General features: G+C 39.7%; 24 protein-coding genes and 3 long non-coding RNA genes across 45 annotated transcripts; 10 read left to right on the forward strand and 17 right to left on the reverse strand.

Moving 5' to 3' along the window:
* Positions 1 to 3,720: 3,720 nt before the first annotated feature.
* Positions 3,721 to 12,209, forward strand: kcnk4b (potassium channel, subfamily K, member 4b). 2 transcript variants are annotated; one of them, XM_079355562.1, is made up of 8 exons: positions 3,721 to 3,853; positions 5,441 to 5,570; positions 5,844 to 6,120; positions 9,385 to 9,499; positions 9,616 to 9,776; positions 9,873 to 10,059; positions 10,961 to 11,103; positions 11,199 to 12,209. In XM_079355562.1, exons 3-8 carry the CDS (start codon positions 5,932 to 5,934, stop codon positions 11,826 to 11,828), a joined length of 1,425 nt encoding a protein of 474 aa, XP_079211688.1. In that variant the 5' UTR covers positions 3,721 to 3,853; positions 5,441 to 5,570; positions 5,844 to 5,931; the 3' UTR covers positions 11,829 to 12,209. The 2 variants fall into 2 exon arrangements, with proteins under 2 accessions (XP_079211688.1, XP_079211689.1); XM_079355563.1 differs by lacking the exon at positions 3,721 to 3,853 and having other exon boundaries at positions 5,400 to 5,570.
* Positions 12,210 to 18,497: 6,288 nt separating this feature from the next.
* On the forward strand, positions 18,498 to 32,820 carry esrra (estrogen-related receptor alpha). 3 transcript variants are annotated; one of them, XR_013780087.1, is made up of 9 exons: positions 18,498 to 18,789; positions 20,448 to 20,548; positions 24,750 to 25,133; positions 25,948 to 26,064; positions 26,210 to 26,323; positions 27,047 to 27,214; positions 27,420 to 27,689; positions 29,212 to 29,937; positions 30,184 to 32,820. XR_013780087.1 is itself a non-coding variant. In XM_079355565.1 (8 exons), exons 3-8 carry the CDS (start codon positions 24,755 to 24,757, stop codon positions 29,463 to 29,465), a joined length of 1,302 nt encoding a protein of 433 aa, XP_079211691.1. In that variant the 5' UTR covers positions 18,498 to 18,789; positions 20,448 to 20,548; positions 24,750 to 24,754; the 3' UTR covers positions 29,466 to 32,820. The 3 variants fall into 3 exon arrangements, 2 of the variants coding, with proteins under 2 accessions (XP_079211691.1, XP_079211692.1); XM_079355565.1 differs by having other exon boundaries at positions 29,212 to 32,820; XM_079355566.1 differs by lacking the exons at positions 18,498 to 18,789; positions 20,448 to 20,548 and adding an exon at positions 21,446 to 21,569 and having other exon boundaries at positions 29,212 to 32,820.
* A 1,269-nt stretch (positions 32,821 to 34,089) lies between these two features.
* Positions 34,090 to 37,572, forward strand: prdx5 (peroxiredoxin 5). Its single transcript, XM_079355580.1, has 6 exons — positions 34,090 to 34,377; positions 35,311 to 35,445; positions 35,530 to 35,661; positions 36,651 to 36,689; positions 36,765 to 36,829; positions 37,243 to 37,572. The coding sequence occupies exons 1-6, from the start codon at positions 34,279 to 34,281 to the stop codon at positions 37,346 to 37,348; spliced, it is 576 nt and encodes a 191-aa protein (XP_079211706.1). The 5' UTR covers positions 34,090 to 34,278; the 3' UTR covers positions 37,349 to 37,572.
* Positions 37,573 to 37,822: 250 nt separating this feature from the next.
* spata22 (spermatogenesis associated 22) lies at positions 37,823 to 314,959 on the forward strand. Of its 8 annotated transcripts, none has more exons than XM_079355570.1 (9): positions 309,962 to 310,009; positions 311,572 to 311,628; positions 312,017 to 312,071; positions 312,201 to 312,338; positions 312,657 to 312,852; positions 313,237 to 313,594; positions 313,688 to 313,811; positions 313,895 to 313,992; positions 314,509 to 314,959. In XM_079355570.1, exons 1-9 carry the CDS (start codon positions 309,977 to 309,979, stop codon positions 314,698 to 314,700), a joined length of 1,251 nt encoding a protein of 416 aa, XP_079211696.1. In that variant the 5' UTR covers positions 309,962 to 309,976; the 3' UTR covers positions 314,701 to 314,959. The 8 variants fall into 8 exon arrangements, with proteins under 8 accessions (XP_079211700.1, XP_079211698.1, XP_079211701.1 ...); XM_079355569.1 differs by having other exon boundaries at positions 309,970 to 310,009; positions 311,561 to 311,628; XM_079355571.1 differs by having other exon boundaries at positions 309,970 to 310,009; positions 311,561 to 311,628; positions 313,691 to 313,811.
* On the forward strand, positions 38,277 to 40,343 carry banf1 (barrier to autointegration nuclear assembly factor 1). The gene is made up of 3 exons (XM_079355581.1): positions 38,277 to 38,406; positions 39,106 to 39,271; positions 39,422 to 40,343. Exons 2-3 carry the CDS (start codon positions 39,146 to 39,148, stop codon positions 39,566 to 39,568), a joined length of 273 nt encoding a protein of 90 aa, XP_079211707.1. The 5' UTR covers positions 38,277 to 38,406; positions 39,106 to 39,145; the 3' UTR covers positions 39,569 to 40,343.
* Positions 40,259 to 45,151, reverse strand: gng3 (guanine nucleotide binding protein (G protein), gamma 3). The gene is made up of 3 exons (XM_079355582.1): positions 44,937 to 45,151; positions 44,004 to 44,103; positions 40,259 to 42,507 (listed from the first exon to the last, which is right to left on the reverse strand). Exons 2-3 carry the CDS (start codon positions 44,100 to 44,102, stop codon positions 42,379 to 42,381), a joined length of 228 nt encoding a protein of 75 aa, XP_079211708.1. The 5' UTR covers position 44,103; positions 44,937 to 45,151; the 3' UTR covers positions 40,259 to 42,378.
* Positions 55,372 to 61,479, reverse strand: LOC306831465 (uncharacterized protein). Its single transcript, XM_079355585.1, has 3 exons — positions 58,028 to 61,479; positions 57,293 to 57,595; positions 55,372 to 56,280 (listed from the first exon to the last, which is right to left on the reverse strand). The coding sequence occupies exons 1-3, from the start codon at positions 60,111 to 60,113 to the stop codon at positions 56,015 to 56,017; spliced, it is 2,655 nt and encodes an 884-aa protein (XP_079211711.1). The 5' UTR covers positions 60,114 to 61,479; the 3' UTR covers positions 55,372 to 56,014.
* Positions 82,453 to 105,421, reverse strand: slc8a4a (solute carrier family 8 member 4a). The gene is made up of 9 exons (XM_079355559.1): positions 104,616 to 105,421; positions 104,202 to 104,277; positions 100,431 to 101,837; positions 99,776 to 100,293; positions 90,680 to 90,786; positions 89,636 to 89,754; positions 87,970 to 88,069; positions 85,503 to 85,775; positions 82,453 to 84,192 (listed from the first exon to the last, which is right to left on the reverse strand). The coding sequence occupies exons 3-9, from the start codon at positions 101,772 to 101,774 to the stop codon at positions 83,813 to 83,815; spliced, it is 2,841 nt and encodes a 946-aa protein (XP_079211685.1). The 5' UTR covers positions 101,775 to 101,837; positions 104,202 to 104,277; positions 104,616 to 105,421; the 3' UTR covers positions 82,453 to 83,812.
* On the forward strand, positions 117,031 to 126,961 carry cnih2 (cornichon family AMPA receptor auxiliary protein 2). The gene is made up of 6 exons (XM_079355583.1): positions 117,031 to 117,288; positions 120,639 to 120,707; positions 123,939 to 123,986; positions 125,315 to 125,427; positions 125,510 to 125,653; positions 125,831 to 126,961. The coding sequence occupies exons 1-6, from the start codon at positions 117,208 to 117,210 to the stop codon at positions 125,856 to 125,858; spliced, it is 483 nt and encodes a 160-aa protein (XP_079211709.1). The 5' UTR covers positions 117,031 to 117,207; the 3' UTR covers positions 125,859 to 126,961.
* Positions 134,342 to 145,225, reverse strand: tm7sf2 (transmembrane 7 superfamily member 2). Its single transcript, XM_079355567.1, has 11 exons — positions 145,136 to 145,225; positions 144,072 to 144,154; positions 142,836 to 143,032; positions 141,910 to 141,964; positions 141,314 to 141,508; positions 140,447 to 140,550; positions 138,341 to 138,460; positions 138,090 to 138,258; positions 137,922 to 138,002; positions 137,560 to 137,682; positions 134,342 to 134,837 (listed from the first exon to the last, which is right to left on the reverse strand). The coding sequence occupies exons 2-11, from the start codon at positions 144,142 to 144,144 to the stop codon at positions 134,677 to 134,679; spliced, it is 1,278 nt and encodes a 425-aa protein (XP_079211693.1). The 5' UTR covers positions 144,145 to 144,154; positions 145,136 to 145,225; the 3' UTR covers positions 134,342 to 134,676.
* On the reverse strand, positions 145,264 to 151,765 carry vps51 (VPS51 subunit of GARP complex). Of its 2 annotated transcripts, XR_013780086.1 has the most exons (12): positions 151,289 to 151,765; positions 150,543 to 150,672; positions 150,311 to 150,457; positions 149,996 to 150,215; positions 148,327 to 149,239; positions 147,954 to 148,169; positions 147,741 to 147,824; positions 147,500 to 147,634; positions 147,278 to 147,399; positions 146,663 to 146,750; positions 146,088 to 146,582; positions 145,264 to 145,349 (listed from the first exon to the last, which is right to left on the reverse strand). XR_013780086.1 is itself a non-coding variant. In XM_079355560.1 (11 exons), exons 1-11 carry the CDS (start codon positions 151,469 to 151,471, stop codon positions 146,322 to 146,324), a joined length of 2,499 nt encoding a protein of 832 aa, XP_079211686.1. In that variant the 5' UTR covers positions 151,472 to 151,765; the 3' UTR covers positions 145,505 to 146,321. The 2 variants fall into 2 exon arrangements, 1 of the variants encoding a protein (XP_079211686.1); XM_079355560.1 differs by lacking the exon at positions 145,264 to 145,349 and having other exon boundaries at positions 145,505 to 146,582.
* On the reverse strand, positions 152,538 to 164,106 carry frmd8 (FERM domain containing 8). Its single transcript, XM_079355564.1, has 11 exons — positions 163,732 to 164,106; positions 162,545 to 162,637; positions 162,231 to 162,398; positions 161,665 to 161,766; positions 159,369 to 159,427; positions 159,027 to 159,193; positions 156,507 to 156,722; positions 156,281 to 156,404; positions 155,994 to 156,143; positions 155,139 to 155,367; positions 152,538 to 154,678 (listed from the first exon to the last, which is right to left on the reverse strand). Exons 2-11 carry the CDS (start codon positions 162,633 to 162,635, stop codon positions 154,566 to 154,568), a joined length of 1,419 nt encoding a protein of 472 aa, XP_079211690.1. The 5' UTR covers positions 162,636 to 162,637; positions 163,732 to 164,106; the 3' UTR covers positions 152,538 to 154,565.
* On the reverse strand, positions 166,175 to 171,171 carry rom1a (retinal outer segment membrane protein 1a). Its single transcript, XM_079356445.1, has 5 exons — positions 170,812 to 171,171; positions 170,337 to 170,570; positions 167,727 to 168,157; positions 167,362 to 167,608; positions 166,175 to 166,993 (listed from the first exon to the last, which is right to left on the reverse strand). The coding sequence occupies exons 2-5, from the start codon at positions 170,484 to 170,486 to the stop codon at positions 166,775 to 166,777; spliced, it is 1,047 nt and encodes a 348-aa protein (XP_079212571.1). The 5' UTR covers positions 170,487 to 170,570; positions 170,812 to 171,171; the 3' UTR covers positions 166,175 to 166,774.
* LOC306831188 (uncharacterized protein) lies at positions 172,570 to 179,738 on the reverse strand. The gene is made up of 7 exons (XM_079355136.1): positions 179,381 to 179,738; positions 176,325 to 179,073; positions 175,862 to 175,890; positions 175,434 to 175,595; positions 174,844 to 174,910; positions 174,429 to 174,533; positions 172,570 to 174,093 (listed from the first exon to the last, which is right to left on the reverse strand). The coding sequence occupies exons 1-7, from the start codon at positions 179,596 to 179,598 to the stop codon at positions 173,302 to 173,304; spliced, it is 4,122 nt and encodes a 1,373-aa protein (XP_079211262.1). The 5' UTR covers positions 179,599 to 179,738; the 3' UTR covers positions 172,570 to 173,301.
* On the reverse strand, positions 183,176 to 187,781 carry zfpl1 (zinc finger protein-like 1). 3 transcript variants are annotated; one of them, XM_079356169.1, is made up of 8 exons: positions 187,558 to 187,781; positions 186,433 to 186,545; positions 186,227 to 186,338; positions 185,826 to 186,019; positions 184,745 to 184,823; positions 184,462 to 184,581; positions 184,226 to 184,349; positions 183,176 to 184,109 (listed from the first exon to the last, which is right to left on the reverse strand). In XM_079356169.1, exons 2-8 carry the CDS (start codon positions 186,532 to 186,534, stop codon positions 183,923 to 183,925), a joined length of 918 nt encoding a protein of 305 aa, XP_079212295.1. In that variant the 5' UTR covers positions 186,535 to 186,545; positions 187,558 to 187,781; the 3' UTR covers positions 183,176 to 183,922. The 3 variants fall into 3 exon arrangements, with proteins under 3 accessions (XP_079212295.1, XP_079212294.1, XP_079212293.1); XM_079356168.1 differs by having other exon boundaries at positions 184,462 to 184,659; positions 186,433 to 186,540; positions 187,558 to 187,780; XM_079356167.1 differs by having other exon boundaries at positions 184,462 to 184,659; positions 187,558 to 187,778.
* flrt1a (fibronectin leucine rich transmembrane protein 1a) lies at positions 204,932 to 280,810 on the reverse strand. Of its 3 annotated transcripts, none has more exons than XM_079356637.1 (3): positions 280,396 to 280,810; positions 220,039 to 220,300; positions 204,932 to 209,168 (listed from the first exon to the last, which is right to left on the reverse strand). In XM_079356637.1, exon 3 carries the CDS (start codon positions 209,091 to 209,093, stop codon positions 207,036 to 207,038), a length of 2,058 nt encoding a protein of 685 aa, XP_079212763.1. In that variant the 5' UTR covers positions 209,094 to 209,168; positions 220,039 to 220,300; positions 280,396 to 280,810; the 3' UTR covers positions 204,932 to 207,035. The 3 variants fall into 3 exon arrangements, with proteins under 3 accessions (XP_079212763.1, XP_079212761.1, XP_079212762.1); XM_079356635.1 differs by lacking the exon at positions 280,396 to 280,810 and adding an exon at positions 251,094 to 251,799; XM_079356636.1 differs by lacking the exon at positions 280,396 to 280,810 and adding an exon at positions 251,090 to 251,799.
* rps6ka4 (ribosomal protein S6 kinase, polypeptide 4) lies at positions 285,886 to 298,874 on the reverse strand. Its single transcript, XM_079355218.1, has 18 exons — positions 297,830 to 298,874; positions 296,821 to 296,892; positions 296,295 to 296,362; positions 295,624 to 295,774; positions 295,315 to 295,430; positions 294,629 to 294,736; positions 294,417 to 294,497; positions 293,903 to 294,006; positions 293,495 to 293,645; positions 293,238 to 293,399; positions 292,889 to 293,014; positions 291,861 to 291,994; positions 291,673 to 291,766; positions 290,383 to 290,553; positions 289,143 to 289,334; positions 288,901 to 289,060; positions 288,437 to 288,600; positions 285,886 to 288,319 (listed from the first exon to the last, which is right to left on the reverse strand). The coding sequence occupies exons 1-18, from the start codon at positions 297,915 to 297,917 to the stop codon at positions 288,077 to 288,079; spliced, it is 2,385 nt and encodes a 794-aa protein (XP_079211344.1). The 5' UTR covers positions 297,918 to 298,874; the 3' UTR covers positions 285,886 to 288,076.
* Positions 300,095 to 308,625, reverse strand: stip1 (stress-induced phosphoprotein 1). The gene is made up of 14 exons (XM_079355561.1): positions 308,521 to 308,625; positions 304,428 to 304,637; positions 304,189 to 304,330; positions 303,677 to 303,818; positions 303,071 to 303,236; positions 302,833 to 302,959; positions 302,484 to 302,586; positions 301,909 to 302,029; positions 301,685 to 301,781; positions 301,445 to 301,569; positions 301,320 to 301,356; positions 301,058 to 301,161; positions 300,736 to 300,908; positions 300,095 to 300,628 (listed from the first exon to the last, which is right to left on the reverse strand). The coding sequence occupies exons 1-14, from the start codon at positions 308,527 to 308,529 to the stop codon at positions 300,556 to 300,558; spliced, it is 1,629 nt and encodes a 542-aa protein (XP_079211687.1). The 5' UTR covers positions 308,530 to 308,625; the 3' UTR covers positions 300,095 to 300,555.
* On the reverse strand, positions 309,971 to 312,262 carry LOC306831466. Its single transcript, XR_013780089.1, has 3 exons — positions 312,181 to 312,262; positions 311,483 to 311,631; positions 309,971 to 310,043 (listed from the first exon to the last, which is right to left on the reverse strand). It is a non-coding gene; the product is annotated as an uncharacterized lncRNA (long non-coding RNA).
* Positions 314,960 to 315,119: 160 nt separating the features above from the next.
* lhfpl7 (LHFPL tetraspan subfamily member 7) lies at positions 315,120 to 424,907 on the reverse strand. The gene is made up of 3 exons (XM_079355578.1): positions 423,934 to 424,907; positions 393,414 to 393,552; positions 315,120 to 317,518 (listed from the first exon to the last, which is right to left on the reverse strand). Exons 1-3 carry the CDS (start codon positions 424,294 to 424,296, stop codon positions 317,292 to 317,294), a joined length of 729 nt encoding a protein of 242 aa, XP_079211704.1. The 5' UTR covers positions 424,297 to 424,907; the 3' UTR covers positions 315,120 to 317,291.
* Positions 424,908 to 426,617: 1,710 nt separating this feature from the next.
* On the reverse strand, positions 426,618 to 441,693 carry akap10 (A kinase (PRKA) anchor protein 10). 2 transcript variants are annotated; one of them, XM_079355107.1, is made up of 15 exons: positions 441,397 to 441,693; positions 438,757 to 438,804; positions 438,018 to 438,203; positions 433,898 to 434,389; positions 432,142 to 432,240; positions 431,922 to 432,006; positions 431,672 to 431,795; positions 430,927 to 431,063; positions 430,054 to 430,198; positions 429,582 to 429,749; positions 429,240 to 429,349; positions 428,849 to 428,928; positions 428,259 to 428,311; positions 427,990 to 428,082; positions 426,618 to 427,782 (listed from the first exon to the last, which is right to left on the reverse strand). In XM_079355107.1, exons 1-15 carry the CDS (start codon positions 441,416 to 441,418, stop codon positions 427,777 to 427,779), a joined length of 1,848 nt encoding a protein of 615 aa, XP_079211233.1. In that variant the 5' UTR covers positions 441,419 to 441,693; the 3' UTR covers positions 426,618 to 427,776. The 2 variants fall into 2 exon arrangements, with proteins under 2 accessions (XP_079211233.1, XP_079211232.1); XM_079355106.1 differs by having other exon boundaries at positions 428,849 to 428,931.
* A 2,393-nt stretch (positions 441,694 to 444,086) lies between these two features.
* Positions 444,087 to 446,844, forward strand: LOC306831758 (uncharacterized protein). 3 transcript variants are annotated; one of them, XM_079355985.1, is made up of 5 exons: positions 444,087 to 444,267; positions 444,929 to 445,075; positions 445,609 to 445,755; positions 446,014 to 446,230; positions 446,267 to 446,844. In XM_079355985.1, exons 1-5 carry the CDS (start codon positions 444,259 to 444,261, stop codon positions 446,761 to 446,763), a joined length of 1,017 nt encoding a protein of 338 aa, XP_079212111.1. In that variant the 5' UTR covers positions 444,087 to 444,258; the 3' UTR covers positions 446,764 to 446,844. The 3 variants fall into 3 exon arrangements, with proteins under 3 accessions (XP_079212111.1, XP_079212110.1, XP_079212112.1); XM_079355984.1 differs by having other exon boundaries at positions 446,014 to 446,844; XM_079355986.1 differs by lacking the exon at positions 445,609 to 445,755 and having other exon boundaries at positions 446,014 to 446,844.
* A 109-nt stretch (positions 446,845 to 446,953) lies between these two features.
* On the reverse strand, positions 446,954 to 448,199 carry LOC306831763. The gene is made up of 2 exons (XR_013780121.1): positions 448,144 to 448,199; positions 446,954 to 447,764 (listed from the first exon to the last, which is right to left on the reverse strand). It is a non-coding gene; the product is annotated as an uncharacterized lncRNA (long non-coding RNA).
* A 5-nt stretch (positions 448,200 to 448,204) lies between these two features.
* Positions 448,205 to 449,133, forward strand: LOC306831762. The gene is made up of 2 exons (XR_013780120.1): positions 448,205 to 448,882; positions 448,957 to 449,133. It is a non-coding gene; the product is annotated as an uncharacterized lncRNA (long non-coding RNA).
* cUnh11orf54 (chromosome Un C11orf54 homolog) lies at positions 448,763 to 453,240 on the reverse strand. Its single transcript, XM_079355989.1, has 8 exons — positions 453,090 to 453,240; positions 452,902 to 453,000; positions 452,109 to 452,182; positions 451,924 to 452,025; positions 451,328 to 451,504; positions 450,921 to 451,070; positions 450,328 to 450,444; positions 448,763 to 450,237 (listed from the first exon to the last, which is right to left on the reverse strand). Exons 1-8 carry the CDS (start codon positions 453,154 to 453,156, stop codon positions 450,064 to 450,066), a joined length of 960 nt encoding a protein of 319 aa, XP_079212115.1. The 5' UTR covers positions 453,157 to 453,240; the 3' UTR covers positions 448,763 to 450,063.
* An 81-nt stretch (positions 453,241 to 453,321) lies between these two features.
* Positions 453,322 to 457,814, forward strand: LOC306831751 (uncharacterized protein). Its single transcript, XM_079355975.1, has 5 exons — positions 453,322 to 453,999; positions 454,083 to 454,356; positions 454,453 to 454,574; positions 455,254 to 455,296; positions 455,386 to 457,814. The coding sequence occupies exons 1-5, from the start codon at positions 453,806 to 453,808 to the stop codon at positions 457,381 to 457,383; spliced, it is 2,631 nt and encodes an 876-aa protein (XP_079212101.1). The 5' UTR covers positions 453,322 to 453,805; the 3' UTR covers positions 457,384 to 457,814.
* Positions 457,815 to 457,905: 91 nt separating this feature from the next.
* aspa (aspartoacylase) lies at positions 457,906 to 472,910 on the forward strand. The gene is made up of 7 exons (XM_079355988.1): positions 457,906 to 457,978; positions 463,568 to 463,824; positions 466,886 to 467,081; positions 468,264 to 468,357; positions 468,496 to 468,603; positions 471,445 to 471,554; positions 471,723 to 472,910. Exons 1-7 carry the CDS (start codon positions 457,922 to 457,924, stop codon positions 471,912 to 471,914), a joined length of 1,014 nt encoding a protein of 337 aa, XP_079212114.1. The 5' UTR covers positions 457,906 to 457,921; the 3' UTR covers positions 471,915 to 472,910.
* Positions 472,911 to 475,019: the final 2,109 nt, after the last annotated feature.

Raw genomic sequence — 475,019 nt, forward strand, 5'->3', positions numbered from 1 at the left:
GAAATATATGGCCGGGTAGTCTGGTCAAGCTTTTCTGTATAACGTGAAACATTTTAAGTAAGTAATAAAGGGTCAAATTGATTATTTAATCCATTCGATTCAGCATTGTTAATAGACTGCAGGTCCGAAAAAAACATGTCTTTGTGCATTACATAGACGTTAAACTCTCCATTATAATGTTAGCAAAGTGAAAATCGTGTATTTAGGAATTATCAGTTAGCTTTAAAAGTACAATTGTACCTGATATGAAATGTCCTATCCTGCAGTGAAAAAATGTGCTCATGCTACTTGCCAATAATTTCAACCAATCTGCTGTGATCAATCTTAAGATTTTGCGATCAACAGAGGAACAAACTGTGATTGTATGCATGTCGCTGTAAGTAAAGCATATGATATGTTAATGAACATGCATGCACAGAAATGTGAAGCATACACAAAATGTGAATGTCTTTAATTGAAGTAAGTATTGACATATTCCATTCATTCATACCTTACTGAATCCTGCTTGAATGAATGGCATATCAGAATACAAAGATGCTTTATCGGATTAACTTTTACTGTACCAAAGGTACAATATCCAGTATGATAATTGTTTAGAAAAATGTCTAAGGCAGTTAGGTCAATTTTGTATTATATACTGCAGTTCACGCTGACTAACAGCAGCCTGCGACACGACACAGGAGCCTCACCCTCTGAACAACAATTTCATAATCTTTTCTTTATTTTCTTGGGGTCTCTTTCTTATCAAACTGACCAACATGAACAGATCCATTTTGGTACATTAGATTGGTGAGATTGGCTCGTAAGACGATAAGCTGACAACAGGCTGCACATTCAGTAGCATGTAAATGTTTCTCTGTGTGGAAAATGTTTAATCTTATACCACTAGCAGTAGCAACACTGTATATTTTCACTTTTACCAGCGGTGCCCTGCAGAAATATTAGTAAAACAGAACATTCAGGACTCTGTGCATATAGGGGTTACGAGACGTGGATATGGATTGTTTTCAACAAATCTGTCCGTTTACTAAGTAAAAAAAGAACTGTAAAAAAAACAGCCAAGGTAAGGTAAAAGAGACAGAAGGCTCCCTGCTCCGTCTTTTAAATCAAATGGTTGTTGATGGCTCTGTGGTGGAGTCGGTCGTCTCCCAGCTAGAAAGGTGGGGGTTCAATCCCCAGCTCCTGCAGCAGAATGTCTGATTTGTAATTGAGCAAGACACTTGACCGAAAGTTGCTTCATCAGCGACGTATTAATGTGAATGAATGGGATTTGTCAATATTGAGTGTTCAGTTTACATAGCTGCCTCAGCCATCAGTGTGTGAATGGGTGTGAATGAGTACAGGTGTTACATGGTGTAAACAACAACAAAACAGCTTTGAGTCGTCAGAAGACTAGTAACGCGCTATACCAGCTCAAGTCCATTTACCATTAACTACGTATCGGCTTTTAAATATGGATAGATTAGTTGACAGCTTCAAAATACTAAAAAGCATATTGTGATGATACGGCAAAAAAAAAGACTCACAACCTCAGTATTGTTCAACCCCTCCATCAGACACCATCTCTCACTTTAGGAAAAGAAGATATAAAACTGAACAAACAGCACAGAGCTCAATCAGACTACGTTGCCTAAATGTTTCATGCTATAACTTATTGATCATTTTATTTGTCTGTAGGACTTTACCCTACATCTCGCAGCTGTCCTCAAACGTCTCTTATGAATTAACGAGCCCACATCCAGGTCCCTCTCTCTTTACAGCTAAATATATTTCATTGCTGTCACTGTCTGAGGTGGCGGCCAGGGTAGTGTGCCAGGGTAATATATCAGGCTGACGGGATGAGCTGAGTTATTGGTCAAAGAGAAACTTCAAGGTTGTACAAACAACACAGCATTGTCACTGTTAAAGGGTTAAACACGTCAGTCCATATCTGTATTAATCTTTATAAACTGTATAAAGACTCGAAGGATTGTTTAAATAATGATTGTTTCATTATCATCCTCTCATCTCCCCCACCCAGCAGCTGTTAAGACTCCTCAGTGGTCAGACACAACATTGATCCTCAGGTCAGGAGGTAACTTGAGCATCAAGCTGCCATTATCTGTAAAAGCAATCATTTAAACCCAAAGTTCTGATGCTGACAGAAGATCTTTTTTTTATGATTTATTACACAGATCAACTCCTTTGGTGATTATGTGCAGTCACAAGATGTCTGTTCATGTATTTCTGTCTGTGTTTTCTTGTTTAGCTGAGTAACAGATAGGTTTGATCTACAGAGCCAGGGTTGTTGGCTCTGGCTGAACTAGCATTTTGGATGTTAGCCCAGTTGGCTTTATTCTCGTGGTTTTTTTTGTCTGTGCTGACTGTTCGTCTGATAGTCAACTTCAACCTATCTATTAGTTATATTGTTACTGGAACAATAAGATTCATTGGCTCCCAGATAAACATCCCATCACCTTAAATATTCTGCTCCTCACCTTTAAGGCCTTCCATGACCTCGCTCCTCCGTACCTCTCTGGAGTCCTGCATGTCAACACACCCACCCGCACTCTCAGTTCTTCTTCTTCCATTTAATTCACTACACCTCTCACCCGCCTGCCCTCCAAGTGGTCCAGGGCCTTCAGCCGCTCTGCCCCCCGCCTCTGGAACAATCTCCCACCATACAGCTTTGATATCAACTCTCTCCACTTTTAAATCAGATCTTTTTAAACTGGCATATTCAGTCTGATCATTCTCCATCCGGTCTCATAAATTCACACTTTGGTTGATACTCACTTTTGATGCAAAATAAACATAGATGTAAAATGTTTGTATGCAGCTAAAATGTGCTTCACTTGTGTTGTGTGTAAATGCCTTGTTAATGTTTATATAAATAAAAGCCTATTGTAGTTCATCCACCATTGATTTACTTTTATTCAATTTTACTGGCTTTTATTGAGACATTTTTTAGTTAAAAATTAAAATAAAGAATTTTACAAGAGGGCCAAAAAGACTGTAGCTCAGTCAAACTACTGTACCGTCTCGTAAGCTCTTATCAACAATAAGCAATCTGTCATCATCTGATTTGACATCATTTAGCGAATCACTCTTTTAGACTTTGAAACCAAGATCAGAAATCTGCAACTGAAGTCTCCATATGCCCTAGTTAACTTCAATCCTCTGGATCTGTTGAAGAAAACTTATGCGTACGCACCTCTGTAACCACACACACACACACACACACACACACACACACACACACACACACACACACACACACACGCACACACACACACACACACACACACACACACAGAAAGAGAGCAGCAGCAGTTCTGTAAGACAGCTTGTGAGAAAGACTGGAGAGATCAGGGTGGCTGAGTCTGCAATGAAACACCAATCAGACCTCTAGGAATCTCATAACATTGATCGCAGAGAGGCAGGGACAATAGATATGACTGCAGTTTGAACTGCTGTACAGTTGTTCAAATACAAATGTTATTCACAAGAAAAAAAAAACAGTGAAAAATGAATGTAACACAGTGATCAAATTAAGCTGCAGAGAGTTTGTTTAGGAAACATCTTATTCTGATCGAGAAATTTGATCTGAAATCTTATGAAACTGAATAAACCTTCATCATCACCTTCACATTAGCACGTGGCTCTCTTTCTCCCTTTAATTCACTCTCTCACCCCACATAAAGTCACTTTGATTGAGCATCTCTTTCTCTCTTGTGTGCTCAGCAATAGCCTCCCTCCTCACCCTCATCTCAGACACACACAGACACACTCTTTGTAAGCGGCTACATGAACTCATGAAACACTCTGCATGAGGCGACTGCTGCTCTGGACTCTTATGATCCTTCATTTTGAGGTAAGACTGCCTGGCGCGTTGGTCACTAACAGACATGTTTTGGACTCAGAGGGACTCTAGGTGGTGATAAAACGAAATCACTACGACTCGGCTGCTGCAGCAGTGTTGGCACTTAATGCAAGCCACACTACAATTTCCTTTTGTCTGGGGTGTATTATCTGTCTGGTTTTCTGTGCTGCAGTCTGAGGTATGTTTGTAGGAGATGATCTCCATATTAAATGCTTCAGTTTCAGCTGAATGCATCTTGTTTGGTGTTTCCTAATAAATGTTGCATGAGCAGAATGCACTCTGGGATTTTCTTTTGATCTTTTTACATGGGCAAGAATATTCTACTATATAATTATTGGCAAAAAAAAATATTATTTTGTTTTCAGAAATTGATGAAGTGTACACTAACTCTTGTGTTTCGCGGTTTTTGTATAATTTTCTTGAGGATTTTTTGCTGAGAGAGAAAATATAAGAACAAAACGGGCATTAATGGGAATCATGTGTCAAGTATAATTATGAGTTTTGCATGCATCACTTTTTTCTGGCTGCAGTGTAGTTAATTTGGTAAGTGGACGGTCACTTTGTGTTTCTCAGCAGCTGTTAAACAGTTTGAAGAGCCGTCACAGTGTGACAGTTTATTGCTCTTATTTTGGATCAAGACCAGCTGACCGGCAGAGTTAAAGCTGCAGTCACCAAACTTAACAAGATGGGAGTTTTTTGTTTCTTTTTCGTCCTGATCCTGGCATTCCTGTGATGCCGAGTGATCATTCAAAATGGTCAGATCTGCTGTTCTAAAATGATAACACCTTCCATCTTAAATCGTTCAACAAAGTTCCAGGAAGAAAAAAAAACCTGCGTCTGACACATCCGTCAGTTTCTCATCTGCATTGCATTTTACAAGCAAGAGATACAACAGAGAGCAGATGAGATTTGGCTTCAGTTTTAAATGAAATTGTGCTCTTGGTTTCAACCATCATCAGCATTTTAAATCAGGTTTCACTGCTGGGCATCTTTTCTCCAAGGTTTCGTCTTACTGGATATTTAAAGTATTGTATATATCCACATTGTATATCTGCTGCATTTGGTGGGACACTTTACTTTTTTTCTGATAACTGCTAAGTAACACCACCTGGCTTCATTTTCATCTATGGCTTAAAATAGATGTGTTTAAATAATGTGCAACAAATAAGGACAAAAACCAACAAAAGGTGCTTTGGTTTGACAACATGGACAAGATGTGACACTGCATCTCCTGAATGCTTCACCTTGTTGATGATTATTGCTTGTCATCAACAATTATTTTCACCACAGGCAGGCTCTTTGCTGCTATGATAAAGATAATGTTGTTTTTACTCTATTCTTTACATCATGTTGCTATCATATTATTGTATGTGCCTTTACGTATGTTTTTAGTCAAATGTCTTTGTGCTGATTCACCTCTGTATGTTTCTTTTAAAGTTTTTAACATAATCTTTCCAATATGGGAAAATCCTTCAGACTTTCATGAGGTCTGCGATTGAAGACAGTTTGTAATTCAATGTGCATGATCCGTTCCATTTAAAATAAACCTAAGACTTGTGTTTGCCTGTTTCTCTCTAGTGCCCCCTCCTTCAGAGTGTGAGGTGGACGGGCTTCCCAGTGGATACGGATCCAGGGATTCGATACTTAAGCCTGGAAAGAAGAGGGACTGGAACAGACAAAGGCGTGGGCAGCTACAGGCGATTAGCAGGTCAGTATAACTATTATTAATTCATCTGTATTCATGACAGTCAAATCTACTAATGCAACCACATGTTTTCAAAGTGTCTGGGCAGAAAGAGGAGTTTTGTCTTGGATGTTGCATTAACAGTGTGGCAGAACTGCGGTAAAGGCCTGAGTACTTTTAATGCCTCATGTACAGTCAACAGTGTGTCTGCAGCACGAGTGTGTACAACTGGGTTTGTTGTAAGGCGTTGTGGTCTGTAAAAAATCCCTTGTGTTCATGTGGTTTCCGATGTTTCAGCTGCAGCAGCTGGGATCTCAGTCACACCAGCGCTGAGGCTGGTAGAGGGAAGCAGCAGCCTGCGTTTGGACTGGGCGGAGGTTCATCCATGCGTTGCTCTACCTTGCTCGGCATCCTCACGGGGGTGCTCCTGTACCTGGTGCTGGGGGCTGTGGTGTTTCGTGCCCTGGAGACTCCACGAGAGATGGGCAAGCACACACAGCTGCAGGACACGCGCCAGGAGTTCTTGATGAACTTCACCTGTGTCGGCCCAGAGAATCTTCAGCAACTTATAGAGGTACAGCAGATCAACCCTTATTAATAGGCAAGCCTTATGAGCATTTAAAGAACATATCGATTTTTTATTACAGAAAGAAGCATCAACTGTGGTGTCTCTCTAAGACAGCGTCCTTCTCCTTATATCATCTGTAGTGGGCGGGGTGTAATAGTGTGAAGATCATCTATGGTTATCTATACATGACTGTGCTTCAGCAAGAATTATAATGGAGTAACACACCAGACACTTTTAGTGATAGTTTGATCTTTTTTAAAAACAGTGGTTCTGATTACATTTTGGCTTGTAAGCCTTTCAAATGATCAGACTTCTGATTTCCTCATGCTATTTGCTTTTTAAGGGATTAATTAATGACACGATCTTTATCAGATAATTAAATAACTTTCACATATATACCTGACCAGGTTAAAGTATTTGTAATTCTCCTGTCACATGTTTTAGATCAAGTTGTTTAGCTGATTTTTGAAAAATTTCTGACCTGCGTGTTGCATACACAGACTTTGTGTGTGTAATGTGTACTGTTTTATTTAAACTTTTAAGGGTTTGTAAAAGTGAAATACAACATGTAAGAATATGGATCAGAGATCCTTTATTCAATATTTTCTTTAAATGTGCACTTGTGTAGAAACATTTTTGGGATACATTTCCCCCTCACTGTTGGTTATGCATATTTCTGCTTTAAGTATCATGACCCTTCATGTTTACCAAGTTTTATGTCTGGTTGTTATTGATAAAATAAAATCTGAAGCTAAGACACTGACCCCACAACATATATATTTTTTTGCCTGGTTCTGACTGAACTGATGAAACAATTTATCATTCTGAATCAAGTTTAAGGTCCTCTGGGAAACTCTTAAGATTTCTTTGGCCGTGTTTAGTGAAGCTACTTGTGACCTTGTTAAGCACAACTGTGCACCAGAGATCAGACGGTTTTATTGGGGTTGTGTGGCTCAGCTCTGATGTGTTAGTGTGTGCATACATGAAAGCTGATCTATGCATACCTTGAGTTTTATGAGAAGTGTTGGACTTAGTGCAGAGATGATGATATGTTTGTTTTTCGTTCCAGCATAAAGTTGTAAAATACAGTTTTAGCTGCAAAGTGATACACTGATGTCTTGGATGACATTTACTGAAAGGTTAAAGAGACTGAAGGACACGGCAGACGTAAACTGTGTGTCCTCATAAGTCAAAGTGCATATTTTGTATGTTAGTGTGCTCAAAGTAAGATGAAAGAGATGTGGGTTATTGCTTTTAGTGTTAGCTAACATGAGGCCACAGTGATCAAAGTAAAAAACAAAAACAGTATTTAAATGTATTTGTTGTTGTCAGTACCAATTTATAAGTTAAAGCTGTAGTTAGCTGTTACTGATAAGAGTTTGCTAACTCTAATGCTAAATGGAAACCCAGTCAGTACCAGCCATGAGTTCAACATTCAATTTGATTAAATAACATGTTGAAATTTAGGTCTAAACATCAACAACCTAATTTCAGCCATTTTCACCGGGCCAAAATACGGCGATTACAGTGCATTAAAAAAGAAGTTTTCTCTGAATTTTGATCATTTGTCCATTCTATCACTGTAGGAGGAGAGAAATGACTCTTTTAACAGCATGTCTTTATCATTTTGCAGTGTTATTTTTGGCTAAAGTCTTGGCTAATTATAACTAAAGCAGTCCATTTTGGGAAAAACAATCCTAGTAAGAACCTATTGCTGCTGTTGAAAAGACATTCAAAACGGGTTAAAACATGAACGTTTTCTCAATGTCTATTGAAGATTAGTAATGAAATCCATATCTTCAAAAATACATTAAAACAACTTTCATTTTTGAACCAATGTCTTGTAAATAGTGGCTATAGACTTCTTTTAATGAAATGCTTGCTGGGAGTGACTGCTTAGTTATTAAGCCAGCTATCTAGCGAGGTTACACATGCAGCCTTAGCTAAACAAACAAACTAAATTAGACTACAGTTTCTTTCTCCAGGCTGTGGTGAGGATTTTTACCAAAGCTGAGCAAGATGGTAACACCCCGGAACAAGTGACATATTCGGCAGAAAGCTCATAATGATAATGTAAAATTCTACAGTAAAAATAGAACAAAATGTTGAAAAGGAGGGGATTCTCTTTAGATAAAGGGTACCATAATAATATATATATAAAAAAGCAGAATATGTGTACTTAATGCTAACTTACATCACACCTGCAGTCATCAGAATCATGACTGAGGCAGGCAGGTGTCAGAGTTGCTGTCAGATGTTGTTTATTTTAACAAGCAGCGTTGTGAGTCAGGTTTCACTGAGCCAGTGTCAGCTGATCTTTCAACAGGTCTTCAAAAGCTCCTTCCTACTACAATGTGTTCTCAGCTTCAGTAACGTAACCTTTCACACTCCATGCAATGCCACTCTGTACGGTTTTAAATCTAAATGGTTATTGAGGAGGATGTTCATGTTGTGTTGATATTACATCTCTCAATGGCTCTGGTACAGATTGAGGTTTTATTGTGGGATATATCAAGTCCTGGTCCCCCTGCTCTGTGTCAGGAAATAAAACAAGAAACATACTTTGGATTCAAATACAAGTTTATCATCTGCATTTATTTAGGTAAAAACTGACTTCCCAGTTTAAAATGCACTCCATCGAACAGCAGCATCGATCCAACAGACAGCTCTGTAATCATAAACTGCTAATTCATTAGAAGTAAATCTGCAGAGACCACATTCAATCAAAATGTGATCAAATTCTGCTGAAAATAATAGAGTAAACAAATGTGTAAAACATAGTAACATACAGGTAATTGGATCAGGTCATTTGATGATCTGTGCTGGCAGCAATATGATTCACTCATCACTGAATGAATCATCTATCGTCACTGACTGCCTGATATGATACAGTGACTGTGCAGTTTCTACAGTACTTCCAACACTACATCAGGGCAGGGTTTGATTTGCAGACATATCTGGAGGGTGAACTTCCCCTTTGATTTGTGCACAGGTTACCTTTTCAAGTTGTTCATTTTGGAGAGCACAAAAAAGGAGGTCTTGACAAGGAGTTGTTAAACATTAACTGTTGGCTAAATCAGAATTTCTGAAAGCGAGATACATTGATATCAGATAATAGACAATGGGTTCCAAGATTTCATATTTTATAAAATACCTACAATAATTGATTGGTTCATGTATCTTTTTTTGCTTAATGCTCTTTGGTTTGTTTGTTTGTTTTGTATGTTGATTCTGTATGAGTGTCTTTCCTCTTCCTCCATCTGTTCACAGGAAGTGGTGGATGCTATGGGTGCGGGTGTTGATCCCAACAGCAACACCACCTTTGTCAGCCAGTGGGATCTGGCCAGTGCCTTTTTCTTCTCAGGGACAATCATCACAACAATTGGTTAGAGTCCATTTTAAGGCACACATTATTCCTAGATTGCGATTAAATATTTGTGATTGTGTCCTATTTGTGTGTTTTAATTATCTGCTCTTGACCTCCCAACTTTTCATTTCTAGGTTTTGGAAACATTTCACCAAAAACAGAAGGCGGGCAGCTGTTCTGTATATTCTACGCCCTGGTGGGAATCCCTCTGTTTGGTTTCCTTCTTGCTGGAGTCGGAGACCATCTGGGTACTGGACTGAGGAAAGCTGTCCTCAAAATAGAGACTCTCTTCAGGGTCAGACCCAAAAGACTAATGTCTCCTTTGTGTAATCTGTACCCATACTTTCTTTGAACTGTCTCATTCATTTGTGTTTTGTCCTCTTGCTGACAGAAATGGAAAGTAAGTCCGACCATAGTGCGGGTGATCTCCGCTGTCCTTTCCATTCTGCTGGGCTGTCTGCTCTTTGTCGCAACTCCTATCCTAGTTTTCCAGGAGGTGGAGCAGTGGAGTCTATTGGAGTCGGCCTACTTTGTGGTTATTACCCTGACAACCGTGGGGTTTGGAGACTATGTTGCAGGTAAATAAAAGTTAGTCATCCAACAAAAACCTGATCTAAAAGTGCCTAGAATTAGATTTAAAAAAAAAATGAATTTCCCATTCTCATGCATGTATTATGTATATTAGTTAATGCAACACATGCTAAAACAGATCATATAGATGGCTGTTTAAATACAAAACATTGTTGGGAAAAAAAGCACTAACTGCCAATTTCCTGAATGTCATTTTGTTTTGTTTTTATAAGGTTGAAACCCCTGTAAACATTGGCAGCATTATGTTACTAGCTTCTGAATTGATTCTTCATCTGCCACAATTTTCTCCTAACATTCAGGAAAACAGCCACTAAGATCAGGAAGGAACATTTGCATTTAAGAAAGGGGATAGAGAAGAGATGAAGACACAGTGAATCCATAAATGTTTCGATCTTCTGTTTTAAAGGAAGAGGGCTCACTTATTGTTTTACTGAGTCAAACAACATAAATGTTGGAATGAAATGTAGTTATAGTATGATTTATTATCATGATATATAATTTTAATATTAGGTATGTCAGAGGCACAAACCACAGTTTGTCATCATCTGCATGCGAATGTATAAAGTTTAGATTTGTTTTTTCCATATGAGTTTCTCTGTTTTTATATTTTTCCTTCTTTGTTCAATTCATTTACCCATGCATGAGTTTCATGTGTAACTTCATTAGTCTTCCATAACTGTCAGTTATAATGTCTTAAGTTCACTAAGCCCAGACATCATTTTCATTAACTCATTATTCAGTGTTTTTGTCTTGTATGAGTTGGGTTATGGATGATATTGTCTGGTATAAAGTGTTTCCTGTTGTAAATGTTTATTTACTGCACAGAAAAGAAAACATGAATGTGACACAAGAACTCAGTGATACTCTATACTCCGTTTCATGTCGAAGGGGACTCTGGGAACGAAGGAAGTGACCACTGGTACAAGCCTCTGGTTTGGTTCTGGATCTTGCTTGGTCTCGCCTACTTTGCATCAGTCCTCACAATGATTGGTAACTGGATCAGAGTTTTATCCAAGAAGACAAGAGCTGAGGTGCTTCTTTTTTCTTCTTCTGTGATGTTTGTTCGATCATAAGTTGTTCCCACCACTCCCTGTCCACTATCTCTGCTTTCATCCCTCCTTCTCAGATGGAGGAACTTCGAGCCCATGCCACAGACTGGACTCAAAACATTCAGAACATGTCGGTGGATTTCCGCATTCCAGGAAAAATCGATGACCCCTTCAAACGCCGTCGGAGGAAGCGTCGTCACGGCCCTCGCAGCCATGGTCACAGTGTGACAGCTAACGGGGCTCCAGAGGGGAACGAAGAGCAGCATGGGAGTCAATCAGATTCTGGATCTTCCTCTTCATCCTCCTCTAATGAATCAGAGTCAGAAGTGTCAGAAGCAGACTCTCAGGCCACACAGACCGAGCGAGTACCTGAAGAGAAACCTGCAGAGCCTGAAAAGGAGGAGACCCTTCCAGAACCCCATTTGTCTCAGCCTCTGGACTACTTTGGGGAGAACCTCGCATTTATTGATGAATCTTCAGATACTCAAAGTGTTAAAGTACATTTAGATCCTCTTCTGGATTCGACTCAGTCCAACTCTGGACACTCTCGTCAGCCCAAAAGAAAACGTCACAGAAGACCAGTACCACAGAGAAGCCCCAGAGGAAACCGCTTGAACCCAGATAAGAAGGAATCCAATGGAAGCACAAAATCTGTGCGACCACTGAAGCCTCAAGGAGATCACATAAACTCCACTACACAAGCATAAACTAACCAGACCCGTTCCTACTCTGACAGAGATTAAAAAGAAGCAAGTTATTTGTGAAAAAGTTGAGCTTTATAAAAACATTAAAAAGAAATTGCAAAAGCTTTAGCCACATGTGGTTTGCATTTGAATGATCGTACATGATCTAAGCATGCGAGTGTGTTTGCCTTAAACAAAGACGTTGAACTGATTTTACGCCTGTGTTCCCATTACTTTGTGAAGAGTTACTGCTCTCTACTGGACCAGATCAGAAATGCACTACATCTCTCTGAATATGATGGATCCTGCCTTTTACTAATCACTAAACCAAAATAAAAGCCAGATCATGTTGAACTGGTCTGAGACAGCCTCTTCTAAATCCTGCCAACAATAAACGGGTACTAAACAGCCTAATTTTTGGTATATATACATATACTAATTTTTGGTATATATATATATATATATATATACCATTATTGCATTTGAATGCCAAATAAAGTAACTTTACTGCACTGCATATATAATAAAGGTTTTGTAACTTAATGCTGGTCAGCCAATCTCTTTCTCGTGGATAAATAAGAACATAAGCCGTGAAGCAAACCTGTTCATCATACCAAGTTTGATATGCATGTTGCCGGTACACTGAAAATGACATATCCTCATCTTTTGCTAGATGCAAAAGTAGGTCAATATTTTGAAAGTATATTAAGTGCATTAACAAAGCTGGAATAATTATGTAGATTATACATTTTCCCCGTAACACTCAAAACATATACACTCAGCTACCAAAAAACAGGATTGAGCTGAACAAATTTAACAAAAATAATAAAATAAAATAAATAAATAAATAAATAATCTAGGAATGTAATTGGTTTTGCAGCTATTTGGTCATCTACCAATGTATGAACTCATATTCAGTTTGTCCTGATGATGGCACCAGAAAAAAAGGACAACAAAGTCATTGAATGAATGACTCCTCTGAGGGCTTAAAAGATCTCCTTGTCTGAGATGAACATGATAATAAATATGTAATAAATGGTTAATATATATATGAGTTAGAGTTTTTACAGTGTTTACATGCGCAGTGTGCATAAATAAGAGGATACTATTACAGTATATAAATGGTTAAGTTATTGAAAATAAAATAACTTAAAATAGTCTCATGTTCATTCACGGTTGGTGCATGATAACAGGACTGACTGTTTAGCGTTCATCAGAGTGAAAGCCTCGGGGAAGAAACTGTTCTCATGATGGGTTGTTTTGGCATGCAATGATCTTTCACGCCTACCCGGGGGGAAGAGTTTAAAAAGTTTGAGCAAGTTTTTGTGTTTTGTAAAAAGTTGTCTGCAGAGATGCAGCCCACCCGTTTCCTGGCCCTAGACCGGTATAAGTCCTGGATGAAGTGATGATCTTTTCTGCAGTCCTGAGTGTCCCTTGAAGTCTGTGTCTGTCCAGTTTGGTTGCAGATCCAAACCAGACAGTGATGGAGGTGCACAGAACAGACTGAATGACGGAGGTGTAAAACATGATCAGCAGCTCCTGCATGGGGCAGGTTGAACTTCCTGAGCTGACGCAGGAAGACCATCCTCTGCTGTGCCTTTTTTCCTGATTGTATCTATGTGGGAGGTCCACTTCAGAGGAGGGGTCGTTTCCTGAAGTTCACTGTTATCTCCACAGTCTTGGGCAGGTTCAGCTCCAGGTGGTTGTGACTGCACTAGAGAGCCGGCTGTTTCGCCTCCCGTCTATAAGCAGACTCGAGACCAATGACGGTGGCTTTGTTTGCAAACTTCAAGAGTTTGACAGAAAGGTCCCCAGGGGTGCAGTCATTTAGAGGAAGAAGAGCAGTGGAGAGAAAACACACCCCTGGGGTGCGCGAGTGATGATGTTCCCGGTGCTTAATGTTATGCTCCCAAGCCTCATCCGCTGCCTCCTGTCGGTCGGAAAAATGGTGATCCACTGACGGCACATTGGAAGGCGGCCGTGTGAGAGGAGTGAGTTTCTGGTGAAGGATATCTGGGATGATGGCGTTGAACGCTGTGCTGAATTCCACAAACAGGCTCCTAACGTAGGTGATGCAGGATGTAGTTCAGTCCCATGTTGAGTACATCCTCCACCGACCCTCCACCGTAGGGGCAAACTGCAAAATACAGGGGGTCCAGCAAGGGACCTGTGATATCCTTCAGGTGGCTCAACACCAGTCTCTGACTGTAGGTTTTTACAAGGGTGTGAAAAGCTAATCCTCAGCCAATCTATTGTTACCTGCAGGGTTGAGGTTGGGTTTTCTGTTTGCTATGTCCTGCAGGCCTTTCCAAACTGCTGAGGGGTTGTTAGTCGAGAAGCTTTTTTTTAGCTTCTCGGTGTCGTCAGTTTGTTCCTAGCCTGCTTGTGCAGGTTCTGGTCCTTCCTCCTTGGCCTGACGCAGCTTCCTAATAGTTCTAAACCAGGGCTTGTTGTTGTTACATGTGCAGGTGGTCCTGGTCTGAAAACACACATTCCCACAGAATCTAATGTATGATGTCCCATTGTCAATGAGTTTGTTAAGGTTTCCTGATGCAGCTTCAAAAACACTCCAATCAGTGAAGTCAAAGCTGGAGTTACAGGCCTGCTTTGACTCCTCCGTCCATCTCTTTACAGTGCTTACTACAGGCATAGCTGTTTGTAACTTCTGCCTGTAGTTGAGATGAGGTGAATCAGACAGTGATCAGAGAGTCCTAAAGCTACACAGGGGACAGAGCGATAAGAGTCCTTTATTATTGTGTCGCATTGCTCCAGTGCTTTAGCTCCTCTGGTGGGACACATGATATGCTATCTGTATATAGGTAGTTTGTGGGTTAGATTTGCTCTGTTAAAATTCCCAAAAATGATGAGCAGATGTGCTGTAACATCTCTGTTATGCAGGCCTGAGGTGGGATGTACAGGTCCTGGACTCATGACACAGACCAGAGCGAACAAGGAGAACCCTTGCGGTAAATAAAATCGTTTACAGCTTATAAATTTAAATACGCATAGCCCAATGTTCTTCCAGATTTCTACAATAGTCTTCTTAGTTGGACCTTTAGACCTATCAAGAAATAGTGAAATGATAATAATTGTAAAATATGCTGTCCAGCATATACCACAAGGACACAGCATTTAAAGTACAACAGCATTTGAGGTTCCGACCTTCAGAAAATGTCATATGCCATATATAATAATATATGCCATATTTACATTGTGAAAAAAATAAAAAATCACAATGAGGGTTGAAATTGATTACAGGCAGTATATCAGTCCTAAACAGTAGGCTTTTTGTCAAGTTTTTTTTTTTTTAAAGTAAACTGGGCTCAGTTTTGTTCAGGAAACGAGAGGACAATGTCCAGCAATTTTATGATGAAGAAGAGGACATTAGTTTGACTTTATCAGTTTAAGCAGGTGGAGACTGCATGCCAAATATGTCCTGCAGGACTTAAATATCATAAACACGGTACTAAAGGTACAGTATAAACCCTAAGAGTTTTCAATGTGGCCCTTTAAGCATGTCCTGGCAGTCCTCTGTTGAGCCGTGTAAGTGATACTCTGCTCGGAACTCTACCTTAGTGTTTCTATCTGAAAATGGCTCCAAGGACAAATATGGTGCAGCAAGAAGTGAGCTGGGGTTGCAGATCTTTAGACGACTCTATTCAGTTCTTTTAATATACACACACACACATACATACACATATAGATCAAAGAACCTCAGCTATAATAACCAGCCTAAATGATTGCATTTCATCTTTGCTATTTTCTCTCTGAACACAACCAGCAGGTGGCACACACTGACATGTTTCTGAGCCCAACAGCCCCTACCTAACTTATAAGTATAGCCATACTTTCATACACCCAAATACTTTAACTGATATCGACTTGCAAATAATACTTTTATAGTGACCATCCTAATAATTGAAATTAAACAATATGTTATTTTACCTTTATCTGCTGTCATGTTTTTGAAATATCCACAGATTGTTTTTAAGAGGCACTAATCAGATACATAATGCTCTAATGAGTTGAAACATGAAACTCTTTATAAATGTAAAAATCACATTCTGTGCTCTGGCATTGTGATCAGGAAGTCAGCAGTCAGTGATGATGAGCTGTGGCAGTGGGTGACCTTTTACTGGAGGACACACACTCAGCTGCTCTAACGTCATCAGTATTGACGCTGTAGTTCCACGGTGCTGCCAGAAGGGGGCGAGGAAGGGATAGTGTTTGTAGTGCTGATGTAGGCTACACTACTGACCTAAAGACAAAGGGAACAATCGCCAAAAAATCAGAACATGATGTTATTTCTGCGATTTCCTGCAATACTGGTTTGTGGAGGTATTTTATTTAGAAGAAAATTGAGACAGACTGCATTGACATTTAGAGACAAATAGCCTACTGAAGCTGTTCGTGACGGGGACATTTTCTTATCATCAAATAGGTGCTGCATCCCCTTAAGAAATTGTAAACAAAACCTCTACATACATACAAATTATAGTATCCCTTGAGTTAACTTTATGACCAGTCACTTTTGTCACTTACTCATCAGTTTCCTGATAGTTCAGCTGTGGACCAGCTGACCATAATTATGGTAGTTAAATACTAAAAATTCACAGTATATTTGGTCTATTTCAATGCAAGTACTGCAATTATATAAAAGAAGAAGAAATTCTGATTATAACTGTATTTACACCGGCCTAAAAATAAAGCAACATTGTGGTTTTCATGCATGACAGACAAATGGATAACATGGAAATAAAAAGTAAAGCAAAGGAAGCATTGTATTAATTTTTTTTTCCACAGTAATGATTACTGATAATTGTGTTCTAGTGCAAGTGGAGGGTGTTCTCTATCTATGACTCACTAATGCAGTATCTAATGCTATTCATGTACTATAGGAACTATGGTTTGTATTCGTGTAAGCGCTCAGCTGACACCTGTCTGAGGTCACGACCTGCTGTGAGAAACACCCCGGGGACCCCAGCTGGCATTCGCAATATGGTTCTACTATTCAACCATAGCTGGAACAGACAACCTCAAGGACCAAACACGGTCGTAGAACAATTGTATAGCAGTAAATCATTAAACATTTGCCATCGAACAAATCACATTTTCAGCTATTTGAGTGAATCTAATGAATACACCATGACCGCGTTCGCCTCTAACATGATGATAGTGCAGACTCTGCACCAGTGTGATGCAGCCCCGCAGAATTGCAGTGTCTGCAGCAGAGACGGGACGACCTTGCTTCAAGGTCGCAATGACACTGCCGTCAGTTTTTCCTCTCATGCGCGCACCACAAACCCTGTCCCGAGCCCGCTCAACGCATGTGACCACATCAAGACGAATACACACACTGCTGTCCTGCTCTATACTGACACAGCACAATGGAATAGTATGGCTTTAGTGCTTATTGGTTTAAACATAGTCGAGTGAGGTTTATTGGTCTATGATTACAGCAAGGTAATGCCAGGATCTTAGGGGGAAATGCTCACTCATCGAAACATCTTGTTTTAAGCCGACTCTTTCCTTTTAATTCAAAGACAAGGTTGCCAACTATTCTGCGACAACTTGTCTCCTCTCTGCGCCAGCTGTTAACCGGCATGTTGGAAGGCGCAGGGCAGTCTATTTCGAGAAGCAGCAGCTACAAAGTTAGACAGAAAAATTGTTTTATTGTCCTAATCGGCGTCGTGGCAATAGGCCACTTAATAAAGGCCTGTATTGGACTATAACGTGATATAGCTTCCAACAAACAATTTTCAAGTCTGCTGTTATTTTTTAAGCATAGCATCCCTTCATTATTTAACCATTTTATCCCAATGCAGTGAGCTCCTGATCTTCTCTTCTTTGGCTCCTGTCCAAATAGTGTAGTGGTGGAGTGAGCCGGGTTAGTGTCACAAGACCGACTGCATGACTACATTTTCCATAGAGGTGTGCAGCAGGGTACATGCAGCCTATTCTTTTGATTGTATATGAAGTAGTCCTTTAAAGCTTTTATTGCCTAACGGGCATAACAACCTATAGGCTATACCGATTCTTAAACTAGAGTATATTAAATGACATAGCATAATGCTAAAAAGAATAGAAACATAGCCTATACTTCAGTAAGACCATTTCAAACGTAGATTTAAATGCCTACACTAGTATAAGTCCCTCTGTTGATTTTGTGATTTTTCATTTTTTGGAGACGGGTTTCTCCAGATTTTGTCTTGCAGAACACGCACAGTTGATTTGCAAGCAGCTAGTCTGAAATCAATTCTTTATCATACGCAGCGTACTTAAATGAATGTACTAGGACCATATTGGGATTACTGGGTCATATTTTTTTATTCACGAGTTGCAGGCTCTTATTATAATGCTGATGACGTGGGTAGAAGGTGCGTACGGACGTAACGGGGACTCAGCGGACGCAAATCGGGCAGAGGGAGGAGGAAAGGCACGGGATTGAGGCTACGTCACAAAACTGCATCAAGCTAGACCAAAAAAAATCTGTGCAACAACCGGAAGTACGGAAAAATAAAAACCCTAACTAGTGTTCATTTGAGAATACAGGTAGTCCTATGATTATATATGTATTTTTTCAACATTCAGGTAGTGTCTCTTATATCAGCACCGCTTCTCTTTGAGACATTGTTTAACGCGAAAGCCATTCAAACGTTAGGTGAAGTTTTAGTGTGAAACTCTAAACCGGATGTTCAGTGTTTCTCCTCGACCTCTTGTCGCTGGTGAAAATTACAACCTCGACTGTGGCAGTTGAAGACGAAAATTTATAACACCAGGGTACCAAACCCGAGCAGGCAGACAGGACAGTGTGTCGCTGGTTGCTGATAACGCCTTATTATTTGAAGGTAACGTAATGATGCAATGAGACAGGACAGGACAGCGCCGTTAAACGCGTTAAAACGACAGAGGACTTGTCAACTGCAAAGACTTCACTGACTTCAGATTAAAAAAAAGCAACCCTGAAATGTTCATACATTTCCCAGTAAGTAGCTCTACTTACCTTTCACTGCAGCTGCAGGTCTAACATTGTCCTACGGCTATATTTAATCATACCGTCCTCTTACTATGATACACATGTTATAGGTGTCAGCTGTTTAACGGAGGCTATGTGCATGCACGATTTCTCCTTGCAGAGCTAAGTTCGTGTGGCCACGTTATTGGGGGTAGGGGGCACGATCTGTTGGATAAATATGAATTTCATCGTTAACAATTTGCTGTTCTCTCTCCGGGTTCCGTCCCTCTAATAAACCATCATCTGATTAATATAAACATAAATATACGCGAATACACTTCATGCCATGGTTCGTGCTCTGTCGATGATACCCCCCCTTCTGAAAATGTCCTAATAAACAGCATGCATGGTCACTTATCGGCTTCATTAAGAATGCAGAGCCGTGCTTGAGTACGATGCAGTGGATAATAATGTCCTCATATGAGCTAACAGCGTGTCATCGTTCAAAAAGCAAAATCCTGCATGAACAATAACGCCCAACACTTCTCCAACTGTACACACTTCAGCTTCTTTTAACATATGCATTTTAACCCCCCCCCCCTATACTCTTTCTTTCTTAACACACTGAACTCTGCAAGTCTTCCAGCATGCTGGGCCAGGATTGAGGTCAGATCTTAAGGCATAATCCACTATGGCAATTAACCTTTCACCGGTCCGAGATCAGTAAGCAAGGTCACCCCTAGGTGCTGTTCTTGTTGACTCCACAGTGCGCCGCATTTAAAACTGAGTTTTATGTATAGTCAGTGTGATGCTTTATCAGTGACAAAGACTGACTTTGCACCCTTAAATAACTTTAACAAGACATCTTAAAAACCAAAAAGGAACTAGAGTTGATGACATTTTTTTTTCATTATAGGGAAAAGTAGTATAGCCTTTTGGTACAATTCTTTCTGTGTCCAATTGTAATTTGATTGCCATAATGTACTTGATGTGAACGAAAGGTCACTGTAAAACTCCCTTGCAAACAATATGACTGATTCAAAAAAGTTTGTTCAAACATATATAGATAATTTTGCTCAGCGCTGCTCCAAAAAAAGGCACTTATTTCGATTTTAATGTTGTCAACTTTAAAAAATATTTGTATTAAAGCCATAGAGTCAAATTCTGTTCAAAAAGGAGTAACTCAAATGATGTTCCAAGTAATGGTTTCTTTATTAATGTATATTAAGAAGGATATGGTCTTTAATTATTTACAGGGAGTTATCTCTAAACTTCAGCTCATGACTTTGTATGAGTGAGAGACAAGGTGTTGGCTTTACTCTGTCTGTCCTTCAAGCATTCCTGTAACTGTGACCTTTGGAGTCTGTCACGCAGCGTAAGGGGGAGGGCACTCGAACAGCATGCACGAATCTAGATAGATACAGCGGAATACCAATTTCAGGAGAGAAAAGTCTGTGTTGTGATTATAAACATTACTTACCACAGATAAAACAAGGTAATTGCTTTCTCACATCAAAAAGTTAGCCATTGTTTATAATCCAATCTATACCACTAGTCCTTAGACTCCAAAGGGTATTACTAGGCTAGACATTAGCGACCATTAAAATGACAAATGCTAGGTAGGAACATAAAAATGACTTGGCTGTAAGTTATGTAATGACACTTAAAAATCTCTGCTTACTTTGCAGGTGTCCTGAGCGCTGCAGACTTGAACTGAAGGAAATAACACCTCATTGAGGCACCACCAGGAGTCACAGATAAAGATTTCACACTCCAGCTTAGTAAACAGGTAAGCTCTTTCCACTATTCATGCTGATGCAAGCTGGCTTGCAGTTCATTATCGTGAGTCTTTTATGGACTGTTAGCTGGCAGTGTATGTGTTCATCAAAATATACCCATAGACACAAGATCAATAGGAAAGGAGAATGGCAGAAAATAATTTTTCTGCCATTTTTAAACATTTTTAACATTTTTAAAGTTGTCATGTTGCATCCAAAATGTTCAACGTGGCCAATGATATCATGGGGGATACTATTCTTTTTTAATGCTTAGCGGTTAAGACTGATTGTGATAGTCTTGCAAACACTAAAGGTAAAAATTAAGGACAAATAGTGTATGATCAGGGGAGGGAGGATCTTGTGTGAGGACAAAAGAACAACATGCATCAGTCCTAAGTTTAATTTTGATAATCTTTGTTTATGGATGGCTAATACATTTAATTAAGCAATTAATTGACTGAATGGTATAGAGAAACTTGTATTTGTATAGTGTTTACAAAATTACAGAGTGTTACTGATACAAAACACAACAATATGAAATTGAAATAAAAAAACAGGAAGGTCTGGGATATAAGGGAGGCAGACCTGCAACAGATTTTGAAAATGTAGGCTAAATTTACAATTAGGAAAACAAACATGTCTCCTATATAAACCACCATTATGTGAGTGTTTCCCCCAAAACTTTGAACTTCTTGGTGCTAAATAAGATATTCGAGCCTTAAAGTAACACACGTTGAGTCTATTTGTCTGATAATTACAAGAAAACAGATAACAGTGTCAGACTGTGTCCATAGTGCTCCTTGAACTGATGTGTTTCAGCTACAGTACAGACATCCATAATCATCTACCAGCTGTTAGAGAAAGCCGATTGTAGGCCGGGCCATCAACGCGCGCGCGCGCGCGCGCACACACACACACACACGCGCGCGCGCGATCAGCCACTGGCAGTCTGGAGACCGATTTTCAGTCAAACTTGTGCCATGATATCACACGGTCAGTAGGCTTAAGTGCTGTCCTAGTCACCGTTATCAGGTAAGATGCAGCCTAGTGCGGGTTAGAGGGACAAAAATAAACACGAGGAGAGCTGTTCAGTCAGGATTAACGCGAGCTAACACCGCTAGCTTAGTTAGCCTGCGTGAGCTAACCTGCAGCCATCACAATGTTAGCTGGGGGTTTAAGCTAAAGCTAACGCTACTCAAAACATGCTTAGTTTACAGTACACATGAGATGCAGCATATGAGAGTTTTGTAGATAACAAAGCATTTTCGCAATCATCGTGCGGGGTTTCTTGTATTTCTGCAGATTTAACCTGATTTTATGTCACAAATATTAACTTTATGGAGGTTGTAACATTTTGTTAGCCCGATGTTCCTCATGTACTTTAAAGCAGATGTGGACCTGGACAGCTGTGCACATGGTAGAGTGATACTTGTAGGTCTGAATCAACAACTCGGTCAAAGTAAACTTTAAACAGGCCAAACAGACAGACAATCAAGTCCAAAGGGGCCAAACTCCACAGAAAGTGCGGACTTACCAGCTTATATAGGAGGAGCATTATCTGCTGTCGATATGATAAAGGCATACTTAGTTTGTAATATAGTTTCTCATTCAGAGCCCCAGTGTTAGATAAAACAATCTGTTATCTACAATCTTACTTCTTACTAACAAATATTAATTGTGCACATGTACATCATGGACACTGTCACATTTAGTTTGCTAGTTTAAATCCAGGAACCAACTAAGTCTTCATCAAATCATCAATTTGAGCTGACTCCCTGCTCTTCATCTTGAACCTGGTTTATATGAGAATCCTTAAACAGCTATAATGAAGTCCAGAACATGACTGTGATCATAGAGGAAGAATGGTTGAGGTTGTCAAAGACCACTTACAGCGATGTGCGTAATAGTTTTAAGGCCAATTGTTTAATCATATTTTCATATTTTTACGAAGAAAAACTCAACTTGAACACTGAAGGGATCTATTGAATTGTAACCTTGAGTTTAAATGAAGTGAAGGAATTCATGTTTTCCGAGTCATATCCAAAAGACAGACCAAACGTAAAGTTGACAGTAGAGGCACAGTCATTACAGATGTCTTCAAGTGTTATATGGTGTACGTTCTCCCTCTCCTGCGGGTTGAAAAAGGATACGTCACGGATTAGGACTGACCTCTTATTGATTATACGTCCTAAACATCCAAATTGTTGCCAATACTTTGAGGTGCTGTGTCAGGATGGAGTCATTGAATATACACTACATCATATGCTTTTACAGGACATAAAGCTGCATGTAATGTTGGCATTGTGTGCAGGCCTTGGAGAATAAGCAGCCACGAGAGACGCACTAAAAATATGTCAACACGTTTTAATGTAGTGGTAACAACTGCATTTTAAATTCTCTTTATGAATCAAAAGAAGGAAATGGATCATAGTAATAGACAAAAGATTTGCAGGAATATGCATTCATAAATGAGAAACTCAAACCAACTTGAGGTTTTCATTTAATTGAAGCTATTAAAGCTGCAGAGCTCGTATCTCATCAAGAGGATCTGCATCTCTGTATTAACGATGAGCGGAAACTCAGTCAGTAATGTGGCTCAAACTGGCCTTTAAACCTTAGTGTCTTTGATCCTGAAAGATGCTACATCCAACATTTGACTTATTCTTGTGAATGAGTCAAATGTGTTTTATTTTTGTGATCAACAGATAACAGTGTCAGACTGTGTCCATAGTGCTCCTTGAAGTAATGTGTTTTAGCTACAATAGGAATGGTCTCCAAACGTGGGCAGGGCGCAGTCACTTGTGGCGCACATTTGATATCACCACTTTATGTTGGGAAGAGAGCAGACGGCTTTTAGGGTAATTATTGTATTTATAATTGATGCTGTTAAAACAAAGTTACAGGAAGCTGCATCAGAGCTTAAAAGCATACGACCAGTTTTGTCATGGTGGTCAAACCTCTCTATTTAGGGTTTGAGAAGGACACATTTGTAAACTCTTACAAATATACTCACTATGAGAAGTCCATAGAAAGTGAGTGACTGGGGACAATCTCCATGAATTTTAGGAATTGTAACAAAGTGTTGGACTCAGTGGCCTCTATTGTGTGTAAATGAATGCACATACATTAGTTTCATGGCCAAGCATGGCATATTTCTCACGTCTGCTCGTGTGATTACATTGAGTACTACAGACAGCCGTTGGCAGGTTGCTGCAGTGCTCTTACTGCCACACTTGAACATAAGTTATGTGTCTGCTCTGTTCATAAGCAAAGCGACCTTCATTCACTCACCTTGGCTATTTTAATGCCTACAAAGTCAGAGACAAAGACTTTACACTTTGGGGATGATCTGAGGGCCGCAGTGTTGTAGTCATGCGTCAGACGTTCTGGTTTGGTGAGATTACAGGCTCTTTTTTTTCTTTCTGGGGTAAACAACGTCACAAACAACATTAAAGGGAACATTTTGTTTTATTGGTATACTGCTGATCACGACACGCTAGCTGCTTGTGCCACTCGATGCACCCGTACATGACACTGACCATTATCCCAATGTAAAGTCCTGTTTCAGTGATTAGCAGCCTGTTTCCATCCAGTTCCTGTTTATACTCAGCCATCGCACATGAACAACCTGACAACGTTAGCACACAGTGCTGATCACTAGTGTTTGGTGCAAAGGCTTGGAGACAACGTCACAGTCAGTAATAGGATTCTTTAGCTCCTGATTGGTCATTAGACACGTGTATTCAGCCCGTCTCTTCAGGTAAATCATTGATTTGATATTCAATGTTCATGAATGTATTTACCTGTGGCCGTGTTTTTAGAAACTGTTCTTGGCTGAAAAATGTTTCAGTTCACATTTTGAGATTCACATTTGCGTGGGTTAGATAATCTGTATTTTTTTCTCTTGGCAGGTAATAACAGATTACATCATTGTTCCAACAATATAACAATAAGTTATTCTACATTCTGGTGTAGATTAAACAATGCGTTCTTTGTTGGTAGACCATTCTGACCATGGAAATGCTTTGATTCTGTGTTATTAAATTCTTATGGATGTTTTATTTCATTAAGATGAACAATCAAAAAGTATGTATCCTGTTTTTTCACTATCTTGTTACAAGGTGCATAAAGGAAGTTACAAAGATGTAGAGAAAAGGTTGGACGCCTTTATTTACTGTGACCTTTCTTTGTTGTCTATTTTTTCCCCTTCAGACATCATGTCTTCCAGGGACCGTCGGTCAGATGTCTACATAAAGGCCGAACCGAGCAGTCCAGAGGGAGGTGGGGGAGGTCGGACCAGCCCTGGCGGAGCCTCCTCGGACTCCTCTCAAAGTGGAGGTGGAGGAGCCAGAGGAGACGGCGTCAAACGTTACTCCCCGCCGCTCTACACGCCGGCTCTGCGCTGTCACTTCAAAGACGAGGGCGGAGACGGGGCAGAGGAGGGCTCCACTGGAAACGGTGCGGGGCGATGCAAGTACGCCCTGAGCACGTTACCCAAGAGGCTGTGTTTAGTATGCGGAGATGTGGCGTCGGGTTACCACTACGGTGTGGCGTCATGTGAGGCCTGCAAAGCATTCTTCAAGAGAACGATCCAAGGTGGGTGCTGTGGTCAAGTTTAAGCGGGTGCTCAGTGTCTAACCAAACCCCGAAACTTAAAAAGTTCACAGGTTTTACAAAGTGATCGTCCTCGTCATTGCCTCGTATTTATATTTTATACATGCAGTGTTCTAGTATTCCATTCAAAAAATATAAAAGTAAAGTAGCACACATTTATTTTGATAAATTCTTGCTAATTTCTGCACGAATCTAGCAATGCTAAACGATTGCAGGTTTTTGTCTTTATTCTTTTAAAAAAGTGGGATCTAAATCTGCTTTTGTTACAGTGCTGCTAACATTCAACATTTAAATTCTGCTTTTTGTGCAATCTGAGCAACAGAATCCAGATTGGATTATATCGCTTTAATATCCTTTAAATTCAATCTTAAACAGTGTTATCGTGACTTCTAATAGAATCACAAAACATGACAACACGAAAGTTGAATTTATATTTTGGAAAGCATGTGCTACCTTGCTCGGTGTCATCTGAACTCTTTACCTGCTATCACTGGGTCAGAATGGAGTTTGAGGGCTGGAAGAGTCGGAGTGAAGAGAGCATTAAAATAAACACGCGGTTAAGTTGTTCCATTTAAAAAAAATAAAAAGAAGATACTACTGTAACAAAAATGAACTGGTTTGAACTGGTTGAAACCATGAACACATGGAAGCTGTTCTGCTTTATGTGTTGCTGTGAATCATGGGAACGCTTGAAAGAAAGTCATGACTGTGTCTTTAAAACCACAGACCGTTCACGTTTGTATATTTGAGTCAGTTGTAATATCTAACGGCTGATGTTTTCTGTTCTTTCAAACAGGAAACATTGAATACAGCTGTCCAGCATCGAATGAGTGCGAGATCACCAAACGGCGCAGAAAGGCCTGTCAGGCATGCCGCTTCACCAAGTGCCTCAAAGTGGGCATGCTAAAAGAGGGTGAGTGTTCATTGTGCACAGAAGCCTTTTCACATTATATCTGAAGGGTTTTTGTACTTACCTTTTAAATAGCATGCATGTTTTCTCCGTGTTTTCCTGCTATAAAAACTTTCGTTATTCGATTTTATTTTTTCCCCTCTCCCAGGAGTTCGTCTTGATAGGGTCAGAGGTGGAAGGCAGAAATACAAAAGGCGCCCAGAAGTGGAGAATGCAACATACCAGAGTGCCCCTCTACCACTAACAAAGGAGAGTGAGAAAGGTGGGATTCAAATTCCTGTTGTATTATGATTTTCACTCCTATGACATGCAGCATGCTCCAGCACTGTTACCGTAATCCAATTGTGCAAACGAGATCAATGTGGCTCAGTTACACGGCAGACATCAACATCCAGACTGTGGGTGCCACATGCCACTGTTCCAAACCGTACAGGTCTAATCAGTCCACATATATGGCGGCTATATATACGTGTATTTTGTAACTTTTAAAACGGAGATGCTCAGAGTGTTCCTCCAGAAAATGCAGTATATTCTGGATGTGTCAAACGAGAGATGCCTCGAGTAAACAAGCAACACACGATTTGCTTTCAACACGTTTTATATGATGATTAAACAGCACCCTCTACTGCCAGTAATGGTTCAGTGTGATTCCATTTGACTTCTCAATTCAGGAATACAAATAATGTTAACTGTGCTTCTTTATACAAATACGTTTGGCTAATGAAATGAGCAAATTTAATGAAAAAAAACAAACATTAATAGGAATGTGTTTAAAAAAAAAAAAAAAAAAAGTTTGTAACCTATAGTCTGCCTGTGAATATAGGATGTTGAAACTAGCTTGTGTATTATATTTTACATTTAAGAGCAGCAACATGACATACATTAGTCTCTTTAAGAGAGTTGATGTTGTGAGTCTCTGAATGTTCTCTGCTAATTTTCTCTGTGCGTTATATTAATCCATATTTTCGTTTGTGTCATCACACAGGATCTTCCAACATCATTGTTTCCCACCTCCTAGTGGCAGAGCCAGAGAAGTTATTTGCCATGCCCGACCCTCTGCAGCCCGACACAGCCCAGCGCACACTCACCACCCTGTGTGACCTTGCTGACCGCGAGCTGGTCGTCATCATCGGCTGGGCCAAGCACATTCCTGGTAAGAGGACGGCGAGAGGATAAAACTATGGGAGGAGAGGCTGTGATAGCGTATCGACTAAATTAATGGGTACAACAAGAAGTCTCGAGCGGAATAGGTTGTGTAACGATACGCTGTGTGAATTACTACGTGCTCAAGTGTCAGTTTAAAGCAGAACATGTTTTCCCTCCGTGCATTAAGATGTGTATGTTTGTTCCCCCTGCAGGCTTTCTGTCTCTGTCCCTCGCAGACCAGATGTCTGTGCTACAGTCGGTGTGGCTGGAGGTGCTGGTGCTGGGCGTAGCGTACCGCTCGCTGGGCTGCGAGGACGAGGTGGTGTTCGCCGAGGATTTCGTCCTCGACGAGGAGATGTCACGTGTTGCAGGACTGACAGAGCTGAACGCAGCAATTAGTCAACTCGCTCGCCGTTTCCGCGCACTAAATGTGGACCGGGAGGAATTTGTCATGCTAAAAGCCATCGCCCTCACTAACTCAGGTACTTTTATTTTTTAAAGTGGAACTGCAGCCATTAAAACTCATTTTCATTTTCTAGAACCTGTGTCGCATAAACAACACAGGACGTTACACTTTGTGTTTTAGGTTTTTGCTATCCCGAAAACTGAAACTGCACAGAAGCATTCTCTCGTGTTGTCATTGAATGCATAGGTTTCTCTGCAGCCTTTATTGTCGGAGGCTCCACATATTACCTGAAGTCAGGAGACCCTGTTGAGAAGAAGTAAACTCAAATGTCATGATACAGTATATAATAATGGCCTCATAAATTGACAGTGCCTAAAACCTTAACATTCTAGTTAAACCCTGCATATAGTCGATTATTCAGCTTCTTTGCTAGGTAGTTGAGAATTTGAAATAATTGCTGTCCAGAGCTACAATAAACATATGGAGGTTATACTCCTGGGAGGTGTTTATTCAATTCTTTCTAAAATCTTTGTTTTGCAGTGCAGATGAATATTGAGGTTGTTCTTACGTTTTTATCATCATTCTTATATTGTCTTATAAGGCAATAGAGTTAACAGCACATCCGACTACTACCACAGCTCAATGACTACCCTCCCTGAAACAGCAGAAACCAAAATATAACATCACATCCTTCATGAAGCGAGCTTTAATCGCAGGTTGTTTGTAAGCAAACACTGTAGTTATGAGTCATTATTGTATGGAGTGTCTACCTTTTATCTTTTTTTTTTTGCTTCGTCATCTCAGCACGCTAACATATTTTCAGTCAGTTTGGTACAAACAAAGTGGAGTCAATAAATGTGGGATAGTATGTCCTTCCAAATGTACAAAGCTGTTTAATTCATCTAATCAGTCCTCATCTAACCGCTAAATGTAGCAACAACAGTGGATTAGGTGGAAGGGGAAAGGTCAATGTCAATTGTCCAGCTTTTTAGCTTGATGAGATTATGTGCATGTCTGCAACCAAAGGTCTGGGACAACAGGAGACAGATCTGGTATTGCTGAAGATTGGTGCAATGAATGCAACTTCTGCAAAAAAAAAAAAAAAAAAAAATAGAAGACCACATTTGTTTATTTGGAGGTTCTCGCAATCTTGCAGGTCATTGCTTATTCATGTTATAATTATGGCAAGTTAACAAGTCATTTTTTAAAACGGTCCTTAAAGATTCAGTTAAACATGGTTATTTGTCCCCCCCAAAAAACAAGATGGAGTTACGAACAAATGGCCACTGAAACACCTTTCCAGTTAAATCTTATGCAGACAATAATTTCAATGTCCACTTGGGTATCACTGTTTCTTCATTTCATTTAGATCATGCAAAGGAACAAACCTCAGTGCTTGGCAAGGTGCTTACTGCCCGCTGGTGTTTACAACCTGTACCAAAACAAATGCAAAATGACAGAGAGCAGATCATTTAGCTTTTCCTATCTTTACAGTGATCCAACATAACTTTTCATTTAGCTGCACACGCTTTCTTCCTGTTTTAAAAGCTGAATAATGACAAAAGTTCCTTACCATGTGCTCCTTGCTCTTCTGTCAGACTCTGTTTACATCGAGGACATGGAGGCGGTGCAGAAGCTGCGGGACCTCCTCCACCAGGCCCTGCTGGAGCTGGAATGTCAGCGGCGCCCAGATGACCCCCAGAGGGCAGGACGCCTCCTTTTAACATTGCCCCTCCTCCGACAGACTGCTGGCCGTGCTCTGACCACTTTTTACAGCATCAAGACGCGCGGGGGTGTACCCATGCACAAACTATTCCTGGAGATGCTGGAAGCCATGATGGACTCTCCCTAGAGCCGAAAAAAAAAAGGCTCCGAGAGGATGCGGCGAAAGGAAAGACCCAACAGAGATCCAGACTTGATGAGTGGTTTGTGAGAGCTGAAGATTTTATTTCAAAATAATAATAAGGGAAATTTCCCTTGTTCCCTTTTTTTCAAGGGTACACAAACTAAGGAAAACAATATGAGAAAAGAAAAACCTCACGTATTCATGTTCCTGAGTGGGAATTGGTTATTTACAGTGAGATGTAACTGCCAAACTACAGTAAGAGGCTCCAAGAGTGCAAACATCGAACACAAACGCCAGGAAACGGCTCCGTCTCAACTATTTCATGATGCGTTTCACCACAGCATTGATCTGCAGTTTTATCAGCACTGAAGAAGAACGACATGTTGGTACCTGAGAACAGACTACAGTCATGTGGCTTTTGAACTTTTTTTTAATTGATGCAACATCTACTCATGAAAGCCATAGTAACATATCTGGGGTAAGACTTGAGGGTCCAGTTAAGGGTCAGATTGACATGCACATGGAGGGCTTGTATCTACTATAGTTTAGTCGTAGGCAAATCCATAGGAATTACTTGCAATATGTTAAAAGCAATATAATGACTTGATTATTGTCTGTCACATTTAAAATGTGGATAAAAAGGAGAGACACCTAGTTGTGTGTTTGTGTATCAGTAGTTCTCCACTCTCAGGACCCTAAAGTGTTGATTTTCTGTCCATTCTAGCTCCCAGAAGGGACTGGATCGGGTCAGGAAGGAACGAGCAACACTTACAGAGTAAAATCTGAAGCTGGAAAATACTGAAGTACACAGCAGGTGCAGGATTCTTTATAAAAGGTTGTGCAGTTTTGCAGTCCAGGAGAAGATTCTGTGGGTTTAAACAAAAAAAAAAAATCTCCACTTGGAAGGTAAATGCAGTGTTGTATTTTAAGTGTCACACATAAAACTTGCTTCCGTACAAGTAAGCAAGTATGTTTGTGTGCAGACTTGAGCCTGATTTATACTTCTGCATTCAATCTACGCTGTAGCTGTGCCATAGTGGCCTACGCTAGGAAGTGCACTGACAAATATTCAGATGGTAAGTACGATTGACGAAGTGCTTTGTCGTCTTTTTATTTAACTTGCACCAGAGTGTGTACACACACACACACACACACACACACACACAATACCAAGCGATACTACCCAGCGGACCAATGACAGAGCTTGCAGTCTGCGTTGTTTCAACTCATGGTAACATTTTTGAGGAGGTGCTCGTCGGGCGACATGCGCAGGCTCCTGAGTAGGTACAGGGCTATGGAAACCTTTGGAGTATGCCACAGCCTAGATTTGACGCAGAGGTATAAATCCGGCTTAACCCATCGGGCTGCACTGAGATCAGGGAAGAACACACAACTGTTTGACATGAAAGCCAGTGTGGCAACAACTGTGCTTAGAAAAGAAATGCATATAACTCATCTGCTTTTTTATACGATTTCCCTTCTTTAGATCTTACCACTATTTTTGACTTCAGCAGCTGTGCTGTTAAAAAAAAACAAAAAAAACTGTCTGACCTTGATTTTATATAACTTATAATGCTAACCCAAAATGACTGATAGGTGTATGATGAGAGTTTGCTGCAACGTAGCATAAAGTTGTTTCATTGTGTTTAGTGCCCTTGTGTCTTTACATTTGCCTAACTCCCGTTTGAAAGTGCCCGTGATGGGCTCAGGACAGGAAGTGACACGCATACAGCATCTTCCTGTTGGATGGTGAAATGTTGTTTGACAACATCCTGACAGTCGTCCTCTCTGTTCAGCAGCTCTGTATACTTACAGTAGAAATGATCAATACCGTAAGCTGCAGATGCAAATCTACAGTATCTCATGTCACAATCAGATCCAAACTAACATTTAGTGGTCAACAATCCTTTCTCCTCGAACAGTTCCATTTCAGAAAACGTTCACATGCCATTTATAGTTGAAGATAATAAAGCCAGCAAATATGATGCAAATTCCCCATTAAAAATCTATTTGTGCAGCTTACAGTGTTCTGAAGTTTGTAACTGACTTGAAACTTGGTTTTTCATACATTTTTCTTTTTAGGATTTAAGGGTATTTTATTTACATTGTGAAACTGTTGTGGGTTTGGTATTAAATGAAGCTTTCCATTCAGGATGTTCTGAATACTAACTGTTTTTATTTCAGTGTAAGCAATGGTGTGTTTTTCTGAAGCGGATTGTTGTTTTAGGGATCAATGGCTATCTAGATTTAGCAGCATGGTGAAGTTACAGAGGGCTACCTCAGGAGGCACAGTAAGCCAGATGGCCAACAAGCTGTGGAGACAAATGCAGTGATTGATGATTGAATTCACTGATTTGAATATTGGGTTATATTGAATGTCTTGCAGTCGCGCAAATACCTGAGATTTATTCTTTCTTAGTTTTGGTCTCTTTTAAGGCCTGTGTGGCTCATTAATCAGGCTCTAGAAAGATGCCCTGTGGTACAAAGTGACAGTTGTTGGTTTTACAGGAATAATGATGCAGCTAGAAAACACTGGAGGTCATTTTACAACCGTTCATAATGCAAAATATTCACACATATTTGCTACAGCCAGCGCTCTGGAGCAGGAAGTGATACCTCTGACTCACCTGTTTGCTTTGATTTCAAGGTTATACCATAAACATCACGCTTGTCTCAACAATGTTTGGTCTCTTATGTGTTTACTAACCAACATTGTGAAACAGTAACCAACTTTGAGGTAAACAAACAGACCCCTGGGTCAGTTTAGAGCTGTGAACGCTTCTTTATTTTCACCCAGTCACTTACACAGAGGTCCTAGTTTCATTGGCAAACATATGCTTTAGGTATGGGGGTTAGGGTATAGGCAGGGTTATTTGCAGTGTCTCTGATAAAATAATCAAGTCATTTGTAGTTTTATTAAATATGTGCGCATTAATACAAATGAGCAATACAATAAATTACCAAACCTCACACATTTCCTTGTATAGCCACGATGTACATTTAACATTGCCAGTTATAATGAAGAATAGCTACTAAACGTTCTATTATTTAGAAGTTCAAATCAATGTTTGTATTTAAAAAAAAAAAAAAACTATTTAAATGATTAAATTCTATTTTTTACTCAATTTTCTGTTGTTTGTTGACACTGCTTTATTTTTGTGTGCGATATTGGCTGTGAATTTCTGTGTGTAGGCTCTCTTTTTTTGTTTCATTTTAATAAACCAGTTTGATGTCCTTGTCTCAACATGTCCACATAAAAATCACTGTGAAAAAGTGAGATCTTCCACTGTCTGATGCAACAGAGAGTGGATTATTGTAGGTGCTTTGTGTTGTGTAATAAAACGGACACACCACCACCACATATCACTGGCCTCATCTCTCCCTGTCTATTAATGTATATGCATACTGTGTGTGTTTTTTTTTCTTAAAAGGGAGCAAGTGTGATGGGAGACCACTGTCAACTTCATGATCAATCATGTGGTACAAATATTCCATCTGCACAGCCTTTAAAATGATAGGAGTCCTGCAAAGGTTGTTTCTGACATGTTTAGCAGTTACACAGAAAGTAGGAAGCAGGAAACTTATTTAGCTAATCATATAGCTAAGACTGCATTGCAAAGAATCTGGCAAAATCACGCATCACAATTATAAGCTGATGATGCACTATACTGCAAAATGAGATGTACTACAAAGTCTCAATCTAAATGTATAAAGACATCAGCACATCATGTATACAGAAAAGTGTACTTTTTATGCAATCAGAACAATGAGATCTGTATTTGAGCTAAACGCTACTAGAGGGAGTTCTTTAGTACTGAAAACGGATGTCCATATATAGAGATTTATTTATTTATTTATACAGTTAATAACTTTGCAAAAGCAGCACAACTAGTTCCAAAACTTTACTGGAACTGAACTGTGAACAAGGAACACATCTGCTACTTCGTGTACATCTGCATGTTACCACACACCAGCTTCATTGTATTGTGTACATTTATTTGTATCTGTCTAATCCAGCCATTCAAATAAGATTCTCATTACAGCTTCTTTGGTAGCCTGTGCTTTTTTTGGCCAGTAAATTATTATTTTTGATTAAGTATCACAAAGCATAATCTTGCAATACTCAATTGCATGGATTGCTTTACACACCTACATACTAAAAAGAATAGCCTCTATATGTTACAGTACATTTATACTTTTGTTTCCTGCCAACTCTCATATTGTCAATAAGTTCAGAAAGAGCCATCACATACTTGTCTAAATTATTCAACAAGGGTTACTGCGAATAACAATAACTAAAATAAGTACTCCCCACCGTATTTTTGGCTTTCCCTGCCATATGTACAACATTTATTGTTAAAAATAAAGAAGCCATGGACAGTTTTAGTAGTTAATTCCTCTGCTTTTACATTATAGTCTGGTGCATTTCTGGAGGGTACAGTCTTAATGCAAATTAAGACCTTTATACAATTATTATCAGTTTAACCATTGTTCTTTATTTAAATACAGTACTAAATAATCGTCGATTATTTTAATGTGAGCTGTCATAAGTCAACATGCAGCACTCAAGTTTACTCATGTATTTTCACACAGCCTATTAAAATTAGACATCTAGCTTCTTGCTATCAGATGGCGCAGTAAATAAAGATTTAGTAGGCCCGTTTCTGTATGCTCGGTTTTAATCCCGAGAGTCACACTCGGTGTGACATTACGAACGGTTAAAACCGCAGACAGAGTTAGTCGGTTGGAGTAGCAGCAGTTCTGCTCTGGCAGGTTGTGTCGACAACAAGCCCCATCTACCGCAGCACATTACCCAACAATGCTCTCCATCACATCATCCACCATAATCAAGAGCAGCCGTGTAGTCCAGTGTTTGAGGCTGTTGCACACTTCTCCTATCGCAGAAATGCCGATTCAGGTGAGACTTGAGTGCGTTCATTTCGTAGCTTTCAGCGTTGGCTGTCCATGCTACATTAAATGGCTTATTTTAAGAGTACTGATGTTGTTGTGTGTTGCAGAGAATCCGTTTAATTTCTATCTAGCTCTCTATGCTAACGATCCCCGTCGCCATGACAGCCATCAGAGACTCGTGATCCTATCTTTGTTTGTTGTAGTTGTTTGTACACTTATCGTCCTCTTTTATCGTCCTCTTCGTACTTTCTTCTTCTTCATGGCTGAGCTCAATTTGATTTGAACGCATCTTAATGCAAACTGTCCCTGTTGAAGTACTGCCTCACTTGTCCAGTGGCTTTTAGAAATCTTAAAAAAAGAGATTTCCTTTCCCTAGGACGACATATAAATTCAGTTGTCTTCGTTCTTTTATTGAATATATCGTCTATACTTTCACCTTTTGGAGTAGCCTATAAGGTTACAGCCAGCTTATCCGACCGTGTGCCTGTAACTACCATTCTGCTCTCCTTACAAATATAGTTTTTATCAAAAGAGTTGAAGCTCACCACATGAATGACTTTTCATTGAAAGTATACAGAGCATATTATGAATTGTTTTGTTACCGTGTGACATAGACGTAGGTCAATGACGGGTTTAAATTTAGACATTCAGCCATTTTAACATGTGACACACGGACCTGTATGTGGGGATTTGTCGCCCCTTAGTGGTCTCTAGAACAAATGACCACCAATGAATTTCACATTTCAATCCTGTGATTATCATCTATTCTACAGCATCAACCCAGCAGGCTCTAATCTCAGTGTTTGTGAGAGCTTTAGATACGGACTGATTCAGTTAAAAAAAAACGTTGGTGATGATTAAAAATAATTTCATATAAGGTACCATGATTTTTCATGATTTTTTTTTAACATTATTAACATATTATATTGTCTTCTATCAGGTTGGTGAACCTCTCCCCTCAGTGGAGGTCCAAGAAGGAGAGCCAGGAAATAAGGTTTCTATGGATCAGCTCTTCAAGGGCAAGAAGGGAGTCCTCTTTGCTGTACCTGGAGCTTTTACTCCTGGTTGTTCAAAGGTAGAGCGCACACTCCCTGCTCTTTGTTTTTCTTGTTCACAATAAACTTTGCATTCGCTGACATTGCCTCTTGTTTTCTTTCAGACTCACCTCCCAGGTTTTGTGCAGCAGGCAGCGGACCTGAAGAGTAAAGGCATACAGGAGGTAGCTTGTATTTCTGTCAATGATGCGTTTGTCATGGCTGCCTGGGGTAAGGAGCACGGGACAGATGGCAAGGTAAGGTTAACTTTTTTTTTTTAATGTTGCCAAATTCTGTAGCAACCTGCCCCAATTTAAATCTTGACATACAAGTGGACCACATATCATCTGTAGAAGAAAGTAAGTAATCCCCTGTCTAAAATATTAAACAGATTTGGACCATTCGGTAATCAAAGAAATCTGCTTAACATTATTATAGTGCACTGGGCTGTGTGCACACTTTTGCTATAGTGCTGACAGTGAACCAACAAAGTTAGATAATTTATGACTCTTATGTCAGTGAACTCATATTATACAATTATATTTGTGTCGTGCAGAGTAATTTCCAAAGCCATTGATTAAGAATAGAGATGATGATGACTCAGCAGACTTCTTTAAAGCACATTGAGGAATTTTTCACTGAATTTCATAGTTTCAGATTTATATTGATGCTTCTTTATAATCTTACATCGTTTAATGAGGCTATTGGTGCCAAAATAGGCTTAATCTTTATATTTCATATCAGACCCTCCAGTTGAGTGTGAATCTCTCACGAGAAAAGAGAAGATTCACAGTAACCATGTTGTGGAAAACACAAAATGAGGGGTGTCTATCACCTGTATACAATTGCCTCCCGATCCCAAAAATCACTTAAGTGAAACAAACACCTCATGTATGAGACCACTGAGGACCTCCCAAGTACCCTTTACTTATTGTGAGTAGTTTAAATCCACTATACATAACCTCTCCACTCTGTACCCTGCAAAACATTGTTTGAAAAATGTAGGTCTATGAACAAGATCTGTACACTTTCATTTGCTTTAACAACAAATGCCTGAGTTAGCGAGAGTACTGTCTTTACGACACCGTGGGTGATAAGGCTCATGGGAACTGCAGTCATCATCCAGGAAAAACACTCTAAAATCAGCCCCAAACAAAAGTCCCTCACTTAGCCTTTAAAGACACAACATGCACAACTAGGTTTCAGATATTGATCAGATTAAGATGACTTCTACTTTTATCTGCAGGTTCGCATGCTTGCTGATCCTACTGGAGCTTTCACAAAGGTAAATCAAAATGACTGTTATGTTTTAACAAACTTGATTTCACAGCGAGTAGTAATCTCTTTTTTTTTCTCTTAGGCAGTCGACCTGTTACTCGACAGTGATCAGATTGTGCAGGTACTTGGGAATAAGCGATCCAAGAGGTGATGACCTTTTTTTACATGTAAATGTTTAGCAATAATAATTGTAATTTGTTCATTTATTGCCCTTTTTTAAAATATATTAAAATTAATGTCAAGTTATGATTGTGTTGAAAATCAATCCTGAGGTTCCCTAACAGCTGATATATTTATTCTCTACCCTTTCATGAGGCTGTGAAATTACTGATCTATTGGATTACTAAACAGGTTAAGTTTCAGTGTGTTAAGTCTCCATTTACTACTTTAATACAGTGTCAACTGTTGAGAGAGAGAGCAACACTAAGTGGCCATTGTACTGTATTAGTGAAAGAAATGATTTGATTTCAAACACTAAAAATAGAACCACGTTTTGTGTTGAAGATAGATACACACGGGCGTATGTACTGAATCAGTGTGTTCTTCATCCTGTGTTTCAGGTATGCCATGTTGGTGGAAGATGGCGTTGTGAAGAAGATCAATGTGGAGCCTGATGGCACTGGACTGACCTGCAGCCTGGCCTCTAACATTCTGTCTGATCTGTAGGTGTATTTAGAGCTTATATCCTGAATTGCAGGTGGTAAAAGTTGCACTTATTAAGCCCAGTACAAACCTTCTCTCTTTCCTAATGACTTATGCAAATGTCCAAAATGGAGCCAGAAGGTCATTAATGCGCACAACTTTGACATGAATGGAAATCCAAAGGAACATCCCAAGCCCTCTGTATACTGTTACTCTTGAGAAAATAAAGTTCACCCTGAAAGCAATAATCAATTTCTGTTTCGCTGTTGTGTGTGACTGAATGCATTTTTAATGAGTAACCATGTAGAAATAGTTTTCATTCTGAATGCTACAAGAGTGATGAACGCAAAGTGCAAACATTGTTTTAACTCAAAAATCAATGTTCAGTGCTGTAAAGATGTTAAGTGTTGGTGGTGATTGAACATCTGAACATTTGGTCTTTAAAGAATAACTGAAAACTGGCCGACATGAGCCAGATAAACGATTGTCACATGAACAAAACAGAAACAGCAAGGTTCATGCTACACATGCTCAGAATTTAATGTTCATCTGTCTTTGATAGACGTATGATTACAAAAAAATGTATCCAGAGTCAGTCACACACTTTTAATGAATGTATTGAGCTTTAATTTAATGTAAAGTTTACTTTGGATGCAACAACTTTATTGAAAGTTAATAATAGGCTACAACTAATGTGCTTGTCAGTCATTCAGATTTCATGAAATAAATTCATGTCGAAGGCTAGAATCACTGCTGATATTAGCATTATCTACAGGTGACCTCATTCGTGACTAGCTAACTTGTGCCTGTTGTTAATATTTTACGACTTTTTTAAAGCGGAGGAAAGGGGTACCGAACTGGGTCGACCATTATACATTATACGTAATACATAAAGTATATCACGTCTATTGGGTCGACTACGTCATCCTGTGGGTCAACGATCAGGGGAACTAAATCTCGCGCCATAATGCCCTCGTGACGTCAGCGCGCAAGACGTAGCCGAATTGCATTGTGGTCGCCGGTGCATGAATCGAAACAGAACTGAACGACAGCGATATTCAGTCTAGACGAGACATTAAGAGGTGAGTTTAAAGATAACTATATAATATGTGAAGGCCATGAGCGTATATGAATCAATCAAACAACATGCATGTGAAAATAAGCAGAAGGTAGGTTTAGATCGGTTAGCTAGCTTTGTGCTAAGTTAGCCTCTAGTTAAAATAAAGGCGCCTAAATTCTTAGCAGATAGCTATCTTAGCTGTTCTTATACACTACACTACGACGACAGGGAGTACTGTAGGGTCACAGCATGCTAATTAAATACGTGAACACCTTGTCTGTAACCGGTTGGTCAATAATCTTTAATGCAGGTTAAATGTAGAGACTTTAGAACATCTGCTAAAGCTGTTAGCTGACCTGACTTGCGGTGAGCGCGCATTCAACACTGTTGATGTTTTTCAGATGAGATAAACCGAAGAGAAAACACTTATTGTTATTATTACTGCTGTATTCAGCTGTTTAAATGTTTGAAAATGAGAACACGTTAATAATGTAAAGAAGTGTAAGTGTACCATTTGGAAACTAGCCCAGATTAAACACTTTCACTTTCTCTTGCTGAGAAATCATCAGAAGAGTTACTTTAGCTCATGTTTCTCAGTCTGTGAATGATTCTATTCCTTTCATTTGCAGTAATTTCTAACCTTTTATTGTATGTGCTCCATATTTATTTTAATTATTACTTTTACTGTATTACAATATCGTTTGCATCGTCTGTGTTTCAGATACAAGCTGTAGATTTGACTTGTCCTACACACATCAGCCATGTCATCGACATCCCAAAAACATAAGGACTTTGTGGCAGAGCCCATGGGCGAGAAGTCTGTGATGGCTCTGGCAGGCATTGGAGAAGCTCTCGGCAAAAGACTGGAGAATAAGGGCTTTGATAAGGTGAGAGATGTTGGAATTGTTTCCCTCGCTGATCAGCATAATCAGACACGGTTAAGTTTTGGATTTTGGCAGGTATTTATTTGTGTCACCTGACCAGCGTGCCTGTCTTAATTAGATTTTCTATTGTGTGTTCACCTCCTCCCCCCGCAGGCGTACGTCGTGCTCGGGCAGTTCCTGGTGCTAAAGAAAGACGAGGAGCTCTTCCGGGATTGGCTAAAAGACACATGTGGAGCAAATGTCAAACAACAAGGTGATTGCTATGGCTGTCTGAAAGAATGGTGTGACGCCTTCTTATAAAGCATTATGCTTTTTTTTTTTTAAACTTCTGAAGTCAACACCATATGTTACCTCTTCACTGATCTTGCTCCAATTCTGCTGCACCACGTTTGGACTGACACTGGACACACAAAGATGTTTTTTAAAGAACACTGACAGCTATTTGTGAATATCTGAAATCCCCTTCAAGTTTTGGCTACAACTAATCTCGGCCATGATATTATTTTAATTACTGTTTAACCGATGCATTGCTCCCATCTTGATGTGTGAAATCAGTAAGACAACAGGTGTAGGTTACGTTATTATTGATGGCTTGTTTCCATCAGGGTTCACTAGTGCTGTAACTTTGTCACTGTTCGCTCACCTGTCTACTGCTGTATTCATACCTTTTGACAAAAGACTTGTTTGAGTTGAGCTTTGTTTCATTTTAAGCGTGATGTATCCATACAATCCAGACTAATATTCACACTCACTCTCGGCTCTCTTGCTGTATCTGTGTTTTTTTTAAAGCCATTGTAAAGTTGATGTAAGTTGTATTTTTCTAACCAGCATATCTTATCTCAGTTCAGTATAATGCTCTACTCGTGTACCATGGTTTTAATGATTTTTGAAGAGGTGTCTTGCTGTGGATTTCAATAATTGACTCAAAAAGTGAAGCTGAAAACTGATGTGACGCCGTTTTTAGCAGGGAGGGGTTTTTTTTTATATAACAACTTTTAACTTTAAAGGAAAAACGTGACCCTCTGCTCTGCTAAAGCTTGTTCAACCTGAAGATGTAAATAAAGATGCAAACTCACTACTGTCAGTTTATTGCTGATGAGAGGCATGCTGACTGTATGGTATAAAGATGTCTCCCAGATAAGCTAGACATTACTGCTAATATTGTTTTTAAGCATGTTGTTCACGCCTGAAGTGCTGAGTTGAAATAAGAGTTGGTTCAACTTGTTGGTGTAACAACAAAGAGAAGCTAGCTTTGTTTTGTTTTTAATGGCAGCCACCTGAATCCCAGAACAGCAAGCATGTAAATGACGCTTCAATGGAAGTGTGTTACTCTTCTAATCAAAACCAACCAATCGTTGAAAGGCTTTGGTCTTTAAGAACCTCTAAATGATAAATCCCCGGCTCATAAACAGAGCTGAACCCCATCTCGTCGGGTCTTCATCGCTGACTTGATATGTGTCTTTTTAAACATGAAATGCCTTAATGCATGCTGGTGTAACTAAATTCAGAGGACTTCTAAAAGCAGCAGAAGTACATGTCCAGATTGTGTCACGTCTCGTTCACCTCACCAGCTCTTTAAATATGTTATTACAGTGTAGCAGCTTCTTGTTAAAAACAAACACTAACCGGTGTGTTTTGTATTTTACTGTGAATCCTCTCAGCTTCTATGATACCGCGAAAACAATATGGGAAAAAAGGCGAGCATCACAAGCGGGCAAATAAAATCACATGACAAAAGACACTTGGTAACAGGATCTTTTTATTTCAATGCTAGATATCCTATGTTCACTTTTTTTCACCACAGCTCCTAATTTCACGTTGGTAAGATACTGAGAACCCATTGATTATTAGTTTCCAAATCGGTCCAGAGCAGAGGGTTTCCATGACATTGATCATGTCGGAGACAACGTGGAGACAGTGCGTGAGAGCAGAAGTCGAGTGTTGCCTGACCTCTCGGTGGAGAAAACGACGCGCACAATTGAATCAGGAATTCTCACATCCTTTCCCGTCCGTCTTCCTTTCACATGAATGTGTAGAGACGTTGAGCCTGTTCCATGTTTCCTGGAAACCTCTGCTCTGGAGACCCTCTGATTGGTTCAAATGATGATGTACACCCACATTGTAACGGCAGATTTTGCCTCTAAGAAATAGAAAACTATCACAGACTCATAAAGCAAGTCGATTTTATTGAGCTTGAATGGCTTTGATTCTACATTTATTGTCTATAACCCTTGGAATGTGTTTTTTTTCTTCTTCAGTATGGGTTCGTGTGCTATAAAATCTTGATTAACAGCGATCAGATGATCCGATTCAATGCTTCACAGTAGCACCTATGCGCACGCACACACACACATACGTTCACATTCTCACTACAGCAACAGTTTAGACATGAGTGACATTTTCAATAAATAAACTTTATGATCTTTATCCACTCACAAGCAGCTGGTAGAAGAAACTGCCAAAACAGGACCAACGGAGTGAACAAAGAGTAGAAAATAATGGATGGGACGTAGCGCTGGAGGGAGATCTAAATGCTATTTCTCAGCTCCTACACACGGAAACACTGTCAATTAGTGGACATGAAGAAGCTGATTACGTAACACAGGCTTGTCTTTTCTCAGTTGTCAGATCGACCCAGTTAGAGCAAAATCTGCAGCACCGCCACAATTTAAAACTGCGTTCTTAAAACGAGTGTAAGGTTTTCAATGTTACAAAATCCACGTGAATCTGTTAAGACACTTGATGATGCTCAAACTATTTCTGGCAGTCACCTATGATATACAAATGAGCATGAAATGTATGTTTTCATCCACATAAAAGCTGTATCTTAATATATCTTTTGGATACGTGTGAGTCTTTATTTGATTAAATGGCAAGCTTTTGTTTCGAATCCCCTTTTTGTTCTTCCCCTCGAACTCTGAGACGTTAGCGCTTCAAGAATTTGGGTCGAGACGTTTTGTTGTAATCGATCTACTGTACATCGGCAGCTTTTGTGCAAGGTTACTATAGTACATAGACGTCTTATTTGAATTGGAAGTACATGTACACACTGTACATACATGTACATACTGTACAGCTGTACTTTAAATCACAACGACCCCTGATTGGTCTCAAAGCAGAGCGCAGAAGAACTTCTTCTCCCTGAAGGGGTTCTCTGAGGTGGGCACGGGAGTGATCAGGGGGTCGTCACAGGAGTGTGCGTCGCAGTACGCCATCAGGTCGGCTGCGGCCTTTGATACCTGTAGATGTTAAGGAGGGTTGGATTAAAGGAGATTCATGCACATGGTTAACATGTTTTCAAACGCTTTATCACACAAATAGAATCAAGGCCATCCTTTGATGAACGCTCAGGCGAAGTTTTAAAGGTTGTGGTAGAGAAGCACGTAGCTGAAGCTGTTCACTGAGACATTCAGGATGTTTGAACATATCTTGTTTCGTTTACTGATAACTGGACTTGAGTTTTGGCCATCATGAAAACTCTGGTACCAAGGTGACTATATTTTTACATATTGATTTTCAAAATCTATACAAACCAACCCTTAATGGAAGTGAAATGATCTCTATGGTTGTATGGCCTGGTTCAGTACTCTAAATCCTAACCTAAAAATAGGCAGAGCACCAAAAACAGGCTAAAAATAAGCTAGCATTAGCCACAGCACCCCCCCCCCCCACACACACACACACACACACACACACACACGCACACTGACTGTGACTGTCATAGAAATCCTAAGTACATGTGGCCATGGTACTGTTACCTATGTTTGTATTTTTGGCAATAATTGTACATTATTTCAAACTAACTTGACACACTCTTCCAGCTCCACACGGTGATTTATTTAATACTTTATGATAGATAACTTGAAGTCACATCTTCAGTCTCTTAAGCTAGTCAAAATGTGCCATCTGTTTTTATTAGAAGAAGAAAAGAGTAGATTTTTTATTTCAATAAGGGTAATAAATTCTGATTTTGTGTTTGTGCATCGACTTTCCTCTGCTTTGGAGGCATAATCAGAGATATTCCTGATTGGGGTTAGGATCAGTTTTATTTACTAAGTGTAATTAGACCTATTCTCATGATCAACAAATGAGTACTAAAGAAGCAACTTGCAAACAGAAAACGGTTTGAAGATGATTACACGTTATATCAACGTCATTGCCTCGTCTGCCTGCTCAGGAGGAATTTTCCTGAAGATTACCTGCAGCATTCAAACATCCGCTCACCCCCACATCACACAGACTTCTCTTTAGGGGGCTGACAGGAAATAATCCACAGAGTCTGAAGCGAAACTTCATCTGTTTCCATCCACATGTAGCCACCCACATGTGCCAGGTGTAAGTACTCCTAACAGGGCGAAATGTGTTCAAACTTGATTGTTCTGAACACATCTGTCCAAACTATTCCTGAAAAATCAGCTTTTCTAGTAGTAGTTTGAGCTAAAAAAAAAAGTGTAAAACATTCTGATATAGATGTTGGAGTTACGTTTGTCTCCTCTTTCGTAGGTACATTAGGATGTTCTTTTATTAAGGATTTGCTTTTTTGAGCAGCTTTTGATGCAGTAATTTTAATTAGCTATGAGAACGTCTCTCTGTGCCTAGCAGCTTCGGTTTAAGGCTTTAAACCAGAGGCTTTTCTTGAAGTCAAGTTAAGTTCGACAGCGTTACTTTGAATCAGTAGCCTCTATCATGCTGTGTTTTTTTTTTTCTTCAATGTGAGCCATTCAGATTGTCTTACCTTTATCCTGCAGAAACTAGCCTCTATCTTCAGTTGCTCCACCAGCTTCCTGGCTTGACCGACGCTCATGGTGCTGTTCACTGGGGTGTCTCCTTTCATTCTGGCAAACACACGCACAACCACAGCAACATGCCAAACATGTTAGGCTTGAATTGCATAAGAATTATGACCTTTATATTTTTCTAAATGGGAAATGACTGGTCCAGAAACCCTAGACAAATACAATACTCAGGTTAACTGCATTTGAAATCAATGATTAGGTTCTAACACAGCACTGAATCGATTACATCTTTAATACACTGTTTTGTGTTTCAGATCAGATAAAAAAAGTACATGACCTGAGATTCCAGATAATTCATCAGATACATTTTTTTCTATTTACATTAAAATAAACACTATGAATATTAAACATTATTTCCTACTCATTGACCCTTCAGATTTTGGAAGATTTGACCACCATCAAAGCGAGCATAAACAAATCAAACACAAATATTACACAGCTATTATCCATTTGGTTGAACTGGTACAGCTGCTCCATGATGTCATCTTCTATGGCATTAAAGGCATTTATACATTTCATCAAATACAAACACAACATGTAAACTGGGCCAAATGGTCCGATTGATTCACCATGGCCCACAGATTCTTCCACCACGAGCAAGATTAACCACCAGACATCAAATATAGAATGAAATCAGCGCTGCAGCAACACTCACTGACATTCATGAATTGGAGAATAATGGTGCACATGAATGAAAGAAAACATTTCACAGATGGGGGTGGGGGGGGGGGGAATCTATCAGGATGAAAAGTCAACAGGAGGGAAAAAAAGGCGAGCAGCAAAGCAGCGAATCTGTGCGAATCATTCTGGACGTTTCCCCATTGTCATTGTCATTTTTTCTTCTCTCTCCATCCAACCCCCTTCCTTCTTACCCGTTTTATATTCCTCTTCAGGTGCAGTCTTCCCCCCTCTTCTCTCTTTTTTTCCTCCCTTTTTCTGCCTCTCTGTGTCCCCTCTGTGAGCTTATGTTTGGTGGTATCAGTGTAGCTGGACCCCACCCCTCACAGACAACAGGCTGGATGGTACCCTGCTCTGTACAGTCCAGTGCACTGCAATTCTGCCACAATGAGCACTAGATTTGTGGTGGATGAATAGGATCACCCCCTCTGTGCTGAATGGTACCTCCCAGACAGGGGGAGGGGAAGAGCATTTGTGAGAGGTTTCTTATGAGGGCGGACTGTACCAATTTAATATCCAGGATAAAAGGGTCCAACTGGAATCTCTCAGGTTTCAATCTCTAGTGCAAAAAGAATCATCTATGTGGTCTGTGGTTCTAGTTTTTAGTGCATAGGAGTATTCAGCATGTTATGTGACCTCCAGAGACTTCATTAAGTGCCTCTGTGCTTTATGTGATGCCCACCCTCTCCTCTGTTGCTATGGGGACTGCTGCAGGTTGGCTGAGTGGTTTACTTCACAGTTGTAATTTCTACTCCTAATCAATCGATTTACCTGCTATAGATAAGAGGATCATTTGATTTATTGTAAGATAATGGAAAGAAAAGGTTTTTTTTAAGGGAAAGCAGAGTGGCTTTATTTTGTTTGCAGGCGGGCTCTTGTGCTCTCAGATCAAAGAGCTTCTCAAGCAAAGAGAAGTACCTTTAGCATACACAGTAGACCTAGTGTCAATAAGAACAATTTCTATCCTTTCAACTCTTCAAGACGCATTTAAAATACTGCGAATTTGAGTAACAATCTCCCTCGTGATTTCATGAGAAGGCACTCGAGCAGACAAGCAAACGAAAACGCGCTGCTGAAAATCTCGAGCAAGTCCAGAAGCCATCTTTGCAAAGCCAGCTTTACTCCACTTTAATGGCGCTGTCATTACCTCCCTCAGCTCTTTTTGTTGGCGGTGACCTATCTTGTACTTGTACCATCTCTGGTACCTTGAGGCGGGTTTGTAGTTGTTTTTTTTAAAAATCTGGGTGTTTTCTCTTTTTTACTTTTACTCAGCCTGTTTAAATGATTTAAATGGCCAGCATGCGCTCGAATTTTTTGTATCGACGCTATTTGTGCATTTGAATAGTTTTCATAACTCAATTATTTCTCTTAAGAAAAAACGTCTACAAGTAGCCTAACCTTTGTATAACAGCCTAAACAACTAACAAGGCTTATCGATGAAGAAACCCTAACCCTAACAACATTTTTTGTCTTTAATGTTACAACCGATTTGTAGGCTACAAGACTGCAGCTAAAAATAATGCAGATACTTTCTCTGCATTTTATTGTTTGGGTTGCTGTTTCTCTGAAAATAGTTTACTGAATAATGATGGGCTTACAATAATTAAAGCCTAAAGAGACACCGTTTCAACTTTTTGTTGTCCAGATAACCAGACAAACCTTCAAGAAATTAGGCGTACAGGTATCTACCTCAATGATTAAAATGGTTGAAAGTCAAGGAGCATGTCAAAACAGTCTAGTCGGTTGCGGTAACAAAGAACAAAGCACATTTTTGGAGGCCAACCTGGACGTAGCATTGCCACAGGGTCTTTTGAGAATTCACCTCTGGACCATGGAAACGTGAATAATTGGAGTTAAACGTTTAAAGAAAATGACTACATTTAAAAAAAATCTAATCTAATCTAATTCTGCTTCTTAATAAGTTTCCAAAGGAAATTTCTATAATGGTTATGTATGTTTTGTCATGTCAAAATATATGCAAATGAAAAATCAAAAACCCTCTTTTGGCAATGATTTTTTAGCACAAATATTAGAAAGTTACAAAAGGTGTTTGACTTCCTTTTATTTTTGTTCTTTTATTCAGTGTTTTTATGTTTTAAAGAGTCTGACAATAACTTCTCTCATATTAGCTTTCCACTTCTAATATAAAAAGTTTTATATTTCTATTTTTGTTAGGTTTAATTGTAACTCAGATTCCACTAAAATACAAAACAATTATTGAGCATGTGTAAAGTAAATTTTATATATATAAATTGTAAAAAAATAAAAATAAAATCATGACATGCATTGTTTGATGGTTTTAATAAAGATGTCTGGTGTCAAGTACATCTCGTTGCATCTTGTTAAAATGACTGATTTTAGTCTTAATTTTCCTCCTTCTGGGACTGCAGACTTGTGTCATGAGGGCAGAGTGAACAGTTTATTTGAATTTATTAGCTGCAGTTTAAGGACTCCCTCTGCTGGATGACGCCGGCAGGGATGACTGCGTCCTTGATCTGCTAAAAGCCTGCAGGGTCATGTCTAACCCCACAGCTCTACTGAGGTAAAACACAAGTTCAGCACTTGGTTTAGACAAACGGATGGATATAAATGAAGTACATACATAACAAGTGTAGAGAGATAAGTGCTTTAATTGACCATGTGAACCTCAGCTTATTAATTGAGTAAAACACAATTTATTGTTACAGGAAAGATGTCACAAAACTCTCAGGGAAATAATCCAGTGATTAAACTTTGATATTTTGAACAAATAAACTAACTTGATTTGATAATGTGGACTTTTTTCAGTCGTAGTTTAGGAACAAATTGCACCTAAAATATTTTGGGTTTTTTTTAATCAATAAGCTCAAAATGTTTCTCCAAATATAACATGACGCCCCCTCACTCCAAACAGCAACACTTACACTGTGATTTTATTTGCATTTAAAATTCACAAAATAAAAAAAAAACATTTACTGTTTAGTCCACTTTAAGCTTTCAAAGAAGAACCAAAAACGTAATGATTAATTCCTTGTTCACAAGTAAGTTTGTTTGCAGTTAATCACTATTAGCTGTTATAACTATTATTAGCTGTTTCTCTCAACATTTATCTTTTTTATATCTACAACTTAACTCCCCCACCTTTTCAAAACAACAGAAAACAGCTTTCATACATGATGAGTCACTCTGAGTTCAATACACTCAGAGTTTGAACAAAAGCTGGCTTCTTGTTATAGTTTTCAACTTGAGAAGAATTGATTACAGTTTTCAAGACAGCTTAGACAGTAAGCTAAAAAAAACCGTTAAGTGGTGAGTATTTTTCATTTATAGACCCAAATAAATGATTTGCAAAACATCTATACTTAAACTAACACTTTAGAAACAAACAACTCACTAATACATGTAGGTCCCAAAACTGAATATAGATATACTAAAGTAAAAACTGCTTTTGTTGACGAACATCGTAAATGCGCAGCTATGCATCACTTGCTTGATATACTGTATATCCCTAATGTTGTCTTGCCTGTACATGTACAGTATATTCTCCTGTAGAACGACTTTCTGCTTTATACCTTGTTAATGAACTGCTGCTAATTTAAACCGGTTCTAAAGAAACACATCCCCAGTTTAACTCACATTTTAATTTGCAGGGACTTGGCAACATTTCTTGTAGTTTCAGTACCAGTTGTAATCCTCATTAAACGCTATCTCTTTAAAAAACAGGGACAGCAGGTGCAAACCTGAACATGACTGTATAGGACCACGTCTGTAACACTTACCAGATGGTCCACGAGAGCTCCCGGTTCATCTCCGCAGGTTCTGCTCTGCTGCATTCATCGTGTTTAGTGTGCATGTCAGTCACCAAATGAGTCATTAAATTAGAAGCCTGTATAATAATACTAATAATGATAACATTATCAAAGCACAGCAACGAACAGTGAGCCAGGAGGAGACATTCAGTATGGAAATGTATAGTTCCAATATCACTTTGTAAGTTCCTTGTGTTTTTAATTATCTATTATACTAGGAATATGAAATTAATTAACTCTTGGTCCATTTTTACATATTCTTTTATCCTTAATTAATTGGAACCTAATTACTGTTCTGGTTCACTGGAGCCTTGAAGTCTGGAGACCTCAGAGACTTCTCACTGGATTTCTCACTCTTCTTATTAAGCACTTGGTTAAATTTGACAGATTTTAGTCACTAAAAACTTTGACCAGTCTCATAATATAAATAGAAGTCATAATGAGACATTTTAGCTGTCTTCTCAGTGCCATGCTGTCAGATTGTCAGAGCCCTCTCAGATAGTGTGACCCAGACAATACGTGGTTGACATTATGATTTGAATCCATGCAACAGATAGGGCCTTTATCTGCCTGGTGGCTGTTGTCAATATACAGTATATTGCAACAATGTTGGGAAAATATTTTCATCTCAAACCATTTGAGTTATTGATTGCATGATTAGAGCGGATGGTTGACTGACACTGAAAAGCTGAAAGTGTTTCACACTCAGAGTGGTGTTCAGATTGGCGTACAAAATGCACAATGCATCATCCATAAATGTAAGTGTTCATGTCCGATGAGGAACGAGGGCTTTTTAAATGACATATCTAAATGTTCTACAAAATCAGTTGGGTCTGTGCATAGTGCATTAGTAACCACAGTCAAACGACAACCATGGTTATATGTTACAGGCAGTCATTGCCTGATGCCTTGTTATTGTTTCAATAAATTATACTTGAATATCCTTTTTGTCATATATTAGTGATTTCATTTCAGGTCATGTTGTTTTGATTTTGAAATTGATTTCCCCAAACTTAGCAATTTAAAGGTTAATAGTCTGAGGAGAATAGTGTACGTTTATAATTTAATTTTTTTGGTAAATATAATTTTAAAAAAATCTAACCTGAATGTATATACGTATTCCTGACAAGACATCTCTGCAGTTTACAGATAGATTCTATTTTAAACTTTATACTTTCGAAAGTTATTGAAAACGTTTTTCTTTTAAGCTCCTACACTATATTGTAGTTGTATGCAAACATTAAGCTCACATTATGATAGCATGCTACGAGCATCTTGTAGTAGAATAGCAGCATGCTCTACATTTTTAACTGGCACTGAAATACAATACCAGCAAATAACTGGAGAAATTACTTTCTTGACCTGATGGTGGAGCTAGATGAAAAGTGATGGGCTTAAAATCTTCCTGAGGGGAACATTGATGTCTGCATCAATTTTGAGGGCTATCATTGGTAGGGTTTAAAATAATTTGAGTCTGGCCTTTATTGTTGAACAAGGACATATCCTTACATGGACATATCCCTGGCACAGCCTCTGGCACAGATATAAATAGAAACAGGTTGAGAAGTAAGTCTGAAAGCTGTCGTCAGATTTTGAGGAGTCATCATAAAATAAATTATTGTCATAGTGGTTAAAATCTGTCATTACTGGCACAATGATCATGCTTTTTATTTGGAGGATTTATTGCAAGTAGACAGAGAGTTTGCTTTAACCTCTCTCACTGATCGATCCACCCCCGGGTGCTCGATCACACAGCTGTGAATCCAAACCAGCTCTTATGTAACGATGAGCAAAGCAGATCTGGGTGGGGGGGATCATCTGAATCATCAATTGCAATTGGTTGTTTGTATTGACGGTAATGCAACTGCTCAATACTTTCCAAATAGACACTCCTGGCTTCATTCATGGAGTTGTGCTTAACAGTGGGCAGCAGTGAACTTTAGCCAATCACAGTGCACCATTTTATCGGATGTTCACTAATGCTTTCAACACAGTCACACATAAAAATTGCAATAAATAAACAGAACATGTACTCTCCAAAATGATAACAATTCATTTCTTTTTATTAAAAGAGCCAGTTCCAGTGTTTTAACTAGAAATGAACATGGAGAACAACTTCACAATCCAGCCATCAGGTTTTGAACAGCACACTGTAGGATGCTTGAAGGTAACATCATCATATTCAGCTAAAACCAACATAAAAGAAGACAAGACAGCAATGGAAATCACTTCATAGGAAATCAAGCCCACAGAGGGGCTGGTTTTATCAGCTGCTGCTAATCAGACATGTAAGAAATGCAAGAGAAAGTACAGGTGTGAACTGAGATTGTTACACAGAGCAGTATGTTTCTAGTTTCTTGTATAAGGAGACAAATGAATCCAGCTCTGAATGATTTGCATTGGTTGATTCACACACTTTCTCTTTCTAAAAGGTACGGGCTAAAACTTTTGTATCACAGACATTTGAACAGCATTATTGTTGCATTAACTTTTTTTATCTAGTTTCAACATATGCATTTGACTTTAGATTAAATGTTTGTATCAAATGAATGAAATATTTCTGTCTGGTAGATTATGTAACCGTAAGAAAAAAAGCAGTGTTATATGAGTGAGCTAAACTCAAATGAATATGTCTGACTCAACATGCAGGCTACAAGTTGTATGTGTAAATTTGTACAGATTTGTGTCATGGAAGTGTTAATTTACACATTAGAGTTCATTGACAGAAGCACATTATAGCACTGTTAAACCAATCTAACGACTTGCACAGTGGTGCTTAGAGCTGAATACTGATGTCAGCATGCTAACATGTGCACAATGATAGCCAGTATTCACTGTTATAGTTATAATTAGTGTTAGCATGTTAACATTAGCAAACTAGCTAAAAAAAAAAAACTACCTCGAGGCTAATAGGGATGTCAATAGTTTTGCAGGTAAAATCTGTAGGTGGCACCAGATCGTAGATCGGAGGAATTCAGATTTTAAAAATCATCCTCTTTGGACAACGAATGTCTCTGCCAAATGTTTTTGCAATCCTTTTAAAAGTTGTCAAGATTTGTAAATGAAAAAAAACCTCATGATGTTGCAACATCAAAAGATAGGAAGTCATCTTGGACTGTACGATTATTCTCTAATACTCTCTAATAGTTTGTAAATCTAACTAATGCTTGAAACCTTTCAGTCAGGAGTAAACCAACAGACAACCATTGTCATCCCTAGAGCCGAGTCACTACAGTGTTGTTTACATTTCTTTAAACGTTTCAGGAATTGTATTGAAGTTATGACTAAAACCTTAAAGCAGACATTAGTAAGTTGCACATGTATTCCCTGCAGCATATACACATGCACTCTTTCAACAGTTACAGGATTCATGTTTAAACTGTTTTGTTATTTTAGGACAAAGGTTGGTTTTAAGATGTCCTTTATTTGCTGTTTATGTCATATACTGTGTTTAACTAAAACCAAGTACTAAACTCTAAACAAAGACAATTCTGCTGAATTAAATTTGGAAAGAAAAAGCAACACCACCGCTTTATTGAACCACAGTGAGTAATGAGAATCTTTTGAACAAATGTGTCTGCTACATTTTGCCTCATTTCGATCAGCTTCTAGAGGAAGACCAACAGGAGCAGCTAGAGATCCCACACAGTTTGCTCTGAGATTAAAAACACTGTGCAGAGGAAGTACAATAAAGCCTGGATTGAAAACAATGTAAGCACGGCTAATAAATTCAAGCCCACTTTGTATCAGTCACCCATAGCGATATATCACCCCTGTGCGTCAGCTAAATGTGACGTACAAAACAAAAGTCTTTGTGATATAGCAGCATTGTTTTAGTCACAGTGCGTGAAAGGTAAAAACTTTGTCTAGATACAAAGTACAGTTACTACAATATGAAAATACTGGATTTACTTAAGAGAAATAATCCATTATGAAAAGGAAGAGGGCAACAGGAGAGCATCACAGGTTAGAGTACATGAGTTTTTGGGTCTCTGGAGGAGGTGAGGCGGCAGGGTGAAACAGCACACTATTACAACGAGAGTCATACCTGAAGAGTTCATACCCCCAGTAGAAAGGGAGGAGGTGATCTCCTTTTTTTCCTCATTCCTATGAATCCTACAGTTCAATATTTGGTACAGGAAATAATACAATGTTCAAAAATGAGCAATTACATACAAACGGGAATAACTCAGGTCCCACAAAAACAATGCACACATGTACAATATCCCCATCATTAATACAGTTCCTCTTTTCAAGTGTAAAACACAGGCAAAGATTTTTACACACACATAAACAGAGACACTGGCCCTTCAGTTTATAGGAGTTAAAGAGAAAATGTTCAGTTTCTTTCAATGTTTCTCTCAAATACAAACGACTAACGTCAGCATTGACTCAACTGCACAGCAGATCCACACAGCGTGGAGTTAAAGAGAAGCTTTAACAACCATTTTGCATATAAAGTCTGTATAAAAATCAGGGAGCAATAACAACAGGCCCTCTTCAAAGGTTAATTCTACACCTACTGTGATCTGAGCTGGAGAGGCTGGAGGAGTGAACTTGCTTCTCCAACTGAAATGAAGGCAAGGAACAGGAATACAGTATGTTGACCCTGTGAGGTCTGATAACAGTGAAAAGACTGCGATGTACAGCACAGCTAAATATTCCTATTATCACTGCATGGTTGGAAGATGTCATTCTGCCCAGTTGGGCTTTCATACAAAACAAAGCTCCATGTAAAAAAAAAAATTTAAGTTATAGTACCTGTGCATCCTAACACAATGAAGAAGTCTGATTGTAGAAAAATATATCGCCTTTATCAAAGTCACTCAGCCAGAAAATAAACCCAAAGAGCAAAACGCAAAATCATTTCACTTCATATGGCAACAAGAGAGGATGAAACGACACAAGGCTAAACTGAAGGCATTTCGGTCGTAGAAACAGGTTAAACAAAAAAAACAAAACAGGATTCAAAATGTTGAAAGGGGCAATCTTGACACAAAACATTAAAAACAAGTAAATAATTACAAATCTTTTAAACTCTAGTTCAGATTTTTTCAGTTATGTGTACTCCGAATTTGTTTGGATTTCAGAGGGCTTGTACAGTACCTCCTCTCTTCAATGTGGTTTTAAATGATCTTTAATCAATAGTGCTGTGTGCTCAATCTCTGCACTAGTAAAACACCCTCACACTGCATAACCATACATTTGAAAAAAAAAAATAAAAAACTCAAATGTGTCCCCCCTTACAACACTCGTGCATACAGGAACTGAATCTTTCTTTACAAATACGTCATTTTTGACTGTGGCAAACTCCTGCATATTTAAACAGTATGTTACAAAATGTGCAAAAAAAGGTCTTCAGCTGACATAATAAAACATCAATTTTACATAAATCATTGATTCTTCCCCACACAGTGAATTCACTGATATATAAGGAACAGAAAAGTTGGATGCTCTGAAAATCCTGCAAGCCAAAGCAAGATAAACGGCAGTTTGCATCATGTATTGTTTACAGACACAAATACGAGAACAGAGATCACACTCTGCACTGACTTTGCACATCAGAGCAGATTTATGAGCCTCTATTGCAGAACGAAGAGCACATTTCCAATTGAAAGTATCTTTTGAATGCTTTAAATGAGGCGTTAGCACATCCGACTATTTCATGAAGTAGGTGCGTAGGATGTCAGACTATAGCCTTGAAAAGAGAGAAGAGAAAAGAGCACACTTGACAAAGGTCCAGAAGGACCAAAACATAATGTTTTTTAAATTTCATAAATGGTGATGCTGAACAAGAGCATTGTGCAGTATTTTCTCTCTTCGAGTATCTCCCTCAGCCTACTGATGACCTACACATGTAACTTATTGTGTACTAAGCCGAGAGCTCACAGTGTATCATTTATCCTTTTCTAATTGAACAAAAGCCTTCATTTGAAAACAAATGCATAGTCATGAGGGCCAGCGTACAGGAGTTAAGTAAAGACAATAAGGCAAAAGAATGATTAGGGGTAAAGACCAGGCATTGACTTATTCATCTCAACATCGTCAGCTCTAAAAAAATGTTGCTTTCCAACTCCTTCAAATAGTATGGAAATGATTCGATATAAAGGAGATTTGGCTTTCAAGGTGGGGAAGCTTAAGTAAAGATAACTTAAGCCATGCTACTGTGTTTTTTGACATTTGAAATCCTTTGTTCACAGGCCCTTCTGATATTTTGGCGAACAACATCTTCATTCTTTCGCAAGATTTCAAAAATAAACAAAATCAAAGCTTTTAGTTGTACACAAAATAATGTTTTAAATGTTCCCAGGGTTCAACAGGATGTGAAATGTAATTGTCATCTCTAATCAATCAAACCACCATGTGCTCTTTGTCAGGAAGTTTCTGTCCTGTGCACTTATACAAGATTGATACATGCTAAACACCAAACAAGAACAAGATTATTACTCAAAATTGCATAAAAATCATCAATTTCTCTCGTCTTAAGCAGAAAATAAATGATGGAGGATTTGTTTGCTTCCTTAGTCCTCTGATTGAATACAGTTAATCATAGCGTGCATAAAAACAATCTCTGATGGTATTGATGAGTTATTGTATCAGTTTTGCAGTAAAAATGTTAATCAGAGCCTCAACCTGCAGTTTAAAAAAATGACGGAAGTTTTTTTGCCAAACTCATAAAAGGTTTTAAGTGCACAGAATGATCAAACCTTTTGTCCATTTTAAGGGTTTTTTCCCTGAAATAAACCCATTGTTACTCATTTCCTTGAGCTGTTTGTCACTTTTGTAAAAACCAAGGTAAATGCTATTCAATTTATGCTACCAACAACGAGGTCCATGCTTCTCTGTTGCACAGCTTCCAAAATGGAACAAAACACCTGCACACACACACACACACACACACGCACACGATAATAGAAACCCAAACAGTAACTGAGGTCTGTGTGACTAATTCTTCACATCCTTAACAGATTTATGGTATTTAAAGTGCATTGTTATAACCTGTGTGTTGCTACATATGGCAGGAACTTGAGAGAGTTGTTGTAGATAAAGAAGAACATGAACAGTGATCTGTTGGCTGTTTGCGTTCCTGTGCGGCATGCATCAATGTATTTCTGTGTGCTGCTGTGAATGTAAACAACTGGGACCAAAAGGATGAGGCATTACAAAAAAGAAATGGGATATATGACAGTGATGTTAGGTCTATTCAAAATATTGGCACATGATCTTATAAACAGTTAACTGGATGATGCTCTTGTTGTTGTGTAAGAGTTACTACTTAAACTAATGACACAGGCAGTCTTTGTCTCGTATTTCACAGTATTAAAATTGCACTAATTGCCAAACCAGTTTCCAGTTATGAGATTTCTCACCATGTCTGTCTTCGAAAATGTGCAACACTTCTTAATGCCACTTAAACCTCTGTAGTAGCGACAGTATGCCTTGATCTGTGGTACAACCTGCATGCACCTGATTGCTGACCTCTCTCACACCTGCGTCTCGACACCGTTAAGTTTAGGCATCAGGATTCGAGGAGTCACGCCAGAGTTGAGGTCCCTCTCAAATTCCAAAAGCTGGCCCATGAAGTTGAGATTGGGGGACACCACTGGACGCCGGCTTCGCACGTATTTATAGGCATCTGTCATTGTCATAAGGGTGTGCTTCATAAGGTAGGCGATGACGATGGTTGCAGAACGTGACACGCCTGCCTGGCAGTGCACCAACACTCCCTGTCCACTCTGATATGCCTCCTCTGTGGATGACAACAACAAACCGGTGAGCTCAAAGTTACACCTGCTGATTTGAATACATTGGGGTTGTTTTAGTTGCGATTATGAACAAAGATCCACAGATATGTACAGAAATCAATAAATGGATTCACAGATAATGCATCAAGATATTTTCAAATGCATACACACTCCTGCAAATATGTACACCATTTTTGTATACACAATTATATATGAGCTAAAAAGTATAACACCTTCTGTTTCACTTTTCACAAATAATCCCTGCATTTGTGGATCCACTTAAATATTTACAGTTTAAACCTTTCCTGTTTAACATTTAACCCCAGTAAAGTTGAGTTCATAAATTGCAGTGTGGGCAGCATGGGCAGTTTCTAAAAACATCATGAAAGGCAGTAACACCGCAGTGCATGTGACAGCTTTGAAATAAAAGAAACAAACGTTTGTTGTCAAAGGCTAATCAGGCAGTGGAGCAGACGGCCTAGTGGTTACGCCCCATGTGGGGAGGCTATGGTCCTCCAGGCTTTTACGTGCCCAGCTCTCTCCCCCCTATTTCAACTCTATCCACTGTGCTACCAAATAAAGACAAATAGCCCTTAAAAAATCTTTTAAAAGACCCCAAACTAATCAGGCAATTTAGTTATCTTTCCCTGTATAAACAAAACTTGAAAATGAATGATTAAGTGACAAGGTGCAACCACAGTGACCTGCCAAACCGTATAGGGTCATAGTAACATTTATCCACCCCGTTGTGACACTTCTGACTCTGAAATACAAAACAGCAATATCCAATTATACAGGATGGTTGTGTCCGGTTCTGCTTGTTCAAGCGTTCAACCCCAAATATGGGCAGAAAATGATCAACCATTCAATAAATTCCTGGTGAGCAGACAAACAAGGAAAGCACCAAGCTGTCGCAGTAACAGAGGATTACTGGTATCTGTAACTTAATGTAAGTTATGTTTTAGAACAGCATATCACACGCAAACGTACAACAATATATCAGAGGGAGAGCCTCACCAATGAACTCAAAAACCTCCTCAAAGTACTGTCGAAGGTTTTGCTTGCTGTTATCAGTGGCAGGCAGCCTTTTGTAGCGGAGTCCAGAGTTGACGTGATAGAGGGGCAGGTGTGTAGTCACATTAACCACGTAGCCGATGTTAAGGCGCATCAGCAGGTCCAGGTCCTGTGCGTCCCTCTCGTTCCCCAGAAAAAGGAAGGGTAGGATGGCGCTCACCACGGCGTTCTCTGCATCAGGAGTCATCAAGCTCTCATCAGACAGAGAAGCTGGCAACGACGAGGAGAGTGGCAGAGACAAGTGCACTGAAAGGAGACACAACCCACAGAAAGACTTTAGAGGCAACAAACAAACAGTACTAAATTATAACTTAAGAACACGCAAAGGTGTCACTAAAACAACCAACTTTCTACCAATAAAATCCATGACACATCTGAGAGATAATAGGCAGTATTTATTCTCTATGAAAGATGCACTGTGTATATTTATAACTAAAATGCAATAACTTGCTGAGACCCGAAGAGGCTAAAATGTGTGCAACTGTTAAATTCAAAAGCAAATTATTTAACACGTCAAGGGCTACGAGGTCAGAGTCAGGACAGCTTAATGCCAAACTCTAACAAGTCACTCTCAATAAAAGAAACCTGACGCAAGGATTTCTTTGATGTACAACCTTAGTTCATAAAATATTAGGCAGTAAAATATCGTTTAGTCCCTGTGATTGAAAATATTCTTACTTCTACTGTTGTTTTCCTCATCTTGCTCTCTGTTCAAGGAGTTGAGGGCCAGGTGAAGAGACTGAGCCGATGGCAGCGAGTGTCCTCCCTCCCTGTCTCTCTGCCAAGGTTTCGGTTTGATGAGTGTGCTTGGGGCTGATGGCGGAGGCGAAAAGGACACAGGTGAAGGCGGGGAGTCAGAACGAGGTGAGGGGGAACGTGGATATGCTGCATCTCCGTCCTGCTCGTGACTGTCCCCCATTCCTAAATCTTCAGCTTTATTCAAGAGCCTCTTAAGAGAGTTTCTGCCTTCGTCGTACCCTGATCCTGACCTGCGATTTACAAAGTCAAGGGCAGCCATTTTTCCCTGCTGAAGGCGCCGTCTGCCAGCATGGTCTATTAGCTGAGACTGCGGATATTCTTGGAGGTTTTGACAGTCCAACAGGACAAGGCCTTCTCCGTTGCTACCATTTTGTGCCTGGCTTGAGCAGGTCTTCCCAACTCCGAGTCCCATTCCAGCACAGTGATTCTTCTGGGCTTTAGAGTGGGTCATCTTCTTGGCCAGCTCTTCAGGCCAGATAGTACGCACGCTATAGTCATCATCATCAGCTTGAAACATACCCATTCGATGAGCTCCTCCCGCGCCCCTTCCTGGGGGTTTGCCTCGGCGAGGGTTGAACGTCACCACGATGGGGTCGCTGCTGCAATAGCTGCAGGTGGAGCTGCCGGTCTGAGAGGCTTTGGGGTTGCAGCCCGTGACACAACTCTGAATGGCACGAAGAGGGGCCGAAGAAGACAAAGGGGTACAGGGTAGACATCCCCCAACCAGTTTTTTGCGTAGGATAGCAGGACTCTCGAAGTTTCTGGCCTCACCAGAGCAAGAGGCACAACGGAGAGGTTTGAAGAGGCCTGCTCGGCAGTCAGATACAGTGCTGTTAGAAGAAGATGTGTTGGAGGTGGAGGCGTTGGAGAGACACCCCCCAAGATTTCTTAGACCCATTTCTTTGCCTCCTCTTTTCACTGCTCCGACATTGTGACCACAGGAAAAAGAGGTGGAAGAGCTTCCTCCAGCTCCCTGACAGCTAGCCGAGTGGCCCTTATAACCTCTGCATCTTACTAGCCTCCAGCAGCCACAACTGAAAGGATGGGTGCAGTCGATAGTGCAAGTATGGTCAGGGCTGGGGAAGCCTCCAGCGTGGGAGGAGCAGGGGGATAAGGGTAGACCATGCAGGATGTGAGGGCGGTGATCCCTCCTGTGGGACACGTGGGGATGTCCGAGTTGCTGAAATGAGACAGGGACATGGGCAGGTTGGGAGGGAGGGGATGAGGGATAGTTGGAGTTTAGGATGGCAGCATGGGGCACAGGGACGGAGTTCTGGTGAAAGGGCAGAGTGTGACTGTTATGGCTTTGATGGGCAGTTCCCAGTTTGGAATTTTTCTTGAGACCTTGAGAGTAAAACTCCTGGTCGCCCCTGTTGAGAAAACTAGTGTTCTCTTTTTCTTTTTCACTCCTAAATCTGTGAGCCTGAGCTGGAACAAACTGTAGGACTCCTCCAGGGGAAGACGAAAGCAGACTATGGTTACTTCGCTGTGCCTTGTGTTCTGCTCCACCTGGCTTACCAGCAGTTCTCTCACATTGCCCTTGTTCCCAGTGTGAAGTGACACATTTCCCTCTGTTGCCTTTTGTTGTTCCACCACGCCCTAACGAGTTGCTATATCCTCCTCCCCATCCACCTTTGTCCACTGTCACCCTGATATCAATAGTATGTGTGTGGGAGGGCAGCCGCGGGCCAAGAGTTACTGTACCATTGCTGTGGCAGTGGCTAGGGTAATGTCTGACACCAGCTGGGACTGCATGCTGGTCGCCCTTGAATTTCTGCACGCGAGTTGATCTGCGCTTGCATTCCAGAGTCAGAGGTTTACACGAGGGCGAGTAGAAATGGGACTGAGAGGGGTGGAAGTGAGGAGGGTGGGCCACTTGTCCATTGGTAGAGGCTGATATTTGAGAGGCGTGCTGAGGGATGCTCTGCGGGGAGGCCTCACACAGGACTAAGTTTTTAGGGCGTTGAATGACCACTATGCGCTCATCAAGAGGGAGGGGAGGCATCTGGGTTTATGCAAAGCTGCCGAATGAGGAGGAAGAGAGAGACACACAGAAAGAGAGCAGTCAGACAGTTGTTATAATCACACAAACACTGGAAATGTGGGGCACCCTTTACATTTCATCAGTTTAGACACAAACAGGACAGGTGGATGCCAAAGAATGAAAATTGCCTTTGCAGCTATGAAACATTTAAATGATAATGTGCATAAATAGGAACACATTTGAATTTGCTTCACTAAGTACTACAAAACTGTGTCATTACATACAAGAAGAAGTAATTATGAAATGTAAAGTTAAACCCCAAATTCTCAACCAAGACAACACATATACAACAAATACAGAAAGCGTTTTATGTTTTGTATATTTAGTCATCTCAAGGTGTCTTGTATACCAAAACATATCAGGAATGAATACACCAAAGATTTTGCAGCTGGTTTTGGACCATAAATATGTCACAACTTTTCCTTTCACATCTGCTGCAAACCAAAGACAAATTCTCATTAAGGGTATATCCATCCAGCGGGGTGCATGTTTTATTAATGGATACCACTGTAACATCAGAGACATCCATGTAAACATGCACATCAAACATATTATGTTATCTGCTTATACCAGGCCACCTGCTGGGCATTTAATGCTCATCAATATATTTTGGAGTTGGATATTCAGGTGTTTTCTGTTTCATTAGTGATATCTCTCCCAGTAGGTTATACAACTTTTGAATCCAATCTGATCTGAAGTACAAGGGTGTGTACCTGTTTGCTGCCAGAAGCAACTAATCCGAGCTAATCCTGATGGCAGCCAGACTTCTTAAAAGCTCTGTCACAAAAGTGGAATCAAATGAGCTGCATCAACCTTCATCCCTCTGATGAGTCTTCAATCTTGATGCAGTGCTGCACAATTAAATTGTGTCAAGGCTTGCAATAAAAGACGGCAATGTACATTTTGCTATAGTCTTTTTTTTTTTTTAACTACAAGCCAATTTGTGTGAATGTTTATTTGCTCTGTTTCATCACAGAAATCTAAAACAAAAAATTAACTAATAGCTCCTGGGGCTCTTCATTTCAAAGTCAATACTAGAGAGGCATGAGATTTTCTGAAATGAAATGCTTCCTGCTCCCAGCCATGTTCACTCTGCCTCTTGAATAAATTAAATGAACCGAATCCTTTGGGCCAATTAGAGAGGAGCATTTGTCCAGGCCATGGTATAAACAGAAGGTCACCGCGTGCACAACAACATAACTCAGCTTTGGAGAGAGCTTTCTCACCATGACACAGCAAAAAAGAGAGTAACACACTGTACTTCATGAATATGCACTTTGAATATAAATAGATACAGAAGCTTTTTTTTTTTTTTACATTGTTTCTATAGATTGCCTTTATGATTTATGATTAACTGGATGGTACAGTGATTACAGGACATTGTATTTTTTTTTACATTTACTCAGGACATTCATTATTAGGCTGCTTTAAAACTTTAGGATGAAAAATCATTGTGGTAAAAGTAAAAATCCTCTTTCTCTTACACATACAGCTAAATACAATCAATCTGAGATGTTTACTTCACCTAGGAAGTGTTGGGTTGATGAAGTACTTTAATTTGCTTTTACCATATAAGCAGCAAGGCTCTAAGGCTCTAAGGTCAACCACAGATTTTAGAACGCCAATGTTAACATTAAGCTGAAAAACACAGCTGAGGGTTGGGTTTTACAGGTACCCAATCTGCTAGTTTGGTTGTTCATTTCTCTTGCTTTGTGTTTAACAGGCTGTTTCTCCTCATGTAGTTGTAAGTACCGTAAATTCCGGACTATAAGCCGCTACTTTTTTCTCACACTTCGAGCACTGCGGCTTCTACTCCGGTGCGGCTAATGCATGGATTTTTTATGGGGGACAATGAGCTTCTGCCGCAAAAACATTTGACTTCGTCACGTCGGATCTTAATATCAGTCATTTTGCGCTTCATGCACGCACCCTCATGATGGAAAACACACGGAGAAATACATATGATGCAGCTTTCAAGTTAAAGGCGATCGAGCTGGCTGTCAAAGAAGCTAACAGAGCTGCTGCACGTTAAGATGACACTGACAGCGACAACAGAGACTGAGGAAGTGAGTAATTAAGTCATTCTGAGGCAGTGGATGGATGGACTTTTTCTTGTGAAATATATTACGGTCATCTTTTTCATCAGCCGTGTTACAGACACCGTCGGCTAGGCTTCGTATTGTAACGGTTCATGTTTAAAGTCAGTAGTTGATAATGTGTTCATAATTCCGATTATGTGGAGAGTCAGTGAATGCAACAGCGAGAACGTGTTGAGTGGCTGTATGAGAGAACGCTGGGGGAGAGAGTTGGATTGTTACGGCAAGTTATGTGTTGCTCTCTGCTGTAAACGGCGTGGTCACGGCCGACAGTGATCGGGTGAAATACCTCTTGTTATAGCGTGGACACCTGCGGCTTATAATCAAGTGCGGCTTATATATGTACAAATACATTTATTTACTTATTTTTAGCCGGTGCGGCTTATATCCAGGTGCGCTCAATAGTACGGAATTTACGGTAGTTGGCATAAACTGATGAGGCACTTGCATTTGCTTGCTTTTGGTGTTACAAAACGGCATGTTTTTAACAAGGCAACATGTCAGTCAACTGATCTGGTACTCGGTAAAACTGAAAATGTCATAAATATTTATATGGACATTTTGGTTAGATTGCTATGTTGTCTGAGCATCGAAACAAACACACTTTTGTTGGCAAAAGCTAATCAGGCAGTGGAGCAGGCGGCCTAGTGGTTAGGTTGCGCCCAATGTGGGGGGGCTGTGGTCCTCCAGGCATTTCGTGCCCAGCTCTTTCACCCCTATTACAACTCTATCCACTGTGCTATCAAATAAACACAAAAAGCCCCTCAAAAAATCTTAACCCCCCCCCCCAAACTAATCAGGCAATTTAGTTATCTTTCCCTGTATAAATAAAACTCGAAAACAATTGATAAAGTGACAAGTTGCAACCACAGCAGCCGGTCACCAAGTGATAGGCAAAACATTTAAGAAAAAGACAACTATAACATCTTAAAAACTGTGATTAACCTTAACTTTTCTATTAAATTCTCAATTTGATTTAAATGTAGTTTTTTTTAAATGCACGAATCATGTAGGTATGTTCATCTGCCCAGGTTATTGGAGATTAATTGTTTCTGCTGCGACTCCAAACAAGGCTTGAGATTACACGGTCTGTGTTTTTCTACTTTCCACAAAGTAGCTGTCCCAGTGCAAATGACTGACCTCTAGTTGCCATTGTATTTGGATGGATGAATTAATTTCAGTAATAGATATTGCAAAACCCGGACAAATAAAGCACAAAATATCAGCATAGTTCAGATTTGGGTAAGCATTGGTTTAAAATTAAAACTTAGATTAAAGAGTACAAAGCTCAATACTTGAATCTCGCCAACAACCTAGTGTGTAATTGCATTGATCTGAACATATAGCTGTTTAAATAGTTGACGATTGACTTTTAATTCTTTTTTGTAGTATTTATAGAAAATCTCTCAGATGGGAAAAGGACCATGAAGGTTAAAAGGGGGAATGGGAGGAACAGCTACTAAGGACAGCACTGTCTGACAGAGACAGATTAGGTATGAAGAGAAAATAAAAGGGAACAGATTTTAATGTTACACCATGAAGGGCAGAGCGCAGGGGGGGGAAGGAACACGTCAAAATAATGTAGGAATGCCTTCACTCCCAACACAACACAGATACCAACCCATCGCTCCCGTGTCCCCATGCTTAAATCCAGAGTCTGGTGATGGTATCGTCATCTTTTTTTTTTCCTTTTTCAGCCTTGCCTGTGGTGGAGGGGGTGGGGGTTACATTGACCCAGTTTATCATGGTGGAAGTCACTATCACTCTGATCACTTTTCTCTCACACACTGTAAACTGCATTCTGGCTAGTGGCCTCTTCACTCACTCAGTCAAAGCTTCAGTGGACAGTGAGGGCCGTGGAGAGATGGAAAACACTGCATTATAGTACAGCAGTGATGCCTCTTAAATATTCACATTTTCATGTAAAAAATATAGATATACATGTAAAATACACAACAAACATTACAGACTGCAGTGATTGTATTTATTTCTGGAAACATTACGTCATCTTGGCCACTTTTGTCTGACAATAAATTTTCTGAGCTGGCAAGATACTTTTTTTCCATCAACACAGGAAGACAAATCTGACTTGAGAAGATAGAAGAGAAAATTATCTGTATCTACCGTCTCATTATCTTAGACAAAACAAATATTTCCTCAACGTTTGCTATCTTTCTGTAAAAATGTTTTATCTGCCTTAGATATTGATGAAGAAATTGCTGAAAAAGAACCTTGTCCAAGTAGGATTTTAAACAAGGATTTTCATTAGTAATTGTACATTAAACTGAAGGGTTTGAATCCTTTTTCCCCACATCTGGTTTTGCCTGACATTTACTTTATATTTGACAGAGAATGCCAAATGCTATAGTGTATTCACATCCCTGTGCCTTTTTCAGTCTGGACGTGAGGACTTAACACTGCCTAAGGACCATTACTGACAGGATCCACCTTTCAAATTAAACTGTAGAATATTGTGAGCAAAGCTGATCAAGCATTCAGTTAACTAAAACATTGTTCAGTGTTTATGTGAAATCGCTTTAGTAGCCTCTTTCTAACACATTAGTGGAGTCTTATGAAAGGCTGATGAAAGCTGCTCTGTCAACACACTGAACATGCTGAGTGCTGTCATGTGTTTGATTGTCATTCTAAGCGAGCTGCTTCAATCTGCTTCACATGGTTGTTACAGACAAACTGGATAGATTGGTTTGATGCTTGGCAAATGAGGAAGATATTGCGAGCATGATCAGAGAAACAGACTTGTTCTTTTCATTTGTGATTTGACAGTTTTCCATTATTGGCCACTTCTTAATAGCTCCAATTGACAGATCTGAGAATTGCAGTGGCAGCTTTTCAGACAGCTCTGAAATAAACACAACAGAGAGCAGAGCAGAGAGACAAGAGGTACCGACTCATTACTGACTGACAAGAGCATAAAAAATACATAGGCCCAAAAGACAATATGTAATGCATAACAACCCCTCCAGAAAGTTGTGAATGTTGCAAGATTTGACGCATATTCAATCAAGCCCTTTCTACTTTCTTTTATGGCCTCGTATTTTTGGCCAATCTCTGCAACTTTTCTGCAAATTGGAACAAACACCCTGTTTATCCCACAGGCATCAGCATGTTTGTCACCAAATTTACTTCTTTGAGATTTCAAGTAATGATCCCCCGAGGTCTGCGATGGTCTATCAACATAAGAAAGTATGGTACACCGTGCCTGTAATATTTCTGAAACATTGCATGCTAGAGACTCACTTTTGAACTGAGAAGCAGACAGCTGTGCCAATCGAACAAACCTTGAACAGTAGTATCCTGATGGAGACTCCAATTATTAATTTAAGTTAAAAAAAACAAAAAACTGTAAGAAGTCCACTTGGCCACTTCCTGGTGCCTTGTGTTGGATCTATTGGCCAATCAGAGACTGTGTTCCAAAAGTTCGCTTAACCAGAGGCTTTGTTACCAATGTGAGTAATTGTTGATCTCATAGAGTGTTTGTATAGTGAAATATTATTCTCAAACAAAATATGTTATAACAGTGCAACACCCCCCCCCCAAAAAAAAATAAAGAAAATAAATTGAATAAAATGTGTCAAGATCATTATTTGCGCTCATTTTTAAACACTGTAATGAGGATGTGCAGTGTGAAATTTGAGTTTCATGGTGACTATCTACTGACCACTACTATATTGTTACAAAAAAAAAAAAAAAACATTTAAAAAACCCCCCTCCAAAAATCACACCTTTTTCATAAACTTGTCCCACATCAGGTATTTTAGACTGCAGCAATCACAGGAAAAACCTGTGAGATCCTGAGGGACTGATATGCGCTGTGCAAATGTATCATACTGTGGGGTATATAGCTATAGGCTTACATTGAGCACCATACACTCCTAAACCTATGTTTAGGTGTTGACATATTTATGTAGCAAGTGAATGACTGGAAGAATTTCATAACTACTCATTTCTGTGTGAGGGATTGCATAATACATCTACTAAGCAAATATTTAATCAAAAGCCGACAGTAAAGTGTGAATAAGCTATGAGCTGCTTTCAGTAGAGCTACAGAGTATCCTATGTGAAATCTTTGACAGAGTTAGCTACTAATGCTTGTCTGAACAAACAAATGTCACAGTAAGGATCAAGGAGTGAAGAGGCAAATGTATGTGCATGATTAGTATTTTAGGCTAACGTATGCTAAGCTTTGCAATCACGTTAGCTGCTTCAGACACATAAAAGTGTGACGAGCCGAACTAAGAACTCACATAGATCAAAAGAAAATCCCCCCAAAAAAAGAAAAAGAAGGAGAGCTAGTTAGAGCTGCATTAGACTATGTGGGAGATGATGACGCCCTTGCCCAAGCTCTTAGACCCTACCAGCAGAATTAAGATAACAGCTTTAAAGTCACAGGCATAAGAAGAGCGCATGCTAATGTTTTCCAGATTATTTAACTCTTTCCCAAACACCTGAGCAAACCTGCAGCACCATGAACCTCTACAATATGTTACAAGGCATCTCTGAACTGTGCAAAATTTGGTAGAACAAAGGTCTTTATTGTGATATGGGAAAATTATATTCACAATAGATATTTCTACATTGATCAATCTTGGTTACTGGAAATATAATTTACCAGTGCAATACTACACTTGAAATGAACAAGACTGATGGTTTTCTAGAAACACTATGCTATTTAGTTTAACTTAAGAAACAAGGAGTTTAACGTGTTAAAGTTTTTTTTAATTCTTTAAGGTTCAATCTTTTTTGAATTGAAAGAAAGTGTTGCTATGAACACAGAATGCAGCAGCCTTGAGTTGAAACCAGAGTCTTTTTGATTCTCTTTTGCGGACACTGCATGTCCAGGCCATTTGGCTAACATTAGCTAAACTTGTTACAGGAACTACACTAGTTTATGTTAGGATCCCTTCATTGATTACAGTTTATTGTTTTTTTCAATGGTAACCAAATTATAAGCAGAAGTTACCTCCTCTCAACACAATGGACCTGGTATGTAAAACCAGTAACAACACTAAATAAAGCAGTTTCACTTTTAAAACAATGATCTCCAACACTCTTAAACAGACAGGGCATCAGAAGGAGTTGCAAATCGAGCAGAAGCTAACGTTGTCTCAGGTGGTTAGTTGGAGCTGAGCTTGTTTTGGGTTATTACTTCAGTTTGTTCAAGAGATTTTAACATAAGCCTAATCATCCACTTAAGTCTCATGCTCTTAAAGAAAGGACCAAATTATTAAAATCAGTATATGCACTTTATAGAGCAGGTTTCAGGTTATACGTTTGTGTCTCATCAGTGTCACAAGAGGGCTGCTAGCTGAGCTGACGCTAACATCCATATAAACAGTATGTAGGTTTTTTTAATTGTCAACTACCTAATCTTTGTAGGATGAGTTCCCCTTCACCTTGGTTCTTTTTTTTTTCTTCTATTACGGCTATCACACTACTTTTCTTCACAAGCAGGTCAAAGAATGATCAACAGCGTTTCCTTGCATGTGTTAAAGAATGAACAATTTACTGTCTATTGTAGATTTCTGCTCTGTGATAGGCTTTTTGATCTTTTCCTGATTAAAAATGCCCAAAGTTTGTCAGTGTTTTTCCCTTCCATTTAATTGATGTTGCATTTTCTATCCTGAAAAGAGAACAGGAATGGGCCGCACATAAAGGGCAGGATGACAGCCAATGATTTAAAGTAGAGATGAGGCCGTAAAGCAGTGAAGTCTTTAGGCAGCATGGTGTATACTATGCCACCAGCCGCAGAGTTGATGCAGTGAGCATTTTGGGGAACAAATTATTGAGGGGGCTGGTGTTTTTGGGAGCAGATGGCTGTCTGGTGGTACAAGATTGATGGCATGCACTCTGCTCCCCTCCTTCGTCCTAGCTTTATGCAGCTCTTTCATCAAAAGGCCCCTGAATGACAGCCAAACACCCACGCATCAGAGCAGACAACACCAGAGCAAAAAGAAAAGCCAATAATGTGAGCATGTGCTGCTCAATTACTGCCTCTTAATAATGCCCAGGTTAAATTATCTCTTCCTCTGCTGCATGAATAGGATTTTTTTTTCTCCCCAGAGTAAAGAAAGGCTTCTCAAGATAGTGGATGGCAGTAAAATTAGTCATCTGAGTCACTTGTTTCCAGAGGCTGATGAGCAGGCCGTTTCTGTCAGAGGACAATCCACATCTTCACGTTTATGCTCATGTGAAGCTCTGAGCTGGCACAAAATGACAGGAGGCAGTACACTTCCCTCTTTATATGGTTGTCCTCGCACATATCCAAACTGACAGAGCTATGGGCGCTGTGCAGGAATGAGACTAAAACACCAGGATGTTCACAGAAATTCACCGTTCAGCATGGAGGGCCAAACAGTTGTTAGAGGTTTTTACATCCACACACAGAGGCTGGAGGTTTGCTGTGGAGCTGCTGATGTGACTGAAAATCAATGCACAAGTTTGCTAGATGGCTAAATAAATGCTGGAGCACAGTGTCACAACAACGCTGCACTTTTGATGTTTACACAAGCTACAACAACTTGATATTCGAGGAAGCATTTGATTCTTAGGTTTATCAGTTTACTCGCTCTCAATAGTACATCGAAGATCAATTTCTGTTCGCAGCAGGACTATTTCTTAGCACAGAGCAATGACTAAAACAAAACCTTGAACACTTCAAGAAGGGACTTTTAAATCCTGCAGTATGCTTCATTTCATCAAGTATTCAATCAATCTAAAAGATAAAGGTGGCAAAGTCATTCAGCCACTGTTACACTATCAAAGGAAGTGTAACATGGGTGAATCAACTCAATTTGTGGTTTTCATCTTTTTTTAACCAAAGACATAAGGTGTTATTTTGTTTTCTGGTAGAGAAAGTTTAGTGTGATTTTTAGCTAATTTCAATGCTAAAGTACACTGCTCGTCAGTTTGTTGTGTGAGAGGGCTGCTCTTGATATTTCCGGAAGGAGCTGTACAGCAAAATATTTCACTCTGACTTCATCTGGAGGTTCTCCTGTTAGACCCCTAGTGTTTTTTTCCCTGCATTAAGTCTGAGTGAGAATTTACCTGAAGCCAGTAAAACTGGGAGTGACTGGGAGTCAAATACTGTGACTGCTGCATGGTGCATAGAGTGTATGTATGCAACTGCTACGATGTCCGTGCATGTAATTAAATGGCTGTATTACGTCTTCTGTTCGCCAGTTTCTTGTTCTCCGCTCTATTGTTGATAATGTAATTCAGTTAAACTACATAAACTACTCAAATATTTTCATTAAAGCACCATTTAGTAAATGCATAGAACTGTTACTTTTTCTGCCACTTCCATTTTTTCACCTCACAGGCATAGTATCCTTCAATGAAGTGCATATGTGAACAGCAGGTCAGGAGAATATCTGGAACTGTTTTCCTGAAAGTGCGTAATGTGGAAACAGCTATAGAAAACAACCTGTGTCGGCCGCTTGAGTAAATGGTCTTCTCAGTTTCGAACCTGCCAACTGGATTTACAATGTGGACATAAACGAGAAACTAAATCAAAGCTGTTTTCCTTTGGTTTTCAAATGGGATGTGCAGGGATTGTGAAGTCCACCATCATAATTTAGGACTATGTTGAGACACAAGGCATAATAAGAAAAGTCCTTGTGCGAGTTATGAGGGAAGTTAAAGAGGTCTCAGCTATAAGCAAATGTTGATCCATTCAATGAAACAAAGACGATCACTGGTCCGCAAGGATGTTGAAATGAGAGAACAAGATTAGCCATAAATCCGCATGGAAGCAGGGAATTATCAAGCTGATCAGGATTTAAATACTCAAGCGTGATTCTGCATCCTATTTGAACTACTAATCATCAGATAACACACTTTCTGTCTATCGCTGATACATTTTACTGACCACAAAAGCTTTCAGAGTAGCATTTAATTCAGCAGCAAATCCACAAACAAGGTTAGGATCTCCTTTTCCACACAATCATTACAGCGGGCTTTGACCACATTGTCCCAGCTTAATGTTAGACTTTTCTTTTTGACATCCCCCTGTATGTTCATTTTAGCTACAGCAGAATGTGTTGTAAATGAGGAAAAGCAACCGAGGGTGAAGCACCTCTTGCCTCTTGCAAATAGAATGTATGGTAATGATCACTAAATGACTACTAAAGCATCTGGTACAGATGGCTGCTTCTAAAACAGGGAGAAAAATCCCCGTTTAATGAGATTTATAACCAACAACTTGAACCATTCAGTCAAGTTCGGGCACACTCTCGATCTCAATAGGACACTATCACACAGTTTAGACATGAAAGTAAAGCACTAAGATGAAGTCCAAATGATTGATTTTGTATTTTTACATTTTTCATATTGAAGGCTATATGCCAAGCTGATTTTGAATAACATCTAAGGAAAGGTTTGAAATGATTTGAAGGTGTAAAACTCGAGTTAAACTGTCCAAGTGTGAGAGAGAGACCAGATAATAAAGAAGCATTTAAAGGTACGAAGGGCTGGTCTTAATCTGTTGAAACAGATAAGGAGGAATGAAGTCATTATGACTCACACTTGGATCAGGCTTAATTTACATGTCTAATGACGTGAGATTAATTTAAAACAAAGGCAATCACTTCCAACCTGAAATCCTGCTGCATATAATGACTTGTTTGTGACTCAGAGGCTTTAATGGGGGGGGTGTGTTTTGCCAACAAAGGCAAGATAATGGTACTCTAATGACACACGGGGATGAGCCTGGTGTTGAGTAAGCAGACTTAAATCTTTCAAGCCTGTATGCCTATATTACTGATCCTGTTGTTTGGTGTACTTGGATCAATTCTGTATAACAACCCTGCATTAATCCTAAATGACTTAAAAAGACAATTACATCATTATCTTTACAGCTAATCTGTTTTGCTAATTTAGCTTTCCACTGTAATCTGCTGTGTTTGACTGTCTCATCAGAGCTCACACCACTACAGGCTACTGATGAAGTCAGAACAATTACCTCCGTTTTATCTCTGCAGTCAGCGGATTGAAAGTAATGGAAGAAACTGTACAAACTGGCCAATCAGAGGGCAGTACGATGGGAAACATTAATCTGTTCTGTCACCCCGTTTTAAACAAACTAATTTAACTCTAAAATGAACACCTGACTTTCATGACGTAGTAAAACATAAACCAAAGACCTCCAAGACATATTTTTTTCTGAAATAATTCAAACTGACCTTTTCTGTGCTAATATTTCAATGAGAGAACAAGTTCATGTTAATTAGTAATGAACAAGCCCTCTATTAGCACAACAATGTCAACCACAGCCCATAGAAAAGCCTAGCCAGCACAATGAAATGGCACATTTTAAAGTCAAAATATCAGATGAAAGTTTTCACTTTTGCAGAAAAAAGGACTCCCTAAAATAGAAAACTAAGAATAGAAAGTGACAGAATCGGCTTGCAGAAAGGTTCTGTGCTTGGTTTGGATTTGAGCCCTCTGTCACACCAAGATAAGAAGAACAGTAATATGCCTTGAATATAATTTTAAACCTTTTGAAGTTATCTCTTTAAAAAATGGCACTTGTCATGCTAAGTGGTTGGAATTATTATCTGTCAATGTTTGAAATCCTAGCTCTGAACATCAACATGAGATCTGATTGTGCCTACACATTTCTGTCATCCCAAACTGTGACTTCCTGACATCCTGGATCTTCAAACTGTGTTTTGATCTGGAACAGGGAATTTCCCCTGCTTGATGAAATATTCAATGCACAGAAACATCTTGAATGCTAAGGGCCACAGTAACCCAAACCATGTTGTTTTCTACAGGCCTTTCAACTCGAACAAAAAAACAACAACAACCCAACAGCAACATCTGCTCGTGTCAGTGTGGCGACCACGGACTGCTTTTGTTCCCTCTCTGTAATTCATGCTGGACCAGCTTCATATTCTCAAACTAGAACCCCAAGGAAAGAAAGAGGGTGCATGATAACAATAAAAACAGCAAACCTGGAGGCTGTCACAGCCTCATCTGCCTCAGTGTTACAGCGCCTGCAGCATCAACATTCAAAAGATGGGAAGTTAAGGAAACTATCAAGAATAAAAGGAGTGATTCTAGCTCTGCTATGAAACAAAGTTTTAATGTATCAATGCATAATTTAACACTGGAGAGCTTCTTGGCCTTTTGTAAAACCATTTGCTCTGTTACATTACATTCTACTACCTTTTTACATGTTTTAATAAAAAAAAAAAAAACGTCTCTCAAATTGTTCTTACTGCATCTTTGGGATAATATGCCGTCAAACTATTTTTTAAGACTCCCGTATGTTCACAAAGCTGATGCAACTAATGATGCAGATGACACCTTACACATCAGATTATTTGTAATGAAACAGTGTTCCTTCAACCCATGTTGTTTATTTCAAAACATGGATGACAAATAGTCCTCAATCGCTATGCAAAACAAATAGTTTTATTTTCAGCTGCTATGCAACACATAGCTGAACTTTTCTCACCGTATAGTTTAAAAACAAATTCCTCTACTTCTTACTCGTCCTGTCTTATTCAAATTACCAGCATGCACTGAGTAAAAGGCAGGTACAGGACAAGTCCCAGTAACACATGGCTAAAACATGAACAAACATATAGTCACATCTGTCACCAGTTTCTGGTCTTTTTGGCTGGTGTTCCTCGACTGTGGGAGGAAACTGGAGCACCGGGAGAATAGAGCATGCAATAGAGTATGCAAACTAGAGCTGAAATAATTAGTTGATTGACAGAAAAGAAATTGGTCACTATTTTGATAAACGTTTGCTGGAGTCAATTTTCATGCAGCTTTTGAAGAATGAATGATTCTTGACCAGAAAAAAAAGCCACTGAAAACGTGACCGTGGGGAACTATGATTTTTATGAAGCAAACTTCCCTCAATTACTAATGAATTGTGTAAATGCTCTGTAGATTAATCCATTTTGACAATTGTTGCCGTACTGAGCTGAACCTCTCAGAGTCATATTATCCCAGCTTCACTTTCAACAAAGTTAATAATCATAACTTCAAAGTGGTGGTCATTGCTTTGATGAAATATTCAGGCAGCCATTTCCTCTTTATATACAATCGTTTTATTTCTTTAAAGATACAGTAGATGTTACATTGAATTGCATATATGTTGAGTTAATCCAGTTAGCTGTTATTTTAAATGGTGCTTCTGCAGTCATTTAGACATCAGATCTGAAGATACACTGTGTCTTTCCTGAGCTATTCAAAGTCAATCGAATTATCTTTCCACTGAAACATTACACTGCACCGGTAATGGCTGCCTATGGTTTAATACGTGGGATTAATGGAAACATTGAGTCACCGCTATAGTTTCTATCCTACAGGCAGTACGTGAACTGAAGGAGCTTCAAACTGTGAGCTGCAGAGTTTGATAATTAATCTCAGTGGGGCGGTCACTACGAGCCACAGACGCCTTATTAAGATAACAAATACTGCCTAATGCAGGTGCAGTCTGTTAATTGGTTTGAATACATCTCTTTATTGCTTTTCCTGCAAATGCATTGCACTGACTCTTCTCTTTCTGTCTTTCTACATGAACAAGCATGACCATTGTTGTTGTTGGAGTTGTTGTTTTTTTTAACCATTTAATCTAATAAATAAGCAAATATGTCGATTTGTAAAATGCAGTCATCCACACATATAGCTCACTAGTTACTCATGTGTGTGAATCTGCTCCTTCCTCTCTGTAGGCACATCCTGTGTACTCTTCCTTTTGTTCCTGCTGCCTGTCAACATCTGACACTGCTAACAGAGGCTATTATTGAATGTGCTCACATGCTGCAAAATTTCCCCTCTGCCTCTTATCGAATACACCACAAGCAAAAATGAGACAGATATTGCTATTTACATTATTGTCTCTGCATTGTTGTATATTTTGGCTGTTTGCTGGCAAGTAATGGAAAATATCCGTTTATGGTTAAACAATCGCTAGATGGCGCACTGCTTAATTTATCAGTATTTTAAAAAATGCATCTTCTTTTCTTTTAATCTTTACAAACATTGTGAGTACAGCTGATGTGGGGACGAGACCTGAACCAGCAGGCCTCGTTTGTACCTCTGGTCATGTGCGGACATGTTTAATTAGGGCTCATTAAAATATGGCTGCAGTTCTTTCTTTATCTCAGTAAATAAAATAGCTCATTGTGACAGTCATGCAGTTGACCTCCTTCGCACAGTGGTGAATAACACGAGGATGCTTTAGATTCTTGCATATGAGGCATCACTCTCACTGTATATTTAAACACACATGGATCATAAAGACATGCAGCAAGGGATGTTTCTGCGCTGTAAGCTAACCTGACCCTCACGCAGCGCTGTGACAGCCGCTGATCTGCACTCATCCTGCTGATGAAGGGGGGTCTCACATGCGGCAGGCCGACCCGGACCCGCCATGAGTAACGTTGGCAAAAAAGAAAAAACATCACTTACATCAAGCGTGCCAGTGCTGTGGTGTATTCATCACTGATGCGCAGCGGAGTGAGCGCTCCTCATGTCTGTGTAGTGGCCCGAGCAGCAAGAGCCGATGCGTTGGTATGATCCAGATGTGTAACACCTTCCCTGTCAGCCCGCTTCTTCATATACTTAAAACACGCTTTTATAAAACAAAAAAAGAGAGCTGCCTGATAGAGTATGAGACGCACAGCTCTGCCGGGCTCCAGAGGTAAAGAGTTAAATAAATGAAATTTGATGCAGAGTGCTTGGCTCACTCAGCTGGCGTCACGTCTGAGCGTGTGTCACTCCGAGTTGCGGTGCGTGTGTGAGGACACACTGACGGGGGAGGTGGGCTCTATTGTCTCCTCTCTGGATGACATCATTACAGACCAATGGCGAAACACACGAGATAAAGAGCTCAGGGGCGAGCGCGAAGCACGTGCGGGCTGGTGAAGGGGGAAGAACAAGTGGGGATGTTGTTGAACAAAAAAAAAAACCCAAATGATTGTTTACAAAAAACAAAAAACTATAAAACTGAAAAAAGGTGCAATTTCTAAAATCAGTTATACTTAGTTGGCATGAAGTGGGTGAAAAATCAGCTCATTGTGAAGAAGTAGTGACGTAATGTGCAGCAAGCCTTACTTGACATTTCTTCAAGATTATTTTCCTAATCTGGTTTTTCTATTTGTTTAATTTATGTGAATTTTACTACAATGCATGACTTCGAAACAAATAACGGGCAAACAAACACATATACAGCCTTGATTAAGATTGTTATATTAGTTATTAGGTATTGGTTTATTGAACCAGCTATTACATTAAAGTCCTATTTAGCCTTTACAGAATGTCATAAGATATTATTAATATTAGAACAACAATTTTGAGCATGTAGGGTAACACAACAAGACCCACAGGGGGCATCTTTCAGCATGAGGAGTATTTTGATTTTAAACCTATAAAGAAGAAGAAGATATACATTATTATTATTCCTGCGAGGGGAAATGTAATTCAAATTCAACTCTGCAACAAACACTCACTTTGAAATACACACATGCACAAACAGCATCCTATGGACATGCACTTATGGAAAGAGCGAGGGGGCTGCTCAAAGCAAGCACTCCTGAGATGATGGGGTGGGAGTGTGTGTGTGTGGGCAGTGCCTTGCTCAAGGGCACCTCTGCAGTATTCAGGAAGTGAACTTGCCCATCTCCAGCAACCAGACCAATTTCCAGATTTGGTCTACGCACATGCGCAGGACTTGAACCAGCCCCTGCTTTTAATTTATTTAGTCTATGCCTTTAATATTAATCAGATAAAAACAAATAACTTTTAAAAGCATGCATGTATGATCAGTTCTGCCATTCTGTTTTTAATTTGATTTCTATTTAAAGTGTGCTGAAAATAAACGTAAAAATGTACACACCTTTAACCTTTTACAGGGCACTCATTGAAATACTTTGAAATTCAAAAGTTCAACCTCATAGTGTTATTCAGGGAAATAACAGAACTTTATTTTTATGTTACAACATTTTTCAAAATTTGTAATTGTAATAAACATTAACAACGTTACCATATTTGGTTCAAATACTACAATAGCAGGATCAGTGGAAGGGTGATCTCTTCTGATTGGCTGAGTGAGGATCACATGCTTCTCGACCTTACTGAGGTGCAGAAGGGTGGCCATGTGTAAAGTTTGTGGAAATTACCAAAAATAGTCACATAAAGGGTTAAGCACACACACCAAACACCCACATCCTTATCTCTGTCAGTGTGTTATTTCTGGCTAAGCTACTTAGCTTGAGCAGAGAAATCCACTTTTCTCTCATCTTGAGGACAGAGGATGATTGACGTGGATGTCATGTTGGCCAGGAAATGATTTTCTCATTGTGTGAAATCATGAAATGAAGTGGAGCTAACAGCCTAGGGGGGCTAAATTGAGCAGCTAAGAACTGGCCTAGAAAATAAAAGATTATTCAGCCTCGGTTAGCTTAAAATAAATTAGTTACTTCTTCCATCTCTTGAGGCTTTTTTCTAGTGCTTTTAGAGTCACGATAACGACGCCTGCTGGCCTTGAGTCTGCACTTTGTTCCAGTTGAATCACAATGTTTCAGCCCTCACTCAAAAGCTTTTCTAAAGATTCCTGTAGATGCTCTTTGGATTTAACGAAGACATCACCATCTGTAGCCAAACAGAAATCTGGCACTAGCAGAGGCTCACCAGACTGATGGCATAGACCCATTAGCAGCCCTGGATAAAGGCCTTGGCTGAGGGTCATTTGAGCTGGCCCACCCTGTGTAAACCTCTGAGACAACTCCTCGGATCATACATGCCTGGTCAAGATTAGAGGAATTACAATAGAGCAGTGGGAAAACTCTACTGATCTACCCGAATTATATCAACCCTTCATCTACTGAAATTCCAATATGTGTCTCTTGGCTTCGACAGAGAAGAGTCACAGTTTGTCCTCCTTGTATGCTACTGTTACAAACACTCCTTTGTCTCCATCTGCAAAAATTGGAGACACTTCACCCACCAGTGCTAGGTTAGACCCATTCACAGCTGTGCCTGTTCTGTTTATAAGAAGTCTTTCCGATTCACAAACTAGCAGAATGGACCCGACAACAAATCCCATCCCAGAGGATATGTTAGAGATAAGCTTGCACCTTCTGATCGTGTAAATCTGTCCATAAAACCTGAACTTTAAAACAATATAAGCGTATGTTTAAAATATCTGAAAAACTATTCATCTGTTACAATTAAACACTACAAACACTGTGATAAGCCAGAGGAAATTACATAATTGTAATAATAATTTTACATAAAGAACTTTTATCCCTTTCTTTTTGTTACATCCTCTTTTGCTGAAATTATCTATCATTCCCCACAGAACTGTATGATGTCCTCAACTGCCTGTACAACAGAACATTCAATAAATGGGGTTCATATTTGCATAATTATTCGTCATTTCAGAGCATATGGCATGTAGTAGCCTATTGAATTTTATTTTGCATGTCTAACCTCTCTGAATCTGTTTAAGATTTCACCTGAAATCGAAAAATCTGTTGATTAATCTGTACTCCTGTTTAAGTAGCAAAACGGACCCTGTACTGACAATATTTAATGATCATGTATGGTGGGAAAACAACTCAGTGAAAATCATGAATTTGAGCTGCAGTCTTTTATTGACTTGCAATTTGTTCACCTGCCTGAAGGCTCTTACCTAGAGTATGATGCATAAACTGCGGTGGATGATTGTGCAATAATTCTTGGCAACTTTGTTATTCTCAACTTGTATGACCTTTACCTTTCATACAGGAATAATTTAACATTTTTAAAAATAAGCTTATTTACTGTCTTGCCAAAGAAGATTGATGGCAAAATGTTCTTGTCTCAGCACCTAATTATCTAAGCGCAAGGGACTTTAGACTTTAGACTTTTTAGACTTTTTATCTTATTGTCCCCGAGGGGAAATTCTTTTTCACCAACATGATACAGTTTTAAGGGCTGTGCGCCGACAAAGGAACACAGGGACATACATGTGGGACAACAGGACATACAGTGCATATGGTTATGGGGGGACCGGGGATTGGGACTGAGGTGGATTTTTATTGAGGGCTGAAATGCCTGCAGGCACCAGGCTTCTGCCGTGTGGCGCCCTCCTGCACAACAGGGACCTGTATCTGTGTCCGGAGGGCATGATGGAGAGGTGGCAGTTGAGAGGGTGGGTGATGTCCAGTGCTATGGGGGGGGAACAGATTCAAGAGGTTTGTTGTCACTTTGAGTGTACAAGTACAATTGTGTGAAATTCTTAAGCTGATAGGTTCCATTTAACAGGGTTAATATTGAATGTAAAAAACAATATAATAACATAAATTAAGAAGCAGAAAAAGTGGAGCTACAAAATAATACTTATATTACAAGGAATATCAAAATGAAAGAATTCATATACACGTGAGAATATATACATTTAGAGCACTGAGTAGGTAGTTTGGTGTCTTGTACCTCTGACCTGCACCTGAAGGTCAGAGGTATACTTGGGCAGTAGTGAGAACAGGGACTGGGCTGTCGAGCTGTGTGCTGCACCCTCTCCAGCACCTTTACAATCTATGCTGGCGTAGCTGCCTTGGTGTTGAAGCAGCCTGTCAGGAGGCTATCTGTGCCCTGAGCATGTGGGGCCCCAGGCCAAACTTCTTAGGCATCTGATGCCGTACTTTGTTGGCCTGTTTTTAAACAAAGCGGTGTGGTTAGCCCATATTAAGTCCTTGTGGATGTTCACTTCACCCCCTGGTACTTAGAAACTGACCCCTATCTTCACAGCTGTCACATTGTTGGTGATATGGGGAGTGAGTGTCTCCCCTCCTCCTGTAACCTATAATGCTTGCCTTGGTTTCTGTGCCAGGGTGTTCTCCTCCATTTGACCATCTGGGAAAACTGCTTGCTATTCTTGTCAAAAGGTAACACAATTCAGATGCTAGTTATAATCTCACTCAGCAGTATGAAATATCTAGTTTGCTTTAGTTTAAGAAACATTAATTAACAACAGGGATGTTTTGTGCATGTCTCTGGAGCTCAACTGATGTGATACTGTCTGTGATTTTGCCAAGGTCAAGGGATCAAGGGTTGTTTGGTGGGCTGTTTTGTCCAAATAATCTGTTAACAAACTAATTCTGTCCAAGTAGCTCCAATGGGTAATGAGTGGGCTTTGATGTCTGTGCGCTCATCATGTTGCTCTTTGTATTATAAAGTATAAACTAGTCTTAGATTTTATATGTAAGGTTTGTTGGCTGAGGATTCAAATTGATTTTTGACATAGCCTCTGTGTTCACTTAGCACATAAAAGGTGCTAAGTGAATGAATTTTCTCAAGTGAAACCAGTCAACATGTCACTCCTACAGAGTGCAAGGGAGACATGTGTACATCGGTATTTTACACCAGGAGTGCCGATTTTCGAGAATGCTCTGAACATTTTTTATGTATTCTGTGACTTTTACTTTCTCCTGCCCCGCTGGAACAGCACTCTGTGTTTTTCAAGACCTTAGGGTTTACAAATTAAATAGTGTACTTCTAGACTTAACAAAAGAGACATGAAATTACTTTAGACGTTTCTGTGTTGTGTTGAACAAAGCTAAGCAGCTGGTTCCCCTTTTTTTGGTGCTGAACTCAACTGAGCTCAAGTAAGCTAAACTAAGCTAAATGACTGCCAGCTGGTTTTTTTTGTTTGTTTGTTTTGTTTTTATTGTACAGACTGTTGATAGCTGTGCATTTTTAATCCAAATCTTTTGGAGTTCGAGTTTCTTAATTCCCAATATGCATGGATGGATTTTCTTGAAAATTGGGGACAGCACAACAAGCTGAAACACCATGTTTCCATTTTTAGTTGTTTTGGCTTATCTCTCAGGAAACCTGTGTCTAAGGACACAGAGAAACCTTTATGTGGAGTCACATTTTTGACAACTTAATTTATAAAGCAGCCACCCATTATCAGCTCTACTTTGCGCAATAATGTTAGCCTCCACTGACTCTTGAGGGAAATATCTGGCTTGTTAGCTGCTAAAGGCTTCACTATGTTCACTAGCTGCTTGCTAACTTTGTTATTTGGTGCTGAGCGAGTTGTCTACAGTGAGTTTATTTGCTGAAAACAGCTGCCTGCTGTTGCTGGAAGAAACACTCATAAGAGCAGTGATATTAAACCAAAGGAGTAAAGCTGAAAGATGCTGAAAAAGCATCATGGAGCTGAGCGAAACTGCAGAGTAAGGGGATGACTGTTAGTCATTAGTAAGTGAAACCCCACACATATGCATTTTTTATGTGAATATATTTAGTGGATCTGCTTTAACTGATAAACATATTTGGTGGATCAGAAAACTTTTATACACGTCATTGCGAGAGAGCTAGAGCACACAATGACTTAGAATGGACAAAGTATCATTCCCTTTCATCAGCTCATTATCAGCCATCGTCTTGACTTGCTCGTTCACTCCTCAGGGACGGCAGCATATCACAGTGTGCTTTTTGACAAGTATCAAACCCATTCAGCCTCAACATGTATGAATGCTAAGTCCATGGCTCATTTCAAACTGTTATTTCAAACATTAATTTAGACCAGCCAGAATTGTTATTATGAACAAATGAAACTATATAACCATCTTAGAAAAGTAAAGTATAAGTTCATGCATAAAATAAAGTAGTTCTTATCTACACAGCAGCGCAGGTTCTACTATTAAATCAAGTTTACACAGTAGTGCAATTAATATTGTTGAACCAGAAGTTCTGCACCCTCATCTGCTTAGTTTTCATATACAAATTCCTATAATGTAAACCTTGTCGGAGAGACTGTAACTCTTTTCCTTTTTCAAATCCTTCAATATTCCTTATCTTTCAACTAATAAGCAAAGGTAATTTCACAGAAGTGAGGGTGCGCTTACAAAGATAATAAAAATCTCATGTCACAGTAGGGGTCCATTTCCAAGTTAATATGTTTGGATTTAATGCACCTTTATGCTTGCAATAAAAAAAGGTCCGATTATTAAAACGCTGTGTTAGCCACAGGGGGGAAGTTGAAGATTTTCAAATAATAAACACATTTTTGTCTCTGCAATGTTTTATTTTCTGTTGTAATTTGTGCTGCTGCTGGCTTCAACACAATAATACATAAACTTCACAGCGCAAAAGGTCAGCAAAGGTCAACAAAGACACACCTTTAAAGAAAATTATTTATTACAATAGATAAGGGGGGCTGTGGCTCAGTTGGTAGAGTTGTCGTCCCTCAATTTTCCAATTGAGGGACGACAACTCTACCAACTGAGCCACAGGTCGAGGGTTCGATCCCCAGCTCCTGCGAGCAACATGTCCGATGTGTTCTTGGGCACTTAACCCCAAAATTGCTCCCACTCCTGCTGCGTCAGGGGCGTATGAATGTGGCGTGAATGGAATTAGTTACGAGATGGGCATATAACCAGCCATCTGTGTGAATGGGTAGGTGTGATCTGCGGTGTAAAAGCGCTTTGAGTAGTCAGAAGTCTATTCAATACTGTTTACTTGAATTTACTTAAAGGAGACATATTATGAAAAATCCACTTTTACAGTGATCCGCAGAATGTGACATTTTGTAAATTTTGTTTGTGGTCTGCATAAATGTCTTACAACACAGAGAAACATTTAAAGAGACACACACACGAAAATGGTGCATTCTGGGAAAGCTGGTTTATGCAGGGTTTTCAACCTCCTGCTTGATTCATGTTTATTTTGTCCAAAGCACAGCACAGATGAGCTGATTTGGCTTGAGAGTGAACCTGTGATCTGGCACTGGGTAACCACATTCTTATCCTGTCCTCACTTTGCTCGCTGTTTGGTCTACAAACCCACCCACTGCTGCTAAAAGAAATGTTTTTTACACACACACACACACACACACACACACACACACACACACACACACACACACGCACACACACACAAAGAAGATTTCTCTTGAGATTGTACATTCATTTTCAGATTAGTTTGACGGTGATATTTCTCTTATTATTGAATTTGTTTATTAAAATTCAAAACATCATGTTGATAAAGTAGTAAATGCTCTATCTAAAACTGAAAAAAAGTTAAACTCTTTCTTACCATGTGCTCTGTTGACATTCTCATCACAGTCAAGACCCCCTCCTAAAGAACAGTGTCTGAGGTCTGATGGGTTTCCATTGTTTTATTAATGGTTTAAATGTAGAATTAAGACACAAACAAAACATTTCACGTCATCATAAATTAGCAACATTTATTTCCAGTTTTTGTACATTAAACGTGCATATCAATAAAACTGAAATTGATCATATAAATACCTCTACTGTAATACTTTTACAATAAATATGGCTCTACCGAGTCTAGGTTAAATAAAAACCAAACTTCAATATCAACTGCTGTGCAACACAAGGAGACATCCTTAGGGATTTCTGTACACGTCTTCTCTTTTGGCAAATTTTCTTATCGAAAAAGATGGAGCTTTTCAATGATTGTGCTATGATTAGGATCTCAAACTTTATCTGGAAAAAAAATAAACTGTGCTTTTTCTAAAAGTGATTATGTTAAAAATGTTCACAGTGTCAGCACGACAGACTCTCAGGCTGCACTTTTGTGTCATGAACACCAGTTACGATTGTGTTATCAATGATCTGATAGTGCGAAGCCTTTCTCCAACTTGTGCTGGAGAGCAGAGAAGCACACACACAGAAACACACACACACACACACAGCCACGCAAAAATTATAGTTATACTTCATAGTACAATTCAAACTCTGCTCCGGATTGAACAACAAAAAAAGGTGTTCAGAAACCCTGGATATGACACTGAATTAAAAAGCTTAGCAGGAAAGGGGACCAGGCAGTGAAGAGATTGTGATACAGCTGTGTTTCACATGTACAGGAACACATTAACACGTCAACAGCCATGTCAAAATATTACATACAGTACTTTTTAAAATAGATTACCAAGAAACTCGTATTCTGATAACGTGCAAAAATTGAAAAAAACACACCTACTCTTTCACAAAACTCCCAAGCACGATGTTCACCTTGAACATGATATACAATGAATAATTAATGTATAGATTGAGTAATAAATATCAACACACATTTTACGAGTCACTTCAGCCTCAGTAATGTCTTTCTTGGTACGTAAATGTTAAATATAATGTCGCCCCATGCACCACCTGCAATTTTCATGTTAGAACACCCTTAAAATAACAAGTGCTAACTTTTTCTTGTGCTTTCTCAACACTTTATAACACAAAAAATGTCCACACAGAGAAAGGACATGATGCCAGAAAAGTGACTAAAGGTTTCATGTGATCGATGCTGATAGCAATGATTAGATAAATATCCTGTGGAATAAAATGTTTCAAAAAAGAGGAAGAGCTCACTATCAGTGGCTAAAGCTGTGCTTCACAGCGAAGTGGGTGGTAGCAAAAGTCCAAAGATTCAAAGTCAGATATTGTGCGGTATCAATAATAACTTATGATACAAATCGATATAAACTTTTGCGAAAATAGACAAAAAAACGAGAGAAAACACACCAGAAGATCATAAAAACAAGGAGAGGAGCTGGTCTGTGCGTTTTCCTCAGTCTCAGAAGCCAGGCACATGGCAGTATGCCTCCAGTGAGGATAGCAGGATGTAGATGAACCACAAGGAAATGAACAACAATAAAGTGAGGAGCTTGGGTGTCCGTGGGCCCCCCAGCTCTCCGCCTGCCACACTGTGACGTCGCCGGTAGAGCAGCACCAGCACACACACCAGCGCCATGATGGTGAAGAGAGTGACGGAAAAGGCCAGTGAGCCGGGGTCCACCTTGAACACCTTGCCTTTGGTATGCCAGTAAACAGAAGCGATGGTCCATGCCACTCCGATGCCCAAGAAGACATTCACTGCGTTGCTGCCCGTCACGTTTCCGATGGAGGCATCAGCGTACTGGTCCTGGATGGCAGCAACTTTGCTGGCAAATGTATCTGTTTAAGAAAGACACATGAATTTATACTAGGAAAGAAGAACATCAGATCCAGTTGAATCTGTGCAAATCAGATACTCATCTACTTTCCAAAGAAGAACTATATCCCTCTGGTAGGCAACAGATGAAAGGCAATCTAAAGCATACCAAGGTGGTAGGAGAAAAAAAGCTTCTTGAGGTAAAATAGCAGTTTGACCTAATCTAATCATAATATATGGCGATAAATCACAAAAAGGGTCTCAGACGTGTTCAAAATGAAAAGTTGTCTTTGGGAAATGCTCATCTTTGTCTACATTTCAATAACCTGCAAAGCCTGCAGTTAAGTTTGTTACCTACACTAAACCAAGATAATCTAAGATAAACTAAGATTATTGTATCTTGGCTGTAGCATCCAATTTGCTAAAACATACATGTTTGAAAGTGGGATGATCCTCTCCATTAACTGAATGCCAGAAGAATTAAAAAAAAGAAAGAAAAAAGAACAGTTTTCCATGTCAAACTATTGCTTTAGGTTTAATGGATTTTTGCCAGATTTTCTGCAAACCCTTTGTGGCACACATGGAGAGGTCATCCTGGGTTAATAAAAGAAAACTACTGTGGAGGAGGACAAACACCAGTCAGCCAAAAGAGACTGTGAGACATGGACAAATGAACTTTGTTTCTACAAATGGCTTCTGACTGATCTACAAAGCACACTTGACTTATGTTTAATCTGATGGTAAAAGCATGTTTATACATAACACTTTTTACAGGTGCTTCATTTGTTAGTTCACTTGACAGTTCCTTGCCAAAGCACTAATACGCATTACAAAAGTAAACCCCTACAAATGTATGCAGATAATTTCTCTGAATCTTTCTGAACCCATCATTTTGGCAAACACAGCTATTACTTGTTCGACTGTATCGTCCTGAAGCTTGCCCTTTTACTGAATTGTGGAGGATGATTCCCAGCATAATTGGCCAACCTGTGTTAGGGCTTACTGAGCTTCAACTTGTCAGAGCTTAATTTTCATGTCCTCATTTGTGCCTCTGTGGCAGAGTTCAAGACATGATGCAATGGGAATATAATCAAACAGCACAAAGAGAACAAGAAGTGAAAGAGTCTTTCCTCAGTTTTCAGCTTGTTAATGTTTGAGGTGAGCTCTCTGCAGAGAATTACTTGGACATACATGGCAGAGGCAGAGATTCAGGTTCAGGGACAAAGAGGTTAAACAAATCTCCCCAAGCAGCTGCTTTAACTATACAGACAAACCCTAGAGAGTAAACCCTTCAAGTCTTGTGTTAGAGCTGACAGACAACGCACACACCCACCTGGGACAGAGGTGCCAAGTGCCACGAACACAACAGCAGTGACCGAGTCTTTGAGGCCGATGGTGCAGCCGAAATGGGAGGCCAGGTCCCCAGTCACAGCAGTCAGTACACCGATGAGTGAAATGGACACAAAAAAACAGGCCCAGCCATTCCAGTACTCAGTGGGTGGGACAAAGGCAAAGAGGACTTTCCAGAAAACCGTCAGGAAATGCATGATGTAATCAAAGCAGGATGGCAAGCGTTCCTCGCCACTTTCTTCTTCGTCATCATCACCTGGCAAAAACAGAATAGATCCATGAAAGACTACAAGACACATGAAAAGTTCTAAATACAACAGGCTGTTCTGTTCATGGTTAATCTGGAGAACATAACCTTCCTGTATTTTAACCTGAATCCAACAATATCAGTTCAAAATATTGGTTGACAATATATCACAAAAACTCAAATGTAAAATAATCAATAATCTCAAAACAGTATCAAACTAAGTAAAATTTAGGAAGAAACAAACTAACCACCACCATCTTTAAAGATTTGAAACATGATCTCAAAGCTGAGTGAAAAAGTAAGCTTTCATTTCTTCAACAAAAACGTGCTTATACAACAGCTCATTCTCCGTTTACAGAATTTGTCCAGACTGTGAAAGATGGAGCACAGTCTGATTGACAGCTCTTTCTTGGTTTGATTGACATCTGCTTGCCTCTGCACACAACAGCGGTCCATGTGCTGAGCTTTAAATGTATGAGTCTGATGATTCAGGATCAGAGGAGAGAGAAGAAGCCCTGCCAAACGCAAAGATTAATTTCAATTAGTCACTAAAAGGTGACTTACATAATGCTTTGCTATCTATCTCATAGTTAGCAGTTTACATACAGATGTCACAGTCGCTGAGATGCCTGTATTTGTCTTATGATTCCAATGCAAATTGACAACTAAATAGTAATAAATTGTAGTGCCATATCTACATATTTTTAAAGATATTTTTGGGCTGTTTTGCTCTGTTAATTAGATAGGACAACTGAAGAGAGTCAGAACATGTTTTGAGTAGAGAATGGGGGTTGACAAAGGTAATTTATATCAAAGCCTAGCAATGCCAGTTTCCTTTAGCAATATTTCTAAAGGAAATATCATGATGGTTTAAAAGTATTCCAATTTTTTTGTAATCAAACGATTATTTATGTAAAACCTGAAATAACCTGCAGTGACGATTGAAGATTTGTTTTTTTCACACTGGCTCTAAGCTGTTTAATGACCGTTTTGGAGCTAACCAGTTTTTATCATTACATTAAAAGTGTAAATAGGCAAAAGAGTGCTTTCTATTTCTGAATATGTGACGCAGGAAATCTGAGTGACAAAAGAGAGAGAGAGAGAGAGTGAAACAGAGAGAGATAGAGAGAGAGAGAGACAGAGAGAGAGAGAGAGAGAGAGAGAGAGAGAGTGTGAGACAGAGAGAGAGAGACAGACAGAGAGAGAGAGAGAAAGAGAGAGAGAGAGAGAGAGAGAGAGAGAGAGAGTGAGACAGAGAGAGAGAGATAGAGAGAGAGACAGAGAGAGACAGAGAGAGAGAGAGAGAGAGAGAGAGAGAGTGTGAGACAGAGAGAGAGTGAGACAGAGAGAGAGAGACAGACAGAGAGAGAGAGAAATAGAGAGAGAGAGAGTGTGAGACAGAGAGAGAGATAGAGAGAAAGAGAGAGAGAGAGAGAGAGAGAGAGAGTGAGACAGAGAGAGAGAGAGAGAGAGAGAGAGTGAGACAGAGAGAGAGAGAGAGAGAGAGAGAGAGAGAGAGAGTGAGACAGAGAGAGAGTGAGACAGAGAGAGAGAGACAGACAGTGAGAGAGAGAAATAGAGAGAGAGAGAGTGTGAGACAGAGAGAGAGATAGAGAGAGAGAGAGTGAGTCTATAGGAAAAAGAGTGTATGAATAAAATGCCACATCTCTGGTGTCTACGACAGCTTTTAGCAGAAATCCTTTGTACAGTATTGTCAGTCTAAAAGGTTCACAATGCCAAATGAATGGCTTTTGAAAGTGCAAAAATAAAAAGGGTTCATCATAGCAGATGCATTTACATAAATTGTTCAGGGACATTAATTGACCAGGGAGAGAGCTGCAAAGTTTAGATTTTATGTGGAGCCACAGGAGGAGTTCACCACATCATGCATTTTTAATAAAGAGTCAAGATAAAAATGAAGCAGCAAACAAGCAATGAATTGCCCAATGGTTTGTCTTTGTTTTTATAAACGCTTGCCCTGGTAATCCCTTAAATTAGGCTTTTTTAAAAATTCAGCAAATGTCAAAATGGGGCATTGGGGATTTTATTAAAAGTTAAAGAAAAAGTGAGGAGAAAGAAAACTGCAGGAAAGTCAGGTATGAGAAGCAGCTGGTGGGTCAGATCCGGCCTGCAGCCTCAATCTTCCACAGGTCTGGTCACAGAGGGCTGAGCAGATGAGACATTTGAGAATGCTGCGACTCACCTGCGCTGACAGTGACGGCACTAACAAACTGCTCTCTCCAGCTGCTGCTCCCCACCACCAGAGCCAGGTTTGTCTTCTTAATCAGCTTGTCCACTGTGCTCTGCAGACGGTTCCACAGACAAAAAAGAAAAAGGGGAAAAAAAGGAAAAAGGAACAGTGATCGTTTTTAGTCTTCGTCTTTACATCTACAGTACAAGTTCCAATGTCATCTTTTCATTTGAGAATTTGTGTCTATGTGGTAAATAATGCACAATTAACAGCATCTCTCCTCCCACTGTTGTTTATAGAAGTATAGAAGCCTGTTTTCCTCTGGTATAGCATAAGGCCAGCAATGATCTGCTTTATGCAGTGAAAAGAGGATAAGCAAATAAAATAAAAGCTGCAAGGCAATCACCTCAATATCACATTGAATGATCGGGAACACTTCTGTAAATAAAATGTAAGATGTAATAGGAACTTAAAATTCAAAGGGCATAATACATCTGACATCCTTAAATGAAATAAATAAATCAACCACCAGAAAAGTTAAAGTATGATTTAAAAAAAAAAAAAACTAAACTGCTTGATGAGGCAGGCTTGGTAATTTTAGGCAAACTTTTAAAGATTTTTGTTGAAATTGTCTTTAGTTCCTGACAAATTAAAAACTCAGGCTCTGAAAAAGGAATGAGGAAAATCTGTCATCTGTAGCAGTTATAAGCCTGTAAAAACTTTAACCTATTTCTGCCACAAGGAAACAATCTGTTGAACTAATCAAGCCTTCCTGTCTCCCTTCTTGTTCTCTACCCCATGCATGCATGAGCCCACACTCAAAGCATGAGCTAAGGTTGGATTCTGGACCAATTGTAATTGTGCACGTAAGTGAGGAGCGTGGCTTTTGGGAGAGCCCGGAGGGGAGGGAGAGGGTGCAGATGGATCACTGAGGAAATACTACTTTCAAAATCATGACAGTTTTTGAAAAATTATGAACCCTGCCTTTAAGGTAAGGGATTTAAGTTTGAGCACTAACATTGACTTTTGGTTAAAGAATAGACACTCACTCTCGTCTCCTAAGTAAGAGACAATTGATGTTTTTAATACAATAATATACAACGGGCAGTTAGTGTCTCATAAATTTAACTCTTTAATTGCATCATGGGAAATTTAGGCTCTTTGGGACTTGAGTTTCTGGTCAGAATATCTCAGGCTCTGCTGCATCCATTAACAGCATCTATTTTTAAATAGTCTATTCCAATATCCCAAAAGTCCCCACACTGAAGTCACTGTAGTACAAAACTCATGTGGAACCTATAAAAGCTGTACAGCTATTAAATGACATCATTTTCTCTACTCGTTTCAAGCTGAATGAAATAATGAGTTAATGACTCTTCTATTAATCAATAGCTACATCCATTGATTAATAATTCATCCCCAACTCCTAGATAGATAAAAAATGTGTTGCTATCAGTCACAGGCAAAATATTGTTACTTAAATGATATTGATCTATCAGTGCTTATTTGACTCCAGTCCAAAGAACTAATGTGATGGGTATATTTAGTAGGAAGAGAGGTTGATTGTAAAAATAACCACATTTAAAAGCATTAATTATCACTGACAGGGTTTCAGAAAGTATGGGAACGGTTGTGACAGGTGAGTGTGGCCGTGAGGTAACGAAAGACTCTACCTTACCTTGAACTCATAGGACTCCTCAATAACCACCTCCAGCTTGGTATGCTCCCCCAGACAGGGGCAGCCCATCTTTGACACATCCTCCGGGCCCAGTGCAGTCTTGTTATCATTGGTGTCTCCTGCAGCAAGAGACACAGGTGTGCATACAATCATTCACTATTCACTGCACTACATGGGATTAAATATATTGAATTGAATATGTTTTGTTTTTAATTTCCCAAATAGACTTGTTAAGACCATAAATTATTACTTTTATGTCCATGTACTGTTTGATTAACTCAAGTTACTCTTACCAGAGGCAATTTGATGCACATTATGTCAGGGACAATCAGTATCAGTGAAAACAAGTAAAGCAGCACTTCATCTTTGATATTATTTTAAAATTATTTCTCTTGGATGATGAAATTATATTTTTTGACATGGGTTAAGTTTAGTGAGTGTTTAACATTTATTTACTAAAACTGCCATTTTAAATATCTTTATATTCATTTAAATTTGAGATAGTTTCTTAAATTGTTATGATGATGTCTCCAAACAGTGCTGTATGTTTAGGTCACAAAGTAAGTTTCATTGATATTATTCAAGGGTGGTTTGTTGGTACACAGTGTTATGAAAAACCACACACATTTTTTTTGCAAACAAAAACTGTACTGAAATAAATACTGAATTAGAAAGGTGTTACATTTCCATTTTCTGTTGATTTGCTGTCAGGGTTATTACAGTAATTTGAGGAAAATTATTAATTTGCAGCTGTGTGGGGAAAATGGACCAAAACACAAATTGAAAACACTCTTTATTTCCTTTGAGGTCTAACCCTGATCTCACTTTAGCACGAGCTATTTTACATTGCAGCTTCCAGTAAAAAGCCTGGCAATGAAAATGTACCACAGATTAGAACTTTGACCTCAGATTACCTCCAGAGAAATGTGTATCAATACATTTAAACTGTGCTAGCCCATTATTGTAAATAAAATATTAAAGAGAGTCAGTGCGATGTTTATGTAGTTTAAACCAATAAATGATGAGGAAAATCCCTCAGCTCACCGTGTCTCTGTCCGACCTCCAGCAGGATGGGCTCCTCCAACACAACCGTAAAAGTTTTATTCTTCTCGTACTCTTCATCATCGATGATTTTCACATTCAGAAGCTTCCTAAAAGGAGAGATTTAAAACACAAGGAAAGGATGGAGACAAACAGTGATGGGGGATTAATTTATTAGCATGATTTAGGAAATAACAGCATCTTCCATGCATGGTTTTACCAGCAGAATTCATTTTGTTGATTAAACTAAATCAAAAAAAAGATTTGGGCAGCCTGTAAGAGCAGTTTCTGTTGTTAAGCTGGTGCTTTTGTACGCATTCGAATAAAAAGAGTGCAGTCGAGAGATAGCCTGCCTACACAATGAATCATAAAACAGTGATGTTAGATAAGAAAGTGGAAGCTCCAATTTTTTTTACAACAATTTAGCAAATATCCTGTAAAAAAATTACCCTATGTGCAAAATTAAATAAATGTTGGATGGGTTTTTTTTTCTCCTGGTACCCCACAAGAGGGCGAACTCCTTCTACACCATTAATGCCATTAGAGCACAAGAGAAATTAAGAGAAAAAGCACACACCCCTCCCACACAGTTGAAGTTACAATTCATGGGAAACTGTATTGTCTTTTCCTCAGTGGAAATTAAGCACTGACTTTCTGGTAATCCTTGAAGGTTTAAGCAAACTCCTCAGACTTATTCGGAAATACAATTTGCACATAAAGATGTAATGATGTAGTGTCAAACTAAGACCGACATATTTGCTTCATTCTCCTGCACTGTCACAGCGAGTCTTTCTCTCCCTCTCTCTCCTTCTCCCTAATGATATGTGGGTGGCTGTCTATTTCTGTCTACACTTATACACTCCGGATTCGACAACACGTAGAAAGGGCTTCTGCTCGCAGGAGAGAAGAAATTTATTTTAAAACATGAATGATTCGTCATTGGTTGTCTAATGTGAGGGAGAGTCATGCCAGTGGGAGCAAAGGGATCTAGCTGTGTAGCCTGCAGTCCTCACAATAGAACACAAAGAGATTATTTTTTAAACAAGTGTACAGGAACACAATAGGCTTCACTTGAAGCATCATGTGAGGCCTTAAAATGAATTATTGGTGGTTCAGTTGTCATGGAATGTATTCAGCTGCCATTTTGATATTACCTTAAATTTTGTGCAGTAGCCTTAACTTATTATTATTTTTTTTTTCTTTTGTGTATGAATATAATATGAGTGCCTGGATACTGACAAATATTTACATTTCAGAAATCTCTGAATAAAAGACAGCTAAAAGCTGCCAAAACGTAGCAGGGAACATGCTGCATCAGGCTGGTTAGATGGCAAATTCAATCTCAACCTCTGCAGTCTCATGCTCATTTGCACTTATTTCAGACACAAGGTGGGGGAACTACTCAATACTGACAATTAAAGGTTTTTTTTATTGAATAAATACATCAAGTAGAATTGTTGTCTTGATTCACTTGGGTGATTATCTGCATGGTACATGGAAATATTCTGGAGTCATGGGGTCTTTTTTAATGAAATCACGTGAAGGATCTAAAGCCCTCATCATTTTAATTTACCAAATTATGATTTGAAAATGTATAAAAGTTTAGAATTCTCAGTTATGACTTGTTTTCTATTGTAATAGAATAGAAACAACCAGGTCTGTTCCTTTTTCAGAGGATGGTTAATACATTTTATTGAACACTGAAAATAATTTTACTGTATTTTATTGTGAGAAAACAACATGTTGTGCCATCCTCTTTACAAATGAGATTGTGGTGTTGCTTTCAAGTGTTTTTATTTAAACATAAAGTTCAATGTTGAAAGCAAGAAGGGTGCAGCTGAAATAAATGGCAGATGGAAGGAGAGAGCAGCAAGCAAGTCTTTTTAGCTGTTGATAAAACTGTCTGCTTTTGATGCTCTGAAACGCAAATAGAGTCCTCTAAAAACAGGACAGTGCAATACAAGAGCACATTTAGTGTAGTATTGATGAAGGGTTCAGTTTTAGTGCTCTCTGATGCTCTATGTGCGATTAAGCAAAGCTCCTGTGCTATTTTTGTTGAGGACCTTGTTAGCCTGTCAGAAGCTAACTCAGACCATTGACAGCAACATGTTTTTACTACTAGCTTAAGCAAATTGAATTTGTTTTTTATCAGTGTTAAGTAAGAAGACTGAAAATACTCTCATGTTGTCGGTTTGAGCTAGAGCAGTTTGTTAGCTTATCCTAGCATAGAAACATGGAAAAACATGTTGGCCTGTCTCTGTTTTTAGATGATAAATCTAACCACCACCCTTAAGCCTACTGAGGATGACTTAAAATCTACTGTTTTATTTTTACACAAAATGTAAAAGAACAGTTTCATGATAAATAAAACAAAGCTTTGTGTGAACCACAAAGGAGTATTACTGCAAATTAACATATTTTATTAAAAGTGTAATTCTGGGATTTTAAAATGTTGGTAAATGTGCTTTTCTAGCTACTTAATTGTGAATAGGTTTCCTCCTCTTTTTGAGTTTGAAATTTTCAAGAAGAATCAGATAATCAGGTCAAGTGGAACCATCCCTTTCTGGTCCTTGTATCAGGGCAGTGCTCACTTATTGCACACCACTTTTCACTGTGTATCAGTATCTGAATGTCAGCTGGGATTGTTTCTGAGAAAGTCGTGGTGGGTATCATTGTGTCTGTCACACATGAATGTGAAGGACTGCATTGTCTGAGCTCAGAAGATTGGTCTCTGTTCTACTTGAACAATCCAAATATCTGCTGCATCTGGAGAAAACGCTGTGGACTGCATAATCTCTGGCTGGCTCTTTTTACAAGTCTGAACAAAAAAGTAGAATTTTTCTTCGATTTTATTTGCCTTTTTCTCACATTATCTAATTTATTATTGACTTAAAAATGTTTGGGGAAAATTAGTCAGAGCCCATGGGTCTGACTTGGGTCAGACCCATGGGCCTATTCCGGGAAGCTTTTTTATTTGGAGTTTCCCTCACCTCCACACTCTGCATTGTACTGGTAAGGATGCTCCAATTTCCTCCCACAGGCAGAAGATACACACTGAAAGTTATGAGGACTGGAGTCTCCAGACTGCCTACAGGTATGAGTGATTTTATGCCTCTGTGTTCACCCTAGGAGAGTATATATGCTCTCTACTCTATGCAAGCTGGGATAGACTCCAGCCCTCCTGAGAGAAAAATGAAGCCAGTGGGGAGAATGAGAGAATGCATAAATGCATGACTGTGTGTCAAATGCCCATGACTGAACAGGGCCCTGCCACTCAGTTAAAGAACCTCGGATAAAGCCAGTGTGTCAGCATATATCTGCCTTGCTGAAGTGTCCTTGAGCAAGTTACAGAATCCCTATCAGCTCCATAGACACTGCAGTGAGGCTGAATATGAACAACAGCAGCATGAAGAAATATTTTTCTCATATCTACAGCCGAAAAATGGGCCTTTAACATCCCATTACAATATGTTGGTTGGATATTGCTTAGAATATATATATGGAAACTAAAGGGCTTTGACATTAATGATGATGAATGACCCTACCTCTGATAACTTAGACTTGTGTAGGGCCACATTGCGCAGAAGGGCTTCTTAATGATATCTGAACTAATGAGCACCGGGGGAGCACAATGAGATGAGATATTCAACTTATAACTCCACGAGATTAAAGCTGCTTCAGAACTGCTTGTGGGATAGCTGTATAGCCATTTTTTTAAACTATCCTTGATCTAGCACCCAATTTAAAGTACACTCTGTATCAAATCTGATCTGTTTCTAGACTTGTTGGATACTCTGGATAGTAAATGACACAAATACTTTACACTTGCATTATGAGATTTTAATGCACTCTTGTTGTCCTCCCTGAGATCCTAAGGAAACCTGCAATAAGAGGTAAGACTTGAATGAATTATTATGTGGATCCTTGAGCGTTGAACAGGTTGGCTGCACCTACTGTCCATATCAGTGAACAAGACTACGGATGCGACGGGGACGACCAGATCACATTCAGATCAAAACACATCAGCACCTTGCATTAACATGCATTTTAATTCCTATCCAGATCATCTGGCCAGATATAGAGCATTTGCATGATAGGCGCAAAATGGGTTATAAGTTTCAATAGTTATGCTAACAGCTCTGTCAGGCTTAACGTAGGTAGGTAAGATTGTTTTATTTTTTATTATAATATATCTGTTTTTTTTTTTTTTTTTGCTGTAAATCTGAATGTATTAGACTTATAACTTGTGCATATGGTTACTGTATTATCGTTGTCTCAGTAATCGGCTGTGTCGAACACTTTATTGTGGTCAGGCAGGAACCTCCAGTGCTGAAAAATAAAGCCAATGCGGTGGAGCAAAGAAACAGCAGTTCTGATAGTGTCCAATACCAAGTTAAAATGTTCATTTTTACAGCAGAGATATACGTGTTTAGAGTGGGACAAAAAAGGTGATTTTGGTCCGAAGAGATCATGTTTTTTATCAGAACACACGGGATGCTCCTGCTCGTTACAAGGTTGATCAAAAGTTAGTTTGAGACAGCTTTTCCTAAATGGTGATGGGATTCAGAAAACGGTGGTTGACGTCACTCAGAATATGTCTATGTTTATATACAGTCTATGGCTTTGATTACAAATAGCAAGTGTCAGCAATCCCGCAAAGGTCACCATTGTTAGGAAGAAGAGCAAAGCGTTACTAAAGGTCCCGGAAAGATGTCTGGTTATTTTGACAGTCTATTTACCGTGGGAGAAACGTGAAAGGAGCAGGGCGAAAAGAGGTTTCAGGCGCAAAAAATACAAGCAATGACAGACATAAAAGGTTGAAGAAGGCATATGTAGTAAATCATGTAGGTGCTACAGGATATGGTGCTGTTTGACCACTGACGAATGGAAGGAAACTGTCAACAGACTGACGAAATGAAGCAGAAATACTCAATCAAGTGCTTCTCAAATTCATGTTTATCTTAATGCAATACACTATTGGCGTAAATATTCAGTGAAATGTTACAAATGAAAGCTAATTTAACTCGTTTTATAAAGTCTACAGTTAACCTTGGACACAACTCTAAAGAGATTCCAATGGAGGATTGGTTTAATAGAAGAAATAAATCATTTTATAATTAATACAATCATTTCCAAATTCATATTTTGCCTTAAATTATTGATTTGTTATGTTAGTAGCAGTGAAGTAAGTGGGAAAATGTGAGCAGGTTGTGTCACAGAGGAACCCCTTCAGGGTGAGCAAGACCCCTCCACTTTGCGTGGGGGTCCTGTTTATCTGGTCACAACCTTCTCACTTTACATGATCTCTTACATGGTCATATATTTCTGCCATAAATCTTCTAATCATGGGGAAAGTTTGTCATGGTATGTGTATTACGCAGCTGACAGGTAGATTTCATGGCTTATGAATACAACTAAGAATGTGTTTGCTAGCATGCTACATTTAGGCACTTTAAATAGGACTATGTGAGAATGTCCTGAAAACATAAACACAGAAGAAGCTTTACCAAATGTTATTTTCTTCAAAACTACAGTCACTGCTGTTTGGCTAACAAACAACCAAAACATATTATTTCTAAAAGAAATTCAACACAGTCAGACCCACTTTATAAAAACACTAACATACAATGATTATCATCTCAGTTTAGCTTGTTGGCATGCTAACATTTTCTTATTAGCACTAAACATAAATCCAATTGAAACTCATGGAAATGATCCTTTTTACACACTGTATATAAATCTGTTTAATCAAAGAAAGTTAAGGACTAGAAAAATTGTGAACTTATTTAATTTTCACAATACTATTATCATCCTGATTGATTATACACAGTGTAAGACATTATAATAATTATCAGTGTATTTATTTTATCCAGAAGAAAAACAAAATAATATTTAAGTATAATTTCACACACAATCAGTCAGGCTGTTTGCACTGCCAATTATATTTGCACTGATTTTTTTTGTTTTGTTTTTAGACAGTCGATTAATGACAGCTACAAGCAACTCTTCCATCAAATGCTGCACTACGAAATAGGAATACAAAAGTCAGAAGAACACCATCAAAATTTATATTCAAGGAAATAAATGTAACTAACTGACATTAAGGAGATATTATTGCATAGGTGCAATGACTTTCTGTAAGTTTGAATATGAGATTCATTGTTTAACAAAAGGGAGCCCATCAGTGCTGCTTTAATGGAGCGAACATTTTATTACCTTGAAAAGTTTGAACAGTTTGAAATGTGTGAACACTACCCTACACTGACTCTGCTGCTCCGCTTTGATCCATTTTTGGCAGAGAGTTGAGGATGTTATGGATCCTGACTACATTAAGTATGAGAAATAAAGAATATCAGGGTACTGATTTTCCATTTCAGATGTGATCTCCTCACATCTCTTTTATCTAAGCTTATGCAACTGAGCGCGTTATCCACCTCAGCCTCAAGTAGTGTATGGTGCCACACATTTTGAGCCTCCATCAAAAACAGATACACGAGGAAGCTACAAACAAGCATCAAAGGCTCTGTGCAGATCTTACTGCTAATCCATAAACAGAGAATGTAAAAGCGATTCTCGGATTGTCGGCCTGTTTATTTTAGCTCCAAGGTCTGTGTCTGTACATCAGAATCTATCTTCTGCAGTGCAGAAATATTTGCTAAATTATTATTTAACTGCACGCCTTGATTTTAAATTGTTCCTCCTGGCTTTATATCAAGATTCTTTAAAACCTGCCCTCCTCCTTTTGCTGCTCTGCACGCTCTTACATTGACAGGGACAGGCAGATCTACACAAAGCCAGAGACACTGTAACAAACACACACACAGAGCTGCCTGGAGGCCCGCTGCCAAGTGTCAGCTCTTTGTCCTGAACGCCCAGGGAAATACTCGGGTAAGAAAATACAGCTCTGTTTGAAGGATAAACTTAGGCAGCCTGCTAAGCAGCATAAAGCCTAGATGTACTGTATATTAAAAACAGTGCATATGCAAGCCGGCCTACTCAGAGACATAGAAACACATACAGTATAGATTATACCTAAAAAAATCTGTAATGCTCTATAATCAAACACAACAAATTAAAAAGACAGACACTAAAAATGTACCCTCAAAATCAAAAATGCATTAAGATTATGTGGAGAAGACGCAGGATGATGGAGTTTCACCTACATTTTTTAACAGGACAGACCGAAAGCTCCAAATTAAACAACCTCATAAAATATTAAATCTGACTCAAGCATCTGAGTAGCAGGAACAAATTTTAAGTTTTCAGAAAGAAGTAGGCCCTTAAAAAAACTGTTCATCCGGGGGACTTTAGCTGGATGACTCTTGCAGCTTTGATGAATACCTTTATGTAGAAAATAGACATGAGTGTTAACCTTTTCCAATAACCTTTTGACAACAGGTATCTAAGATCCCAAATTAAGCCGGATAAATGATAAGTACACTGTAGTGACTTGACCCATCTGGGCCTGGCAATTCTGGCTCAAGATCTGACTCAAACCTTTTTTTTTAACCTCTGATCACAGTGCTCCCAGATTCCCCTTTAAGTCTTTCTTTGCTATTCAAAGGAGCAGCTGAGCGCAGCTTTGGCATTTCCCGTTGCGTTCGGGGTTTTTTTTTATTGGCTTTTCTGGTAGCAAACTGTCCTTCTCTGCTGGATACTGCCCTCCAAAGTTCTCCTCCCTCGCCTGCTGCAAAAGCAGGAAGCAGGACTCCAGATAAGATGCTTGTGTCACTCTCAGCTTGCTACAGTCAGATAAACAGAGTCTTGGCTCAGTAGGTGAGGATTTTATCTACTGCTCAGTCTCCATTTGAGTGCAAATACAAGCTGCCACCCTTTCATTTCACACTGAAACACACTAGTCTCATTAACCACAGCTTCTAAAGCTGTCTCTGCACCGTTGAGAACTTTTGGGACTCCTTTCACCCCTCTTCACTCTCTTTAATTGCTTTGGATGTTTAAGAAGCTCTTTTGATTTCCCCTTTGAAACGACATTTTGTTTGATGTGGGTTTAAAGTGGATTCAGTGCTGAGGTATACACAAGAACATTCGTAAAACTTCACACAGGAAAAATAAAAATAAAAAAGGAAGAATACTGTTAAATGTGAACTATAAAACTGACATTCGCACAGACAAATATATTTAAATCTCACCTGCACTGCGAGGCAACAAAAGACAAATATGGAGATCTGCATTCTCTCTGACACCATGTATTCACCTGCCTTTCCTCCCACTCAGCCAACCTACACAATACACCTACACACTGGCCCTGAAAATGCTCCTCACACAGACACATTTGTTTGACACATTTTATTCCTTTGTTTCGTCCACCGGTGCGCTGTAAATCATTTTGGGATAAGCTTGATACAGTTTTTTTTCTCTAAGCTGTGGATAATTGCCAGATCCTTTGCTCAGCACATCATGAAACAAACACTACAAGTGTACTCATCATTCAGCCAAACCTTCCACACTTTTTAAGAGAAAGATGGGAACAACATCACACTTTCAGAGCTCTTTGTGCCCCCACTCTCTGCTCTTTTTATCTGCCTCTCTGCCAGTGCACCCATGAATCCTTTTGTTGTAATTATCACACAGCTTTCATCAACATGCACCTCTTTCTGTCACTCCTCAACCTTATCCTTTCCTCCCTGCTGTTCGAGTCACCTGTCTGATTTATTTTTCCTTCACTTGTACACTCTTTTGTTTTTCTGCAGTGGAGTTTATTACATTTAACTCTCATATAACCTCTACAGAAACCCCATAGGACGGCATGTTAAGTCATTCACAGAAAGTTGCCTTTCAGCCTTTTCTTCTTCGTCTTCTTCTTCTCCTTCTCCTTTCACATCCGCCACAATGTTTCATTATCTTTCTCACAATTATATTCTCTTATCCTCCCACACTAACCCTCTAGAAGATCTGAACTGCTCAGAGTGAACATATCTGTGACTCATGAAAATAGTCACTTTCTGCTTTACTAGAATAGATCGTTTAAAGTAATCTAGCAGGACTGTTTAACATACCAATATGTGGGCTGTAATGTTTAATCTAGCGATGAGAAGCAACAACAAGCAATCACTCAAGAGAACAAGAATTGCCACTCACATAGTCTCATCGTTCTGAAACTCCAGCTTGCCGGACACCTCCTCGTAGTCCTCCCCTGCCTTGGCGGTGCCCTCGACAGTGTGGTAGGGCACTGCCACCTTCCCCCTCGCCCCGGACGTCCTGTGAACCTTCACCTGCATGTTGCCGACACTCTCACTAACCCTGGAGGAGTTGTTCTCAAACGTGAAGATACCAGCATGGTCGTCATCGTAGATCGTAACTGTGGCAGTGTGAGCGTTGCCGAGGGCTGCTTTTGGAGGAACGTGAGGGGAGAGGCCCACTGTGCTGTTGCTGGAGGTGATGGAGCTCGGCTCCAGGACGGATACCTCGGCTCGGTGCACGATGCGTGGATTGCTGAGGCGCACGTAGAAGTGCTCATCCTCTTCAAATATGTCATCATCAATAACGCCTACTGTGAATTCTTTTGTCGTCTCACCAGGCTTGAAGACAAGAGTACCCTCAGCAAACTCATAATCTGAGCCGGCATTGGCAGTCGCATCCTCTGTCCGGTAGTCCACCTGTGCAGCAGTAGCAAAGAAAGAGACCCAATTAAAGATTTAGTCTCCAGAGCTACGATAAAAACCTGAATTATTAATAGCTGATTTTAAATTGACCTTATGCATTTCTTATATTTTTGTTATTACTTTCTTTTTACCTTCACAGTGCAGCCACTCTCTCCTCCATGCCGGGTCACTGACAGCTTAAGTGACCCACAGTTCTCAAAACACTGATAGTGAGAGGTTTCAAACTGCAGGTAGATGGTGTTGGGATCCTCCTCTTGCCCACTGGCCTCGTGACAACTGACGACCTTCCTGGCCTGATCTGCAGCATGCTTCTTCAAGATGTTCCCAGCTCCAATCATCATGCGGGTGGCTTGAATGCGGTAGAAGGCCCGACTCTTCTGCTGTTGGACCAGCACTTGGTAGTTCGCCATCTCAATCAGTTGCTCCATGTCCTTCTCCGGGTGCCTCTGTTTTAAATCTTTCAAAGTGCGCGCCATGTCTCGTCTGGCCTCCTCTTCTTGATCTTGTTCCGCACTCATCCCTCCACCTTCCTCCACTCCCTCCAGCATGCCATCCAGAGCCTCTTTTGGGTGGATGTGGGAGTTAACACCCTGGCCATCCATCTCCAAGTCCATTTTCGTGAACATGGCATCTCCCTCTGACTCGATGATAATGCCACGCGTCTTGTCAGCACGATAGCGCTTGTTGACATACTTGTAGAAGAGCAGGCGCCGATCTGCAATCCAAGCTTGCAGCACACAGACAGGAAAGAAGAAAAAGGTAAGGATGGCCTCCCAAAGCTCCACCTCTCCAGGAGAGATCACAGACAGGATGAGATAGAGCCAGATGTAGGCAAATATGCTCCAGGCAGCAGTGACAAAAAACACCCGCGGGTGCTTTATCCTGCGTACTTCGTTTTCGGGCACTACGTAGACACAGATAGCGATAATGATGAACATGTTAAACGCTGCGCTGCCCACAATGGTGCTTGGACCTAGAGCTCCAGCTTCAAAATTATGGCCCACCACTTCTATGACTGACAGCAGGATCTCTGGTGCAGATGAGCCCAGAGCCATCAATGTCAGGTTCGATACTGTCTCATTCCAGATCCGCACAGTAGTCGTGGTCGTCTCACCGTTGGGTTTCTTGATGGTGATCTCCTTCTCTTGAGAGGTGATAACCTCAATAGAAGACATGAAGCGGTCTGCGATAATGGACATGCCCAGGAACATGTAGATGAGGGCAGCAAAGTAGACAATGGCACGTGCCACCTTGTCGCCCACCGCAGGGTTCTGAGGGTTCCACATGGGCAGAACCACGCCATCGGAGCAGTTATCTTCACTTGAGCAGTTACCTGATGTGCTGTGATTATCTTCATTGCTGCCACTGCCCTGGGAGAATTGTGTGACTCCTGGGAGCAACACCAGCAGAATGGAGATGAACATACATGGTGTGATAGGTGGAGTGAAATTCAGACCACGCTTGTGTAGTAACATGGCAGCGCAATGATGCTTGGAGTCTTCCGGTTCCGGAGTTCAAATCGCATCACATGTGAAAGTCTAAACAAAAAGGAAGGCAGAAGAGATTTTATACCTTTTGTTTCAGATTCATCTTTGAAGTTGAGTTCTATTCTTGAAATAACCTCTACAAGCAAAGGTATAACATCACAGAATTACTCACAGTCATATTCTTTGGTATGCAAATGACGTGGGATCCAAAGGTTTGGTTGGTCAGAGTTTAGAGAGCCAGAAATATTGGCACCTACTAATCGTTGACTCATTGGTATTGAACTACCCTGTCAGAAACCCACACATGCAATGTGGTCATTCTGTGCTAAGCAGCAAGAGAAATGTTACCCTTTGCACCTGTAGTATTGAGGGAAAAAGTGACTCAGTCCACCATGTACTCAGGTTTGATGGGATTCCAAAAATAATCCTCTCTGACAATGAGAAAAACAAGAACAGTGCAGTTGTTCTATAGCTCAGACCTGCTGATAAAAATGATAGTTTGTAGATAGATTTATATTATAAGAATTATTTAAAAGATAACCCTTGAGTCTTTTCTGTAATGTTGGGTTTAATGCAAAAACAAAAACAAAACAAAAAACTAAACACGTTTGATTCCATTTTACATAAGCCATTAAAACTATGTCATGGGACAACTTAAAATAATTTCACAGTTTTCTTGGCAGCAATGTGGCATTCAACAGCTTGAGTGAACAATTCACACAGAGTGAGTGCAGCATCAATGCTGTTCAGAGGATTCAACATCTGCATTAGTGAGAACAGAGGGAAAGCAAGGAAAAAACACCAGGGAATGTAATCCGAAGCTACCTAATTAAAATTTTAAGACCATCTCTGTGTCAAGAATAGGCTGCCTACCTACGGCAGAAGTGATTTGATAAAGCTTTATGTACAGCACATGCTCTCATTGACATGCAGCAGAGGAAAGCTGCAATCTTTGCTCTGACCTGCATAAGAGAAGTGCACGTTTTCCATCAAGGCTGCAGATCTGGGTGAAGTGTGCAGCACAAAGGTAGAAATCACGTTGTCATTTTTGGTTAGCTAATAAATATAAGACTATGCAGGTTGTACTAGTCCAACAATAACAGCCTTATGCAACAGCTCAACACCTGTCTGCTGAGGGGATTTGGGGAACATCAGCAGGATCAGCACCATGGACAGCGGCTCTTGTAACGAGCAGAAGGAACACAGCGGTACAGGAAACATGTGACCCTCAGACTGGTTTTCAAAGGATGTCTTATCCACATTCAAGAAAGACTCCTTTTAGAAATTCCTTTTGCAGGGAAGCGTCAACAGCTTTGCAATTAAAAAGGACAAGCCAAAGGGACAACATTGTGCACATCCAATCATTCAGAGACATTTAAATATTCCACAGCGTTAACATGTGATATCATCAATTCCTTCCAGTAAATAACATACTATTGCTTTCATCTGGCACTCAACTCTGTACAAATTTTGAGTGGGTGACGTTTCTATGGTAAAAGCAAGCTCTCCAACTGGTTATTACAGGAATGAAATACATTTTCTTGCCAGTACTATAGAGACAAAAGGTGTACACATTTGCTGTCTTTTCTTATGGTGCCACACACTACTGCGAAATCCATTCCTCACTGAAATCTTAAGCAATCTTAAGCAACAAGCTAACAAGGTACAGAAACTTTTTGCTCAAGCTACGCAGCCTTGTTTCTTTGAAGACCTCACAAGCACAAGAATGAAAGTTTTCGCTTCACATTTAATAATTTGAGTCCTCATTTGATGGATTCCAATGATGCAAAGCCACTACGGAGACTCACCTGTACAAAAAACTACTGTTCACTACCCTGCTTTTATTCATGTCCTGATAACCAACATTAGTTTACTTGTCTTTTATCAACGAGTGAAAAGCTCAGTAGGATGCCACTCTTTCATTTCGGATTTAACCTTTAACAGCTTCCAACATAGCCAAATTAAGAAAGAAAAATCTCTGACCCAAATGCAATTATGATGATTTAATCCTGTTTGGAAAGCAGAGGTCTCAGGTTGGCATGTAAACACTTGTTCTTAATGAGTCACATTTTGATGCAAGCGCTCATTATGTGAGAGTTTTTCTCTTTTTTTTTTTTTTGTTCAAATGATGACATTCTCAATTCGTAATGAGGCTCCTCATAAATGTCATTTCTACTACCAAGGGGATGAAATGTCAGAACTATAACAAACAGAAGGAAAATGAAACACAGACAGTAAAGAAAAAAAAATGGAAACAGAGCAGAGATTACATTAAACAATTACTCTACTTGCATGCAACTGTGATCTTTGCTGCCTCACATTAAGGAGAAAGAGGAAGCAGTTCATGCAGAAACATGGTGTTTTTTTTAAGTAAATACTTATATGTTTAATATAGTAACAAGCTGCATTACTCACCTGGGGGCCAGTGTCAGTGAGTCAGCTCAGGGTGGAAGTTGTGGCCTCAGGAGATAAACTTATCTTTTATAGAGCTCTGTAAAAAGACATGTAATCTTAGAGGTAACAATATGTAGAGAGAGTTTTATAATCAACATTAAAACTTGCTGTAAAATATTTCAAAAAAGAGAGAACGATTAAAAGCCACAAATGCGTGGAAGCAGATTGATCATCTGGAGCGGAAATGCATTTCAAAACATCGCTGTTGCAGTGTTGAGAAAATTCAAAATGTTAAGTTACAAATGGCTTCTCAGACAGCTGATTATTGGATATTACAGGTGCAGGAAAAGGTGCGATTATCCCATCAGCAGGCTGCTCAGGAGGGACAAACAGACTAGTCCATTTGGTGCGCACAGCAGTCCCACAGATACTCACAGAAAGCCGAGAATTTCAACTGGACCCTGGTCACAGCGGGGCTACCATGCAGCAGTTCAACAGAGGAAGACACCCCGTGTGCCATTCACACAGCACGCTGGTGTAATGGTGTTGGCTTGTTGCGCTGGTGTCTTGGAAATGATGCGTAGCTTTCCACTGTTCTTCTTCGCGATTTTTTTTCTGACAGGTAGTCTACCTCAGCAAACTTAACACACGGATTAGTTCCTCTTGTTAAATTTTCCTTGTAAGTACTATCGCGGACACAGCTTCCACAGGGCTAAGTTATGTTTCAAAAACACAATGCATTTTCAGCTTTTTTTCTTCAGGCTACGTGCGGTTGTTGATGCGTAAAATAATAAATAAAATAACTGGCGGTGTCTTCTGTCGTCCCGCATGTATCAGTCGGAATGTCTTCAAAACTCAAATCATGTAGAGCTTTAAAGGTGTTTTTCTGTCCGGAAATATCAGAGTGAAAAAATTCCCTTGCTTTTGTGTCTGTGCTGAAGAACGCAAAGAACCAAACAGGACTGCACATGAGAGTAGGCGTGAATGAATGGTGAGGGATCGAGCGGACGCAAACCACACAGTACGCGGATCTGGACAAGATGGATATCAAGCAGAGGGATGTTGGAAGACAAAAAAGAGGAGTGTGGTGTTATGCAAATGGTAGTCTTGTCTTACTCTTGCGGTGGGCAGCATTAGCACAAGAAACGATGAGCGAGTAGGAAAAAGCAGTAACACTGCAGAAACAGGGGAGGAGACGTTCAGAAACAGCGCTACACGCACGGCTGGTCCTCCTGACTGCGCATCAGGAGTCCAAGATGAATGATAATTTCACTCCTAAATCGTCATAATTTGCTTTGCTTCATTATCAGCCATCAGAAAAGATAACCTGCTGAGGGAGGCTAATAGCTAAAGATCTGATGTTCAATTGGACATTCAGTAATCCCAGATGTTTCTGCCTGTAGATCTGCTTTGGGTTGCTGGTTTGATTTTTGTTGTCTGGAAACCCAGAGATAGACATGAAATGCAGAAAAACATTGATTTACTCTATGAAAATGCTTCTTCCTTTTTATTTCATGTTTTATTGCCAAGTAAATTCAGGACACACATTTGTAAATAATGAAACTAGTAGTAGAAGTTTGAAATAGGACCTATAATAAAAGCATGTACATATTCAATATCAGACACAATTCACAGAATCTATATAGCAATAAAGACTCCAGGTTTACTTAAGTCTAGTTAACTGGAGGGTTAAAATTGGATGTTCAGTCTTCGGGTGTTGCCTGCCACCAAATTTAAGGTCAGGACTGACCTGTCTTTATAGCTCGAGAAGGGCTCTGACATAAAAAAAGAAAAACAACTCCTCGGTTAAACCCACTCTACCATTGAGCAACATTCACGCCAAAGTGATATTGTCACAATTATTCTGCAAATACTTTTAAGGGGACCTGGGTTACAGTCTGAAAGCATTTCATTTCAATATGATTGCAAGTATTAAGCAGTGAAGATGTTGGATTTTAATCTAGTCGGTTAGAGCCCACAAGAGCAAGAGCAGCATAAACATTGTACAGCAAATACAAGCACAAAGTTTAACTGCCACACACCACAACTCAGTTAACACTCTTAGTGTGCAACACAAGGGTACTGTCAGGAAAAACTACAATCTATGATCTTAACAGAAGAATTCAGTAAAGATTTTAGAAGCAATCCTAATGACCTGCTTTTCCATAAATGCAAATTTAAATATTCATTGAATGAAACATAAATCCAATAGTGGCACTCATATGGAACCCAGGGGAACACCGTTTGATACAAGACAGAAGGAAAGAATAAGAGAACAAAGTTACAGGTGTGTAATTCAAATAATTAAAATTGTATAATGTTGCTGCTTCTCAATTGATCTGCAAAAACATTTGATAATGAACATCTAAGTATCAATACTTTTCCAAGTCAAATACGCTTATAAGCCTATAGCTTACATTTACAATTTCCCATTTCAGAGCTTAACTTGCTATTTATACATTTTCCAATGAAGGAGAAAGCTACTCTCAGCTAAGATAGTCAAAAGCGGTTGATTGTAACTTCAGCTTGTGTAGCTTATGTGCAATGATTCAATTGGTTTTACCCTGAAATATTGCCTTATATTCCTCTGAATTTTAACTATTGATTGTCTTTTCAGCTCCTGATCAACTGAGAAGTGGTGAATCCGTGCCTATTTGTCTTCCTGTGTATTATTTTCTTACTCGATAAAAGCAGTCCAAACGTTATAAGGGCATTTAAGCTTCACCCCCTTGGCTAGACATGTTGTATGGAATGTAGGCTCTAATGGTTTTGGGATTGTAGTGTTTACTGTTAAAAGTCTTGGTTTCACAAATGCAGACCTTTTCTCATTTATTAATTGTGCTTTTTCCCCTAACATGCACCTACTAGATAAACCCTTTAATTAATAAGAAAAAGTCTCAATTTTCATTAGACATTGTTAAATTGTCCCATCTAAGTTATTGTTAAATCTTCTTCAATAATCTAGAGGTATGCTGTCATCTGGGTATTTGAGGTTATGCTAATAACCTAGTCCTTAAATTTAAATACTCTCATGCATGCAGCTATCTCAGCATGCACTTTAACAGTTACTCTATAAACATGCAGACATTTAGCATATTAGAATTGACATCCTCACATACATAATTCACATCTGTTTAACAATGCATGTTCATATGGATGGGGATTTAGTCTCCTGTCTTTAACTGTCATTTCGAGGCAATCATTAAAGAAGAGTCCTCAGAGTATTATTTATGTCTGTATCCACTGGCTGTTGAACCACTGACTGACAAAACAACACTGCTACCTCTACAGCCACACTGCAAGCAAAGCTAAAAATATAGCTTTCATTTGTATAAAATTCATTTTGTTTTTATTGGTTAATGGTTGCCTGCAATAACAAATGGAGGTTGTAGATTACCCACCTGGAGGGATTATTATGGCAAACCTTGGAGAAAAATAAAAAGGATTATTACACGGAGAACTGGAGGACAGAAAGCACCAGGGGAGAAGAGCAACAAAACACCAGCAGCCTCATGAAGAGGAGACGTAGGAGGAGGAGCACAGTGGAATCTATAAAGGACTTGGTTTAAATTCACATGATGGAACATGTGGAAGAGTTTGCTCTGATCCCTGTAGAGATGCTTCACCAGAACAAGTGGCTTAAAAACAGTTACTCACGTCTCATTAACTTTATACTCTTTTTTCTGCAATATTGACACTAATTTGTATTCATTTATTTATACTGATTTATGTTAAAAGATTGGCCTTCTGTTTGTGCAGTGAATGTATGCAGTCAAAGGTTAAAAGGCATGGCACATTTGAATAAACATAGAGAGGCATATTCAAACAATCATAATCAAATCACATTCATGAATGTGATGTTTTAGATAAAAACAAACATTTACCTAGAATTAACTCTAGTTACCCATTTCTTATGTAAGTCGGTGGCTCAGTACCTTGTAAATTACTAAGCAGCAGTATTGAAGCAAGCTTTCTTATTCTCTGTAAACTGTAACAGATGGTGATGTACGTGACTATAGCGTGACTTTAGAGAGGAGGGGGTTGATGCTCAGTGTAACACATTACACTGATGGGTCCTTCTCTATAGTCACTTTCACATTCTCCTGTGTGTTCACATGAGCTGTTTTGTCTGTCACAGGCACAGTCATTTCAAACAATGTCAATAAGCATTTTTCATAATGAGTCACTGTCTGTCAGCACCATGGACAGTTCCTCCTTTGACACTGACTAATGGCTGGAGAATAAAGGAGAGTTTGTTGTGGGGAAAAAAGACAAACAGAAACAGACAACATGCTCTCTCTAAACACCTGTGTATTACAAGTACTGTACAAGTACAATTACTGAGAACTCAGTTGACAATTCCGAAGTAATGTGTACGTTGTGTCTAAATGTCACCAAAGTGATGGCTTTGACCAACTGGTTAGGTAACCTGTCCCATACACAGGCTGCAGTCCTTGAAAGGGACAGCCCAGGTTCAAATCAGACCTGTGGCTTCTTTCCTGCATACCATCTCTGTCCCTTGTCTTATCTCTATAAAGGCATAAAAAAGCCACCCACCCAACTATTTTTTGCATTGATTTCTAGCTCAAGATATTGGTAAGACTTGCCTAACCTTATTAATGTGGACTTTTTTGAAACGCTAAATAATGGACTTGCAAACATCGCCCTAAAAATACTTTGTTTTAAGTGTTACATTTTGTGAAATATAATTTAATAGAATTAACATTTCTATAAGTTTCAATAAAAGTGATATATCCAGATCCTCAAATGAATCTGATTTTATATAAGTTCTTTATTATAGAGAATCTGAATTGGATTTGATGGCAGTACATAGGCTACTAAAGAGGACATTGTCAAAAAACTTATTTGTGCTTCTGTGACTGCAAGAAAAATAAAATGCCCATTGTAATCAGTTTTTCATTTGGAAGCTGGTGGTAATCTTTTGTGAATATTTTCTTTCATGCATGTGGTTTGTGTGTTCAATTGTCTTTTACTTGGCTCAAAACTTCTGTAAGTCATGACTGCAATCTCATATTATCATTATGTTGACCTTGACCTTTGCAGAAGCAGAACAAGAAATGACGATCAATGACAAGTTCAATCCTTCATTAAACTTGGTTGGAAATGAATATCTAAACTAGTAGATATGACAGCAGGTTGCAAAATAGTTGTTTAAGGAAATAAGGTAAAATGCTGATGTCTCCCTTTGTCCCATTGTGAATTAGCACTTAGTCATCACTGAAGCAAAAGTAGCTACATTATCTGAAAAGAAGTTGCTTCCTGGAGGTTACTGGTACTCAATTCCTTTTATTGAACCAAACATATTGCTAAAATAAATAAACAGGCCTAGCCAGTTTGCATTGTGTTTTCAAAGCTTAATAAAACCCTCTGCTTTTTAATAACAGTCATACCTTGTGTTGTACGTTTCTTAAAAAAACAACAACAACAACAAAAAACAGCAGTTGTAACCACCATATAAACAATGAGATGTCCTCCAGGATTACCTGAACTCTTATTTAAAGGGCACAACATATTTGATTTCTGGTTACAGGCTAAGAAGAAGCCTTCTGGATTTGTTGTGGTTGCCATGGTAACTGTTGGGTTACTGTGTCTCCATGGCTGTTAACGGTCTTTACGGTTGTGGTCCTGCTGAGCTTTTTTTTGGCAGAAGCACATAGCCTGCATTTATTTTAAGCTTGTAATAAATTAACATTTTCAGAGAAGCTCTGATTGTATTATTGCCCTGTTTTATTCTGACAGCCACGTTTGAGCAGAGTTTGTCTCTGTTGTCGAGCAGATGTGGTTTAGTTCAATAATCCTCTGTGTCTCACAACTACTCTCTTGCGTCTTATACGTTCTTCTGGCACATTTGTTTAACATGAAGGCTGGTAGTAACATGCATCATAATCCTGCTGAGCTGCAGTGATAAAGTGATAAAGAGGACTTGCCATGACATACTTTTTCCTGCATCTGTGGACAATTAACCCTGGTATCCAACTGCTCTATTAATCATAAAGCTGTTTTGTATTGTGAACCTGTAAATGGTAAATGGACTTAAGCTTGTAAATGTATCTAGACTTCTGACTACTCAAAGTGTTTTACACTGCCTATCACTCCTACCTATCACACCCATTCACACACTGATGGCAGCAGTTATGCAAGTTGACCATCAGAACGAACTTATTCATACACTTCATATGCCTTCCCCACAGCTTCCCCCTTTGTAAACTGACAGTGGGGTCAAATGTATGCATAAGGTTTAAATACTATACCCAATGGATCCTTTGGGTGCTCTATCAAAAGCATTTCATTTAGGTCCAAAGGGCAACTGGTCATGAGACTTTAAATGGACCCTTTTTTGTTTGTTAAAGTATCAGTGGTAAATTTTATTACTTTAGCACCCATCTGCATCCTTTGGATGAGTTTGCTGTCTGCTGATTGCTTTAATAAACGTTACCCTCAGCTGTTCAGTGCACTGAGATGTGCGTCAATCTGGTTAATGAGTCTTCAGCCCAGCTTGTACTGAAAACAGTCCTGCTGTATGTCACCTGTTTTCACAGTTGCCTTTTGGAAAAATAATGTGAACCTTCTTTAACATAAAAAGCAATTTTACTTATTTATTTATTTATATAGAGTGCTTTAAGTTGAGTTTTAAACAACATAACAATAAAAAACTTTACCAAAGAAATTAAATCAATTAAGTCATACACTACGGCAAGCAAATATCAATAACCACACTCACTCACACACACACACACGCGCGCACGCACGCACACACACACACACAAACTACAAATAAAGCACATTTAAAAAGATAAGTTCACAAAATACTTTCAACCAAAAGTAACACTACAACAAACAAAAGAACCCACACCGCAAAAGAACCAAGACGACAGAGAACCCAACAAAAAAGAACCCAAACAACAAAATAAATAGAAATAGCCAACAAACCAATAGAATTAAATAACAGTCAATGGTGTTGCTACACATCTTTTAAAAATGTGCAAATGACAATAAGAACATGATAAGAAAACAGGCAACACAAGAACCTAACAACTTCACATGAGACAAGAAGGACCAGAGATGTAAGCAAACAAAAGAAATAGAAACGTGACGGTAGCGAAAAGAAAATATAAAAAGAAAGGTAGAAGCAATAAAACAAGATTAAAGCAATTAAAGCGGTATAAAGAATAAACAGAGAAAAATGCAGTAAAATAGCAATTCGAAATAAATACAATACAATAACGTAATAATGAATGAAAGCTATAAAATGAATTACCAATAAACAGCACTAAAATAATGCTAAAATCAACATGAGGAAATTGAGGATATCAATGAATTACAGTAATGAAAAAACAAAACAAAAAGAGCATCGACGACGCTTTCTCCCCATCACTAAGTGAGCATGGGTCTTTAAACTCTACATAGTACAGAAAGAAACCTGATTGGAGGACGAAAATTCTGCTCTGCGATTGAGTCATTTGTAAATCAATACTGCTGCTGTCAGGCTCCTAATGGGACCATCTGTTGCTAGCGCCAGCTCTCGTATGTTGCCATCTTGTGGTCAATTTAAAATCTGTCACTCTTGATTTGGACAAAATGCATTGATTAAAATGTTCACGGTTCTCAGAGAAATTTGATGTACAAGTAAAACTCATTTCAGTAGCAGTTTTTAATGGCATGTCGATCTGTAGCAGTCAACAAAACTAAAAATAATGTAAGGCAATATTTATATAGTACCTTTTAGACACCAGGCAATGCTAAAATAATTCAGTTAATTAAAACAATAGAAAAACATCCAACATAAGAATATTTTAATTCGCAGAAATGTCAATGATTGAGCTTTTGCATGTTTACTGTATTAAACCATCTTTTTTCGTGAATTGACAGACCACCCATCACAATTATAAAATAATCACATTTTTCATATATAACCAAATCTTCTGAGGTATCAGTAATCAGCTTGCGGGCTAAAAATGTATGACCAATGGTATAGAAATATACTATTTCTTAAAGGAATAAAAAAACATTCACATTCATTCATGTGTTGCCTGCTCCAAGCTTGTCAGCTGCTGTGATCAAAATACAAAAAAGGAATGCTAAAGACAAGTTTTAAAGTGTGTTCTGAAATACTGAAATGAAATAATCTTTTATCTTGTTTTATTTTTTTTTATTATGTTTCAAATCATATGTAACAGGCTAGAAATACATTAACACAGGCACAAATGTAAATTATGTGTTCATCAGTGCTGAAATTTTAAAGGACAGTGTGTGAAATTGAATATATCAGGTTTCTATTTGCAAGGTTTGATTTTTCTGACTCTTTTTGTTAGGGGCACGAATACGAATTGAGAAGCTGCAGTTCCTAATTGCCACCACTAGTGGGAGACATCAAGCCAACAATAAACATCTGTAGTATTCTAGAGGTTTGATTGTGGTTTTTAAAAATATTGTGCAAATGGCTAATGATGCTCTGCATTAATCATCACATCATATTTAGTTCTTAAGAAAGCATTTTTCAGCTCATCTCTTTTTCATTCTTTTAAAACAACACACACGTTTGTAATTTCAGTGGACACAGAAACTTTGTATGAGAATCAAATATCTTATATCTTATCTATTATCTTATCTAATCTCATAACTTTCCAGAATATTCTCCAAAATCATTTTGTATCCTTGTTTAAATTATCAACTTCTAATGTGTGGACACAAAGCAAATGTGTAAAGTTAGTTTGCATACCAAGCGCACAACAATAAAACAGAAAAGTCAGAGTAGAAATACTTGAGAGTCAATAGCCTACTTTCTATTTGCAGTGTTTGTGGAAGTGGAAAGACCCATCTTTGTACATCACAGCATGTGTCCTAGTTTCACTTCAACAGTTGAAGTTAATCATTTCAGGGTCACATTAATTTTGATGATAATCTAAGAAAATCAAATACTTGCAGAATTAACTTTTTTTCCTGTAGTTTATTTGATTTTGCAGCTGAACATTACGTCAGAGTAAGTTTTAGTGAGGGCAGACCGAGAAGCTGTAAAGTGTTTAAGGCCAGAAGACTAACTGTCTTGGACTTCTTTTTGGTTTAGGTCCAGATGCTGGCTCAAGAGGGAGCCAAAACCTCTGAACTCAGCACAGGCTGCAATGTCTGCCAGACCTGAGGCCTCTGACTCCATTATTCTATTTAGGAAGAAAGTGATAAGCCAATCGGGTATCTCATAATGATACCCGATTGGTAAAAAACAACAACCTGATTGGTAAAAAACAACAACACTTTAACAGTACTTTGCATTCAACACTATTTTTTTTAAAAAGTAAAATGCTTCAAGATAAACACTTGGAATTTGACACAGTTTGGGCACTCTGCTGGGAATCCCCGACCACTGAGTGACCACACAGTATATCAAAATAGACACGCAACCTCTGATAACACACTAACCCAGAAAGCTAAAACTTCCCAATCAACACTCACAATCACACCAGATTTCCATTCCGTCAAATCAATATGTACTCACAATGTCATTCATGTATGAGCCTGGTAAACACATTGAACTGCATCTCTTTTCACTCAAAGATGTGGGTGGTTTGGTCCACACTCAGGCTATGTTCTGCAAAGTCATATGGCCTTGAGCAATGCTTCTTATCAGCAAACAAAGCACATTATTTCCTTTATTCATTCTTATAGTTTTCAAAGACAACCAAGACATTTCAAGGTGATTCAGAGTCTATTCACACATTTGAAAAAGACTCTGGATGTTAAGATGATTTTTCATCAAATTAGCCTGCTAAACAGCTATTTATTATGTCTGATGAGTGGTTGCCACGGTCAGTATAGTCATGTCATTAAAGCAAAAGAGCATCCCAAAGAGAAGGGAAGACATATTTCTTTTTGCAGCTGTATCCATATTAGCACTGGATCACACAATTAATTGTAAAGTAGAAGGTGTCAGTCTAGATTGCATTTCTCCTCATTTAACACTCAATGGTGTTGCTACACATCTGTACAGTACAGTAACAAACTGTGACAATATGTCTGAATTATTGTTATAACTTGTCTTTACTGCCCCCAACTGGGGATATTTTTTTTGACTGTATAGTTTTAAAACTTGGGGCTACAATAAAAATCACAATTTTTTTTTTTTTACGATTTGGCTTATCTGGATTTCAATAGTTGATTAAATAAACAACTCAAAGGCTCTCTGTGTGCCCACAGGGATGATCTGTTTCCTTTCACCACAAAGATGAACTATTTCCCCAGCCTGAATCGAGTACACGACTTAAAATATGATGTACCATCAAATAAAAAGACAAATCGAGTAACAAACCTAAGAGCTTCTGTTAAGTGGAAATAGATAGTAAGCTGTCTATCAGTCTGAACTACTGCAAAACTTTGACAAATAACATTAAGTGTGTCTTTAGCTAGTTAGTATTCTTACAGAAAAGGCTATTTTAAAGGTTACTACTACAACAACTGTATAAACATTATCTATAAGTGAGTTTTTCCTCAGGGATGATGCAAAAACCAAAAACATTGTAACAGTTTATAAAAACAGGAAACAGATATGTTACACAAGTCTTACCAGCTTGGCTAGTTTTTCTCTGTCCTTAATGGTTCTAACCTACCATCAGTATCTAAAGTAGAGTTGTTAAATTGAGCAAGCTGTAATTACTATGTTAGTGCTCCAATTGGATGCAACATTCGTAACATATCCACTTTTTTCCCATTATTCATACATAAAAACATAAGTGGAAGAGAACAGGTGGTGTTGATGAAGTGACCTGTGAGCTCATCTGACACCGCTGATGAGAACCTCTATTACATCATCATGTCACCCCTGTCCTGACATGTCCACTAAACAGCAGAGAAATGTTTCTGCTCAGCAGTGAAACGTGAACTATTTGTGCAGTTGTGATGCGGTGGATCGTTGTAAACTTATAGAGTTGTCAAGGAACAATTTACAGATCAACTTGGCAAACCAGCATTGGATGTTTTTGACATAGGATGAGACAGCAACAACATGAATTAGATGGCACTAAAATCTGTTCAGTCATAAGAAGAGGTGGTAGAGTAAAAAAAAAAGTGGAATTGAGCTATTTCATGGACGTTCAGTAAACAGCTAATGGAGGGGAGGATGGAAATTGATGAGAGGTGATTGAGAACGACTCCCCTTTAGAATCAGACTCACATTTCAAAAAATGACAGATGACTGAAGGAGAGGGTGGAAATGAATGACAGAGAGATGGATAGAGGTTGGAAAGAGAGAGAGAGAGAGAGAGAGAGAGAGAGAGAGAGAGAGAGAGAGAGAGAGAGAGAGAGAGAGAGAGAGAGAGAGAGAGAGAGAGAGAGAGAGAGAGAGAGAGAGAGAGAGAGAGAGAGATAGAGAAATGGATGCAGACAAAAGGAAAATGTACTTTCAGCCTGCCCTGCCCCCTCATCACTCCCTTGGGAACACGGGATTATGGAAATGTATAAAATGTGAGAGAGCGAGAGAGACTGATAGACAGGGAGGAGGAGAGAGAGGAGGAGAGAGCAAATAAGAGAGGGGGGGGAGACCGAGCGATTCTATTGGCTGACTCTTATACCTTCAAGCGTGATAGAAATATTTCTCTCCCAGTCTAAGAAATACAGTTAGACAGACGAGACAGCAGACTCAGGAAATATATTCAGGTTTTTTAGAGTGATGAAAATAAAGAGGACATTAGATAAGAAAAGAAAAAGGGTAGACAATGGAAGACTGGACTTATTAACTTAAAACTTCTAAGAGCTCTGGAGATTTTTGCTATAAACATCTGATGCATGCGACTTAATATGTAAATGCTCTTCAGGTTTCTACTTAAATTTCCGTCTTCTCATCCTCTCGAATTACATTTTTTTAACATAAGAAACCCCTCAAAAGACATATTTTTTTGGAGGATTCTGAGGGATGCGTCTGAGAGAAAGATGCAGAGCAGAGAAATCTGACATGGTGCCGACCCAAATTGACAGAAACGCGGACAGAGTGGACTGTTCAGGGGCTGACACGTCTACAACCAGACACAGGTATTCTTTACTCGATATAAAGACCAGTCAAAATATCGGTCCATGTTAAATAGATTTACAATAGCTATTGTTCTCTTGGCTTTTATTCTGAAGTCCTTGTAGATGCGTGCTATTTTGAACTATAAATGATTGTTTAGATTGAAAAAAAGTGTTATTGTTCTGTTTAACTGTACACATCAATTGTGGCAAACACAAATTTGCTTTGGGAGAATGTAAGTGTCTCTTGTTAAAAGCAATTCAGAAAAGCATCAGATTCATTTGGAGTCACTCGTTTCTCAAAAGTTTTAAATAAAACAAGTGATGTACCAAGAGACTGCCACTGTAAATGATGACCGATGTGTTTCTCTTACTAAAGTGTTAAATTCAATTTAGAAATACGTCCATGATTTAAAGCGACAAATGAAGTGAAAGCCATACAACAAACTGCTGAACTATCACAAGCCATAACCATCGTAGACTATACTCCTCACTGTGTTTAAAATCCAGTGTTCTGCTTAGTTTCAGCAAGAATCCTGTGCATATGTTGTCAGCGTGTCAGTCTCACTCTTTTTGGTTGGCATTTCTGTGAGGCAGAAAAAAAAAATGTGTAGGCTTTGTGTAAAGAGAAACTACACGGAGGAGGAGGAGACAGACATTTTGCCTGTCAGAGACTGAAAAGAGGAGCATCAGGCCAACAACACCCTGTGAACACACACTAAAGTGCTTCCTAAATCAAATTCAGGGAGCGAGAGAGAGGAAGTCCTGCTGTCAGACATTCAAAAAGAGACAAACAGTGGAAACAAGATGAAGAAAAAGCTCCTGCTGATTATTGATTGTTGCTAAAACTGAGTGTTTTACCCACCTTGACGATACTGGCTCTCAGAGGGAGAGGCACACAATAACCTCCTCTGACACAGGGAGGGACACCAGGCAACTGAAGAGTAGAGAGCAGAAAGGGAATTTCCCTTTCTCTCTCGCGACCCATCTCTTTGTCAGGCTGGCAGGCTCAGCCATGGCGTTCACCTTTGCGGCCTTCTGCTACATGCTCACCTTGGTGCTTTGTGCTGCCCTCATCTTCTTTGTCATCTGGCAGGTGAGAAGCACCACTGCACACACACAGCAGAAACTAAAATGGGCACATGTAGGGCCTGCAAATGTTCATCCCACACAGGCAGACAAACACAGCCACCTACACACAGTTTTGCAACACAAGAACAGCACACATACACCTCACTTAGGTGCTGTGTAGGTAATGACATGTTGAAATGTGTCAGCTCAGTGGGACTGCACTTAAATGTGACTAACATTTTGAATTACCCCCCCCCCCCAAAAAAGCCAGCAAATGACACCTACATTTCAAACACCTGGCTGCAAAGACAAAATGAGCTGGTACAAGATGAATGTTTAGTCTGGATAAAATGTTTCTGAGAGATTGATACTCGTATTATAACTTGTATAAACATTTTACAATTCACAACAAACAAACACTTGGAGAGTAAGCTTAAGAGCAGGTGGAGCACGACCTATGCTGACAAAATGTAACATTTTGTGTGTTTTTACAAATAATACAGCAACACACATGACAATATTTGTCTTTAAGGATTGACAGTCTTTACAAAATGTGGCTGCACGAAGAAGCAACTTCTCAAAGCAATGTGGAAGTGCAAAATCCTGCAGTTGGCCAAGTGTCCACTTGAGGCTGGCTGCAGAAGCACATGAAGTCACATTCACACCCCATTCAAAAAAGCCTGTTAACAGCAGAAATTAACATGTTTACAGCCTAATATAAAAAGGGCATTGATAAGCTCATGTTTTGATTGGCACACACTACACGTTGGAGAAGTTTCTATTTAATGAAGGAAAGTGTTATTCACAATAAGGCGTGTATAGCCATTTGTCAGGAGGCTTAAAAACCTGCTTCAGTCTTAACTCTTAGACTGTTGCTTGGTTGAGTGAAAGTTAGGCTGAGAAAGCATTTCCAATGAAAGCTGCTCAGACGCACATAAAACAAAAAAGAAGTTACTGTAGATTTTCATTTGTAAAAGCACCAGGATCTTCTACATTCCTGGGCCCAGAGCATGCACACTTACAGCACAGTAGAAGTTGTGTGGCTCTGATCTCTATTCATTCTAAAAACTATCTCTGAACTTGGTTTTAATTGCATTTTCTTTTTCCCTTGCTTGTCTTGTACTTATTCTCCTGTATTGTAAAATTGTAGAATTTTCCACCGTTTAGGAGCTAACAATTTCAAAAAATAGTGTGATGCTACATTACAAGGTTTGGCCACCATGTAAAATTGGTTCAAGGGTCGGCACAATTTCTAGTGGCATAATGCCGACCGTTCGCAGCCCCCTGCAGTAACCAAAGGGTAAAGTCACTCAGGCTTCATCCATTATTATTTACTGTCTACACTCAGCTGAGCTCCAAGATTTCCTCTGTGACTGAGGAAGGGGCTCTGTTAGCAAACGAACATGCTGTACTCTGTTAAGTACTTTAACTTTACGTTTTAAACAAAAATCTTTTATTTTGACACACAATAAGCTGAATAACTCTGGACTTTATGTCTTAATTTGTCAGATTCAGTCAGCTGTTTTTGCAATGTTCTCATATTTGACTCTGGGTTTTACATTAGGCCTACTCTTGATGTAAAGACACAGCAATAGACAAGTCAACAAAAGCATAAAAGTGAAAAACAAAGCTGCTGTGTACAGGACTTTAGAGGTAGATACGTGTGATTATGAATTGAAGAGTTTGATTTTGATTTTCAGTAATGACATGCAATGACTTAAGTCCTGCTTGTGCTAATTATCATTTGTTCAATTAACTGCAGCTATTCTGACACTAACATAGATACCAAAAAGACTGATTCTGACAGGCTCCATCCCTCCACATTGAAGCAGCCTATGATCCCAGAGGTCTGACAATAAACAGCTTGTCACACTGTGTTCAGGCATCAGCAAACACCTCGAAATGAGTACAGGGAGGCTGCAAAACACGACAATAATAAATACCACCACAGACTATATCGAACCTGTCTGCTTGCAGCATTTTTAGAGAGGTTTACAGAAACACTTAAGCACTGCTGGATACAGGTGCAGACTGAACAAACACGTTGATCTTTCACCTTTACCTTTCTCTCCATGGAGACAGGAACAAAGTGAAATACTGAACACATCATTACAAATATAAGCCTTGAAATGACTAACGTACAAATTGACTCAGTGGGTGAGACTACATATGAGTCAGGCAGTGTGTGTCTGTGTGTGAGAGAGACGGTGGCGAGAAGCGTGCATGTCTGGCTCGGTGCTCAACCATGTGATTGAAACGTTTATCAAACCGATTCTGCTCCCCCCTTCACCCTGTCTGCCTCCACCCACGGCCACAGCACCCCAATTCTATAAGGCTCTCGACCAATCAGAGGCTTTATTCACTGCTCTAGTAACCATGGAGCCCACTGAGGGTCTCACCATGTCGCCATGGAAACTGCATCTGTGTACAACAGAGCTAAGTGTGAAAGAAGAGGATGGAGAGTGGTTCAGACTGGTACCGGGGAATGACCACCGGGAGTGTTTCTGTTTCAGACAGATAGACATGATCTCTCAGACGCTCATTTATCTACACATAATGCCAGATTCTTTACTGCTTTTAAATGGACCATCAAAGTGATGCTTTACTGTTTGAAAGCTAAACTAATGAGAGACCCAGCAGGTGGCCTTTACAACAAGAATTATCTATAGTTTTATTGGGCGATTAATCAGGAAGCTGGTGAGAAAAATGTCACCTCACAGGGAGCAGTCAAAGTGCTTTCAGAGTAGTATATTTGAGCAATGACATTGTTTTAAAGTAAAATCCATTTAACATGTTGTGTTTTACTCAAAAGAAGAAACAAAAGTATGGTCATATTAGACATTCCAAGTACCATAATCATAGTTATTACAAACACAACAAAGCAACATACATATTACATATTTTCTTTATATTGTCGTAACACTGTAAGATATTTGTTTACTGCCATCAAAGCTGTGGCTTAATGGGTAAACTGTTTAATACAAACTAATGTGTGGTTTCAGATAAGAAGCAGAAAACTTTCTGTCTCCTTGACGTTCAGAATCTACAGTGATAAACGATACAAATGCTGTGGGAGTTGAATTTCAGTGAAGTGAAAGAGCGAGGCTGCAATAATTATACATGTAATCGCTCGCCATTTAATCACCATGTGTGCTCGGGCAAAGTAAACAATGTAGCTGCAGCTGTATGAAATCCAGCCAGTGTGTGATCCTGTCATATGCTCCCATTGGCTTTGCATTATCACAAAGTTGTACCAAAGCCTGGGACTTGTGTAGTTAAATCAATATGTCTTCATTTGAGATACAGTTTGTCTTTTCATTTGTTTTCCAAAGGTTCCTCAATGAAAACAAACATGACATGTATGCTCTTTTTCAGATCATTGCATTTGACGAGCTCCGCACAGACTTCAAAAACCCCATTGATCAGAGCAATCCCACCAGAGCGGTAAGAACCCTGCTGTTTCACGTCTTTCAAGAAGGATCAAACCCTTCTCAAATCCTTTCGTTTCACTGTTGAGGGGAACCCTCGATGAGATTCACAAAGAGACCGAAAACAAATCGGGCGGTTTAATTTAAAAAAAAATATTGTGTATGTTCCTCAAATTCATTAACCAACAAAAACTGAATAAACAGACTGACTGAATAAAAGAAAAATGTAATTTTGTGAGAAAATCACATTAACCTTTCTTTCAATGGCTGTTGTCATACCGGAAAGGCAAATGTAATGTCATGTAAATTGCGGTTTTGTAGTTTTGGAATTAAATCTTACAAATGTTAAATTCAATCTCTACATTCATTTTTGAAAGGGACATATTTATACACCACTGAAAAGAAACCCTATTTAATCCGCACTTTAGATGAAACAGCAGCATCCAGCCAGTGTTTGTCTTGGACGCTCATTAAAGAGAGACTGTAGCAATCAACCGTCTGCAGACCTGACAGCTTGTCGGCTTAATCAGTTAAAAAGACTGATGCAAATGAAGCCGCTGTTCATACAATGAGGTACTGTGATGCCACCACAATAAAGGCACAGACACAGGATTTTACCTGTTTCTAATATGAAACAGACTTATTCCCCAGTGTGAACATGTATATGCATCTATTTTTATTTTTTTCATAAGATGTTGTGGTCCAGCCTTGCAGCATTATGTGTGCATACTTCTTTCATAATCTATCATAAAACAGTATTATCATGAGTCAATATGGAGAGCCATTATTCGTTTATTGAAATAACAGCAGCTGAGGATGTCTTTTTCACACATTAGCTAATGTTCTAGCAGTCATGTGAACCTACATCTGAACTGATGAGGAGTGGGAGAGGAAACTGCGAAAGCCGACTGTGGGAGTGTGGAGGAACGCCAGCTACAGGGGGGTGGACACAATAACGACAACACCTGTAAAATAAAATGCAGCTGAATGCAGACACTCTGCAATAAACATTTCTGAGCATGTTCAGTTTGATTTTTATTCCCATGCAGAGAAAGATGGAGAGCCATTTTCTCTGGCACAGCGTATGTGCATTATTAGCTTTGTGGCAGCAGGATTTCTGTTGAGGCTGCTGTATTGAATTGCACCATAGTGTTAAGGTGTTGTACAATCAATAATGAGCAGCCAAAACATGTCATCTCAGCTGATGTCAACATGTCACATGTGTTCAGAAAGAACATGATCAGACAGGATGTGATGCTCTCCGGCTCTCCCAAAATCAATAAACTGCACAAACAGACATGACAAGAGCCGCAGAAAAATACACAGCACGTACATTTGAGATGTTAGCAGAGAGCAACTCACACTCATTCAACTGCTGTTGACTACATGAGAGACAAAAGCAATACATACTGGTGAGCGAAATAGAGATTACATCAGGAAAAATTGAGAGTCTGGACAAGTGTTTCAAAACAGAGCCATCTATCACACTTACAGTGAAAAATGGAGACTTAGTAACAAGCACAATGATTGGCTGTTCGACAAAAAGGGACAGAAATATGTCCTGTTAAAATAAAAAGTGCCTTTTTGCTCCTGCATGTATTTTATTTTATAATTATATTTTAAAATAAAAACAGGACTTTTAACATTGCAATCACAACCCCTCTGTAATTATTACATAAACATGCTTGTGGGGAGTTATTTCATGATGCATTTAAAGTAAATATAATATAACATAGTTTTAACACATTAAGCTTGAAAGAGTGCAACAGAATGTGATTTCACACATTCCTGTGTTTCTGATTAATGCCAGAAGTCACAGAAAATATTTGTTACAAATATTGATTTGCATTTGCCAATATCCTCAGAAATCCTTTCGTTTCACTGCTGAGGGGAACCCTCGATGAATGTGAAAACATTGACACAGAAACCGTGTCTGCACATAACAGCTAGCTAGCTTGTAAGTTCTGTGCTTGGTGGGGCGAAAAACACAGTCAGAAAAACAGAGAAGCTCAATCCTCTAGTATCCGAACAGTTTTAACAATGCTTCAAATAGTGTACAGCAGCCTACCAGGAAGGTGTTCTCTCTACAATGTCAAGCTAAGTATCTTGGAAGCATACAGCAAGCAAAACAAGACCAATATTAGAAGCCAGAAACTCACAATTGTAAATAAACTGCGAGGCTGTCTGACCTGGAGGCTGGATGCTGTATAGCATTAGGGCAAAATTCAATTTCATGTCACAAGGAGAGGTTAGATTTTTTTGTCCACAGATTCATTAAAGCTGCAGTGTGTGGCTCCAAGTGGAGGAACCACTGAAATCATCATACTGGAACTGAGACAGATGGCTCAATATTTGTGTCTTTCCAGTTTTGGCTTTAAAAGATGAATGAAAATAAATAAAGTTTATGATGCATATATCAGAACCAATCCACCTGTCGGTTCTTTTATTTTGTTGCTTTTTAAAACAAAGTTATCTGGGTAGATAAACTACAACAACCCTCTAATGTACTTTGTTAGATAGTCAAATATCAAATCAAATATAAGAGTGCAGAGCAACTGGCTTGTAAATGGATGACTTCATTCTTTTCCAGGAAAAGGTTTAGTTTACAAGATAAAGAAAGATCTTAGTTGTCAATAAGGGTGACAAGTAGTTTTAATCTGCTTTACAACCCACATTGTTTGTTTTATGCTCAGCTGCATTAGATGTTAAGGTGGAGTTAGAAGCATGGCTTCTTTTTTTGCCAACATCAGGACTAAAGCGGTGATCTCCACTTTTTGCTAGCAAACTGTAACTAACAACCATTTTCACCTGATGTTATTTATTGAGCTATCAGGACAGCAAACAATCAGTTAACAGGATTTCTAAATTAAAAAAAAAAAAGATGTCTTTAATCTCACTGACATCTGATCTCCCTCCTCTGGGTTGAGACCTGAGGTCAGAAGTCAAAGGAGAATAATGACATATGGACAAATGTTGGATTGTTTGCTTGTAGAGCCTTTTAAGATGGACGGCCACACTACTGTCAGACAGACCTGAGCACATACTATTGAAATTCAACATGTTTGCATCCTGCATCAGCATGGTTTTCTTTTTAAATATTATGATGACACATCCATGTGCAGATCTTTTGAATAACACAGTAAATGGGTTTAAATCCTCTCTGCTTTGAAAATTTGTTTTCATGAAGAGGCTCAATAAGTGAAATAATGACATCTTAAGTAATACCTTGTTTTTATCCACTCCACAGAGAGAAAGGATTCTCAACATCGAAAGAATCTGCAACTTGCTTCGTAGAGTGAGTATAAGCTGTTTTTTCTTTATGCTGGAGGGTGACTCAAACTCAGGGGCTTCACAGCTATTTGTTGCTTTTCCCCTGTGAGGATGATGACACATACTGATTCATTTCACCTATAGTTCAACACACCAACCCTACATTACTGACACACAGTCAGAGAGAGAGAGAGAGAGAGAGAGAGAGAGAGAGAGAGAGAGAGAGAGAGAGAGAGAAAGTAGTAGTAGTATCTGTATCCCTGTGGTGTGTTGTGGAGGCCATTTTAAACTTGCATTTATTGGAAGCTGTCTAACAGCAGATTGTTGCAAAGAGTACTGCAGATAAGCTGAGATCATAACAATAAATAATTACAATGCAGCCAAAGATTTATTGTATGATGTGCGTCAACTCAGACTAGCTTTAGTGCTATGGTGCTTTATCGCAAACTTCTGCACAATCATGCACTGACCACTCTCAGGCCAGAACGCAACAGCAATCATATCATGTCTTTTTGCTTTTTCAGCATCAAACAGTCAACTTTAGGAACTAGCTTACGGACACTGAGGAGCATTTCAAAGCTTCAAAGAAATATTTCTCAATTGAGTTGATGGAGAACATAGCCAGAGTTTAAAGGGATACTTCACCCATTTACATGAAGCTGTGTATCATTAGAAACATGGTAGTAGTGTTTCTAATGGTAGTAGTGTCAACACTACTACCATGTTTCTAATGATACAAAGCTTCATGCAAATGGGTGAAGAATCCCTTTAAGGAAGCTTTAATATACCTGAATTTCCCTCGGGATCAATAAAGTATCTATCTATCTATCTATCTATCTATCTATCTATCTATCTATCTATCTATCTATCTATCTATCTATCTATCTATCTATCTATCTATCTATCTATCTATCTATCTATCTATCATATTATGGTAACATTAATCAGGTTGCAAGATGGTGAATGCTGTTTGTCTTTATTAGCATATAAGCAACTGTTTGTTAAAAGGCTTGCTAAACCAAGCTTTAAGTAGATCAAAGGTTGGGGCTGATGCTTACAGATTATTGATTCAGTGGTCTTATAGCGAGCTAGCATTTATCTTAATCTTTTGTGAACATGTATTCAGTTCTACTGATATCTGAAACCTGTCTGCAGGTGCTTAAAACTATATTTTCACTTGTAACGGCAGCCATGAGAACCAATAGCACCTTCTTTGTGAAGGTGTTTGCTTCGCAGACTAACATTAAATGTATATCACAACATGCAACACACAGCAGTTGCCTAAGTATGATTTTCTGATTTGAAATACCATCAATGTCTAACGAGACTCAGTGTGTGTATTCTGATTTTTAGTTGGTGGTACCAGAGTACTCCATCCATGGACTCTTTTGCTTAATGTTCATGTGTGCTGGAGAGTGGGTCACACTTGGCCTCAATATCCCACTGCTCTTCTACCATCTGTGGAGGTAAAGTTTTACAACCGATATCTGACCAGCTTCTACCACTATATTTAAGCTAAACCTCTTTGCTTTTTTTTTTTTTTTTTAGGTATCTTCATCGGCCGGCTGATGGATCAGAGGTCATGTATGATCCAGTCAGCGTGATGAATGCAGATATTCTCAATTACTGCCAGAAAGAGTCCTGGTGTAAGCTGGGCTTTTATCTGCTCTCTTTCTTCTACTATCTCTACAGGTACGTCCACATACAGAGTCTTTTCAACGCACTGCCTTCTTTTAAGTTAATATGATGCCTTTCAGATTTTGGCTAATTTAGCATGAATTTCTTAAGCTGCAAAAGAGGCAGCACAAATTTTATTTTTTTTTCTTACTGTTTATCTTATCTGTTGCCACGGTCTATTTCCTGCTGCAGTATGGTCTACGCTTTGGTGAGCTTCTAACAGACAGGGGATCTGGAGAAATCAAAGGAAGAAAATGTGTGAAAGACTCAGAGGAAAAATGGAGACATTGACTCTTGCTCTTGTATCGTATCCACGCCTTCACTGGCTTTTTTTCAAAGTCTAACCTTGGACGAGAGGCGATCAATCTGAGTGATAATGTGAATGTAATAGTGTTGCCTCCTTCGATTACATCTCTTGATCTTACATACTGCTGTTGGACTGCTGGACACTTTTTGGACTGAAATGAAAGAAACAGGACTTTCTAGCAGGTGTTTGTGTTGCCTTTGACCAATTATACTAAATACAATATATTTCTGAAGGGCTGGAGTTCTCCCATGCTGCTCTTAATGATCCAGTCCCTCAACTCACTGTGAATCTCCAAATACTAAGGGGCTGGAAAGAAAACAAGACGTCTGTATCCTCTGACTTAAAAAAAGGACTTAAAGCAGAAGTGTTTTGTGTTCAAGGTACAAGAACTATAAGAAACTTAAAATCACTGTAAAAAATGCAGAGGGTCTGGCAGGGCAGTAAGGAGGAAGATAAAAAAGAGATGGCATATAGACAATACAGCATCTCCTTGATGCCAGCTTCTGCCAAAATTCATATTTCAAACTGTTATGATAATGAAGCTTAATTCACAAGTTTGACTTTAAGGTTCTTAGCTTGTAATGTGCATTCACAATAAGTGTGTCCAAACAGTCAGAGCGTATTTTATGCTACATGCTACATTCATGCTTTTTAAAAAGCTTCATGTTCAGACACAAAAAGCCTAACGTTTGTATCTGAAAGACATTGTGCCAAATTAAAAAGTCTTACAGAAGAAGTTAAAAGAAAATAACTTAGGCTAGAGAGTGCTAAGGCACTTTAGGGCCTTTCTTTCTTTCTTTCTTTCTTTCTTTCTTTGACACTTGTTTAATTTTGGCAAAGTGTTTTTTAAAGTAGAAAATAACTTAGTTCTGTTGTATTTTTCAGTGTGCAGGGAGCCGCCTTATTCCTGTTTCCAGTGAGGTTTACTCTTACTCATCTGCATCTATACTATAGTCATTTTAGCACAGCGACTTTCTCTGACTTGACGTAGAATATAGAGAGCTCATGTACAAAAAGCAATTAAAAACAAGCTAATTAGCAATGTTACATGATTCCTGACACATATCGTTGGAGTGACATTAAATGTGTTTGTAATGTCAAAGAAAAGTAAATGAGAGGCAGATGAGACAATAATGACTTAATGAATATGACAATGTTTTCCATTACTTCAGAAGTGTAACAAACAGTGAGGTCATCTGTTGAGATGGGAAAGATAGAAGCAGGCAAAGCCTTTTCTCAGCTGGTACTGCCTTTGTTATAATGTGTTTATTAGTTTGACCCGTTCATAGATAATTGACAGCTCAAATGTGATTTTATAATCAGTTGAAAAGCCTGAAAACAAACTGTGATGTTTGTGATGAAATGTGTGTTTTATAAACTGTGGGACTCGCCTAAAAATGTCTTGAACACAACAGCCTAAGAAAAAAAGGGTTTCTAATCATGTTCAATGAGTCACAACTAAAGGTAGTAATTCATCATGAGCATCACAGTAACTGATCCATGAAAACCATTGGTGTTCAGGATGGGTTATGATTTTTAACTAATTTTGATTACAGAGATGTTACCATATTTAGATGTTGGAGTACATTTTAATTGTAAACATACATGTATGGTCAACAATTCAACATTAAAAACCTTAGGGATAACCCTAGGGATAAGGCTGGCACTGTCCTATAAGCAAAGTCAATTGTTAACCAATTATGTTGCATTGGGTTGGGTTGCAGAGCCTTTAAGATCCTCAAGCTTCTTGGGATTAAGACAACTAATAAAAGGCATCAAGAGTAGCTGATGTTGAGAGACCCTGACCCCACAGGTACCATCACTGGTGTTGTGTCCTTGCTAGATTCTACAGGTGTATGTTTAAACCTTAAGGTTGGAGGGCCACAGACAGTATTGGGAGACCACGTCATTAGTTTGACTAGCCTTTCGTTATCATCTCTTTTTCTTTCAATGACAACAACAATATTCTGATGGAGTGGTTTGGCGCTCTGGTGAGGAGCATGGATGTTCTGAGCACTTGGGTGTTACTTGGTCATGTCAGTTGTCACCAGATCCTTGATCTACACCACCTGCTCTCCCAAACAAGCGTTGGTTTTTTTTTGGACTGTTGGATCATCAGGCTAGTTTTTGCAGACTTTTCAGATACTCAGACTGCTCTCATTGTCTTAAATTCTACAACTTGGGACATTTCTTTTATGTCTGCCCTATTTGGGTGTTCATCCACCCCTTTCCCTTTCCTGTGTAACTCAGAAGGTCTTTTTACATTTTTCCAACAATTCTTCTGTAGAGTAGCCATTGTTTGGGTTGCTTACCCATGCATCAACTTCTTTTTCTCAGGCAGCTGCCTCTCAATGTTTTCGTGGTCGTCACCCTGCCTATTCCTGGATGTCACTGACATAGCAAAATAATAATAATAAAGAAACTGTTTGAATATACACCTGTATGTTTAAACTTAGACACCAGTAAATGGACTCCAGCTTGTATAGTCATGTGGAGTCATTGGGTGTTTTGGGTCTCTTAACATCAGACAACCTTTCCCAGGCAAGTAATAGTGACTTGAGCTTGTACTGTATAGCACTTTTCTAGTCTTCTGACTACACAAAGTGCTTTTACACCACATGCCACACCACACTGATGGTAGTGTGTGAAGCAGCAGGAGCAATTGTGTATTGGTCATGTTGCTACAGGAGCTGGGGATCGGACCCCTGGACCTTCTGGTTGAGAGACGACGACCCTACCAACTGAGCTACAGCAAAACTGTAGGCAACCCAGTTTTGTCATAACCACAGCTTATGCCATAACATTTAGTGCAATAGTTTGTCTATGGGCTTTTTAAAATAAGAAGCTCTGAGGCACAGCTCTGAGTGTATAAAAAAGGTTTTTCTACATGAGCACAGCTGCTTTCCATACATCTCGATGGTGATTTAACCTTTTGCCAGATAATTCCACAGGTTCTGAAAGTGTTACAATATTTTGCAAAAACATTAATTATATATCAAATTTCGAGATATACTGTATCCTCATATGAAATCAAAGTGTCACTTTTGATGGTTTTGAAATCATTTTGTCTACACTGCTTAAGCAGAGGTTGTTCTATATCAGCCCTTACATCCTGTGTGATGTGAATTTGAACCAAACTGCAACATTTACTTGACAAAGGCGACTTCAATAGTCTGCCAGTGTTCCTGGAAACGCAATAGACAGAACACAGTGTACCAAATGATGCTCCAATTTAATAATCACACAATGCTTAGACCTCAAAAGTCTGCCAACAGTGTGTGAGTGTCAAGTCTGGACAATCACTATTATAAAGCACAGGAACACGAGGAAGAGAGGATGGGAAATCTCATTTGAATGTCATGTAGTTGCTCTGAACAAAGCATTTTAGAAACCTGTATTTAAGTATAACTCTTTGTATCTGTCTTTTATACATTTATCATCAATGTACGCTACAGTAGATTTGGTGGATTACTTTATATTTATTAGGTTACACTCTGATGTACAGTTAATAAGCAGCAATTCTCATGCCGTATTCTAATAAAACAGTAATACCAAAAAGATCACGTCCACGTTTCTTATTGTCTGGATGTTTGGGGCCAGTATTTTTCCAGACTGTGTGAGGAGTTTTGCAGGTGGATGCTCTGCCAACTTTAGAGATGTTCTGGAGGAGACAAATATCTTTTATAAGCGAGAATACCAAGTGGTCCATTAGACAGAGTACAGAAGCAGAAGAGTCCCATTGAAGGCAGCTGTACTTCGAAGTGGTTTCAGAGACATTCACATGAGCCTCTTAAAAAGGACAGAAATAACTAAATTCCCTGAAAATGCCTCAATGATGTGAAAAGAGGTTCTATTGGAGAGGCAGGACAATGATGGTCTTTCATTATTGTCTGCACCCACAGAATATTAATATATCAAATTATCGTGTACCCAATGCATAACAAAACTAACACAGCAAGATATCACTCATTAAAAAACGTCTTTCCGGCTGTTACTAAGCCCATGCTTATGCTTAGTAACATTTCTTTTCTTTCAATATTAAATAAAAAAAATGCTGAAAATATTTCTGAGGCGGCTCAAGGACTCATTTAAAGTTTCTGTTAGGTTATACAGGTTATCCCATGTCAAAATAATGATATAGACAGAAAAGAGAGCAACAACCAGTCTTCAAGCTGCCGTTTCCCCTCTGTTTGAAAAGGACATTTTATTCCCCGCCGTCACCATGGAAACTAAATTGTATTAGAGATTTATTTTGACTCACTGAGGCTAAACAAAACAAAACACCATTCAAGGTAGCTTTCAATACACTTTTTTAAAAATTCATATGAAAAAAGATACAGTTCAATCTAGTGTCAATCATAGCTCTAATGCTTCCATGTATGACACCTGAAACACACACACACACAGTAAAGTACAAATCCATCACTCATCCACGCATGCACACACGCACACACCCACAAGTAAGCAAACACAAACAAAAATGCATGCACATGCACACGCACACACACACACGCGCGCGCGCGCACGCGCACGCACACGCACACGCACACGCACACACACACACACACACACACACACACACACACACACACACACACACACACACACACACACAAAATCACAAATACAGGTAATTTCAGCACATGCATCTGTTTCTCGTTCTGTCTCATCCCACGGTTCACACCGTTCACACTCTTCCTCTTCCAGCACCCTCCACCACCATAATTGTCTCAGCTCCTCTCCCTTCCCACGTCTGTGCTCTCTGAGAGCTGTTACCATGGAAACTGGCTACAACTGATGGGCCTTAAACGTCACGGTTGGCATACAAAATTGGCAAGTGCATGTATGCACATGCACATGCACATGCTCACACCATACACAATAACACAGTTCTAATTGTTAAGCCCATGCACACATTTAGCTCATTCATTATTATGCAAGGCACTCTAGGATGTTGAACATTAATACAGCGGTAAAGACGGGCACTGTCAGGATTTTTTTGGCCAATGCCACGGCAAAAAGTAAAATAGTAAAAGGAAAGTAAAGGCATAAGGCATATAAGTACACAAAAGTGAACTATTAAAATATAACACGATTTTATTACAAGAAGTAATAACATAGTTGTGTGGTTTGGTCACAGAATTAATCTTGTTTGAATATTTTATACATTTTATATATATATATATATATATATATATATATATATATATATATATATATATATATATGAATTTTTTGAAAGAATATTTCCCTTGCAGTCTTAATTAATAATAACTAAGCACAATAATTTTACACATCTGTTATGACTGGGACATTTCCCATTTTGTTGTTATACAATTCAAATGTTTCAGTCAAATGTTTGCTTTTAACACTTGAGAGCAGATTTGGTGTCTTACCAGAGCTCACTGTGTCCAAGAAAGCGTCAAATCTGTTCACACGTAAGTTTTTTTATATGGACTGTGGGTCTCCTGTCCAGACAGAGATGTGAGCATGACTCTTCTTCTACTCTTCTTCTCTTCTTCTTCTGTCAGCTGCTCTCATCTGTCTCAGCTGTCAGTCTCATTTATCAAACTATAACCAAGTAAACTACATGATGTTCATTACCTATAAAAATAAGAGCAAAGATTAACAAAATACTCCTAAAACAAACTACAATGTGACCGCCAAAATTGTTTTCTCTAAAAATAAAACCAAAACAGTTGTTTCATCTAATTTCTGTATTTTTCATTTGTCTGAGTCATCAATGTTGTGTAATTAATTTCCTGTTTAAGTGGTATTGTTTTTTTGTTTTTTTAAATATGACAGGTCCAATTAAAGGTTTTTAAGATCAAATCGCAGTTCATGTTTAATGAATAGAGCCCTGCAGCCTTAAATCTGCTGTGCTCTCTTTGTGCTTAGTAATGATCATGACGGGGTCTAATTTTAACCCAGACTACTTAAATATTGATCATAACCAAGGTCAAGGACTGTTATACTTTCAATGAGTAGTAAAGGTGACATCAACTTTTCTCAGTAAAATCCTAAACTAATTATTGATGCAGTTCACAAAAAGAATATATTACCTTTTGTTTAGAAAACATTACATTATTTGGAAAATACCTCATGTTGGTAATTTAATTTGGGTTTTGGAGTTAGTGTTAGTTAGTGCATTTTCTTTTGAAGCAGAATGAGGATCAGAAGCCCTGAACGGTTAGTTTGGATCCGTGGTAGAAAATGATTGAGAGTCTTTTCTTTAAATTATCAGTAGAAAGATAAAAGTACTCAGTCGGAGACATTAATTGTGTATCATGGACAAAAAAGTATATGAAACTATGTACTCAGTGATATTGTAAAAATATGTTCTTATTTCTATATATTGTTTTTAAAATGTATTTTTGAAAATTGTCAAAGGTCAAAATAGACTTTTAGTTTTTAAAACACACGCACACAAACACTTAGATTACAAGTGAAATCTGAAATTTAAATACAATAAATCCTTGGTTGTTTATATCGCTTCACTTGGGTTTGAGTGACACTAAAATCAAATACTGAAGTGATTTGTGATTATTTACTGCCTGATGACATGGCTACAGTCAAAGTATACAGAATTTATTAAAACCTATGTTCAACATGAAAATCCAAAAACCAACTGACTGATCTCTTATGAAACAATAGTTTAACAACAACAAAAGTTATCACACATTTCTACACATAAATATGAGCAATAGTTTGAGCTGTAAAACAAAGTATACACGCAGTATACACACAACCACATACATTATAAGCTTCAGTATACACACTGGCCAGCACTTTGTTTCTAAGGTTCCTTAACTGTTTACAGGTCTCTTTTAACCAACACGTTTTTCTCTCCTCACAGGTTATGTACATTATGCTATATAAGTTTTAAGTCTAATTGCTAATGCTAACTGCACAGGTTTAACATATAATTATGTTTACTCTTAGTCACATAGGGGCTGCTAAATCTTGTTTGGGGGATTATTGTATACAGAGGGGAGGGGGGACAGCGGGTGTGTATCATAACTAATGTCTTGTGTCCTGCCTGTCTGTATACTGCTACTGGATGCCTTGAATTTCCCTCGGAATTAATGAAGTATCTATCTATCTATCTATCTATCTATCTATCTATCTATCTATCTATCTATCTATCTATCTATGCAGCCACCACGTAGACAACAATGTGGTTGTACAAGTACATTCTTAATGAGCACTCAGCATATGAAAAACAACATGAAATAGCTTGAGTGCTGTGTAGGCGAGGTTAGAGGATGGCTGAACTGAAAAATTAGCTTAAAGGTGAAATGAACGGAGCTTTACTGTATAATTAAGAAATGCACATTTAATGTATCTAATGCTCAGAGAAACTCCAATGCTACAACAATATAGTCTGACAAAAAAAATCAATATCTATATAGCTAATAATCATGTAAGATATACGACTTGATTTACTAGTGAGCACCATCCCAAAAACCTTTTCTCACGTTGACGCATCAGTCTGTTAATAATACGCCCACCTGTCAACTCCACAGTGAATCAACCTGCTCTGATGCAAAGCAAAACATAAGCAGCTTTTAGTCTGACACAGGACTAGTTTTAAGGAAAGTTTTACTGCACTTATACGGCCTTCATACTTTTTGTTCCTTCCTTGCTTGGTACACTGTGTGTTCAAAGCTGAAACCTGACAGACGTTATAAAGCCCAGAGGCTTGGTGAGCCACTGTTATTACGGCTGGGAAAAAAAATCCACTTAAACAGGACGACGATAACAAATTGGAAAAGGTTATTAAAAAAAACTGACACAGCTATTAACTGCCATCTTCACAGGCTGTGAAGATGGCAGCTACAGTAATAGCTCTTTCAGCTGTCTCCAGCATACTTCCACAGACTGAGATTCAAATCTTATATAATGGACAAAAGTTGTTTTTCTTTTCCACACATAAATTAATTGTATGACTCGTTATTTTGTTTCTAAAACAATTCACAGAGGTTCAAATAATCGCCCTAAACTGCCCTTAAGATGCATGATTTAGTGTATTCTGTTGTTTTTTTAAATCTCTTTCTGTTCATCTATTGTCTATACTTATCCAGTTAGGGGTGTGGGAGGCTGGAGCTGATCCAAGCACTCAGTGGGGGAGAGAAGGGGTAAACCCTGGACAGGTTGTTAATCAATCACAGGGCAGATATACTGAACAGAACAGGGCTAAAAAAAAATATCCCCTCACTCTCACATATTAGCAATTAAGTTTCCTGAGGGATTCTTTTTTGAGCTCAAGAAGAACATGTGAATCCCAAACAAAAAGGCTCCTGTAGGCTGTTTTTTTAGATATTTATTTCAAATGTAAAACACAAAACACTTTAAAAAATGCCACACTTTTTTTTCCATTCAAAAGGGCACAGAACTGGGTTTTTTTTTAATCATCTAGGGAAAACATTTCAAAAGATATTTAAGATAGTTTTTCAAAAAGTTTTTTAAAAGAAACATAAAACATTGCTTTCAGATATACTACGGCTTGAGCCTTTCATGCTGTGAGAACACTGAGTGAGGGCAAAAGGTAATGAAGGCTTTTTAGTCCTACGGCCTAAAGGTTCCCTTGTTTAATTATAAAGTCACATTGAATTGAATATGAATGAAAAATAATCATCGTCCAAGACATAATGTTCTGGTCAAGTTGTTGCTATGTTTTTTTGGACTTGTGTGGCAGTTTTGGTCCCATTCAACTCCTCTGCTTCATTGCTCAGTAAATATAGGGGAAGATCCTGTAGGGCACCCGTCGACAGTAGGTGTCCCATGCTAGTCCATATTTGGCCCTGCACTGTCTCTCATCACGATCCTCTCTGTGAATCAGCAGGATGGTGAAATATATAACGTAGAAGTACGGCAGGAGATGTGAGAAACCTAAAGAAAAAAAACAAACAAACAAGCAAAGACTAATTAATTAATTAGCAGGACTAAACCAGTATCAACGATTTAATAAATACAAGAAAATGTCACAGAAGAATATCCCACATGTATGGCTCACTTATATGAACTCAAATGATCAAAACAGAGTAAACACCTTTTTTCTTTTACAACTAACATTAATTTTCATAATGTGAATGACATCAAAGGCTCTGTAATAGTTGTATAACCACCCCGGCTGTACAATCTGTATAAGGAACAACAAGCTCCTAACAAAAGCTTCAAATATTCAGTTGAATCACCTCAATGGTAATTTTTCGAGACTTCACTTCGCCTGTTTCTGATAAAAAATACCTTTTTCTCCCGTCATTGTTCCTTCAGTCAGTCTTGATGTAACCACTGTTCCACTTTGTCAGAGCAGCTTTCATCAGTCCTGAACATGTCAGCATGATCTTTTTCCTTTTTCAGTGCATAATTCAGCAGTTTGTGACATCTGCAGCAGTAATTATGGCGGAAACTACAGTACATCTCAATTACAAAGGCAGCGAGAAGTTTGAATACCAATGAGCAGAATGTGTCAGCGCTAACAAAAGTCTGACAGTCACAATTTAAGGGAGTACGTTTTGAAAACACACAAGGTAGCTTTACACAAAAGAACAGAACATGGAGTGTTGATGTCTTTTATTGCTTCAGCTTTTTGAAATGTAACTCCATTCCTCCAATCCCCTTAGCTTTATGAGTCTCTTTAGCCTGTTTCAATGATTGGATAGCATCTTCCTGCTATCCAAGGCTGATTTTCAATTATAAAGTCGCTGAATGACGCCCTGTGAACAAACCTGCCCAGCACAGACACAGTTAATGTCAACGACTTCAACCAGAAGCAGGAGGAGAGCCAAAACAGAGCTAAAACTTTGCGAAGTCAAGTTCACTTATAATAACCACAGGACCACAACTATCATACAAGATAATGCAGTTTTCATTCCCTATCTACTGAATATAAAAATGTAACAACAGTTTACCTTTTATTTGCTACATGACTGGGCCTCAATCACCAATACATTCTGAAGAATTTCTCAAGATTTTTCTTCGGTTGATCTTAACAGGATTTCAAAGAAGACTTTCTGTCAGATTCCCCAACCTTCTTCTGTAATGACTGAATTGTCTGCAGCTATGGTTTAGTTCTTCTCCATTTGTTCGTAAGTTAAAAGCACAAGCATGTTGTTTGGACCAAGGGTCCTGAGGAAGTCATGACAGGCACCAGTGCGAGCTATTTTGACGGGCCCTAGTGCACACAAACACACACAATTAGGCTAAATATTTAGTGACAATGTGTTTGATTGTAACCAAATGTACAGTATTTATAACTTGTCTTGAAATTTATACAGTATCTAGTCTAATGTTATGATTATTTAGGGCAAATGCTAGGGCTAGCACCAGACTCCTAACAGTGAAGACACTATCATTAATTATGAAACTAAAATATCGTCATTTTAACAGAACTGTAGATTTAAATGAAACACATTAACTGGTAATATAAGAGTGCTCTTCTGCGTTTGTAGATTCTGCTCTTACATGAGAAACGTCAGTGAATCCCAGTCTTCTTAAAAAGTTTGTAAACTGAATTTAAAGGCATGGTTTTGTCAGAATTAAAGCATATTAGGAAAATCCTTTTATTCATCAGAGACAGCAGATTTGAAGTAGACGTTGCCTCAGTGTCTTTTCCCTTTCCAAGTCTCGAGTTCTGCATTTAGGCTGTAACCATTTAGAGAGTGGATGAATACCCATACTAAAGCTTCTATCCTCTGTGACAGGTTGTTGTGGTAGAAAAATGTCAGTCACAGTCCTAATGTATTCCATGCTTCATGATCATTCAGAAAGGGACAGTGACCTAACAAATGAACATCGAGAGCAACGTTATCTGAGGTCGTTTATCAACTCAGAGATCGTTTCATTATTCCGTAGAGGTCAATCAACTTTTCAATTAGAGAAGTCGCCTCCTGCTGGTTGTTCAAAGAACTGCAGTTTAGGGTTCCTAGACGTAATGAGACACCTTAAGTAAGTATTCCTTCATACTGTGTCTGTTGTACTATTAGTAAAGCTGTATTCAGAATGTGGAACTCAAACCTACTGAACAACAATTTACATACATTTGACTTAATATCTATAATAATATGGAAAAACCAGTATGCCATTAAATGTCATTAACAGCCCGAGGAACTTTCTTTTTAAACAATGAAAATGTCTTTATTGTCTTGGCATGCTCATGTTGGACCTTCAAACAAACTCATGTGCATCAAGTCTTTGTCAGGGAGTCTCCCTCAGGGTGACAACTGTTTTTGTCTCCTTGTTCCCCGTTAACTTAGGACCACAACTAACTGATTTGGAGTCCATGACGAACTACTATTATTAATTTTTCTTGTTTTTTCTAATTCTTGTGAAACACACCGAGGTGAACGTACGTACATGTGCTTAAACTTTTCTGGGACTAAAGGCACCAGTCAGGAAGAACTGAAGATGTGACTTTAATGTTGAAAATCAGCATTGTGTCTTTGAAAACAAAATTCAATTTTGTTCTCATGTTAAATATCGGTGGATATAATTAAAAACATGTTTTATCTATGACCTCATCAACTTTCTTAAATGAGAGCTCATTGTGTTAAAAACTGTGGCTGAGGCCTGCTTGCTAAACGAGCTGTGAGTGGCTGTAGAGCTGCCTTACCACACGGCAGAGACCAGGCCAGGGCCATGAGGAGGTCACCAAGGTAATTAGGATGACGAACCAGACCCCACCAGCCGGACACCAGCAGACGTTTCCCTGTTGCTGTGGCGATGGTCTCCAGTCCTACAGGGAGTCACAGGAAACGAAGATGTTTCAGAGTAAAATTTGCAAGTCACTTCAAATCAATCATCTTTTACCACTTCACTCCTTCCCTTACAGGGAGGAAAGGCACGATTATCCTCTGAAAAAAAATGCAGCATCAGTTCACTTTGAATGCTAACAATAATATGAAAGAGTATAAGGATCATTTACTGAACTAGAAAATACACGTTAAAAGAAAAGAACATTTTTAGAATACCCACTTGCAACACTAGGATGAGTAGGGTCTCGTCGAAACTGGTTCTTCTGAGAGTTGGATTTTCTGAAAATATAGTATCCAATACCTGAGGGAGAAAAGAAAATGATTGCATCTCCATCTTCAACCATGAGTCACAGCATATTTCAGCCCAAAGAAAAAGAGTCCTTATTACCATTCAGTGCTATTATTACTGCTGCTCCGAGTGAACTCAGGGTCTGCGGATGCACGACGAGGAAGGCAGCCTGCAGGCCGTAAGTGAAGGGGACCCAGGCAAGATCACCGAAGACCAACATGAAGCCGAAACCATCATGCACAATGTCCATGGTGGTCAGAACAGCCTCCTGTTTTAAACACGACAGAGGTTAAGGAAGAACACAGTTTAAATGGATGCACAAACAAAGATGCCCTGTCGGGAAAGGTCACCTCGTTCCACAGAGCGTCTGCCACATACAGCAGCTGGAAACTGTTGACCAGAATCATGGCGAGTGAGGGGGATCCTCTGAGCTCCACCTCCTTCATCAGCATGCCGAGGTTTATGACCAGCTGAGGGATAAACAGGAGAGGTGAATGCTGACAAACTTCACTCTGGAGAGATTTCCCTCTAACTTCCATTCTGAGTAGATACATTCACTTTATGTCAAACTGGAACAGGAAGCAAAAAGCACTGTGGCCTGATACAAAACTATCTGTGAACATATTTTAAAAAAGCTTGACACTTGAGAATTACATAACAGAGAAAAACCAGCAAAGACAAATTAAAAAAAAAAAATAATAAAATTGTCATGCTCCAAAAAAATGTCAAATCAAATTCATCCACTTCAACAGCTCTGCCACAATGACAGGCTGTGGAATTCTTCTTTGATCTGACGGGTCGAGGTAGATTTCTATGCAGTTTGTTGCTGCTTACAAGGACTTTTTTTTTCCAGCTGTTTCCATGAGGACTAAGATTGTTGGGTGTCTGAATATTACTTTAAAGAGTAATACTCTTTAAAGAGAGTAATAAAGACACTTTATATGTTAAGTGACAGGAGATAACTGTTGTTATGATTAATTCAAACTTAAGATGACAAACTTTGTAAAGGTAACATTTATGACAGACCTTTTGTGTAAACTATGACACAGCTGCACCAAAGTGACTGGCCACTTTGTTGAGGATTGAATGAAAATTATTATAATTATCTGAACGCTAAAAATGACATGTCCAGTTTTCTATACCTAAAACACATCTAACCACAATGTTTTCCATGTGGTAAAGAAGACTTTTGGATGCATGAATGGCTTGTAGGTTGGAGAGGCTGTGTTGGAGAGAGAGGGGTTTGGATGCTTTACTAAAGGTCAAATTTGTTGGAGGCTTCAAAACACAAACATTGCTGCATGTCGTGAATAATTCACAAATAATGTTCACAAAGTTTGTGTTCTTCAATGTGTAAATATTATAATTACATATATTATGGTATTGTTCAAATATTGTATATAACCAAGACAAGCTGTTATGTCTGAGTTGTAGACCATTATAGATTATTCTCAGTAACATGACAGATGTTTTATATAACACTCTAAAGAAAGGTCTGTAAATCTAACTGAGCTGTCAGTCCTGTGATCTTGATTTACAGAAAAAAAAAAAAGGTCAGTAAAAAAAATACAATTTGAAACTTTTTGGGGACCCAATTGTGAGATGTTGAAAGTAAAGAGTAAACCGTTTTAACATTTAACAGGAAACAGAACTCTCCCACACACTGTCTGTAGTCAGTTGGTGGGAGCTTTTTCTGTCCTCTCCTACGCACCTGGCTTTTAAAAAATCCGATGTGAAAAGGTTTGACTGCTTTTACTGTAGATTTAGAAAAAAGGTCAATTAGGACACATTACATTAACACTGTCGAGCATAACATGTCCCTGCCATTCTTTTTGTTTGTGTGTAGATAAAGAGAAGCATGTTCCCGTTCTCTCTTCATTTATGAACCTTTTTTGTTACCATCACTGAAAGCTTTACATTTGATCTTCTGTATATCTCATTGGGTCTAAAGAATTTAGACAGGTTATCATGAGTTTCTTTGTCCCAGTGTGTCAGCTCATCAGGAAGCGTTCCTGATTCTGTGTCGGTCAGAGAGACTGAAGAGTCATGAGAGAGCAACACCGCCCCCTGTTGGTGTGTCTGGGCTCTCAAACCACAACTACTGACCAGTACTAAGATATCAAGATTTTTACTTATTAAATAAAATAAAATGGCATGGAAACAGATCATAGGTTTTTATTCCACTTTTTTATGTTGTGAAACTGTTTCAATTTGTTTTGTTCTGCTCAAGTTTTACATGCAAATCAAGTCTTATCATTTTACTGCATGTTTTTTTTTTTATATGAGAAGAGTATGAGTTTAAATAGTTGAAAAGATTTGAAAGAAAAAGTTAAAACATTTATCAAATATTAACTTAAAGCTATATATCAAACTGCTCTTGGCTCAGAATCAGCTTTATACAGTGCACACACGTATGTGTATGTTTAACCAACATTTTTAATTATAGGGAAACTCACCCAGCCGATCAGACCCGGTCTGAGCTCACAGAAATATTTCAGGTCAAAGTTTCCAACCCGAGGGTTGAGCTCCCGTCCGATGAAGAAGTCATAAAGAGGATTTCCTAAACAAAACACAGGAAGTGATCAGTAAGGCATCATGTTTACAGGTGAGCAAAACTTTGATCACTTAGAGCTGAACTCGTCTTTTACTATTACACGCAGATACAATGAAGGCTCATTTTATGCAGATATAATGCTGACAGCAGTCACCACCTTCAGTTCAGCAAAATATCCTAACATTTACAATGTAGAACATCATCCTAGTTCAACAAGTTAAATCTGAGGCAGTGAGGGTAAACGTTTTGTACAGTTTTTGAGCTTGTAAACTTCCCAAAAAATGATTCACTGGTAAGTTGTTGCTTTTTTTTTTATTATTACATACAAGTGCCTATTTTTTACTTTAGAAAAGTTACAACATATTGACTGGGGCACCAAAGGGAGCTGATTCTTCGTACAATTTCATCACCTGGCTTTATAAACATGCTTTAAACCTTGACAGTTCTGTCTTTCCAGAAAGTGGCTCGAATGTAATAATCAGAGAGCAGGAGCTGAATCATAACTCTGACTGCTCTCTGTTTTTTGCCTTTCAGGTACAGTAGGGCACAGCTTGCCGGTGTAGCAGCTCAGCTCACTTAAAAGTGAGTGTTCAGCTGTTGCCTGATACCTGCAGGCTCCTGAAGAGCTTAGCTGTTAGATAATTACCCACAGGAGCACACAAATCCCTCAACAAACAGCACACAAAAGGTCTTAAAATGTCCAGTACTCCTCAGGTAAGAGTTTTAAAGAGTGTTTTAGGGGGCATTTTTCCTTTAATGATGTGTTCACCTGTGTTGCCCCCAACAGCGAGAGCATGAGAAGGAGCCCAAAAGGAGCGGATGTAGAGGTAGGCAGAGAACAGGAATGACACTGCTATTGCACATACAGCCAGAGGCACCAGCAGCTCAAACAGATACCCCAAAGGAGCCCCGAGCCCCACAAACAACATGAGCAGCACTCCGCTGATGCACAGGCCATGAAAACCTGAGGGAGACAAACAAAGAGAAGTAAGTCTTGTAGCCTGGGGCAGAAACGAGCTGACTGAGGGCTGGTCTAAATAAAGGTAAAAGATGTAAGACGTGAAACTACACATTGTGTAACTCCAGTAAGCTCTCACAAGAGGTGAGTAGGCCAGTAAGTTAAGGGTCTACATTAAAAACAATATAACACTCAAACTGTGATAAAGGTCAAACACATAATCATCACAAGTATTCCTAACATTAGTTCTTAGAGTTACACTGTCATAGAAAACAATACTAAAGAGCACTGAGCACTGTCTATTACTAAAAGTTCATGTGAAAATCCCACTTCAGATATCTAACTATTCAAATTGTGCTTTTGACACATTTATATGACCTATCAAATGTAAATAAAACACGACAGACCATTTATGGGATACTTGAGACGTGTTCCATCCCTCAGCACTAATCCTTCAGACACCTGCAGGTGAACATATTGAACATTGCACATTTTATTATCAGAAAACAGTCATACTTTTCCCTATGTCTCATCTTATTATCCTGCTATAATGTAAGTAAGAAGTCTCTTAATCGAAATTCTAGTCATATCTGGGTTAATATGCACATTGTCTTGTAGGTTCCTTGTGCTTGTTGGCGGGGACGGCCTACTGCTATCATGTCATCCATCTTTGTATACAGTCAATAGTGGTGCTTGAAGAAGTGGGCATACTTTTTGAATTGAATTGAATACTCTTCATTTTTCCCCAAGCGTCCCATACACAGCGTCTCTTAATAACAGTGACATAGGACTCCTCTTGCACAATAAGTTAATGTGTACTAGCCAATTAGGGACAGAGTAGGAAGGGTCATCCCTTTCCCATCCTAGGAATGGTGTGAATCAGATGAGATTTAGAAGTGGGCATACTCAATGGAGAATGAAAAATAAGTGTGTTCAATCTGTACCTGTTTATACCCTGCATTACACCACTGAGTCTATGGTTTCCACCTGTGCTTCTGGGGAAAGTAAGGCAAATGCAAAAGAGTGATTGTAATTACTCCTTGTGGCCACAGTGGCCACTGTTCAGCGAATGTTTTGTAGTGCTGCTTTAATAACACATTTTGATCAGTTTTCAATTCCATCGATCGTTGACAGTCGACCTTCATCACTAAGTTTTTAAGTATTTCTCATGACCGAGTCCTTCATCATGCAATCATGACTCAAAGTTTACAAAATGATTACATGAAACGTTGAATCACAAAACCGCCCTGAAAAGTCTTCCAGACGCATATTAACTGTGTGTTCGTGTAACTTCAACCTTCATCAGACCCACTATCATGCGTACATAATGTACCTTTCCAAGTGGCATCATATAGAGAAGTGCATGCAGGCCGATCCAGCCCAGCAGAACCACAGGGGCCAGAGGGTCCCACAGCTGCTCAGTGGAGGGGAGCGATGGGGGCCACTGGAGCACACTGGCCTCAGAGGACCGACTCACGGAGATCAGGAAGAGCACCGTCAATGGAAGAAAGACAGGAATGCACAGAGCACCTGATAGATGATCACAGATTAAAGTAAGACAGACTGGTCGGGTTAAGACAACCTGGTTCCCATTACTGAGCTTATATTAAATTATAGAAAGAAATTAAAGCAGCATCCAAGTGATTTAGCATGTATAATAGCATGTATTTATAAAAGGATTAGATTAGCTGTCAGTGAGCGTGAAATAAACCCTGGCATTTCACTTCAGTACTGTCTGATCAGTATTCTGCTGAGAGCAGAACTGTCAGCTTCAAAACATGATTTCACTTTTAAAATAAGTGGAGAGCAAATTGGCTGTGATACTCAATTTAAAGAAGACAGCAGGGGATAAAGCACCACAACAACAACACACACTATTACTAACACATAGAGTCTGTGATGTGTGTGTTCTACTATTCCGTGTCATGTCTACAATGTAAAAGCCTACTTGGGTGGTTTTGTTTGATTGTCAATTAGAGCTGTAATGAGCAGTCCTGCTGATGGCGTTCCTGCTGTGAAACTAGTGATCTTGTTTGCAAAGAGTTTTGTTATCTTGTTCATTTTATAGAGACAGCAGCTTTAAGAATGATCAGAAGAAGTCATTTAGCAAATTTATGAAACAATACACGTGACTTTGTCTGAGTATCATAGTAAATTATATTGAGAGGTCTTTGTATGCTGGCTCTGAATGTCACTACATCTTTTTGTTAAACTTCTTGTTTTCTGTAAGACAAACAGGAAGCTCTTTTACATATTTTGCTTCAAATGTACATTGGATCTTCAGTGGTTTGTGATAAAAACATTAGAAGACAGGAGACAATCATTTAGTACATGCATTTAAATCAAATACAGATGCATTAAAAGTAAATGAGCTGCAAATACATAACTGATGCAATTAAGATTCACAAATACACAGAAAATAAATGCATCAGTAAAAGACTGTTTATTTACTCATTTAAAGGGAGCAAATGTGAAAGTAATGTTTCTTCACACCTAATGTGGAGAGGATGTCAGGTAAAATTTAAAATGTTTTAAATAAAGGAATGGAGCCAGATCTGCTCTTACTCACCCAGGGTTCCTCCAAATTCCCTCTCTGTGTCATGAGAAGACTTGTGTTTGAGAGCTTGACTGTTCGGCTTCATTGTTGGTCTCCTGAGAAAATATTAACAAATCAGTCAAACAAACACACAACATAAAAACAATAAATACATTTTATTCATACCAAAAACTACAAACATTTTCAATTATAAGCATAATCAATAACGTGCAACTGTCGTCAGTGTAATCTGTAAACTTATTGCAAAATAACTTTGACTCTTAACATTATCACTGTTTTAGCGGGTGAACATTTCTTTAGCATTATCTTTAACCTCATTGCATAAGCCTTATCACAAACCAAGTTAAGTCTTTGTTAATAGCAGTGATGCAAAAAACACTTTAGCACTTTTACTCTATTCTAGGCCTATATCATGAGCACAGCTTTGAGGTATCTCCATCATGAAATACTTCACAAAAATATGTAGTTACCAGTTACCATATGCACTGTTATTGCATTATTCTGGCCTCCAAACAAACGTTTCAATGAAATACGTTCCTTGTGTGTCTTACAATATGTCTTGGTGTTGATTACAGTAATAACAGTAATATTGTGATACGTCTTTAACAAACAATGGAGCGTTTATTTTTGTTTTTTGTTTTTTTTAAATAGGTATTTTGAGAGGGAGTACAGCTTCTGAAAGACATAACGCAACCTTAATGAAATTCTACACAGATTATGACTAACAAAAACCTGACAAATGACAATGTTGATCTTTATACAGAATTGCAAAACTAGTTTAGTGATGTTTCAGGTTAAATTAAACCTTTGTTTTTTATTTGACCAAATGAACGTGATCTTGAGTATTCTCGTTCAGTTATTGTGATTATCTTGAAAAAGAGCCAAAGTTCAGGTCAAATTGCTTTTAGTTCCTGTGTGTTAGTACAGAGAAATTTCTATTATGAAACATGAGGACGTTTACCTGCCGATGCTGAAAATAACCTGAGCGCGAGCAATTTAAAAATACACTGCTTATTATAAAAGCAAACGTCGGTTTCTTTTTCTGTATGTATTTACATAGAGATACAGTATCTTACCGGTGTTAGGCATGGAGGTGAAACCGTGATAGTATTTAAGTCTGGTAAAGTGGATTCATTCAGCAGCATGTAGATGGTAACGCCCTCTAAGGACGTTCCACAGCGACGAGCTCTCTGAGCCAATCAGAACCCTCCGCTGTCATCAGAAGAGGGTGGAGACAAGAGGGCTTAGCCAATAGGATGGGTTTAAGAGGTGGCGACAGTCAGCTCCGTTCTGAAGTGAGAAGTTGTGAAATACACCTGAATTCTAATACATTGTATACCAGTAATAACCTTAACAAAGAGGGCCCACCTGCAAATAAACAAACAATGTCCACAAAGTGTTGTATTTGTCCGTAATGGTTCTGAAACAAAAGGCACACAAATGTCTTCACATTCATACTTTTTTTTTTTTTTTTTATTGTAGACAAACTTATATTTGTCAAAGAACAAACAATTCATCTGGGGAAGACATGCACAGAGAAAACAGAGAGTCAACTAACCTGGAGGTAAAAGACACCCCCACAAATCTGTCATGTTTATGTTAGCGTTAAACAGATTAATTCATCAGATGACATTCACAAAGCTAATTAATCAGCAAAAGGCATCAACATAATTTAGACAAGATTTCCAAAAGATACAACTTTTCCCCTTAACTCATTCATACTGTGTATTCAGGTTTCCTTCAAGGCTTTAAAAGAAGTTCAGCTTGGATCATGGATAATTCTTTATTTTCTATCTTTACAGATGAAGGAGATGACAGAGATTTTTTTCCTTCAATTTTATCGTTTATAAATAACCCTTAGAATATTAATCCCGAGTAGGCTACTTGAGGTTTATGTGCACTTTGTAAAGCAGGAGTGAAATGCAGATCTTCGCTGCACGAATTTGGTCATGAAGAGTTTCTTGATGAATGTTGTTTGGTTGCCTTAGTGTTGAAAGATTCTTATTTATACAGAAGTAAAGTGCTTACCAGCAAATGAAGAAGAGCAAGCTCTTGTTGGGTTAAGATTCATCATTTTCTCAGTGAAGACAGACAGGCAGGCAGAGATCTTCACAAATGTTTGTGCATTTGAGGAGAACTACATTTGAATTTATAACATGACTTTAAATTAATACATTTAACATTGAACAGAGACTCCAGTGTAAATGGTTATTCTGTCCGTGTTTGTGACACAGTGTTTGGAGTTGTGCTGCTCTTTGAGCTTTAACCTCGTTCGCAGATGACCTCGATCACACTTTGCTCCATCGGTGCTGGATCGAGGCAGCGGTGGGCGGAGCTGCCAACTATCTCATCCAGAAGGAAGTGTACAAGGTTCTCATCAGAGACGAACCTCCACAGGTACATCTGCAGGTAGTGGCAGTCCACCTGGATCTGCTGAAGTCCGTAACGACCGAATGTACGCAGGCGGACACACTCGAGGAATGTCTTCAAACTGATTTTTATGATTCCCGTCATCACAGAGACCTGGGACAATGGACAGGTTTTTGTCAGAGTCTGAGATATTACAGAAAATAGACACCAGCATTACAGCGCTGTGCACTCACTTTGTTAAACTCCACCGAGCTGAAGATGTCGATCCTCTCGGAAAACAGCTTGTGTATGTTGCTCAGTAGATTAGTATCCATGGGAGCGCTGCAGGCAGAAGACTCAGATAAATCCACATTTAAAACCATGACCTTGTTTTGTGATTAAAGACAGTTCAGTTGTGATTGTCCCACCCGCAGAGAGAGACAAGGAGGTGATAGGGATTAGCTGCCTGTGTCTGTTTGTCTCTCACACATGTGGCTCACCATGTCACTACTTTCTTCCATGTCACTCATTGTAAGAAAATAGGTCGTTGCTCATCTCTGGCATTTTCACACTTACTCAATAATAAGGCAAAAAGGAGATGAGTGAATGTTAAATTGATTATCTGTACAAAGACACAATAGCAGGAGCATCAAGAGAACCACATTTTTGTTTTTGGGCATTCCCGCCTACTTCACTTCATGACTGCTCAGCTGTGCTGAGGTGGAGGAGCAAAGGTTTGAACTCTTCTCTTAGCTTTTTTTTTATTTTATTTTTTTAAACCTACAAAATGATTTTGAGCAGTTTTCATGTTTGGCAAGTGACCTGCTCTGACTTTCATCACCTCACTGGTGTGTCTGCAGCTGATTTACCTCGGCGTGTAGCTGGCAGCATAGCGGGCTTGCTGCCTCGAGCTGCTGTAGACGGAGAAAGTCCTTTTGCTGGAGTCACTGCTGTGTGCTTTCCTCACACCTTCTTCATACAAAAGACCGACCTGTGGTGGAGCACAGACTTCTCATGAAGCAGTCCATCGACACATGGCGATGGAAGCTTAAAGAGTGCGACATGGGAAGACGTTAGGTATTAAGTTTCACCTGCACATCAATGGAGGTGGTGTCCTCTACCACTCTCTTCATCACGGCACGGACATTTCTGGGCTCGATTGTGTTAACCCAGTCTCGTGTTTCCACACTCTTTCTTAACATCTGGGAGATTATCAGTCCCTGGACCTGCAAAACAAAATACACAGGTTTGTGTTAAAAAGACTTTTTTTTCTCCAGTAATGCTGTTTCAGTTTTCCTACAGTAGAAAAAGTCCAAATCAATGAAAACCTACCTTTACATAATGGTTCAGTAGTTTCTGTGCAGCCTCCCTGGCTTCTGCACATAAACTCGTGACAGCTGTTACAGGACTGTGGTGCTGAAAAAGAAAAAAAGATGAACTAGACGCTATTCGTAACCGTTTGTTTTTACATTGAAGTATGGGCTTTTTCTCAAGCTGAATCTGTACAAAAAAAAAAGAAAAAAAAAAGGTGGCAATCCATTTTACCTGCACGAGGAACTGTTCATCTGTGAGCGTGAGTATGTAGGAGATAGTCGAGGTTTCATAGTCCAAGCAGAGGCGGCTCAGCAGCAGCAGAAGGGCCGGAGGAGTGGAACCTCCTTTGTCTCCTGCACTCTCGCAAAACTGTCGCGAGGACTGGCACACAAACTTTATAAAACTCACCACCAGACTCTCCCGCACACCCTGGCTGCAGAATTCCCCCTGTGAGGAGAAGAGAAGACAGAAATAATGTTTGCACTCCCTAGTCCAATGTTGCTTCGTAGGGTTCGTCAGAGAAGGATATTTGGGGGGGGGGGGGGGGGGGGGGGGGGGGCACACCGATAATTTACTGGCAAATGAAAGGACATGAGGTATTCACCTTGAAGTAGGGTTTATTGGAGAACGTGATGTCTTTAGCTGTGAAGAGATGCACTGATGCCAGCACTGACTTTATCTGGTTGAGAATGGAGGATGACAGGGAGGAGAGCAGCTCTGGCAGGCTGGTCGGAGTGTCTCTGCTGGAGCCCAACCCCCCTGGAAATGCCCCACCTCCAGAAACAGACGCGCTCGCCACCGAGAGCCGAGGCGTGGCCAGGGCCTGCCTCACGTCTGTCAGGCTGTCCATGTAGAAGCTCTGCAGGGCCGACAGGTACTGCTTGACCCGCTCTGTAGCCGCTCGTATCACTATCTCAGTCCCCTGGTTTGGTATGGAAGAGCCTGGCAGCAGTTTTGTCACGGCCTGAAGCCTGCGGTGGAAGCGATCAAGGGCGCGGACCAGGAGCGAGTTATCTGCGACTCCTTTCTCCTCTTGTATCCTCCGCTCCACCAGCGAGAAATAGCGAGCAGCAAGATCATCTACGAAGGCGTTAAGCTTTCCATTTGCCATCTGAGGAATATTTTTAGTAGCTAGCTCGCCAGTCTGAGCGTGGTTGATAAATAGTTCTTGATAGGATGTGATAACTAAGCATAAGCTGCTGACAAATTCATTGCAGCCTCGGTCGATGAATTCCAGGATGTCGGTGTTTGAGGTGGGCGAAGGAATAGCGGCAGTTTTAGGGGAGTTATCAGTGGAAGATTCAGGCGCTGCAGATGACAACCTTCGAGCGGAAGCATCTTTCACGGAGGACGAGGATGAGTACGGTCTTATCTCTGCCTCCAGACCCTGTAGGTCCGACTCCAGTCGAGCGCGTGCATGGTTCAGGAATTTATCACAGAGCTCTTCAGCCGGCTCATCCAACTGTAGCAACAGCTCCACACATTCGGATAAGTCTTTGGCACTTGAGCCTCCATCCCTGAGAAAAACAACAGAACACGAAGAGCAAGTTGATGAACAAGATATGTAAAAATCTACCTCAGATAAATCTCTTCTTTTCCTTTTCAAGGAAACAAAAAAGTAGAACAAAAACAAAAAAAACTACACACGAGTGATGACTGAGGTTTTAGTTGAACGCCGGAATATATGAACACGGAATATTTGTGCAGCAAAAAATATACAATATGCTTCACTTAAATGCGAAGGAGTTCTCTAGTAACATTTTCCTCCCCAATATAGACTGCCTGATGTAGACCTGAGCACTGTCTGCTTAAACTGCAACCCTAACTATAATAGATATCATTAATAGAGCAGCTGTGGGACCTTCAGCTATTTCTGTATTGATGTGACATGTTTAATGTACTCACACTGTTGCAATGCCTGACTCAACACATTAAGGAAGCCTAACCTAGCAGACAAGCTATACAACAGGAAGTTCTTGTGTTTTTCAAAGCTCGTCTGTCCAACCCTCAGGACGTACTAAATCCATAAAAGAAGTGTCACAGAAACCCTTCAATTGTTTTTTTACTGATATGGATTTTAATGAAATTTAAACCTAAGAAAATAACGTCTTAAAAAGAGATCAATTATGCTGAAGCTGGACTTCTATACTAGACCTGAGCAAAGTTTTTTTTCTTCATTTTATTTCCTAAAATGAGCAGTATTTGTCTGGCGCGTAAGATTTCCTAACAGAAGGCTCTGAATGTAAATGTAAATTGAATGCAGAGATTCCCACCTGAACTTCTGCCGCAGCTCCTGTGCCAGCTTGTCCATGATGGCGTGACAGTCATCCTGGATCCCCTTGAATGAGGGCAGGTGGCTGTACTGCTCCAGCACGCAGCGGGCACGGCGGTGGGATCTCACTGCCTGAGCGTAAGCCTGCAGCTCCAGACACTTATTCAATCTGGCAGGCAGCTCAAACAGAAACTGAAGCTTCCTCAACAGAGTGTGAACCCCTGAGGAAGAACACGGCGAGATGGAAATGTGAAAATAATCACCATGAAAACATTCATTTACCAAAAAAAAACAAACAAACAGCCTCTTTCCTTACCTGAGAGCTTTGTGATTTGTGTGTGCTGGTCTTGAAGAGTTCCACTGATACTTGCACTGAAGTCAGTGATTGCCGCCATGTTGGTAGACAAGCAATCCATTTCATCCTCCATCTTCTTGAAATCATTCTTCATTTTTCTGATGGTGTCTAGAAGTAAAGATGAAAAATCTGGCATTAAAAATACCAGAAAAGCAAAATTCAACAAAATATGCAGTGTGAAGTTTCCCCGCACCTGTTGCAGATATGAACTTGTTATAGTTCTCATACACCAGTGTCTGCATGTCGCTGTCCAAAGAGCGGATCTGCTTCACCATGCAGGTTTCCTGATCCATCAGCTCTGCCAGAGAGCACTCCCTTCTGAGCTGAGTTTGGACACAAAGCATGTTAAAAAAAAAAAAGTACATACAGTTAAATTTCAAAAACACATTTTGTTGCAACAGGTGCAAATAATCCCTTCAGTCGGTGTACAGTCACAGTAAGGAAAACACTGGACATCTTCTGATTCTTCCGATACACCCAGAAGTCATTTACATAACACATAAGTACATTCATGCATGTTGTATGTGTGCAGTAACTGGAGACAGCTGCAATGAGGCTCAAGTGTATCTTTCTGTTCATATAATAATAACAGTAAAGTTTATTTATATAGCACCTTTCCAAAACAGTTTACAAAGTGCTATACAGGATGAAACAAGAGTCACAGGTGTTAATCACAGGGCAGAGACGATATCAGTAAAAGCAACACTAAGCACAGGACAGTAATAAAACAAAACAATAAAATAAATAAAACAGAGGCTCATAGGAAGGCTAGCCTAGAAAGGTGCCTATTGAGAAGTGATTAAAGGATGCTGAGCTGTCAGACTTTACCATGTGGCAGCTCCAGTTATCAATAATGACAGCACTATGAGCACATATGTGAGTAGGAGGATATCCATGTCTTGCCAACAGTAAAAAAATAAAAAGATAGAGGTCCCTCACCTTGTTGAGGAAGAGCTCAGGGTCGAAATGAGGCCCGTTGATGTCGCACGGATCCAGAGACTCGGGCAGCTCCTCGGCCTTTCCTTCCTCATTCAGCCCGTAGTACATCTTCAACATACCGTGCACCCTGCGCCTCCTGCCGGAGTCCTCCACCACCACCGGACCCTCCATCTCACCGTCCATTTCTCCGGGACTGAACGCCGAGCAGCTGATGGACGTTCAAATGAAGATAAACAGAAATGACGAGCGGACTGCTGGCGTCAGGAAACTCAAAAACACTGTTTGAAATCTCTAACTTTCAGCTTCGCAGCAACTGTTGTTCTTTGAGTTAAGCTGTCGTCTACCAATCATGTGATTTTTTAGAAGTTATTTGTAAGAAAATGTCATATTTATCCGACAACACAAGCAGCTAGCTTGAAGTCGTTCGTAGTTCCGGGTTTGTAGCCTATCCGGTGTCACGTCGTCAGACTGCGCGTGTAATTAGAAGAAGTGCTCTTGTGCGCATGTCAGACTTGACACGTTGATTAAAGGTTTAGATCTAAAAGGCCAGTAGAAACACAGTTAAGAACTTGACAGATGTCAAGATATGGGAGAGTTTGTTTACCTCAAAGGAACCTGACTGCTCAAGACTATTTAAAAAAAACAATATACATCAACAAAATAAAACAAAAAACTGAAATAGTTTTGAGCCAAAGTAAACAATTCTTTTGTTTAAAGGAAAACAAAAGGAATGGTGTGCATATATATATATATATATATATATATATATATATATATATATATATATATGATATATATATATATATATATATATATATATATATATATATCATATATATATATATATGATATATGATATATATTTATTTATGCCAGAGATATACATTTATTTATATATATTATTTATATTTATACACACGCATAATTAACAATTGCGTACAGTAGAAATGCCACCTGTGATTTGCTTTAGGTATTTTTTTAAATTATCAACAAATGTAAAAAATATTTTTAAGGTCCATGTAAACCAGTTTTTACAGGGGAAATGCCAATTGGAAGTAAGGTCAAGAAAGTAAGGTCAGCCTCATCTTTATTTCACTATAATGAAATGGAACAAGCTGCTGTTTAATTCTCTTGATGTATGGTTGCAGTGCACTTAAACTGTAGGTGGCAAACACACTATAAAATTCATATTTTCAAAGAAATTAACCCACTTTCTTATTTGCTTAAAAAAAAGCACAGTAGACATATGTGAATGAAGGCATAACTGACCACTTTACTGAAAGGAATCAAATCACACTGTTCAACAGCAACAATGTGCTATTACCCAGAATATCAAACCTCAAAATTCCTAGGAAAGGTCAAACACATCTGGTTAAAAACATGGTGGATATAATACAAAAAAAATAGCCAACCATAGCAATAACACCAAGCACGTGTACTTCTTGTTTCCAAGCAATAACAGTCATTCCGATGCCAACTCAGTAAAAACAAAAAGGCACTTAATGCTCCTGCAGAGTGACCGCTTGAGAAGATGATTAATATGACCTGTTTCCTTACTTCATTCTTGTGTACAAAGAATATAAAAATGAAGGTAAAGACATTCTCATAAAGGCTAACACAATATACAAAAACATCTGCAGATGCAAAAGACTTATCAACAGTGTATTAGTAGTGCAGCATTACATGGTGTCTGTTGGAATGCCTATTCTACAATGTGACATGCATAGTGTTAGTTTGCAACAGTATACTGGACTGACTCAGTTCAGTTACAGACAGTAGCTGATTTATAACAATATTAAGTGTAGAAAGGTGCAAACATTCTGTTAGCATGCTCAGGGGAATCACGAGGAATACATGACAGAGCTCAATCTCAAGGACAGATGATGTTCAAACCGAAGGCGGGCTTGTAAACATATACACCCTCTGTCATGGCTTTTATTGAGGTTATCTTGCTAAATGTCAAGACCTAAACTGCCCGGTGTTAGCATTAAGATGGAGTTCAGAGGAAACTGAAATCTGTCTCTGAACCATTTAGGTAGCGCACTGTGTTGCAGCATTGTTAGATAGGCTTGCGTTGATATACACACACTCTGATTGATACACTAGATTTGAATGATTTTCTTCAGATGACCTTTGCAATCAGCATGGAGCACATAGTCACCTGTAATTTTGTATTTCTTTGGGGAGAAACACAAAGCTGTGAAAGGCAACCACATTATTTTACTGAAAAGACAACTTTATACCAACCATGACAGCTAAGACAGCCATGACGTTCGAGTTTGATGATGACAGATTTACATTAAATTTATGTCATTTATGTTAAAGGTCCAAAGCAAAGTATTGCATCAGTATGTTTTAGTCTGAACCTGTGCGTGGCTCTCAAATGAATTCATGATGCTGAATTCAAAGATCAACTTTGAATATCCCATTCTAACTGGCCCATAACTTAGATTATGTGCTGGAGATATGTTATGGCTTAGGATACGAGTTGTTTTTACTGACTTCTCTGTTGTATTTCTGGTCTTCCTTCAATAAGCAACTGAAAACATGAATCATATCATACTTACAAGGGACTTCCACAACACTTATGTGCCCCCACTAGGTCTTCCTGGTAACAGCTACCAGTCAATGTTTCTACCAGTACTGTTCTAAAATATTTCAAGAAAACAAGGCACTGGCAGTTTGAAAGAGAAGAATAGTCGAGCCCGCCCTTAGATCGTCCCCTCAAAGTGTCTGTCATGCTGACTGTGAGGAGTTTTTGGTAACTCAGACACATTTCAGGAGGATTTGCTTAATGTTTTAAGATGGAATAAAAGGAGCGGTATTGTGGTGATGTTGACGTTCAGATGTCCAAAAGAGGTAATGCAGTGGTACTACCCACATGAGGTCTTATATTTTTGAATAATAGCAGTAAAATGCAGCGCACTGCAGAAAGGTCAAAACTATTCCTCTCAGGCTTGTCTCAGACTCATGTTAAAGGTTCATCATATACTGCACACAGAGTGTGATGTATACTTCTATCTAATAAATAGCCCACTTCAACCTCAACCTTGGAAGCATTACTGTAAGTAGATGTTGTCTTTCACATTACTGAACTCTCTAAATATACACAAATTCAGAAGATAAATACTGTAACTCACACTCAGATCCCTCACTTGGTCCTTTGCAAGTTCATATTCAGTTTAATGTCTCAAGCTTGTATAAAGTCTTCGCTTGTTAATCTCAGAGTCAATTGTTCAGTTTTGGTCTTCGAGTGGCGAGTTCTGATCAGAAGAGTCTAACCCTGCTCCAGACTATCTGTCACCTGCACAGCAGAGTACGCAGCTACAGAAGGCTGCCGGTTGAAAAAGGACGCTGCTCTTTTTGGCTTCAAGCGTTTGATTTCTTTTCCTGAAGGACAAAAAAAAGAAAAGAAAAAACAGTGGTCAATGAAATGTGTTAAAGATTTCTTTTTCTCCAACTGATAACTTTTAAATGTAAAATCTTAAAACGAAATCTGGGATGTTTATTTGTAATATGCTTGAACAAATGCTCTACCACTACTACTGTTGTGCTGAAAAATTTGCAAAAATATTAATAAAGTAGTATGTTGTGTTAAACCTAAGTATACTTAAAACATAGTTTATAGTCCAGTCACTAACACTAGACTAAACTAAAGTTAACCTCCTGTTTTCATGCATGTACAGTAAGTAAATAGCTGTTTTAATACTCTGCAGGTATTATCAGTCCTTATATAAGTACACTTCATTGTTCTGTAGCACACTGTAATAAGTGTACTTTGTTACGGGTCACTGTAGACAGATTCCCCAGCCTCTATAGCAGTAGAACCACCTCTAATCACTACACTCACCATTATCCACGTAGCTAATGGTGTTCAGGGAATGGACTCGACTGCACAGAACGCTGCTCTGCCTGCGCAGCATCCCACGCCGTCCTCCTCGTCCGTTCTTGCTGCTGCTGTCGTCCTGTCCGGCGGGCTGTTGGGAACTCGCCTCACCGTCCATTCCAGCTGCAGCTCCGCCCTCTGACCCAGACTTCAGCTCGACGCAGAACTCAATCAAGCCACTCATTAGCTCCGCCTAAAATACAGAACAAGACAAAAAAAAAAAAAAGGCAAAGATGAAGACTGATGGTCAGTATCCTCTCCTCTCCTTTTGACAATCCATGACTGAACCTCGTTTATATGAAAGGTCACATCACCAGCTTTGGATAAACACTTTTTTTTTGGTTTGGATTATGCCTTACTTCTTCGACCATTATGTAACATCTCTTCACCACCTTGATGGCTGGGATGATTATTTTCCATCCAACAATCACCGACCCAGGATCAAATAGACTTTGTGAGCACAAAAACATCTGTTTAACCAGTTTGGTTCCAACTCTAATATCAAGTGTTGTGCTGCTTTGAGGGCAAACAGCCCTAGCAGCAGCACCTGTTCCTGAAGCTCTCAGTAACCGAGACATGTGCAATAAGATGACTACATCTGTCCCCCTCTCCTGTGACAACACCTTCTTAAAACTGTCTTCAAACCACAGCAGAGTTTAAGTTGTCATTTACACAGCTGACAAATCAGCTGATTAACACAGCCTATTCAGCATCTCTGAGCATGCTGAGTGCACATGCTGCCTGATGACCCTCAGCCAATCAGATGTTCATGGAGCTACAAAGTGGGACAATGATCTCATTCCACAAACATGTTCGTGCCTGTTTGGAGTAGATCTTCAGCAGCTTGTTGACAGGTGTGCCGTCTTCCTCTCCATCGAACTCCAGCCACAGAATGTGCGAGTCTCCCTCCTCCTCCGGGTAGCTGTGGTCCCAGGAAAGCTGATGGAAATGCAGCCCGAGAAGCACATGCTGCAAGACAACGAGTGTGCAGGAACATTAGGAAAGGTTCCATATTTCGACTGTGTGCAGGAAGATTATTTTTGTTTCACCTGGCTTCGGTTTCATTGTTTGGCAGAGACGTCAACGCAACACAGTCCAGTGCTCACCTTCTCTTTGACGTCCATCACATAAACTCCCTCGAGGCAGATCCCAACGTTGACTGATTTGCGTTTTCCCCGCTGAAGAAGCCCTTGCGCTGGTTTGTCGATCTCCCCAATGAAGAAAGCGCACCTATTTGTGCAGTCAATGTTAACTGAAACGTACTCTATGTGCAGTGAAATAAATAAAACACAGCATAAATGGCTCATTAAAATTGCTTCTTTTTTTTATTACCCGTAATAAGGCAGAGTGTGACACGTGTTGAGGTACTGGCGTAGGAGCTGTGCGGGCTCAGGAGCGTTTCCAGCGGACGTGCTGATCTTTTTGTAAGCCTCCAGGAGGTTCTGCTCCAGCCCCGTCTGACGGCTCGACTTCCCTCTCAAAGTGGAGAACAGACCTCCACTCCCCATGGCAACATGCGCGGGCACAAACGAGGACAGCTTCTTCTCTCTTTGGGGAGCAGGTGACACAAGCGTTTCATTCGTACAGGTCACGATGTTCAGTTTCGGAGTCAAGGGCCCTGTTTACGCGTGGTGTTAACATGTAAACAGGGCACTTGACTTGGGTGAGAGTTTCTAAGGTGATTATGGAGAGAGGCGTAGATATGTAACTTCATAGCTCCTGTAAGGATCTTTTAGCCTGGCTCTCTTTGGCGCCCCCTGTAGACAAAGTGGGACAGTGTCTCTCTCTGCTGATCTAGTCCTGTACATGTGTGAGACCTTTTGCTTTTGTAGGTCAAATAGAAGGATCATTATCAATTCAGGTTTGTTTCATGACAGTCTAAACACTCCTTAAGAGAAATTTAACAAGAAAAATGAAGTAATGAAAAGATACTTTATTATCACTACCAAAAACTCTTCTACCTGGAGCACATTACACCTGTGCTTCAATCACTGCACTGGCTGCCTGTGTGTCAGAGGATCGACTTCAAAATCTTACGACTGGTCTATAAAGCATTGAATGGTCTTGGCCCCAAATACATGTCAGATCTACTTGTAGAATATAAAACATCCAGACAGCTCAGGTCCTCAGGAAGAGGTTTACTCAGTGTTCTCAGAGTCAGAAGCAAACAAGGTGAAGCAGCTTTTAGTGACTACGCTCCTCACCTGTGGAACAAACTCCCTGAACACCTGAGGACTGCTGCTACTCTCGGCTCCTTTAAATCAGGCCAAAACTTTATTGATCACTCAGGCTTTCAATTAGAAATATATTTTCTGGCTTGCACCAACAAATTAATAGTTTTTAAAAGTTGTTACTTTATCGAGTACAAGACAAATTTCCGTGCAAACAGACAAAGTGTTATCGGATCTTATCTCTCTCCTGGATCCACTCTGTCTCTCTATGTCTTCCCTCGTTTTGCCAAGCAAACAAGTAGCATGACGATGTGCTTCCCCGTGAGCACACGATAATGCATTCACCAAATGAGTGGAACGAGAGAAGAAAAAAAAAAAGATCAAACAAAAAATGCTTTTACGAGGCACAGCGGGGAAATAGTCCATCAAGTAGGGATTACTCAAATCCATAATTTAGAGTTTTCACCTGTGACCAGACAGCCTAGAAAGCAGGAAAATAACTGTTATGAACAGGGCCAGAAACAAAGAAAACAGAATGTAAGTCGTAATTTCTGTGACGTAATTTTTTCTTTATTATTATGTCACACAGGACTGAGAACCCTTATTTAAAGCACAGACCTGTACAGTATTCACAGGGAAGTAGAGCCTAAGCTCAGACCTTATTGCAGCTCTTTCAGGGTACAATCATGAGACCTGCTTATAAATATCTGTAGGCAGCCTGCGACATGTGTCATGAGACTCTATTAAAAGGGTCGTGTTGCCTAAACTCCTTGAATATAGCAGTAGCACACAGTTGGAGGAGCCCTGTGGAGTACCTGTAATTCTACACCTTGAAATCACAATCAAAGTCTTTAAAGCTTTATCCGGACAAAAAAAGACTTCCTGTGATCGTCCCACTTCAATCAAAAATGTCATCTCATCCATTCTTGTACTTGACACTGACTAACAATCCCCTGCGGTGAGACAACGTGAATGTTACTGACATTACTGGCAAACTCAAGAGTGAGTTGACCTTTTTCACAATGCCTGTTGATTTTCATCAAATTGCAGCTTGTTGTCGCTGATTGTCCCGCAGCACTTTAAGCTGCTCGTTCTGTGAGCAGCACTTTGAAAAAGGGTGTGGGTTGAGGTTTGGGGATTTTGTTGTGTTTTTAGCGAGTCTATTCTATTTCAGTTTATTAAGCTGTAGAGAGGCACCCTCTCAAAACTGGACAAACTGAGCAGCAGTGGTCATTGCTTATTTCTGCTTTTACTTAAAAAAAAAAAAAGTGAACTGAAACCAGGTCAAATGGGAACTTCACAAAAATGATACTGTCAGCAAGTCCTAGAGCCAAAAGTCTTTATACATTCTGTTTCTTTTTGTAAAGGCTGCAATGTCAACTGGACTGTAGATAAAAGATTGATGTAGATTTATTCTAACAAAGGATGAGTCCTCAACAATGCTCGAAGGAGAAGGGGAAACCACTCTCATTTCTGTCACTGGAATTAAAAGCTACAGCCAGTTGGTAGCTGGTTTAGCTTAGCATAAAGACTGTACGCAGAGGGGAAGCTGGTCTCTCCAACTATCACTTGAGAAAGGAGCCAAATTGTCAGCAATTCAACCATCCGACCGTTTTTAACATAAGATTTACAACCCACGAGCAGAGTGTAGTAAAAAGTTGTTAAAACATTCTGAACTGACCTCACTGTAGCAATAAAATGTGCGTCGTCCAGGCCGGTTCCCTCTTCAAGAGCGAGAGACAAGGCGCCAAGGCCCGTCCAGTGCTCGGGATCACAGGGGTATCGACCTGTGAGGATGTTGCTCCGGGCCTCCTCGTACAGAAGTCTCAGGACGCCCTCATCATCTATCTGCTCGAGACGGAGAGGGTGACCAACATTTACACCAAATTCATCAGAAAAACTAGCTCAGAGGAACTTTGCAAAGAAAGGGAAAGAAAGTCAGGAGCTAAAATATGAAATGACAGATAAAAGGGATTTTATAATTCACTCATCTCTACAAAAAAGACATCTTGTTTTTCAGTACCTGAAGCTCTTTAGATTTAGGATAAAACACGTTTCTGCGGAACTGGAGAAATGGTTCATCTGAGAAAAAAAGCAGAGGACAATGATGCATTAGGGACAGGCGCTTATCTGTATTATCTTTTATCCAGCTGTTAGTGAGTGGGTTTTTATTCCACAGTGGAGGAGTGAGAGTACAGAGACAAACATCCTGTGGAGGAGGGAAGGGGGGGGGGGGGGGGAATCTGCCAGTCAAGCCCCATCACACCCACACTGCTACACCTTACTGTTCCTCTCCTTCAGTGTGGGAGGAAACCCTCTCTCTCTTTTTTTTTTCCCACACAGAAACACAACATTTAAAAAAGGATTATGTCACTATGTTGTTGATTTTGTAATGAACTTTGCAGACCTGTCCAACTGAAAGGACCTGCAGCGTCACAAATAAATAAGTGTGGGCTGATGGTCTTTGACGCTCAAAGACGGGACCGATAACGCCAGAAGAAGACTCGTGATGAACAGCCGTGTGCTCAAACTGTGCTGGGCTTGAAGAGTGAGATGGAGGGAGAAGCAGGAAGAGGAAGAAGAAGAAGAAGAAGAAGCAGGAAGAAGAAGAAGAAGAAGAAGAAGAAGCAGGAAGAAGAAGCAGGAAGAAGCAGGAAGAAGCAGGAAGAAGAAGCAAGAAGAAGAAGCAGGAAGAAGCAGGAAGAAGCAGGAAGAAGCAGGAAGAAGAAGAAGAAGCAGGAAGAAGCAGGAAGAAGAAGCAAGAAGAAGAAGCAAGAAGAAGAAGCAGGAAGAAGAAGAAGAAGAAGAAGAAGCAGGAAGAAGAAGAAGAAGAAGAAGAAGCAGGAAGAAGAAGAAGAAGAAGAAGAAGAAGAAGAAGCAGGAAGAAGAAGAAGAAGAAGCAGGAAGAAGAAGAAGAAGAAGAAGAAGAAGAAGAAGAAGAAGAAGAAGAAGAAGAAGAAGAAGAAGAAGAAGAAGAAGAAGAAGAAGAAGAAGAAGAAGAAGAAGAAGAAGAAGAAGAAGAAGAAGAAGAAGAAGAAGAAGAAGAAGAAGAAGAAGAAGAAGAAGAAGAAGAAGAAGAAGAAGAAGAAGAAGAAGAAGAAGAAGAAGAAGAAGAAGAAGAAGAAGAAGAAGAAGAAGAAGAAGAAGAAGAAGAAGAAGAAGAAGAAGAAGAAGAAGCAAGAAGGAGAAGCCCAAAGTAATAGTAGCCCATACTTTAGATTTTTTTGCCTTTAAAGACGACTAACAGTTGAAGAAAATAGTTAGCACAAAATAGCACAATAACTGTACTGTTGATCAACTAACTGTTTCAGCTTCTTACATTTTAGCTCTGGACATGAAGTGTTGCTGGGCTGGTGCATTCTTAAACATATAGAGTAACTCTTATGTTAATGCTCAGGTTGATCATTTGCACAGGCTCTGTCAACGTATCGTGGTAACTGCTGCGTCGTATCAGGGCAGTATAACAGATGGACTGGAGGGGCAAATTCATTAGCTACTCGAGAATTCATAAATATTTCAGGATGTCTCAACGCGTGTGGTCACTTTTCATTTAGGTTATTGCGCTCGACACAGAAAACAAATGCAGCAACTGTAAAGCCTCCTCACACTCCTACCTTCACTTTGCTTGTGAGGCCTCAGGTGTTTTCTGCTTCAGATACAAACTCCTTCTGTTCTCTTTGATTTGTTCCAAACAAAACCCCCACAGCTCTTTAAATGTCGTTTGCACAGAGAAGGCTACAGAGCAAAACAACAATATATAAATACTGTAAGTCACAAATCCACAGGGAACAGCTGCAAGGAGAAACAGTTCCTGCTCGGCATACAGAGACACACGGTGTGTTTGAGAAAGCAGGCTGCTGAGGGAATCAAAGGTCGATACTGATAGTCACTAATTCCATTTCTTACAGACACTTTTCCATATTCTTACTAAAGCTGACATATTTATGTCTATTAGACACAGCACTGATGTGTAGTTGTACTGTAGAGTTTGTAAATTGAGGCTAAAGTAATGTGCAGGTTCTGTCATAGAGGCCTACTTCATATCACTAGTGACAATGTTTCCAAGTATTCTATCTTTCAGCTGTGAAAACAAAAAGTACACTGTACATTACTTGTTTATTTCAGTTAGATTTTTACTCCGACTCTAGATTTAAGGTCACAAGTGATGCTTTTTTCTTTCATTACAACCTCTACCAGCCTTTTCCTGTCTTTGTTCGGCAGAAATGTTGCTTTGTGACAAACTTGGCTGCATAGATAACAAACAAAGTCTGCCACACACTTCGTGCCTGCGAAGACACCGACGTAATGGCCATAGTCACCTTGTGAGATATCTTCCTCCGAGGCCAGAGTGAACCGGTACAGTAAGTCCTGCCACTGCCGACACAGTTTGTACGGCTGATGTCTCGCTTTCAGCTGCAAATCTGAGGAGTCAGTGGGAGGCAAATGTTACACGGTGAGATGTGTCTGTTTTCCAACTGTGTGTGCTGTGATTGTTAAACTGGAGCTGCCTGCACTGACGAAAGGTGCAATCATCTGGAAATAATAGCAATCAATGTTCTGCAGCTAAAATAATGTTTCAAATAATACCTTTTGCAGTCAAATACACAAGTTGTATTATTGGACCTGTATTTACCATTTTATAGATAATACAAAGAAGCACTTAGTCAGTCTTATTTCAGCTTGCTCAGACATCTAAATGCATTTCCTGCCTTGCATCTTACATAACAAAAATCCCATTTGGTGAAACGTTGTAGCTAGACTCTAATGTTCTGTAGAAAGAAGCCTCATATACTCTACACATTACCACTGTTATCTGGTAGCACTAAAAGATAAGTGTTTGCAGCTTTTATCTGTGGAAATAGTGGGAGGAAAAAAAAGTACCCACCGAGCAGTGGAGAACAAAGCCAGAAGGCAAAAGCATCCTGAGCAGACTCGGGAACATGGAGAGCCTCACGAACACTGCGACCCAACTCCTGTACGTTGACACTGCCAAGCCCTTCTACTGTTAAGTGTACTGCACTGTCTCCAAACAGGTATATAAGCACATCTTGAGCTGTGGGAACACAATTACACGAAATGAACTCAAAGTATGACACATCAAAAAAAGAAAAGAAAAACAAGACAACTTTCAATGACTGGGGGGGGGGGGAAAACATGATGTGTTGAGGATAGTTTTATTCAATATTTCTTGCACCCTACCACGTGAGAGTGTTGCGGATGAAGCAACACTTCCTCTTTGCGAGTGATCGTCTGATGAATCTGGAGGAAAACTGCAGTCATCTCCTTCCATCTCTAAGAGGAAACACAAGTTGCACAGAAGCACAATATGTCAAGACACTTAAAGTTTTCTGAAAGCTCAATGGTTCATGTGTCTGAGATGGAGTAAACATAAATAGCTTCTCCCTGCTATGCAGAATTCATTCACATCAGCACGTGATGCTGAAGTGTCTGATGGGACATATGGGGACTTCTTTGACATGTGTAAGAGGAAAGGATGACAACAATATCATAATTATTTTTTTAACTCTCAACTTCATTAACCCTTAACTTCAGTGAAATTAATCAGTGTGACGTCACAGCTGCATAAATATCAGGCTTTATTTAGTCTATTATTTAGGCAAGATGTGTTGATCACTCTAAGACTGACACCAGTCTTTTATACTTGAAAGCAAGCCCGAGTGTGTGCTTCAGAGGATAACTGGACTGATATAACATTATGACTGTGGGCACGTCTTTCTCATAGCTTTTCTTTAGCTATGCTTCATCCAACAGTAATCAATCTAACCCCTGTGCACCAGCGACACCATGTGGTCATTGACTGGAAAAGACCCTGTGTACAATAAGAACATCTCAGTCGACTGCTGTGTTGACCTCACCCTGTAGAAGTTAAATTATCATGTAACCCCTACAATTTCATTATTTTAAGTCACCCCAATTTATATGCTTTCAAAAGTGTCAGTAATAGCGTCAAGATATAGATTAAGTATGAGTAAGTAGTGATAAAATACATTTTGTTATCCTGCATCTGAGAGAGCTGAGAGGTGGGTTTGATGACTATCCAAGTAAAACTGACTGAACACAAACAAACACAAACTGACCGACTGAACACAAACAAAACAAAACAACAACTGAGAGATCACTTTAATTGAATTTATTCAGCGTGTGTCTTTGAAAAGCAACCATGCTAGCTACTGGCGTGTTAAGTTATCAGGAGTGGTTTCAGGGTCATTACATTTTGAAACGTTAACTTGGCTTAAGATATAACGATGATATCAGTCATCAGCTGAGTTTTCTCACGAGCTAGCTATCTTTTGGGTTTGTGCCCAACAGTCTTACTCACTGTTGATAGAAAGCAAATGTACAACATGTCTCTGTCGACCACTTACCTGTCACTTCTGCTGAATTCCCTGTACTTATATCTAATACCCTGGATGAGATCCTTACAAATGTTTAAGGGTTATACCGTAGCTAGTCAACAATCCGCTGTTATTGTCCTGGCTACAGCTAGCCAGTCGTCTAATACTAGCTTTCCGGGCAGCTGCAACAGTTAGTGAGCGATAGATGGATGATTCGTTTTTTCTGAACGACTCTTTCATGGGCGTGACGATCGGACAGGAAATGTCAAAACAACACTCAACTGGGATAGTCAGAGCCTTTTAAATGGCTTAAAGTGGATATCTCAAAGGGTTCATGATGAGATTATTTGGAATAACAGTTAGTGATAGCCCATGTGTATATTTCAAACTCATTCAAACGAAACAGGTTAAAAAGGTTTGATCTTGAGAATAAATTGAACATACAGTCAAGAATATAAAACCGCGTCGCCGTCGCGTCATGTGATCATACGTCATTACATCTGTAAGGCAGCAGATTCTTACCAAAGACCAGTACTTTTTGATATAATATTTCTTATAAAATTGTTGATAACTGTGGTGGAATAGGATTTCTATCGAGATGTGACTTTTGTGTTTCTAAATCTCTCATTTAGTTATTGAAATTTCCTCAGCATGTCCTCTACTGGAAACTGGTCCATAAACATAAATTTATCCCACACTATTTCCCGATAGCCTTTTTAATAATAGATGTATTTTGTTTTACTAAAGTCTTTATGTTCTCATGATTGGGTGGAGTGATATCTGATTCATTTTATATGTAATAGATTCAAGAGGGAATCTTCTGAAATACAACGACTGTGTGGAGAAGTTTAATATTGAATGTACAAAAAACACAATATTCAACTCTTATGAGGCAATTCTTCAAGCAATCCTAAATGTGGTGAAAGGCACATTAACATTTGACAAGATAACACCATGGTTGTTTTCACTACAAAGGCCTAGATGAAATAAGATACGATTATAACTTAGCGTCTAACTTCTGAACATTTAAAATTGAAAAGTGATTTTGAAATTGGAACTCCTAAACATTTATTTTTTGATAGTGAATTTACAAAATCTTTTTAGGGTTAATTTCATTGGATATCTACAAAATACATACATTTTAACCACATTTTAGTATAACATTGGGCATTTTAATGGAGGACAGAAGTAAGGGGGACATGTAGAATACAGTAATAATTTTCGGCCAAACAATATACACAAATGTATATTTTTTGAAAGTCAACCCAAACTTTTTTTATTTTTGAGAATGAATTTAAAAACTTTTTTTAAAATTAAAATCTATTTTAATAAAAAAAATAATATTATTATAATACAAAATAATACAATTGTGTTCATTGTTCTTTAAGTTAAATGAGATAAAGTAAATATCTAGACTGAACAGGTAGGTCTTGAGTTTGCTTTTAAAAATGTTTACACTGTGTTCTGCCCTCAGGTCTCTAGGTAAACTGTTCCACAAATGAAGACCATTGTAATAAAATTATGCCTCATCATAGGTTTTAGTTTACACCTTTGGAACAACTAAAAGACCACTTCCAGAAGACCTGAGGGCGGGCTCCTAAATTAAAAGCAAATGTGATAAATAGGTAGGAGCAAGACCATGACAAGCTTTAAAAACCAATAATCTCGTAAGAATCTTAAAATTAGTTCTAAAACACATAGGTAGCTAATGCAGAGACTTTAAAATTGGTGTAATGTGTGCTTTCTTTCTGGTCTTTGTCAGCAATATTACTGCTGAATTTTTGAGAAACTGCAAACTGAGAAACATTTTCTTTTGGAAGACCAGAAAGAAGAGCATTGCAGTATCAATTCAAAGCGTGAATACGTGTTTCTGCATTGGCTTGATAGAGAAACTGTCGGACTTAAGGTGATAAAATGCCATTTTTGTAAGTTTGTGTGGTTTCCTTGCAAATGTTTTGGAATAGAAGTACATAATAGTATTTAAAGTACTAACAAAAGAAAATATGCTGAATTGATATGCAGCAGCTTGTTGCAACAAAAGTGGAAATACTTATTGTTACACAAGCCCTGTCTCTGACAAGGCAATAGACAATCACAATTTAGGCTTTTGAAATAGCACTTGGGGGGAGGCGGGCAGGCCACCCCTGGCCAACACTCTGAAAACATCTCTGACTGTATCCACCTGACGCAGGTATATATTTGCAAGAGTAGCAGGTTTAGTATTAACAAATGGGATTAAAAGCTTAAACAAAGGTGTCAGAACAGAGGACACGCTCAGTGGCTTTCACTGCATTAGGGACATTGTTAATGAATCAATCTGTTTAATCCTGCTACTTACACTAACAGCAAGAAGAGAATGGGGGTTGCATAAACAGCTAGGAACTACTGTTCTAGAGGGTGACATCTGACATGTGAAGCTATAAGATACTAGAATGTGCATGAGAAAAAAAAGGCAATGAGTGACTCCACTTCATAAGGCAATAAGTATCTCCAAACTTTAATAAGTGATATAATGTCAAAGTCCTGCTACACAGTGGAGTATTGTGCTTCATATTCTCTTCAGTTTGCATTACATCCTCAACATCCTTTGTGAACACTAACTTATTTACTTCTGTTTCTCTGCTGACTGGTTGGTGTTTCATTGCTTTTATAACCAAGACTTTTGAGAGTAATTTTAATGATATCACATTCAAATATATTTTTAAAATGATTTGGTGTATTTGTGAAGCAAAAAAATATATATATCTAAGGGTTTATCATTCATAAAAATAAAAAATAAAAACACACAATGAAACTGAAATATACTAAAAAAAAAAAGAATAATAAGGTGTATTTAAAATACGTTCTAAACAGGGAAAATCATACGGTAACTTCTGTGGTTAAAACTATAGGTTTTGCAGTCAGTGTATGAAATTGAATGGAAAACTACAAAATATATTATTTGTACCAGTGGTGGTCATCTGACAATAGAAAATGCTACCCCTTAATCTTTCAAATTCATGGAGACTTTCATTATGATGAAACTTTAAGAATCCTTATTAGTTTCACTCTCTGTGACTACATCATTTGTGGTTTAGGTTGTTTCTCCGGTAGCAGTTGCGCTGGTCGATGCGCCCTCTTCCACCTTGTTTGTGAGCAGGAGGAACTTCAATAAAGGGTCGACAAACTCCATGATGGTTTCTTTTACTCCTTTCTCCAGCAAATATCCCTCTGTCTCAATCTCTGTGTTTTCCTTCCCTTCCACTGCCTCCATTGAGGTCTGCAGGAACCGTAAGCTGACTAGCACAGAGCCCTGAACGGGAGGGAGGAAGGTAGAAAAAATGGGGGTTGGGTTACGATAGAGAGAAACATGAAGGAGCTACACAGAACAGTGGAGAATGATGGATTAATATGAATTGTAGCCTTTGATGCTCCACAGAGATAAAAATCAATTGATGCTCATGCTCAGTCTTGCATTCATTGCTTACTGTGTTTATCCAATACAATGGTAGGACATTGCAACAGCGTTTTTGACATTGCACATTGTTAGATTAAGTATGGCATCTGTACCAACCCCTAAAAAGTCAAAGCCTTAACCACCCTCAAACCATCCTCCAAATGAAAATGGCTTCTAAGCTTCCCTCTGCCGTACTTACTGTTGTGATCCTTATCATAATTCACCTGTAAGAGGAAGACTGACAGCACTGCAGTGCCAATGGTGTTCATCAGTCCCATGTAGTAGTTGACCAGGGCCTCTCTGCAGCCTCGGAGGTAGATGTTGAGCTCTTCGGTTTGGTAGTCATAGTTATAGTGAGCAGAGTTGTTGGTGAGCTGATACTGGATGCAAGGCCGTGGAGAGGTGGGGTTGCAGCAACTAAATGGGACTCCGTCAACCAAGTAACGGCCGTCCACATTGCTTTTGATGCGGCTGATGAAACAAGAGAGAGACATTCTTTAAATTGTGAACATGTTATTCTATTATTGTTTTTCTGTAAAAGATTGGAAAAAGCTGTTCCTTTTATATTCATAGTTTCTGGGAAACTTACTCTTTCACTTCCTTAGAGTTGAAATCGAGGTATCTGTTGCTGATCCATTGGACTTCAAACCAGTCCCTGAAGTCATTGTTTCCACAGCACTCAAAAGCCATCTGCAGGTAGTCGATGTTCTGTTTCTGGTAACAGCGGCCCGGGGTGTCTGTATCCTTGTAGAAACGGATGCCATTTCTCAGGCCAACCTTCAGAGAAGACTCCAGACTGCCTGTCATTGCATAGCTCATGATGACTGCGAGCAGCATGAGGACAGTAAAGAAAGAAGAGATGGCAAAATATGGCTTCAGGAATTTCTTCCAGCGAGGGAATTGCCCAGCATCCAGAGCATCTTGACAGATCTTTGAAGCAAAGTAGTTGATACCCAAAGAGGCCAGACCCACAATCATGAAAGTGTTGGGCACCACATGAACGTTTGAGTTATCCATTACCTGTAAGTAAGTCACACACACGCAATTAGAATTAACTCTATCATCTGTTGTAAGCAAGCATCATAATGTATGGCCTATGGTTAGTTCCTGTGCTCCATGTACAGAGGCTACAGTCCTCTAAGCAAGCACCTCAGTTTCAAATCCGACCCGTGGCTTCTTTCTCACTAAAATCTCTTTCCCTGATTTCCGACTCTATCCACTGTCCCTCAGATGAAGGCATAAATAAGCCAAAAAAAAAAAAAAGTGCAAAACAAATGCTACATAAAAGGATGTTTAACCTGATGATATGTATTTGCCCATAATGAGCAGAAAAATCACCTGAAATATATGTTGAACATCAACTTCTGAACACTCAGAAGAAGCTAAGTCATACTTGTTAGCACACAGCTCTTTTTCCTAGCTGAAGCTGTGTGTTGCAGGTAATGAGACATATTTTCTAGCTGCTGCAGCATGTATGTTATCGTATATGCATGTATATGTGCCTTACTTTAACGATTAGAACAAATACAAATAATACAGCTTGATTTATAGTTAAAGCTTTGAGAAAAAAGAAGGTCTGAAGAGCTCATAAACTCAAACAACATGATGGTCCTCCTTGTTGTGTAGCAAAAATTCAAAAAGAGAAAAATGTCCCTTCTGGAAAAAAGCAAGACTAATTTATCCATTATTGGCTATTATTGTCTTTTTTTATTGTAGATTGCCAAAAGGAAATTTACATTACAAATCAATATACATAGCAACCCTCTCAGGTGACCAAACCAGCCATCATACGTTTCAAAGAAGTCTGTGTTATAACCTTGATTGTCCATGCTTTGAGGTATACACAATCAGTGTGTTGTTGAACCCTGGAGGTTCTAACGAGTTGAAGGTTAACCCTTAATTTAAACAGAGGCAGATTAACAGTCAGATTATCATTCATAATTGAGAGCCTCTCAGATGAATCAGCTTTTTAGCTCAAGGGCTCCTAAATGAACACTGAGTTCCTGAGGAGAGGTGGAACAAATTTCTATAGTCAATTATTAAAACTGTGCCAATTAAACCCAGACCGTTCAAAAAATGTTTCTTCAATGGCCTGCAAGGACACTTTAAAAAAAGATTCTAATGTCCAACGACCCATTAAGGTTTCATAAAATACGTTGGAAAAGAGAATTCCTTTGATTTAGAAAGTTAATGCTTGATCAGAGTAAAAGGGAAATTTGTTGGATCAATTTATGACCATGATGGTTAAATAACCTTACAAGATGAAAAAAAATGTTGGCCGAGTAAAAATAACAATAAAAAAAACAAACAATGAAATAGGCGCAGTGACAGTAAATTATATGTTAAAGTGTGGTTTTATCTATTATTACTTATTGTAATATTCATTATATTTTTCCATTTCCTTTCATTTACATTTTTAAAGGCATAATACGAAGGTCTGTTATAACCATTGTTATTAAAAGAGCAGGTAGCGTAGTAGTTAGTACATGCACCCCATCTACCTCATGGCTCCTTTCCCATATGTCATTCCCGCCCTCTTTCTCCCTTTTTCTGACTCTATCCTGTCTCTAAAATAATGGCATTATAAGCCTTAAAAAATAGTGAAATAACAAAGAGCTTTTTCACAAGATGAAAAAAAACAAAAACTCAACCGTTTATCAAAATGTACAGTAGGCCTTTTAAATACTTCTGAAATAAGGATTACGTTTGTTAAAACTGACAAAGCCGAGTTCATTAAATGATGAGTGAGGACGATAAGCAGGTCACAGGGGCAAGTACTATTTTATGTATTGGATTACCAAGGGAATTTCTTTACAATCATTCATTTTCTTTATCCTTTTATTACACTTGCTCCACATATTCTCCCAGATGGCTTTTAACTAAGACGGACAAGTTGTGTCTGTCAGCTGAGCCTTGTACTCGATAAAATCAACTGTCACCGTTCAACATTAAAAAATGTACGTTCCTCTCTTGAAGTATTGACAGGATACTACTGTATTCAATACTTTATTTATCACAGGTATGTTCTGATTATGACAAACTATGCCTTTGACTTTCCTAAAGGTAGACACATATTTGACTTCATACAATACTTCAGAGTTGCGATGAAAACACTCATTTTACATCTCTCACTTTTACAGGTAAACTGTAACATATTGATAATGTTGATGGTAGTCGTAGCATTAGACTAAAAAAGTACCTCCGCTCTCCTGAGCAGCTCTGTCTTGAGGATGCAGCCCAGGCTGAAGGTCAATGCTCCAGCCACTGTGGCACTCAAGGAGAGGAGCCATAGTCCCTGGGCGAGCTGCACTCTTTTCTGGAAGGGGAACTTCATCTTCATAACCACCATGGTGGCAGGGAGGGTATCGGAGTCTCACCAGGGAAGTAGGGGAAGGAAAACGATGCAGCAACGAGTGACGATGATGTTGTTTGTCTGCAAGAACGAAGAAGTGATAAGCAGGACTTCAAAAACCTTCAGGATTAACATAAAAAAAGTGGAACCCAACATGCAGTGCAACTCGTAGTACAGCTTTAAGTACACAATTAGAAGGGACAGCACAGACTTTTACAGAATAATTGAAAAGTTAGTTTAAATTCTTGATGAAAAATTGTTGAGCTTTACAATTCAACAGCAGTATCTGCAACTGATCAGACATTGGTGTATCAAAGCTCACCTTATTTTTGTCCCAAAAAATGAGCTGAAAAAAAAAGTCCAGTTATCTCCACTGATCACTACGTACCCTCCAGTGTGCCACACAATAGATTTGGCACACTGGATTTGGCAAACCTGGATTCTGGGAGTGTCTTACCTCTATCCTCTTAATCCATGAATCCAGGCCATTGTGCGCTTAGCACCCATCACTCATACAAAGGGACACGTAGGTGACAACACCAATTAAATCTGACAGAGAGATGGATATGAGCCTTCATTTTGTAACACCGATCCTCACAACCCAACTTCATATGAATGCATGCCCAAAACCACTTGAACTATCTCCTTCAATGAGAAGAGTATCAGCTCTATTCTTAGCTCCATACACATGTTTGAGTACCTTATCCCATCTCCAAAGATAAGCCAAGCCACCCCACCAAGGAAACTCATTTTGTCTGTTTGTTTCCATTAACTCTTGTCGGCTAGAGGCCCTAGATTGATGATGGCAGCAGAACTATATCATCAACACGTCACAATAAGGCACACAAATTTGCATAGTATTTGAAAAGGTACTACCTGTTATCTAATATTCAACTAGTATGTAACCATTAGTTAGGAGGGAACAAAGGTACACACAATTTTGCCTAGTAACTAGGTAACAAATGAGCAACTAGTTAACCTTTAGTTAATGGGTAGATAGGGAGTAACACCTTATCAAATTCTGTAAAGTAACCATTAATCACTTCATAGAGAATGAAGTGGGGGCCACATAATGGAAAGAGTAGTAGAGTGCTCACTGGGAAATCACAGAACATCCCCTGGAATGCACAATAACCTTTTACAGAGGTGGGAGTTGTAGAACACAGGGGCCTTATCGTACGTCCCTGTTCACCCTCACGACAGTTTAAGTTTACCAAGTCTGTTTGGTAGCCTACCCTACCATGTGTGATCCAACTCCTGCCAGGTGTTGCTCCATTGACAGCACTGCTCCTCTTTATTCTGTAGTGCCCAAGATATACGGCTGCATATTTGAAGATACAAAACAAAGTTGATCATCTTTGGATAGGTCTATTCTGTTACCAGGTAAACTTAACAAACATCCTTCGGAGCAGAGCATGGTCACTTTGTGCTCTAAGATCATCGGACTTCCTGTAAGGACTCTGTCTACTGTACCGTCTACAACCAGCAGACAGTCAGGTTAGCAGGTTGGATCATGCAGGACCCCTCACACGCTCTCTTACCAGCATTTGAGTGGCAAAACAACTCCCCACCCCAGACTTTCAAAGCTGCTTTGTCTGTTTTCCGTATGCCTGCACATTAACCCCCTAATGCAGTTTATTGTTTATTACATTATATTTATTTCTTATTTACTGCACTGTAGTTCTGTTTACATCTGTTCACTACTGCATTTTCATCTTTAGTCCGATCACTGTCCTCTTATACCTTCTTTTGTATTTTAACTTTGTACTTTCATCTTGACACTTTATTCTTTTGTTGACACTTTATCTTTGGTTAAATTTTAGTATAACTGCACTTTCGATGATTTACTGCTCTGTGTGCCTTTGAATTGCCCCCCAGGGGCAAATCTCCTCTCCAAATTACTACAAATGCACAGTATCAATTTGTCGCTTAACTTAAATTTCTACAGTTTCTCAAGTAAAACTCAAAGTAAAGCTTCTCCAGTCCTCTCACATATCTGTTATTTTACAAGGAAAGTAAATAAGTTATAAAAATAATGACAGTTGAGTTGATGTCTTTGTATTTCTTCAAGTGGTTTATTAGATGTTAATGGACAGAGTTACATGGGGGGTTATTTTCATTTTTCAAAGGTCTGTACAAATAATCCAATTTATCTAAGCAGGTTTACTAACATTGCTGCCAACAGAAACACATAGACAGGACAATATTTCTGCACATATGCATATTAAGCTGAACTGTAATAATACATTATACTATATTTGGTAAATAGATTCAATAAATATATAATTATGATAATATACTGTATAATGCATGCCTTTTAGTATTTTATTTTTACAACATGATTTAGATTCTCCTAAACACAAGCAGTATATGACATTTAAAATTGAATAATTTTACAAACTACGCAGAAATTATATAAATAGATACTTTTTCATGCAATAAAGCTAATAGGTAACTTGAATAATTACAATTTGATGGCCACAGAGAAAGAAGGACAGGAAAAATGAATGCCTACATTATATCCTCATATAACAAACACACATTTACATTTCACCAATAAAGGTCTAAGCATAAGTATTTCTATTTAGGTACACATATTTAATCTGCTGTAGTTGTGCAGGGAAGAGTATTTTTTTATTATTTATATGTTAAGACAAGTTTTACTTTGAATGTTTGTAATATCACTGTGTTACTGTCAAAGGTGAAGACCTTTTTGACCAGATGTTAATAAACGGTGCTGAGCCACTTTGAGCTTCAAACTTCTTTTGTGAATGAAGATAAATGTAAATGAGTATTTCACATGAGGATTCTGTCACAGCTGAGTGCGTTCGCCTGTCCACACCTCGTCTGGAATCCCTCCTGTCCAGCTGTGTAACTCAGCCCTGCTCTGAACGTTACCTTCACTGGTCTGATGCTCACAGATGAAGTGGTTGAGCATCATCTCGGCTGACTGGAGGCTGCTTTCTGCATCTGACATCCTGCTTTCTATCGGCCTTGCAATAGCTATGTCATTGCTTCCTCTCCAGTGATGAATGATGTGGTTGTCTAAATCCCCCGTAGCTGCGTCCCCTTGTTGGTGAAGGTTCATCATGGCCTCCATGCCTCTTAGCTCCTTCTGCATTTCATGGTGTGCATGAGGGATGTCCTCCATGCTAGCTGACCGGATCAAGATGGCTGAGCCATGAGTTGGGCTTTTAGTGACCCTGTAAGTGCCATCCCCTGTCATGCCATCAGACAGATTCTCGTTGTGGATACTGAACTGGAGGTGAGGTATATGTATTGGACTTGGAGAGTGTCGACCGAAAATATCCTCACCCCCAGACTCACTATCTTTGTCCATGTCTCCTTCCTGGTGTCTCCAGACAGGTCCTCTGTTAGATCCTGTCAGTATGAATCGTGGTGTCTCTTCTCCTAACTCTGACCAGTCAGACTCTTCTTCCTCTGGAACTGACCCCAGAGGAAGCTCCTGCCCTCCGGTTTGGACCTTTCCATAGTTGTGGTTGTCCATGAACTCAATCGGAGGGGGAGTGATGGGGTGAACCACCTGGTTCATGGTGTCATCTGGCTGAAAATCGTGTTCATTTCTTTGCAGCATTAATGTTCCCTACAGTGAGGAGAAGATAAAAGTTGATCATCTATTGAATTAATGATGAAATTCAAACAATGATGTAGATTTATATATCATTGTATTATGATAATGTATATTAAACCATAATACTGCTAGACTCTGTATATGTGCTAAACAATTTGCCAGAGAATTCTTCAGAATTTCAAAATCTTTATTTGTTGTTTGTGACCAGTGTATTCTTGCACTTGCAGAAAATCAGATTTTATAAAGAATACCAGAATATTTTTCTGACATAATTTCCTCCCCTGCTTTTGTATGTGCATAGTGGTGTTGCTGTTTTCTGAGAATTAGGAGAAAAATAAAGATCTTACACTGAATTTTTCCACACTGTGAGCATGTTTTGCATCAGCAAGCTTCTCTGTCAGTGCTGAAATACGCCGGTTCAACCTCTCACGTTCTCCTTCCATACTCTGGGCCTGACAGAGAGAGACATATTTCAAGTAATCCATCCCCTAACTTCACAAAACATTTTTCCATTACATCATATTTCTAATGTTTATCAAATAGAAATCACTTACAAGGCCCCCAACATATTAGTAACTGTATTCATTTATGTATGTATGTATGTATGTATGTATGTATGCATATAACTGATGTTTTTTTTAAATTATAGACAAAATTTGGAATATTGTCTATGCAGTAATTTTCATGTATCCAAGACATTTTTCTGTCGAAGGAGACAAATAAAGACCTTGACAACAAACTTGGAAGTTCTTCCAGTCTCACCACTAAGTGAAGCCTTTGCTCTAGAAGAGAGTTGGTTTGTTGCGTGGATGAGCAGTTGTCATGTAGTCTAGGGAAGGGCAGACAGGGAGAGAAGTTAATTAGCATTGCAATCCTACCCTGGCTGGTGAAAACATGAATTCTCTTCAATTTTTAGTTTCCTATGCTATCTAGCTCTCTGTGTGGACTTATTCCAATGTATTCATTTATTCAGGGACAACAATAAATGACAGAGTTGAAGTTTTGGAAACATAAATACAGTATGACCGGAATTCATTACTTGTTAGAAATGTTTTCATTCTCCCTTCAATTTCTTTCAATCACCATTTTTCAGAACATAACATTTAAATCAGACTGCATTTTGTTTTTCTTTCTTTTCACTTATTTCTTTAACTGTTTGCCTGTTAAGATTGCAAAGTTTACAAAAGAAGTCTGTGTAGTGACCTTTCTTCTTGAACATCGATTGACTATAACTGGCTGTGAGATCATGTCCATCTCCATTGAAGCCTTATTAAAGCCAAGTAGATTTGTCTCCTATGCTGTTTCCTATTTTAAAATGATTAGTGCAATATGTAAACTGAGGCATAATTTACCTCTTAAACCTCTCTGTGAGGTTGTTGAGCTCCATACGTGTCCTCTGAAGTTCTGACTCCAAAAGCTTTTGGCTGCTTATGAACTCTTCTCCTAAACACTCCATCCTCACTGCAGTCTGTAGCAGACTCTGATGCAGACCTTCATTCTGCTCTTGAAGTATCCTATCAGGAAAGATAAACAATTAAAAGTACAATTAGTGAGAAAAAGGACATTGGCATTTCATCAATTTTATATTTAATTAATTGATAGGACAACAGAATGTCATTCCTATTTTAACCATTGGGTTTAGAATTTCAGTGTTCAATCATTTCTGTGATATTGGCAACAAAAATTAATCTCAGTGTGCAGCCAAATATATCACAATGTCATTGTTATCAGCATTGTTTTACTTCATTTGAAGTTATCAAACAAAAAACTCTACACTTACATGATTCGACCCAGCTCATTCACCTTTTCCTGTATAAAAAATAAATGTTAAAAAGGATAAGTCAAATCAGAAAAAAATAAAACATTTTACAATAAGAAGGCAGTAAAAGTACATAAAAACATAAATCTGAAATGTCAACATAATGTGATGTATTTAAATAAGGTATTGTTGTGTAATATCCACTCTGCTGTCAATGAGTGGAACATGTTCTACATAACTGTCAATAAAATGTGTGTGAGAGTGTGAGTATTGACCGTCATTGATGACTTTATGGACATACTGTAATAGGATTGTGGAGGAGAGGTCAAACTTTAGATTGTCTGTGCATATATGTACATGTGCAAACACATATATACCATTATCATGTTGATTGTATGTATGTGTATATATACAATCAACATCATAATGGTAATTATCATCATACATATGAATATAGTATTATATACTATTTTTATAAACATACTTTATGTAATGAGGGGCTGAAGCTCATCTGTTCTTCTTCATGACCTGAAGGACCACTGCTCCCTGAGTCTGTTTTAACTGACTGACAGTCACTTTGGTGATCACCACTGTGATGTTGATGTTCTGGACTGTGGTGGTCACCATGGTGATGTTGATGGTCTGGACTGTGGTGGTCTCCATGGCAATGTGAATGGTCTGGAATCTTGTGGTCTCCATGTTGATGATGATGTTCTGCACTGCTGTGGTCTCCATGGTGATGCTGATGATCTGGACTGTGGTGGTCTCCATGGTGATGTGAATGGTCTGGAATCTGGTGTTCTTCATGTTGATGATGATGTTCTGCACTCTGGTGGTCTCCATGGTGATGCTTATGGTCTGCACTGTGGTGGTTGCCATGGTGATGCTGATGATCTGCATTATGGTGGCTGCTATGGTGATAATGGTGGGATGGATTGTGGTGGTCACTGTGGTGATGCTGATGGCCCAGACTGTGGTGGTCTCCATGATGTTGCTGAATGTCCAAATCGAGTGGGTCTCTGTGAGGATGTCTATGGTCAGCACTTGGGAGTTCTTCAAGGAGATGCTGATGGTCTCCTCTGTATTGCTGGTTATCTCCATGGTGATGCTGATGATCTTCACAATGAAGCACATGAGTGTCACTGTGGTGATCTCCATGAGGAGAAGTTGCTGGACTTTGCTTGCCAAAGTGATGCTTATGTTCTGAACTTTGATGGTCACTGTGGTTATGCTGGTGGTCTCCATGGTGATGTTTAATGGTTTGGCTGTGCTCATCATGGTGATGATGAGTTTCTAAACTTTGGTCACCGTGGTGATGCTGATGGTCACCATGGTGATGCTGAATTGTTGCGCTGTGCTCGGTATGATGATGCTTGTGGTCTGAACTTTGGTGGTCACCATGGTGATGCTGGTGTTCTCCATGGCGATGATGAGGATCTCCATGGTGATGTTGAATGGTTGTGCTTTGCTCTTCATGGTGATGCTTGTGGTCTGAACCTTGGTGGTTACCGTGGTGATGCTGGTGGTCTCCATGGTGATGTTGGTGGTCTCCATGGTGATGTTGAATTGTTGGGCTGTGCTCTCCATCATGATGATGATGGTCTAAACTCTGGCGGTCGCCACGCTGATGCTGGTAGTCTCCATGATGATGCCGATGGTCTCTGTGGTGGTGATGATGCTGATGTTGTGCACTGGGTTCATTAACATGATGATGATTATAGCTGCGAGGCTGAGTTATATTATGGGGGTCACTATGGTGATGATGAATTGGGGGGCTGAGGTTTTCATTGTGAGGTTGTTTTGTATTTTGATGGCTGCTATGGCGACGGTGACCTGAACAGTGTTGATCTCCATGGCGATGTGTTGGGCTGTGGTTATCCCCATGGTGATGGTGATGAGTTTTTAGATGGTGGTCTCCATGGTGAGGAGCATGGCCATGGTGTAGTCCATGGAGCTGAGATGTGTTGCAGTGGTCTCTATGGTGACTGTCACTGTGGTGATGGTGGTGATCAGTATGATGACAAACAGGACTGTGGTGGTGTCCATGGTGATGGTGGTGAATTTTATTGTGGTCTCCATGGTGAGAGGGATAATTTGGGCTTTTGGTGTCTCCATGGTGATGGTGATGAGAAGAGCTGTGCTGGTCTCCATGGTGATGGTGTAGATGGCGTTTGTGGGTCTGCTGTCTTGGTGAACAACTGACATCAGTGCAGCTCCTGGCCCTGTCTGTCTTGTGACAGGTCATTTGACACTGTGAGTCTGCAGCTCTGTGACCTTGGTGATGATGATGTGAAGATTTAGTGTGAGAAAGCAATGTGCAGTCGTTGCTGGTTCTGGTGGTCTTGGGGGTCTTGGGGGTCTTGCTGGACCTCACAGAGTCTGCACTGGTAGGTCTGCTCCTCTGGAGCCTCTCTGAGCTGCTCTCTGCTGTACAGGAGGATCTCACAGAGGTCTGAGCAGGACTAGAGGGTCTCTTAGCATATGTAACCCCCAGTGTTGTGAGTCTCATGGGGCTGAGCACCTGTCTAGTGATCTCATTCAGGAATGCAGAGAACTTCATCTTCTCCTTCATCAGGTTCTTCTTTGCTTCACTCTTCTCTTTCTCTGTCTCTTTTTCATCTTTATTCTCGTCCCACTCTTTCTGTCCAGGCTGTGTCAAAGCCTCCATAGATTTAGCTTTACGAAAACTTCCACCATTTCCCCCTAATCCACTTGTGGTCCTCCGTTTGTTTTTCAGGGTTCCATGAGCAGGTCCAGAGGCAGAAGACTTGGCTTTCCCCCGATCTAGTTTATTCATATTCGGATTACTTCCTTTATCAATTAGAGGAGCGGTGTCATCACCGTCCTCCAGGTACCTGTACTTCCTGGAAATGTCCGAGCAGGACTGTGAGTGCTTCATACGAGGACAACTGTCTGATCCTCCGCTGCTGGACTCAGAAGACATACAGGAGGAAGCGGAGGATGTGGAAGATGAAGAAAAGGAAGAGGAAGATGAAGATGAGGAAGATGAAGAGGAGGAGGAGGAGGGTGAAGAAGAAGAAGAAGAAGAGGAAGAAGAAGAAGAGGAAGGGGATGAAGAAGAACTTGTTGAGGAAATCTCAGATAGAGAAACATGGCGATGGTTCTGCTTGCGGTGGTAATGGTGAGAGTGGCGGGTCTGGTTATTTTCAAAGTGACGTGGATGGTTTGGGTGATGATCACTGAAAATGCTGTCCTCTGCTGTTGAATGGATGCTATTTTAAAAAGAAAATATGGTTGTTAAAGACGAATTAAATTTTGAGACAAGACTAAAACATACAGACTAAATCTAAAGATAACGATTATTGAAATACAAACATTACAAAACGAATAAGAGAAGCTCAAAAAGGTTACATATTGCCAGAAAATAATTAACTTATTACACTCTTTGGACCAAGTGGTAATTGGGTAGTGGTGTTTTATTAAAATACTTTAAAGATCAAACATTTTATGCAAATACATTAAAAAGGGCAAAAACCTTCTTACATTCTTTCGTAAATACCAAACAAAACTTAAACTTACTCGTGGCTATCATTGTCAACTGACTGATGGGACTTTTGCTGGCTCCACTGATGATGCTGTTCTTGATTTTGGTGATGGTGCTTCATTTGTTGAGTTTTTGAGTTCCCAGTCTTTCCACGCTTGCGATCTCTTTCTTGACTGTTGTGCATTTCAGATTTGTGCCCTTTGACTCCCTTGGAGTCCTGATGAGGACGTGAAGGCCTTACATATTCCTCCATCAATGGCAGCTAATCTGTAGAGTTGTCTTAAGAAACTATGAATATTTTTTATTCATCACCTTGAAACATAAATTAGTCTGCAAAAGAAAGTTTTCATAGTAATACAATTAAGATACAGATTAATAAAGCAGGATACTCAGAAAAAACATGTTAATACTATTTGATAATCAATTACAACTTTAAAAATCAGTCTTAGTTGTATGCACAACAAACAAAGTTCTAAACAAAATTATGAAAAAAAAGTCTAATTAATTTAAAAATCTAATTAATTTAGGGCTATAAGCAATAACAAATAACAAAGAAAAGTTGCACGCAGAATTTTTTTTTGTCTAAAATGCAGCTATGGAACATTACAGGCACAGCTTTTAAAAATAGAACAACAATTTCTAGGTTTTAAATGAGTTCATTCTTGTAGCCATAGCTAATTCATGCATTTGTTTGTAATCGACCACCCAGCTAACATCAGTACTTACTTTCTCAGTGATCCTCGGGAGAACACAGGCAGTTGTGTTCATTCCAACGAAATGACTCCCTCTCAGTGATGTACCTTCTAATTGAACTGGGAAGCACATGCAGCACACGCATGCACCCACACGTCAATAAGTACTCCTATGTCACCCAATAACAAAGGGGCCAGTTGTCGCTCGCAGCTACTTTGAACTGTGTTAAACTTTGCTATGGGCCACTCTGTTAATAATGGCTCATGCATACATTTGAAAGATAGATAAGAACAAGATATTAGATAAACCTTCATGCCAAAATGGATAAATTGACAGTGTTACAGCAGTAAACAACAAAGATAGCCAACAAAAGACCACACAGTGCTCTATTAAATAATACAAAAAAATTGAGGAGCCAAACAGAGCTGCACTCAAAAGACAATGGGGATAATAAAGTGAAGCTATTCACAACATTTCATCCAATCCACAGCAGAATATTGTAGGATTTGATAAATAAACCGCTCAAACTGACATAAATTAATGGAAAAAAAAAAACCCACCCAGTTTTTCAGCAGCTTGGTATCATGAGAATGAAGTCTATGCCAATGATGTTTTTTATTGGCCCCAAGTGTCTGACTCACTGTACCAGCCAAAAAAACAGGCTCCTAGCATTCATTCCTCAACTCAAACATGGACCCCCCTCACCCTGACGCATCAAAAGGAGTATCGAAGCAGAGGAAAAAATGTCAGAGGCAAACTCAGCTCGAGCCTGTATAACTTGAGGCAAGGTAGTGGGTGGATGTTAAATGTCACAAACTATCTTCTTATATGATTGCAGCTTTTAAAATAAACACACAATCCCCTTGCACTTGTCAGAACGTATCAGGGTCTGCTTCGTGCAATGATAAAACTTTAAAGCAAAAACAAAAAAAAATACATTCGAGATGCCACCAGTTCATCAGACAGATATGTTCTTTGTGCCTGTGATTGTCATAAGAACAGAGCAGAAGTACAAAAACACTGTGTTGCATACACAGTGCCTGATAACAAAAAGTGTCACCTATTGATCAGAATGTCCCTATTATGTCAGTGCAATGGGCAATCTAATAACTCAGAGTTCCTGACAAACACATTGAATTCCAATAGGTGACAAAGCCAATTATGCATTACAAGACTTGTCACGTAATATCAAATCTCTAATGACTTCAACCACTTTCATAAGGAAACAATCATATCAGAGAATACCTAACACAGCTTTGCAGTGTGTGCAAGTGCAATATCTGCTGTCCTCGCTCTAATTTTGTAGCATGTATTTTCATTGCCTTCGGCAGCTTTCCCTGCATCAATGTCATGTGGCTTGGATCCACTGACAATCATTGCATAACCTACACTGCTGTGACAGTCTGGCAAACATAATGGAAAGTTAGAAGAAGCATCTAATACATGCCAACACGAGACATACCGGTGAATATTTATAACTCTGGCGTCAACTCTTAAAGTGGGTTATTAAGAGAATTACTGAGGACAAGATGTGACACATCTTACAAAGATGTCACCATACACCTCATTATGACTAAGTATGCTCGTCACGCTGAAACACTGCTAAATGTACCATGGAGTTAGTTACTGACGATGTAATTCAAATAAATACATACTTTTTAAAGGAGTAAACACGTTTAACAGTCACAACAGTGCTTCTGTTGAGGGAACATTCGTCCTTCACTTCACAGTTAAACCTTCAGGTTTCTCAGCTGGTCAAATTAAAGAATGAGATTGACACAAATAACTGCTGTTCCTTGACTGGCCACTTGAGAGTCACTCCAAAAGTTGAGTCCATCTATTAGGCCCAATGTTAAAATACCCAACTTTAAAGCATAAATTTAAATGTCTGCAGGTAAAGGAAAAAAACAGGTTTGACGTGTGTGGCTTATTTTCTTTCATAGTAACTGTACAGCGTGATTTTTACTTCTGTCTTTAATTTCTACTCTTAAAGTAATGCACATTATGAGGAATCCTTGTTCTTTGAGTGTAAGCTGTCTGCAAGTGACTCAGCCTTCCTGCAGTGTTTGTTTCTTTTCTAACTGCCGTCTACATGCCTGAAAGTGAAAAACAAGTACATTATTGGTATGCAAGCATTAAACTGCATGCTATGAGTATGAGCTCATTGTACCTGGCTTGTCAGCTCTTTCAGTGTTGCACTGACTTGGTTAACTTATACCTGATGGTCAGGATTGTTTTAGCTCTTCTCAGCAGAGAGGAGGAATTATTTTTAATATTTGTACCTGGTTTGTTTCCTCGCTCGCTGCTCATTGTCCAAGGAGAGATTTTGCGACATTCTAAATGTTCTTTTAGCTTCTTTAGTCTGATTGATGTGCAACTCAAATGCTTTCAGTTGCAACACAAAAACATGTTTTTTTGAAAGAATTTGATAATTTTTTGGTTCATCTTTTGGCTAGACCGTAGCCCTTAAACTGCAACCTAACCTTGGCCAATGTTATTTAAATTTCCAGCCCTTAAGACCTCTAGTCCAAATATGGCCTTAAAAAAAGGAAGAAAAGCCAAAAAGATACACCTACAGACCCCGCTGAACCAGTGAGACCATTGTTTGTCTATGGTCATATATATATTTAGATCAGTTATGATAAATATTTTGTCATCATTGCTGCTGTAGTTAATATGACAGAACAGCAGCACTGACCCAAACACCTCCAAAAACAATTAGAACTTTAAACTTTGAAGTTTCTTAAAATAGCTCACATTTCTCTAATCCAAGTTTACTCCCATCACTGAGCTCACATCAGGTGGAGGTCTGCAATGAGCTTTATGTACCACCAGGGGAAGTAATGTGCAAAATAATTGTATGATGGTGTCATTGCTGAACCTGAAAATGACTCTATTAAATCAGTTTATCTGTGGACTTATTTTCAGTGGACTGAGATTGTTATTTTGCTGCTTTTGCCAGAAACTTTTATACAAAAAATAGAGCAACACAATCACATATTAATATATATACTTACTTACTTCATTCTCAATGAATCTGTATTATATACCGGTCAGTTTAGACACTAGTCATGCTTGCTTTTGCCCAGGTAGGCAAGTAGATAACTTCTATGATTAATGATCTTTATCATACACAATTCTGAGTTATTCCCATTTAATAGACAGTCGAAGACACGTCAGAAAATATACATACAGCATGTGTGCAAAATTAAAAAGCAATGCACTGAATTCAAAAGTAATGCTGACACCCTTAAATAATTATATATTTAGTTTGTGTGTGGTTTATCTGGTCTCTCAATTGAGTAACTTCAGCAGGAATAAAATGCACACAGGCTCCTCAAACCAAAAAAGTCAGTTTATAAACTAGTACTTCTTTATAAATGTTGTGTTGTGGATAGTGTGCATTCAGAGTTTTCTGCAAGCAAAGATGTTCTTAAACATCAACAGTGTTTAGTTTCTACTGAAATTAACATTCAACTTTAAAAGTTCACTGACAACTGTTATCTGGAATTGTTAAACAGAAGCACTAACTCTCCCCATCATTAGCTTTTCAAAGCAACAGCTGGCTGGTCCTTCACCTGTAAGCCCTGGGCTTTGGTTCCCTTTGGACTTAAGGGGTTGATTTACCAAAATGGCAGGAAAGATCCTGAATGTAATAACATTTAGTTTGTGAAGGGCCCTGGCATGTTCCTACTGAATGGAAGCAGAGTTCTCCTCTGTTCAAAGAGATGCAATGTCTCTTTTCTTTTCTCCGTTCAAATTGGGTAAATGGCTCCCTCTGTTGGGCTGACAGTGAATGGAAAGTCCCATTTCAGCTAAGCCTTCCCAGGCTTATATTGTGTAACACAAAAGGAAAAAAAAAAAGAAGGAATCAATGCTTGTTATCAGTTTTTCCCAACACGGATGTTGGGGTTGAGAAGAGGATCTAAATTTGGGTCTGAGCCGGCAGAGGCACGTCCAAGTTTAGCCATGATAATTATCAGCGTAAAGAATCCAATAACCCCAACCAGGAGAAGCATGAACACTCTCTGTTTCCAGGACAGAGATGTTCGTCTTCCACCAGTGAGATTTCTGAAAGAAAGAAAGTTTAAAAAAAAGTCAGATATCAAAATAACATTTATAGCATTTTTTAATCCTACTGAAAAGGTATTCAAAGAGCTCATGTTCAGGTAGACTACAATACTAACTTGAGAATTTGAGCAAACCAACTCAATGTTGGTCTTCTTCTGTACTTGTCATCATCAAAGTCAATCTGTGTGATGGAGCTGTGACCAACGTCCCGTGTGTCGTAGACCTTTCTTGGTGATGATGCTGAAGATTGAAATTAAAGTTTGGGTTAATCTTTCCACATAAAAGGTAGTTTAGCTCACTTAAGTTAGTGATTTATTATGTTTAGGTTAATTAAGAATAGACAAAACGTTACCTGTGTGTACTTTGATTGTGTCGCAAGTAGAGGCTGTAGTAGTGAAGTTTATCACAGAGTGATCCTGCGTTTTTGGATCCCCGTTTTTACGAGGACCTCCATGTTCCTCCTGTGCTGGAGCTGACACAGAATGTGGTGGTGGTGGGTTTATGCTGGTGTTATAAGAGTGGCTAGGGTAAATGTTACTTTGATCGTGTGCTGGCAAAGAAAAGAAAAAGTATTAATTTAATTAACCACTTCAATAGTTCAAATATTTTTTTGACAAGAAGGCATGAATACTCACCACCAAATGTTGACCAGTCAGTATAATCAGTGACATCACTAGCTGTGGTCTCCTCGAGGACCCCGATAGGCTCCTCAATCTGTCCGTCAGAGATGACATTTTATATCATTTTAAAACTCTACAATAAAAATGATCAGTACATACATCATGTTTTCTTCAGTTTCCTCAAATGCTTGAGCTTCTAAAAATATCTATCACCTTAAGGGAATGCAATTTCCTTATATACACCGACTTCACTAACATTTTTACCGATGAAATGTAAAATGTTGCTTGCATTTGAAAGTGTAGAAATAATGGACGTTGATATTCTCATAGTTTTCATTGTAGATCACATGTATGCAGGGTAATGCTAATGATTCCCTGCTACCATTCCTGTCATCTGTTTCATAGTTTTATTTTCTTATTTTTATAAAAAAAAAAAAATCAATTTTTTTTTTTAAAAAGATCAATTCCTAGTTCTTTATGTGGATTTTTATTTTCCGTCTCACAAGATACGGCTCTTGTCAAATTTGTTTCGCTGTGATTTCATTGGTTTGTGCATGATCCAAAAGAAGATTTTTGTTTTATTTTTCACATTTCCCAACTTCAAAATAAAATATTCTCATATAGATCTTTTATTTGCAGAAAATGACAACTGGTTAAGATAACCAAAATATGGAGTGTTTTTTTCAGACCACAAATAATGCAGCAACAACAGGTTCCTATTCTTTTTTTAAACAGAATACCTACGTATATTTTCATGAAGAAGGAATTAGAACATTAATATAAAGTGGAACAAGACTGATTTCTAATTACAACTTTCATGCGTCTGGGCATGATCTCCAGCAGTCTTTCACACTGCTGTATGTTTCCTCTTGGTGAAATCATTCAGTTAACTGTTCAGTTCAATGACTTGTTAGGTGATCACATGAGAACCCCATTAAGTAGAACGAGGAGTGCCTATGTTGAAATTCAACAGACAATGGATGTAGAGATGCTGATAAATGGAACATTTGGAGTGGTTTCTTAATTTTTCCCACTTAGACTGTCTCTAACGGTTGTGATGTCAGCACACAAGTGTTTAACAATAACACGATCTTACCAGTGGCAGCCCTAAACCAGCTCGAGCCCAGTTGACAGATGACAGCTGCTCCTTTAGCACATCAGCAATAGGGCTGGCGAGGTTAGGAGGGGGGAAAACAGGAGTCTGACAGGAGGGACACTGGTATCCAGCTGGAGCCGTGTGGAGGGGCAGCCGAGACGCCAAGTTATTGAGACACGACCAATGAAACACATCTGTGGAAGGAACAAAAATACAATAATGTTAGCACAACAGAGAAGGGAGACAAACCTGTGTGTGTACCTTGATTGTTATGCACTTAAACCTAAAAGCAAAGCCACGAGGAAAACACAGTTTTGGAACTTCTGTTGTTCTGTGTCTTCATATCCAAGCAGCTTTTCTTGACAGAGAGTATATATTCCTAAATGAATTGATAATCTTACCATAACAGACGAGTCTGACGGTGTCCTGAGCAGTCAATGGAGTGTTACACAGAGTACAGTTGGGGTTGTAATCGCTGTCCTGAAGCCATTGCAAATATGACTGTACGATACACTGAAAGGCAGCAGGTGGATATGTGGAGTCATTAACTCAATGTCACACCTTTTTTTTTTTGTTTGTTTGTTTCTTTCTTTTTTCACACACTGACCTTGTTGTGGTTGGAGACGAGGCAATGCTCACACACATTTACCCGATGCTCAAAGCAGAATAAATTGGTGACCTTTCTCTTCGGGCACTTGCAGAGACCCATAGTCACCTGCGCTGTATCGAGCACAAACGACAAACGCAGGTTTGTTATCAATTAAAACATTAACCAATACGAGGGGTAATTTTCTCTTTAATACAGACATGAGCAAAAACAGAGCTGAAGAAAAGACATTATTTTCACATCTCCCTTTTTCCTCACAGTCTGTGTATGCACAGACACACTGTCTGTGTCTGGTACTAATCTGGATGTAGGACATTCACAGACTTACAGTTTGAATTCAAAGTGAACTGCGAACATCGAATCTCTTCTGTGACACCAGTTATGTGAAAAACTACCATCAACCGAAAAGTCTTAAAATGATTCACAATGTGGATAGGAAAATAATTAGACAGGCCATGTGAAACAATATGTAAATGTAGACCAGCCACATAGTGGCTTGTTGATATGTCAGCACTGCAGTCAGTGAAATATAAATGCATGGATGCTTTGCCATGCAGTGACTGTTCACGTAAATGTCTTCAAGCAGCAGCTCTGTAGCTATTCTGTGTTGATTCTAATTTTAATTGAGTAAATCATTTGACATCACTTCAATCAGCTTTATTTATATAGCACTTTTTATACATATAAAATGTAATACAAAAGAGCTGAAAGTACTTCCTTTCAATCTGCTGTAAAAAGTATTTCTCATTCTCTTTGTTGTAGTTTGATGTTTCTGAAAACAAATCAACATATATTCACTGACTGATGATAATCTGTTGACATGTCACAGGACGAGGCTAACTTTAAGAGAAAGGGTCTTTGGGCACACACATCCCCTCACATAACGAGATGAACATCCATTGAACATGGTGAAAATCTTTTTCTGAATGTCATCATAAACAGAGGACGCGATTTGTAGTTTTCTATACTTCTTATATTGTAATACAAACACCTGACACACGTTACGAGATATAATGACATTAGCTTGTGCTACCTCAGCTGATGTGACCAGGTGAGCTGACGTTAGCTAAGCTAGCTAGCTAGCTAGCTAGGAAAGTTGAGGAACCAAAGATGAAATCACCTTACCTGTCACAGGCGTTACTAAAGTGGCGTTTGTTTCAGGTTATGTTGTACTGTCATTTAAGCTTCTGTGTCAATTTCAAGCGAAAGGCAGCTCTTAGAGCTGTCATCAGGAAAGTTGAGTGCTGCTTCCTCTGTCTGTTTATCTGCCACGTCTCTTCCGCTTCTGCCTCTTCTTCGTCTGTTTTTGTGACAACCCAACAATTACAGTCCGCCATCTACTGCGCCGGAGTATCCACAGTTCCACTATTCACCATGTAGTGTGAGGTAATGGCGACTGTAACAACTGTACTATATTTACATATGGTTCACGGACAGTTAAAAGCACAAAGAGGAGACAAATATTTCTTTGTTTTTAATCTTTAGTCTCCTGCAGTACTAAATCAAAAGCATCCCACTTCATACTGGGGGATGCTCTCTTTCTCTTTCTCTCTCTCTCTCTCTTTTTCTCTCTCTCTCTCTCTCTCTCTCTCTCTCTCTCTCTCTCTCTCTTTCTCTCTCTATAATCTAATGCTAATGCACTTAGCAGTAGTTGACTTTTTATTAAATTGAACTTGTGCTTTTATCCCTGATCTAATTCTTATGATGTTCTTTGTGCAAAACTTTCATAGTGCTATGGCAAAGCTTCTCTTACTTTAACAGCATTAAGGCTGTTTGTTAAATTTGATTAGATAATGTGGCATGAACTTAACCGACCAAACAAGAGAAAATGGAAGCACATGCAGATGCTTATTATAGCATAACTAAACTTAAAACTTAGAGAATAAAACTTTTAAACGAACACATTTCTTCTTTATGTATTTATTTTGAAGAAAATATATGTAAGCAAAATATGTAAATATTTGTTTTAATCAAATGAAGAAAATAATCTGCAGTAGTGTTAAATTGTGGAGGAGATATATCAAGACAAGCATTGAAACTGTCATGATGGGGGTTTTTTTAGGTTTTTTTTTTTTTTAGAGTAACCATTCTCTGTTATTCTTTGCTGGACAGCAGCAAAAAGGGGTTTTTTTCTTGTATTTTCCTTGGCAGGTTTGTGTCTAAATGCAGTTTGCATGTTCAGTCAGCAGATGGTGTACAAACTGACAGCCAATAAAGTGTTGGCTATGACTAAGAGTACACAGAATGCTGGGTCCAATGATTCACCAGTCAGCACTGTGTGTACAGAAAAAAGATATCAACCTTTCATAAGCAGAACATGCTCTTGAATTATTCATCTTCTTTATGTGCAGACCTTTAATATAAAGGATCAATGACTGCGGGGCCTATGATCTTAAGCTTGTTGATTAATGCAGGGACTTAATTAAAATATAATAACGGATATAAAAATGTGTGTAATCAGCAGATCACTGGGATAATATGTTCTTTTTTTCAGTTCGTCTATCATTATTGTATTTGATAATAGACAGTTGATGTGGGAAATGATAGCCATAAACACCTCACTTAGCCTTATAGTCAGCAACACTGTTAAGATAATTCATGCTACAGCGTTTTAAAAGTTTTTACTTAACAGTCTTGCACATGCAGACATGATAGTTCTCAATCCAGCCATGACTAGCATTTTTCGAATGCATGGTAATGACATCGATACGTGCCTCATGCTGCCCTTTCATGCATGATAATGGCTTTTTCGTTGTCACAATATGCATATATGCTTGTATGTGTAAATGGCCATGCATCTATTTGAGAATGAGGGTACAAATGTTTCCCTTCACAGTCCACTGCACATGTGAACAGCCAGCAGAGGAGAGCATGGAGGCAAAAAGGGGATATGAAAAGGCAAAGGAAAGAACAGCCACTGTCCAATAGGCACAAAGGAGGGAGACAGAGCTGTTCAAGATCTAATGCACTGAAGCAAATTATGTTCTTTGAAAGAAGGAGTTGTTTAATGCAGCATAGAGTGTAAAATTCAGCATAATGTGTAGCTGTGGAAAACAAGACATTTGTGATTGATGAACCTATTCTAATTAAACAGTTAGGGAAGAGTAGCTATTACTGTAATGCAATACAGCTATGTTTTTCTTGCAACATTTGTACCATTATGACCTTTTCACATCAGTTTGTGGCCAACATAGTTTAAAGAGGCTTCCATTTAGAAATAACAAGATTAATCTTCTCTGAAGAGAATAGTGACTGAATAAACACTTCATTATAAATTGAGTAAAAATAATGATCAGAGGAAGTTTTTTGGAAAATATATAAATTTATGTTGGGGGGTTTTTGTAGGGGTGGACATGAAATCCACAAAATTTGTCTGCAAGTTATCTGTTTTTTGTAAGTCAGCATTTCAATGTCATGAATACTAGTGCTTGTTTTATACTGCTGTGATTTTCAACGCTATGTCGAATTTCCCCCTTTGTTTGCATGCTGCTGTTTTTCTGTTCAACCAGATGTCATTCAAATAATTCTACATCAGCTCAGGTTTGTATATCTTTTACAATTAACATCAATGGAAATATGTCATTAAGGTGTAATCAATGGACCTAAAAAACTTCAATCATCTTCGATCCTTAGAATCAACAGAACAGCTGCTTGACTGACATATTGTTGATTCAACAAGAAAGCCCGTTGTTTGGGTGCCAGTGACCAAGTGGTTTGTTCGGGTGCCCCATGTACAGAGGCTGTAGTCTTCAAAAAAGGCATATCAGAGTCAAATCTGACCTGTGGCACCATTCTTGCACGTTATCCTCCTCTCTCTCTGTCCCCAATTTCCAACTCCAGCTACTGACCTGTCTCCACAATGATGGCACAAAAAGCCCTCAAATATATATATATATATATATATATATATATATATATACAGTATATATATATATTTACTCACACATAAATATTAGTGCAACCCTTGTAAAGACACAACCCGTGTAACAAGACATTAATGTTTCAAGGCGAACTGTGATTTGCTCTTCTTACTTCTTTAAAGAAAAAAATTAATATGAGCCAAAGTGTGCAAATGAGCTTGAACTTGCAATGTCCTCAGTGATGACAGGAGCACATATAAATCACTGTCTGGGGGTAAGGACACGTGGAAAGGGCGTTCAAAAAGCACTGAAGCAATCAGATGGAAGGGAAATCCAGAGACAAATGACAGAGACTGTGGAGGACAAATCAGGCCTGGAGCTGAAGCAGCTGGGTCTGAAGTGACTGCAGAGGTTGTTGGGTTGGGGGCTTGGGGGCATTGATTGACTGAGTCTGGCAACTATTGATCAGTTATCGGCCCCATCTGTGAGGAAAAGCGTTAAGACTCAGGCACGGCTTGTTCCATGTGTTACTGTACAGAGGCTGTTACGACATCAGAGGGGTGCAGTGGTGACAGACTTAGTGGTGTCCGTTGCTCACTGGACTTTAGACACAAGACTAAAAAATGGTGCATTTTTAACATTGAAAAGAAGATAGCAAGAATTCTACAAGCTGACTGGTACCCTGAACCTGTATTTTAACACTGTTAGTGATGTTATTTGTAGAGCCCTTGGATGATTCATGTGTGTCAATTGAGAGACATGCTTCAGTCTATCCTCATTGCTGTCATGAGTTTCACGACATAAGAGACTCATTTTCTATATTTCATCTGATGTCTACAAATCTAACCTTGATAACAGCTTCTCAGAAGGTTTTCAAACTTCTTTGTGCTATTTTCTGCACATCAGTCTTTTCAGACAGATTGTCATAAAAGTGATTGGATTCTTGATTTAGAATACAGTATATCTCTTGATTAGGATTTGTTCAATACAGAGGTGTCAATGTTTTTGTATTGTGTATTCTTTACAAAGCAAGAGGTATGTCTTCAGTATAAATGAGCATGTAGAAAGTGTGGATGTATGTCAACAAACATTTTAGCTTTAATGTCCCTTTTTTGTAGATCGCATTGAAGTTGGAAAAAAAATGGCAGTACTCTGCCTTGCATGACTTGTGTAGATTGATTTAAAAAAAGAATCATTAATTCCCTTGCAGTTGGAATAACTTCAGTATAATTGAATTTAAGCTTGTTTGTGGTTAATTACAAAAAACGAAGAATATTCTTTAAATATTCTCGAGTGACCACATCTGAAAACTATGTTGGTGTCAAAACACTGAGGATAATTAATTGTGTGGTCTCCACTAGGTCCTGCTTACTGTAGGATAAGTTTTCACATTACATTTCAGAGAAAAATGTTCCTCTCGCTCTAAATATACAGTTTCTCAAATATAAAACAATGCAGCACCTCTCTGGGGACCCAGTTAAAATCTACTTTGTTTTCTCCATTTCACCGTGAGTGAGCTATTGAGTCTTGCTTGTCTTTCTGATTGTTATGTTTGTATGTGTCTTGTTTTCATGCTATTTTTCTTTGTGTTTTATTACTGAAAATGAAGCAAAATCAAATCCATCAACCACATCATCTCATTTGGAATGTAATTACACTCTGGACACTGTTGCTTTATCAGTACGGTGGCTCAGTAGCAAATCCATCAGGCTTTGCTCTGAATGAAATTGGATTGACTGATTGATTTATGTATGTCAAGTGAAGGGCAAAGAGGCGGACAAAAAGAAAGCACTGAGTGTGAGAGCAGGTCATGGGAGGGGAGTCACAGATATATGGATGAAGCAAGGCCCCCTGATGGGGGAAGAAAAGTATTGGATCAGACAGAGATAAATGGAGTGTGAGAGACGAAGAGAAAGAAATTCAGACATATGCCTGCTGACCTCAACCCTTTTTCTCAGCTAATCAATACAAGGAAATGCTTGTGTGTGTGTGTGTGTGTGTGTGTGTGTGTGTGTGTGTGTGTGTGTGTGTGTGTGTATTTTTGAGGGAGGGAGGTTCTGTCTGTGTCGCTCTCAATAAAGATCAGAAACACAGTGACATTACCTCGGCCCCATCTGACTCCTCCCCAGTCCTCGAACCTTTGCACATGCTTCTATTTAATTTTGGAGTCAGTAATCTGATAAAGACTGAAAGGTCTGGAGCACTTAGACCATCCTCATCACTGAGCTCAGCGAGGAAAGCAGCAGACAAAACATAAAAACATCCCTCTGCCCTCCCGGGTCGTGAATATTGTGTGAATCGGAGGTGTATTGTGCAGGTTTGTTTTTTCATTTGGTGGCTTCTGTAGCTGTAGTTTCACTCATGGAAATTAATCACAAAGCATAGAAAGAATGATTGGTAAATAAGTTATTTTAATCTTACTGCCAGACACTCCATCTTACTCAATGGATTCAAAACACACAGACAGATCGATGAGCTGAAAAAAAAAAAAAGCTTTTTGAGGAATAATTTATTTGACAGAAGCCTGCTGTATGTTGTATATCACTCTAAGTAGCACATTGTTCCAGCAGAAAATCCTCCAAAGTTTCTATTAATCAGCTAAAATGTGTTACATTCCTCCCAGGATTCACCCCCTATCAGCCTTATTATTGATTCTTCCTGCTGTTTGAGTCTGCAAGAATTTCTCTGTACATTTTCAGCCAATTATGGAGAAGCCTCAGCATGGCTTTATTAAAATCCAAAATGCATATGGACCACATTGACCCAATGTTCAATTATCCAGCCTTGTCAAAAGACAGACAGAAAGCGAAGATGCCAGCTCTGCAGGTAAAAAAAAAAAAAAGGCACCTTTCCTATCCGTAAAATCATGACAGGAGACTCCACAACTGCAGCGCGGTAAGTCGATGCACCGACTGGTGTTCGATAGAGCTTCAGCTGTGAAGAGCACGAGGCAAGGATCAAATGCTCTGGCAGAAAGGGAGTGAAGCTCTATTTGAAGATGAAGGTAACCTCCCCATCCGGGCACTCAGCTTTTATTGGTTCTCTGGATGACCTGCAATCACCGTCTGAATCTCAAAGGGCCGCACTTTATGAGACAGTAAATTGAATCGACACTCCCCAATGTGAGATCCCCCATGAGCATGAGATAAGAACAAGGATCCAACAAGGATCTCATAGTGGACAAAGACATGTTAAATGCTTTGAGTAGGGTTCCCACCCATACTATGATTGATTCATGACAGGGTATATAGAGAATCTTTACCATCTTTGCATTCTTGGTTCAATGTAACATGTGTTAACATGTATAGATTAGCTAATTAGCTTTAAACTAAAGAAGAACAGCTATGATTATCTAATTAGTTTAGCAGGTAATCAATTATTTACAAATTCATATGATACCTTATGTCACTTTTTAAACGTCAGGGGGTGGCTGTCAAGTGAATCACTGCAACAAACTTAATGGTCTTCAGTTAACTGTTTGCTTGAGTATTTAGTCTTAAACAACATGGGCCTCTGAGAACTGAACTGAAATAGATCTCAGCACAAGTTCAAGCAAGATGACTCTCTTACACATTCAATCAATTGTTTTCATTTAACGTAGTCACTCCCTCTCTTCCACTTTCATCAATTCCCTGCTCTGGTGATGAGATGATTTTGAATGTTTACTCTGTCAGTAATAATCCAACCAGATTCTGCCCAAACCTCTCTTGACCAATCATCCTGCCACGGTCGAATTTTAAAATTTGTTCTCTCTCTCTCTCTCTCTCGCTATCAGTTTGTCATTTCAGTGCAATCACTGCTACTCTCCTCTGCACCAGTCACCTCCATTCCAGCTCAGCAGAGTTCAGATACAGCCTCAGAAACCCACTCCTCGTCACATCCTGCATTCTTCCATTACCACCACGACCAGTGTCTATACTGTGGGGGGGGGGGCTCCTCTGAGTGAAGTCATCATGACAGATTTTAATTGTCAAAAGCAATGCATAGTTATCTTTTCCTAAACTGTGAAATAAATAACTGTAAAGTCTTACCTAAGTCTGTCTTTTGCCTTTAATGATAGAGGGAGGAAGGTGGATAGAGTCGGAAGGGGGGGAGAGGGTGGGGAGAGACATGCGGGAGATGGGCCACAGGCCGGACGCGAGCCCGGCCCGCCCGCGCGCGAGGACTGAGCCTCGATACGTGGGGTCGCGCGCACTGCCGCTGCTCCACCGGCGACCCCACCTAAGTCTGTCTTGTTTGAAATTGAACCAATTCTTTGATTTTTTTTCGATACTGGATTTGTACTTACATGTTTACGCCTGAGAGCACACAGGATATGTTGAAGCTCGCCAAAAGAGCACTAGGCTCATATTTTCTGCCGTGTTAGTGTTAATTAGGCCAGATGAGTCACATTTTCTATCTCACTGCTCTGTACTGAGCATGAGAGTTTCTTAACTAGCAAGTACCCAGAAGAAGGCACCAATTAATGTTAGAGACTATTTTTGTCCAAAAAATACATACTTGCATATTTTATTTACACATCACCAGTAAAACTGTCTTTAAAATGTTCTTTTAAGTCATTTTTACAAACATTGAGACAGCATTTACAGGGACAAAATTAGATAGAGATGTCTTATCTTGCTGATGCTCCAGGTGTGTACTGACTCACTCTGTGTGCTTGATAAAATCAGACTCTGACCTGCTATCTTTAGTCCTGTAGTTGGTGTGCTTTCCTTTTGAAAAGTTATAAGTGAGACTGAAGACCAGTCGCAGATTGATTAATGTATATTACAGTGATGGCTTTGTGCTGTCTACTCCTATGCAGGACAGGAGGAGAGAAAAGCTAGTTGTTGGCCGTGATCTTTGAACTGTCTGGTTTGATGTAATGTCCAGCAGCTGTCTGAGAGTTAGTGAGCCATCTGTGACTCGCATCGCCCAGCAGCTATAGTAGGACCGTTTTAACTGAGCTTGAATTGAACTTGACCATTCAATGTCACTGTCAACACGCAGCAAAGACATCTGTCCTGCTGAAACCCCATTAATTTTTATAGATATTATGCCCACTACCTCTGCTTTTACATGAATTGTGTAGAGAGGGAAGGTTAAGTCAGGGTTTTGAACTGCAGTAATTTTGGGCAGATTTATATAAGATATGACCCCTTTTGACTGGAGGATGTATCTGGTGATAGACCTTGGTCAGCGCTGCTGAACATATCTCTTAGCTTATCATGTAATATGAGAGCTTTACTAGTTTGGCCTCAAACCGCCTAGTTTCTAAGACAGATTCATCATGAATGGCCAATCTTGGTGACTATCAGTAACAGCAGATCATGAGAGTCTACAAGGAGACGGACTGGCAAATGACTTTGGCATAAAGTCACTTGGCAGAATGATAGAAGCTAACACAAAAACAGAACAGGTACATTCTCACCTTTAGCTCTTGCTGAAGAGAATAATCTATTTCTGTCGACCATTTTCCCCCAAAATGTTTTTTCATTTGGACTCCTTCAGCAGTCTGCTTTTTTTAATTTCCCTCCACTGCGGGGGAAAAAAACTCTACTGCATAACACAAAGGAAAATCTTAATGATAGGTTGTAGTGAGTGATTTAGCATCATTTTCAGAACTTGGGGTGAGTGTTTCTTAGACTAAAGAGAGAGATATGTGAAGTTTCTCCATATTTACATAAAGACAACATTTTTTGTTTTGTATTGTTCGGGCATAATATATGGGAGCCGTTGTTTTTTGCACATGTGATGACAATGATTTTGACAGTGTAATGGATGCATTCAGTCAGCGCTGAGGGAGACCAGCCATTAGAAAGATGTGTCAGTACTACCTACCTCTGAGGTGTTAGATCAGAATGTCGTTGTCGAAAAGGAAAAAGAGCACGGCTCAAATCTCAAAAGATTAAAAGTGAACACTTCACTGGAACTGTCGCGGAGAGAAAATAACTCTTGATAATAAGATGAACAGTCACTGTGAATTTGTGATAACAGTTTCTCTGACTCATGGCCTGGTAACAGTAGTTCCACTGAGAGTTTTCAAAGATAAAACTCATGAAAGAAAAAGGCCCACCTGAGAGTCACTGAGACAGCCTGGATGATTACACTGAACAGGAAGGTTTTAACAGTTTGCGTTACAAAATGTTACCTGAGTTTACAGGATATATTATAAAATTACATGGTGCAGACAAAATATTTAAAAATACATCATGATAATGTAACAACTTGTTACATTTTGGGTAAAACGTTATTATGTTTTGGGCTCAGCATTTTGCTACATTATCCACCAGTTATTACATTTTAGGTTTTGTTAAACCATTTACCATTTGTTTAAATTTGGTTTACTTGTTGATAAAGTTGATCTTCTTCTGACAAGTGTTGCTGGAGCATTTTGACCTATTCTACGCCTTACACCAATCCTTCTCATCCCCAAGTACACAGAATAGAGCCACAAATTGTAAATAATATCTGACAGGATGTACACTGGCTTTTTGCATCATGCATCCATCTTCATCCATCTTCATCCATCACCATCCTCTTCTGTCTCATAGCCGCAGCCGATGTATCAAATATCCTATGAATACTGTGATGAGTGAACTAGTCATTTGTTCTGCTTGCTGGGAAATTTGCGTTCTCACTGCTAACAAACTACTCAATGGTTCAATTAGAATCAAGCTGAGATCAGCTCTTCTAGGCGATCTAGGCTGACTTGTTTTGTTCTGCATCAGAGAGCAATTACTGTGTTCACATATGTCCAAAAGAAATGACCAGGGTGGGAAGCGCTCCTGTCCCAGAACAACTTCTTCAAATGATCCAGGTATGAAAGGACCCCTTTTGTAATTTCTAGCTTTACAAGCAACAACTGACAACACTCACAGCAGTCATGTCTTCATTCTTAGCCAAGCTAGACTTTGCATAAATGAGACAATCTGCACAGAATGAAAGTGGCTGGTCTGAGACAGGGGTATTTATATTTGAGTGAATAATTGGTTGGTTGAGGGATCATGGGGGTACGAGTGTTGTCTGCAGCTGAGATAATGTCTACGGGGGGAAGGAACTGGAAATCATTGTCTCCTCTTCTGACAACCAGGAAGGGAGGTACAGTAGTTTTCTTTTTATGTTAATCAATTCAAAAACACACTATACCAGGATCTCCGAACACCATGCAGTCAATTCATTGTGTCATGTACAGAAAAGAATGCAACACTTATCTGACAATAGATTTCTAAATTGAGTGTATTTTTCTGTTGGCTTTATCAACAAACTGTGTATCTATAGAACAGTAGATGTGATGTTAGGTCATTATTTATTTATCGTCTGCCATTTTGTGAGTGTTCTTTACTGCTACCACCAATGGGCAGTAGTATGGTGATGGCTTTGCAGCATATTTGTGTCTGTATACAGAGGATGGCAGATTTTATAGGACTACATGAAGACAATAAAACAAGATAAATGATAATGTAATACAATAAGTTAGAAAGTATGTTAAGGGAAATGCTGGGTCCTTATTCCAAGTAATTGTGGAGTATTACATTAATCTATTAGCTGAACAGATAAGTTACAAATGCAGTTTTAATGTTCGACATGGTTATAGTTTAATGCTTGATGATGTTAAAAGCACAAAAAAAACAGTAGCTGCTCAAAGATGGTTTGTGATTGTGAGACATTTTAAAATCATATATGTTTCAGTTCACCTCCACAACACTTTGAGTGCTCATTGTATTGTTATGCCATTTAAATTGCTTTCATTGAAAAGAATCTGACCCACAGTGTGCAGTTAATCACAAAGCAATGACTCATCCCGTCTACAAAATATTTATTTTTCTCCTCTTACTGGAACCATCAAAAAAACAGTGTCATTCAGAGGCAATTATTCACATAATCAAACAAATTAAATATGATGAGACAAATGATTATCTACTGATAATAGTGGAGTGGGTTCAAATTGTTTTAAGAACAACAGACCAAAAAAGAAAAATACTATTCAATTCTGGTGTTGCCATAGAAAGACGTGATGAGCCTATGGTGGCCTTATTTGAAATTTTTATGAAATAATTAAAATCAGATACCAGCAGCAATGCGTAATTGGGCTCTTTAATCCTTAAAATTTAGAGCACATACACAAACATACACACACACACAGACCATCAACTCACGCTAAGAAAAAAGGGTGACCAAGTTGCACAAATTCTTCCCACACAGAAGCTTTTCTTAATTGTATTAGTTTTATTGAGTGATCATGGAAAATGTGTTTTTGTTTTCATCCAGCATAACTCCACCTGTAAATTGCCCCTAATCTAATTGAAAAAAAAACCCCAGCAAGGCTCAATTGCTTTACAAAATGTAATTTTATTCCAGTCTGGAGCACCACCTTAGTAATTTGAGCCACATCACGGTGATTACAACTACTTCAGAATAAATAGAGCACTTCATACAGATGTCAGACTTCCTACAATAGATTTGCACTGCAACAAATTTGTCTTTGGTATTACCCTGCTTTAATCCAGTCTAAGAGGATATCTCTCACACCTACACAAACAATCTGTCTTCTTTATTTCTCTGTTATGTTGGCTAATTTAGAGAAAAATGTGGGAGGAATCAGTGGCAAACAAGGAAACAATAGCGCTGCTTAAAATAATGCAGATTAAAGTAAAGTTATCCCTTAAGTGTTGCCATGCACAGACACAGCCCAGAGGCAGAAGCAGAAAAGAATTACAGGAAAAGCCTGGTATAGTATTACTTTGGGATCAAAGTGCAGCAATAAAATGTCTGAAGGGAAGAAATTCAGGATGTCAGAGAAAAATCAATGGGCAACAGTGAAAAGTACACACTGTAAGAGCTTGAATACCGAAAGATAAACTATTTTTTGCATCCGTCCATCTGAGTGAGTACGTGTTGTTACCCTTTCACCAACCAATCAGATTAAGTAATTGGAGCTCAGATAAAGCCAGGACAAGTCCAAGATCACAAACTGTAATGACAATAAAAAATGTCGAGGTTGACTTTCACACTATGGGATTCAGTTAAGGACAAGGATTATGTTTGGCTTCCATTTTTTTTCACATCCCAAGGCTGTCTGCGCACAGCCAGTGTCATGAGAGAAACTGCAGTCCAACCGAAAAAAATCGTAGGCTTTTCAGCATGGTCACAAGTCTTGTGCTTAATTCTGTATAGCAACACAACATGGTAGATCAAGACTAGGCATAGATGTAATTTCTCTCTTTGTTTTGCTTTCTTTTTTTTTGTCTGTTCTGTGTCTGTTTTTGTGTGATCTGCTCTCCAGATACGGAGGGTATTTTGAGACCTTATTTAGTTTTCTCTATTTATACCACATGGGATCCAAGCCCTGAGATTAGATTTTATGATTACAAATGAAAAAAGAGAAAAGTAAGAAAGGGTCTTATCTTTAGTAATGAGCTGCAGCTTCTTCTTTTAGGTCCCTCATTGCTCTGTCAAATTAAAATGTATTTGGGGTCGATGTTGCTAACCCAGACACACGTGTAAGCTTAAATTAATAGTACTGCAAGTGTTTTCATTGAAGTCATCTCAGGATCTGATGCGCTCAGACAAGACGCTCCTGCCAAAATCAATGCTCTTTTATATCAGGCTTATCCAAGATCAGAATGCCATCTTATCAACCTTTTATTTAGAAATCTTGGAAAAACATTATAAAACTATCTTCATTAGAAAAAAAAAAAAAAAAACCATCTGCTATGAGGCTCTGCTGGGACTCCCACTGCCAACATCCCTGCAATCTCTTTCTCTTTAATATCCCCCCTTTTGTCTCATTTCCAATATTGTATTTCTCATATTTTACTGACCCCACTCTTTTTCTCACAGTAGAATAAGATTTACAGAGAATGGTCTTAAATCGTGCGGCAGTGAGGCAAGAAATAGGTTATAGCCCAACCTCCAGGTCGTAGTTATTTGAGTGTGACCTGGCTGACCATGACAATAAGATACTCTTTTATCTCTGTGAGCACAAAAGGTGCTCAAGAGGGGAAGTGTGCTGTCCAAGACCAGCAGAGACATATGTACTGTTGGCACTGAAGCCATTCTAAGCGACCATGAAGCCAGAATGAGCCTTTCTGCAGACAAAGGCGAGTAGTAGAAAAAAGAGCTCTTGATGCAATCCCAGTCAAATATTCCTCCTATCCCCACTGATTGTAGGCAACAAAAGCTGCCTGATTTCTGATGAAAGTGTTTTCATCTCCAGCAGGACTTAGCTCTACAGAAGACTGACTTAAAACTTTTTGACTTTTCCATAAGTTTCTGCAATAAATTGGCTTCTGTGAGTGAGACAGCCATCAGGTTCAGGTCAACCATCATGTTTTATGACTTAAGAAAAGTATTCTCTTTAAAAATGATATTCAAATTTATACAACCAAACTGGAGATACTTTTTTTTATTCAATGCTCTCTTCTTTTACTCCAAAATGTGTTGCCTACATTACCAATAATGCCACTCAACTTTGACACTTCATCAGCCTTGCCAACTCTGACTCTAACCATAGAACAACTTGGACAGTTGGGGAAAATGTTGGTACATAAGATGATAAAGACGTAAATTTACACCTTTTCTGTTGTTTATTGTAGAATAAAATAAGAAATGCTTCACCTTAAAGTGCAAAAAACACACAGGCAACCACAGCTACAAACAACTTGCATTAAGTACACAAAGGGAGAGCCGTTGCATCCGTGCACGCCGGCATCATGTGTGCAACCATTGACGTCCCAATTTGAGAAAAGAAACCGGGGCAGGAAAACACCACTCCAGTTTATGTCACATTTCACTTACCTTTAGCCGCCACTGACACTGACTCAAATGACATAACCTGAAAGTAATATATTATACAAAATACACTTTCCCATAGTTATCTTACACCAATATGTGTCCCGATCCTCTACAAACCCGATTATAAGAAAAGTGAATCCTCTCCGTCTTTTGCCTGCTTCATTTTTCAGAAAATGCGCGCTCAAATAGGACGCTTGGAGATTTTTCCCTTTTGACACAACAAAGGGAAATAACATAATAATCCCCCAAGTGGCTGACACTCCCCCTGATGTTTGTTCTGCCCTCTGAGGGCGCAATCACACTGGGAATCAGTACTCAGCCTGAGCCCGCTTCAACCCTAAAGTCCAGTTCGTTTGACCAGTGTGACTATGCCGTACCGTGCTCAGGCATGGTAAACTTCATGCATGAGCACAAACACACAGGTACACAATGCTGCTAGCCTTCAATATGGAGAAGTCCAAAGTTTTATGGCTGTACCTGACAAACGTGACTTAAAATAAGCGTCAAAGTAGCGCCATGTTTTCTGTGTTGTTCTCCGATGTGCAGACACTAACTTTTATTTATTTTTTATTTTATATACTTTATCAGTCCCCAAGGAGGAAATTCTGGTGACTCAAAATAAGCCACAAAGCCATTAAAGTAGCTGTCATTGTTCTCCAATGTGCAGACGCTGACTTGACTCGAATCCCTTTCTTCAAAAGTTGGGATGGTACCAAAATAAGGGATCCATATCATCCTACTTTACTCTTCTGTTTTGGTGCCAAGGGTACCGATCTGACTGTAAAGGGTCCCTTGTTTACTGTTCACCTGTTCTTATTGAATGTTGAACTTCATTTAAAGCTGGCTACACTGTGCAGCTATCTTTATCAGACTTATACTCCGCTTACTGTACGCCCTCCCTGGTTGCCTGAAGAGAGAGACAATTATTTCCTTTTCTGAACTGTAAACTCTTATTTATTTTAAAACTACTATTCATCCATATACCAAACCAAATGAATAATTGAATGGAGTTTAAATTTAAAATGTGGTCATGTGCTTGTTTTTGAAACAATATATACCTCACAACCATAACAAAATAAAAGGATTTACTGATGTTCCCTTTTGGCTTATTATTAAGAATCTGAGAGATCCTTATAAACTGATTATAAATGTGTAAACTCAGATTTCTGTCACCCTTGAAGTTAATTAACTTTTGTTGGGTTGACTCACAGCTCTGGCATGCTAAGAGACAGATAATCTAATCAACTTCTGTTGTTCTGCGGCAGGAATTTATCTGCCATTACAAACTGTTCACAATGTTTTGCAACAGCAGTTACATTGTTGATCCGTGGTGATACTCATTAAATCTCTAACAGACCTACCACACTCCCATGGGCAGAGGCAGGAGAAAACAGCAGCAGGATGCAGATTTATACAAATGTTTGATGGCATCAATTTCAAAATGCATCTGAGAAGAAAAATTACATTAAACAATAGCAATCAAACAACGAGAAGAGATCGACATCCTTATTAAGTTAAACTTGTTGTACCTCAAGTTAAGTGTTGGTGATTCTCCTCAGTGCCTCTTTAGTCCTATGACGCGTAATTTCACTGTTGCTGCCACAGACATTTGAAAATAGCTTTCCTCTGACACAGCCAAACAAAACATTTCTGTGGTTTTACAAAAGCTGCTGACAGATTCTAAATTTGTACTCAATCAATTTTCTCACTGCTTACAAGAGAAGTAGTTAAATGTGATCTGTTGTTTCTGTGTCTACAGCGTGCAGTAATGAAACTTGCAAATCTCCCTTTTTTTGTCCTGCACAATAGAAAAAGATAAATAGAGACAGTACTCATTCCAGAACACATTAGTGGATGGTAAATCCATTTCCCAGAAAATGTAAAGTAATACTTTAATATGAAATAGTGTACTCACAAAAAATGAAGAAAAAAAAAACCCAACAGAACTTTACAATAGCAATCTGGACTCCGAGAGGGTTTTTCATGTATGGTTTCCATATAGTCTTACACTGAAGCGATGCACTATGTGTTTTTGTTTATTAGATTTTGATGATAAACAATTTGGTTTCTTTATTTGTATTATTCATTAATACGTTCAGTCAGGATAGGAGAGTCAGGACAGTGCGCTAGGATCGGAAATGAGAGAGAAAGAGAGACAGAGAGAGAGTGATCCGGCTTAACAAACTCTGCCATAAGAAATCGTGATTATCAGTCCTACGAAGCTGGTTATCAACCTGATCCGTCAACCCAAGGTTGCCAAGAGCACGTTCACGTAAAAGGGGTGAAGTTAGCGTCATTTAACCTATCACAATCATCACCACGTCTGCCGCCAGCAGATCGTCATTTCTACAAACATTATATTTACAAAAACTACAAACTATAATCACAATATAAATACGTTAAGACAAACAGGCTCCCAAGAGACACAGCTGCAGTAACAAATGCAGGAAGGACAAATGAAAAAGTTAAATCTGTGAGTAAAAACTGTATTTTATATTTGTCCCATCGTTAGTTCACCAACTGACTATAATAACTCCTGTTTCTTCTCTGAACTGAATGTGTTGCTCTGACTCTTTAAAGTGGAGAGTAGAACAGGTTTGAGAAGTGATATTTAAACTGCAGCTCTGTCCATCACAAGCAGAGCGACTTTGAGACATTAAACATTAATGAAATACAATTCAAAGCCACAAGAAAATATTCGTAATTGCACATCTTCAACTAAAATGTTACGGTGCTTTTTTCAATCTCTGTTGAAGGATATCAGTGAAAGTGTCCTTCCCCCCTTTGATCAGCTGTCAGCTCCAGGAGCTCCACAATCAAAAGATCTGATTGGTCAGTGGGCAGAGATTTTCACAGCTTGATCTCTTATTTCCAACATAACTTGCTCCGGAACAGGTTAGGTGTTCAGCATAAGTTACCGTGGTTACAGGAGCGATTCAAACCCAGGCTGCACGGTTTGAGGACTGCAGCCTATGTACACGGGTCATACAAACTAAGTGCATTATTTTGTTGATGTTTTTTGCTAAATATCTAATGACAATGCCATGAGCTGCTGATGTTTGGATGTTTCACATGATGTAAATTCTGATACCTGAACATGAACAAGTCTGTGCAAAGATTTGAATATGCAGAATGAAACAGCACCTCACAGGCTGTTTTAGCCGTTATTTGACTTTGCCGACAAGTGGTGTGAAAATGTCAATATGTAATTGCATGCTTTGTCAATACGCTGAAACATCATTATTTTGTGGGGTTAAAGAATAATAGAAAACTTCTGTTTTGAAACTTTCAGCCAGATATGGGAATTAAATTCTAAATTTTAGCATGTTCGTAAGTTTTAGCCAAGACATTCAGTTTTTATAAACTTATTCGTACTTATTTGAAAAAGAATTATACATCTTTGTTCTCCTTCACTAAATCAGCTAAACAAGTTTTAGACAAACAAAAAAATATCAAGCTGATTCACAGACAAAGTATCTCAGCTGAACTGAGTATAGGCTGATGTTATCTGAAGTATTTTGATGAAGTTATACCCGTGGAGCCTGGCTTGTTCAGCCTCCTGGAGTCCCAGACTGCATATCAACATAAAGTCAGCGATTGCTGCAGCCCATCGACTCTTCCAAGCTTCATCCTGTAATCTCTGCTGGTTCTGAGTATTTGGCACCAGGCTGTAATTGGAATAGTTTAATCCCAGTGCTGCTAGGGGCCATCATAAAAAAGACAATATCTATGTCTAATTTTGCATAAAAAGCTTATTTCCTGGGAAGGTATAATGTGAGAAGGTGGAAGTTTTATCTCCTTCCAGTAACTCCATGTAAAAAATACCCTGCAAAGGCTTGAGGTGAAATGACAGGTTGCAGAAATAACAAGATTATAAAACTTTTTTATTGATCCCCTCTGAAGATGAATTTATAAAGCAAATTCCACACATATCTCAAGTTCACATTATTTTTTTACGCAAAGTTATGGCACCATTAAATTTCTATAATTTCACCAGAAAAAATATTCATGTGGCTGTGGCCATGGTTTTATTTATACATATGGAGAACTCTGTGTTTTGAATAGATCCACTGCAAAATGATAATTACACTACATCAACATTCTCCAAAATAGAATTAGCCAGGCCAGTTTGATATTATTTGTTCAAGCCAGTGATTTAGGGTGCGAGATAAAATATACATTCCACTGAAATATTGTCTGACACCAATGTAAAACTGTAGCGGACAGAACAGTCAAGGAAGCACAGTTGGTTTCCCCTCTGGAAGCGACACAGTGGTAAACAACTGATGGATAATATTAATCCCAAGGGGAGAATCTGAGTATGACAAACAGATTTATGCATGGGTTAACACCACCGTGCCAGAGCCATCAATTCTGCATCTTTCCCAGTGCCTGGAGATGTTTCCGTACCCTTCGTCTCCCCGTGCTTGTCATAACATTTATCCCTGCTCCCTCCTAAGTGCTGTAGCATTTACATTTTTAGTGCTGCTCCGTAATAAAAGAGGTGGAATAAGTGGAGGCCTTTTACCACTGCTAAAACAAACATCCATGAACTCACCTCACTGAGTAGTCACCCCATCCCCCAAATTTCCCGGTCAGTCTTTCCACCCACTTGCAGCTTGGCTGCTGCTCCACAGTGCAGGTCAACAGTGTTTCGGTTTGAGTTTCCTCAGTTTCACTCACAGTTCTTGCCCTCATTTGAAGGTCCACTCACAAGAGTCTGTTGGGTATTTTGTCCAGTCCAGATGCTCTTCGAATGCAATTGTTGCTTAATGAATAGAGGAGACAATTTGAAAGCAACTGAAGTCCCAGGCAAAGAACACAGGCAAGGGAGTGATGTTGGTGTCTATCATCTTAGAAAATTGACATGGTCGTCTTTGGATGGGGTCTAATTTTCAAATTATATTTTATAATTCACTGTTTTACTTCAGAAAACATGAACCTGGAGACAGCCATCAGGATATTTTCCTCAGTTCTTTTGTTTTGTTATTAGGATGAAAGAAGTTCACTGTCTTTGTCAAATCTGGGTTTCATCAGTACTGACAAACATGAGGGTGAAAACGAGAAAAACTAATTTAGGCAGGGACAAAATACCATCACAAAAGGAACTAAATAAATAAATAAATAAATAAAGAAAGCTGTGCAGGATTTTATTACTAAACAAACCACCGATAAAAATAGCAAAGCATTTTTCAAACACAGCCCAGTTGGTATCTAAGGAAATTATCTACACGCTTGTGCTGCAATTTGTCTGATACAACACTACATTACTGATCTTAGGTGAATGATCTTGAGAGGTATTACAGAGGCTGACCAGCCCTGATAAGATCTTCAGCCTGCCAACTGCTGAAAATATCATCAAGCCTGCTTTAAGACATGTGGTTATTGGGATGTTTGAAATAGAACAATTCACAGCTTTACAAAGCCCTTTCCTTGGATAGCTGGTAGGGCACGTCAATATATTGAGGCATTTTGAACAATGAGTTGATAATACGTCATACTTTGTTTGACCGGTGAGCAGGGACGAGTACCAAAAATGTCAGTTTCTAATTGCTTCATTTTTTTAAATTGACTGCTGTGGCTCTTGTCGGTGAAAGAGAAACTCTACCTCCGCCTATTCTAAGTTTGACCTTTCCACAGTGTATACATTCTTTGCTTACATGTCATAGGAAAAAAGCAAAAACAAAACATACACAGACCATTACTAAGATGGTGAAGAAACAGTCAGCTGTGCATTTACACCTGGGGCACCGGCTGCGGCTTCCTGCAGTGAACTGTTCCCACAAGGTTTCAGATCCAGTTAATCACATATAGTTCTTTCAGTGCAGTGAACAGCAGGTGATTTGGAATGGGAGACCAGAAGAAGAAGAAGGCACAGAGGGGTGCTCCAGAAGTGTCCATGCGAAGGGAAATTGTGCATCTATACAGTTTACCAATAACACTGTGGACAGAATCTGGTACAGTACATCATGTGTAACAGTAGTCTATATCTGGGATTCCTCCTTCTCTATAACCACGGTTGGTGCCATGTCCTGAATCGGAAACATTGTTGACACCCTTGTATAGGCCAGTGCCATTGGAGGGGAATATGGTATGAATGATGTAATCCTCCCTTAGGGGTTTAGGCGGCATTGGTTGGCCAGCTGCCATAGGAGTCATCTGGAACCCCGGCCCACGGATCTCCAAGATGGTATTGTCCTTCTTGGTGCCTGACTCAATGTAATCATCATAGTTCTTACTTTTTCGAGAGTTGCTCCTTTTGTAGTGGTCACGAGGGCACAAATGTCCAGTCCTATGTCCATACCAACAAAAGACACCAAAAATAAGAGCCAAAGATACAATGGCTGAAGCCCCACCTATAATCCCTGCTAGGGGCAGCGCTGTCATCTGCGGTGAGTTTTCATCCTCCACATCCTCCACTGGGCTGAGGTCTGAAGTTTCAGCTTTTGCACAAACCAGAGCCTCATCAGAGTCAGCATCTCCAGAAGTAACCTTGTTCCCTTCTGAACTGGCAGGGAGGGGCACCATGCAGATGATGTAGCTGGAGCGAGGTTGCAGGGAGGTAAGTAGGTACTCTCGACGATCGCCACGTACCAGAGTCTCTGTGATTGATCCCATGGCATTACCAATGCCTAGTCGAAGCCAGCTAAGCCTGAACGAAGAGCTGGGCTGAGCCACGCTCCAGGTAACACGGACGCTGTTGTGAGAAAGAGGCTTTACATTGAGGGCCAGACTCTTCCCCACACCGCTACTGCTGAGAGTGTAATCTAAGCCAGAGTCAGGAAGACCAAAGCCAGGTCGCTTTGAGCGAAGGGTAAATAGGGAGCCTTGTGGAGGGGTTTGAGTGGTAACACTATCTATCCCAGCGCCACCCATTTTATCTCTGGTCCCTGCAGTCCTTACCACCTCACATTCCTCCATCTCATTGGAGAGGTCTATTAAGGCCATGTCTCGGACCCTATCAGGCCCATGGCAGTTGAGACCTCTGACAGTGATGGAGTTACCCCGAGCATGCAGCCAGTCATACAGCCAGCGCAGGTTGCATCCACAGTGCCAGGGATTACCTCGCACCAGTAGCTGTCCCAGGCTATCTAGGTCTTTGAACAGCCCCCTTGGTAGGGTGGTGAGGTTGTTTCCTGACAAGTCCAGCCTCTGCAACCTATGCATACCATCTAATGAACCTCGTGGCATATGAGTTAGGGCATTTTCCTGTAAAGACAAGCGCTGCAGGTGGGCACTGGGCAGGTTGACAGGTGGGGTTTGTAGGGAGTTACGGACAAGGGACAATTCTGTCAAATTGGACAGGCGGGAAAATGTGTCATCTGCAATGCGCTGGTTTGCCAAAAGGTTCCCATCCAAGACAAGACATCTGAGTGAGGCCAGACCCCGGAAGGCATGGGTTGGGATCGTAGAGATTCGGTTGTCATCAAGACGAAGTTCTTCCAAAGAGGCAGGCAATCCTGAGGGAATACTAGACAGGTGGTTGCGTGAAAGGAAAAGTAGCCGCAATCGTGGGTTGTCAGCAAAGGCCTGGTCCTCAATACTGACGGTGGAAATAGAGTTATCATCCAAGTGGAGTTTCTCCAACAAGGGCATCCGAGCCAAAGCACTACGAGGAATGGTTCTTATGTTGTTATCTTGTAAATGCAGTTCACGGACAGATGGTGGCAGGTGCAAGGGGAATTCATCCAGTTCATTATCATAGAGGTAGACCACTCGGACAGCCAGGTGATGCTCCAGTGAGGTGGGCAAACCCGGGTTGTTTATGTGGTTGTTTTGTAGATAGAGGACAGAAGCAGAAGGGGGCAGTGATGGGATGGAGCTCAGGCCCCGATCATTACAATAGATGAAGTCCTCATCACACCTGCATACAGATGGGCAAATCATGTCTCTGTCCCCAATGTACCCTTGTATGGTGGCTGCAGTAAACTGAAGCATGCCAGCACATAGTGTCAGGCAAAAAAACAGCACAAAGAGCCGAGCCCGGAGTTTAACCACACCTACTGGTGCCATTCTGGTTGACATTAGCACTCTGTCTTTTCCAGGTCTTTTGTCAATCCTCAAATTGTTTGGGTGAGCTGGAATCCTGTGACCTCCACCCTGAGGGAGAAAGAAAAAGAATAGTCAGCACTTAGGTATGCATGAGTTTGTTAAGTATCACAAACCGTAAACCAAACCAGGTGATTATTGGCACATTTTTGTCTTCACCTTCACACACTACCTTGTGATTCTATTTGTCAAAACAATGTTAGAGTTAGATACTGGCAATAACAGTTATATCTCAACAGGAGCAAAGCTGAAAGGTCCGTTAATTACCAAGATTGTTTTGTTTCCACAGTTAATAAACCAGATCAAATGGGAAATTTGAACACATGGATGGATTTGTGTGGATTCCCATCATCCAGCTCCTCATAGCCTTCTGCTACTACTTGAAAGCCAAAAACACAAAAAGACAATAGCACAGCCAACAACTAGTACATCAAAAACAGTAATTAAAGATTTAAAGATTAAAGACAGTTATTACTACACTTTAGTGTTTCCTGTACTCAATGTAAAAAAAGACTATGCTAAGTCTAAGCAAAAGCAACTGTGAAATTGAGTAATCTCATCCTACATTTAAAATAAAACCTTGTGAATAATTTTCAAGTCTAGAGCATATTCTGCTCTTCTAAATTATTCAAGAAAGCTTGAGATGCTCTATAACTCCATTAGGAGATGCCAGCAGAGGGTTGCATTAGCCAGACAGAGCTGAAGATACTTTTCATTATCAAGAAAGAACAACATGTTTTATCACAGAGTCACAATCGTCTTCAACAGCAGTCAGGACAACACGTGGCACAAAAAAAATCTTCATGAAAACTACTACATAAATCATTCCTTGTCCATTTACTTGTATAATTGAAAAGATAGAATCTACAGAATAATACATATTATGTGCTAACCAATTGACTATTAGCCACCAAAACTGTATCATTGGAGTCTGCATGAGATGTCCTCACAACTCGATTGGCATCACGTCTTGTTGTTTAAATGTGGGATGTCATAACAGAAGGTGCATAATTGACTGAAGAGATCTGGAAACAGCAAATAGGATGGAGTGACAACTTGAGCACATCACTGTCTTCAATAGCCTGAGCCATTAGTCAAACCGTTAAGGCCCACACAGCAGCAGACATAGTCTGGCTACAGTCGGGCTGTAGTATCGATTTTCTCACAAATCCGAGGTGATCTGCCAGAGCCAGTCAGCTCTCATGCAGATTACATGATTCCCAGGAGTGTAAGTTAGACAGCTACTAAACCACATAAATAGCAACTGTATTGGGAGTTTACTTTGCAGAAAATATATTCACAGCCATTATGCCGCACTTATTATGAAAAAAAAATGACAATTTTGTTGACAAGCATTATTGATGTCCATTTTGATGATTCACTCTAAAAAAAATACCACAAACTATAACCCAGCCCTTAGCTTTGACTGGTCAGGGATGATTAAATTTACAAGTAATTCTTCATGGGGTTTGTCAGGTCAAATTGGATTAATTCTTTCCAGAAACCAGCAGGATTGATCAAAGACAACCTTATGACCACTGATGCTGCCTAACATATCTAACGTTTTGCAGTCAGTCAGTCAGCCAGTTATCCCAAAGATCCCAAAAATCTCCCATTAAATAGTAGTATTTATTCGCCTTTCCATATGAGCAACATTTAGGGTTTTACCTATTTATTTTAATGTAATGATGATTTGAATTGGGCTTCGGAGTTTAAATGTTTCTGGTCACATTTAAGCTGCAAGTACGCCTCTGCAGAAGAAAGTGTGTCTGATGTGCAAACAGCTTTGGGAAAATCCTGTACAATAACATCTTTTCAACATTAGAAAGTGCAGCACTCTGATGTCAAAAAATGTAGGCATGTCTTTATGCAAGTTACATAAGCCAGCTCTCTTATCTTTCTGCTCACACAAACAGACCCTTATGCAGCTACTTCCACTAAAAACAATGTCGGAGGACCACCATTCTCATGACAAAGCCTTAAAGGGAATAACTTCATATTAAACACAAAACAACATTATTAAAGCAAAACGGCATTCAACTTTGGGAAATGGATGTCTGACATCATTGCAGGCTGACTGTAATTCAGATTTTGGCAGCAACAGAATGTGATGCTTGACAAAAACACAGAGAGAACATTTTATATTTGAAACGAAGTGTGAAGGTTATAAGAAAAACAAGTTTGACAACTTTCTGTTTAGTTAGTGCTCTCCAAGTGGTAAAAATACATTTTCATGAGAGAGTTTACAGTTGCAAATATTGAACAATGTTGTGCTTCTCATCAATTGTTATCCAGATATTGATCATTTAAAACTCAATTTATAAACCTTACAGGTCAGATTATTACAGAAATCTATTAGTAAAATTTGAAGGAATCATGCTGACAATCAGTCCTCAAACATAGTTTACTATATGGATCCATTTGATAAGAGGGTGGAAGTGGGAACTGCTGAAACAGTTCCAATAAAGGATAGATGTGAATATAAACAACACCACTGTCTCACAATTATTTGCAAACTGGACTTACATTTCCAGTCGGATATTTAAAACACTGCCAACTTTTATTGACATTGTGCAGCTTGCTATCAGTTTAAGCTTGAGAAGGCTACACATTGCTGGAAATGTTCACAAGGTTTTAGTCTTTTCACATTTGTGTGTGTCTGTGCACGCATACATGCATTCTTAACTGTGTCCGTGTGTGTGTGTGTGTGTGTGTGTGTGTGTGTGTGTGTGTGTGCGTGTGCGTGTGCTTTTGTGTGTGTCAGGCAGAGTAGTGCTAAAGAATGGATGACTTTTGAATCCCAGGAGCTTGAGCAGCGAGTCTCTCAAACACTGGAGTATTTGGGTCAGTTCTTTAAAAACAAGATAGATGTGGTGTGAGATTGAAGTGGTGCAGGGAGCCAGAGGGATTAATGGAGCATACTGAGCCACGATTCTTTGGATTAGGCAGGTTCTTAAAGAATGGCAGACAGGCATTTCAGGGTTTTTTGCTCATTTTTCTTCCTCCGTTAGAGAATGTAAACGCATAAAAAATACAAAACTTCGCTTTGTGTGTGTGGATGTGTCCACTACAAAGGCACTGTATGTTTGTCTACCCATGCATGATGACCACATCGCAAACATTAACCCACATGAGGACAATCTATAATACTGTAGTCTACATTTCAGCTATCAGGGGGGAGTGGAGCAGAGATGTGGGGTAATGTGTTAGCTAGACAGCCATCCGCCTCAGGCAGAGTACAGTGCACACAACAACCCCCAATTTAAAACTGGAACCCAAGACTAGATCGATTTACATAAAAAACAGAGAAAGAGCGTGACAGAAAGCAGCTTTGAGCAAGACCTCAGAATCCCATCTCCCTATTAAGACCACCACAGAGGGACAGGACTTGGAAATCTGGAAAACTGGATTTTGGATGACCGAAGGGTCTGCTGCAGTATCAGGAAATCCACTTTGTTGATGGAAAAGAAAAGATAATAGTGGCCCACAGCTTATCTTACATGTCAATGGATCGTATTTTAGATTTTACTGATTGGACATGTGGAAAGGGGAAAGGATGACGCAAAACATGATGGATATAGTGATGATAGAAATGAATCGAGGGAAGATGAGATGGATTAAAAAAAAATGAACAAGAAAAGCCAGAAAAGGATGGACTATTTATTTTGGGATAATCATAGAGGCAGTTTGGTTTGGTTTGTGCGAAGTGGAATATATTTTTTTTGTAATACTCTTAAGAGATCTTGCCTTTGCTATATAAACTATAATCTTTATGCTTTTAAAACATGGAGATAAAAAAATGGAAGTTAATCCCCCCAAAGAAACAAACAAATATGCACTACAAAACATGAAATATTTTAATCCCAGCAATTTACTTCTTCTATGAAAGCACGCTTATGGTCATAATTGTTACGATTATGTGAAATAAACAGCAACTGTCATCATCACCAAATGACGTTCAAGTATTTTGAATAAAGCTGTATTTATCCCCTTGCATGTTTTCAAAGTAAATGAGTCACTGCTTTTGTGGCTTATTATAAATCATAATTATAAATCATTGGATGAGGGATGCATTACAATCGCTTTAACTTTCTTATCATCTGCTCATCTCTGAAACTTGCCAGGTAAATATGCTAAGGTGAATAATATGAAGTTGTTGTTTTCGCTAGGTTTAGGCACCTTCTTTTTTTCTTGCCAGGATAAAGAAGTGATTGGATTTGCACTCTGCAGTTTCTCATCTGAGCTGCTGACAAAAAACCCTGTGAATGTGACATATATATATATATATATATATATATATATATATATATATATATATATATATATATATATATATATATAAGATTTGTGTTTCCAGATGAAAGTTGTTTTCTTATTTTTGTCAGATAGTCTATAAATCAAAGAATAAAGACAAAAACATGACAAGAGCATTAATTCTTCCACTGCATGTACAACTAAAGAAGATCAACATCTTTTGGAATAAATTACTGTCTTCACATCTGTTCTGATCTGGATTTAACAAACTAAGCCAAAACATACATTCAAAATACATATTAGTGTGCGTTGTTTACCTCCTGTAATTCTGCCTTTTAATCCAAAATGTCTTGTCAGAAGAATGTCAACTAATATAGAGCACAATACCGCTAATTATTAGGCAGAGTAATAAACAGTCATGCCATACAGGTGCATCTTGCTGTGATGAGCTTCACAAATGCTGGGACAAAGCAATAGAGATCGAAGAGCAGCGTTAAAGAGCCTCACATAATTCATAGTTGGTGGGCTCCTTCATCTCAGGGATTATTGTTTGCTGTTTCTTATGCAGCTCACATGGCCCTGAAAGGACTTGAAGTATAGCTCTACGGCACTTTAACATGTTTTATCCTTATAGCACTATTACATGTTCTGTTGGGCTACCGGCCCATACCTGATCCTCTTCACAAAAGCTGCTACTGCTGCTGCCCCTCAATTTCTTTCTCCTCAGTGTTTCTTCCTCAAGTCAGCAGGATTACAGGTAAAGCCTGACAGTATTAACTAAAGGGCTGCAGCTCCTTGCAGCAATATGCTCCTGTATTGTGTACAGAGGTAAGAACAAGGCTTACATGATGCCAACAAGGTGTACTGGAGGGTTTATGGTCAAAATGTTGAGTGTGATAACCCTGACCCCATGTAATCCAGCAGGTTTCTCAGAGGTATTACTGATTCTGCAATCTTAACTGGACTGAACTAGTTTGTTTTGTAGAAAAGTGCATTTGGATGTTAGGCTTTGCCAAAAATCAGAAAACAACAACAAACAGCAAGAATAAGCTTTCTTTTGAGGGCAGCAAACTGAAAATTGATAAATGCCCCCCCCCAACTTTGTAGGACAAGTTCCAAGGAGAGAAGGAGCTGAGCACATGTTCAAATCGAAAAGTGTTGTATTTCTATAATTACCATTCTATTGGAAGTATTACTCTATTAACCTGAACAATTGTCAAATTTTGGCATGTTAGTACACTGAAGTAAGGTAGTACAGCTTGTACCTGCTTCATGTTTCCTTTGGTGTTAGCATGAAGTTTAAATCACTGCTATGCATTGCTCGGCAAAGTGAATAGCACAACTTCAAAAATGCTTAACGAATCAAATTCGTTTAACAAAATGTTATTTTCCAAATTATGCAAGAAAGTATTTCTTTAAATCATTTTAAAAACTCAGAGCAGCTGAGTCGAGAACTCAAGCCTCTGTATGACGGACATTAAGCTAACTGTAACTGGTGTATCTGACATTTCCAAGTTTTATTAACACATGCTGTTGAAACTAATTTGAACATTTTTAACAACATGTGATTAATCAATCAAAGTAACGTTATAGTTTACTCAATTATTTTTCAGTGCAGCTCATAAATTCGACTATTAAAAACTTCCTAAATTAAATCAACTACTTCAATATAAGTAATTACCTTCTCCCTGCCTTGGTTTGCTAATTAATGAAAGAACTACTAACCCAAAGTATGCCTCAGAATGTGATCTATAAATCTATTCAAATAAAGGTCCTGCTATTTAATATGAGGTTTGCTGTTGTGTAACAGCTGTGCAGTGGATGATACAGTGAGCTCAGCGGACGAGCTGGGAAACAAACTTTAGATGTGTCAGTCTGTGTCAGTGGTCATAATTCAATCTTTGATCAACAGCCCGCTGACTTCTCAAATCAGTTGTGCTGATTTCAATGTTGCTGGTTTTCCCCAGTGATGTTACTGCTACATAAAATAGCAGAAACAGTTTATACTCATGAAGAGCATGGCTCCTCTGCTTTGAGAAAACATACTTGATCATTTTAAATGGGACTTATAAAGGCAAATTTATCCTCCGCCTTAAAGTCAAGAAGTCAGGCTGTGGTTGTCACGCTTCAGCTGGGACTCTGATTGGATTTTTTTTATTTGTGAGAAAAGCAGAGAGGGAGGTTGGTTAGCTTAATTGGTGAAAATTTGAATTCAACCCTGACAAGTTGCAATATAAATACAGAGCAGTGGGAGGCCAGGGAAGCTGGGACACATGACACTGCTGTGCTTTCAGGGTGAAAATTAAACCTCGAGATTCGAGCAACAACAGAGGAAAAGTAATTTGTAATAACAATGAAAAAGCTCTGTGGATCCCTGACACCATTACAGGCCTGTCAGGTTGCATGTGTCAGCCATACTGGACATCCAACAGCTATGAAAAACTGAGAAACGCTTGCCATCTCACCTCTGCTAAATCATGTGAAAAACATAAGCTTTTGAGTGCAAGAAGTCCCTTTACTGCTGTTACTGCTGCCATCACTGTTAAGTTGTTAACACGACCAATTTTCACATCATCAAATACTGAGAGAATTATCGTTCCTAAAGTCTTAGTTTTTTGTGTTATGTTTGCTTATTAAATATGTGTAAATCCGATGTTGCAAAAACAATTTATTCAACCTGTACAAAACTGAATTGGAAAAGCACTAAAGGAACAAAAATATTGTTTTATAGTTCAGACTAAAAACAGGACTTACAGTTTGTTGTGTGTCTGGGTTAAAGTGATGGACATGTTCACATTAAAAGTTAACATTCTTTGCACTTTTTCCATTTTGAAGAGCCCGACGTGTTATTGACTTCTAGCAGGCGCCTGTGTGTTTGCATTATAATCACACAAAAAAGACATCTATTTGTAGCTTGTGTTTAAACCAGGAAAGTTGTTTCTCTCCACATTGAAAGTTGATATTTTTTAAACTTTAGTGACTGGAAGGTCGAGGGTTCAATCCCCAGCTCCTGCAGTAACATGTTCGATGTGTGCTTGGACAAGAAACTTAACCTCGAATTGTGTCGACGCCGTGTGAATGCATATGCATGGGATTCTGATGGTCTCACTACATAGAAACCACAGCCATCAAGGAATGGGTAGATGTGGCATGCAGTATAAAAGCACTTAGAGAAATCAGAAAACTAGAGAAGTGCTATGCAGGCTCAATAGCATTTACCATTTTACCATTTAACCCTTTATAGGGCACTCATTGACATACTTTGAAATTCAAAACTTCAACCTCAGTGTTATTGGGGGACATAACAGAACAATATTTCTGTTAAAACATTTGTGACAAATTTTGATGTCATTCAGAAAAATAAACATTGACAAAGTTACCATATTTGGTTCAAATACCACAATAGCAGGATCAGTGGCATAGGGTGATCTCTTCTGATTGGCTAAGTGAGGATCAAATACTACTCGACCTTACTGAGGTGCAGAAGGCTGGCCATACAGTATGTAATGTATACAGAAATTACCAAAAATAGTCACTTACCCGATAAAGGGTTAAGAGCTCCACGAAAAATAAAGAAGTGTATCTTCTTACTAATCTGCTACCTTTAGTGACATGTAGGGAACTATTTCTACTGCAAACCTTGCAATTAAGATGATCAATACTTTCTACAAGAACATGCAGATAAATATGGTAATGAAAAGTAATGAGAAATAACAGAAGTAACCTGTGTATAATACAGTGTATGAGTCTATGCAGGGCCCACATGTAGTACTAAAGGAAGTCTATCACAAAATGATGACCTCATGTAGACATTGGTGCGGTCTTGTTGTGATGATGAGATAAAACTTAAAACTTTCTAAGTATACAGTGAGCTCTAATTAACTAAGCATTAATTCACTGAGTTTAATTTCTCAGGTTTATCTTGGCTGAACAGCAGCTCAAATGTGTCCAACCTCATGGTTTCTCTACACTGTGAATATTAATGGGTGCACTTTAATTTGTCCTTGGATACAACAACATTTAAAAACAAAATTTACATCCTACTTCAACTCCACAAGAACTGGAAGCACAAGATAATGTAAATAATGAATAATAATTTTATAGTTTGCTGGTTCAGGATCTCGGCATGTTGTAGCCAATCCGCTTTTTAACTTATCTCCCTGCATCTTGCTAATGTAATCTACAACCCCACTCCACAGATACACACCAAATCTTACATTGTTCTGGTCTCAATCAATGAACACGTCTGTGCACCTCCACAAACACACTGCCTGGTTGTCTGAGGACAACATGTTTTCAGTTTGCATTGATGTGAAATAAGGTCAGCTCTATTTTTCAGTGTGGAAGAAACATGTTTCTCTCCTCACTCTTCCTGTCACGCTTTCTTCGCTCATGTATGTGGCTTGTGGGAACGATGAAGCAGCTGAAGGAGACCTAATTTCTCTTTGCTTCTTCATTACAACTCCTTCAAAAATCTTCCTTTTCCCTTTAGTCTGACCCGTCACCTGTTTATATTATCTTTTTCAAAAAAAAAGCCTGGTCCTAAATCGTCTACACAGACTCGATATCATAATGTTTTCATCTTTCCATCTGCGCTTTTTTTCTTTTTCCACATAATTTATTCCCGAGCATTCAATCTGTAGCAGCTGCTCTCCCTCATTTCCCTCAATATCTGCCTCTTCCTTTATGCAACATTTGCTTAATCCTATTCTAAACAGTCTTTATATCATCCACACTGAAATCGAAAGGCAAACAAATACTCGCTTTTTATGATGAAATCCACTTTTGTCAGATAAAATCTCTTCCAAAGGAAAATTACAGCAGTAATACAACTTGGAAAATTAATTACAGAACCATAAAATATATCAGCTGTAAGTGGATGTGAGGGAATAATGTTTGACTGTGAGATGAGATTGCACTTTCAAAGGCAGATGTGGTTTTCTTCAGGTTTTTGTAATAATGAAGTAAAGATTAGATTGTGTTGTCGCTCTTGAAGCTGTATGTGTTCTTTTTTTTCCCACCATATGAGAAAATCGTTGTAGGCCGCCTCCAGGGCTCAGAAAAGATCCTGTGCTGTGTACACTTAACTCTTACTATTCGGTATGTGTGTGGGGGTTTTTTCTCCTGCATGAAATATAAGCTGTAGGAGTGTTTGGATATTAAAGTAAAAAATGCCTCACAGGCTTAAAAAATATTCACTTTCTTTGACCCCAAATGATCCAAATTCCACCCCTGAATTGTGCTCAGAATCGTCTGAAGAAAAAAAAAAACTGAATATAATGTATGTTTCATTTAGAAGTTAAATCTATATAAAATCTACATCTCTGACGGAATAGACCAAATGCAACATAAAGCTTGAGCCCACTAGAAAACAACACATGATTTTTTTTTTGGCACTAGCCCATCCTATAGCCTACAAATGTCTCTGCTGTGCACGTAATGAAACGTGAAACACAGAATCAGTCAGCCAAACTTGCAATGCAAAGTTAAGCTTGACCAAAACACCAACATATGCTCATCACAGTTAGACCCCCTAATGTATACTCCACAACCAGAGAAGACTTTCAGAGCTTGTTTAACATTACATGGGAAACTCTATCATGAGCTAGTCCACAATTAAAGAACTCACCGGTAGCAACAAGTTTAAAGTGTGTCTGCTTTGAGAGCAACCTTTGCTGATTGTGTTGTTTGGCCTCCTGCCCAAAAGGAGAAAATGAGGGGGATAATGGAGCTTCATTGCTCACTGTTTATCCATTTATAAGTGTTAGTTTGTGTAATGGCTGCATTTATCGCTTATTTAATTACTGACACTATTTCAGACAGAGGTAGAATCAAGATGCTACGCTGCTTTGTGTCCTCTTGCTTTTGGGACAAGGTCTCAGGATTTTAATACTTCACGGCCAAACAACGTGCCAATTATTATTCTATTTTTGAAATGCTTGAGGGATGAAAGAATCATACAGAAATTGGACACTTGATTTCAAGTGGTATACATTTAACAAATAAAAGTGAGGTTATTGTAGGTTAAAGCTTTATAATGGTTGATGTAATACAAAGGCTAATCAATGTTCAGTATAGCAGAAGATTATTTAACAACACTAGAAGATATTTATAGTCCTAAAGAGTCAGAATGTCCTCGCTTTGCCCCCGCAAAAAATGCCTTTGCTTTATGACAAATCAAATGGTCAGGATTTTATTTCTATTTTCTGTGACCCTTTTGTACAATACAAGCAAAATATGAATGTGTTATTTCAGACATACAAAACACATCTTTGAATAGATGTTATTTTCGTTCATGCTATACAGAGAGAACAAAGGAGATTTGGACTGATAAAACCTTCATTTGTTCTGTGGAAGGAATTGTTTTTCACCCAGTCAGATGGACCAGTTTTGTAAAATAATATATTCAGAACATTGTTATTGTTGTCAATCAGCTTTGTGAGTTTCTAAAGAAAGAGATGCTCAGCACTTTAGCTCAAATGAATTAGAAACAGCATTTTAAGGTTAAAATAACAGAAAGTAATGCACAGTTCAGCTGCAGAAGACAGAATACATGCAGAAGAAAATACTTTCATGACATGACATAGTTTGATTTCAGAACAACCTTTCCTACTTATATTTCAAAAACATGGACTACATGTAGAATATAAAAAGAAAATATACATACTTTTTGAAGTGGGGCTTCCAGGGATGAAGGTGCTGCAGCACCATTTCACAACCTGATTCCTTCAAAGCGTGCAAACTGTATCCTCTCTCTCTGTCGACATGTAGTCCATAAACTTGAAGAAGAGGATACAGAAGTCGATGTTCTCTCTTCTCTGAGGAACAGCTAGTTCTTTCCTCAGTGTTTTTTTTTTTTTGGGGGGGGGGGGGGGGGGGGGTTAGCCTTGAAGTTGATTAGTCGTCACTGCTGGCTAAAGCTCAGCTTTCTGTAAAAAAAAAAAGAGAGTGACAGAAAAATCACGGGATCAAATCGGACCATCAGTGCCAGTCAAATGTCACATTTCTTGAAGAAACACACATTACTTGTGTTTCTGCATGACTTTGCCTGTCTTTTTTTCCACAATATCTCATAATGTATATTTATTCCACTTTCAATGGTTATTGCTTTTCTTAATTGACTCTTGCTTAAAGGATTCAGTGATTAATTCTTCATCTACCAAACTTTCATTCCATTATTTCCACACGAATGAGATATACAATTGCACTACTTATCTCCATTTAATCAAGAAGGAATAACACATACAGCATTTAAAATTTAAATTGTTATATGACCAATTAAAAACATATAGGATCAGCAAACTCTAAAAACCCATTACTTCCTCTTAAATTTTCAGTCAAATGCTTTTCTGCGATTTTTTTCCGCTAAGTTGGTGATCGCATCCCTGATAGTCATTAGACTGTTAAAACTAAGTTCAAAGAAACTGTTCAAACTGACTATTAATCTAAGTTATAATATGCTGACATGAAACACATCCTCTTAAGTTTAAAACTGCTCTCTGTCTCTCCCACAGCTCTCCTACGATCCTTCTTTGCAGAATATGTCACAAACTGGATTCGAAATATGCGTAATGACATCTCACGCTCCTAACTACCAACCACCACCTCCCATCTCTCTTGTTTTCTCAGACGAGGCCTAAAAGTCTGCCAGCAGCTGCCTCCACCCTGACATCACTGTCTCTGACTTTACATGGATGCTGATGGGGTCTCTCCCTCGCTGTCTCTGCTTACACCGCCTGCTCTGTGACACGAGACAGTGCGCCATCTTCCTTTGAGTCACTTCACTTCTCTTGTCATGAACCAAACCTCATCTGATCAGACAGCTAAAACTACAGAGCAGTGTTGCTCCTTTAACAGCTATCTCTCTTCAACATGCTGCCTCCATAACACGCAACAATCTTTGACAGAACACACATCCCTACAAAGAGACCCTCTGTCTTTTTATGCACCTTTTTCTGCAACCTTGGCTCAAAATACATCTTTTAACAGCTCAGTCATTTTCAAAAAGGTATCTGCAAAGGTAAGTGTGTGTGTGTGTGTGTGTGTGTGTGTGTGTGTGTGTGTGTGTGTGTGTGTGTGTGACACTGACGCCACCTCCCCTGATATCGCCTCCCCCTCTCGAAATCAGAGAGAGAGAGAGAGAGAGAAAATGGCATCTTTACTTTATAGGACCGTTGACAATATATTCTAAATATTTTGAAGACATTTGTGAGTGCGATGTCTTAATAAATGAACGGAAAATAATAACTGTTTAACATTAAGCTAAAGAAAACTTAAGACCTACAGATTCATCTGAAAAGTTTGAGGTTATAAGAAGTGTCAATTTTTCATACATTTCCATGAAATGAAGTTGTAAAAGATGCTTCATTCAAAGTAGGCCTGATTAGCTACCAACGGTATCGGTTTGCAATAAAACATGCAAAGTCCAGTATCACTGAATTACTTTACTGACATTAAGCAATATTTTGGACATTTTTTTAAATGAAAACTTGAAATAATGATATCCCCAGTGAGTGTATGTCACACTGAATATTAAAATATGTGACTCATGTCTATGTGCACAGATTTGAAAGAGTCATGACTCAGAACTAGTGCAACTTTTGACACTAATTGCAAAAATGGTGTTTTGAATCTTAATTGCCTCCAGATGTCTTGCAGAGCCACTGTTGCGCAATACATGCTGAATGAACAGGTCAAACCCACTTTCTGAGTGCACCTTTCACCCCATGCAGTATTGTTTTTTTTTTTTATACATGCACCCTTCCAAGTCTCACTTTCCCCCTTTAGGAGGAGCAACTTATCGTCTGAAAAAATTTGATGTAGATAGAGCTGTATGTATATGTAGACTTTACTTTAATTCCAGGGCATCTGCATTTATGAATGGGTTATAATTAAACAATTAAACTAAGTCAAATCCATATGACAATCAGGTGAAATGCATGGGCCTGTTAAATTATTAATTATTATACATATCATTTAAATTTTAAAAGAGAATCAAATATATAAGGATGGAAAAGTTGTGTTTCAGAATACTATAACTACAATGGACAAGTTCATCTGGTGGTTGCAAGGTTTCTTATATTAATACACCAATATGAACTGATGTAGAACATGATTAATTGTTGCAAGAATTTCTGCAGGTGAAACCACTCATCCCACCTATAATCGATGCATTTCGGAAAAATTATGTTACAATTAGGTTATGTTATGTTAGGTTGCATCAGCCTCTCTAAGGAGGTCTGACAAGGCCAAACCTCCTTTCTTAGGCACACTAAACTCCTTGGCTCTGTCACCATCCCATAATTCCTCTTCTCATTGCAGTGACACTTATCTGACCTTTGATTCCCAGTTCTGACACACAGGTCAGGTCGCATATCTCCAATTTTCTTGCTAAAATCTCCAATTGGAGTCCTGCCAAATACCTCCTGACTGACCTTGACAAGACTGAGCAGCTGTTCACCTCTCAGAAATGTTGCCTTTAACAAGAGCCGTCAATCAGAATGACACTTGAACATTTGCTGCTGCTCACATCGCTGTTTAGTCTGACTTTAGACAACCAATACTACCAGCTGCTGTTGCAGGTCTTCTGTGCATGAAATCTGCTGACTCAGACACAGTTGCTTGTGCAGACTGTCTTTGTCCCCCATCTGGACGGCTGCAGCTGTTATCTGGCTGTACAACCTGAAAATAACTGCAACAAGGCAGTTGTCAAACTGAACTTCAAACAAAGAAATAAAGTTTTTTCTTTTTTCTTTTTTCTTTTTTTTCTTTTTCTTTTTTATCTTTGCAATGATGTTGAATTTACTGAAGATAAGTGGAAAATTGGAAATGTCCAGTATGTTTGCCAACATTAGTTAAACTAGTTCACAATATATTGTAGTGCTGTATGAAACTTATTTGGGTATTACATTATTGATCAGCTGGTGCTTTCCCAATTGTTGTATTATGGTTGTTTTGCACATTAATAAAATGACAATAAAGCTTCATATTGGTATTGATGTTGATATAGACAAAGACAGACAGACAAAAATGGAAATGAATTAATTTAATAATTATGTGTCAATTTGCACATATATTTTCATGCTTTATCCTCTACTTCGTTCTTCAACACAATACAAGCGGATAAAAGGGACAAACTTCGAGCGTTGAGCAGTCTTAACGTAATGTAGTCAAACGTAATTAGAAGCTACTTAGCCTTGGTCAACATCAAAGCTAGAAGCAGGGAAAACAGCTCACCGTTAATACACTAATGCATGTTGAGAGATGTTAGAAGACTTTTTTTTTTTTTTAACTACAATCAAACTGTGGCTACCTTATTTTGCCTTTTGTATTCAGTCTCTCTTGTAAGCTACACTCTAGGGTAACTATCCTCTGGCTTTAGTTCAACAGAAATGAGTATCAATATTCATGACAGTTCAAATAATGTTGTGCATATTATTTATTAATGCTGACTTGTTTAGTTAGATAATGATTATGAATGTTTAAGTCTCAGTGAGATAATAAGGAACACATCATAGTGTGTGGGATACTGTTTCACTTATCGTTACATACAAACTGGGAGCAGGCACAAAAAGTTGAGCTTTTATTTGTCCACCACTTTAGTTAAATAGACGTTTACTGACACCTCCTTAAATGTTTTATTACAATGATGTATTTGTTTAACATGTTAATGAACAGAGGTGTTACTCAATTTGTCGATTTAGAGCTTTGTTCCCGTTTTAGAGAGCGACTGGAGTTTCAAACAACCTCTGCTGTACAAACACAATTTAACAGTTTTAACACTCAAATGCAAAGAAACATTACTAATTTAAAAAAAAAAAAAATGTTTGTGTGCAGTAGCAGCAAAACCAACTCTGCACATGACATCATGCAAGGTGATCGGAGGTAAAAAAAAAAACAAACAAGGTTTCTTATAGGGTGCCTCAAATAACTTCAAATGCATCGCTTTCCAAATAATAAATTCTGTCATATTTTAAAAAGATTCTGTAAGAAGTTTAACCAAATTGCATATTTACCCACACAGTCTTTTAATTATTTGTGCATGTTTTTGGCTTTCAACAAGCTTTTTTCCCAAAATGTTAACCGTTAATTGAAGCTATAATCTGTATCTCATACTTTGAAATATGACATGACTATTTTGACATCTTTTGCCTGCAAATGATCTTTTATGTAAGTCAAAGCTCTTGGTTTAGATACATCTGTTTCTGTATATATTTATTTTACATTATTACCAAGTGAGTGTCAATAAAAGATTTCGATATACAGTTTTCAACATAATTTCACAGGTGACAGCCAAAGTGCAGAACTTGGAGCTGAACTGATTTGACGACCCCCTCCCTCCCTCACTTACACACACACACACACAAACACACACACCTACACACACACTCCTGTCACACACGCTGCGCTGTGCTCAGACTTTCAATGCAGCTACACACAATGTCTATTCACTGATGGGGACGTGGTAGGGAGCAGCGGCACTGGGACGACAGAGATGACAGATAAATGAGAACAAAACACACAGAGCGAGAAAAAAATCTGCATGAACAGTTAGCTTGGGCCTTTTTTTCCTCTTCGCCTTTGTCCCTGAAGTTATTCTCCTTCTTTTCTTATACAGAGCTTTGCTGTTTGACTCTTTCCTCCGAGGCCCATCTCAATGACAACTGAAAGAGTGTTCTCTCTCCCCTCGTTAACTGAGCGCTACATCAGTCCTAATAAGAAAGCTTTTACACGCTTAATTAAGAGACACTGTAGTGCAGTATGTAATGCTCAATTTACTCTTCTCTTTCTCCCCCCTCGTCCTATTTAATTTCATTCAGTATCAATCTGTGCAACTCTCTCTTCTTCCCTCTTCTGTGGACATTTTTGTTTCTTCACCCTGCTTACTGCTCATGGCGGCTCCATTTTGAGCGTTTCGAACAGTTTCTCCTTCTGTGTCCTCTGTTCGGCTATTTATTTTAATTCCCTGTCTTGATGTTGCTAATTTAGGGTAGAGGAGGATTTAGGAACATAAATAAGACAGATTAGATGAGATATTAACGTGAAAAAAATGCAGGAAATCCATCGCTGCATTTACAAAAACATAAAGATCATCTGCAAGAGCAACTAAAGTAAACACAGAGGGAATATAGCGTGATGAGGAAAAGAGGAGCTGTGAAAATGGAGTGGGACAGTGTTGAAGTGGGAGCGGAAATAATGGTCTGACCGCAATTTAAGGACAAAAGGAAAGAAGAAAAAGAAGAAGAGGTGTTGACGTTGTGAAAAGGAAACAAACAGACCGGACACTGGAGGAGAGGGGAAGGGGAGGGGTGAGCTGTGGTTGCCGATTTAAAAGGTCTGCACGTTTGAACATTAATTAAAAGCTATCCACTGATGAATTGCCCTTTGATGAATTGTTTCCCTTACCATAAAAACAGTGTATGCATCCCACAGGGAGAGAGGCAGACCACTAAATCTGTCACCCATGTTTTTCATGCTCTCTGCTTCAGACAGTAATGAGCCAGGCCGGTGTGATTGGCTGTTCAGCAACTGATTAAAAGTAATTTCCTCTAATACAGGGATTTACTTTGACATTTCTAATGCAGGAAATCTATTGAGCCCTGCTGGAGTTGCGGATGTGATAACTTTCTGTTTCCATTATAAGTCAATACTCATTTCTTTTGACTATTAAATGAATTGTTTTGGTTTTTTTAAACAGTGAAAAGGCCATTCACATCTTTGAAAGCCCAAGGTGACGTGACAAAACAATAACAGCTAATGTCTTTAAATTAACAATGTACTAAGTGACAACATCTGACACTATGAAAGTCACTGCTCGTACCAACAAAACCCACATGGAGTTATGTTTCAAATCTGCAGCTCCTATCAGGTTAAAACCTTTCAGATCATTTTTTTGGCCATTCACCTGCAGCGTTCCTGTTTGGGTTCATCCTCGCCTCTCTCACAGTGTTGTCCTTATTAGCAGCAGCAGGCTACACCTTCAGAGACACCTTTCATCTCGACAAAACACCTGCACCAAAACCATGCAAACACTTGTCAACTAGCTGTTAAAAATTGTGATTAATTAGCTATCAGAAATGCAACCAATATACTTTTGTCTTCAGTGTCGCTGTTAGTTGATGAAGTTATAATTCAATCGAGAGATTACAAATTAGGAATCTATTAATTAGGAAATACTATGCTCATTGCTTTAAGTAAACACAGTAAAAACTCTACCCCATTTTAATTAATCATCTACAACATTATTACATATTTATTATCATGCTCATCTCAGCATTTTGCAATACACTTTTTTTTAGCCTTGTATATATTAGTCATCGTTGTATTGCTTAGATTACATCTATGAGTATATTTAATGTCGAACATTTTGTGTATTGATAGCACATTCTGAGGAACAATTTTGAGAATTAAATACTTATTTAAATTTTGATTCTAAACCAAAATGGAAAAAGTCAATTTCTATGGCTTCCAGACTTCTTGTCTTGTCTTGATGTTTTGAAGATAATATTAAACTCATTATAGGGTTTTGGACTGTGAGAAATTGTAACTGACAGCGTTCAGTATCTCTGATGTGACATTGCTTCGACAAGAGGATGGATTTCTTATTTAAGCGCAGCTTAACAAAAAAAAAACATTTGACTTCGCTACACTTTATATTAACGTCCTTGTAAAAGAGTTAATAGTTAATTGAGCCACTTTTTATGAATGTGAATAAGTCTATATGAGTGTGAACATATATATACATATACAATTATATTTCATAAAAGATACTGAACGGCTCTCGTTAGAAATGTGTTAACAATTAACATAAACATTTATAAGCTGTTTATTAAAATTAATGCTTTAAAAGAGTTAATTATAGAAAAAAGGAATTTGTTAGAAGATTCTTAACCTTTATAAACAGCTTTTACAAATGGTTGTGATATTAATTCACTTTAAGACTATTTAAGTGTGAAAGACACCTTTATTATTGCTTATTAGCTCCCACAGACGCATTAACTTGACACTTGTTAACAGTTGAAATATGAACCTAAATAAGACGTTTATTAAATTTCATCAGACTTAATGAGTGTTACAAAGTGTTACCATTGACTATTTGTATTAAATATTTTTAATTCTGATCTCCAGTCTTTTCTTCCGACATGAGCATTGAATGCATTATGCAGAAACACAGAATTAAAGGAGCTATCGTTATTCACATTGTATAAAGACTATTTTGTTTTACATCACCTTGCTGTGAAAGCATTGTGCGTCTCACAAAACAAGACTCAAAATGTACATCAATCACTCGAAAATTCTCAAAGCAAGACAGTCGTATATAAAAGTGCAAAACAGCGAGCCACACTGAAGCTGCTACATGACGCAAAGTGGAAGACAAATTGCAGAGTTGCAGGCTGAAATGGTTCAGGGCCTCGGCTGAGTCTGATAAATTCTGCCCGCTGAGCTCGACTAATCACTGCAGCCTGTCACGGACACGCCCCCCCCCCCCCTTCCCTGGAGAGCCGACCATCATGCTGCTGATCTCAGAGCAGCCGCTGCTCGACCCCACATAACACACTCATAGACACACCCTGCAGCCTGCTTCACTCACTCAGACATTCACACTTTAGGCAAGAATCCACTGATTTTCAGACTAAATCACAATCAAAAATACACTTTGAGTTTCCTATGCTTCTCTCCCCGGTAACAGAACAAAAAGAAATCCATTCCCCCCCCCCCCCCCCTTTTTTTTGTGACTCGCAGGAAGCCAGAAACTGCACAGTACAGCAAAATCTCTGTATCTATCATTCTTAATCGTTCTTTTTCCACCCCCATCTGTCTAACACATATAAGCCTACACAAAAACACACATGCTCGTTTGTGAGCTGCATCATTGTAATTGATGCAATGACTGGAAATAAACAGGCAATTTAAGTGCTGGACACCTCAGTGCTTTCTCTCCTTCTCCTCCTCCCTCCACTGCTCTCCCACCTCTGTTTCCTCTTTGTCCCCTCACAAACACACACACACACACACACACACACAAACACTGGAGTATCTCTCAACTACTCGAACAAGGTGGAATAAGGGACAAGGTCAACATGCTGGGGAGAAAAAAGCGTGCAAGACAGAGAGGAAATTAGGCAGGATAAGAATAGAGAGGTACAGAGGGCAGGCAGAAAACAAAGACTAATCTCACAGATGACTCATATCTGGATGGCCTGTTTAATGACAAATTTACAGCCCAATGAGAGAGAGGGGGGGGGGAGCAACAGACCGCGTTATCTCTCTGACTTACTACAATAAACCCGTTTTCTGTTTGTGCTGCTCTTTACCACTATGTTTCACGTAGCTCACAGGAGGCGCAGCCAAGAGTGTGCTTTCACCTTCCAAAATGTTTCTTCTAAAAGTCTCGCGTGGCGGGTCGCAATCTCTCGACCACTCAGCCGAGCGGACAGCGTCTCGACCTTTCCTGCCTGCAGAGGGCTTGGACCAAATAAAAAGGGACAGAAATAGCAGAGCTGATCCGACTATTCACGTCAAGCAAAGCAGGCTTCTCAACAAAACAACACATTTGGCTTGTTTTGCGTGCTTCATAGATCCTGTGTGTGTATGCATGTGTGCACATGTGCATTTGTGTATGCTGAACCAGCACTAATTATCAAAATGCTTCATGTCCAAATGTGTTCCTGCATGTCGTATTCTGCACAAGTACGTGACTGCATTAATATGATCCCACTTGGTCCTGTTAGCATCAGTTGGGAACAGTCATGCAGCATGAATATTAAAAGCTAGCAGCCAGTTTCTGTAAGCTACAGAGTTCATAATAAACAAGACCTAATAATTCATCAGGTCTGCATGTTGACACGTCTCGTGGGCTGCCATACTATCGTGTACATGAGGTAATAGGAAAGGAGAGTCAAGCATGAAATGATATAGCAGGACTTTGACAAATGGAGAATGGCAGAAAGCAAAAACACAAGGAGAAGAAGAGGAGCTGCGGTTTCCTTCACATTCTCAAGGCTGCCTACGTTATTGATGGGGAAAAAAGAGCCTCGAGAGAGTCCTCAGATAGCCCGGGGGACGTTGATCATTGAAAAAAAAAAAAAACATGTTACCTGTGAAGGCAAATCAAATCCAAAACAAACTTACCAATTTCTGTGACATATAGAAGAATAACTTGTTTTATTTTAGAGAGACCAGTTTAAAGAAACTACAGGTCAGGTATTGTAGGCCTTATTGTACATTTGTTTTGTCAAAATAGAAATTAAACAACAATCATACAAATTTAAACCATAATGATATCGGTTTTGATATCACACAAACAAAATACTGTAGAAGTCCCAGACATTTAATATTGGGTTATTTATTGTTGTTGTTTTTTTATAAATAGAACTCACACTGCACACTAAGTAAATGCACAAATACCTTACATTAGCCATGTTTCAGACTAAACATGGCTAATGTGTTTGTACAATTTAACAGTGCTCTACTGTTTTTTGGTGGTAACGTTGGGTTAGAAATATAAAAGATGGGCTTAAGTTGTTTAACAGCTTCAGAACCTTTATACCAGTGATCATTAAACTCAAAACGATTGAAGCTTTTTTAAACATGTGGTATCAAAACGCATTAAAAAAAATTATCCTAAGTGTGCATAAAGCGATAGCATCTACTGAATGGATGAAGTTCATCATCTTTAACTACTCTTTCAAATACTGAGTGACACGAACATTTCAAGGACTCTGTAATTTTACCCCCTGGCAGGTCAACCAGGTTCATTTATCTCCATCACTAAACCTGTTGCCTTCCACACCGCCATCTTTATGGCTTCTGGGAAAAAGAAAGCTCAACCATGTCTCCTTGACTGTTGACCCCTGCACTGCTGCTCAGCCATATTTTCAGGAGAGATGACATTTTCTCTCCTGTTGAGTAAAATACTGATGTCATCCTTCAAACCATTTGACCTTGACTCACAGCCCAGAGAGCAATTCAATCTTGACTTGTGTCGGAATATCAGATTGAGTTGACAGAACCAAATAAAAAAAAATACTTTATTCAGAAGAAACCTACTAGGCTAATTCTATAAAAAAAACTATTGGGCACTTAACCCCATATGTTTGCGGTGTATAAATGTGTATGAAATGGATTAGTTCAATGGAAGATTTACATAGCAGCCTCTGCCAGAGTGTGTGAATTAGATGTGACCTGTGGTGTAAAAGCGCTTTGGGTACACAATAAAAGCTCATGTCCATTTACCAAAACCAGGGCACATGTACTTGACTGTAATAGATGTGTATTCATTGGTTTTCATTCATCTCTTTGGTGTAAAAATCCAACATAATTTTCCTGAAAGCTAGAGGAGTGTAATTCATCAATGTGAACATCTAATCTGAATAACTGATCATTCTGGCCATTCAAAGACTTCAGAAACAAGCTGTTGACACATCACTCACATATTATCACCTTTAAGGCTGAACAGATTCTTATTTACACATCCAGCAGTTACAGAGCAACATTAGCATTCATGTGGAGGTGTGTTTCTGCCCACCTGAGGATTGGAAGTCCACTACACACCTTTTCTTTTACATTCTGTTTTTCCTCCTCACCACCTCATCCTGAACAAGAAGTATATGAGAATTTAAAGCTCTTTCATTAAAACAGCTATGTGCAGAAACAACATTGTGACAGTGGGAAGGCTGAACCATCATAACTTTTTTGGGCCAAACCCAAAACAAAACAAGTCATGGAAGTAAGAAAAAAAAAAATCTGTAGAGTTAACATTTCGGTAAACTATTCTCCAGGTTTTGACGAAAAAGTGAAAACCTCATGTGAAGCATGAGAAAAGCATTTTCTGCTTTTAAAACTCAATATTTTAAGTCTTTTATTAGGCAACAGAGTGCAGACTACATTTTACCATAATGGATTAAATTAACCTCGCAACAACAAAAGGAATTCAAAGAGTAAACATTTATGGAGATTATGTTGACCCAAAGCAGGTTCGTCAGCTGGCATTATTTGTTACTATAAACTACTTGTAACCCCCTGAGTTAATAGTACTACTTACTTTTCATCTGGCACCATCATTAGCCAAAACATTTTTCATTGTCTTGTGTGGTTTGTTCAGTTCTACCCATAAACTGCATAAAACGTGGATATAATCTCTTTGATATTTCCCACTGGTATAACCATAGGTGTTACTATGGCAGTTACCAAAATGGAAATGCTGACTATCTATTGATAGTAGAAACAGGCACAGAGGAAAAACTTTAGAAGGTAAGTAATTGCCCTGGAGCTTTCAATAGTGAGAAGTAATGGTGCAAAGGACAGCTCTAAGCACACTTTGTCCAGTGCTCTGGAGAAAATAAATGTATATTATGCCAAACGTTCTGTTCAAATTTGATTCACAACTGCGGTCTTTCTGTCAAATGATCATTATTTTATTTGTTTATTTATTTAGGTTTTTCATTTAGTTTTGTTTTGTTGTTATTGAGTGTGTGTGCATATAAATGTAATTGTCTATGTATGTATACACATTTACTCATTGGACGCGTACCAAGGTTCTATATGGGGTGGGGTCCAAGGGGAGGGGTCTGAGAAAGGAGGAAAAAGACTTAATGGTTTTCTTTGATTTACGATGTTATGCCTCCATTGTTCAATAAAACACTTGATCACAAAAAAAAGAAGGCCTTTAGCCACCAGAGAAACAACTAAATAACTCTTAGCCTTAAAATAAACAAAACAAATTCCTGATTAAAAGAACATTTTTGTACGGTTTTAACAAATAAAGAAATAAGCTATTGATACCAAAACCATTTCTGTAAAATGCTGTAGACTTGATTGTTTCTGTCAAAATGGGACCTGATGAGGACTCAGGCAGTCAACCTAAAGGTCCTCCAGGAACTGCAGATTTGTGCACTTCCACATTTAACTCAGCAGATTGACACTTGGTTTTGCCCTTAGTTGTAGTTCATTATAACTATGCAAATGTTACCATGCAAACACACAAAACCTGACAAAAATAGATGTCCACAGCATAAACTCAATTATTTTATATCAATCCTTTCTTTAATATTAATATGTACACTTATTTGGTGTTATGAACTGGATTATATAAAATGTGAATGTTGTTTTTGTCTGTTTCTTATCAATTCAATTCTAAAAACTTTATTTGTCCCCTAATTCAAAGGAACACAGAGCAGTAAATAAACAATAGTGCAGCTATACTAAAAACTTAACCAAACCATTTCTTGCACTATATCCATTTTTTTTCTTCTGAAGTCTCAATTCTCACTCCCTCTTTTCCTGCTTGTTCTTCCTTCACTTCCTGATGGCAGAGTTATCACCGCAACCTCCCGACAAACAAACCCCCACTCATTCAACAAAGGACACACACATACTGTATCTAAACTCACACTCACACACAGCGTGGGTGCTCTGCAGTGCCTCCACCTCATTGGCCACAGCATAATACTTCATTAGTTATATAGCAGATTTTAACGTTCTAAGTGAGATTAGCTTCCTTTGTCTCCTTTTGGCCTGTGAAAAGCTCGCTGTCATAAACCTTCTCGGCAGTCACAAAGCCAATAACCTCAATGTCAGGAAATTTTATGTTTTCCTGGCATTTTTTTTATAACCAATTTATTTCTTTATTCTCAGTGAGTGTGTGCTTTGGAGGAGATCCATGGCAGTATGACTTATTGTGAGTCAGAAAATTGTTACACTGTAAAAATACACACAAAGGACTCCCACAGGGGTCAAAAACTGCAGTTTGTTAGTCAGAAAATAGAGAAAGCAAAATCTTGTATAGGAAAGGGTATGATGCAATTTTCTAAAAAGCTCATAAATCAAAAAGAGCACTGTAATGTGTTTATATATTTAGCAGCTCCCCTTGTAATATTAAACACCTACAGTATTAACAATCAGACTGCTTAAGGCTGCTCCATAAAGGGCGGCCATTTGTCTCTCAGTGCCAAGTAAAGTTAAAAAATTCAGGAGGCAGTCGGGGGGTACTGAACTCCATTCTAAAACCTTCTCAGAAATGTTCACCGCAATTGATCATCACACTTCATCTCACAAAGCCTGAAGCGCAGAGAGGGGAGCGTTCAGCAGCAGAAAGACAGAAACAGTAAACCTGTCCATCTGGGCACCGTCTGCGTGGGCGGCTGCTGATTGCACCCTGACGTGCCGTGCACACTGCGAGCGGCTGATGTGACGCTGTAATCTGAACCGATGTGGGCGGTGCAACAGATTGCTCTGATTGCTTCAATGTTCTGGTCTCGTGCAGCTCCAAAGTTTAGAACAGGCAAATTATTAATGTTTTCGCTGCTTTAACACAGTAATTATCATAGCTGACTGCACGCGAGCGCTGTTAATAAGAAACATTAGTCTTTACTGAAAATGTCACCGAAAAAAACAGAGCTGTAAACTGACATCTCCATTTTATAAAGAACTTAACTGGAAATGATTGCATTTAGAGCCTATGGGTCCTTCAAGCAAGGTTTGGTAATGTTTATAATAAATGTTCATTATATGTTCATGTATTAAACTGATGACAACATTAATTAGTCATGCAGCTTTGCAGTTCTGATAGTTTGACTTTGGATCTTGACTACAGCGACCCAAGTGATGAGTGATTTGTTCCAGCTGATTGCCACTTATATAACCATCTAATACACTGCATATGATGAATAAGTTGATGGCATATGTAAATGTAAAGCACACACTTGTGAGTTATGGTGCTAAATTCTAGCTAATGCAGCACAAATAATACAAATCATACCTTATAGTTTTCTGACTTCTATACACTGATTTTCTTTCCCTCCTTTTACTCGACCTGCTCTTTCCTTTTGTTGTTCAGATTCCTGTAATTTTGTCTTTATTGTTTCTGTCAACTGTTTCTCTGTCCGACATTTAATATCCTTGTTATAGAGATTGATAAAAGATTTAGATGGATTGAGTGGTTATTTACTGAGTGGGTGTCAGATTTGGTTTTCAGAAACAACATTTTTGGACAGATTGTGGCGCAGTCTTAACTTTCTATCTTGACTTTGCCTTCATCTTGACTACAGACTCTAGATATGCTGGTGTGGTCAATGGCAATATTTCCACTTAGGCAAATAGAATATTTTATACATTGCACTTATTTAAAAAGTCTTCATGTCAACATAATCTTTCAATGGGATTAACCAATAGTGCATACTGGGATATTAGTTAATATTTAACACTGGAGTCTTGCCCCTCATATAATGAATACAAACTAAGCAAAGATGCTAAAGGAAAAAAACTAATCTGCTACAAAGTTTATCTGTGATCGGGCCGGCAATGGTGATTATCTATTTTACTTTTATTGTGTTTCTGTTTTAGGTCAAACATCTGCACAGGCACATAATGTTCAGATGTCCTGAATTTTTCACAGCTTCACAAAATGTACAAACTCTATTAGGTATCAAATACAAAAGTGTGGAAGTGTGGTAATGGGTTTTTTTCTAAAACCAGATATTTGCATATGGATGTAGCACCAGTGGTTGAGGGTCATGATATTAGTTCATGTAGTCCGAGTGATACCTTATTGAAGACCTTGGAGCAGTCAGTGTTTTGAAGCACTGAAGGAACAAATCCATCGTCTATAGTCTGACAACAGTTTTGCCATTTATAGACACTGTAGCATTTGCACAGTTGCAATTGTGTTAATAAATCTCAAAGTGATGTTGTCTCTTAGGTTCAACTCCATTTTCAAATCTCAAGTTGCTGGTCTCACTGTAATAAGGAGAAGTGCATATTTACAAGGACTACTTGGACTACTGTATATATCATTCATCTCTTATTCCAATAACTGCTGGCCAATCTGAACAATATGCATGTTGTGTTGTTTTTTGTGCAACTCTTGAGGTCAACATGTCTGTGTCCAATTCTGTGTTTTTATGCCAACATAACCTCATAAACTTACACTCTCTCACACACAGGTCTGATGTCAGTTATGTTCTTGAGGCTTTAGCGCTGAGGCTTCAGGATGGGTGTTGTAAGGGGCCACTGACTGCTTAGTCACAAAAATACATCCACCTTTAAAGTGCACAGTATTTATTTGGAGAAGTATATCGATCATAGATTAAAATCAACAGTTCACACATCAGTTTGATTGTCCTTTTCTACATGCCGATTCCAGCTTGTTTTATTTTAAGTGATTTGTTCAGCTTTCTGCTCGCAGAGTATTAAGGGCAGTGTTCTGCTGGTGAGCCATTTCACTGAGCTTTAAGTAAATATATACATGTACTATATACTGCAGGCTATATATTTAAATAATACAAAAATATATTAAATAAATATATACACAAAAAAGGGATTTACAAAAATACAGAGGGATAAAAAGGAAGGTAGATAGAAACAGCAGAAAAAAAGGATGGCCTCTGAATAATTCATTTAAACATGATTGACCAGGGGATTGAATTACGGAATTGATTGTTCATTGGGTTTGTGAAAAGGAATCCCGATGACTACTGAAACCTAAGTGTGATTTAAATGACTGAAGGGTGTAGCGGCCTAGGTCTGATGTGTTCAAGGGGCTCAGTCAAATCCATCTATGTTGTAATATTTACAAGCTACTGAAGTAATGATCAAAGTTGAACTGCTGAATGTTGACAGCTCACACAGGTGCTAATAGTGTTTGTGTGTGTGTGTGTGTGTGTGTGTGTGTGTGTGTGTGTGTGTGTGTGTGAGAGAGAGAGAAAGAGGCCGCAAAGGAGTATTCTCTCTCTCTCTCTCTCTCTCTCTCTCTCTCTCTCTCAAAGCAAAACAGCAAATCTCTGTATCCCAGATTTTTCATTACCGCCTGTCTCACTTTATCCCTTAAGGTCCAAGTCTGAGCCTTGTGTTTTGTCTATTTTCTCTTTCTATGTTGTATTTCTCAGCCATTGTGGTCATGGACATGCCCTCCTTCTGTACTAGAATAATCCCAGATTACACACAGATATCCAGTGTGTGTGTGTATGTGTGTGTTTAGTGTTGTATGCCACATGTCTTGTTTTTTTTCTCTTTATTAATGTTTTCTGCCATCTTGAGACTTATCTTTTTTTCCCCTTGTAATCACTGACCTCTGCATCTTGATAAACTGTTGTTAAATTCTACAATCAGGCCCTCAAACAACAGTAATCAAGTCCTGGATTTCAGAGCTGTTAAGTTTACTTAAACCCCAGAATTTGACCCAAATGTCACTTCCCATTTCTAGTGAAAGGATGAATAAAAAAGCCTGCCATTTGGGAATCCTTGAATGAACAAGTTGTGTAAGTCATGAAAGAATAGGCTACTCCTACTACTCCTTCTGCGTGCCACATGTAAGTCTCTCGTTTGTTGCTGTTGTTTTTGTAATTGTGTTATTTAAAATCTGTTGGTCAATTATTTATTGATAAATTAATATTGAAAAAAATACATATACTGTATAAACTATAAAAATACATTTTAATATCATATTATATATATAATATATATACACATTAGTCATAATTTAAAATATAGTATACAAGCTAGCTGAATAGATGGAGAGGGGGGTGGGATTCAATACGTTTTTACTTCTTCCCACTCCTTTGTGGAAATGTAATTTAAAATAGCTTATTATCCACATTTATTTTATTTTTATATTTTTCTGAATTATGCTTTCCATTGTTTGTAATTATCATTTTATATCCTTTTGCTTATGTTACATGTTCAGAATAAACAAATCAAAAGAAAAAAAATCCCTAGTAGGGAGCAAATAAGCATAAACTAAGTCCGAGAATAAGGAGAAATATCTGAAAGAAACGAATGCTAACAGAGCATCTTTAATCTTTAGCACCATATGTAAACGTGGGGAATGGATTTTAGGCTGTCAATCAATCTTCATATTTCTAAAATCAGCCCACCAGTGATTGTTTTTTTCCAATCATTGCCTCCCCTCAGCGAGGTATCTTTCATTGCTTGTTTTTATGGCAGCTGCCTGTGTGGCCTCTGCCTCGAGTGTGTCCCTCTGGATTCATTTATGGGCCGTCTGTGAAGGTACTGTTGCATGTTTTAATGACCACAAAGCTCTGTGGGCAGCAGCCAGTGTAATGTGCACTGCATCAAGCGTCTGAGCGATCCAGAAAAAGGGCAGCAACAGCACGCATGAGTCAGTCACGTTAAAATGTGTATTTTCCCAAGTCAGCTGGCAAAAATCTGCACTTGGGTTGGCATGCCCACTGTACCCTACTGGCTGCCAGCTGTCACTCAGGAAGACAGAAAGATGGAGGGGAGAAAATGACGGGGAAAGAAAGGATGGGGAGATAAAGGGAGTGATGATGATGTGAGGACATGAGCCTCGAGGCTTTCTTTCTCTCTTGTTTCTCATTTGTCTCTCTGATGATACCACAAAATATGGCTCAAAAAGATGAGAGGTCGACATAAAAGAGAAAAGGGAGAAAACAATGCGCGAGGAGAAGAAAGAGAAAGCGAGGGAGAGAGGGTAGAGAAAGAGAATGATCTGAGGAGGAAAGTGTTGAACCATTTGTCATGTTTATGGCAAAATCACTAAGTATGCAGGCCACAACACTGGGATTCTTAATGCATTAGCTCAATGAGTGCACTCTGGGGTTTTGTATGGTATTCTCACTCTCAAGTCATTAAATATGGCAGCTTGGACAGTGATTCTTACTTGTCAAAATATGTAGCTGTAGATATACCCATTTACCATAGTTTGTGAACCTTGTCCTTAAGACAGGTGTAGTATAAGGAGCACTAACGTCAACTTGGGGTAAAGGTATAGGTGCCATGGATAGGTCAAGGCAACATATGACTGGATCTATAACGTTGATTTTTAAATTTTAAATTTCCCAACCTAATCAAACCTCATCACTGAAAGTAAGATACTAACAAGATTTCAATGTAACACGCAGAAGTATTCCTTGAAGATCATGCGAAGAAGAATTGACACGTCAAATAGAAAAATAGCAACCATCTTCATCTACTGTCAGGCAGAATGTGTGACTGACCATGTTTGTCTAACGCTCTGTTGGATCAGTGACTATGGTCTTATATGCCTCTTTGACCTTGTTTTCCCAAGAAATGAAGATTCATTTCTTACTCAGATGGCACAGTCAGGACAGCTGGAGGCAAAGTACCCAAGAAAGCCACAGAGGCTGTTTTTGCTGCCAAGATTGTGGTTCACCAGCTTAACATGACCAAAAAATACTGGAGCCAGTGTCATCGAGGGTCACTGTTCTCTAAAAACATACCAAACTGTGATCATTTCTGTAATACAAATATGAGACCACAGGACGCATGAGATTGACTTGGGCTAAATTAAATTTGCAACATATTACACATGGAATTGAATTTACATTTAAATTAAATGCAGTAGCAAAAAGTGGTAACTTTCACGCGCCTTTTTTCCATAACCCCGGAAGCATTTTGGAGGCGGCCATGATAAGAGCAGTTAAAATTTCTTTCAAAGTTATGGAAACCTTGTTTATAAAAAAAGAAAAGGGATGCAGATCATGGAAGTTAGCGTTGTAATAATTTGCCTGAAACAACTTTGAACAATCTTAAATGCAAAGGGCAACTATGAACGCGATGCTGATGTTGTAAAATGATCAAAGTAGTACCCTGGTATCTTATATAGCCTACCTCATATTTTCATTCACACCTTGTGGTTATCAGGATTATTTCACAGGTAAGAAGGCAAAGGGAATAAAGATTTTTAGATGAGCTTTTTGTAGTCCATTTTTTGAAAACTAGTTTCACCATGGCAGACCCACGTCACTAACCTCCGCCGTTGTCTCATTATTATTATGTCGCCTCATGGAAATGCAGTCGGATTGTCAAAACAACATGACTGCCTTTTGCTAAGTCCTTAATGAATTCTCCTAGCACCTTTCCTTAACCCTGTAAAGAGGATTGTGAAAGTAGATAAGAGGGACAATCCAAATGCACCCTCTGTCCCACTTCGTCTTGTACCTTGTGTCAGCGTCCCCGCATTCATTATTCCTGTTTTTGTATAGTGACTCAGGCTTTAGCCTCTTGTTTTTTGGATACTTCCGCTTGGAGTTTTAGATTTGTGTGTACCGACCCTGCTTGTGAATAAACAGACGTATTGTCTCCCAAGTTGTGAGCTTGGGTTTTTGGTTCAGTTTTGACAGCATTAACCCTTTTATGGGGAACAATTATGACTGGTTTAGATATTGGACAGCAAATTGATCACACCTTCCATAGTTTCAGTGTAGGTTCTATTGAAGGATATCACTGTTAATCTTTTAGAGGTAGGTCTCTGCCAAGAGGGGGTTATAATTAAATTTTTTGTTATTACATTACACAGGTTGCAGTGGCTTGTGTAACAGGCCCACCTGTCAATCATGTCAGCTACGCACCTAAAATGAATAACACTGCATCGTTCATGAATCAAAGCAGAGGTTTGTTTTTTTTTTTTGTTTTTTTTTTCGGGGGGGGGGTTTAAAGTCACCCCTGTACAGTGTGTGCTCGTTATGAGCCAGCCTCAAGAGGCCACTCAACAGACTGCAGGATTTTGCACTTCCACATTGGCTTTATTGTTCAAGACCGGAGGTTGCTGTTTTGGTGGAACCTAGATTATCATATTTGAAATTTTAGGGTCTCAGATCCAGCTTTCCCTTTGGAGCTGTCTCTTTGGAATCAGAAATTGTTGACCATGTGCACACTTCTGTGCATCAAAATACTGTATAAAGGTACCATCAAAACAAATGATAGGCTCTGCAAAGTTGGTTTGTGAGGGATCAACTGGAGTCCATCAGATTTTCAAAGATGCACGGTCTCATTCCATAGAGAAGTAAAATGCAATTACCAGCCGACAGCAGATAAAAGCACAGTCCATTTTAAAGAAAAGCTTGTTTTCTGCTTCTGTTTGATGAATGACGACTTCTGTGAACCCATAATGGAGCCCGCAGCACAAACCACACACTGTACTAAATCTAATGTCATGACTTCTCTATATGACTTTGGGACCATCAATCAAGATAAAGTCACAGTGCTGCAGAGAGACCATTTCAGCTTAGTTACTCGAGAAAAAAAGTCTGAGCAGCATATGTGCTACATTTTTTGTTGAAAATAGTGTGTATCAGCACATACTATACATCGGATTTGACATAAAGTTACTTGACGTTCTTCCTTGCTGCTGCAGCACATTTATAGATTAATACATTCATTGAAGTCTTTCATGTTACACGACAGGGCACGACACACACAGACATAACTTGCTCATATTCTACCTCATGGGAAACATTAATATTTAATTTTAGGCCTGTACAATTTACAACTGAGCAGCAATCTGCAGCTCAACTCATTCAGATGATATTCATTAATGAAAATCCACAAATGTGTTTTCTAACTGAACTTTCTTTCCATGAGACATAAAACATGACTTTTTTGTGATTTATGGAGAATACAGAGTTTAACAGATTGCTTAATCAGAAAAAAAGTCACACTCTGTTGATTTTGCTCGACTAACGGGCATTAGTGTAAATAAATGTTGAAACTGATGTTCCTCGGAAAGCTTCCCGTCTCATCCAAAGACTTAACCTTAACTCTTTTTTTGTTCAGCCATAAAATGCCGCAGTCTTCTCAAATATTAAGACTTGCAGATGTTTTCTAAACCTTTCATGCAGATAACAGTCAGCATGTTCCAAGCAATCTCACCTACGTACGACAAGATTTGTTGAAGCAACATGACATGAACGATTATTCACAAATCCATTTCAGCATGTACATAAACAAGGATGACACATATTCAAAGCTGTATTTTCATTATATTCAAGCGTCATGTTTTCAAATGCAATGGTCTTGTTTCATTTTGTATTATGAGATATATATTTTAAAATGTGTTTCAGATTAATACGTTTGACAACTGTGCAGGATCAAACAAATAAAGATTCACATTTCAAACAGAATGATATTTCCAGTGAGAAAACTGTGCTCCAAGAAGCAGGTAGATGGTTTGTATTTTTAATAACTGTATTGGATATCTTCACCGTTATATCACCTGCATCTTTGTACCCAAATCCTGTCCCTTCAATAAAGGACAAATGAAAACTGAGTGAGAACGTGGTGTGCTCTTTCAGTCACCAGCAGTGACTATGTATGAAGGCGGAAATAAAATTGCCTGTAGTAGAGCAACAGAGGCCCTTTTGAGATAGAAGAATTGTGATTGTATTCCATCTCAGTACACTCTCATAGGCAGCTGTAAGCTATTGATGTCTGTTCGCACAGCTATTGTTATTTAACATTCAGTTCAGGGACTCAAGGATAGGATACTGCTTTTAAAAGTAAAACCATAGTGCATGTTGGACAGCATGCATCAATACAACGATGACCCAACATCCTGCAGCTTTCATCTGCATGGAGCTTACGTCTAAGGATGAACAGGTTGCTCTGCGTGCTAAAGTAAGGCACTCTGAGAAACACGCAGCAGGATGTGAGTAACAAAGACAAAAATAGAGTTTTTGTCTTAAATACTCATTGAGATAAAATGAATGTAGGACGCTATGTTTCTTTAGCCTGAAACCACAGTAAATTGATATGTCAGCATCGCTGCTGATATAATCAGGGAAAGATATGCACTGCACACACAGCAAGACTGAAGCATAGCAGGGGAGTGTGAGCGGTTCCTGTCTCCTCTTTATGGTGATATCATGAAAATAATGATCCCTCTTCTTTGCACCTGCACTGGATTACATTCAATATAAGGATAAGCTTACACCTCACATCTTCTTTCACATATTTACCAAAGCCTGATTGGACATGATCTGTATGATATGTAGTGGAGTTGAGCTACAGCAGGTTCGTCTACAATACTGGTGGTTTTGACGTGTAAGGTTTCCCGATTAGATGATGTTTGATAGTCTACCCATTAACCACCAATCATTTTGCATGTGTTTGATTTCACAGGATGTTATTTTGAATATCCTCTAAATATTACAGGGAAAATGAATGAATATGTGATATTTTCAACTGAGAGACATTGAGTATTAACTACTATAAACAGCTGTTTATACATTTCGTTAAGCTTACTAAGCATTCATCTATTACGTTATTTTGCCATGTATTTGAACTGTTAACATTAAGATGACTAAGATGATTTAAGCATTTAACAACTTTGTCTACAAGTCTTACTTATCCATTTCAACACATATCCATTAGCCTACTTTGCCAGTTGAGCGACATGAAGATATCATGCATTTAGATATAACCAATGCTTCATTTACTTCAGCTCAGGATCAGCGCCAGTGTTCCTATTTTGGATTGGTCCGTTAATATCAGAAGTTAACACGGTTGATTTAGCCTAATTTTCTTCTTTCTTTTTTTTACCTTGAAAGAATTTCTTTATAATGTTTCTCTACTCATAATAATTTTTAAGCTTTTTTTGCTGGATGGTAAAGACCATGATTAAAGTTTATGATTAAAGCGTGGAGGAGGATGGCTTTTGACTCTTAATTAGAGACGGACTGTCTCACTATGCTGACGATCTATTCACTTTTCCAAACAGACAAAAGTTGATGGATACAGTGCTGACCAGCTGCCTGGTGTGTGCGGCAATAGCCCCAAGCACCCAGGCCAAAGTGAGCTGCGACCAACAGTGTTGCACCTTCTGCGCAATATTTAACGACCATCTTCAAGAGATGGAGGGAAGAGAGGAGAGACACTGTTTTTTGTTCTCCTATAGCTTGCCTTATCTTTTTAACATGTCAGTTATTGTTCTTTTCTCAATACATGTTTTCTGTTATATTCAGCTTGCATTAAGTGCTAATTTAGCCTTTGATACAGTTTATTTAACTGTTTATTTATTAAGCATTGCTACCAGTATAGACTTACTTTATAATGACTGTATCCACTATGATAGATTTCTTTAGTAGGCTGATTAATCAGCTTTCTTTGGGCCAGTTCAAGTGGAGCCAACATATTAAGCTGGGGGTCACCACCACCAACATTTCTGATTTTGGTAAAGAACATCCAGGATTGCATCATTCAGTTATTCAGAAACAAAAAGGTTTAACATGCGTTACATTTTCTACCTTTACTTTTCATTGTCATTTATTAAGCTACAACTATTTGTAATATTTCTTTAACTTAAATGTGCTTCATAATGCCTCAGCAACACTGCAAGCAAACACTCCTTTCCAGTCTATAGGTAGCAAATCTGTTACCAGAATTAAAAAAAACATGTTATGTTAAGAAACATTTCCAAAACAAGTACAATGCATCTGGTGAAAATGATTTCTGGGAGAGAGAAAATAAAGAGAGATTTCTGCACTGGGGAACGCTGAGCAGAGCAAATTACTGTTCAGAAACACAGTGATTCTCCGTTAAACTGCTGCAGGTACAGTGGCAGCTCAAATCTTTAGATACAGGAAAACGTTCGCAGATATGTGACAGAAACATTTAATAAAATATCAGAGCACTAGATCTCAGACCTCAAAAACGAATATGAGATCCAGGACCGACTGAAAACAAAAGTTAGCACACAGACCTGGACGGCGTTGCTTTAAGGTTTTGAATGTAGCCTCTTATATGATGTTGAATATAAGCATGCTGTCAGATTGTATACATCCCTGCTCTGCTCCCATTCATTGCTTAATCTCTCTTTGTCACTCAACCGATCACGCACCAAACTAACTCCAACCCTAAAAGGTCAGACATCAGAGCACTCAGTAACAGGAGGATACTTATCGATGAAGTGTGTTTTTATATGATGAACATTTGTTTTCATCAAGATCGTTGGTTCTGCTCTTCCATTAGTGTCAATATGTATCTGATCCCACTGTAGCCCTGTATGTTACACAGACAAACATACAGCAGCATGTGAAGGAGGAAAATCATCTGCTGAAGAGCTGCTCCATGTAATGTGGTAAAAGATATCAAGGAATGGGGCGCCGGTAGTCTAGCTGTTAGCGCGCACCACATGTGCAGAGGCTGCAGTCCTCCAGGTGGACGGCCAGGGTTCAGGTCCGACCTTTGGATCCTTTTCCATATGTCATTCCCAGCCTCTCTCTCTCTTTTGCCCTGATTTCTAGCTCTGACCAATGTCCTGTCTCTTATTAAAGGCATGGGAAGCCCAAAAATAAATATTAAAAAAAAAAAGTTATCAAGGACTGCCCATTTAGATCGATTATGTGAATTGGCTTTGAAAGGCTGCATAAGCTTCATTGAAAGGTTCAAATATGTCTTGCGGCTTTAGATGTAATCTTTAGGGGGAGCTGCGAGGAAAAATGGCTCTTTGGATGGAAAAGGTGACCGATCTCTGTATTAAGCAAACATTGAACCCTTTATTGTGTACTTTTAATTTTACCTCAATGTTAACTCTTAATTTATGACATTAAAGGACACAGCAAACTGTTTAAACATTTCTCCTTCATTACATGCTGTTTCATCCTTACTGTTCTTCTATGTTGTTTGCTTTTTATATCTCACTTGCATTATCTAGGATTTCAAAGGAAGTATTGTAAAAGGAAATCGCATTGAAAGACTGAGCTACTCCACACTCTTGCTACAAACCCCTTAGTGTGTGTATCAACATACCCTCTAGTATTTGAGTACCAATGGGTGGGAAATCACTGATCTAGGCTCTTCGTGAACACAAATTGTGTCCAGCTGCAGGCTACACCATCTCCAGAGCAACCTAATGTGAATTATGCCGCTCAATCGCACTCTGTTCGAGCATCACCATAAATCTATCCTGACTTTAAACAACCCGGCCAGTTTAAACTGATACTAGTGATAGGGATGTGAAAACCATCCAATCCGTCTTGTTCAGATTCAGAAGAAAGACACAGATATTTCTAATCGCAAAATGTGCTGTTGTTGATTCAACAACTGATGTAAAACATATGTTAAGACTTAAAGGGACATCAGCACTCATTAACAGCCAGGATTGTGTCAAATGTAATAATGTTGGTCATTATGGTCTTATTGACATGCTTTCATAGCTTACCTGCAGTTTAAATCTCATAAACTGCATGTAGAAAGACTTGCTTGAATGTCCATTTCACGCATTGCAGCACTTGTGGGTTTTTTTTTCATTGGCTCTTAAGTGCTATGCTAGTTGCAGGAATTAAACCAACACAAAGCAATGGTTGGTTTTGCTGTGTATGTGTTTGAATAAAATCGTTCTTTTAATTTCTTCAAAAACTGCTGTTATATGAATTACTTGCACAAAATGGACTAAATGATGACCAGATTGAATAAAAAATAGTGTTTGAACCTTCTGGTTGTTAATATTGATTGATTAGCACATCATATTTTATGCTAATTTGTATTACAATAATCAACAGTAATTAAGAAACAATTGGAAACTATTTGATGTCTGTTAGGATTTTATTTGTCTTGGAAGGATTTGGTTGTGCATGTGCTGATATCGTCTTTCCCCCTCTGCCAAATAAATAGCACCCATAAAACTCCTGCGTCTGCTGCACAAGATGGCAGGAAGTTTACAATAAATGTCTGGATAAATCCATGAAAGACGGCGTTGCCAACTCTTCTCCAATGAAATACACTAATGGCTGCTCAAAAAGTCACACAAAGAAGATGATGCAACACGTTCATTTGCATGTAAATTCAGTTAATAGGCGCTTACCATCACAATGAAATAATTTACTACAAAGAGAAAGAGCGACATTGAGAGATGTGGTTGCTTCATTAGCTGGAGGTAGAGACACACTCACAAGCTGCCCCTCTCTGCTCTCCCAACCAGCTGACTGAAATGGATCCAATAAGCCTCAGTTTTGTCAGCAGTGGTTCAAAGTGCTGTTTACCCTCTAAATGTATAACTAATTAATTTGTGGTCATGGCCAAAGATAGAGGCTGTCCAGCTCAGCTCAGGCCTGTGGCAAGGGTACCAACACCAAAGGCCCCACTGGTTCCAGAAAGCACCAACTCCCCCCCCATCTCTGCTCTGTGATGCTTTCACTGGAGAAGAGAGCGAATGTGTCTCTGTTCCTGTTGCTGCAAAAAGGTGGATGGCTCAAGAGCAGCTCTCATTAAAACAGCAAACACAGTGGGAGGTGAAATCCAATTAGAATATGATGAATTCCTTTAAAAAATGAGTGTATATCAATGGACATATGGATATACAGTATATACTGCATTATACATATATAATAATGCAACTTCCTGTAACGGCTCACAAAAGGATAACTGAAATGTATTTAAATAATGCAGGCGTGTGATGATTTGGATGATGTTTCTCATTAACAACATGTACTGTATCACGTCACCCATTGTGATCAGTTCATATTTAAAGGCTGAATGGGCAACATTTTATACATCAATATAGCAGAAATCCAGTACATCTTCTGAAAATAACTATGAGTCATCAATCAAGTGATGAGCCGCTGTTTGTGATGTTGTCTGAGTCGTAACTCCGTGTTTACATGGACTCACCTCCATGCGTATGAAAGTGGATTAATTTAGCGAGTAGATGAAAGAAGATTAACATACTGTACTACTTATTTGAATGTTGCGTAAGCGTTTTTAGATCATGGTCATTTTTTGTGAATTAACATGGAAAGTGAAGCTACGAGCAAACTAAAGAGCGCTTCCATTAGCCTGCTCGCACATCAATGCAGCTCAGGTTGTTTTGGTTTCATGCTGGTGCTCAAGGGTGTCATCTACTGGATCAACTACTACTATATATGCTTCTACTGGAGCATATTCTTCCTTTAATGGTTCAACTATTGAGAGATGTTAATAGCTTCCTATAAATGTATATGTTTTTGTAATTGTGACGTGATGTGTGTTCACTACTGATTCCTAAAACTCTCAGGGGCTCATAACCAATTTATTCTCTCTCTGGTCATGGTGCTTTCAATGTTTCACTCCCTCATATTAAGCTTAGCAACAAAATCATCTTAAACCAGAGCATTTTATTATCTTTGACTATTTTAAAACCAAGATTAAGGATCATCTGACCTGTGTATGCTGATACTTAATGGCTCAGTGCAGCGTTTTGTATCGTCTCATGTCAAATTTGCTAGTTGTTGGTCTGTTTATTCTTTCTTAGTTTGAAACTTTTTGTGCAGTGGTCTTCGTGATGATTTTCTTATAAAAGTGATGTTTTATCTCAGATGGGAATACTTCTAAAAAAAAGTTACATTTTTGTTTATATTTGTGCATCTGACACATTGCATTAAAATCAAACCTTTACCCTTTTACGTATGTACATGTGTGCTGTTCTGTGCAGTGACTGAGCCAAAGATCTGACTAAGATTCATTATGTCGCTGGTATAAGCCAGTTTGACCACATATTAAGTCATTAACAGAGTATCTCTAAATTAACATTAATTGAATGATAACTTTGTAATGGCATTGAAATGGGTGTGAGTCATGCATTAGTCAAGCTTTACTTCAATATATATTTTTTGTACTATGTTTCATAAAAAAGGACATTGTATGCATCGCTTCTGAATAAATGTTGCCATAATTAATTTGTTCTTATAGAGGATAGTACTGGTACATTTCTTTAATCAGTTTTGTTTTACTAATATAACAGTGAAAGTAACTCTGCAGGGTCCTTGGCAGGACTTACCTCACAATTAATAATCTCTGTATAGTGAATGTTGGTACTTCCTTCAAAATCAATCTGAACTTGTTTTTATAAGCTGTTTTAATCCTGCTGTTCAGTCCACCTCCAGTCTGTTCTGACAAGTTTCCACCTACTGCCCGGCACAGGCTCTGCAAACCATCAATTTTTCAACTCTAATGGCAACAATGGGGAGCGGGAAAGCTGTCATTCCTGTAATGACTGTGCTGTCATGAAGATAATGGCTACGCTGTTATGTTTTATAGACAAGAAGTTCACATATTCCTGGTTTGAGTGAGAAGTGCTGCAGCTGAGGGAAGCTAAACAGGACTGAAAGTGCACCATTTGAAAGGTAACAGTGAGCAGAATAAGATGGTGTAAAACAGAACGATGAGTTATGAAAGTTTGACGTTTTACTATTTTTTAGCCTGTTCCAAACAAACTTGATAGGGTTTTTTTTTACCTCAAATATCAAGGAAAATGTCTTGATGTGAAAACATTAGACACCAAAACCCAATTGTGTATTTTTGTTCTGACAAAAAAATCCATGCAGATGTCATGTGACAGGCTGACACTAATCTGTCAGAAATAGGGACAAAATGCTCTGGACATCAGTCAAACATCAATCATATAAATAAGTCAAAAGGCCGTCAGGAATGTTACCTTTCATTAAAGGCCAGTCGAAACTAGCTCTAATGATTTGGGACTGGCTTATCACTGGCAGCAACAACAAGACGCTTTGATCTGCTACAGTTTGCCAAGTAAGACACTCAAGTAAGCCGGTCATTATTGAAAGAAAGCCACATGGCGAAATGCAATATTAAGTAGCTCCCTACACATTATAATGCTTACACACAGCTGCTTAGCGAAGACGATAGTGAAGTGGCCAACAAGGGTGTGCTGCAACAGACTGAAAGATTTTACACAAGGTCTTAACAGAATGCAAATTCAGAACAGATGCTGATTTAAAGACACACTTAAAAGTCCAAAACAAATACAGTGGGGTCTGATAAGCCATACAATCCTTGCCTTGTCTATCTCTCCTATCAAATATTCAGCTGTTCCAATCATCAACCTACAGACTTGAAACTTCCAATGTATTATGCAGCGTTTTTCAGTTGCTTTTTTTAAATGGCTTTGTGTGCAATGTTCCTACAGTAAGCATTAACAGTGCATTTGATGTGAATGGCTTTTTGCTGGGGTTTTTTTCTTTTGCAGAATATTTTAGCCGTTGCATTTGTTTTGTACTTTTCTACTATTGGATTATGCTTAAATAATTTCTTGTTTTTCTCTTATGCAATAAAGTGATATTAAGTGGCTAAAACAGTCATAGAAACATTTCAAATACACTCTAAAAGAGCTGGCCACTAACATAAACAAATACAACAGGCCTGCTGACAGGCAATAAATAGTGCTGTACGCATACCAGAACCTCTGTGCTCTAATCTGGGTTTCGCATGATTAACTTCAAATCAACAAATAAAAAAATATCAAGCTGCAAAGCCACCCAAAAACCCCCATATACTATAAATACCTTTCATTGCAGTAAACTGTGCCAGCTTTATCTGCAAACGAAGCTGCACTATTCAATGAGCATGCTTATGACTGGAGGAGGTTGAATGCATTATTTGGCATGAGCTGGTCATCCAATTTTTAAATCCCAATGGCCTGCTTATAATGAAGCCATGTAAATCAGCGCTGCACCATCAGCATCACACTAACAGAACTACTAGTGGCACTTTTTTCTTTTTTAAAAAAAGATAAAAGTCGCAAGACTGAGCAATGTAATCAGTGAGCCCATTCACCACGGCTGCCATCATTACTGGCAGACATGGGCCTCACTGCCAGCCAGTCACAGGGAAGTCCATCCAAGAATACCTCTCTTTCCCGCTTTCACAAGATGAGATCCTTTGGAGATGCCATCTGTTTGTCTCTCGCCCGTGTGCTATGCGCTCAGGTTAGATCAAGTTATTGCAGCAGGCACGTCCCCAGCCTCTGCAGCTCGCTTTTTCATGTGTCTTCATCACCATGTTTTGTCTCAGTGCCCCTCTGTGGGCTTTAGCCAGAGATTCCTCAAACCTTTATCCTGATTTTTAACACAAGGGACTATTTAATGAGCTGCACAGGGAATGGAGTTGGAATATCGTGTCTTGTGTGTCTAGCCTTTAAAAATCCCTTCATATCCAGACAGATATTTAGAAATTTTGTTTCAATTAGCTGCTGTTATCATCAGATTTGAGCAAGGCACCAACAGAATGAAAGAAGCTCCTCTCTGACTGATGAAACATAAGATACTGCAAAAAAAAGCATTAAGCTTGACGCATTTTGCTTTCTGGAAGCATTATTTCACTCTCCATCCACATCAGTGAGTGCACTTCCCTGAATGATCCTCTGAATCACAATATTTATGCATATTTCACATGTTTGGGTTTATTTTGTGTTGTTTTGATTTCAGCTAGATTGTATCCAACTGTTTCACCAACTTAATGACAATTTAATGGGCATGCATGGTGGGAGGCAGTGCTGCAGGAGTGATATATGCAGTAAATCGGTCCAAGAGTCAGATAAGTCAATGTGAATCTGGCAGTGGAGGTGGGGGAGGTGGGATTTCAGGTTTAGACTTGCTTAACCAACTTTGACATCCTGAGAATAACATAAAGGGGGATTTGAAGCTGATTCTCGATGGTGGAAATGAATTTTTTCTTCACATACTTGTTAAAAATGCAGATTTTGGACTCTTTTTTATGCACACCGTCATAGTTTGGAGGAAAAAAACTTACAATTGGTTGCTCAAATAAGATGTTTTTTTTTTCTTTCTTTGCATCTACATCAGCCTCCGTCTCCGTTTATCTATGTGGCTTTCATGCTGTTTTGTCTTTGTTTGCATTTAAATCAGACTGGGCCTCGGAACCAGAATTAACTGCTTCTATACGAGACTGAAACGCTCATCCTTTATGAATGGTGTGGCATTTTGTATTGTTTGCCAGGCAGACCTCGGTTTTTTTTCCTGCACTGAACCACAAACAATATGTGCCAAACGGACTACTTGTTGGGTTATAACTCGCCAGGAAAAAAATACACAAAATATATTTTTTAGAAGGGGGGGACAATCATTTTGGGTTTTGTTTTTTTGTTTTTTTCAGGATGAGATGATGGAGAGCATATTGTCAGTCCGCGCGCATCAATCAAAGCTCACCTACCGGATGCTGCTTCCTCCACGCTTTCTTTCTTTTTTTCTGGCTGTGTTTGATACACAGTCCGGCAGATTTGGCCGCCCTTTTTTCTCCCTCACGGATCCTCCGGTGTCCTCCACGCGCAGGTGTGACCACAGTCTTGCCTTGTTGTATTCCCATATGTTGTCGCCAGCGCGATTATGAACGCCCTGGTTGATGTGTGACTGGATAGCCTCTGTGATCATGTGCTGCCAGCTTCTTTCTCTCTCCCTCTCTGTCTCCTCTCTGTAACTGCTCCCTCCGCCCGATTATCTCCCCGCTGCGGCACTGGCTACATGCTAATAAGAAGAAATAAAACGTGCCTGACGCGGTGACCAACTTGTGCGCCTTATTATTATGGCAATTAGTCGCCGGACCCCTCCGTGCTTGTTCATCCGTGCACCTTTTTGCAAAATCCACTGCCTCTCCGCTAGATCCGCGATTTGTGCTGAATAAACTGCCCCTGAGACGCTTTGGGTTATTTTCTGAAAGGGAAAAAAAAAGACTGAACAAGAGGGACGAGAGAGGGTAAAAAAAAAAAAAATGTGTCCCAATCTGCCGGAGAGAGTCTTGAGAGACGAGGAGCAGAAGAGGAGGAGAGAAGGAGTGAGGCGTAAAGGATGAAGAGGATTATAGGAGGAGGAGGCTGGAGCACATTTGTGAAGCCTTTTCCTCTGTATGTCATTTGAATAACAGAGACACTGCATATTTTACAAATTTTACCCTTTCATCATACCTTCTGTCTCTCTTTAACTCAACTCTCTTATTTTTGAGGGCTCTATCTATCTATCTATCTATCTATCTATCTATCTATCTAAAGTGTTTCTGTGAACATGAATTTTGAACACCAACACTTGACTGCTGTCCTCACACTCTCTCCGTATTTGTCACACTGATGGATGTGTTTGGTGTTTGTTTTTTCTTTTTGTCTTTAATTGGAGCTCCTCTCTGATCTGTGCACCATGTCAGTCAGCTTATGGTTCTGTCCAATCATGGCACCGATAGTCCAAGCATTGACAACCGAGTGTGTTCTCAAATTGGTCGGACATCTGTTCCCATCCCTGGAGTGATGTGGACTCGCTGAGGGAGGAACCGAGCCGAGGGAGTACTGAGCTCCAACCAGCTGCTTACATTTCAGCTGTGTATCAGAAAATCCAACACGTCGAGCCTGAGATCTTCCCATGAGTCAGCTCAGTGTGATTAGGTGTGGCACTGCTTCAGCCTCTCTTTTCATTAGTGTGCTGTCTACTGCATGCCTGTCATGTTATTAACCCCTCAATCGTGTTCTAAGAAAAAAAAAAAAACAGGGTGGTGATCCGTATTAAAAATGAGATTTTTGTGCAGAAAAAGGCAAAACTGTTAGCAGAGATCAGTGGCTCTTAAATTACAATGCAGAGCATCAACTTATGACATTAATGATTCAGTGGGACCTTGAAAAAATGAAAAATGCAGCTTCTCATTTCTGTCTTTCTGCCCTCATGCACTCCTGAGCTTCATACCGTTTGATGTCATTTTTTGTGCACCAACTTTATGTCAGAGGAACAATTAATGTAACATCTGAAGGTTTATCAGAAAATAATAAATCTAATTCCTTTGTAAGAAGGAAGCAGATCTCAGGTTCAAGAAGAAACATGACTCTTCTCCGTGACAGATGAACTTGACAGAAAGGAGGAAATTAGGCCCGTAAATGGAATTAACGCTGTCTAAACCTGACAGGTATCTGATAAAAACATGAATTTGTAGCGTCACAGAGCAGGCCCGCTTCACACTGACTGGCAGGAAAGTTCCCTCTAATTCACCATCTTGTAAAGCTGGTGATTTGCGAGACAAAACATGCTGCGATATCTGGAGATGCGGTCCAAGCTGGTAATGTATAAAGATGCCAAAAACATAATATCAAAAACTTCAAAAGTTGCTCATATCAGGAGGGTCTGTTGGGAAAATTGACTCCCATATGAACAGAAAGAGTTTTTGTACACTGGCTGCAGGTTCAGCAACCAATCCCGACTCTATTTGTTACATTTTATCTACCACGCTCTTCCTACATTTCCCGTCTATCTACAGCTATTCTGTCTAAATAAAGGCAAAAGCCAAAAGATCTCTTATCTTTAAAAAAGTTGCTCTCATTGAGACAGTCGATCATGCTGAGCACCACGTGTAGTGTCGTGCAGGATCACCCACCGTTTAGTGTGTATCAGCTGTGAGTAGTTGTAAATAAAACACCCGTGTGGGGAGCTGGGAGAACTCCCTCATCCATGCAATCAGCAGGGCAAGCCTGACAGAGGCAAACTGCATGAGATCAGTTCCCATAATCCTGTGTCCATCGTAGAAATCCTAACTGGAAATTTGTACACTGGAGATACAAATCCACAGCCTTTATATAAAGCTGCTGAACTATTAAAAAAGACTCTGTGACAGATTATTTTCTTTACTACTTGTCTAATAAATAAGTTGTCTGTTACTTTGCATGTGAAAGGTGCATGCCTCTGGCAAACTGTGTGACACACAACAGTGCTGAGCTGAATGTGTGCCCTCCTTAGACATGACCCATCACATCCCATCAGTGCAGCTTTCTGTTAATATGTGCACGCAAGTCAAGCAACTCAAACCATGACATGGCTTTTTAAAAGCAAAGCAGGCCCTTTGTAGTTCATTTAAATTATCCTCAAAACATCAACTTTTCTTAACATGGTTACAATTTGTTTCACAAAAATACAGACAAAAAGGATGTTAAACTTGTATAGCGCTTTTTTAGTCTTTTGACTGCTCAAAGCACTTTTACACCTCATGTCACACCTACCCATTCACACCCATTCCGACACTAATAGCAGAGGTTTCTATGAAGTGACCATCAGATGTAACTAATCCCAAATCATACACATTCACCCGCAACTGCTCCATCTCAGCTACTTTGGGAGAAGTGTCTTGCCCAAGGACACATTGGACATGTGGCTGCAGGAGCTGGCGATCGAACCCCCGACATTTCTGCTGAGCACAACTGAGCCAGCTACCAGATATAAAAACAACATAAATTAAAGATGTGTGATGCTTGTCTATACGCTGAATGTGCATAGGCCGTAAACATGTGCAGCTAGAAATATCACACACTGTCAGAGCAGCTCTCTGTCATTATGTGCATGAATTCACCACAGGAGTCATGCAAGGCGGTCTAGACATAGGCGCTGCTCTGAAAGCTGAGTGTTGATTTTTTTTTTTTTTTTTACAGCAGCTATACAATCCCAGAGTAAGATGAGCAGAGCTTTATGGACTCTGTTTCCTTTATACGACAGTTTGGCTGCTTGTTGAAACACTGAAAGGACTGTAAGGCCAGTTGTGTTGTTCTGGCTTATGTCAACAACCTCTTCCGAGGATGAGAATGTCTCATGTGGGCGTACAGAAGTGTTCATGATTTCAAATGTGTTGATCAAATTGACTTGGCGTTCATCATACAGGGTAAGTGATGATGGAGCTGTCCTTGAAGGCCTCCTGGTTTATGTTTCTTGCAGCTGTTAACATCCACCTGTAATAAATTAGCTCTCATTCAATCCGATTCCTAACTTTTATACTGTAGTATGATTCACATGGCCATATTGGGATTCCACTGAATGATGAGTTATGTGACGTTCAACATTTTTCTCTTCAGGTGAAAATATATAGGTCAAATATTTGAATATGTAAAGAGAAGACAGGTAGCTCCAGAAAACTCCACTGGAAGTTTGGCTTGAAAAAGTCATTTGTACACATGTGATAACTCAGTTGAGTCTATTTTAGCAAACCTATTTATTTTTCTATTTTAGAAAACCTCCAAAAACAGTACACTGCATCTCTAAACTGTATGTTTGAGTTGTCAGACAGTTGTCAGACAGACAGACAGACAGACAGACAGACAGACAGACAGACAGACAGACAGACAGACAGACAGACAGACAGACAGACAGACAGACAGACAGACAGACAGACAGACAGACAGACAGACAGACAGACAGACAGACAGACAGACACTTTATTGATCCCAAGGGAAATTCAAGGATATGACAAAGGATCCCTGCCAAAATGAAAAGACTCCATGCAACTCCATGCATATCATAAAACTGTTTCACTGTTTTCTGTTTCCCAGCACTTCTCGGCTCTGCTGTTGATACTGTGAATATGTCAAATTACATCATTGATCTAAAGGTAAAAATTCTCATAATCACATCACACTCTGTTGCTTCCTCTGCCACTTTTGAGCTTTTCTTTATATGTCATGTCTTGCCTCCTGACATCTCCTCCTCCTCCTATCCAACAGGGATAGTCTCTTGCTGTGATGTGCATGTGTAAAAGAGCCACTCAGAAAGATTTCAGGGGCACTCTGACTGAAATGTTCCCCAATGTTGTTTCTCTTCCAGCCTTTGCGATTATGTGCTGCAACAATTTTGTACATGTCTCAATACCCCCAGTTTTTGGCTGTGTTAAAAATCATACACTACTCACTATGTTGTACATTATTAAGTTATTGTGCGATCGTAGTGTTGTCCATATTATGAGCGAGCATTGTTTTACCCTATCATGAGCTTGCTGTGTCCATTTGCATTTTGAACAACAGTGTTTAACCAATGGCCACTAGCTAAGCAATACATCATGATGTGCAAAGCTCACATACAAAACAAAAATTATTTGGTGGCAATTTTACCACAATCTAGAAGCTGAACAGAGTTATGTTAGTGTTCAAAAGGGCAAGCTGTTTAATGCAGTCCAAGGTTGGGTACACAGAAAGGCAAAACAACATTCACGGATCAAGCACAATGGAAATCAAGAAAATCACTTGGACGAGGTACGTGAGGGACACTACGAACTGGCAACATCAGGGAACACACACTGGGATTAAATACACAGACAATCAGGCAGGCTCCCATTGAAATCTGATCGGCAACCCCAGGTGCCACCCCAAAATCCTAAACTGTGATTGGCATTGTCAGCAATGATATGTTCAAATCAAGTATTTTGGCAGCGCTGGAACAGGAAGAGTAGTAGGTTTCTTTGGTTTGGGGGAAAAAAAAGGTTAGTTAAAGAATATTGTCACAGAATTTAAATTTTGATAGTTTTTTAAGTTAAGATTGATAAGAATATGTTGCCATTCTATTGTTTCTTAAAAGTAGGTATGACGTGGAGATAGAAAAGGTAAACTAATCAGATTTAAACATTTGGGTGTGCACACAAACTACATGCCACCCTTGCCTGTGCCCCAATTCGGCCACCCCAAAAGTCTGGAGTCAGAGGATAACAAGACACAGGTATGCGTAATCAATACTACTCATCATACATCATACTAATCAATACTATATAATACAGGAAATAATGAAAACTTGCAAGAAACAAAAAAACATGACCTAGGTTTCGGAGCAAACCATGTCATAATGATGTTGACAGGCATCGGACCATTATTACAAATTAAGTTTACTTTAGGAGGTGCTGGTAACCTAGGATTTATTGTGCTTAACCTATGTAAGGAAGCCATAGTCCGACAAGACGGCAGCCTGTCCATGGTTTCTGACTAGGTCCAATGTAATATCTCTAAAATTGAAGGCATATAAAGTCCAAAAATAAATCTTTAAAAGAAAAAAAAAAATCAGTACTTATTGTAGTGTTTATTTATATTATTATGATTTGACAAAATGCAATGAGTATACTTTTAGTTATCACTGGTAGTCATGCTGTTCTTTACCCCTATAATCGATCCCGTCAGACGCTCAGCTCCCTATGAAGCGAGTAGGAAATCTGTGTGTAATTTTGAACAAAACCTTTTTCTTCGCCTCTTTTCTTGCATGTTCATTTCTTCTGCTTGCTCCCTGTGTGGTTTCCATATGGCTGCACCTATGCTTTTCAACTGCTTTGTTTAAATTTGTCGCTTTCTTTTAGTATTTTGCTTAATGGACTCTACAACTCTAAGCGTTTTGTTTTTGCATTTTTCTTTAAGCTGAATAAATCCAAAAGTCTGCTTTTCACTCCTCAGCTTTTGTGTGAAATCATAAAAAGCTGTCAGGCACTGGTATGGCTTGGCATATAACGCTTATAGATCGCTCTGTAAAATGCTAAATGGATTTGTGTAGTGCTTTTCTGGTCCACTGACCACTCAAGGGAATTTTACACTATATGTCGCGTTCACACATTCACACCACATTCACACAATGATTGCAGAGGATGCTACATAAAGTGCCAAACGGCCCAACAGTACTATTCCATTCACACACAGGTTTTTATATTAGCGGGAGAAATGTATGGTCCCAGAGAGAATTCAACTGGGAATCAAAATCCCTACCTTCTAGTTGAGAGTTGCATGACCTTACCACTGAGTCACTGCTGCCCTCTGTACATTTTGCAAGTTTTATCCGATGTCTTGGTCTTGTCCAAGTTTGTCTTGGGGACAGCAGTTGCGCCCGGATGTAAACAGCAGATGTCGGACTACTGTAGAGATTGGTCTGCGGCATAAATTGTATTTGTTCCATCAAAGGTATCTGAGTACAACAATATTCAATGCAAACCCAATAAAAGAAAGAAGACAGACCTGTTTTGAATTTGGGTTAAATGTAATTTATCATACTTTTAAATGTTGTATATAAGTGCCTAATTACACATTTATAAGGACATTGTAGATTTGGGTCAAGTGGTTTATCTGGATTAATTTGGTGTTTTTCTTCTTAGATGATTAAACTATAAAGAAAAATAATATAATTCAGATCATGATGTACAAAGTCATCTTTCCCCATGCTGTGGAAGGGGCCAACCAGCTTCAGTGAGGAAGAAAATCTAATATCTGACCCCCTCCATATGACACTTTATTCAGCTTTACTCTCATTGCTCTGTAACTCTGCTGCATATCTCTCTTTATCCTCCTCTCCCTGGCGTCTCAGTGGGTGTGAGATTGTAATTACGTAGTCAGTCGGTGTTTACAGACGCAAAAGCGCTTTAATTTATTCCAACAGTTAGCAGTAATTCCCCCACTTTAATTTATAGCTCCTCCACCCAGTGGGAAAACCAGAGAGGCAGATAGCAAGAACAGGGGGAGAAAGACGGAGCATATGGACAGTATATTGCAGAATACTGTTGAGTACAACTAGTATAAGGCTTACACACATTAAATGTAGCACACTTGGTTTTATTACATATTTTGGTTGTTTCTTTCAGATTGGTTGCTGGTTTTAATTTGTTGGAAAGAATGCAAACAAAAGGAAATATTCTTGGATTTACTGTGTGTAGCTGAAAAGCATCTGGTTTATTATTATGTTCCTGTTGTTTCATAAAAAGCTTCAGCAGGGTTTCACATCGATGTTCCTGTCAGGTCAGTCTGTTAAGCACAGGAGTGAAGGGTAGTTTACTTTGTCTTTACTGACATTTAATCAACACTGTGATAGGATAATAATTCAGCCTTTACCAAGGTGTTGCATTTCTTTTCTTGTAAACAGGTTTGAGCCGGGCTCTGTTGTAATTTGACACACACACAGGGAGTCTTTTCAGGCCAAAAGTACACTTACTCCGTGTTTTCTCACCTTAGAGGCACCTCTAAAGCTGTGAACACTGGTGAGAAAACCGTCATTGATCACATTCATACCGCCACCCTACAACAGCTACAATGGCTCTTATTGACGTTTTGGGAGCTATGTGAGGAAAGGTACAAAACCTTAATGGTCGCACCAAAAGACCGATGTCCGGATACAGAGGAAAAACGGCCTGCCGGACTGTCTCAGCCGAGCGGAAAGAAGCCGCTCCACCACCAGAATGAAATGAAGGTGCAGTATTGATGAAGCCGTTGACGGCAATTTGAAACAGGAAAGAGTGAGAATGGCGAACAACACATGGACCGGATCTTTGCATTGATGTATCACATATCAAGAAAGCATCTGAGTCTGGGTAGCACTTACTCAAACAGAGTTCTACAAGACTTAGAAATGACTTTAAGTCAAAGTGTCCTTACATTATTTGCTGACATAATTTCAATAAACAATATAACTAAAAGGATCAATTGATCTATGAGATTAGGTACTGCAATAGCCACAGTAATATTTTTAATAAACAATGGGATATAAAAATATAAACTGATTAATATGAATGTTTAAAGTAAACACTTCCAAACGTTTCTAGAACATTTCAGGACAGTCTGCCCCTGAAATCTTTACAAACTCATGTCCTTTACAGCAGGACGTTTCAGGAGGCAAGTTATGGCACAAAACACGTATCGAAGGTCACAGAAATGTTTACAAATCAAGAGTATTGGACAATATGATGACAGTGCCTTTATTTACATGTTAAAAACATAATTCACAGTAAATAGAGTTGGAAAGAAAAATGCTGGCAAGCAAACAAGACAAAGCAGCTTCATTAAGCTCAACTCAAGTGTGCAGCAGTTGCAGGATGTAAACATGATCTCTACCCACTCCTTCACTATACATTTTCTTAAGTATTTTACACCAATTCATCCTGACTTATTGCAGACGTGACCAGTGAGGCTTGTTTGAAGTTAAGTTGGGTTGTAAAATGTTGTCATTATAATCAGCCTGAAGATTTCATGAGATGTTTAGAAGTTGTGAATGTGAAAACGTGTAAATTTAACTGAGAACCAAATAATCTGGACACATTGTCTCCTGTGTTATAGAAAATAATGTTTCTTCTTTGAGCTTATGAAACAATAATTAAAAAAAATACTAAAAATGAATTTCAGTTCATAATTAAAATCTTTATGGATATGCAACACAAATAATATCTGATTGATTGAAAACAATTGATTGATGGAGCAATATGTGTTTTACTGAGAGAACCAGCTGTAAAAATGTGATCATGAAATGTTTCATCACAATGACAGTATTCTAAGTGGACTCTCTTGCGTAAGGCTCCAAGTCAATTTGCTTCATGGTTAAAGTTCAAGGCGGAAGTTCGATCTTTGCTTAGCAATAGCATTAAAAAACTATGAGCAAAAGTTGTTGCTTGGCAACATTGACAGACATTTCCAGTCCTGTGAAAAAGAGCATCAGAAATGATACATGAGATCAACATGGCCATTGATGTTACAGCATAGAACTCTTTTGTTGTGTGATTGTAATAATTTACGTCGCAATATACTATAACCATGTTGAGGAAGGTGTTCAGTTACGTTTTTGTTAAAATACTAGTTGTGTCATAGACTGTTCTTGTCTTATTTGCCCTTGTCATACTGATAAAAATAAATAACCCTTTCTTAAATTAAAGATGCTGATTTATGCAAGCACATTTTGGCTTTAAATTTTATACAGAAGGAAAAAAGGAGAAGTAACATTCAGTGTAACACAGTGATAAGCTTAACTTTCTTCTACAGTATAATGAAGACTATTATTCAAGTGTTTGAATCAAACCCACAGGGGCCAGAAAATGGATGTAACTAATCTTCCTGTGTGGCTGCAATGATCATTTATAAAATAGAAATACTAATTAAAGAAACAGGAAATTTTAAGAAGAAGAATGAGATGACATTTCATGTGAAGGCGAGTGTGTAAGCTTCAGAGGAGACAGGACTGAAGAAGAGGAGAGGTTTGATTTTAGGAGGAAGAAAATATACAGATTGCTTTGTTGACTGGTAAAATAAAGCCGACCTCACCAATGATGAGGCGTAAATGAGGATTTGATGTGACATTGGGTAGTGCAGCCTTGAGGGAAAGCAGGGCTAACCAAAGAGCAGACACAAATAAGCTGAACTCTGTATCAAAACCATCATCACGAATGCTTCAATAAATCGTCTGCATCTGTCTCTGGTCACACATGTCAGCGGTGAAAGCACACAAAATTGGCAGCGAGTCGGCTCATCTGGCCACTCTCTTCAGTAATTACTGAAGACTAAATTATATCACTGAGTGGCTGTTGTGAGCCAGCAGCCAACTCGCTCCATGAGACTGTGACCCGCTTTGAGTCCAGCTAACTTGTTAAATGTCGTCTCACTTTGAAACAGAAGTAGGACAAAATGGATGGCTGTAAGTGTAGGCAAAATTACAGACATTTCTTAAATTATGGTAAAATATTGCTCATAATTTGTTTGGGTAATAAAAGAGACCTAAACACTGTTTAAGGGTTTGTGCAAAACAAGTGACAAAGAAGTGATTAAATATTAAATAAAATAGCTGAATAATAACAGATCCATAACACAAAATCAAGGTAGCAGATATGAGATCAATAAACTAAAAATGATCTGAGGCTGAAAATCAAAAGCTTCTTTACAAAGTTTTGAGTGAACCCCTTTACCTGATAGATTTGCAATCGAACAGGTACCCAGAGATAGCTCGAAAAGGTCAACAAAGCATAAAAACTTCATGATGTTACACTCTGCTTAGTCTACCATAGCCTCCGGACTTCAGGTACTATCTGGGTTTCTGTTGCTCTTAGAATCAATCTCTTAAGTCTTGGGCTAAGCTTATGATCCAATGTTGTATAGGCAAAGAAGTGTTACACAGGGAATTTGTGCAATTTTTAGTGCATCATTTCAATTGGAAGGAGAAACCTGACTAGAAGATCTTAATCATCACAAAGGGGAAAAACACAAGATAAGTTAAAAAAAAAAAAAAAAAAAAGGGTTAGTGTTGGCATTGAACACACAATGACTGCCTGACCACACAACCCAAATGTGAAAATTTTATATTTTTAACATTTAGGTTGCTAGCTTAGGGAGTTGATTTGTTACCATAGAGACAGGGTTTCATCAAAACTTGGGACGAACCCTGTGTCTTAAAACAGCAGCTAATTGCAGGTTTCTACTCCGTGTGAGATAAATACAATACAATTAGAACCTCACTCTCTGAAAAGGATATTCCAGCACTCTTACACATCACTCCAGAATCATTTCAGTTTTATAAGACTCCAAACTGTTATTGTTGAACAGATGAATTATCTTTTCATTCCATCTTTTGTTGTTGCCAAGTTTTCCTTAAGTTCAACCAAGCTTTATGTTTAAAGTTTGCTTTGAGGCAACAAAAGGCATTGGGCAGTTTTTTTTATGTGTGTAGAGTTATAAAATCCTGTAAACAGACTTAAGTCACGCTATGCCAGATTAAGCTTTTTACCTGTTCTTTTGTAATGTTAACAGACAAAGAGTAAGGTCCCCTATATTCAATTCAATTCAATTCATTTCAAAAACTTTATTTGTCCCCAGGGGGCAATTCAGGGCACACAGAGCAGCAAATAACGACATTGCAACTATACAAAAACAGTGCAACTATACAAATACATTTAACCAATCAACAAGATTGGTTAAACACTATGCTTTTATAAAGTGTCTCGAGATAACACTCACTATGAATGGACTTAGTTTAGCCAAAGATGTGCACAGTAAAAGGCAAGGAAAGTGCATTTATATAGCACCTTCCAGACAGCAGGCAGCTCAAAGTGATCCACACAGGCACACAAAGCATCTAGAAACATCCCACAAAACAATATCATGTGTGCATATAAGGAACACACAAGCTCCACAGAATGCACACACCATCCACCCACACAGTGTGCATGGCCAAATGTGCATGCACCTGTACACACGAGCACAAAAACAAACGAGTGGACATGCAGACATTACAACACATGTACATACGAACACAATATTAAAAAGTTATATGAAAGGGAAAGGTGAGATAAAAACATGAAATGGAAAATATTGCACATTAGGTAACAGAAAAAAAAATAAACAAGATCAAAATATTAAAAGGACACAAACCATCAATCCTCTGTATTTCTGACCACTTCTCCTATAACTAATAATTTCCTCACAGTCCCTTAAGCAACAGTTAAATCTGAGGCAAAAGAAAAATCCTTCAAATATGCTGGGCTGACCCGCTTCTTAAGGACATTGGGGCTGTGCTTTGATCCGATTTGATTGACAGTTCTGGCAACACCAGCTAACAACTTCATAACTCAACTTTCATCAGTTAGTGATAATAATAATAATGCTGTTCAAACTCAATTGGCCCACTTCAAACCATTGAGAAAAAAAACAACACTGGCATACATTTTTGATGTGAAGAACTATAGAAACTTTTTTTTTTAGATGCAGTATGTCCTCGTGCGATCTAGTTATAAGAAGCTTTAAAGAGAAAAATGTTTTCAGGGTCTTGAAGTCTGTTTCTTCTTTCACAACAGAGAAAACAAAAATATTTCCAAAAACAGTGTAACAATGAATGTCTGCATAACCTTCAGAATTTTATAAAGCATGACTTATGATACAGAAATATTTCCATCCGTGTTATTGTATTATAGCACAGGAACATTTAGTATAGTTTTAATTGCATGATGAAATCTCTAAATCATGACCCAACATATTGCAGTCATTACATTCTCATTTCACTGCACAGTCATTATCTTTTAAATGCTTCGATTTGGAAACTGTGACTGAAGTCAGTCAGGTTCTGAGTGTGAGGCTTTTATTGAATGGAAGCATTAGATGCCACAGAGGCTCATGAGCAGATGGAGTCTGATCAATCTTGTGTCCAGATAATGGATAAAAACACTGAGCACAGTATGTTTCTGAATACTTTGTTTATTGATTTTTTTCCTCACTTTAGGTAAACTCTGGATTTGGACAAAGAAAAATAAATCATCATTGTAAGTCCACAAAAACCCTCAAGACCCAACACAAGTACCTCATAAAACAGAATCAGGGAATAATTTGTGGATAATAAATTTAGCGTACAGTCTGCGGCTCATTTCCCAGCCAGTTCTCCTATAAATGGCTCAAAGCCTTCTTCATCTTAAACACATTTACATATTCAGAACTGCCTCTGCATAAAGATTAAAGAACTCAACTTGAAATTTCCCTACCTGTCACATCAGCCAATTTTCAACCGTGAGATAAAACTGAGAGGAGCATGTAGCGTTCAAAGCCCTGCTTATGAGCTCTGAAAATGTCCCCGTTCATATGAAAGTAAATGGGTTTTTGTGAGAACCATAACAATGTGCCTTCCAATCATATCACCTTTCTATGAGGCCTCTCACTATAAACACTACCCCGCTCTCTCTCTGTCATTTACATAGACATTTTTGTGTTTATACCCCCTTTAAACCATTCAATCAGCTGTCTTTTGAAATTACAGACACATAAAATAAGAAAGAGATGGGAAACCAAGTCAATCAGTACTTCAACAACAGAAAAGGAAAATAGGGAATGAAAAGAAAAAAAAGGTCTTATTGCAAGAGAATATAACAGGCGATAAACAGGTAAGAAAGAAAGGAAAGGGTTAAAGTGTTCATTTCAGGTTTTAATATCCCATTCCCCTGTTCATGCAATCACCAAATCACCTCATCGCACTGCAAAATGTAGTGATCCTTTACAGCATGATAGCAGTCATTCTGAATTGATGAACTGAGTCAGACCGCTCCAATAAACCCAAAGCAGCTGTCAGAATCAACCTGAACGACACAACCGCCTAATAAATCCTAACTGCTCTGTGATTTTTTTTTGCCCTTGACAGTAATTTCATTATATTTTTCAAAGCGATGTTGCTCTCATCTATTACGCCTGTCCTTGTTTCTCCTACTTCACTAAATACTCAAGGGATCATCTTCCTTCAGAAGGCATTACAGTCACGCTGGACTCCTCCACACCACAGTGTCCCTCCTCTTATGTTTTGCCAAACAAAGTGGCATTTCCTCTCCAGGACTCACAGATGCTCAACCAAATATTTACAGACTCACAGTTTCTTAAATCCACATCGCAGCCATCATTTGTGCCCCACGGCGGCAGATGGGAAGCGTTTTTGGCACAGAGCGGGCAGCACAGCAGGAATAGAGAGGTGGAGAGGAAGGATGAGACAAACTCAGGGTGAGGCATGTGTTTGGGCACAGCATTTCCACATTTTCAACAAATCCCTTGAAAAGAGCCAAACCAACACTGAATTCATGATGGGAGCAAGAATATTCTTTTCACGGCGAAAAGGTCAATCCAGCTAAAACCTCAATGCTGTTGTAAATACTCAGTAATGTAACATCTGTGTACGTCCACAGCTGATATAATCCCCCCCCCCCCCCCCCCACAAAAAAAAGACTCCTGTTTAAGTGACATTAACTTCATTCCATAGATGATTCAGCCTTTTTAGCCTTTAAAGAAAATCACACCCTTGCAGTTTTATTCCTGGACACATGAGCCTGTTTATAGTTTCCTGCCTACAGTGTTTCCCTCAGTGTGTTAGAGAAACTGTGGACGGTGATGGAGGAATATGTTTGGTTTTGGAAACATTGAAAATAATACATGTCTCTTAAATGGTGATGTTATTTGACCAAAATAATAGTAGGAATACTTTATAATGTAATGCCAAGTGTTGTACAACCCTCAGGAAAGAAAAAGAACAACAACAACAAAAGAAGAAATTAAGCAGGTTTACAAGAAGAAGAAGACGCAGAACAAGAACAAGAAGAATGAGAAGAACAAGAATAAAATGGAGTAAGGTTAATCCAAGTCAATGTGTGACAACAGATTTCAATACTACTTGTAACATGCCTGGACTTGACTTATGAGAAATAAGTCAAGTCCAGGCATGTTACAAGTAGTATTATTAGTAGAATTCCACTCGATGGTGATGGTGATCATTCCTCAAAATTCTTTCGTTTTTATATACTTTGTTTACTTCTAAGTTTACGTCAAAACTTAAAGGAGCAATATGTAACTCTGACACCTAGTGTATAAAATTGGTACTGCAGTCCAACTTGTAAACATTGGATGGAGCGCTGTCCCCCCCCGTCCCCTCCTCCTTAAAGTTAAGGCACATGTAGGATGACATGTTGCAGACTCTAAAGCTTCAATTTAACCATCTCTACATTAATTTTGAAATCTTTATGCATTCTAATCTCTTTCTATTTTTCAAAAGCAATATTATCCTATTGGATCCTATCCAATATTTATCCTAGTAATGCCTTGTTTATGGTCGTGGAGCTTATTAGAAAAATGCTGAGGCTTTTCAGATGGGGTACAATCAGTTACATCTCATCCAGTTTTCTTGTTTGCTTCCATTGCTGCAACACCTGTTGGTTTGCCTGTCACATGAGAGGTGTTATACAACCGTCTTCTTCACTGGTTGACAAAAATATCCAACATATTAAGCAGCGGAATCTAAACTTAGGAGGAGGACATACTAGCTGCTGTGTTGTTGTCAGAGATGCCAGCACTTGAACATAGCATGTTTCCTTAATGTCTGATTATATATATATACACACACACACACACACACACACACACACACACACACACACACACACACACGCGTGCGTGCGTGTGTAAAAGAATGTTTAAATTCAGTAGATATTTTACAGATTCGACCTGGTCGGAAATTTAATATCAAAATATGTTTGATACTTTAATATAAATAAGAGATGATGTAATACTTTTGTTCAGTAATATTAGAAATATCGTACTACCATTGTAATTTTCTGGTACAGTATCTGTACTCCAATTTTTCTTTCAGGTTATCCTCCCATATATATATATATATATATATATATATATATATATATATATATATACATACATACATACACACATATATACTCAACAAAAATATAAACGCAACACTTTTGTTTTTGCTCCCATTTGTCATGAGATGGACTCAAAGATCTAAAATTCATTCCAGATACACAATATTACCATTTCTCTCAAACATTGTTCACAAATCTGTCTAAATGTGTGATAGTGAGCACTTTTGCTTTGCTGAGACAATCCATCCCACCTCACAGGTGTGCCACATCAAGATGCTCATCAGACACCATGATTAGTGCATAGGTGTACCTTAGACTGTCCACAATAAAAGGCCACCCTGAAATGTGCAGTTTTTGCTTTATTGAGGGTCTGGGGACTCAGAACCAGTCAGTATCTGGTGTGACCACCATTTGCCTCATGCAGTGCAACACATCTTCTTCGCATAGAGTTTATCAGATTGTCAATTGTGGCCTGTGGAATGTTGGTCCACTCCTCTTCAATGGCTGTGCGAAGTTGCTGGATATTAGTGGGAACTGGTACGCGCTGTCGTATACGCCGGTCAAGCACATCCCAAACATGCTCAATGGGTGACATGTCCGGTGAGTATGCTGGCCATGCAAGAACTGGGACATTTTCAGCTTCCAAGAATTGTGTACAGATCCTTGCAACATGGGGCCGTGCATTATCTTGCTGAAACATGAGGTGATGTTCATGGATGTATGGCACAACAATGGGCCTCAGGATCTCATCACGGTATCTCTGTGCATTCAAAATGCCATCAATAAAATGCACCTGTGTTCTTCGTCCATAACAGATGCCTGCCCATACCATAACCCCACCACCACCATGGGCCACTCGATCCACAACATTGACATCAGCAAAGCGCTCACCCACACGACGCCACACACGCTGTCTGCCATCTGCCCTGAACAATGTAAACCGAGATTCATCCGTGAAGAGAACACCTCTCCAACGTGCCAGACGCCATCGAATGTGAGCATTTGCCCACTCAAGTCTGTTACGGCGACGATCTGGAGTCAGGTTAAGACCCCGATGAGGACGACGAGCATGCAGTTGAGCTTCCCTGAGACGGTTTCTGACAGTTTGTGCAGAAATTCTTTGGTTATGCAAACCAATTGTTTCAGCAGCTGTCTGAGTAGCTGGTCTCAGACGATCTTGGAGGTGAACCTGCTGGATGTGGAGGTCCTGGGCTGGTGTGGTTACACGTGGTCTGCGGTTGTGAGGCCGGTTGGATGTACTGCCATATTCTCTGAAACGCCTTTGGAGACGGCTTATGGTGGAGAAATGAACATTCAATGCCCGAGCAACAGATCTGGTTGACATTCCTGCTGTCAGCATGCCAATTGCACGCTCCCTCAATGCTTGCGCCATCTGTGGCATTTTGCTGTGAGACAAAACTGCACATTTCAGAGTGGCCTTTTATTGTGGGCAGTATAAGGTACACCTGTGCACTAATCATGGTGTCTGATGAGCATCTTGATGTGGCACACCTGTGAGGTGGGATGGATTGTCTCAGCAAAGCAAAAGTGCTCACTATCACACATTTAGACAGATTTATGAACAATGTTTGAGAGAAATGGTAATATTGTGTATCTGGAATGAATTTTAGATCTTTGAGTCCATCTCATGACAAATGGGAGCAAAAACAAAAGTGTTGCGTTTATATTTTTGTTGAGTGTATATCAGAGACTTAAGTCTTCAATAGGAATAAACTTGCCAGAGGCCAAAAGCCACAGTCAGGCTGAGGAGTTAGTATTGAGAGATAGACTGAGGTGTTGTTAGTTTCAGTCTTTTAATGGGATTTTATGAGAATAACAAACGTAAAGAATATGAGCATCCTGATCCTTTAAGACTTCAGAATGAATTATAATCAGCTTTAAACTCTTCCCCCACAACCACTCAACTCTCAATGTATTACTTATCAAAGATTCCTTGTTGATGATTCCCAATTAATGATCTCATTTTCCACACCAGCGAGCTGACTTCCTCTAGCCCACAACATACAGGGCAGAAATATTGGAGGCAGGAAAGGGAGACACAATCAGCTCACATGCATATTGTTGGAGGGTGAGTGAGTGTAGAGGGGAAATCCTCGTACATCACCTGTGCTACACCTTCATTACCAGAGAAACAATGTGGGCCGACAGTATCACAATCAGTCAGAGCTAAGAGGATCATGCGTTATATTACATATACAGATAGAATTCTCTCTAAAAATGTTGATAAAGACAAAAATCACAATTATTATTATGTGGGGTAAAGGTGTTCACTATCCTGGCCGTAGGCCTGTGGGTTTGTTAACTCTCAGTTACAGTTAGAGATCCCTCTCAACATCAGAAGTTAATTAAGTTAATTGTTTATGAAAAAAACTATTGTTGCTTCTTTGTTACCTATAAGTAAACTAGACCATCAGAGTGATTATTTCGAATAAGTGTCAGAATAAGAAGACAGCTACGTTTACCTTTTCCACAGCAAAGACAAGGATTCGCAGTGAGTGACATGTTTGACTGTCAAAAAACATCAGGAAAAAAAAAATACTGGTGTGCAGGCTAAGATCAGCTTAAAGATACCAATTTGTCCACATGGGGCGCCAAAACTCTTCAAACTGTAAGCTCCTCACCGGATCTTTAATGAAGATATACAAACATCTACAATCTACTTTCCATAATAATACAAATTAGAATAAGAGAATCATAGAAATCCACTTAATATTAACATGTTTATTTGCTGAATTGTCTTTAAATGGTCTTAATAAACTTGAATTCGTCCCTAATGTTTCTGATGCTACATTGTATACCCTGTGAGGACCTTCTTTTGTTTTAGAGCTTAACACCTACTCTTTGACCTCTGAACCTGAATGATAGAAAGTGGTGGTTGGGCTGAAAAATCCTGGAACAGCTTCAGCCTGCAGGAACGGGCTGGAAAACCAATCGGCACATAAAAATACATATTTAATGAGTTACCCTGACAGAATGAGAGGGTATCTGTAGTTAAACTGTGAAAATGGTTCTTTTGTCGTAGGAGAGAGAAATGTTTAAAGCTGGGTTATTTGAGGGAAAGGTCTCAGTGGTTCTGACAGCATTTGCTCTCAGCAAGAGCCTCATGGGAGAGAGAGTGAGGGCAGCAATCGATCCAGTGATCTGCTCTGCATGTGGGCAGGGAGGCACAAGCGCAATACGCTCCTTTATTTCCCACTAACCTTCATGAATGGGTTTTATGGCAGGAGGAGGCAGGAGAGTTGTAGAGTTTGCAGAGAGGTCAGAGCTGAGTCCAGCTCCCTGCTGCAGTAAATGGCTTCATGCCAAGCTCACAGAACTGAGCTGGATGCTGCTGTTGATTTTCTGTCACACCTTTCTCACATGTTCGGCCCAAAGCATCATCCGCCAGAACCACAGCAGGATCAGAAGAGCCACCAGGGACAGATGTTACTTCTCTTATTCATGTGTGTTCACAGTAAAAGGCCTTTTATTGACTGAGATGTAGCAATGTTGTATTGATACATCTCTTCTTCTTGGGTGATCTCTTTAAACATGTTTTTGCAGCATCTCCAGGGAAAAGAGTAGCATTGAAGTGTTTGGTTTCCATCATATAAGTATTGTCCAACTGGGTTGAGCTGGTTGTCTGGAAGCAGGCACAAAAAAAATGGTTCCGGTCGTTTCAGTTAAAATGTGAAATTATTACATTTTTCATATGCAATGTGAAATTTTTAATTATTTACTGGGCCACTGTGCATATTACATCTGAGTTGGAATGTCATTAATATGAAGCAGACTAATGACGTGCCTTCAACACTGAATAAATCAGACAAAGTACAAACAATTATCTGCCTACTGAACAGTAGGTAGCCTACTAAAAACTTACAGCATGGATAGTAGGGTCGGTCTCCTCTCAGTATGTTTTGGCACTTTGCAATTTGAATGCACTGGCCAGTGTTAAAGACAATCAAGGGAGCACAATCAGGCCAAAAAGAACAAGGCAGGAAAACACAAGGAGCAGGATCTGGAAGAGAAGACCAGGGTGTGTATCAAATAAAACAGGGAAGAGACAATACTGAAAAGGAAATAGACCAAAAAAAAAAAAAAAAAACTAACCTATGTGACTTGACAAGCTGCATCGGTTTTTTTTTGTTATTAACTCATTTCCCCACACAGTGCTAGATAGTTCAGTTAGTGCATGGTTCAGCAAGTATAAAACAAAAAGGCCACTGAAAATGATGAATAGTAAACATTCATTTACATTCACTATTCAGCCTCCCAAATGTGGAGAGTGTGTGCGAATCTGTGTGTGTGTTTATACTCTCTATGAATACGAGTTCTGGAACTACATGAAAATAACAGTGAGCATCGTGGGGGATAAATAAATTAATAATGAAGCAACAACACCCGCATACTTTTTCTTAGCATGCTTTATCCTCCACCCCCCACCACGCATACTGGGTCCACAGCTCCTCCTGCATCCAGTGTTATGAAGCATCACAATGCTAATTATTATGCTTCACTGTTTGTGCACAACAACACAGTTCAGGTCTCGTTCAGCAGCTCGTGACACACTCATCACACATGTGGCCCCTGAACACATCTCTGCTGCTGCGAGGCTGCAGTGATAGCCGGAGGCTCTGATAGCTGCTGTTCACTCTCACACACATTTAACACACAGTGATTTAGTGACTGTTTATAAGAGCAGCGTGGACGCCACAATAGACTTAATTGTGTTTCCAGCGAAGCTCTGGTTGTGTGCTGCATGCAGGCCTTGTTTGTGTCCGCAGAGGCACTCATGCATTTCAAGGGCCTGACCCAGATCACAGATAGACATGATACTGTATGACAGGTTGTCCTTTAGAAAGCCCCGGGTCCTAAAAGGCAGACTGGCCATTTACAGGCTACACGTCCAATATCCTGGCAAGGAATGAATCCGTCTGCAACGTCTACTTTTTACGGCTGCACAGCTGCATTGAAAGGAAGTATCCTCATAGTCAGAATAAGCTTGTGAATTTGTTTGACGCTTAAATAACCAAAGGTCAGAGGTCAAGAAGTCAAGCCTTTGGTTTAAAATGTGAGACTTGCAGCTTTGATTTATTACATTGAAACAAGTTGTTCATAAAAAAAAAAACAACAACACCCAGTTAAGATCATTTCCAGTTCTAAAAATACTCATTGGTCGGGCACACTCACTAGGATGTCAACTTAAGTACAGTTTCCATGGCATCTGCTCGCCTACTCAGATTATATTTATTCATTATACATGGGGACATGTGAGCACGACATTAAAGATGCATACCAACAGCTTATCCCAAAGACTTTAAAGGCACTCCTCACCAAACAAACAAAGATGATGTATTATTCAAATAATCTCATGTCGGGAAAGTGTACCACAAATTCCTCTGCTTTTGAGTTATTCAGAGTTAATGAGGCTGAATTTATCCTCTGAGTGGTGTCAACTGAAGGACGTGTGCTTCATGTGGAGACGAAGTGACTGCTCATCCTGGGAGAAAATTTACATCTCATAGTTCAAGGCGACTAACTCGGCTTGACTTTGTGAGCGTTAATCCAACAACTTTGCTGCTCTGGTTATTTTTAGTCAACAAGATTGAACTTCTTTCATTTTGTGCAGTTATTACTGTTGAGGCGCAGCAGGAGCCTCTGCTTATGGTGGACTGTTCCTCCACTCTCAGGGTGCAGGAAGTATGCTGAGCGGAGAGAAAGTAAACAGAATCATTTTAAATACTGTATAGCTGTATTAAATGCTGAAGAACAGAAGAAAACATGTGCAAATCAACGAAGCAAGCAAATAAAAAAAAAAATGACCCACTTAAAAATTACTAAAAAGGATTGAAATCTATGTGATCTACTCAAACACACTGCTGGTACAGAGAACACAAACTGAACACTGAAGTGATGCAAGTCGCACAAACACAGGAGACAGGCACTGGATTATCACAGAACACAAGTTTAACAGTTTATATCAGCACAGTCAGTTCTCCTTCCCCTAGCACCAAATACTGACACTTCATCACAGCACTCTGCACCTCGTACAAGCACACAACTTCAGCGTCTACACGAGGAACAAGCTATTCTACTACACATACTTTCAAATCTTCCCAACTAATGACACAGAATTAATACTGTACTGGAATATTTTTATTGATTGTGTTTTTGAATTTGAGTCATTTAGAATTTGCAGCCTGTTAGCCAAATTGGGCAGACATTATGAAGAATCAGAGCATAAAGGCTACAGCATGCTGTGTAAATACTCTTCATATGTTCATATCTGTGGTTCATATCTTGGTGCATTGAAATAATAAAAGGCTGTATTTATGCTGGGCAGTATCTAATGTTCCAGCTGAATCCATGTGCTGGTTAGTATTCATCTCTCTTTATAATCTAGTCTGTTAACGTTTCTGGCTGTCTCCTCAAGCGTTTAACCTTGTCAGAGATAGGCCTGGATCCATTAAGATTTCCTGAAAGGGTTGAGCATTACAGGCTCATTTAGAATGACTTCCATTTTTAATAAACTGCTCGCAGCCCTGCAGATCAGATACAGAGGGGGTGCACTTAACAATGCTGGGTAGATAGATATGCCTCATCATTTATATTACACAAAAGCTTGAATTCATCCCTCTATGATTTCTCCCGCTTTTATTTTTGCTCTGCTGCTTTCAACTTGTTATAAAAGTGTTCCAGTCTCTTACTCTCACATGTTTAAAAAGCTGCCTTGTCATCTTTTCAGGTTTAATGATGATGAATCTCTGGTGAGATTTTTTTTTTACAAGCTCTAATAATGTGTATAATTTTAACAGACTCAGATTAGTTTGTTAGTACACAGCATCCGCTCTGCCAGTTGCACCTATAACAGTCTGAATGTGCTTATTAAAGTGAATCACTGGCACAGAAACTATCCTGTGTGGTGTTTTTTTTTTTTTTTAACAATTTAATAAGTATTTCAGGATCAGGTGGTCTTCATATCTCTGCAAATACATGCCTAAAGATGCACGACGTGTGGGGAAAGGTGATGATCACATCTCAGATGAAGCAGAAATGATAGCATGAGAATAAAGTGGACAGGGTTAACAGACAGTGAGAGGAGGGTGATGGGTGCCAAAGGGGAGGGTGAGGTTAATGGAAGTGGAGGAGTAGAAAGTGAAGAGAAGCCTGTTTAAATGGTATGAGAATTGAAAACGCCTTTTTTTAGAGACTAAATCAATAAATAGATTCTGTGTCGTGAGTAGCTGTTGGTGAACAGAGGCTCCTTTACTAGAGAGGTGAGAGGGCGAAGAGAAACACAAAAAGAGACCTTTCCATCTGCTTTCATAAGACAAATCCCACAGCGTTGACATATTCATGAGGCATCTCACATGCACTCTTTCTTCTCCTTCAATATCAAAACATGTCAGTTCCATTGCTACACTCAGTCAATTTAAACACAGAGATATGCTGCGAGAGAAATATGTCTTCATCCTTCCAGGATCTCTCGGGTTGACCTGCATGATTAAGTGAAAGCAGCTTTGTGCACACTGCATGACTCACTTTTCTTAGATCTATTCACAGATGTTAGCTGCTGCAAAATTAAAGCAGCTTGTGTAAATGCCATAGAGTCAGTGGAGGACAAAGGTAAGAGGAAGGAAGCACACAACCCAACACAAAGGATCCCTCTCTTACCCAGCTTCCAACACAAGGCTGCTGGTGATGCACACAGCGGTTCAAGAAGCTGTTACATAAAGTGAAAGAATGCTAACACTTTAACCCCTCAATGCAGAGCGAGATTGCCCTATTAGCTGGTGTTCATTTCAGTGCTGTCTTTAGGGTCACTGCAGGTGAAAACCTTTTAACTGCTTGTTTTTTTTGTTTCAAATTATAATAAGATGTTGTAGGCAAAAAAAATCCTTTGTTAACCTGCAGGTTAATGAGACATCTTCAATGCAGAGACTCACTCACTCAGAGAAAATGTTCATGCTTTGTTGTTCAGGCAAAAATGTATTCTGCTAAATCAGACGCAGATCAGAAAGTGTGGAAGTAGGACACAAGGACGATTATGTGTTTTAAATGTGATAATCTGGTAACTGCAAATCCAAAAACCTTTAAAGTTCTATAATAAAAGAGTGAGAGTAAAACTGGCGCAGCAGAGGAAGAGAAATTCTAACTTTCAGTAATCAATAGAAGACGAAGGCTGTTTCCCAAGATTTCTATACAGTGCAAAACATCAGTCTTCATTTTTACATCCCTGCCTCAAAAGTTCAATATTAAACGCATAATATTTGACACAGGTAAAAAAAAAAAAATTTAAAAAGGTGACATTTCATTTATTTTCATAAAGTAACCAAATATCTGAAAATGATTTAGAAGGGCAAAGATGTATTTTTGAATTATGAGCAATTCTGCCAATTTCAAAATTTGAAAGTAAATTAACTGGAAAAGGGTTAGAAGCTCTGACTCCACATATGTAGGATTCTAAAGGATCATTCCTTCGTCGTTCAGAATGAAAAATCCATTCACTTCAACCTTTACAAACCAGGCTAATCCAAAAATTTGGATTAGCCTGCTCATATCAACTGTATCTTAGATTTCTGTAAAATGCGTCAATGTCATGATTTGATCTGGTTTTCTAGTTTGTTTCTTTCAACATTTAGGTGTCCTTGTCCTTGTTTATCCTAGTGTTGCTTGTTTTCCTTGTGTGTTTCAAATTTTAAATCAATACTGTTTCCTGTTTTTATTTTGTAATGTGATATCCTCGTGTTTCTCTATGTTCCAGTGTGTATTGTTACATTGTTGTGTTCATTTCTCCCTCTCTGTGTTTCCCTCCAGCTACCCTCATTGTCTTCAGCTGTGTTGTTAGTCTCACTAGTGTTTGATTACCCGATGTCTGTTTAATCTCTGGCTGTTTTTAAAACTGAATAGGCCTACTATACTAGTAGTATGCACTGATTTGGCCAACAGGCAGTATGTGAACAACTGCAAGATTTGCAATATGCCAAAATTAGCAAGATGTCCTACTGATTCAGGAAAAATTTGCAGTATGCATCGGACCAGTCTACTACTACTACTTGGGTACTGTTTCCCACAATGCAAAGTGCCAGGTCAGAGATCGAAATGCCGAAGCACAGCTGTTTGAACTTGTCGATGGTGATGACTGAATATCTTGTCACATTATCGGCCCGAACTAACAACAAATATGACTATTGAAAAACAGCCCGTTTCTTCCCGTGTGTTAGATCATTGTATGTTGAATGTTGGTTGTGATTCGTCAGTCTTCTCTGTTCCCGGTGATTACTCGTGACTTTTTATGTTTTGCACCCTTTGGACTTTTCAAGAAGTAAGTCTTGTTTTTGACTTTTTGTTAAATAAATAGTTTTTTGGTTTCTGCACTTTGGGTCGAGTTCCCTGTTTTTCCTCAACTGTGACAGTCTCCTACCTAGCACCATAATAACAAATGAGAACTGGTCCGGATGGGGGTATCAATTCCTGGAAACAAAACAAAGTGAAATACACACGGATGCTTCTGAATGATTCTAAATCAATCAAGACAATCAGCATGAAGATGAATTATTTCTGTACAACCCAGAAGTAGCATCGCCATGGGGTCTATTGGGAATTTGCAGATGCATTGGATTTTGGATCATTGCAGAAAATAAGCTCTGAGACAAACGCACGTTTCTGATGCATAGGAGTTTTGTTCAGCAGGATAATCTTCACAAATGAAAACCACTTTTATGATGTTTGAAGTGTTAATGCAGCCAACAGAAGTAAAAAGCTACATGCTATGTGAACTACACCACAGTCGTATGATTTTGACCACTGTTATGCTTCAGGCAATCTCTGAAAAAGCTAATCAGCGGTATTGACAAGCTAGCAAAACCATAACTCTTTCTTGAGCTATTAATTGCCTTAACCCAAAGATTAAAACATCAGGAGTCACCATGTCTTATTGTAACTTCAATCAGATTTTTGTTCATTTAATGTCCCCGGCAACCACTGTTTCATTTAGCCACTTGTTAGCAACCGCCTTTTTAAGGACGTGTAACAATGTTAAATTTCAAAATTGAGGGTCTCAGCTAAAATAGTTAGAATGCAAAAAATCTCTTAAGCTTGTGTTCGCCACAGACCTTAAGTTAGGCATCCAACCACAAACCCATTCAAAATCCCCCTTGAGTTTGAGAGGATGATCCCGAGGCGCTAAAAAGCTAACTTACTTCAGGCTTTTAACACTCATTCCTGTGGTGCCTTAGAGAGCATGTTCCACAACAGTGGCAGCCATATTGGTTGTTATGAAAAAACCTAAATGGCCTTAAAACTCTCCCTAAATAAAATATATAGCCATGATTGGTCTAATCTGAAACAGGCTGGGTGGAAATCTGTCAAAAAGAGCCACACTCATCCGCCAGGCCAAATAAATCATGAGATTGCAGATTTGTTGGTTGTGAGGCTCTAGCCCAAATCAAGACGTCATCTCTGTGATGTCATCAGTGTTATTTGTTTGATTCTCCAGAAACCTCCCCCAGAGCCATAAAAAGTGTCATAAAACTGTTTATACAGGCAGAGATGTACTCCCAATGATGGGTAAACTGACCTGGGACTGGCCCTTTAAATCTACCTGACAATTAACTTGTCACATAAACCTTACGTTGCGATGAACTTTTGTTCTCCAGACTCATAATCCTTTGCCATTTCCTGGGTCAATAACACGTCTTGATGCCCCTTGATTCCCTATGGAACATGTTTACAACTCATACACATTTTGTGACTACTGAACTGATAAATAGAGGAACCTCAAACCAAATCTGATCTGCTCTGTAAATTTGTCAATAAGTGAATTCCTACAGCTCAATGCAGCTGCTGGTAAATATTACCTTGTGTGTGTGTGTGCGTGTGCGTGTGTGCTGTTAACTGAAGGCAGTGCTCTCTGTTCTTGGGTCACTTCCAAGCGGCCCATAATTGATGATTTTGAGCGAGCGCTCCATGCAGATCTGTCTTTGTCATGCTCGATATATTTCATTTATTCAATGCAAATCATCCAGCCAGGGATTGATTTGATTAATGTCTCAGTGACACATTATATTCATGTTATCCATCGCTTCTCAATAGCTCACTCTGTCTCCTGTGTTGTCTGTCAGAGCCAGGCACCCTACTGACCCCCGGTGGTGTGGAATTTATGGTGCAACGTTCAGGACCACGGACAGCATCAAAGTTCATGAAACTTATCGCTGAACTAATAGAGCATTGTGGGGAATTAATCTGCAACATTTTTTGGCATGCATATATCATCATACCCCACATATTTTAATGGCCTGTTAAATATTTCATTAAGCTCTCTCATTAGTGAAAACACTTGGTGTACAGTTTTTAACATAAAGCTTACTCTGTATAAGAGCAGCTGCTCTCTCACATAGAACTGCAGAGCCTGTTCTTATTGCAACATTGCATTTTATTGGTTCATTTAAGCTTCAAGGTCTCAAACTAGGAGGAGGAGTAACAACTGTAAAAGCATTGCATCTCAAAGTACTACAGTATATGTGGAAATGCATTGCAGGTTGTATCTGGAAGGTTAATAACAGCTTTTATGGCACTTTCAAAGGTGTCAACAGAACTGTTAAATGCCTAGGATGACTTTTAAATTAATGCTAAATTCCTCCCTAAACATAGTTTCAGCTTACTGTGCCAACCAAGCTGTTTCCCCCCCTACTGTTTGTTGGCTTTCCTTTTTGTTTGTATAAAAGTGAGAATTTTATGAGTAAACATTGGCTTCTTCCTGTGGAGACAAAAGTCTTGCCCTTCAGAGAGTGCATCTGTTTGTTAGCGACGCAGTGCCAATAACGGCGGCCTTTGCTGCAGCACACAGTCAGTGGAATATGTGGAGCGAAGAGTTTGATTAGCCCAGAGGCTCGGCGGGGAATTCATCTGCTGCCAACAATCAATGAGCAGGCTGCAAAGCATGCCAATCACATTTATTGGTTTCTCCTTGCTTTTGGGTTATCACTTGCATCATCAACACCAATTTAATACCTCCTTTTGTGGCACCGTGGATCTGTGGTTCCGTCACTTTTTTTCCAGACTAAAATATCTCTAATCCTAACGTCAATTAATTCAATATCATGCTGTTAAAAAAAAAGTAAGATTTGAGTGATCCAATAAATTTTCCTCTAGTCATCGTGGGGATGGCATTTGTGGTTCTGAATGAAATTGGATGGACAACTATTGGATGGATTGTCTTAAAATGTTGTATACAGATAACTTTTAATGGTCACAGTAAGAAAAACTTTCATGACTTAAATTTCCTTTTCAGTTTATCCAGCATGTATTTATTGCTAAAACAAAGCAGCCCTCATTACCTAGTGGCACTATTGCTGCCTTCATGTGTTTCACAGAAACATTATACGTCCTAGTTATGCAGTTGTATTACGATATACACACACACACAGACATTTAAGTGCTCTGATTGGAGAAAAGCACTAAACATACAGTAAAGGTGAAAATAAAGGCTGCATTTTGTGGATGATGTTTAATTACCAAGAACATTTAGCACAAAGCACCTTCATGCTTCTACAACAGAATGAAGAACATTGAATGCCCATCAGGTATGTAGTTGACAAATGAATTACTTTATCAGCTTAAATACCATTATACTTAGCAAATATTTGCTCCGCTAAAAAAAAAAAGAAAAAAAAGAAAAAAAAGTGAAATGTCAGGAGTGTGCTTCCTTGCGACATCTAATAGATGCAATTACACAAATGTGCAACTACTTAAAATAATAGTTGCTCTGAACAAAAATAATGAAAATATTTTAGGAATCCATGATTTTTGACACTTTTTCCAAGCTTTTTCTGCCCTGAAACATCATGCAAATTTCACAGCAGCAACTCCTGTATCATAGAAATTTCATAATTTGCCACTTATAATTTCGACTTTGGAGGACCATTCATGTATTCATAACCCATAAATACAGTAAATATGACATTGCAAGTGTCGTGACGTTTTCTCGTTTTGTGGTGTATTTTCAAAGTTTAGATGTTCATTTGTTTTCGTAGTTCTGATTCCATTTCTGTCTTATCTTTATGTTTCCTAGTTTGGTCTTGAGTTTTACCCTTCTTATTTAGTCATTTCTGATCTTGGTGTTTCCCTTGTGTGTTTTCTAGTTTAATATTTTAACTTCGTATACTTGTGTTCTGGTGTGTTTTTATTATATTCTTGAGTTCTGTGTTTCCCTCCTGTCTTGATTGCCCTGACTGTCTTCACTTGTGTCTTGTTAGTCTCCTGTGTGGGCCAATGGAAGTTATTTTGAACAGTGGGTGGATAACAAAACCTATAGGCCTATTACAAATACATTTGTAAAATATATTTAAGTATTTCAAAATAACTAAATAGACAGATTCACCACTTCATACACTTCAGTGCACACAGCCAGGGTCTGTCACACATCAGTTCTCAGAGAACATATGCGCTCTTACTTAAACGTCACAATAACGCTTTAACAATACATTATACTTGATCAGCTGGCATGAACCTGAGTCACTGCACCTACGTTTATGTCACACGCGACTCTATCAACTCCAAAATCCTTTTAGCCTACGAGCAAAAAGAAATAATCAAACCACATCAATTGCGCAAACACACGCACAAAATAACACTCCCCCTCCCCCCTTCATCTCCAACCTTTTTATGCAAAGCACAAGGAAATAATCTCAGACTATTTAAACATTCTCCACATCCATTACGCACAGAACACAAGATCAAACGAGACTATCTCCATCCCCACCACATCGCAAAAAATACTACAGTGTGACGTTTACTTCATGAACAGATATGATAGTGCGCGGCGGCAACATGATCTTACTTTGAGCTGTAGACAGGGTGCCCTGGTTACAGGTGTCCAAATGTCGAGGTACACTCTGGGGTCGTGGAGATAAAGTCTCTCATAAGAGGACGAATCATAATGAATGAATTCATAATGTCTGTGTGGGCATGGATCAGGTGTGCGAGTCTTTTCTGGGTCATGGTTCTGGTACCCATGTCTCCAAAAGACGCACGGCTGAAAACGTGCACTTGGATGACTGGTAGAAAAACAGGGAGGAGGACCCAGTTGCAGGTAAAAATACAAAAAGGTTTATTTAAACAAAAGGCAAAACAAAACTTATTTAAATAAATCCAAAACGTCCAGAAAACCAAGCGGAGAAACAAAGTAAATCCAAGAGCAGAGTGTGACAAATTACAACCTACAGACCACAACTCCGACAGACTGCAGAATACAACAATGAACTGACACCGAGGGTAAGAAACACAGAGACTAAATAGACATGGGGTAATCAGACACAGGTGAGACTAATGAAACAGGTGAAACTAATCAGGGTAATCAAGACAGGAGGGAAACACAGAGAGGCAGGAAACACTGAAAACTACAAAGTCAAACATGGAACACTGAAGAAAGGTCCACAGAGAGGCACAAGAAGAAGACGTTACAAAATAAAACTTAAAACACTAAAGACTAAACAAGTAACCACTAGACTAGGAAACATTAAAACACAGAAGGAAAACGTTCAACACTAGGAAACATTAACACGGAGATACACTAGAGAAAAATGAAAACTAAAACAAGATGAAATACAGAACTAAGCCAGACAACAACCATGACACAGACATAACTCAATCAATTTTTCTGTCTCTGAAAACATGGCTCTTGTTAGTGACTGGAGCTAAAATCATTGGATGCTACATCTTGGACTGTGACACATGTAGAGCGAGCATAGAGCAAATGGGAAACCTTTTTACTTCTCTCTGCGTCAGCACCACTAGCCTGCCTCACGTTGACAACTTAACTTCCGTGAACCTGTATTGATTATGCCTCAAAATAATTAAATTAAAATCCAAAATACATGTAATAGCCTAAGTGTGTCAAAAGTACAAAACAAAGTACAAACTACATACACTCTGGATGTGCTAAAAATCAGATTTGGCGGTGCAATCTGAACAAGGCCTTAGTCTCTTAGTTGAAATACTATTCCTTGCCATTATGTTTTAAGACCTATCTCAACCTGGTGTAACCCTGATGCTGCTGTTTCATATGTATAGAGGAAAACATAGCCCACCCTCATAGATTAAAGGATTTAGTTTTCTCTACCATACCACTAAAACATGCGCCAAACTTTAATGTGGTCCTATCTAGTGTTAATATGGGATAAATCAGTGGACCTTACACAGCCCTATTTTTTATAGTATTCCTTTCTCGTTAGTTATTTCCAATTTGCTTCTCCAGTATGGGAGGATAAAGGTATTCATGAGCCAGGAGATAGCTATGATTGGTTTTGTGCTGTGTCTGAAATCACACTCTTATTCCCTACCCCCCTAACCACTATATAGTAACTATAGTCCACTATGTAGTGGACTATGTTATGCACTCATTCAGCAAAATCAAAAAGCATCTGGGACACTCGTCAGTTGCTTACTGGTTAGTGGCTGTGACGTCATAGGTGTCGCACAACTAAAACTTGTACCTTAACTCCAGAGGATCAATAAAAAAATTAAACATTTATCATGATTTTATTTAATATGCACAAATCCAATTTTGACAACCGCAGAGTAGAAAGCCTCGCGCCCCCGCCCCACCAGGGATGCCATACCTCCAGGTTGGAAACAATTGGTTTAGAACACCGAAACGAGAAAGCACTTGGGACTTGAGTACAGTATATTATTGTCAGCATTGGTAAACCATAGTTTTCTGCAACCTGCTCATTAGCTTTGTCTTTTGAAAGATTCCACTCATGGGAAATATGTGCAGACAGAGTCCACATAAGAAGCCATAAACAATGCAAGTAAACAAATCCCTCATTAATTGGACTTACTGTGACAGCCACAGATACAATCCATGGTTCCATAAAAATTGGTACAGTGAAGAAAATGTAAATAAAATGATTTTGAAAATATAGGCTACCAAGAATTTGATTTTTTTTTTTAAAAAGAGAGAAAAAGAAAACAACTCAAATGTTGAAACTAACCACTGTTATTATGGGGGGAATATTTTATACCCATTTTGAACTTGATGACAGAAACTTGTTTCAAAGGCTGAGACAGAGTCATGTTTACCTCGTGTTGCGTCACCTCTTCTTTTAACAGCACCATGTAAGCGTTTGAGAACTGCACCTACAAGTTGCTGAGTGGAATGCTTTCATTTACATTAAACACAATGTCCCAACTTTTTGGGAAAACATTCATTTTTATCTTTTTGCAGTTGTCTCACTCCACTCAGCACTTACTGTACTTTGATTTGTACATCACTAGATCGACAAACACTTTTCTGTCTTTTACAGGCTGTTGGCTCTTTGGTGCACAAGAAAGACTGTAATTTAATTAGATGATGTAATTTAGTGTCTTGTCCTGTGTAATGGGCGTCTCGTATCATTAGGTGGTCACTGTGTCCTTTTCTGTCCTGCCCTATGTCACTGTGTCCTGGTATGTGTCCTGTGCTGTTGCTGTAATTGGTGCTCTGTCCTGAGCAGTGGTTCACACAATCAAGTGGTCTAATGGGGAGATGTAGCATGTGTAACAAATGCTCCGCACTGACCGTCACGGCTCACATTGCTAAAAACACACATCCAATGCAGGCCATGTTAAATTATCTGACACTCTATTGTTTACTGAGCACAATTTATTGAAGCTCTGGCATGCCTATCTTGTCATTCACTCACTTGGTGTGATCTAACTTGTTTTATCTCATACAGATATTTACTTTGAAACAGTTAAAATAAAATCTGTTGCCTTGATTATATTTCTGAGATATTTAAAATAATTCATTATTTTGTCAGGTGAAAGAAGATGTTTCTCCAGGCTCCGTTTTGTAGTAGATCACATTCATTAATGAAAACAAAACAAAAAATAGAGAAATAAAACACAGGAGAAAATCCTTAATAATTCTTAACTGAGACTCAGAAGACCATTGTTACTACACTCAGGGCCAGATCCACTAAGTAAGGATGGTGCATAAAAAGGCTGAGTTGTCCTGCTCTGTGCAATTTGCTCTCGTTTTTGTGTCTGAATGTGGAGAAGAGCTCTCTGACACGCTCCACGCTGCAGCGCCGCACTCTAAGCTGTTTTGCCCACATAAAGATGATGAGAAGGGAGGGGAAACTTTTTCAAGGTTTATTATGACGAAAGACTGGAATGAAGCAAGCAAAGGCAAAGTAAATGAGACAGGCGCACCCAGGATGCTATCTGCTTGGCAGTGCAGTTTAAGTGCAGTCTGCACGCATTTCACCCTTTGCCCATGTTTGGAGGATTCCACGCTATCATTTCTCTCATTTGTACAGGTTTAGAACCTGCAAAAACGGCTCACTCTCTCTGTGAATCTGGCTCCTTTTTTTAAATCAACTATTTCTAACAGGTAACAATGACGTTAAGATCACCCTGAAAAAAATGGAAAAAACAGATTTATTATTTTACTTGCCTCTGGGGGCTTCCAGACATGTTTAAATGTTTCACTGAAGTGAAGTGAGATGGGAGAACTGTTATAGATTAAGATTATGGGACACAGAGGTCATAGGACAGCACACAGCAGCCCCCTAATGGTACAAAAATCTCATAGTACAAATGGGACCTTGTACTGCACAGTGTTACATGGTCATAAGGCCCCAAGGTTTGTCTTACTGCAGTATCAGCATGTGTGTGGCTGCTCAGAAAGATAATTACAATAGAGTGGACCTTTATTATCCAAGATCAGCAGAAAAATCCTCTCTGTTTTAAAATAATGTCCAGTAAAAACAAACAATGAGCGGATGTTGTGATCTAATTTATTTATGAAACCAGTAAAAAGTGCATTACAGTGATCGAATTGGCTTCAAATAAGGCACAGATCTTTTTTTTCCAGCATTTTTTTGATGAATGATTGTACTTGAGTCAAGTTTTAAAGGGAAATATGCCTTTAGTGCCTTATTGGTGTGGGACATATGGACTCATAACCTCATGTAGAATTTAGAACAGAATAAACAGCAGTTTTATTCAGTTTTGTTCTCATTTCACTTTTTGATTTGGTTTTATTTCAGTCATTAATGATTGGTTTGGTAGACAACTGAGCTTTTAGTGGCAGCATCATTGTGTTCAAATATATATATATATATAAACAGTGATGTGTCATCTGAATCCCTATGGACTCACACACTTTGCTTTAGTGTTGCAGCATGGAAGCTGAGAATTATTGTTGGTCATTGTCACTTCCATGTGCAGTACAGTAACAACTGTCATGTTTTTAAAGACAAGAAACCTACTCCCTTTGACTGTGGATTCAGTCCACTTTAAGACACAGTCAGAAACATGCATACGTATTATACACTATGCATGAAGATTGATTAGCATGTAATCTCTACTAATACATTTTTAAAGGCATTGAGTCTAGCTCACTAACACATGAAACGGGACTCATTAAATGACTGTTTGGTTGGATGAAACTTTTCCACACTGCTGTCAAGTTGGTTAAAATCAGTCCTCCATTCTCCTGCTCCTCCATCTTCTGTGCTGTTACTACAAACGTGTTTTCTCTAATTTGTTAGTTGAGGATTTCAGCGGTCATACAGGCCGAAGAATTTCAAGGACGTCAACCAGTTAAAACACAGAAATAAGCTCAGCAGTCACTATCACCCAGCTTGTTATCTGCAAGGTCAAGCTTGCCTGTGCCACCTGCTACCAAATTCAAATTAAGTGAGCTGCATTTGTGAATTAATTCTGTTTTCATAGCACATTAAATGAAACAAATTCTGAAGAAGTCAGACATCGAGTATGTCAAGTAGCCAGCACTGAGAGGGAACAAGCACCCGAGTGCTAGGAAGCTTTCATCTTAATCCAAACCCCTGTGAAAGCTGAGAGCTAAGTTATGGACCCAAAAAATGATTGATAAATGCCCCAAAAATGTCATTTTTTATGTATTCGTCAAAACCAGAATTTTTGTTGAATTTAGGTTACCTTCTAAACCCCTAAAGACTTGAACACGAATTATACAGCATGGCCACTTGTCCTTTGTTGAATGTGTATCTAGAGAGTTTAGGATCGATATCAGTGGCTGGGCAACAAAGGAGAAAAAAAACTGTTCCTACTCTGTCCTCAAATGTCTCGTGGAGGAGCTGTCTGATAAATACTCTTGATCTTTTTTTTTTTTTTTCAAGAAAGCTTTTCCCTCCCACTTACAAAACACTGAAACAGCTGCAATTGAACAGGTAGAAAGACTTTCTTTCCGATCTATAGTGATGGCAATGTGGCAATGATGCAGTTTCACCGTCAGTATTTAAAGGATGTCAGTGGAGTCTGTGTTCACAGCAACAGAACAATTACAAAACAAACAACCAGATATTTAAAAGTCATCTTTATTTTGCACCGACAAAAGAAAATAATAAAAACTTGGTGCAAAAGAGAATATTCCCAGTTACGACATCAGTGACAGTGCATCTCAGTAAAACAACGCTCAAAATAAAACAAGAGAAAGAGAAAACATCATTTACTACAACTAAAGAAGTGAAAGACCGATAAAAGCAAGTCGAAACGTCGACGTTCAAACACAAACAGCCAGTTACCTTTCAAGAGACAAAGGCGTCAAACAACAAGGAATAATACAGTAACTTGCAATAATGCTTCATCTGGTACAGAAATATTGTTACAACAAACCTCCCAGCACCAATCATGCTCTCACACACACACACACACACACACACACACACACACACACACACACACACACACACACACACACACACACACACACACACACACACACACACACACACACACACACACACACACACACACACACACACACACACACAGTTGGAATACAACAAGGGCCAATTTCAATCAACAATCCCAATACCTTTGCATTTTAATCAATGACATGTAATAAATATCAGAGAAAGCACATTTAAAGCTGAAATGTGTTTAAATGATTAACTGACTGTGCAACATGTAAAAAAGAAAAAAGAAAAATCCAATTCAAAAACATAATCACATCAGGAGACAATTACACCATTAAAACTGTTGTCTAATTAAAAACCATTATACGCGTTTTCTTTCAATCAAAGATGAGTATATGTACACAAGCTCTGCTCTATGGTCTCATTAAAACCATATTAAAGTCATTATTAAGTGTCTCATTCTGTTACATTATTTCAAGAGCAAAGCCATCAAATCTTTCAAACCACATATGTAAAATAAAAGGCTATCATTATGTGAGCCCAGGTTTCTCTTGTTTGTGATAGCTGCACGGTCTGATGGGGCAGCAGGAAGCTGAAACACCATTTCAATTCTATGATGCGCATTAATCACCAAAATGGATTTTGCGTCAATCTACAAATAATCCAGCTGCATTTGTTAGCATTAAAACATTCTGGCAGACTTTTTCTTAACGAGCTCATGGTACCAACATGTAATTTAAAAAAAAAGGTTCTTCCACCAAACAGATAGGCATGCTAGAGATATTCAGACCGGCACGATAACGCGAGAAATGTACAGCATGAGCATGGAGAAAGAAAGAAAGAAAGAAAGAAAGAAAGAAAGAAAGAAAGAAAGAAAGAAAGAAAGAAAGAAATCTCGCTCTCCTTTCTGCAGTCCATCACACTGCGACTGTTTCTCAGGACATGCTCTCCATGTTGGTATATGGATCTGCAGATACGTTAGTGTCTGTAAGACATCAGTGCTGTGTGAAGTCAGTGCCCTGACACAGATCAGACTGGACATAGATTCAAACATATTCCATCCTTTTTTTGTCTCAGGGGTTTCAAACATCCCAATAATTTCACCAAGACTACCAAAAACCTACCTTTAAAAAAAAAAAAAAAAATCATTAACATTCTCTGCTAATTGTGCAAACAGCTGGATTTTTGCTGAACAAATGAAAAAAGCAAAACAATAAAAGTTTCCACAGCGCTGCAGAATTCGTGGGCAAGGTTTTGCCTTTTTTTTTTCTCCCCCCAATTATTTTAAGTTCAGCAACTTGAGAAAAATACCACCATGCATGTAAAGGGTTAAGCCTGTTGATTCCAGGTAAGATTCTCATTTGCTGTGAACACATTTGTGTGAATCCACAACTCTTAAATTGATATATATGGCTTCTGCTCATTTATGGCTCCTTTTTCCCTTTATCCCTATATAGCCAGGCACGCTTTGTTTTTTTTTTACCCACAGTGAACATAGGTAGATGTCTAATTCAGTGTGTGATGTCACCATATTATGGTGAGTGAATACTGAGCAACTGTTCATTTTTCTCAAGGCCACAGATTTCTGTACATTATAAAGATACTTAACTAGTCCACCAACACCATCTTTTTGAAAATACATGTTTGGTTAGGGGAGAATACGACATGATGAATGAAGCTGCTTGATGTTAAAAAGTGGAATTCAATTTCATATTGAAACTTAATGCAAAGATAAAGCAGTCTTTTGGCTTTTCAGTGAATGTTTTCTGGAACTGGGTGACCTTGTCGCTGAAGGCCAGCGTGTTGCCAGTAGAGAGACACAAACCACTTCATTCTCTCCCCCTGCTATTCAGGCTAGCTCTGCTTTGGGCTCACAGTTTGCTTTGGCTGCACTTTGGATGCTTTCGCTGAGGCTGAGGCAGAGGCTGATGCAGAGGCAGAGGCAGAAGAGGAGGTGGAGGAAGAGGAGGAAGAGGAGGATGAACTCCATCGCGTCTCGACTCCGGTGCTCGTCATCTTCAGCTTTCGTCGTTTCGCAAGCGGCGCGTTGTCAACGCTTTTGAGGAAGAAGCCCTCTCTCTTGCCGCGGTTGAAAGCCTGGGGACGGAGAAGACCGATCAAACGAGACAACAAAGATCACACAGTGTGGGAGTGTACTGTGCACTTGACATCTTTATAAAGAGCCTCGAGGAGTTTTGCACACAATACTGATACCTTGTAGGTGGCGTTGACGTAGGTGCGGACTGTGGGACCACTGGACTCAAGCACATCAGGCGTGCACAGCGGCGTGGTGGACATGGAGGCTCCGCCCTGCAGCCAGCTGTTCTCTTTCAGATCGGAGAGTTTGAGACGCCTCTCTGGATCCACTGTCAGCAGACCTGAAGTCATAGAGAGAACGGTCAACACAAACAAACACAAAAAGATATGTACAAAAAAAAAAAAAGGAAATTAAACTATCGACCATGACATTCACTAACAGAGCAGCAACTTTGCACATGACGTATTTCCATCTCACATGACAATCTCCATAGAAAGTTCTAGTTTTGTTACAGCTAAAAACGTCATAGATAACAGTATCTCAGAGTATTATTAAGTGAATTTGTTCCTCTGCTATAATCATTTAAGTATCAGACTCACACATCTCTTATCAGTTTGGCTAAATTTCAGTCATCAAGTACCTTTAACCAGCTCTTTGGCATCCTCTGACACGCCCTTCCAGGCCTCCCCGTCCAATGAGAAATCCCCCTCCTTGATTTTTTGCATGATGTCAGCAGCGAATGACGAGGTCATCCCACGCTGCTCACTCTGAAATGGCACCTGGCCGGACAGCATGGTGTACTACAGGGATCACACAGCCAATCATTAGTGCGCCTCTTGACTTGACTGATGCTACGGAATGAACTATTTTACGTTTCATTACCAGAATGACCCCGAGGCTCCAGAGGTCGCAGGCTTTGTCGTATCCCGCACTCTCGAAGAGTTCGGGTGCGGCGTACTGCAGAGTGAAGCAGGGAGTCTGCAGGGGGGCGCTGCCTGCAGGGCACAGCCGGGCAAATCCAAAGTCTATTACTTTGAGCACCGAGTCTCCCCCCTCATCCGTAAACAGCACGTTCTGGAAAAAAGAAAATAACACCCATGTTCATCCTCTATTATTTCTCGGGCTTTTCTACACTCGGCTCCAGTTCCCTGCCTGATGAGCGTAAAACACCACTGCTACAATCAGTTGGCATGTTCCTAATCTGGACATATGCGTTCCAATTGTGTTTGGCATTTTCCTCTCAGTGCAGCACACGTGGAGAAAGAACAGATGGGACTTTCCTGCAGAGCTGATTTTAGGATGTTGGTAAATACAATACTTAAAACAGCTGGACAGGATCACATTTTACATCTCTCCTCTATCCACCATTCATCTTTCAGAGACGGACTAACTAACTACCTCAGAAGAAATGTGCAGGACTTGTGAAATAATGCAGATAAACATTTTAATCAAAGTCTTTCCAGCCGGTGAATGAGTTTAGATTGGCATCAAAAACTAAAGTTTATGCTATTACGACAGGCGTTTCAGCAAAACACTAAAAGCTAATGGGTGATTCTTGCCGCTATCTGTCATTAACAGCAGCTTTATACTATATGAAAGCCTTCTCCTTCAGTTAATTAAATCCCACAGCCATCTGAAGACGGCAGGATATGTGTTATAAATCTGCAGCGTTCATTTGGCAAAGTGCTGCGCCGCAACATCGAGGCATTACGCGCGACCGTCCACTGTGTTTACAACAATTAAATCATTCATGTGCAAATGATGCTGCAGGATAACCACAATAACAGCTTCATACAGCCCACTGTCTGCTTTCAACTTTATGAAAGTCGGCCTATAGTGCACAGGACACATGCAGGGGGTGGTAGGAAAAAAAACAACACATCATTTAAACTTTACTTGTTTGTTTGTTTTTTACCACAGATGTCACAACTTCCTTTAAACTCCAAACTTGAACGTTTATTATAATTGAAAGACATTTAAAAGCTGTATACGAGGTAATGCAGTCGAAATGTGTTTGTAAAAGTCTTGTGCTCGTGTTTCCATAGGAACGATGTCATGTATGCTGGGACAATGCTGGGTACTTTTGAGTGTGTAGGTTACCCGTCATCAGAGTAAAACCCACCTCTGGTTTGAGGTCCCTGTGCACGACTCCAGCCTCGTGCATAAAGCTGACAGCTGAGACCAGACTCTGTAACAGCTGACTGGCCTCCGCCTCGCCAAACAGTTTCTTTCTCTTGATCCTTTCCAGCAGCTCCCCTCCTTTCAGGAGCTCCATCACCAAATATGTGTGGTACTGAAAGAGAGGGGGGGCGTTATTTAATGTACATTTCTTAAATCACATCCTGATCATTAAGAGTCCCTTCAGTTTACAGTGAGGTACAGATGTATTTGAACATCCTGCGATTTGACAAGTTCTCCCATTTTATGGAGAAAATTATGGAGGGCTCTGAAATTTCCACTGTAAGTGCATTTCCACTGTGAGAGACAGAGTTTCAATTAAAAATTCAGGAAATCATATTGTATGATTTTGAAATTATTTATTTGTATTTTATTGCCGTACCAAAGTATTTGAAAATCAGTGTTAATATTTGGTACAGAAGCCTTTGATTGCAGTTCCGGAGGTCAAACATTTCCTGTAGTTCTGGAGCAGGTTTGCACAGACTGTAACAGGGACTGTGGCTCACTCCTCCACACAGATCTTCTCGACATCTGTCAGCTTTCGGGGGCCGTCGCTGAGCAACACAGCGCTTCAGCTCCCTCCAAAGATTTTCTATTGGATTTTGATCTGGAGACTGGCTTGGCCACTCTAGAACCTTGACGTGCTTCTGACGGAGTCACTCTTTAGTTTTTCGGGTCGTTGTCATGTTGGAAGACCCGGCCACAACCTCTCGTCAATGCTCTGAGGGGAAGGAGGTTATTTCTAAAAATCTCCCAATACACGGTCCCATTCATCCTCTCCTTATTACGGTGTAGTCGTCATGTCGCCTTGGCAGAAAAGCACCCCCAAAGCATGATGTTTCCACCCCCATGCTTTACAGTAGGGATGGTGTTCTTGGGATGGTATTCATCGTTCTTTTTCCTCCAAACACGACGAGTGAAGTTTGACAAAAAAAAAAAAAAAAAAAAAAAAAGTTCTATTTTGGTCTCATCTGACTACATGACTTTCTCCCATCCCTCCTCTGGATCATCCAGATGTTCACTGGCAAACTTCAGACGGGCCTGGACATGTGGTGACTTGAGCACGAGCAGGGGAAGCTTCCATGCAATGCAAGACTAACCCCCCCCCCCTCCTTTTTTATTTATTTATTTATTTTTTAAATTCTGTCTCACAGTAGAAATGCACCTACGATGTCAATTTCAGTCCCCTCCAAAACTCCTAAATGTACTACATCGTGTAGCCTTTGTGCTTTACCTGATCGGTGTAGACTTCATGCAGCTTGACGATATTTGGGTGAGATTCGCATTGCCTCAGCGCAGCGATCTCTCTCTGAGTGTTTGCTTCCATTCTAACACAGTCGGAGGACAAATATTTCAGATGAGCGAAGCCAAGCTTTTAGAAACACTTTGAGATGGTTTACGCTGTATCACATCTCCACTCACCTGCGGCTGACAATCTTGACGGCGTATTCGTGGCCACTTTGGATGTGTCGGCACTTCCTGCACACAGAGAAACTGCCCTCACCCAGGGGTGGCCCATGGAGACAAAGCTCATAGTGCTGGAAAAACTGGGATTCCTGAGCAAAGAGGGAAAAACACGATTCCCATTTAGCTGTTAAGAGACATGTGCTGCGATTGTTGTTTTTTGTATTGTTGTGCAAAGTCTTTCTTATTCATACATCACTGTTACTAGAACTCGGGAAAGGGAGCTCAGAGTAGGAGAAGTAGCGACAGCTCGGGTTATCTCATCTATTTTTAAAGAATATTTTTTGGGAGGATTTTTGGCTTTTGATTCGAGGGCAAACTTGAGGGAGACAGGAAATGTGGAGAGAGAGAGAGAGAGAGAGGAGGATGATCAGGACTCGAACCTGCGACAACACGAGGGCTGGAGTCAGCCACTCTAACAACGGAGCAAAATTAGCACCACGTTTCCTTTTTCTGACAGAAATAAACAACATGTTCTGTTACTTTGGACAATTATATAACAAATAAAACATTTGAGTAAGTGTGTGTCTCACTTACGTTATCCTGAAACAAACAGACTGAATGAGTCTTCACTGAAGGAGCAGTACCACTCGTTTCAGGAGAAACCCTGAAGTGTCAGATTGTCTTTTACATAATCAGCTGTGATTCACACTAAACAACAAGGTCCGATTTGTGGAAGACTTGAGAATCCTTATTGACAACAATGTCATTTTTAATCACTGTTAATGTGATTCAAATCAACTAAAGACAGCTGATGTGAAATGTTTGATTGCTAAACAGTTTTACTGGATATCGTTATCAGAACAAAGTATCAGTTATGTTGTTTTCAAAGCTGACTCCTCCTCCATAAAAAAGGAAGCACGCGCTGACATAAGGTCAACTGCTAGTTTCACTTCCTTCCTGTTTGTCTTCGCTCACAAACACGGTCCATCTCAACTGAGCCTCAAGAGGTTTCATACAAGGTTCGACTGGCGGGAGGTACATACCTGTAACATTGCACTGCGTTGAACAGAAGCTGAGCCTGGTCGATCAGCACCAACCTGAGACTCTACAAAGTCTCCCATAACTGCATTCTTGTTGAAGAGGATGGAAGGAGCGATGAAGGAGTAACCCTAAAATTACACAGACGTCACGTTTGGAATGTAGCCGATTTATCAGCAAAACACAACGAACATGCTATTATTCCTTTTTACAGGTATTCATTTATTTCCCAGGCAGACATCTTGGTCGTTCTTTATCTGACGAACTTAAGGTGATAACAAGCAAAAAACCAGGTAAATACCTGCTAATGAAACCCAGGAAGAGATTTTGGATATCTGGCTTTTTTAAACTGACCTGGAAGAGGCGGTCAGTGCTCGGGGGCGTGCTGGCCGGAGAGTAAACAGGATCCATCCCTGTGAACTCCTCGGCAAAGTTCCCCACATCAAGTTCGCTCTTCAGCTCTGGCTTGAAGGGACTCGCCAACTTCTTCTGTGCGAGGTCGGCCCAGTTCAGACCCTGCGAGGACACAAACGCAGCGACGGATGAGTCAGGTTAGGGAAACGCGGCGACAGAGGGGGACGCATGTGACTGGATGTCGAGGTGTTTCGGACCTTGAAGAAGGAATGGGCTTTAATGTCTTCAGACCCTCGCGGTCCTGAACCCAGCCTCCTGTGGGGATCTTTAACCAACAGTTTCCTCAGCAGGTCCTGAGCAGTCGGTCCAATCATCGAGGGGAACGGAGGATCACAGCGCAAAATCCGTCTGACAGAACACGGAGCGGAAAAGGAAGCACATCATTCCCGTTCAGTGATAATTGCAACCCAAACTGACACTGTCTCCCTGTGATACGGGCCACCACATGTATAATTCAACATGTGCTCGCGAGATCAATGAGAATAGATACATCAACACCACAGCTGACATCATTTCTCTGACTGTGGGATTTTTTTTTAAAGAAGAATGGAGGAGGTTTAAGATTTGAATACATGTTTAATGTCGATGGAGTCAGCAAAACTCACTTTGACACCTCGCTCTGAGAGTTCCTCTCTCCCTCCAGGGTGAAGGGAGACGCTCCTGTCAGCAGCTCGAACATCAGGATCCCAAGGCTCCACCAGTCTACCGACTGAGAGCAGAAACACGTTCACAAAGTTTACATGAAGGAAAAGAGAACAACGGTGGGCAGATAAGGCTCCCGACGTGTACATTTTTCAGTAGAGCCCGGGTTAAACCTTCTTCTTTCATGACCAAAAATGTCAATCTTACTTTCGATCTAGTCTGCGGCGATCCGCCTGTGCTGCGTTCAAAGTAAATCTATTTATAGACAGTTTCCAGCTGAGGCACTACAGTTACCGTCGCATACTTTCAACTCTCAGCTTTTAATGCTGCAAAGTAATTAAAACATCTGGAGCTAAATGTTCTCCAAAACAATCTGAAACTTTGTCATGGAAAATAAATGTGACGACAAGTCGTACAGGGCCTCTACGACTCTTTCGCACTCCCAAAGTGACTGAACTCAACAACGACGCTCGTCACCTTGCCGTGTCCTGATTTCCCCCTGATGATCTCAGGCGCCATGTACTCAATGGTGCCACAGAAAGAGTAGGTCCTTTCTTTCTGTGAAGTAAATAGAGATAAGGAAGACAAGGAAAAGAACTCCTCAGTAAACAAACATGATTATGTCTCTAACACTTGTCCACATACACAAACAGTTAATGTTAAGATGTGTGCATTTTTGCTTTACATACCTCTTCTTCCAGAAACTCTTTGCTGAGCCCGAAATCTGTCAACACCACGTGGCCTTCGCTGTCCAGCAGAATGTTCTCCAACTTGATGTCTCGGTACACGATCCCAAGCTGTACAAGAACAATGAAAAACAAGTGGCCAGTTAGATTCACGGTTAGGAACCGAAACGTAGCAGGGCTTTACACACAGAAGAATGAGCTAAATACTTTGTCTTTTGTCCTATGTCATTGAGAATATAAGCGACCCGATGGTGCCGCTGCTACAACGTTGTTGATTTTATTTTTTAATACTCTCGAGACGAAAATCCCAAGATATGGTTGTCAGTTAATTTGGAGAATTTATCTTAAAGTACGTCTTACAAAAGCCTGAGTAAAGACAGGATGTTTGTTTCTGGCACTAAACAGTGAAGAATGTCAAACATAGTACTTTGAAAAGCCCTTTTATTTAACCAGGATGTTGCCGAGGACAAAACAAAAAAAACACACTTTGAGAGGTTATCAGCAAAAGGACTCATACGAGACAGTAATGTCGCTCTATGTCTTCTGAACTGATGTAACAGTGTACAGGGTGATGTATTGGTGCAGTGTCTCTGTGAGGTTGGTGTTGTTGTTTTTGTTTTTTTCCCCCTTCTATACAAACTTTAATAAATGTAGGATTAAGCTACAGACCTGGAAGGAGTGTCACCCACCTTGTGAAGGTGCTCCAGAGCCAGGATTATTTCCCCGATATAAATCCTCACTGCCTCCTCAGAGAAGTGATCCCGCTGGTACAAATGAGTGAACATCTCGCCGCCGCTCACATAGTCTGTACTCACACACACACACACACACACAAACACACAGAAATATACACGTATACACATTATACAAGACAAAACACAAACAGCAAAAATATTTCAACACAGCAGCACTCGGTGAAAGACAAAAAGATTAAAAAGAACATCTCTTGAGCGCTTTAAGACAGAGACAACAGATGACTGTAGTTTCCTATCGCTCACCCAGGATGAGGTGAAGTTTGCTCTGTGTCTGGAAGGCGTAGTGCAGCGTGACCAGGAAGGGAGACTGGCGGATGTGTTCCAGCACCTGCCTCTCAGTGCGAGTGTGTTCGGTCGTCTTTGCCTTTTGAACAATGGCTGCTTTCTTTAACACCTAGGAGACAAACAGAAGTACCGGGACGTGTCTCTTCAACTTTTTTGATTTTCCATCAATGTCACCGGCGTCGTTACCAGAAAAAAAATCACGGCATCCTGGAAATGCTTCGATACATTCTGCAGTTAAAAGAACAATGGCCCAATATTATCTTCCTCTAAAACAGTTGTGCATAAGCAGCTCAGTAATGAACAATTACAAACTTATCACTCACTTTTTTATATGTAGTCATTACAAAAAACAAGTTTGAAAAAGGCGCTCTAAGATTAACATATTGTGTTTAGGAAGTATTCTGTAAGATCTGAAACCCAGTACTGACAAATACAAGTACACATCTGCCTGGTAATACATTTATCTCTCTTTAACCAAGTCTTCTTTGACACTTTTAAAGCAAAATGACATTTTCAGCAATATAAATCTATTACCTATGATAAGGTCGATCTGATTTGCATGTCAAACTTTAAATCCAGTGATTATTTGACATGGCGATCACTTTGAGTCCATTCTCAATGATTCTTACCTTCATGGCGTAAAGCTGTCCCTCATCATGACCCGTGTTCTTCCTGACCAAAAACACTTTCCCGTAAGCTAGACAAAGAGAAAGCAACATTTTATCTTCTGGAATACACGTGCAGACACAATCCTTCACAACAGAAAAAAGGATCAGGCACGCTTTTATCTCGGATCTCTCAAAGGTATTCATTATGCATGAGAGCTAATAACAGAGACATCTACAGCATATGGTGTCTCTTATAAACATTCACCTACTACTCATGCTGCTTTGACGATTTGCATTTCCCAAATCACCATGTAAAGAAATACTTCACCACAACAGTTAAGCCCTCTGGGACATTTTCTCTTCAAGCTAAGACATTTAATTAGAAACACTTTCGCGTCAAGATATTAAACCATGGCAGGAACACACTTCGTGTGCGCGTTGGGGATACTGGGGAAACGACATCTTTCTGAAAAATGTCTTCAGGTTTGACAACAGCTGCATCTGTGCTGAATATATTTGACGCTTAAAGAAGAGTGAAGACACCTACCTCCAGTGCCCAAGACTTTGAGCAGCTCAAAGTTCTCCATGCCGACCTTCTCAGTGTGACCTGTGAGGTTAGCTAATGACAAAAACAAAACACGATGATAAAACCACAAGGTCTATACGCTTAACCGTTCAAACGATAAAAGAGCCAGTGAGACATTCAGATCTGTTTGATTGATTCTCAAGTCTTCAGTCAACTTAGGGCAAAACATGAACAGTGTTCAGCTTCTATTATTTCACATTAAAGTTGGGATTCATTTTGGTCGTTTTACAGCTAAATCAACAGTCAAACACATTGAATGTTTTTTATTATGTTAGCCAGTGTTTACATGAAGAACAACACAGCGGTTGCTCTAATGCCACTTGTGAAAATATTGTTCTGTGTAGATTAAAAGGTGGCTGCACTTTGGTTTATATCCACACCCTGATCAATCACAGTAAGTACAGTCATACATCTCTGCCGTGACAGCTGGGTGGAAACATACAGTGCCACCAAGTGACTCATCTAACATCTTGAACTGGGGGTAGGGATATACAAGTTTTTACTTTTCCCTACTTCTTTTTGAATACTACTATTTTGTCTTTTTTTTGGTTTATCTTATTTTAATGTTGTTTCAAAATAAACAATCAAAAACTAACACACCATGAACAAAGCAGCAATCCTCTGCTTTGGTTTAAAAATCGTTTATATATATATATATGAATAAAGGAAATATTTATACTATAAATATATTTTATAATTGTAAAAGAAAAAAGAAAAGAAAAAACTGTTTTGAGTGAGTTAAATCATTTAACATTTTGTTCTTCTGTAAAAACATGTTGGAGACACGGAATAATAGAAATATCTTAAAATATAACATTTCATAAAACTGAAGCCACACTGTTTATTATCGCTCACGGTAAATGTTGACCAAATAACATGTTTAAAGATTATATCACATAATACATTTCAAAAAGGGTTTGTAGACTGAATGAGTGAATGCTTATAGTTTACAACAGCACACTTCACTTACCATTGGTGATCTGATGCTTGACGGTGCAGGCAGTTTCATTTGTTTTGGCATCAGAGTCATCACTACTATCAGAAGCGTCCCCAGACATCACTACAAGTCAAGTAGACTACAGCCTTTTGAAACTATGTGAAATAAACTATCCAAATTTACTCCTAAATAAGGCCTAATACACAACACGCTAAGCAATAACACAGTTGTACTGCAAACGGTATTAAAGGGGGATTATCGATATGAGCAGACAGCTGTGTTTTCTAGACAATACTGCTGTCCTAACATTAATCCCCACACATCTGACATCCTAGTGCTAGGCATCATTTATTTCAAGAGGCCGAAGTAAAACAGAAAACACAGACGTGTAAGTCTTCAGATAACATCTGGTTAAAAAGTTGTGACTTATTTATATATTTAAGCGGATGTAAAGCTGAAGCTCGTCTGTTAGTGACAGTAAAGCTGCTAACGTTAGCATTCACAGCTCTCTCGTATCCATTCATAAGTTAGCGATCTTTACTTAATAATAATGTTAACACTTTTTTATATTAAATCAACGCTTCAACAGCATACACGTTAACACCTAAAATCATAGTAAGTTAACATGACTGATAAAAGGACGCCACATGTTATATTAGTCTATCTTGAATGACAGTATTTACATCTGCAACAAGCAGCTAGCTAACATTTCTGCTGCTGCTCGTCAAAGTTTGAACGTTCGCTGAAGCTAATGTTTGTTAGCTATGTTAGCTAGCCTCTTTAGATATCAGCAGTCAGACCATGTTAGAAGAGACCTGTCTGGGTCGCTCCTTATCTTCTTTTTCGTTTCTAAAGCCACGATAGTAATTCTCCATTTTTTTTAAAAAGTGTGTATACAGAGCTAAATATATATATATTTTGTCAACAGCTAGCTAACTGCTAACACCAGGATGCTTTCGACACAACCTGGGCGACGGTCAGTCACGTGAGCCCTCGGTGTGGGCGGAGCCAAGTGGCTCGAGACCTCAAACGAACTGGACAGAAAATATCTTCTCTCAACAATTGTACGCAATACTTTCCAAAGGTTTTCAAATATCTGGATAAATAGACATCAATGTAATAAAAGATAATTTAACATCACAACAGAGTTGTATTCTTCTGTATTCCTCACTTGGTGAGGAATACAGAAGTTTTGTATGTCCACTAAGTCCTAAGCACCTACCTTTATGTGGTCTTAGAGCAGCAACCACTAACTCTCCAAATACATTGTACATTTAACCACAAAATATTTTTTTCTTTTACAAAAAGTTGATTTACACGTAAGACTTGCCATTTGATGTTCAAAAATTACAAAATAATTCAATTTCTACTGTGATGTGACCAAAGTTACACATGATTCCAATACATCTGATCATGCGTAAATGCGAAGACAACCCACTCCTGTTTTTTTTTTTTTTTTTACATTGTGGTAACGTTTGCTCAATGTACTACTGATCAATAACATTAGGTCATTTTTTTAACTTTTTAAATGGAAGTTGAGTAGTTTTTTTATGCATTACAAGATTGGCCAAATTGTACTTCATCAAAATGTGTTGCTTGTCTGAACAAATGCCAGGACGCAGTGTCTTGTAAGTTGCATAGCATCGAGGCTCAGTGCCCCGAGACATATGTTTAAGATGCACCAGGAAGTGCAATAGTCAACCAAATGATGCTAGATTAGGAATATATATCCGACCTGTAATTATCATATTCACGTTTTAATATTCTAGACAGGCAAGTTCCAGGCCAAAGTCAAAAGTAAACAAGACAGTGCGTTGGTTGCTCAAAGAGATGTATAGTTTCACCAACAGTTTAGGCTTTTCATGACTATTATGCATAATTTCAACCTGCAAACGCTTCATCTCCAAGTTCAAACTCGACTAACACAGAGTCAATAACGTGTTGTATGAACTTCTTTAATAATGGGTCAATGTTTTGTCAGGGAAAATCATCCCCAGATTCTTTAAAGACATTGGGAAGTACGTTCTAATATTTGTCTGGATTCCTTCTCCAGCACAGCAATCAAGGAAACACTTGACCATTTCCGCTGTTAGCTGTACATATTTATCTTTAACTATATCTCAAAAAAAAAAAAAAAATGGGGCTTGAAATCATTTTCAATAACATATCTAGCACACCTACAAGTATCCATGACCTGCATGTGAGGAGTCAGGTGAGGATATTCAGCTTTCCACCAGAGATCTTTGAGTTACAAAAAAAAAGAAAAAAGAAAAAAGAAAAACAAAGTGGACACCGAAACCTTGAAGCACCATGTTTAGTCGGGCTTTAAAGTGGACAATACCAGAGTTTAAAAGACCATTGTTGAAATTTGGAGCTGTGCTCTACATTACAATCTTGATTTTGCAAGAATAAATTCTTTTATTTTTCGTTTCATATCAGTAAACCACGAACCAACAAGAATATCTAAACTGCTTAAAGGTAGACTTCCCATTTAAACACTGAGCACGCTAGTGCACTGAAGTGTTTTGAAGCATTCGTACACATGAATCCAGTTTTTAATTTCGACTTTCTTAAATACAATGTCAAAGTTGTGAAACTGATTTAAAAAAAACAACAAAAAAAACATACACAGTCTCAGTGAGACTGAGGACGAGTATAATTTTGAATTTGAAGGCAAGAGAAGAGGGTGTAATATTTCGGAGGGATTTGTTCCACTGTTGTCTTGGAGTTTTTTTCCACACACTGCATCTTGGTTCTCATCAACGAATGGCTATCAGTCCGATATCAATGAGTTTCTGAATCTTCTGAGCAATAACTGGATTCTTTAAGTGGCTGCGGATCAAAAATGAAAAATATTAATGAATTTTCTTTTCCATCAATTAAGGTTGTATGGTGGCATGCACCATCGAGACGAAAACGACAAAAGCTTGCAAACTTACTCGCTAAGTGCCTGCGGGTCCTTCTGCATTTGCTCAAGGATCATGCGCATGGCAGGATCGCTCATTATCTGCTGCACCTCAGGATCAGACATCGCCCTCTTTTTCACATCCTCTGGACTGTCATTCCTCGTGGCCTGACTCACCATACAGCGCTGCATGCCCTCTGTGGCTTCCTGGACGTGGAGAAGGAAAAATGATGACGCTAAAATTAAATGGAGCGAACAACTTGCAGTCCATTTCATACAACCAGTGTTTTTCAGGACTCGACATTTCAAGTATTTTTCACGAACGTTTCTGAACTGAGTGGTAGCCTGTGAATTACCTTTGAGGAAGAGTCCAGCTCCAGGGCCTTCTGGTAGGCCTCCATAGCTTTTGAATAATCTTTCATGGCCTCCAAGGCAGCTCCTTTTCGTGTATAGCCTTTAACTATGGGCAGATGTGTAAAAGGTAGGCGTTCAATCAGAGTGGTTTATACCAAAAATTAGTACATCAAGAGTTTACAGTTTAAAACATTTCTTTATTAAAAAAAAAAGTTCCTCAAGTGAAATGTTAATCAAATGGAAATAAGATCTTTTCAAACTCACTGAAAGCTGGCTCAAGTTTGATGCACTCCTCACAATCCTGGAAACGTTTTTCACGTGGTCATTAAACAATATTGAGAGGCACATTAACAAGCTCACTGAAAACGCTTAATTATGATGAAACGTACCTTCAGGGCGAGCGGAAACTCCAACAGCTTTGTGTAGCAGGCAGCTCTGTTACTGAACAGTTTAGCGTCTTGGGGGTTTCTCTTGATGGCCTCGCTGTAATGTTTCATGGCTAATGGGTAGTCCCCTGCAGCATGGAAAAGAGGAGTTTGCATTCTTAAAAGACCTTATAGAGGAGTTCAGATGTAGACACGCTTTTAAAAAGGAATCAAAGCTAATGATCAGACAACTAGCATACACACCTTTCTGGAAGGCGTCGTTGCCCTTGCTCTTCTCTTCCAGGGCTAACTCAGGGTTGATGTAGGCCTGTTTTTCCTGCTCCTTCAGTACCTTCTCTGCCTGCGGAGACATTTACAATGAACATTTCCTGTAGACATGCAAGGTCTGACAACATCTCAAGTCTTTCGAATCGAGTCATCTGGATAAGAAAACTCTTAAGAGCTCCATTTAGCTTGCACTGCTGCACCTGTTGACACTTCTTCAAGACGTCAGGAGTGCGATGTTCCGTCAAACTCTTGTTGAAGAACTGAACCGCTTCTTTGTATTTATCCTGCTTGAAGTATGAGTTGCCGATCCGAGCCAGGGCCCTATAAAAAAATAGAAAGAAAGGTGATGAAAAGAAAAAAAAAATGCTAGTGCTGTGGCTTCTTTCAGCCATAGCATGTGAATGAGAGACTTCTTTATCCAGGGTAAAGACAGATTAAAAACTGCCACCGACAAAGAACCCATTACAGTCACACAAGCATGTGCACCTGAACTGAGCTCTTTAGTTCAACAGAAAAGGTTCTGATTTCCCGTGGTTCTTTATTTAACAGCGACACATCTGCCGAAGCAAGTTTATAGTGAGAGGAGTGGAGCAACACTGCCACCAGGTGCTTCTTGAATAACACTGCTTCTCTTGTCAAATGCTGTTTTGTGGATTTAAATACTGACATCGAACGAGACCCAACAGATGCGGCCCTACCTTCAATCACGGGTAGATTTTCTCAGGTTGAGTCAAGAGTGAAGAAAAAAAAAAAAGACCTTTCTTGCAGGACTCACTTTGCGATCTGTCTGTAGTCTTCCCGGTTCTCTCTGCCAACGTCGATGGCCTTCTCGCACAGCTCTCTACACTTCTCATAATCGCCCTTCTCGAAGAACACAGCTAAAGGGAAAAACAAAACGAAGAACACATTCAACATATACAGCTAACTCCTCATGTTGGTTTTACATCCTGGGTGACCTGAGCTGAAGAGGTCAAAATCACGACTATTCAATATCTAGCAGCTGCAAGACCCACATCATTATTTACATTTAAACAATGTGAGAAACACAGCAGCAAATTACTTAAAGCACTTCTAATATCTGAGTGGTGTCAAATGTGTTAGATCCAACACTTGAGCATAAATACCTGCTTGATTTGATATATACGTCATGTTGGTGGGGTCGTGTTTCACTGCTTCTTCATAGTGTTTTAGGGCTTTTCCAAAGTCCTTATTCTTGTATGCAGCATTTCCAAGTTCCTTTTCCTTAATGGCCTGTAACAACATGGAAATAAGAGGATTAAAAAAGGAAGAATAGAAATTCATTAGGAGAGACAAGATGGCTGAAACTGGATTTCAGGTGAAGGGTGGAATGAAGGGATTTGCCTTTCTCTTGTTTTCAGGAAGGTCTTCCTCTTGGGGAGGAGGCGGCTGAGTCTCTTTGGGTTTGGGGGGAGGAGGGGGAGTGGGCTCCTCTTCTTCCTCCATCTCGGAGAGATTCAGTCCCAGCAACACAGAGAGTGTGGTCATCACTCTGGGATCCTGCAGCGTTCTGAAAAAAACAACAACAGGAACACTTGCATTTCCACTGTGACAGTATTCACGACGACTGAAAGATTTACAAGCTGACCGGAGATTTTTACAGAACGGATTGGATTCTTTTATTGACTTTGGCCACATCTCCGTTTTACACGTTGAAGATTAAGTGGCAACACAGATGACGATGAAGTGTATTGATAAGGGGTGTGATTTTATCCACGACGGTGTGCAGGAGGAAGACGAGTCATCGACAAAAACTACATTTGCGATGTGTGCTTTTCATCAAAGGGTTTTTTTTAGACTATGCAGACTTTAAACTGCCAGGGTGAAATAAAATCCATCTGCTTAAAGTGATTCTGACTTTTTGTTCCAATAACCTGCCTTAGGACCAAGTTTTTCAACCTAATCTAGAGAAAGTTAGATGAGCTGATATATTTGGATAAATCCACATACGTGCCGAGCTCCGATGGTTTGCTCCTCAGCTTCTCCAGCAGCTCTCTATAGCTTGGATCTGACAACAGCTCGCGGGTCCGAGAATCATTCTCCAGCTTCTGATACAAGTTAGGCATGGCGAAGGGATTCATCATTGATTTCTCTGAAAAAAAGAAGAAAAAAAAAGAAAGAAGTGTTTTTGTAGGATTAATGTGATCAAAAGAAGCCTTTAGGTGGATGTGCAGTCATGTCTCACTGGTCTAGGAATAACTTCCCAACAGTTCTCACTCCTGACTGAGCTCTAACACTTGTCCTTTGTCTAAGTGAATCACAACTCTCAAACCCTGAGTGGGCCGTCTCCTCTTTTAAAAAAAACCTGCACTCACAATGTGATTTTACTTCAGTGATCCCCTCGGCAGCCATCTCTAAATCCTTTCTGCATGTAGGAGGAGAAAGTGACTCACTCCGTTTTAACATTGGAGTGCCACTTTTACTGTCGAATAAGAGACGTCATAGATCTCAATAGTTCTTACCTGCAAGCCGGGCCTCAATGTTCTGTAAACCCTCCTTTAGCTGCTGATTATTTGGTTCTTGTCGGAGTCCCTCATGGTAAGTTGTTTTTGCGTCCTCCAATCGGCCAAGAAATTCCAAAGCTGCAGCTTTGCGGGAGTAACCCTGGTTGATCAAGGTTTAAAGAAGGAAGTGTTCTTTTTAGTTAAATCCATCCACAGCTCGCTAACTGAATAACGGGTGTGAACAGATGACTTCTCACCTTGCCCCAGTCAGGCTTGATCTTGATGGTCTGACAGGCATCCTGGAGAGCATTCTCATAGTTGCCTTTCTTTGCGTAGGCGGCTGAGCGGTTACTGAAGAGGACATGGTTTGAAGGGTCAAGAGCCACGGCTTCGGTGTAGCAGCGGACAGCCTCATCGATGTTCCCTGCACTCAGGGCCTTGTTACCCTGGTCTTTTAATGCTGAAACCTGTAATCCAGGAAGAGCCAATCAAATTAAGCAGAAGGAGACAAATTCACAACACTTAAACGCTGCCGCTCGGCCTTCTCTTTCACTCCTACAGAAAAAAGAAAACAGTTGTCGATAAAGGTCTGGCTCTGGAGGAGACATCTTTAGCAGCTGCTGCTGGCAGAACTGAGGAAGGAAAACAAGCACTCAGCTGCTAATGTCAGACAAGCAGCTGGGACGAACACTTAAAATGTTTCTCTATGTTAGGTGCACATTCATAATAACTTCTCTATCAACAATACAATGCCCAACAAAAAAAACCAAATGTAGTAGAAGCAACTGCAATAAGGTCAGCTAGCCTTACATCAAGAAGAACACACCCCTTTTTAAAGTTTAAATCCTGAGAAATAAACATAACAATTGTCTTTCTTATAGTGTACACACAACGACACTACTTATTTTTTTTATTACATCATGCACATATTAACGTTTACCTCTTCAATAACATGTCCACTGAAATCCAAAGTGAAGACGAACGGTTTCAAATCGTTTAATCATGTAGTTAATGTGATGCATCTTCTGCTGTGCAGAGGATCAGACACCAAAACAGCTCCTTCCATAATGCATTTAAGAGTCTAATAGGGACAAACTCAGGTTGTCCTGCATACTTCAGAATCAGGATGTCGTGGTATTGGCTTGAAGCTATTTGGCAGCTTGTCTGATTTGATCTCGTCACTTGTTATTAGCCAGCTTTTATTTTGACAACTTATCAAGCTGTGTATCTACTGTACTGTATGTGACACATTCCCATACACGCATATCATCGATCTCATGGATAAAAAAATAGCTAAAAATTTCCTTAAGCTTTGGTGACCATACAATAAAACACAGAAAGTTCATTAATAATAATGTTGACCTGTACACACAACACAAACTATAACACTGAAAAAGTAAAAGGCAGAACATGATAACGTGAACATGTTCTGTGACACTGTAGGCTAAAAAAACTAAACATGGATGATTGTTTATCAGATAACTTTACTTCAACCCTTTTCACACATACGGTAAGGTCCTGAAAAAAAAAAACTGGATTATCCGGAGGAGCTGTACATGTGAACGCAAACCAAAACGTTCACTCAGTATTTGTGGGCTGATGTGACTCCGGATAATTTACCTCGAGCCAATGGGATGGGAAGGGAAGAGGGTGAGTGACATTTCTATACTGTTAGCGTCTGCACGCAACCACTACGATCTCTGTGCACGCAATTTAACTGCTGCATTACGTTCTCTGATCATCGTATGTTCTCCACCCTTTTGTTAATGTCATTCCGTTTGATTACCAGCGTTTCCCCAACCATTATATTGGGCGCCTCCCCCTCTTGAAGGTCAAGTTTGCTTGTTTTTTTTTGTGTGCGTTTATTGTAGATAGAGTCGGAAAATAAAGAAAAAGTGGGGAATGGCGTGCAGGAAAGGAGCCACAGGTCAGATTCGAACCCAGGACGCCTGCTTTGATGACCACAGCCTCCATACATGGGACATACACACTAACCACTGTGCCCCAAGTAAATTTTAATTACATGTTCTATAGCTTCAGATCACAATAGAAGTCATTTATGGATACCTGTCTGATAGAACAGGACAACGGTCATTAAAAGAATGCATCTACACAGCTGTACATTTATGTCCTATACAAACACCGAGCTACAAATTAAATGTCCCTCTCAATGATTCAGACCTAAAATGCTAAACAGCCTGTGGAGGAGTCGTACCTTTGAGACAGCTGTGACCATCACCGACTGACCTGAGAGTCACACAGAGCAACAATAGGCTTCATGATTAAATGTGCCCTTTTTGTTTTGTCTGCACTTCTGTCCACACGCATAAACCCCATGCCTGTCTTTCTGTCCCTTTTCCTCTCTCTGTCTGGGTAAAATACGTACAAATGTTTAATATTCAGAACCCTCATGTCTTGGCTTCAGTGTTGTCTTATATGATTTTAAAACTTTGACGGGTCAATATGTTGTAGAAGAAAAAAAACCTTGAGGGTTAACAGATGTAAACAATTTAAAACGCGCGATTACTTTAAGTAACACTCACACTGAGGCATAAGGAGTTCAGCACTACACAGTCAGGAAGTCATGAACCAGTCTGACATTTTATAAAGTGTTTTCAGCTGATTTGGGCACCGGTGGCCCAGTGGTACTGTGCGTGTCCCCATGTATCGAGGCCACAGTCCTCGTGCAGATGACCCGGGCTCGCGTCCGTCTTTTCCCACTTTATCTCCCACCCTCCGATCTATCCACTGTCCTACAATAAAGCCTAAAAAGGCCAAAAATATACCTTTTAAAAAATAAATAAATGAATTAATAAATTAAAAAAAATCAGGCTGATTTATAATTCTGTAAGGGAGAATCCAGCTGGGGTCTTTCATGTTTATCATCAGACTCCATGTGAAGGGGGCATTCATTTGTCAATAAACAAGGCTTTAATTGAGTTTTGTCCTTTCTCCCATTAGCCTACCCAATTATAAGAATGAATAAAGCTGCTTGTAAAAGTGCTTAGCAGAGTGTTGATACACGTCCATCTGCACATGTACAAGAAACGTAAAAGAAGCTACCAATGTGAGTCAGGAAAAACCCTGTTCAGTCATTTTAGCAGCTGACTATTTGAAAAACCCCCATTATCCAAAATCATATACGTTTCTGTCAAAGGTACCTTGTCTTAAACTATGGCTATCACATATTTATTCTCTGAATTAAGTGTCACATACCTTTTAAGTGACATGTAACTACAACAAAAGTATTAATGTGTCCCCAATGGTAGAGCAGGACAATGACAAAACAACAGCAGAACATTAACTCTATGCTCTTGTTAAATGATTGATTGATCAACCTTCCTCTGATTATAAGCATTTTGCTCTGCCCTATAGTGCCCTCTTTTGACCTGTACAACACTTATTTCCGGTTAAAAGGGTCATTGCCATAACGTATTTTGATTGGCCTGCTAGAGTATGATAAGATATGATTTGTATAAAAATAAAAATAAAAGCCAAAAACCTGGAGCTGATAAATTGCTTCATGAGGATGCGGCAGCGGCTGTGGCCATGACAGCAGCGAGGGTGCATCTAGAAAGATCCTCCGGTCTGAGTGCAGGCTGCTAAGGCCGACACAGCAATACTCCTGCAGCATGTGCCACACACTCACTGCCGCAGTTTAAACACAGGGTCTACTAAAATCACTTAAAACATAAAATCAAAACAGCGTTTTGCAGCTTAAATGAGGCTTTATGGCCGACACCTAATGAATGGTAGCTTTCAGTGTGAACGACAGTGAGCCATTAAAACGTTGATTTGCTAAGTGGAGAGTTGCAAGGGGTGGATTATCCTGCCGGTGGTGAGCAAACTGCTTTATTATATCAAGGCAAAGGTATGGTCTACAATAACGACAGAGCCTCATATTTCCTTTGACATTTCCAATGACAATGCAACTGTGATTGATTCAAGTCATAATGCGTTAGCTCATGTTAGCTAACCTTGTCGGGAGCATCATGAGAATAGAGTTAACCTGGCTAAGTTTGCTAATTTAAACAACACAGTTGAGCCACACTGCTGACTTGTTGTCAACATTTCAAGTGGTTAGCAACGCAATCAAGTCAATACATGTTAAAACAAGTCATTAGCTAAATTGCTACAACACATTCATACCGGAATGATGCTAAACTAACACGCTAGTTAGCAGCTAATATAGCAAACACTTTAGTCCCAATTCATATAGGTGGCTCTCCAAATGACGGCTGGATACTAAATGAAGAGCTACTTTACATTAAAGTGTACACAATACCACTCAATCTTTGTTCTATATAAGTGTAAGAAGATAATAATTTAAAGGAGTTGCCGGATACTCACTTTCTCCATGGTGCAAGCATGAGGTTCCTTCCAGAAACTACTGCGGACAGGCGCCTCCCACTGAACAACATGAGGGTTGCCAGTTAGGACGTCGAAAATCCGCAATACACTTGAAGAGTTAAACTTTCAATATATAGCCCTCTGACAGAAACTTCCAGAAGATGACGGAAAAGTAAGGATGTGTCCGCAAGATGTGATATATTCATATCTGTTAGGATTTTTTTTTGTTCTTTAATTTTTGAAAAAACCATATGAACAATAATTGTGTACACTATTAACAATGTTAGCCTACTAACAGTAACAATATGTGGACTTTATATATTGTTTTGTATATCCCTTTCGATTGCAGGGAAATGTTGACCTTTTATGCATTTTTAAATGTTTTAAATGTCAAAACCTGATTTAGATTTACAGAACACATAGACATGTACAGTTAAGTTTGGAAGATAATAATCAAGTTCAACTGGTGTCTTAGATGTTTTGTGTTTTTGTGATCAATTCTGTTATTGATTTTCATGTTCAGGCAGAATATACATTTATATATCACATGTCTGAGAAATCAACATTATGAATTCATCAAATATATCATTAATAGTAAAAGTTGTTTTTTTCTGAGTCTTTTCTCTGAAATAACCTCTCTAAGAATCCTGATACATTTATTATGAAGTGAATTACTACATTTAGTTTAATAAAAAAAAAAAGCCTTGTAGATTTTTTTCTTTACTGTTTGATTAAAGTCAACACTTACTAACTAAAAAAATAAGGTAAATCTGGGACATTGAACTTTGTAAATGTTTTTCCACTCCATACAGAAGAAAATAGCGTGACAGACCAAAACATGGGAATATTTTCAGTTTTCTCTAAGCACAGTTTGACTGAAGGAAAACTAGAACAACATTGTTGATCCCTTTACACCAGGGGTCGACCCGCAGTGCAGATACTCTATTACATGCAATTTTATATCAGTCTGATTGGATAAGCCTGACAAATTATTCCAGTGGTCTTAAAATAATGACAACTGTCTCACAATAATTTGATTACATTGACTATATGAGCCAAAACCTTATTTCACATGTATCAAAATTGACAAATAGATTGTACTGTCATTTCTATGAAACAATGCAGAAGGAAATACAGTTGTGACTCATTGGTAGAATTAGTTGTCTAATAACCAGAGTGTTGGGGGATCCCTATCTCCGTCACATGTTCAAGCTTTGGTAAGACAATGAAGTCCTGGTCAGAAGACTTGGTTGGCTGCTTGATCATATTGCAGTCATTCAAATAGGTAAACTACTTGTGAGCATTCATTTGGACAATCCATCCGTATCAAGAAACTCTAAGAAAATTATTAAAGTTATATTAAATGACTGTGTGGATAACTTAACTCGCTTCCCTCTCCAAATGAATTTAGTCACAAGTGACTGAATCTTCTTCCAGTATTTCTCACGTGGTGGAAATGGCAACATGGAGGAAAAGAAGTTTACCCATGGTAGGATGTCCATTTTTACTATGGAGACACAAGCCTGTACAGAGAAATGGGGAAATTGACCCAACTAGATTAACAACTAGTTAGGAACAAGTGCTGGAAAGGAAGAGGGGTCTAATTAGGAATTTAATGGTAATAAAGCTGGACCAGTTTATTTTGTAGCCAGAATGGGTTCCAAATTCATTGAAGGTTTCACGAATGTAAGGAATGGAGGTAGGTGTTTTATCTACATAGTATATCATCTGCAAATAATGAAATACGATGACTGTTCTTCTGGAAAACTATAGGGGAGATAGGGATGTTGACAGATTTTCTGAGCAAAAGGTTTAAGCGTCAGTGCAAATAAAAGAGGGCTTAAACCTAAAATAGACTTGTCTATCTATCTGGGCCGTTCCTGAGTAAAAACATTGCAACAAATAAGCAGACACTTTAAGGAAACATTTCTAAAAGTTAGAAAAAATACATATTTTTAAGATGTAAATCAACTATAATTCAAATTATGAATGGCATCAAGACAGCCATAACTCTCTGACCAAATTTGGTTTAATTAATCCAAATTAAAGACACAATTCATGTTGAGGTTAGTATCGGGAGCAGATGCTGAATTTTGATTCTCACCTGGAATCTAATCCAAACAATCTTATCAACTATAAGTGTTTGTCTACAAACACAACAGCTTCTTACAGGCAAGGGGGTGCAGTGGAGGCCATCCTAAATAGACCATTCATACTGCTGTTGCCATGGATTCACAGTCCACATTAACACAAGACAGAGACACCATGCTTGTCAAGATCAAAGAGTTGCCTTCAGAGTCTCAGCAAGGATATCTCACAGATGCACTGAGGCTGAGATTAGCCTTACGGTGTGTGCAAAGCAAAGCAGGGCGAAACCAGAGCAGAGTGCCACAGATCTTACATCTGTAGCTCCATGCTTTCTTATAGACTCTCTCTCGTGGTCCCCATTTTTGTTTTCTTTTGTCCATATCTTGAAACTCACCAAGTAGACACATTTGGAAAGACCATGGCAGCCAAATGTGGCTGTTATAAATGAGATAGGCTAAATCTCTCTCTTTTACAGATTGTAGTAGTTTTTAATAGGAACTATCTTTTGCTGTAGCCAGAAGGGTACTATTTGGGATGAGTGAGAGGAACTAACTGACAAATTAGGAAAATAAATAAATGACATATCTTGACTGCATATTGGTAGTTAGCCTATTCACGCTTTGCAAGACCGGTTCAAAATGGTTGGTACTGTTCATTCTCAGGAGAGATTAACTACAAATAGCCTCATTTAATCGAGGACAGGGTTGGTGAACTTTCCAGGCAAATTCATAGCTAGTCCTACTTGTGTTGTTAAACGGGATAAAGTTCATATTTCCAAAATAGATACAATTGTTAGGTTTTATATAATGACATATCAATGCTGGTTTTGATTTTGCTTTTTGACCAAATGTAACCAATAATACAATTTGCTTACCTTAATTATTGTTATTTTTTTCAATTATCCAACTATAAGTGAAAATATTTAACTCTAAACTGTCCTCTAACCTCTGAGCATGCCGGGAGTCTTTGAAGGCAACAACGTCATCAGTGAGTCTCGGCGGGCGCGTGACGCTTTCCAAGGTGCTGAACAAAACAAGAAGAGGACTTCATTGTATGTTACAGAATATTGGACTTTGTAAACTTTCGCCATCAAAACATGTATTTACGCTATACTAATTCAACGTGTGTGCTCACACACGTTGAATTAGTTAAAACTATACACTTGTAAACTTTAAGGGTACCAAACTCGACGACGCGCCAAATGACCTTTTAAGCTAACTTTGGTCAAGCTTTGTTTTAGCTAACGCACACGAATTTTGCAACAAAGCAAATTAAACTGGCTTTACACGACATGTCTTCCTTAAAAGTTAACCTTCACCTTTTCTGATATTTCTTATCCAAACAAGTGGCCTCAGTTTTGATGGTATAGATGATTCGAACTTTTTCTTCCCCTAGCTCCAGTATTCAGATCTATGTGACCATGATGAGAAGACAGGAAAACCAGCCTCCCAGGCCGACCGCAGGTTTGTAATATCAATGTTTTTATTCTAATAGCATTTTCCCTTTGTCATACCTATAGATTTCTTTGATTTCTGCACTCATCCTTTGAGTCTGAAGTGTTCATTACGTTACCTCTCTCTTGTCTCCGTTAGGCTGCCTGCCTGTGCCACTTTTCAACCAGAAGAAAAGAAACAGAGTCCCCTTAACATCTGCTCCTTCTGAGAGTGAATTCTTTTCTCACTGTGAATTCATGACAAATACCAGCCCAGCTTCATCTCACATCAGTTCAGGTGAAGCCTTCAGTGTGGTTAATCTAGTTTATACCATGCTTCTTCCTCTCGGTGGCAGTGCACACAAGGCAAAACACCAACACACTGAGATATTCATGTCTTCATGTCAGGATGTATGTTAACGGTGTGACTTATTCAGGACAGGTTCATTTGCGTTTCTGTTTTTTTGAAAACCCACCATCCCTTGCTGAATCAAACAACTAAGACAACTACAAAACAATATTAAAAACAATTTAAAAAAAAAAGGACAATATGAGTACATATCGTAGAGGCCATAACAAGAGTTTACTCTGATATTATTATTATTATTTTCCTCAGCCTCAGGCACCTATGGGTCTTACCAGGCCACAGGTCCCTCCTCAAGTACTCCACAAAGGCTTCATTGGAACAGACAGGGTATCCCACAATCTACACCTCCCCAGCAGTCTGGTGGAAACAGAGCTGCTCCTGGACCTGCCCCTACTCTGAGAAGCTATGCACCTATTCCACATCCATACAAAGGTGGAGGCACAAGGTATAGTGCATTGTCTGTTTGGCAGATATAAAGACCTGAAAGAGGTTTGACTCATTTGTCCAAATGTAAGTTTATGAAACCATAAAAATCTAAGCTCCATATTACCTTATACTGTAGCTATTTGAATTAGACTGTTCTGTCAGACTTTGTATTGTTTAAGTAATAAGTTGAAAGTTGTCCTAATTTCGTATTCGAGAGGTTGTTCCTTGCCAGTAAAATATCTCTATAGACAGAATATATATACATATATAAAATACTTTTTAAAAAAGGTAATTCAACATATTGAAAGTCAATGTGACATGTACGTTGTTTCTTAGTGCATGCAGTTTTTCAATTTTAGATCTCAACATGTAACTATTCTGTTGGTGTTTTTTTCATTTTTAGCTCAAAGCCCAGCAACCCTGTTAGACAACAGCTTTCCATCCCCAGTGTGAAGTCTCCAAACAGCCAGTATCAAGACCCCCACATCAACAAGAGTGGACAAAGCAAGCCTTCACCTCAAATCGCCTTTTCTCAAAGGAGTCTTCAGTCATTTAACAGACCACCTCATCCCACACATCAGTATTCCCAGCAGTCCAGACCCCCCCCTGCTCCAACCCCTTTACCCAGCATCCCCCCTGCTCATGACCCACCACCTCAAAATTCCTGGAAGTTTACCAACAGCTTTGGCCCGCAAAGTCCCCCTTTTGATGGAAAGAGGAGCGCAAATCGAGCCCAGATTGTTCTACAAAATCAGACTCAGGTTGAAAAATATGTCAAACTCTTTTTTATGATTCATCAGGATTTCCTAACTAGATGTATAATTATTGTTTTTAATCTTTGCATTTAGACTCAGCAGGGAACATTTCCAGTGAAACCAGCTGTTGAGACCACACTGAGAATCATGACAGCAGTTATTGATGGCATGAGACACTGGAGCCAGTTTAAAGACAAAGTCCCATACCTGTTTGAGATATTTGGTCAGTTCACCAGGAGTTGTTGTTGTCACTGTCGAGTAATTCTGAACACGATCAACCTGACAGACTCTTCTCTCTTCCCTCAGCGACTCTGGACTCTGCAGTCACACTGGGTCGTCACGGAGCCAAGAGCTTCCTCATGAGAGACGGGAAGCAGGCTGTGCAGTGTGTTTTCTATGAAAATGTGAGTCGAGTAAAATGAATGAAAATATTGTGAGCTCGTAAGAGAAAGTGGAATATTTAGACCAGTTTGTAGTTGTTTGCAGTCACCACAACACCATGTGCTCCTTACATGGGCTGAGTGCTCACCACCGGCATTTTGGAAAATGTAGTTTTGACGAAACACAAAACAGCAATATGGATCCAATTTAGTTGACGCCATTTGCAAATTATTTGAGAAACATTTTCAGTTCTCATTACATCCTAAAGCAGACATGAATCGAAACATGAAAGTATTTGTGGCTGTTGCAAATACAAAAACCAAATCATTCTGACTTTACCTGTCTTTCTGTCTACCTACCTTCACCGCCCATAAACCGAGTGTGAAAGGAGCTAAAAAGCGAACAAAGTTGGTTTAATTCATCAAAAGTGAGGCAGTGCACTTTCGTTGAAACGTTCCAATCAGACACTTTCAGTATTGATGTTCCTCCAAAGTTGCCTGTCCTAATTTTTATTTTAATTCCTGCTTTTCATCCAACAGGAGAAGGAGCTCCCCCGTCTCATCCGTGGTCAAGTTCATCGCTGTGTAGGAAACTATGACCGCAGCAGGGATGTCCTGAATTGTGTTTCCATCAGACCCGGCCTCCCTTCCGAAGTGAGAAACGCTCAAGAGGCCGTCAAAGCCTGCGACGCAGAAATGAGGGCACTGGTCAAATCTCTGAGTGAAGTCTGACCACCAGCAGGAATGTCAGCAAAGTCCACATGGGACACGTTTAATAGATTTCTGACATCATTCATAGATAACTTGTGTTATGGTTAGAAATCCTTGTGGTCATAAGAAGAATGTTTGAAGTATGACTTTACTTTTCAGAGTTTCAATGATACTGTTGTTAAAAAAAAATAAATCTAAATGACAAGTTCACTTGCATGTTCTGATATTTGTATTTATTTTTGAAACACATACATAAACAGTTGTTTCATTCTAACTTTAAGTCATAGTCAAGCCTCCTCTTTTGTTCAACTGGAATGTTTTATTACAAAGGAAATTCACAGAACAGCAAACATTGTTTGGAGGTTAATTCATGTAAAGCAAACACGATGAGGTAATATCTCAAAATATAGCTTTGAAAAACAGGGCAGTTCAGAATAACGTGAGATCGAGAACAGTTAGTTTATTTACAGTCAAACATCACAATGGGAAATAAACAATAACGCTAGTTCACATTTAAAAAAAAAAAAAAAAAGGTTCACCAGTGCTTAGACTTTACACAGAAAAGATCGACAAAGAAAGGAAGAAGTCCAGTGCAGTCACCAGTCATTCCCAAAGTCAAGCACAGTATGAGGTCCAATACAATACTAACAATTCACTCCTGACCTTTCAGATATGGCAACATAATCACAGTTCTTTTTTTCATGTCAGGAAATTATGGGAACAGAATTTGGGAAATATTAAGGATTAACCATCAGCAAATACTAACCCATTATTTAGCACTAATACTCACAGAAACACCCACTAAAAAAAGGGAGTCGAGCTCAATGAAATTGGCAGTGTACAGGGACAGTAAGTGGAAACATTTTGTCCTTGGAACATGACAGGAATGGTGGCAGCACTTAAAAGGAGAGGTGGGTTGATGAAAAAACACAGCAACACATTAGCTTAGTCAACGAGTTAATTATTTTAAGCCACATTTCACACAATGTTAATAATGTGTCGGCTCTGCACAGATAACCAAGACGAAAGTTTCATTTGTACAGCTTCTTCCTCCACTCAATTTAGAAATCATATAAGACAAGGGTGCCAAGAATGAATCTGTTAGCTGCATGTCACAACCTTTTATTACAGCCATCCAACTCACGTCGCCTGCGTAATTGGCAAAAATGTCTCCGGGCATAATTGAACACAAGTACACTGATTTTCCTTTTTTTTCTTTTCTTCTTTGTTATTACCTCCAAGGATTAGAAGACATCATCGTGTTTTATCCCCCCAGAACATTTGCTCAAGTTAATGAGATCATACTGCATCAAGTCAAGGAGACACACTTCACCTCTGAGGGGAAAATATGAAGTAGAAAAAGAACACAGCACGCAACAGGATCCACACTTTTTCAAAAAGAAAGAGATGATAACCTGATTATTGTATTGAACACTTGTCTTGGTTATGTTAAAAGGCACAAGTTGGTCAGATCACATTTAAAATCTAGATCAATTGTTCTACCAATAACAAAGCCCATCTTATCTTAACATGCACTTTTTTGACACAATTCATAAGCCTCCCTGCCTTTTGCAATCTTTTTTTTTTCCTGAATTATATTCATGGTTAATATTTGTGTTGGAGACAGAAATAAATTGCTTTTGTTTTAAGGAGCCAGTTACACAATTTCACATGTAGTTTTAGGGAAACGGCTGACAAAAGGATGCAAAATCCCAACATAACATTTGGACAACACTGCAGTGAAACCACAACTTATTATGAGAAACTTCACTGTTACTGGAAGAGATTTCCCTTCATTTTTTTTTTTTTCGTTTTGTCAAACGCGGTGTCATTTCTTTGTGAGAGTTACTAAATGTAATGTCTTTGAAAGCTGATACATCTTCATGACTCCCACTGGTTCACCGTTCCTCCACAAGACTGCATGGCGAAAAAGTCTGACAAACAAAATATCCTTCAAAGCACCAATGTTTTGCTCTTTTTAGTGTTTTATTCTGAAAAGTCAGATGTGACAATTCCAGAGTAAACAGTGTGTATAATCCAAAGGCTTCAGCACGATGCCACTCAATCAACTCATCTTCATGTTAAGCCATTCAAAGCAGTTCTTCCATTGAGTCAAAACGTCCTCCAAACCTCTTTTGATTGACAGGTCATATATTGCTGCATTGTCTCTTGCTCCCACTGTCTTCGGCAGCCAACTTACAGTCTGTTTTGGAATGTTTTAAAAGTTGACTTGTAACCCCCAAAAGTAAAGAAGGAAACATTGTTTTGCCTTAACTGGTGGTAATTTTTAAAAATAAATGTAATCAGTCCTCGAATTTTTTCAAACACTTGATCTCCAGAGCTTACATGAAGAAATAAAACAAGTAATACATCAGAAATGTCATGACAGATGAGGGGTTTAAAAATCATAACCACATTTTGACATAAAACATTCCATTTAAATCAACCTATTTTTAATTAATTCCATAACAGATGCATTTTGACTGTATTTTTTTTGTTGAGTTTCATTCCAAATCAGCGTCACCTTAAAAACGGAATACAGGCGTCTCTCCATGACATCAAGCCCAGGTTAGAAGGAGTTACCAGGACAGATACTAACTGATACCCCTGCACTATAATAGCGTGGGCAGAGGGGTGGGGGACAGCTGCTCCTTCGGTGCATATTTGGCAAAAAAGGGCAAGAAGACGGTGAGCATGACTCCAACAATAGCCAGCATGTAGCCCCAGCCGATCTGGCATTCTCCAGCGTAGTAGATGTCTGAGTCCCCGCAGAATGACCTGACAAGTGACGAGTTCAGGCCGAAGGGGTAGACCAGCAGTCCGGCGGCCATGATGAACACTGCAAGAGGAGAAAGAGAAAGGAAGGACAAGAGTGGTCAGACAGAGAACATCTTATAAATGAAGACTGTTGGGGACAAGACTTAACATCAACATGGATTTATTTTTATATCACTTTTTTTTTTCTCAAAACAAAAAAAAAGTGAAAATATAAAGAAATACATTTGTGTTTTTGAAGGTATGTGCTATCCTATGATTGTTCTGACACTAAAATGAGAAACTGACTCATTCACATACACAAATTAAAAACACAGCATAACTGAGATAATATAAAGCAGGAAAAAACGTTTAAAAGGTTTCTTGCTCTCTGATGAAAAACCAGCTACATCTGTGTTACTTTTAGCCAGATGGAGATTCTTCTTACAAACCAAACAATAGAAGCTAACAGAAAGTAAAGTGTCATCCTCCCTGCATTGAAAAGACAGAGATTCTCATTCATCTCACAGTGTGTGTTATATTTGGAAGTACCTCTAACAAAAGAAGTACTCTAACTGTTTGGATATCATGTTTGTCTACAAGTCGATTACTCCTGACTTAATCCAATCCTTACATGTCCCCCATGGTGAGACTTGTAATCTACGTTGATATGCTCATTGACAGCCACTTGGTGGCAATAGAGGTTTTGCACCAAACAGCTTCATAGAGATTCAAGTGTGTATTTCTGACAATTTATCAATGCTGAAGTACGTCCCTTCTCATAGAGAATGACAACTTGTTGTTTTACACTTAAAATAAATCACGACAGATATTAGTAAGTTGGCAAACAATGGCAGTAACAATGGAAAAACAGAGCTTGTACATATTGAACAACAAAAGCTTGAACTCTTTTTAATTAACAGATGATGAAGGCCTCTTTAACCCGTGTGCACTCCTTACACTTGTTTCGTAAAAGAACCCTCTCCTTGCACTTGCTGTGATCAGCTTTCTTTAGACGCTATCTTCAGCTGCCATGCAGCCAGAGTGAGTGGCTCACTTTTACAAATTGAGTCAGGTTTCCCAGCCCGTGCTGCCAAGCAGTTATCGACTGTGCTACAGGCTATCACTGCTGCTCTTAGTCATTCTGAGTGCCTGCTGGATTTCCATTACAATGCCAGGTGTCATAGTTGTTTTAGCTTCGGAGAGCTAAGGTTACTGGGAAAGCTTGAACTTTTTCTCGTGAGAAAACACAACAAACACATCTGTTATTACGCGTCATTGATTTCGCGAGATGTCTGTTTTCCTGCTTTCAAGGGCAGCAGCCTCATGGTCAGCGAGAAAAACAAAAAGGTTCTTGTATGAGAGCGAGCAACGCAATAGCTGTTATGAGTATCAAATCGATGCTTTGTGTGGGCTGTGAAGGATTGTGTCAGTGGAGCAGGGATGAGGAGGTAGGAAGCTTGTACTGATGTTAGTTGCACTCTGGGGATTTTGGGATTGACTGTTAGGAGGATAAAAGCAGAATGATGGGGGAGAAAAACAAAGAAAGAAGTCTGAATGGGTGAAGGAGGTGTTTCTCCTCTGAGTGTGAGGGTTGTCTAGCTTGCAGTGTCGTCTCTCCAAGGAGTTCATTTAGGGTCTGCCTTTCTGCCCGGTGTATCCTGTATCCAGCTTTCGGTGGCCGCATTTTTTTTTTATCTGCAAGGGCCCGACGCCTTAGAACTCACTGCCTAATGACACTTTAATGACCTTCTTTATCAAACTATCATTGGCTTTTGTGGAAGAAACGCAAAGACACAGACGCCGAACCCAGGGCAAGTTCCCACCTCCTCTGAAATGATGCCATTTGAAGCAAACCTGGACACGATACTACAATGGATAAATGATGCACAATACCACACAGAGCTCAAATAATCAATACTTGAGTGAAATCCAGGCCACAGCCTCTAACAAGTGTCAGGTGTGCACAGAGGTGAGAGCTGGATTTTATTTGATCAGACGAGACGGGTCTGCAGGGCAGTTGTCTGGATCAGATAAGCTGCAGTCTGAGGTGAGTGGATCTTTGTAAGCCTTTAATGAGAGAAAGACTGTCCAAAAACTATAAAATCTCAACCTCCCTATGGAGGTGATTAGAATTTGAAGACTTTTGGACTTGAGGTCAGAGAGAGTTGAAGCCAATACTAACTGCAGAGTGAACTCTGCACAGTGGTCTCATCAATGATGTTTGTAAGTATTGGAAAGTACCACTATTACAAATGTGAAGACAAGTTGTCTCTTTGTGGCTCGAGAGGGAACTGTGTAAAGTCTGTTGATGTGATAAAAATCATAACCAGTCAACCAAAAGGAGTCTTTTTAAAGGGTGACCAAACAATGATCCACTTTTTCTAAGCAATTGGCAACTGTGGCAAAGATAACAGGCAGAAACATCGAGAGCAACCTGACACATCGGTGGAAATCCAAATGCCACAAAAAAAGACAGAAGGGAGAGAGCTCGATAAAGAGAGACAGACGAACAGAAAGAGGGACAAAGTAAGCAAAGAAGTAAAGCCATCTGACCTCTGTAGCTCTAATCATCTCTGCTTTAAGCTCTAGTCATGAACAAGTCTCGCAAAGCATAGGACTGCACTGCTAAATCTCTGGACCACTCTTACGTGTACTCCTTCTAATAACATTAAGCTTGACTGCATGTATTGCATGTTTTTTACAAGTTGCACCATACAGAACATTGAGCTCTATTTAATTAAAGTATGGAAACAGCATTCGAGTTTGTTTTTTTTTCACTTGCATGGTAGACAAGCTTAATTTGGACAGGGTCTTCCATGGCCCGGTGGTCTAATCCTGTGAGGAATGGGCAGTGTGATGAAAGAGGCTGACATTACACTACGATGCCATGCAGGAAAGACTGGAGCCAAACAGTGTTCATTAATGGTGCAGACAGCAGAGCGGTGTGTACGTGGACCCACACTAAAGTGAAGGCCAACTATGTGTCTCTGTGTTGCTGACATCATATGTCATCATTAAGCAACACATTTTGAACAACACATTATATAATAACTCGACAAAATGTTATACATTTTCACTTAACACATACATTTTGTAATAATCTGCCTCTATAACGCAGTACTGCGTCCTTATGAACCCTCAATTATCTACAAAGCTAGGCTAATATGCTAAACATGATCTGAGGCTATATTTCTGCAACAAAGCATAACAAGAATATTAAAATGTTATGTTGGTTTTATGAATGAAGCCATCATTTCTGGTCAGGTATTAGACAATGCACCATATAACATTTTCATTTTAGTCTTCTGACCAGTCTAAGTGCTTTTACACCACACGTCACACCGAAACAGTAAACACCCTGATGGTAGTGGTTGCTATGTAGTGAGACCATCAGAAGAAAAAAAAAACAATCATACGCCGCTGACGAAGCAAAATAAGCAATTCGGGGTGAAGTGCCTTGCCCAAAGACACATTGGAAATGTTGCAACAGGAGTTGGGGTTCGAAGCCTTGACCCTCCGGTTGAGAGACAACACTTGTCCGCATTTTGTAATGCCCACCGCAATATATAAATGATTACAAAATGCAGCAGATTACAAAAAATGTGGGTCTTATTTCATAATTAAGTGAAAATGTTATATGTTTTGTGTCATAAAATGAAAAGATAAAAATACTATATGATGCACAAATGCAAAAAGATTTACGAAAAAATAAGTACATCTTTTGGGGGCATAGTGTCAGTCAGCAGGGGATGATTGGAGGGTCACATGTGCAGAAGAGTCAAAACAATACTGTAGTGGTATTGTTTTGAACAGTAACATACATTTAAAAAACATCTAAATATTTTGTGCTAAAGAGAAGCAATCCAGCAGATAGATAGATAGATACTTTATTGATTTTCATAGCATAGCAATTCTTTAGGTCAAGGACAGAGTTCAAAGACAATAACAATACAGAATTCTATGTATGACCAGTTCAGACAAAAGTTAAAACTCACAACACCGATCAGCGACATTCTGAAAGCTGCAAGTTAACGCTGAAATCACCAGAATGTACTATGTCTGCTTTCAGTCTGTGTGGTGGATTTGACAGACAGCATTCAGCTGCAGGTCTATGTGTCTGTTTCAAGGCAGCGCTGAGCTTCATACACAAAGAAGAGCAGAGATGCAGGATTCAAACTCAATCATTCAAACAGTCTTTTGCTGTAATATAAATGCTTTAATTGGTGTTTTGAAACGTAACCAAGACGGGCAACTTTGTGCGACTGCAACTTTTCCCTGAGATTGAAGTTGTTTTTGTTCTTGTCGCAATCGGTCTGAACCTGACTTACAAAATGAAAATACAGCTTTAGCCCCCATCCCAATTCTAATTGTGTCCTTTCTGTCCCTTACAGTCTTCTTATGAATGGTTCACGATCACCAGACCGTAAAAAACAAAACAAAACTAAGAGTATTAAAAGTATTAAAAGTCTAACTCGGCCTGTCACCAGAAAGGAATGGAGGAGGTTTGGAGAGTGTGTGTCAGCCTTGATCAGATGAGTGCTGCTGAGTACATGAGGCTTTCATAATGGCTCAGAAATGATGAGAGTGAATAAGCGAAAGACCTCAAGTGAGCTGGGCACTAATGTGTCCCAGTTTTAATACAAACTTATAATACGGTGTGCAAGAAGGCCATCGCAAAGAGTGTTTATTTGTAGTAAAGATGGCAAAATGGAAGACTGAATTAAACGCACTTACTGTTTTCTTGTTAAACAACTTACATTCTGTTCAACCTTGGAGGACACGCTGTATTTCTTAGCACTGACAACTTGTTTGAATGGACACTTCAGCAGCTTTAAAGTGGGCACAGATCTCTGTTTGAAGAAGTTAGATATCGATTTGAACATGAAAAACAGCCAGAAGCATCCAAGACTACTAGATTTCACAGGGAGCTACGAGGCTGCAGAGGCCTTCGTGTGTGCTAATGAAAAACAAATACCTTTCCCTGCTCGCTTTTCTCGTTTTGTGGAAAGGTTTGTTTGTGGTTTCATCCAGGACAAGTATTAGGAGGAGAGAAAAAAATAAATAAAAAAAAGGACAAAAGCATTGGGCTACAATACAAAACATGTGCAGCTTTTGACAACCAAATGAACTAAATTAACCTTGAATGTTTCTCTCAGTGGTGCAGTGAGAAATGGAAAAGCCACTCCCGGAGACGGTGAAACAGGTTCACAGCAGTGAGTATGAGAGAAAGAAATTGGATGGGTCTGTGGGACAGGAAGGTGTGTGATAACCTAGCATCCAAGTGTGACACTGAATCAATTTCATCACACACCTCAGACAGAAATCGCTCGCTTAGTTTATTACACAGAAACGCACAAATCATAGGATCACTCATGTGTCAAATTTCAATGTGAACGCCTGAGTTCAGATGTAGAAATCTGGTAAGTCTAGAATTCACTATTGTAAGAAATGTCAAAAAAGCCAAGGTACAGTCAGAGGCATTCATACAGCTTGTATCTAATATAATATTCCCTCATTTTATTCTCTCCAAGATATAACCGCTAATGAATTCAGTGCTTCAAGGCCCCACTGTCATTACAACGCAAAGAGTTCTACTGTGGCCCAACTTTTATTTCTACCATCTGCTCCCTTTTTATTAGAAACAACACTTGCATACAACAAATCTGTGACACAGACAACATTATGTTTTATATACAAATGATGAAGAAATGTGATGAAATGTACCCGCGAAGGAGCAAAATGTTGAAGTTAAATGTATTTCTAATATGTAAAGTGACATTTTAATTTTGTAAAAAATAAGAAATTAACATTATTAACACTAAATGAACATTATATTAACACGCGTAATAAGTACAGCATTGTTCAGATTCCCTGTGATTTAGGGGTGACCCCACATAGTCGAATCTTTGAAAATGAGTTTGAAAGCGCCTCAGTTGCCAAAGTCTCAGTCAAACAGGCTCATGATACAAAGATCATTCCGTTCCATGTACATGGTGGTCCTCAATGTCTAATTTTCCAGTGATTTTCTGTTTTCTCCAAATAAATCATGAGTGATGGCCTATCTTGGTGCAAATATGAAGTTACAATAATACTTTTAATGCAATTCTGAAAATATATCGTACTCTAATCAATCTTCTAAGGGTGTGTATAAAACACTGCAAGCAGCTTACGTCTACTTGTACAGAGTTTTATTGGCCACAAGAAATGTCAGTCATCGGGATAGTTGCATGCAATTGGCCGGGACAGAACAGGGGCAGGCAGCATGTAATGTAATGTGTTTGGATTGAATCTTTCACTTTGATCTTGAATGTTATGATGGAGGAGAGAACAGTAAATCTTTAAATGATTTGCCAGATGATAGAAAAAAATCCAAGTTTCTTTGTCGGTGGTCTGACAGATGTGTAGATTGTGGCTGCTGTGGTGGTTGAATCCACACACACGTACTGACATGTGGGCTCAGTGTTTGTGCCTTTGGTATTGAAAAGTGAACGTGTAATGTTGTTATAATGCAGACTTAATAAGTGAGAAAAAGGATGTATCAAGTCCTATCATAGAATAAATGTTTTTTTTACAAGACCATATGACTTCACAGTTTAATTATGTAGTTTATCTGGTATGTTGCAAATTGCACCATGTAAGAGTGCAAAAAAAAAAAACAGGAGACAATAGATAATCAGTTGAAGATAGGCTAAATCTGACAAATAAGGAGAGCCAACATATTTTAACATGAGTAACTTGCAATAACGTTTGTCAAAATATCAACCTAATGATGCAGATATTTAAAAAGTGAACATGCAAGCTTCGTCCAGTCTGCCCCCGGGAGGAGAAGAGAACAAATGGAGGTCAGATATATAATCTGAACCAAAGTGGAGAACCCACTAAAACAACCTCCTTGTGATTCCTGCATGCTAAATGTTGTAGATGGCATTTTGAAAAAAATGTGGATAGTAGTTTAGTAAAACTGTATAGATGTCATAATGAGTTTAGCAAGAAAGAATTAAAGACAATAGGAAATGGGTGCCTTGGCTACTTGCCTACTGTACATGAGTCATTCTCTAATCCTACTTTGCAGTGGTGTCATTTGTCAGTTTTCTCCCTCTGGCAAACTGTTACATAAAATATATTCAGGGCACTGATTACTGTCACCCTAGCCCAGACATTCAGACGCCTGCAGAGATGACACTGTGTACAGTAGCTTTGTAATGTTGAGTGTGACTCACTGTCTAAACAATACAGTATAATGTTAAGTCAGGGAAGAATTTATAGTTTAACAGTAGCTCAGTTCACAAACAGTAGCTGAGTCAAAGCGTGAGACAGGCACTTTACTGTATAATGAGAAGTCAGCAGGAGAAAGACTGACAGTGAAAAATAAGACAAGACAGGATATATTATAAAGAGTCAGCCTAGCAGACAGAGCAGGGAGTAGAATATATTCAAGTAGACTAATGCTCTGCTTATCAGCTCTGACCTACACGCCAAACAGACAGTCAAGTGGAGACCAGCAGCTCCACTGGGATGAGAGCAGTCAGACGTGGAAACACAGAAAAGATTTAAAGAAGAAGCAGGGAACCACGATGACGCCTATGGGTGTTACTTATATCCTCTGTCTCACCTGCACCCACTGCTTCGAAACTTTTTCTCTAGCTGCACTCCAAACGACAGGGGCATTATCTGATGCTACTTCAAAGACACAAGAAATGGCACGCACATTCGACCGTGGCCTTACAGTACCGCAAACCTGTTTGATGTCACATTACCTCCAACACACAAGCCAGCGGAAGGAACAAAATAAATCCACCTTTTTCTTCTCTGGCGAGGACAACACCTGCCTTCTCTCGGGTAAAGTTCAGACGAAGGTATAACAACAACAAAGTGAGGCTAATAAATCTTGATTTGCCTACACAGCACGCATTTGTTTGTGTTGCTCGCCAAGTTTGTCATTGATGAAACGCACCGACAGGAAACATATGCAAGACAAATGTTGCTTAATTACAAATGTAAGCCCACAGCTATACATAAGGGCTACTTTCCCTTCGCCATGTTCTTGATCATCTTGTCTGTTTTTCTTACGTTAGCATTTTTTGCACGAATGGAACAGGTGAGCTGCTCTCTGTCGAGTCTCATAGTAGACCATTATAACACAGATGTGATCAGACAAGCTGATGCAAATGAGGAGGTGGTCTACAGTAACAACCTGAGGCTGTAAACACCGTGGCCTACATACTCCCTTCATAATGTATACACACGCGGGCACACACACTTTTGCATAGATATTTGCATATAAACATGCATACATGACTGTACTAGTAAAAAGCAGCTTGCACGCAGTTGGTGTTAAATGTCTTGCTCAAGGACACTTTAACAAATAAATCTGAGAGATTGCGGTGTGTGGGTTAGCGTGCCTTAATGAAAGCATAACAAAGGGCAGGGCAAAACTGAGATGCATCGGTCGGAAATTGCCTTTTCACTGGCTGCATACAGGGAGTATTTCCATTACACCCTCTATCTGCAGGCAAATGGAGATGGGCGGATTGATAATTTCTGTTTCTGTCTCTTACAAAGAAAACACGCTTTTTCCTTGACCTCCGGTCCAGTAACACAGAAAAGAAAACAAAGGGACATCTAAAACACTAAAGGGAAAAGTCTTTAAAGCAGATACAACAAAGAAATAGAAGAGGGATGTCATAGCATTCCTAAGGGGAGTATACACAACAGATTGCAAGACATGTAAAAGCAATCCCATTTAAAATTAATAATCACACTTTATGCAGTCTACAGCAGATGGTCCAGAGTCTCCAGAGTTAGGTATCTAAATGTGCATCAAGTTGGCTCCATTATTTCAAACCCCCTGCATTCTCAAGGTGAGGAATCGTAGCGTGGAAGACGAAGGTTTCGGAGTTGTCTGGAGTTGAACTGTGCCGGAAATGAATCTTCAGGTAGTCAGCTGGGACCTGGTGGAGAGTGGGCAGAAACAGCAGGGACTCCATCCTAATGTGATGAGCTGTGCTCGAGTCTGCACACAGCCATGTTGATAATTAAGCTCAGTGTGCCTCTGGGAAATTATGCTAATGACGCTCCTCCGACTACCTTAACTCCTCGAAACGTTTGGCTTAGGGTGATTATGTACACCACCGCGGCTAAAACACAACTCTGGAATAAATGTTTCTGGGGAAGATTAAGAAAGACAGGCTAAGGGGGCAGTGAAGAGAAATAAATAGAGAAAGAAATACGGAGTAGAGGAGATGTGTTTTCAAAGATTCCTCGTATACTATATCATTAGAATATTGACAAAGAGCCATAAAAACAAACAAAGTGGCGTAAAAGACAGAGTGTTGATGGGGCTTATCCAAAAGTACAGAGAAATAAAATCCAGAGAAACTAACCATAAATAGGCGAAACAAACCAAGATTGCCTGCACATAATGAAGTCACTTCACTGAGTCTATGTGAAAGCAACTCCTTACGGAGAACATTAAAACCATTTTCAGAGGAAATGGTCAATGCAGGAAAAAAACCTGTTGACCTTGGGTGTAGCACAAAAAGGAGATAAAAGAGTGAAAAAAATGAGGAAGCCACTGAGGGAAAAAAAAATCAGGGGAAGTTGGGAGAGATTAGAAGAGCAATAAAATAGCTTTCACTATCTTTGGCGTGTGTGCCTGTGGACTGGTCAATCAGAGCTCAGTAATAGGTCTGTTCATCAGAGTCATTCAGACTGCCTTTAGCTCACACACAGGACGACAGAGTTGGTTAAAGCTGGAGATTCAGAATGTATTCTGGCGTGTAACTGTTTTGTTTAGTCTCTTAGATTGTCAATGATTATTATGTGTACCAGCTTTTTTCATTTGGGAGATTAGATGATGAAGTTAAACTTTAATGATTCCCTACAAGGCACTGCAGTAACAAGGACAATAATACATAAAAACAGAAAAGGTATAAAGATGTATGAGTACATATTCTGAATACTCTCAACTAAGAAGACTGTGTTGTATCATGATTTTTAGATTCACTGACTGCAAAGAATCAATTCAACAAATGGAAAAAAAAACTGTTGAGTGTGATAAGAATGTTGAAATTATTTTTTTTGTTCCCAAAATAAAATTAACGGGTTTGTACAAAACAACTCTGAGTATGGCATGCCGTTAGTTGGACACAGTTTTCACAGCCTCCAAACAAAAGGTAATTTCTCATGTGTCTCTCTGAGCTCCCATTCCATGCTGAGCCATCTGAACTCCTGCTTATGACTGTGAATCTCCATCCTGGGAGCGCTGCAGCAATGACACATGACGTTCACACGATTTACCCAATCTATCATCTTAATTACTTCCATTTCCATATCGCCATCTATTTTTTTTATGCAGCAAATTAATTTACACCTCAGACAAATTGCTCGTCCTTGACTTTCTTATCCCTTATGAGGCAACCTACAGCGTACACACATGGGGTTGTGTCAGTGTTCAACCTAACCAAACCTAATGTGTGTCCCAATCCATCCATCCCCGCTCGCTGATTGGATTAGCATAGGAGACTAAGTACCTCGCATGTGTGGATGGAAAAACAAATAATACAAATACAAGAAAGAAAGTGGCGATTAGATTGAAGACATCAATCAATGATAAAGAGTTTCTTTCAACGTGACAATGGTGTGTTGTGGAAAAAAAAAAAAAAAAAAAAAACAGGCGATGAGGAAACTGTGGTAAATCTGATGCGGCCTGAAGGTCTGTCTCTGTACTGCATGTGGATGGCTGCTGGAGATGATGTCTCTGTGGATGTGTGTATGTGTGTGTGTGTGTGTGTGTGTGTAGCCCTGTGTTTGACATTAACCTAGTGATTGTGTTGACAGCCTTTGGCCCTGAGGCTAAATCCTTAAGCGAGACATCTCCTGGGTTCAGCGTGTGCCTCAGGACCAGCAGGAAATGTCAGCCGTCAGACCAATCGGCCGGTGCATCGTAAATCCAACTGGGGCTGTGTCATCATGGTTCCAGTCATGGTTCAAGACAGTGTGCCACAGAGTTTAAAGAGAATTATAGCAGAAGCAAGAATGTGATAAAAGCCTAATTTTCCTGTCTTACATAATGCAAAGCAGAAGGAAAAAAACTCCTAAAGAGGGAAATAGTTCAATTTGATATTTTCCAACAAAGGGTTTAATTTTTCTTACAGGATGTATTTTTTTATTCAAAAAAGTGACTTTCTTACTCTACATGAGAGCTTGTCAAGTAACTGTACAGGGTACAAGAAGATGTAATACTGTACTAATTCAGACAGACACAAAATAATGAAACACAGAGATCTAAATAACCACAATGAGGTGCACAAAAAAAGCACAATGAGACACAAAACAATTCCAAAGAGTCACAAAACAAAAGACAACAAAGAGATGCAAATTTAAAAAAATACAACCGCAAAAAGACACAAAAGTAAAAATGTGAGACACAAAATGAAATACATCATTTCAGTATTTAAAAAAAAGGGGTTCCATTTCTTCAGATTGTGTCCAAGTCTCGCTCCTTCAATAATATTCTTTAGCCCAACCCTAAAAGCTCTTTCCTACATGCTAAAACATGCATGAAAACAGCCCTAAATATTAAATGGACCTTACTCAATACATAAAGATGTATGAATAAACACAGTAGCCACACCAAACTGTCTGACAGAGTGTACTATGAAACAAATAACCTTCTGCGGTATAATGAAAATACAGAATACATGAATTCATAAGGGCAAGCAGGGTACTTATTTTCCAATTGACTGCTATTCATTTTTCAAACAGCAGCATGTTTTTTTGTTTCTTCATCCTGTGGTAACCGAGTGTGCTCAGCATATAGACGACCCTGTACTGTAACTCAAACGAGAAATCACGGAGAGCAGGAGTTCACCTTTGTTGCTCAGTTCTTTTTGCATATAGGCAGCATCTAAAAAGTGTTGCCTTGGAAGCATGTTGTTTATGAAGCAGTGAGAGAGAGGGGGATCATTATGAATGTGAAAGGCACAAGGCTGCTTTAAACAAAGAAAATGAGGAGCCGTGCACCTGGGCGCAGTGAGTATCTGCACCTCCCATTAATCAGTTTGTGTGTGTGTGTGTGTGTGTGTGTCTGTGTGTGTGTGTCTGTGTGTGTGTATGTGTGTGTGTGTGTGTGTGTGTCTGTGTGAGTGTGTGTGTTTCGAGTGTTCCTCTTTGTGTTGCCTGCACTCTGAATATCTGAAATAGTAAATGAATGTCCCTGTTTATGAATCTTGATCTCTATCTGTGTCTTTGTGTTTGTATCCTTCTACCTGTGGCGTTCAATGGCTGATGCAAAACATACGGTACATTACAAAAGGAGCAGACATTAGTTTAGATACTGTATTGAATCAAAGAATCATTTGAGTTGTTTGGCTATAAAAATAATAATGAAAAAAAAATCAAATAAAGGGACCTGACGTTTTTGGAAAATATGTTTTCACTGCAGATGATTTAGTCATCCCAGACAACGGTAAGAGGCTTTCCCACTGTTAGACAAGGCTCTTTGAATGTTAAACCATAAGCCAAATGAAAGAAGAACCTTCCTTTTCACATTGTCAGTGAGACTTTAGCTGTTGGTTTACCTGCTATGGAAACGATTTAAATGAACAATACGATATTGGCTATAGACTCAGCAGTGTGCACAAACTTGCAGGCTGAAATTTGAAAAATATATAGAATATATCGTCATATTTTCCTGAGAAAAATGTACACCTGTCTCATACATAAATAAATGTGCAAAATAAAAACACAGTGGAGGTGTCCAGGAGTGGATGTTGCAGCCTATAACGCAGTAATGTGGAGTCATGCTTTGGTACCAACTCCCCTAAAACTCCCCAATCAGACAATTAAGACAGAGAAACCTTTCTGAAGAAAACAGGGTGTAGCCGGGTTTGATGTGTGTGTTGGGGTTGTGAGGGAGGGCAGCGTCATAATGAATCCCTACAGGAGACTCGGGGCCCCTGCTGGGCTGCTGTAATGAAGCTTTGCCCTGCCATCGCTCCCTGACCCACTGGCATTAAGAAAAAATGGAAACCATTACCTTCAGCCTTCACCTCCAATGACTACCAAGCAGGAGAGCTGAGCAGAGGCAGGAGTGGTGTGTGTGGAATGAGGTTGAACAGGAGGCAGAGCTCAGTGGGGGGACTCAGACTAGAGTCTTACTGTAGTTAAGAAATATGTTTGTCACGACGTTGACAGGATATGGTATAGTATAAGTGCGTGTTCTCCATGAGCAACAGAGCCAAATACACACAACAGAGGAAGGTATCTGAACTATTTGCACAGCTTTAGCAGAGGCCTTCTTCATTACAGAAACACATACAGCTGGCGTAATTTGTTTTTTCTTTTAAGGACATTTGGATGTCAACTGGTGTCATTGATCTCTACAGCTTTGTGTGCCTCTCAGTAATGTTATACTTGGTTTTCCAGAAGAATACAGTACACACACAATGCTTATCAGGTGTGTGTGTGTGTGTGTGTGTGTGTGTGTGTGTGTCTGTGAATGTCTGTTTTTGCAGATTTCTCAGTGGCATCCACAGCTCACTGTTGAAAAAGTTAGCACTCCAAGGGAGCAAGAGCAAAAGAGAGGCCCCTGTCTCAACCCTCAATGTTAGGTTGTGTGCTTCCACCAAATAGTGTTCTTTTCCACTCTCAAACTGAAGCTGTACTGGGCAGAGATCAGCTGATTTTCAGATCTATACTTTTCAGGCTGATTACAGGAGTTGGAGCACCGAAGCAGCAAGCCAGAGATGAACCTTCAAGATAAGTTTGGAATCTTTCCTTCTCGCTCTGCTTTCATTTTATCTTTTCATTAACCTTACCTGACCCCATCTCCTTTTCTGCAATCATCTCCTTTTCTGTATTCATTATGAAGGTAGAACAAAGGAATTAGAGAATAACTATTGGGTTAACAGGTGAGAAGAAATATCCAAACTGACATTCAGGTTATCTTTGACAATTCATCACAATTTCCTCAGCTGTAAAACAATGAATATATTTGTTGTGACTCTCAAAGCTTCCTTAAAGGAAGAATCTGCGACTTTTTGATCCAGTAGATTTCATGCTGGCGCACTTGAGCACCAGCAAACCAAAACAAACTGCTGTTGGGTTACACCTCTGCCACACTGAATCCTTTGCTCTCCTGCAGTGATAAAGGAGTTATCAAATTGGAATGCACCATATGAAGCACTAAGTGCAAGCGGCGGATGAAATTGTCCTTGTATCGAGCGGCACTGTCGTGTTAGCAGACTAATGCGCTCTTTAGTTTGCTCGTAGCTTAACATTGCATGTAAACTTATACAGAACTACCTTGATCTAAAAACGCCTACGGGACATTCAAATAAGCAATGAGTACAGTATTTTCTTCTTCTTTTCTCTTGTGTCTCACTTAAACAGCTTTCATATGCAAAGGGTTGAGCCGGCCGTACGTCCCGTCCACGTAAACACGGAGTAGATACGGCTCAGACAACATCACAACTCGCCAGTCCCACTCATAGACAGTAATGACTCAGAGATATTTTCTCAGGATATGTTGGATTTCTGTTCTATTTATGTGAAAAATCTTCCACATTCTCCCTTTAAACTCGTCACATATCATTGTAGGTCTGGCTGTGAGGTTTAAGCCGAGGCACAGGGTATAAAATTGACCGACTGACATCATACAGGTGTTTTAAGGATTTATTTTTCATCGCCTATAAGCTCCACAAAACCAAAAACAATGGTTGGATATTGTCAAGGTAATTTATGTTAAGTCAGGGGGCAGAACTAGCTGTTAGCATACAAGGATCTACTCTGGTGTTGTATTGAATGAAGGAGGTGGACGCTTTAGCACACAAAATGGTTAGAAACAAAGATGCATTAAAAGCCAACAAAGCCTACACTGTCAATGTTTTTAAGGGCTTCATAAGGACCGTTTCTGAGCTCTGAGTCAAACTTTAAGACATTTAATCTGAGTGTCAGTGTGAGATGAAAGCTGATGTGCTCATCATTTTAAGGATAAATAGTGACAGGGGGAAAAAAACTGAAATCTTACTGCATTTAATGCATGCATTAAATATGAGAGATGATATTTTTTTAATGGCTGACAAAATGATTTTATTTGCTTAAAAGGACTTTATCTGTCTGTCGACATCTGTTAAATGTTGAAATGTAATTTCCATCCCTATAAAAAAAAATCTATCACACTTGTTATCAGCACTAAAAGAAACATCAAATATAAACGATTCATAAAACTTTTTATATCACCATTAGTTCTATACGTATCGACTTTTCCCAACATTTGAGTCATTTCAAAGGAAGTGTCATAAACAATAAAACCCTATTTGGATTTTCTGACTCGGCCAGGGCAAAAAACAATGACAATACAATAATTATCCTGATTTAATTGATTATCCCAAAATGATGAATTATCAGGATTACATTTTTTCTGACTATAAAGAATGGTTAAACCACAATGAACCATCTGGTTTCTTTAATCTGCCTTTCATTTTGAAAGAAATAATGGTCTGACATGTATCGTGATTATTATCAATATCGACTGAAACATTTTTTTTCATTGTCATAAAATATTTTTGTCATGTTGCCCGTCCCTGATTCTGATATAAAACCTAAATACTCCTGTATTGTTGGTTGTTTGTCAATGGGAAACATGTACTTTAGTTGTTTATCATCTTTAAAGCAACTATAAGACGTTTAAGTCCATTCCTCTCTCTGTTTAGTAAACAAGGTGTAGGATTTATCAGAATCATGTTATTAACTGGGTTGTCACTCAGAGAAAACTCACATGCACTCACATACAAAATAGATAAAGATACACAGACAGTTTAATGACATCTCTTAGAGCGCTGTGCTAATGGTGTAATTAAGGACTAAAACACTCCCTGTGTCATCTTCTGAAGTTTGTTTCTCAAAGCAACAGGACTCATCCTGCTCTTTAATCACTCACTTCTTTTCTTTGATCTAACAAGACACAAAACTCAACCTTCAGCCTTTCTGCGCTCCGTCTCTCCCTCAATCGATCACAAGCTTTCAGATCTGTAAATGAAAGCTGAGGTAACAACGATGGCCTGAGAGGTAATCAAGAAGACCACCGAGACACAAGGGAGAGCAGCGCTAATGTGGAGAGAGCATTTCCCCGGTTACAGAAACCTAAATGAAAGCAGTCAGAGCTGTGGCGGCTGACACAGATATACACGAAAAGCGTCCCATGTGTGGCTTTAGGGGGGCTTGTTGCCTCTCTCTTCTTTATTTAGTGCTTGGTCCTTTTTCTCTCTCTGTCACGCACACACAGTGTCAGTGTCAGTGTCAGAGGGTGACCTCTGTGCGTTCAGGCGTGACCTTGTGGTTTAATCAAACATACCTCTTGTTTCACCCTCCAACCATCTGTCATGACTGAATTGACAGCTGAAACGCGTAAAAGAAACAAGTCTACAAATGGCATGTACTAAATGATCATTTAGATGTAAAACAGGAATAAATCATTGTTTTTTTAACACACTTAGTTTAAAGGCAGGGTAGGTAATTTTCTCCAGATACACTTTTGGTTGAATTTGTATTTCGGTCCGGACAGTAATTAATAATTCATTCATTCAAAAACAAAAGTCATCTATAGCAATTGTGAACAAGTAAAAACTTTGCCCAATGTCGGCACCGGCCACCTTTTATTAACCAATCAATCTTCTCTACCACATGCATACACGAGCCCACACTTGGCTTTTAAGGGAGCACAGAGGGGAGGGAGTGGGTGAATACGAAACACGGACAGAATGCTACTTTCCAAATCATGCTAGTTTTTCGAAAATTACATTTAAGTGCCTTTAAGTTTAATGCTTGTGTGCACCTTTTACAAGTCGAGTGTCCTGGTCTTCCATTTTGCACATTATTCGTAATTGTTTTACAAACTCAATAGTGTCATCAATCATTCATGTGTGTTTACAACCAACAGTATTAATGCACATTTAAGTGTTCTATGGTGAGCATTACCTCTCCTGTGCTTTTGAAGCTCATTCTGAACAAAACATCCTCTAGAAAATAACCCCAAAATGTCACATCAATGACAAGTCTTCACTGAGGGCGACTGAACTCTATGAGAGGACAACAAGGTGCAAGGATAAAATACATTTTGGTGATAAAATGAGTTCTACCCGTTAGTGTGTATAACCCACACAAAGCCTTTGCGAGCAATTGTGCATGCGGGTTGATGTGCTATGTTAGTCTGACATTACACCTCGACAGCTCTTGTTGGTGCTGGGCAATTTGTACATTTATTGGAGAAATAACAGTAGGACAGTGGATAGAGTCAGACACCAGAGAGAGAGAGAGAGAGAGAGCGAGAGCGAGAGAGAGAGCGAGAGAGAGAGAGAGAGAGAGAGAGAGAGAGAGAGAGAGAAATGGCATGAGTAAGCATTGCTTAATTAGAAGCAACATTGCTGGAGAGTTGAAAAAATAGGGCGTAGTGTTTGCTAAGGAATAATGTCTGCGGCTATGTTTCACTGAGGGCATACTCGACCTAGAAGTATGAATCAGCCTCAAAAAAAGTGGAGGCCTTTAAGCAATAAACCATTTGCGTTAAAGTTTGTATCATTAAAAACCTGGTGGTATTTTTGAATGGTTGTGCATCCTGCCCTCATTTTCCCCTGAAACAGGAAATCTCAAAATAAAAACGGCTGTGTGTGTTGTTGTAAATGTCTGTAAACAGAGCACTGCAGCTATAGAGGGAGTTGCCTGCAGTGCTGTGCATTCTGGGAGTCTTTCAACCACGAGCCAAAAAGGACACTTTCTGCCTTTTCTCAGTCAAGAAGGCACCAACTAAAAAAAACAAAATTCACATTTGTACTACATATTTGACCCAATGTCAATACAGATTCATGTTTTAATGGGTAAAGTATCCTTTTGACAATTTGACATGTCTGTATTTCATATTCCAATTCATCTGAATGCCAGAAGTGTTTATCGAACAGGCAAATGTCCACATATAGACACTGTTAACCTCCATCATTATGAAATGGAAGCGCTTGTTTAGCTCAGTCTGTAGAATAAGCGCCAGCTGTGCAGAGGCTAGTAGTCTTCACGTATTGGCCTCTGGTTTGACTTTGGCCCTTTGATGAATTCATACCCCACTCGCTCTTTCCGATGTCTCTCTTCATCTGTCCTAACGATGAAGGCCAATAAATGATCTAAGGAAACAAAAACAGGAGCTGCAATAAACGTACTAGCTTGGCTGCTGTGGAGAGGAAAGGAGTTATTGCAGTCCCCTCTCTTTCTTTAGGCTGGTCTGCAGAGAAATGTGGTTTAAAAAAAAAAAGGACCGGAGGAACTCATCATCATTGCTCTGGGATGTCAGGTCTAAGCATTAAATTAGAAGTGTTTGGACCTGGAAGGGAAGTCGACTGTTCATAACACGAGGGATAAACACGTCACCCCTCCTCACATCCAGCCCTTTACCTCGATGTCACACCTGAATCCCACTCATCCTCCAGCTTTGCATTCAAACAGACACAAATGTAACTACACTTGCTTTCTTTATTTGGGGGATGAGTGCAGATTCACACTTGTTGCTTTTACCACACAGCTGGCACTGTGAAGTGCACACAACTGTTAACTATTATTGCGAGAGAATGATGCACCAATCAGGGCAGAGAAAATAGCCCTGTTATCTCCCTCAGAAGCTGCTCCAGTATGTGCTATTGTGAGTGTTCTTGAAAGCAGAGAGAGAAACGTGTCCGCACTCTCTGCTACTAACTTCAAAAGTATCCTCAAGTATTATGTTGAATTTATGGTTTTAAAGATCTTAAAATACGTATGTAACTAGGACTCCAACGATATCTTTGAAACACAACAAAACACACAGATTTATCTCCTCTCAAACTGTCTTCAGAGACGGATAAAAAAAACAACCCAGAACATCCGAGAGAAGATTTAATCATCCAAATGTTTTTAAGCATTCTGCTTTGTTTTCAGGCTGCACAGATTTAGGGAGTAATAAAGCTGCTTGGTTGTCACGCTGTCTGCTGGAGGATAAACAGACAAGACAAAGCCAGGTGCAAAACTGACTGGTCATGCTTAAATTACACGTGTAGTCCTTGTTATTAAAGCCTTAAATCAGCACTTATCTTCTCTCTGTGTACAAACACTTACTCATCCCAGAAGCATCTCATGTATGTCTGGAAAACCCAACATTTTAAGCATGGTGTCACAGCAAACTAATGCAAGATGCAGGATTTCTTTTATCATTATCACTGTGACCCTGTACCCACCCACACACACACTCCCACACACACATACACACATTTACCCTCATTTCAAATAAACACTGTGCTGAGCTCCCTTGTGTCAAATTATCATGATAACTGGGGCGTTCATCAAGGCTGTAAAAAGACTGGTTAACATCTTCTGTGGCTATTCGATTAACAGCATTATCACTAAGCAACAGCAAGACCCCCCCCCCATTCTCCCTCACATACACACACAAACACAAGCACACACTGCCCCTGTAAACGTAACGGTACCATGTCTAATTTGGAGGGTGTTTGACTGACAGCATTTTAATGACCCAGAGCTCGCGTGAGGAGTTAAGCTGACAGAGGCATCTATACCACCCCATCATGTAAGAGGAGAGAGACTTTGAACAGAGGAAATATGGAGAATGAGATGGGGCTGCTGCTATTATTATCATACCATTGAACCAAATCAGCAATGAAAAAAAAACAAAAATTCAGTGTTTCGAGGACTATGAACTATAAAGATATAAAGCTGAAAATTACTTTTTTTTGTAGCGCATGTACATTAAACTCTGTAGGCTGGTCAATTACTTTTTGTGTGTTTCAAGCCTTGTCACCTCCCGTCAACCAATAACATGTAACCAGATAAAGAAGCTTAATCTACAAGTGAGCTAAATGATCAACTGCTCAGCAGGCTACCATGCTCTCCTCTCTTCAGTGTCATACATTACAGACATTGGGTTTTTTTTAATTATTATTATTTAAAGTACTTTAATAGTATTAGTTTAGTTTTTTAGAAGAGGAGGATTTCCTCTGAACAATGAAAATTTAAGGGATTGTGCTTTCAAATGTGTTATTGCTATGTCTCTATCAGAGACTGAGACAAAGATTGAAGGAAACATTGAAATACTGTGCAGCTTTTGGGAAGTTGGTTTCAAAAGTTACAGTTTAAAGTTTTAGGCGTCCTTGAGTCTAAATGGGTTAAGAGAGGACGTGACTTTAGGCTGCATGTTACTCCAAGAGTGATGAACACTGAAGTAACATTTTAATATATATATATATATATATAGGCTGTTCCTGCTGCATTGGCTTGGCCTTTAGGGAACAAGTCCAGTTGTAAGGGTACAGGAAACACATAAATACAAATAATTAACAGTGCGAGGCTAAAAGCCAAGGCCGACCTTCTCCCACCAACCCTCACCTCAATGCTTTGGCACTCAGGGAGTACTGAGTAGCATGTAATGAGAATAACTGTGCAGCTTTAGTCATGAAATGCCTAATTATCCATTAGCATGCACTAAAAAGCAGCTATGAGACCATCACTGTCTCTCCTCCACAATCCCCCACTGAGCTGATACAATAGAGCACAGACTCAGACTAACTGTGGAGGGAACAGTCAGCCTATCAGATGTCTCCTTCAGCATACCAGGTCCCAGCGATAAAACCATGATAAGGTTTCTCTTAGTAGAGCTGGTAGAGCACGCCCACACATGCTCCTGTTCAAATCATTTTGTGTGTTAATTAGAAAGGAGCTGCCTATTTACAAGAGTGGAGACATATGAAGTCCAGAATACACTCATCAACAAGCGTGTTTACTTACTCACACAGATATGAACACACACACACACATCCGTGCACATGCTTTGTTTTTGATGTGGTCTGTCATTAGCAATTTTCTCCTCTTTCTATTTTGGTAAAATTAAGCAGCCCAATTTGGTGCCTGTCTTGACTAATGATATTTGATGTTCTGAGACAATGTATGTGCAGCAAACAGTCTGTATAATTGGAAAAGACAACACAAATCTGAGTCAAAATAATAATTTTAGTTTTTCTGAACGATAAGGTGGGTTATTTGAGACTTGAATCAATGCTGACCAAAGACTCTGACAGTGTACTTCATCTCATCTGTGTTTATTTGTCTAATAAGAGGCTTTACACCTCTGTCAATCAAAATCACCACCATGTGCTATCAGTAATCGTAATCTTTTTTATTTTTTATTTTTTTTTGCACGCCACCTTTCAGTATGGAAACTGCACAGTTTTTATACAGCACATGTGACCCCGGAATCTGACAAGTTTTCCTTTCCGCTGAGCCGAAGGAAATCAGGAGCTACACCTGTCAAGAAAATCAAATAGGTGCTGAAGGTCATGTTGGTAATCCTTTGTTGGTATTGCTGGTTGCTATGGCTGGTGGGCTTCTCAGGTTATTAAGTTGCTGGCCCCTGATTTTTTTCTTATATAATCTTTTTCACATCAGAATGAGCCCTGTTTAATACAGTGAACTGGTTAAATGAGTCTTTGTTCATTTGTGGGAAACGGATAGCGAAAGAAATTTCTGCAAAGATACATTTTTTTCTTGCAACATCAAGAATAAAAGTTCAGACACAGCTGCTGCATGGAACACCAAAAATCTTTCATCAGTGTAAACGAACGTCAGGCTGAATCTGGTTGCCCAGCCCATCAATCTGCTCCTTGTTGCACCTCCAACAGTTTAACTTGTGAGTGTAGGTTCAGTGAATAAATTTACATTCATTAGCTTTGACATTTGAGATTGTGGCGCATCGATGTGGCGTTTGGCTTGTACTGGGTATATAAGATTAGTGTATTGATGTCTGAGTTTGGACACCACTGAGTGTGTGTTTAGGCTGTATTAACGGTGTCATTTTCTAGAAGAATCAGACTGAAGTGGTGCAGGACTGATGCATTAGAGGTGAACGTGTTAGCATTGATTGAGCAACAAAGACAAAATAAGTTTGCAGACATGCATTCAGAGAGCAGAGCGTGATGCATGTGTGAACTAAATATCACCGACATCACCACCATCTGAAGAGCTGCTGACTTTGAATGACCAGCCAATAACTTCCTGGCTGGAGACTTGTGTGTGAGCTCAACAAACTGAGCACAGGCAAGATGACGCTACGTTAAAATAAACCTCATTTCTCATGAGTCAGTTACTAACAGACTCATGACATCATTCGTGAAACAACAAACATGTCTCCTGCCGATGTAAGATGTGTTAACTTGTTTACTTGTAACTCCTGAATTAATCTCAGGAAACATTGTTGATGTTGATTATAAAGCAATATCTCCCTTTAAGTGTGCCAACTTAAGAGAGCCATCATATGCGTTGGTCATAACAGACCACTTGAGGTTGTGTCATCAGATTTCTTCAGTATAAGGAACTGAGCAGGGGAGCATTTTAGGAACAATTAATTACTTTTTTTTAATTGGCCAGAATCTTTATCTGGTAAGTGATTCCCTTTGAAAGCTTAAAGAAGCTAACTGAAGAACCATCTGTATGAACAATAATGATTCTTAGACAGCTACGTCTCCAGGCTAGTGGAGTTCTTGCTTGCTTGTCGAGAAAGTTCTAACATTTCCTCATGTAAGCCTTCGGATCTGTCCCATTTTGTAGCAGCAGTAATTAAACCTGAGCTTATCCCAGCATTTTCGGCTAGTGTATAACTTAACCAATGACTTGTTTGCAATTTACTCCGTATGTGGTACTGTACATCCTCGTACTCAAATTAAAGGAGAGAGTTACTTCCCGTAAAAAATCTGCCTCGTTGTCAGATGGATAAGTTAGCCTTTAGGCCACCTGACTCAAAAGTGACAGCTTGACCTTTAAGACTATAGTGTAGGTCTAACAACAGCAGACAAGGTGCTGCTCCATGTAGCGAAGACCTAACTTTATTCTGCAGGATCAGAATCTTAACTAAACAAACTTTTAGGGACAGCCCTGGCACATTGTACAGCTACATTTACTGGTCTATGCCTCATATATATTCACTTTTGCTCAAAAATACACCTAATTTTAAAAGGCAATTTGTTCTGCCACTTTCAGACTGATTTTGTGTAGTCCAACTCCAGGTTTAAGCAGAAAGTCTCTACAGTGTACCAACTCCCAAAGCCCAATCTTCATGTCCAAACCTATAAATGCAGAACCATGACTCCTACATTAAACTTTCTCTGTAAGTAAATTTGACCAGCCCGCCCTGTGCGTGCCAAAGCATGTCTGTGTGCTTCCATCAGCTACATCACTGCCCATGCACATCTCTGCCCAGCCTGTACCCATCCAATCTACCATCTGCTTTGGCAGTCGGCTGCACCAGACCAGGCCAGACCACTGCTCCAAAGAGGGGCAGGTGGGTCTGGGATTGGGGGGGGATACAGATGCTCCTCAATCCAGCTGCAGCCTGTTGGCAGTGTCACGGCATGCTCCTGGATTAATGAGCCCCCCCCTCCGCTCGCTCCTTGGGCTTCTGTCCCACTATCTGTACTGCGGCTGCCAAGCCCATTATCCATGCACGGTTTAAGTCAAAATGCCACACGCTCACTCACTGATGGATGGGGTCTTAAACAGTGGGGATCCATTTAAACAAGGACTGTTTGCATGTGTGTGTGTGTGACAGTTTTCTTGCCACCTATGTTCCCTTTGCCATCTCATCTTTCCAAACCTCCTGTATGGATTTAGGAGGCTGGGCCGGGCGCCATCGATTACAAACAGCCAACCAATCATGCTGACAGACAGCTCGGCTGAGGGCGCACCTTGGCCTTTAATAGTTCTGTCTGCGATGCTCATGTTCTTGTGGGAAGCTCAAATAGGATAGAGAAACACTCAGCAGGCAGCCACTGTAACCTTGTGTTTCTGCATAATGAGACAAACTCCAGAAGACCAAACAAATAAACACTAAAACATGATTTTTTTAATTGTATTTAAGCCTCCCCACCTTGTCCAATGTGTTTGTCTGTGTGTGTGTGTGTCTGTGTGTGTGTGTGTGTGTGTGTGTGTGTGTGTGTGTGTGTGTGTGTGTGTGTGTGTGTGTCTGTGCTCCACTGGTGGACTGAGTAGCAGCTTAAAAAAATACTGAAATGCAAATGACCTTGTCTCATCTCACAGCCAACACAGAGAAATTAAATTACGGCTGCCTGCGACTTGGGAAGTGCTCTTTCCTCACTCCCCTTGGTTTGAAGTGAGTGTAGATGTTTTTGTTATCAGTCTGTGATGTTTATAGGTTTAAGGTATCTATGCTGTGAGGAGATGATGTCACTTTTCTCTTAAGCGCATTAAGCTGCATTTCACTTCTCTAATTCGTTCAACTTAAGGGAAATAATGAGTTGTGTTGTGTTTGTTTCTGAATCCAGTTGTGTGTGTTTATGAGACAGTTGTGTGTGTAGCTCTTTGTCTGGCCTATTCCATAGTCACAGACACTAATAGGAATTCACAGTTGTTTAATAATTCACACTGAGGTAGGCAGCTACAGTAAACTGTCAGCAGCACCAGTTCCTACCAAAATCCCATTAACTGCCAATGGATTATTCCCACAATACATCTGTCCATGCCTTTGTGTACACCAACACACACTAAAAACACATGTGCACATGTATCACTCTTTCTCACAATATTCCTAATGGCTTAGCAATAAGCAGGCTAAACCTGGAGGTGTGCAGAGGCTCTGAGGCACTTTCCATTATTAGAGCAGTGAAATGGAGACCCTGTTGGCCCTTTGGGATGGGGGGGGGGACTCAGCCTGAGGACATTATGATAATGAGAGGGTCCATGGGGAGGAGTGGCCGTACAGGCTGATGGGATGTCTGATGACACAATAACAGCAGTGTGAATACAGATTAAACTCTCTGCATCTTGATCTATACTTTTCTTCAGTTCTTATCAGTCTGATGTCCTCTGCTGAACGTTTGTTCCCCTGGTTTGTCTGATTTGTTTTTGGACTCGCGTGAAATAATGTTTTGAATTTCTTCTATTTGAATGTGTCATGGACACACTGAACTGTTGGTTTAGCTCAAATGAAATGTCGAATAATTGATTAAAAATGTTATTTGTCCACTGAAATTGAAAGCCATTATCATTCAATTTGAAATGTATAAATCACATGAATGAATATACATCTCTCAGGGTAATGTGATCACTGAGAAGTTGCCAGGCAACAAGGGGAGACTCCAGGAAGCTTTTTTATTTATTTATTTATTTTTTTAAATAGTTCTTTATACACACCTTTAGAATTTAAATTGTTGTTTTCAGACTAAGCATTGTTTTTCCTCAGCACTGGGTTGTCACAGTGACAGGATGGGGCTCCTATATTCAAAATATTGCAAGGAATACATTGTATAATACATATTGAAATGATGGGATATACAATGTTATTTTAATGGTATTATTTTATTTCTTTATTCTCTGACTTACTGTAATGTAACGACTTCAGTCCCCTCAACTTGCTTTTCTTTGGTTACTTTTCCGACTTCTCCTGCTCATCCCTCCCTCTCCTTTTCTCTTTATCCATATGTTGGCACTGTTCATCAGCAGTAGGTTTTATACTGTTGCCCAAATAACAAAACTTTTGCTGGGGCTCACTGTTCAAAAACTGTGTATAAAAGATTAAAAAAATAATAATAATACGACTGCAGAAAAACATCGGAAGCAACCAGCTGCACAAAATGATTACAACGACAGCATCAGAAGGTTCAGATTAAACATTAGCTGTTGCATCACATTCAATGCATTTGATGATGTTACTTTAGACTACAAATACAACAAAGCATTACAGTTCCTGATGTTAAGTGTCCCCTGATTGCAGCTGAACGACTCTACATCCCCTGTGCTGAGGAATATTGCTTCATTTCAGGAGGTATACAGTCAGTGTTTCAACCTGCATCTACACAACAGCCTTCAGCAAGCAGGAGGGAGTGGCTCTTTGTCTGACTGTCTGCGTTCCAGAGGGCTGTGTTAGACAGCACACAATCATACACACATATTCACATATGCACACACATTCATGCTCCTGTCGCAGACATTGAACAGTCGCTGAGAGAATACCTTTCCTGTTGATTATACCTGATCAATTGAACATGTAACTGTTGGGACGACCCCACTCACTCAAGTAGAAACTGTTTTTGGAACACTCTCCTTCTGATCCCGTTAATGTGCATTGAAACGGTTTTAGTATCCCAAACTGGCAGTGCAGAACAAAAACCTTTTACATTTCCAGTAATTGCTAATAGTGAGTGAGCTATCCAGAAGCAGCAGCTCAGCATTGAAAGTGAATGTGTTTTATAGCTAAAGCACCTGCTGCAGGAGCCAAGAAGTGTCACGTTTATGCTCACCGTTTACTGTAACTCACTGCTTCAATTGAGATAATGGAGCAGAGGTGGAGGGGCAAGTTAACAGACACCGTCGCATCCTAGAGTCTCGAGTTTTTTTTAACATAAAAGATAAAAAAATGTATTCTGTCATTCTTGGTAGCTTTAATTTCTTCTTATTGTTGAAGCTTGTGTCTTTATGATCTCTAATGAAGAAAAAACTGATGTTGATGTAGTCTTACGATCATTTATAAGCTCATACATGTAAAAATGTGAATTTAAAGCCACTTTCAACATGCACAGAAGCCCGAAAGCTGCTTTAAGTGTTTAAAATTCTGAGAACCTCCTTAAAAACCTGAACACATTCTGCTTATATGACTGTTGAAATGTGTTTAGCCTGCTAGGAAAAAGCTGTAAAGAAGCCCCAGTTAAACAAACACATCAGGACCTGCTGTGTTGCTGCAGGCTTTCTGTGACCTGGTCACAGCGTAACCTTTCCCTTCCTGTTACAATTCACAAATCTCCCTGCACTCAACCCTGCGGCTGTTAGGCATTTGTCACCGACGCTGGCATGTTGTGAGAAAAAAAAAAACTCACTTTAGTGTGAGTATAAACAGAGAGCTGCAGCCTCCACCCTCCAGTGGCTACGGAACAACATTAGCAGCCGTCTTTATTAGCACTATTAGCACACGAGGCGTGTTTTTCATATCCTGGCCGTGTTAATGTGAGGTTAGATTGATGATGATGATGATGCTCGGTGTGGAGATTTTTGCATCTGATTTGCAAAAGGTTGACAATGAGGGGCTTCATTTCCATAATGAATCCTCAGCGCCTCTTTGATGAGCTGTTGACAGACGAGAAAACAACAAGTGTCTTCTCCTCCACAGATAAATGATGAAAGAAAAGAAAATGAGCCGGTCCAGAAAATGAATCCAGCAACACTTGTTTTTTCCGTCTCTTGTTTAAACTGTAACATACGTTAGAATTGATACGGCTACCTCTTAGTCACACCTTGTAAATACTGGTCCAAACTCATATTTAGCGCATCGACCTTCTGAATATGACCAATTTGCCAAAACTTCCCTCCACCGGGAAACACTGGGTATTATCAAAACAGACTTAGAAACATTTTGAATCCATACAGTTCCCAACAAGCTTTTAACAGTAAAAAAAAAAGTTTGTCATTGAAATGGATAACTGAAACAATAAGGAAGAAAGACTGTTAAAAAAAATGACACTACTTGCCTGGTGTTCATAAAATGACTTCCCTCAATGCTTTGTGCATCGAATCCGCTGGTTACAATACTTAATGAATGGACAAATAATCTTATGCATCAGTTTGCTTTTAAAAGCTTTGCCTTAAATGCCTTTCAAGTCGTTAGAAGATAGAACAATATATCATGTATTAATACCATGAGGGGAAGTTCAATGTCACACAGTTATTGAACATGCTGCACACAGGCTGAAGTTCTCACAAATATACAAACAGGTTCTTTTGGTCATGCACTAATTGATGCACTATAGTAAGGGAGGGTTGCCCACAGTGAGCACTCCTGAGCTGGTAAGGGGTTTGCTGCATTGTTCTAGGGCAGTAGTTCCCGAAGTGGAGGTCACTAGACACTGAGAGGTGGGTCACAAGATTCCCTGCAAGATACACAAAATATCATAGCATATCTAATCTAGTAATGTGAAAATACAGACAAAAACATAGTTCAAGAGATCACATGTGTTCTGCTTATACCATTTCTGTTTGGGCTGTGGTGTTCTTCTGTCCTGTTCTCACGCCACTATTAGGATACAGTAGGCCTTATTCCCGGCTGAGTGCAACATCAAACGTTTTAACCACCTCCAGGGACAATAGGGGATCCCTGTTTCTTAGCACTGTTATTTTGGGTGTCGCAGGCTGAAAAGTTTGGGATACCCTACTATAGGGAACATTGACAGAGCTCATGAAGTGAAATGGCAACCTCTCCATGCTATCAGACCAATTTCCAGACTTGATCCGCATCAGGACTTGAACTGGACCACCAAGCACCAGATCCCCATAGATTGAAGCGCACTGCCGCAATGCCAAAGTATCAAAGAAACTGAAAATAAAGAGGGCAATGTTGAGCACAAATTAAAAAGAAAACAGAAACAACATTTCATTTTCCAATAGAATTATGAACAGTATGACCAATAACAGGTTCGGTATCTTACTCAAATTAAGTCTATTTCTGTTTAGGTATTCATGTTGGGATAAAAAAAGTAGATGTCTTGAGGGAAATGCCATAAATTAGTTGATATCATGAGAAATCTGGATAAATAAATGTATGAAAGGACAGTTAGCTCAGGGCTTCTGTAATATCTAACTATCTAACTATGTTATCTTCTGTTCCACCTAACTATCGGGTCATTAGGACAAATTATCTATTTAAAAAACTCATTCAGCATGGAGGTAACAATTCCCTTTGATTGGCAAAATACCTAACCTTGCAATAAACAAGATGTTCAACAATTGCATATTAAGTAGAAAAAAAGGGCGAGTCATCAAAGAAGGCATATTAACTTCCAGTGTTGTCAGCAAAACAACCAACCAGCCGAGAGCCTTCTGTCAAAGAAGACAAAGCCTCCTCAGTCGTCCACACGTATCCTTACGCCGCCCTCTCGGGTTCCAAACAGCCAAACCTTGGAGCTTTATCACCAGAGAGCGACTCTGGCGAGATGAGATCCCCACACAGCTTAACATCTGGGCGCTTTGCCGCTGATGCTCTCATAAATAAAAGATAACTCCTGCCTACCGCGCACTGTGGCGCTGGTATAAATCATGTATATGGATTTTCACTTGGCTTTCACTCTCTCTTTCTCCTACACTCTCTCAGCCCCCTTCCTTCATCCTGCCCCCTTTACCATAAGTCTTCCTCCGCGCCCTCTCTTTCTCACTGCCTGCACAGCCCAGGATGAGACTACAGACAATAGAAGAAGGCAGGTGATCAGAAGCTTCATGATAATGGGAAAATACACAACATCGTCTATGTACGCTTCTAATTCACAAGCCGAGTCTACAGCCAGATCTGTGATAAATAGCAGGATTGATATTTGCACTTCAGGTAACAGTATTCTGTCCTGGAACCAAAAATACTTTAAACTTGAACAGAGCAGCTGACACATTTTCTGAAACAACTAAACTAATATTGCTCAAGCCAACATTTTGGATTTACAATAAAAAAAAACAAACAGATTAACATGATGAAAAAAAGGCCAGCTAATGGCCTGTTTAATAACTTCTCGAAACGTCAGTATCATCAGATAGTTCAGTACAGGATAGTTCAGTGGGGGGAAATTGGAGGTCTCCTGTCTGAAATTATGAAAAATCTAACTTTGTATGGAACAAGTATTGGGGCTAAAAGCTATCCTGGACCTCTTAAAGTATATTAAGTAACTTATCTATCGTATTAGAGGTCCCATGGGTGCAATCATTTCTGGGTTCAGGGCTTCGGGTTTGAGAGCATTAAACATCCGGACAGATTTGATTCATCCATAAACTTATTTAGATACAAGATTTCTTTTTTTCAAACAACTCTTGGTGCGTGTGGAAAAGAAATGAAATATTCTATCAAAAAGAGAAGGTCTGAGCAATAAAAACAGACGATTGTAATTATTGTTGTCATCGTCTGATGCTTTATTGATGCCCAAGGGGAAATTCATGCTGCCTGCTAAACACATCAGACTGTATCACTAAGTAGAGTCTGTTGTTTGTCCGGTCAGGAGGACACAACACATAGCTACAGACAGACAGACAGTTCACATGTGATCAATGGAAAACTTTCTGTGTGATATCATGTTAGTGACTACAACAGGCTGAAATGGTTGAATGAATGGCTGATATATTTAATCCCCAAGGATAGGAAGCCCAATCAGCTTCAAACAAAAAAGAAAAACCTAATTATGTCAAGTCTCCTCTGCTGATGATAAAGGATAATTACTTTTTTATTCCCCTTGCTGAGGTTCCCTTTAAAACTTGGCGATGTAACCTTTAACGAACACGTGTGATTGATGAGGCGCCTCATTCCTCCTTTCCAAATGATTACCGATCACTGTTTCCATTCCTTAGACACACACACGCACACACACGCACACAAATACCCTTTCAAGCAGCTACAAACACTTTTGTGTATGACACTGTCAAAAAAAAGAAGAGCATCTCATTTCAGGACTTTCATTACTCATACGATCTGATAGTTACATCTGCGGTGCATGGAGGCAATATACAATTACAGCGCAGAGAGAGAGAGAGAGAGAGAGAGAGAGAGAGAGAGAGAGAGAGAGAGAGAGAGAGAGAGAGAGAGAGAGAGAGAGAGAGAGAGAGAGAGAGAGAGAGAGAGAGAGAGAGGTTTCTGTATCTGCCCCAGGAATAAGACACGCTCATGTCCATAATGACCGCTTGTGACAACGGTGTGAGCTGCACACAATACGCTGCTGTATCTATCCATCTGTCTTCAAGGAGAGATACTCGGACAGTAGGAGCCGGTGATGAATGAGACATCGTCTGCGTCTGATACATATTTCTCATTTCCAGAACAAACAATGCCAAAGTCTGAAATGAATATCACAAGCTGAGGGAACACAGGATACATAACTCAGTCTGCAGACCAGAGGAAACACTTCCATACACAAGATCATACTGTACATGGGTCAGAAGTGACTGCGTTTGGATCATTTAAGACCTGACGTAACTCTGGGTTTGACAAGCCAAGAATATGAAACTTTTGAAAACCAAAAATCTAAAATACAAGAACAAAACATGCTGCTGCTATTTTCGTTGACCTGTTTAAAGATTTTCAGGCAGATGATCTTGAACTTTTCATTCTGGAACTATTTCTTGATATTTACAGACAAAAAATGTGAACCTCTCTTAGGTATGACATTCACAGAATTTAAGCTGATGCTTGTTTTTTCTAAACAGCACAATAAACATATTTATGTTTTAAAAAAAAAAAAAATTAAAAAAAATTCTGCCACATTATATTTTTAAAGGAGCAATATATAACTTTGACACTGATTCAAAACATTAAAGATGGTGGTCTCCATCTGCCCCTCCTCCCCAGAGTCAATGTGCATACAGGTAGCCATGCTGCGGCCAAAGAAGCTTCAGTGTTTAATCAGCTCGCCGTCTTGAAACCTTTCTACGTTCTAACCTCTGCATTCTTCCAAAACATCCCCAACATTCATCCTGACAAGTTTCTTGTCATGGAGCGTCTGAGAAAAATGCAGAGGCTTCAAAGGTAGGGTAGAAACAGTAACATAATCAGTTAGTTTGCATTCTTCTAGCGCTGTGTCACCTGGCAAATGTCCAAAACGACCGTGAACGGGTGCCTCAAAACAACCTTCTGCTCTGATCAAAACAAATGCAGACCATTCTGGACTGAACATGATCTGAGAATGATACACATGCTGTTGTCTGAGAAGCCAGTACTTCTCAGATATCTTATATAGTGGACCTTTAGTGTTTGTTGGTATATTGTAAACCAAGCAATAAATCATGGAGAGAACCTAATCAGCAGATTGATTTACTTACACTGTCTTGATAGGTAATGCTTTTAGGGGTTTTTACTAAAGTTAGTATTGCATCAAGCTCAAGTAACCCGAATTGAGTAAAACGTGATTGCCAGTGATCACTCATGAACATAGCAATACTTAACCCCTCTGAGGTTATCTCTGTGACCTCCTTTCTTTTAAAATCTTCATTTCAGCTTAAGAAGCCCATTACCTGGTCCGTGCAGTCTGACAGTAAATATAATGAGACAGCTCCCTCCTCGCACTAACAGCTCAGAGAATTCCTCTGAGACGACAGAGTGAGTGTACAGCTTGTGTCCATATCTGCCGTTTGTTGCTAAGCTCTGACACTTGACAAATGTGGTCCTCCCCTCTAAACCTGGTTACCAGCAGGTTGTCCAATGACAGCAGATTTTCGCTGTTTAATGCCACACAAATCCGATTATGTCTTTCGGGGGTGCATCCGCCATGCCGACAGAGATGGATGGAGATTATAAACTGAGGTATTGGCCGAGTAGGACATTTTTTAAAAGGTGAGGAAAGACATAAAAATGGCAGGGCTCAAGGATGTCTTTGGTTAAATATCCCAGCTCACAAGGTCAGCAAAGTCAAGGTGGAGGAGTGGATACAGAGAGCAGAGCTGGTTTTATTCTGAAACACCGCCAACCTGTCCTAGAGACTTTACATGATGGATATAATTCTTCTGATCATTGAAAATAATGACACCAAAAAGAAAAAAAAAGGGAAAGAAACATTGCTAAGGGAACAGAGAGAATGGGAGTTCAGGTCTCTGGATCATGTTATTGTGCAAAGGAAGCTTGTTCGGTTTAGAGCCCAAATGATCCCATCCAGAAACCTAAACTGTACAATCTTAGTTATTTTAATCATCGCTAAAATTGCAAAGGACAGAAACTTACATTTATTCCATATCCTCCGTCCTATTTTACACCAAAACCTGCCAAGAGTGAAAGAGAGAGGGCACGTCTAAACAAATGAACAAATACATTGGCAATGTTTCGATTTCCAAACTTTGCTAATGTATTTGTGCAATGAAGACAGTGTGAAGGAGTTAGCTTGTAATTTTGAATAATTAAAGGGAGGAAATGACCCAATATGGGGCAGAAGTAGCTCAGTCTGTTTAGGAACTTGGGTAGGGAACCTTAGGGTCTCCGGTTCAAGTCCCGATATGGAAGTTAGTCTGGTAGCTGGAGAGGTGCCAGGGCACAGGTTCGGTGCCTTTGAGCAAGACACCACACCCCCAACTGCACCGGTGCGCTCCCTGCGTAGCATTGTGTAGTAGCCCCACTCTGACGTCTCTCCACTAATGTATGCCCGCAGGTTCTGTTTGTGTGTGTGTGATCCAGGCCTATATGTGTGAGAAGCATGTCGTTACATATAACAGTGTGTAAGAAAACAAAATTCCCCTCTGGGGTATATAAAGTATATCAAAAAAAATGGGGTGCCTAGGACTTTCACTTTTCATGCTGTGGTATTGAAACTTATTCAGGTGAAAATTTAAGAAGGTTAGGGGTTCGATCCCCATGCACCTCTTACATAACTGATAGTTGCTACTTCTGCTTTGTCTGCGGTGTATGAATGTGTACAGTATGACTGAGATAAGTTAATACCGATAGTGACTTTACATAGAGGCCTCTGTTATCAGTTTGTGAATGGGTGTGAATTAGTGACATGCGGTGTAAAAGTGCTTTGAGTAATTAAATACATGAATTAAGAATAATTTTAGAATTCGACCACACCAGGACCCAGGTGATGGAGCGCTAGTAAAATGTGGACCCTATCAAATAAGAGCTTCAACAACTAAAGTCCCCTGTGGTAAGTCTGGCACCACATAGTCAAATGAGCCATGTCAGTACACCAGTAAACATAGATTCCTATCATGAATCAATAAAAGTAATCAGAGGATAATCATGAACCTGGTCCGGAACTGTTGAACTGTTTCTTTTCAGTTATTCAATGTGAATATTTACTACAGCTCATTCATCCAGACAGAATAAGCTTCTGAAAAGCATCAGTGAACTCTTTCAGCTGCATGTTTGCCAACATGGTTTACTCTCTGGGAAATCCAATCACCACATTCCTCCTCTGGTTTTGTCTTTCAGCCTTTCTCCGTTTCTGGAAGGTTCCATTCAGAGAGCTGAGAACCATTCTACCTCATCCTGAAAGGCTTTTAACCAGCACCTCCTCTCCTCAATGGCTGAGAACAGATCGCCCAGGCCTTTCTCTGCCTAACACAATTAGCCATGGAGCGTTCAGGCCCGACCTCCCTCACATTCAGCTCCATGACTTCATCCATGCGCACTATCAGCCCATTGCCATGCAAAACAGCAGCTTCTTCTTCTTCTTCTTCTTCGGCTCTGCACCATCTCACATTGCAGCCTAAACAGCGGTGCCCCTCTTTAGCCCTGCTTTGTCCAATAGCCGTTAATGCGGGTAATTTTTGCACGAAAAAGGGATGAAGGACTGCAAGCAAACACACCTCCTTTCGTTTAAGCTATTATAGGATTTGACCCGTACGGTGGGAGGAAGATCTGCAATTGTGGCTGAATGAGGAAATCTTTGGAAAGATGTGATTGGAGGAAAGCAGTTTGGGAATGTAGAAGAGTTTGAGGGTTTCCAATGAAAAAAGCACACCAAAGAAAATAAAAATTCCTGGAGGAGAACTCAAAAACAGACTTTTTGTTTTCATAAAAAATTCCTCCCATAAATTGACATCCATTTCTCAAAAATCAAGAGTGAAGCATGCGCTAATAAAGTACAATGCTTGAGATAAATACCACAGTCTGTTGATGCTTTTGAAAACATCTTAGGATTGAATTTTCAAGGACTTTCCACATCCAAGTATCTCAGACTGTTCTTTGTTCTCATAAAACTTCCTCACATGCCTCAAAATGCCTGTTAAAGCTGAGTGAGAGAGGAGCGGAATACAAAGGCGGCGTGCCTTCAGTGAGACAGCTTTATATGATTAAAATTGACTGGCACATGTTGCAGGACTCCACATCCACCCATAACAGATATTAAAGACCCCCCTGGGAGGGTGAACCTCCCTCAGTGACTGAGGAAGGTTTGTAAAAAAACATGAGGCCGCCGCCACAATCAATTTCCTGCTATCCAGACGACGTGTGTTTATGTCTGTGTTTGTTGTGTCCTTGTACCCGGGTAGCAGACACCAATTCAAATTCTGTTAGCTCCTTAAAAACCACTCAAGACCCTCCTCGGCAAGCCTCCCACTCCATCCTAGATGAGCGTTGTGGAAATAAATATTTATCACATCACAAGAGAGAGGAGGACGGAGAAAAAGGCAAAACATACAGAGAAACCGAGAGAGATAGAAAGCCAGAGACGCTGGTGGTAACGATGACAACAGCTTTTGGCTTGGCGAAGGACAGAAACGCATGAAAATGTAGCGGACTGAAAAACAATGAGGAACAAGTTAGACTCGTAGGAGTGTGGGTGAATAAAAATAGATGCTCAAGCCTCCAAATGAATCCAAGGTGGTGAAGTCCCATCTAGGCGATATGCCACTCAGTCAATTTTCTTCACTGGATTCTATGAGAAACTGAGTGGTTTTTTTTCTGTTTTGTGCTCTAAAGAGATTACTCAAAATTGCTCACATTTTGGATTTCTAAAGAAATTCTAAATGTGAGCAATTTCACAACTCCCATTCCAATAGTCTCCTCAAAAAGAGGAAAAAGAGGAACAACAATTATCCCTTAGAACATGTTACTTTCTGCTGAATTGTATCGTTTAAGAGAGCACAGGGATTTTTATTAAAAAAAACTAATAATTAAAAAGGGTTGTCCACAAATTTTAATACTGAGGAATTTTGTGAACATTAAGGGCTTACAGTATGTGTGAGAAATCCATTTACAGTAGGATTTAACCAGCGAATAGGAAACTTTGGATGAGACCACAGGGGCTTTACAGGAATGATAAAAGCTGCTGTAGATGAAAATTAAGAAACAAACACTGGATTGTCCTTCATTTATTATCAGGAGGACGACCGGACAGGCGAATAGCTATGACCTTGGATTAGGTTGAGGGTCATGTGGGTATGACTGGCTAATGAGAAACTGGTCCAAGATAGAAAACTCATTATTATAGTGCTGACACACTCACAGGATAAATAATTAAGTCAATTATTACAAACTTAACCAACACGTTCAAGGAAGAAATCATTTAAGGACGTATCATACAAATTTGCAAAAAGAAACCGTTTCCTGCTCATCTCTTTTTATGTACTTGTCTAATGGATATACTGGGGTTTTTATGTTGGACTGGGGACACAAGTTATGAAGATGTCAGTTTATACAGTAAACTTTAAAGACTATTCTATTTAAAGTCTTTCTGTTTCAACAAAGGTTCCACCTCCAATTTGGCTGGGTATGGTCATTTGGGTTCAGGGGAACCCTATGATATCCCCTGGAATTGCCAAGAAAAACATTGCTTTTTAAATTGACTACAGTTAAAGTCAAGCTGCAAAAATGAATCATATATAAATCAGAATGTTCATGGTTAAAAAATTTACCCAGCTTGTAAAATGGGACCGCTCAAATGGGCTTGAGCTTGTATAACACTTTTCTCGTCTTCTGACTACGCAAAGGGCCTTTTCACCGCAGGTCACACCTTCCCATTCACACATATTTTTATTTGTGGAACTTACGCATTGTTTTTGTTTTATTTATTTTGTTTTGTTTGTTTAATTCATTATTATTAATATTATGTGTCTTTTCTTGAAAGCCCATGCTTATTTTCTCTTTTTATTCTACTATTTGTACTTCCTAATCGAAAACTGCCACCGAAAAAGCCACAGAAGCAATTTTGTGTAAAGTATCTTGAAAAACGACCAACACCACTAACTGAGCCATTGAGCTTATCATATTTAACTTTATGGAAGAAAATGCTTTATTGCTGGTTCACTTATTTTAAAGGTCCCATATTGTGCTTTTTTCTGGTTTTATATGCTCTTTAGTGTGTTTTCCAGGTGTCTTGTGCATGTTTAGGCACATCTATACATGTGCAAAAATTCAATATGTAACGTCCCTAGCCCCCCTCGTTGAAAATGGGTTTGTGACATCACAAATCTATGATGTCATTGATCGAACCCATTGGCTCGTTTTAACAAGCACAAGCTCCCCAGAGACTGATTTTAGCATTCCCAATATGGTAAAAGGGGTTAGAACAAAGCCAAACGACTGACCAATTACAAGAGAGCAGATCAGGCTGACTAATAAGATCAGACGTGGCACATGTGGGGACCCCTTTCTGTTGATTTTTTTTTCTCTTAGTGGGGGATTCTGGGAGTTAGGCAGATGAGAGAGCCTGCATGGAGTGACAGTACATGAAAACAGACACTTTTTTCAAACATTAGCGATTGTGAACATAACACATTAATTAGATGACAGATGACACCAAAATTTGCATAATATGGGACCTTTAACAGGCTGATTGAATAATTAATTAATGAACTATAGAATTATTAAATATTGAAATGATTCTTTGTTCTGCCCTCTGTGATATCTCTTGCACTCACTTCTTTATACAAAGGGATTTATACCAGTACATATCAAATCAACACGAAAGCATCTAGAACCAGGATAGAGTTTGATGAATTACCATCATTGTTTTTGCCTGTCCCTTCAGGGTCTCAATCCACTTTAATGCTAATAGACAATCTTTATTTTCTGTCTTTAATGGGGGCTTTAATAATGCAAGAGTATTCCATACAATCCTTCTAAATTCAATTGTGCATATCAGAGCCCCAAGGCTTTTTTTTTCTATCACACCTCTTCTCTCTTCAGGTGGCCGACCTGGAAAGGTCTTTGGCAGTTGTGTCCATAATTCTGAGTTGGCCGCAGATAAAAACCATTATCTCCCACATTTGATCCACCTCAATCCTTTCTCAATATTATATTTCCTCATTAAGGGAGGTGTGGGGGAGTGCAGAGCCTTCCCCCGAGTCTTTTTCCTGAATTTATTTCTTGTCTTTGCTATAATTTCTCTCCATCCTCTTTCCTTGCTGCCGCTTTGTTTCATTCTACACACATCAGTCTCACTTTCCTCTCTCCGTTGGTTTCTATTTGTCGGTTTCCTCGTCTTTATCACTTTTTCAATAAGCCAGCCCTCTATTTCTGTCTTTGCCTGTGCATTATTCTGTTTTCTTGAAATTCTTCTATTTTTTTCCTCTACTATTCTTTCAGGGGCAGAGGACATCGACAAAACGGATGATTTTCTGAGAAGACGTAAATCCCATAGTGAGAGGCAGAGAAGGTGACACACGTCGTGGGGGAGATGGAGTGATTCAGTGAAAAGAAAACGCGAAGAAAAAAAACCTCAAGTTCAATTTGCAGTAATTCTGTTATCTGTGGCAGGCAGGGCTGGGTCATGGCGTCAGATACAATAGGTCCCCTTAGTCCTGTATCCCCCATGTCCAACACTCAACCTCAGTCTTATTGCTTCCTGCTTACGTTCAGTGTGTGTGTGTGTTTGTGTATAAGAATTCCCTTGGCCATTGCAGTAATCCTTCAGAGCTAAGATTCTGTCTACCAGGGGGAAGGGCTTTGACAAGACTGGTATCTATCATCAATAAGGACTCGATAAAGTACTTTACAAATAACATGTCGTCGGAGAAGAAGGAATGGTTTAGTGTGCAACACTTTGCTTCATTTATCATTCACTCAGTGGATTCACTGTTTTGCCCAAGGACACTTTGAAACATGGACAGCAGGAGCCAGGAATCTAACATTAGGGTTGGAGATTTGAGTCCTGACTTGTCAGAGTCAATTGTCCATGTATTGATGTATTGACTTTTAGTCCTTAAAACTAAAACAAAAGGATTCCGACAATTCCCATAGTGCAACCTGATAATCTCCTTTAACCTCTGTTCCTTGAGTAAATAAAAGACATTAATACAGGAAAAAAAACAGACAAAGCAATGTGTTCGGTTTCATGAACAAGGTTCCTATACTAATACTTTGTCACAGCTTTGAGTTTTGCGGTTTTGAGTGAAGTTGAGAAAACCCCTGACGAGCTCAAAAGGGGTTATTTTTTTATATGAGAGAAGACAATATGAGCTATGATACAATAAACTGTTGTTATAGTCGGAGTATTACCCCACAGGAACCATAAACCAATTGTGATGTGTAAAATTGAGAGTGCCCTTTAAAAAAAGGCTTTCATCTACATAGGGCAGTAAAAATGAATTAGACCAACGATGTAGAACAGATTCAGCCTCCATAATACATTGACGGCTTCCTGTGTTGTCTACAAGACACTCAATGACTACCTCCATCTGCAATTCTCTGTTCTGCAGCATGTTTTCACCTCTTCTGAATTGCATTCCTCCTTAAACCTGTCTCTGTCTTCATTATAGCAGGCATTCGAAACAAAAGGTGTGACCTTCAATTATCCCCCCCTCATTCAAATTAACTGTCTTTAGCATGTGAGATAGAGTGTAAGAGAGAGAGAGAGAGAGAGAGAGAGAGAGAGAGAGAGAGAGAGAGAGAGAGAGAGAGAGAGAGAGAAAGGGTAATGAGATACAACTTTGCAAAAGAACCAAACCTCACACAAATCAGTTTAATGCCTTAATACACACCGCAGGGTTAATGAGCCCGTGCCAAAAAACACTTATATACTAAGCAGCAGGTCATAATTAGAAGAGAAGCAGAGCTCGAGAGTAAACAATTAATAATTTATGTGTTTGCAGGAACTTTTTAAATATGTATCACCCCTGGATGAGGCTGCATTTGAAACATTTTCCCATTTCTTAAAGATATGAGCATTTACATTTTGAGATGGGGAAAGCCTCTGAACCAGAAAAAAACAAATACAAACAGCCACACTGCATTTGAAAGAGGAGGGGGAATATGCAATTGAGGAGGGGGGTGTAAAAACAGATATCGTCCATTGAGCTTGACTGGTCTGGGCAATGTGTCTGAAAAAAAACAGCCCACCGTGGAGCGAGGATTATTGAAATCTTCTCAGGCAGGGCTGTTTTAAATGGGGAAGAGAGTAGTGGTCATAGTGTGTGTGTGTGTGTGTGTGTGTGGGAGGGGGACAGGGACAAGCATGAGCGCTGCTGTTGATGACATCTCCATGAATGAGTAAATCTGTTCCTCACACCACAGCTACTATAGTTTTAGTAGGAAGTGAAGGGCTAACAGCTGCTGCACTGCCCTCTTAAACACACACATTGTTGCACACACACACACACACAGACGCAAGTAACGCAACCACTGCGTGCTTGGTGAGGGCACTGAAAAAGCTGAAAATGAGGGTGTGCAAGCTGTGACGGTGAACATTAATGGGCACAGCAGCTGTGGAATTAATGTGGCACATCTGGGAGGACAGAGCAGAGAGGAGACAGAGGGAGTGATGAGGGAGAGATGGAAGTCGACAGACAGAAATAAAGAGAGGGAGAGAAGGAGGAGAGAGGATGGAGGAGGTATGTTTGACTTGACTTTCAATAAGCTGCTCCCATCAGTCTCACTTGATGTCTCTCTCTGGCATCTGGCTGGAGTAATAGATTTTCAAGAGCTTCCCGTCCTTGTCTCACCTGCTAATACATCTTCATCTTTTACTTTAACTCATCCAAAAAAAGTTTACTTTGGCTCTGATTCATTTAGACACGCTCCCATTGTAACCTGGGCAGTGGGCACACCTCTCTCACCTCACATGAGGAATTTGCATTATGTAATTAGGCATTGTTTAAGGTTGCAAAAGTGCACACATTCAGTTCAGGCAGAGGTACTGATACCTGTAAAAAGGCATGTACGTGGTAAAAGTAGAGGTACTGATACAACTTATTTCAAGCAGGTTAACTTGATAACTGGGTCGATTTTGGCCTCAATCCTTTCCTTCAGATAAAACTAAGCCAAGATCCTGTGTGGTTGTAAAGGTAACCTCATCTGCTTTTTCTTGTAGTGTGAGGTGTGTTAAGATCTGATCCGCTCAGAAGAACGTCAGCGCCTCACTGATTTCAAATTACATGAAGAAGGAAGCACAACATCCAAAGCAAATACTTTTTTTTCCCACCCACATCTACCTTGCGCTGTAAGTGCCCACGCTCACACCTTACCCACGACTTCAGTGATAGTTTTTTCGATTTTTCTTCTGGAGTTGTTTCTTAAAAAGTCATCCGAATACGGTCACCAATTCTTCCTCTCAATTGTCCACCATATTTATTGACTATAAAGTTCTATTTGACTGCAAATGATTTTGAAATATTTCCAGTTTTGGAAACACAAGTGTTTCATCTTTTTATTATTCGTCATCACATGTGACGTCTCTTCTTTGTTCAAACTCTTTTAGTGTGGGCAAGACTAAGGTAGGTAAAAAATAAAAAAGTACACACTCTTAAGTCTCAAAGTATGCGAGTAACTTAAGGACATTTCTCCAGGCTGTTTGTATACAATGAAAACTGACCCTCCAACATATTCAAAGACTTTAAACATGAATATTAAATGTAAGGTAAAGGACACTGGAAACAATAAACATGAACTTCAGCTGGATGTACAAAGTTTAGATTTTTTTAAATCTTCTCCAACATAACAATGTTGTCATCTGTAAAAAGCTTTAAAGGATTAGATGGAATTAAATAGCGCAAAAAATAGAGCAAAGCCTCAAGGCACAAGGTTCCCTCTGCCCCCCCATTCAATCGGCGATCCCGGGAGTTCCATCAAATACGGAGCCAGAGGGCAACTTTAAAAGTCTCCTTAGCCTCCCCTCCTCTGTGCTCCTTGTCTGTCAGTCTCTCGGTCTTAACACCTTTTTTAAGGGCCTTCCGAAGCAAGAGCAAGCAATCTGTGTCTGTCTGGAGGAGACATCTCTGCAAGAAATTCCCAGACGCGAGCGAACACAGACAGGCTTCTGCAGCCCATTCGGTCCAAGAGGCAAACAGTTACTTGGATGTCAGTCTCTGTAAGGACCCACCACCTTGCCTAACATCCAGCTGAGACAAGTCTAGTGGGAAGTGTAACAGCCATAATGAGCCGTCACTTCCTTAGAGATCCCCTTCACCTTTAATCAGCAGCTCAGATTTTCAGCAGCGTTCATATAGAGCCACAGAAAGTATGACGCAGGAGCAGCTGTGGATCGTGGTCAGGGGAGAAAAAAAAACAACATAAAAATAAACTGCCAGCACTCTCCAGATGCCCTTCAAAACAACACATACGGCCTGCTGCCGTTCATCAGCTCCATGATGGATGAATAAGACTCTTTATGGGAAGATCACAAATGCTCAGTATTCACCTCGACACCGTGTGCACTCATTATGTCTTCACTCTGAGTCTGCATGTGAGGGATAAGAAAATCTCCCAACAGACGGTAGCATCGTTATACACACAGTTAATGGGTTATTTTGAACCAAATCAGGGCATTGGATCGGAAATATCAGCTTAAGGGTGCTTTCTGGAGTTTTAGCCCAAGAGTGCATCGAAAGAGAAACCTGATTACTGTAATATCTGAGCACTTATAACCTATACCAACACTACATCAGCTAAATAAAAAAGTATCATATATCCTCCTTCTCCAAAACAGTATAATATTATGTCTGCCACTAGAACTACTGTTTTCAATCAGAGAGAAGAGCTTATTCAAAACAATAGTACACTATGAGCTAAACGAGATCAACAGAAACAAAGCTAGGTAAAATACAAGCTACAAATGTTTCCCAATCAAAAGGTAATAAAGGCGTCTTTAAAGGTTAATAATAAAAAGTGGTAAAAGCTTTAAGCTCAAAATCACTGGGTCTCTCCTGCTTTTCTGCAGACACACAATGTAAACTGTGCAAGAGAGATAGGTCTACTGCTGATTTTAGCTTAGCTTGTTTCAAGGTGCTGAGCTTGCCTATTCTGATCAGGATTTTTGCATCTCTTTTGTCTTTTTACCTTTTATAGACAAGATAGCTAAAAGGAGAAACTGGTCAAACAGCGGCCAGTTGGTCAAGGACCGTAGCCTCTGTTAGCCTCTGTTCATGCAGGGGTAACTGATCATCCAGCCAATCTGTTCTTCACTGTCATGGTGTAACTCAAACCTCGTAGTTAAAGGGATGCCTATTGCTGAATTATAAGCCAGGCCAAGACATACTGACAGCATAAGAGAACATTAATATCACAGCCAGTGACGGCCCTGTGGCCATGGCCAATAGTCTTTGCTACTGTCTGTCTGTCTGTCTGTCTGTCTGTCTGTCTGTCTGTCTGTCTGTCTGTCTGTCTGTCTGTCTGTCTGTCTGTCTGTCTGTCTGTCTGTCTGTCTGTCTGTCTGTCTGTCTGTCTGTCTGTCTGTCTGTCTGTCACTGTCTGTTAGTGCACTTTAACAACTCCCACCACATCAAGCTTTCACACACCCAACCTCTCACTACTGATCATACAGATTAACACACCTCATAACTTTGGTCATTTGTTAAATAACATGCTGTTTTGTACTAAATTATTCATTTTCTTTTGCAAAACTCATCGTCATCCGTTGTTTGTCACTTCCTATGAGCCGGGTTGTGACAACAGCCAAGCAGGGTCAGTGTTTACAAAAAGCTATTTAAAACTGATAGGCTATAATTCAATATTGTTTTTATCACACGTTATCTGAGAGGCAATGAGTATCTTTCAATCATAATATTTTCTCAGTATCAGAACTAGCTTCAGGGAGGAGAAAACGGTATTGGAAATAATCTCAACTTTTATATAACCTGGAGAGAAATATGAAAACAACATGTAATTACTGATGTGAATGGAAGGAAAGGCTAACTTTCTGATATATTTGGGTTAGAGTTTAAATTTTATTAGAGCAGCAGATTTACTCAGATTTTACTCATTATTGGACACTTTTCTGTGACAGAGAAATTGTAACACTATCGGTTATGTTATGACTCGACTGCATTGAGCTGAAGGCAGATGAACTCTGCTGGGTTTTATTTAATTTGCTGATTTGTTGCCTCTAACTCATGGCCTGACGATGGGGTAACCGTAAAGATGAGGGGAGACGTCAGCTGTAAAACAAGCTGATACCCACATTCTCGGTTCTCACAGAGTGCAGGATAGAAATGGATGATCTCACTCTCCTCACCTGCTCTCTTTGCTCTCAGATATATTGCGCTATCAATCCCCCGCAGCGGAAGCCGCACTAGGAGAAGATGAATAAATTAATCTGAATGAATGGCCTCCTGCTTGACACATAATCACAGATTAGGCCGGGTCGGCTGGGAGTGATGGATCGAGCCAGGCCGGTGTGTGTGTGTGTGTGTGGGGGGGGGTTCACCCACCCACATTAACCTCTAACCTGAGCAGAAGAACCTGCACAGCAGAGAAGGAGAGCAGTTTGGCGGTGTTTTAAGCAGATCTGATGGCTCGTCAGAAACAGACGGAGGTGGCTGCTAATGTTGTCACTAATGAGCGGTTCATTACAGGGTCAGTTCTTTGGACCAACCCTTCACTCGGTTTTGATAAACCCTTTGTTTGTAAGACAACGATAAAGCTCTGACCAAACTCTACTGATCAACAAATATAACTTGTAACTTAAAAATAGAACCCCCAGGACCAGACAAAAACAAATATATTGCTGTCAAAAATCAACTGTAATTATTTTTATTTGAACCTCATTCAGGTGATATTTTTCAGTGAGAACATGAGTTTTCAAAACACCAGTGCTTAAAATAAACTGTCCAGCAAGAGTGGTGTCATTATTTTAGTTTTGATATTATTTGTATTATGTTAGTATAAACGTGGGTGGGGCTAATCACAATTAGAATAACATCTGACTTACCTTCACAGCAATATGTTTCATTAAATCTTTTACAGAAGCTCTGCCCTCTGAAATTATTTATTTCAATTCATCACTAGAATATTGTGTGGTTGATATCCGTGTCATTCTTAGCAGTTAGCGTACAGATGTAGCGTAGCTGAGGTGCCACTATTTGTTCCAAAAGAAATTCAGCTCTAAATGGCGACTCTACAACTTAAATGATGTTTACATTTTTTTGGAGCTAAACTTTAACAAAGCGTCACACCCTCTGTAAACATACTGTATATTACAAACATTACATCTAATCAAATATGAACATGCTGTGTCGTCTTCTTAAATAACCAAAACACAACATCCAGCAGTGTCCATCGGATTTTCTGCAGAGCACAACACAATTAAGTTGAGGGGAGAGATTCGTCACGTTGATTTATCCCACACCTCACCTAATGAAATTTTCCCACAGTCCCTTTTGAGCAAATGGCTGAAGGGGGAGAAAAAAAAAATGAGAAATTGAAGAAGGGACGACCCTTTGCACCCTTCGTTCCTCTATTTAGATGAATGAATCTTACTGCTGTCCGTTGCATTATTCTCAATTAAGAATTTGCCATTTGGAGTGCTTCCCAGCTTCATGATCATTAAAACCTTTACATGTCAGAGGAGGAGGCGAAGGAAAGGCTCGCTTAATTCAATTTCACAGCCGTCAGCGCGACCTGCTCTCATCAGCAGACAGTGGAAGAATGCGAGGGAGGGATGGTTAAAAGAGAGAGAGATAAATAATGACAATAAACATGCCATCTATCTGAAGGGGGCTGCCAGCAAGAAAAATGCTTATCAATGGTGAAAATCACTGCTGCTTTGTCTGCTGATGAGTGTGAAAGCTGGTATTTCTTCCATAAGTCAACAAAATTATACGCCTCTGATCCAAAGTAAAACCATGTGAAAAGAAAAAAGACCTCATGGTGGATTATTACCAAAAAGTAAAGAAAAACTTTAAACTCAACTCAAGTAGATTTGCTTGAAAGAAAACAAGGTTTAAGATTCAATCCACAGAGAAGAAGCCTTGAAAAATATTCAGCTATTCAAAGAGAGGCGTAATAAAGCCGTGAGCCAAACACTCCTCCGACTCGAAGCAGGAAAAGAGTTCCAACAGTTTCTTTATCTTCTTCCTGACGCCGCATTGACCGGTGCATAAACTCTGACCTCCCATGCTCCAGCAGTTAACATGATATATTCATGTGTCGATTGTGGGAATGCAGGGAAGAAAAAAATCAATATGGATATAATACACTAACATTAACATGGGACAGGACAGCACAGCCACAGAGGAAACTTCCCCCTATACCATCTTCCTTCATAGTTAGCATGGCAACAGTGTATGAAGGAGACACGAACAGGGGAGAGATAAAACCCAAAATAACAGCTGAGTTCTCTTTCATACAAATCTCAAAGATTTCACTCCCTGTGTGATAAAGCAGCTGTCAAGGACAATGTGTTAAAACCTGAGAAAATCTAAGAAAGAGGCAGATCTTTTTTCATACCAACTTCGAGACTGGAGCGTGTTGTCGCAGCTGGCTGTGAGCGAGACAGATCACTGAAACGCTGGCCTGTAAATCCCTGAAGGTTTCATTTAGCACGAATTGCTAATTCATATCGACCCTCCAGTCAAGTCTGCGAGTCAGTGATGGCGGCCTGTTGCTGCTGCTTTGCAAATACCATCACATAGAGAGGTGGAAGAGGAACAGGAAAATATGTCTTGCTTTTTCACATTAGTAGTTCTATGGCATTAGTGATTTGCAAAATCAAGAGTTCAGTAACTTTTCAGCTATTCTAGCTGCTTGATGGGACTGATCTTTAGCAGTGCAGTGTTTTGAGCCCATAATGTCAGTATGCTAAAATGTTCATGAAGACAAAATGCTAATGTTTAGTCATTTTACAGTTTACAGCGTTTTCCACTCATAGACAATACCTGGACGGGCCGCCCGAGTATATATTCAATCTGTTATTATTTTATTTTCCAGTGAGTCATAAAATGACTGCGTACATGAGAGAGCGAGAAGGAGGGGAGAGAGAGACCGTGTACAAATGTGCAGGTGTGCAAGGACCTTAAAGGCGAGTACATTTCAAAAGGCTATCCGCCACAGGGCGCGTAAATGTTGTTCCAAAAAGTCGCCTGTGAGGAGTCTATGTCTGGTTTTTAAACAGGGAAAACGCTTTAACAGAAGACAAAACCGTCAACATGGAGGTTGGATATTTCTCTTTAGTATTTTCTAATGCCTGAATGAGCCGCTGCTGGGTAGGTGTAAATACAAAGTGATTTACTACATGCTGCGTTGTAAGCCTCTTGTTTAAACTGTCAAAAAGAAAGGAAGAGAGAACATACACGTACGACTCAATCAGCAAAGATAAGAGGAAACCACAGGGGAAGCCAGCGTTACTTCAAGCTTTAAAGATTATTGTTGGGAAAATTAATGTACATAGAACATTGTGACAATCCATATATGCATATATTTTGTGAGGATAAGCACACATAAATTAAACTTCTGATGCAGCAAAAGTTGATGTCAGATGATCAATAAATTCGACCTATTGAGACTACGCACCAACATTGATGCACGACCCCGACTGATTTGACTTATTTACATAACTATGATTGTTGTAAAATTAGTTTAGCAATAGATTAGTCTCCTTTAAAACCTTGTTTCATGGGTGCTTACCTTTTTTGTCACTGACTTTGAGCCATTTTGTGACGTATGTATATATATATATATGGATTTTTATTAAGTAACTTAAGCACATTAATGACCATCAGGCTCCTATTAGCCCTCCTGAAGCGGGTCTCGTGTTGGGCTGTGTTCAAAACAGAAGCAGCTGTGACTGTGTTATCATCCTCCGATGGGACTGAAAGAGTTTGAGAAGGCGACAACATAATGCGTCTGCTCCTGTTCTCACCGGGACCCACTCCGGTATCGAGCGCAGTCACTCTGTAGACGTCAAGCCATTGATTTATACTTTCTCCTCCATCCACTCCACCCTCCCTCGATGACTATATGTCGGCACCGGGCTGTCCAGGACGTGGATCGACTCTTAATACACGTCATATACACACACATGCACTCCACAGTCTCCTCACCAGGTTTGATTAATTTGGCTCGTAACGCATGTGAGCAGAGCTATCACCGGCATCCAGATGTTCCACAGCGCTTTTGTCTGCACCCCCCCCCCCCCCCACTACACACACACACACACACACACACACACACACACACACACACACACACACACACACACACACACACACACACACACACACACACACACACACACACACACACACACACACACACACACACACACACACCTGCTTACATCTCCTCCCCTTGCCTCCAGTAGTGGAGGCTGTGATGTGGTATATATAGTGCTGCTTGTTTTGATTATTTGGTTCTCTTTGAGCTGTGACTATCAGCTCTGCATCAGAAGAAAGAAGTGTGTTTCCACAGACGCTTGGCAACGATGGTATCAGTGTCTTAAGGGCAGATACAAAGAAAAAAAGAGCTGTTGTGTAAATACAACACAAAAACACTGGAGAGCATGGATGCACACCTTCTCCTCCACTGTAATCATCACAAACCACACACACACACACACACACACACACACACACACACACACACACACACACACACACACACACACACACACACACTCTAACCCTCCACAGAATGCAGTTAAACACTAGCAAGCAGCGAGTGAGACGTCTGGAGACGTCTGAGTGTGGCTGGATAAAAATGATCAGCCACAAAGTGTGCAGACAGGATCCTTCACCTGCTCTTATCACAGGTTCAAACCTTTCTCGAGTGATCATGAACCCCCCCAGATATGACCCCCCTCTAAACCCAGAGAGGTTCCAGGCACAGGAGCAGAACAGCGAGAGAATAAGAAGTGTGGCTCAGAAGACGGTGAGCAGGATACACAGAGGACGGAGACGGAGTGATAGATGGTAGCCATTGGCGATGCAGATCAGACACTTGATAGCCACCTTATGGATGGAGGTAAGAGTAAGTTATACAACAGAGGATGTCTTTTAAATAAACGGATACTTGCTTTTAAAAAGACATTGGACTTCTTTCTTTTATTGTTTTTATTCATAAATCATCCCGTTTAAACTGTTATTTGAAACTCTTTCAGGAACATTTATATGGAAAGAACCCAAACAAATCTATTAGTGGTCTGAATGTCAAGCTCAAGTATATTAATAATTTATCATGATATTATACTATACTGCATAATTGCAGGTCTATTCACATAATTCTGAATACAAAGAAAGCAGTTTGTGTGGAGCTTTTAACGCTAACGTCTGGTACAACTGGAAACCAGTTTAAATGCTGTCCTGTAGCATAAAGGATGCTTGAATTATCACGATCAACCATGTATAGAATGACATTAGAGAAACAGGAAATGTGCAGATATTTGGTTAAAATAACAATTTTCCTCTATTGAACTGAATGCATATGGTGTTGCTGTTGGACAAAGATGTGACCACAAACTCGGTGCCGAAAAAGACTTTATAAAATCACAATGTTTCAACCAGAGGACTCTTCATGTAATCCTATGGGGGGAGCTTTATTTTGCTAGGACAGTGGATTGAGTAGCAAATCAGGTCGAGAGTGCGGGGAATGACATGCAGGAAAAAAGCCACAGGTCAGACTTGATCTCAGACCGGCTGCTTGATGTTCTAGCATCTGTACATGGGCCCTAACCATTTGGCCATCGGTTGCTGCCTTTAGGCATTCATTCTTAAAAGAAAACATGTTTTAATTTCATGGGTTTTTTTTATAAATTTTTTTACAAACTATAGTTTTAATTTCTTTGCTTTTGTGGATTTGTTCAACATTTTACATCCTGTTCAATTGTTGGTGCAGAATTACTCTGAAAGTATTCAAAATTAGCCGTTGAGTCACATTAGCAGACAAACATTCAAACATTCACAAACATTCACAATCATCTTTAATTATTGTGAAAGGCTTTGTCACTTTAGCTGGAGTCCCTTTTTAAATGTTTTTTAAATACAAGTGTATTTTAAAAATGGGCCACATTTCCCCCCTGAATCAGAATTGTTCTCTCCTTTGCTCACTTTTTTGAATGACTTTAAAACAATGAATCAATTACTTCAATCATGCTTCATCTTTACAATAATACTTGGAGGCCCTTGTAAACCATTGGATAGCAATGCGTCTTTAATGGGCGTGGCCTTTAGGTGACTGAGTCCATGAAGGTTTGGGGCCTATTTGAATACAAAAGTAGGCCCTGTAAAAAAAAACATGAAAACAACTAACACATTGAAGCAAAAAGACACACACACAAGCAAGCAGATGTTGGTACACACTTCCACAACTGCACGCACACATGCACACACCCTCGGGGTGTTTGTATTTCTGAAGCATATGTGTCCCTGTTTTCACCAGTTGGAGTTAATACGGCTCTGTATCTCAATAAGCAGCTCCAGTCTGGTCTGTGATGATCAGAGGAAAACACACATGATTAACATACCATGCTGTGCGACAGTGCGTGTACGTGTGTGTGTGTGTGTGTGTTGAATTTTCTTGAACAGATAAATTCCAGGCCACAGACCCTCTCAGTCTGTTCTATCAGGGCACACCCAGAGGCAGAGAGGGTTAATCAATGCCTTGTCGTAGTTTAAACACATGAAGCTGATGTCTTTACACACATCTCGATAATGAAGAAGTTTTATTGTTCAGTGTTTATTTGCATACTAAAGAAGCCACTGAAGCCTCCAGAAGTCTCTGCAGCATGCAGATTCACGATCCCTGAATGCTTTGTCTGGAGTAAATGTACGGCACATATAGATTCTCATTTTCACAAACAAACACGAGAGCTCAGGATGGTATGTAAGAAAGAGCTTCAGCATTAGATACTGTCTCACACTAAAGTAGAGCCATGTTACCATCTGTTCTCCAGTCTGTCAGTCATGTTGAGACTAAATCTGAGCAGATCCCTGAGTGTCTGTGTGCTATCTTTGATGGCAAAATATCTCTCATGTTAAGGTAGGTGTCTGGGCCCTCTGCTCACATCCACATGGTCTACATATTGAGATTGTTCGGTGTAATTTTGTTTTATTTATTGTTCCCTAAATTATGTGTAATGTTTACATTAATGAAAAGCCGCTTCTGCCTGAGAGAAGTACTGTTTTTTGAGTCATTAGAACTGTGGTGTTGAGAAGGGTTTAGACTCGAGTAAACATAGCAGTACTCATCCAACCTTAGGTGAGTATGAAGTCTTTTTTTATATATATGAGTTTGACCTTGATGTTTGTTTTAATTTCAGAGATTAGGGAATGATAAACAGGAGGAGGGGACGAATAAATCATATTCAATCAGTCATACATTCATGGTATGGACACATTAGATGAATTAATGTTGGGAAACTTCTAGAGGTGTGCTCTGACTAAACACAAAGTGAACTTTCATGCATGAATTTGTGGCAATATGTTGGGTTTTAGGTTATACTGATCCTTTAAACCATCATTGAAACAGGTAAGGAGCTAAAGATATTATTAAAGATACCTGGTACACGCCTTTGTGAATAAAATATAAGGACTGAATTAAACTACAACTCCCAAGGACCATTATTCTGGCAACACCTAAAACTCTGCAGACGGTGTCTAATGATGTGTGAGAGCTAAAGATTACACAAAGTTCAGTTCTAACAGTTAATTGGATGAATTGTGCTACAATGCCCTTGTTTTTTTTTTTTTACCAGCAACAACAGAGATTGCATTTGTTACAGCTCGGACTCGTGTGTGAGAAAATAACCAGGGTCGGGGATTTGGAAGTCGAGGGTTTGCTCCTCTGTGTTGTTGTTTCTGCAATGAAACACTCCGAAAAACATTTAATCTTAGAATTTGAGCAGGATGTTAAAAGCTCATCGCTCATTGTTAGAATATCCAGAAGAATCATGTGTGTGAATACAAACAGACAGCAGCAGAAACCAGTCTGTCCTGATTACAGTGGATGGCGAACGTGACATCTGGAAAATCTGTCTCTGTGTGTGATGTGTGTGTGTGTGTGTGTGTGTGTGTGTGTGTGTGTGTGTGTGTGTGTGTGTGTGTGTGTGTGTGTGTGTGTGTAATAGGCACATTGTCTGAAGGCAAGTGCATGCCATGCTGAATTGAGGGGAAAATTAGGGCCATCATTTCACATCATAACTGTACATTGAAAATAAGTGTGCGTGTGTGTGTGTGTGTGTGTGTGTGTGTGTGTGTGTGTGTGTGTGTACTGACAGACTGTGTGTTTCTGCTGAATGGTTTGTGTGCAGCCAATGTGAGGGGCCAAACAAAGGAGAGTTGTTTATCCATCTTTGCATTATAGACACTTGACTGCTCAACAATGAGCCTATAATCAAAACTCTCTCTCTCTCTCTCTTTCACACACACACACACACACACACACACACACACACACACACACACACACACACACACACACACACACACACACACACACACACACACACACACACACACACACACACACACACACACACACACACACACACACACACACACACACACAAACTGACGAACTGACACACCACACACCACATACACGGACATACACACCACAAACATGGATGCACACACACATGGTTCATAGCCATGGCACTGTTTGACAGGGAGTGTGTGTGGTGACAAAGAGGATCCACGTGTGTTTTTGAAGAGTCTACATTGAATGTGACAGGTTCTATATAAAGTCAATGTGACATGTTACTATGTGTGTGTGCATGTTGTGCTGTTTGTTCAATTGTTTTAATCATTCTCCAGTGCTACATTTCATTTGGACTGTTTTTAATTTGTTTTTTTTTCTTCAACTTAGTTTATTTTTTATTTCATGAAAGTTCTTTTATTTCAACTGACGGTTTTATTGATTTATTCTTTTTGTAATATAGAACATTTGTCGTGGTTTAACATAGACCAATGGGTGTGTGCACTGACAGATGTAGCTGGAATTGTACATTATTATTTAATGAATGAAGTGGCTTATTGAGACTTATTTGAGATTACAATAACAGCTTTATAGCGAGAACTTGAAAAGCATCGAGTAGGACTAAAACAGTGCACTTTTACAGCCCAACAAACAAACGCATTCAAACGTCATTACACAAAGCAGGATCCTTTTGAAACAAACAAGATCCCACAGACACACAACTAATGGGACGTATTAGTTACACCTAACCACAACCTGATCTTCTTTTACTGCCAGAAGAGATGCTTGGAGATAAATCCTTATGAGTGAAGCTCTGAAGTAGAATAATAAAGCTTTTGATCAATAATCCTAAGCGGGGCTGGACATGGGGTGCTGACGGGCTCACAGGCAGTGAGAAGGTGTAAGTTGATTATCTGTGAGCTCGGGGATTATCCCTCGTCATTCATCCTCTGTAGTGGACCCTCGTCACCTTGAGAGAGGAAGAACTGAGAGCCGAGAGGCGGGAAAGAGATAGACAATCTCCACACACTCATATCAAGGAATCAGATCCAGGAGAGGAAGCTCCATGTCCCTGCTGTGGCGCTCCCTCTTTTCTGCTCCTCTCTCAGTTTCTTTGTTGCCCTCTCTTTAGTTTCTACCCCTTCTCTCCACCTCTGCAAGATTCTGTGGGCAGTGTGGCGGTTCGGATTTCAGATGTGACAGCGACATCGCAGCCGTGCCAAACCCGCTGCCCCTCAGATCATCAGAGAGGGAAAAGATACTGGCAGCAAGACGAACAGCATCCATGCACGATCAACAAGAAAAGAACAAACAGCAGAGGGCCTGAGATTATTTGAAGTAGTAGAGAGAGAGAGAGAGAGAGAGAGAGAGAGAGAGAGAGAGCGAGCGAGCGAGCGAGCGAGAGAGAGAGAGCGAGAGAGAGAGAGATGCATGGCTCAGCAGAGAAGTGACTTTGTCCGTCATATCACAGGGAGCACAGCAGTCCCAAACCTGTCAGCCACGCCTGACATCTTTATCCAGGCAGTGTGGCTGACCCGCCCAAAAGCAGCATCCATCCAAGTCACCTTCATCAGGAAGATTGTGTCAAACAAAATGAAAACATGTGACTGAGAGGTTCTCGCCTCATTCACATTTTTTAATCTAGTCTAGGGAAGTTTAGCGAGTTTAAACTCGAGGGGCTGAAACTGTGCTCAGTCCTGGTCATGTCAATGACCTAACATCAGACTCCTCCGAATGGATACTGAAGACTACACTACACTACTAGAGTACACTTGAAGCTTGTTTGGTTACATAGTTAGGTAGCAGATCCCCGAGAGGTGGCGTTGCTAGGTTTTGATTAAAAAGCTCAAGGCAGGAACAGACGGAGTATCATGACTATTTACAAGTACCTTATGGCTTCTTTTTACACACCTGGGCACACCTATGACAGCGGTGCAGGTACACACACATAGCACAGGGCGCAGATCCAAATACAGTAGGATTTCCATGCACCCAAAAAGTGCATCGACAGTCTTTTTTCTTATAGTCACTCAGCTGCTATTGATCAATGATCTGCAAATAAACAAACAAACAAACAAACAAACAATCTGCTATAAAAAATTTTTTTTAAAAACTTGTACCATAAAGCTGCAGGACTGGACTTGTGCTCTAGAAAATACGTTAATTACACTGGATCCCTCTGTTAGAGTCACGCTGCACCAATTAGAGACAACAGAGACACAGCACACGCGTACAGAGCTCATTACTCACGCAAACATCACAGATCTCACGGGACAAGAAGATAAATGGCACTCCTCTTATAGCACATACAGTGCGTGGTTTCTGTATGAGGCGTACATGAAGGGACGACAGAATGGGAGCTGCGGCAACACACTTGCGCGAGGATGAAAAATTGTGTTTAAAAGTAAAACTGTGTTTGAGTATGAGAGAGTGGAAATCAAGAAAGAAAAAAAAAAGGGAAAAAGGATCAGACATTTTATTTTTTAAGTCTTGGGTCCACAGTAGACACATTTCAATTTCAGAGAGTTTCTGAAGGTTCTCCAGGGCAGAGTGCACGATGTGAGGGATGGAGGGGGTTGGAGGGAACATGAAGAGGCGATGGAGTTGCAGGCGGGGGTTGGAGTCGAAAAAAAAGAAGGAACAAAAGGACGAGTTGAAAGGAAGTGCCAAAGCACAGAGGGTGATAGGGGAACACATTCTTCAAGAAAATTGCATGAAGATGTCTTTTTCTTGTAACATCTCTCATAGAAGAAGCGAGTCAGGCATTGTGGTGATAATTGCAGCCACGCTCTCGCTGTCAGGGGGGGGCGCTCCGGGTCTGTTCTGATGCTTGCCGAAACATCTTCTCGCTGCCATTTCTCGCCCTCTTCATCTCCTTGTGAAATAGCCGCGGACACAGAGCTGTTGAATGGTGGCCTGCTGTCAAGAAGACGGGGCAGACACCACGGTCAGAGCCTTCTTCTCAGCCTGCTGAGGCTTCTGACAGGCTGTAATTCTGCTTTGGAGCACAAAAAGAAAAACTTTAAGTGCTTCTCTCGGTTCAGCAGGTGTCAAATATTCTTTTGTCTTGTCTCAGGGTTTGATGAATACTTTGTCTCTTCTTGTTCATACTAAGTGCTGATTGTCCGACTGACCTCTCAGGGGGGTCGTTGGCTTCCTCTGGCCTCTGCGTGTCCAGACTGTGTTAAACAGCTCGGCTATAAAAGGCAGAGCAGAGATGATGGAGGGATTACAGCCTCTGTGTCACTTCTGCTTCCAATTTAAAGTCTCATCAGCAGCACAGAGGTCCTTCTGTTTCCAGAGTGACACAGAGCTGCATATCATTCTCAAATCCAACCTCTAAATCTGTCCAAAAGCCACCATGGGTTTATTCTAGTCATCTAGGAGATATATACTATGAAAATAATGTCTGTGGCCTATTTGAATCTATTTGCATTATATCTCCTTATTTCTGTTTTATTCATGTGCTTATTAATAAAACACTAACTTTCTTATATGACTGTTCTTTTTCTTCCATCCCTCGGGGATCACTGAAGATCCTCTCGGTATCTCAGAGTATTCCGTTTCATTTCATTTTCAATTTTTAAACTTCGGAAATAAAAAATGGAAAGACGGAAAAATAACACAAAAAAAGAAGCAAAGAATCTAGAAAAATCTGTGAGAAACTGGACCAAGTCCATTCAAAACATGGAGAATGTAACAATAAACAAACAACAAGACTCTTGAAGGAATATCAGCTAGCATTGACTCAAACTAAAACTAAATTAAAAAATGGATCACATGCTCATTTTCCTTCACCACCAGTGTCAGGATTGACATGTTACCAAGTAACGCTGCTGCTATTTGTGGTAACTAGTAATGTATCTTGTTACTTTCCAGATTAAATGCTATAAAAACACCAGATTAAGGGGCACTGATATCGATTTAGCAGTTAACGTCGATACTGAAGCGTTCAGGGAGACAAAACGTTGCGTGATAAAAACAAATAAAGGCAGATCATGATTCAGCAGTGAGCTTTCTGTCTTTGAAACACCAATGTTCTTTTTTATCCTCTTCTCAGGTTAAACGACAGGAATATAGCAGGATGCTAAGTGCAGGAAGGACAACGACAAACAACAACACGCTTCTACTGTATAGGTTGACTAAGAGTGCTGTTCTGCAGACGCAAGAGACCCAGATCAAGATGACTCTTCATACCAACAGCCGGACATACAGTTGTGTTGACAACATCTTTCTTATCAACTGCTGAGTCTGTTTCCTTCAGAGAACCAATTGGTAAAATACATGTTGAAAATTACGACACTGTTATTTTACATGTGCGAGTTGTGATTGTACAATTCTGTTGTGACTCCGTAGAAAACGTTATTGTAGTAACTGTAACTACTTACTAATTCTCAGTAATTTGCCGACACTGTTCACCACTAGAAAGTACTGGAATCTTTTTTTTTTATGAGTTAAATTTGTCATTGTCCATACACCATCCTTAAGTGCATCAGCATTTGTGATTGAAACTTTACAATTGATCTATGGGACCATATTATCTGCTTTATTGATATCTTTCAAGGTTTTTTCTAAATCTATCAACCATTTATGTGGATTAAAGGGATACTTCACCCATTTGCATGAAGCGTTGTATCATTAGAAACATGGTAGTAGTGTTGAATGGTCGTGAATCCAACCCTCATTTTGCCCTGAGATGAGAAAAATATGTTTTTCTTTGCCTGGAAGTTTTCTTCATGTGATGCAATATGACACTTTTTGCAGCACATGAAGAAAACTTTCAAGCAAAGAAAAACACATTTTTCTCGTCTCAGGGCAAAATGAGGGTTGGATTCACGACCATTTAACACTACTACAATGTTTCTAATGATACACAGCTTCATATAAATGGGTGAAGTATCCCTTTAATGGCTGAATGGGACATTCTTACCCTGAGAGAAAAAAATCACAGAAGCTGTCTTTCAGTGTTCGCTGTGTCCAAGCACATGCGTGTGCTCTCCTCTCTGCATGTGTGAATGTGTGGTGACAGATTGAGGGTGCTGGGAGACTCCAGGGACCGATGACACTTCTTGACTCCTGTTGCTGCAGCTGAAACTGACTGTCACTCTCTGATACGGCAGCTCCGTCCTGAGCAACAACAACAACAACAACAAAACTGAGGAGGTTTCACAGGTTTCTACAGCGTTACTCTCAACCTGTTTCCTCTCATTCTGTGTGGTTTGTCTTCCTCATTTGTCTTTCTCATGAGTCTTCTTACGAGTGACGACTTGTCTCCTGTCTGAGAAGTTCTGCTCCCTGGCATTAAACTGCTCGTGTTTCCACACCTCGTGTGTCATCAGAGGAGGAAGTAAAAAACCTCATTTTTTTGACAGAATGTAAATCCTTTAGAAGGGCTAAAAAGAACTGAAGGATATATCTTTTTCTAAATTTTAACCACATCAGCAATAATTCTGAAATGGTTATTCATCATTTGCTTTTGTATCAGGTTATGATTCACACAGTCCTTGACGCTCTTCAATTCAAATCCAGATGATGGATAACAATTTTGTTTTTTCTCCGACTAAAAAAATAAGTTCCACAGCAGTGATCTGAAAAAGGGAACACAATGACAGCCTGGGTTTGTCAAACTCTCAAACTAAAAGAAAAATTCTCTCTTTGTGCTTTCTTTTTCTCTGACATCCTTTGTTTAGAAGTTTTTTGGACCTGGGGAATTTCAGCCCTGATGAAAGGGTGCAGCTAACTCCAGAGTAAACAGGGCTAGACCGAACCGAGAGACCCCAGGGACAGGAGGAATCATTAATGCATCAAAGGCTGTCAAAAGAATACAGTGAGAGAGGCTGAGAGTGTAAACACAGCAGATGGTGAGCATCTCATCCACGGACGGGCGATTCGGCCCCGCTGACACAGAGTTAGCCCCCACTGAGGTTGTTTGTATCGGCCTGTCAGTGAGAGGGGATAATGGGGAAAATATCGGGACGGATTATGAGATAAGCCTGCAGTGCAGTCTTGACAGCAAGTACTGTGATTCTCCAATACCTCAAACTAAAACCCAAACACTAGAAGTCGTCTTTTTATTTTATTTTTTATTTTTAAATTATCGTTAATTAGGAAATAGGTGGTAATGTTGTGCAGTATACGTCTTCAGGTTTTCTTTTTTTTTTTTTTACATTCGTGGTGTTGGTCTAAGAAGTCAGTAAAAACATGCACACATGCCAACACTGTTCAAGCAAAGAGTGACAGGGTGTTAAACAAGCTGTGCAGGAGAATATCTGCAATCTGGAGAGATGACCTTTACATGTGAACACCAACCGAGTATGAAGAAATACAAACGACAATCTGAAAACTGCTATGAAATTATTAAAACAAGTTAGGATAATCAGTATGTTCAAGGTTACCTAAAGTGAGCTCGACGTCGTTTTAATGCATCATGTTTCTGGGCTGTTCTGATTGGCCACTTTCCAGGGCTCAATATTTTCCCTGCACAGCAGTGCTATCGTTCAGTACAGGTCATCACTGGGTTAGTTGCTCTTCATTAGCTCATATGAGGACACTGGCAACCACCAGTAGCAACACAGTGTAAATCCTATTTACAGATTATGCTTAAGAAATGCTGAATCTTAATGCGTGTGACTGGATTTGGATGTCTGAATTGTTCTGGTGTACGCTATAATCCATTATCTTATCCGCAGGCTTTATTTGGTATGCAGGGAAATAGTCAGTGTGGAAAGCAAAAAGGGGTATAATGCAATCCTGGAAACCATCAGCAGTCAACCAACAACAATTTAGCTTCAACTAATCCCTATAAACACACATCTGAATAGAAGTGCAGATAATAATCTGTAGTTATATGTAGTTCCTCAACACAAGCTTCATTTGTGCTTCTTTTTTTTTTTTTAACATTACAAGTCGTGGTTCAAACAAAGCTGCAGGTAAAGATCCTAAAGGTTCTTTATGGCTAATACTTGGTTACACCGAGAGTCCCAAAAGGTCGACCACTGCTCCCAGAGTCTCATCTCACTATCAATTTGTTAAGGATTCCAAGTTTTATCATGGATGAATGTAGCCAGGAATGGACAGCAAACATGCAGCCTTGTGTTCACTTGTAAACTAGACAAGTGAACACAAGTTAACGTTAGGTACAGCCTAATATGGCAGCCATCATTAATGGGCTTCAAAACGTCGCTTCAGAAACCTATTGGTGATGTCCCAGAAGCTATGTCCATATTTTAAACAGTCTGTGGTTAATATATCTCACATGCTTACGTTTCTTTTTCAGACATTTTTTTTTGAAGTTTCTGAGTCATCTTCTCTGTCTATGGATGTAAACTCGAAGGATGTACAATGAAGGTCGTTCTAAGATCAATCCAAAAAGCCAATGGACTTTGTTGAAGTTACTAAAGAGTGAAACAATGAATACTTTTCTACATGTACCAGACCCTGTTGAACACATGACAGCTTTTTAGTCTTCAGTGAAGGAATGTTGACATGATTTTCTCACACAGAAAAAAAATGAGAGAAAATAATACAAATAGGTGACATGTTGTTTTTATCCCTCAATAAATGTGCTGTTGTTACAGAGATGTGATCTCAGTGATGTGACATGAAAGCAAGTTTGATTAGGCAGACACTATTGTGAGAACAAAGAACGTTGTCTAGTGAAAGTTTCATTTAGTGAGCCCTCAAGTTTCCCAGCGACACCTGAGCCACTGTCTTCTACAAAAAAAAAAGAGATAATCAACCAGACAATAAAGGGTGTGGCTGTCAGGAAGATTCCATGCTATTCTTTATTCACTTCCTGTCTTGTCTTCTAGCCTCGTCTTGACCCCAAAGTTACCCAGTTACACGGTGAAAGACGTGAAAATGAACAAAAGAGGCCTCGGAAGGGGGAGGGGGGGGGGGTTTAATCTGTTTGCTCTCAGACTGGCTGCTTGCTCCAATCCGTCTTCCTCTCCTGTCCGTCTGCTCCTGTGAGGTTCCCCTTTAAACTGTAATCACAGAGGGGCGAGGAGGTGAGGGATGTGACGGGATGGAGAGAGAGAAGAGGGCACACATTTCTCTCTCCTATCCTCTCTACCTTCAGTGTGTGGACTTCTTTGCTGTAACAGATTAGATCACATGCTGGAGAGCATCCATCCAGTCAGCAGATCAGTCAACGAGAGCAGCCCAGCGCACACGCGACATATCAATTAGGGTCTAGTGTGTGTGTTTTTCCTGGAAGCACAAACATGATTAAGTTTTATAAACTGGTAATTAGTGAAAAACAAAGACATTTTGGTTATATAAGTTGAAATAAATGGATTGTTTATCCTTTGTACGAACGCGAGTCGCTGGAGGTTTTTGCTTTTCTTTTTTTTTTTTTCTTCTTTTTTTTTGAAACTCTATTGTTTCAATTATTGTTTCTATTATGGAGCAATTAGCACGCAATTAACACGCGGTCGCATACAGGGGGGCCAATTCGGGGTTAAGTGTCTTGCCCAAGGACGCATTGCAAGAGCTGGAGATCGATAGACGACGACTCTACCCCCTGAGTTGTTGTTTTCTTTTCTTTTTTCCAAGGTTTCTTTTTTGGTCTTTTTAGCCTTTAATGGATATGGTGGTGGATAGAGTCGGAAAGAGACATGCGGTAAAGTTGCCACAGGAGCATCTTCATTGGCGCAGTGTCCTCGTGAGGACGCAAACCCGGGTCGCCCTCATGAGGACACTGCGCCACCAGCGCTCCCCACTGAGTTGCATTTTAATGCTGGTGCTTAAAGACAGATCTACTGAATAAAAAAGTCGCATATTCTTCCTCTAAGTCCAACACCTCCAGAGACTTATCTTTTTTTAATGCACAGCAGAAGTTCTTGACATGAAGGTTAAATAAAAGATGACGAGATAATGCACTACGATGTTGATGAAGGGTCAACAAACAAACAAAACAACATGAGTATATTTTGCAGAATAAACAACATTAAAGTTGTAATCAAATGATCTATTCTAAGAGTTTTACATGACTTAAAACACTGAACCGATGCAACTGTTCCAAGGACAGTGACAGTAAGATATAAAGTCTAATAGCAGACTTCCTCATCCACTGTGTGCTTCATGTCAGGTTTATCTAAGTAACACTTCACACACACCAGTAGCTCCAGATCGATGACTCAGACAAGTAGATCAACATCTAAAAACATGAGGACAGATTGCATTACAGAAGTGATCGATGAAATCAATACAAACTGAGTGAGTCAGTGTGTGTGTGTGTGTGTGTGTGTGTGTGTGTGTGAGAGATTGTGTGCATGACATGTGTGTGTACATGAAGACTGAAGAGAGGTCCAGAATAATATGCCAGTCTGCTCCTGATGAAGGGAGAAACCATCCACGATGGACTGCTTATAGGATGTGAGTCTTTCAGAGTGAGTGTGTGTGTGTGTGTGTGTGTGTGTGTGTGTGTGTGTGTGTGTGTGTGTGTGTGTGTGTGTGTGCGTGTGTGTGTGCGCGCGCTTGTGGTCTCTCCAGGAATACTAATCTGATCTTCACCTTCATGTCAAGATATTACAGCTGCTTACAAATAACCTCAGAGAGCATGTACACATCATATCCTCTTCCACCGCAAAGCCAAAGATACACATCTTCAGCGCCAACAAAACAAAGGTGTGGGATTGCCCGTGTGTGTGTGTGTGTGATATAATCAAGATTGGGAGAGAATATAATATATGTGTTAGTATGTGCGTTCACACGTGTCTACCTGTGGTTCTGTGTGGAAAAGAAGGCAGTGAACAACCGAGTGTGGGGACAGCGGAGGCAAGAAAGGAATGTATAGTCGTCTTTATCTCCAAGTGTGTTTCCTGCAAAGCCAAAGGAGCACTGTACAGGTGAAAACAAGATGTCCATTGTTCCCAACAATAGCCTTTAGCTGTGTCTACACAAGTGGTGTTATTGATCACAACAACGTTAGGAAATAAACTTAAGGGAAGGTATACTTTGATACCTACTAAAGCCTCCTTCAGAACTCCTAAATGTTTCCTTCTTTCATGATGGGCAACACGTGTGACCCTGACTTTATCAAGACTTCTTCCTGCTATCCCCCTTAAGTACGCCACAGTGAGACAGTGTGTAACACAGTAGGTGATAGTCAGGAAAATTCCCTGTGTGCAAGTGGGAGGGTTCAAATATGTTGTATCATGCAACCAGTAGACACAGGTGGAATCTTTGTGCACATAATTGAGCTGATTCATTTATTTTTTTCTGCTTGTCAGCATATATTCCAATTACACTGTGAATACATCCCATTCAATGTAGCATTAATAAAAAGGCAAAAACGTTCACCATTATGCATGTGCTGCAATCATAACACTGTTCTTCTAAAGCACCCTTTTCTACGTCACGTATCGCCTCAGGGAAAATCTCCAGATGTGAGAGACATGTGAAAAGGTGAGGCGGAGGAATGTCACAGGGCTGACATTTTCTAATGAGCTAAAGAGTGTGAAACATAAATTGAATATGATCACGCCAGTCCTTTCGCACAGGAGCATCTTCATTGTTCTGACTGATCTAGTTCTATTATAGATTTACTGTATGTGGTTTGTCTGCATTATGGCAATTTTGTGACGTTTGGCTCACTCAGTGTGGATACAAATCCATGTGGCGACAAACATTACGCAGTGCTTGTAGGTTACAGATCTAAATTTCCCTGTGGAAGTAGTTTTGTTCATGGATTTGATTTTTCAGGACTGAAATGGTTGGAGCTTCATTACAATTACTGACACAGAAGCAACAAATCAACATAAATAGCAACAACAGATCAGACATCCATTAAGTGTAAAAGCATTTTTAAAGAGGCCAAAGTGATTCATATCCATACTCAAAGGGCACACTTTGTGTTTGAGATTAAATATTTCCCATTAACCCCCCCCTTCTTCTGCCCCTTCTTAAAAAGCTAACACGCTACAGTGATACATCATTGTACAGTTTTTTTGTTCATAGATATATGCAGCATATAATAGCATAGCATAGTAAACTGCAGTATAGTAGTGCAGTACAGTGCAGTACAGTACAGTACAGTACAACAGATGATATAGCACAGTATAGTAAAGTAGTGTATCAACGTATAGCGTAGCATAGTATTGTAAAGTCTAGTGTATCATATTATAGTATTAATCAATATGGTAGAGTAATGTCTAGTATATCAGCATAGTGTAGTATTGTACAGTACATTACATTACATTATAGCATGATATAATGTAGCATAGCAATGCATATCTTATTTCTCATTCAACAGTTTGCACACATGCAGATTTTCAGTACTCTCTTGGATAAAGATCAAAGCAGTTTGGTGTTCTTTCTTTTGCTGCAAAGCTTTTCTCAACTTTGTAGAAATGTTCACCCTCAGTGAGTTTCAGGTCCTTGCTACAGCAGGTCACTCTTTCCACCTGCTCTCCAACACTCTGCCTAAATCTATCTGCTATCTGCTCTTATCCAGCTGACTCTGAATTTACAATCCACCAAAGTCGCCCTGCTGCAACTGATGTCCTTGTGAAAAGAGATTCTCGCCGCTGCGCTCTCTGTCTCTCTATCTCTCTTCAGCATTTTTGGCAGACACTTGAAATCTCAAAACAACACATGGCTGCCATTCTCCCCTTTTTTTTAGCTGTACGCACCAGAAACCGTGCACACTGTGAAAATAGTCCCTGCAGTTCAAAACACCTGATTATTATTTCAAACACTTTATCAAGGTTGTACACAGGTTATGAAGAAAGTGATACATTTAAGCTTAAACCTTTTAAAAGTGACGTTTTGGTATCTTTCTGTAATCTGTCACAGAAAACAATTAGAGATTTGTTGAAATTTGCATTTGCTATTTTGCAGGAAAGATTGAATATTTCAGTTCAGTTATATTACCGTAAATTCCGTACTATTGAGCGCACCTGGATATAAGCCGCACCGGCTAAAAATAAGCAAATAAATGTATTTGTACATATATAAGCCGCACTTGATTATAAGCCGCAGGTGTCCACGCTATAACAAGAGCTATTTACACAGACGTAGGCTACCGGTAACATCCGCAAATACTGTAGCGTCCGTACGGACGTTAAAGGACGACGAGAGCGTTCAAATAATAACTTTTAATAACCCGATCACTGTCGGCCGTGACCACGCCGTTTACAGCAGAGAGCAACACATAACTTGCCGTAACAATCCAACTCTCTCCCCCAGCGTTCTCTCATACAGCCACTCAACACGTTCTCGCTGGTGCATTCACTGACTCTCCACATAATCGGAATTATGAACACATTATCAACTACTGACTTTACAACATGAACCGTTACAATACGAAGCCTAGCCGACGGTGTCTGTAACACGGCTGATGAAAAAGATGACCGTAATATATTTCACAAGAAAAAGTCCATCCATTCACTGCCTCAGAATGACTTTATTACTCACTTCCTCAGTCTCTGTTGTCGCTGTCAGTGTCATCTTAACGTGCAGCAGCTCTGTTAGCTTCTTTGACAGCCAGGTCGATCGCCTTTAACTTGAAAGCTGCATCATATGTATTTCTCTGTGTGTTTTCCATCATGAGGGTGCGTGCATGAAGCGCAAAATGACTGATATTAAGATCCGACGTGACGAAGTCAAATGTTTTTGCGGCAGAAGCTCATTGTCCCCCATAAAAAATCCATGCATTAGCCGCACCGGAGTAGAAGCCGCAGTGCTCGAAGTGTGAGAAAAAAGTAGCGGCTTATAGTCCGGAATTTACGGTATATTTACGTTATGTTATATTATTATTATATTGTACACATGCACGACTGCTTTTAACAAGATCCTGGGTCAGACTCAGCACACATGCATGTTGGGCTCCAAACCTCTGCTTAATCGTGTGATGCAGCCTTTTTAATTCATTTAACAGAGCTTACATTCATTTACGGCATGCAAATGACAAAGTCATAAGAACATGCAAAGCAATAGCAATTGAGCGTCATGGCCTAATCAATTATAGAATGTGCGTGTTGGTTTGACAGGACCCGCGGTCTCAACCCTTCATATCACCGACAAAAACTAATTCCAACAACACAGATGGCACAAACAAAACACGACAACACGTCGCAAGCCCTCACTCATCACTGCTCGCTCAAGAGGAGCCTGCGAGCTGAGGATCAATCACTACGTGAGAGGAGAGAGGATAAACCGGCATAAGAGAAATGAGACTGTAAGTTTACCACAAACAATCATCCAAGTGAGTGAGCGCTCGTTTGTGTTGGTGTGTGTTTACGGCTGAGGGCTCACTGTGGAGGAGTAAGAAGCTGCAGTACAACAGCAGCAGACACAACAATGAGTCATCCTGGCTGCTGTTCATATCAAACAACTTCCTGGAAGACACACGCTACACACACACACACACACGCACGCACAGGTTGTGTAAGTGTGACCACACAGAGTCAGTCTTCGGCATCACATTGAAGTCAGGCCTCTCGATTAAATATGATACAAACATTCAAACATTCAGAGATCTGATTTCAGTGTTGGAAACAGAAGAGGGTACGGAGTGAGACAAACAAACCAAGGATTGTTTTGAGTAAGCCTGAAGCTCCATTAAAAGCTTTTTATGAACTTCCTCTGTTGACCCTTCCTGTTTAATGCTCTGAGTAAGTGCACATAAGAAGTCCATGGGCATGCGACTCCTCTTCTGCACATTCTTCTGAAGTAAATGTGTTATGATGAGGAGAAATGATCTAATATAAGTTATTGCATTTAAAAAACAACAGTGCGGTATTGTGATAATTCATAAATGCACGTCTTATATTTACTATTCACTATTGTTGGTGCATTAGGCTGTGTCCTAAATTCTGTCCAAGAAGAGTGAGGGTGCTAAGTTTACAGATGAAGACCATGGAGGACTTGACTGCACCTTAAGACTCCCTTATATCAAAAACCTTTAGAAGGTAATCAATATTACACATTTCAGAAAAACACTAGCCTCATCATGAACATATACATTGAAGGCACACAACCCACATTATCAAATATAATACCCCATGTATTTGATGTGTTTTGACTTTACACCTGTTAACCTGGGGGGAGGCAGAGTTTATAACCGTAGCATTGGGGGGGGGGGGGGGGGGGGGCACTTGATTTGGCTTCACTTGCAGGGAGCTATGTCATCCTTTTTTGTACAGTGAGTGGTAAGGCACAAAAAAGGAAGAGCCTACTGTTAAACAATCCCTACAAACAGAAGTAAAATCCAATCATGGGGTGATGGGTAAACATCTTATTAAAGAGAAACACTCAGCAAAACAATGGCCATAATTGGATTCCTTAAAATACCAGGTTTTATCGAGACATTACTAGATTACATATTGATGTTTTAAACTGCAGCCCACAGCCTCTTTAAGTCAAAGGTTTGCCATAAACAGCAGCTTCATGGTTTCTGCAGTAAATAGAGGAAATAGCCCTTAAGTGCAAGATCTGGCTTCTACCTCATCATCTCTGCTCAAAGTTGCAAAATGAAAAAAAGCGGAGAGGCCCTCAGAGGTAGGACTCATGTAATATGCATAGCCACTACACTCGCTGAGTATGTTCGAGTGAGAAAGTGTGTCTGTGTGTGTGTGTGTGTGTGTGTGTGTGTGTGTTTTCCGGGGCTTTTGTGGCAGGATGACGAGGGAGCAGGAAGAAAAGAAAGACAAGGCAGGAATAAGAAACAGTTTTGGACATGTTTTGGACTCAGCAGCGGTTCTTCTCCTTCTGACAGAATGGGAAAAGACTGAGTCAGTCCAACAGAACAAAGAAGAAAAAGAAGAAAAAGAAATATCCTCAGCTCTTTCTCTCTGCCTCCATTCATCATCAGCCTGTCGATTTGTGTTTGCTGCTGTGACACAACACAACACGGAGGGACCACATGCTAAAACAGGAGCTAAGTGGAGTGTTTGTATGAGCACATATAATCAAAGAGTTTCCAGCACAGAAGATTGAAGGTCATTATTACTGTAAATAACATCGGGGGAAAACTCAATGATTTTTCTCTCTCTTAGAATTGGATCAGGAGGAATATATCAAAGCTGGGGCCCACTTTCAAAGACAACATTAACGATGGATAAAAAAAAGAGTTCAAGAGTAAATTAAAAGAAGATAGATGAATTGGATGGGATGAAAGTTCAGTCTTAATTACAGCCCCACTCCCCACGCTAATTGACTAGTGGACTGATTACTGTGGTTTTTGTGGGTAATGTAACAGAGAGCATGCCCAGCCCAGCTCATAATTTCAGCAGGCATCAGATTTGACCAATGAGAAAGCCTACAAACACAAACACACACACACACACACACACACACACACACACACACACACACACACACACACACACACACACACACACACACACACACACACACACAGGCTTTGAATCATGAGTAGATATTATGCTTGAAGTTTATCCATTAGGGAACATGATTAATGCTGGAATACAGCAGCAAAATGTATTAATGAATCAATCAAACATTTGGGAAAGCTTTGTCAGGTTTGCAGATATAATAGCTGTGTCGTTTCTCCTGTAAATATCAATGATGTCGACGTAAATCTTCTCCAGCCCTGGTTAATTAAAAACACATTTGCTCAAATAGAGCTTAAACACATCAAGTGTTCAGGTTTCTGTGTGTATGCCTAAAAATGTGCGGGTGTTTGCGAGAGGAAGAGATTGTGATGTGTGACCAATCACATTAGCGTCAACGCTGAGAGTAAATACGGCTCTGACTGTACAGAAAGTGACAGTCGGACACGCACGCACGCGCGTCGGCTGACGTGTGTGATAAATCTATCACAGTCTATTGTTGGCGTGCTGCGAGTCACAGGTGAAGAGGTCAGGATGTCAGCAGCTCACCGGTCACACACAGAGAACAGAGCAAGCAAAAATTGACTTTTCTGTCCTTGATCTGTGGGATAGAACAAGTTCTCCCCGCTTACTTTAAAAAAAGGTGTGTGAGCGCCTCGAGCCGGCTGATGAAACAGAATGAAATATCAGTGATCGACAAAAAAACAAGCAGGAAAGAAGTGCAGGGTGCTGATTGTGATGAGCATGTAGGATATAGTTTGCAAGAAGAAGAAGAAGAAGATGATGATGATGATGAGTTAAAGGGATGAAAGAGAATTGGATGGAAATTGGAGGCGTAACAGGTCGGAATTTGAAGCATGGATTTACAGCACATAGTCTCAGGAAGGTGCCTGCAGGGCGGAGCAGAAGTGAACGGCTCCAAAACAATTCAAAACAACGCTCAACACTTGACCTGCAGCTGCTCCCATCACACAGAGAAGGAGAAAACTGGACGTTAGCGGCTACATCTTTGTGCCTGGAGGGAGCCGGGGGGAGCTGAAAGATGGCAGAGATAATCAAACAGTGATATAGTGATGTTTGCTCTCTCACGCAGACTAAGACGCTCAGAATCTTTGTTTCATCTTTGACCATTATATGACCTTCTACCATTATGTCAGAGAGCCTTTATCAGCTTAGACGTATCGCATAAATCAGATGTTCCTGTCCTACCTGTTTTACCAATCCTCCAACGTCTTCCTTTAAACTCAAAGTGAATAACAAGGTTCTGATAAATACATACTGTCCTTACTTTCAGCAACATTTCAGATCTCCTTGGCAATCATCACTTCACTTCCCTTCACTCTGATCCTCTAATATCAGCCTTCAAAACTACAAACAATTGGCTTTCTTTCATTAGCCTTTCAGATCGATTCAAACAAAGAAGGACTTTCACAACACATCAGATCTCGGGGCGAGGTTGTTAGTCTTCATGTAAACCCTGATCCACATCCTGCGTATCGCTTGTTCTGCATTAAACTTCATCAATATTCTGTGGAATCTCTGCGTGTGAATACAGATGGCCAAGATTTTCGGTGGCTGAAATCAATATCAAGATTAACTTGATTGTCTCACTAAGTGAAACATTTGTCTTCGGCTCTTCACCCAATTGCTGCAGCCAAAAAAAGACAACAATCAACATCATTCACATTAAACATAAAACGATAAATATTATGTAGAAATGTCCAGAAATGTTCAGGTTTGTATTTGTAGTCTCTGTAAAAATATCCAATAACATTTAAGAAAGCATTCTCTGTCTGCACAGAGGGGAAGTTGGCCATAACACAACACAGGAACTCATCAGCTGCCATCTAAAGAACATGTAGTTATTTTATGTGTCTATGAAAACATATCTTCACTTAATCCGTCATCCCTTTATCTTAATAACCAGCGGCTTCTACAGGAGCCCCAAAACATGTGGCTTTGCTCTCAGAGGCTATGTCTGTTTTTACTTGGAAATACAATCCCAAACTCTTTTTTTTGGTCAATCTAGCAACAGGTTAAGAGGTCCAGGCAAACAGCTACAACACACCCACCTTCAGATCCACCACAGCCTGAATGAAACTAAATTATTAAAAATGATGTCCTTAACATAATGAAAACAGATGAGTCAAACTAAATCTTGCCCTGTTCACAATGTACCAATAAAGACATGAGCTGTAGACCAGCCCTGTTTTTAAACCCGAGTGTACCCACACTTTAAAAAAAGGACAAGTCACTGGATGCATGATTTAAATCTTGGCAGGATGCATTCTACTGAGTGTGTCAGCCTGATATGGAAAAATGCATTCAGCTGTATCAAAGAGGTGATTGACAGCTGGCAAAGGTACCATATGGTTACCGGCGGCAACAGCAGCACTGAAATAACACAGCAGGTGGTTTGATCAAAGAATCTTCCTGTTTTCATCCCCATGCTTCAGAGCACATCTGCATAGAAGCTTCACTCATGGGAGCGCTGACACAGCAGGCCGGGCTTCCTCAGCATCAGCACAATGCAACACGATGTCAGTGTGTGTGTGTGTGTGTGTGTGTGTGTGTGTGTGTGTGTGTGTGTGTGTGTGTTAGGGGAACACATGGGAAACACACAGTGTCCTTCCTTTGCTGAGCAGCTGGAGTCAGGCTCAAAACTCTGAAGGATGATGGAATGCAGATAAGGAAGCACAGCTTCACAGAGTTGCCCTTTAATGGGCGATATTCAGCTCATGCTGTCGGGGTTGGATCCAGTTTAGCTGAAAATTTAAAAACCTTTTTTCAGCTCAAATCTTGGTCCACAAGAGAGCAAGTGATAACATTCCTTTATAGAGGCGTTTTTCATTCATTCTGCTGTGGCTGCAAAATGTGTTCACTCAGTGCCAAGAGCAGTCAAAGAGTCACGCTTCTGATTTAGATCAAGTCCTGTGGCTGAAATAAAATACTCTGAGTAATTTTAAGATCTCTACAGATATCAGAAAAATGAGCCACAGTAGTTCTTACTGACAGTGTTTAAACCAGTGGATGACTTCCAAAGAGCCGATATGTCACAATTCAAGCTTGGAGTTTGAGCCGCAGACTAACAGTTGACATGAAACTTGAATCAAAAGCCTAAGCTTTTATTCACTTTCAGGCCTTTCATTATGTTTAAACAAACAAAGATGAGAAAGAGAGAGAGATGAAATTGTAAAGACATCAATAACATTGCAATTCAAAAAAATCCACCTTGCTTTTTAAGACAGTATGCCAACCTTCTGGTATGCATACGTCTATCATTATGTGTTTCTTGGACAAATGTTGAAATGTGGAGTGCTCTCTAATTGAGAGCTGGCTCTATTAGCCAAAATGTTCAATAACACCAAGATAGTCAAAGGGACTTGGCCTGTCATTGGAATGGGCTTTTATTTAAAGTTTAAGTAGTAGTAGTCAATTAATCAATCATCTTTTTTTTTTAATTCAAAGAAATGCATTGATGACTTATGAAGTCAGTAGATATTGTCATTTACATTTCAGTTAAAGGATTTCCTGCTTCATTTCATTTCATTTACCGTTATTTATTCTCGAGGAATCATTGAGGGCAGGACTCCATTTACAATGATGTCGAGAGTACAGTTAAAAGATGAAACAATAGAGATCAAACAAAACAAGAATAAATACAAAGAGCATAAAACAGGAATAATGAGCAGCAAAGCAGACAACTATAGTTAATAACATGTGCACTTGTGGTCTCAGTGCGTTTTGTATTGTGTTCCAGGACAGAAGGTAAAGGCTGTTTTCTCAATGTTAGTCTTCACTCATGGGACCCTTAGCATTAGTCAGTTGATCTTGTTAGATATTGATTATCAGCCCAGGCTTGACAGTGAAGTGTATGAAACTTCATGAAAAGTTTTGGAAAACACTCATACTGGTGTCCTCACAGTGGGCTTTACATTTTGGGAAATTGCAATAGTAGTTAGCTTTTTCAAATGCTCTAGACAAAAAGATTATTCCATTCGGTGAATCTTCAAATCAGTCAAATAGAACTCGTTTTACTTTCAGTATTACTTGAAATAGCAAGACAATTACAATGCCTGAAAAAAACAACAAAGTCTTTATTCTCTGATGCAAAATGATGTTTTGTTCCCCTTGATAGTTCTCTTTACAAAATGCTTAACAAAAAAAAATACTTATTTAACTGTTGTTCTTTTTTCCTTAAATCTTTAACTGGATTGAGAGTCTCCTGCAGTGCAAGCAGCTCCGCAAGGCACCTTGGGGGGAAAAAAAAAGAATTCATAGTGCAGCACATCAAATAATTTCCAATGCATCTTTGTCAGAAATAAAAAAAAAATACCAACTCGGGAAACTCCCAAAGAAACAGTTTCACACAAACACCCTTTTCTTTTTAAATACTACTCACTGGCAGGAGAATCAATAAAAAGCCAAAAAAAACAACAACAGGCAATCAGTGCAACAGATAAACTCTCCTGCATATTTTCTTACAAGCACATGATGCAAATTCTCTCCATATGTTTAATAGGGCCATAACCCTTCAGGAGAACAGCTGAGATTAAGCATATATGTGCAGTGTGTGCTTGTATACTCAGCCGGGTGTGACATGTCTGCAGCCCCGAACAGAAAACTGCAAAGAGAAAATCTGCCTGGGCGATGTTCCAAAAAGAAAACCTAAATGTAGCTCAGCTTCTTCTGTCAGCGGATGAATGTGAGGAAAATGTAGTATATAGAAAATGTAGAATAAAGATGAATATGGGTGTGCTTTAAATTAGACTGCATTCGTGTTTCTTTTCCTTTCATTACCTTGCAAAGTGTTTGACTCCTTAATTGCTCATTCTACAGACAAATACACACCGCCAGACCAAAGAGCCGTCCAATCCGATGGATCCTGACCACTAAGAAGAAGGGGTCGATGAAATATGCATGATAGGAGAAAAGGCTCCCCGCCTGAACACACACAAATGTACTGCCTCTCTCTCTCTCTCTCTCTCTCTGTCTCTCTCTCTCTCGCTCTCTCAGGGCATAAAACATTGATGGAGGCAGAGCTCAGCAGCTGAACCACTGGATGGAGCGCTGAGCCGAACCAGGGGAGGGTTAGCAAGTTCGCATCTAATTCTGGACATCACCCACGGGAGCACACCGCTGAGAAAGAAAGAGAGAGAGAAGAAAGCAGGGCAGGTTTACCGAAAAAAAAGAAAGAACCTTTTTTTTTTTTTTTTTTTTTTTCCTGGTTCGATCATGCCCTGGAAATGTGTGCGTTTATAGAGCAGGACTTGACAGAGATGTTGACATGAGTGCACAAACATTACCGGTTTGTTCCTTTAACCTAGCAGCTGAGTAATAGCAGAGGTGATGTCGAGGATGATGCTGTAAATGGAAACACTAAGTGTTGTGGAGGTGGGATGCAAATGACGACAGTTTAGAGGAGACAGTGATTCAGCCTTTGTTTGTTGCTGTGTTTCTCTGAGTTCAGTCTGAGTGTTATATCTGTCAATCTGACACATTTCAGGAGAGAGGTAGTGATAGAAGAGGTCAGAGATGTCTACGGAAAACATACTGAAGGATGCAGAATTCTGAGATGCTGTTACCCGTTTAGAATTCACATTTTCAACAAACACATGCACAGGGATTAGCAATACACACATGCACGCACACACACACACACACGCACATTTACAAATCCTGCGAGACTGCAGCTGACAACTTCCCAGCTCTAACTGGTGACCTTTTTTGTGTCAAAATCTAAAGACTTGACTTAATTTCACTTCATTCTACCCTTATCACCATTAGATGTTGATGCCTCAAAGGGCAACCTAATTGTCCAGCGTGCTTCTTACAAACAGTGTGGTGTGGGAAATTCCACTTGCTGATATGAAACACAGTGATCTCAGCAGATTTCAGAAGAGTAAGATAATTGTTATGGACACCGTTAAACGAGTGTTTGATACTCTGATTGAGTAAATGGATCTCTGTTTTGTTGTTGGAAAGAAAAAACCCAGATGTTTAAAAGTTGAAACTTTTATTGTTTATCTAAGATCAGGTCACTTTTGTCCTTTTTGTTTTTCTTTCTAAAGAAAACCTGAATAGAATCAACTTCCTCCAGACCCAGACTTTTAAAAGAGCAATATTTTTTTCATTTTTGCAATCAACAACATACATGAATGATTGACTTTTCAATGTAACTTAACTTTTTTTTTTTGTAGTTAATTGATCATCAATCCCAGAGTATTTTCAGATGTCATTAGACATGTACAGTATGTGTCACATGTTTGAAATGGAGCGTTTTGAATTTTGACTCTGTCCATGGTGCTGATATTGGGCCAAGTCATCACATGAAGCTTCAGCCTGCCGACTTACACCAACACAATTCATCTCTAAAATGCCTAAATGCAACAAACCACTATGGTATTCCACATGAGAGTATTATACTGATTTAAACAAAACAGTCTGGATTGAGGAGTCTGTTATTCTGAAAAATAAAGCGTTAAAATCTTCAATACTGACTATAACCCTCTGGTCTTAAACGTTATTCCAAGTCCTTGAAAGAAGTTATGATCATCAACATGTCCTTAGTTTTGCAGGACTTTCGCTTCTTTTTTCTATCCATGTGACAACTTTCAGTTTCATGTGTGGAAACACACAAAGACGCACTGAAAATCTTTAGTCCGTTAAACGTACGTGCGCACACACATGCGCACGCGCGCGCGCACGCACGCACGCACGCACTCACACTCACACACACACACACACTAAACAAAAGCTTAGCTCCAAGTTTCTTCACATTGTCATTCAGCAAAACTGTCACTATAAAACACACACACTCTCTTTAGTACACTGGCCAGGGATGCACACACACATTTGGAGGACTCTCAGCACGCTTGCTTTAACACAGACTCCTTCTCATTTTCCAGAAGCAGCCTTCATGTGATTCTGGGGTCAGACAGAGTAGTTGGACTGTAGCAACAAACTCCACTTTGAACACAACATTAACTCTGCTCTATGAAAAGCTCCAGGTTTGTCACTAAAGATTTAACCTGCCCAGTGAATCAGGCCTCTCATTACGCTAAGTTAAATGCCACATGCAGGGATTTAAATTAGCTACTCAATATTCTCAAGGATTCACAAGGCTATGTAATCGCTGCTGCCGCTAAATAAATGGGGAAAAATAACGATTAAAGGTTTGAGGCTCAGTCACCCTGAAGAGCAGAGTGGGTAGATGAAGAGACTTCAGAGTAACTTAATAAAAATGCAATCAGAGGAGGCAGAGGGGCTTCAGAAGAGGCAGGAAAAAAGCAAGACATGAAAAATACTAAGCACGCACAGCACTTCTCAAAATTGTGTGTCAGATAAGATATGTATATACTACCAGTCAAAAGTCTGGACACTCAACAGTAACAGTATAATCAATAATACATTATACTGTATTATGTGATATAGCTACTGTATCTAGGGCACACCTACTAATGGAAGGGTTTTTCTTTACTTTTCACTTTTTTTATGATAGTAGATATAAAAACCTTTTTTTTTTTTCCACTGTTGTTTTGGAAAGAAATTCATACATACGTGGGCATTAACTATTTCTATACAGGTATTCTTGATGTGGTGTGGTAGTATGTCTTATACTAGGCACATTCACCGAGTCTACAACACGGTTAAACTTTGTCGTCCTCACTAGTAAGCTTCAGAATTACTAGTTATATATATTAAATTTGTATTTTTATAAAGCTTACATATTATCTTTCTAAGTTGTTGCAAGTTTCATTTGCTGAATGATAGTTTGTCAACTACATTGTGTCGTGTCATTTAATACTGTCCAGTGTAAATCTGCAGTTAGAGAGCTCAATAAGGGTCCTGATTTACAGTATTGCAGTATTAAACATTGAATTCATTATAATAAATGTCCTGCTGTTACTGAAGCGCACGATACTGTATCTACTCACATTACAACAGAAAATCATTTGAAGCACCTGCCTCTAAAACGCTCCGATGCACAGGGCGAGAGTGTGAAGGTCTGTACTGAGCAGTGACATGAGCCGTGCTGTGTTATGGGTTTTTAAAGACCAGCCGCTGACACGACTGCACTTTGTTTACGAGACTACTTCTGTGTTTGAGTGAAAGAGACAGTCTGATAAGTCACGTGTAGCCCTGAACCAATGACCTGTGTTAAGCAGCCATAATTGTCTTTTTACAGCACGCTCTAAATCTGTCCTCTCAGGTTCACCCCTACAAGTGTTATGCAGACACTAGTTTCCTAGCAGCAGTGGTCCTCGAGTTGTTTTCTTTGTTCTTTTTTTTTTGTGAGTCACAGGGTACAAAGTCAGCTACTTTTTTTTTTTTCAATATGGTAGTAGAAGCGAAATCAGTGCTTGTTGCAGAGTGACTTTAATGGTGAAAGATTGGAAAGTGAAGGACGGCTTCAGGTTAAAGGCACAAGGAGAATACAAGAGGCTGGAATGATGAGTTTTATACAGATGCAGCTCTTAAATCTAAATCAAGAATCTAATAAGGATTTCCTCAATCCCCGTCCCTGTCTTGTATGAGTGTACTGCTTTGCCTGTGCGTGAATTCAGTGTTTGACCGACCTGCTGCCATCTGCATGTATCCAGCCAGAGTGCAGATCCTCCTCTCGCATCCTCCACTGGGCAGGAAGATTGTGATGATTGCCAACAGGGAGCTGACTGCCAGCAGAGCACAGCCTCCTGAACACAGCACCGCACTAGTCTGAGAAATAGAAAGACAGAAGAATTTTAGTTCAGCTCATTTACCAAAACAGAACCAGAACATTAGATTGCATCATATACAATAGACTGTACAAAAAGATGGATGCATGATAGACCCCGAAAAGTAAAGCCAAAGAAGGAGCTTAAAATGTTTCTGCAAAAAAAAGGTAATAATACCTTAACTTTAAATTAATGAACACATCAGAGGGGAGTCAATCGCTCAGTCTATGGACTTGGGTTTGGAAGCAGATGGTTCCAGAGGTTGCCGGTTCAGTCCCAGTGCAGACCCAATGTAACTTCCCTTGGTCTGTTAAGTTAGCTCTTATTGTGATGGTTTGTGTTTATTGTTTTGTTTTTTTGATAAACTTAGTTTAACAAGTGATCTAACTTTATCAAAAGAGGGCATGAGGACAGGATTGACAGCATTGTTGCGAATGTAACTTATGTAGTACAGTGTGCACAGGGTTGAGGAGGAACAGTAAAAGGAAATGTATCAAATATTACCTAAAAGTGTAATTTACCTTTCCATAACTGTGAGTGTCTGCTTCAAATCGACAATCATTTCCTGATGTGGACTGCGCAGACCCGAGGGATCTTTGCTGTTTTAATCCATAAGTTAATTGGGGTTTTGGATCGTTGAAGGGACAGGAAGTTAAAACTGCAGTGTCGGGATCGGGTAGCAAATTTTACTTCAGGGCAAAGCTACTTGTTCTGTCAAGAACCTCAAAACGAATGTGTGTACGTGTAAACATTCCTGACAAACATTTCAAAATGCTCCCCAAAGCTTTAAAAACCCGTATTTTTGGTGAGGTCAGATTGTGTAACCTCACAATTAATCCTCCTCACAGGTTAATGGCACTGCCAGCTGGAAAACAACTCTTCATGGCTAAACAACAGGGCACTGTCTCTACTCATTACACCTCCGCTTTATAACACACACACAGGGGCAAACTGGGGGCAGAAAGCACAACACACACATCACACAAAATGATTCCCCACTTTTTATGTTGCACGTTGACAGTAAAAAATGTTCTACGCCAGTATATATGAACAAGCAAATAGAATGTGTTATTCTCTCATTGTTAGGAAGAACAAATGTGCTAGTAATGTGGTGTTTGTGTTTTGACTGGATATCCACTGTTCAGAGTGACTCCTGGCAAAGAGTGCATTCCTAGAACGAGTGGCAGCGAAGTTCAAAGCTGTACTGTACATTAGCCCCGAGGGAGTGCGTCTGTGGCTGATTGGTTGTTGGGTGGGCGTTGGGTTCCCACAACTTGTGCGTCTATGTGAAGTCTGCTTGGTTATGACATCTCAAGTAGGAGGACAGACATACAGTAGGTCTCAGACTTTAATCCTCCTTATCCATAACATGGGAGCACCCCAGGGTGACGTTTATAGCCCCCTGCTGTTGTCCTCAAACAAACACAACAGCATTGACACTTTTTAATGCAACATCATCAACCCTGCATATGATACAGCTTCACAAAATTCGTAATCTGAAGACAAATTCCATTTAGTAATTGATGTTATCCCAGGAAAAAGGGATATTGCATAAACATAATTGTGACTTAAATCGATCCAGGATGTAAATCATTAAAAACCAAGGTTACGAGATAAAATGTTTGAAACTTTACAAATCAGACATACATGTACAGTATAACAGTTCCAACTTTGAGGAGATGAGGCGTCTGCTTGCAACTTGTCAGCTTTTTTGTTCTCAAAGAGTATGTTGAAGTTGAATTTGAAACTTATTGGATTGAAGCTCCATCGATACAGGAAGCAGAGAGGCAGGTAGAGAGAGTAAGCGGATTTGGAGGTTGTTGTTGTTTTTTTTGTTTTATTTGTTTTTTTACATATATGAGGAGTACATACAGTGCAAACATTAAATCAGAACACAGCGTCACATTAGTGTTTAGCATACAGGCGAGAGTGATTTTAGAGAAATGTCTTACATTCAAAGGGGGAAATGCAGCCCTGAAACGCATGTCATTATGCATGTCCCTGATGTGACTGACATGGACAGAGGAACGATGAAAGCAGTTGAGATTTCTATGCCTGACTGGAAATTTAATTAGCTGGTTCTGGATGTTTGGCAGAAATGGGAGCAGGGAAATACTTAAGTGCCGTGATGTTGGTGGCAATGATCATAGTTATTCTTTTGACCTTTATTTCTCCATTAACGAACGTGTTCTTTATCACAAAGGTCCTCGTGCTAACACAGAGCCACATCTGGGTTACAGATCAGCTCCTTGGGAACTGTAGGGAGCCAAGTGCCTTGCACAAGGGCACCTTGACCACAGCGATCAGGCAAAGGAAGAGCATGTGCAGAATGAGAACAAGCCCTTTGGGAAAGTAGTTTTATTGTGAATCATTTGAGTAACATGAACTTTAATTTGATCCAATTCATGTCATTTTTATTCAGGACAATGATCATTACTTAATCATCTACCATTACATTTTCAGGTCACACTGTTCATATTCTGATGGATGCTTGGAGGTTAACTAATGGATGAGTCAGCCGCAGCCAGACAGATTCATGAAGAAACTGAAATGTATAAATGCAAATGAAATATTTCTATCAAAATCGAGTTTCAATGTCCCAGAAGGATGTGAATGTCTTACTGAATTCAGTGCTGCCAAAACTTTCATTCGACTTTCACTTTGACTTGGTACCTAACAAAACTAAACAACCCTTTATGCCTATATAGAAATATCTTAAATTCAGGTGTAACACATTAAACACAACTCTGGTATGTCCTTTAAAGACGGCGAAGCCCTTTGAGTCAAGAGGTAATTGTGATTTACTATATTTGTCTTAATTGGACAAAAATGAACTACAAAACTGAATGGAGTTCAATTAAAAGGAAAATAAAGTTCTGGCCATGTCAGACAGCAGACAGTAGTTTGTCAGACGGTATCAGGCACAGATAGAGACACAAAGGAACGATCTTTCTACTTTTGCTTTTCTACTAACAATTCAACAATCATCAACAATCATTGGTAACCAAACTGACATTAGAAAGCAGCATGATGCTAGTTAAAACTAGGTTTTTAAAAATAAAATAGAGCAAAAGAAGTGAATGCACCATGTGGGTTGGCCATGTTATACTATCACCTTTATCTGAAAGTAATAAGATTTGGAAGACACTGTGTTGAGAGAGTGGAGACAACATTGACTTCAAGCACTAACAAACTGTGTTCTCATCCTCCTTCTCTTACATTATCTCTTCGAGTTACTGTTTTCACTGTTTTGTTTCTTTTATGAGTCTTTGAGCACTTAACAAATCAGTATCAAAGTCGACCTGCATTATTATTATTATGATGAAGTAACACAGCTGAGGGGCAACATTCAAATCTCCTCAGCCTGATCTAAGACTCAGTGAGAAGATGTCTGAAGTCACAATTTAAAATACAAACTTAAATACAAGTGGCTCCACATCTTTTTTATTTCCTGTCTTAAACTATGCTGCCACTGAATATATATGGTGAGAGGGTACGAGAAAAAGATTAGCTTTTCATGTGTATGGAAAAAAAACTAAATTGATCCGAATGATTGCTAATACAAGTGGCCATACAATTATATGCTGCATGTAATGATAATGTTAATAGCCGCTTTAATGTAACATAGCAAGGATGGAACCTCTACAGAAAAAACATGTTGCCAACAAGAACTCTTATCTCTGGATGCTACTCCTGCCACAGCTGCGTGTTTTAGTTGTTTTTGAACCTCTACAAAAGGGACACAGAAGACACAGCAGCACACTTGAAGATACAGAGAAGTCATTATCTCCAGTGCTCTTTGTTCTTCTTCCTCTCAGCCTAAAATGATATTCATGTATGCAGAGGAAAGTCTCGTTTCTCTGTGCTGCTTGATCTTGGCGTGCCTCGTGGGCTCCCAGTGTGCAGCCTATACCTCCCACCCTGCTGTTCCCAATTCACTATGACACATTAAAGGTACATCATATCTCATATAGGAGTGGGGCTTGACAAGGGGGAGGGGAGCCATGTTCTTTTATATAAGGTATGCTCTCCCTAAACAATAAAAGACACTGTTTAATGTCGCAGTCAGCCGAATTAAGTCCGATAACAACCATTGGAATAAAAATACTTGACAACTTGAGAGTAAAAAAAAGAAGGAAAATGTTGTGGTAATGGTTGTAAATCTTAGTATTCTAGTATTTCCACATATAAGCTGTAAATCTCTTTATGTGTATTCTGTCCATTTTCAGGCACTTAATTATCTGCGAGCACTAATAGATTTATACACATGGCATTTTGTGTGCCATTTAAACATCGCCCAAGAGACTAAAAAAAAAAAAAAAGAGTATTAGAGCGCTACACAGCTATTTCTACAGAAGCTAACCAACATTTTAATTAATGCTGCCCCAATTAATCAACTCTGTACACTGTGTCCTGTATTCTGGAGAGAAAAAAAAACTCAATTACGACCACTTTTACTCACAGACAATACAGAAATATCGGATGCCCCTTTTTTCTCCTCGAATGTAGCGGTGTCGCCCTGAGCACAAGTTAATTTAGTAGCAAATGAGCTGCTAACAGCACGGGTCCTCTCAGTGATGCTTCCTAAATAGATTGTAATTATGTGTTAATAACTGGTTGAGCCGCTGGAACAGCTGCAGACGGAGAGAAAGCGTGGGATTGAAAGAGTGGAAAATTGAGGAGGGAAATAAAAGTTCTTAATTTGGCAGAGACGACAGCACCAGGCAGATGTTTCTTAATCTCTTTCTTTTGCTTTTTGCTGCAGTCTGAAAACTTGATTTGGAAGGTAATCATCTCAGGATATTGAGACTTAAGGTGTGCTGAGACATAAAGACACAACTAATATATTACCAAAGTCATTAATATTGACAGGACCTGTCAAACTCGGCTCAAGAGAACCCTTTAATCCCACAGTATTAGTAACAAGCCTGGAGCAGCCTTTAATATATCCATGTTACAATGCTGATAAACACTGAGAGCTAAAGGTACTGATACACAAAGCTCCATCATAAAGAAAATTTCATTGGTTTCCCATAATAAATGGTCCACATCCTGACCCCAATGGAGACCAATAACTGCAGTAATACAAAAAAACCTCCATCCAGCTGGTTTGTGTAATAAAGGGACGGTCTGAAGGGGACTCTTTGACTTCCAATTACATTAAGGAAGTCAGAGATTGCACTGTACGGGCCAATAAAATTTCATTGTCTCCTCAATTGGGAGTTACAAGATGGATATGGCAAGGCATGTCTCATTAAACACACTTTGACTTTTCAGGACTGGACTGAGGGGCCAAATGTCTCAGTGATGTTCTGAGGAAAACGGAGGAATTCTCCTGTCGAGGAGTTCAGAAGCACTGAGAGGAAACAGTGAGAGCTCAGCCGTGACCCTCGACAGAAATAACTCACCACTAAGCATTTTTACAAGCTTCACCTTTACATAGTGCAGATGGTAAAGCGAGAGCAAGGCATGATGCAAAAGTGCTTAATAGCTTTTGCTTAGTGTTTGTTCCCTAAACATTTATAAAGTGAAATGTGGCTCCAAGTTCAACTGGTCAGCAGTCAGCACACATGACATTTATGGATTTATGTACTTGTAATTTTTTTTTTGTGTCATCAGAAAATGGACTGAAATACCTTATATTGTCAACTTTTCCCAGAAAAGGAACCCTTTTACTGTAACTTCACAACTCTGCGTATTGCTGGATCTAAAAAGTGATATCTCAACTCAGTTCAAGCTCACATGAAAAGTCCTCAAGTCTGAACAACAACTTGAAAAGTCAAATTTGGCGATGCTGAAATAAGACTTTGTGAAACAACAGAAGTAAATGTGTTTTTAATTCATGTATGGCATATCAGTATTTCATACATGTAATTTGTATTATGGTACTAAATGGTAACACAACAAATGATCTTTGTACTGTCCCAGTTGTTTCCACTGTACGACTTGTAGCAAAACAAGTATTCTAATGAAACTCGATGCATCTGAGAATCTGGTGGATTCAGGGTCTCACACAGCAGCATTAGATGTGCTTTCTATCTCAAAATGGTCAGACCCGCTAACAGGCATACATTACCCACAAGGCCATTTTGCTGAACAGGGAGAGTACAAAAATAGTTCGAAGAGACGTTGAACAGACATGGTACTTGGTCGTCTCAGACTATTTCCTTTTACTTAAGTTTTGCAAGGCAACCCATGTAACATGTAAAGGTCAACAGGAGATGCTGACTCATCCTGCTGCCATTCATCAGCATTCAGCAGAGTGAGAGCTCAGCGGTCACAGTGAAACATCAGCCCTGACGCGCTCTGCCTCTAGGAGCCTGTTAGCAGTGTAGCACAAACTCCCTGAAAGTCTCTGAACCAGCAGAGGGGGCGACAGCTCCCTCCTCTTCCTCCTCCTCCTCCTCCTCACACAAGGAAATCAGTCCATTCTCTCTAAACTGCTTCTCTTCCCCTCTACTTTACCTCTTTCTGCCTGTCCTGTTACTTCATCATCTCTCGCAGAAATCCTAATAATCCTGCCAGAGCGCAAACACAAAAAGAACACCCCCCACTTCTAAATGAATGCGCTGAATAATACATCCGTCTCTCTCATTGATCCTCACTGGGAGGAGACCAGAAGAGGGATAAGTGTGTGTATGGTGTGTGTGACAGTGCTGTGAATGGCTGACGAAGCTGTATGTCTAGAGAGTGAATGGGAGATGGAGAGGAGATGAGGGAGAGAGAAGAGCTGAGATTAATCACCTGACAAGTGGATGGAGTGTCCATTTGTGCCTCGGGGACAGGCTGCAGATAGGATGTGACATTCAGGAGCACTTAGGGGGACATGGGAGCACTCCCTGCTCCTTCGCAAACACACACACACACACACACACACACACACACACACACACAAACCGGACAAACACACACAGAGCCAACTCAATGTAAGCATACAAGTGAGGAGGATGCCTTCACTCCAGACTGTGTTACAGCCTTTCTGCTTTGTGGTTTCCCCTTTTCTCTCACTTGGTTTGTCTCTTCTGTGTCCTGGTAGGTGGGGGTCTTTGCCCACCTTAGAAAACCTGACCAGTATCCCCGGGTATATGTAAGACCTGGCTGTGATCTCCATGGCTCTTTTGCTCTCCATTCAACAACATGTTGGCTTTGGCCATTTTTCTGGTCTATGTTTCACACTATCCAAGACTCTCCACACATCAGGCATTCATCTATGATTTCAATGGCCGAGTGAGAAAGCTCTCGGCCATGTGACTGAAAGTAGCCCAGGTAACTATAGTGATGTTGTCAAAGCAGAATAACATCACCCTCCCGTCTGATTTTCTTATAAGAGTAAATCTATGGTACTAGAAGTGACGGAAGGCACACATTATAAAAGCGTTTGAAGGAGACTTATCACGATCTTGTAAGATGACGACGCTTTTAATGTCTTGTGTGAAGCACGTTGAATTGTCTTGTTGTTCAAACGTGCCTCTGTTGTTCGAGTCTGTACATCTGGTTACCTCCATCAGGTACCATTAAAGTTTCTATCCGTTCCAAACACATGTTCACAGTTCTAATTAGCGTCGCAGTTGTCTGACCTTCCCTGCTCAACTTTCTGCATTGAGCTCATCAGCATCAATCCTCAGAGGCCTAACTGTTTCCTTTTAGTCGCAGCTCACTTTTGTTGCCACTGTCCTTGTAGTGTTGTTATTTATTGTTTTTTCCCTTTTTTTTTTTTTTTTTTGGTTTCAGTTCTTCTAACTGTTTACCTACCAGCAAAACACCTGCTACCTGTGTTCCAACTATCCAGTCACTGCCTGGAAGAAATCTTTTCAGCTTTAAATCATTGATCTCTTCTGCACCAATCTGCCAGTGTCAGTCTGTGTTTGGGTTCTTCCCAAATACCCCCAAACCATTGGAAACATGACGACATGGCCTGGAGGCCAAATCAATACATTAAACAAGGGCTTGAGAAATAAAAAAAATATCTCAGTATCGCGGCCAATAATGTTACTTTCATATCTAAACGCAATATCATTATGAACACTTAATTTCACCTTTTCATGGTATGGGACCAGTCGATCTTTTAATATGATGATTTATACAATTTGAGCTTGAATAGCGCTTTTCTAGTCTTCTGACTACTCAAAGCACTTTCACACCACAGGTCACACCGACCCATTCACACACTGATGGAGGAGGCTGTTGTTTTACGTGTCTGTCAGTATTTCTTTTCCCATTCATACACATTCACACACCAACGAAGCAGCTGGAGCAGCTTTGGGTTAAGTGAATTGCCAAAGGACACGGCAGACAAACAACTGCAGGAACTGGGGGTGCAAGTACTTATGTCGAACCCCTGACCCGCTGTCTGAGGGATGACAGAGCTGCAGTGACGGCCCATCTGCATGTGTGCATAGATTTTACCACAGCTGCGCCCATCTGCGTCTGTCAGACCACAGACAAATGATTCGACTGTCCCAACGATCCAAATCCACTTACATATTTATTCCACACACTACACATTACATCCATAAAGATCCAGAGGTTCTGCTGTTTTGTGTGTTTCCCAGGTGTCTTGTGTATGTTTAAGCACATCTATTTGCAAAATTGTCAAAGTCCTACCTCTGTCACGATCATGGGTTGAAAAACAGAGGAGGAGGACCCGAGGCACAAAACACTCAATGAAGTGACACGAAGGAGAAGAAACACTGAGACTAAATAGACATGGGGTAATCAGACACAGGTGAGACGAATGAGTAAGGTGAGACTAATCAGGGTAATCAAGACAGGAGGGAAACACAGAGAGGCAGGAAATACTGAGAACTACAAAGTAAAACATGGAACACTGAAGAAACAGGGAACAGAAGGATGTAAGAAGACACAGAGAGGTCCAAAATCCAATGCAAAAATCCCACAGGTGAATTCTCATAGGAACCACCGGCGCCATTTCTTTCGGGTCGGCCTACAAAAATACGTTATCACGATGCCAGTCTATAAGGTAAAAGGGGCGGGGCATACCCGAGAAACTGAACGACTGAACAATTACGAGAGCAGAACGGGCGGCCAATCAGATCAGAATTGGCACACATGGGGACTCTCTCTCTCTCTCTCGATCGATCGATGATTCTGAGTGTTAGAAATACAGGCAGATGAGAGAGCAGTACATTTTATTATTCTGTCTGTTGATATTTTTCTGTCCTCTAGGAAAAAAAGAGAGCTGTGTATTCTAGCAGCCTTTTGCAAGTCCTCACACTTACTTTCACTCTCTTCGCAGCTTCACACAGGCCAGCAAACACTAGCAGTAACACATTTTTTAAATAGTTGTGTGGTCTCAATGTTTGGATCAATCCTGCTGCTGATTTTAACTCAGAGCCTTTTATATCATCAATTTGTCAGAATTTTGTGGTTTCTGTGATAGAAATAATTCTGTTTTTTTTTTTGTTTTTTTTTAGCTCATTCCTTCATGGTATCACTTAGAAAAGCTCCAAGTACAAAACTCAGTGTGCAGAAGGAATTCTTAAAATAAATCCACATTGTATTTTCTTTGATTCTTTTCTTCTTCTTTTTTCTTAAAAAAACAGAAGTCATCTTTTAGCAAATGTCGTTTAAGCGCTGCTGGAATTTAGAGAATAAAATGAAGTCAGATGGGAAAACCTGAATACTGTATTTCTTAACAATAGGCTGGTATGGATAAGGTCAAACTAATGCAGAGGGAGATATGACGAATTTTTATCAAAGCACTGACATTAAAATTAATCATTTAAAAATGCAATGCTTAAATAATTTAGAGCCTGTGCTCTAAAGGGCTGTTTTTTTTGTACATTTCAGCACTTTTTCTTAATGTCGCAAAGTCTGAAAAGCCAACTTTCTGCATTACTGAGCGACTGAGCGATGCTGATGATGCATGTTCTGATGTCTACATCTTCTACTGCCTGCAATACAATTCATTTGAGATATTTCACATGGTTTTATTCTGTGTGTGGTGACTCTACAGCTTTATAGAGTCGATGATAATATCTCTGATCTAAGTCCAGTAAGAGCCAAGACACACAGTAACAGTAGAAAGCTGCTCATTGTCCGTGCTTTTCTCTCAGGGAGCCACACAGGACGCTCCCTGCTGCACAGCAATGCTTTAATGTGGTGTTCAGTCCAAGGTGTCATGTTCAATAACAACACAGTTGGTGTCACTTTCACACACACACACACACACACACACACACACACACACACACACACACACACACACACACACACACACACACACACACACACACACACACACACACACACACACACACACACACACACACACACACACACACACACACACACACAGCATACTAAAAGTGACCATTAATCAACTGAGAAAGTCCCACATACAGTATGAGACACCTTAAGCTGGCTCTCTGTAAGGAATATGCATTCTGTGGTGTGTATGTATGTTGGATTTGGATCACAGCCCAGAGCAGGAAGTTGTTTCAGAGTCACCAGACGCTGTAGGAATGTCACCCTCACCCTTAAATCTTCCTGAGTTGCTTATTCACGCATGCACCCCGCAGCAGACAGAAGAGGGTTTGGGGTGTGTGTGTGTGTGTGTGTGTGTGTGTGTGTGTGTGTGGGGGGGGGGGGGGGGGGGGGGGGGGGGGGGGGGGGCAAACGTGGAAGAGCTGGACAAAGCAACAGAGTTCAATGCTATACTGGCTTTTTTTTTGCCTTTATATTATTGCTATGTGTAGTTTGAAGTATTCAAAATGAAGTAGTGTGAATACAGGCATTGAGATCACAGTGCTCACATGCTTACAGTCTATGGTCAAGCGCTAGTTGCAAGATATGAACGTAACAACACACCTCCCCGGTTTTCCTGAATATTTCTTCCTGCATTCCCACATCAGCTCACCCCGACTTCACTCATCCTGAATTCACCGGGGGGGCTCGCTGGAAAAATTCTGGGTTAAGTCAGAGTGGACAATTTGGCTGTTCGCGTTTGTCGAAAGCCTAATGTGTATTTTACTGTACTTGTGACTCATTCAACTTAAAAAATAAAATCCGTCATATAACTTTAGTTGATTTATTAAACAAAAATGATTCTATATAAAAGTCCAAAGGTGATGATAATGATGGTCAATCATCTTAGCTGCCACAGTGCGGAAACTTCAGGAACTTTTTAAGGGTTTTGTGTGACAGCACCACAGATTGGTCGATAAGAACGTGGTTTAAGCAGGTGAATCCAGCCTGTCCAGAGCAGTCCAGTGTAGCTGGGTGTAGCTGGCCTGTTTCCAGTATGTGCCAGGCCAGCTACACTGGAACAACAGTATGTGCCAGGCTGCTAGAGACCACCTGCTTTGACACCTGGAGACCAGAGAGACTTCACTACTGGACTCTGATGTGATGAATAAACACAAATAACTGTTAATCAATGAGATGAAGATACACTCTGTCAGTGTGAACTATTCACTGACTCTGTACTACCTGACTGACATTCAGTGAAATGTATCATATATGGTCTTATTCTGGGTACACATATGGGAGTCTGAATTATTCAGAATTCTTGGCAGCGTGGTAATGGTGTAGTTTTATCATTTCCCATCTTTCTGAAGGTATTCCAAATATTGTTTCCAAGCAGATTCAGCTTTTCCAGTGCTGCAATTCTCCCCAAAGGACTCGTTACAGGTAGTTTTATTCTTTTTTCAGCTTTTGATGTGCAGCCAATATCAATAATAAAGGTTTAAACGTTCACAATTGCAGTTTAAAGGATTACTCAAGAGAGAAATTACTGTGGGTTTTTTTTTTTTTTGTTACTAAATAAAAGCACTTAGGTTCCATCACATTCTCCATTTTCAAAAAGGCCATTTAGAAAAAGAGAAGTCTCAGTCTCTATGAGAAGAAGTTGTATGAATGTAAACCGCCTCGGGTCGTTGCCAACCTGCCAAAAGACTTCAGTGAGGCGCAAGTCCCTGAACCGCTGCAGAGAGACAGAAAGCAGCGCTCCGGTTTCAGATCAGCATCGGGATGCAGGGAGAGGAAATAGATGCAGGCTGCTATCATCCCAGAGGAGAATCATCTTTATGAAACCCTCAGGTGGAGCCGCGCAGACAATGACTCACGAGAAAGAGACGGTTATGGAGAGCTATAGGACGCAGGGAAAAGCTTCTATTTTGGGCACACTGTTCTGAGAGAAATCTCTCCCTTTGAACCTGATGCGCCGCAGACCCACCGAAACGCACGCACAACGACGAAACAGAAACTTTGAGGGACGCAAACTCCCTGTGCGGTGCAGTGATGATGATGAGGGATTATATAATGGGTTCACTTTATGGGTTAATCAAAAATTGTACGAAAAATGATCAAGAGTCCATCTGGCAGCGCTAAGCACCACCTGCCCACACACACACACACACACACACACACACACACACACACACACACACACACACACACACACACACACACACACACACACACACACACACACACACACACACACACACACACACACACACACACACACACACACACACACACACACACACACACACACACACACACACACACAGTATTGTTCACTCTTTTCCCATGAAGCAGATATTTGCTTCACGGATGTTACCAACACGGTACGTCATTTTGACTTTAGTGTGTTAATGAGCTTTAAGTCTAAATGTGGGAACAAAACGAAGGGAGAACAGAAGACGTGTTTTTTTTTTCTGTTGCTTAGCACTGATGAAGGTCACCCTCAGTGGACAGCAACAGATGGGTACAACATTACAAATTGCGAATATAATGAGTGTATTACTTCAAGTCTCCGAAGTTAAACCCAGTGTTTGTTCTTGTCTGCCGTGTTTTCGTTGAGCGTGACGTGGAGTTTGTCAGCATGGAAAATCAACAGCTGCAAGAGAAACAAGAGGTGCCTGCACACTACCTCGATTCCACCGCAGGAAGAATCACAATATTTTAATTTGACAGTCTTCATCAGGTGGTGCTTTTTGGAAAATGGGGCCCACACACACACACACGCGCACACACACACACACACGTACACAAAATATCAGTATAATTTCCAACACTGTCCTGTCTCAACAATAAAAACACATAACAAATAAATCTTTGTTGACGATTCAGCACCCACTCATGGAGCTCTGCGTTAGTTCAAGCAGGAAGACTGGTTGTATTCTCCCTCACACATTCATTCACTGCTCTTCATTCAACTTAGTCACTCCCTCTCTGTCACTTTCATCACCTCCCCGCTCTGCTGATCCGCTGATTTTGGGTGTGAACTATTTCAGTAATAATCCAACCAGATTTGGCCAAAACCTCTCTCGACCAATCATCCTGCTGCTGTCAAACTTTCAAATCTCTCTGTCTCTCTCTCTCTCTCTCTCTCTCTCTCTCTCTCTCTCTCTCTCTCCCGCTATCAGTTTGTCATTTCAGTGCAATCACTGCGACTCTCCTCTGCACCAGTCACCTCCATTCCAGTTCAGCAGAGTTCAGACACAGCCTCAGAAACCCACTCCTCGTCACATCCTGCGTCCTGTTCTTCTACCACCACCAACACCACCAGTGTCTATACTGAGTTGGGGGGGGTATCCTATCCAGGCCTCGCTACCCCTCTGTGTGCATGAAGTCACCATGAAAGAACATAATCACCAAAGACTTTGCAGAATTTTGCATCTGCAACGAGTTCATTGCCTCACGTTGTCAGGATGATCCCTATAATCTACTTACATTTTCGTTTCTAAAGGTATTTAAAGGATCCGTTCTGCGTGTCTGTAGAACGGGGCTCTCCAAATCCCACATGTAAAGTGAAAGAAACATCCGAATCTCCAAGTTGTTGTTCTACCTTCGGAGAGGGAAAAAAAAACTACTTTCCAGATATACGGACTCATCTGAACGAGGGGAATACATGCTTCAGATAGCTGCAGAGGTTTTGTACACCTCCAAATCATCATCATTATTTCTCCTACTGCCTCCGAACAGCTTCAGATCAGAGTTATCATATTCACAGAGGAAGGGGAGCGAGGGGGCAAAGCATCAATACACAAGCCCGTGCTTCTTTCTCTTATCTCTCTGCTCTCAATTAAAAAAGTTGATGTTCTGGAAAAGACTCGGGGAGGGGGAGGGGCTGTCAGGTTGAGGTTCAGGCAAGAAGATAAAAAAAAAAAACTGCAACTAACCAGAAAGTTCTTAAAAGCGCCCTACTCTCCCTCCTCTCGTTCATAATAGATCACAAAAGGCGATCAGATCAGATAGGAGGATCAAACAGCTGTTTTTGAAGTGTATGGGATCCCTCACAGCCTGGTTTAATGATGACATCCTCACGGTCCAACCAAGGTTTTTATTCAGCACATCATACTGCAGGCTGCTGTGGTGGTGGTGCTGGTGGTGGGGGCTGATGGGTAGTCAAAAGAGAATGACCTCAGGCAAAGTTTCCTTCCTTTCTTTCCCCTCTATAAGACGCTGTAATTGAATTATAGAGCAACTGATACTTTTGTGTTCGAACTCTTCCCCCCCCCCCATCCCCCCTCCCCCCATGAGACTCTTCAGAAGACATCAGCCTTGGAATTTGTCTTGTTTTGTCTCTTGGCTTTCAAAAGAAGGACGCTAATTAGAAGCAGTTTTCAAGAACGGTGTTAATTTGGAAAGAAGGGCAGAATAAGTCCCAAAAAAAAAAAAAAAAAAAGGGGGGGGGGGGACGGAAGACTGAGGCGATAAGCACGTTTGATCAGTAGCATCAGCGAATGTTTGGCATCACAACAAACCATAGAGAGACACTGGCACGTAAAGATGTCCAATCCAGGAATGATGATTGATCTTTTTACATCAAAACCGACAGCACTGTAAGAGCAAAAAGGGAAAAAAAAGTGAGAAGAGGATGGGAGGGGGGGGGGAGTAATGTGGAGGCGATGTGGGGGAGATGAAGGGAGGAGCGTTGCGCCTTTTCAAAATGAAAATGCAATAACTGAACCCTCTCACACTGGCAATTTAACACTACAGCCTACATACAGTGTGACTTCATCAGTGGAAATGAATCCACTCTGACGCACATTAGTCCTCTTTGTTTGGAGGAAAACAAACTGCATGAAACAAGTCCCAACAATAAAATCCTCCACCCACCTCTGGAAATGTAACAGATGAGGTGTGAAGTAAGAAATCTCACTTGAACAGCTCACAGAAAATGTCCCTTGTACTCTCTAAACTGTGTCTTTAATCCAATATTTGCACTAAGTTCTGGCTTCTGATGATCTGACATGAAGCCTGGGGAACAGGAACGCCACCGACGGCAGCATGTAGGACAACTTCTGAGAACATCTGCAATATCCTCAACATCAGCGGGAAGACGGAGCCAGTCAGGAACAAACAGACTGCTCTTTACTGCCATGGACTGCTACATTGAGAGCAAACCCTGGTAAGCAGCTGCAGTTTCCTCGTCGCATCACTGACACTACGCTGCATCCAGACACTGTGCTGCTGTAAGGCTCATGAAGTCATGTATGTTGAGCTCACTGTCCCATGGGAAGAAAGAAAGGAGAAAGACTATGAGCTCAAAAGAATTGTTAAGGTCAATCAGCATCACAGGGAAAAGACGAAGAAGAACCATTACCAACACCACATACAGACGTAGCTGAGATGACTCTGATTATAAAGGGCCGTCCCAATGGCTGCTATATGTAGACTGTAAATATTACGATGGCACAGGCTGGGGTCTGGTCAAGCCTGGTAGAGTTTTCTAGGCTATAGAGTTTAAAAATACCTGAAACATCTATGACAACATTGCATCAGACATTTCTAAAAGTCATACGGTAATCATGGTTTCTTGTTACACAACAAACAGGCTACATAGATACCTGTGAAGCACACTCATTTAAATCAGTTTAAAAGTTCCATCCTCCTTTTTTTGTAAACATCTTAATGTTTGTTAGCGGCTCAGATTTTACAACAGTAAATATACTACATTCTACTTTCACAGGAACACTTTGTTTTAGATCCAGGAAAATGTTAATAATATGAATAATACAGTTTATATTTGATCTTAGTTGACGCTAAGTCGATTTTCTTTGCTTAGCGTAAAGCATGTCGACATTTATCCTTTCTCTGTTTAAAAGTAGCGACGTCTCCCTGCCAGCACATCGAAAGCTAACTCATTGACAGCTTGTTAAATTAAATTCAATGTACAATCTTTTTAACCGATATTTAATTGACTCTTAACAATAGGTGCATGTAAAACTTTCTAATTAGCTAATATTCTGGAAGATTTCCCAGCATGCATTAGCTGCAGCATGCTATTGTTATGACTTCAAAGACCTTCGCTCTCCCATAGGAGAACCTCCTGTCAGTCACAGAAACACATTCAGTTCCTACAGCTTCAGGTGTATGGGGGTGTAAAAACAGTGTAAACTCTGTAGACCACACAATACACGTTAGGCATGCTGTTAATGCATCGCAACATCGAATCACCACTGATAGGAGAGCTTATGATCAATGACTCTCTTCTTGTGATTCTTTTATTCCTGAAAGCACTGCTGTTTTCAGCTTCATCCAGGATTAACAACTCAATACAGCCGCAGAGCTTTTACAACCAAATTATACCGGATGAGGATTGAGAGGCTCATTTGAGCCTAAATACATGGTACACATGATGTTAACCTGAATAAGTCAAGCTTCATCAGAGCAACAGAGCTAAGTATACTGTAAGTGTGTTTATCGGTTAGCTTACAAAGAGAGAACACTTAATTTCATTAGGGAGATAATGTGTATTTGCACGTTGTTTAAAAGATGAGACGAAGAGTCTAATTAGGCTGAAAAGTGATCCAATCAGTGATTTTTAAAGGAGAGCGTGTTCTTAAGAGTGAGCTACTTTAAGCAACCCAGTTTGAACTGCAAGGCTGTTCCCAGATGACAAAGAACAGAAGTCATTTACTGTGCTTTTTTTTCCTTTTTTTCAGAAATTGGATGCAATATTTATAGCAGTTGCAGGCTTCATTATAAGAGCAGACCATCCCCCAATTTAAAGGTCTAGCACTGTTTCACGGTGGCCCCGCCCCCTCCTCCACCTGTAATAGAGAGGTTTGAGGGAGCGTGTGGGCTTCAGAGGACGCCGTCCTGCAGCTCTCGCATACTCCAAACCTCACACAGCCCAGCTTGCTCCTGCATTTATGCATGATCTGCACTACCGCTGCTCCCAAGAGCAAATTTCATTATTCATACATACTGTACTGTAGCAACTGGAAATGCTACTATCTCTGCCTGCACCACTCAGCCTTATTTCATCAGTGAGACAGTGAGTCAGACTGGGCCATGTTGGGCTCAGATTAAAGGGAACAATCTGACCTCCAAAATCAACATGCAGCTATGGGCCAATATTTCAAAGTTCTAATTACAATCTTTAGTCCAGCTACACATCTGTGGTTTCTATTCATACCTTTGTTTCTCAAATTAGGCAGAGATGTTTTTCCTCTCACACAAATTAAGAAGAAAGCCCATCTTCAGGGTTAATCAATAGCGTGTGTTACCAGGTTTGGATCCCGGTTGCATCAGTTTCATAAAAAGAGAGGCAGAAACAGCTGGTGTTGCATGTTGAGGAGTTCAGCAATCAGAGCCAATAGAGGCTCCGGGAAAAAAAGGTGATGCAACTGGTCAACAACATGCTGCTGAGCTGCTTCATCTAACTCAATGACAGTTTATCATTACACAGTAGGTCGCTTATTAGCAAGGCAATTCACTGTGGCCTGCTGGGTAAGCAAATTAATATGTCAACTTGTGTTTAACCACAAATTATTCTTTTTTTCTTTACTTCTGAATTACAAAATGCACAAAAGCACCATAAGTCTTGGAATTAAAACAGCTCACAGAATAACAGTGATGTGTCTCTGCTGCAGAACGGGAGTTTTACAGGCATGGTCAGCTGGAAGCTATGCTGTTTGATTATGATTATATATCGTTAAATATTGACGCACTAATGAGAGTAACTAATAAATCGAGGAAGATTTTTCTAGTTGCCTATGAGAGACTTCACTTAAATAACGTGTTCATAGGTCTGAATTTGTGTTTCGTGAACTGGGTTTTCTCATATATACCTTTGTTTTGTTCATTTCCCCAGGTAGAGCTGAACATCAGCACATCGGCTGCATGTTGCAGAGCAGAAAATTAACTTTTTATTGAGGGATATATGTTTCCCAGTAAGCTGGTTTATAGGCAAGAAGGGTTGTTTTTATCTGAATCAATATAGTTAGAGCATTATAATACATGCTGTTGTCCATCTAAATCTATATAAAAACACGTCGAGCATATTTTTATGATTGTTTGTATATTTACTGAGAAGTTCTGCACTTTTCATGCTTAATGATACCAATCTATTCAGAGAATAAAATAGAATAAAAATGTTTACAATTTAGGATGTTTTAGGTCATGTAGTCTTATAGTCTGTTTCCTCTTTTTAAATCTCTGGTTAGATCTGCTTTGTATTGTATTCTTCTTTAGTTAGGTTTGATTAAGCTCCCCTTTACTGCTTTTATTTCTTCCTCTTAAAGCTGTGGTTTTGTCCATGTTAATCTATCTTGTATTGTTTTTATTTTGTTTTCTAATTTTCTAAAACATGGTTTGATCTGTACTCATTGTCTTTTAATCACTTTTTTTTCCTCCAAACTTGTGCTGTGGTCTGTTTTAAAGTACGTAAAGAGTCTTTTTTCTTTCGTTCTTTTTAATCAAGGAATACAGGCAACGCTGAGCTCTTGTTGGGTTTCGGGACATAAGCTGTGCTTCAAGCGACAAAACATATTTTGCTTCACAGAGGACTCTAACATGGGTCTCATGTCCGAACCCTGCACTCCAGGTTAGAGCTACAGATCGTCTCTCGGTGTAAGGTAAGGTGGGTTATGAGGTGGGTTGTATAAACAGATGAAAAGACATTACGCTACAAGATATACTCACAGTATTTGAAACAGTACTGCTACACAATCAAATAAAACAGAAAGTACATACATGTTAATAATAAAATACATAGCAGTTCAGACTCTAAATATAAACTGTGCATTGAATAATAAATGTGTCCCACTCAAAGTCTGCTTATTCCTGCCGTCTCAGACAGAGAGGAGGAAAATCTTTTGCCTCTGGTTTGACACCAAACTCCCCGTGAAAAGATCAGAAAACCCGAGGATGCAATTCAACTCCTCCGTGACCCTGAAAACTAAACAAGTCACCCCAAAAAGCTAATTTTTTAATGTCTTGCATGTCTACAATGTCTACAAGAATAAGACATTTCAAAGCACAAACTCGGCGACATCTCCCTTCATAAAGCTCGGAATAAATCTACACACATGGGACTTGTGGATTTTCTGCTGTGAATCTGCGAGGCTCGCCCCGGGATCCAACAGAAGTAGAGTTATGTTTGGCTGCATCCCTGGAGCTTTATGTTTTGATGTTTGCGGATTTGCAAGAAGCCAAGAAGTGGAGCAGAAAAACTATCTCCAGACGCAGTGGAGTATCACAAAAATCCAACTTGTGTCTCCTCTCCTTCTAGCATCTTTCCTCTATATAATGCTGCCTTTTAGATGTCGAGTAGAGGTGAATTTACTGTATTAAAGAGAATTACCTGTTACTCTCTTTTACCTGCAGCCTGTGTGCTTTGAATACTGATGGAGGTGGCTACAACAGTCTTCAGTGCATCGGGCTGAGTGAGCCATCGTTTATGTTAAAAAATGGAGAAAGGCTCGCTGTTAAATCAATACATAAACTACCCGCAGGATCCACAGAGAGGGCAGAGGAAGTGACAGCCGACTTAACAAATGGACGGCGCCCTCGCGGAGCACGCTGACTCAGCATGAAACAGCGCTCCGATACACCGCCGCCGCCCCCCCCCCCCCCCCCCCCCCCCTTCTATCAGTCAGATGGCTCGCTGTGTCTACCTGCAACTGCTGATCATAGGCTCTTAAATATCTCCAAAGCAAAGAGTATAATTCAAAAAAACGAGATGAACGCTCACAGTGTCAACACATTTGCCTCTGCTGGGAGCACAGCCAACGTTAGCAAAAACATCTCCCCTTTGATGACATGGGAGGATATTTTTGACCATCGCTGCTTCTCTGATGTGAGAGAATCAAATACACGAGATGTAAAAAAAAAAAGGTAGCAGTCAGAAGAAATGGTCATACATTGCAGGAAACATCCATCCATCACAGCTGATGAGATCATAAATCCTTCTCCTCCTCGCTTTGTCTAGACCGGTACAAATGCAAAACTCTCTCCTCCTCCTCCTCCTCCTCCTCCTCCCCTTTAAAACACCTGATCTATCCATCATTCCAGACAGCCGCTCCTCTGCGCCTTCCATTCCTCTCCCGTATGCAGAGTTGACCCCTCGCCCTATACCTACCCTATCAACAAGTCTGACTCTACTGCATGGAAGGGGGGGGGGGGGGGGGGCTGAGGGACAGAAAGCAGCTTCTCAAATACAGAAATTAAAAATGTCATTTTTTAAATAACTTGGAAGTATTTTAGAACAGAAGCCAATGAAATATGTTATGGAAAATTTTACTCCATGTGTACGATATGTGTTGTACGAAGGTCTCACAGAATCTGTCATATAAAATGTATCTGAAATGTCTTAGAACACTACATGCACAGCATATTGGGTGTTTTGTTTCCCATCATTTCGTTCCCTTTATTCTGTTTCTCCCACTCTGTAGATGTGGGAAGAGTCACCCAGACTCTTTCTCACTGGACTCCAGCTCCTTCTCAGCCTTGGGAGATGGTAAATAGTCATGTAGTGTCTTCTCTCACACTAGGGGATAGATGGTGCCCTGCCAGGTGGGCAGTGTCTCTATGTGGCGTGATGGGGGAGTGATCTGTGTAATGTGATGGAAATGTATAAGTTTTCATGTTTGCCTTTTCTCGGGGCCTCTTTCTCTCCTCACCGTGTGAGAGAGGGGTCTTCGAACGCTTATCTTGCCTTCGAATAAATGTTCACTGAGACCAGATCGATCTTGGGGTTCCTTTTTGAATAGATCTTCTCACTCTTTATTTTCACTCTTTGGTAATGGAAAAAATTCCACAACAAATGAAATACAGGGTCAGTCTGTGTCTACTTCCACTGTCCTTTTCATAGACTGTAAAACATGAAAGGTAACTGCAGGTGTCTTTGGAGTCTCATCGACGATGGTCACATTAATGTGAACAATACTTATCTTTCATTACATCAAAACAGATGAGTTAGAGGAGAACCCTCCGACAACCACAGCCCACTTTGTGCCGATTAAGACATGGGCTAATCACACCAACTTATTTTTATTTTTATAAACAGGCTGTAAATATTTTAAGTTTGGCTGTAAAAACAGCTTTTGTGAGTGTGATGTGTATGTGACTTGCGGGGTTTCTGCAGCGAACTTCAAGCAGACAACTGACAAACTGCAGGATTTTACACTTCTGCATCAGCTTTATTTTTCAACACCAGAGGTTGCTGCTTCTGTTATACTGTTCTGTGTAAACTTGGTCACATATTGGATATGTTAGATATCTGAGATTGTGTCTTTCTGATTCTGTCTGCAGTGATGTTCGGGCTTCAAAGGGCTACAAAGCTGCTGCTCCTTAAACTGAATTGACTGCACAACACATCCAGCATTTAAACCGTTCCTGCCAACCATTTTCTAAACCATTCTCAGCTCAAAATGGAGTGATTTTGTCCTTTCCTGCCTGTCAATGATTTGTATTTCTTCTGAAAACAGCTTTTAAATGAACCTGTAGAGAGTTGGAGCTTTCCTGAGTTGGAAAAGTGTTCAAGGACACTCTGACGTGCCAGATTTTAAAGTGAGATTAGAGAAAGAATTGCCTGAATGAGCTACTTCATGTGGTCCTGAATTTGAATCTCGAGGACAAGCTGGTGTTTAAGAAATGTGTCGGCTTTGTTTAATTTTTTTTTATTTAACCATTATATATCCAGGAAAAGTCTTGCTGAGGTTAAAAACCTCTTTTTCACGGGAGACCTGCAGACAGTGCCTGCTGCTATTTCCATATAACAACAGCATTTTTTTCTTTTCTTTTTTTTTCATATACTTTATTAATCCCGCGAGGGGAAATTCGGTTTTTTAAAAAATATATATATCACTGAAGAATAAAATTATATAATTATATAATATATGGATTAAATTTGCCAAGTTGATTCTTACTGCAATGAGACAAATAAACTATCGGCAGCAGCTGCCTGGATGGTAGAAAACTGGAGAGCCACAATCTTTTAAAGTGCCTTCAAAAGAAATCCAAAAGAGTTGACAAACTGCTTTTAAAAGAGGCAGAAGACTCGCATAACTTCAGACCTCAACCTCAAATTGTAACTCACGTTGCAGTCAAATTATATTAAGTGACAGTATTGAGGTCTTCAGTTGAAACAAGAGGAACAAAAAAGCAAATAATGGTTTGTGATGGGGGAGAAAAAAAAAAAACATGGATCAGGATGCCAAATGGCTCATTCAAACCCAAATCTATCACTTCAAATGGGTCGTCTGTGTACACTCTGCCTCCCATTCGTTTTGTCAGCAGTCAGACGGCGGCCTTGAAGCCAACATGCACTGTATGATAATAAGTCAGCACACCACATTTCACGCAAGACTTGCAGTCAAAGGACCAAACATCTCTCTCTCTCTCTCTCTCTCTCTCCTTCTGCAGTCCTCCCTCCTCCTCCACACTGTAGTTACTCTGACTCTGTTTATGTTCCTGATTTAAGTCAAGGTGAACACAAAACAGCACTAATTTACATCAGGGTGATCCAGGGGGTCCGAGGATGTGTTTGTATCATAAAACAGCAGCAGAAAGACGACGCGTTAGAATCACTCTAACTCAGCCATCCGACAAACAGCTCGACGGGAGAGAGGGTAGTAAAACACGACTCCTGACCTCCCTCCATCGTGCTGCATGTCCTCTTTGCTCTTTTCAGTCTCCGTTCGCAGGTAAGTGAACGACAACATCGAAGCTGAACTAAAGGTCACGGCAGAGCAGAGCGAGGAATAGACTGATGCAGGCAATAGCAACATTACAGGTGGGAGTCTCTTCATGAGATCAGCTGAAAGGAAACTGACTTGAGTTTACTTCTCAAAGTGAGTGAGGATGATGGAAGCTTTGTGCAGTGAACAGCGAGTTGGTTTGAGTGGATGCAGCCTCATTTTAATAGTGAGTCTGTTAAAAGTGGGATTTGTGGAGGCTCACAGCAAGAGATTTTATGGAAAAACCATTCCCTTTTTTTTTTCTATTTTTCAGTGGAAATCAACTTTCTTCAGTCGTAGTTCTAACAAAAAAAAAAACTGTAAAAATGTCTGAGAATCATCATTGCTATCTCAGTAAATGTCTCAACAATCCCCGATTTAGATTGCTTTATGCCACCATTTCCCTTTCTTTTAAAAGTCACTGGTTCTACAATGTTCTCCTCCTCCATCAAAGTCTCTCAGTAACTCTCCCTGATCCTCTAATTAGTGCATCAATTCTGACATGAAGAGCCACGGCACATCACATCACATCAATGTCTCTTTTGATCGCCCTCCGAGAGGTGGGAGAATCATTTTATGTATGTGTGTCTGTACATCACTGTGCCCATTTGTAATAGTGTTATTAGTGTGTGTGTGTGTGTGTGTGCCTGTCTGTGTGTATAACGTCAACCTGAGATTGTCTAATCGTACCTGCGTGTGTTCAGAGCGTGCGTCTGTTCAAACCCTGTGCACGATGCTGTGCGCCGAACGAGGTCGGCAGGGAAAAAAAAGGCGGAAATTCAGTCCGCCTTTTGTTTCTCATGAAACTCTCTGACTCCCCATCGGGTGAGTGGGGTACGAAATGTGCATTAGACATCATTTATAACAGGCAGACACACTTCCACACAAATGGCTTTCACCGCAGAGGCTCCACATTAGCATCACAGCAGAGAGGCTATAAGAGGCAGAGAGAAGCTTTACAGCTACAGTAAATCTGAGGAGAGACTCCAGTCTGCATCAAGGACGAGATGTTGGCTTTCTGCTCACATTTCACAGCCCTCTGCTAGTCTGTAAGATAGTCTATTTGTCAGCAAGAGGCAGGGAATACATTGACTACCTTGGGAATATTTCTCTGTGTACTGTTGGACATCCGGGCCCCTTTAGTAAACGGCCTTGAGCTTGAATAGTGCTTTTTTTAGACTTCTGACTACTCAAAGAGCTTTTACACACAGGCCACACCTTCACATTCATACACTGATGGCACAGGCTGATACGTAAAGTGTTAGTCTTAACTAATCCCCTTCATATACCTTTACACGTTGATGATGAAGTAGCAGGAGCAGCTCACGTGTCATGCTCAAGGTCTACACCTTCTGACCACTGAGTCAAACTAGGAACGTTGTAGCTGTGAGGCAAATAGCACTATAACCACTGCACTGTGGAGCCCTGCTCAAAATGTGTTTTTTTCATTTTTGATTGTGTTCCTTTAAACTATGTTCAAAGTCAATGTGGCTGGGTTTAGCTGAAGACAGTTGGATGACTTCAAAGACAAAGATGAAAGAATTCAAATTAGACTCTTTGGAGGGATTCTTGCACAAAATTATTGGACAGTTATTGTGTAAAGAAAAAAAACTCCCTGCCTGGGGATATTAATATTTGCTTTTCTTTTCCTTGATTTGCAAGGAGGGAAAGCAACACCTTAAAACATTCTTAAACTAGAAGAACAGAATTAAATTGATAAAATCGAGAGAATGAAATATTGTCCTCTTTAAACATCAGAGCTGATGACCTGGATACTCGTGTGATTCTCTACGGTCTCTCAACTGTCTCATCTGACTCAAAGGTTAATCCACTTCTGTAAATGCATTACATGAGGTCAAATTTAAGACCTACTTATTTTATGCCAAAAAATGTCTGATAGATTTTTACCTGAGTAATCGTTTTCTGTTTGCAGTAACCTTCAATCAAACAGGGGTGATATGACTCTTGTCTCCTGTCTTATTTAAGGTATATATTTGGAGCTTATATTTAGTCATTTGCTGCTTTAATCTGCAGACAGTCAAAACTAGTTTTACTGTATAAACTTTGTTATATCCCTGTAATGAAAGGTGTTAATTGGAAAACGTAAATCCCATTGTGTTGAAGATTGTTAATATGAAATGCTCTTGGACAGATTTGAATGTAAGATAACATTTACACATAATAAACATAGAAGTAACACGCTTTTCCCTGTCAATTTGTTCACAGCAAGACGTCTTCTAATGAAGGACGACAGAGACAAAGGCTGAGCAGAAGCCAGACAAAGAATCAGAAGTGACTTTCATTAAATGAGTTATCTCTCTACTTTAAACTAGTTCTGGCTCAGTGAGTGGTGAAATGACATTTGGAGCATCCAGCAGGGTTTATGCACCAGTAAGTGTTCTTCATAGGCTGCTGGCAATTAGGCATGGTGAAACATCTCCAGTAACGTCTATAATTCATCTTGTTGGCACATGGGAAAGACAACACGGGCTTGACGGAAGCCAATCACATCCTTTTTTTCCCCACAATCTCTTCTTGACATGCTGCCATTTTCTGCACATGAGGAGAAAAGACAGGGACGAGCGCAGACATTTTCCAATCAGAGCTCCTGGAGCTCGGCCACGACTCATTTAGGATACATTTAGGAGACCTCGACATACACCAGGCATGTATGCGAAGCCAAACTTAAATGGCAAAACAACAAAAACAGCACCCAGATACACCACCTCTTGAACACACACACTCTTACAGTTATGTTTGTCTTAGCTCTTGGACGATAACTAAACAGGCCAAGCTAATCCTGCTCCAGTGTTCGGTGCTGTGAAGCTGCTGGAAGCACGGAGGCTGTTAACAAGTTTAGGAAAAAAGTGTTTTCTAGCAGGCACCCTCCTCCTCCTGCACAATTTAGCTAGCAGCAGCTTAAGCACCTCCTCTATTGACATGTTCTACCTAGTCCCCACAGCATGCATGCACACGAGTACGCTTTCACACTTTCACTCAGTTCTACACACACGAAAGTGTGCAAATGTGGCAGTGTACACATGCATGCTCACTCACCAGCACTGATCTAAATCTGCTCTGCTGGAGCATCACATGACCGGACAGGAACAAGCAGAAGTAATAGAAGGAATAATTTATGTGGAAAACCACCGGGCAAAGTTTCCTGTTGCAAAAAGATAAATGTGCTGAGCTGCACTGATGAAGTGAAAAAAAAAATACTTTAACACATACTTACTTCAAAGACCTTTTTTTAAGAAAACATGGATATGGATATTTTGTTCTGATCTGACACAGGTTAAGATGATCTGTTGAATGGATTAGCAGGGGATTTGATTTGTTATAGTTTGATTATTTTAAATATTTAATATACTTTAAGTTTAAATTTCATCAATAACAATTGACATCCTGAAAAAAGTTTAGCAGTAGCAAAACCTGTCTTCAACATAGCCATTGTGCTCTCAGCAACAATAAGGTCAGCGAGAGAGCAGGTTTCTGAAATAGGTCATATAGAAGCTGGAGTATGCTAGTTTGTACAGAGTCACTGTGATTGCCTAGTTACATGCAATCTATTAACAGAAAGTGTATGGGTGCTCACATACACAGATGGGAATCCCGAACATTTACATTAAGCATGAACACAGTGTAAAGGCCAATAAGATGAGTTGTTGAGTTGAGTCCGGCAGCCCCCTGCTAAGCTGGCGACGCCACCAGATGTCTTGTGTCAGAACACCAGCAGTACAGCAAGGCAGAACCGGCAAAGCTAAAGCCTGTTTACAACAAATAGTGACAGAAGAAAAAGACAACAGAACGTACAAGTAGGCCACCCTCTAAGGGAGCCTCCTCTTTCACATATTTCCCCCCCTCAGGTTCCCTTACAGTGTCCGCAAGGCTCAGCTTGCCTTTTCAGAGTGAGCCAAGAGAACACTGTTCTCCTCTGATGAAGACCACATAGCTCAGTGTACAATGATAGTAGTCTTTTTCTTCTAACACAGACACAGAGAACAATATAGATGACTGAGCTCATGCTGTAGGCTACTGTACAGCACCATCAAGTATTCCTTTGATGTACAGTAGGCTAAGCTGTTGTTTTAGCAAGTTCAAGCTAATTAATTTACTTATCAAGTATCATAATTGATTTGCCTAAAAAAAGAAAGACCTGTTTCTTCTGTTAAAAAAACATGCAGCCAACAAAGCTCTAAGATTTATTATGGCTGCCACGAACAACTCTGTTTAGACCTGCTAGCAAAGATGAACATGGAGTTCTCTGCTAGCATAGAGCGTAGTTCTGGACAAGGCTGACAAATTTCAGATCATATTGCTTTCAAACCCCAAATTGATTCTGAAATGTATTTAGCCTGAATTGAAAGTTAAGCTAAAATAAACTGGTCATGACCATTAAGTTGTGTTAAAAGTTTAGGGTATCTCCAACACTCTTTAGTGGACAAAAAAACAGGATGGGCTGAGCCTGTTAGCCAAGGTTAAACTAAAATTAGCTTAGCTCTTTCATAGGTTTACAGCCGTAGACTAAATATAAACAAAAGAAGCCTGCATGATGTCATCTGTTGCCGCAGGGGTCTTAGGAGTCCCGTCGGCGTGGTCGCCATTAGGAAATGCTGGCTCAGCTTAACTTTCTGTAAGCCTTACTACAATTAAGGAGCTGGAGCTGAGTTAAGCTTTAGACCTCTTCTCTTGACAAACCATTAAACCGCACTGCCTTCAATCAGGTCACCCATGTGCCTTATTGTGAATGAATGGTCAATGGACTTGAGCTTGTATAGCGCTTTTACTGCATAGTTTTCTGATAACTCAAAGCGTTTTTGCACTGCATGTCCCACCTACAACATTCACATACTGATGGCAGAGGCTGCTTTGTTAATTGTCTATCAAGAAGTAACTAATCCAGTTGGTTCACAATCATACAAAGCCGACAAAGCAGGGAGCAGCTTGTGGTTAGGTGTCTTCCCCCGAAAGCAAGAATCAAACCACCAACCTCCCGTTCCTGAGACAACCTACCAGCTGAGCCACAGGACAGATTTATTCTTAATCAAAATAGGTGAGCTACCAAAAAATTCACCCCCATACAGTGTACTGATTAAGATATCCGCTGATCAGACTAATTTCATATCAGGTGTATCTGCAGCAAGCCTCTCAGCGGACACTTGACGAACTGCAAGATCTTGTACTTTAACATTGGCATTTTTTAGCACCAGAGCTTGCCACTTGTTGTCTGCTGCTAGATAAGAATGATGCCAAACCATACACAAAAATTATATCTGTCATCACGTTCATAAAATGTACAAATCTATAAGAATATGTTGGTTGTGTTAGTGTTTGTTTTATGCTCAACGTTATTCTTGGACAGGATTATCAGGAGTCATTATGTATAAGCATGCCTACTGTACAGGTTTGTGTTTCTGTGCGCTGGTTGTTGACAGGTTTATAATGAAAGGCATCAGCAGAACGACGTGTACATGAGTGAGGAGTGGTGGAGAAATAAAGTGGCTCTGATGAAAACTTAATGGCCCCTTCACCTTTATTAATGGCTGTGTGAGCAGGCCGGTGTGCAGGGGTTCACTGCAGTAATAACATTTGTAGCTCTGTGTGTGTGTGTGTGTGTGTGTGTGTGTGTGTGTGTGTGTGTGTGTGTGTGTGTGTGTGTGTGTGTGTGTGTGTTAAAGCAGCTCTGTCAGCTCCATCAGCCTCACTCTCACTAACTGACTCCAAGAGAAGCTCATAACTGAAGCCACTAATTGACTCACTGACAGCCGGCTAACTAAATGAGGACTGATTTCAGCTGAATTAGCCTTAAACACACTTTAGTTCAGTGCAGAGCATGCAGTGGTTTATGTCTGAATATAAATGAGGGGATGTAAACATACTGAGATTTTTTTCTGTGCTCCTATCAGCCTCTGCAGAGTCGAGACCTGTGCCTCCCTGAATAAAAAGAAAGCCTTCTTTGCAGATACCTCCGCTACAATCACACAACACAAGCAGCCACTTATTAATATCTCCCTTTCAAATGCTAATTCAGCTTCATACATTAATCATAACTCCAGAGTTGGCTTGTATACTGTAGCGGCTTTTTTTTATTTTTTAAGATTTTCAGTATCGGATGCAAGGATTCAAGGGTCTAAAAAGAGCCTGCCTGTAGTAAAGAATGAAATTACTGCAACACATGCATGAATTAAAAGCGTCCCAAATTAAAATCCTCAAACAAGGCCGACTGTATTTACTCAAACAACCATGACTAAAGTCAAAGCCCAAGACGTCTTCCAACAAATATCATTTTAAAAGGTTGCGTTCTGTAAAATTGTGAATGTATTTGCATCAGGATTTGCAGAATGCTGCAAAAAATTCACTTGAAATACCTTGAAAGGTTTCCTATGTAGGTTGTGGAGCATTGATCAATGAGCATCCTGCAGGTCCACTCTCACAGCTCTGATGCGTGTGTGCCTTGCTGTGCTACAGATGTCACTCTGTGTGACAACACCTTAAAAGATCAATGCATCATTTGTTCTGGTTGAAATGCACTACATCATCTTAAATGTGTTTTGGTGAAAACTGACCCAAGGGGAACATCGGAGCAACAGTACATTTTTCAGTTTGCTGTCACAACCTTTAGTATGGTGCGTGAGGCATGTAAGTAAAGTTTCATCAAAAGGAGTCACTATTTTTTGTGGGTGCTGGGGAGTAGCAAACTACATGCAATTCAACCTGCAGTTGAATCACATTACACAGCTGCTTGTTCAGCTGCAGTACAATTGCATCCTGATCCAACGAGAAAAATAACTTTTTTCCAACATTTATGTGGTAAAAATACTTCAAACATCTCTTGAAATAAACACTGTCACTTTAATGTTCTTTATAAAGTAGTTTAAACAACTTCTTATTACCAAAATATGTCTCTCTTTAGTCGTCGTAAGTTCAGCATATTGCAGTAAGTCTTACTTTGAGAAGCTATACTGACAAAGTCTCTCCCACATTTATTTTATCGTCTGCCACCAGAATTTTCAAAATAGGCCTATCTAAAAAGTCAAAACAAACTTCTGTTGACAAATGGGATAAAAGCTGATGGATGAGCATTGACATCACAAAAGTCATTTGAACTCCTATTCTATGTTATATAAATCCTAAATTAATGGTAATTAGGTGCCTAATCAACTTTCTTGATTAAATGTCTCAAATTAGGAGCAATTTCCTGCGATCGGGTATAATTGACTTGATTTAGAGCAGTAATTAAATCTGCTTGATGATTTGCTCAGATTTATTCTTTTTTTTGTTCATCTTACCCACTCTTTCCTGGCTCCCATAAAGCCCTGTCCTACTTCATGCCCGACATGCTCCAGTCAGAGACACTAACCCACAAGTGGCCGGCATTGGGTGGGGGGGGGGGGGGGGGTGGGGGGTGTATGTGCGTGTGTTTGTGTGTTTTAGGTAACTACCTGCCAGGAGCTAGAAGGGATCTCTGCGAATTTGACCAGACCCCCGAAGGTGTAGCAGCGGAAGATGTGATCCATAGACTCCGAGCAGTGCCACAGAAGTCCGAAGCTGACGGAGTCCTTGTTGTTGCTGCTGCTGTGATGGTGGTGATGGTTACTGGTCCTTAACTGATCCTTAACAATCCAGGCAGGGGAGATGAAGCTGAAGCTGCAGACGGCGACCAGAGCGGAGGAGAGGAGCACCCAGAAGCAGCCCACACAGCTGAACATGGTGGAAGCGTGGGGCACAAAGCCCGGAGACAGACCCAGATCAATCCCAAACCCGGCTTCTTCTTCTTTCTTCTCCCGGCCCAGGAGCGAATGCATTTGGAGCTCACACCTTCAGGAGGAAGACTTCAACTTTACGCCCTCATCAGCGCTACATCCGCAAAAAAAAAAAAAAAAAAAGACTGGACATCCGCAGTGCGAATGTGTCCAAAACATCTGGTCTGCGGAGAAAAATCAGAAAGAAAACATCCAAACCACATCTGCAGGAGAAGTGTTGGAATTGCCTATCATAAAGTCAAGTCACTCGCGCGCGCCTCCACTCAGTCTGTAAAATGCCCAAAATCTGACCCACACGCGCACGTGCAAGATGTTTGTCACACCCAAACCTGTGTGCGCAGTGATCATACCAGCGAACCAGCGGTCCCAAACAAAAACAGAGACATGTCCCACAGCCGCCTCACTCTTGTGCTCTTCTCCTGGCACTTGCTCTACCTCAACACGGACCACGGCGCACTTTGCGTTTCAAAGAGAGTGCGGATGGACCACGTCAAGCCACCAAAGGTTAACGTGACAACTTCCGGGTCGGATTTTCAAAATGAAATCAAAGAGGCACGGCGAGAAATACACACTATGACAAATGAAACCTTGAAGGGCACCACACTGATTTTTCTTGGTTTGTTTTATAGCTATGAGGAATATTTTATCACTCTTAATTTGTCATTGTTCTCTAAGAGCTCTTCTCAATCTAAAATCACTATTGTTTTTTGTTTTTTTTTAGCAATTTCCCATCTAAGAGGGAATTTTTGAAGTAGCCTACATATTTTTTTCTTGTCTTTTGTTGAGTACCTAGAATTTGTATGCAAAACTAAACTGGAATATGCTATTGCCTTTAAAACATTATTTAGCCAATAACCTTCATGTAGCTTCTTATTTTTTACCTTATGCCATGAACCTTAGCCGCCTAATGCTTTATTTTGGTCTTCATGCAGTACTCATGCATGCATTTTATTCTGTTATATCAGTTTTTATATCTCATACTTTAGCCATCATTGCAGGAACAGTCACAATATTCTTTAAGTATTAATCTTTTTTACATAGCTGTATAGTATTTTAGTCTGTTGTTCTGCCATGCTCAACTATCACTATATTATTTAGCTATGTCTACTAGTACATATACATACATATTATACATATATATACCTACACACATTCACACACACATACATACATGCATGCATACAGAGATACAGTTAAAATGTCCCTCTATGGCCAAACTGTTTGTCTCAAATAAAAAAGTAATGACCCTCATCTGTTATTTGTTGTAGGGCTTAATATTATCGGTAGCAGCCTTTGTAAGACAAAATTGGAGATTTGGATCAATCAACATAATTTAAACCAATAAGAGGACTTACTTTTTTAAGGAGAAGTAAATTGGGCATTGAAACAGTAAATGTTAACAGAAAAGGTTGCTTAGGTTTGCAACAAGAATAACTAAATCGTCTCGGTTCCTGTGGTGAAAAATTCAGAAAATATTAGGCTAGTTTTTCTTTCTAACAAAAATCCTTTCCGGTGTCTCGCATCATTTTTTGTAGCTTGATGAAACAGACGCCTCACAGGGGGCGCCTGCTCTTGCTATACACTTTTTAGCCTACATTACCCACAATAAGACAACGAGACAATGTCTTTGTACTAAAAACAAGATGGGATTTTTTTTCTTTATATGTCTGCGTAATGAACTGTTTTAAAAGCGTGTCAGAAGATCAGAGTTCCGCACACTTTTTACTCAGGTGGGCGTTGCCTCCGCACGTGCACGTGGCCTCGCGCTGTGGTAACAGGGGAAACTTTATACAGCTAATTAGAGCGTGATTGAATGATCATGCATGTTGGCCTCTGCTGAAGACTAAATTATCTCTGAAATACGCTGCACATGATTGCACGACACTTATCCTATTATAATTTGAATTCTTTTGAGTTTGAACAATAGTAGGCTACTGTACAGAGAAACCTTTAACGCTTCATTAATAGAGTGAATGCATCTTTTGAAATGCTTATAATCGTATTTGGCATGTCTTTTGAATCATTGGGTTTGATCTGTACTTTACAAATTGTGGAATTTAACCTTTACCAATTAAAACAGCAACTACTAGAAGAAAAAAGGAGACACTTTATGTCACCAATATTCTGTGTCATCAAGTTGTGTTCTGCCAGTTTCCACCCTCACAGTCAGTCAACATCGCCCCCTGGTGGTCAGAGGTGAAAAAGCTATTGGCACTATAAGCTTGTCACTTTCCCGTTCTTTAAGCAGATATATTACAGGTTTTTAAAAGTAGAACCAGCTGTAAAATAAGACATTTTTCAGACTGAAGCTGGAGTAAACAATGCAGGTGAAATGCAAGGAGAAAAAAAGAGAGAAAACATAAATTTTATAATATATGTATTTAAATCAAACACAATTTAAATATATTATAGATTAAGTACACGAACATGTCAGAAAACATTACTGGTACATAGTACCAAGAGTCTTTTCTGGTTTTATTTCCACATCTTGGTAAGGCTCAAAAAAAAATTAAAAAAAGATTTATTTCACTGAGCTCTCTTTCCAGTTGAACAGTCAGCTCCTCACTGACATTTGATTCAGTGATGCATTTTCTTCTTTTAAAACAGCGATCACCTTAAAAAATGGACTAACATTAATATATGGGGTAAACCAGAAATCTACATATATATACCGTATATATAGAACATTTACGACATGGAGTCTGGAGTTCCGCAACACAACTGGAGCATTTAAGTTCTTTAAGGGAGTATTTCTTCTTTTACGCACCGTTAAGGTGCCCGGAGGTCATAGAGGGTCAGCCAGACACAACCGAATTAGCTCTTCTTCTGTGTCACTTTCCCACTTCCAGCTTTCTCCAGTTCATATAACGTTCAAGGCAGGAGCGCACACATTAGCGAGCAGAAGACTGAACTACTCCAGGCAGGCTGAGGGGAGCGTTTGCAAAAACTGTACATCTGCGAGGGCCTAAAGCGGCTGAACTTAAAGAGAGGACTTCATCTAAAAACAAGGAATGGTTTTAAAAAAGGTGTGTGGGGAGACGTGCCATGACAGAGTCAGGGTTACTCCGCCTTCGTCACACCCTCCATAGGTCCGACGTAAGAATCGAATGGTTCAGACAGAATGGCTGAAGCGATGCAGTGATGGTCCTGACAGACGTGCTGCTTCCTGTAACATCAAGTTGTGTGCTTCCTTCTCCGGGAGTGGCGTCCTCCGCTCAGATTCAAGCAATATGCTTTATCTTTTCAAAGCACCTGTACCTTTATAGTGTTGTGGAGATGGAGGACTGGAAGAATGGTTTACTTGTTCTTTCTTAGTATCCCATGTGTGGACAATCATTCATCTGTCTCAAATACACACGCGTACACACACATACACACACTGCACACACACACGGTGGTTGGGATGGTGATAAAAAGCCTTGTTCGTTCTGCGGGTTTTTGCAGGGTGAACCCTGTGAACAGTTTGTCACTGGCTCGGCCAGCGGCTGCATGGAGTGACGATCCTTTGGTTCCTCAGCGGGGTCATAACTGCACAAAAATGAGAGGAAACAAATGAAGGAGAAAAGGAGCAACTTTTACATATCCAAGGTATCTTTGAGATATCCGTCTTCACCCAGTCTTCCACCGAGTTATTATCAGATTCATAAATGTGTCAAACATTTCTGCCTCATACAAAAAAACCAGAGCAGGTTACGTTTAAATGACGTGTCTGGGTTCACAGTGAGCTTCTGCTACCTTGGTGGACTTGGCGGGGCTGTCGTGGGCGGACTGCTGGACGACGTCGTTGACGATCATCTTCGCGATCTGCCACGCCATCTCCTCCTGAGCCTTCACGACGAGAGTCACAGCACAGACATTAACCCCCATCCACACGCAGCCTTGACATCCACTCTTTAATAATTCACACCGCGCAGACTGATGTCACGCGGTGCATGTGAATACATGCCACCGGGAGCCGAGCTGTGTGAATCATTTATGGATATTTTAACACTGAGTGGCCTCACCTCGTCTGAGTTTCCTTGGACCCATTTCTTCATGGCCAGAGAAAACATGGAACCTAAACGGCAGGAGAGAGAGAGGGCTGAGTGAGACAAAGGGGCTGCACCAGTGAACACATATATTGAACTATGGGAACAAATAAAGTGCCGGCTAATGTGACTTCCTCAGAGTGAGTTAATCCTGAAATATGTGAGCATTTAGTGGCTTATTGGACTCTGCTACTGAGATGTGAGAGAGGAGGTAGTTAACAGATCTAAAGCTGACAGACTACATATTCTTTAGCATTACTGGCTGGTACTCCATTCTAACAGAAGAAAAGGCCCTGCGTGACGTGCTAAATACAGACGTTATTCACTGTTTAATCTAGAGAGTAGTTGAGGCTGTTTTTTTCCCCACTCAAGGAGGGAAACACGATTCAATATTTCAGAAGGCTGTGAGGAGGAAGAGAGGAGACATTACATGAGGTTTATATCTGGGGGCGCAGAGAAGATGTATTTCCCTGCACAAAGGAGGAATGAGATCAAATCTGACAGAGAGAGGCCAGAGAGTGAAAGGGAACAAAGAGTTAAAAGAGAAAGGTGCGAGTGGATCGTGCCTTTGGATTTCTTGACGTCTGGTTCGGGCTCCGCTTCCCTGATGAACTGACCCATCTCGTTCACCTTTCCGAAGGTCATCCTTCTGAGCAGAAAGAGAAGAGGATAAACACAGCAGGCGGAGGAAGTAGGACCTAACTGAGCTCCAGGCAACAATCAAACTCCCGAGTTTGTATCCAATCAATAAGTACGGCTTCAACAATGTGACAGTCAACAGCCTGCTCTTTTAAAAACAGCCTTACACCCAGTTAGTTTTTCTTGCAAGCCTGCACGTTAAAATACTTTATGCTGGAGTCAATAGAAGCAGAAGAGATGTAAGCGTTGACATCGGAACAGCAGCAAATCAAAGACACAAAAGAGCAAACACCATGGGAACAAGAGGAAAAGGCTCACCCAGCGTACGGCCGCTGGTACAGCGACTCAGGGTCCAAGCTGGCCACGTCCACGGTGATTGCCTCGTCAAAGTTTTTCAAGATCTTGATCGCTGCCTTCTTGCCCGCTTGCTGTAAAGAACACACCGTGAACAAGACGTTATGGCAGCACGGCAAATGATGACTTTATTTTTTTTTCCCCCCCTTCTCACAGAGAACTAAACCACAGGCACAATTACAACCTTTGGCATTATCAGAAGTATCTTTAGTCTCTGTACAGTGAGCTGGAGCAGCTCGAAATGTCAGCAGGCAGAGGAGCCCACCCGCAGGAGAACACCAGGGTTTGAGAAGGGGGGGGGTTCACCTGAGTCTGAGAGACCTCGCTGGCATTTGAACTTGATCGGTCATTGTCCGCCTGCCCACCCTGACCCTGAGCGTTGACATTCACAAACTCGTCGGCCCGCACAGAGTTGATGAGGTCACTCAGGTATTTGTAGTAAAGGTTGCTCGACAGGAAGCCGGGCATGTAGACCTGAAACAGACAAAGACCAGTGAACTCTGTTAGACCAGAATTAACCCAGAGACAGTAACATGGACACACGCTACACAGCTTTATCTCTGACCTTTATTTAATACCATCAGTGTTCAGCATTCATTCATTGAATGAAAAAAAAAAACACTTATGTCAGTCGTTTATTTGAATCATTTTTAGTTTGACTTTAAACACTAAATTTTATGACCGATCCAAAAGATTTAAAGTTTCTTTCCGTACATACTGGAAGGACACGAGTAGACCTATTTTGAATTAAAGAGGAACCCTTGTGAGAAAGCCTGACCTTCTCCATGGTGGTCCAGGCCTGTCTAAGTGGAGTGGTGAAACAGTCGGGGAGCGGCCCTCCCTCTCGGCAGATATTCGACTCTATTTCCATCCGTACGGAGTCGCCAAAGCCCAGAGGGTTTGTAGCCTGGAGTGAAAAATACCTGAAAAAGTGGAGAAAAAAAACAAATCAATGAAAGCACCTATATTAAGACTCAAACCACAGTGTGCTAACATTGGCCTGCTAACACAACAACGCAGGCCACAGGTGATTGCAGCTCGAGCCAAGGACAATTTCATCTGTTGCTTGCACTTAATGTTGCTTAATGATGGTGCGTTTCAATCTATAACTCCATCGTGTGAACGCAAAGTCAAGGGTTGGGGGTTGAAGGTGTGGACGGACAGCAGTTTGTTTTGTTTTAATTCTAGTGCTAAAGAGCGATATCTCCTGGGTCAAAAAGTAGCACATTCGTCCTTTAAAAAAGAAAACTTGGGATTTTTGTTGTTGTTGTGTTGCTGTCATCCCTCATAAAAAACAGAAGAGGAGAAACTATCAGTGGAAAACCTTAAAGAGGGAATGTCACAGAAATAGGTCGAGAGGCAGGACTGTGCAAAAAAAAGGTGGCATTTATGAACGTGTCATTATGCATACACAGAGCTGAAACAGTGTCCTGGGACAGTGTAGCCTCAGCGAGCGGCCACTTAAAAGTCCTTTTACTAATAGACCAGTGGACGTCCTTTTACACAACTACAAGATACCAACATACTCAGACATTTATAATTCTTCAAACATATCTAAGGATGGTGACTCCCAAGAATCCCATATAACTCACACTCTCCCATCATCCCCGTGTGTTTAAAGGAGATGCAGAGAAGCTGAGGGAACACTTACTTGTCATAGAGGATCATTGCATCATTTTGAGCCTCCTGGCCGTCGTACTGGCCTTTCTTAGCCGCTAGCTGGTTCTGGAAGTTGTCTGCTGCCAGCCAGAACTGTAGAACATTCATGGCCTCCTCCTTTTCCATGTACTGCAGGAGAGGACACACACACACACACACACACACACACAAACAGACAACGTGAGGTTTCACCGAAAGCTGCTGTACATTTTTGTCATATGTATCAGTATTTACTTTATGATGACACAAACAGCTAAATGTTTACTCTGAGAACCCCTGCTCTCTCTGTGTGTGAGTGAGTGGAGACATGAGAGTGCATTTTCATAAGGGGAGGGGGGGTTTTGTACTTCAGAGTTGTGAGAAAAAAAAATCTGCTATGGTTCAAACAATGTCTGAAGACAAATTTTTCCCATACTCTTTTTTTTTTTTTGGTTCTCTGACATGAACATTTTTACAATCAACTTCAGTTCATCTTCAGAGTTTGGAGGAACCGTGCTAAGGAGAGAGGGAATACACGGGACCATTTAGTGCTCATTAAGGCCTTTGCACTTTTCTTTTATTTACCAAGGGACAGTGAGCAATGACGTTGATCGTTTCAACACAGAAAATGGACATAATGAGGAGTCAAGAATAGAAAGGTTTTAATAACATGAATGATGGGCAGGGGAAAGAAAAAAAAATGGAGTGTGAAAGTTGTAGCTGTTTTTCTGTTTTTGGGAGCCACTGAGCTCACTCACCTCAGAGAAATAGAAGAGAGCTGACTCACAGAACAAGATGTCAGCCAGGAACACAGAGCCACTCGTCAACACTTCAATCTGGTATTTACAGAAATGATGGCTCCGCAGGAATTCAGTAAAGTGCCTGAAACCCAAGAGATAGTGTGACGTAAACACAGCTGGTGCTTCTGTGGTGATGAAATGTCCAAGGACAGAAGAGACACTTTTAATCGTTACACTCTTCAAAAAAAATGAATAGGCCAACACTCACTGTTGTTCCAGGATGCTGCAGACCACAGATTGTGCTATAACAAAGCAGTTTGGGTCCACCATGCCGTCTTCTCCACAGATCTTAGCTGCAGAGAAAAAAAAACAAACAGGAACATCACTTGATGTCATCAATCTGTTACTAAAACTAAATAAATAAATAACTAAAGTAAAGTAAATCAAACATAATGTCTGCTTCAAAAAATAAAAATAAAAAATCGTACCAACAATGTCGTTTCTGATCTGCTCTGTGATGGGGATGGGCCTTGCAGCGTCTGGAGAGATGTACCTGGTGAAGATGGTAACAGCGTCTGTCTCGATACCTGAAGGTCACAGAAACCGAGCGGATCATGAAATGCCGCTTCAAGAAAACAAAGACATTATCATCTCTGGTTTAGTCTGCAAAAAAGGATCCGTTCTTTAAACAGAGGTACCTCCCCTGACCTGAAAGTACATTGTAATGGAACGGTTGCAAAGTTATCTGCTTTCTAAAGCTTTCTTGTGTCTGTGTGTGAAAAAGAAAAACGTCGCCTAAACATACTGATCTCAAGCTGAAATGGATTCTAGCACTCATCAGAAGATAATGCCAAGTGTATGTTTGAGTGTGTGGACACTTCAAAAGGTGTATCCCCTAAAGCAGTCATGTCATAAAAAAAAAATTTGCGGGCCAAAATTGTTGTGTTCGAGTCGGTCGCGGGCCACAGGTTGTTTTTTTTGTTTTTTATAATTTCTTAAGGAAATGTTTGTATTTACACCTCCACCAAAATAAGGTAAATACACAGTTAATTAAAGTGAGAAACTATTTTGTTCAAATTTTTTGTAAAAGCTTTGTCAGAATCAAAAGGTTCACAAAAGAAACCCTTTAATAAAAGAACATCAAATACTTTTTTTTGTTCTTCTTCTGTTTGTTTGGGGGTTTTTTTGTTTTTCTCAGAATGAAGTCTGAAATGTGGTTTCTGTATTTAACTCAGGTTATTAAATGGTTAAACAACAGTCTGCTTGTTTGCAAATATATATATATATATATATATATATATATATATATATATATATGCAAAGGTTCATTTTCATAGTGAATAAATAAAGTGGGAAATCTTAATGAGGCTGCGGGGCCAAAGTCTTCTGATTCTTCGATTGAAGTCAGGGGCCGCAAAAAGTCCCCTCAAGGGCCGCAAATGGCCCCTGGGCCGCACTTTGGACACCCCTGCTCTAAAGTTACGGGTCCTTTTAAAAGCATATTTCTACTTAGGTAGCAAGTATCCCTCCACTGCAATGCAGAAAACAAAACTCTAAAAGAGCAAACGTGATGCTAATCAGACATCTTAAAGGTCCGGCTGTACGACGAGCTCTTATTTATTCTGACGCCTCTTTGTGAGCTACTTCAGCAAACATTATTATCAGCACAGGGAGGGACTCTGTTTGTCTCCATTCACTGAAGTCACTGCTGCTGTTGGACAGGTGTTAAGAGCTGCGTGCCTCAGAGACTTCTCCGTTGTGCCGAGTGTTCATGAAAGCAGTGACGAGGTGGGGTTTTTTTTTTTTGTTGAAATCTGTGAAGAGATGAGGAGGTACCACTATGCAGCGAAGTCGTTAAAAGTTCCTTACAGGAGCATCACGATCTCGCTGACCGGTCTTAAAGCTTTGTGTTATTTTAAAAGAGAAGGAAAAATGGACAGTTTTTTTTTTTATCCCCTTCATTTCTTACAGCGTCATCCCTCCATCACCACGGCTCCTTTACCACCCTATTACTGAAAGCAGAAACACAGCAGCTCTTTGTGTACATGTGGGACAGTGGATTATCTAAACATAGACAACACATTGATGTGTAATACAAACGCACAGCTATCCTTTAAAGATGTCCACTCTGATTCAGCAGGATGAGTGTCGACTGAGCGAAACTAAAGAAACACTTTCTGAACTGTGGATTTAGCGGCAGGAGCCCACGAGGTTTGACACCAGAGAAGAGGGACGTTTACTCACTCTTCATGAGTTTGTCAGAGAGGTCTTTCAGGGTGCTGTTGGCCTGCACCTTGTAGGGCGTCCCCGTCCTCGAGGGGGTCTGTGTTTTGGGGGTTTCTGCTCTTGGGGTGCCGGGTCTCAGCTCTGCGTCTCTGCCGGAGGAGTCCTGCTGCTCTGATTGTAACGAGGGCCGTTCACTGCTGCTGCTGCTGCTGCTGCTGCCGTCCCCCGACAGGGTGTGAGACGTGTTCTCTTTTAGTCCCGGGGAGGTCGGGACAGGCTCGGCCAGCGTGCTGTGTTTGACAGAGTTCAGGCTGTGCGCTCGCACCCGAGACCAGCTGATGGAGCGGAAACTCTCCGCCTCCAACCAGAAGCGGACCAGGTGGTCGGCGCCCCGTCGTTCACTGAAATGCAGATAGTGGGGTATGGCCACGTTGTCCCGGAGGACGTGATCCACTGTCTTTGACAGGCGAGAGCGAGACTCCTGGGACTGATAGTTCACACTGGAATGACCTAGAAACGAGAAAAATCAGGAATCTGAAGACAAATAATGCAGAGAAAACCATGTTGAGTTTTTTCAAACAGGTGTCATGGTGACATTTGTTCAGCAGACAGTGTTCAGACTCTTCACACTGTGTGTGGACAGGCTTCCCCTGACCTTACAAACATATTCACTATAGCTGTCGTTCTCATTTTTACCACCAGTGATGTCATCTTAAATCGATTCATTTAACCCTGTAACAATCTTCCCCATCTCTTTAAGGATATTTTTTCCTCCCTATTTTTTTTTCTTCTCATCTTCTTTTTATCTCAAGTGTTTTTATTTTACCTCCTGACTGAACACACACACACACATACACCCACACCATTTGCCGCAATTTGGTTTGCAAATTCAAAAAACAAATCGAATGACAATCTAACATAATGTCAATGTAATCCATAATCAAGTGATTTCATCTTATAAAACCTCTGTCTGGGTGTCTTTAGGGAGTCATAGAGGCGATAAATCCACGTTGAATATGTTGATCTCCTTTGAATAAAAAAAGAAAAGTGCCATAAAAACATGATGATGCTCAGACTCTTTAGCATGTTATTCTAGAAACAGATTTTTTTTTGTCCAATTACACGCCAGGTGATGCTTTCAGACACTTCCTGTAAGACTGTGACTGTGCGAACAGACTGAGTACTGTTTCCATGATTTAAAGTCTGGCAGGATGATGAAATGTGCATTACATTTAAGGCAGCTGCAACATGAAGTGAGAGATAAAAAGTGGATTTTCTGCGTTCCGTTTTTCTATTTGAACAGATCATTTTGGTCCAGGCTGAGCGCTGCGCCGTGAGCTGAATTCAAACTCCTGGATATTTGTTTTGAAGCCTTGTGAATTTCCAACTCTGCGTCTGCGGCCCTTAGATTGTGCAATTTCACGACTGACTGAGCCCGGACAAACTTTTCAGAGTCGCACGTCGACAGCAGCTGTGTGACTTCTGTCCATCGTGTCATTCCCGTCTGCATGAAGCAGTCAGCGGTAACGGCCGGAGCTTTGACTGTGGCCAAACTGCAGCCGCAGTCTGAACACTGAAGAGAAAACCTGACTCCTGAAAGGGAATGACATAATGACACTTCACCACATCGGCTTGAATAACAGCCATCATCCTGGAGGACTAAAGCACACGCAGTCATTGTGAGAGAACAAACAAACAAACAGGCGTGTGCGCTGTGATAATGAATCCGAGCACGTCAGCTGTGAGGAGACTGAAGGGGGGGGGGGGGGGCTTCCTGCTGTGATGTTTGATCCTTGAAAACTAAATAAAGCTTTTGAAGTCGTCACTGACTCTGCAGTGCTCATCAAGCTTCAGATGTCTTTTTTTTTTTTAAGATCACACAACCGAGGCCGAGACAACCATAGCAGCACCTGTGTGAATCAGCTAACCAACAAGTGCACATTTCAACAGTCAATCTAACTTTATTTGTAAGGGACCATGTGCAATTAAAGCATGCATGATGCATTAGCCTCAGACTTATGTACATCTGCAGTCCCTTTGACAAGTAACAAAACAACATATGTAAAAACATACATCACTCTGCAAGTAAAAAAATAATAAATATATTGCACATGAAATGTCCCTTGCACATGTTATTAGCATATCTTTTCAGAGTGAGTCAAATACTGATGTCACACTCACAAAAAAAAACCTAAAAGAAAAATCCAAATATTTCCAGGAGGAGTCGCATGTGTGAATGCACAGACTGTATGCAGGCGACCACTACCATCTCCGTGCAACACTCCTTTTCAAATATGTGATTCTGTTGGACTATAAGTAGCATCGATATAAAAAGGGCAAATATTCTCATTCTAGCATCATATCGCTAGAATGAGAATATTGTTGCCTCGTCCAATACTTCCCGTCGTTCTTTTTTTTTTTAGCGTCACGTCTCACCTCAGGAGACCCCTCGTCCCCCTCCACGATAGTCTCCTGCTGTGAGGAGCACGTGAACAGCCAGGAGAATCTCCAGAACAGTCCTCCTGAAGCTACCTGCATATTTTCAGGACTGCGTGTGTGAAAACAGCTGAAGTCTGTTAGCGTGTCGCTAACATGTGCTACATCTGCTTTACTCTTTCAACCACCAGTGTGTCGCATTAAACCCATGTTCAGGATGATGGTTCATGCAGGCCTCAGGCTTCATTGGCTCAGGTTTAAACTGTTACAGAAAGTAACCCACGTTGTCTCATAGACTCCACCTCACTTCTTTCCTCTCTCTTCTTCACGTGCAATCCACAGCCCAGACATAGTCAACCCCGCCCCCCTCCCTCCCTCCCCGGCCCGCCTGGCGAGTCTCGCTCAGACGTTGTCGTCCGAGCTGCGGCACAGGTTCCTCCACCTTCGTCTGACTCACGCCAAGTATTCTCCTGAAAAACTGGCTCTTACAATTCCTGTCACTGCCATCATCAACAGGTGCCAGATTGCACACACTGAATCTAAATATAGAGCAGCACTACACAAACACACACAAGAGAGAAAAAGAAGAAGAAAAAAAGGAGCGAACTGTTTATTGGCAGTGTGAGAGGACGGACTGTGAGGACGGCGTCACGCGCAGACGAAGCCGAGGAATGTTTCGGGTGTTTGTCTCAACGGGAGCGCGGCCTCCTGTGAGTGGATTAATGATGGTGTGTTTGCGTCATGCACGAGACGTTTTTTGTTTGTTTTTTCTCTTTCAGACACGTTAGCGATGCAAGACATGGTGAAAATGTTACACTTAGGAAACGTCAGCATCCTCTGAAGGTTTAACCGGAGCTCCTGCAGCACACTGGCTGGTTCCTCACATCTTTGACTTTATATCAATACAGCTTTACATTGCTGTGCTCATGATGGATTCATTGTCTCGTCATGGGGAGTCAGATAGCATCGCAGTGATGTCACAGAGGATCGACGTGTCGTCCCCCACGCTCTCCTCCAACACTTTCCGTCTCTCGAATCAACACTGTCGTTTTACGTTAAAGAACTATTTTGGTTTTGAAGTTGGACACGTGAACCTCTCCTCATCTTCACTCCAGATGGACGCAGCCTCTCTGTGATGCTCTTTTCATAACCGGCCGTGTCACTAACCTGTTGCAGGTTAACTTTATTAACTGTGAGATGTTCCTTCAGGTGTTTGTTTGCTTTGTTTTTTTTTTAAAAGCCATTTCACAACTTTTCCAGTCTTTCGCTGACACTGTCCCAAACATTTCATGTTGTTGAGATCAAATTTAAACTAGGCTTAACAATTTCCGAATAAGAAATCATCATTTTTCTGAATCATCTTCTTTTTTTTTGCCTTTGAAACCCCATGTTCACTTGAAAACAGTACAATGTGTGGAAATCTTCAAATTCTGTTTTTTTTTTTACTGTCCAAACTTTTAGAGGGCGGTTGAATTTGAATTTTTTTAATTTTTTAATTTATTTTTTTTTTGCTTCTGACACTTTTTAAGAATACAACTGAAAATATTGTTTTGACTTCAGCTTGATTAATTCTTTTTCCCCCTCTGATCTGTAAGCTGTATAAAAACAATCTGGTGATTTTATCGTTATAGTTAAAACTGTGTGCTTAAATTTGTGGTTTTACATCAAACAAGACTCGGACACGTGAACGCAGGCTCCTTACCGAGATCTCCAAAGTGTGCCGCCTCCATGTGGCTCGGCTGCTTCTTGAGGATGGCGGTGCGGCCGCGGGCGAAGGAGTCCATGTTGGCAGAGATGGCGTTGATGGCCACATGGCTGGGCCCGGCTGCTTCCTGCACGGCATGGTGGTTCCTCAGGCCGAGCGAGGGAGAGTTAGGACTGGCCGGGGCTGCAGGCGGAGAATGGATGACAGAAAACGAGGTGTTATGCAAGAAGAAGATTAAAAAAAAAGTTTAAAAAAAAAAAAAAAAGGAGTCCATTGATATGAACTATGAGAAAGCATGACATCAGAGTGACTCATTTGAAAAGGTCTTTATAGTGCAGGTCTTTCAAAGAGCTCGCCGTTTGAGTACAGAGGCCTCAGGGGACGGGAGACACACCGCTCTGTGTTCTCCTCTGAGCTCTGTTTGTCTCACTAGCCTGAGGTCAAAAAGTTGCGAGCTTGTGACAACATTACCAGCCTGATTTAACAAAACAAAACAAAAAAAAATTCAATCACTTCCTTGCAAAGGTCAATATCAGAGAGCACCCAGATGCAAAGACATCCATCATATGATGTGTTTTTTTCCAACTTGCTTTGGATCCACAAACGCATCACAAGAGACAGCGCCTTCTCTGTTTTCATGACATTTATAAAAAGTAAATAAATAAAAAAAAGATGTGTAACACTTCCATAACATCAGCAGGTCTACGACATTTAATTAAAAAAAAAAAAACCTCACCTCTGTTGACTTTAGCATCGGTCCCTCTCTCAGGTTCTTTGCTTTTGGCTGCAGGGAGGAAGAAGAGAGCAGAGTGGTAACTGGAGAACAACATGCGGCGGTTTGATTCACAATACAGGGCGAGACCAGCGCCAGAAGCCGTCACACATTCACGACGAGTGAAGGTGTGAGGTGTAAACACAGAGAGACTGGAACAAAGTAATGACATGCTTTAGTGGAGTGAGTTTAATGACATTTCAGAAAACTCGAGCCTCTCAATAAAACAGCTTATTCACCGCAGGTCTCCTTCCTTCTGCTGCCGCTCACAGATGAGGAAATCAAAAGGGAAGCTGTGTTGACACATGAAAAGCCCTCCTCAGTCCTGCTCATTCCAAACAGTACATACACAGTGAAGAGGACTGAGGGAGCCTTCATGCTGGATAAGATTTGGGACCTTGGTGGTCTAGGAGGTCTGGTGGGTCGGTGCCAGCAGTTATAAGAAAGATTTTTTTTGACACCACTCCCAAGCTGTCAAATAAAAAAGATGAAATACGTAGCCTGCAGTGGAACGAGTACTCAGAGGCAGACGAGGCAGCGGGCTCTTTTAACAAGAGTGACTGTACGTGATCAAGCGAAGGAAAACGTTTGAGACAAAGTGAACGGAGAGACCGGGACGAAAAGGCTCAGGAGATTCAGTGTGAGGGAGACATTCTGGACAACCATGTCTATAACAACAGGAACATACGGCCACAACCAAACGAGCCTCCTGACTTCCTGCACTCTCTCTCTCTTATATTTCCTCTTTTTTACAGATCTGCTGTGTCAGCTGTTTTGGACCACACTGAGGAGAAACCTCTACTCTCAACCCCTGAGCCACTTAATGACAGAGGAGTTCCTCGGCCCGTTCCCAGACTCTGCACACAAACAAGCAGATATGAGTCAAACTGCGAGGACCTCTTCAGTCTGTGCCGTCACATGTGGCAAAGAAACACACTTGATATAAAGAAGACGTCTAGAGATCGAACTTTGAACGCTAAACATCAGGATGTAGTCAGTGCTTTTTTTTTTTTCTTTCTTTATTAGCTACACTTGTAAAGAAATACCATAAATCCTTGCTTCAGGACGCTCATATGTACGCGTCACAGTCCCCACAATCTGAGGCATGTCGAGGAGTTGATGTAGTCGGATGGAACAGTTTTGAATGTTAGACTTTTTAACTAGGGCCCGACCAATATGGGATTTTTGGTGTCCATATCGGGTAAAGACGAAGTACTGATACTGACATATCAATCAAAAACTTTTCTCAGATTTATGTTGGATCAGGTGGAAATAAACATTTAATGATTGATCCCTCGTGTGTCGTTATGAAACGCTTGGAGAAAAGACCGAGACGGAGAGTAACTGTGCATGAACACGCATCACCTGTTGACACTGTGGAGAGTGATAAAGCTTGTTGTCGTTTACATAACACACTGTGCTGTGAGAACTGCTCCTTTAATGCTATGAAACTCAAATTAAAAGCTTTCTGACTTGTGTGTGAATCTAGTCTTTTCTGAGATAAAAATTAACCACTGGAAGTCACAGGAAAAGGTCCTATCGGAGGATATCATCCGCTGGCTGATTAATCGGTCGGGCTGGCTCAGGTTCAATCTGATTTCCATCAAATGTGTTATTTTAAGAGGCTTGTTCATCTTCAGTCCGGTTTTAAAAAGCAATGAAGGGATTTACATCGTAAACGTGAAAGTCTCCTCATGTCACAGTATCACTTATGAGGCCTTCATCTGTAACAAGACACTTGGAAGTAGTTCAGTTTGTTGTCTCACTTGTTATGTGTATACGAGCATTGAAAATAGTGCATAAAGTTTGGCACCACCGCGTCGCTCAGTTTTATCATTTCAACATAATAGTGTTATTGTTATTATATAAACCAGTAAATGAGTGTTAGCACAACAGAACCTGTGTTTGTCCCCACCCACTAAAAGCTGCTCTGTATAGATTAAAGAACAAATATTAAGCTGATTAACAGTTTCCTTATCCTTTTTTTTTTTTGCGTGTTAGTTTAATCTGTGGAAATTTAGATTGAAATTTAGTCATTTTGTGGTTTATGATCAACAATGCTTAAAGTCAAGATCAGCTACATGAAGCTACATGTCTGCTGTTCAAACGTGTCTCCACGAAACAACTATAAACATGTGACATCCTATATTATAGCTACTTCTATCTACTTTGACCTTTTTCTGTATTTCTGACTTTTCAAGGTTTCATGAAAATGCTCAAACCAGCTGTCCAAGCACAGCTTCACACACTGAAGCCCAGTGATGAGTTGCAGATAAACTGAGCTAAAACAGAGATGTTTTCAACGCTAAAATGCACCTTTTCATTCAAATGCTGATTTACGTGTCAAATTGGTCCAAGTTAACCTCACCGGCAGAGAGAGAGAGAGAGCACGTTAGATAAGAGAGGGAGGCCACAGCTAGGCTAACCCTGTTAACACTTCTTCATAACGCGGCTGGTTCACACACACATTCTGAGCACTGTGTGTCTGTGTGTCTGTGTGTCTGTGTTTGTGTGTCTGTGTTGGTCTCGACCACAATATATCTCAATTTTCTCGGGGTCTGTCGGACTCTCCTAGCTGTTTTCTGTCGTTGCTTCCTTCCTCACCTTTCCTCTTGAAAAACGACATGACGGGTTTCACACTCTGGACGTTTCCTCAGCTCACACACACCGTCCCGTGGATCCGCAGCTCCCTTCATTCAAATGCATCTGTTCCGTACACTCCTGAAGTGGAAACTGGTTATTATCGCAGCCCCGCTATGTGCTGTCAAATTACATTTTTTCCTCTACAAATCCAAACCCAGTTCCGCGGCCATATTGTCAATAAATGTCCAACTTCCGGGCTGGTGCGGCAGCAGCATTGTGGGAAATGTTGTGTTACCTGTTGTGGCCAGCAGAGGGAAGTGTTTCTATTTAAAAATCAGCAGTGATCATCGATTAATTTATTTATATAAGCAATTTTCAAGAAGTTTGAATCATATTTCAGCAATTAGTAGCTGTAAATAAGTCAAAAACAATTAAGAGTCAACAATTAATGATGTATGCGTAAATCATCAATAGAATCATCTTAAAACGAGAATGCAAAGTGTTTGTGTTGTACTTAAACAAGTCTGATAAAGAGGAACATCAGGGCAAAATCATTTTGTCCTGTTATCTTTCAAGGCTTTGATGGTCTAAATACACAGATGAAAATTGTTACTCTAGGTATATCAACCAACACTCTACCACTGATGGTCTTAGGTTTCTCTGGCAGGTTATACATCATTAAAGGTTTTAATATAACATGTAGTACCATCAAAACTAGTAGTATGTTCACCAAACTCACAGCCCACATTGATGGTAACACAGTCCTCTTTCCAGGGTCTATTAAAACAGTCCTCTTTCCAGAGTCTATTCTGGCACATCTTGACCAGGAGTATAACTAAATTTATTGGTTCGTATTCTCTCTTCAGAAAATGTTTGTGTGGACAGTGGGTTCCCCAGTCTTTGTCATCCTGATTGTGAGGATCCCAAGCTGAAAAGTTTGGGAAAACCCTGATTTATATGACATTGAAATCCATCAAGGATTAACTTTCGCATGAAGACATGAATATGTCAACATATATTTAAAAACATATATACATTGTTAAAAAAGACAATACTAATGAGATGGGGACAAAAAAGACAAAATAAAATATGAGATATTTCTGTGATTGACCTCTCTCTCTGCTTTTATGTTGAAAAAAGAAGGTGAAGGTTATGAAAATGGTCATGACAGCAAAAACTGAGTAGAACACATATTTTTCAGACAGCAGAGTAAAATTAACATTTTGTGAAGATGAATGAAGTGTTCCTAACTGCTGAAATGGAAAAATGAGGAAGTTAGAACCCTTCACGTGGCTGTCGCTATTAAGTTTTCAACAGCTATTTTATAATACCCAAATATATAGTCACGCCTTCTGGAGTCCTCAATTTAATTTAACAATTGTAAAGGATCAAACACAAAAAAATGCTTAGGAAGAGTATGGAGATACTACTATAACCATATAATGTATGTGCAGATTTCCACATGTCCACAGTCAGCCTAATGGTTATTTTATAACTACATTTAATTGTTAAAAACAAATACTTAAAAAAATAGGAACGCAAATTCTCCAAAAGCCATGTGATGTAGTTTAAACAGCTGGAGGTCATTTATTAATGATGAATATTTTCTGTTATGAGGATAAAACAAGCTTCTTTTTGTTAAGGTACAGAGATGAGGAGTGGAAGGTCGAAAAACGAGTAAAGTTAATTAGAACTATATATGTAGTCACAGGAACACCAAGTTTGTCCACTTTGTCCACTTAGGCCTACAAAAAAGCCAGATTGAATGAACGTTTTTAGACTGCGTTAATAATCTCAATTTTCACGGCTCAACTGAGTCCCTGAGACACTCTCATTCCTTGGTTTTTCTCGGGGGCTCCTCCATCAGGTTTCCCTGTGTAGACTTGTAAGTTCCAAGCATATGAGGAAGTGGCATCACAGGCAGCCCAGATCTTTATACCATACTTTGCAGTTTTGCAGGTCTGCGTCTTTTGTGTTTCTGCACCTGTGGTTCCCACACAAGATTGCAACATTGTTTGTCAACACTGTCTGCTCTCATTTCCTCGCACATTTGACCCTCTGGTGTTCTGTGTGGGGTACACAGAACATCAATTTCCACACTTCTATTAGCCCCGGGTCCAGTGGACCCGGACATCTTATATGTAATAGAAATGTGTAGGGGGGGTGTATAGTGTGTGGTCATTAAATATGTATTCTGATATATGTTCTTCACAGAAAATGAGCCAAAGTCAGTGAGTCTCAGTTTGAAAAAATTAATTAATTGTATCATTTTTCTGTTAATAAAAAATGAAAACGGGTCCAAAAGACCCGAACATCACACAAGGGTTAAGTAGAAATATCGTGAAGGTTGAGCAAATATAGCTCCCAGATTACTTCAGCCACCTGAATATCAGCTCCATCTTGTGGCCATACATTTTTGGAAGAGCGAGTTTATCGATTTGTCGTTCGTCACCCAAAGAGCCATAATTAAAAAAAACAGTGTTTAATATTTTTAGAGTTCACCTTCTGTTGTCTCATTTAAAGATTAAAAGCTATAGCCTACTATAATAACTATAAGCTGAAGTTATTTTTAATTATAGATATGTACACTGAAACAAAGACTACAGTAAAATTAATAATGTGAAGTAAATGTACTTTTTTTATCGGGTGATAAAGTTGTTGTCAAGTAAATTTTAAATCTCCATGGTAACCCTGGTAGCTGTAGGTTATTCGAACGAAAACAATCTAAAAGTCATTTGGAACAAAACAAACTGAGAGACAGCAGCAAATATTCACTGTGGTTTTAAAGTTTATATTTTCGACGATTTCTTCCCAAAAGATCTTCATCATCGACTTTTCTCCTCCAAACATCGACTGAACATCATCAAGCTCAAGTGTTTCACCATGGAGGAAGTAAGATTAATCACTTTAATAAAACAACCAGTTTTACTATCAACACGATCGGAAATTAGATATTAAACGAGCTTTAGGCCTCTAATTTATAGTTTATTAAATTACGTTGCCAGGATAGCCTAAAATGTTACACAATCAACAACAACTGAAATAATACAAAGCAAGGCCTCATGTCTTCAGACCATGTCGAGTTCAAAAAGGCCACAAAGTAGCCTGCGATATGAATTTAAAACAACTTTAACCTTCTCATGTTTGCCTTTGTCTCTTTATATGTTTATTATTTTCATATTTTTAGAATAAGTTTTAATGCATGAACTTTATTGGAGTTATTTCTGGCTGGATTCAAAGATATTGTGACATGAATATGACTTTAAAATACGTAACTTTACAATTATGTGACTATAAAAAGTTCACCGGATTTTTGTAAAAAATAATACTAAATAATTTAAATCTGTGTTTCAAATTTAGTCCAGCAAATCCGGTCAGTCCTCTCGTTAAAACATATATAGACTATAGTATAGCTACACTTTTCAGTTCATGTCATTGCGTTTTTATATGTTTACTATTAATCTATTTAAATCCTCGTAACTGATTACACTTCAATTTGACAGAAAAAGATTGACGTTGACGTTTACGTTTCGGGATTGTGTCTTGTCTTTAGAAGCAGTATGTATCCCGGATGGACTACACCCTCGTCCAGGACCCGGCCTCGTCCAGCCCAAAGGTGATTCTCAGGAGGTCTGCAGGATGTTCATCACCCTGGTCTCCGCCTGTAACTCATCCGAGCGCTCCTTCTTCTCCTGCTCAGGTAATTATTTGTCCAAATATTTCTCGTAACTGACAACACTTAAATATCGAAAAGAAGATTGAAGTGTTTAGTGAAACTTTTCTTTGGAAAATATTGTTTTTTAATGACATATGACAACATAAACCTGCATTGTATATCTGTTCACTGTCAGCCCTTTTATTTCGATGAACAAAAGATGTGGTGTAGCAGGCTGTTCTTGGTGGAGGTTGAAATCTGGCCTAACATTTTAATGACTCCAGTCATTTCATTTCAGCCATTTGTGGTGTCTGAATGTACATTTCGATTAGTTGATGGATGAAGCACATTTCACTAACAATAACAGTCGACAACATGCGTTCAGAAAAAGGGCAGTCCTTTTATTGGAAATACATAGAGATGTGTGTGTGTGTGTGTGTGTGTGTGTGTTTTTAACTTTAGATTTGTTTACAGTTACTGAATAACTTCACTGTAAAATGAAATTAATTTTATAGAAAAAAAGAAATATTTCTCCATTCGTCATATGTTTACATTTTGGCATTGTGTCTTGTCTTTAGAAGCAGTATGTATCCCGGATGGACTACACCCTTGTCCAGGACCCGGCCTCGTCCAGCCCAAAGGTGATTCTCAGGAGGTCTGCAGGATGTTCATCACCCTGGTCCCCGCCTGTAACTCATCCTAGCGCTCCTTCTTCTCCTGCTGAGGTAATTATTCACTGATTTCCTTTTAAATCAACAGATTGTTTGTATAAATATCTCATCTCATTAATGTTTTATATCTTTCAAACCCATTTTTCTTTAATATAATTGAAAAACACTGCTCTTTAAAGACTTCACATTTCAGAAAAAGTTTTTTTTGTGGTTGTCAGTTTAGTTTAATTTCAATGAACAATTATTGTAATGTTGGCTATTAGTGTGGACTTTCAGTCTGAAGTGGAAATGTTGGGTTGTTTCTTTCTTCAGCGCTTCACCTGGACCTCTGTCCTCGTTGACGACCCAGACCGATCCATCCCCAGGCTCATCTTGAGGAGGGTCCCTGCAGCAGCTCGCTCTTCAAGATCATCTCCACCCAGGTCTCCTCCTGTATCTCCTCCTAGCTCTCCTCTGAGCTCTCCTCTTGGTTCTCCCTCTGGATCTCCCTCTGTATCTCCTCCTAGCTCTCCTCTTAGCTCTCCTCCTGGTTCTTCCTCTGTATCTCCTCCTGGCTCTCCCAAAGTATCTCCTCCTGGCTCTGCTTATACCACTCTCCTCCTTGACCTAGAAGTGAGCTCCCCCTCGAGCTCGTCTTCTGCCTCCTCCTCTTCTCATTCCTCCTCCTCTTCTCATTCCTCCTCTTCTTCTTCTCCCTCCTCCTCTCCCACTTCCTCTTTTCATAGTTGCTCCAGTTCCTCTCTCTGCTCTTCCCCAGCTAGGTCACAGAGGAGCCCCTCATGCCTTCCCCTGATGATGACTGAGGAGGAGCAGTGGCCTGGTTTGGAGCCTGAGGAGCAGCAGAGGATCCGCCCCAGTTCCAGACCAGAGGAACCGAGCCAGCCTCCAGAAGATCTCCCCTCTTCTTCTTTCTTGGTCTCCACAGGTCCTGAGCCGAGGTGGAAGAAGAACATGAGGTCCCTCCTGAACGTCCGGAAGCGGCAGCGTGGTGGTGCTCAGCGGAAGAGACCGGCTGCACAGGAGGAAGGTGAGCCTCCACGGAAGCGTCCTCACAAGAGATAAGCTACTGTCATGTGTATATAAGTAGTAGTTGTTATGTTTATTTGGTCAAAATAAAAACAAACAAAAAAAACAAAAAAACAATGACAGATAAACATATAAGACAGAGTAAGATAAGCTCAGTTTAGATAAGTTTAGTTAAGATAAGATATTTTACAGACTAAGATTTTGATGTGTGTCAACATGTAGAATCTTTATTACGTTTTTTTGGCAGCTAATGAATAAGCAAAGGGCACAGACTGTTTGGTCAGATAACTTGGCGTTTGTTAACATCTCCCTCCTCTCCAGCTCACTCCTCTTGTACGTTTTAATTGTCAGCATTATAATAAGCACCTCCAGCATTAAGTGGTTCTCATGAAGCGCTCCTCCTCGGCTCCACCCTCTCCTCAAAACATGGTCACCTCTGGCTCCAGGTAACAAAAGGCTTCAATATGGAAACAAATCAACGCATTCTCTCACAGCAGGAACATCTTCTTATTGTCAAGTTGATAGTTGTGATGTATTTTTAAAGACATTATTTTGAAAACTAGCTTTTTCGGCAGCTCATGAATTAGCAAAGAGCACAGACTGTTAAGTCAGATATCTTGGCGTTTGTCAACATCTCCCTCCTCTCCAGTTCACTCCTCTTCTCCAAATGTGGTCACAGATGAAAAACATACATATTAAAACATCTGGTATTTGTGTATTCATCTTTCAGCATTATAATAAGCACCTCCTGCATTAAGTGGTTCCCATGTAGCGCTCCTCCTCAGCTCCACCCTCTCCTCAAAACATGGTCACCTCTGGCTCCAGGTAACGAAAGGCTTTAAAATGGAAACAAACAATACATTTCTTTTACAGGTCACCGTCATGTGTTCTGATGTGATGTAATCACCAACTTAACAAGTAGAAACTTGTTCTTTTCAAACAAAATGAATTAAGAGGCACACACTTTGGTCTGATATAATAGTGTTTGCAAACTTCTGGCTCCACACCAGCTCATCCACGTCTCTAAACATGGTCACCTCTGGTTCCAGGTAACAAAAGGTCTAAAATGGATACAAAACAATGTATTCTCTCCCAGCAAGAACATCTTCTTAATGTCAAGTTGATAGTTGTGATGTCTTTCTAATTTCATTATTCTGAAAACTAGATTTTTTTGGCAGCTCATGAATTGGCAAAGGGCACAGACTGTCTCCTTAGATAACTTGCCATTTGTTAACATCTCCCTCCTCTCCAGTTCACTCCTCTTCTCCAAATGTGGTCACAGATGAAAAACTTACATATTAAAACATCTGGTATTTGTGTATTCATATTTCAGCAATATAATAAGCACCTCCTGCATTAAGTGGTTCTCATGTTGCGCTCCTCCTCAGCTCCACCCTCTCCTCAAAACATGGTCACCTCTGGCTCCAGGTAATGAAAGGCTTTAAAATGGAAACGAAACAATGTATTCTGTCTGATGTGATTCAAGCACTCTTGTAGCTTATAGTCAAACACAGTAACATACGATATTAACAGATTCTCATTCTGATAACTCGCTCATTGTCCAGCATTTCAATAGTCATGGACACAGGCTTCACAAGATGTTTGCTTACTTTGGCGGTTGATTATTAAGCAGCAACATCTGGTCATACTGTATGTTGCTCCAGGTACACTCAGCTTTACAAGGCAACAAAACAATGAGTTTTATCTCTGAAGCAACATTTATTAATGATACTTTTAACCTATAGTGGCTCTCTGTCTCCTCCTCTCCTCAAAACACATTGCACTGTTGGGTAACTGTTTGGTTAACTTTGTTGGTAGGTTAACCTCTTGCTCCTCCTCAGCTCCTCCTCCCTTCCTAATATGGTAAACTCTGGCTCAAAAAAAAAAAAAAAAAAAGTGGCAACATGAATGCCAAATTTGAACATAAAAACAAAAAAAAATACAATGTGATGTCATGATTTGTTGTGTTATGTGTAGATATGTTATGTGGTGTTATTTTATGTCATGTGTTTTGTTATGTCGTGTTTGTTTTATGCTGTGATGTGTTGTGTCATGTCTCGTCATGTGATTTGATGTGATGTGATTTGAGCTCATCTACAGCAAATCAACGTCACAGCATCTCTGATTAATTCACTCTACAGGCAGATCTAAAAAGGTGAGTTTGATCTCAACACATTTTTGGTGTGCGTAGGAGCCTTCTTGATTTGTTTTTCTTTTCTTCACAAACAGGAGCAGAAATCAAAAGAAGAGACAGGACACAGCACTGAGGAAACAAGGAGCAGCAACACACTCCACTTCAAGAAGAGACGGACCAGTTTGGAGACAACACACGAGCTTTGGACAACATTCAGTGTGGTTAGACTGCGAGACAAATCTGAATAAATAAATATGAACTTTTTTTGTCAACTATTGGTATTTCACTGTCGTTTGATTGAGGGGTAATTCATGGTCCTGAAAAGATCATCTTTGTCGAAAAAAAAACAAACTGTTTTACTAAAAATGGTTTAATATCTCTGAATTGCTGAATCGCTGCAGTTACCATGCTTAATATGCTGTATAATGTAAGGTAATCATAGCTGTATTTTACAGAGAACGAACTGAAAACAAATGAATATCTGCGACACAAAGTCCTCCACCAGAAGGAGCTACATGTTCAGCTCTCGATATGCTTCCCAATGACAGGGGCCAACAATGTCTGGCTGATATCAGAATAAGAGTAAAAAACCTTTATGAAGTTTGTCAAGGATCCTCATCATCTCTGACCTTAACTAATCTTTTTTTTTTTATTTGCATTCATTTCTTTAACCTTTTGCAGTAAATCGATTCACACAGTAACTCAAATATATTAGAAAATGAAAACCTATTAAAACCAAATATCACAATTTTAGTTTATTGACATTTAGCATGCACCTTCACTGTTATGTGTATTTATGATAAACGGAAGTCTTCTGACCAAGACTTTAACATCCCTGGTGTGACAGGCTTTTTCCTTCAGTCAAACTGTGCATAGAGAAAACTGAAACTATTCTCCTACGTTGAGCTCTCATACTATTTTCTTTTATCTGTATGGAGTGGAAAAACATGCACAAAGTTCAATGTCCCAGATGTACCTTCTTTTTTTTTTAGGAAGTGTTGACTTTATTTAAACAGTAAAGACAAAATCCTCCAAGGTTTTTATTAAATCAAATTTAGTGAGTGAGCTCATAATAAATGTATTGGGATTCTTAGAGAGGTTATTTCAGAGAAAAGATTCACAAAAATGATGCAACCCTATCACATACTTGATTTATCAAGACAGGCTGTGGCACTTATCTTACTTATTCATTTATCAAGTTTTCAGTCTCTTCCGACTGCGTGGGTGTCTTTAGGCCTGTCGATACGATACACAAACTCTGCAGGCATGAAGTAGCCGAGGTACTCCACACTGTCCGGGGTGGTGTCGATGTAGTAGTGACCTCCTTCACCGTGGTGGCTGAAGCAGTGTGTGTGCTCGACACGCAGATCCAAACCCTGCAAACAAATCAACAGTTTTGGATTTAAATCATTTCAAACACTCAGCTCATCTTTGTCATTGAGTTAGGGGTGTGCGTTGTTACTTACTGGGTCTCTGGACACCAGCACAGACTGGCAGATGAGCGGGGCGCTGACCTCAAAGTGCTTGAGCCAGTTGTTCACATCGTCATTGGTGTGGAGGGGGCAGACAGAGAACTCTCTTGGCTATCAAAAACAGAGAGAAGAAAATGATAATAAACATCATATGCGAACAACTTTCAGCTCAAAGTGCTTCGAATAAGGAGATCAAATTGCACATGAGAAAAGAAACAATGAATATTTTAACACGGCTACAAAATATGAAAGCAAAAGCACATTTTTTCTTCATAAGTTTGATTTGTGCTTTCAAACTTTCATTACAAGATCAGAAAGACTTTCTGTACTGTATCAAAACATTTATGTTTATAATGTTTGTAGAATCAAATTTAAAACCCAATAAATAATAAAAAGTCACAAAAATAAAGACGTAAAAAGAAAACATTTAAAATGACTGTTATTGTATTTAATAAGGACATCAAGAAATAGATCAATCAGTAATTATAAAAGTGTTACAAATTAGAGTACAAAGATTGTACAGCTTCAGTTCAATCAAAGTCTGTAACTGTCAGTATCATTTGTTCTGTATCACAGCTGATGTTTACCATTATGTGGATCTTGGCTTTCCCCTTTTGGATGATGAAGGTTCCTCCGAGAGCCAGGCTTTTCTCCGGGTACTGACATTCTAGAGTCTTCCTCAAGGACGTCACCAGACTGTGACCTCCTGTCCTCTTCTTGGCTCGAACCTCGAGGACCTGAAGAGACGCACGGGCGGAGAGGACATGATAGCTCAGCTTCTCTTTGTGTTAATGTTTATCCTTTAAATGTTTAGAGATCACATGTAGCGGGGCTGAAGTCCGTAAAAAAAAAACTGAAGTTAGGTTATTAATTCATAGGTAATTGTGTTTAGGTTCACACATAACCAGAGGTGTTCATTATTGTCAGATGACAATGCATTTCTGAGGGGGGCCACCACATCAGGTTTTACTTTGGTCAGATGAGGCTAACTTACCTTCCCAGGCCTCCCCTCACAAGCATACAGATTTCCCAGCAGTCCAAAGTTGCAGTCGGAGAACTTGTCACAGTATTTCTCCTGCAGACACTGTCCATCTGCTGGATTGATAGAGGAGAAATAGCTGCTGTTCACTGCAGGCCTTCCCTCCGCTTCAGTCAGACACAGAGGCATTAGCTATGGACAAGAAGAATGATTCTAAATTTTAAAATTCTGCTAATACTTTCATTCACTTTATTTTTATTTTTTTTTATCATCTGGGAGAATCAGTGATTTTAGCATCTCGCTAGTGGGAGGATTTGCGTCACAGTAAATCTCTCCTGCCTTTGCTGATGTGCTTTGAGTAGGTCAGTCCAAATTCCAGGATACAACCTTATGAGCACCCATAGTTTGTCTATCTAACTCAAATATTTACTTTGCTATCAAAAATACAGGAATGTGATGTGAACGACAATAAAAATGTTGGACTTTAAAGATGACTCAACTCCAGATAAAATGACAACACACTTCAGAAAATGAGAGATGAGCAGCTCTCAAGTTCCCCAAACTAAAATGTGGTAGGATCTGTGGCGTAATGAGAGTAAAAAGGGATTCACCTCTGCATTCATTCCAACAACCCTTGAAGCAGCGCCTGCAGCACCCAGCATGAATGCTCCTGGCAGCTCCAGCTCCTTTGATATGGCGTTCATGTTGTATTCCTAGCAAGATGAGGTCACATTAATTTCATAAAAATGAAGACAGCCACAGGTCAGTGCTTTAAATCTCCACTCAAAATACCTACCTTGTCTTTCTGGACCAAGGGCACCAGGTAAGGCACGCCCCCAACATCAGTGATCCGAGGATTTCCACACAAGCCTGCAGAGTGAGGATGGAGGTGACATGAAAAACTCGACACACAAAACAGGAAACCTTTAACACAAGGATCCACACGTACAGATGTATATTTTTTGCTAAATATATGCTTCAAATACAATTCAATTTCAAATTGAATCCCATTAGATATTTTGGTTTCAACAAGGCATGCATATAAACTGACTGGATCACCTCCTCAGTGGCCTTCGTCCTTATGCTAAAAGAGGCAATCTTGTTTGCTGTTTTCATCGTCATTTGCATGTCAATAGGTCTTGTTTGTTCATGTGTTTACTTGCGTTTGAGAAGCATGTCTGTCAATAACACAGCGTAAAAAAAAACCTGTTGTGTAAATTGGAAAAAAGAATCACACAAAAGATGTGTAAAATGTAAGATGCTTTTGTTATAACACACAATCTAAGAGTCGACCCTTTTGAAAGAAGGGTTAGGGTGAAAGAAAAAGAAAGAAAAAAAAAACAGTGAAATTGTTCGATTGGTCATGTGTTTAATGAGCCCTCATATAAGCCTTTGTATTCGACCATTTAAGAATTTAAATGGGTAACATTTGATTACATTTTATTTGTATTTATAATCCACAACAAAACTGTAATTCAACATGAGTACAATTTAAGCCTGGAGCAGTGTTTGCTCAACAGTGTCTACTACGACTACTACTATTTGAAGTATCTATGCATGAGGTGTAGTATACTTGACAGGTTTCTTACCTTTAACAGGAAAATGGAAAGGCTCTTTGGTGAGATCCGGACACTCCATAACACTGACCTGCACTTCAGCAAAGTTCTCTTCCAGACCTGCTTGTAAAACTGCAACAAACAACAACGACCTTTACTCCCTATCAACGTAGTCGTTCATAAACGTGCCTATTTCTGTGAATCACATTTCAAACTTTTACCTTCACGCAGCTCCACCAAATCTGGCACATGCAGCTGAACCTTTTCTGTTTTGCTGATGTCTGCCATGATCACTGCACTGAAGGTACCTGTGGCAGCAGACTGAGCTGTGCAGGAGGCAATGTGTCATAGAGGACTGAAGAACAATCAAAGAATAAACCATTACAAGAGAATTGCCTGCCTAGTTCCTGGACCGCTTTCCTGCACAGTTTATTCAAGCTACCTTAAGTTTCAGGATCTCGGAATGCTTGTATTGTGTTCATATTTACACATCAAAATATTTCTAAATTTAGTATATAATAAAAAGGTGGTATCTGATCAGAAGCTCACGTAGATATACTGTGGTTTAACAGTGCAAACAAAAACGGAAGTGTAAAGAGTGAATCATTTTGTTTGCTTGAGTGTCTTCTGATTCTGCCTCCTCTTTGGTGTTTGGTCACATGATTACTCGTCACGTTGATGACGTCGAAGCACTTCCTGGTTGACACAGAACCACATGTGGGGTGATGCTGACCCCTTGTTTGTTTTGGTGCAGCTAAAAGTTATTTAACGACACGAACTAGAATAAGTTAAAAATATACCATCACATATTCTTTATGTATATCTCTTACAAACACGTTTCGGGAATATTTTCGTTGAAGGCTTTGAACGGATTTAATCTCGTACTTGTTTTTGCGAATGAAAACTTCTGCTTCTTCACTCACTTGCTTACTACACAATGACAGGAGTGGATAATTCACTACGTTGGACTAATTCTGACACCATCGCAGAGGTTTTATCGGCTAATTCCTGCAACATTGTCCTGGACACATCACCTCCACAGTATGTAGAGAAAGTATCGCGATATCTTGCTCTCTCAATTGGACAGAACGCACAGAATACAGTTTCTTGCACGCCGACAAAAGCAGACAGGTAAGAGTGACAGAACTTGTGTTTTAACTGCAGCATGAGAACCTTCAGTTTGACCTCCTCGACATGTGTTTGTGTCTCTACAGTGAGTCAGGAGACAGCCTGTTTATAACTCAGAAACCTCCTCAGCATGTAAGGTCCAGTACAAGCCACTATAACCTGGGATCAGACCACACACCTCTCAGAGATCTAGCAGAAGGGGGAGATGACTCTTCATCATCAGCCTCCGACGAAGCATCCAAAACTGACAAGAGAAAGAAGAAATACAAACTTCCGCTGTTCAGTTTCTCTTTCCTGGCAGAGAGGAAGTCCAGACCAAGAAGCAAACGCACTCAAAGCTATCACAACAAACACCTTCATGTAATGATAAGACACTCTAGTGATACACATTTTTTGGTTGTGGCTGGTTGCTGTTGTATACATGCTTGAAGTTGTTATATTTTTATTACTTTTCAGAACTATGCAATGGGAGGCTTCTTTAAATGTGTCCAAAAGATGTGGCTGGGCTTTGAAAGAGAAGATGAAGTGGACTCGTCTTTACTAACAGTCGACATGGATCCCGTGTCTCCTCTCTCAGAGTAAGTTTTTTTTTTTATGAGTAATAATCACACTTATTGAGAGGAAGTGTTTGAGTCTTTAAAGAGTCGTCCACATCTATCAAATGTTACTGTCATAATAATGACAATGTCAGACGGAAGGGAGCTTTACATTTCTAGGTCACTTTTTTCAGTGTTTCATAATCTCCAAATACTCTGAAATAATTGAGTTCCCCAAAGATCCATCTTTGGACCATTACATTTTAATATGTGTAAGTAGGCCCATGATGGTGTCAGCAGGAGAGAGAAGCAGTAAGTGTTGATCCTGTCATTACGAGCAGTTCTAGACATTGAGAACCTGAGAACAAGAGTGTGACATGAAGTTTGTTGGCAAATTCACTAGTTCTGCGCGTCTCAATTTAGATCAAGGGAGAAGTGACATTGATGAACACAGCAGTGCTCAAGTGTTAAATGAATTATTTACGCTAAGAGCGCTGTGAGGGCAGAAACGCTGAGGAAGCTGAGACCTTTAAACAAACTAAGGGCATTTTTTGAAATAGCAGAGCTCAATTTCTAAACAAAACCAACAAAGTACTTTAAATTGCAAAAGTCAGTATTAGTTCAATTTTAGGACTAGATGGAATAATCCCATGATACAAGAGTGTACAAAGTAAGAATTAATTTTTTGTTAAAAAACGTGTCTGTTCTTTTTTTTTTATAGGGAAGAAGAAGAATGGTCAGGTAACAAGGACATCAGAGTAGTGGTAAGCTGGCTATTCAAACAACATTTTTTTTTGCATCTACCAGCAGGTGTTGTTCAATTTTTAGTCTCTTACTGTTTGTCATCTTGCAGGAAAAAAAAGCTTTTGCAGTGCCATTAAAGAGAAAGAGCCAACAAACCTGGTGCCAGCAGGTAGCACAGAAAAAGCAGAGGAACGCTACCAACACCAGACAAGAACCCTCACAGGGAAAACAATGCAAGACTTCACGCAAGGTAGCAGCAAAGGCGACGTCATCAGGGAGCACGTCCGAGTCTGCTAGTCGAGTTGAAGCGAAGAAAGATGAACCAGCACCTGGAGCTGGTGACTCTCTGAACCAAGCTGAAACGCACAAGACAGAGGGACTCCTTGTGAGAGACAAAAAGAAGAAGAAAGCGAAAGAGGGAAAGGCGTGGAGCGAGAGTGAGGCAACGGCACCTGTAACAGAAGCGGCGACTGAAGTTTTACACATCGACAATCTGTCTCAGACAGCACAGTTTGAGAGACTCCACGGCCCAGCAGGCCTTACGAGTGACACGCGAGCTGACTCGTTGTGTGATGAAGCGATGGTAAAGAAAAGAAAGAAGAAGAAAAAAGACAAAGACAGGAGCCGGGGTGAGGAGGAGGCGCAGGGTACGACGCCTATGAATGTGACCGAGAGCCCATTAAACGAAGGTAGCATGCAGGGGCACGAAGGGAGCGACACCCCTGATTCGAAAGAAAAGAAGAAGAGAAAAAAGAGAGAGGCAGCTGCCGAAAATGTCAATAAATCCGAATCTGATTTGTTGAGCTCCAGTACAGAAAACGGCGGCAAGAAGAAGAAGAAGAAAAGTAAAAGTGAGAAGGACGAGGAGCAGCTACAGTCCGGTGCTGCGTCTGAAGCTTTTAATGACAACGTGACGACGCAGAAGAAACATAAAAAAAGGAAAAAAGAAGAAGGGATCATTGTTGCGGAGGAAGGGAATGATTTAACAGCTTCTCAGGAAATTTTAGAATCCAGTTTTGTCAAAAGAAAAAAGCATAAAAAGAAGAAACACTCGTCCTCCAAGGAGGCTTCTCAACAAGGAGGAGAGTGTGTAGATAGCTCTGTTAATGATGCCGCAGAGACAGTGGAGACGTCACCAAAAAAGACAAAGAAGAAGAAAACTTCAATTGAGGGGGTGGATAACTCTTTTATTCCTGAAGAAAAGAAAAATGTTGCAGATGAAGATGGTATTCTAAAAACAGAAGAGAGCATTGGAGACCAAAATGCTGAAGTAAGGGTTCGGAAAAAGAAGAAGAAAAAGAGGTCTGAAGACAATACGGTACAAAACGATGATTTAGTGTCTGTGAAGGAAAAGTCCTCATCCTTCCTCTGTGCTGATTCAGAGTCTTCACCGTCTTTAAAGGCTTACGTCTGGGCTGGAAATCTGGAGACGGAATCTGAAGAAATGTCCGGACATTTGGAGAAATTAAACAAAGAGGACAGGAAAAAGAAGAAGAAGAAAGGAAAGAGAACAATGTCGGAAGTGGAGAATGGTGTTGAAATAGATCGTGAGCAGGATTTTGAGAAAGTACCTAACACAACGTGTCAGAGGAGCTCGTGTGGAATCACAGACCCAGGCGGGGAAAGGAGACAAACAGGAAATGAAGCTGAACTGATGACTCCAGTGGAAAGTTTGGAAAGTTCGGCGGATGCAGCTCCGTCTTCAACAGGCGAGGCTGCTGCGTTGAAAAAGAATAGGAAGAAGAAACGGCGAGAAGACGCAACAAGCCACGTGATGCACGAAAGTCCAACAGAAGAAACGGAATCAGCAATCTCAGAGACTCCCTTCGATGTAAGTGAGAAGAAAAAGAAGAAGCGGGTAAAACACACTGACAAGGTTTCCTTTGGGGTGAAATCTGTGACAGAGTCTGTCCATTTAGAGCCCCAAGACGAAAAGGAGAGAACAACGCAATCAGCGAAGCAGAACGTCACACACAGCGGCCAAGTTCCATCAGAGACTTGTTTTTTAAAACCCCAAATGTCATTAAACGGACTCACGGAAAGAAAGCACTCTAAATTAAAGAGGAAACTGCTTAATCCCGAGGAGGATTTCCTTACAGATTTTTAGATTATGGGACTTGATGGGATTATATAAAGACTGGCAGGCCAAGTGGTGGATTGAAACACGGAAAGGTGGCGGCTGTGAAGTTTTAACGAGAGCTTTTTTAATTTAGTTTTGTATCAAATGATATTTACTGATATGCTTCACAATCTTTTGATGTCGAGCTAAACTCGGTTTAAAAACTGTTTGGTCATGAAAGCTGTACAGTACATGACACTCTTGGAGGAAAATATGGAAAGTTTATGATTTTATTTGACTTTGAGTTTCCGATGAGAAATCCTGAGGAAGTCTTATCTTGTTCTTTTATTTGCTTGTCTTTATTTTTTATTTTAGTTTTTTGGATGGCAGACAGTATTATCAATCATTATTTATAACGATTCACAACTGTTATCTCTTAATAAAAATGAGACAGCAGGAGATGGTATAAAATGCAGAAAGGACTACTCCTTTGTATTTTCTCGCCTGTTGTCCACACTTCCTTGCAGTTGAGGTGGAGGCTTCTTATTCATGGCTGACACAGAAGGAGGAGGGGGTCTGTAGCAACATGCCGCCACCACCAACAATTATGAGGAACCCACAAGACACGGGAGCTCATATGCAAGTATGTGGTTAGTAATTCAGATTTACAGATCGCAACATGCTGTAATAGGATGAATTGTGATGGAAAAAAACGAATATGAACAACTAAGCACAATGTGGGAGATGTTATATCCGAAAAAGACTTGAGAAGTGGAAAAAGAAAAACAAATATCAATGAAGTTTGCTTGATCTGTCACCTCCACAAAATCTGTCCACAGGGGTCTTTAATGTCTTTGTGTAGACGCCAAGAGAAAGTGATTCTTTCCATGACTTATCATTTACAGTATCACTCTTTCTGTATCATGAAAAAACCAGCACCTAGTACATAAGAACAATATGTCAAACATTCTACAGTTCCTCAAGATAATGTAGTAAATTGCAGGACAGGTCCATAATAAGAATGCTTTTCAGTAGTTTTTTTATACTCTAACTACAAAGAGGTTTTTTTCTCTGAGCACTGACAGACAGTCTGCCAGTGGTTGAATCCCTAAAATCCATACTGCCTCCAACATTTAGTCTCCGCTCCTGCAAAATGTGCTGTCTGCTTCAGTGTAACAAAAAACACAATACAGCTCTTCAATCCAAATTCCTGCCACACTTGAGAGTTTCAAAATGTCCAACCAGCATTCAGGTGCTTTTAAGAAAACTCTCTTGAGTGTAGTTTCTTTTTAGTGTCTTATTTCAATCCCTTTGGTATGCTCCAATAGGTAATCTAATTATTGGATCCTCAGTCTGTTTTATGTCTGAAATTCAATATCAGGAGCATGCCATTAAATATGAATATGAATTTTATTCTGTCGTATATATTCTTGTACTTTTTTCCAGGTTTCTAATTTAGCTTCAATCAAATGATTGTGTGCAGTGTCTATAAGTCAAACGTTTGTTATCCAACACTGAACTGTGGACATTAAATGAAGTGAAGGGTTATCCATACTAGAGAGTTCCATGTCTTTTTTTCTTTCCTTTTGGAGGTGTAAGGTCTAAAGATTGACCCTGGAGTTTTTTTTCACCCTTTCCAGGTACAAGTTCAGAGATGACATTATTCATTTCAGACTTTTTTTTTTTTTTTTTCAGGGAGCCTCATTGTTACAGTCAATTATTTGGTTAAACCTAAGAGAAGAAAGATTTCATTTAATGTAAACCCCATAGATAATTAAATTGGCTTGAAATAATCTGAACACCTAGCCTGTCAAAGAAACTTAACCCTAACTTACCTCGGGGTGGCAAAAGCTCAATGTGTCGGGACTTCTGCTGGGAGCTCCCTCTCACATCTTTTCATCATATTAGTGCTTGTAAATTATACTGTCTTCCACTTACGTTTCTTTTCTTTATGCAAACTTCATTAATTTACACTTGTAACACGAGAAAGCATAGTGACGTGTTCGCATTATGCAACCTTACAACTGCAATCTTGGCAAGGGATGAAAACGATGCTGTTTTAAACAACCAAATAAAACAACTACACTTGAAGTCAAACTTAAAAAAAAAAGTACAAAGAGCTATCCTTCCCAACCATCACAACAAGACGGGATAAGTATAATGTAGCCTACATTATTCAAGTTAACATGAGTGTGAGGGTACACTTCTGCACAGTGGCAGCTGAGAGTGAAAAGAAGGAGGGGTCTTTTCAAGCTTTGCCAGGTGTCACTAATAACGGCTAACTAAACAATGGATTGGAGCATACCTTCTAACAAAATCATGTATCTTTATGAAATGCAAAAAGCTGTAAAATCACAGCAGAAAACATCAACAGAAGAATACATGGTAGACAAAATGCATTTATGAAGGAAGAACAATAATTAGATTTTAAGAGGCTCATAGAGCCATATTATCCCTCAAAAACATTATCGTCTCAGAATGCAGGCCTGCCTGAGGTGCCTGAAGTCTCTATAAGTAGCACCACTCCTTTAGAACCATCTACCAGTCAGGGTCAGACGGCAGAGCGCCTCTACTTATAAAAGTATGTTTAAAACTTTCCTTTTTGATGGTTCAGGCTTGAACCAGCTCGGAGTTATGTTGCTATTGCCTTAGACTCTTGGGGGGAGGAGGTCTGGTAAACTCCAAGCAGCAAATGCAAGGTTATGTGTGAAGTTTTTTTTAAGGTATACGCATGATCAAATTTAAGTGTCATATATGCTGAAAAACATACACTAATTAAGCATAAAGTATTAATTGAACATGCAGAGTGAATGCTCCAAGAGCCAAGAAGTAATACATGAAGGACGAGGAAGTGACACTTCTCTGCATGAGTAGCTCTGCACCCAGGCCGACCTCCACGAGGGCTTGTTGGGGATGATGCCTGCGAAGGGTTTAAATTTTTTTAAAAGCATCTCTCTCCTCAAGGCTGGAAGGTGACAGATAATTATTTTGTACACTAGCAAGAGGAGAAGGACATCCATCATGGCTGCATGTGCTGGTTTGTGTGTAAGTGTGTGCATGGGTTGATTAAAAGCAGGTAGTGTCGCTGTCCTCCAGGTTTAAGCGTGGTTTCTGAAAGGGCGGAAGAGGGTTTAATAGAGCATTCAGAGACAAGGACATTGGTAGGTGGGGTCGTATTTATTTTATTTGGTTGGAGGTTGTGGGAATATTGGAAGCATCTTCTCACTGATGAACAAATGGTCTTCAACAAACTAAACCTGCCTGAACCTGAACTGGTGCTAAAAGTTTGAAATTCAATTGTTAGCAGCCCGTAAACTGCAAATAATCCAAGGATAAGGATAATCTTTATTGATCCCCCAATGGGAGAAATGTGGGTGTTACAACAGCTCCAAAAACAGTAAAACGGAGAATATAAACAGCATCAATAACAAAAAAGAAAAAAGAACAGCTATGAGCCAGTTTACATTAATTAAATAAAAAATACAAAGACTTAAATAATTTGTTGGTCTGAATAGCAATCACTGTTTTCTATAAATGTAACAAAAGCCTTATGGGATGACAAGCATTACTGGGTTTAATAGTTAATTCATTGTGACTGCTTTAGTTAAAACATTGACAGTTTGTATGTATGTAATACCTGCATGTATTTCAAGCTACACTGAAATCGTATTCGATCCCAGGTATTTTTATAAACTAATTTAATGGATAGATACGTGTTAATCCCAAACTGGGAAATGCATTGTGGTATTAAATACATAATACAACAAGTGAGCTAAGAACAATATGTTTATATCAAAGAAAATAAAAATTTATTAATGAGATCAATCAAAGAAAACACCAGAAAGAAAGGAATGTTTTTATTTCTGTCCACTCAAGTATAATATACACTCAACAAAAATATAAACGCAACACTTTTGTTTTTGCTCCCATTTGTCATGAGATGGACTCAAAGATCTAAAATTCATTCCAGATACACAATATTACCATTTCTCTCAAACATTGTTCATAAATCTGTCTAAATGTGTGATAGTGAGCACTTTTGCTTTGCTGAGACAATCCATCCCACCTCACAGGTGTGCCACATCAAGATGCTCATCAGACACCATGATTAGTGCATAGGTGTACCTTAGACTGTCCACAATAAAAGGCCACTCTGAAATGTGCAGTTTTGTCTCACAGCAAAATGCCACAGATGGCGCAAGCATTGAGGGAGCGTGCAATTGGCATGCTGACAGCAGGAATGTCAACCAGATCTGTTGCTCGGGCATTGAATGTTCATTTCTCCACCATAAGCCGTCTCCAAAGGCGTTTCAGAGAATATGGCAGTACATCCAACCGGCCTCACAACCGCAGACCACGTGTAACCACACCAGCCCAGGACCTCCACATCCAGCAGGTTCACCTCCAAGATCGTCTGAGACCAGCTACTCAGACAGCTGCTGAAACAATTGGTTTGCATAACCAAAGAATTTCTGCACAAACTGTCAGAAACCGTCTCAGGGAAGCTCAACTGCATGCTCGTCGTCCTCATCGGGGTCTTAACCTGACTCCAGATCGTCGCCGTAACAGACTTGAGTGGGCAAATGCTCACATTCGATGGCGTCTGGCACGTTGGAGAGGTGTTCTCTTCACGGATGAATCTCGGTTTACATTGTTCAGGGCAGATGGCAGACAGCGTGTGTGGCGTCGTGTGGGTGAGCGCTTTGCTGATGTCAATGTTGTGGATCGAGTGGCCCATGGTGGTGGTGGGGTTATGGTATGGGCAGGCATCTGTTATGGACGAAGAACACAGGTGCATTTTATTGATGGCATTTTGAATGCACAGAGATACCGTGATGAGATCCTGAGGCCCATTGTTGTGCCATACATCCATGAACATCACCTCATGTTTCAGCAAGATAATGCACGGCCCCATGTTGCAAGGATCTGTACACAATTCTTGGAAGCTGAAAATGTCCCAGTTCTTGCATGGCCAGCATACTCACCGGACATGTCACCCATTGAGCATGTTTGGGATGTGCTTGACCGGCGTATACGACAGCGCGTACCAGTTCCCACTAATATCCAGCAACTTCGCACAGCCATTGAAGAGGAGTGGACCAACATTCCACAGGCCACAATTGACAATCTGATAAACTCTATGGGAAGAAGATGTGTTGCACTGCATGAGGCAAATGGTGGTCACACCAGATACTGACTGGTTCTGAGTCCCCAGACCCTCAATAAAGCAAAAACTGCACATTTCAGGGTGGCCTTTTATTGTGGACAGTCTAAGGTACACCTATGCACTAATCATGGTGTCTGATGAGCATCTTGATGTGGCACACCTGTGAGGTGGGATGGATTGTCTCAGCAAAGCAAAAGTGCTCACTATCACACATTTAGACAGATTTATGAACAATGTTTGAGAGAAATGGTAATATTGTGTATCTGGAATGAATTTTAGATCTTTGAGTCCATCTCATGACAAATGGGAGCAAAAACAAAAGTGTTGCGTTTATATTTTTGTTGAGTATATATGTCTTTATTTAAAAGACATACAGCTACACACAAATTTAAAATTGGACAATTATACCAATGGCAATATATGTATCCACACACTAATTTAAAGCTATGAAACGAACTGGTATGAGACAAATGTATATCATTTAAATGTATTATGCTATAAAGACAGTAGCCTATACTTTCCAGGTTACCATTTAAGCGTGACACCGTTGATGTATGAAAAAGGGAGCTGGGTTGTTTTCAATACCAATTTTCCTTAACAGTCAAATTTTCCTGCCATTTTCATTAAAATGTCAAATAGCTTTATTTTGAAGGTCACACAAGGAAGTATCGTATCCCGCCACTTCTCGCTTGACATGCAATTTGTAGATGGTTTTATATGGGAAGATTATTTTGGTTACATTTTATTTTGTAGGAAATTGACCGGAAATTATCCCTAAATAATCTCAGAAAGGGAAACGAAGAGTGGCAGCATAAACAAAAGGGAGGAACATCGTTAACAGCCGTTTCGCCTGCTACTCGAGACATGTCGTGCAGTACTCAGCTCATTTTACGCACGCTGACTGACCACAACAAGCCCGCGGGCACGTTACGTAATCGCGCAGCCACAGCAGGCTTTTAAACGGAGAGGCTGTGGAGCTCCAGCTGGAAACTTTTACTCCGCTGCTTAAGCCTCTGACACCTTTAGTGTGTCTTCTTCCTCGTTTTTCCCCCCCTCTCCACTCAGTGTTACCATCCAGTCATGTCATCGTACAATAACAGCGCGTGCTTCACCGAGGCCAGGCGGGTGGCTATTTTCGGGGGGACGCACGGGAACGAGATGTCAGGCGTGACGCTCGTCAACTTGTGGATGAAAAACAGCGCCGAGGTCCAGAGGAAACGAGTCGAGACCAAACCGTTCATCACCAACCCAAAAGCTGTGGAGAAGTGCACGAGATACGTGGACACGGACCTGAACCGAGCCTTCAGTCCGGAGAACCTGAGGTAAACACGGGAGAGCCCGGAGCTGTCCTGTCACTGTGTCTGCTGCTGTCTGTGCGTGTTGTTGTTCTTCATGTCTGCTCTGCTGTCATGCTCATGAACGGAAACTTTGTCATGGAATGGAACCACAAACTGCTCCACATTTATTGTATTATTGGTTATTAATTGGTTTATGTCATGTATTAGTTTAGTCGCTCAATACTATAGAAAATATTGATATTAATAATAATAACACACTGCACGTGCATATACATATCCTACTGTAAACCTTGACCTTGTCTTGATGTGTTTATGTACATTTTGTCCTGAACACATTTTCTTGTGAATGAAAAGCCTCGTTGTGGTTCATGTTAAGGCCTCACATTTGAAACTCTTGCAGTTTTGTGTAAATGTCCGTGTATATGTAGCGTAATACAGTTCTGCAACACACACACACATCGACAAAATATGACTATTATGTGCTGTACGTAGCCTATATGTATAGTCCATATCAAAAGATCTTTTGCAGGGGGAAAAATGTCACGTTAATATTCATCGCTTTATAGTAATAATGGCAATATCAATATTATTAGTAGCCCAATAATAATAGTACCGTGATTAGAATAAACAGCATGTGCTAGTAATAATGGGAATACCGTTTTAATTAATGAAGTAGGCCTAAAGGGCAGAAAGAGGTGACACCGTGATGCAGGCTCTCCTTCAAAAATCACGGGGATACTCCACTTGAACAGCTATTATCACAGGTGGACTGTTTACCATCGTCCATGTCCCCCCCCCCCCTACATCCACACATACCCCCCCTCCCCCCGACCCCCCGCCAATAACAGCAGAGCAGCGTGTCCTCTCTCCGCCTCCATCCTGACTTAAACCAGCAGGAGAAAAACGTGAGCGGAACGTGACCGCTCTGCAAAAGGATAAAAGACTTTAACATTTCTTCCCTCTCTGTTTAAAGCGAGCCTCTTCGTGTGCACCACAGCGGAACGTCAAGTCTTACGCAAACGCTGGCTCATGGACTCATTGTGCATGAACTCACACAGAAGCCTATTTACTAATGTGGTTGAATAACAGCAATCCACTATTCATGTTTCACCATCTGAAACCTTTAATAACATCCACAGGGATCTTCTGTTCTATTCTACTGGACCCTGTTGAGACGTTATTATTATAATAATAGTCTAATATTTCTCTATGTGCTTTTTAGTGGCTTTTTTGGACTATGGAGTTCATAAAGTTAAATGATAACGACTGTGTTAGTATTATTATATCGTTATTACAAGTATCTCACAATGTATATTTATTAGTGTAAGCTAATATACACAGTGTCCTGTGTTTCCAAGAACACTGCTCAAATTAAACTTGAAATTGCAATTCTTATCAAGTGTTCATATTTCAACGCTTCAGTCATTTTATTCAGTGTTTTAATTTTTGTTCAGAAAATATTCACCTTGACATGAAAAAAGAATGAATGTATTATTATTTGACTTTCTACTGTCTACTTCAAATATGTAAAAAGCTCATATTTCACAGAATGGTGGAAATCACTTTCACTGCCACATTGGACCTTTTTTTTTTTTCTTTTTTTTTTTAAAAAGATGTTTCTGCTGCTTTTCAGCTTATAAACCCTTTGGCCTCTGTCAAGGCAACCTATAAGAGGATTAAAAACAACTTAAATAGACTAACACAGCTCATGCTCGTCCTTATATTTACAGTCCAAGCTGCTGTGTTCACCAGCTTTAGTTCTCACTATGCCTGTGTACTACACTTCCAGCCCAAAATCTAGATAATACCAGGTGTTTATCCTGAAAAATGGGCTGAAGAGAACAGATGTTAGACAGGCAAGACAATAATGGACAGTAGAGGCTGTGCTACAGTCGCTTGGAGAATGTCCCGGACTGCTGTGGTCATTTTGAAATGCTTCTAAAGAGTTGAGAAAAAAGTGGAAGCGCTCATTCTCTGTTCAGAGTGTAGTCATGTCAGTCTCAAGGGAATATCTCTTTATCCTGGGCCAAAACAAAAAAAGGTGATTACATTTCCATTGTAGCTAAACAATACTTTATTCACAATAATCAAACAAGGAGTGTATTGATGGTATTCCTGTATGTATTAGAATTATCGGCTGTTGATGTTTCTTTTTTTTTTGTTTCTCTATATTCATGTGTATACATAGAAGAAAATTTACCTGAATTGTGTACAGGGCTAGTACACAATTCAAAGTTAAACTTCAGCCTAAACCCTTTGGTCATAAATTGTTAAATTGTGTTTTCTTTTTTTCTCTGTTTATCGCCCATTGTTTTTGACTGAATAAACATACTACTACTACTAATAGTACTACTACTACTACTACTACTACTACAACATCTACATGATATTACTTTCCTTTTTTTTTTTTAACTTATAGCTATTTATGTAAGCTAGCTAACAGTGCTATCTGCTAGGCTGTGAATTCAACGTTATCAGCTAGTGGCTTATTGTACAGGCTACATTTATATTTGCACCATCCATTGCTGTTACAGCCGTAAACTGGTTAAATGATTTTATTTCTCAGATTCTATACTGTATTTTATTTATTTTTAAATAATTTTCAAACCTGAGACATTTAAACACAACATGCTAACGGCATTTAAACCCTCACCCAAAAATGCCATGTTGATATGGTGAAAGTCTACCACAACACAGACAGCATCACGGTAGTTATTACGACGTTGTTTACAGTTATTAAGGTTTTCCTGTTATCCACATCCAACATATTTGATATTCATGTTTTGGACTGATGAACATATAGGCACTCTCCACTTGAGCCCAGAAGCAGAGAGTGTTCTCTTTAAGTTGTTAAATGTTTGCACTGTGACTGACAATAAGGTGAAAGTATAACACAGGGCATGCAGGTCAAGTTGACAGTGTGTGAATCATTAACACTCTTTATTGCTTATTCTCCTTTGAGCACATTTGTCTGATAAGCTGTCAAATGTGTCCTGATTGCTTTCTCATGCTCCGTGGGTGTGACTGTGCGTGTGCGTGCGTGCGTGTGTGTGTGCTTGTGTGTGTGTGTGTGTGTGCCCTGCAGTGCCCCAGCAGGAGATGACTTGCCCTACGAGGTGCAGAGAGCCCAAGAGATCAACAAGATGTTTGGGCCCAAAGGCACCCCAGATGCGTACGATGTTATCTTTGACCTTCACAACACGACTTCCAACATGGGCTGCACTCTGATCCTGGAGAGCTCCAAAGACCACTTTAATCTGCAGATGATGAACTACATTAAGGTGACGACCTGGAGGAGCTGAACTTCACACTTCTCTGTATCAGCAGACCTTCCTTCTGCCTGTTCTTTCTTAATATATTTACTAACCGTTTATTAGAGTTGAACATCTGATTATTAAGTTCTGTACGTTCAGTCCATTCAAGGATACAATAAACACCCTTGACAGCGGTGTGTAGTTTGTTAAAGATGACGTTTTTTGCCAAAGTCTGAAAAGTTAAGCTTGTTTAAAGTAGTTCTTTCCCATCTGTGTGGGGAAGAACAATGTTTTTCCTGACGGGCTCCAGTTAACCTGTGTTAATAATACAATCATAATGTGTTGGATCTAAAGGATAAACCATGTAGATAATCCTGAGGGAGGCTGCTTTCGTTAGTCATTACCTGCTCAGAGCCTGAGAACACACCTAATTTATTTCTTTCCTATATGATCCAAGAATATATTTTCCACTTCTAGAAACATGCTACATACAACCCTTACCTTTTTTAGAAGACATTTTTTTACTATGCATTTTTTTTCTGCTTAAGCTTTTGCTCTGTGACACGAGACCCAAGTTATGCTGAACAACACCAGGGAAGAAACGAGCAGCCAAGACCAACACGCTGTTTGTGACACAGAGGTTATGAGAAAAGTCTTTCAAACTCTTACATCACAGAATCCTCCACAGAGCTGAAGAACCACGCTATTATCAAACACGAGTGAAAATGATAAAAAAATAAAAAAAAGAATTCTGTATAAAGAGTGAAATGGGCGGCCGAGATGTGAAGCACTGATGCGATCAGAGCTAGAAGGGAACTTGGAGAGTGCAGACCTCTGCTCATGAGTCACATCTGGATTTGCTTCTTAATGTTATATAGTTTCGTCCTTGAGCCATGCCACGTCCTTCTAACCAATATTCATGAACATCCGGCCTGTGTTTTTTTTCCTAATCCTGTTTACATCCAACAACACCAAAAACATAGCCTTCTATTGTCAGATGAACAAGAATGAGTACGACTCAACTCGATCCATTCAGGTAGTCATATTTCCGAATGTTTGCGTGACAGATGTGTCACGCTTGTTGTCACGGTGACTTGCTGCAGATGAAGCGCTCACAAAGTGCTTCTTCTTGAGACCTTCAAGCTGATGTGCAGTAATTTTTGGATCAGCAGCTGAGATCATGTTTCTTTTCATCATTTTGCGTTGCAGAAAGCCATCGCTCCAGCCAGCTGTCTTGTCCTGCTGAATGAACATCCTCTGTTGAAATACTCCACTTCACGCTCTGTTGCCAAGCACCCTGTGGGTGAGTCTCTCAAGTCCTGCCAAAATGTCTGGGGACATTTTATTTATTTATTTATTTTTTTAAAGATGGCCTCAAGTCAAACTTATTTCGAGTGCAGAGTGTAGTTATATGTTATGTGTTGTGATTGTGTGATCACAGGTCTGGAGGTGGGGCCACAGCCTCAGGGGGTTTTGAGGAGTAACATCTTTGAAGCTATGAGGATAATCCTGAAACACGCACTGGATTTCATCGAGCTGTTTAATGAAGGTGAGACAGAAAAACCATAAGAGCTTAAACATTGAACCTACAACAAACCATATTTATCTGACATTTTAAAACCTGCTGCATTATGGGATTTTAAAGTCTCCTAGAAAAACAAACCCCACAGAAGCCGAAAACCAATGTCATATGTAATAAATATGAAATATAGAGTCTTATGTACAGTTTGCATTTGAAAAGTTTAAGTTTAAGTTTACTCATATTGGATTTCAACTAGGTGTAGCTAGTCCCTGATATTTACTACATTACGAATCCAACAGTCCAATTATGAGAAAGAAGCGCAGCCGCTATTTGACTGCTGGCACTTGAGCCTCGCAGTGTGCCATCTGTGACACCCACAGGTGTTGAGTGGTGACCACGGTTGTCTGTCTGAGGCGGCAGGGATGAGTAAAGAAATGTAAATACGTCATACAGGGCAATCTAATGTGACCGAGCCATCCTTTAGCACTGCAGTCAAAATCTTTGAGAAGCCCGTTCAGGCATCTCTTCTGGTGTTGCATGTGTATGCTAATTGCTGACTATGATGTGAATAGCATTTTTGTACCTCACTGTTCATTGACTCATTGAGAAATGAATCATTTCTGATGGCTGGACTTCTGCTCCATCGTTTCTGAATCGAAGGAACCGTGCCACGCTTGTTGTCACATGGTCTGTTGTTGTGTGTGGACTCGGAAAGACGTGGTTGTCCAAATGTTGAGAAATGCTCTCAACAGCAAAATAGGGCATTTTTTTAAACCTGTGTGTCCTCTTTGTAATGGGTGTTGATTTTCACTCAGGTCTTTTGATTGCTACATGAAACTGAACTTTGAAAGCTGACCCATTTTTACCATTTTAAGCCAATATATCTTAAGTCTTTAAAGCCAGAGCATTTGAGATTGAAGCAAACATGAGCACAAGTGTGTGCATAAAATTGGCTGGCAGGATAAAGCTGATGTTTTGCACATCTGTATTAATTGTTTTTATTTATCCCTTGTATTGTCTGCAGCAATTTTTTGCCCGTATCCGTGACAAATTTCTCCCCGGGGAGACAAAGAAACCTCGACCTTGAATTTGCACGAAAAGCAACAAACCACCTTTCTGAAATCTTGCACAGCGCGTTTAGTAGTGTGAGTCATGTTGTGTGACGTAACAGAAAAACTGATTTGATTACAGTCTTCTTGTTTACCACAAACACTGTGATGAGAAGTCATTTGTGAGTGAACGCCCATGGCTGTTCTGTCTGATTCATCCACTTATACCGACGTATCTAAATGTATCTGCATGTGGCTCGTTCTGCCTCGGCTCTGCTCCTTTTCTACCCCAAGGAACAGATATGAAGGTGCAAGACAGCCTGCTGGTCCCTCTTTTATGTAAACGGGTGCCCAGTGCCAACTGTGAGGTGCAGTCTGCTGATCCCCCCCCCCCCCCCCCCGACTGCTCTGCCGCTGAATGGGCTGCTTGTTGGTCGTTGGTCTGTTTCCACGTCGTTAGAATCCGACTGCCAACATTGTGGTAATCATCTGTCGTTGGGGCCACCGTGGTGTCGGTGTGGATGAATGCTCGGACATGGTGATGAATCGGTGTTCCTGTGCTTTGAAACGGAGCAACAGGAAGAAACAACTTGTTCAGCCATAAGAGAGGGAACAGTCGGTCCAGTTCAAAACGTCTTTTTTTTGTTTTTTTTAAGGATATGAGAAAACTTTCACGGAGGTTGTGTTGTGAACATTTTCTTGTGCTCTCCTGCCTCTTGCATTGAAAGCTCAGTGATTCAGCTCATTTATTGAACAGATTAACATTATTAAAAATACTTTTGAAATAATAATACAGATTAACAATATTAAAAATAATTAAAAATAATAATACAGATTAACATCAGTAAAAATACAAAATGAAAGTGGAAGTAAGAAAATAACAGAGAGAACACAATAGAAAAGTGTAAAAACGAAATATTTGTTTCTGAATTAGCTTTAATTATTTTTTTATTTTTTTAATGTGACAAATGTAGGGATACATTTAAAGTGGTCTGGCAGTGAGTTCCGTAATTCTTTTTCTTTTATTGAAAAAGCAGTTTGAGCTAAAGATGTTCTGCGGATGTTCTACTAGCTGTGTGGCACCTTCAGGTTTATCAAAGTTGTCCAAGTTATAAGACAGGATATTTCTTTATGCGAGATTAATGTGACTGTGTTAGACACATTTACAGCTGATTTGTAGCAAATATGCACACCGGCATGCACGACAAGATGTGACAGAGCCTTTTGTGCTTGACATGACAGTCAGTCTTTCAGTCTACAATCATCAAGAAAACCTCATGACTGTGAAGTGCGAGTTAGTTGTAACGTTCAAATATTAACATGTGATTTGCTGAACTAGCTGGCTGAACATGGTAAACATTGGACTTCTTTGGAATGAGCTCTGTGAGCATGTTAACTGAGCTGTTAGCTAAGTCTCACTTTGCGGCGAGCTCATTAAAAATATCTACAAGAACTGACTGTTATTGTATCTGGGTTTGTTTCAATGCTTATATCAGTACATCTCCTCTGTGGGTACCTATTTCAAAGGTTGCCATTGTATTCTCCAACCTTACTGAAGTTCTGATCATCACCTAGCTGTATTGTTTCCCTTTATACAAATACTCCTTATATTATATATATTATTTATTTGAATGCAGGATATTTTAACATCCTGACACTAAGTTGAATGTGTTTTTGTGTGTGTCAATCGATCAATCAATTAATCTAAGCCTAGTCTAGGACTATAGCAGCATAGCGAGGAGCTGGTCCATACCTGCACCTGCTCTAGCTATCTAACTTATATAACTTTAACTATACTGGGTGCGTGTGTGTTGTTTAGGTATGGAGTTCCCTCCCTGTATGGTGGAGGTTTTCCGGGTGTTGGAGCGTGTTGACTACCCCCGAGATGCCAATGGAAACATCATTGCCATGGTACACCCAAATCTGCAGGTACAAATCTGAGGTTTTCCTTCCTCCGCTCTCCAGTATAGTAATGAAATCAGTTATTGTGAAGGAGTACTCGAGACCTTTTTTTTTTGGTTGATCTGGGAGTATATTGCTCAACATACTCAGGCTCTCTTTCTCTGTGCTTCTTGCGTGTTTTGTTTGTATCTGCAGGACTGTGACTGGGAACCACTAAACCCCGGCGACCCTATGTTCCAAACATTTGACGGAAAGACCATCCACTACCAGGGCCCGGGCACCGTCTATCCCACTTTTATTAATGAGGCAGCCTATTATGAAAAACAACAGGCATTTGTAACAACCAGGCGAGAAACTCTGGTAGCCAGTGCCACCAGAAAAGCATAAAAACTGGTTTGTGAGGCTAACAGGGATCATGATTATAGCGTTTCTTTTAGCCTCAACATTAATCTGTGTATAGTTTTTTTGCACTTTGTTCTGTTACAAAATAACAGACCTTTCCTCACAAATGATTAGAAATCATCTTTTACACACTGATTTAGTTTTCTATGCATTTACTATCAGATATTCTAATAACTATGCAAAGAATATTTGCAAAGAGTCACTGTGAAAGTCTTCGATCTGAAGACTTGTACATTGCTGTGGTAAGTATTTATGATATTGCTGTTATTTAAAAAAAATCATTTACATTAAATTCTTTCAGTTTATACTATAAAAAGAATAGGCCTTGTTATTAATGGCTTATGAATAAATATACACACTTCTACTACAGCTCAGGACGGCCATAGATGATCATAACCTGCAACTGTTTGACCCAAAACTCTTTTCGTGTGTCGTCTTTTTCCTCCTCTTCTTCTTCTTCTTCTTCTTCTTCTTCTCCACATTTATTTGTGACATCTGTGGGAGGGTGTTGGTGGCCTTTTTGATTCTACTTACCTGTAACTCCTGTGGTTGCATCTGTGGTGCTGTCCTATCGTTGCCTTACTTGAGATTTCACAGAAAATTGCACAACAAAATTCGGAGTGAAATGTGTAGATAATGTGTCTGATATTAAGATGTTATTTTGATAAGATGTTGTGTTCCTCTGTACACATGGGGTAGCGTTTGAAAAAAAAACGTGTTTTGTAATAATATACATGTGTCTATTTTGATATACTTGTATTGTATGTTTGGTTTAAAGTGATTGTTTAGAACTTGTTGAATCATGGGGAGTAGACATACTTTCTAATCTTTTTTACGTCTCTGTCGTCTTAAAGTGTATTCACTGTGGTCCTACAGTCATGCGTTTTTTCATTCAGCAATATTCTTAGTAGCACCATTTCTATGTGATTAATACTATCCTGTGGAAAAATCATCCAATCAATAAATCTTGTACTGTGATAATCTGTGGTTGTTTCTTTGGTTCTGAATGCCTGTTTATCCATGTTAGCTGCGCCTGCAGCCACCAGAGGGCGACGTATCAGCGTAGATCGAAGTCCTCTGCTTGATGTGCCTTGCTGCAATTAAAAGTGAAGGGCTATATCTTAACTAAACGTCCCAATTTTTTTTCCAGAAACATACCCTACAATGATTAGGTTTTATATTTCTATCTCTGTCTAGTCATCAGTCATGACAATCAACATGATCAAATGTTTTCAAGGTAAGACAGAACGTTTTTCTCATGGCTTAATTTAAAAAAAAAAAAAAGATGAAGCGGTGAATGTGAAGGGCGTGATGTGCAAACACTATGCCCCACATATTTAATAATGTCTGTTTATATCCTTTATAACGTTCCTCAAATTGTTTGACAGAAAATGCAGTATACCATCAAATTGAATTCAGCAAGCGAGTAATAGTTAAATTTAAAATGTATAAAAAATACAGACACTTTGTTAAAAATAATCAAATAGGTGAAATTTGAAAACCAGATGAACTCTCAATCTTATTTTGTTTCCAGTTGGCTGATGCACTTTTGATACTTGACTTGTGTTTGAACCACCTGCTAATTTAGCCTTCCGATTTTAAGCTCGTCTTCTGAAGACTCATGTACAAAAACATAAATAAGCAGTGATAGTCTTTTTGAAATTTTAAAATAAAGCTATGTGTCTCCTTTGGCATAGAACACACCAGACACTTTACATTAACACAACCCCCACCTGTTAAATTGTTGCTAACATCCTGTGAAGACACTGTATACATTATGTGTCAGATAACATAATCAATGTTTACAGCTGACACACAGGTGTGTTTACAGTTACTCGACTTTTTTTTACTGGCACAATAAATGCTAGAGTTACAGCATTACTGGAGATTGTTGTTATTTGCCTCACAACATTTCCAGATCTGTTTGATAAAAGTCAAAATCGCACAGTCATACTGTAGCTCTATGATGCTACATGTTTGGGGTTTAATGGAAAATGATGCCCTTTGGAAATGGGATTCCAAGAATGCTGCCTGTCAACTATCTTTGTGTGTGTGTGTGTGTGTGTGTGTGTGTGTGTGTGTGTGTGTGTGTGTGTGTCTGCCATTTCTTAGATTATGTCATTGTCTCTGAAAAGAGCAAACAGAGAAAAGTCACCTTGGTTCTCACAATTTCTAAAATGATAATATCAGTAAAGCACAAGAAGTTTGCACATCTCAGATACACTTGTTGTCCAAAGACAGATGTAAAGATGTCAAGATAAACCAGAAGGGTGCTTACATTTCCTGCTATGTCATGTTAGCCTTTCAGATGAGTAATTTAGTTTCATGACTACAGGCTGGCCATAGCCTTTTTCTTCTATTCATTACAGTAACACAATCAGGGCTCTCAGTGATGATCAATGATTCCTCTTGGGTGAAAGCTTTTAGGGGAATGATCTTTCAGTTCTGGGCAGAGATCCAAATAGGCACTCCGAAATACAAATCGTTCATCCCTACCTTCACCCTACCCTGCTATGATAACTGTCTCCTCTGCTGCAAAGCATTTATATTCTGTTTTACTGGAACACTGATACTTGACTGCTTCACCATTTCTTTTTAACACAGATACTGCAGAGATCAAAGTGATTAGGTTTTATATTTCTATCTCTGTCTAGTCATCAGTCATGACAATCAACATGATCAAATGTTTTCAAGGTAAGACAGAACGTTTTTCTCATGGCTTAATTTAAAAAAAAAAAAAAGATGAAGCGGTGAATGTGAAGGGCGTGATGTGCCACAAATCAAGTGGATGGAGAAGCTAAACAAGAGTGCTGCAGAGATAAAATAACAATCACAACAAGCCAGATAATGAAGATGTGTTTTACTAGTGTTAGTTATGGCATGGTCTGTGATTTAACGACTACAAAGCTCTTTCAACAAAGCAAGATATGCAGTACGGTTAAGCCTGATGGTTCTGAGGCACTTCTCCATTGCCTCAAATAAACAGGTACATGATGCATTCAAGAAATGTCGGAATTGTCTGTCCTTTAAGGCATGTTAGAGAGTTCTCATTGACATCCACGTAATTTTTGATGCATTAAGTGGAGATAA

Source organism: Symphodus melops, assembly GCF_947650265.1.
Source record: "Symphodus melops genome assembly, chromosome: 11".
NCBI lineage: Eukaryota > Metazoa > Chordata > Actinopteri > Labriformes > Labridae > Symphodus > Symphodus melops.

Coding starts and splice junctions, on each gene's coding strand:
- kcnk4b (XM_079355562.1), top strand. CDS start 5,932: ATGCGTTGCTCTACCTTGCTCGGCATCCTCACGGGGGTGCTCCTGTAC. Junction 9,500..9,615: donor GACAATCATCACAACAATTG/GTTAGAGTCCAT, acceptor TTTCATTTCTAG/GTTTTGGAAACATTTCACCA. Junction 11,104..11,198: donor CCAAGAAGACAAGAGCTGAG/GTGCTTCTTTTT, acceptor CCTCCTTCTCAG/ATGGAGGAACTTCGAGCCCA.
- esrra (XM_079355565.1), top strand. CDS start 24,755: ATGTCTTCCAGGGACCGTCGGTCAGATGTCTACATAAAGGCCGAACCG. Junction 26,324..27,046: donor AACAAAGGAGAGTGAGAAAG/GTGGGATTCAAA, acceptor GTCATCACACAG/GATCTTCCAACATCATTGTT. Junction 27,690..29,211: donor CATCGCCCTCACTAACTCAG/GTACTTTTATTT, acceptor CTCTTCTGTCAG/ACTCTGTTTACATCGAGGAC.
- prdx5 (XM_079355580.1), top strand. CDS start 34,279: ATGCTCTCCATCACATCATCCACCATAATCAAGAGCAGCCGTGTAGTC. Junction 34,378..35,310: donor TCGCAGAAATGCCGATTCAG/GTGAGACTTGAG, acceptor GTCTTCTATCAG/GTTGGTGAACCTCTCCCCTC. Junction 36,690..36,764: donor CTACTGGAGCTTTCACAAAG/GTAAATCAAAAT, acceptor TTTTTCTCTTAG/GCAGTCGACCTGTTACTCGA.
- banf1 (XM_079355581.1), top strand. CDS start 39,146: ATGTCATCGACATCCCAAAAACATAAGGACTTTGTGGCAGAGCCCATG. Junction 39,272..39,421: donor AGAATAAGGGCTTTGATAAG/GTGAGAGATGTT, acceptor CTCCCCCCGCAG/GCGTACGTCGTGCTCGGGCA.
- gng3 (XM_079355582.1), bottom strand. CDS start 44,102: ATGAAAGGAGACACCCCAGTGAACAGCACCATGAGCGTCGGTCAAGCC. Junction 42,508..44,003: donor CTAGTTTCTGCAGGATAAAG/GTAAGACAATCT, acceptor TAACATCTACAG/GTATCAAAGGCCGCAGCCGA.
- LOC306831465 (XM_079355585.1), bottom strand. CDS start 60,113: ATGCCTCCCCTCCCTCTTGATGAGCGCATAGTGGTCATTCAACGCCCT. Junction 57,596..58,027: donor TGAGGAAAACAACAGTAGAA/GTAAGAATATTT, acceptor GTCTCCTTTCAG/TGCACTTGTCTCTGCCACTC. Junction 56,281..57,292: donor GGAGGTTTTTGAGTTCATTG/GTGAGGCTCTCC, acceptor TGTCATCCACAG/AGGAGGCATATCAGAGTGGA.
- slc8a4a (XM_079355559.1), bottom strand. CDS start 101,774: ATGTTACTACACAAGCGTGGTCTGAATTTCACTCCACCTATCACACCA. Junction 89,755..90,679: donor GGAGGTCGGACAGAGACACG/GTGAGCTGAGGG, acceptor CTCTTGCTGCAG/GAGACACCAATGATAACAAG. Junction 85,776..87,969: donor TGCCGTCACTGTCAGCGCAG/GTGAGTCGCAGC, acceptor TGTTTTTGCCAG/GTGATGATGACGAAGAAGAA.
- cnih2 (XM_079355583.1), top strand. CDS start 117,208: ATGGCGTTCACCTTTGCGGCCTTCTGCTACATGCTCACCTTGGTGCTT. Junction 117,289..120,638: donor TCTTCTTTGTCATCTGGCAG/GTGAGAAGCACC, acceptor GCTCTTTTTCAG/ATCATTGCATTTGACGAGCT. Junction 125,428..125,509: donor CTCTTCTACCATCTGTGGAG/GTAAAGTTTTAC, acceptor TTTTTTTTTTAG/GTATCTTCATCGGCCGGCTG.
- tm7sf2 (XM_079355567.1), bottom strand. CDS start 144,144: ATGAAGCCGAACAGTCAAGCTCTCAAACACAAGTCTTCTCATGACACA. Junction 141,965..142,835: donor ATATGATGCCACTTGGAAAG/GTACATTATGTA, acceptor GTTCACCTGCAG/GTGTCTGAAGGATTAGTGCT. Junction 141,509..141,909: donor TCTCAAGTATCCCATAAATG/GTCTGTCGTGTT, acceptor TGTCTCCCTCAG/GTTTTCATGGCCTGTGCATC.
- vps51 (XM_079355560.1), bottom strand. CDS start 151,471: ATGGACGGTGAGATGGAGGGTCCGGTGGTGGTGGAGGACTCCGGCAGG. Junction 150,673..151,288: donor CTGAGCTCTTCCTCAACAAG/GTGAGGGACCTC, acceptor GTCCAAACTCAG/CTCAGAAGGGAGTGCTCTCT. Junction 147,635..147,740: donor TACTGAACCATTATGTAAAG/GTAGGTTTTCAT, acceptor TTTGTTTTGCAG/GTCCAGGGACTGATAATCTC.
- frmd8 (XM_079355564.1), bottom strand. CDS start 162,635: ATGGAAGGAGATGACTGCAGTTTTCCTCCAGATTCATCAGACGATCAC. Junction 156,723..159,026: donor CATTTTATTGCTACAGTGAG/GTCAGTTCAGAA, acceptor TGCTCCCCAAAG/AGAGAAGAAGCTGTCCTCGT. Junction 154,679..155,138: donor CATTAGCTACGTGGATAATG/GTGAGTGTAGTG, acceptor TTTGTCCTTCAG/GAAAAGAAATCAAACGCTTG.
- rom1a (XM_079356445.1), bottom strand. CDS start 170,486: ATGGTGGTTATGAAGATGAAGTTCCCCTTCCAGAAAAGAGTGCAGCTC. Junction 167,609..167,726: donor AACTCTAAGGAAGTGAAAGA/GTAAGTTTCCCA, acceptor TTGTTTCATCAG/CCGCATCAAAAGCAATGTGG. Junction 166,994..167,361: donor TGTCAGTCTTCCTCTTACAG/GTGAATTATGAT, acceptor CCTCCCGTTCAG/GGCTCTGTGCTAGTCAGCTT.
- LOC306831188 (XM_079355136.1), bottom strand. CDS start 179,598: ATGGAGGAATATGTAAGGCCTTCACGTCCTCATCAGGACTCCAAGGGA. Junction 179,074..179,380: donor GTTGACAATGATAGCCACGA/GTAAGTTTAAGT, acceptor TTTTTAAAATAG/CATCCATTCAACAGCAGAGG. Junction 174,094..174,428: donor ACAGTGTGGAAAAATTCAGT/GTAAGATCTTTA, acceptor TCCTCACTGTAG/GGAACATTAATGCTGCAAAG.
- zfpl1 (XM_079356168.1), bottom strand. CDS start 186,534: ATGGGTCTCTGCAAGTGCCCGAAGAGAAAGGTCACCAATTTATTCTGC. Junction 186,339..186,432: donor TCGTCTCCAACCACAACAAG/GTCAGTGTGTGA, acceptor GCTGCCTTTCAG/TGTATCGTACAGTCATATTT. Junction 184,350..184,461: donor CACAATCAAAGTACACACAG/GTAACGTTTTGT, acceptor TTCAATCTTCAG/CATCATCACCAAGAAAGGTC.
- flrt1a (XM_079356637.1), bottom strand. CDS start 209,093: ATGTCAACCAGAATGGCACCAGTAGGTGTGGTTAAACTCCGGGCTCGG.
- rps6ka4 (XM_079355218.1), bottom strand. CDS start 297,917: ATGTCTGGGGACGCTTCTGATAGTAGTGATGACTCTGATGCCAAAACA. Junction 293,646..293,902: donor TCTCAGAGCGAGGTGTCAAA/GTGAGTTTTGCT, acceptor GTGTTCTGTCAG/ACGGATTTTGCGCTGTGATC. Junction 289,061..289,142: donor GGAGCCTCGGGGTCATTCTG/GTAATGAAACGT, acceptor TGATCCCTGTAG/TACACCATGCTGTCCGGCCA.
- stip1 (XM_079355561.1), bottom strand. Junction 302,030..302,483: donor GACTACAGACAGATCGCAAA/GTGAGTCCTGCA, acceptor ATTTTTTTATAG/GGCCCTGGCTCGGATCGGCA. Junction 301,782..301,908: donor TCTTGAAGAAGTGTCAACAG/GTGCAGCAGTGC, acceptor ATGTCTCCGCAG/GCAGAGAAGGTACTGAAGGA.
- spata22 (XM_079355569.1), top strand. CDS start 309,985: ATGGAGGAAAAGAAGTTTACCCATG. Junction 312,339..312,656: donor TTCATCTCACATCAGTTCAG/GTGAAGCCTTCA, acceptor TATTTTCCTCAG/CCTCAGGCACCTATGGGTCT. Junction 313,993..314,508: donor AGTGTGTTTTCTATGAAAAT/GTGAGTCGAGTA, acceptor TTCATCCAACAG/GAGAAGGAGCTCCCCCGTCT.
- lhfpl7 (XM_079355578.1), bottom strand. CDS start 424,296: ATGCATTCGCTCCTGGGCCGGGAGAAGAAAGAAGAAGAAGCCGGGTTT. Junction 393,553..423,933: donor TCCCTTCTAGCTCCTGGCAG/GTAGTTACCTAA, acceptor TCTATTTCTCAG/ACTAGTGCGGTGCTGTGTTC. Junction 317,519..393,413: donor ATACATGCAGATGGCAGCAG/GTCGGTCAAACA, acceptor CTCCTCTTGCAG/TGTTCATCATGGCCGCCGGA.
- akap10 (XM_079355106.1), bottom strand. CDS start 441,418: ATGTCGTTTTTCAAGAGGAAAG. Junction 431,064..431,671: donor CTCTCTTCTATTTCTCTGAG/GTGAGTGAGCTC, acceptor CCTCTCCTGCAG/TACATGGAAAAGGAGGAGGC. Junction 428,312..428,848: donor AGACGTCAAGAAATCCAAAG/GCACGATCCACT, acceptor CCTGCCGTTTAG/GTTCCATGTTTTCTCTGGCC.
- LOC306831758 (XM_079355984.1), top strand. Junction 445,076..445,608: donor CTCCTTCTTCTCCTGCTCAG/GTAATTATTTGT, acceptor TCTTGTCTTTAG/AAGCAGTATGTATCCCGGAT. Junction 445,756..446,013: donor CTCCTTCTTCTCCTGCTGAG/GTAATTATTCAC, acceptor TTCTTTCTTCAG/CGCTTCACCTGGACCTCTGT.
- cUnh11orf54 (XM_079355989.1), bottom strand. CDS start 453,156: ATGGCAGACATCAGCAAAACAGAAAAGGTTCAGCTGCATGTGCCAGAT. Junction 451,505..451,923: donor TTGTTGGAATGAATGCAGAG/GTGAATCCCTTT, acceptor TCTTGTCCATAG/CTAATGCCTCTGTGTCTGAC. Junction 450,238..450,327: donor TGCTGGTGTCCAGAGACCCA/GTAAGTAACAAC, acceptor ATTTGTTTGCAG/GGTTTGGATCTGCGTGTCGA.
- LOC306831751 (XM_079355975.1), top strand. CDS start 453,806: ATGACAGGAGTGGATAATTCACTACGTTGGACTAATTCTGACACCATC. Junction 454,000..454,082: donor ACGCCGACAAAAGCAGACAG/GTAAGAGTGACA, acceptor GTGTCTCTACAG/TGAGTCAGGAGACAGCCTGT. Junction 454,357..454,452: donor ATCACAACAAACACCTTCAT/GTAATGATAAGA, acceptor ATTACTTTTCAG/AACTATGCAATGGGAGGCTT.
- aspa (XM_079355988.1), top strand. CDS start 457,922: ATGCCGCCACCACCAACAATTATGAGGAACCCACAAGACACGGGAGCT. Junction 463,825..466,885: donor TTCAGTCCGGAGAACCTGAG/GTAAACACGGGA, acceptor TGTGCCCTGCAG/TGCCCCAGCAGGAGATGACT. Junction 468,358..468,495: donor TGTTGCCAAGCACCCTGTGG/GTGAGTCTCTCA, acceptor GTGTGATCACAG/GTCTGGAGGTGGGGCCACAG.